At 42.1% G+C, this 576,716-nt stretch overlaps 4 protein-coding genes across 4 annotated transcripts; all 4 read left to right on the top strand.

Moving 5' to 3' along the window:
* The first annotated feature begins 147,890 nt into the window (after positions 1–147,890).
* LOC311516254 (transcription factor Sox-17-alpha-A-like) lies at positions 147,891–150,357 on the top strand. The gene is made up of 2 exons (XM_084620117.1): positions 147,891–148,402; positions 149,104–150,357. Exons 1-2 carry the CDS (start codon positions 148,105–148,107, stop codon positions 150,003–150,005), a joined length of 1,200 nt encoding a protein of 399 aa, XP_084476243.1. The 5' UTR covers positions 147,891–148,104; the 3' UTR covers positions 150,006–150,357.
* Positions 150,358–160,127: 9,770 nt separating this feature from the next.
* LOC311515313 (transcription factor Sox-17-alpha-A-like) lies at positions 160,128–162,551 on the top strand. The gene is made up of 2 exons (XM_084618306.1): positions 160,128–160,627; positions 161,328–162,551. The coding sequence occupies exons 1-2, from the start codon at positions 160,330–160,332 to the stop codon at positions 162,227–162,229; spliced, it is 1,200 nt and encodes a 399-aa protein (XP_084474432.1). The 5' UTR covers positions 160,128–160,329; the 3' UTR covers positions 162,230–162,551.
* A 90,615-nt stretch (positions 162,552–253,166) lies between these two features.
* RP1 (RP1 axonemal microtubule associated) lies at positions 253,167–565,409 on the top strand (the record flags this gene model as incomplete). Its single annotated transcript, XM_084619857.1, has 58 exons — positions 253,167–253,811; positions 257,027–257,198; positions 288,956–289,119; positions 290,602–290,688; positions 293,351–293,483; positions 299,285–299,436; positions 300,090–300,168; positions 309,569–309,644; positions 311,213–311,289; positions 311,393–311,424; positions 311,578–311,707; positions 316,196–316,296; positions 319,122–319,295; positions 320,118–320,330; positions 320,806–320,983; positions 324,532–324,663; positions 330,615–330,817; positions 343,228–343,314; positions 346,592–346,724; positions 346,989–347,140; positions 349,967–350,121; positions 357,603–357,661; positions 357,971–358,015; positions 361,775–361,938; positions 387,356–387,581; positions 398,528–398,682; positions 400,832–400,910; positions 407,932–408,013; positions 410,149–410,204; positions 410,377–410,409; positions 417,239–417,408; positions 427,744–427,963; positions 429,620–429,774; positions 450,102–450,315; positions 451,757–451,947; positions 454,995–455,205; positions 462,181–462,335; positions 465,857–465,935; positions 471,022–471,153; positions 471,305–471,486; positions 485,767–485,853; positions 491,076–491,208; positions 492,584–492,735; positions 504,572–504,824; positions 507,695–507,930; positions 510,336–510,462; positions 512,309–512,457; positions 547,607–547,805; positions 549,310–549,369; positions 549,683–549,861; positions 550,775–550,997; positions 554,689–554,843; positions 554,988–555,063; positions 556,789–556,867; positions 557,076–557,364; positions 559,171–559,249; positions 563,379–563,454; positions 565,328–565,409. The coding sequence occupies 58 exons, from the start codon at positions 253,167–253,169 to the stop codon at positions 565,380–565,382; spliced, it is 8,490 nt and encodes a 2,829-aa protein (XP_084475983.1). The 3' UTR covers positions 565,383–565,409.
* Positions 260,649–266,354, top strand: LOC311515643 (oxygen-regulated protein 1-like; the record flags this gene model as incomplete). Its single annotated transcript, XM_084618879.1, has 1 exon — positions 260,649–266,354. Exon 1 carries the CDS (start codon positions 260,685–260,687, stop codon positions 266,352–266,354), a length of 5,670 nt encoding a protein of 1,889 aa, XP_084475005.1. The 5' UTR covers positions 260,649–260,684.
* Positions 565,410–576,716: the final 11,307 nt, after the last annotated feature.

The raw sequence follows: 576,716 nt of genomic DNA, 5'->3' as shown, positions 1-576,716 counted from the left end.
ATAGATTAGCAACTGAGTCATAAAGTCACTATCTTGTAATTCTAAACATGCCTTATCAGGTGATTCAGAAAAAAATTAGGAACAGATTATAAATAATAATTGAATGAAATGTTTGACCCCCAGGTAGCATGAAAGTGAAAAGTATTTCATAAATCCTGGAGAGAGGCCAGGGTCATCTCCTGTGTAGCCACCTAACATAGGTCTCTATAGGAACAAAGGCTCTTAGCTGGAGTGGAGTTAAGAAGATCGGTATGCTGAGAATGTCTGAATGTAATCCAGTATAACCCAAGATTAGTTGATTGATTAGTACTGAGAAGCAGGTGTGGCGTTTCTGCCTTTTGTCTCTTCATCCAAACATTTTAAATACTCATCCTGATTAGAGATGGGACCAAACTATAACTCCGAATATCAACAACCTTGGGCCTTTTTAGGGGGTTGGGTACAAAATCCAGATCCCAACTGCATAACTGGACCTTCTTCTTACACTAGCTTGGTCCAGAACCCTCTATTCAAATGTCCCAGTATTTGTGGGTTCTCAAAACCTAGACCTGAATTGGGATTGAAATTTGAGGAGTAGAGCCTCTCAGTATATTAGGCTGGATCAGAACCCCAATTGGAAGAAACAAAATTTGGATCTGGGTTTTGTAGACCCACAAATATTAGAACTTAGTTGGGCCCACCTCCAGTCTTGAGCAGTGCTTGTATTTCCAACTTATCAACGTAAACTAACAAATCCACTTTTCTTTCTACTTTAGTATTGCCGCACATATGGCACGTAGGATGTCATCCTGTTCTAAGCCCCTCTGATAGGAGATCCCTTGGGCTTCTACTTAGGAACAGTAAACAATGCAATGGTCTTCTTTATTGCTGCTATACTGATTGTTACCAGCAAGAATAAATAAGAGACATTTCAGTATTACAAATTTTTACACCATTCTAGAATTCATCTCTCTTAAAGCTACTCTGTGGAACTGAATTCCTTGCAGTTTTGTATGTTGATAATTAACCTATGGAATTCAGTGGCTAAGAATAGCAAAATATCTCTTGTAGCCTTACATTACCAGTGTAGGCTAGTCTATTTTTAAGACATTTCTTCAGGTTGTGGCTTATAAGCTTCATGTTTACACGGTAGCAAAAAAAGAATAAAATCTATCTACTGGTGTTTGAACAGGGTTCGTTGTATGTTGCTGTATCAGTTACAGAATGATCTCATCTAATGAGAATGCCAGTTATGAAGATAGGAATCCTTTACATCCAACCCAAGGGAGAGAGGAAGAAAACTTTTGTCACATCTCTACAACCCAACTGACAAGGACGGCTCCCAACTATCCCTGGTTCAGTGAAAGGTGACCTACAAAGCTGAAAAAAATTGGACGTGCTCTCTATTTTCAAAGTGTAGAAAAAAGACCTGAGATTTTTTTTCTTGTACATTTCCCCCCCACTGCTTGTTTTTTGTATTGAAGACAAGACCTGACCTTCTAATCAGAGTCTTGCAGGAACCAGTGAAACAATGTCACATAAGAGTGAAAGTTGAGCAACTGAGGGGAAAGGACTTTTAGAGTCACTGTTTGAAATTTTTTTGGGTGTGTTGACTGTTTGTTAGAATCTATGTAACTTAAATGGGTAATGACTATTTTGAAGAAAGGATGTCAGATGTAACACCTCTGCCTCCTCCATTAAAGTGTAAAAGCACACAATACACATTCTCTGCTGTGCCTCTCACACATCAACCTCCTAGCCTGGGGGAGAAGGGGAGGGGCTAAAGAGGTCTTAAGCAATTTTGTGCCCTAATGATCTTGGGCTGCTCTGTGGCCCCAGGGGTAATTCAGACACTTGTGGGGACTTATGATAGTGTCCTGTGACTGCTCTGTGCAGCATTGCCCGGAACCTCTGTTGCACTCTGTGCTGTGACCCTGCCCCCACTGTGCACTTGCTGCCCTCCTACAGCATGTCTGGTACACCATGGCTTGCCAGGAGGTCTTCAGAAAGTAGCCTTATGATTCTTGTCCTGCGGAGATCCAGGCCTTCAGAGCCCCTCTATGCTGCTCCAGCTTAGATTTCACCAATTATCTAGTGTAAACTCCTTGGGTACTATAACACCCTTAACATGGAATCACAGTACTTTGGTATGTCTTGCCACCCAGGTAAGCACACCTTTGTGATATATGGTCCCTTACGTCACGAATCACAGCAATATTCAGGTTATTTTCAACCCCAATGGGCCAGTCACTTACCCCATGTCAGTTGCACCTTAGATCTCACACCAGTGACAACACTTGTAGCCAATCCTGTAACTAACTATACACAGATTTATTAAATAGGAAAAGGAGATGAGTTATTTACAAGGGTAAAGCAGGTGAACATATACACACAAATGAGGTACAATTTTAAATTTCAAAGAGTAATAAAAGCGTCTATGATAAACAAGCTCTAAATGTCCTTTAGGGCTAAGCAGTGGCATTCTCTTGCTTATGCCTAGAAAACTTGCTCCTCAGAATTCCAAATGGCATAGAGATGCAGTTCCTCCTCATTATGGGTTTTTATTCTCTTCCCCACTTCTGCTCTGAACTGCAAATTCAGGGATTGCCTACACTTACAGTGCTGCAGCTGTGCTGCTGTAGCACTTCCTTAGACACTACCTATGCCGACAGGAGAACTTCTTTTAAGCAACATATTTATACCGACATAAGTCTATAGTGTAGACCAGGGCTCAGCTGCTGGGAGGAATTCACTTGCATGACTCCACTTCGGGGTGGGGGGAGCAGGAAGAGAGTGTAAACAGTCTTTTGACCTCTTTAATGTTCCGCACTAGTCCATCTGGTGTTGATGGGCCTTCCTTGCTGGCCAGGAGAAAACACCTTCTGTTGGAGACCAGTGCTTTGTCTCTCTCCTGTCTGGTGATTTTGCAGTTACAGAGGCTTATGGTGCAAATACTTAAATATTACCTTACAATATGGGATACAGCTGCTATAAGAGAGATTAATGCATGCAACAATTTACCAGCATTCAATAAAGTCTAAACACAGTCTGATAATTCTAATTCCTATTTTAACAACACTAACACACAGGTGAGCCAGACTGATTCCCGCTGTGTATTTGTCAGTGTTCAGCTGAGGCATGAGGACCTTGGCATGAGCTGGCACCTAGTCTGACAGTGTCACAGGCCGAGGCACAAGGCCATTTTGTCCCTAAGAAGTGGCTCCAATGATGTGACAGTACATTTGAACTTAAAACATTCATCTGTGGATGAGATTTTCAGTGAGTGACTAAGGTCTTTTCTATGTATCTGTAGTACCACTTTAACTACACTGGTAGTTAACAGTTAAAGGGCTGGTCTACACATTTTATAGTACTCTAACTTGCTGGCTCGGGGGGGGGGAGGGGGTGGTGTGTGAAAAATCACCCCCCTGAGCGCAGCAAGTCTGAGCGCTTTAAAGCGCTAGTGTAGACAGGCTCTGAGCACTGGGAGCCACATTCCCAGCGCTCGGAGCTAATGCGCTTGTGGGGGTGAATTACCAGGAGCTTGCATGCGACCACACTCACACTTCAACCCGCTGCTGCGGGAACGTTCCCCTGACAGCGCTTTGAAGTTTCCAGTGTAGCTATGCCCCTAGTGTTACAGCCTTCCGAGTGTGGATACAGCTACACCAGTATAAAAGTGCTTATACTAGTATAGCTTATTCTTGCATGGGAAGTGGAATGAGCTATACCAGTGTATATATACCAGTATAACTCCATCTACACTTGGGGTTGTACAGATATAATTATTTTGATTAAAAAAATCAGCAACATAGTTACGCCAGTATAACAGCTGTATGTAGACCGGGCCTGAGTGCTCTTTTTATAGAAGAGAAAGGCAGAAGTGTGTGTGTGTGTGTTTGTTTTTAAGGTACAGAGAGTACAGAGTTTCAGCAACTGCTTCTGTTTCTTACAAGCAGGGGTAAGATTGCAGTGAAGTTTCACAAGTTAAATTTTCAATCAATATTTCTTTAGAACACAATATAAAACAGACATTTGATATTTGGATGGTTGTTTGAAAAAAAAAGCAAACATCATTTTCTTTGACAATTCTATTTTTGCTGTTTTTTAAAAATACTTTCAGAACGAGGTATTTATATTTTTTATTTCAACTTCCTTCTTAAGAGACACTTCCATGAAGTTTACCAGTGATAATCTATTGAAGAGGCACATGGTAGAACACTAAATCTTCAGAAACAAATGATATCCATGCCACTTCCCTTCTTTACCATCATTTGGTCTTTCAGTTTATTATATGTGGTATTTTCATAACCTTAGTTGTGCTCCCTGAACTCAATGGTAAAAGTCCCATTGACTTAAATGGGAGCAGATTTAGGACAATACTCAACACTTTTGAAAATCCCACTACATGTGTCTGGATTGGTATTGATTGTTCTATCTGTTTAATTTAAGGCCAGATCCTGCATGCTGCTGAGTGCCGTCAGCACCACTTCAGGCTGTTTCTTGTATATAGATTCTTCTCTCCCCAGCCCACTCCTTATTTTGAGTTCAGAACCAAAAAATGGGGAAAATTCTATGCAGAAAAGAAATTAGTAGCTTGTAGAATTCACTGCCTTGGGTGGTTATAAATGCAATGCTGTGGTTGTATTTTTAAAAAATGCTGGACAATTATATGACCACTAGTAATATCTGAGATAACACTAATCCAGTCTCCTGTTGCCCTGTGGACATAAACTGCTCACTTGTGGTATCAAGAACACTTTTTCCAGGTACAGAATTGCACTGCACAATTCCAGAATTCTGTAGTACAAAGAAGTACATTGAGGAAGGGAAAGAGGGTTCATCTTCCTCTGAAGCATCCTTTATTGACAACTGACTGAAGCACAACTCCTGGGTCAATGAACTGATGAGCTGTCTTTATAGGAAAAAGCCCAAGTTCCTAAACAAGAGTGCCATTTATTTGTTAAAATTTCAAAAAGATCTCGTTATTATCCCTTTGAATCTGAGCTAGTGATCTCTCTTTTTCAGGCTGCAGCCACACGACCTCATCCCAGACAAGCAGGGTTGGGCCACCTGGAACAGAGGGTGCTGCAACAAATGCTGTTGGTCATGGGCGGTGGGTATTGAAGGCAGGGGAAGGCTGAGCCTCCCCAAACAGCCTTGCGTGGCCCTGCCCATGCTCCACACCCAGGTCCCTTCCTGCTTCCCTGCACTGTGCTGTGGGGGGTCTCTTCCCCCATGGCTGGGGCTGGAGCTAATGGGGGCCGGCCTGCGCTCCGGGGCTGGGGGGGAGGGGGTTGCACCACCTGGCCAGCGCGCTGGGGGTGGCGGGGTGCTTGGGCAGCCCAGGGCTGGGGAGGAGTCTGGTGGCTGTGTGGGCATGGGGGGGGCTATGGGCTTTGGCAGGAGGGACGGGGCCTCGGGCAGAAGGGGTGGGGCAGGCCAGGGGCTTATCCCCTGCCCATGCCGTTGGTGATTCAGTACAGTAGGTGCAACTCCACCCGCTGAGTCAATACTGAACCAATGTTCTACCATGGTGATGTCATGGTGCTGCTGGAGGAGCCGGTCTTTTAGATGAGAAAAAGAGAGAACTGATAAGGAAAGACCCCATGCTGCTTTTTCACAAGAACTGAGGTGCAAACCTCAGTAGCTGACCAAATTCCAGCATGAGTAATTACATTCTGCCGCCTTAAGTCTTCTCGATAGTTCCCTTGGCTCTAGTATTTTTCTTTGCCGGTTCTCCTCAACTGCTGTGTAGGCGGCTGTGAGTTGTTAAGCCGCTGCGGTGTCTGTGCCTGAGGGGGTGTCTGCACGACTGGTGCTACAGCAGCACAGCTGCCGCTATGCGGGTGCGGAGCCATAGTTTAGAGCAGTGGTCTCCAACCTTTTTACGCCCAAAATCACTTTTTGAACTTAAGGGCAACACAGGATCTACCCTGCCCCTTCCCTGAGGCCCCGCCCCACTCACTCCATCCCCTCCTCTCTCTGTTGCTCGCGCTCCCCCACCCTCACTCACTTTTTCTGGGGCTGGGGCAGGGGGTTGGGGTTCAGGAAGGGTTGCAGGCTCTGGGCTGGGGCCAAAGGGTTCACAGTGTGGGAGGGGGCTCCAGGCTGAGCCTGGGGCAGGGGATTGGGGTGCAGGAGGGGGTGAGGGGTGCTAGCTCCGGGAGGGAGTTTGGGTGCAGCAGGGGGCTCCGGGCTGGGGCAGAGTGTTGGGGGCAGGGTGCTGGCTCTGTGACAGGGGTCAGGGCTGGGGCATGGGGTGCTTGGTCCGGGAAGGGGCTCAGGGCTGGGGGTTTGGGGTGCGGCCTCCCACTGGGCGGCACTTACCGCTAGTGGCTCCCAATCAGCGGTGCTGTGGCGCAGCCAGGCTAAGGCAGGCTCCCTGACTGCCCCGACCCCATGCCGCTCCCGGAAGGGGCCAACGCACCCCCGCTGCCCCAGGACGGGAGAGGGGCGAGAGACATGTGGCTCTGCATGCTGCCCCTCTCTGCAGGCACTGCCCCCCAGCTCCCATTGGCCACAGTTCCCTGTTCCTGGCAAATGGGAGCCGTGGGGGGTGGTGCTTTCAGGCAGGAGTAGGGCACCGAGACCCACCCTGCGCTCCCCACCCATGGGGCCATGCTGGCCGCTTCTGGAGACAGCGATCGACTGGATGGTGACCACTGGTTAAGATGCTTCCTACATCAGGAAGAGTTTTTCCCCCATCAAACTAGATAATCCACCTGCCCAAGTGGCGATAGCTACATCAATGGAAGAATTCTTCTGTTGACCAAGCTGTGTCTACACCAGGGTAATATTGTGAATTTTTCACACCTTGAGTACCCCCAGCCCTGCTCCACCCCCAGCCCAGCTCTGGCCCTAGCCCCAGCCCTGCCCTCATTCCCTCTCTGCCCCGGGCCAGCCCTGCCTCTAGCCCCAGCAACTCCCCCATCCCCCATTCCACCCTCAGTTCCCCCATCAGCCCACGCGCCTCTGCTGAGCCAACTGTGCAGTAATGGGAGGGGGCAGGGACAGATTCCATTACTGGTAAGGTGGGGCACAACAGGAAATGTTTGGGCCCCACTGTGCTAGACATTCTTGGTCCCTCCGAATTTCCAGGCCAGGGGAGAAACTGGTTTTGCAGTTCTGTCTTCAAACACTAGATGCTGACGTTGAGTGCAGTTCAGACTGCCACCAGCAGAGGCTGCTGGTCTGGGCTGTTCCTTATCATCTCTTGTGCTGGTTGTGCAGAGGGGGGAAGAAGGACCTTATGGAGTGGGGTGGGGTGGGTGGCAAGGCTGCTGAGGTCCTGCTGCAAAGGCAGGTCCGACTCACCCCCTTTATTCCCTGTATCGTGCTGCATAGGGAAGCAGCAAAGGTGAGTGGTGGGGACAGGAAGGGCAGAAAGGACCCCAAGATCATGTGCCCTGCCATCTACAGGCCAATTGCCTCTCCCCCTCCTCCACGCTTGCTGGGATCCACTACAAGGGCAGGGGAATGGAAAAGGAACCGTGTTCAGGGGAGTCAGTTGGCTGAGGGCAGACACAGAAGCGGGGGAGGTAGCTGGGAAGAGAGCAGGGGCAGTCCCTAGGGTTGGGGAGAGGAAGTTGGTCGGTGCAGGGAGGTGCTGGGGAAGCATCCTGCCCATCAGTCAGTAGTAAAGGAAGGAGCTTCTTCCTTAGGGTTGCCAGGCATCCAGTTTTGACCGGAACGCCCGTCGAAAAGGACCCTGTCAGTTCCGGTCAGTGCTGCTGACCAGGCCATTAAAAGTCTGGTTGGCGGTACAGGCAGGCTCCCTACCTGGCTCCGTGCGGCTCCTGGAAAGCTGCTGGCATCTCCCTCTGGCTCCTAGGCAGAGGGATGGCCATGGGTGCTGTGCGTGCTGCGCCCCCCCACAATGCCAGTTCAGCAGCTCCTGTTGGCCAGGAACCATGACCAATGGGAGCTGAGGGGGGGCGGTGCTTGCAGGGGCGGGCACTGTGCAGAGCCACATGGTCGTGCCTCGGCCTGGGAGCCAGAGGGAGATGCTGGCAGCTTCCCGGGAGCCGCCTGAGGTAAGCCCTGCCCGCAGCCCACTCCCCAAACCCCCTCCCACACCTCAACCCCCTGCCCCAGCCCTGAGCCCCCTTCTGAAACCTAAACCCCAGCCCCATTCCAGAGCCCACACCCTGCACCCTTTCCCACACCCCAACCCCCTGCCTCACCTGGAGCCCTCTCCTGCACCCCAAACCCCTCACCCCCCCACATCCCAATCCCTGCCCCAGCCTGGATCCCACTCCCACACCCTGAACCCCTCATTTCTGGCCCCACCCTGGAGTCCGCACCCCCAGCCCAGAGCCCATACCCCTTCCTGCACCCCAACCTCCTGCCCCAACATGGCTCCCTCTCCTGCACCCCCAACCCCCACATCTCTGGCCCCACCCCAGAGCCTGCAACCGCAGCTGGAGCCCTCACCCCCTCTCGCACCCCAAACCCCTACCCCAGCCCAGTGAAAACAAGCAAGTGAGCGAGGGTTGGGGAGAGTGAGCGACGGAGGGAGTGGGGATGGAGGGAGCCGGGGGGCCCTTGGAGAGGTGGCGGGATGGGTCAGGGGGTGAGTCAAGGGTGTTTGGTCTTCTGCAAATGGAAAGTTGGCAACCCTATTTCCCCTCCTCCTTGTATGTATATTATGTATTTCAGGTTCTCTCCTGAAGTGCACATGTGCAAAAGGGGCAGATCCCCCTGAGAGCTCACAAACAGAAAGTAGAACCCCAAAAAAATGTTTAAAGTCAAATCAAATCTCATGACTGTTCAACTAAACTCAGGCTTTTTGTGTCTGTTTTTTGAGTGATTATATTTGAATGTATAGGATTCGCAGTACTGCTATGTAAGTAAGAGAATGACACAATGAATTTAAAATAATCAAAAAGAGAGAGACTCCATAATTGTTTGTGTTCTCTCTTTTACTCTGGTGTAACTCAATTGAGTTAATCCTAATTTACATCCCGACAAAGTGTGAGGAGAATTGGGTCAATTGTTTCTATATTGCTGATAGTTACATAATATGGCTGAAGAACCTTTAGTTTGGCAATTGTACTGTGGATAGTACACTTTTAACCCTAACTCCTCAGAAGGGGTCTGCACTATCCATTATTACTTGTCTCTATTCAGTTCAAGTTCGTGGTGATAAATCTAGTTTATAAGGCACTTACAAAGATGGGTGTGGTGTGCTGATAGCTTTCATGATTAAATGCTTTCCTGTGTCAAATATAGCCTATAATATACTACAAACAGGCAGTCGATTTTTATACAAACTGATCTGGCTGCTATCAGACTCTCTGACATTTTATATGAATACTTAAAATAAATCCAGAAACAGGAAAGAAAGTACAGAATTATTGTTTTAAGCTAACTGCGAGGGCTTATCTTCAAAGTGGCAGAGTTTCTATTGTATTTAGAGAAACTGCTAACTACAGGTTTCAGAGTAGCAGCCATGTTAGTCTGTATTCGCAAAAAGAAAAGGAGTACTTGTGGCACCTTAGAGACTAACTACACTGGCATAAAGGTTTGTAGCAATGTGCGAGACTGGAATTAAAAGTCCAGGCCCAGTTTTCACTTCTAAAATGTAGACCCGCTAATTCCCTTTTTGTTTGAATGTGAAGACTGTACGAAGTCGTTGCATTATTATTGTTGGTTTTTAAGTTTACTAACTTTGGACCAAATCCTAGTCCTGCTGCAGTCAGTGGGAGTTTTGCCATTGATTCCAGTGGGGCTGGGATTTGGCAGTGTGTTTTCAAACCCATATGGCTGGTAAAACACTGCAGTCCATTTAGGGACAAGACGTTTAAGCCAAGATTTTCAGATGTGACTAGTGATATTTGTGTGCCGTAAATATTGGTTGCCAACCTGAGACTGTTTAGGGGCCTGAATTTTAGAAAATGTTGAACACCCAATCTTCTGAAAATCAGGCCCCTTCAAGAAAGAGGGGCAATCAGAATTTTACTAAGGGAGGGGCTCAGGTCAAGTGTTCCTGTGGGTCCTTTTGGGTCCCAGTCTCACTACAGTCCCCAGCGCATGCACACAGTTTTACAGGAAATGATGCACAGGGGCAAAAGCATAGATCAACCCTGAACAATATTGCCATTGTGCAGGCACCAACCCTCCATCTTCGTAGTCCACAGCCTCTGGAAACTGGGGCGTCTCAGCATGTTGGAGCCTGGCATAGCACAGGGGGCCCAGCCTGCCGTGATGTAGGGCAGGGGGTCTCTCCTGGGGCCTGCCAGTCCCCACCCTGCCCAGGCAGTCAAGGCCTGAGCCACCCAGCTTCAGGAAGCATGGCCCCAGGGCTTCCTCTCCCCTGGGGAAGGCTGACTGAAGGCTAGGCCAGCTCCCCCTGCCCCATGTGACTTGAAAGGTCCTGGGGAATGGAAGCCCCAGGGCCATGATTCCTGGACCTGGGTAGCTCAGGCCACGGCTGATTGAAGTGGCTGAAGCCCGACTCGGGACTCCAGGAGACTCCCTGCCTCACACCCCAGCAGCCAGGCCTGTGCTGTGCTGGGCTTCCATATACCGAGGGGCCACCACTTCCAGCTGTTGCCTCTGCGGCCTCTGTTACCTATGGCTATGGAAGAGCTCAGCCCTCCCCACTTGTGCCCCTGCTTCAAGTTGTCTCAGGTTGGGCCAAAAACTAGGGGGCACAAAATCACTAGTCAACTTTGAAAATGTGGACTTGAGCCCCTAAAATGTTGGACAGAGAGTAGGCACACTAGTAAGGATGAGAGGATGGTTATATTCTCTGTAATAAGATGTATTGCGAAACTGAACCCATCATCTAGCTAAAAATGAAATGTATTCAATAACAAATGTTAATGAGACTGGGCTAATAGGGTTGAGCTTGTAACTGGAGTGCACTTGATCTGGGGTGTCTGTCTATGGAATTCAAATCTGTGAGGCTATCTGAGTTGATTTATGCCTTTCTGACTATCCTCCACAAACCAAAAATGGCTGCTGTGGCCTTTCGGTGCCAAATTTCAAACGTAGGGAATTAAGCAATCATTGTAACTTTGAGCTAGATCTGGATTTGGCAATTTAATCCCTGGAAAAAACTGTGGGTTCTTTTAAAAAGTCACAAAAAGTGAAAGTTGGAGGGCTTAAAATCCACATGAAACCACAGAGTGAAAAGTATTGCATGAAACTCCATCCAAAACAAGAAACAGCCCTACTCTTTTCTTGTTAATGTCATACCTTCCTGTTTGCTATTCTTTTGGGCCTTGATCCTGCAAACATTACCTGAAGACATAGGTATGAGAGTAGTCCCATAGAAGTAAATGGAAACACTTGCATGCAAGATGTTATTCCTTTATGTAAGTGTTTGCAGGATCAGGCCCATAGTTACTACAATATAATCATATTCGCCAGAAGATGGAAATAGAATAAAGAAATCAAAACAAAATTCTACTTGGTTGCTGCCCTCTATCGCAGTGGCTCTCAATGTCTCCAGACTACTGTGTCCCTTTCAGGAGTCTGATTTGTCTTGCGTACCCCAGGTTTCACCTCACTTAAAAACTACTAGTTTACAAAATCAGACATAAAAATACAACAGTGTCACAGCACACTGTTATTGAAAAATTGCTTACTTTCTCATTTTTACCATAAAATTATAAAATAAAGCAGTCAAAATATAAATATTGTACTTACATTTCAGTGTATAGTATATCGAGCAGCATAAACAAGTAATCGTCTGTATGACATTTTAGTTTGTACTGACTTTTCAGGTGCTTTTTATGTAGCGTGTTGTAAAATTAAGCAAATATCTAGGTGAGTTGATGTACCCCCTGGAAGACCTCTGATTACCCTCATGGGTACACATACCCCTGGTTGAGAACCACTGCCCTATAGCTTTAGTAAGGGACATTCATGATGAGGTGAGTTGTGCAAAGTAAAGAAATGCAGTTTGGCCTCAGCTGATCAATCTGTACAGGATTTCATTTTAATTGGTCAGACATGGCTAGTTTGGCTCAATAAAAGAGCAAGGGGGATAAACAGACAGATAAGAATTTTATAATAGAAAGCATAAAATAGGTAAGAGCATTCCCCAATAACAAGACACATTCCACCAATTTGTTTTATATTTTTGAAGTGGGGAAAACTCTACTCTCTAGAACTGATTCCCACTCCGATTCAACACCCTCTAGTCACTCTCTAGTAGCTGAAACACAGTTGGCTGCTTCTTCTCCCAGGTATAATGTTTTCAGCTATGGGGAAGAAGGTATGACAACATTTCTTGTCTGTTTTTTCCTTATGTGGTGGTCTTATCAAGCCTCTGCTTAAAGATAATGGTTATGTGGTACTAATCTGATGCATTTTGTTTATGCACCACCAACATCATCACTGGTGTAAACAGATTTCTGGGAACTGGTTAATTAATGCCAGAGAGCCACCAGGGACCGTATATAGACTATTAGTCATCAACAGAAATGTTGAGCACAACCCAAACTACAGCACTTTCCCTTACAATTAAAATTGTAGGTAAGCCCCTTTGGCAAACTGGAGCAGATGGGAATGGGCTGAGGGTTAGAGGAAAAGACGCCTGACTGAGAAAGCTCCAAACTCCACACAAACAAACAAATTCATCTGATGAAGTGAGCTGTAGCTCATGAAAGCTTATGCTCAAATAAATTTGTTAGTCTCTAAGGTGCCGCAAGTACTCCTTTTCTTTTTGCGGATACAGACTAACACGGCTGCTACTCTGAAAGAAATTTAGGAACTCCACAGTGCAATGCACATTCAGATACAGGAGTGAATTGGTGGATGTCTGTGGTAGTGAGGCACTGTAGGCTGCTGGCCTGTCCCCTCAACCCAGTGAAGAACCAGGGCCATACCCAAGTCTGTTTCAGGCCCTTTTTTCTCAGTGCTTCCACTTTATTTCATCTAGCTAACACAAATTCAGCACATCATTTGGCTCTTCCTCCCTAACCTGGGATCTTCTGCAGGGGCCTATCGATTCCCCACAGATTCCCACTTTCCTAGTCCTGTGCCTGGGAATCGGCCTGCTACAGGAGCCAACCTGCTGGCTGTAGCTCCCCCACCCGCTTTGACCCAGGAGTTGCCTAGCAGCTCTCTACTCCAGTTTAGCCACTTGCTGGCTTTTATAATCACCTGACCCCTAGCCAGTCATCCTGTGACATGCTCCTTTAGGAGATGCATAGGAGGGGAGATCCTGTCTGGATGACTTTAGGATGGTGGTATTTCTCCCCATAGGTTCCGACTCCATGGATGCTCTGGGGCTGGAAAAAGTAGTGGGTGCTCAGCACCCACCAGCCACAGCGGTGGCTGGGGAGGCGCTTGGAGTAGGGCAGAGAGCGGCAGGCAGATGGGACTTTGGGAGAGGGGTTGGAGCAGAGGGGAAGAGGCAGAACAAGGGTGGGGCCTTAGGGGAGGGGGTGGAGTGGGGGAGGGAAAAGGCAGAGCCAGGGTGGGGCCTCTGGGGAGGAGGTGGAAGGGGGCAGGAAGAGGCAGAGTGAGGGCGGGGTCTTGGAGGAAGAGTGAGGTGGGGCCTTGGGGCAGAGTTGAGGTGGAGTACCCTCAGGGAAAAAGAAAATTCGGCGCCTATGTTGCTCCCTTCCTGTTCACTGGCAAGGTCAGCTGACTCCTCTGGGGTCATTTGCCTCTTGTTGATCCTGTCTGCTGGACTGGAAGAATAGGTCCATAAATATGTAACCTCCAGGTCTATTAACAGCAGTTGCATTAGCAGCCACTTGTTGAGGCTGCAAAAGTCAACAATGGGCCAGATCCCCCACCACTCCATTGATTTGCATCAAAGGTAGAACCTGACTCTGCTCCTCTAGTGGAATCGGGAGAGTGGCTCTCTTGAAAAGATCCTGTACATGCTGCTGGGGACAGGAGAAATTTCTGGGTCTGTGTGTATGTGAGAAATCTGTGAAGTACCTTCAGTATTTGTGAAATACCTTTTCTCTGACCTCATCTTTAGGAAAGGTAGAGGTCTAAATTCTCTTTGGAAGGCCATCTTTCCTTTTCTGCCTGTAGTATCCAGAGGGGAAGCAGTGGAATTTATGGGGAGGGTAGATTTTTGGAAGTCAAGAGCACATCATTCCTGCCAGGCTCCTCATGGCAGAACAGGTAATGTCTAACCAGAGGGCATGAATCGCAGGCCCTAAAACTCAGGCCACAGTCACTAGAGTTGCCAGCTGCCCAGGTTTTTCAGGGCTCATCCCTTTTGCATCCGATGAAGTGAGCTGTAGGTCACGAAAGCTTATGTTCAAATGAATTTGTTAGTCTCTAAGGTGCCACAAGTACTCCTTTTCTTTTTGCGGATACAGACTAACACGGCTGTTACTCTGAAACCTGCCCTTTTGTAAGGTAACTGCCCTGGGAAGTCTGTAAGGATTCTCAGTGCACACTGCCAGCTGTCCTGTATTATGGGCTCAGTACCATTTCCAGGTGTCCTGGTTTTTGCATCTCAGAGGTGGCAGCCCTAATGGTCAATGAATGATTGACTTTTATTTACAGACCTTTCAGCAAACCTGGGCTGATTTGGACGGAGCTTAGGTTGAGCTCCAAGCAAACCTTAGACAACTTATGAAAAACTCCTGAAATTCTAAATTGTCTCAAGCATAATTTGACAAGCAAAGATGTGCTTCATATGCACTTAATGTATGGAATCATTGGAGATGTTTTAAATATCTTTTGAGAGGCCTGATTACAAAGGTTTACAACTGCTCTAATTGTGCCAACAGTATATGATTGGTTTTAGAGTAGCAGCCGTGTTAGTCTGTAGTGTATAGATGCTCTCTTGTTACAGTGTGCATGGTAACTCCCATTGTTTCATGTTCTCTATGTATAGAAATCTCCCCACTGTATTTTCCACTGAATGCATCCGATGCAGTGAGCTGTAGCTCACGAAAGCTTATGCTCAAATTAATTTGTTAGTCTCTAAGGTGCCACAAGTCCTCCTTTTTCTTTTTGCAGTATATGATTGATAGTTCTACTTATAAAAGGCCTGTTCCTCCTATTGGAATCAATGGGACTAGTTTTGTGACAGATTTCACTGGGAGCAGATTCCGTCCCTAAATCATAAATGAAACCTTTGCAGGGTTTACAGGGGTAGAAACGAGAGTTAGAATGAAAGTGATTCCTCAGTCAAAACTGTGCTAATGATACTGTGATGCTGTATTGTATAGTTGGGCCTGAAATGAGTATGTCTAATGGGCTGAATCCTGATGTCTTTACTCAGTTTCTACTCACTTCATTGGGAGGATGGTCTGAGTAAGGAATGAGTAAGAACAGGGGTTCTCAAACTGGGGGTCGGGACCCCTCAGGGGGTCACGAGGTTATTACATGGGGGGGTCGCGAGTTGTCAGCCTCCACCCCAAACCCCACTTTACCTCCAGCATTTATAATAGTGTTGAATATTTAAAAAGTGTTTTTAATTTATAAAGGGGGTTGCACTCGGAGGCTTGCTGTGTGAAAGGGGTCGCCAGTACAGAAGTTTGAGAACCACTGAGTAAGAACCTCAGTATTTGACGCAATGGAAACAGACCCTTTTAGTGTGTTTGAGGTTGGGATAGAATTGAAAATGTAGCTACTGTACATAGCACTGGTAGATGTTAGCCATTGGCATAGACAGAACTTAAACATAAATCAGTGTGGCTGCAAACATCAGACCAGGAGGTGATAGACTGAACTAATTTCTGGGATTTGACAAAATCAATACACCTAGACTTAAGTCTTTTTTAAAGGCTGAAATGCAAGAAGGGAGGGAAAAGATGTTTCAAAGCATTTGAGAGGCATTTGCCAGACGTCTGCAACACTGCAATTCTCACTGTTATGGAACCCTGTTTTACTGTTTATCTTGGGTAAAGACTTTTGTAATTAAATCAGTATTAACTCTATCATGTCCCTCACTGCTGGTAGATATCCAAGGCAATGATAATAAAAATTAAGCTATGAACAGACTGCATATATGAAAAGAGAGTAAAGACTAAAACAGTAGCATGGGGTTAGTAAATATAACTCTTCTACGTCAACAGTAATAGTAAACCAACACTGCCTGCTCAATAGCCATTTAATCATGCTGTGTCTAACGCTCTTAGACTAGTTTGTTAACACAATCCCAGTTTGGGGTGAGGATTTTGACAGCCACTTCATTACAATGGAATTCAGCTAAAAGGTGCCCGGAGACAATCTCGTTGTGTGTTTAATCATCTGTGTTCATTAGCAAGTGCAAAGGCCTCAAAGCCATGTTTGTGTTTTCCTGCTAAGTGAAGGGGTAGCTCTCCCTCTGCCTCAGCAGCAGTCAGACATGCAGTAGGGGAGGCAGCCAGGTTGTCCCAAAAGGGATGAGTCAGGATCATGAGGCATTAGATACTGTGTCAATTCTACTTCAGTTCTTTTTTTAATTACCTGATTAGCTGGCAACCTAACAGTAGCAGCAAATTAGAGGTGTGTGTCTGAAGGGCAGTCAGTGGAGCCACTTCCTGCAGTGCCCGTACAATACTTCATCAGGCTTAGGTCTCTGTCCTTAGACTAGCCACTGCCTAGATAATCTAATGGGAACTAGCAGAGGGAAAACTCCTTAACATGATTCACACATTACCTGAAACAAGTCACAGCACAATTTCAGATTAGAAAATGTAATTACACTGATAAATTGTTTACCCCAAAATTGTTTGAAGTTTTTCAAAGGCATTGTTTGCAGGCAGGGCAGTATCACTCCCATTGTGTGTTTTGTGTACTGGGCCAATAGATAGCGACATGAACTCCAAGAAACCGACCCTCCCTCCAAGCATCAAGCTCTAAAAAAAAAGTTTATCACACAGGCCTAGAGTCACATGCAAGTTGTTGAAATGTAATAAAATTTAAATCTCAGACTATTAAGGTCCACTGATTATGATGCAATTTGAAATCGGGTGATGTGCTTTTCAAGGATTGATGACTTGATCCTGCACACACTGAAGGCAATGGGAGTTTTGCCCATGATTTTGTTAGAGCAGGATTACATCCTAGCACTGTAATGTTTGATCTCCTAGTATCAAATTAGAGAAATAGCTTGAGTTGCACAACTGGAAAATCCCTGGGTGGTTAGTTATCAAAATAATTTACAAATAATCGGATTTAAAAATCTACAGTTTGGGGGAGGGACACAATAAATTCAGGGCCACTTAATGTCAGGGGAGGCAAAACAGACAGCTATTTCTGTGCTAATAAAACTTAACTCACAATCAGAACTGTGCTAAACCAGCCCAGGCTGGAGCTAACCTCGGCTGACTTACAGTTTTGTACCAAAACCGGACACAACTCAGCAACTTTGAACGAGTTTCCTTCTGAACCTGAAATTCAAAGCTAAACTTGTGATTTCGGGGGACAAGTAATGAAATAACAGGGACAGGAGTTCGGTCAAAGGGTCAAATGAAGGGAACCGGATGGGGACACTGAGCAGAGAACCCCGGACAGCGCCCACTTCTCCTCAAAGGCATCAAGGGAGCCAGCGGACGCCAACCAGAGGAACGCTGCACGGATGCGTGAGCGGATGGAGGATTGGAAATAGGCCCCACAGTCACAGGAGACCCCATCAGCCAACTTCCTCTCCCTGGTTTTATAGATGGCCATTTTAGCCAGGGCTAGGAGGAGGCTGACCAGGAGGTCCCGTGACTCTGTGGTGCCACGGATAGGGAGTGTGTAGATAAGGAGGTGAGGGGAAAAGTGCAACCAAAAACATAACAGGATATCTAAGAGGAGCCGAAATAGGGGCTGCAACCTGGTGCACTCAGGTAAATGTGCATCAGGGTCTCCCTCACACTGCAGAAGGGGCAGGTGTCTGGGACGGGGCCCCGTGCTCATGGCTCCGTGAAGGAGCCGCCAACTGGCGCACCTCATGGGAGAATCCAATCATCAGAGGCTTATAAAGTGAAACTGCTGAGTTCCACACAGCTGTCTCAAAATATGAAGGGCCAGATTCTTATGGCTGTGTACCTCTGGAAGCAATTTCTTGCCTTAAATATTGGGGCTCTTTTATGTTTGAGACCACAATTGTAGTAATAAATTTCTGCCTCTCCCTTTCTCACTCCATTTGAAGCATCTTGGGGGAAAAAATCCAAACTAAATTATATTTGTTACTTTGGGTATCCATTCTCTGGAATTATATGAAAACATCAGTGCCCTCATACAAATGGTATCTTGCTAGAACTTGAGTTCAAAACAGGTTTGGGTTTGCTGACATTTGGGGTTAGATCCCAACTCCAAACCAGAACATCTTTCCTACCCCACACCAAAAGTACTTTAAAGTTGAGACTGGATAAAACTGGAACTTTAAATTTGGAACCCTTCTAATGTGTAGTGAGTAGGATGGTGATTGGGTTCAGTTCTCTGGATCTGAACTTGCTGTATGGTTTTGGTTCCCAAACCAGTATAGTTCTGTTTTGTGGCTGTTCTCACAAGATATCAGCCCAATCTGATGAAAAGTACTGAGAGAAGATGTTCTCTCCCTACCCTTGTTCCAGATCCCTTCCTGGTTTCCTTCCTCTTAAAATCTCAGACCTGACTAAACCCTGCTGGTCACCTTACCCCATCCCAGTCCTAACCTTTCACTTCACTCACTTTTATAAACAGTTATTTATTCATTTAAATGAAACCATCAAGGCTAGTATCTAGCAACCCTATGCCTCATTCTCCCTTACCTAAGTGATCATTTGTGATATGTGTACATTTATATTGAAATCTCAAGTCAGGAACTTTGTCTGCCCCAGTAAAGAGTGGGGAAAGAGATCGGGGAGCATCATTACAGGAGAAGAAGAAACTAGAGTAAAATTTTGGCCAAAAAAATATTTCGGGTGCAATTTAGAATATGTCACTAATTGGACCTGTTGAGTGGTACAAATAGTACAATGGGAGTAAGAGTAGCTGAATCAGGCCCTAAATATTTGCCAAGACAATTTTTTCTCCAGATTGAAGCATGAAGTTTTGAAAAGGCTCCACCCATGTTAAGTTTTCATTTCCCTCAATTCAGGCTGAATCTTCTTCCCCACTGATCAGCATAGTTTATAGTTAGAGAGTGAAGGTGGGTTTGCTACAGTTTCTTCAGTGCTGAACACCCTGTGCTCTCATCAAGTCCGAACTAAATGACGGTGGAAGAAGAGTGGAAATTTCTCCCAAAATTACTCCCAATAGATCTGCAAGAGCAGATCTATTCTGACTGTGTTTTAAACATGATTTCTGTTGCCAATGTGGACAGCCACAACGCCCTATTTTACAAAACAAACCCATGCTTCAGTTTCAAATATAGTAGGATCCAAGTACAGTGTAAAGGTGGTTTGGTCTTACCTGTGCAGTCAGGCACAACAGTTGTTTTAGTTATTTTAACCATGCCATATGCCAGCTCTGGAAGGTTCTGGGGGAAATCCAGCCTCAGGGTAACTTCAGTGAAGTCAAAGGAATTAAACTCGGTCCCAGGTCTTTATAGGGCTGCTCTTTATTGCAATTTGGTAACATGGTTTAGTCACACTTGCACAGTAAAGACCTAACCATGTTGTAATATTTTTCTGAGCACTATTGTTGTTGGTACATTCCACGTTGGTTGATCTAGTTATATCTATAGTGTGAGTTCTGAACATGGATCCACCAGCACTAGGAAAATTACTCTTTGCTGATTATCAGTGTTAGCAAGTGGTGCAGTTGAGCAGGTACTGAACATGGTTCAACTGCAAATGCAGATGCACATAAACCATGTTCAGTGTTGTTTCTGCTTATAGCTAACTCAGCTTGAACATTGGTTTAGCTGCACTGATTGTCAAAAATGGGCAGTTTCCTCGTGGAGATGAGGCTTTGGCACCAAAATGTTTTAGAATCAGATTAAGAAAACATCCTTTAACCACTACTTTTATCACATTCCCTAGCTGTGTGCTAACATGGTCCGTGTCATAGCCCAGTTGTAACCATGTTGTGTGTAGAATCAAATTATGTTGCAATTGTGCCTTTCAAACATAATTAGAGGCCCTCCTGTGGATGGGGCCAAATTCCTCCTATTATGGTAAAAAGATGTTTTATAATTACAAACCCTAACAGACCACAGTAAGTTTGTTCATACGAGCATGGAGCTTCCTTGTGGGTATCCCTATTTTTCAGCTTGTCTGGAGGAATGTCATGTATGTGTAAAATGTACAGATTGTGATAATTAATACATTACATTGTATACAGTTGTCACAGCATACCCTACCCAGTTACTCATGTGTGTCCAACTCAGTGGAGCCAAGGTCCTATCAACCTTTATGCATCCAATGGCCTATAAATCAATTTGTAATGGGTTGTAAATACATGCATCCACATTAGTTTGTTCTTGACAGAAAGCTGGTACAGGCAGTCTGTTACAGCATCTGAGATCAGTACTGAAAGTCCCAGCTTTTAAACAGAGTGGTCCAGGGAAATCTTTTTGTCAAACTCAGCACACTATTGGGTTTATTAATTACTATTTTTACAGTAATCCCTTTCCCTGTAATTCCACGGGTTATATGAATACTCATATTTGCTGATCCTTGTAGCCTTAGTGTCTATTAGGCTTAGACTATTAGGGCTACTCAACAATTATTCAGCAGCTCTCTGGGAAAATGAAGCCTCCATGTGGTTCCCCATGCCTAGCATCTGTCAAATTCTTCCATGGGGAGGGAGGAGAAAGATTCTCTTCCTCCTTTTCCCTGCCCATAAAAGAGGCAGTGTCCCCCGCATTCCCCCCCCCCCCCCCCAGCCCCAGTAGATTCCCTGATATCTGTGCAAACCTTACAAAGCCTCTGGAGGCATAGGAGGCCTAATGTAATCCTTGAACCTTTGGAATGGCATCAGGGATTCTCCTGCCCACCCTCTACCCCCAAATTCCCAGATCCATGACACTCCCATGCTGGGGATTACACCACAGAAGAAAGGAGACATGGTTACATTAACTTTTGTTTGAATTTACTACTATTGGCTGGGGGGAGGGACCATGTGCCCTCCCCCAAGCTAGAGCTATTCCAGGCCCACCCCCGGCCCAGAAAATTGGAATGGCTCAGAATCCGGCATTCACTGAAGTTTTATTACTTTGGTTTTAAAAGTCCCTAGTGAGGTCTCACCTTCTCAGCTGTGAAGATTAGCAGCTCACTCCACTGGCAGTTCTGAACCATGATGCCATCCTGTAATAGTCCATTGATTTCTAGTAAGTAGAAATGTAGCATTTTTGGATACTATTGGTTGCCAACAAAGGAGCACCACTTGTTTCTCTGAGCTCCTGTTGTAAAGCAGTCTTTCCAAGTGAATACCATTGCACATGTCCATTTTGCACTATACAGTGAACCAGGGTCTTCCCTTCTGTTGAAGGTCGTAACCGACAATTTTGCACATAGAAACTGGACATCTTAAATGCATGTTAATCATGAGTCGTGACTTAAGCAGTGATCTCCCTCCAGGTCTCTGAGTGAAATATCCATCCAAGTGAAAAGTTTGATAAGTCCAAGGTTAGTTTTCCACGTTTGTAACAGCAGCACATCTCCAAAAACCTAAAAAGAGATTTCTCTGGGAATGGGTAGAATAAAATTCTTGAAGAAATAAAACCAGTGATCTGAGATGCTTGTCCCATCCATTTAATAAAGTGCCCACTACTTACGCAGACAATAGCCAGGTATGATTGTAATAGGAATATCCTAGTGTGTGCAGCACTAGAGGCCACTGAAAATGTGAAGGTGGTCTGAAAAACTGGTATTTAATGCACTGATCTTTGGAGCCTTCACAATGAGGCATTGTTAGGTATAGGATCTGCTAAACAATGAGTCCTTGATAGGACATAATACCTATTCAGAAGCTCAGCTTTGCACACTTGCTCTTAAAACATCCTTAGCTCAACCTAAATTTACCTTTGTTGCACACAATGCACATGTGACAGACTGCTACATTCATTCATCTATTTTATTCAAATTACTGACAGGCTTACCTACTCTCTCTTGTAAAGCTGAAACTGTTTAATATGGGTCCTTTAAATCAATGGTATTGCAAGTCACTAGCTGTTGAACTTGCCACTATCAGTGAGATGGGTCAGGTGACACTGGAATGTATTGGGCTAAAGTTTAAAAATGGTGCAAGGGAATTCTATGAACATAACCTGTTATTGACCAGTTGGCTTTGGCACATACCTTCTATGCACTCTCAAGACAGTGTTTCCTTTTGAATAATAAGTGCTATTTACAGCACATACTGTACTTTGTTACTGATTTAAACATTAAGACCCAAAAGTACTGTTTGTTATTAGCAATCGGTTAAATACCTTCTATTACTGCAGGCTGATAGCTAGGCTTCTAGGGCGGGAAAAAATCTGAGAATCCAGGACACAATATCCCCATTGTACTTTCTGTACTCTGCCATTCATACAGATTTTTCATTACAGAACACAGACACACACAGCATTTTCAAATCTACCATTTCTTTGTTACAACTACAGTTGACAGTTGCAAAAAATTGCAAATGTTTGCGTAAAACCACTGTTTTCTGCTGTTTCATGATCTTGACATTTCATTTCTCTCAAAGTTCTTTTGAAATGGCCTTTTTCACAACAAAAGCATTTTACATGGTTCTTATATAAATTGATTTTTTTTATTTGTCCAAAGCAAAATTTCATCTTTCCCTGGAAAATAAGACTGTTTTGGGGGTGAAACATTGCAATTTTCCCCATTTTAAGGTGCAGTCGAACCATATTCAAAATTAAATGTGAACATGTTGGTTGTTTTCAAACTTTTAGAATAAAAATTTGTGCATATTTGAAGTTACAGCTATCTACTGCATTTATTTAAAATATAGGCTTTGAGGGCAGCACTACAGAATGTGGGGAAATATTTCTTGGCCCGGTTGGAATGTTGAGACGTTGCAATTTGGGAGAACTACTTTCTGCATCCATAGATTAGCCAAACAGTATACCACAGCCTCTACTTGAGGTAAGTACTTTCTAGCTCCCCTGTTAGAAGTACTGCCTGTGGCCCAAAGGTTCATGATTCATCTCTCAGCTGCAGTAAAGTGTAACACACACACACACAGAGCACATTGAAGGACTCTGCTAATGGAACAAATCCATTCTTGTCCTCTGGTCTAGTCCATTTTGGCTGGTCGTCAGATGACAGGCTGCACAATACTTGTAATGCCAAGGTTAACTGTGTTTATGGAGGAAGCCTTGGGTAATAGGAATATAATGAGTTGCCTATTAGATGGAGCAAGGGGATGTAAGATGTGTACAAAGCCCTATTGCATGAATACTGATTTTGACCTGATGTCTTTTTGTTGAGTAAGAAGTCTATTTCCACATGCACTTGTCCTAAAAAATTAGTGGACACAGAAGTGTGAATTAAAAAGGCCTTTGAGCCTCCTGGAAGCAAATATGTCACAGCTATATCATAAAGGAAGAGAAATGAGAATCTTAGCTCAAAATTGGATAAGAAGAAACATCATTCACAGGCTCTTGGAAACCCCTTTTAATGCTCACATTCGCTGCTGCTCTAGATACTGTGTATATGTGAGGGAAAGGCTAGTCTGAATTTTACACCTATTTCCGAATCCTTTGATACCTTCCACTTATCCCTTCCCTCCTACAGTGCTTTAAAATGACCTTCGGTATTTACATGTTTGATAGTGAAAAATATAAAAGGAGTACTTGTGGCACCTTAGAGACTAACAATTTTATTTGAGCATAAGCTTTCGTGAGCTACAGAAGTGAGCTGTAGCTCACGAAAGCTTATGCTCAAATAAATTTGTTAGTCTCTAAGGTGCCACAAGTACTCCTTTTCTTTTTGCGAATACAGACTAACACGGCTGCTACTCTGAAACCTGAAAAATATAAGGCTGCCGTTTACACATTACTGAAGTTATTGTGGGGTTTTTTGTTTTCTGAGCCTAGGAGACTCCACACAGACATATAGGTTGGGGTCAGGAGTGGGAGCCTGTCCACCACCCGACCCATCAGGCTGACAGAGTCTATGGCCTTGGGACCCAGCAAGGGAGCTAGACACTGGGGCTTTTCCGCAGAGTCCCCCTGGTTCAACTCGTCAGCCTGCTCAAAGGCAGTGAGGTGGACATCCACATCCCCCCCTCCTTATCCAGGGGCAGCAATTTAGTATCGAGGTTCCCTGTGGAACTGGCACCCCGGGGTCTGTCCCCACTTGCCAAAGCGCCTGATCATTTGAGACTTGAGACAGCAAATGTCATTGGTATGTAAATAAGGTGCTTAGAGAGGTGATAGACACATGCACTGTGTATTGGCACATGCAGCCATAGGAGTGGCAGGGCAGTGCCTCTAGGATAGAATTTACAAAGAGATAATCCAGGACTAATTAGGCTACACTTCTATTTTTAGATTTGTTTGGTGGCAGACATTCCTATGTCATGGATATGATAGATCTCCCCTGAACTGGTTGACTGCCATTGTGGGGAGGAGACAGGAGCAATATCCTCTCTTGGTGGTGTTTTGGACAGGTTTTTTTTTGTTCGCTAAAGCTGAGGAGGTATAGGGGGAGCTTTTGCCTGTGAGCAGCCGGTTGGTCTGTATTCCTTAGGGATGGTAAAATCAAGCGGGGGAAGTAAATGATATTTTTTATGTTATTCAGACGCTGAAGTGAGTGAGCATCAATCTGCAACTTTTGCGTGGCTGTCTTAGGTGCTGATATGGCCCTCACTACTGAAGTATCAATCTATAATGTATTTATTCTCACAACACCCATGGGAAGTAGGACTGTCTAGGATCTATCTTGCAAAGTGGTGCAGCAGCCACCCACTCCCCACAACCCTAGTTCCAGCACATTTATGCTTGCAAATGGGGAGCTGAGTGAGAGGCTAAGTGATCTCTCTAAGATCACAGAGGAAGTATGTGAAAGAGCAAGGACTTGAACCTCAGTCATACAAGCTACTGTTCTAACCATTGGGCCATCCTTCCACTGTCTGCCTCTGTGGCTAGCAGAACATTCACTTTATACTGGTGCTTCTTCTAAAAATGGGCCTGACCTGGAACCACTGACCCAAAGACCTTTGCACTTTGAGAAGGCTGGGATCTGGATCTGGTTCTGAACTATGAAGCTCTCGCCCAACTCAAAATTCTTGATATGAGCTTAAAATTCCAAGTTTTGAATAGGAAAATATCTAATGTTGATTACCCTGCTGCTTTGTTTTTCTTTTTAACAGTAAGAGTTGAAGCACTGAAGCTGGCTAGCTTAGTGTCTGTTTAGACTGTGAATATTTTGCTAGAAAACAGCTTAATTGTACAGGGTGAAGAGTTAAAGTTTATTTTTATGCATCTCTGTTTTTAGTTGCAATTTGACATAGCTGGCTGGTGGTGGAAGCCCCTTTGTATGAAACATCCCTTATCCTATCTGTCCCTTGAGCATACTGTGTGCCAAATTATCATTCCTAATAGGCTGGATGATTTTCTGGATAGAGGAAACATCTTGACAAGTTTGTTGAATGTGTTATGTCAGAGAAAGTGTTTCATGGATCTTTTATAGTGCACACAAGGACATCATTGGTCCAAGTCCGAAGTGCCAAATTCCCCAAGCTCACCTGTCCAACATAATGTTATTCACAGCATCTGATTATCCAACTGTGTACACTTGGCTGCCATTTTTTCAGAGATACTTACGCAGTGGCGTTTTGTAATGACGACAATTCTTTTCCTGTCTGACCTAGAAGACTACAGTGACTCAATGCTGGCTGTTCAGCCTTAAAGATTAAATCGAGGACACTAGCTTAATTACTTTAACAGTTACTTTAAAGGATTTCCCAATAATGAGCATCATGACAAATTGTAGTTAAGGGGATTTTAGTAATTCCTGAAACTGCAGCTAATGATGCAACCAAGATATTCTTCACATTCACTTTAAATACTATATATTAAAGATGTCTTAAATGAATAATCAGTATTGTGTGGAATCTTGTGCTGCAGATTCGGAACCTATTAGGAGCCCAGTCCTGCAGCATTTACATGAGTAGCTCTATTGACTTCATTGGGACTTCATAGGTGAGTAACAGTTGCAAGATTTGGCCACAGTGCAATATATGCAAAATAAAACGATTCCTTCTAGTATGACAGGTTTCAGAGTAGCAGCTGTGTTAATCTGTATTCGCAAAAAGAAAAGGAGGACTTGTGGCACCTTAGAGACTAACATATTCATTTGAGCATAAGCTTTAGTGAGCTACATGCATCCGACGAAGGGAGCTGTAGCTCACGAAAGCTTATACTCAAATAAATGTGTTAGTCTCTAAGGTGCCACAAGTACTCCTTCTAGTATGTAACTCTTCCCTAACATATAATACATGGAAAATACTTAAGAGCAAATCCAGTGTGTTTTTTTGTAATTATTGTGAAAAATAACTTCCAGAACATTACTCTGTAATAAATTTTGTTTAATCTTAAATTTATTCTTCAGAAAATTGCCATATTATTTGGTTGAGGGGGGCATTCACAGAAGATTTGATTTTGGTCTGTCCAGCTGCTTTCCTGTTGATAAACATAAACATAGTAGGCCAGATTCTGATCTCAGTTACACAAGTGTAACTTTGGAGCAACACCATTCACTTTTAACTCCTACAAACTGAGACAGCAAAATTTTCTTTTTATTCCAACAATATTGTGGTTTGGTGGCTTTTTTTTAAAATTACATTTGACTTCACATTTTATAACTTTGGGCAGAAAGTAAATAATTTTTATAGGCATCATATAATAAAAAGTGGTTTATTCAGGGTTCAAATCAAGAAGAAATACTAATCTTGCTCTGAGTTACACTGATGTAAATCTGGAGTAACTCCATTCCAATCTTTGGATCTACACTAGATTTAGACCAGAGTAGATGAGCAGCATTTGGCCCTGTTATGATTGAGCAGTGGTAGCTGCTCCATAGTTAAGGTTGGAACGGAATATCCATTGTAAGTCTGATATTTGCTCTTTCTTCTGCTGCACCACTTACCATTGACCTCTCCTATCCCTAGTACTCCTCTCCCCATTGCTGCTTAAGGCAGTGGTGAGCAACGTGAGGTCTGCAGGCCATAAGTGGCCTGTCAAGGTAATCTGCTGATGGGCCACCAGACAGTTTGTTTACATTTGCATGACCGTCCACAGCTCCCAGTGGCTGTGGTTCACCTTTCCCAGCCAATGGGAGCTGTGGAAAGCAGCGGCCAGCACGTCCCTGTGGCCTGCGCTGCTTCCCGCAGCTCCCATTGGCTGGGAATGGCGAACCGCGACCACTGGGAGCTGCAGGCAGCTGTGCAAATGTAAACAAACTGTCTGGTGGGCTGCCAGCGGATTACCCTGATGGCCATGTGTGGCCCGTGGACTGCAGGTCGCCCACCACTGACTTAAGGTCTGGAGAAGAAAGGGAGCCAATTCCTGCAGATCTCTTGGTCTGTGATATGTGTGGCTTGGTGGTGGGGGAAAGAAAAAGGAGGCGGGGCAGAGGAGTGCAGAGGTCTTGCTTTGGAAGGGAAGTCAGGGACATTTTGCCCTTCCTGTGACTCTCTTAAGGTTTTGAAGGTCAGGAGAATCCTCAGCAACCCTTAGGACTTGGTCACTACCAGACCCAGGGAGCATTCTCGTTCCTTCCTGTGAACTGCCCTTAAGACTGTTTTGAAAAACTAAGGTAATTCCGAAACAAAAATCCTCATTAAAGAGGAGTTAAGACTGAGAGCACATATTGGTAATTTAAGGGTAAAAATCCTTACAAGAACATTACAAATTATATATAATAAAATGCCTTTAAAAAGCTAGGAAGTTCACAGTTAAGGTATACTGAAGGGAAACCCAAACATTTGAAAGCAAGGACATTCATAGTTAAGGTACCAAAACGCCCACTGAAATTACTGGGTGAGGGCAAGTGGCTCCATGTGCAGAAGCAAGGCCTGAATTTGTAACAATAAAAGAACAGTGCTCCGAAAGCAAGGGGAGTTGTTTAGGAGACTTTTAAGGTTCTGTGGTGTCTTTTAATTTAAGAGGCAGGATTTTTTGTTTTTAAAGTTGAATTATTACTTTAAAGACAGGCATCAATTATTGCTATTTAAAGCCCAGCTCTTAAAGAGTCACAGCATCAGACTGAAACTAGGCCACAGAAAATACTGGATGGGATACTGGGAGACAGCTGAGCGGAATGATCATATTAAAGGCAGAAAGATAACGTACTCTTTGTTCACTGCTATGAAAAATCAGGTACAGTAATACAATATCCTAGACCAAATATCCGTCCGGCTCTTTTCTCTCTCATTATATCTGTTTATTTAGTTAAAAGGATTTAATACTGGATGTCTTATGATAATTAAACTGATATTAAAGTGCAAAAACAATGAGGAGTCCTTGTAGCACTTTAGAGACTAACAAACTTATTTGGGTATAAGCTTTCGTGGGCTAAAACCCACTTCATCAGATGCATAGAGTGAAAAATACAGTAAGCAGAATATAATAGCACATGAAAAGATGGGAGTTGCCTTACCAAGTGGGGGATCAGTGCACTTGGTAAGGCAACTCCCATCTTTTCATGTGCTATAATATATATTCTGCTTACTGTATTTTTCACTCTATGCATCTGATGAAGTGGGTTTTAACCCACGAAAGCTTATGCCCAAATATGTTTGTTAGTCTCTAAGGTGCCACAAGGACTCCTTGTTGTTTTTTTGCTGATACAGACTAACATGGCTACCACTCTGAAATAGATTAAAGTGCAAGTGATTTTTAAAATTTGGATTTGTATGTTTTAAATTTAGTAGCAATTCACCATTTAAACCTATAACAGATATATTTCACAATGTGTCAACTTTAAAAAAATGGCCCCCAAGCCTGCAAATGGATCCGCTTGAGCAGATCCTTATACTTGCACAGATCTGTTTGCAGGACTGATGCCTTGTGACTTTCATAGGCTTTGGATCAGGCCTTTGGAGAACATCCTCCACCCCAGAAAATTACAAAATGCCAAACCTATTTACCTTTTGATAAGAGCAACAAGAAACACAAATAGAAGCATTTACTCTGTGTGATAGGTCGGGTTTGATGGTCTAAAGAGTTTTATAACCAGCTATGTGCATGGTACATTCCAGATTCCACTGTAGCTCACTTTACAAGGTCTGAGATTCCTTCTGGTGACATCAGACTTCTTTCCTATTGATGTATGCTTACTCATGTTATCTGCTGCTTTACTTTGATTTAAAGTAACTGCAGCTGGCCTTCTTAATAACTTTTCCAGATTGTGTTCTATTTAAAAAGGAAAAAGTGGCAATCATGTTAACCATATTTACCTGTGATTTTTTTTCTTACCTTGTTGAAAGGGCTAACTTATTTTGAAATAAATTATGGTTTCATTTAAAAACTGTCTATTGCATAAGATGTAAACAACTGAGCTTGGCAGCATTATGTCATACATTGTATGTAGGATGGGATTTTCAAAAGTGCTCCACATTGGCCTAACTCTGCTTCAAAGGGAGTTGCCATCCATTGACAATGGAAACAAAGTTAGACCAGTGTGGGTCACTTGTGCAAATCCCATCCTCAACAAGTGCGGAACAATAGCTTATTAGTGCAGGAACAGACTGAGGCATAAAAGTTAATGTGGAAGAAATTCTTTGTGAAAAGCCCAGAGGTGCAATGATTATCTCCAAGTAACAGTAGGGCATGGTGGAAGTCACTTATAAAAGTATTGAGTCCTTATATTACAATGACATGAGAGAACTATTAAATTGCACATATTTCAAGTTGGGGAAAAGAGGTTCTATTTGAAAAATATCTTTGCCTTTCTTTCCAGCTCTTCATATTAATGTGAGATATTAACAAAGAGTAATCAGAAGGAACTTAAATTAGGAAGAAACTGATATGACTTGTCATGAAATATTCCTATCTTCACAGCTATTGTGCACTTTATCTAATTTCCATAGCTATCTGATCAGGGCTGTTTATTTCACTGTTGAATTATTACTGAAGTCTGAGAGGGCACTGCTTTAAACAATGGAGCTGGTCAGCAGTGTTAGCAATTCATTTCCATAAAATCTAGGCCTGTGTGGGCATGTAAAGCTTGGATTTGGCCTTAGAGCCATCTTTAATACCTCATAGCTTTGGTAGATGCTACCAAACAGGGTCAGAGCTAAATCACAGCAAGACAAGTGACTGCTTGGGACCCGCTTCTTTTGTAAGTTCCATAATAAAAGCTTCTTGTGATAAGCATGTTCTACTGTTGTAATGGCTGCTAGTGAGTTCTGGGTAAAGTTTAAAGTGTTAGTTTTGAATTATAAAGCCATAAATGACTTGGGTCCCAATTATCTGAGAAGCTGCTCTCTTCCCATGTGAAACTACAGCAACTGTGATCTTCCAGTATGTTTGATTAACTAGCTCTGTCCTGGTTTAAAGAGTGGGAGACTGACGGTAAGGGGCATTGGTTGAGGGGGTCCTTGGCTCTGTAATTAGCTCCCCAGTTTTTCTCTGGATTTCTCCACATTTGATAACACTCAGGGCATGACATAAAAATGTTACAGTGATGAGCATGGCAGGGATGGATGGTTAGAACTACCTCTTTCCCTATTGTAATGCAGATGGGAATTAACTGCGTCCCTGTAACCTGGTTAACATCCTGGATTGTCTGCTGTTTGGCTAGTCACTGAACACAGTTATATACCATCTGCACAACAACTCTTAACCTGCTGTAACTGAGTCAGGAGACAGCAATTTTGTAACTAGGCCTCCTAATTTGGTATAAACAGGGCCTAAGAGTGTTCAAAGCCATGACCAGGTATGGGTTTTCCACTCTGGCAAACAATGAAACAACTTGCTGCTTCCATGCATTTGACAGTTGGAATTACTAACTGAATGGAACATTAAATCAATGCCTATAACATTGAGGCTAGTTTTGCAACCCTGGTAGGTTCTGGCCAATGTATCTGGAAATATTCACTGCCAAACAGATAACCATCTGAAGAACATGAGCACTACTGGACCTAGGTCTTAAGACTTAGCCAGCTCTGCATGAGGCACCTGGCTAAAGCCACCAAGGACTTATCAGATGGACATTTTATCTCAGTGTTGATCTGTCAAAGCGTTTCCCCCACTATTTTTAGGCATTTTGGCACCTGCTGCACCAGAACAGCAATTCAGAGGGTCTAAATGGTACTATAATTTTATACACTGTTCTGCCAAAGTAAATCCCTTTGAAACCTGCATGAGAATAGCAGCCTCCTTAAAATGTAGAAGTGTGAGTCATACACCGAAGGATCACAGGCATTGCACGTGAGAAGTTGGAGTTTAAAAAGTGTTCCACACTCTACTCTGAAAATACATCACATGACAGTTGTTGCCCTTGCATTGAATTCACATGCGGCAGAGCATGTCAAACTGACGTATGCAGCTGACGAACATAAAATGCCAGCAGAGAAGCTGGCTTTAGGCAGCCATAAACAAGACCACATAGGGAGACTCAGCTCTGCATGAGGCACCGGGCTAGCCCCACTGAGAACTCATCGGATTGTTGTTTTATCTCTGTGTTGATCTAACATGTAGCTGGGTGGGGAGATGCTATTTCTCAGCTATTCTTAGGGATTTTGGCACCTGCAGTAATTCACAGGAGGTCTGAATGGTCCCACTTGACACACTGTTCTGGCAGGCAGTCTTATTGAAACTCAATTGTCTAAGCCTTTTCCTGGGCCAGATTCAGCCCTACCAAAAGATTCAGCCCTACCCCACTTACTCCAGAGCTGGCCATCTACCCCTTTATTAGAAAAGCATCAGGGGCAATCACTACTGATATCACACACACACACACACCCCTCTCCTCACCCCGCACCTCACATACACATTCTTTGCTCTTTGCACAATAGCAAGGCTCTAAATGCTATGACTAAAGGAGGCTTAATTGGATTTACTTTGCAAATAAAGAGCTCTAATTGGGTTTATGATGACTAGATTTGCAAGTCTGATTCCTCAAAGAAGTTGAGGTGCCTATGTTTTTCAGTTAATCAGGTTTCAAAGGTGCCCATAGGGAAGCAAAACAGATACTTATTCAATCCCCATAAATGTGGACTCTGAATAATGCATACATAACATGAACTCGGTGATATGGTTACATTACTTGTAAAATGACATCTTTGGGAATTACTGAATAGTGTCACTTGTTTTTCATCCTGAAAGTTATACAGTACAAATAGGAAATAAAGTATTATTATTGGCAGTGAGAAACGACATGACTTGTTTTTTTGCTTGTACACAAATTGTTTCCATGTTTCATTAGTCTCTGGAAGTATTCTGCTTCTTTCCTCTCCTTGGGGACAACAGGAGAAACTTAAGCTAATGCAGATTGTAACCCTGTGAATGCCATTCTCCTCTAGCTGAGTGGACAAAGCCCTTGGAAATGTTGTACCTTTTTTTTAACCTCCATAAAATTATTAAATGTATCTGAGGAATAATCAACTTGTGCCTCATTTTATATCTTTGCAGGACTCAAGAAAATATGAACCAGAATAAAGATAATGGCAAATGAATACAAAACAAGCATAGAAAAAGATGGTTTGATAGTTACTTAGCATCAGTTAGGGAGAATATAGCTTATCATTGTGTTTAACTATCTTTCTTAGGGTGAAAGGGGTCCTGTGTTTTCTCATCTACCTGTTAAATTCCTATCATAAGGAATACTCTTGTCTTTTAGGGAGAATTATCTCTTTTAAAAAGGTATGGAAATGGAATAGCAGCAGAAGTAAAACCAGTTCTATTGCAGTTGGTTGAATTGCTAGGGATAGTATATGGATTACAAAAAGTCAATAATAGAACCCAATTCCCAGTCCCCTGCTCTTACAACAAGACAAAAAACAAATCATGGTATAAATTTCAAATGTTTACTTAGACTGACTTCATAAAGGCAGCATTAATCTCTGTCTCAGTGACACTTTTTTTTTATGGCAATCCCACAGATGGGCCTGAACCAAATCTTGGATCTGAGCAATCACAAACTTTTGAGAAGTTTGAATCCAGATTTCAATCCAAACTTCATGACTGGCTCCTTTGCTGCTGACACAAAATCCCAGACTTAGCCTCCCTGAACTTTGGTAAGCTCATGCCCAGATCTAGATGTGGATCCACACTTTGCAATTCAGATGATACTGTTATGAGCCCAGTATAAGTACATAGACAGGAATATAAGAATTGTCCATATTGGATCAGACCAGTGATCCACACAGTCCAGAATTCTGACTCTGACAATAGCCAGTAACAGAGGCCTCAAAAGAATTCCATAACTGTCCAGTACAGGATTTATCTGCACAGAGGGAAAGTTTCTTCCTACCTGCCATGAGTGAGTGGTTGTGCTAAGCCCTGAAGCCGGAGAGCTTTTTTTTTTTTTTTTTTTTTTTATCCTGTGTATTCTAATTTTGGATGTTCTCATCCATATAAATGTCTAATCCTTGTAAATGTCAGTGATAGGTGGCTAGGTAGAGACAATAGCTCTGACCTATTACTTAGAGTAAGTGAGACTAAAAAAAGGCCAAAGGTAAAAATAAAAAAGTTGACACAAATATGTAGGATAAGCCAGCTACCTGTGTATTTTTGTATGGGGTGCTTGGGAGCTTTTATTGGCTTTTGGCAGCAAATACTTGTGAATAATATATATGCCCCAAACTCAGAGTTTGTGTGTTTTGTGTGTATTTTCCACCCCATGTAACTGAAGTCTATCTGTGCATTATTTCCCCCCTCAGTGTAGCAAAAAGCAGCTGTACAAAATACTTTAAAAAAAAAAAAAGTTCTTATCTTTTGTAAAACAGAGGCCCACCCGACACTTGGACTGGTCTATGGGCCCCACCCCTGACCTTTTGTTTAGAGCCTGGGATCATGTGATGAACTGGGTTCGCATTTTGCTGTTTATGCTACTCAGACCTCATCTATTTTGCTTTACAAGAATATGCCAGTCTACTATGGGACCCTTTTGTAATGGTTGTGGTAGCGTAAGGTATTGGGAAGGGGAGATGGTGGTGATATGATCCATTCAAACTGGAACAACCCATCTGGGGACTGAGACAGCACAATGCTGGCACATTCAGCTATTAAAAGGCCTAATTCAGATTCCACACTTATGTAAATCAGGAGTACAGCTGAGTGAATAATTGGGGAGGAGGAGGGGTTGGTTCGATGGCTGAGCTGAAAAATCTGGGGGATGTTTGGTGGGGAGAGAATCAGGTTTCAAACTATTTGCTAGATGGTAAAAAAAAAAAAATAATAATACACCCGCCTCTAACTAGGGAGTAATTTCCCTGAAGTCAATGGAATCTCCCCAGTGTAAAAAACAATGTGAGATCAGAATCAGATCCACAGAGTCCAGTTTACAAAAGGTGCCTAAATAGAATACCTTTTGGACATTTCAAACTGGGCTTTATTTGAGGTGCATGCAGTGGATGTTACAAGCCTGTTTCTGATCTTATTTTGGCCTGATACCAGTGAAAATCCATTGACGTCAGTGGAGCTATTCCTGATCTACACCAGTGTTACAGGGGTGCTCTTTGTGCCGAAGTGCCAGTTGGTAGGTCCGCAATGTGGAATTGGGACATCCTGTTTTGATATGGGTCACTCTGAATTGGCTTGATCTAGATAACAGCCCAGCTTGAACAGGACAGTGGACCGCTAAGGATCTGTCCACACTACAGCTAGTACAGCGGTACAGCTATGGCATTGCAGCTGTGCCACTCTGCTCCGTAGTGTAGATGCTTCTATATCGACGAAAGGGGGATTTTCCATGGATGTAGTTAATCCACCTCTCAGAGAAGTGGTGGTTGGGTCAACAGAAGAATTCAGCCATTGACCTAGCTGCATCTTAACTAGGGACTAGGTCAACTTAACTATGGCAGTCAGGGTATAATTTTTTTTCACAGCTCTGAGCAATGCAGTTGGGTTGACTTAAGTTTTAGGGATAGACCAGGGCTAGGTCAAAAAATCCAACTTAATGCACATATATGCTGGCTCACTCTGGGTGCATTTTCAAGCCATTGCCACAGGGGAAGACCTGGGGAGGGTCTGTGTCTCAAAAAGTATAGTCCCTTCTGAGTTCTCTGTTACACAGAACTAATGAGCAGACTGCACCACCTCTTAGGATAGTGTAGCATACTCCTTCTTCTATCCCAGCCAGCTTTGTCACCTGGTGCAGAAGAGGGAGTAATGTAGTGAGGTAACAGCCCCTGCCTCCATTAGGTGGCTTGCAGCTCAAGGGCACTAGGAGGGAGTGCTTTTGTGCACCTCTAAACGTAGGGGCTGTCAATGAGTCTGACACTTGTGTGAGGGGCATTAATAGTGGGAAAGCTCCTTGTACATGCACCCGGGGTCAGGGTCTAAACACAAGCTAAACAACCCTTTTGGAGTCAGTCTATTTTGGCAAGGTAAAGACATTGGGTAATACACCTTGTTCTCACTTTGACATCCTAGTTTAATTGGGGGCTTGAGCATTTCTACATATCAGTCCATTTTGGATTATTCGTATACAATTCTTTTTCACACACTGTCAAAATACTAGCATAGCTAGCTCAATGGCTGATTTGACAAAAAAGGAAAGACAAGTATTCTAGAAATGGCACATTTTAAACAGACTGAAAATGGTTATCAGTAAGACTTGCCTCTAATATGTGTGGTCCTAGCACAAATTGGTGCATTCAGTGAAATGAGAGTATTGACCAGATAGCTAGGAAATCTTAAACCATATATTCCTGTGTATTGGCCCTGTAGTTACCTGCTGTGGAGGCCATCTTGGCCTCAACTGGAACAAATTTTGACAACTTGATTTCAGTCTGACAGGATAACTATGGTAACAGTGTGCTTCCAGGTATTCATGTGGGTAGCGTGAAGAACTGGACAGATTCCAAACTTCTACTCATTGTTTTATTAACACCCTGAGTCCTGGTGTGCATAGTGCTCGAGCAGCTGGGAAGCTAGGATTACAGAGAGAGAGAAGCCTGTGGGTTGGGGCATGTTTTAGCACATTGTTGTAGTCACAATGCTATACTCGAGGTTTCTATTTCCAGTGTAAACCCAGTTTTTATGTATATTATTACTAATATTTGCTGGGCATTAGTGCTGACTCAGCACTACATGGACCATAGAAGAGGACACAATCCCTGCTGTGAGGTGTGAGATGAGCAAAAGATGACAGACCAGGTGCACACAACGCTGAAGGTGTGTCTACACTGCAAGTGGGAGCAAGCCTCCCAGCCTGCGTAGACAGACTCGCACTAGCTCTCTGAAAGGAGCAGTATGGACATTGTGAGTCTAGCAGAGACTCTGGCTGGCCAGCTGAGCTTAGATCCAGGGGAGAAGGGTGGGCTTGAGAGCCCAACCTGCTGCCCGAGCCGCAACATCCACATTGCTATTTTTAGCGCCTTAGCTTGAGCTGAGCTAGTCTGAGTCTAAATCTGGGCTGAGAGGCTCACTCCCAGCTGCAGTGTAGACATACCCTTAGTGACCAGAAGATGGAACTGTCACATAGCTGTGCGGCATTTATGTGTTTATTATTATTATTTATTAAATAATCAAACTGCTTCTGCAGCCAATGCCTGGCCTCCCGAAGAAGACATGGGGTGTGTCTATACTCAGCAGTGCAGCTACAGCACGTAAGATATGCTGCTGTGGTGTAGACACTTACTACAGTGATGGAAGGGTTTTTTTTCCCTGGGGCTTAGTTCAGCTTCAACCCCCTGAGTAATGTAGCTAGGTCAACCAAAGTTTTAGGTGTAGACCATGCCTGTGTATTTATTAAAGAGTTTTCTTTCAGTATAGCTATTTCGTTAATGGGAGCGGGGGTGTCCTGTTGGAATATAATTCAGTTTACTTCAAACTCTGTTTAAATTAAAAACAAACAAACAAAAAAAAATCCCTGTGAGTTTCAAATGGCATCCTATATTGCTGCAGAATAGACTTTTTGGCCATGTTACCTGGTTCTGCCACAAGAGCGGACACAAGTCCATGTTCCTGCTTGGTTATTTGTTGAGCTTTATGTTTGGTCTTTTAGTATTTTATGTTTTTTTTATAATGTTTTTATAATTGTTTCATTACCACATTTTAACAATTCGCATAGTTTTGTCTAGGGATCTTTTAACATTCCCCCTCCCCCCACCGCCCCACAATGTAGCAAAGCATGTATTGCTCATCTAGAGCCAGATTCAGCAAGGTACTTCCTCATGTCTTTACAGTTAGGCATTATGAACCCAATGCAGTAGTCCCTTTTCCTTGCAAGGGGGCAGGGAGGCTAGGTTTTAGGGACAGATCCAGCTAACTACCAATGGCCCAATCCTGCTAACACTTTCTAGTGAGTTGTTGGCCCCAGAGCCACAAAGGTAGCCAGGCACCTAGGTCCCAGTTATGGCTCCACTGAGATTCACAAAGCTCCTGCTGCACCTGGTAGGTACCCAACCTCACTGAAAAGTGCCTAAATTTTCAGGGTAGAAGTTGCCTCTGCAGAAGATAGGCACTTAGCCACCTAACTCTTGTGCAAGGCCCAATCCAGGAGGAGGATGCGAGAGGTAGTGGGAGTAGTGCTCCTCCAATTGCTCCTTCATTATTTATCCACAGTGAAACAGCTCCAGTGGGAGAGATTAAGAGAAGCTCCATATCAGAATATCCCATAGTTCAGTGTTGGAGCACTCACTGGAGAGGTGGGAGACCTGTGTCGAAATCCTTTCCCCCTTTCCTCTGGTAGAGAGGGGGGAATTGAATCTGGATCTCCCACATCCCAGGTGAATGCTCTTACTTCTGGCCTAGAAGTTATAAAGTGGCACCACCTCCTCTGGCCATTTGATGTGGAGTGAGGCAGGTGCCTAACTCATTCCCACAAGAAACACCCAAGCCACCTGGATCCAGGATATGACAGTGCAGGATTTTTTAGGCTTTGCTGTATTGTACAAATGGTGGGTTCGTTGTTTGGGTCACCTAACACTGGAGTGAACAAAGCACTAATAAACTCAGTGTAGGGAACATTACTGTGTTGGCAGGATACTTGACTAGATGACCAAAAGGTCTTTTCCGTCACTAGCTTATTGATTCTGTGGTTGGAGGGTACTGAAGGAAGAAATGGAACAATGGAACAAACTGCCTAGGAAAGTTGTGGAAGATCCTTCGCTGGAGGTTTCAAAAGGAGGCTGGATAGCCATCTGTCCTGGATGGTTTACACACAACAAATCCTGCATCTTGGCAGGGGGTTAGAATAGATGACGCTGGCAGCCCCTTCTAGCCCTATGGTTCTATGATTCTATGAAAGAAAATAAGCTTTTTGAAGTGGGGAAAAATAATCATGAGACTTTGGAATGAGTCTAAAACATTGATTCAATCCAGGGGCCAAATTCTGGATGCTTCGTGCACAGAGTTATATGCCAGAAATCCCTCAGACAAGTAGGGAGTATGGGACAGATTTTTTTCACTCAGCTGTGACTCTTGCCAAAATGTATGGAGAAGGTGCATTATAAAGCCTTTTCAGGGCAGGCGTGTGATCTGCTTGTTTGTTGCACATGTACATCCTCCTAGCTTGGCAGTGGGACCTCTACCTCCACCCTTCTGCGGATGATCAGTGCTCCTACTGGGGATAGTCTGCATCGGGGTGCTGTGGCAGCCTGTGGGACAGTGACAGTTGGAAGACGTACCCACATTTAATGCCAGTTCTGCAGCATAAAGGAGGGATTTTCAAAAGCACTTAGTATTGGCCTAACTCTGCCCCCATCAAAGTTAATGGGAGCAGAGAGAGGCCAACACTCAGCACTTTTGAAAAGTGTACCCCCCGACAAGTGTATCTTTCCCACTTCCACTTTCCTCAAGTCTACGGTGACCAGATGTCCCGATTTTATAGGGACAGTCCCGATATTTGGGGCTTTTTCTTAGACAGGCTCCTATTACCCCCCACCCCCTGTCCTGATTTTTCACCCTTGCTATCTGGTCATTCTACTTAAGCCGCTTCTTCGACAGATCAGAATTTGGCCTTATGAAGGGATAATGTTGTGTCAGCGATAAATCATGGAGCCGCTGCTTTCATGGTAACCTTGAAGTGTACGTAGTTATGAAGTTTTGGGGAAACGCATTCCCTTCCATCTCTTTATGGGCAATGGAGTGAGTCAGGGGACCCAAAAGCTGCATGTAGAAAGGAGAGAAGGTGACTGAATGTTACCCTCACCTTCCTTCCCAGTGAGTCTAAATGTACCTCAGGAGTAACGTCAGCTGTGCCGCCTCTGCCCTTCAATTACTGTGACCCACTTCTTTGCTTTGGGGACCTCTTGGCTTTATTGTTGTTTTTATTATTCTTGGTGTGGCGATTGGTTTTTGGCTTGGAGGGAGATGGTGACCTTTGAAACAAGCCCGTCTGCCAGCCCGTCTTTAATCTCGCCCTTTGCAGCTGCCGGCGGTGGGGGAGGATGAGGGACTGAGTGTGTGTGAGTGAGGTTTCTCCAGTTAGCAGCCAGAGGAGCAGCACGTTTCCAGTATCAGTCCCATACAAGTGGTGTTATTTTTCCTGTCATGTTTGTTGGGGTACGGCTTTTGTTTGTTTTTCTTGCAGAAAGGCAGGAAAGCGAATCTGGAAAAAATACAGCTCACATGTCATCGGTAATTACTTGGCCGGAGCGGCTGGCACTGGCTTGCTGACAGTTTAGAAGCAGGGAGTGGGTGAGACCCAGCTGCAGCCAACAGGGAAAGAGAGAGAGAGAGATCTTAATCTGACTCAGACTTCACCAACCCTCCTCTCCCCTCTCCTCCCCCTTCATCCTTCTCCCTGGGGAGCTATGGCTATGGCTTCACACAATTAGTTTTCTCCATTCTTCAAGGGACCTGCTGTTCTGTGGCCTCCGCTGCTTTCCGTCCACCGTCTGCTTGCTAAATGCAGTATGTGAGGAAGCAACCCACCCTAAGGAGGGCAATGCATCCAGGGTTTCAATGAGGCCTACAGACTTGTCCCTCATGCAGGAAAAAAGACAGAGTACTTAACTTGCAAAATATGTGTGAAGAATGATGATGATGAGTCTGCAGATGGTTTTCAACATTTGTTGTGAATTCTTTTGTATTTACTCCCATCATATCTGTGATGTAAATCAGTTCAAATGCTGAAAATGGTACCCTCTACAAGGGCTAAATAGTACTACGACTATAGTGCAATAAGCCACCTGGCTATATGATCCCATTGGATCCACAAACTAAGAAAGGGCTGAGACTGATCAACATTCAGGTGGGAGATCACCCTGGATTTTCCTGGGTGATGGTAGGATATTGTCCTGGTGAGTCAGTAGTTGGGATTCTTCTTTGTGTCAGTATTGAACAAATGCTTTAACATAACACATCGTCTTTCAGAGGAGAAGTAAATATTGTATTGTACTTTGATGTAACAGCCTGGGAATTTAGACCTGATGTAGGGTGACCAAGTTAAGGAAAAATATAAAACTAGAATATCTGACATGAGGGTGTGAGGGCACACAAGGGAAGGTTTTGGTGGGCATCAGGGAGGTGACCATGGGATGAGGGAGGCTTGGTTCAAAGACTTGTGAGGAAGGTCTGCGGGATTCATTGGAAAATCTGTCCACAGAGGTTGAGTGTGAACATATGACAGGTCTGAACAGGAGGAAAACTTTGAGATGGCAGCCAACCTGCTGTCAACAATGCCACTGTTACTAGCTTAGCTAGTTGGCTGGTGTCTCTGTCAGGTGGCCAGTCTTCATGGGTTACAAAATCCAGGATGAAAGTGTCCTTTATAAAGTTAGGGTGACACTGGGACAAGCCCTGAAAACAAGGATGTTCCTGGACGAATGGTCACTCTACTTTGGGTCTGGCTGAATTCCAGTGTGTGTAGCTAGATTCTTCCTGAACAAATTGCCCTTTAAAATTTTAGTAGGTTGCCATGTTCTTCTTCACTTCATGTCCTAAATTGTTGCACAGTGTAGTTATCTTCCATGGGGTAAAGCAGTCAGAGGGTGAGATAATTTGTCTTCCTGGGATAAAACCTGTCACTTTCTGCATGGGTACATGAAGCCTAATGGACAGTGGAATCCACACAGTTCTGCTGCACAGGGGCTGCACTGAGAGTACAATTTGTGACACCCCTTTATAGGGGCAGGCTCCGCCTACTCCCCACCCTACTCCAGATACAATTCTGGGTCTCCTTTATTCATACCATGCGAGTTTGTTTGTTCCTCCCCTCCCTGCCCTTCAGCTGTAGAAGGAGGAGAGGGGAGGCACTGTTTAGCTCTAAATGACTGCCTCCTCTTCTTTCAGATCCTTCTATAAAGCATGTTTCTTCCTCAAAGCTGTCATCCCCACTATTGGCCTGATCCTGTCCCGATTGAAATCAATGACCCAACTCCAATTGGCTTCACTGGTGCAGGAGCAAGTCTTATAAGAGATATCACGTGGCTACCAAAATAGGTTGACAGGGGCCTGGTTTCCTTAGCTTAGCTTTCTGCCCCTTGAAATAACTCATCTGCCAATAGATGATGTCTTGCTCACTCGAGACTTTCTGCACCTTAAAAGGACACAGTCAACTGACTCTCTCCAAAATCTGTCTGTTGATAGTATTTTTCTTCATCACATACACAGATTTGCCCAGGAGTGCTGGATTACTAACTTTTGGACTTTCTGTTGTTGTTTTTAAAGAAAACAACATTACAGTTTTTGCTGTGGGGCAAAAACACATCAAAAATAAATCCATGGAACTTACAAAGAGACTTTGGGTACATCTCCACTGCCATTAAAAAAACCCAATGCCCCAGGTCTCAGAGCCCAGGTCAGCTGACGTGGGCTTGCAGGACTTGGGTTTCGGGGCTAAAAATAGCAATGTAGATGCACAGGCTGGAGCCTGGGCTGTAAGATACTCCCCACTCATGCGGTCCCAGAGCCTGGGCTCCAGTCTGAGCCTGAACGTCTATGCCTAGCAGCCTAGCCTGAGTCAGCTGACCCATGCTAGCTCTAACCATGCTGTGGGTCTTTCATTGCAGTGTAGACATATCCTAAGAACACTTGGTAGTGTCCTTTAACAATGCTTTTGCCTGACCGAGAAAAGGACATTCTGCTGTGGTGTCCTGGCACAGAGCCTTGTTCTAGCTGAGACAAGTCTGGCTTTAAATCTCAGCAAGGGGTCCTGCTTCTCACTAGCAGAAGTAATATCAAACACTCAACGTTGGCAAGTGGAACATTTAATGAGCTGGAATGATCAGTTATTTTCTGATTTTGCTGCTTCTCTTCAGCTTAATTGTCTGTATCACTGTGAAATCTGCAGGAATTATCCAAAGGTTATTTCCAATAAACTATTCTCAAATCTTTTTGATCCTCACTGAATACGGTAATCCATCGTTTTCTGTCCTATACTATTAAGTACTGTTGTGTGCTGCCTCATTCTACCTGAGGTGGGATAAGTGAAGTGTTTTCTATTCACAGTGTTGTAATGGTTACCTAATTAATTAATATTTGTAAGGCATGCTGAGGTTCTTAGATGAAATTAAAACTGGATGTAATTGAAAGTCAGTTGCATATGAGTCAGGCCCCAAAAATCATGAAAGTGGCTTAAAAGTCATGATTTTTTTTTTTAAATAAATTTTTATTTGCCTTCTGGTTTTTGAGCCTAAGATTCATGTTTTCAAGCTTTGTTTCCACATCCATAAGGACTAAAAATATTATTTTATTTAATGAAAGCTGAGATTCTTATGATCACATGACTGCAGGAGCTGGGCTCTGAAGGAAACACAATATCACAAGATTTGTGATAAAATTACAGGAGTTTGCAATACTGCAGGTTGTGTTGATGCAAATTCTTACTCGAGCATGCAGTCGTAGTGCGTGTTTATTACCTGAGACATTTGCATTGTCCAGGCTGTGTTTCCCAACTTCAGACAAAAATTGTCTAATTTGCAATGATCTGGGGAATCTCTCTTCCAGGTTCCCTAACTGGCCCTTGGAACAGTTGTTTAGAATACCTCAAGAAAATCCATCCCAGGTATTATGTTGAGCCTAGAGCACTCTAGGGCAGTGGAGTGGGGGGCAGATTTGCCACCTTTCCCAAACTCTGTTTAGGCACACGGAAAGTGGAAGCCCTGGGGAACCGGCACAAAGTGGCCTTAGTGCACCTAGGAATGTAGTCAGTGTAGACGTGGTCAATAAAGCTCACAGTTATGAGTGCTTTGATTAAAGCACCCCATAATAAGCAGGGACACAACATGATGTGCTGATTTTTTTTTTTTTTTAACCTGAGCAGAGCCTTTTTCAGGTATCCAGTTCTTCGTGTGCACTGTACAGCATTGTATAGGCCATGTTGAAAAGATCTCAAGGCCAGGAGAAAAGTTAATGACACTACACCAGTTTACATCAGCTGAGAATCTGGCCCATTGAATTTAATTAAGTTAGTCCCAATTTACAGTGGTGAAAGAGAGAGGCGTGTCATTGTAAAGGAGTGTGTTGGGGAGTGAGAAGGACATTGGCTATAGATATAAGATGACATCACTACCCAGTTTTGGCCTGCATCACTCTTAGTGGTTCAGAGTGTTTGGTTAGTTTCTTTTTTCAGTGTAAACATGTTTAGTTTTGGTAAGTGATGCTGCAAAGTGGGTCCTTAGCAGGGATTTGAATGAGGTGAGGGTGGAGGCTTGGCAAATAGATTTTTGGAAGGTCATTCCAATCTCATCCAGGGCAGCATTGAAGAAGGTGTGTATATGTTTGTGAGATAAGAAGATGAAAGGGGTATGATGTGAAGGACAATTGGTGTCATTATGAAAACTTTTGCAATTAGGTTGTTAAAAGATGTAGTAAAATATGTGAATCACTTTTTTTTAAAAAAAATCCTCTTTTTACCTCCCCTTGTTTTCTTTACAACTCTGGGAATTCATCCACCCCTTCTTACACCTGCATTTAATGGGATTTTCACAAAATAGGTTATATATACAGCTTTATATACAATTATGTATAGTCTGTATTCTTTGCCCTCTTAGTAACTGGAATGAATCTCTGGACACTTGCCAGGCATGTATGGGAGGAGTGGGAAGAGGAGGGAAGGAAATGTCTAAGAAAAGGTCGAGAGAATTAGAAAAAGGTTAGGAGCTGGTTTACATGACCATGTTACACATTCTCTTTGCTGCAATTTTTGGAAAATTTGAAGAAAAAAATTGGTTTGAAATTAAAGCAACCACTAAACCGTTTAACTTGCATAACTAGAACTGACTCAGTAAATTAGCACAGGTCTCATTGACCCTGGCAGAATTACAGGGGTCATATTTTGTATGGATGAAATGTTCTATAATTTCTCCAGAGTATTATGTGCAAATAGGCTTTTCTTCAACAGCAGGCATGCATGTCTTCTCTCTCTTTCCACCTTTCTATTTATTTTATCAATAAACAGATCTTCCGTGGACAATGACAATCTTTACTTTCTATTCATCTATGTGTTCCCATATGTCAAAGGATTGGCACTTATATGGAAAATGAGAACATCCACAGTCACATTAAAAGTGATGTAAACCTTCATCATTTTGGCTTTATGCCAACCTCTGATAGGAGTAGGTAGAAACTTCTCCTGTGGACAAGTTTTCTGCTATTGTCCTCTATGAACTTTCAAGCTACCACTGGTCACTGTCAGAGATACAAAACTAGACTGGACGGACCACTGGTCTGATGTTATATGACAATTCCTGTATACTTATATCTTCAAGACACCTCCGCCACAAGTAACCTCAATCAATACCAATAACTTTCAGACCTAAGAAAGGCAATTATAAAGAAATAAGGCAACAAATAAGCATCATATTACTGCTGAATTTGGTGACCAGCTCCACGTGTCATGTACTATGGAGTATAGTAGTGTTAGTTTTGGCTTATATAGCACCTTTCATCCAAGTATCTCAAAGCACTTTACAAACATATTAATGAACTGGGCCTTGATTCAAAAACCCATTGAAATCAATGGGAACTTTTGTAGCAGGCCTCACAAAAGTAAGAAGTAAGAATTTGTTATTTTTGTTATTATGTTACAGATGGGTAAAATGGAGGCCTGGTGACAGCAAGTAACTTGCCCAAAGCTACATACACTCCTGCAATGTCAGAAGGCTCAGACAAGTCATGCAGCTGGGACAGAGGCTGGTAGAGGTAAGGATGAACATATGTGGGACTTGCAAGTGTAAGTTTGATGTCAGGATAAAGATCCAAGAAGAGAGCTCCTGAATAATACGAGTGAGGAAAAGGATGGATAATAGGAGCAATGAAGAGCAAATAAAGGAGAGGAAACTGAGGAGAAAGAGACACCAATATGAAAGGTGGGGATGGACTACTCAGTAGTAAGCACTATGCCAGGTACTACATATTTGAAGGACTGGGCCATGAATATATAGAATTTTGTTGTGTTTTTAATTTATTCTTTTTGTAATGTATATTCTCAGGTTCTCTGTACACTCCTTAAGAATTAAGGCAGGGGTAGTCAATTATTTTTTGTCAAGGTCCAAATTTCTTGGTCAAGATATGGTCAAGGTCCAGACTCCAGAGAAAATAATAATAATAAAAAATAATAACAATAATGATAATAAGTAAAAAAAAAAAAAAAGATTTCAAGGTCCGTTCAGAAGCATCTGGCGATCCAGATTTGGCCCACAGTCTGCCTATTGAACACCCCTGAATTAAGGCCTTGATCCTGTAAACAACTGCTAAACTTCGAAGTCATGAAAAAGTCCCATTGATTTCAATGGGACTCTTTATGTGCTTAAAGGTGACCTTGCTTAGTTACGTCACAGTAAACACTGCAGAGCCTTACCTCCACTAGGGTTTTACAGTGGGATAGCTAATGTACATTAGTTACCTGACTGTAAAAAAACCCACCTCTGTTGGCAGTGAAGAGAGAGACTGAGTATCAAGGGCTCAATTCTGCAATCCTCCTTCCTCTGGCTTCACCTGCAAGTGTTAACTGAATAAGGAGTCCAGGACCAATTGAGTTCTCATGGAGTTTACTACTTTATTCCATGACTAGCAGTTGTTGAAGAGGAGAAGTTTTAAAATCCCCTTTTCGCTGGTCTTCACAAGTCCAGTGCAATGTATTTAGGCAACACTCTTCTCTACATTCAAAGTACTGTGTCAGCTGAAAACTATGCATTATTGTATATTTCCCTGGACATTCTAGTCAGTCAACTGTGATTCAAAACAATAAGAAAACACATAAAGACTAAGGGCCAAATCCTTTGCTGATATAAATCACCACAGCTCTGCCTCTCTTTGTGCCAATTTACAACAGATGACACTCTGGCACTGAAAATGGTTGTGCAGAGCAGTTATTTGTTCAGTGTGCAATGACAGTACAATAATTGAATAGCTCAGATTCATAGGTAGGGTTAAGATGACTGAGCAAGTTGATGATATACTTTGTTTGCCTTATGTTGAGGATAGCCAAGCATTCTGAGGGACTGAAATTCTATTAGCAGCATTATACACAGGTTTTTGATGTGGGGGCAGGGGGGAGGCTTCTCCATCCGTTCTCTTAAACAGTGAAAAACCAAATGTTGCTAATTTTTTTTAATCAGACAAATATCAGACAAAAGGAAATGGGCAATCACCTCTGCCTTTCAATGCAATAGCCTCATGATAGGTAAATCTTGTGAGTGTTTGTCCCAGGGATGTGACGTTATTGTTTCATATTCCTCCTGTAACCCTGTGTGGTCACAAGTGAATGGAAGACAATTTGGAGCAGTACAATAAGGTTGTGTTTGTTTGCTGCTATACTGTTTGAAGGGAAAGGAGTATTTTAGCACCTGATAGCACTGTTTAGATTAGGTCTGATGGGAGTCCCACCTAAAACAATACTAATCTACATCTCTTTTATGGAAAGCTCTTACTGCACTCCATACCTGATTTACCTCTAATCAAGATGGCATTGTATTGGTGCTGCAAGCAAAACTAGGAGGGAGAGCATAGGGCGGATTAGCTTTTCTTTCATCTCCTAAACTTTTCAAAAGGGGAACCAGCCTAGAAAACTAAATTAGGGTGAGGAGACATTCACAAGGCTTTGAAGTATTTGTTTGTCAGAAGTTTGATTTATTTGTCCTTCACTTGAAAATATGATTATGGGTTGTGAATAAATGAACTTATAAATACCTTTATGAAGGAAAAGAGAAATGTATCTGCTCAGGTAAATCTATTTAATTGTTATTGAACAGGCATGTTGTGAAGTATGGAGTGGAAAAACTTATTTAAAATATAGAAGAATTAACAAAATCACCTGCACACACAACAATTCAATGAAAAAAGAAAAGGAGGACTTGTGGCACCTTAGAGACTAATAAATTTATTTGAGCATAAGCTTTTGTGACCTACAGCTCACTTCATCGGATGCATTCAGTGGGAAATACAGTGGGGAGATTTATATGCATAGAGAACATGAAACAATGGGTGTTACCATACACACTGTAACCTGAGTTTCAGAGTAGCAGCTCATCCGATGAAGTAAGCCGTAGCTCACAAAAGTTTATGCTCAAATACATTTGTTAGTAACGAGAGTGATCACTTAAGGTGAGCTGTGATAATCAAGGTGGGCCATTTCCAGCCGTTGACAAGAACATCTGAGGAACAGCGGGGGGCTGGAGAGTGTGTGTGGGGGGTGAAATAAACATGGGGAAATAGTTTTACTTCGTGTAATGACCCATCCACTCCCAGTCTTTATTCAAGCCTAAGTTAATTGTATCCAGTTTTCAAATTAATTCCAATTCATCAGTCTCTCATTGGAGTCTGTTTTTGAAGTTTTTTTGTTGAAGAATTGCCACTTTTAGGTCTGTAATCGAGTGACCAAAGAGATTGAAGCGTTCTCCGACTGGTTTTTGCATGTTATAATTCTTGATGTCTGATTTGTGTCCATTGATTCTTTTACATAGAGACTGTCCAGTTTGGCCAATGTACATGGCAGAGGGGCATTGCTGGCACATGATGGCATATATCACATTGGTAGATGTGCAGGTGAACGAGCCTCTGATAGAGTGGCTGATGTGATTAGGCCCTATGATGGTGTCTCCTGAATGGATATGCGGACATAGTTGGCAACGGGCTTTGTTGCAAGGATAGGTTCCTGGGTTAGTGGTTCTGTTGTGTGGTGTGTGGTTGCTGGTGAGTATTTGCTTCAGGTTGGGGGGCTGTCTGTAAGCAAGGACTGGCCTGTCTCCCAAGATGTGTGAGAGTGATGGGTCGTCCTTCAGGATAGGTTGTAGATCCTTGATGATGTGTTGGAGAGGTTTTAGTTGGGGGCTGAAGGTGATGGCTAGTGGCGTTCTGTTATTTTCCTTGTGGGGCCTGTCCTGTAGTAGGTGACTTCTGGGTACTCTTCTGGCTCTGTCCATCTGTTTCTTCACTTCAGCAGGTGGGTATTGTAGTTGTAAGAACGCTTGATAGAGATCTTGTAAGTGTTTGTCTCTGTCTGAGGGGTTGGAGCAAATGCGGTTGTATCATACAGCTTGGCTGTAGACAATGGATCGTGTGGTGTGGTCTGGATGAAAGCTGGAGGCACGTAGGTAGGAATAGCGGTCAGTAGGTTTTCGGTATAGGGTGGTGTTTATGTGGCCATCACCTATTATGACCGTAGTGTCCAGGAAGTGGATCTCTTGTGTGGACTGGTCCAGGCTGAGGTTGATGGTGGGATGGAAATTGTTGAAATCATGGTCACTAATTCAATGTTCACTAAGATGCCATCTGGAAAATGATTTTTTTTAAATTGAGAAGTATATCTATTCACAATGATTTTTTTGTGTGTAGTGGTGGCAGAAATCTTCCTCTCAGTTTTCCGATTAAAAAAATCATCATCATATCTTTATACAGTGCATTTCATCTCAAAATGCTTTACAATTTTAACATGCTGAAATGCAGACTATACAATGGGATTATTTTCTCCATCCCTGAATTGCAGCCATCTGCAGAGCCACCTGGGGTAACTGTTTAATATTATATGGCAACACACACAATGGTTCAAGACAAAAAATGAAGAACGTCTCATTCAGTTGTAAATGGAGGAGCAATTTTATGTAGGCAGAATGAAACTGACGAATTTCAGCCCAGACACACCAACGTTAACAATCCTGTGCTCATGAAAGGTATTGTGGGATCTTTATTGACCACAAGAGGTCAGGACCTTGTGCCGATAACCATTTTGTTTTTAGCCATTATTCACAAAATGATTTTGGAAAAGTTTAAAAGAACTTACAGGCAAATGTATGTTTTGTTTATGGCAAGTTATCAAATGTATTTTCCCCTGTTTATTAAATACTGTGCTCCCAGGTAATTGTGTTAAGCTCATGGCTTTCAACATAATGAGCCACATGCTCTCCCTGATGCCCAGACTCAGTAACTGTGCTGGATACTGAGGAAGGCTGTGGCTTAAGTGGAGGGAGGAATCATCAACTGTCAGAAGCTGTGGCATTATACACTCTCCACAGACTTCTGTGCAGAAGTGACAGTATGAAGTTGGCTGGGAACACGTTTTCTTTTGAAAATGAACCAATCCAGTTTCTACTGGCACAAGAGCTAGATGATTCTAGCTCGATAAATATAAGTGTTCAAACAATCTGAAAGGTGTAACATATACTTAGATTGTAAGGTCTTTGGAGCTGGACCATCTTTTGTGTTCTGTGTTTGTACAGTGCCTGTTAAAAAAAAAAAAAAAAAAAGGGGCCGTTTATAGGAATGAGTGGAAGCCCAATCACGTGGGCTCTCTCTGTCCCAAATAGCTCACAATCTACGATCTGGTCTGCACTGAAAAGTTATATTGGCATAGCTAGATCCCTGACTAATATAAGTATGCCAACCTAGCCCCCAGTGAAGAGGGCTTCCATCCACATAGGTAACATCATTTGGAAGGTGGTGTTCCTACACTGACAGAAAAAAAACCATCTGTCAGTGTAGGTTGTGTCTACAGTGCTATGCCAAGATACTTTCCAGAGTGTAGACATACCCTAAGTATATGTTATATTTTTCAGATTGTTAAAATAAAGATATTTATCAAGACAGAATCACCCAGCTGTTGTGCCAGATCTAATCAATAGAAATTGGATTGTTTCATTTTCAGTAGCAAACACATGCTCCTAGTCAACATCCTATTGTAACCTCAGCAAAGAAGTCTGTGGAAAGTCTATTATGGAATAGCTTCTGATTCCTTCCAGTCCAGCGGGTAAAGAAGTTTTATCTATGCTGTAGGAAATGATGCTAGAGGATGAGCTAAATAGTTCAAAATAATTTAGGTTGAACCGTCAGCTGTTTTTGCAGGGATTGGAAGATTTATTTTATCCAAACCCATTTGCTCATTTCTCAACTCTACAATAACATATTGTATTTTCAAGAGAATTTAAAGTTCACTTAATCTTGCCTTTCAATTACTGGGATTGGACCAAGGATTAAATGAAATTTTCAGATAGTAGGGAGTAAGTTTTACTATAAAATACACAAATAAATAATCAGCTGTTAAAATAAAATGATTCACATTTTTCTTGTTTAAATTGGGCATTTTCTAAGTAGAAACCAGGATTATTTCTATTCATTTTACAATTGTACACATGACTACAGTTTTACAACTGATGATCGCACCAAAATTTCTTTGGGGGCAGTCACATACCAACATTCTGTTTCAACAGACACCGTGGATGAATAGGTTTCAGTGTAGCAGCCGTGTTAGTCTGTATTCGCGAAAAGAAAAGGAGGACTTGTGGCACCTTAGAGACTAACAAATTTATTTGTGCTAACACGGTAGTTTAAAAAAGCAGCTCTCTCAATTAAGTGTAAGAGGATGCTCTTTAAAAGCAATGATGAGATATACAGTTACATAAATTCTCTCCTTAATTACACACTGCAGATCTCTGATTAGTGAATCAAGTTAAACATAATGGGGGTAAGAGCAGCCTTTATCCTTAATTTACAAAGGCTGACATTTCCCAGCCTAGAAGCCTAAATTCATGCTACTAAATCCATATTTAGCCATCTAAGCAGACGTTGGCTGTTTTTTCAGAGGTGCTTCAAACCCTGCAGTGTCCCTTAAACCAACGAGAACTGGGCTTAGTTTACTCCTCTGAAAATCAGCCAACATTTGCTTAGGTGCCTAAATGTGGATTTAGTAGCATAACTTTAAGTTCTTAGGTGTGAAAATTTTGACCAAGGTCACTGTTCTGTCCCTAATCCAAACTATGTGCGTCCTTAGACATGCACCTCTTCTGCAATTGTGGTGGTAGATTTCCCAGAGTGGTTTTGGTTAATTAAAAGATGAGCCCCTACTAGCTGATAGTTTAGTTTGGTTATGTGCTACTATGTGAAACTAATTAAACTATGTGAAACTTGAGCTAATTAAATGAGCATAAATTACAATTGATTTAGGAAGGCATAGTTTCTCACTGTTGGACTCCCTCAGATGTGAAAGTGTAACTGATACAGAACTATCTGGCCAAATTAGGTTTTGCATATGTTTTTGATTAACCATTGATTCAATGATTGTAAAATCGAGCAGACAGAGCCATTATGGGGGTTTGTGACAATATTTGAAGGATTTGGTGTCAGTAAACCAATGGGTGGATTTTAATGGTGCTTAAATGTTGCATTTTCATCCAACAGAGATGTTGTCCTCGTTGTCCTATTAATTTGAAATTTCACAAATTATTCATAATGGTCAATAGCTCCTAAAGAGTGCAATTATATTCTAATACTGAGAGTCCAATCCTACTTTGGATTACTGGAAGTTTTACCATGGGCTCAAATAGAAAAACGATCCTCCTTAAAGCTTTACGTTATATTCAGAACTTCGGAACCTTCTGCTTGTAACATCCGCTTTTATTAAAAGAGGGACATTGGCTCCAGTCATTGAATTGTGATAATCCACAAACAGAAAAGGCCCAAATTTGGTAAATAGATTATTCATGACTAAGGCTATGTTTTAGTTAGGGGTATATAGTAAAAGTCATGGACAGGTCAGCGGCAGTAAACAAAAATTCCCAGCCGGTGACCTGTCTATGACTTTTACTATATACCCCTAACTAAAATATGGGTGGGGGGACCACGGGTGCTCTGGGGGGGTGGTCCAGGGGCACCGTGGGTGCTGGAGGAGGTGGTCCGGGACCCCAGTTGGTGCTGGGGGGGAGGAGGACTGGCAGGGGCCCCATACCCAGCTCCACGTGTCCCTGCAGCTAGGTGGCAGAGGAGCCAGGGGGCTCTGCATGCTGCTCCCGCCACAAGTGCTGGCTGCGCAGCTCCCATTGACTGGGAACTGCAACTAAGAGGAGCTGTGGGGGTGGGGCCTGAGGGCGGGGGCAGCACATGGAGCCCCCTGTTCCCTCTGCCTAGGGAGCTGCAGGGCCATGTCAGGGGGAGCTTGGGAGATCCCCACCCCAAGGTAAGTGCTCCTCCTAACCCCATGCCCCTAGCCCCCTCCCACACATCCCAACTGCTGCTGGCTGCTGCAGAAGTCACAGAGGTCACAGAAAGTCACGGAATCCGTGACTTCCATGGCCTCCGTGACAAAGACTCGCAGCCTTATTCATGACAAATAATTTGATCGGCTTTATTCTTAAATGAATGGTGGGAGCTCTTCAAGAGTACTAGAGGCTTTATAGTGAGCCTAAAGAATTGCTTCCACTAATAGAGTCATAGACTAAGAGTCAATGGAGTCATAGACTGAGAGTATAACTATAGTGCCCTTGTGGCCAAGATGAAGTCCAATCTGTGGGGCAGTGCTGGCCAAGAAAAGGCACGTGCGGGAACGCAGCAAGGACTCTCCCTTCCACCACCTTTCCAAACCCCCCAGGGTAAAAACCAAACCACCTACCGACACCTCCCACCCCCGGAATAGTACAACAAATATAGGAAAGGGAAATATTTATTTGCAGAGGGATGAATGGAGGAAAACAACAGGTAGAGGAGATAGGGGAAGCAGTAAGACAAGGTTACATCCACCATGGGGACCCACGGTCTCACTGGTGCCACAATAAAAAAGGATAAATGCCAAGTACTGAGTCTAGACCCACAGTTCAGGAATCCTGGGCAGAGTTCCAATCCGGTGGTGAGTCTTAGGTGCTCCTGGTCATCTACAGCGCCAATAAACTTTCCCCCAAGGTCCCCTCTTGTGCCCCCTTTTACTACTCTCTGCGAAACCACACACAGTGACAACCTCCCCACTTAGCTAAGCCTCCCTCCTTATTCCCAACGGAAAGTCATAAGCCCCAGTACTCACAGCCCCATACATCCGCACAACAGTGATTCTGGGTCTGGCTCCAGTCTGTCCTTTTCAAGTGATTCCTTCCTGGCACAGTCCTCCTCCTATCTCCTGTCCTGGGATGTCCCTGGTCAGCAGCTCTGTCCCTCCTGGGCCGGGGGCTGGTTCTCCGCTGTTTGCTATGTGAAGGCCTGCTCGCTGTAGGCTCTCTTGTCTGGAGCTACAGACACACACTTGCCCCTGTCCTCTCCCTCTCTTAAGCATCGTCTTCCTGGAACAACCAGATTTCCAGTGTGTCTAAACCAGTTGTTGCTGTGTGACTGGGACCCAGTGTGTACTAGAGGTCTGGAGAGAGCGGGAGGAAGTTCTAGCCAACTGGCACAGTGGTACTGTGGGAGAAGAACAGTGAGAAGGAGGAGGAAACTCCCTTGCAAAGACTTGTTAGCAATGAGACCTCACTCTAGCATGTGGCTAAGACTTTAGTTTTACAAAATATGCTAGGAAACACTCTGCAGTAAAGACTGTAAGGGCATGTCTATACTGCCCCACAGTTTGGTCTAAGGGGGTGTGAACAGCAGTGTGTACCCAAGTGCTGCACTATAAGAGGACTATATTACTGTGAACTAGGGACCTTTAAGTTTGTGCCCCACAGGATCCACATGGGGGAGTTACAGCTCAGCACTTCACTGCACACTGCTATTCACATCCTCTTTGACCACATTGCAGGGCAGTGTAGATGTGCCCTAAGCTCTTCCAGACAGGGACAGTCTCTGTGTTGTATTTGTTTAGCACAAGGATGCTCCGATCCATGATTGGAACCTCTGTGCCCTACCATGGTGCAAATAATAATAATGGTCATAAATGTATCTGGTTGGGAACAGAATTTCTGTTTTGCAGGAAATTCTATGATTGCAGGGAGCTGTGGGAGGGTGGGGTGAGGGTGAAAGAATTGTTCTGAATAGGAATAAATATCTTTTTTTTTTCCCAAAATTCATTTTGCGTCAATTGAAACATTTTGTTTCAATTTCACTTATTTTTATATATTATAAAATCTAGTTAAAATAAAATTTAAAATAAAAAATACAGTAAAAATAATATAAACATAATGCACAATAAAATACATTTCTAAAGAAAAGTCATTTTGAAATGTGCCATCTAAATGTTCCAATAAGGTCAAAATACCTCATTTCTATTTGTTTCTAACTGAAATTTTGTCAGATTCCCACAGAACACTTGGATCACTACGGATTGGTGTGTTTTGACAGAAAAACATTCAATTGGAAAATTTTTGACCTGCTCTAGCAATAAATGCTATGAAGTATGATTATAAATAACAGTAACTAGGCTTTAGAGCATAGCATGATTAAGACACAAGGATTAGTTATTTTATCTGGATAAATAAGAGTTCCAGAGCTGCTCTAATGATTAAACAAACAAGAACAAAATCCCGAGAGCTTTGAAAAGGATCTAAACCCTCATGCTTCAGGGCATAAACCAGCCTCGTACTGATGGCGGTTAGGAAGAAGCTTTCCCATGGGCCCGTTATACCATAACTATGTACTGCAGGATTTCTTGAGCCTTCCTCTGAAAGGCCATTTGCTAAACTACACTTGTCAAATGAAAAAAGGCATTTTGTGAGCTTGTTGCTTTTGTTACCTTTTGCTTATTAACTGATTGGCAAAAGTCAATCATTCATATCAGGCCTGCTATTCAGTAGTGAAGTACTACTGCATAGAAAGTAGCGCATATTACAATACACTTTGTATGGCACACAATTTGGTGTTCATTGTCCCAAAATGGGGTTATCCTTCTTACGCCTTCATATTTTTGATGAATTAACATTCTTGATACAATAAATTACTTGTATAAGATTTTTAGTTTCTCCTAAAAGAAGGCTTATTTTAAAATCAGATTTTTCAGAGTCCACAAATCCCTGCCAGACCTTTACCAAATCACTTAAAAGCCCCATAGTAGTGTTTTCATCAGAGGCCTCTATATTAACTTTTTTCCCTTGAAACTGATTCAAGTGTGCTGAGATGACTGCAATTAACATGACTGTTCCTGCCGTCTTCACTCAGGCAAAAATCCCACTCTGGTTAATAGTTTTGCCTGATAAAGGATACTTCAGCTATGCCTCTTAACTGAAGTCCCATCAGTCCACTTGAATCAATTTAATGGAGTAAAATTAAAGTCAAAACTAAAGATAGGAGTTTTGGCTAACTAAGGGCAGCTGGATCAGGCCCACAACTCCTCACTTAACGTTGTAGTTATGTTCCTGAAAAATGCAACTTTAAGTGAAACGATGTTAAACGAATCCAATTTTCTCATAAGATTTAATGTAAATGCGGGGGGTTAGGTTCCAAGGAAATTTTTTGGAGGCAGACAAAAGGCATTATATACTGTACTGTACTGTGGTTGGGACATGCCCCTGGCTTACCCCACACAGGCTCAGCCCACTGCAGGCAAGGACGCTAGGAAGCACCTTCGCAGCAGCAGTGACAGCTTACCCAGAGAAGAACCTGCGCCGACTTTGCTGGGGGATGCTCCAGGCCCACCTCTTCCTGTCTCTGTTCCACTCCAGGCCCACTTCTTCCCACCCCCACTCAACCTACTCTCTGGAGCATGCCACATCCCTGCTCTTTCCCCACCCCCAGAAAGTCCTAAGCGCCACCAAACAGCTGTTTGGCAGGCTTAGGACTTTCTGGAAGGGAGGGGGAGGAGTGGAGATGTGGCACTTCCCCACTCATCCCCCTCCCTCCCAGTGCTTCGTGCTTAGGACTTTCTGGGAGGGAGGGTGGAGACAAGGCACTTCCCTGCTCTTCCCCCTACCTCCCAGAAAGTCCTAAGTGCCGCCAAACAGCTGTTTGGCAGTAGGGGAAGCACTGGGAGGGAGAGGGAGGAGGTGGAGAAGAGGAACTTGCGCAGTGCTCCCTTGTAAAGTCGCTGCTCTTCCACAAAATCTTACATGCAGTGTACAGAGCAGGCAGCCAAACGACTTATAAGGGAGCATTGCACAACTTTAAACGAGCATGTTCCCTAACTGAGCAGCGACGTAACTTTGAAACAACATTAAGTGGGAGGACGTTAAGTGAAGCGTTACTGTATATATATACACACTTGGACACTCATAATTCTCCATGAAGCCTTCAAACTTGAAGTAATAGTTTACATCTGATTCAAGTTTCTCCAGTGACAAAGTTTATCTGACGAAAGGCATTTGTTTTTGGCACCCCAGCTGCATTTGCTGGCCTGGGCCATTGTGGTATTTTAACAGTCTGGCTTCTGTGAATTATATTCAGAAAAACAGTAGATGAAGAAATGTTACCTGGGAACACTGTGGGTTGTGAAAGGGGGAAAACTGGAGGAAGGAAACTCACAACAAGCTACTGATCTGACCAAAGTGGCTGATCTTTTTTTAATAAAATGAGGGCTTTTGCTTTCAGTCTTTTCTCCTGTCTAAAAAGCAATAGACTTTTATCCATTTTTAACAAAGCAATTAAGATAAAAGGGATGAAGAGAGATTTTTCTGTGATGCTATTAAATGAATGAAAATTTGTCAGAATAATTTTTTCATATTTAATGGTGGGGAGTGACTAACAGAGGGGGTGGAAACTAATCTTTCCTGCAAACATAATACAGCAATAAGTGACACCCACTCTCCGGCACTGTTGGCTGCTTTGTGATTCGTTCTTAATTCAAACAAAGCTGCATTCAAAACAAGGATAAACATATCAATGCTAATTTTATATAAGACTCTTCCTTGTATAGTAATTACACCAATTCTACTCACGTAGCAAAGAGCAGGATTTCTTTGATCTCTTCCTGCCATCTACACTTTGCCATTAAGGTTACTAGTAAATGTCTTTTGTTCTGGTATATAGTTGCTAACAGTGATAGATCATTTTCCTTATAATCTACATAAATATCTATATTTCTGCCAAACATCAACTGCTGCCTTTTCCTGTTAAAGTTCTCAGAAATATATCACAGCAAATAGTTCAATACCAAACAACAAACAAGTGGTAGTGCGTTGTGTTCCCATGTGAAAGTTGGTATGAGTTGGAAGTAGTTAAGCTTTATGCATGATTCTATGAAAACAGAGCTACAAAAATCAGCTGTCTCCTTATGACTCATAATCTTCAAGTAGCTTGAATAATTTGTTTGAATACTTACCTCTTATTTTATTTCAAATTGTTTTGCAAATCAATTCTGCCTTTTTTTCAGATGAATTTGTTATTCCTAAGCATTTCTTAGGTATTTTCTAGCCTATGGGTTATCTGTGAACTGTTTGCTGTTCCTTCTTCATGTTTTGTGTTTAATAACCTCAACAAATCACGTGATACTGTTTGTACTCCCTGATTGGATGATTGAAACTTTTTACACAAGAAAATGGTTATCTTACTATTTATCAATGTGTAGTACAGATTTTTTGGGGATGAATAAAGTTTGTGCTAAAATTTGCGAAGTGCTAAGGATTCATGAATTTATTCACAAATACTTGGAAACTGTTCAAATACTAGATAATAATGAATATGAGGAACCCAACAAAGCAAACTTGGTACGTTTATTCATTAATTGTTTTCCCCTTGCTACTCACCAAGCTTTTTCTATGAAGTTGCAGTCACTGAGCCTCAGTAATAGCGTTTGTACAATGTTCCTAGAAGCTTTTAAATGATCAAAATAGACCCTTGAAAAATATTAGCTGGAACCTTGCTTTCACCAGCCGATAAGACAGATGGGGAAGTACTAGATCCCTTGCTGGTGGAAATTGTCAGTGTCAAAAGATGACTTTCTGAGCACAGATTTAACATGTCCTTTTAAAACAATTGGCACCCTGACCTCTGCAGTGGAGGCATTGACAATCTTTCCAATTATTGATCAGTCTTTAATTTTACATATTTGGTTAAGAAGATTATGGACAAGACTGTGGTGAGACAATGCACACTGTATATTGATGTCTGATTCTCTTGAACTTAGTTAATGGGGACTCCAACCTGGACATGGCACAGAGACTGCATCGGCTGCATTGGACAGTGACCATCTCCTGGTGAAACCTTGGCTCCATTGAAGTCAGTGGAAAAACTCCCAGTTCCTTCAGTGGAGCAGGATTTTACCCCAGGTGTTCATGCTGATATCATTAGATGTATCAACTACTTTTGATAATAGATATCATGATATATTTCATGAGATTTCATGTGCCTGAAATCTCTGGTGGAAGAGAGAGAGGATGCCTTTATTGGAAATAAGGCGTGCATTTTTAATAGTGAGGATAAGTCACCACAGGTCGTGGTGGATTCTTCATCACGGTCAACTTTTAAATCAAGATTGACTGCTTTTCTAGAAGATATGTTCCAAAAAGGAATTGTTTCAAGGAGGCTCTGTGGCCTGTATTATGCAGAAAGTCAGACTAGCTAATCATAGTGATCCCTTCTGACCTTGGAATGTATTAATCTATGTGCTTCTGTTTCTTTTCTCAGAGAGATCCCAGAAAGTATTGTTAGACAGTTGTTCTTGTGCCTGGAGACTTCTTTCCTGGAGCACCACATTGTTCTGTACCATCGCCCAGCTTATTCTCTATGTCTGAAGCCATTAGGAGAGCTAGTGAGAAGGTTAGGGCTTTTGATTCTATATCTCCATCTTGACAAGCCCATAGAAGGTAGTTAAGTGTATTTCCCCATCCGGGTAAATTGGAGCATGGATGAGAGAACACGGTGGCTAAGGCTCATTCTGAGACTTGGGGCGAAATTCCAAAAGCCACTGTCTCTCCACCCCAGTTAAAGATATTTGCCCATTGTTTTTACTGTACTTCACAATGCCTGGGTCTGGTTAGATTTCCTGCTGCTTTGAGAAGATCAAATAGCAATAGTGACCAGTGTGGCTTTTTTTCAGTCTGCATCTAACCGGGAAGTGGTGGCCTCTTCTTTCAGATATGGACCCTGCTATTGTGATCCATGTGTTTACTTTAGCTTGGGCTACTGAGATGTTCTCTACATCGGGCTAGAACTTTAAATCCATTCGGGAGCTGAAGCTAATGCAGAATGTGGTGGCCTGCTTGTTAAGTGCACTGCCCATGAGCACATGACACCGTGGAGTTTTAAGGTGTTAGTGTTGCCTAGGGGAGAGCCCACCTCGCTGCCAGTGCCATGCTGCCAGGGATGCAATCAGCAAAGGCGCTCTAGCAAGAGCTTTTTATAAATTATAGGAGTGAGAGCTCCTGTCAGGGCCTTCTCTGTGAGAACCTCTCACCTTTGGAAGTCACTCCCTTGCCTTCCTTGGTCTGCAGTAGTCCACATTTGTTGACCTTTGGACATATTACAAAAGCCATATCTTCTGAACAGGTATTGGACAGGGTTCAAATTTGTGTGTTGTGTGGTACAGGCATCTTTTGGGGGAATTGGAGGAGTGGGAGGATTTTGTTTGTTTTCTTGCTAACTTAGTTGCATGCTGGAGGAATTTACTACTGTTTTTGTTTTGGTATGATTCTTGTGGCTCCTATTTTTAATTGATGGCCTGGAGTCTGGGATAGGGGTTACTTTGTTTATTAATATACATATATATAAAATTATTAATCTAGGGTGTGAAGATTCACTGGTTCAGAATCAAGTTGTTCCCCAATCCACTCAGATCCAGTTTTGATCCATGCCCCTCACTCCATTGTGTGCTTCCATGAATAATCTAATTTCTTTTAATACATACAACAAAAATAAATAGATTTAGCAATAATATAAAATCAGAAAAATAACACAGTCATGAAGTTTTTGGTGACTCCCGCATTATATGATTTCTCCCCATTTTTCCCCAGAAACTTTAAAATAGTCCAAATGTCTTGGCAATTGGAAACTGTTTCTCATTGTCCACTTCACAACACAGACCTCAGTCTTTGGTCTCTGTTGGAATGGGGACCTAGGTGATCCAGTTTATACAAGATGGCTGTGTAGAAACCGCTATTGCTATCCCTATGAGTGGTAAATAATTCACTGGAAGTTGTAGCTCCTAGAAGTGGATGAAGAAGTTAAAGAGCTGTGCTCTAATCCTAGTCATCACTCAGTTTTGATGGTCTGTTTAGGCCATGTCAACATTGTGAGCAGAATAATGCTACCGTAGCTACAGCGATGGTTAAACACAGCTGATGCTTGCTGTGCTGTCGCAGGTCCCCCTACTAGTGTGGACTAAGCATTGCGTTATAAGAATATTTTATAGTATATTACCTAGTGTCACATCTACAGTACAAATTCAACCATGTCAGGAGATCTGATTACAACATGGTTGTCCTCTGATGTGGTCAAAGCATGGCCCTGTCTTCCAGTGTAGATGAGACTGTACCTAATAACAACATGGTTCGGACCATAGGCAAGTAATTTCATCTTGCTGTGCTTCAATTTTCACATCTGTTAAATGAAGGTAATTGTGCCTACCCTCCTTTGTCAAAGTGTTTTTGAGATTTATGGATGAAAAGCACAGAGTGCTGTTAGAATGCGTGTGCCAGTTAGAGACATAACCATGTTTTGACGATTACAAGGGAGAAATTATTGAATTTGAAGTTGTAAGAATGCAGGCACCAGAACCTGGGTCTGCAGAACCTGGGGTGGCTTACGTTCCTACCGTGCCACCAGGAGGCCAGACAGAGCCACAGCCAGCGAGCACTGTGGAGAAAAGGCGCCTCAGGAAGTACTCTGCGGCCCTCTGTTTAGCCAGCCACCCTATTTAACCCTGGAGGGTGCCCCAGGAAGTTGCCAGGGCAACAACACAGACTTCAGGCCTGCTCTGACTCCTGGCCTCTGATCCCCGCCTGACTCTGACCCTGACTCTGGCCTCCTGACTGTAACCTGGTTTCTGGTCTCTGATCCGGAGCAGCTCTCAGCACAATTCCAGGGGCGGCATTCCGTCCATCCTTTTTCCGCTTGGGTGGCATTCTGGCCACCTTTTTTTTTTTTTTTTGCTTGGGCAGTTGCGCTCTTGGAGCTTGGGGTGGCAAAAAACCCAGAGCCGGCTCTGTCTCTGATCCTGACTCCTGCCTGATACTACTGCCTGCCTCTGACTTCCAACCCTGGCCTGACTTTGACCCTGACTGAATCCAGCTCTAGCAATTCCTCCGACCCACACCCACTGACTACGGTCCCTGTTGTGTGGACTCCAGCCCAGTTCTGACTGCTAGGCTAGACTGCCTACTCCCTGATCCCTTATAGAAATGTAATCAGGACCCATAGCATGGTTTAGTTAGTGCAATTCCCAGGAAAAAATGCTAGCCCAGACTAGCTAGGGAAATGGTGTCAGAATCTTACTGTCAGCAGCTGTGTTTCAGCATGGCTGTAGCTATCAGAGTTCTAATTTTAGTATGGAAAGAGCTATGGGGATGAGCCCTCTAGAACACAGTGTAGGTGCATTTATGGGATGCTGGCTTGCACTTGCTGCTATTTATTCTGTGACTAGAGAAAAGTCTTCAGTTTCCAGGGTCAACATCAACTTTACACTTCTCATGAGTCCTAAAATTCACCCTATTTAAAAACATAAAGCAATCCACTGACTAGGACCTTAAAGAACAGATTAAAGATGAAGTCTGTTTGCATGGAGCTGACCAACATGCACAGGAGTTGGTGTAAATACCTGACAGAATGCCAGTGGAATGAAGAAATGCTTAGAGGAATTTTGTGGCTTCGGATCATTATCTATTAAGTCTCCTGAAAGCTCCCTAAATTCCAAATCAAATTCTAATGGTAAACAACATCCCTCTAAATCTGCCTCCCTCAGTATTTACACTCCTCCCCCAACGAACCCCACTTTCTGTGCAGAAGGAAAGAGGATTTCGTTTTCTGTAGTAAACGAAAGGAATGAAGATACGTCTATTGGAATGTGCGTGAAATTGCTCTGTACTTCATAATATGGCAAAGTAATGGAATAACAATGCATAATCAGGCAAATACATGTTTAAAACATAGTTTTCCAGCTCAGACGCTTTTTCTAATCCTATCATTGAAGATGACAACTCAATGTCATGAGTTATGACTTTAAAATCAGTTGTATAGTAACACATAAGTGGCTTCACTATTGCTGCTTATGTGTGCATGTCTTATAGCAGAGCTCACTTCACTGCATATCTTACCCTGAAATTTTGCTTTGTAATGATATTCATTGGTAATATCCTTTTGATTCCAAAATCAACTTTTGCTTGAGATTTTTTTTTCTCCTTAAGGACCATGCACAAAAGCAAGGGGTAGAGGACAGGGCCCTTGTTGTCACTGGGCTAAAGAGCCTCACTTCAGGATAGTGAAACCCATTTTAGAGAGACCTCTATGGCCTACACTATGAAATTAAGTCGAATTTATAGAAGTTGGCGGAGTGCTTCCACAGTACCGAGGCTAGAGTCGACTTCCGGAGTGTTGCACTGAGGGTAGCTATCCCACAGTTACGGCAGTCTCCGCTGCCCATTGGAATTCTGGGTTGAGATCCCAATGCCTGATGGGGCTAAAACATTGTCGCGGGTGGTTCTGGGTACATATCGTCAGGCCCCCGTTCCCTCCCTCCCGCCGTGAAAGCAAGGGCAGACAATCGTTTTGCGCCTTTTTTCCTAAGTTTCCTGTGCAGACGCCATACCATGGCAAGCATGGAGCCCGCTCAGCTCACTGTCACCATATGTCTCCTGGGTGCTGGCAGACGCGGTACTGCATTGCTACACAGCAGCAGCAACCCATTGCCTTGTGGCAGCAGACGGTGTAATAGGACTGGTAGCCGTCATCGTCATGTCCGAGGTGCTCCTGGTCGCCTCTGTGAGGTCGATCAGGAGCACCTGGGCAGACATGGGCGCAGAGACTAAATTTGGAGTGACTTGATCAGGTCATTCTCTTTAGTCCTGCAGTCAGTCCTATTGAACCATCTTATGGTGAGCAGGCAGGTGATACGGATTGCTAGCAGTCCTATTGCATCATCTTCTGCCAGGCAGGCAAGAGATGAGGATGGCTAGCAGTCCTATTGTACCATCTTCTGCCAAGCAACCATGAGATGTGGATGGCATGCAGTCCTTCTGCATCGTCTGCTGCCAGCCAAAGATGTAAAAGATAGATGGAGTGTATCAAAACAAGAAATAGACCAGATTTGTTTTGTACTCATTTGCAACCCCCGCCCACCCCGTCTAGGGGACTCATTCCTCTAGGTCACACTGCAGTCACTCACAGAGAAGGTGCAGCGAGGTAAATCTAGCCATGTATCAATCAGAGGCCAGACTAACCTCCTTGTTCCAATAAGAACAATAACTTAGGTGCACCATTTCTTATTGGAACCCTCCATGAAGTCCTGCCTGAAATACTCCTTGATGTAAAGCCACCCCCTTTGTTGATTTTAACTCCCAGTAAGCCAACCCTGTAAGCCGTGCTGTCAGTCGCCCCGCCCTGCGTCAGAGCAACGGCAAACAATCGTGCATCTGAGTTGAGAGTGCTGTCCAGAGCAGTCACAATGGAGCACTCTGGGATGGCTCCCGGAGGCCAATACCGTCGAATTGTGTCCACAGTACCCCAAATTCGACCTGGAAAGGCCGATTTAAGCGCTAATCCACTTGTCAGGGCTGGAGTAAGGAAACCGATTTTAAGAGCCCTTTAAGTCGAAATAAAGGGCTTCATCGTGAGGACGGGTGCAAGTTTACATTGGTTTAACGCTGCTAAATTTGACCTAAAGTCCTAGTGTAGACCAGGGCTATGTAACATCCTGTTTTAAGAGATTTCCCCAGCGATAAAACGTGACTACACTGCTCATGTCACAGCGCGGCCATGGCCGCACTATAACACGGGCAGTGAAGACATACCCTAACTGTTGAATGCAGTTCTGTTCCTTTTGTCTTAGACCCGTCTCGGTCCCTTGACTGGTCATCTGATTTCACTGTAGCTTTTAATCATATGTACTTGATGTTTATAGATGTTCTCAAGTAGGTCTGCATCTGTTGCTGATGTGTTCACATAGGTAGTGGATCAAAGAACACTCTCCAATTCTCCACATGACAAAAAGCCATTTGATTACAGACCCCAAGATGCAGAACCCCTATCTGATATTGTATGGCTAAGGGGGTGTATAAAGCAGACATATGATAGGTTTGTACAGGATATGCCTCTCTCTGTGATCTTTAGTAATGTCAGTGGGACCTGGGGGAAACCACTTGCAGAGAGTGGATTTTCTTTGCATTATGCATCATCCCTAGGAAGAGCTCCATTTTGCTACTTAATTGCACAATGATTATCTTTGATTTTCATATGATGTGTGTAGAAAGGCACCAGCTGTGCTTTTCTAAAGCACTCGCATTGACTTCAGGGGGAGCAAAGTTAGGCCAACACTTAAGGCTTTTGAAAAATGCCACCCATTGTGTACAAACACTGTTCTTTTTATAAATTGTTGCCACTTCACACTGTGTAATGGCCAGATAAATGAAGAGATAAGTACATATTCAAAGGGTGGGTAGTAGAGTTGTACAAAAACCACAATAGTTTGGTTTCTAGAGGTTAATGGACATGGTTTCTCTTCACTTGTTTTTGCTCCCCCTAAGTTTCACTTTGAGATTGGGTTCAAATAAATGTAAAAATGCAAAGTGAAACTGCTGACACTACCAGATATTGCCTGATTTTTTGGTATCAAAACCAATAACTTCCACCCCAATTGTGAATTGTCCCAAGTCTGCTCTGAATCTGATGCAGGCTTGTTCAAAATTTTGTCCTAATTTGCCAAACTCACCAAATTAGCCAATTATGAAAGTGTCACACAGGTCTGCTGGTAATGGTAGAAACAAAGAGTTGTCTTTAAATAAGCAAGCTACATGGCTCAGACCAAATTCTTCCTTCAGTTATACCCATGCAACCATGGTGAAGTCAACGGTCTCACATAAGTGTAAGTGATACAGAATTTAGCCCTATACATTCTATAAGTTACCAAGCTACCTTTTCTTTTAAATTTGCCCCAACAATATTTATTCAGATCATCAGAGGTTTCACTAACCATGGCAGCCTTACATAGTTCATATAGTCTTTCAGAGATGAACTATTCTTAACCTTTCTCCATTTCACTTGGCAGAAAGAGGCTGAGACTCTCTTAGAAGGGATGAAAGGTATAGATTGTTCAAGTTCTATTTTCGGTCTTGTCAAGTACTGAATCTGCTCTCAGGTCTCTGCACCCTGGTTCTGAATAGAGTTGGTTAGAATTTTTTGATTAAATGAAATTTTGTTGAAGCTGAAGTGTTTCACATAGACCTACTAGTTCATGAAGTTTGAGAGAGGAAAAAGAGAAAAAATATCAGGCAGAGCAGAGACTTGAAACTGCGTCTTCCACATCCCAAGGCACACATGCACCTCTTCAAAAAGCATAGGTTTTGGCACCATTCTTTTCTCTCAAAAACATTCAAAGTTTTGTTTGTATTCCAATGGAAAATTAAAACAAAATGGTGAAACCTTGAAAGTTGGTATGAAATGGACTGTTCCATGATCAGTTCTGATTCTGAATGGCCCAACTTCACAAAAATGGCTTTGTATCTTTTCCTTTTTTCCTTTTAGAGATTAGTTCTCCTGTTGTTTTTTTCCCAATGGCCTCACCATACAAGTATTGTTCTGAGTAAAAACCTGGATCCAAGCCCCCCAGTTTCTGGAGATTTGCAGTCTGGATCCATGCTCTACAGTTTAGATCCATGCTCTACAGTACCTCGAAATAAAGTCAGTCCTGCCAACCTCAACTTGTCAAATCATGAGTCAGGTCCCCCAAAATTCAAGAGATTGGCTTAAAATCAGGAGATTTTAGAAATTAATAAATGTTGAGTTCTTTTTATTTGACTTCTGGCTTCTCAGTCTTTCAGATCATATTTTCAAGCTTTCCTTGGCAACCGCAAGGCCTACACCTTTTTTTAAAAAATAATTAAAGTTGAGATTCACATGTAATCCCAAGATTCAAGGAGCTGGAGCTTTAAGAAAAACACCAAATATCGAGAGCGTTGGCAACACATCTGGAATAAAATAGAATTGGGTCATTATAGCTGCCACCTCCTCTCTGGCCTCCTCAGTTTGCCATCTTTCCTCCCTTCAGCCCATTCAGAATTCAGTGGCTAAAATAATTTTTCATGTCCATCGCTCAAACTTTGTTACTCCCCTCATCAAATATGTCCACTGTATTCCTCTCACAACAAGTCCAATTTTCTTGTACAGAGTCTTGGTGATAAGGACAACTCTTCTGCCACGGACCGCTCTATTCTTCTCTTATCATAATCATTGTTACTTATTAAGGCCCCAGTCAAAGGTCAGGCCTCGTTGTGCTAGGCACTGTACAAGCATAACAGGATACAACTTCTGCCTTAAAGAGCTCACAATCTAGGCCTAAAACAAGACACAACAGGTGGCTGAGACAGACAGATGGGCTGCGTGCAGGACAAAACGGGGAAGAAGCATGGTTTATGTAGTCGGCAGTAGGCTCAAAACATCACCTGCCTAGTCATTGTCACATGGCAGCATTTTGTAGGCATCCTGGCAGAGGTGAGGGTCTCTTCTTTCCACCAGTGGATTCTAACTCTCCTCTCACTTCATCTTCTTGTGCTTTTACCTGTGTGTCTTCTATCTTGCTCCAGTGCTTGGAAATCTCTCTATTCCAGGGCGCTATGGGCCCACCACCCCCTTTTTTCCCAAATACTTCCTCAAAATGTGCTTCTTCCATGAAACTCAGACACTAACCCGGGTCAGTAAGAATGTCACAAACACGAGTTAAAAACACAAACAACAGCTCTAAACCAAACACACAACAAAACCCTGAGACATTTCCCATGGGTCTCCTAGTGTGTGTTGACTCCGATTTGTGTGCTGTCTTGCTTGCTTTTAAGTGCCTCAGTGAAGGACCCTTGTCTTTTTTTCCCTGATACAGGTTGGACTTTTCCCATACTTTAATGGAATTCAAACATATGGTTTTACGTTCATATTTTTTTAAATGGAAAAACTCCATGACATTTAGAGTCTTCCCATGTGAGTGTCTAGGTGGATATAACTGTAAATTGCTTAACAAACTTTAGTGAGGGGGAAAAAGTTTACCATTGGACTGCAAGAGAGGCTATAGAGAGTAGGAACTCAGTGACAACCCTATGGAAGCAACAAAGAAGCAGACCACTGAACTCACAATAAGGGCTTTAATTCATCAAGGAGTCATAAGTAAATAATACCCATTTCAAAAATAAATTTGGAGAACCGGGCTGGATTTGCAAAAGTTGGATCTGATAGCTGCAACAGTTTATGTTCAATGCTTTTATTTATCTTTACAGAACACACGGTATTCTTGTTGTCTTCTCTAAAAAAATAAAGATACTTTGCTTACAAAAACAGCAATGGCTATGAACTTTTGCAGTTATTAATGATATGTCTGTGGCTTTATCTAGCTCCACCATATCCACTCATGGACATTTCCTAATTCTCATGAAAAAATTGCAGCCCTAGCTTCTGCATATAACAACACAAGGGAGTATGTTGAGTAGTCTGAACAATGGATTGGGGGCTAGGATTCCTGCTCCTAACCTGGCCCCCAATGCTGCAAACTCTTAAGCAAGTGACTCACATGAGTAATCACATTTTTAGTGATCACATCTTTGGAACAGGGACTTTTGTTTAATATCCAGGTCTCACTTAAGTCAATGGGAGTCTTGCCATTGACTTTTGTGAAGCTTGGATGTCACCATTTATGTTTTTACAGTACCTAGTACAATGGGGACCTCTAGGCATGCTGCAATATAAATGTTAAATAATTATAATAAATCTAAAGTCTATATATATTTGCTAAGCATTACCTTTTTCTTTTTAATGAGTACTGATGGCTCAGCACAGCTTGGTAAACTACCATAACACACAGCATTTTAATAAAACACCAAAGTTGAACTGTGCAGAGGATCTGATAATGGTAGATGTCTGGCTGCCTGCCTCCCCTAAATGCTGTGGAAAATCTCAATCCTCATGTTGTAATCTGGTGCAAATTAGTTTGTGTCTTTAATTGGCTCTCTTGTAAGATAAAATTTATAAGAGCTTTCCCTTTCTTCTTAACTGGCTCTATGACCATTTTCCCATCAGGCAGTGCACTGGGAAACAGGTGACGTTTGGAAACATGCCAGCACAATCTAAATCACTCTTCTTCAGCTGTGGCATAATGGATCAAATTCAGTATTAAAGCCATTTCCTTCAGAATGCCCAGGGTCAAACTGAATTGCCATAAGCAAGCTGATCTGCATTGTAGAACAAATGTTTATATGGCATAGTACTCTCCCCCCCCCCCCCACTTTTGCTGTTCACAAAGCTGGTAAAAACAAAAGGCAAACCCAGCAATCAAAGTTTTTTGTTTTTTTTTTTTCAGTAAGCTTGAAGGGGTACTTGTGCAGATTTTTTTTTTTTTTACTTGTAACTTTGTTTATCTTTGGCAAACAGTGTAGTTGTTACATAGCCTGGATACAAGAGACTGTGCTGCTCCCTTTACTATTCTGTTCCCTCTCAGGCCTGATAGTACTTCCTTCCTGACCTCTCATGACTTCCTGCTTCTAGCCTTATCACGGCAAAAAACTTGACACTGTACTGGCCATGCCACTTGGAATGCACTTAAATTCCATAAATGGAAATCTCCTCGCCTTTACATTTGCAAACAACTATCATCTGTAGAGCTCACTCTGTTATTTCCTACTGCCACTCTCATTCCATTTGTAGGTGTAGTCAATATTTAAATTACTGAAAAAGGGAAAGTCTCCTCTCTTTTAAGCTCAATGTGATAGCGTCCAAGAATCTGGCCCAATGTGTTACAATCAAGCCAACATAGCTGCATTAACTTTAAAAGAGTTACACCAATTTATATCAGCTGTGGATCTGGCCAATTAAGGCAAGTGTTTAAATAAGACAGAGACATGGGAGGAAGGAGGAATAAGTATGAGAAATACAAGTATCAGGGGGTAGCCGTGTTAGTCTGTATCCACAAAAACAAGGAGTCCAGTGCCACCAGACTCCTTGTTGTTTTTAAGAGAAATACAGGTGGCTCATCTGAATATAATGATACTGAAGTTCCAATGAGTTTAGTCTTCTGCACACACAGCTCTGCAATTACAGCACAAAGTTTGTGTTTCACTCAGACCTACTGAAAAGTGTGACATATGGTATTTTAAATTCAGATCTGACCTCACAATCATCAAAGCAGACTCCCACTGACAGCAGTAGATCAGGCCCTTAATGTGGAGATCTGAATAATTAGTTATTAAAAAATAAACAGTTGAATTTGTTGAAGAGAGGAGCCAATTCAATTTCACATTCTGATAAATTCACCACAAAGTCATGTGGAATAGTGTCATAGAATATCAGGTTTGGAAGGGACCTCAGGAGGTCATCTAGTCCAACCACCTGCTCAAAGCAGGACCAGTCCCCAACTAAATTATCCCAGCCAGGGCTTTGTCAAGCCTGACCTTAAAAACCTCTAAGGTAGGAGATTCCAACACCTCCCTAGGTAACCCATTCCAGGGCTTCACCACCCTCCTAGTGAAAAAGGTTTTCCTAATATCCAACCTAAACCTCCCCCACTGCAACTTGAGACCATTACTCCTTGTTCTGTCATCCAGTACCACTGAGAACAATCTAGATCCATCCTCTTTGGAACCCCCTTTTAGGTAGTTGAAAGCAGCTATCAAATCCCCCCACATTCTTCTCTTCTGCAGACTAATGTCGTAAGCAGCTGAATGGCAATTAAAATGATGCATTGTCCAATAAAATTCAGTGGGGAAGGAACTTGTAAGGAGCTTCCTATAGTTGTTTATGTCACAGATTTTTAAGCCAGAAGGGACCATTCTGATCCTCCAGTCTGACTTCCTGTATCACACAGGCCATAAAACCCATCCCGTACTTTCTCCATCAAGCCTTCAACTTCTATTTGAGCTATAGTATATGTCTTAGGAAGACATTCAGTCTTGATGTAAAGATTTCAAGTGATGAGAAATCCACCACAGCCCTAGATAAGGTTTTCCAATGGTTAGTTACCCTCACTTTAAAAAAAAAAAAAAAGCCCCTTTTTCTAGATTCAATTTGTCTAGCTTCAACTTCCAACCACTGGATTTTGTTATGCCTTTTTCTCTTTAGTGAAAGAGCTGTCTTATATCAGAAATCTCTTTCCCATGTAGCTACTTGTAGACCACAATATGGTCATCTCTTGACTTTCTTTTGGACAAACTAAATTACACTGAACTTCTTTGATCTCTTGTTTGAAGACATGTTTTCCAAAACGCAAATCATTCTTGAAACTCTTTCTTAAATTCTTTCCAATTTTTCAACATCCTTTTTGAAATGTGGGCACCAGAATTGGACGCAGTATTCCAGAAAAGGTCTCACTAATGCCATATACAGAAACTTCATTATCCCATGTTTGTGTATCCATTGATCCCATTAGCGCTTTTAGCTACAGCGTTGTACTGAGAGCACATGTTCAACTGGATATCTACCATTAGCCTTAAGCCCCTTTCCATGTCACTGCATTTCAAGATATAGCTTCCTATCTTGTAAATGTGACCTATAATCTTTGTTCTTAGATGTCAGGCCTTGCATTTGGTTGCATTAAAACACATGTTCAGATGAGCTCATCTTACCAAAGGATCCAGATTGACCTGTATAACTGACCTGTCCCCATCATTATTTATCACTCCACTGTAATTTTCAAATTTTACCAACAATAATTTTACGCCCTTCCTTTCAGATCATTGATAAAAATATTAGATAGCACTAGGCCAAGAAGAGTCCCCGGTGGGACTCCAATAGTGACACTCCTTTAAGATGATGATTCCTCATTTACAACCACTTTTTGAGATCTATCAGGTAACCAAATTTTAATCCATTTAATATTAACTACATTGATTTTTTTATACTGCTAATTTTTTTTATCTGAATATCACACAGGATTCAGTCAAATGCCTTACAAGGTCTAAGTATATTATGTCAACACAGTTACCTTTATCAGCCAAACTTGTAATCTCATCAACAAATTATATCAAGTTTGTTTGTTTGATGAGATCTCTTTACCATAAAGCCATTTTGATTGGCATTAAGTATGCTGCCATCCTTTAACTCTTTACTGATAGCGTCCCATATCAGCCTAACCATTAATTTGATTGGATTAGTGTAAGGCTAACAAGTATTCAAAGACCTATTCTATTTTTTACTTTTAAAATCAAAATAATGTCTGTACTCATACTCTTTAAGATGTCCCTGTAGTTTACAGTTGCTAAAGGGATTTCCTTATCTGTAAGTATATAGCTGTTATGGACCAAATTATATTTTCAGTTTTGCCGGTATAAATCCAGAGTAAACCCTTTATCTTCATGGAGTTGATCCAGATACACTCCAATATAAATCACAGAAGAATTTGGCTCTGTTGTTTTTCAGTTAAAAAAAACTTTAACAAAATCATATTGTACAGTGGATCTGGAATTCCCCATTTGAAGACTCTTAGGGTTAGCAAGAATGAAGAAGGTCTTGCCAATGTGATTTCCTGTATAAGCTGGAGGGATAGTTCAGTGGTCAAAAAATTAACCAGGCTTCTTAAAATCACAAGTTGAAATCCTCACAGGGGTAGACTTAATTTTTCATTCTTGCGAGATCATTCTTTGCATGAAAAGGTGCTGGCTATAAAATGCAGTCATCCCCAAATGCTTGTCAAAGGTGGGGAAGCAGGGTTGATCCTAGCCACAGATGGGGAAACTGAAGCACAAAAAGATTAATGCCACATTTTCAAAAGTGGCCACTGGTTTTGGATATCAAATTTTTCTGTGACCAATTTTGATACTTAGATGTCTTAGGTTAGGCAACCAAAGTCAGTGGCAACTTTTAAAAATGCTGACTTTCTGCTAATGGGAAAGTTAAAGGTAAATAAAAATATTCCCAAATTTGTTATCTAAAGTCTCATGATACTGAAGTCAATCAAATTATCTTTGGGTCCCGATTCATGATTTTTGAACACTTGAGTTTGGCAATCCTGTTTCCTAGGAGTTTTTTTTGGTTGTTTTTTTAAAAAAGGATATCATTATGTGACTGTATCCCTGTTCTCCACCATCTTTCTGAGTGCTACTGTAATAGAAATATTAAATAGTAATAACAAGAGGTAAGTGGATTCATGTAATAGTCTAAGAATGAGTGCAGGCTACCAATTTGTGTAATCAAGCAAATGGGAAACTCCACCTCCCTTCAATTTGCTAGAGAAAGAACTCCCAAGTGAGAGTTCCCCAGCCAATTTCTTCCTAGCAGAAAAAGATAACATTTTGGAATCATAACATCAGCCAACTTCAGTATGGCCTGCTTCCTGATTAGTTAGTTGGAATACCATAATCAGTGATGTCACGGTGATGATGAGGTTTTCAGGGGAAGAGCATCTGTATTAAAGTATCCATATGATGAATACTTCCATCGAATGCATTCTCCAAATGTAAACTGATCTTTACATTTCTGAATCAGTGATAGTATTTGGCTACTTTGGACAGATGAACTATTCAGCTCTTCTGACAAGACCGGAATATGACTGAAATTTCAAATAAAATGGTACGGTGTAACTTCAAATATTCCATGCTTTATAAAATAAGCTTATCTCTAAAATGTCAAAGCCTGAAGCTTTCCAGGAGCCCTTGCATCAAGTCAAGGGATAAGGTTAGAAAGACTTGCATGATTTAAGCAGAATCCTACTTACCTCCCTACTCGTTACACTTAATTCTTAAGTGATCCTTACTAATGTGCCACGCATGCTTGCCAAGCAAGGCTTCTGGATTTTGATGGTGATGATTTAAAATGAATCTGATATCTGGTTTGATCCAAAAGAATGAGGGAAAGGGGGTTTAAACCCCTTCAGTAACTGCTGCTGTCATCTGCTCTGTAAGATATGGAACTGGCATGGCAGCACCTTATTGGTCCAGAGGCATGGCTACATTAGGGCTCCCTGGTTCTTGGGTCTGGATGCAGTGTGAGAAGAGGGGTGCATGCGTGGCACTTCCAAGCATGTAGGTAGAGAGCAGTGGAGAGTGGGCAGAGCCGTGGTTTGGCTCTACCACCACGCTGGCCAGTGGAGCTGAGCGGGCATGAGGGGAAGTAACGAATTGTTGAGTGCAGGGTCCAGCCCAGTTCACTATCGTCCTAAATGAACGTTGGTTTACGGTCTTTATGTTGCACGTATAGCGAAAATACACTTTTCTGATACAGGCAATCAATCGATTTAACCAAAAGTTCATTGTACTTTCCTGGCCTCTTATTTTTTAGCACAGAACAGCTAAAGAATTAGGATCTCTGTTCTGAGCTGTCTATCCAGGTACGGACCCAATCCCTGTATTGTATCTGACTGCCTCACAATCATTAATGGATTTTATTCTCACAACATTCCTGTGATATAAAGAAGCATAATTCCCCAATTTACTGTGAATGAGAAATCTCCCAGTGACTTCATGTGCAGGACTAGGACCTACATAAGCATCTTTTGTACAGGAGTGACATCCTTATGGGAGAGAGTCACTATAATGAGAGACCTTATAATCTTCCTGTCCCACGTCCTTTAGACCCTGTTGAAATTCCCAGTCCTTGTTAATAACAGCAGGAGCTGCTGAATGCTGACTGCTTCTGAAAACATGATTACTTCACTTAGGAGCCTAAATGGGAGCTGATTGCTCTTAAAAACCTGGCTCCCATTGGTGGTGCTGAGGACTTTTAAAGTCTATCTATGCAGTGATGCTTGTTGCTCTGACTGATATCTGGTATAACAGCCTTTCTTGTAAATCTTATTTTCTTCCAAAACAGGGAAAGGAAAGCGTACAGAAAATGACACTGATTTCCACAAAGGTATGTGTAATAATTCATTAGAGAGAAGGTGGGTGAGGTAACGTCTTTTATTGGAACAACTTCGGTCGGTGAGAGAGACAAACTTTCACGCTTACACAGAGTTCTTCTTCACTTTGTCTCTTGAATATCCTGGGACCAATTCGGCTACAACAACACTGCATGTAATAACTCATTAGGCATGTTAAAGTCCTATAACAATATGGAGGTAACTATCTGCAAGACCTAGGACTTTAGAGCATTTTTTAAAAAGCCTTAATATCCTGGTACTTATTAAGGATATCTATATCCTTAATATTTATATATATATATAAGATATATATATATATATATATATAAAAGATAATATATATCCTAAATATATATTTGCAATCAGGGATAGGTTTGAGGTTCATATGCACTTTTATCATGTCCTACTGTACTCCCCTCTGAATGCTTATTAGTAATCTTATTCTGTGCCAGAATTCCTTGAGTTTATTAATATTCCCTAAACATTGTATTTGTTTCTGTTTTGTAAAGTTATTGCCAGATTATGGCCTGTCTGTGCCTGATAGTGGTTATGTTTGTGTATGAGCACAGGGTCATCTGATAACAATTTGTAGCAGCGGGTGATAAGCACTGTTTAAAATGGGTACAAGCCAGAATCGTATGGCTCCCAGTTTACTTTTAGAAGGTCCCACCAACAAAAGAAAGAGTTCAAGGTATTTCGGAAGAGGTCATTGATTACAACCAACTTCATGATCGTTCTGGATGTGTTCCTTCCTGCAGAGACATAATTAAATTTTGTTTTACAGTCGGACTTATTTTCAGCATTTGAGCAAGGACAGTGGCTTTCAGGACTGATTCTGATCTCTACTCACACCAATTTTACAACACGGCAAACTCTCTTGAAGTCAGTAGGGTCATGCTAATCTAAGTGAAATCTAAGGTCCTTTAAGTTTAAATGTACAGCATTTAACATTTGTGAGCAGTCCTGAAGCATTTCCCTCGCAGAATGTGTACATTGACTTACAGTGATTATATTTAGAAAACCTTCCACTAACTAAGACCTTCTCCCTGTGTCTTTTGCTGTAATTATTCAGACAGCTATTTCACTTTTCACTGACTTTTAAACAGCTATTCAGCTGAACAGCAAAGCTTTCTGAGTGAATTGCTAACAGGACATGATCCAAATCTGGTTTGTGATCTCTTCAGGGCTCTGTGGTAAAGGGGTAGCCATCTTCCCTGCATCCCAGTTCTGCTTGTTTTGTATTTTATTTATTGGACTATCGGGGTGGTCTAATCTCTCCATCCTGTGGGACGGATCCTAGTTTTGAGGCATTGCTGCAGCCCAAGTACAGAAATACAGTTCCAGATTCTAGATTGGAGTGGCCAACCTGAGGCTGAAAAGGAGCCAGAATTTACCAATGTACATTGCCAAAGAGCCACAGTAATACGTCAGCAGCCCCCCATCAGCTCCCCCACCCTGCTCCCAGCGCCTCCCACCCACCGGCAGCTCTGCCGATCAGCACCTCCCCCTCCCTCCCCGCACCTCCTGATCAGCTGTTTCCTGGCGTGCAGGAGGCTTTGGGAGGGAGTGGGGAGGGGGGAGGAGCGAGGGCATGGCAGGCTCAGGGGTGGGGGCGGGGAGGGGTGGAGTGGGGGGCAGGGCCTGTGGCAGAGCCAGGGGTTGAGCAGTGAGCACCCCCCAGCACATCGGGAAGTTGGCACCTGTAGCTTCAGTCCCGGAGTCGGGGCCTATACAAGGAGCCGCATATTAACTTCTGAACAGCCACAAGTTGCCCACCCCGTTCTAGATCCTTTTTTTAGGATTTAGTTGTTAAGGCATCAGTGGGGTTAAGAAGTAATAAATTAAATTAGAGAATAGCTCACCTCTGACTTGAACCTCAGTAACATCTCAAGGCAGGCCCCTCCCTCCCAAACATTTTCCAGTGGCACGCATGTCCCGCCCCCTCTGGACTCGGGGAAGAGACTCTGGCAGCAGTGGTCTCATTGCAGTCAGTGCACATGCTCAAACCCTTTGGCCTGTGCAGTGGTAAAGAGCCTCTCTGGCCTCCTGCTACCTCCTTGCCTTGGGGAAGGGGATACCAACTGCATGGACCATAAGAGGAGGTGGGGGCAGAGGACCCAATCCCTCCCCACCACCTGCAGAGACTGAGCAGCCACCATCTCCACTCCTGTCCATGCCTGACACAGCAGTATAGGCAGCCCCATGATGAGGGATTCGCTTCCCCACAGCAAGACATGGCCTGGGTGCTGCATCCCTGCCCAACAGGGAAGCCCCTGCCAGAGTCCTGCAGCTGTGGGCTGGGAGGGGACTGGATGCCATGGCACTTCCCCGAGCCCCCTGCCCTAGGTGGGGCATCTGTAGGGAGGGACCTGCATTCCAGATGCCAGGGTTTCCCATAAGGAGCGGGGGCACAGAAGGCTCTTGGGGCCGCAGGGTACCAGCTCCCCCTACACTCTGCAGGCTGCATCATGCCCCGATACTGGGGCAGGTCCCAACACAGCTGAAAATCATTCGAGGGCAGGACAGAATCATCCTGCATGCCAAATCTGGCCCTGGGGCACCAGTTGGACCACCCCAGGCTAGATTGTGCATCTTTAATCCTGCATCCTATGTAGTAGCTTTAATTTTTACAGGCTTCTTATTTGTTTAAAGAATTCACAGTGAACATCCCTCAAAACGTTTTGGGTCTTATATACGCTGTGCTTCTATGGCAGTGGAGTTGCAGGAGTGTGCCCCAAGGCACTGGTGTCTAGCACAGCTTTTGGGGCTGAATAAATTAATGACGATGAATGGATGAAAAATGGCTGAGTTGCGCCCTGTAGACAGAGTCTCAAATTGAGGCAGCATTGGGAATGGCTTCACTGCACAGTTAGCCAAGGTCTGAGCATGCAGATTAGGCTAGCCCAGGTGCAAGCAAAGCCCTCCCTACATCACTCACCAGGGTGTATTTTGGGGTGTGTCCTATGGTTCTTTGTGCTGAGATGTGCTATGAATCTCCCCCGTCAGTCGAGGGAGAACTTGTCAGCACCTTGGGTGGAGGGGGTAGACTATCAGCACTCAAGGTTTTTTGCCTGCATCCTCACTGCAAAGTGCATAGGTTCCAGCCTTAGTAAAAATGGAGTCCAGGTTCTAAGCCACAACCCCAGCCAGGTAAGCTACCCTGGGCTTGGAGCACCTGCAAACAGGTCTCAGAGGGTTTTCTGTGCGGATGGTAGGGGGGTTTGAGCTAAAACCCCAGTCAGAGCAGGGAGGATATACCCTCAGAGCCATGCACACTGCCCTCAGCGGGCACTGGGAGGTGAAATGTCTCAGGAATTCCCCAACTGCACATGGGGAGTACACCCACTATTTGAACCTCTCAAGGGGTGCAACTTGCTACCTCAGCTGTGCTATTCTGCTCGCAGTGAATAGGCCGCTGGAGCCAGGGTCCTACCTCCATCTTCTCTCCATTGGAGCATCATGCCTGTGCCTTACATAGATTGTGTGATGGCTCCCTGAGCCCTCCTGCTCCACATGCGCATAGAATCATAGGACTGGAAGGGACCTCGAGAGGTCATCTAGTCCAGTCCCCTGCACTCATGGCAGGACTAAGTATTATCTAGATCATTCCTGACAGGTGTTTGTCTAACCTGCCCTTAAAAACCTCCAATGATGGAGATTCGACAGCCTACCTAGGCAATTTATTCCAGTGCTTAACCACCCTGATAGTTAGGAAGTTTTTCCTAATGTCCAACCTAAACCGACCTTGCTGCAATTTAAGCCCATTGCTTCTTGTCCTGTCTAAGAAAAACAATTTTTCTCTCTCCTCCTTCTAACAACCTTTTATGTATTTGAAAACTGTTATCATGTCCCCTCTCAGTCTTCTCTTTTCCAGACTAAACAAACCTAGTTTTTTCAATCTTCCCTCACAGGTCATGTTTTCTAGACCTTTAATCATTTTTGTTGCTCTTCTCTGGATTCTCTCCAATTTGTCCACATCCTTCCTGAAATGTGGTGCCCAGAACTGGACACAATACTCCAGTTGAGGCCTAATCAGTGCAGAGTAGAGCGGAAGTACTACTTCTCATGTCTTGCTTACAATACTCCTGCTAATACATCCCAGAATGATGTTTGCTTTTTTTGCAACAGCGTTACACTGTTGACCCATATTTAGCTTGTGGTCCACTATGATCCCCAGAACCCTTTCCGCAGTACTCCTTCCTAGGCAGTCATTTCCCACGTTGTATGTGTGCAACAAATTGTTCCTTCCTAAGTGGAGTACTTTGCATTTGTCAGTATTGAATTTCATCCTATTTACTTCAGACCATTTCTCCAGTTTGTCCAGATCATTTTGAATTTTAATCCTATCCTCCAAAGTACTTGCAACCCTTCCCAGCTTGGTAGCGTCCGCAAACTTTATAAGTGTACTCTCTATGCAATTATCTAAATCATAGATGAAGATATTGAACAGAAAAGGACCCAGAGCTGATCTCTGCAGAACCCCACTCATTATGTCCTTCCAGCATGACTGTGAACCACTGATAACTACTCTCTAGGAACGGTTTTCTAACCAGATTTGCACCCGCCTTATAGTAGCTCCATCTAGGTTGCATTTCCCTAGTTTGTTTCTGAGAAGGTCATGCAAGACGGTATCAAAAGCTTTACTAAAGTCAAGATATACCACATCTACTGCTTCTCCCCATCTACAAGGCTTGTTTCCTTGTCAAAGAAGGCTATCGGGTTGGTTTGGCATGATTTGTTCTTGACAAATCCATGCCGACTGTTACTTACTACCTTATTAGTTTTACTTTGTGTAATGACCCATCCACTCCCAGTCTTTATTCAAGCCTAAGTTAATTATATCCAGTTTGCAAATTAATTCCAATTCAGCAGTCTCTCGTTGGAGTCTGTTTTTGAAGTTTTTTTGTTGAAGAATTGCCACTTTTAGGTCTGTAATCGAGTGACCAAAGAGATTGAAGTGTTCTCCGACTGGTTTTTGAATGTTATAATTCTTGATGTCTGATTTGTGTCCATTGATTCTTTTACGTAGAGACTGTCCAGTTTAACCAATGTACATGGCAGAGGGGCATTGCTGGCACATATCACATTGGTAGATGTGCCGGTGAACGAGCACCTGATAGGGTGGCTGGTGTGATTAGGCCCGATGATGGTGTTCCCTGAATGGATATGTGGACACAGTTGGCAACAGGCTTTGTTGCAAGGATAGGTTGCTGGGTTAGTGGTTCTATTGTGTGGTGTGTAGTTGCTGGTGAGTATTTGCTTCAGGTTGCGGGACTGTCTGTAAGCAAGGACTGGCCTGTCTCCCAAGATGTGTGAGAGTGATGGGTCGTCCTTCAGGATAGGTTGTAGATCCTTGATGATGCGTTGGAGAGGTTTTAGTTGGGGGCTGAAGGTGATGGCTAGTGGCGTTCTATTATTTTCTTTGTTGGTCCTGTCCTGTAGTAGGTAACTTCTGGGTACTCTTCTGGCTCTGTCAATCTGTTTCTTCATTTCAGCAGGTGGGTATTGTAGTTGTAAGAACACTTGATAGAGATCTTGTAGGTGTTTGTCTCTGTCTGAGGCGTTGGAGCAAATGCGGTTGTATTGTAGAGCTTGGCTGTAGACAATGGATCATGTGGTGTGGTCTGGATGAAAGCTGGAGGCATGTAGGTAGGCATAGCGGTCAGTAGGTTTTCGGTACAGGGTGGTGTTTATGTGTTCAGCACTTATTAGCACCGCAGTGTCCAGGAAGTGGATCTCTTGTGTGGACTGGTCCAGGCTGAGGTTGATGGTGGGATGGAAATTGTTGAAATCATGGTGAAATTCCTCAAGGGCTTCTTTTCCATGGGTCCAGATGATGAAGATGTCATCAATGTAGTGCAAGTAGAGTAGGGGCATTAGGGGACAAGAGCTGAGGAAGCGTTGTTCTAAGTCAGCCATAAAAATGTTGGCATACTGTGGGGCCATGCGGGTACTCATAGCAGTGCCGCTGATTTGAAGGTATACATTGTCCCCAAAGGTGAAATAGTTATGGGTGAGGACAAAGTCACAAAGTTCAGCCACCAGGTTTGCTGTGACATTATCGGGGATACTGTTCCTGACGGCTTGTAGTCCATCTTTGTGTGGAATGTTGGTATAAAGGGATTCTACATCTATAGTGGCTAGGATGGTGTTTTCAGGAAGATCACCGATGGATTGTAGTTTCCTCAGGAAGTCGTGGTGTCTCGAAGATAGCTGGGAGTGTTGGTAGTGTAGGGCCTGAGAAGGGAGTCTACATAGCCAGACAATCCTGCTGTCAGGGTGCCAATGCCTGAGATGATGGGATGTCCAGGTTTATGGATCTTGGGTAGAAGATAGAATACCCCTGGTCGGAGTTCTAGGGGTGTGTCTGTGGGGATTTGTTCTTGTGATTTTTCAGGGAGTTTCTTGAGCAAATGATGTAGTTTCTTTTGGTAACCCTCAGTGGGATCAGAAGGTAATGGCTTGCTTTTATCCAGACGACACCACACGATCCATTGTCTACAGCCAAGCTCTACAATACAACCGCATTTGCTCCAACGCCTCAGACAGAGACAAACACCTACAAGATCTCTATCAAGTGTTCTTACAACTACAATACCCACCTGCTGAAATGAAGAAACAGATTGACAGAGCCAGAAGAGTACCCAGAAGTTACCTACTACAGGACAGGACCAACAAAGAAAATAACAGAACACCACTAGCCATCACCTTCAGCCCCCAACTAAAACCTCTCCAACGCATCATCAAGGATCTACAACCTATCCTGAAGGACGACCCATCACTCTCACACATCTTGGGAGACAGGCCAGTCCTTGCTTACAGACAGTCCCCCAACCTGAAGCAAATACTCACCAGCAACCACACACCACACAACAGAACCTCTAACCCAGCAACCTATCCTTGCAACAAAGCCTGTTGCCAACTGTATCCACATACCCATTCAGGGGACACCATCATTGGGCCTAATCACACCAGCCACCCTATCAGGTGCTCATTCACCGGCACATCTACCAATGTGATATGTGCCAGCAATGCCCCTCTGCCATGTACATTGGTTAAACTGGACAATCTCTACGTAAAAGAATCAATGGACACAAATCAGACATCAAGAATTATAACATTCAAAAACCAGTCGGAGAACACTTCAATTTCTTTGGTCACTCGATTACAGACCTAAAAGTGGCAATTCTTCAACAAAAAAACTTCAAAAACAGACTCTAATGAGAGACTGCTGAATTGGAATTAATTTGCAAACTGGATATAATTAACTTAGGCTTGATTTTAGACTGGGAGTCGATGGGTCATTACACAAAGTAAAACTATTTCCCCATGTCTATTCCTCCCCTCTCCGTCGCTGTTCCTCAGACGTTCTTGTCAACTGCTGGAAATGGCCCACCTTGATTATCACTACAAAAGGTCCCACCCCCTCCGCCCTCTCTCCTGCTGGTAATAGCTCACCTTATCTGATCACTCTCGTTACAGTGTGTATGGTAACACCCATTGTTTCATGTTCTCTATGTATATAAATCTCCCCACTGTATTTTCCACTGAATGCATCCGATGAAGTGAGCTGTAGCTCATGAAAGCTTATGCTCAAATAAATTTGTTAGTCGCTAAGGTGCCACAAGTACTCCTTTTCTTTTTGCTAATTTGTCTAAGTAATTTTTAACTTGTTTTTCCCTATTTTAGCCTTTTCTGATCCTACCTCATTTTCACTGGTATTAGACGTCCAATGACTGCCAACCTTCTTGGTGAAAACTGAAACAAAGAAGTCATTAAGCACCTCTGCCATTTTCACATTTTCTGTTATTGTTTTTCTCCCTTCATTGAGTAATGGTCCTCCCTGTCCTTGGTCTTCCCCATCCTTCTAATGTATTTGTAGAATGTTTTCTTGTTATACTTTGTCTCTAACTAGTTTGATCTTGTTTTGTGCCTTGGCCTTTCTAATTTTGTCCCTGTATACTTGTGGAATTTATTTATATTCATCTTTTATAATTTGACCTAGTTTCTACTTTTTGTAGGACTCTCTTTTGATTTTTAGATCATTGAAGATCTTCTGGTTAAGACAAGGTAGTCTCTTGCCATACTTCCTATCTTTCGTACGCAGGGGGATAGTTTGCTCTTGTGCCCTTAATAGTCTCTTTGAAAAACTGCCAACTGTCCTCAATCGTTTTTCCCTTTAGACTTGCTCCCCATGGGATCTTACCTACTAACTCCCTGAGTTTGCTAAAGTCTGGCTTCTTGTCTTTATTTTGATGTTCTTCCTCCTGCCATTCCTTAGAATCATGAACTCTATCATTTCATAATCACTTTCACCCAAGCTGCCTTCCACTTTTAAATTCTCAACCAGTTCTTCCCTATTTGTCAAAATTAAATCTAGAACAGCCTCTCCCCTAGTAACTTTCTCCACCTTCTGAAATAAAAAAAATGTTTCCAGTACATTCCAAGAACTTGTTGGATAGTCTGTTCCCTGCTGTGTTGTTTTCCCAACAGATGCCTGAGTAGTTGAAGTCCCCCATCACCCCAAGTCTTGTGCTTTGGATGATTGTTAGTTGTTTAAAAAAAGCCTTATCCACTTCTTCTTCCTGATTAGGTGGTCTGTAGTAGACCTCTACCATGACATCACCCTTGTTTTTACTCCTTTTATCCTTACCTAGAGATTTTCAACAAATCTGTCTCCTATTTCCATCTCAACCTCAGTCCAAGTATATAAATTTTTAATATATAAGGCAACACCTCCTCCCTTTTTTTCACTTCATGTCCTTCCTGAGCAAGCTGTACCCTTCTATACCAATATTCCAGTCATGTGTATTATCCCACCAGGTTTCTGTGATGCCAGCTATGTCATAGTTTTGTTTATTTACAAGTATTTTGAGTTCTTCCTGCTTATTCCCCATACTTCTCGCATTAGTATACAGACATCTAAGGTAGTGATTTCCTTTTCCACCACCCCCAGTTCTGTCTTGTCTCTCCTTTATCCCTGCTATAACAGCCAATGCTCCCTCTACATTCTGAACCTTCTTCCAGGTCTCCATGTTCTTGACTTACCTGTGGGCTTTGGTCACCTGCCCCCTTCGAACCTAGTTTAAAGCCTCCTCACTAGGTTAGCCAGTCTGTATCCAAATATGCTCTTCCCCTTCCTTGATATGTGGACCCCATCTCTGCTTAGCAGTCCTCCTTCCTGGAACATGTATGTACACTCACCCTTATATCGTGCACACTCATCTAGGGACTGACAGCATCTGGATCAGATAGTGTGCAGCCAATTACCACAGGGCCGATTGAATTCCTACTTGTGGGTATAACTGGATTCTTATAATTCATGAATGTACTTCACAAGGACTATAGGATGCTTAACACAACAGCCCATGTATCATTTAAGCACTATGCCAGAGTGTGGGCAAGTGCTAATAAACACCCACATCTTGGGTGGGAGGTGACATACAGGGGAGGGATTCACTTCATTAGCGACTTAAAGAGAAAATGCAGTTCCAGTGATACATTTATTATTAGTAGTATTTGTATTGTGATAGCCCTAGGAGCCCCAGTTATGGACCAGGATCCCTTTGTGCTAGGAGCTGTACAATCGTGGAACCGAAAAATGGGCCTTGCCTCCAAAGGTTTGGTACAGACAGCACAAGGCAACAAGAATATGTGACTGCCCAGTGAAATTTTACAGTTTTACAAGCATGCACTGATATTTCAGAAATAGACACACTGCATATTAACCAGAGCCTGGAAGTTACGTGAGTCACTTCTCAAAGGCATCACATCATTCTCTGTTACATGTAGTCACTTTGGCTTGTTAGACAAAGCATTTCCCAGGATATCTGGAGGGGACTCTCAGGAATGCTGTTTGTATGAGAGAGGGGGAAAAACGGTCTTGCGGGTATTTTTACTTAAAAGGAGAGTTATATTAAATGTTGGGGATATACACACTCGGAAATGTAACAGTGGGGTTCTGAAAATCAGAATCCTAGAGCATTTTCCAGTTCCAGACTTGCACTGTTGCCAATCCTAGGATTTCATGATGCAAAAGTCTGAGCTCTGTACCTCCAGAATGGCGAACATGTTGCCTGAATGCTATCAGTTTGGCAGACTAGCTAGTGAGCTAGCTACAAAAAGCTGACATTCCTAGATTATAAAGGATTTCCAGAGACTAGGCTTTTGGGATAAAATAAAGTGGCTCTCCAAATAATAGGAGTGAAGAATGAGTCCGGTACCGCATTCTCTACACTTTCTGTATTGGGAACAGGGAAGCTCTGCTCACAAGAGTAAGCTGCTGTAATAACTTTGTTCAGTGTTAACCAGGATTTTTCCATGCACCTCTTGGATTATTCTCAGAAAAGGTAGATCATTGGCAAGTTACTTAACCTCTCTATGCTGTGGGCTCCTCAGTTGCAAAATGGGGATGATAATAATATCTTACTCTGGAAGAATTAATTCAGAGTGTGTGTGTGTGTGTGTGAACTCTGAGACTGTCAGATGAAAGGAAATATGGAAGTGCAAATTAATATTAATTAGTATTATCTTATCTTATTATTCATATCAGCGGACAGAATCCTTGTTTCATTTTGTGTCTGTGAGGGTCAGATATTCCCAGCAAAAGTCCCACAATTATGGAACAAACTTCTTTAGGAGATCAGAAGGAGCCTGAATCTTGCCCCTTTCAGAGCACACTGTAGGATATATGCGTAAGCTAGGATTTCTGCAGATAGCCCATGTAGTAATGTCACCCAGAGCAGAAGGAGTCAACCAGGAGCAGCCTCCGTCACTGTAAGGAAACAACAGGATAAGGGAGGAAAGCCCTACCATATTGAAGTAATGTTGGTGTGTCTCTAATACTGTAAGCTATTCAGATTCCACTGCAAAGAGCATTGTCGAGGTGTTTATTAAGGGTTAGACTATGCCCTGTGCCATGCAATGGTGGTTGGGGAAGAGAATAAAGATTCCCTTTTCACATCCTGCCTCAGCACATGACTCAAATATGGGCCATCAGGAATCAGTCTCTGCGCTGGAGGAAATGCAGGGACGGCTAGTGAGATGTTCCCCTTTTCTCCCACATTGCACCATAGTGGGAAAGAGAGTTGGTAGATCCATGGCTACACTCACCTATGCACTGACCAGGAGAGTTAGCCAGAAGTATGAAGAGAGTAAGCTGCACCCTTTAAAGAGGTGTAGTGAATTTCCCCCTCCCCTCAGTGCAAGCGGAGAGCTGCAGGGCTGTGAATTTAGGGCAGTAGTGGGCAACCCCCGGCCTGTGGGCCACATGTGGCCCATTAGAGTAATCTGCTGGCAGGCCACAAGACAGTTTGTTTACATTTTCACAGCCCCCTGCAGCTCCCAGTGGCCGCGGTTTGCCGTTCCTGGCCAATGGGAGCTGCGGGAAGTGGTGCGGGCCACAGGAACGTGCTGGCCACCACTTCATGCAGCTCCCATTGGACGGGAATGGAGAATCATGGCCACTGGGAGCTATGAGCAGCTGTGCAAATGTAACCAAACTGTCTTGCGGCCCACCAGCGGATTACCCTGAGGGACTGCATGCGGCCCGCGGGCCTGATTTAGGGCCTGATCCAACACCCATTGATCTCAATGGAAAAACTCCCATTGACTTCATTAGATTTCAGACCCATACTACACAATGTAGGCCATAATGAATAAATTAGAATGAAACTCTTATTTATTATGCATTGTTCCTTATGTTAACCCTTGAGCTGTGCATCCAACTAATAAATTCTTGCATTAACTTGGTCCACACAGTGCCCAGTTTCCTTTGCAATATATTTTTTTCTTCATTTCTTCATTATTTTTCAAAATAACACACTATCCTTCCAACATAAACACAGAAGGGAAATAGATGAGTGGGTACGTCATCGCAAAACTATCTGAGGCAGCAGGCTTCTGAAACATGTTAAAATCCCAATCACAACATCCATTTTGCTTTTGCCAGTGTCTGATGAATATCCTTGTCATTTATCTATTCTTTTGGCCATTTCCCTTGGAATAGTTTAAATATAAATTACCATTATTAAGCATAGTTTCCTATAAAACAGCTGGAGTGAACAAGCAATTGTCCAAAAATAAGGTGATAGTTAACAAAGGCTAACAGCTTGTATAACAGAGAATTTCTGCTGGAAAGTGACTTCATAGTCTGAGAGCCAAGTGTGAAAGAAGATAAAGTCTGTCACTTATTTTATGAGTTTTTAACTATAAAATTTAGATCATAGCATTCTAACAGATTCTTAGCATTGTTAGGACACTTCAATAAACATAGTTAGTAAAATTTAACTAAATGCCAAATGCTTACTGACACGTTACATTTTAAATACTGAGATACGTAATTTAAAGTATGGTCAAAAAGAACTTATGGTTGAAATGGCTCCAGTCAGGCCCCCAGTGGCGTGGAAGAACTTAAAGAAGCACAGAAATCTGGCCACTATATATCTATTTTCTTTCCTACCATTTTTCTGTTCTCAGACCCAGTCAGAGAAACACTTTAATAACAAAGCAACCGTAAAACTGAGTTATAGAACCTTTGCCATAGTCATTGTCAGAGATTATAAAACCAGAAGCGGGATTTCATTTGGTCCGACTGCCTGCATAACACAGGCCATTGGACTTATCTGAATTAATTCCTATTTGAATTAGATCACATATTTTAGGAACACTTCCAGTCTTGTTTTAAAAATCCATACTGCCTTTCCTACCCCACCTCAAGTCTCTTAATGTGGCTCACAATCCCTATATTACCTACAGTAGAACTTCCTTAACAGAATAGTGAAACTTCATTGCAAACCCTGAGCTTATTCAATAATTACTCATCATCTGACCTTTCTTTTGGATCATCTTCAGGCTGGAGGAAAGGTTCTGCTCTTCCTAGGTGTTTCTTCTTGTGTGTCTGAAAGCAGGACTCTCATCTACAGAATATGTCCCTTGGGACAGGAGTATGTCATATGTCTTTCTCTGGTTGACCAATTTCTTTTTATTTAAACTTTTTTTTATTATGGCAAAGTTACAATAACATAACATACGACATCAGACATTGCTTATTACTTAAAGGAGGTAACCAGGTGGAGAGGAGGTGCTACATTTATTCAGGATCAGGTTAATAGTGAGAGAACCTGACTACAGATTCTGGCTTGCTGTCTGAGGAGTCCTGTTTTTCTGAATACATTAAAGAGGGTGACTAAATTTCCAAATACCTATCCCCTCTTTGGCACATCTCTTGTGTACCTACTAAGTGTGAAAGCTTTTCCATTACAGGAGCAGTCCATATTTTACTATACTGCAATTCTACAGGAAGAGTAATGACGTTTTTCAAAAAATGTGCAATGCAAAATCTTGCTGCTAACAATACAAAAGAAATTAATCTGTCATTCTGTTTAAAATGTAGACCATTTACTGGAGCATTAAGTAATCAGATCAGAGACTCTAAGAAGCTTGCATTTTGGCTGACTTGTTTCTTCCCATTTGCTGTCTTTCTTCCTCCTTATAACAAAAACAATTTGCACCTCTTCTTTTGACCACCTCTTGGTTGGTTCAAACGCTAACTGATCCTCCTTGGTTATTGTTGGCTAATGCTGAAACTGCAGGTACTCCCGCAATATCTTCAATGATTACAATTGCTCCATATTCATATGCCATCAAAGTCGTATTGAATTTGTTATTCCTTCTCCTGGCCACTACCTGAGCTGCAAACAAACAAGCAATCCCCCACCTATTATGGTCAAGATTTAAAAAGGGATTAGACCTTTCTGTGGATAACAATAATATTCAGAATTGTGATAGTAATTATTATAAATCAATGAGTTTTGGATGAGATACAGACTTTTTGCTTCAGGGCACAAGCCAGCCTCTAACTATAGAGGATGAGGAGGTACATTTGCTGGTGGCAGCTTATCCCATGACTGCCTACTGCACCCTTCTTTGAAAGTGTCACTGCTGCAGACAGGTTACTTGACTGGAAGGACCACTGGTCTGCCCAGGAAGGCAGGTCCTATGTTCAGGTGCTAACATGTTTCTTTCATAAAGCATATATCCTTGGATTTACCTCAGTTTGACATACACCCTTGGACTGAATTGGATCCCATTGACTCCAGTATAAATCAGGAGTGGCTCCAATGAAGTCAGTGGAGTTGTTACATCAGTGTAAAACTTATGTGAGATCAAAATCAGACTATGACACTTGAGGCCATAAATCAGAGTCTTTAGCCATGTCCCAGTATATGCCTCTATAGGACCCTTCTGTAAAGGCAGTTTCCAAATGAACTATGGGCCTTCTGGTCCAAAAAAGGAACATGGACCTGCCAGAAAGATACTACACTGAAAAGTAGACAAGGCAAAGAATGTATTTTATATTCAGAAAATCATCATTTTTATCATTAAGAAATTATACTACCTGGGGTAGATTAAGAGTTGACAACTATTAATGCAAATGAGTGTAAATTTGTGCAATTCCAATGCCAAGGGCATGGAAGAGTGATGGAGGGTAGGTTTACAGTAAGGAAAAGCAATGCCCAGGATAGTTTAAGAAGAGGTAAGCTAAAGCAAGTCCATCTAGTTTCTCTTATAATATCCTCCTGTGTGTTGCTTTTTCCTGCTACAAACCCATTCTGTCAATCTCTGTGTAAAACTTATATTGTCATTTATATTAATTTGGCATTTGACCCAGGGCCAGCCTTAGACCAAATGTTGCCCCTGGCAAGGAGCATCTTTGGCACCCCCCTTCCATTTGTTAAACTTTTGAATACCTTATTTTTGTATTGCTCTTTTAGCCCATTTCATGACCTTGATGCACTATTTGTATGCATGGTTTATCCCTGTCATATAAGATGATAAATTTGCATACTAGGGTCTGTAAATCTGTATGCCATATATAAGCAAATTAAAGAATAGTTTCCTCTAAGCTGATAGAAACTTTTTAATTTTAAGAATAACTTAAATGTACTAACATCAAGAAGCTGAACTGTGCACCAACGTTGGGTGGACCAGTATTAAATAGTGGTACAGTAGGTGACAGCCTTAGCATGTTAACCCTAGTTGTTTAGTTCAAAAGGTCGCTTTTCTAACCTTTGCCCTTGAGAACTGAAGCACAGAGTCAGAGAGATCCAAAGACTGGCCAATGGCATTTTCAAGAGATAAAATAGCAAGCAATGTCAGTCTCTCATCGACCATCATCAATCAAAGATATGTTTTAATGAGCCTGAACTTCGAAAAGTTGTGCTCATCACTCACGACTGTGACCAGCAGCGTGAGCAGAATCCTCAAAGCTATCCACACATTAGGAAAAGTGTCCTTCAGCTCTGCATCATGAATGAATTGCAGAAATTGAAGTGGAGAGTGTTTCCCATGTTGCAAAACGCGATGGATGTTGTCCAATTCGACATAGAAGTCTTTGTTGTTGATGTCTGAACATTCCCCGTGTGTGTATCCAGTGAAAGGCCATACAATTGTTCAAGAGTGTTTTCCTGTCTGCCAGAAGCTTACTAGGGTCATACATAAACTACCGCGTCTTTACATGGTGTTTCATTTGTCCAAACTTCTCTTTGGTGGACACTCGAGCAGTGTCAACAAGTGAGCAAAAGATCTCCTTCTTGACTTTTTCTTCTGAGCTTCCCATCACCACATTTCTGCCCACATAACCAAACTGTCTCTTCTACCGATTAATACAAGTTTCCTTGAAGACAGGCTCAACTCCTAAGCTTTCTGTCATTTCTTTGGCAGCAGTGATGGCATCTTCAAATATGTTGTCTCTGTAGGCCACAATGAAATCAAGTCAGCTTTTCATCAAAGTAGTAGTAGTCATGATGTCCATCCACTGAGTTTGTAATGCCTTGCTTACATGTGCATGGAACAGGATACCATGCCAAACTACAACTGAGACCAGAACTTTTAAGTCCGTGATCTGGTTTGCCAGGCTTTGTGCCTCATGTCAGATTCCTGAAAGCCAAATTATCTTTGCAAGGAAGGGGGTAATTGAGATCAGATTGAGCACATTCCTCCAGTGCTGGGTTTCTACATTAATAATGCACTGGTTTTCTGCATCTGTGCATTTATTCAGCTTTAGCCTGGACTTGACCTCCATCCATTTGGAGTAGGCCGTAAAATGGCTGGGTGACTTTTTTCATGATGCTTCAGAGACTCAGCTAAGTTGTGCCAGTAATTGTACCTAGAACGTGCAGGCAACGATTTGGCATTCTTGTCAAATATTTTGCAACAAACACAGAACACTTTGTCTGTTGATTTTGAGTAAATGAGCCAATGCCAAGACAGTTTCTCACCATTCTCAAGCACTCTTTCGCAGGGTAATTTTTGAGAAGGGTTGCTTCTGCTCATTTACTGGAAATGTCATAGTCTCAGTTTTGCTCAGCCCGGTCAAAATTGTGTGATCAATATTGGCAGAGTTTAGGATTGCCAGCCATAAAGCAGGATCTGATGTATCGATTTGTGGTGTGCAATTTTTCTCACTGCTGTTTCTGTTATCATGCAAGGCTGATTCTTCTTTATACTTTCTCTCCTTTTCATGTAAACCAGATTTTTCTTTGTCATTACTCTCCTTTTCATGTGAGCCACATTCTTCTTTATTATCACTCTCCTTTATGTCGCCAGGGAAAACTGGACAATTCTCCATCACTTTCCTCACATTTCCATTACTTATCTTCAGGTAAATCTGTTAATTCCTTAGCAACAGGACTTCCATCATGTATGCTTCGCTCCTCAATTTCTTCTGCGCTGTTCCGTTTCAGATATTTTCCCATCAAATTTACCCTTTATTGCAAACTAGATTGCAATTGAGCTTTTTGCTTCCTATACTGAGCTCCTGAAGGCTTCTTCGGGGGCATCCTTTATTTTCTAAGGGGAAAAACAGCCAGTAGTAGGGAGAGCAAAAGTCTACATTCCGCAATTTTAGAAATTCATCAAACACTACGTGTTAAGCATAGCAAAAGAAGTTACAGTATTTCTTTTATATTGTTGTGTAGATAGGGGTTCGATAGATATCTCTGGCATCTCATATTACTTACACTCTTCAAGTCTTAAAACACACATACACTTTCACAATTACACAATAAAAGAAGGTTCACAATATCACAGCTGGGCTCACTTCATTCTTATATCTCACTGACAGGTGAGATATTCTTATATCTCCCTGCCCCTTTTATACCCATGGCTGACAACATTCTAGGTGGTTCAAGGGAAATGTGATTCTCAGAATGTCTGGAAGGTTCCACAAGATTCTGCACAGGTCTAGAACATTCTAGGAGGTTAGTGAAAAGTGAATCCACATTCAGAATACCTGAAACATTTTACTTCAAACATTTTGCTTTTGTTGCTAACAACAAAAACAGCATCCCGAGCCAGACACCTTTCCAGCCAGGCACCCCAGGTGGTCGCTTGCCCCTAAATCCAGCCCTGGTTTCACCCATAAAGCTATTGGGCCAAAAAAGTATCTCATTATTTTGTCCAACCCTATTCTCTGCCTTGTTCACTGGATGGAGGAGTTTCGTCTTCCTTCTCTGGGTGGATGTGAAGCCTTCTTTAACTGGGGTCAGAAGTTACTATTGGCATGTAGGCATATAGACATCTATATGCGTGTGTGTGTGTGTGTACAAACCTCTGTCTTTATTACTAACCCATAAGCCAAAGGGAATACAGCAGGGTACATGTTAATAGGCTCTCTGAATTCCCTGTGGGAAAGGTCTTTATCTCTTCACTTGTAGCACGTACACTTTGTAAATAAACTGGAGTTTTCACTTCCCTGCTTTGTTACTGAGAGCTATGGCCAGGGACTGGAGCCATTCTGTCCTTTCTGTAAAAGGACACTTGTTTATGTGCGTCTAGAAAATTTGTGGGAGGAGGGGTCAGCATGCCAGAGGATGTGCAGTGAATGTGTCATGTCAGCACAACATATCTTGTCTGTCTTTTCACTATTTGAACAGTTTGGATCATCTATTATATAACAAAGCAGGTCTTACAGGCCAAATTCCCATTGGCAAAGGAATGTAAAACAATTTCTTACATTGTTAGGGACTGATTCTGATCTCAGTCGCATAGGTGTAAATCTGGAGTAACACTATTGATTGCAATTCTGGATTTATATAGGTATAACTGAGGACTTGTCTACAGGAACAGTTAGACCGTGGCAAGCTGGGGTGTGAATCTACCCTGCACTAGCCTGCTTTAGTCCAGCTGTTCATGTGTACCCTATGCATTAACAGTTCACTAGAGCATTTAGATCTATCCATCTTTGAAAGAGGATTACATCAAAGTGCATTAGCAGACTGTTAATGTGGATCAGCAGGGTGAATGTGCACAGTTAGATCACGGCAGGCTAGTGCAGGCTAGATTCACACCCCGGCTTGCTACAAACTAAATATTCATATAGACAAGCCTTGAGATCTTGGTCTGGCCCTGTCTTCAAGCTGAACAGAGTTAAAATTACCATCCAGTTCCAATTACTGTCTGTAAAAGAAAGGACCAATCAATGGTGTGGATCTTATGAGGTGCTGAATGCGTCTTCCAAACTGCTAAGCACCTTCCACTCTGTAAAATGCTGAGCACACTCCACTCCCATTGAAATCAATGGATCTGACCCTATGGGACAGTGACAATTTAGCCCTACGGGAGTGTGGTGGATGGTATCTAGTCCTAGGGGCTGGTTTGTATACTGTTCAGATATGCTGATGAAATATGGTAGTTACAGCATGATATGAGAGGAGAATAGGATAATGTTAAAATAATAGAATAAGTGGAGAGGCAGCAGTTCGTTGGTATACACCTATTAGTGCAACTGTAACCCTACTGTTCAGTGTCTGATATGTATCCTCCTCTCTTGGCCTGATCCACAGAGGATATGAGCCTGTGACAGGTGAAAGTTTAGGAGTCTTAATCCTTTCGTTCAGGATAGGGAGTCTCATTCTTTATCTTTGGATGTCCTGGGTTCAGTCCCCTGTGGCAACCATGATGACCATCATTGTACAAGTCCTAAAATGGAACATTCGTACAAAATGTCCAGCTAGCATCTAAAGCAACTGTGTAAATATAGGCATTAAGTTACCTGCCACACACTATTTATGGCAAGACAGACTTCAGCCTTTAGCATTCATTGTGTACATCTTTAGGTCATGACAAATATATAGAAAGACTAGAAATTTCTGTTGCTGTACTTAGGGTTCCTCTTTTCAGATATTCTTTCTATGGCACAGATGTTCCCCAACAGCAATCATTTAGAGAAATTATATTCTACAATGGCAAGTAACAAATTTCCAGAATTTCACACCCTGTGTAGTCAAGAGCAGAACTACAGTGTGCTGTTGACCTGAGATTACATGTTGGAAGAACAAACTCTGTTAGGGTGTTTTTTTGATCTTCCAGAGAAGGTTAGATTGTAAATTCTGTGCGGCAGGGACTGTCTTTGTTCGGTGTTTGTACAGCATTTAGCACAATGGGGTTCTGTGTCCATGACTGGGGCTCTTAGAAACTGCTGCAATATAAATAATGTTGGTCAGGTTCCACTTTCAAGCTACCTTGTGGGTTCTCTTCTTTTTCTAAGAGAAAACCTATGAGACTTTAGGATGACCACTGAGAGTGGGAGCTATTGGTTTTTTTTTTTTTTTTTGTTTAAAGAAATATCAGTTTTTGATGAAGTCCACAAAATAACCATCATTTCATTTGAAGCTCTGAGGTTCACTTGACCTGTCACTTTAAAATACACTGCTCTCATTCTGATGTAATTTTGAAACTGGGTCTTGTGCCATGACTCTGGTGTTAAATCAGGAGCAGGCATATTTTAAAGTGACAGGTCTAATTTTCAAACACAGCCTCATTGTTCTAAATTAAATAATTATCTGAGGACGTAACCCAGTGTTTTTAATGTGATCATTCTTGATAAACTCTCCCAAGCCCCAAAGCCTATGCCTAGGAAAAGCAAAAACTTTCCGAGAGATTCTTGAAATAGGAACCTCATCTGGAAGAAACATCTGGGGTGTAAGTGAATATGTTAAAAACGTTCAGAATCTAGCTGCAATCCCTCCCCCAAGGGCTCTTCCTTATCTTTTCCAGAACCCTAAGGGCATCATCCTGTTCCTCCATTTAACTAGCACACATATGCTCTGTTAGAGTGACCACTTACCTGGTCTTTAATGTCTGTCCCTTATCTGGGGCCTGGGGCCCCATAAAGAGCTGTTGAGAAGCATTTGATGATCAGATAAAAAAATGTTTTCAAGTGATAATCATGCAAAGGATCATGCACTATGCTACAGCTGCATGGTTTTGTACCATGAACACTTGTGAGGTGGCCTCCCTTTAAAAATAAGCTTTGTCCCATATTTTTTATGCACTTGTCCTTTACTCCTTTGCAACATTGCTGGTTGCAGCAGGGCCTCATATCATGAGTACCATTCTCTGGCCAAGAGGAAAGGGGGTTACTCCTTTCAGAGCTGTCAGCACTACTCCTTAATCAACCAGAAGGCTTTCTGTAGTGCAGCATGAAGCCTTCCCTCCTCCAGGAGCTCAGCACTCCCTTATTGCCTTCCCAAGGAGCAAGAGAAAGCTGCATTTTATTAAGCTGTTTTTAATAGAGAATCTGGAATGCTTAAATCCAGTTCTGAACTTCCCCAATATCTGAGGGGACTTGTGGCTTGGATTTTGGTGCAGGCCTCTGTTTCTTAGATTCATGGCCTTGGAGAGTTTAAAAAAATACACAAAAAGAGAAAGAGAACTTCCCCACCAAGGAATTTTTCCGAAGCATCCACAGCAGTAGATATAAACAAATTACACTGAATAAAACAAGCCCTAGCCATATTATTTCCCCTTTCCCACTGGGTAAGGGCACTGTATTCCCTCTCCTACTGATAGATTTGCATAAGGGTGGGTTCTAGAGTTGAAGTGGAACATTTGACTATCACGACAACAATCTTGTACACTGCTGTGATTTAAATGATTTACAATTATCTGTGGATGGAAATGTCTCCTAATTGGCTCCTGGGAAATGTGTGTACACTGTAGAAGTCAAACAACTTGTTCCAGTTGATTAATAAAAGAGATGCTTGGTGAACCTTCATAAAATCCCTATATTAACCCTGGGTTAGTTCCTGGTATTTTATCTGATTTGCTTCCTTAAGAATTAATTAGTTCAAGCCCGATCCTGACAGGTGCACAGCACCTGAAACTCTCCTTGACTTCAGTGGCCACTGCTGCTAAGAGGGAAAGGAGACATGTCCACATATCTTGGGGAGGGGCAGAGTTACACAGAATCCTCCACAGCAAAATGAATTGCACGCCAGGGTAAAGACTCAAAATTCATTACCAAGCTGTGTAACAGCACTAAGTGGTAGGAGGACTAGAGCTCAGATTTTCCAGCCACACAAGCACACCCATATTGCCAGCTGTAATGTAGTGCCAATCTTTAAAAAAAAAAGGGAAGAAGGAGGATCCTGGGAACTACAGGCCAGTCAGCCTCACCTCAGTCCCCAGAAAAATCATGGAGCAGGTCCTCAAAGAATCAATCCTGAAGCTTAGAGGAGAGGAAAGTGATCAGGAACAGTCAGCATGGATTCACCAAGGGAAGGTCATGCCTGACTAATCTAATCGCCTTCTATGATGAGATTACTGGTTCTGTGGATGAAGGGAAAGCAGTGGATGTATTGTTTCTTGACTTTAGCAAAGCTTTTGACACGGTCTCCCACAGTATTCTTGTCAGCAAGTTAAAGAAGTATGGGCTGGATGAATGCACTATAAGGTGGGTAGAAAGTTGGCTAGATTGTCGGGCTCAACGGGTAGTGATCAATGGCTCCATGTCTAGTTGGCAGCCGGTGTCAAGTGGAGTGCCCCAGGGGTCGGTCCTGGGGCCGGTTTTGTTCAATATCTTCATAAATGATCTGGAGGATGGTGTGGATTGCACTCTCAGGAAATTTGCGGATGATACTAAACTGGGAGGAGTGGTAGATACGCTGGAGGGCAGGGATAGGATACAGAGGGACCTAGACAAATTGGAGGATTGGGCCAAAAGAAATCTGATGAGGTTCAATAAGGATAAGTGCAGGGTCCTGCACTTAGGACGGAAGAACCCAATGCACAGCTAGAGACTAGGGACCGAATGGCTAGGCAGCAGTTCTGCGGAAAAGGACCTGGGGTGACAGTGGACGAGAAGCTGGATATGAGTCAGCAGTGTGCCCTTGTTCCCAAGAAGGCCAATGGCATTTTGGGATGTATAAGTAGGGGCATAGCGAGCAGATCAAGGGACGTGATCGTCCCCCTCTATTCGACACTGGTGAGGCCTCATCTGGAGTACTGTGTCCAGTTTTGGGCCCCACACTACAAAAAGGATGTGGATAAATTGGAGAGAGTCCAGCGAAGGGCAACAAAAATGATTAGGGGTCTGGAACACATGACTTATGAGGAGAGGCTGAGGGAACTGGGATTGTTTAGTCTGCGGAAGAGAAGAATGAGGGGGGATTTGATAGCTGCTTTCAACTACCTGAGAGGTGGTTCCAGAGAGGATGGTTCTAGACTATTCTCAGTGGTAGAAGAGGACAGGACAAGGAGTAATGGTCTCAAGTTGCAGTGGGGGAGGTTTAGGTTGGATATTAGGAAAAACTTTTTCACTAGGAGGGTGGTGAAACACTGGAATGCGTTACCTAGGGAGGTGGTAGAATCTCCTTCCTTAGAAGTTTTTAAGGTCAGGCTTGACAAAGCCCTGGCTGGGATGATTTAATTGGGGATTGGTCCTGCTTTGAGCAGGTGGTTGGACTAGATGACCTCCTGAGGTCCCTTCCAACCCTGATATTGTACGATTCTATGATTCTATGATTCTTCTGTAGCCAAAATAAATAGCAGTACCACTGTGCTCACTTATGTTGATTTCCCTCCACACATGGAGGTCTGGCCAGATTTCTCTTGTTCAGGAACAGCATCCGAGGGAGAAAAACCTATGGTATCATCAGTTTGATTCTCTTATTCCAATTTGTAGGGTCTGATTTTTAATTGCCCTGCACTTTATGTATATAATCATTTCCTTTACACATAGTAGGTGTTTAACACAACTAATTCTGATTTGATAGCATTTTACACCCATTTTGTATTTGTTTAAATGTCTATACAAGATGGAGTGCAACAGAGAATCAGGCTCAAAATCGTTATTTTCATTAAACTTAAACCATAAAGAGCATGTTACCAATGTTTCCTCTTGCACGGCTCAGAAGAAACCTCTCTCCAGTAGTGTGACTGATAGACGTTAAGCAAACCTGCTTTAGATATAACTCATTCTGAGCTATCTAGATGGAGGAGAAGTGGGAGATATTTTTTTTTTTTGTCTATTACAAATGTCTTTTCTACACCGGATACAGCCCTGGATACAGCCTTGGATACAGCCGTCCGTGGTCAGGCATCCGTATAGCCACACCAGTGTAAATGCCTAGTGCATAAAGTAATGATTTATGTCGATGCCACTTACGTAGCTTGAAACTAAGGTAAACTCACTGTGCTGATGATTGTGGCTTTGCCAGCCTACACTAAGGATTTGCACCAGTGCTGCTACACAGATGGCTGAAATCACCAGTGCAGACGAGGCCTGAGTGTATGATTAAGCCTCTACATATTCAGCAGGTCAACAGTTCATTATTACAGCACCTAGCATAGTGGGGTCCTGGTTAATGACAAGGAGTCCTAGCTGCTATGGTAATGTAAACAATTTCGTGGAGAGATCCAACTGCTGATAGACGTTTGTGCTGGCTGGTTATCAATTGCCAAAGTTTTCTCTCTTTACTTAAACAAGGTGAGGAAGTTCTAGAAGAGTAAATAAGTTAAATTCTCTTGAGGAAACTGGGAGTCCTACAGATTGTGCTTCTTAGTCAGATGTTGCAAAAACAATTTACCTTTCAAAAGAGGATGGGTAAAATTTTCTATAGTACTTAAGCACTTAAATCCCATTCACTTTCAGTGAGACTTGGGATTCCAAGTGCCTAAGTCACTTAGTAACTTTTGAAAAGGTTACACAAAATTTCAAATATGAAACTTCAGTAGGGGTCAGATTGCACCAAGGCTGGGTGGGAATTAAATTCTGAGGCCAGAAAGATCTTTTTCTGCTAGTCAGACAGTGTTAATCACTTTGTCTGCAGAGGGGAGCTCTTCTTCAGTTGTTCACAGAATAAAGTAAGAACAATTGTGGGTGTGACGGGTTGGGTCACAGAGACCCCTTTGGGACCTGAAATGCTGAGACTACCTCTGAGTCTGTTTTCCCTGCCAGCTTTGGACTTCAGAACCCTGTCTTATTGAGCCAGACATACTAGCCTGCTGCAAACACAGACCCAGGTCTGAACCACGTGCCCCAAAGCTGCAGACTTAACTGAAAATGGCTTAAGAAGTGCTCCTGTCTCCAGCACCCAGATACCCAGTTCCCAATGGGATCCAAACCCCAAATAAATCTGTTTTACTCTGTATAAAGCTTATACAGGGTAAACTCATAAATTGTCCGCCCTCTATCACACTGATAGAGAGATATGCACAGCTGTTTGCTCCCCCCAGGTATTAATTACTTACTCTGGGTTAATTAATAAGCAAAAGTGATTTTATTAAATATAAAAAGTAGGATTTAAGTGGTTCCAAGTAATAACAGACAGAACAAAGTAAATTACCAAGCAAAATAAAACAAAAACACGCAAGTCTAAGCCTAATACATTAAGAAACTGATTACAGATAAAATCTCACCCTCAGAGATGTTCCAATAAGCTTCTTTCACAGACTGGACTCCTTCCTAGTCTGTGCCCAGTTCTTTCCCTGTTACAGTCCTTGTTCCAACTCAGGTGGTAGCTAGGGGATTTCTCATGACTGCAGCCTGCTTTATTCTGTTCCACCCCCTTATATAACTTTGGCACAAGGTGGGAATCTTTTGTCTCTTTGGGTCCCCACCCCTCCTTCTAAATGGAAAAGCACCAAGTTTAAGATGGATTCCAGTACCAGGTGACATGGTCTCATGTCCTGTGAGACCCCAAGCCTTCAATTCTTCCCGGCCTGACTCACAGGAAGGCTTGAAAGTAAACAGAGCCATCTACAGTCAATTATCCTAGTTGATGGGAGCCACCAAGATTCTAAACTACCATTAATGGCCCACACTTTGCATAACTACAATAGAACCTTTATATTCCTAGTTTCAGATACAAGAATGATACATTTATACAAATTGGATGACCACACTCAGTAGATTATAAGCTTTGTAATGATACCTTACAAGAGACCTTTTGCATGCAGCATATTCCAGTTACATTATATCTCACACTGATTAGTATATTTTCATAAAATCATATGGAGTGCAACGTCACAGTGGGTTTTTTTGTAGGTACTAACAGAAAGAATTATAAATGGTTGCATTGCTTTGCTTTGTGAATTTGTGTTGCTCAAGCTTTTACTAAAGATCCTGCATAGAAGGCTTTGCAGTACCTCAGGTTGGTTATAACAAATGAAAGGAAATAAACATAATACAACACTCTCCACATTGCCTGCTTTTCATCCTGAATAGCTTTGTATTAAAGGATACATACCACATTAGTTTCATGACAAGTAGAAAACAGTAAACATTCATTCTGGTGTATTAAGGCATTTCTTAGAAACAGCTTTCAGAAGGATGGGAACTTTTCTCACTGGGCAGTCATTAAAATTTGGTTCATTTTGTTTTTGAACTGCTATTATATTTTATACTTGACTCCGGAATTGAAGGTGGTCTGAGTTTTTTAAACCAGTTTCTTGAAGTTCTGCTTAACATCAGAAGCATAGGCGCCAACTTCCCCCCCCCCGTCCCCCCCCACCCCTGGCCCTGCCCTGACTCCACCCTTTCCCTGCCCCACTCTCATTCCAACCCCTTCCCCAAAGTCCCTTCCCCAAATCCCTGCCCTGGTCCCGCCTCTTCCCCGAGTGCGCCATGTTCCCCCTCTTCCCTCTCCCTCCCAGTGCTTGCCGCACAAAACAGCTGTTTCGTGGCACAAGCGCTGGGAGCTAGGGGGAAAAAGTGGGCACGCGGCATGCTCAGTGGAGGAGGGGGAGGTGGAGCGGAGGCAGAGGTGAACTGGGGCAGGGGCGGGGAGCTTCTGGGCGGTGCAGAGCACCCACCAATTTGTCCCCATGGGTGCTCCAGCCCCAGAGCACTCACGGAGTCGGCGCCTGTGATCAGAAGCCCATTTGTGATCAAACAAGCAGAATCAGTATTTGGAACATTTCTGAGATCCTGGAATGTAACTTTAAGAAATTACAACAGTTACAAATGGAGAGCCAAACCCCTGCCTTACACAAAGTATACCTATGATAAATTAAGGTCTTACTGACCTAATGAAAAGCTACAGATTGATATTCCTTTTGTTGAGCAGCCTGTAATTTCATTACTTTTATTGACAGTAATTATAACAGGCTGAATTTATGGACGCCATAAAGAAAAGTTAGTGAACCACATGAAAATGTCAACATGCTCACTTTGGTATGAGCAGTCTCAGGATTTTTGTTTCCTCATGCAATTCTGTTCCAGGGTAGTTCTTCTTAAAGTCTAGGGAGCAATACTTTAGAATTTCCCCACACCAATTCCATTTTTTGAAATAAAATAATGGCTTCTGGTATCCTTCTGATTTCAGGCATATCTTCGAACTCTCCCCTTACGATCATAACATTGATCATCTTGTCATTATACATAGTTACAATTCCAACAGTTATATCACCTCCCTCTAGCCCCATCCCATTGGGAGGTCTGAAGCTGGACTGAGGATTTTCAGCTCTCCTTTTTGTCTGTTTTGTAATAATTAAATTAACTGTGTCGGCCAAATCTTGCACTTCTTAGTCAGGCAAACTGCCCATTTACTCAGTTACTGGAAGGTTTTCCTGTGCTAGGATTACAAAATCAGGCCTTCGCCTTGATCATGTGCCAGGGTTTGTACATGGAGCTCTGTAAGGATAGGTGTCAAGTTTACTAGTATGGGAGTGTTTGTACAAACAAGCTGATGTAATGCTACTATGAATATCCTAGCAGGGCTTGAAACAGATCAACACCACCTGGAAGAAGTATTCAAGAATAAGAAATTGGTATTGAAGGGCACATGCCTGGTATTTCTTCCAAATTAGCAGCCTTTCTAAATAACATGGAGACCTCGTTTTGTATAAACGGGAAGGCATAAATGAGAGGCAGTCTGTGTTTTGGTGAAGAGGGCACTAGACTGAGGCTAAAAGAGCAGGATTCTATTCCTAGTTCTGCCACCAGTCTTGTGGGTGACCTTGAGCAAGTCTCTGTGCTTTTGTTTCCCAACCTGCCCTTTGTCTGTCTCATCTATATATATTGTAAGCTCTTTGGGGCAGGGACTGTCTCTCCCTACACAGTTGTAGAGCTTCTAGCAAAATGAAGCCTTCAGGCACTATCATCATAATACCACTACTGAACTGCAATCAAAAATTTGGCAAGATAGTCTAAAGAAAGATCATAGCTCAATCCCAAAATGCTTCCATAACATATTAACCCTTCTGGAAAGAAACTAAGGACGAGGACAACATTTTGCTAAAAAGAGCAAAAGAAGCACCTCATCAAAATAGCAACAGCCTAATGGGATGTCTGAGAGTGATGCAGGCAGGCAGAGAAATGTATTAAAGAAAGTTAAATCTGACACTAAAGATGAAGAATGAAGAGGATTGGCTTTTACAATACTGATGCCAATGGGCAGAAAGAGAGAGAGAGAGAGATTTTATTTACCACAAGACCTCAGCTATTGAGTCATGTTAGTGACCATGTCCTGAGAAAACCAGACAGATTACACGCAGGACTGAAATAAGCTGTAATTGACCAAGTAACTTCTTAAAAAGTATTCAAATGATGTTATTTGAAAATGTAAAAGTATTTTCTTAGAGGAACTACATAGCTTAAAAGTAAGGAGAACTACCAAGTTACCTGTACAACTGTGGGGCTTACTATGCTAATGCCTGCATTAAGCCTCTGAGTTTACAAAAAGAATTGTGTAATTTCATGAAAGGGCTCCCAGAATTTATGAAATGGTGATAAATTTGTGAAATTATATAACATTCAGGCAAAAAACTCTGCTTAAAACACCAACAGTCACTGGTGGCCAGTCTTCACTAACGTCCCTGGTGGTACTGCCCTAATATGTGATTTTAACCAAATTACTAGTGTGGAAAAAGCCAAGTATTCTGCCAGGACTGGGTAAGAGGCCATTTTTAATCCAGAGGTATAATGTTCCCTGTCTTTAATGTGTTTCATAGTATACTGAGTAATATGAATAGGGAAAATTAATTTTGTGTATGTAGGGCAACATTTGTGGAAATTTCCAGATCTGCTATTGCAGATGGTCTTGCTTGTTCTGTTTATCTGGACATATAGCAGTTAGCTCTTAAGGAAATGCTTATTATTAGCTGTGGTGCAATTTTTTTTTTTTGGATGGTGTGCATATCATAGTAAAGTCTTTTTTACCTGAATCTCCCCCTCTAACGAAGAATATTTTTTTTAAGTGTAGAGGTGCTGTTTAGAGGTTGTATGTATATAAACAAACAAAACATGACATCGAGTCCAAACAAGTGCAAGCACTCTCTTGTCTGTGTAACTGGAAGTGCTATTTCTAAAACTTATGGACTGCAGTAAGCCAGGAACTGTTTAATATACTCCATTAAATAAGAGCCAAGTCATACATTCTATTCAGAAACTATTATTTTTGTTACTTGTTTGTTTTTTAAGAGTCGTTAACCCAGGACATGCTGGAAAATAGCCTTGAAGAACAAGGTGCTGTTTATATCTACCCACTTAATGAATCTGGGTAAATAGCAAAAAACAGAGAAAAAAAAAAACCATACCAAAGACTCAATTATAAATGACAATTTTCTGAAAGAATAGTGGAAGGGTGTCTCTGAAATCCTGTACAACTAACCTAAAATAAGAACAGCTCAGCATTTCTATAATATAGGTGCTATTTAGGGCCAGGAAAAACCTTGGATTGGTTGCTGTAAAGGGACCTCGCTGCTTGTGCATTACTTTATTTCCTTACATTGTGGTGCTGTAGTATCTGTCAGCAAGTGGAGAGTCAACCTCCCACTCTCCCAATTTCACTGTACAGATACAATATCTTCAGATCAGCTACTGTATTGGAAGATGTGAGTAGATCAGTATATATATTTATACTGCACACATGAACACAATATGTGTGTGTGTGTGTAATATATATATTTATATGTATAGATATAAAAATACACACCATGAACACAGGACTAGATCCTCATTTAGTATGAATTGGCTTGGTTCAATTTGGTTTATACCCAGTGAAAGCCTGACCCAGATACTAAAGAATGTGATGATGTGTAGTACTAAACTGGGTGGAATAGCAGAAACTCCCATTCCTGTACATTAACTTCTCTTAGCTTACTATTTCTGCCTGTAAAGATGCAAATCATGTAATGGGTTCATTGTCTTTCCCTCAGTTTTGCTTACCTTAATGATCATTCAGATTTGCATGTGTCTACTCTTCTGGTTGCTTATAACAAGGATAGCTTATCTTCCTTTATGCCTCTCTCTTTCTTCAGTTATACCTTTGCCCCCTTCTATAGATTTAACTAAACATGATAATGTTTAGCTGGCAATAAACCTGATGGGTACTGATGCATCTCTTTGCACTCTTACTATTTCCCCTTTACCAATCCTCATGGAAGCACTTGTCACCAGCTCTTTTGTGTCTCCCTTTATATAGTGGGTTCCTCTTCTTCAACCCTGCTGATGGATGTCAAGTTGGAGGTCAATATAATTCCACATCAGTGTTCCCTCTCATTTTTCCCACCCATGTGTGGAATGAATTTTGTTTTGTGCACCAATATGGAGGTGATGTGTGACACATCACCTTCATATCGGTGTGCACATAACAAAATTCATGTGGTAGGGGTGCGGCCAAGGGGTTCAGAGTGTGGGAGGGGGCTCAGGGCTGGGGCAGAGGGTTGGTGTGCAGGGGTAAGGGCTCCGGCTGGGGGTGTGGGCTCTGGGGTGGGGCTGGAGATGAGGGGCTCAGGGCTGGGGCAGAGGGTTGGGGTGCAGGGGTGTGAGGGCTCCAGCTGGGGGTGTGGGCCCTAGGGTGGGGCTGGGGATGAGGGGGCTCATGGATGGGGCAGCGGGTTGGTTTGCAGGGGGTGAGGGATCCAGAGGGAGGTGTGTGCTCTGGGTGGGGCCAAGGATGAAGGGTTTGGGGTGCAGGAGATTACAGCGGGGAGAGAGACGATTTCCCCACAGCTCTCTCTTCCCGCAGCAGCAGGCGTCTCTCCCCGCCGCAGCAGCTCTGGGGCTGGGGCTGCAGGATAGGCACCCCTCCCCGGCCCGAGCAGTTCTGGACCGGGGGAGGGCCACACCTGGGGCCAGGCCGCTCTGGCTGTGCTGCCCCGGCAGGTCTGGGTGCCATGGCCACAGCAAAGCTGGGGCTGGGGGAGGGCAGGGGAGGGGTGCCCCGGCTGTGGCAGGTTGGGGACCGGGCTAGTTGGGGGAAGGGGTGGGGCTCCTGTCCCCTGACTGGTCCCCAGGCTGGTTCCTTCAGTGCCTGTGCGGCACTAAATAGGCTGCTGTTTGGCCACGCAACTTACAGGGAACTTAGTTCCACATGACAGAATTTATGTTTTCACTGTTTGTAAAAAATGAAAGAAATGACATTGAAGAAACTGTTAAAAGAGCATTAAGGTTACAGAGTCAAGCAGCCAAAAGTTAGGAAATGCCAGAATCAAGTTTGCTTCTGAAAATTTATCTCTGCCTCCTTGTGCATATACATTATGATAGAGTCATATGATCACATCCTGCTTTTCTAGCCTAAGTGCCATAGGCAACTTGTCCAAGGTCACAGAAGTAGTCTGGGAATTGAAGAGAAATTGCCTAAATCCCAGTTCAGTGCATTACCTCAGAGATCTGTCTTTAGTATGGCTTTGTTTCCACACTATGACATGCTCTCTTAACTATAGCAGTGCTTCTGCTAGCTACTGAAAGGTCATGTGATCTCTATCCTCCGCAGACCTGAATATTGATTTCTGCACCTCAGTGTGGCACTTCCTGAAGATTCTGAAGCCACCGAGTACTGCAACATATTGATCACAAAACTCCCTGTCGCCAGCTTCCTCTAAAATTAACACTCAAGCTATCACACCTTAGCCCTGTAATACCTCACTGAAGCTTGCAGAGGTGAAAGGTCAGAGATGAAAGCGTTCCAATACTGATTGTTTGTAATCAGTCCAGGAGGGAGCAGAACACTTCTGTTTACACCTGTCCTATTACTCCTTTTACTTTTTTTGTAATTTCCTCTAAAGGGAATTCTGTGGAGCTGAAGATGGTACAAGCTAATATAGGTTGCTATATTTGTTTGTCAAAGTTGTATCAATTTAGTGTGCATGATCAGTAGAGCTGTGCTTAACATTTGAAGGAAGATGAAAACTTTTTTAGGGGGAGGGGGCATTAAAATAGAAATTTGAAACTTGGTTGGCCCAAAGGCTTATGGGTTCACTGAGTTCTACAAACCTGGGCTGAGCCAGGTTGCAGAAACAATGCAAAACTTGATTTTCGATGGCTGAAAGGTCTTAGGCAAAGGAAAGAGACAATGTAGAGACCTCCCTCTGCTCAGTAGCGAAAAGATGGGAATCTCTCAACACGCCAGTCACTATTGCACAATTTTGATATGCTTTGGTTTGACTATGTCTAGGGTGTCCCAACACAGAAATACAAGGGTGTTGCCTGATTTGTGTTTGGTTTTTATGTTTGTATTTTTAACATTTTCTGCTTCTTTTTCTATCATTTAATTTGAAATTAGTTCTTAATGAATTAAACAGAATGAAAATGAATTACAAAACATAGGTATTATTAAGGTTTAATAACATGTCCTATTGCTGAAAGGCAGCCTGTGAATAGGGCTATATGAAGCGGAAATGTAAAGTGCTTCATACATAAAGTTGTGGAGAAAGGTAGAAATCATGAAGGTTTATGAGGGCTATGCATGCAGCCTTGGTTAAAACCCATGGGAGACCTGAGTTCAATTTCTGGCTCTGCCAGCCTGTCTCTGTGAACTTGGGTAAGTCATATAAGCCCTGATCTTACAAAGCACCTGTTTTACATTAAGCACCTGCTGAAATCTGTCCCTATGTAGGAAAGTACTCAAGGACGTGCTTAAGTCTCATTGTGAGTTAACACCATTTACTTCAGAGTTTCCCATGTATTTCAGCTCTTTGATCAGTGGGAGGGGATGATAAAACCTTAGTGGGATAAAACCTTTAACCTAACCTTTAGCCAAGTTAGAAAAAGCTGTGCCATTACTAAAGATATTATAATAATATTCCCGTTTTGAATACGTTTCACAGGAACAGGTGTATATCATCAGAAAGAATAGTCACACCTTTCATCGGCGGTACAAGATCCATTTTTCACTTTAACCCTTTTAGTGCTAAATTAGTAGCACCTTTTGTGACACAAGATAATAGCTGATTGGAGCCTCTTTCTTTCTTTCGCAGCTGCCACAGAGAGGATCTGAAAGGCGAGTTGCAGGATATAATTTAGATCTGACACACACCTTTTTAAAAAGAAATCACATGATGGAAAATGAGAAAATGAGGCTTAAGCAGCTTTCAACCTCAACTTTGCAAAAGGGTAGAATGTGTAATAGACAAAAGTTAACAACATAGAGAGAGGAGAATCAAATAGATAAAATCAGAGGGGACTTTTAGCAACAAGGTTTCTTCTAGGTTCTGGGTGGGAAGTATACGTGTGTGGGGGAAGGAGGGGGGAAGAGCCTATACTATTTGTTTTGTGGCCGGCTCACTGACAGAGCCCCAAGCCTTCACGATGCAGACTGAATGATGATAAAGTGTGTAGGTCACGGTCATGAGTAGCTACACACTGTCTATCACATGAATGCCGACGTTCTCCGCTAGCAGCCTGTTTTTCAGTGTTGACATAGAAAGCTGAGCTGTTGTGTCTTGTTACCAGCTCCATGCAGAAAGTGCCATTTCCTTACTCTGTGCAGGCAAATATTTACTGGCTGTGGGGACAACCAGGTGGAGTGCTAAGGAGACAATCACTGAAGTACTGCAAGGTCACTCAAGGGTCATAGCATGGACTGCTACTAGGTTTTGTGTGTTGTTAGTGCATAAAAACAATAGTTGTGACAAGGGAGAAATTCACTTAACCCCTTATGGAATTCTTTACTTTCCTGTAATGAAAACTCCCACAATAACGAAAGAAAAGTTTAAAACCTGTCAAATATCTATGGTCAAAATGTTCACAAGCAAGCAGTGGTTTGGGGTGCCTCTGGTTTTGCATGGTCGCAGAGGAAAGCTTGAAAGTGCGACTCCTAAAGGCCCAGGAGGCAATTTTTTTTTAATCTATTTTTAAAATTTAATGATTTTAAGCTGATCTCATGATTTTTGCGGCCTTACTCAAGATTCTTTGAATGCTTGGGGTTGTCAATACTGTGAACTATGGGGATAATGCTTCTGGTGGACTAGGCATCAACCCAGAGAGCCCCTCCCTGGCTTACAGTCTAGTCTAGTTAAGATCGGTGCCTTAAATACAAGACCATCATTCTGGACTTCTTTGTACAAGTGGAGGTTTGAAAATATGGCAATGCCTGAGTTAGATACAATAAAATAATAGGTGATAATTAGTATAATTAAAATAAAACTAATAAATAATAGATCCAGATGTGTTATTACTCAAAACACCAGAATTGTCCCTAAGAGTTATTTGTATCTTGCAGCAGATTCCCATGTCTGTAATGTAGCTGTGGTGGAGCACACAATGGACTTCCATCTTGAATAGTCCCTTGTAAGTGTTCTTCCTCCACAAGAGTCAGTATGGGAGGATTTAGGGTTCTTAAATTCCTCAAAATGCACCTTCCAGCCTTATTTATGGTGGCCTCATGTTCCTCTTTCTTCAGCCTCAGCTCTATAAACCTTCTATAACAGTGTACCTTCTTCTGCACATTGAACATGACTCAAAACACTGCTGTTACCTTGTTCAAGATTGCAAGATTGTGATTCAAGATTGCAACTTGCTGGGATCATCTCCTCATTTGTGACCAAATCAAACCAACTGATGTTAAGACTATGCCGTAAATTTTGACACAGAAAACAGTTTAGTTTCCCCTCTCCTTGTTACTTTTTAATGGCCAAGTTTCTGCTCCATCTGAGATTTGTTATTACTACCACATTGAACACCTGTATCTTGTGGTTGCACAGACATCCTGCTGCCCAAACAGATGCCTTTGAAGATGCTGAAATGCCACTTACACAAGACCAATCCAATGTGTGACTGCTTCAATCCTACTGTCAACTGATTACCCAGACAAAACTATTCACCCATTCAGCGTCATTACTCATTGCCATCTACATGCAGCATCAGTAGGTCATTTATTTTCTATTTTATAGTGCCACAGATTCTGCAGTTTCTGCCAACATTAGCTGTAGCTAGTCAGTACACTCTCCACATAAGGAGATGTTATTAAAAATACGACTAGCATGACAAAAGGCAGTTAACATCATGTTTATAGACTTTGCAGTTGCTTTTGACTCAGTGCATTGTGGATATGGCTACACCAGCATGGGGTACCTGAAGACTTACTGTGCCTAGCGGAGTGGAGGCACTGTACGGCTGTACATTTAGCTATGTGAGGCTCAACAGTATTACAGACTGGTTTTCGGTAGAATGAGGAGTATGCCAGGGATGTTCTCTCACCTATGTCATTTAATGTTCTAATAGACTTTCTGAGGCCAAAGCTGATTGAGGCCAAAGTAGGAAGTATGAAATTTAAAGCTTAGTCTTTAGAGGATCTTGAGTATGTGGATGATATTGCCTAACTTGGAGAGGCTATTCCTATCCACGAAAAAATATTAATTTAATCTCCTTCTATAAAAGGTGTGTTCTTCTTTTTCCTCCTTTTAAAAAAACTGAACAAGGAAGTTAAATAACAAATGTTTCAATCATTGCCTTTATAGACAGCTCAAAGTGTAGACATACCCAGAATTGAACAAAATAGGAATATTCACTGCTTTTTCAAAAATTATGTTATGCTCATCTGAGAGAATAATAGAAATATACTGAAACTGAGAAATACATAAATTAGGCTGATACTCTCATTTTTAAGAGTGAGAGTTTGCCACTCTTATACTGAGTAGTACCTTACTGTGGCCAATTCAACAGTCCATCTGTATTCAGTAAAGCACTTAAGAATGTGCTTAAATCCTCTCTGCTGGGACTTAAGCACATGCTTAAAGTGTTTTAGTGAACAGGGATGAACTTAAACATGTGCTTAAATGCTTTACTGAGGGCTTGTGATTTAGGGTATTGCTTAACTGGAGTAAGGGTAGCAGATGCTTGCCACGTTACACAGCATTTGTTTTGATCTTTTCCATGGTTTAAGTTTTAAAGGAAAAGCTTCAGTTCAAACCTTCATTGTCTTGTCCTCACTAGATCTGAGTTATAACCTTACTGTTACTGAAATGTATGTTTTAAAAACCTATTTAGTATGTTGGCTATTGAAATGGTCACTAACAAGCATTTTTGTCATGTTTTTCCAGCGAGTCTGACACCCTCTGATCATGGGGAAACACACTGATGCCACATCCTTGAACTCTTTTGTGTGTTAAGAACAATGTTGCATTTAAGCAGACAACATAGCTCCTAAATAAATCTAATAAAATTCAGGGTGACAGAAAATGAAAACCTTTTGAAGCACTAGTCATCTACAGTGAATATTTGATTCAGGGCTGAGAGTAGTGATGACAGCAGTTTGTCATTGTTAAAAAGTGTGAGTGGAACATAATTTGCACTGAGGGGCAGCAAAGCAGGCTCATCGCCAATAATCCTGTCATCAACTCATTTATTGCTTGTGACTTTAAATAGTTCCCTCATAGCCCCAGTGTGAATACCACCACCACCACGGCAGCAAAATTAAAAAGAGGGGGGACTTGCAAAGAAGTCATAAAGTCTGGAGCTCTAGCCAGATTTCCTTTGCAAGGTGAGGTGTGGCCTGCACTGTGTGTGTGGAATTGCTTGGGAGGGACACATGCACTCCCCCCAGACTGGAGAACCTAAGACTGGCAATGGGCCAAGCAGTCAGACGCCAGGCTCCAGGCTCTCAGCACTGGGAGAGGTCGCTCAGCCTGGTTATACAATGGTATTATCTCAGGCCAACCACCGCTGCAGAAACTCTCAATGCTTCCTGTCCTTATGGTAGCAGCACAAACTGTCCGCTTTCCAACCACTTTCTGACACACTCACCAGCACTTGGTCGCCAGGCTAGCTGTATAAATGTCTAAAGCTACTTCTTTCCTGGGATTTTCCAGACACTGCATGCAGTAATCTATTGTATTTTTATCCCCTTCTGTCATGGTCAACATGATCATGAGTCACATGGGGAAAGGGAGTAGTTCCTTGTTCAGTTTCTGTAAGGCCAGCAAAATCAACTTTTACAGTAAAAAGTCTTTAGTATCACTTGATATGTTTTGTGCAAGAAAGCATCATATCAATACTAGTTATATAGATGAGCTAGCTTTAGGGACAGTCCTTTTCTTTATTGTGATTTTTATTTTGTGGATAAGCACCCTGAGTGCTGCGTGGGCTCTTGTAGTTGTATTTTAAAAATGTGAAGTCCTAGTCACAGAGCTCACTATCCATAAGCTATGCTTTCTATAAAACCCACTAACATGCCTTTAAAAAAGAAAAGGAAGGGATCATGCACAAAATGAAAGGAAAACTCCAGTATAAGATAAAGAAAGAGATTCTGATCCCTGCAATTATGTACCAAAGCGACCAATTCACTAGAAAATTTGAACTGTCTTAAATATAATTTAAAAATAAATTAACAATGAAAAAGGAGCCAGTATCTTGTTTGTGGTGTATGTAGCTATGCTTCTGTGTATTGTTCTTGAAATGCATTATGTCTCCCAGTGATTAGCCTCAACCAGAGAGAAATAGAGTCCCAGTCACTGAAATAATAATGGTGGGCATATCAAAAACTATGGAAATATCCTTTTTAAATACTCTGATTTAATAAATGATATAACTAATCAGGAAAGTCTCATTTTAAAGAGGTAGATAATCTAGAAAATCCAATTTTATGATCCTGAAAAGTGGCTTTCAGGATCTGATGGGCCAGATTCTCAGCTGTTGTAAAATGTAATAGCTCCATTTGCTTTGCTTGAGCCAAATATGTATTTGATAGATATCATTCTCTTGAAAGCTAGAATAGAATTAACCGGATACTTAAGCATGTTCTTAACTGTAAGCATGCGATTAGGTTTATGGGAGTTAAAAAAAAAAATGTTTCCCATGCTTTATAATGTTAAACATTTAAATGGTCCCAATGGAGTTTCTGTTTTTTTCCCCTCAGCGTGGTATATGGGGTAGGAGAGTCCTAAGTTTAGGCCTCTGCTACTGGTTTTTGGTGGGAGGCTATTTTGTGATACTTTATGTTAACTTGGCAGCACCACCATTTAACTTAGGTTTCCAAATGTACATTAATACAACAGCTATGCAGTTGTAATGTTTTAAAAGGTAGGAAATGCAAAAAATAAAGTTCCTGTGGTAATAACATGTCCTGGCTATGCATTTAAAAACTTAGGTTCCAATCCTGCAAACTTTACATTAATAACTTCGTGCTTGAATAGTTCCATTGTAGCAGCCACACATGTCTGCCTGTAGGAGTTATAATGTGATTTGGGTCTGCCTGCACAAGTTGAACCAAATTGTATTATGACACAAGAACCCTAACAAGATGATTTATGCATTGTCGGTGGTTGCTCAGTCGGCTGAACTGTAAAACTGGGTGAGGAGCCACATCACTGCAAATCAATGCCTAACTACATGTGTTACAATTTTGAAAATTCTGTAACGGTTTATATATTTTCTTTCATTTTTCTTACTTTATTTTTATTTTTTTTCCATACTTTTCATCTCCAAGTGAATGATCTACTGTCTTATTTTTGCTCCCAGGGAAGCTAAAACTAAAAACAAACAAACCAACTAAAATCAGTTTGGATGAAGAAAACTTTCTGATAGTTAAGCAATCTTTAAATCTTTGCCATTATACTCATCACTTGATCACTAACTCTTAGTTTCCGGAGAAAGCATGCTGCTCTGAACTGAGCACCCCATTTCTACCAAGAAGATACTTGAAAGAAAGTAGCCATTTTCTAAGAGCTGTAAAATATTGTCCTGTTTGTTATGTTTAATTTTCTTTAAATCTTATTTTCTTTTAAAGAAAACCCTTCTCTTTTTTCTCAGTTTCTGCAGGTTCCCATCTTTACTGTGGGGTAACTTGGGTCAAAGTCCACTCAAGTTTCAGTTGGTACCACTCATGCAGTTTTTGGCTACCTTTCTCAACCAGACTGATTCAGCCCCGCAGATAGCCAATTTGCCTAAATCAGAGGTTCTCACACTGTGGGTCAGGACCCCAAAGTGGGTCCCGACCCCACTTTGATGGGGTTGCCAAGGCTGGTGTTGCCCTGGGCCCCAGCAAGTCTGAAGCCCAAGCCCTACTGCCCAGGGCAGAAGCCAAAGCCCAAGCCCTACAACCCAGTACTAAGGTTACATGCCCCCTGCCCAGGGCAGAAGCCCTTGGGCTTCAGCTTTGCCCCCCCTCCCCAGGGTGGTGGAGCTCAGGTGGCAGGGCTCGGGCGGGCTTGGTCTTCGGTCCCCATTCCTGGGGTCATGTAGTAATTTTTGTTGTCAGAAAAGAGGGTTATGGTTCAATGAAGTTTGAGAACTGCTGGCCTAAATGATTGTATTATATCACTTTGTACCTCACATCTGTTGCATGATTAAAGTTAAGCACACGCATACATGTTTTCAGGTTCAGTGCCTGAGGCTGTAATTTAAAATCGGAAGTATAGATCAGTATAATACTGATTATCATCTTAGAGATTTAATTTGTGAAAGTCAAGAAAATAAACAGAAATCCAGTAGCAGCCAATTCTTCTTGTTGAGCCAAATACATTAATTTCTGTACTGATGCTGACTGAAACATAAAATTCACACAGTAGTGGATAAAGTTTGCTATTTAAGACACAACATCAGTGAAATCTAAAACCTTGAGTAAAATTAATGAACACAAATATTAGCTATTTTGCTTATCAAAATAACTCTTGTTCTTATTAGCAAACATCACCATCACTTTAAATTTTCACCTTGTAATAAGAATACAGTGCTATGAGGTAATGAGAAATCTAACTACACTCTTTGAAAAGCATATAGAATTCAGATGATGAGGGTGAGACAGTTCTGAGAATGCACTACACAAATGAGACAGAGAGATGGACAAACGCCAAGATAAAGAGATACAATACCATTTCTTAAGAGACATACACTTATTCACCTTAGGCTACACCCAATTATTTTTAGGGGCCTTACTCATTTCCTAAGTGCCAGATAGGAAATATTCAGATATTCATTGCGTTTCCAAATACTCATTAACAGCAAAAGAAAGTTATTGAAAACCCCTGTTCACTGCACTTTCTTCAGTGTCCTTGGGATAGTTATGATGCACTCAGCATCCCATTCTGGCACCAGGAGTTGTTCAGGGGTTCGGAAGAAGCAATTTACCCACAGAGTAAATAATGGAAATTAGAGATATAAAAGATGTCTGTCATTTAAACATGTCCTGGACATGATCATGAAGGTAGTTTTTATTACTTATATTCTTGCCAATGCCCTATTAGGCAAGGTGCTTATATCTTTCAGGTGTCACCATTCATCTAGAAGTTTAAATTCTGGGCTTCAGTCTAGGGTTAAGTCACTTTTAAAAATATTCTATTGTAACATTCCATTCCGTTATACTGTATTTTGTTTTCTTGTTGATGGCTAGATAGAAAGTTGTTTTTCCTGGTTCTGTCACAGTTTACTGTGTGATGTTGGGCAAATCACATAATCTCTGCCTCAGTTTCTTCTTTGGTAGAATGGAGTTAATAATGCCTACCTACCTTTGTTGCTAATATTTGGAAAGAGCCTTGTGATTCCCAAATAGCTGTTACAGAAGTGCAAAATATTATTGTATTATATAAGCAACTGTAGAAGGGCCACTTCAAACACATCTCGTTCATGAAAAAGCATGAGTGCAGCAACATCTTCCACCACAATAACAGAAGAGAAAGATCTCAGGGGATCTATGTGTTTTAGCAGCCAAATTGCTAGTGTGGGGGAGAAACTCAGCACCTTGATGAAATTACTTGGGGAACTCTCAACTCCATGACAGAGTTTCTCTCTCTTTCCAGGGCCCCTTCCTGCATGTTTTTGTATGTGTGAGATGCTGGTCATGAGGGGGTCAAACCCCATGCTCATGTTTAAAAACAAAATTATTTATGTAGGTTACAAATACTCCCCTAGATTGTTAAAATTAAAAGATTTTTTTAAATACAGAAAAGTACCTTAGATTTTATGCATTTGCTTATGATTTGAATTTCTTTCATGTTGGACAATGAAAATAGCGGAGTCAATTTCACATTTTTTTCTATGTTTTTTCATTGTTAGGCTCTTATGTGCCAGTAGAATGCTCAAGGTGTGGGTAGCAAGCACTGCAAGGGAATGTTTGTTTGTTTTAAAATAAACTGTTTCCATTGATTTTTTTTTTTTTAATTTACAGAACTATTTCGGTTGGCCTTAGGTTTTGTAAAATTTATTATTTTTATAAAACATCCATTTGGGAGCCAGATTTAACCATATATGTGTCATTTAAAGGTTAAGAAAAATACAATACAATTCCTAAAAGTATTATTTTTCCTTTTATGGATGAGCAGTAGGCTAAAAGACCACAGTGTAAATAGAGTTTCCTGTTCCAGGGTAGTGTTGGCTACTGCAGGAGCCCAGAGGTCCTTTGGGAAAATCTTGATAGGAACTATGAGCTGTGTGTGACCTGAGGCTCCAGGAACCAAAGAGCCAGAACTGAGGGAAACACATTTCACAGTCCTTTTGTGCAATTTTAAGTCCCATAAGCACTTCTGGGAAAGTAAACCCTGCACATACACACAGGGTTATTAAAGAATAGTGAAGGAATCTTGCAAATGCTGTTCAGAAATCTTTCTATTATCTGTAGATTGATTATCTCTTTCCTTGAAGCTTGCTGGAACATTGATTTTTTTAAAAGACTGCAGGCAAAGAGCTGGCCCCTTCAAGGTGCTGAGCAGGATTAAGGGTGTTGAGCATCTCTCCACTGGGTCAGGCCCAAATCACTCATTCCAGGCATAACACTTTTAGGAGGCATAACACTTCAGAACAGAGTGTTCTTAAATTATAAAGCAAACTCAGTTATTATCTGGCACATCATCAGTCTTAATTAACAACTATCACTGTCACAAGCTCCCACTTCTGCAGGATGTATGTTGCTATTCTCCCCCACCCAAAAAATGGTGCAAAGTGGGAAGGGGCCTTAAGTGAGCACACATATTGTCACTTAGGCCACCGTCCCCCCAACACTTGTACCAGTGCTTAACTTCAAGTACATGAATAGTCTTATTGACTTCAGTGGGACTACTTATGAGTAAAGTTAAGCATAGCTATCCGCAAGATCAGGGACTTAATGAGTAACGACATCGCTGACTGGGACTTATCAGAGTTACGTTCAATTCCTGGCACTGCCACCCGCTTCCTGAGTGTGAGCAAATCCACTGATCTCTCTGTGCCGCAGACCCCAATCTGTAAAAAGGGGTAATAGTACTTCATTTCTCCCATTCTTTGTCTTTTTTCCCCCTATTTGGATTGTATGCTCTTTGGGGCAGAAACTCTTTGAGCAGGGGGTTAGACTAGATGGCCTCCTGAGGTCCCTTCCAACCCAGATATTCTACGATTCTGTGATTCTCTTATTATGTACCTGTGCCATTCCAGCTGAGACCTTTTGGTGTTACTGCAATACACCTAGTATTTGAGAGACTAAAATAGTTTTGGATGCAAAATCAGTCAGGGACACTTGAAGTGTCTGATTTAACTGTACAGCTTATTCAATACTTGCAGTGATACACTTTGAAACTATTTTACTTTTGCTTACCTCATTACAACATGATCTTGGAAACCAAAAGAACAGCTCAAAAGGGAAACATTTTCATTCAAAACTTAGCGAGAAATATATTTTCAAAAGGTAAAGAAGAAACATCTCATCAGTGTGTCACTGAGAATGAGATAATGCTGTGGTTCTCCACCTTTCCAAACTACTGTACACTTTCAGGAGGCTGATTTGTCTTGCGTACCCCCAAGTTTCACCTCAGTTAAAGACTACTTGCTTACAAAATCAGACATAAACATACAAAAGTGTCACAGCACACTATTACTGAAAAATGGCTTACTTTCTTGTTTTTACCATATAATTATAAAGTAAATCACGACCCCAGGTTGAGAAACACTGATATAGTATATAGAGCAGTATAAAAATATCATTGTCTGTATGAAATTTTAATTTGTACTTTTCATGTAGCCTGTTGTAAAACTAGGCAAATATCTAGATGAGTTGAGTACCCCCGGAAGACCTCTGCGTACCCCCAGGCGTATACGTACCCCTGGATGAGAACCACTGAGATGATTCATTACTTTCCAGTTTGAAAACTACTTATGCTCAGATAAATTTGTTAGTCTCTAAGGTGCCACAAGTACTCCTTTTCTTTTTACTCTCTCTTTGTGATACAGCCCATATTGTCTGGTGGTTTTGAGTTAATATACAGCACTTAAAGGATCCCTTCTCCTTACAATAGGTCGTGACATTGGTTTCCAAATCCAGGAGCAGTCCTAGCTGGGTAATATAAAATGACCTTCTTTTCATGTTGATACTACAAAAAACAAAACTAAAAGAAAACAAAACAAAAACAAGACACACCACACTTCTGAAAGATTGAAATCTAAACAAAGGCATCTCATTTGCCTTTCGCCTCTCAAGATAATATTTCAGGTTTATTAGACAGTTTGTCTTTTAACATTATTCATTTGAAACAAAACCCTGGGTGTGTGCTTTCTAGAGGCCCACGTAAATCCACAAAGCTATACATAGCACAGTCTGATTTAGTTACCAGCTGACATTTCTCCACAGATATACCAACTGAAGAGAGGAAATTCTGAACTTCCTTATTATTCCAACATGCTGAGCCCGCGAGTCAATAAAAGGTTTTTGATGCAAACAGCTTCTTGTAATAAATGGTTGGGAATATTTTCACTGGTTCCAGTGACAGAGATTATATCATTCATTTTTTATCTTTTACCAATTCCTTTGGAAATCTTTGCAGTCCTAAGGGAATTCATGTTACATTTCCTGGTGACTCCCTTGCCTTGTGAAGTATTTCGGAGTTAAGTCATTTCAGTGCTTTGGTGTGGCTCTCAGCAACACCCCTCCCCACCACTGATCCATTAAGGAATAACAAAAGGAGTCTCAGTGGGCTCCATCCATAAAGGAACTTAGGCACTTAACTGACACTTTAGTTGCCTAACTCCAATATTTAAGAACCACTGAGATCCTTAAAACCCCCCACTCAGCAGCTGTCTTACCTGGAGGCATTTACATTTCCACAGGTAAAGTCCCTGAGGTGCTGGTTGCTGCCACTGGGTACATGCAAAACTTCCTGAGTCCTAATGCCATTGAACTGCCTGATGCCCTAGCTCACTTGGGTGGGTTTCACAAACTAAGTGTTCCCCCACCTATTTGGGCCGGATCCAGTAGGCATGGTCAGAGCATGCCTACCCCACACGAAAGATAGGCAGGAATTTTTCAGGCAGGCATTCCCCAGTATACTGGGACGTTGAAAATCTGTTTTCAGACCCTAATGCTGCATGATGTGAAGCATAGACTTGAACCTGGGTTTCCCACAGCTTAGGTGAGGACCCTAATTACTAGGCTACTAAGGATTCTGCACCATGTCTTGTGCGATCTCTCCTGCTGAAGCAGTTCCATTTTGTATGAAATGATTAAAGATTCATTGGGCAAGAGAGAAAGCAAAAGAGAAAGACTGACTCTATAGCCCAGTGGTTAGGGCCCCCCCCTGGTGCAGGGGAGACGTAGTCCATGTGAATCCCTTTCTTAGGTGCCTGACTCTGAGTTGAGGATTCCAGTGGGTAGCAAGGCACCCAAAAGTTAAGTGTTGTGATGCCTAAGTCCCTTTGTGGATTTAGCCCATCCAGACAGTCAGCCAGAAAGATGGTGTGTGGGGCCCTAGGCTTGATTTTAGGGGATGGGGAGGCTTCTGCTCTAGCCTCCTCCCCAACTTTTGGATACACAGTGTGTTGCTTTCCCTGCTGAGAGGAAGCGGTAAGGCAGGAGGGAGCAGTGTGACCTTGCTGCCTAGGAGTTGTTTGGCTGAGTGGCGAGGTAGCACTTGCAATTGCAACCTTCTGCCACAAAGGGCTGCTGTTCCCCTTGCCGGGAGGCAGGCCACTGCTCTCTGGAGTTGACCCTGATCTTGCACCCTGGAAGTCTAATGGGAGCTTCACCATTAACACCAGTGCATGTAGGATCAAGCCCTCTAGCAGGGCCTGTTTCTCCGTCTTCCACACGATGCTGGCAGAATTATTCATCTGTGTGGAGCTCAGAGGACAGGTGGAATTGAGTGGTGAAAGTAGGGCATTAATGGGCCGTTAGGGCTTCAATGTGTATTGATTTATTAATTACGTTTCAATTAGTACCATTTCCCAAAGTGTATGTGAGTGTTGTACAGTAGCTGCTCCTGGGAGATACTCAGTGGCTAAGGGTGCAAATGTCCTTTTTTCCTCTTGATCCCTTCCCCAGCCAAATTCATGAGTGGTTGTATTGCCAGAAAAAAATAAAGTGCAGTTCTGCTTCCAAAAAAATTGCCTTCCTACAAGGCCATTGTGGGGTGCCTTATTTGTATCCCAACTATTTCCAGATTAAATGTGCTCAATTCTCACTTTAAAACAGAGGTTAGATCCCACCTAACTTTCAGCCCTGCAAACTCAGGAAATGTTCTTTCCTTCAAAGGTGACCAGATAGCAAGTGTGAAAAATCGGGACACTTTTTTGGGGAGAAGGAAGGTGAGTGGGTATAGTTGCGTATGTAAGTCAAAGCCCCTAATATTAGGACAGTCCCATTTATATTGGGACATCTGGTCACCCTACTTCCCTCTCACTTATTCATCAGTACTGAAGGTTCTGCATTAGGTCCACAATGACACCTATCCATTGCCTTCAGCTGATTTGCACAGATGTAAGTGGCTGGAACTAAATGAACCCTTTGGTGAATGGACGCTCTGGCTCAGTCTGTTTTAGTTGTGTTGGGTTTACAGGGTTAACTGGAGTAAAAATCAGGACCAACTTATTTTTGCCACTAGCATCCTCAGTAATTACATGGAATATAAGCATGGAGCCAGATTGTTCAGTAAGAAGATGCCATTCTGAAATAGTCATTTGTTTGAGATGAACTGAGAATTCATGATGGTATGTTGGGAGTATAGACTCAGGGTTAAATCTTGAAGTCTCGGGGACTCTGTCCTATAGGAAGAGGGGAGTTCTGCAGTGGGTTGATAAATCCTGATACTGAGCAGGCTGGTGTAGCCGAGGACATGACATATCTGCTCGGTCGCTGAGTGGAAGGGCCCTATGGAGGTCTAGAAGGGGCAGGGAACTTATACAAAGGAGCTTGCTGTGAACTCACTGGGTTTCCATGGACCTTAGCCTGCCTGTTGGAAATTCCACACAAGAGCAAAGAGCAGCAGTAGCACCTCCCTGGAAAATGGGTGGTCAGTAGGTTTCCGGTATAGGGTGGTGTTTATGTGACCATCATTTATTAGCACTGTAATGTCCAGGAAGTCGATCTCTTGTGTGGACTGGACCAGGCTGAGGTTGATGGTGGGATGGAAATTGTTGAAATCATGGTGGAATTCCTCAAGGGCTTCTTTTCCATGGGTCCAGATGATGAAGATGTCATCAATCTAGCGCGAGTAGGGGCGTTAGGGGACGAGAGCTGAGGAAGCATTGTTCTAAGTCAGCCATAAAAATGTTGGCATACTGTGGGGCCATGCGGGTACCCATAGCAGTGCCGCTGATCTGAAGGTATACATTGTCCCCAAATGTAAAATAGTTATGGGTAAGGACAAAGTCACAAAGTTCAGCCACCAGGTTAGCCGTGACATTATCGGGGATAGTGTTCTTGACGGCTTGTAGTCCATCTTTCTGTGGAATGTTGGTGTAGAGGGCTTCTACATCCATAGTGGCCAGCATGGTCACATAAACACCACCCTATAACGGAAACCTACTGACCACTATTCCTACCTACATGCCTCCAGCTTTCACCCTGACCACACCTCACGATCCATCATCTACAGCCAAGCTCTGCGATACAACCGCATTTGCTCCAACCCCTCAGACAGAGACAAACACCTACAAGATCTCTATCAAGCATTCTTACAACTACAATACCCACCTGCGGAAGTGAAGAAACAGATTGATAGAGCCAGAAGAGTTCCCAGAAGTCACCTACTACAGGACAGGCCTAACAAAGAAAATAACAGAACGCCACTAGCCGTCACCTTCAGCCCCCAACTAAAACCCCTCCAATGCATTATTAAGGATCTACAACCTATCCTGAAGGATGACCCAACACTCTCACAAATCTTGGGAGACAGGCCAGTCCTTGCCTACAGACAGCCCCCCAACCTGAAGCAAATACTCACCAGCAACCACATACCACACAACAGAACCACTAACCCAGGAACCTATCCTTGCAACAAAGCCTGTTGCCAACTGTGCCCACATATCTATTCAGGGGACACCATCACAGGGCCTAATAACATCAGCCACACTATCAGAAGCTCGTTCACCTGCACATCCACCAATGTGATATATGCCATCATGTGCCAGCAATGCCCCTCTGTCATGTACATTGGTCAAACTGGACAGTCTCTACCTAAAAGAATAAATGGACACAAATCAGATGTCAAGAATTATAACATTCATAAACCAGTCGGAGAACACTTCAATCTCTCTGGTCACGCGATTACAGACATGAAAGTTGCTATATTACAACAAAAAAAACTTCAAAACCAGACTCCAGCGAGAAACTGTTGAATTGGAATTCATTTGCAAATTGGATACAATTAACTTAGGCTTGAATAGAGACTGGGAATGGCTAAGTCATTATGCAAGGTAACCTATTTCCCCTTGTTTTTTCCTACCCGCCCCCCCCCCCCCCCCGACGTTCTTGTTAAACCCTGGATTTGTGCTGGAAATGGCCCACCTTGATTATCATACACATTGTAAAAGGAGAGTGGTCACTTTAGGTAAGCTATTCCAGCAGGAGAGTGGGTTTGTGTGGGGGGAGGGGGAGGGGGGGTGAGAAAACCTGGATTTGTGCTGGAAATGGCCCAACTTGATTATCATACACATTGTAAGGAGAGTGATCACTTTAGATAAGCTATTACCAGCAGGAGAGTGGGGTGGGAGGAGGTATTTTTTCATGCTTTGTGTGTATATAAAAAGATCTTCTACACTTTCCACAGTATGCATCCGATGAAGTGAGCTGTAGCTCACGAAAGCTTATGTTCAAATAAATTGGTTAGTCTCTAAGGTGCCACAAGTACTCCTTTTCTTTTTTGCGAATACAGACTAACATGGCTGTTACTCTGAAACCTATGATTATGTATGGGAACCTGGAGAACTCTACTTTCTGCAGACTCAGTGGAAGAAGTAATAAAGCCTAAATGATGCACTGTCTTGGCTCTGTCTCTCTCTCTCTCTTTATGCTTGAATTCTGAATGTGGTGTCATATGTGAGTTGGCTCCAGAAGCTATGTGACATCAGTTATAACACTGATCCCTGTGACTCCTGTTAATAAGTCTTGTTGATTGCATTGATATTCTTCTGCTGCAGCACCCACCTTGACTTTCCAAAGCATCAGGGCCAGCTGACAACTCTGAAAATGACACCCCACATTGCCCCACCCGAGGAAGCCCCAACCTCCCCTCGCATTCCTCTCACAAACACATGAAAAGCCTGGTGGTTTAATTGTCAGTCTTGCAATATTTGGTCTTTTACTTAAAGCCCCGGCTGATGACATTCTGGTGTACAGACAGAGACAGCAGCTGCTTATTACATTAAAAAAATTAATAATGGGAGCAATAAAGCCAACTGAAAGTGGCTTGTTAAAGTCATAGAGCTCACAAATTGGGTAAGTAGCATTGAGAAGCCAGGCAAACTATGGGTTTGCATAGATCAAAGCAACTTAAAGTCCTAAAAAGAGCTCGCTACTAAATACCCTAATATTGAAGAAATCTTACCTGACTTGGCAAAAGCAAAAATATTCATAGTACTTGTTGCCAAAGATGGATATTGACAACTGCTATTGGATAAGAAAAGCAGCTGCCTCACCACATTTTGGAACCAGCAGGTAGGTTCAGATGTTGAGAATCATCTGGGACCAAGCCTGCAGCAGAAGAATATAGTTGCAACCAGCAAAACTTACTAATGGGACTCACAGGGACCAGTGGAATAGCTGATGACATTCTAGTGACGGACATGGAGACAGAATAGCGGCAGCTGTGGTAGATCATGACCACAGCCTCATCTATCTGCTAGAAAGAGCAAGGGAAGTAAATCTAAACTGAATTGCAGTGTCATGTTTTTATTGACTTCAATACTATGCATGGGACACGTGCTGACCGGCCAAGGGCTGCAACCTGGTCTGAAAAGGTTGAGACAGTACAGCAGATGCCCACACTGAAAGACATTAAATCAGTTTACAAAGCCTAATAATCTCAGAACTATCTGACAAAATTTCTTTGAAGCCTTTCAGATGTCTGCAAACCCCTGAGGTGATCATTGGACAAAGATGCTGTACGGACATACTCACCTCAACATGATGCAGCCATCACACATATCAAGGAGCTATCCCCTCCTGAAACTCTATGATGTGAATGAAGAGGAAAACATACAATGTGACGCCAGTGAGATGGGGCTTCAGGCATCGCTCCTGCAAAAGGGACGACTGGTAGGGTTCACATGAAGGTCACCATAGTCAATGGAACAGATATGCCCAGACTGAAAAGGAATGTGTTGCAATGGTGTTCGCGTGTGACAAGTTTGACGGGCATACTAAAGGGCAGGAAACTGTTCGAGTAGAAAGTGACCATAAACCACGAGAGACCATTTTAAAAAAGCCAGGGCTGATGGCCCCAAAACTCTTTCCGCTCACGCGACTGAAACTGCAGCACTACACCTTAAAAATACACTGCCAGAAAGGGACTGAGATGTACCTCTCTGACTTACCCAGAGCAGCCTTGAGCATAAGAATTTGGCAACTGAACAAGAATATGAGATCCTCAAACTGACGGACATAGAAATCATCGGTCAAGCCAGTTATGCGTCAGTTTCAAGACAGGGGCTAGACTGAATCTGAGAACAAACTTTACAAGCCAAAGATTTACAAATGCTCATATCGATCATTCCGTCAGGTCTGCCAGACACCAGGGGAGAAGCCCCACCTGCCTCCCAGTGATATCGGAACTACCAAGATGAGCTGAGCATGCAAGATGGCATCAGATATAAAGCAGTCAAATCACAATACCCAGATCACTGAGAACAGAATCTCTGTCAATAATACATCAGAGTCATTCTGGAACAGAAGCATGTCTCCAGAAAGCTAGAGCTGCCATACATTGCCCAAATATGACCAAGCATATCAGAGAGCTGGCGAGCAGTTGTAATATGTGTGGGGGAATGCAGGCCAAGCAGCAAAAAGAGGCAGTGAAAATGAACATCTATAACAGGGGTTAAAAGAGAACTGGATAAATTCATGGAGGTTAAGTCCATTAATGGCTATGAGCCAGGATGGGCAAGGAATGGTGTCCCTAGCCTCTGTTTGTCAGAGGGTGGAGATGGATGGCAGGAGAGAGTTCACTTGTTCATTACCTGTTAGGTTCACTCCCTCTGGGGCACCTGGCATTGGCCACTGTTGGCAGACAGGATACTGGGCTGGATGGACCTTTGGTCTGACCCAGTATGGCCTTTCTTATGTTATGTTAACAACATCCCCAACAGGTTTTGGAGCAAAGTAGGAATGGACCTTTTCACCGCAAACCACACAAACCACCTCATTTTTGTAGACTACTATTCAGACTTCTGGGAACTGGATGAACTGTCAGACACTACTCAAGGCCCATTATAGACAAAGCAATGAAAAGTTTCAGGCAGCATTGTGTCCCTAACTGTGGAGTTTCCGACGATGGACCCCAATTTTCTTGCAGTGAGTTGCTCAGTTTACCTGGGAATAGGTATTCATTTATATCACATCATCACCATATCGCAGCCAGTCAAATGGAAAAGCTGAGCTGGCAGTTAAATTCGCCAAGATGCTATTATAGAAAGCTGCAAAACACAAAGAAAATATATGGCAAGCCATTCTTGTATGGAGAAACACTCCCATGGAAGGCATTACTAGCAGCCTATTACAACACTTGATGTTAAGATGCACGTGTACCTTAGTCCCTATAGTCCCAGCATTACTACAATGGACAGCAGTGGAAGGAGCAACAGAGAAAAAAAGGAAGAGAGAGACAAAGGCCAAAGTGTATTTTGATTGACAAGCTAAAGACCTCTATCACAAGGTGACTGGCTCTTTAGGGGTGATGGGTCTTTAGGGGTGACACACTTGGCTTGCCTCCTCAGGTGGAGAAAATAAGCAAAGTCACATGAGAGGCACCTCATGAGGGTAGATCAGGCCTTCTGGGGTGGGGATTAAAACAGAAGCCTAAGAACCAGAGCTATGAAGCAAGGCTAGCTTCAGCTATTACACAGCCGCTGGAAGGACAACTGTGAAATGCCCTTAACAAGGGAGAAGCTATGAGGGAGGGCTATGGAATCCCTTAGCCCCGAGGAAAGGGGTTGGGTCTGAGAGGTCAAAGGAGACGGAATATTAATAAAGACTTAAGAAATTGGACTCCAAGAAAGGGCATATTATTTAAAGTAATTTGGGCTGCAAACAAGTTATTGAGGAGAAGCAGGAGGGAACTCAGGGCAGCATGCCTGCAGGGCCTTGCTGTGCCACAAGGGGACGTGCTCCAGAAGTACAAATGGAAGATCCTGTGAGGATCAAACTATTTCTTTAGGACCAGTTGTGCACTGGAAGCAAGCTACATGTATTGAATAGATAAATCCTTGTTTGTATAACATAGTGTTGAGTGGGCATATATTTCATCTAAACTGCAAATACATTTGCCCACTGCAAACAAGTCAAAAACACAGATGTGGAGGATGGTAAAATATGCAGTGACTTGATTAGCAGGAAGCGGAAGGAATTTAAGCCGATGAGTGATTGATAGATGTCAGAATAGACTCTCAAAACACCACACCCATTGTAACAAAGACTTGCACTTGCTCCAACATCAAGGCACCTGCAAGGTATACACAAGTCTTCCTTTCATGCCTTAGTATCCTAGAAACCTGCCAAACACAGAGGAAATTACCTTAATTGCCAAGCAAGTTAAGAATTTGTAAATTAAAAATGAAAAGAATTGGCGTTAAGTTATATATATATGATGCTATAGAGTGCATGGGGGTATAGTGGAATGTTGGCTATGTAAGTATGGTATTCATGTTTAACTTTGCTCTCTCAGATAAATGTAATAGAAGTGATGTTACAATAAATAACTTCTCAGTAGGGGGTGCTGTGGTGTGATTATGTGTGGGAACTTATTAGAGACCTCTATAGAGGAGAGAGAACAGCATGTGTGGAGGAAGGACTAAAATCTGAATGTTGCACTGCCTTGGCATGTTCTCTTTTCATGCTTGATCGGTGAATATTTTTGAGCTGTTCTCTGCGACTCTGAGGGCAAGAAATGGGCTTGTTTTGTAAACAAAAGCTCAGAATCTTTTGTAATTAATTGTGTTAAGGAGCTGGGGCTTTAAGTAAAAGACCAAATATTGCAAGACTTGGGATTAAATCATCAGGCTTTTCATGTGGGGAGGAACATGGGGAGGTTGGGGCTTCTTCTGGCTCCCTCTGCCCTTCGCACACATCTTTACACTATGTGGGTGTCATGTTCAGAGTTGGTAGCTGACCCTGGTGCTTTGGAAAATCGAGGCAGGTGCTGCTCAGCCAGCCCATGGCTGCCTCCCCCAGCAGTCAGTCAGACAGGATATCTTGTACTCTTTTGGCTGCTCTGTAGGTATAGCTCCCATTTAAAATGTTACTTGTCTTTAAAGTGGTTAATACGATCAGTTTTCCCTAAATAACATTGCAATTAAGAAATTCTGAGATAAGATTAGGATTCAGGAATATCTATGGACTGGTATTGACAGAGTTTTGTTTTTTTCATATTCAGAGATGGTTTCCATCTTTTCAAGGATTAGAAAAGTAGAAAATTCAGAACAACATCCTAGAATTGTTACTGAGATAAAATGAACTCTTCTGTGTAACTGGTGACGAGTGGACAAAAGGAATTTAATTTATCGTTTGGAACTAAATATGACATTTTATTTTCATTTCCTTTTATTTTATTCATTCTCTGTTTAAAAGCAAAATATGCCTTTATAACGGAGTATGGCAGACGGAGCAGGTACCACCTCTGCAATGTGTTTTTCTGTTATTGGTATAGATGCTCCAAAATCAACAGATAAATGTATGATGTCGGAAGTCTTTCAGGATTCTTTTTGGTGCATTCCACTGCTGGATAAAGGCAGGTGTGGATACATCTGCTTATCTTTTACACAAGACTGTCTGGTTGGAGCTGCTATACAGTCTTGTTGCCAGGTATTATACAAACAAGAATACATATATGATGTCGTTCATAAGCTCCTGAGGTTAAAGCTTAGTGGTGTCTCTCTGAAAGAACCCAATGTATAAGGGATTTTGGAAAGAGTAAATTTCAGAGATTTTTAATAACATAAATCATACCGTGTATTCAAACTTAGAAATACACCAACCCTGGTATTTATGGGGATATGCTTTTGGGATCTGTTCTCCCAACACTGTGTCTGAGTTGGAATATATCAGTAGCAGTAGTAATATTTTTATTGCAATAATGCTTAAAGACCTGAATGAGGATTCTTGATTTTAATTTGATTGGCATGATCCTTGCCCCAAAGTTCTTACCATCTATGAGTCCAACTGCATAATTCCCACTATTATTAGGGAGAATTATCAAGTGAATGTTATTTCTCTCCAAAGGAAAATAAATCCTTAGCTGTGGGCTTGTTTTCCTCTTTTTTAAAGTTCCTTAGTAAAGAATTCCACATTGGCCTTGTTCACAGCTGCAACACCCATAAGGAGGCTGTGGTAGCAAGAAGTTCAAGTTAGAGAAGCTCTTAGTTTGCCCTATCCTTGTTCTGAAGCGGCCTCCAACACTCCAAAATTGGGGAGAAGCTGTATAATTCCCTGCAGTCCTTATATTGGCCCTAATTTGTTAGGGCCTGATCCTCTGAATTGCTGAGCTCCCTTGACTTCGATTACCTCTCCAATCGTGCTCAAGGTCCTCGCAGCTCACAGGATCAGGGCCTTAATTTGTATATGGACCAAGAGTTCTCTAAGGACAAATACAGATGACTGCATGTTGGATTTTGCACTTGATCTCTGAAGTACTGGAATTTGTAAAATGCCATGCACTCAAACAATTCCTTATAAAGCATACTTCTGGAGCAACATATGTGTTATTTATCTCGGCAGTGGTGTGAAATAAACAGAATCCCAGGAACTTGTTTGGGGCATGGCTATTCCAGATATTTGTTGAATAATAACTGTTGCATAAGGCTTAAACTTCCCTGTTTTAGCCCAATGTCACCTCATTTGGAGACTCAGTTGCCTGAGACATGCTTATCTAGTGTAATTCTCTTTGAAAAACTGCAGTATCTTAGTAAAGCAACATTTTTGTATAGAGAAAGTTGTTAGCCTGGCAATTCATAGTTTATTCTACCTTTTGGCACTATGAATGTATATATCGAAGTGCAGAGCTGAGTCCTGAGAGTTGGGAATATTGCCAAGATTTTCAAAAGTAACTAGTGATTGAGTATCAGAGGGCAGGTCTACACTACAGCTGGGATTGACGCTCTGAGATCGATCCACCAGCGGTCGATTTAGCGGGTCTAGTAAAGACCAGCCAAATTGACTGCAGATTACTCTCCAGTCAACCCCTGTACTCTACCCCCAACTAGAAGAATAAGGTAAGTTGACGGGAGATCTTCTCCTGTCGACCCCCTGTGGTGTAGACCCTGTGGTAACTCGACCTAAGGTACGTCAACTCCAGCTACATTGTTCATGTAGCTGGAGTTGTGTAGCGTAGGTCAACTTCCTGCAGTAGTGTAGACATAGCCTCAGGTTTTGGGTGCTTGCTTGATTCATCTTAAAAGGGGCTCATTTTCAGAAGGTTCTGCACATCCACCCTCTGAAGATCAGGCCCCTTAATGTGTCTTATGTTGGGTCCTCTCAATCACTAGTCACTTTGGAAAACCTTGTCCATTTAGTCTTATGACAAGAGGTTCAATACTGTGCATATATTTGCTGAATTTTAAAATGTTGTCTTTATGCAACTAGTTTTTCCCTCCTCTTTCCTTTAAAAATAATCATAACTTTTGTTAATTTACAAATGCACATTCCCAAACAACGTCAAGAACTGCACTTTTCTTGCTCTTGGTCTTTCTAATTATGGGAAGCATGAGCAAGCTAACCTTCCCTTTCCTCACCCTCCTCATTGTACGGTAAAAGCCAGAATTCTTATCTGCTGGAGTTCAGACAATGTCATGCAAAAAAAAAAAAAAAAAAAGAGGGGTGGGGGAGGGGGAACAATTGCTGGAGCTGTTTCTGCCCATCCTTCCACTGTGTGAAAGGGGCAGACTTTGGAACATTGCATTATTTCATGGAATAATCTAGCACCAAGATTTAAAAAAAAAGTTGAACCTGGAGCTAGGCTCCTAAATCCTTTTTTAGACAGCTAAAGCAAAAAATCTGATTTTCAAAAATGTTGAACACCCAGTTCAATTGTGGCCTTTGGGAACTGCAGAATGCTCAGCACTTCTGAAAATCATGCCAGTTACATAGGGCTTCTACACACATAGATGTTGCACCCATTTAACTTAAATTGGTTTATTTAAAACGGAACAACTTTCTATGTAAACCAGGCCTTAGCTGCCTAAATTTGGATTTAGAAGCCCAACTTTAGGTTCTGATTCCTGAAATGTTGGCCTAGAAATCTAGGAATTTTCTGCAATAGTTGCTAGCTTGTTAGTTAAATTTCAGCTAATGATTTTTCTTATATGAAATCTGAATAATGTTAGGTACATTGAAATGTCTGTCATTGTTTATTCTTCTAAATAAGAGAAAGTTATGGTGTAAGTAGGAAGATGGTGTTTACTTCCCCATAATGCCACCACTTTTGCTGACATTCTGCATTTCTATAAAATGCACCTTTTTTTGCTTTGTATAATTTTGTGAGCAAATATGATTGCACCCTTTTACTATGTTGCTAAGCAAGTTTTCATTATTTTTAAATGGGGTTTTAACATGGTAATGCACACTACTAGGAGCAACTTTAAATATACTTTCAGGAACCAAAAATGTGTTTGGAAACACTGACCCTTCTGCACTCTGCAACTTTTCTTTATCTTCTTTCTCACAAAGTTTATTTGTTGATTCTGAAGGAATTAAGCTGATAAATGCAGTTCTCAGGTAGCCCCTCTGTGACATTTTAACCCAGGTTCAAAGCCTCTGTTGTAGTTCAGCTCCCTGAGAGAAGCTTTGATGTTCTTACACTCTTTCAGCCCTCGTTGGCTATTGTCCCAACTATTTACCTTTGTGAGGTTTTGGCGAAGTTTTTTGGGGGTGGGGGGTGAGGGTTAAAGGAGTAGTCTGGGATACAGCAGAATATCTTAAAGCAGAACCTTGTTTGCTTTGAGATGCTAAGAGAGAAGTTAATCCCTGTGATCTGTCATGTACCTCAGCATATATTGCAGGGTCAATATACAGCATCCATTTTTCTCTTTTTTGTCCCTTTCATATATCTTTTCACGCTGTAAGCTGCGGTGCGGGAACAAGTTTTATAATGGGGGGCGTTGAAAGCTGAAACCACGTGTTTGGCTGTTATTACTACTTCAAGCCAGAAGGTGCCGCCACACCCAGCACCCCTAGTTCCACCATCCCTGACTGTAAGGATAACTTGCCTGAGTTGATCATGTATTTGCCAAAATCTTTGTCACTATACTGACACTAGTTAGCCAATTGACTCCAATGGGAATACTTGTGTGAATAAAGTGAACGGGATTTGATCCATAATGTAGGTCTGTGGGAGCAGAATTGTGTCCAAATGTATGCTAAAAGAGCCATTATGATAAAACTAAGCTTAATGCACAAGGATTTGAGAGTTTAAAAACAAACAGATACTAGAACTGAATATATACCACATATCCAGTAAAGAGGGCTCAGTTCTTCATCAGTAACTGTGCTGAATTCGTGAACAAAATCTCACCTTGTATAAACAGGAGTAACAGCGAGAGACAAATCTTCTGACACCCTCTCTTCCACCTAGTGTAATCACTGAAAATTAGCCCCATGATTTCTAGTCTGACATTGAAGCAAATTATTCATTAGAACATGGTTTTAAAATCCTGGATTGCAACAGGCTAATCTAGTCATATGACTTTTTGGTAGGACTTGGTGGTTATAGGTGTATAAAAAAATTTGACAGGATGTGTAAACTTGCTTAGAAAATTAGCTTCAGGTGGGTTTTTTTTTCTGAAGATTGGATTCAAGTTTAAATGATTAGACTCAGATTCAGAAAAATATTTGAAAAATAGGCTTTTTCATCCCTCACAGTTTCAAATACTAGTTGGCACACAGCATTCCATTTTTGCACAGCTCATGATAATGCTGTGATGAGATCTGCTCTATACAGTAAATCAGAAACATCATGGTCCCTGACTGCATCATTTGAAATAAACAGGGCCATCTGACTTTTGTCCACAAGGAGGTCATTGACTCATGCAGTTTTTGTCCCAGGCTGAAAATCAGATTGTGAGGGATTAGACTGATTTGAGAACTCCAGATGAAATGAAAATTGCTGGGCTACAACCTTCTCATTAATTCCCCCGCAAAAGGAAGGCTCTCTCTGATATTTTTTTAATGATGCAGATTAGTTGCATACCTTCTCCTTGCCTCCTGAGTCAAATTTTTGTTTGAAATCTGTGTGGGGTTTTGTTACTAAATCTGTGCAAGAAATACTGACCTGAAGATCAGCTCAGTGACTTCAGTGAAATTCTAATATATAGAGAAAATATTTCTTGTCACTCTGTTTAAACAATATTTATTATTAAGGGTGAAGCAGAATTTCAGAAAAGTTGTTCACACTTTGTGGTAGCCCTCTCTGCAGTTTTGTATCACCAACCGTCAAGCCCCTGAAATCTTGCATTTTCACAAATGTTATTAAAATGGTAATCCATCTATAAAAGCATGTGAAATCAGGAAAATTAACACTTTACCAGTTAAAACAACTGCACGAACATAGAGCTAATTTTGCATAAAATGGTCTTATTCTCACTGAAAATAGTCCCATTTTGGCACCAAAATTTTCATAAAAATGCGACCTTTGAATGTTTTGGTTTAGGCCATCTCCAATAAATCTGCACCTGGAGGGGGCCATCTCTGCATGGAGCTTTCACCTTTGTGTTGGAGTAGGTTGTTGGCCATCTCTTCAGCACTATAAACTTCACTTCTGAAGCCCATGAAGGGTGCTCTCTGGTCTAGTCCATGCCAGAGATGGAGACTAGGCGAGCTTGGGAAATGAGAGTGGGTAGCAATGGAGCTGCCCTGCCAGGGATCTCAGAGAGACTCCAGAGGCCAAAGCAGGTGCAGTCATTAAATCCTGGGCTCCCAGAATCCATGCAAGTCCATGGGGATTTGCCAGGTTTGGCAGACATGGACCCTGCAGTCTTTTTCCCAGCAGAAGCAAATCTTCCTCTGCTTTCTCACCCAAGATGGGACAATGTGGGGGAAATCTCCATGAAGGACTCATCATGTAAATTTCCTCCCTGTAGGTTTTACTGCAGGGTAAGGGGTGATCTTTGAATTGTATTGCAAGTACCTTGTACATCTCTAATAATATTTGCAGTAATAGAGGAATTTTTATCCTGAAGGATCTCAAAGCCCTGTGCAAATCATATATAAAGGAATTACTTTACTGACCACAAAAATGCAGGTGGAATACAGTTGCAGGTTGATGGCGGGCAGCAACACTACACAATAGTTAAGAACATAAAGTCATGAAGAATAGTGTAACTCTTCATAAATGAAATTACAGCAAGGCAGTAGAAATTACTCAAACTGGATTTGTCCAGGTCACCAGTACGCAAACACTTATTCTTGAAAAGTGAAAAAAAAAATGATCAAATGATCTTAAAATGATGTCTTATCCAAATTCAGGACCTAAAAACATTTTTGAAATATTTCTTAATTTCTGTTTTTGACAGTGGTTTTATATTCTACAGTATTTTTGTGCATACACTGTATTAAAACATGTTGATCTAATAAAAGGAATAATTTGACCTGCCTTATCCACCCGTTGATTAATTGAATGTCTATAAAAAGTTACAGTTAATTGTGCATTATACACTAGTTTGTCTCTACCTTGTACAAAAGTAGAGACATTCAGACCACTTATTTAGATGCCTAAATATAGATTTAGAAGCCTAGTTTTAGGAACCCCTCCCCGCCCAAAAAATCATGGCCTTTGTGTATAACACATGCAAGTATGTTTTTTGATACACTCAAATTCAACAAGTTACTGAATTGAATAGTCAGGCACACTTATTGCTTATGTTAGACTAATGCATGTTTTAATACACTTTCTGTGAGTACAGAAAAGGTCATTTCTTCAGATACTGCAAAAATACTGTAATAAGTCACTTCACTGCACTCAGAGAAAACTGTAACTATAGGTAAATGTGCTGCTATATAAAGGGAAAAATAAAATTATCATACAAAGGACCTTTGATGCGTTGTATGCTGCCCTCAACCTGTTACCTGTTATACTGTGAAAAAGCTCTTAGGAAGAGTTTGTTTAATTTTTTTGTTCGGTGTTAATTTCTGGGACAGGACTTTGGGAGGCTAGGCCTTGACCTAGGGATCAGCAAAACAAAACAAAAAGTTATAAGCAAGGCTATAAAGAAATATTACTTTAAAAAAGATCTTTAGTACTGTCAAATAAGGTGGAGAACTGAAAATTCTCCAGATTATTACACTTTTCATTAACATCCTATTATTTTAATGCAATTTAAGCAATTAGTAATTTTGTATTGTCTTTGAATGATTTGCCTCTTCACTGTCTCCTTCTAGTCAAAATAGAAGTGACTAATCAAATTCATCTTCAGAAGAAAATCAGAGTCCACTGTAATACCAAAAATTAGTTCCCAAAATGAAAGTTAAAAATAAAGGTTTGGAGTTTGGTTTGACTTCCTCTCCTTTAATTTTCTCTTGGATTACCAGCTTCTGCACTCCACTGAAATCATTCTTACCAGTATCGTTATTAACCTCCTCCTGGTGAAGTCTAAGGCCCAGTCTATCCTAGAACAAAATCTGTCTTTTCAAAGAAAATCAGCCAAAAGAACCTAATGATGCAGTGACTTCTATGGTGCTTCACCAGAGTGGTAGGAGATGGAAGGCCTGGGACCAACACCCAGATCTATACCTGGAATGTAAGTCACAGGGTTCAGAGTCATATGTCCACTTACTGGCTTGCTGTGTGACCTTGGGCATGTCAGTTAGTATTATTTTGTCCCAAGTTCCCCCATCTGCAAAATATGTTTAACTTTTGTGAAGCACTTTGAGCTTGTCAAGTGAAAAATACTGTATAAGTGTGTGGTATTATGATGATGGATGTAGAGGCTGTTTTTGGAGGGAGTCATGATGGGCTCTTTCTTCGTGAACCTCCTCATTTACCTGGAAGGAGAGGGGTAGATTTAAGTGAATTTGATGTCTGTCTCTTTCTGAATTATAGTTTCATTCTAGAGACGTCGCCTCAGAGAAGTCTTCACACTGTGTGGCCCATCCAATCACTAGGGAGGAACTTGCCACTCTGCTGGGACATCAGGTCGGGAATGTGCAAACTTGTTTCTGCCTCCTGTGATATCATGCCCCAGTACCTGATACAGGTGGCTGAGCTATATGGAGTTCCTATTCTAGCCTTTAGGGAGGGCGTGAGGTTGGATGGTCATCATTTAATGCTTGTGTGACTGCCTCAGAGTAGGGTCTGTACCCCTCAGCATCTTCTCAAACAGTGATTCTTAACCTTGTCCTTAACAGGACCCTCGTCTCTTCAGACACCTGTCCCATCTAGATGGGATCTAGTCAGGATATCTCTCCCATTTAGCAATATGGGGAAGACAGGGTGGTTTACCAACCCCAAGTGAAAACCCCTATTTTTAAGTATTTTTGGCTGTGCAGCCCATGAGGTAAATTTTCAGTTGGCATGATTGTTTTCTGGGAAACGGTCAGAAAAATTATGTATGTATCTGAGTCTGTATCCTACTTTAGAACATAAGCAGGTTTCTTTTGCTTTTCAAATTTCAACAGTATAGTGGTTAAAAATTGGTTCTTGGAAGACAACTTTCTTTAAGACTAGTGTGTCATGCTATTTATGTGAGTAACCAGTACAACACGTACAGTAAAGTAACTAGGATAGATTTATTGATTCTGGCTGCAACCGAGTGAAACATAACCTTGAACACTTCGTGATGTTCACAGTGAGGTTTCCAATTACTTCTGGTGCCAGTGTACGGTATCTGATTCATCACATCATTGTATTTAACAGTCCATTTAAAAAAAATTAACAGAAAGATAGGCTTTTCTCTACTAAAATGTGTTTCACTGCCATACAGAGAACTGAATAAAGAAACTTTTTCATATTATTTTGGCATCAAATGCTCTCATAAAAAAGAATCTTTCTATCTGTCTTGTATAATTTCAAATATCATGGGGCAGCTCTTGATCTCTTGATCTGACTATAGTTTTCTTAGGCCCCAGAACAGGGTGCTAATTGATGGCCCATGCAGTGGTGTCAGAAGGTAGGCTATGCCCTTCAAGTGCAGGCAGCTAACCGATTTTGTACTCAAATTCCCACACAGTGTTCGTCAGAAGCATGTGCGAGATGCCTGGGAGAAAGAAAATATTAATGAAAAATGGACAGGTACAAGGTGGGCAAAGAAGATTGAAGCCAGAGAAAAGAAAGCCAAGATGACAGACTTTGATCACTACAAGGTCATGAAGGCAAAGAAAATGAGGAACAGGATCATCAAGCATGAAGTAAAGAAGCTCCAGAAGCAAACTTCCAAAAAAGCATAAACTGTCAGTAGTCAGATAAAGTTCCAGTTTAATATAAACAAAAAACAAACAAAAAAACCCCAAAAACACTGTGTGCAGAGTCATGTTAAGTGTAACTAGGCTTTGACACACTTATCTGGTATAGTTACAGACAGGCAAGGATCCATGCTTTGGTGTAGCCATTGCCATCAGCGATCAATATCTCTGGTCTTTACATCATCATTATTCTAATCAAATGATCCAGTCTAGGCAACTACACATTTTAATATTGCATAGTATAAATATTTTTTAAATTAATTGTTCTGTGACAGCAACCTAATTATTTACTGCAGCAACATTATAATACAGTATTTCTTTATTTTAGTGCTGTATGAGGAAATTTGAGCCTTCTCTCATAGATCCTCTCTTATCATTGCATATCTCTTTGTTGTGAGTCTGGGTCTAATCCAACAAACACGACCTGTGTCAAGTGCATACATAGCAGGCCTGGCAGATACTCTTACCTGGCTTGCTCAGTGAATCATCCACTTGTGTTTATCAAGGTACCTGATTCCAAAGAGCCCTGCAATTCAAATGCAATTTTGATAGTCTTTTTATTTTAAATCTCTAGTAGTGGGAGAAATAATTTCACTTCAATTGAGATGAACGAGAAAATGGGTAATGGCATAAGTGTTAATCATTTCTAGGTAACCATAGGCAGCACAGATATTTTTTTCAGTTTAAGGAAATTATGATTTGTTAAAATAAAAATACCAGGTCTCAAGTTTCAGCTAATATGTTTGACATAATTGAAGTTTAGTGGGACTACAGTTCAAGTGTCAGATGGTAAATTTCTACGTTAGCTACGAAATAGCACTCAGTCGGATATAAATATGGGGCCAAATCTGGCCGCCTTTGCTCACATAATAGTTTTATTGATACCATTGAAATCAATGACAAAGCTCCCATTGACTTCGTAGTGCTTGGATTTCATCCTAACAGCATAAGAACATCAAATTGTTCCCCATAACTTACTCTATAGCCTCTCCAAGCATTTCTCTACAAAGTTATGTTGTTAGTGTTCCAGAGAACTGACCAAAGGATCAATGAGGAATAATTTACTTGATTAATTTATCCACTTTTCTATTTGCAAGTTGTTTATGAGCAGCTTGTGTTTTATTATTCTATTCATTTGAAATTATTTGCTAAATGATGTCTACAAATATTTTCAAGTTTGTAGATTGTTTGCAAGTAGTTTGCAAGCATTCAGTACTCTAAATTCGAGGTATTTTAGTTAGCTTAGTTGATGGACACACCACACGGGTCTCATTGTTGCTTCTGTTCCTTAACTGGATGAACTAAACTCTTTGAATCAGATGTCAGTGTGAATACTTGTGTTTGAATTCAGAATCCTCTTTTCATGAATATTCTCTAAAATTTGTTTACTTCGCTGTTTCTGCAACGATTTCTGCCAATAAATTTGCTCACTAGAATATTTGAAGAAAGTGAACATAGAAGGTGTTTAATACAGCCTAAGTGAAGTCTAGTTTTTATTTGAGCAAATCTTTGAATATAGTTTGAGGTATTTATCCAGTCCTAGTACAGAATGAATTGTCAAAAGAGGCAGAGGCATTTGATCTTATAAATGAGGTGCTGTTAGAAATACTGTTGTCTGTATTAATCCTGCAACTATTAGTTTTAGATTTTTAAGTAATCCTACAATATTACATATACACACTATGTGTATTATATTATTTATTATATTTATTTATTATTTATTAATGTTGCTCCTTCTTTTGTGATTCAAAAGGATCAGTACATACAGAGGTCTTAATAGCTAGCTCATTATGAAGGTGTAAGCTGGAGTTTATTCTGCCTCATGTATCATCAACAGAGTATTCGCTTATTTCTTGTTGTGGAATCTTTATTGTTGATGGTACATGAATCATAAAGAACCCAGCTTGACTTTCAGGCTGAGTTTGTGTGGCTTGCAGCTAGAAAAAAAAATCTACATGTAAACTGAGCAGTTTTGATCCAAAAATAATTGATAAACTGTAAACATGGATATTATGTCATTTTTACAAAGTTGCTTTTTAGAGTAGAATGATACTTTACATTTCTTTTCCAAAAAACTTACAGAAAATGGTTTTAGGGACATATTCTCCTCTACAACTCCCCTCAGAAATATACCTCAATATTCTACATTAATTGTCCAAAATAATACAGCTTATAAATGTTTTAGTATGGTGCTTTGGATCATTGTCAAAGATGCTATAATGTAAGGATAACTACCACATGTTTTGTATTTTAATTATTCAGTGGAAAATCTGTCCCTCGAATATTTCACAATCTTTTTTACTCAATAAAAAGCTCACTTGAGAGATGCCCATAGACTTAAACTTAACAAGCAGTAATGTTCGATGGTTTTTCCACATTCCCTACCCATATCTGTATGTGGTTTAGTAACTAAGTAACTTTATCTTATCTTTTTGTTTTAATTTCAGATGAATTTGGTGCTCCTGAAAGTGAGGGACTGATTGTGCTGGCTAGATAGTAGCATAGCATAGGGCCCAAACTCAAAGAATTGGAAAGTTGGTAGGACAGCTAAGGTGGAAATGAGTGAAAGCTACATATATTTTAACAGCTTTTGCACCTTTCCAAAGATGGCTGCAGAGCTGAATTAATTATAAAAACACTTAATTTAAATAAAGTGAGTTTTGGCTTGTGTTGTATTTCAGAGTTGCTACATGGACTTTGGTCTGGACAGCAAACCTTAAGAATTAGGTATAGTTGTGCAACAGTTGCCCAAGGACTTGAGAACCAAGTCTCTTTTGCTTCTTAGGCCTTGTCAGTACTTGGAATTAGACCATTGGCCAGTAGTGGCCAATGACGGGTGTAGTGGCACTGGTGCAGACTTGGGATATACAGAAGGAAAGCTTTGATCTGCACTGGTGAAGCTTACTTTTGCTTGAAACTGGGGTCAACTTAACCAATGGAGTTTGTGATTTTATTTGTCTGTGTTGCAGGTTTGTGCTGGTACAGCTACACGGGCTGCTGGCCAGCAGTAGCTAAATCCCAAAATATATAGACAAGACATTAAAGAAATATATTATGTAATAATTAGTTAAGAAATGGGCACGTATGGCCGATCATTCTTTAAACAAACAAACAAAAACCCAACACGCAACAACAAAGAAGTGTCTGAGCCAGGTCTACACACGAAACTTTTGCCGATGTCAGTTAGATTTTTTTAATGATATTTGTATATTGACAAAAGCCCTAGTGTAGACACCGTTATACTACTATAAAAACACTTTTTTCACCAATATAGGCTGAACCTGGTTTTTCATTTCTTGTCCCATGTGACTAGTTGATGCCTGGGTCCGGTGGCTCCTTTCAATAAGCTGGGGGGAGAAGCATTTAGGTGTGGTGGGCCCACACCCAGCTATTCCCAGTGCTTCAATAGGTACCAACATCCATCAATCTATTCCGATTATTCAACCCGCGGTGTTTCCCCATCCACAGTACTTCATTACGTGGTGCCTGTATCTGTTGGTCAGCAGCAATAGTGGTTGTAGATAGGCTGCTCTGTGGTCTCTGCTGGTAGCTCTTTCGTCATACTATGGTCTCAGAGTAGCAGCCGTGTTAGTCTGTATTCGCAAAAAGAAAAGGAGTACTTGTGGCACCTTAGAGACTAACCAATTTATTTGAGCATAAGCTTTCATGAACTACAGCTCACTTCATCGGATGCATTCAGTGGAAAAATCTCTGTCTGTGGGGTGATTAGTTTGTTGGGGCAGTGGGCACCCTCTGGTGGAGGCTGAACGGTTTGTCTACCTGTCTGTCTAGATTCTTATACAGGGCTTATCATGGTTTCAGAACATCTTTAAAGTGACATTACTATCAACTACCAAATAAGGGAATGCATCTTCTTTGATTGCTGGGATGGGCTGTGCTGGCAGTCTCCCCAGCTGGAGCAAAGGGCTAAAGGGAGAGCAGTTTCCCCCCCAGGTGGCAGTGGAGATTTGGAGGGAGCATCTAATAGATATTTGGGCCCTATATGAGATGAGTTTAATGCATTGCAGTTCCAGCTCCCACATCACTAACTCGCCACCATGCTTTGCACTACCTGGCCAAATGAATCGATATATCCATTACTCTGTTGATCTCATGCTTATAGATGTTATTTACTTCCTGTGTTTACAGCATGATGCTTTGAAGTAATTGGTAGAGATCTGCTTTGCTCTTCATAGCATGAATATTACTGCAACTATACTTCCAAAGACTAAAATGCTATAGTTACCTCCATTGCTTTGTGAATCCAAAGTGCCCCACGTCTTACAATGTGGGCTGAGTTTTATCCATACTACACCTATGCACTGGGTAAATTCTATCCTAAAGCAGCTTCAACTGGATCTGTGACAATGGAACCTCCACTACCAACTGTTCTAAATTGTTCGGTTTTGTGATCTAGACTTATATTCTGTATGGACCAGAAGTTGACAGCAAATTCATTTTTATTTGTGACACCATTGGCTATGAGCCTAAAACACCAGAACTTGAAAGTCCAGTGAATTAATCATGTCCCTTAGACTCTGAACTGAGGATAATACAGTAGTTTCATCTTGAGCCAGGCGGCCTATCTTGTTGGAATTAGTAAACTGAGTGAAGATAGTAGTGTAAAGACAATCTACTTGCAGGTTATTTGCACTTGGAGTGGGGGAATCTATCTTTCTTTTTTTTCTCTGGGTAGCTAATGAGTGGGTTTTGTTTATGTTCCTCTTTTCTAGCTTGTGGCTCCATGTGATAATTGCTGTCTCATCCCTTCTGCAAACACCCTTCAAAGAGCACTGTGCAGATATGAAAGGTGATGTTGGAGGGAGTGGACACAGGGGTTTTTCAACCCCCTGACTTTCTTCAAACACAAATAGATCATGGAAGGGAAGTAGATGCAAACTTCAGCCAGATGATTTCTAGAAAAATCTAAAACCCAATTAATGAATGACTAGTTTAAAATACCCCAGTGGCCCAAATTATTTTGGAAGCTTTTGCAATTGTTACTCTTTTTGAGAGACTTCTCGGCTGCTTTGGAAATGATCCTATGAGGTGTAGCGTTACCTCAGCTCCAACTAACCAATGAAAGTTGAGGATACTTAAAACATTTCAAATAATGTTGGGTTCTTTGTAAAGAAACATTGGGCTTGACTCTGCATCCAGTGAAGTCAGTAGATGTTTGGCCATTGAAATCAGTCAGAATTAGGCAATTGACTGTAATGAGAATGTGATCAATTTTACTGTTTAAGTAGAGTTTGTGTGCAATTATGTATGTTCCCTTTTTAACTATATCTATCATTTCACTATAACCATTAAAACTTGGAAACTATTAGTAAGGAGTTATATTGATGATAATAAAATGAAATAACTCACTGTATTGATACTTAAGAACTACCAAAAACTATAGAATATTTCATAATTTCAACGGTAACAAAAATAAGAAAAGAACACCTTTCTGATTTTTCAGATGCCTATATTTAATTCTTTAGATATAATAAATGTCAGGGCTCAGAATGGTTTAAATTACTCATTGGAATCACAACATAAAAACAAATTCTCAACCATGGTGCACCTGTTCTGGGTTTCATTTGTAACCCTCAGCATTAAATGGATTCTTGTCCAAATCTCTTGGGTATACATAGCTCATCTGGAAATGTAAAAACAGTTTTTTTCATGAGATTTCCAATATCTCTAATTTCTGACCAAGAAATACCCCAGAAAATCTTTTTTATTATTATTGTATTTCAGCACTTTTTAGAACCAGGTTTATTGGATAATTAAAAATATTTTTCAATCTAAATACTATGCAAACTGTAGAAAGGTTTGTTTCTGTTTTAGCTTTGAAGGTTTAAAGCTATTCTTTTTTCTTGTGATCCCATGCTCAGCCCCAGTGACTATCACAACAAAAAGAAGACGGTAAGCCATCTAAAGATTTGAACCAATGATCCCAAATGTTGCATTTTTGTTGGTATCACTTCAATTAAAATACTAGCAGCAGATCACCTGTTCTGTAATTTAAATAACTGCATAATAGAATGGCAACTATTTCACTCAAAACACATTTCCTTTCCCCCTGTCTATTAGATGAAAATTTCATTTTGACACAGCAGAGAGGACTTAATATATATTGCAAAAGTGTCACTGTCTGCCGAAGAAAGCAGTGATAAATGTACAGTATAGGATTATCAATAGTACAGCAGACCTTGCAGTGAACTTTGTTGAACATTAATTCTTGTGACTTTTGAGTGAATTTAGTTTCCTCTTTGATAGCATAGATCTTAGACTATATACTTTATCAATGGAATCCGGATCGACTTTTCACTTTCACAAAGTTATTTGAATTGCATTTCTTTAAGCCATAAACTAAACAATTTGTTAACTGAAAACGTTTAGTACATGGGCTAGATTCTGATTGTAGGTACAGTTGCATAAATCTGGAGTAGCTCCACTGGCATCAGATTTATACTGGTGTAAGAACAAGCAGAATATGGCCATATGTGTGGGGGGTATTAAACTAATTTTTATAGGGTGTAAAATTCTAGGGGAGGGTTAATCTTGTGGCTTTTCATTTGTTTTTAAAAATTGTGACTGTTTTTTGGAGTTGTGTTTTAAAAATTGTATTTATTTACTGTATTATACACAATAGCCTATGACTTGTATGATATATTAAGAATAATAATTTTTGAAACCGCTAACTTTCACAGCTTTGTTTAAGTGAAACTGGGGTTGGCTAATAAATTAAGACATACGTTCATTTTGACAATCATTTTTAGTGTGTGTTTGGGTGTGAAATCTAATTTTCAGAAGCAGAAATGCATTTAAAAATATAACTTGATTGATGGTAACATTCTGCATGGGCCCCAAATCTTCCATTACCTTTCAGTCTCTCAAAGACCAATTCCCAAATTGAAGGACAGTGGGACAGCAGTGGTAAAGGAAAGTTTACAAAATGTATTCAGATTGAATAAGAATGAGCTAACTGGTACATTTAAGAATAAAATGAAGGATGAGCCTTGGGACTAGATGTATCTGTCACCAACTTGGAGTTGCTATTTCTGGGCCTGATCCGGCCCACAATTAAGTTAATTACAATTTTGACAATGACTTACATAGCACTACCTTGGCTCCAAATATAACGTATACCTTGGCTTTACATATAATTGATTTGGGGTAAAACTTTCAAAAGCACCTAAAACTTTCATTAATCTAGGCACTTAAGTCACTTTGAAAGTGGAACTTTAGGCTAAGTTGTTTAGGCACTTGAAAAATGTACCTCAGATCTCAGAGGGGAAAATTCTCTCTTTTGTCCTATCTCTGCTTTAGAATTGCTTCATATGCCTGGACCTAGCCATTTCCATCAGCCTCCTTCTTCAAAAGCCCCTCATTTTAAACATAAAAATTGATTGACTATAAAGTTATCAAATCCGCAGAGAAAAAGGAAAAGGGAGAAGCTCTTTGGTACATGGAGTCTCCCAGAATACCCAAGATTGGACTTCAACTCATCAGAATAGCTTTCCAGAAAATCACTTCCCACCCAGATCGGCTCCTTGCCTTTACCAGAGAAGGAGTGTAATGCTACCACGAGGAGGAAGGAGGTTATTATATTCTTCTCTGTGGATCAGCACCAAATCCAGTGGGACACATACGCTTGGCTAATGGGTGACTGGATTTGGCAGAGATGGTAGCACCGAGGGGCTGGTGTAAATCCAGAGGAACCCACCTGAAGTCAGTGGAATTTCTCTGTATTTACACCGCAGTAATCGCAATAGAAATCTGGGCCAGGGTGGGTGGTTGTAACTTGCCAGTTGGTAACAGCAGCGAACTGGCCAGGCTGAGGGTAGCTTATTTGAAAGCTGGAAGGCAGGAGAGCTGCCCGCTGGCAGGCAGGCTGGGAGCCGCAGCGTGGGCGGCAGAAGAAGGGCGCAGCTCCCCTCTGGGCTGGCTCCGGCCTTGGGAAGGCTCAGCCTGGCTTCGGGGCTGGCGGAGCTGCAGCTAGGGTGGGTGGCCACTCCTCAGTGCCTCGCCCTGGAGGAGCCCGATCCGCACTTCCAGCGGCGTCCATCGGGAGCGGCTTGAGTGAAGGCAAGAGGAGTGGGGACCCCCGTGTGAGAGGGGTCCGGAGCCGAGCCCCCGGCTCCTCCGGGACGCGCTGAGGGAAAGGGGGCCGCGCAGCGCCGCCTGGGGCTGGGTTGGGAAGGGCCCGGCAGCCCCACGGCGAGGGCCGGGCAGGGAGCGTCAAGCCGCCGGAGGAGCGGGAACGCGCATTTCCGCCTTCCCAGCCCCACGGGAGCGGGCTGCAGCGCCCAGGCCGGCCCGGAAGCGGGGAGCCGGGGGCGCCCGGAGGGACGAGACCGCCTCAGCCTCCCTGGCCTGAGCACGTCCCTCTCCCAGCCGCGCCCGCCCGCGGCTCTGTGATCTCTGGCGGCGGGGGGTGGATGTCCCCGCTGGGCCGCGTTATGGAGCCCCCCGCGGCCCGACTCGCGATCAGCCAGGCTCGGGGCTTGTCTGGCCCGGAGCTCCAGCAGAGCCGCTTTCCGAGAGCCCTTGGCATCGGGCGGACCGTGCAGGACTGTAAACATGCAGGTTGATGAGTGTACCTGGGGGCCAGCCCAGTCCTTCCTGGGGTGGGAAAGTGCGTGTACCTCGGGGTAGGCAGTCCCGCCGCGGACCCGTGCCCTGCTCCCCTCTGCAAAGGCCCTTCCTTCCCCACCCGAAGGGGAGGCGGTTTCTTTCTTTTAGAAAGAAAAGGGGAAAAACCCACACCCAACAAACTTGTATGTGTGCAAGGACGTTATTGTTTTAGCTTGTTCGCCGACCTATTGTCTATTCATACAAACGGCCAAGCCCTGCGTTCCTTCTGGAAGCGATACACAGACATGGACAGACAGCTCCTGGCTCTGTGTGTGTGTGAGTGTGAGCGAGACAGCGTGGTGTGTGAAAGACAGAGAGAGATTACACCAACCAGCTGAAACACACACACAACTGCTGGGGAATATACTTTAAAATTAATCATTCATCCCGCTTTATTCATTGGTTGGCAAAGAACAAATGGTTGTCGCTTTGATTTTACCATTTTAACATTCGTATGTCGTCCCCCTCTTATATTTCTAACTTGACAACCCCAAAATGGCATTTCTCTGCCTCGCAGTATTTTCAGGCAGTGTTACTTGGATTGCTGGGAGCGTCGACTGTAAGTGCTGTCCCGAGGTGCACGATTGTTCCTTTTAAACACACACACACGCACACAAAGTTCTTGTCTTGAGAAACAGCGCGATTTGCAGGAAACCCTCCGGATGTTTGCTGCTTTTCATGTGGCATTTGTGGTCGACTCTGATAACGCTGGGAGCACCACTTCCAACACCACTTTTTGTAATGGAACTGAAATAGAAACACATCTTTGTTGAAGAATCCCTCCAGTTCGTTACCTCACACACACTTTTAGATTCGCAAGTTTAAAAGGTCAATAAATCAGAAAGCTGCACTCTCAGTGGCATTGTTAGGTTGGGAAAGTTAACGAATGACACCCCCCCTGCCGTCCCCGGTTCGTGTGAGGGTGAAGGTTTTTGGATACACATGTCCCAAGTACAGGCTGCTTTAGTAACTCCTAAGGAAAACGAAGTTTAGCAGTGGGCACAACTTGATGCGTTCTAATTCAATTCAGTCTCAACCGTCAGGATGCTTTGGTGTAAATAGGCTGGCTTGGAATTCGGGAATAAAGCATGCACACGGTGAAACAGAACAGGGGGAGGGTGGGTCATCTATCCAAACACCATGACACCAGACGCTCTGGAAGGGTCACACGCTGCCAAATTTTCCATACAGATCAGCAGGCTTTTACTTTCTCGGCTTGGGTTCAAAACACGCCTTATATTCCCTTTGATCCCAGATCAACGAGCTGTAGAAACTGCACAAAGCTCCCAAACAAAGTCAGCGGCGGTTTGCTTCTTTCATAACCTCATGTTCATTATATGAAAAGACGTTTTCTCCAATGCTAGAAATTGCAGCACAGGAATTGCAGAAATTGCATAAACGCTGGCGTGAATTTTATGTATAGTCGTTCACTAAATTTGCAGAGCTATTAAAATGTTTGCTCCGCAGCATTTCTTCCTCTTCAAGTTGGATGTTCCCAAAAGTACTTGCGCTGTCCTTGAATTTGAAAAGGACTGCTTGAATGTACCCTCGTCCAGGGGTCAGATCTTGCAGAAGGTAGGAATTGTGTCTGAGCTAAATCATAAGGACTGGGCCCCAATGCAGCGGGGGATTGATCCGAAGTCAATGGAAGTCTATTCACTCCAATAGGTTTTAAATCAGCCCTTGAAAAACAATCAGCAGCAGATCAGTTGGGAGCTAATAGTTCGCTTTCTCTTTTAATTTTAAGTTATCTTGATTTCCCCCTCTTACTTTGAATATGCACCAAGGTGCAATAAAAGGGATGTACATTTTCCCGTCGCGTTAATTAAATTCAGATAAAAGATATTTTTCCCAGTAATCCACTAATATGTGACTCATTGCTGAGAAACTACTAAACCCCTAGCCGAGGACTCTGAGGGGTCCAGTGTCAACAGAACATCCAGACTGGGCACGAAATTAAAGCCACAGCCACAAATATATATATAAAAAATCTTGGATGATGACCATATTTAAAAAAAAGAAAAAAGAAAGAACACGAAGGGAGAAAGGCTTAAGGAGAGAGAACCGGGGTTAGCTCAATATAATTTGTATTTGAACCCATGAAAAATTAATTCTAATTGGCGTTTCTGATTGTTGTAATCAATTATACTAGAATAATGCATTTTTGCAGGCAAAATTAAAATAACTATATTGTTGAATTTATTTTAAAGCTAATTTTAAATATATAATGTTGTGGAAATATTATTTTGGTACTGGGACAGTTTGCGGCTATTTATAAAAAGCAGCTTATTTTCGTAACGATTTGTGTAGCATCTGCCACACAAGCCAAAGAGACAAAGATACATTTAAATTCTTGCCCTTGATACTTCTCAGTTTTGTGTGTTCTGTTCCCAAACTTTCTCCGCTCTAGCAAACATTCACATGGGGAAAATCCCAAAATGTGGGGTTTTTTTCTTTTTAAGGATGTTACTGAAACTAGCCCTTTGCTAGCGGGTTGGAATCTTTGCGACAGGGATAAATGCCGTTTTCTGTACGAAATACACAACGTCCTAACACTAGGATTTGAACACAAGAATTTATAAAAGACACAGGAGAAATCTAAGCATTTCTATGGCTTTAGAAAAGGGGACACAAAAGGCTTCCAATCACTAAAGTTAGTTACTTGGGTCACAGTAGTGCATCTCAAGATATTGCTTCTTAAATCTCTAGGACATATTTCAATTTTAAAGGAATAGATTCCAATTTTACAAGAAACATGAAATAAAATGCTGGATTTCATTAAAGGCGAGGCTGAGTTCATTCATGAATCCAGGAGAGGATTCATGTAGTGTTAGATTATTTGCCTGTAGCTGTTGTCCAAACAAAGGTGTCCTTAACCAAATAAGCCTCTTTGATCTTATGTTTAAAGCTCGGCGCTGTTCTAAGATAAGCATTCATGCATTTAATAGCGCCATATAACAATGCAAACATTAACCTGAGACCTTTATAAGAAGTTGTAATTTTGATTACCTTGTATGCCACATGAAGACACAATCTAATATGTAAATATATATGTATATATAAAATATAATTCATGTATCGCTATGTGATCTGATTTTATGTTTATGTTTGCAAAATACCCAGCTACGTATATTTACTTAACAGTTGTTTACCTCATATATTCATGTTACGAGCATGGTATGTTCACCATAATTCTAAATACCCAAAGCATCTGAGGTGAAAAGATTGTTTGTAAAGGTCAACACAAGTACTGAGCGTTGTATTACCACGTCCAGGTTGTATACATTGGAAACACATCACTGAAAATCTATTGTTTGTACGGATTACAAGAAGGAAACGTTGATGTGAGGGTATTTAATGCGCTATTCATTGGATGCAAAGTATTGAGATGCCCCTTTAACCTACGTGTGAAAGATGTTCCTTCTCGAGGCTACTAAGCTGGATATTTCTATGCTAGTTATGAAAGTTAGAGAAAAGAGGTATCAGGTATTGCTAATGATTTAGCTAATCCCCTCCCAGCCAAACCCGACCTACAAATTAAAAACCTGTGGGACCAACATGAAGCTTGTGCCATCCTATTGACGGTTCTGCTTTTCCTAATATTTCTCTGTCTTGACTATTTATATATTACAAGCTCTTGGGGACTGCTTAGGCTTCAGTGCTTGTACAATGCGTAGCCAATAGGTGCTGCTCTTGTCTGGCCCCAGTTCAAGTCATCACCAACATAATACTTATTACCGGGATATATTCAACTATATTACAAATGAGTTTACATATCCTTAAAAGGGGATTTGTCACAATATATAGAGCATACCCATAGGAGCTCTTTCCCTGCGCATTCTGATCTGAATCCCGGAAAAATGGGTCGCCGCCCGGCGCTGTCTGTCTTGTAACCTGCCCAGGTAAAGAGTAGCTGGAAAGGGCGGGGCTGGGACTCTTCCATTCCCCGCTCGGAGCCTCGAGCCCCCTGTCACCTTCCCAGCCCAGACCCCGCCCCCGCCCCGCCATTGGCCGCGGCTCCGGGTAAATAGGGCCGCGCTCTGACAGCTGCCAGCAGTGAGCCGGGTGCCCCCCACCCCCCACCCGAGACCCTGCTTCGACCAGCGGCGAACCCGCGCCCAGGCCCCGCGCGCCCAGCCTGCCAGCGGCGCTGTCCCTGCTGCCCCAGCCGAGCCAGGGGAGAGGGCGCTGCTCGGAGCAGACGGTCCTTTTCCTCCCAGCTGTGCCCGGGGAGGGGTCGGAGGCGGGTCCGCTTCAGCCCGGCTCCTCCCGGTGGCTCCGGCTCCCCCGAGATGAGCAGCCCCGATGCGGGATACGCCAGCAGCGACGACCAGACGCAGGCAAGGTGCTCGCTCCCCATCATGATGCCGGCCCTGGGTCCCTGCCAGTGGGCAGAGTCCCTGAGCCCCCTCGCAGACGCCAAGGTGAAGAGTGAGGCGGCCCCGGCGGGGGCTGCGAGCAGCCGGGCCAAAAGCGAGTCCCGCATCCGCCGGCCCATGAACGCCTTCATGGTGTGGGCCAAGGACGAGCGCAAGCGGCTGGCGCAGCAGAACCCGGACCTGCACAACGCGGAGCTCAGCAAGATGCTGGGTGAGTGTCCGCTCGTGACCCGGCACCTGAGCCGGGCCAGGGGGGCTTTTCCCCTCCCACCGGCCCGGCGCTGGGACGCCCTGGGCGGCCCCAGCAGGCTGCGAGCGGCGGGCCGGGCAAGTTACCGAGTGCTGCGGGTACCTGCCCCGAGGGCGCGGCGGCTGCGGGGCCCGGGCTGGCGCGCTGCGGGCAGAGGGTACGGGAGAAATTGCCAATGCCTCTTGCCCGGGGCCTGGGTTAGCGAGGGGAGCTGGAGGCTGGGGGTGGGGGCAGTGGAGAAGCCGGGGGTTGTGTGCGGGGCGCACGGGAGTTGGGTGGGGAGGAGAGGCGGGGCCAGGTGGCGGGTGTGGGGCGCCCTGGGGGTGGGGGGCGCGCCCGGGGTGGGTAGGGGAGACGGAGGCGGCCGAGCGTGGGTGTGTGCGTGGGGGGGCGCCCTGGGGGGGTGGAGGCGGCTAGGCTCTGGTGGGGCGCGCCCGGGGTGGTAGGGGAGACGGAGGCGGCCGAGCGTGGGTGTGTGCGTGGGGGGGGGCGCCCTGGGGGGGTGGAGGCGGCTAGGCTCTGGTGGGGCGCGCCCGGGGTGGTAGGGGAGACGGAGGCGGCCGGGTGCCCGGTGGGGAGCGCACTGGCGGGATGGAGGCGGCCCGGGGCTGGTTGGGGGCGCAGGGAAGAGCCGCAGGGTGACGCGCTGTGTCGCCCCGCAGGGAAGGCCTGGAAGGCGCTGTCGCTGGCGGAGAAGCGGCCGTTCGTGGAGGAGGCGGAGCGGCTGCGGGTGCAGCACATGCAGGACCATCCCAACTACAAGTACCGGCCGCGCCGGCGGAAGCAGGTGAAGCGCCTGAAGCGCGTGGAAAGCGGCTTCCTGCCGCACGGGCTGGCGGAGGCGCCGGGCGCCGAGCTGGCCAGCGAGGGCAGCAGGATGTGCGTGGAGAGCCTGGCCCTGCCCTACCCGGAGCAGGGCTACCCCGCCGTGCAGAGCGCGCTGCCCCCGGCGCTGGGCCACTACCGGGACTGCCAGCCCCTGGCTGCCGCCTTCGACGGCTACAACCTGCCGACCCCGGACCCTTCCCCGCTGGACGCGGCGGAGAGCGAGCCGGCCTTCTTCACGCCGCCCCTGCAGGACGAGTGTCAGCTGGCGCCCTACGGCTACCCCGCGGCCGAGTACCCCGCGCACGGCGCCGAGAGCCAGGCCAGCGCCGCGCTCCGCAGGCACCTGCCCCGCGCCGAGCCGCTGGGCCAGCTCAGCTCCCTGCAGAGCCTGCTGGGCTGCCAGGGCCCCCTGCACGCCTACTACGGGCAGCTGTGCCAGCCCGCCGGCCCGGCCCGCGCTCCCCAGCTCCCGCCGCAGCCCTGCCAGCCCTCGCCGCCGCCCGAGGCGCAGCAGTGCAGGGAGCCCCTGGAGCACCTGTCGCAGGACGACCTGCTGGGCGACGTGGATCGCACCGAATTCGAGCAGTACCTGCACTTCGCCTGCAAGCCCGAGCTCGGGCTCCACTTCCAGGGCCACGAAGCCGGCCTGCCCGCGCCGGACGCCCACGGGCCCATCTCCTCGGTGGTTTCGGACGCAAGTACTGCTGTGTATTACTGCGCTTACCCGGACGCCTAAGACTCCCAGTCGCGGGGACTGTGGCGGACTCCCTGGCGCTGGGAAGCCTTGGACAGAAGGGTGTGTGCTTTGCTCCTATTTATGTAATTTATTGGAATCTTGAGAACTGCCAGTTGACAGAGACCCGCTCAAGGTTTGAGAGACAGCTCTCCATCTCATCCCCACGTGGTGCAATTCTGGTGTTTCATCCTGAACTGAACATTAAAACTATTTAAACTTCAGATAGCTGCACAGTTGGACTGTAACTTATCAGCTCCTGGAAGAGTTCACGATGCTGTTTAAATGTTGTGACTGTTCGATTTTATACATATGGAATTTGGGTTTTGTACAGACTAATTTTGCACTTTTACAAATAAAGGGAAAAATAATAAAATTGTTCATTTTTATATCCCCTTACATCTACGATTACTATTATTTTAATGTATATGATAGTTACTGGATTATTCCCTTTTGTAGCTAACTACTTTTATAAATGTCCTGTTTTCATTCCAAACCTTTACAGTGAGAACTCCATCATACATAAATATAAGTCTTCGGAGGTAAAGTCAAACGACTTTTTTTTCCCAATAAATGGCGGGGAAATGCTAAATATCTCTCCCCTCAAAATATTGTTTTCTCTTAAAAAATCAATATCTGAATTTTCAGGGATTTGGGTTGGAGAGACTAATAAGAGTCTGACTGAACTTTAAAAAGTTAATAGAACCTCCTTTATCTGTATGCTTGTAGTGAAATCCAAGTTAAAGCGGAAAGGAAAGATGACACCAAAATATTTAAGTTCTTGGTTGTGCATCTGATGAGTCATCCAGACGTTTGAATTCATTGGGAACAGGATCGTCCTTTAAAAGTGCCAATCACCAAATGCAACCAACTCGCGTAGAAATAATGTAGTCTGCGACTGAATACCTGTCTTCAGTGTGTGTGGAAGAGGATTCACTTATGGGAAAAGACTGAGGGGAGTCAATGTCCCCCCAAGCATAAGTTGGACACTGTATTTTAGTGAACACACTGTAACACGCATGTGAAAATCAGGGCCTTCTAGAGTTCAATTTTCCATAGCTGATTCCCAAATATTCAGGAAGCTGTTATTTTTGCAACGGAGCATTCCTTTAATAAGTCAAAATAGGCATTTAGACGTTAGTGTTCTTACTGGGAAGCATTACTTCTCCATTTAGGTCTGACCGTGCGAATATGCCAGTGCCACTTCAGACAGAAAAGTCTTTCAGTGCGGTCGTTCCAGTGTTACTGTTAAATACACATGTATAATTATATGGGATTAAAATGTTTAATTTCAGAAAACAGTTTCAACTAAGAGGAAGTAGGGGTGGATCAAATGGTTCCATTAGATTTATAAATTCATATTCAGTTTTAGGGCAGGCTTCTGCTTCCCTTATTTATCGTAAGTAACACTTCACTCCCAGTGAAATCAATGGCACTATGTGAAGTATTGTACTGCGGGGGGCAGAACAGAGCCCTTGGAGATGGGGTGAGAGGGAAGGTCTAGCTATCCTATGATTAACTTGACTTTTATCTGGACAGTGAAATGAAATAGTGTCCTTTTTCAAATTCAATTTAATTAGGTTTTGGTTTCTGTTGATGAAAGAAAGCAAGATACCTGAAAACTGATGCAGACAGTGCCTGATCCATGAATGCTGGATCAGGCCCGAAAGCAGTTATGTGGTATCATAGCATATGAAATGTAGCATATGACTTCATCATGGTAGCAACTTTTGAATTAGAACACAAACCTCACTTTCTTTGTACAATGTTCTACTCTCAAGATTCCTGAAACAATGGGCTTCATTCCCTGTTGCTCTTTTCACTGTGCAGTGGTGGTGTGACTATGATGTGTGCTGTATATTCCACACCATTCTGTGTCTCCTCACTCAGGTTAGCTGAGAGCAGATCCGTCCTGTTTGGAATTATACAGATAATTATTTTGTCTTAATATCTGAAAAAAATACGATATTGGGCATAAGGTTTGCCTACCAGTAATAAAACAATTCGGTACATATCATAAGGGGGAGGCCCGGTTCAACCAAATTAATTAGGACCAGATTTCAAATGGTACCATACCTTTGCTTGCCTACATTTTTTGCACCTGGAAATTACAGGCACAATTTAGATAATTTATACTTCCAAATACTTGATTGTATATGCAGTTGGATTTAAATATTCTAAATTACCTAGGTGCCTAGCAGAGATTTTGCAGAAACATATCAGTGTGGTATTTGAGGGAAAGGGAAAATACTACTTAAAAGATGCATTAATTTACTTTTCATTGCTTTTCCTTACAATCCACTTGCATTCTGCTTTACTCTAAACATTAGAGCCCCACTTCCAGATGATGGCCGTGTGTGAAAAGGGTCATGACTTGACCAAAAATGGTAAAATTTTCAAAGCATGTCAAATTATTCCTATGCTGCCTTTTGGGAAAGGCCATCCGGATCTTTTTCTGCTCCATTTGTGTACGTGCAAAATCATAGATCTGTTTTATCATATGAAAGGCTACAGAAGGATATTAGACGTCCTTAGTTGATATTAAAAAGTGTGTGTGTGAGGGGGATTATTTATTCCAGTTTTTGATGTGACTACGTTGAATGAGCTACGTGGACCTTACAGTTTTAGCCAAATATCACTGAACATTTTCTGTTAGGTAAAGAAATTAGCAGGAAGTCCATTTTGGACTGGCTATCTAGAGCAAGACTAGGACATATTATTCGCCAGTAGCTAGGCATAATACAAGGTTGAAGCACCAGCTGGGGTTGGTAGAATCGTGGCTGTTGCGATCAGCCCAGCAGCTCTCCAAGCAGATGCCGGAGCAGAAATCGGCATAAATTAGGATGCCCTGATCCCATGCAGAGACCCCTGAAAATGTAAGCATAAAAATGTATCTGTAATAGAGCTTTCAACCTGCACATATATTTCAGCTAATCGGACAAATTCAGTGAAAACAGTCAAATTCCCCGCAATCTCAATGAGAAAATTAGACGTTCATATTTGACCAAAAATCACCTTTAGAGAAATGTTTCTAAGGACTGATATATACGATACCCACTCAAATATGCTGGAAAAGTACCGCGGTGGTATTTTGTTTGTTTGAATTACCGTGCCTTTAATAATGCAGGCCACAGCCAGGGATGGAAAATAGTTTCAATTAATCACTTTTCACCCGTCCTTTTTGGCAGAAATTGTCTTGGTTCGTCCCTCGGTCTGAAATTGCTTGGAAATAAATAGGTGAGTTTTTGTGTTTTTTCAAAGTCAGAGCAACATCTCTAGCTGTTTTCGAGGTATCCGTTGAATCCCTTTCCTTGTCTCCACCCCCACCGTAAAATTGCCACCCCCTTTTCACATAGTTCAAAAATGGGTGAACTTTGAAATTTGTCATGTACATAAATTATGTCCATGACCAAATGTGAGAATAGTTTACATAACAATGATAGAGCTGGGAATACTTAACCGGTGAGTGTTCTTCTATACATTTCGCCTCTTTTTTTTGAGGGAGGGGTACTGTGTGTGTGGGGGGGGGGCGGGGAGAATGGCAACTGTGTACAGTTTATGAACACGTTTATTCACGAATCAAACATATTTGACAGATCGCCTCTATGAATATTTTTTGGTATGTAGATAATTCCTCAACAGTTCGATTAGAGTATTTAACATCTGAAATTTGGGACGTGCCTTTTAGTTTGATTTGATACATGGTTTAGTTGATATAGTTCCTCTTCCGCGTTTGAGTAAGAATCAAGCACTCCCTTTTAGGAGTTCAAAGTTGACTCTGAATATTCGGACAAGTTAATTTAAAACGTAGCACGTTTGTGAACTACCCCAGCACTCCGGGTAACATTTCTAACAGTGCCTGTGCCTTGACTTTCAGAACATGAGACTTAAATTAGGCTCCTAAATCACGTAGCCACTTCTGACAATGTTACACAATGTTCTCTAGGATTATGTATGGAAAGTGACTATAGAAAGCCCAGGAAAATAGCCCAAGTGAATTTAGTTCTGATTGGTAAGAATGTTCCTGGACAATTTGTTGAAACATGTAATCACTTAAGCATTTGTTATCATGCTTTGAAGGCGTTTGCGACACATTTGTAGCAGACTCTGAAGTCCTGCTTTAGTTCACGTTCTCTGGGTCCATCCTGTCAGAGACCAGATCTGCTGCTGATGGGGGAACAATTTACATAAATACTATGTTAAATGTTCTCTTGAACCATACACAGTCTCTGCTCATCCTTACCACCTCCCCCTCCCTCCTAAGCAAAAACAAAGGCCTCTCCACTGCCTTAACATCAGGATTAGAAGCAAGTCCTGGCCCCGGGAAAAAGAGCTTGCAATTTGAAGTTTTCATATTTTCACTTGCCAGGATACAACAATCAGCTTAACCTAGCCTTGGGGTGTGCCTGTGTGTCTGTGTGTGGAAAGGTCTTCAGCTAAACAATAACGTTAGCAAGTCAGATTCTTAAATCCATTTATTTAGACGAAGTGTGAACTCTGTCCTAGGATTTCTAAACCTAATTAAGATCACTTAAACCCCAAGGTTATTAAGGTTGGGCTTCTTCCTATTTAAAAATCCCACACCAAGTAATGACTCAACTATACCAAACTACCTTGTTGAGGTGCCTAATCGCAGCACCTGACACAGTAAAGCACATACCGTGCTGTGTAGTTGAGTGCATGTGAGTTTTGACATTTTTTACAATTTCCCTGTTAGAGCTGGTGTATTCCCAGTTCTGCACAGATTTCAGTAAATCTGTACTATAAATCTATGTCTACATAGGAAAGTTTTGAGGGTATAATCTATGGTGTGAATTTAAAGCAATATAGTTATATCAGATAGCCCTTGTGTGAACACTCTTATATGTTTACTCAGGGACTTATTACAGAAAAGTTATTTAGGAATAATTTTGTGTGTGGACTCTCTTATCCCAGAATAAGAGTGCCTGGTTCTGGTTTAGTTTAATATATTTTTAAGAAAAGAGGGAAAAGGCACTCAGATTATTCCAGAATAAGAGTGTCCACACATGGATTTATTCAGAATAACTATTCCAGAATAGCTATTTATATCCACAATCTACCTTACTTCAAATTAATTTTCAAGAGTAGATCTTGTCTACATAAAGAAATGAATTCGGATTAAGGTAGGGTGTGAATTTAAAGTGGAATAGTTATTCCTGAATAGCTCCATGTGCAAATCAGGAACAGCTATTCTGCTTTAAATTCACAAGCCCTAAAGCCTTTTTACAGTTTGATTTATGTTGCCTGGGAAATGATTTTATTAACTTCACCCCAAAAAGGTACTCACAGCAGAACAAGAGTGTCCAATTATACAGATACAAGGGTGCAGAGGGCTCTGACAGACCAGTTACAGCAGCAGGTCAATTAAATCAGCCTGATGCTGAAAATGGCAGCTGGAGCTGAAGACCCAGCTGCACCAGGGCTCCCAGTGTCGCTAATGCTGGTGTAGTTATAGTGGTGTTAGCAACGATGGGACATTTTTATTAAAACTCCCTAGTTTTAATAAAAAGGCCTTGATGAGGCCTTAAATGCAGACTTGCCCCCTTTTTTTTACATTTAGGCTCAATCTAAACTATACAAAGACCCATGTTAGGGAGAACAGTTAAATCAGATCTGTCTTCACTTCAGGACTGTATAAATCAGTGAGCTGATTTTATAGAGGCTATGGATTAAAGGCTCTGATCCTTTGAACACAATTCCCACAGACTTTACTGAATGAAGCTAATTTGATATAAACAGGATTAAATTGGTTTGTACAGCAGGGGTTTGCACTGATTTAACCAGGTAGATTTAAAATCAATTCAATTTCACCCAAAGCAACTTTGTTTCTAGTATAGACAAGGTCTTAGCTTGTAAACTCTTTCTGGCAGGGACCAAGCCCTCCTATACCTCTCTTGAAAGCTTTTGGGAGCTATTGTAATGTAAACACCATTATTAATTTGTTGTTATTTCACTAGTGTCTAGAGGCAGCATCTGAGATCAGCATCAGGCCTGACAGGGGCAGGGGTAGCTGGGGTAAGACTGGGGGATGGGGTGAGGAAAGGTGGAGAGCTGAGCAGAGGTTAGGATAGGGTAGGTGAAAGAGGAGCTGGGGTGGGAGCAGTAGGAGCTAGGGAATGGATGGGGATCAAAGGAGCTGGCACAGGAAATAGGTATGGGGGCGGGGTAGCATGGGAGGTTAGAGCCAGTAGAAGCTGGGGCAAGTTGTGGGAACGGGACAGTATGTTTTATCCATTCCCACAACTCCTACCCTGTCTGTCAGTCTATTTAGATTGTAAAATCTTTGGGGCAGGGATTATCTACTACTTTGTGTTTGTACAGTGCCTAGCACAAGAGGGCCCCATTCTTGATTGGTCTTTAGGTACTACCATAATAAATATGATTAATAATCATTAATCAGAGCCTCATTGTAGGAGGCATCATACAGACACATACCAAGAGACAGTCCCTGCTCTGAAGACTTTATAGCTTAAATCAACAACAATGACAAATGGTAGGAGGAGAAATGATCAACTACCTCAATGTAATACACTTCTGCAAATTCTGCTGGAGCCAGGACCAGAGGCCCCAGTTCTGTAAACAAATACTGGCTTAACTTTAACCACAGGAATAATTAAGTGCTTGCAAGATTGGGGAGGGGGGTCACTCTTTCCCTCAGTTTCCCATTTGTAACATAAAAATAATGTTACTTCCTTTCCCGTACCCCTTTTCTCTTTTGTCAGTTTGGACTGAAAGCTCTTCAGGACAGGGACTGTGTCCTACTATTTGTCCAGTATCTAGCACAGTGTACTGTGCAGCTGGGACTCCCAGTCAATGGGACTACACAGGTGTTTAATGTTAACCACCTCTCTAAATGTTTGGGCCTAAGTGACTTACCAAGGCCATACAGGGAGTCAGTGGCAGAGCCAGGAACTGAACCAAGAGCTAGCTCTTGGTCTAGAGCCTTAACTATTCATGTCATTTTCAGTATTTCCATTTAAAGTCATGAGTGACTTTCTGTTAGTACAGAAGCTGTCCCCGCTGCTCTTTTGTCATATGTTTACAGGAAGAAAAAACAAAGTTGGTAGTGGGAATAAAACCCAGAAATGTGTATACAGCATAGTATTCAGCTGTGCACACAAAATCCATGTACAATTGAGTTATTGACCCAATCTCCCTAGTACCTACCCGTTAGAGGAAGGAACTGCATAGAGTCATCTTGTTTCTGGCAAGTATCTATAATAAATAATACATTAATAATATGTTATTTGCTCCTGTACAAGGCTCTTCCATCTGAGGATCTCATAGTGCTTTACAAATGCCTATGGATTTTGCCTCACAGCATCCCTTGTGACTAAGGTACGTTTATGATATACAACTTCTAAAATGTGTATAGAACAACCATTTTTATTTTTATTTGTATATTTTGGAGGCAGCATGGGGCATGTCTACTCTTCCCCCAATGAGATCCTATGTCCCTCTTTATTCTCTACTTTTTTGTGCTTGGATATCACTAATATACAGGAAGGGTGGTGGTGATCCAGAACAGGAGCTCCTCCATCTGCATTAAGAAAAGGAGTACTTGTGGAGCATCAAATCCTATGAAGGTGTTACCAGCAGTGCCCAGAGCACATTGAAGGAATTACAGGCTTCGGCCTGTAGTCAGCAAAAGGTGACTTAAGTAATGCGCTGGCCTGTGACTATAACTATGGTTTTACTCCAAAGTTTCTGTTTCCTAAGTGTATGTAAATTCCATGGGACTATGTACAGCCAGCCTCCCAAGTATTCTGCCATCCCTGCACTGCAGAACTGTGACGCAGATTCTGTTTACAATTTTAAAACAAACAGTGTTTCTAGTCCTTAGGGTTGTGAAGATAAAGTTTGTAACCGAGGCAGGTATATATTGCTAGGGATGCAGAAACTCAGCCTACCCCAGCTGAAAGTCACCTCTACACCCATTCTTAGGACAGGCAGAAAACGGGGAGACCAGAGGATCATCCCCTCCCGGTTAGGAAAATCATCTACCTTTAGATGGCAAAACCAGCACCAGCGTTCCCCACAGCATGCTGGATGCTGAGCGTCTCACTGTCAAAGCCTCCAGTTTCCCCAGATCATAGAATCATAGAATATCAGGGTTGGAAGGGACCCCAGAAGGTCATCTAGTCCAACCCCCTGCTCCAAGCAGGACCAATTCCCAGTTAAATCATCGATTCCCAGTTAAATCATCAATTCCCAGTTAAATCATCATTTCTAAGATGTGATTATGTTTTGCCTGTACAAAATCTGCTACCTTTGAAAATGTAGTGGCAAGGTAAAATAAACAGGATTGACTATCAGCATCAATAGCATAAGAGTGCTTGTACCATTCATTTCTATATTCCATGTAATATAACCATCCTGTGAAATCATTGCAAAACCAGGAGGCAGAAAACGTAGGGACAATATGTGGGGCTGTGAAATAATATTTTTCTTGCACCTGTCAAGCCGTTGAATTTTTCAGTAAATAAAAAAAAAATCCATTGCTCATTACAATGCTGCAAGATGTAAGAAGGGGGCAAATTCCTGATTTGAGTCGTTTAGATTAATGTTAATCTAAAGAATATAGATGATTTGCTGGGAGATTAAATTGCTGTTCAAATCTACTCTGCAGGTCAAGGTGTTTTATATATATATATATATATTTCCGGATGGGTTTGGTCTGCACTGGTTTCTGTAACATCTGCCAAACAAGCCGACAACGACCCCTTTCAATCACCACTGGCCTTGATCCTTCTTGACCAGTGTGTGTTCCATTCCCAAATCCTTTCCCCTCCAGCAAACGATTCGATGGAATGGTTTCTCTTTGTGGAGCCCGTCGTTACACTACTCACTTGCTAATGGTTTGGGTCCTTTGTGGTAGATTAAGGGCTAAATTAATGGGTTAAATTACCTTCTTTTATAAGAAATACACAAAATTGCGTGCATGTTACCATTGGAAACAGAAGCATCGGAAGAAATCTAAAGAAGCCAAAGGAATTAGTATATTTGCTTTTAGAGAAGAAGACGACCAAAAAACAAACAAAACCAAAACCAAAACCACCCTCCCCCCCCTACCCAAAACAAACGAACGCACAATCCCCTTGGTCATCATGGGTACTTGGCACTTAAACTCTAAGGTTCTGGGCACTGCAGCCAGTCATAACACTGCATATGTTTAACATTATCCGGTGATTTCCTCTTTCACCCTTGCCAGCGATTTGGTGGAGAAGAGTTGACAAAGAGTTGTATATTTTATCGGGGGGTGGGGGTGGGGAGTGTTGTGCTCCATTGCCAGATGGACTTAATTAACCGAAAGCATGATTCATTCATAAATTCAATATTCATTTATTTGCCGAGAGCGGTGCAAACAGACTTCCTTATCTAAATAAGAATCTCTCACACTCTAATGTTTAAAGACACTTGATGTTTTCTGACAGCATTGATATATTGAATTATAATACATTTGAAAAACAAAAATATTTCATAAAGAGACAATTAAAAGGCAATTTTTAGGACACCCTATAGCACTTATTTCAGAAAGAAATCGGTATAATTTTAACCTCACTTACACACCTTTCGATATAAAACACAACCAGGGACAGTTTCACGTTAAATAAACTGAGCGTTGCTTAGTTTTTAATACTGGGACACCAAACATGAAGCAGTTGATTTGTCAAGTTAAGACACAGAAGAGAGTCCATCTATGACATGATCTCCAGGGCCAATACAAACTTTCCATCCAAAAGATCTCTCGTGGTGCATGCCATTATACAGCCACCTCCAGTGTCTCCAGAGCTGAGGTTACAGCTAAGTATCGCTTGAAAATCTGCTCCCATGGACGATCTCTTGGCCGATTAATTCCCCCCACCCTGAATCCCGGAAAAATGGGTCGCCGCCCGGCGCTGTCTGTCTTGTAACCTGCCCAGGTAAAGAGTAGCTGGAAAGGGCGGGGCTGGGACTCTTCCATTCCCCGCTCGGAGCCTCGAGCCCCCTGTCACCTTCCCAGCCCAGACCCCGCCCCCGCCCCGCCATTGGCCGCGGCTCCGGGTAAATAGGGCCGCGCTCTGACAGCTGCCAGCAGTGAGCCGGGTGCCCCCCACCCGAGACCCTGCTTCGACCAGCGGCGAACCCGCGCCCAGGCCCCGCGCGCCCAGCCTGCCAGCGGCGCTGTCCCTGCTGCCCCAGCCGAGCCAGGGGAGAGGGCGCTGCTCGGAGCAGACGGTCCTTTTCCTCCCAGCTGTGCCCGGGGAGGGGTCGGAGGCGGGTCCGCTTCAGCCCGGCTCCTCCCGGTGGCTCCGGCTCCCCCGAGATGAGCAGCCCCGATGCGGGATACGCCAGCAGCGACGACCAGACGCAGGCAAGGTGCTCGCTCCCCATCATGATGCCGGCCCTGGGTCCCTGCCAGTGGGCAGAGTCCCTGAGCCCCCTCGCAGACGCCAAGGTGAAGAGTGAGGCGGCCCCGGCGGGGGCTGCGAGCAGCCGGGCCAAAAGCGAGTCCCGCATCCGCCGGCCCATGAACGCCTTCATGGTGTGGGCCAAGGACGAGCGCAAGCGGCTGGCGCAGCAGAACCCGGACCTGCACAACGCGGAGCTCAGCAAGATGCTGGGTGAGTGTCCGCTCGTGACCCGGCACCTGAGCCGGGCCAGGGGGGCTTTTCCCCTCCCACCGGCCCGGCGCTGGGACGCCCTGGGCGGCCCCAGCAGGCTGCGAGCGGCGGGCCGGGCAAGTTACCGAGTGCTGCGGGTACCTGCCCCGAGGGCGCGGCGGCTGCGGGGCCCGGGCTGGCGCGCTGCGGGCAGAGGGTACGGGAGAAATTGCCAATGCCTCTTGCCCGGGGCCTGGGTTAGCGAGGGGAGCTGGAGGCTGGGGGTGGGGGCAGTGGAGAAGCCGGGGGTTGTGTGCGGGGCGCACGGGAGTTGGGTGGGGAGGAGAGGCGGGGCCAGGTGGCGGGTGGGGGGCGCCCTGGGGGTGGGGGGCGCGCCCGGGGTGGGTAGGGGAGACGGAGGCGGCCGAGCGTGGGTGTGTGCGTGGGGGGGCGCCCTGGGGGGGTGGAGGCGGCTAGGCTCTGGTGGGGCGCGCCCGGGGTGGTAGGGGAGACGGAGGCGGCCGAGCGTGGGTGTGTGCGTGGGGGGGGCGCCCTGGGGGGGTGGAGGCGGCTAGGCTCTGGTGGGGCGCGCCCGGGGTGGTAGGGGAGACGGAGGCGGCCGGGTGCCCGGTGGGGAGCGCACTGGCGGGATGGAGGCGGCCCGGGGCTGGTTGGGGGCACAGGGAAGAGCCGCAGGGTGACGCGCTGTGTCGCCCCGCAGGGAAGGCCTGGAAGGCGCTGTCGCTGGCGGAGAAGCGGCCGTTCGTGGAGGAGGCGGAGCGGCTGCGGGTGCAGCACATGCAGGACCATCCCAACTACAAGTACCGGCCGCGCCGGCGGAAGCAGGTGAAGCGCCTGAAGCGCGTGGAAAGCGGCTTCCTGCCGCACGGGCTGGCGGAGGCGCCGGGCGCCGAGCTGGCCAGCGAGGGCAGCAGGATGTGCGTGGAGAGCCTGGCCCTGCCCTACCCGGAGCAGGGCTACCCCGCCGTGCAGAGCGCGCTGCCCCCGGCGCTGGGCCACTACCGGGACTGCCAGCCCCTGGCTGCCGCCTTCGACGGCTACAACCTGCCGACCCCGGACCCCTCCCCGCTGGACGCGGCGGAGAGCGAGCCGGCCTTCTTCACGCCGCCCCTGCAGGACGAGTGTCAGCTGGCGCCCTACGGCTACCCCGCGGCCGAGTACCCCGCGCACGGCGCCGAGAGCCAGGCCAGCGCCGCGCTCCGCAGGCACCTGCCCCGCGCCGAGCCGCTGGGCCAGCTCAGCTCCCTGCAGAGCCTGCTGGGCTGCCAGGGCCCCCTGCACGCCTACTACGGGCAGCTGTGCCAGCCCGCCGGCCCGGCCCGCGCTCCCCAGCTCCCGCCGCAGCCCTGCCAGCCCTCGCCGCCGCCCGAGGCGCAGCAGTGCAGGGAGCCCCTGGAGCACCTGTCGCAGGACGACCTGCTGGGCGACGTGGATCGCACCGAATTCGAGCAGTACCTGCACTTCGCCTGCAAGCCCGAGCTCGGGCTCCACTTCCAGGGCCACGAAGCCGGCCTGCCCGCGCCGGACGCCCACGGGCCCATCTCCTCGGTGGTTTCGGACGCAAGTACTGCTGTGTATTACTGCGCTTACCCGGACGCCTAAGACTCCCAGTCGCGGGGACTGTGGCGGACTCCCTGGCGCTGGGAAGCCTTGGACAGAAGGGTGTGTGCTTTGCTCCTATTTATGTAATTTATTGGAATCTTCACTGGAGCTATCCGACAACGAACCAGGGTCGAAAAGTACTCATCTGTTTGAGATAAAACATGGTTATTATAACATACAGGTAAGGGACTTCTGTGCCTGGCTGACCTGCCACTGGTTCATCTGTTTTATATGTCAATGTCTTAGTCTGTTTTGTAAGAGTAATGATAAAAGTGGTGCCTCTTGCTCACAACGTTTTTACTAGTTAAACTTTTTTTTTAAAATGCCCCCTTAAAAGATTGACTCATTTTGTACTTTTAGAAATAAATATCTAAGATTTCTTATGCATTTGTTTTTCTGTACTAGCAGCATTCCTTTGTCGACCACGGAAACTTCAATCCTGCTCTAAGCAGAGAAATCATGGAGTGGGGAAAATGCAATTATTGGCCTGTGAGCCATTCCTGCCATTAGATTAACTTGGGCAAAAGAATCTCTGGAAAGAAACGAGGTTTTTACTTGCCAAGTTTGGACTCTTAGTGCTGAAATAACCAGACCTACTATGCACTTATTTACCAAAGTTTGGGACACACTACTGGCTTTTGTAAACAGTACTTCTTACCAGTCTAGAAGAGCAAACTAATATCCTTTGGCCAAATATTTTCTTTGTTGTACTTGGGTCCTCTTCAGAGATAGCATAATACCTAGTTCAGGCTGATCCTTCAGCTGGGTTTAGGCTATTCTGTTTTTATGAACTTCAGGCAGTTGCTCAGGGCCTCAGAAGCCATTGCTGCTGAAGGAAAAGTAACAAACAAGATTTCAAGGTAAGGTGCTTATTACTAGAAGTGGATCCCAGCCTAGCAAATAACTTCAAATGTGAACTTCCCCTCAGCTTCAGATCTAACATTCCTGTTTAGGTACATCTCCACCAGAAGGAAAAAAATAGATGCATCAAAACCACCTCTGTAAAACACAAAGTCAAATGACATTTCTAGAAAGGACCTTGGATTTTGATTGGAGTGTCTGATGAAATATTTCATCAAGCAAACAAAAGATCAAATGTAATAAAAGTATCTACATACTGGAAGAGTCTTTGTGGAACAAACTAATGTTACCTCCTGGTGAGCTGGAATCTCAGATTGGATAACTGATCTTTTTCCTTGCAATTCAGGAAGGCCACTACTGCTTATTACCAACAAAGATAACTCTAGTTCTGGCCTGTTAGCAGCTCAACTTCAGATAATTGGGAATAACCTAATGTACACAAGCAGATTAATTTAATTTCAGATAAATACTCTACTAATACACATGGGCTGGTAAATATTAAGCAAGAGAATATAATTTTATGTAGTATCTGTTGATCAAGAGGCCAAATTCTGATCTCATCTCGGCCAGCATAAAGCCTGAATAAACTCATTGACATCAGTGGAGCTGGCTAGTTCATAGACTTCCAATAGAGTTATTCAAGTCTAAATCAAATCATAATCTGGATCAAATTATTCTGAAGTGCTTTCTACTGCATTTAATGGAACAACAGTGAAGATGAGCACACAACCCATGCTCTAGTACATAGTGGCAAGCTACAACACAGCAGGGCAAGAGTGGTAGCAAGAATAGTAAATTTCAGGGACCAAGAGCACTGATGTGGCCTGTATGTACTTTCATGCATCCTTCTAAGGCAAAGATGGTATACTATGCCAGTTTCTCTTATGCAGTGTTGGTGGTGAAAACAATGTAAAACAGAAAATCTAGAATGATCAGGTACAATACAATAATACAAATTTTTTTTGTATTAGTTTTTCTTCTCCAAAATTGTTGTAGATATCGCAAAACTTAACATTTTACTGCTACATTAGTAAATGGTACAGGTGCAGTTAAATACACAAGTTTTTATATATATAATATTAAGGCTGTGAACTTAAAAACTCAAAAAGTGGGAAGTTCAGCCCCTTTGTACTTTAACTACATGATCACATGCTCTTCTTTCCTACAGGATCCCCGCTTCATTCAGTCCATAGGATGAATGGTGTCCATTAAATGGGTAGCTATTCAATATTGCTTTTTAGCCTCATCATTCAGTGTTTGGCCCCAGGCATTTTTTTATTGCAGGCCAGCCAAACCTTGGAGTGAACACAAAATTAAGTTCTGCATGGGCTTTTCTATTGTGCTCTTATCATAATATTTTAGTTCTTTTCACACAATGAATTATCTTCATATCACCCATGAGGTGAGGCAGTGGTATTATCCCCATTTTACATATGGGGAAGTGAGGCACAGACTACAGCCAAAAGTGTCAAGTTTTGAGATGCCTGGGGTCTGATATTTTTTTTTCCAGAGTACTTGCCATTTTGTCTGTTCAGAGCAGAACTCCCATTGTCTTCAGTTGCAGCTGTGAGTACCTAGCACTTCTGCAAGCCAGATGCCAGGTTTCTCAAGCTGAGGTACCCAAAAAATGAGGAATACATAGAGGCCACCTATGAAAATTTTGGTTTATATGATTTGCCTAGCATCACATAGGAGGCTACCACAAGGCTACCCTTTCTCTTGCTGCAGCCCACTCCCTCATATACTACACTTCCAACTTCTACCACACATGAGATAGGGGTCCTACAGAGAATAGCTTCAATCATTACACAACCCTGATTAATTCCCAGAGCACTGTTCAGTTTCTCACTGAATGAGGCAGTAATTGCTGAATGCCTCATTGAGGTAATGAGTAACTGGTTGCAGTAATAGGCTGTTAAATTCTATGTAGAGCTGGCATCATATGTGTGGATGGAGACTCATACTAGCCACTAGGTTTCATAGGCATTTGTTAAATAGCAAAGCAATACTGAGTTGCTGGAATAATTGATTCAGTTCCAAGTTTTGCAGGGAACAGTCTTCTTGTGACCACAGAACCTTCTTCCCCAATCCCCCAGCCCCTCTCTGTTCTCTTCTGTTCCCTCAACTCCCACCCGGCTCATTGCTTCCTGCTGTCCACAGCGACTGCCCACCATGCTCCACAGTCCTTAGCTCCTGCCCCCGTCTCCTCTCATGTCTCCATCCAGCTTCTTCCTCTATCCCCTACCTCTGGTTCTGCCCATGTTCTGCTTCTATTCTCCAACCGCCTTCTGTTTCTGCCCTTGCCCTGATCTTTCTTTCCCCCCACAGGCTTCTATTTCCCTCCCTGCAAGCTCTTACCCTTGTTCCCCCTGCTACATCTCTTCCTTCCCTGATGTACTCCCACCTGCATTCAAGTAAGACTGCCACCTCCTCACTGCCAGTGTGTCAGCAGGAGGACCATTAAGAGCACTGGAGAAAGAGTCTCCCTGCTGTTCATTCCAGTTCTCAGTGCTACAGTGGTTCCCAGATGGTAGCTGGTTGGGATCCTGGAAATGGGCGGGCAGAGCCCACCCACTGCTAAAGGACCTCCCCCAGCTTAAGGGGAGGATCCACAAGGTCCTGGATCTCAGTTAAGTATGGGGGACAACTAAAGACATAACAGGGACAGGAGTGAGGTCACAGGGCTAAATGGAGGGAGCAGGAAGGGGACACTGAGAAAAGAACCCCAGACAGCACCCACTGCTCCTCAAAGGTGTCAGGGGAGCCAGTGGACGCCACCCAGAGGAACTCTGCCCGGATGCGTGAGACTAGGGAGGAGGAGAAGTAGGCCCCACAGTCACAGAGCACCCCCTCGTCTACCATCCTTTTCCTGGTGGTGTAGTTGGCTACTTTGGCTAGGGCCAGGAGGAGGTTGGCGAGGAGGTCTCACGACTTAGTGGGGCCATGGATAGGGTGTGCAAATATAAACAAGTGTGGGAAGAAGTGCAGCCAGAACTTCAACAGGAGGTTCTGGAGGAGCCGGAACAGGGGCTGCAACCTGGCGCATGCCTGATACACGTGCACCAGGGTCTCCCTGACACCGCAAAAGGGGCAGGTGTCTGGAATGGGGGTGAACCACGCCAAGAACATGCCTGTGCTCACAGCTTCATGAAGGAACCACCAACCGATATCCCCAGTGAGCCTCGGGACCAGGGTGGAGTATAGGCTGGCCCACTGGGGTTCCTCACCCTCCAGAGGTGGTAGGATGTCCCGCCACTTCGTGTCAGGGTGGGATGCTGGGGTGAGGATGTGAAGGGTGTGGAGCACAAGCGTGTACAGATGTTTCCTTTGCGCGGTCTGGAAATGGCCGGCTGCAAGTCATGCAGCCAGCTCACAGTGAAGGGGTTGGGTGGCCGGATGGGTCCCCGGGATAGGAGCCTGATGAAAAGGTCCAGAGGGCCTGGGCTGTAGGGTGGGTGGGGGACACCCTCTCACAGGACCTGGTCGAGAGTGGCCCGAGCAGCAGGCGGTAAAGCAGCCCTTACCTCCTGAAGTAAAAGGAGCAGTTACAGCGAAAATGTAGCTCAGCCCTTGCATCTCTGGGATGGGGCTTGCTGAGTATGAACAGAATCATCAGAGAATTCTAACAGATCTACTGAACATGTTCAAACTGAGTCCCGTTCCCCCCCCCCACCCCCCGAGACTTATAACGGCCAAATGGTAAATTTTTATGGATACAGCAAAAGGCATATCCCTGACACTGAGCAACCCCCCTGCTAAACTGAAAGTCCCTGTTCCAAAGAATCAAGTAGAATAAAATGATGGTAAGAGTTGTTTTAACATGACCATAACAATGTTTTTCTCCCTGGCTTAATTCTTCGAAATGGCTCAACCATTTTAGTTGAAGGTATCTCAAACATTTCAGCCTATGGCAGACACCTGCCTTGGAAAATTTCAGCCCAAATTGTTTAAGTCTTCAAAGTGAGTATTAGTGACTGAAAATAGGGTCTTACCAGGCAGAGGGTCAGACAAACTGTAACTAGAGGTGTTGCCATCTACACTCCCTGTAGTACTGGTTCAGTATAATGAGTTTGGCCTTGTCTACACACAAACTAGCACTGGTTTAACTAAAATCTATTTAAATCTAATTTAATTAAAACTGAGCAAGCCTCCGTGAAGATGATGTTAAATCCTTTTTAAAAATGGCCTATGTAACTTTAGCGCCCTTGTGGCCAAGATGGAGTTTACTCTGCAGGCAGCTCTGGCCAAGAGAAGGCACGCGCAGAAATGCAGCAGGAAAAATCCCTTCCACGCCAGGGGCATCTGTTCCAAACCCTGCAGAGTGAACACACCCACCCACCGGAAAAGTACAATAGATATAAGAAAGGGAAATATTTATTTACAGAGGGATGAGAGGAGAAAAACAAGGGGAAATATAGGGTTGCTTCCAAACCAAGGCCCCACAGGACCAGTGGTAGCACAGTTTGAGAGGGCAGACACTGAGCAATGTATCTGCACACAGAGTTCAGGATTCCTGAGCAAAGTTCCAGTCCAGGGGTGAGTCTTGGGTGCTGCTGGTCATCTTCAGTGCCAGTAAACTTTCCCCAACAAACCCTTCCAGTGCCCTCTTCTGCTGCTCTCTGCAAAGCCACCCACAGCAACCACCTCCCCACTTGACTAGCTACCACCTCCCTCCTTATTCCCAATGCAAAGTCACAAGCCCCAGTACTCACAGCTCCATGCAGCTCTGGGCAGCAGTGATACTGGGTCCAGCTCCAGCCTGTCCTTCTCGGGCGATTCCCACAGTGCTTCTCCTGGCTCCTGCCCTGGGGTGTTCCCGATCAGCCACTCTGTCCCTCCCAGGCTTCAGACAGGTTCTCTGCTGCTTCACTTTGCGAGGGCCTGCTTGCTGCAGCTCTTCTCCCTGGAGCTCCAGAGTCACACCCTGGAGTTTCCCTCCTTCCTCTCACTGCTCTCCCCCCCACTGAGGAAAAAGATTTAAAGGGGCCATGCTTTCTAAACCCCAAAGGGGTTACACTTATATTCATTTAGTTAGTCAATTTCTTGGGATCAGTCTACTCAGAAAACTCATTGATTTTACACAAACGTGTTCATAAGTGTCCACACAAGAAGACCACCAATTTCACTAAATTGATTTAGAAACCAATTTAATTAAATTTAGCTTACTGAAGATTTTAAACATTCTCAGATTAATAGGAGGGTTCTGGTAAAGGGGTTGGACCCATGTAATTAAATTGATTAGTAACCAATTTAGTTGAGGCAGTGTGCCTTCTGTGTGTAGACCGCTTACCAAATTAAGCTAAATCAATATACATATTTTAAATATCAGTTTAAGAGTGTCCTCACAGGCATTTTCCCTGCTTTAACTAAATTGGTTTACACTTTAAACACACCTTTAATTAAACTGGTACATATTTGTGTATAGATCCGGGCTTTCTGACCAACTGTTTTGCTGAACTTGACGGCACTGAAGACCTTTCCGATAGAAAACAGGGACTACTTGTGTGAGGTGTACTCATTATTCCTCCATCTTGTAGTCATGAGTTGCTCAGAGATTTTAAATAATAAATCTGCATTATTTTCTCACGTGATATTGAGAATTTCAGCCAAGTGATAAATATCTTGACTAAACCTTTCTATGATGTATTGGTCAGAATGCTGGCCAGTGAGGAAGAGAGAAGAACAACTATTTCATACTACCAAAATGAGATTGCTCAGGAGCATTCTAAGTCAGATGAGAGTTGATGGACTATGCAATGAGACAGTATGAGCCATGATGCAGGTAACACTCATCGCGGAAAAGCTGAAGCAGTATCAACTGAGATGGTTGGGTCATATGAGATGACAAGATGTGGGATATGTTGGCAAGAGAGTACAAGAGTTTTCGTGGGACAAGGACCACAAGAACAACCTAGAAAAAGGTGGTTTGAGATGCTGAATACATGAATAAGGTTGGTGTCAGCATGGAAGACACACTTGACAAGAACACTTGGAGATGAAAAGCAAGACTGTTGATCCCGATTGATGGGATAAGATGATGAAGAAGCTATTGAGAATTTCAGATCAGATTCAGCTTTGAGATGTAGCTATTAATGGCTTCTGGATTCAGTAATACTGTACTTTAGTACTTGTCACTTCAGGATAGCAAAGGACTTAAAAAACATTAATGAACTGTCACACAATAGCTATGTCAGAGAGGGAAACTGAGGCATTGAAAGGTTAAAGAACTTGTTCAATGTCACAGACAGTCTGTGGCAGAACTGAGAGGAGAACCCAGATAACCTGAGTAACTTAAAAAAAAATTAAGTCCATAAGCAGTATAAAATGCTGCAAAGCTAAGCTCAGTGTCCTAAACTGCTTTAACTTTAGGGCACCATGAGAACAACAGAAAATTCTAATGCTCAGTACAAAAAATGCTACTTTAAATGTTCATAAATTTAAAATTGTCAAATGCCCACAAACTTGGCTCATTGTTAAAGTCGCTATGAGTTCCACAAACCAGCCTCGTGTACAGTTTCTACTTTCAGTAGTTTCTGAATGATTTGAGCACACCATTTATTATTGGAACATGTGAAAAGTGTGAAATGTTTTCACATACTGTATAGCTAATCATCAGGGTTAAGGTGCTTGAACTGAAAGTGTCAGCATTGTCTTAAGGCTTGTCTATACTGCAGGCTAAATCGATGCCACTGCGATCGCTGCAGCGTTGTCGATTTAGCGGCTCTGGTGAAGACGTGATGAGTTGATCGGAGAGCACTATCCCATTGACTTCAGTACACCACCTCCTCGAGAGGCAGAAGGTAAATCAGCTGGAGAGCATCTCCCGCCTACATAACACAGTGTAGATACCACAGTAGGCCAATGTAAGCTATGTCGCTCACGGGAGTGATTTTTTTCACAGCCCTGAAGCAACTTAACTTACATCGACTTAAGAGGCAGTGTAGACTAGGCCTTAAATTTCAAATACCCCTCCTTTCAATATAAAATAATATATTTGTTATCCCAGCTGTATTGTAATACATAGCATTTGTAATATTATTTTGTCTGACATAGGGAAATGTCAAAGTAAGTTAAAAATATAATGTTATCAGAAGCTAAGTTCTTACAGCTTTAAAAAACACAAGAAACTCAACTGATAGTTTTCAGACGTAGGAGTGTAGCATCTTCTGTAACACTTTAACAAACAACAATTCAATGAAAGTCAAATATATTTCCATGCCTTTGCTTATCAGAGTAAAAACTTGTTTCATAGAGTATTCCTTGCAGTTATCAAGGGAATATAGTTATTGTTCATGTAAAGGGTGGCAGCTCCATTTACCCATAGAGAATATATTTAGGAACCAGCAATCTTGGGCTCTTTCCAAGGCATTGTGGAATTACTTTACAGTGTCTGATTTACTTTAAAGCTTCTTGTTATGGCAGTTTAGAAACAAAATTTATTCTGCACACATCCTGTTTAAAAGAAATTTTTCTCCTCTGTTAAACAAAGATAAAGAATATTAGAATATGTTTTTGCAGCTAAAGGTTGCATCTTGATTAGCTAAAAAGGTAAATCAATATTTGTGGATTCATGAACTGATTGTATGGCATGATGCAATTTTTTATTTCAAATATATAGGTTGTTATTTCTCACTTGCAAACTGGGCCTTAGGTTTAGTCATATTGTGCCATCATTATTTTGTTTTACCTTTTGAATTTTTTACCCAAGAATATTGGGGCAAGAGTGGGGGGGTTGTAAGCTAGCACGAATTAGAGAAAATTTCCGTGACTCTGTGCATTTTGTGTGTATTCAGAGAACATTCTTCTGTCAGGGAGTGAGATCCTGCTCACCTTGCTTATGTGAAAGCAACAGAAATCAACAAGAACTTTTCATGAGTAAGGCAAACATTTATTCATTTGTAATAACTATGAACAGGGTATATATTACTTATTGGATATGTAAATGAAATGCTATTAAAACACCAGTTAATAACAATATCTTGTATTTATGTAGAAACTTTGTTTCAGAATGATCTGAAAGCACTTAGAGAGTTTATACATGGAACCACTTCACTCACTGCTAATTTGGAATATGGCAGCAGTTCAATACCAACAAACATTTTTGATGTGTGATGGGAAATTAAGAATGTCATCCAATTAAAGCTACAGAGGGATAATTAGATAGGTAAAATGTGATCACCTAATCACGGATTTGTAGGATACAAGAGCTATCACCTCTATCTTGATTGAAATCCACCACCTTATTTTCAGTGCAATTACTCTTGGAAGGGGGGATGGGAGAGGCACATGCAGAACTGCTACATAAGGAAGGAGGGGTGGTTCTGTGTTGAGGGGAGGAAGGAAGCTACTGTTTCTGTGCCTACTCAAATTCAGAATCTGAATCCCCCCCCCCCCCGGCCATCAAGGATGCAAAGGAGGAACACCATCATTCTAAGCCATAGACTGAAGTAGTGTCCACAAAAGAGCCATTGCATAATTTCCTCAAGCCCTCTTAGTTTCTGCATGAAAGGGCAGTGAGTTTCACCCTTATGTGAAATGTACAATGGGATCTTTAATTATTTATAAATTTAAGTGCCCCTGAAATACCATGGTGGTATTATCATTTCTGATTTTAGTTAAGAAATGGCTACCTACTAATTTGCCGACAGATACAGTGTCCTTTACATGTACACAACTGGCGTGGAGGGTAGCTACCAGAAATTCCAGATGATAGGCTGGAATAGCAGTGCAGCGATATGGTGTGTTTGTGTAGGGGAGTGTTCTGGAGTCTTTTACTTTGGAGGAGTTGGGAAAATGAATTGTATCTTCCCAAATTCATCCTCACACTTCAAACATTGAAATTCACCCTAATTTCTGGGGCACCATTCATTCTGTCACTCCTTGAAAGGTTTTCTTTTGAAATTTCTGAGCCCTGGCAAGCAGAAAGAATAGGTTGTCACAATATTGGAACAAGGTTTATATATATATTACAAATTGGAATCCATGTTACCACAACAATAAGATTACATTTTAAAATACAAAAGAGTCAGAGCATGCACAAGTAAACTTGTCCAGTATGTACATATGGAATCACATCCTCCCCTGGTGTTGCGCCATTGAAGTCAGATATTTATTAGCTTAACTAGCTATTGACAGTATTTTATATGTGCAGGATGAGCTAGTTAATGTTACTATGAGACGTTACTCTCAGATACAGGTGTGATGAGTGCCTATAAATAATCTAACTTTTTTATTCCCTGACTTATTTTTAAATGTTTAACTTTAGCTCTGTCTTCATGTTGGTGTTTTTCTCCTTTACTCAGGTATTACGGTTGATTTGGCTTTTTATTTTTATTTTTTAGAAGATGGGGGGAAAGGAGAGAAAAATAAACTGCCTGTGCAAGTTTGCATGTAAGGCCCAGGCCTACTGTGGGGAAATTTACAACAGATCAATGTGCAACATGTTTACAGTGTTAGAACTGATGGGAGCTGTAGCGTAAATGAGGCTTCAGCAGCCAGATCAGTTTTCACCATTGTTGGTGAAGAGCAAGCATAGTTGAAATGGAAGTATGGGAAAGAGGTAGAAAGGATAGTCTAGTGTGGATAGGGCATTGGAGTAGGACTTAGAAGATCTAGGCTGCATTCATAGCTCAGCCACAAACTTCCTGTATGCCCTTGGGCTAGTCACTTAATCTACTTGGTTCCCCATCCCGCATAACACAACCCTATATCGAGGGGTGAGGATAAAGTATTTTAATGGTTGTGAGGTACTACAGTGATGAGTGCCATAGAAGAACAGATCCAACCCTGGGAGCTTTCTCTACACTGCAGCTCTCATTCGCTCTACCACCAGTATAGCTGAAGTGAATTGTTTTTCGTAAATGTTTCCAGTGTAAAAGAAGCCCAACGGTCCCAATTACACTTTGAAGTTCACTCTTCATAATGATGGAGTGTGGAGAAGGTGGAGTTCATGTAGCACTCATAAGAGAATGTCAGGGTGAGATTTACCTGTGCTCTGTCCTTTTAGGAATTGAAGGTCTGCAGAGGGGTTAAGGGGGGAAGCTCTGGGTACAGCAGCAGAGTTGTATGTACACTGAAAGGCATGGACTGAGTAGCAATGGGGGTTGTGTAAGCTGTGTTTGGGGTGATTTATACTAATTTTAATAAAATCCCAGTTTGAAAACTGTCCCTGCTCTTGGGAGTACAACATGTGGCGAGCACAGGCAGGAGAGGCTCAGTTGCAATGATCTGACCTCTCTGTGAGACAAATCTACCTAGAAGTGGCTGCAGACTGTTCCAGGAAAAGGAGCCCGTGATTGTTTGCCAGCAGGATAGCTGGGAGAGAATTAGAGCCCATTCACCTGAAGGAAGGGGAACTTTGATATCAGTTGAAGAATGAGCTTTTAAGAGAACCCTGTGACTCTCTTGGCATATTTGGGACAAGTTGCAGCAAAATTAATAACAACAATAATAATTGCTTTAATCAACTGTATAAGAAGCTATTTAAATAGTGAAGAGTTAGAAGAGCAGGGATTGTCTACACTACTAGCATTAAAAGATAAGATTTTGCATCTAATTCCTACAGCCAAAGAGGAGTCCACTGAAACACTTAAAGTAGAGACAATTCAGAAACAGTATGCTGACAAATTAAAATTGCTTGACATACCGTTTTAAGAAAGCATGAAAGAAATTAAAAGATAAACCCTCGTAAAAATCGTCACACCCACTCCAGACAATAGAACCCATTTTAAAAGAAGACTTTAAAATGACAGGACAGATAGGGAACTTTCTACAAAAGGATTGGTTAAGCCTAAACAGTTTGATTTATCAAATTGAAAGCTGGATTTAAAAGGGGTATATTGAGGCTAGATAACCCAAACTGTAATCAAGGCAGTTTGCCCATGATTGAGCCTCAGGAGCTACTTGGTGAGAAAATCTAATCTGAGCCTGCAAAACTGAGGAGCATTTTATGGTTTTGTTACCAGGAAAAATATGTAACTGAACTTTATCTGCAGCTCTCAAGAGCAGCACAAGAGCCAAAAGAGGCACCTCAGGATTTCCTAGTTTGAACACTTGATTTGAGACAGAAGATATTGTTTGCTTCACAAGAAGTTGACTCTGAGCTAAGATATGACCCTTGACCCTGCCCTGGTACAAAGCAAGTTTCTCCATTCAATCCTGACAGAACTGCAGAATGACAATATTCGGGCTGTGATGCAACCTTATTTAAAAGATAATCAGGTTGCAGGTGAGACCTTATTGTAGAAACTGCACACTACTGTAAGTGACAGGTTTCAGAGTAACAGCCGTGTTAGTCTGTATTCGCAAAAAGAAAAGGAGGACTTGTGGCACCTTAGAGACTAACCAATTTATTTGAGCATAAGCTTTCGTGAGCTACAGCTCACTTCATCGGATGCATACTGTGGAAACTCTCCTGCTGGTAATAGCTTATCTAAAGTGATCACTCTCCTTACAATGTGTATGATAATCAAGTTGGGCCATTTTCAGCACAAATCCAGGTTTTCTCACCCCCCCCCCCCACAAACTCACTCTCCTGCTGGTAATAGCCCATCCAAAGTGACCACTCTCTTTACAATGTGTATGATAATCAAGGTGGGCCATTTCCAGCACAAATCCAGTGCTGGAAAACTTGTGCTGGAAATGCATCTGATGCATCTGATGAAGTGAGCTGTAGCTCACGAAAGCTTATGCTCAAATAAATTGGTTAGTCTCTAAGATGCCACAAGTACTCCTTTTCTTTTTGCGAATACAGACTAACACAGCTGTTACTCTGAAACCTGTCATTGTAAGGAGAGTGATCACTTTAGATAAGTTATTACCAGCAGGAGAGTGGGATGGGAGGAGGTATTGTTTCATGGTCTCTGTGTATATAATGTCTTCTGCAGTTTCCACAGTATGCATCCGATGAAGTGAGCTGTAGCTCACGAAAGCTTATGCTCAAATAAATTGGTTAGTCTCTAAGGTGCCACAAGTACTCCTTTTCTTTTTACTGTAAGTGATGAAGCAGAGAAACAAAAGGTGACTCACTGATGAATGAAATCAGGGAACTAAAGGCCGGTATTAATGAGATCAAAGGCGTGAAAGCCAAAATTAACATATTAAAGCAAGATGTCCAGACATGTAACAAAAGCACTCTTAATGGTCTGAATAGACAGGCAACCCCAGAGAAAGGAATATGCTAGCTGCAGGCCATCTGGAAGAAGCAATACTTGACCACCGTTTCAGATGTGCCAGGAAGTCATGCAGGAAAATCACAAGAGAACAGAGACAAAGCTGTGTCACTGCATCTAATTTACCAGAAGCAGCCTACATTTGCCATCTTATACCCAAGAAGCAAACCAGAGTAGCTAATTTATTTGGAAAGAGATGTGCGATGTGGTGTTTTCTCAACAAAACTCAAGCCCTGTAGGACACATGCACAAGTGTGCCTGGTCTTGAGTCAGTGGGGGTGGAAGATAATCTCTCAGGGACATGCCTTAGAAAGCTTGAAGAGCTACTGGAAAGAGAAGATGGGGTTGAAAGCTATCAACGGACCTCAAACTCCTTACAAAGGATGGATTGAAGTCCAGTTTCAATTAAGCAAATATGATGACATCTTAAATGTTTTGTTGCTGGTCACTCCACACAAATTAGAGAACTTGATCATTGGCTACAATTGAGGAGATAGTCAAAAACCACTGCTGTAATTCACCTGATGAGGCACCAGCACCTAGCCTCATTAGCAATATGAAATATGAAAGTGGAAGCACTTGTGAACTTCATCAAAACAGCAATTCAGACAATCTGTGCATTCTTAAAATGGAGAGAAGGGATGTAATTATCCCCAAAGGAAAAACCACTAATTCAACCTATTGGGCTCATACAGGCCTAGATACTGAAAGTTTGACAGTAATGTTTGAACCAGATGCTGCTGTTCACTGGCCTGAAGGTTTGGACATAAAATATCTCAAGAATAATCTTTCCAGATCCATATACCGGTCAATAACCCATCAAAACATACCATCATTTTGAAAGGACAAACTGTGCTAGGAAATTTACAGCAGATTAAATCTGAAATTCCTGGCAGTATTCATCATATAAAATAGTGACAGGCTGCATCAGTGTCAAAAGACAAAGTTGGGAGTACCAAGGATCCAGGACTAAGCCAGGAAGGGGAGAACATTCTCTAAACCAAGGGGATGACCGAGATCTGTTTGAACCAGCAGTGAACATGAGCCATTTGTCAGAGATGCAAAAGAAAATGGCCCAGCACATGCCAAAAGAAGAGTCCAATGCTTTCTCCAGAAATGATGGAGACACAGAAAAGATCTCTAGTCTGCAGATGTACACAACCAGCAACTAGAAGACTTACTTCTCAGAGCCCCAACCACTACATAAAGAAGTAAAGGAATGGCTTAAAAATCTTCTAAATGGGGTCCTGATCAAAGTCATGCTATTTGTCACTAGTGGTATGTGTCTAGAAAGAGGATGGTAGTCTAAGACTCTTTGTAGACAATCAGGAATTTAATAGAAAAACCATGCCAGACATACTTCCATCCCTCAAATCCAAGATGTTCTAAATGGATGAGGAAGTAAATCTTGGTTCTCATTTTTAGATCAAGGGAAGGCCTAAAACCAAGGTTTCATGGCTGAACAATCACATCACAACCTTCATGGAATCTATATGAATGGGTTAGAATCCCATCTGGGTTAACAAATACACCGGTGGCCTTCCAGTGAAGTATAGAAAAGTGCCTTGCGGAACTTAGGGATGAGGTATACATTCCATATCTGGATGATGTCTTTATGTACAGTGGCACCTTTGAAGAACATATGGAGAATATAAAAAGAAAGTTGCAACAGTTACAGAAGCATGATATTACACTGAAAGCTTCTAAATGTGATCGCTTTAAGAAAGAGGTACATTACTTGGGAACTAGTGTCTGCTGAAGGTTATAAAATGAATCCAGCTGACATGTTGGCTGTTCTTCTTTTGTAGATGAACCATTAAACACCATAGGGGAACTCTGTAAGCTGTTATGCCTCCTATTTACTACTGAAGGTACATTCAAGACTTTTCTCCAATAGCAAAGCCACTGTAAGATTTGCCCGTTCCATTGGACTCAGAAAAAGAGAAAAGTCAAGGGAAACAATCTGGATGGATACCCTCCTAACTACCAATTACCTCAACTGAGCAACACCCAACAGTTTAAAACCAGCTGATTGCCTAGTACAGCCACCAATAATAGCCTGTCTTGATTTTTGCTTTACCCTTTATCCTTCATGTAGATGTTTCCAATAAGGGCCTAAGCACAGGTTGATACCAGTGTCAGGAAGGTAAATTGAGAGTTATAAATCATGGGTCAAGAACACCAACTACAGCTGAGATGAATAAACTCCTTCATTCAGAAAAGCTGGAGTTTCTAACGTTGAAATGGGCTGTAACTGAAAAATTCTGTAATTACCTCTATTACACACAATCCTTCATGGTGTATAGTGATAACAACCCATTAACCTGTTTTCCTCTCTGAACATCACAGCACACTGGTAGGTTGCGGCTGACTTTAACTTCAAAGTTAAATATTGAAATCTAATGTCAAGGCAGATAGTTTATTCATGATACCCTTCAATATCGAAAAATATTTGACAGAATGCACAGAAGAGATTCCCCAAGAAGACATTTTGGCAGCTCATAAGGAAGATACAGTTATTGTTAAAATTCTTCTTTTTTTCAAGCCCTTGGGGTGCAAACCTAATAACCAAGAGAACACAGGAAGATGTGGTAAGATCTCTGCCTTGATATGTAAATGTGGCTGCATATGGATAAAGGTAGAATACTTTATCAGAAATCAAGTTATGAAATCAACTGGTATTACCTGAAAAATACAAAAGACATGTATAACAAGACATGTATGAAGAGGTGGGACATTTGGAGCAGCGTGAGTAAACAGTCTTGTGAGAATTCAGTTTTATTGACTGCAGATTAAGAGAAATATCAAACATTATGTCACTAGGGTCTGTACATGAAAGAAACACAACCAACCTATCAGAGGTCCACTAAGTAATATAGTTATAACAGAGCTATCCAAGCTCGTATCAATAGACTTCTTGCATCTAGAAAGAAGCCAAAGAGGAAATGAATACATCTTAGTCCTAGTGGATCACTTTGGTATGTTTGTCCAAGCCTACCCTACCCTACCAAGCAAGATTGTGGCAGACAATATCTTCAATGATTTTGTTTTAAAAGTTGTTTTTTCCAAAAGGATTTGTCATGACCAAGAGGCAGAGTTTGAAAATAATTTATTCATAAGTTTACAGCGCTGTGGTAAAATTGAAACATCACATAATCCTGAATCACACACAGGGCAATGGATGAGTAGAAAGGCTGAACCACAGTCTGCTGGCTATGTTCAGAACCTTGCCAGATGAAAAAAACCTGGTACTCCCTTAATAAGGTCATGTAAGCCTATAACTGTATATGAAATGAAGCTACAGGATTCTCACCCTTATAATCATTATATAGAAAATCATCAAATTTGCCCATTGACATTGCATTTCGTTTACCTGTAAACTATGGGTCTGCACCTGGGGACACAGAGAAATGGCAACTGCAGATGAAAGAAGCTTATGAACTGGCATCAGAATGTTCTAAAAAATCTGCTGGTCACGGAAAGAATCATTATGATCAGAAAGGGCCTGGTGCTGCTCTCATAACTGATGACATAGTACTGGCCCAGAATCTTTCAGAGAAAGGCAGACCTAGCAAATGAGGATCCTATTGGGAAGATAAAATTCATTTAGTACTTAAAAGAAAAGGGGATAGTTCAGTCTATGATGTAAAAGCAGAAGATGAAAAAGGGTGTATTAGGTGTTCTTCCCTGCAATCTTTTACTTCTTTGTGACTTTTGACCCTTGGATATAATACCACCCTCTAAACCACCACAGCAGATGACACAGGAAACAAGGCAAACTAGCATAATTAGAGATCAAAATGAGGACAGGAATTCAGATTTCTGTGATTCTGACAATGAGAGTGAAGATGAACTACATTATGTGCTAGTATCACATGCTGCCCATGGCATAGAGACCCTGAATCCAGAGGCAGAAACATTTTAACCACATCTGGGAAATGAGGATGTTGTTGATCTGTACACTTGGAAACTGCTGATCAGACTGATGTGATATTCACACAAACTGTTCACAGTCATAATGCCAAAAAGTGACCAAGAAGCCTGAAACCAATAGTGCACAAGAGGACAGATCACCAGAGCAATCCTTGGACATGCAAGGGTGTCTGACGAGAGAGAGACGAACTGCACAGACATTGGCATATGGACATTATGGACACCTACTTATCGGTGTCTAAATCCAACTATGGGACTGGTGAATGCACCATGGGGTTGTCCTCATGTTTGTCACATTCCATACTCAGTACCTATTTCTGTACCTCATCCTGCATTCTATCAAAGACTGTTATAATATGAGTAAATGAAGTAATATTGGATGCTGCTTTAAATGAAGCTTTATATAGTTCTGGATAGTTTGTAATTATGTTAATTTAGTAGATTTTTTTTTCTAAATTGCTTGCCATATGCTCAGTGACTTGGAGCTACATGATTATACCATTGATGATCTAGGAACTGTTATTTCACAAGACATTAATATGTTTGGGAATTTAAGCTGTTCAGAACTGGCTTTTCAGTTGGATTGTGGATACTGGAACTGCAATTGTCACAGAAACTTTCTGCTTCATGCTTAATGTGAAATAACTGAAGAGAGATGCAGAAGTTTCCATGATTGCTACTAGTACTTGTGAAAGAGGAGAGCCCTAAAGCCTCAATGAGAATGAGAGTCATGATCTTGTGGAACTCATGGACTACTGATAATAAACCAAATGGATGGTCTGTATGTTACATTTTGTTAACAGAAATGTCAGGATGATATTTACAAAGGGGGGGGGGATATAGTACTTATAAGGCAATGTTAGGATTAGATTTACCTGTGCTATGTTCTTTTAAGGATTGAAAGTCTGCTGAGGAAGTCAAAGGGGACAGCTCAGATTGCAGCAGCAGAGCTGAACATGCTCTGAAAGAACGGAGCAGCAATGAAACTTGTGTAAGCTGTGTCTGGTTTTTTTTATATACTAATTTTAATAAAACCCTAGTTTTAAAACGGTCTCTGGTCTGGGAATGTAACATTCACAACTCATTTGTTGTGTCTTTTATTCTTTACACAACAAATATAATATGAAGGAACCACACATGCACAGTGGGGGTCCACGTCATTGTGTTTACTGAACATACACAACATGCAAGGCCCGACACACATACACATCGCTGTTCTGGTTGGGTTCTGGCAGCTTCTAAAACATAGATCATGACTCACAAACTATTTAAAGCGATGTTACAGATATCTATGGACAACATACTTCTCTCACTTAAATGTAAAGGACATAAAAAGTGACCAATACCTTATTATCAAAACTACAATCACTAAATATACAGCATGCTACAAATTAAGTCTCAGCAGTGGTTTACAACTTCTCTCAGAATAATGTCTCATAGGCATCTCAATAGTACCTGGAACAGTGTCTCTACTTTCTGGTGTATCAGAAACAGCAATGTCTTCCTGCTCCTCTGTTTGGGTCACTTGTAGTAGAAATCAGGATAGGAGGCTCACTGTTACTAGCACAAGTTGCTGTCTATGGCTGGATTGTAGGGTTGTTTTTTTCAATAAGTGTCATACTGGTGTTGAAATCCTGCTGAACTTGTACTTAAAGGCTGATTTATGTGTCTTCTCCATAAGATGTTTGGTGCCACTTCTATCTGATAAGAGAGAGGTTCAGTCTGTGACGTAATCAATCTAGATTTCCACAAATTACCTTGGTAGTCTCTGACTGTAAGACTCTTTCACCCAGGTGAAAGCTGTGCAGCTAGGTGTGACTATTTGTGGCCACTTGATCACAGTATTTCTTAAGAACATTCCTTTGTAGATCTGGGTTTAGCAAGTCCAGGCATCCCATAAACAATATTGCTGTAGCAGCAGGGGCTGCATTTCTATAAATCAATAGAAAATTCTCAATCTTTTGTGTAATAAATTATCTAGCATGAGCCATAGCACAAATCACTTGTTTGAATGTCTGGATAAATCTATCCACAAATCTGTTCCGGCAGGATGGTAGAAAGCTGATGTGATATATTGAGTATCATTTCTTTTGACAGACAATTGAAACTCTTTGGATGTGAATTGAGTTCTAATGTCACTTACAATCACTTCAGGAGCTCCACTGCTTGAAAGCAATAGTCTTAACTAGATCTGGGTGAAGCTTTATCAGCAACTAGTAAATTTTCTGAATAATGCATTTTTGGAGCTCTGGAACTATTTGTGAATTCAGTTTTAGCCAATCCCTTCCCCCCCTATTTTTTTTTTCAGAAATGTCAAAATGAACCATTTAGACATTTCATTTTGAAGTGACATTTTTGAAACAAAATGTCAATTTGAATCCACATTCAAAACATTTATTTTTATCTGAGGAACATTTTTTGATTTTTTCATTTTAGTGAGAAAAAGCAAAACATTCAGATTCGGTTTGAAATAAGCAATTTTTTTATTTCATTTTTCTGTTTGGCCAGTGAACTGAAAAAAACAGTTAGTCTCTCAGCTCTAGTCTTAACTCTTCCAACAGCTGTGCTGAACTAGATGAATTCATACAGAATACTTCAGGTAACTTAGAATGGGCATTTACTGCAATCAAAAACATATCTCCTGTAAATGGTCCAGTATTATCAGCCCCTTGACCTTGAACACAGGCTTCCTAGGTGCTTAGGAAACAGCCTTGGCTATCATGGCACACAAACACATTAGCTTATCTGGGAATCATAGACTTGGGTGAGCTAGCATCCAGGGCTCCACAATCCTTTTCTTCATTGGCCACATGGTCTTGGCCCTGTCTGGCTGGTGACTATATATAAACTTCCTGCTTTAGCTCTGGCCTTGTATGAGGAACAAGCTATTGCCTGTTAGTTGCTACTTAGACCCATTTAACCTGACCTTGTTACACCTTCACCTTGGATTGGTCAATGTGACCTCCTGTCAATGTGACCTCTTGTTTGAGTTCTGACCACTGTTTGAGTCTGCCCTTTGACCTGCCTGACTCTTGGACATTACAAGTATAGTCTATGTGGATCACAGCCATGGTGTAGTTGGGCACTCCAAGGATGCAAAGAAGCCTGTTTAGGCAAGTGTTATTTTTGATGACAACCCTGATGTTTTGCCATTTCCTTTATTTGTGTATCAATCCCTGGTCACAGTACAGGACTCCTGGCAAGAAATTTCATTTTTATAATTTCCAAATGGCCTTCATACAATTCTTGAATACTCGTGAGCTGAGTTTTGTAGGAATAACCACTCTGGTTTCACACATTATGCAGCCTTATTTTACACTTAGCTGTCCATTTTGCTGAAAGAAAACTGGAAAGAGATGTTTGTGTGCATCTATTCATTCATTCTTTGTAATGTCATATACTTCAGCCAACACTGGATTGTTTGTAGCTTTATATCATACCATGACACTTGTCACTGGCAATGGTTCAATTTGTGTCATATAGAACATATCGACTGTCTCTGGTTCCACTTCAGTATTTCTACCTGCGCCTTTCAATGGCAAGCATGACAAGCTATTTGTATTTGCATGCTGGTTGGTACTTTTGAACTCAGTCTAATAACAAGAATGACTAACGGTGGTGTCAGTTCTACCGGTGCTCCCCTCTTAGGGTTAAAAATTGAAACTAGAAGTTGATGATCTGTATCCAGAGTGAATCATTTCTCACATAGATACTGGTGATATGCATATTTTTAAATTAATCTGACCATACTCAGAACTTCTCGATCAATTTAAGTGTGGTTACATTTTGATGAAGTAAAAGATTTAGAAGCAAAGGCAGTAGGCCTTTCAGTAAGATCTTCCACCACATGTGAAGCTACTGCTTCTATTCCATATGTGGAAGTGTCACAAGCAAACTTTATATGCAATGATGCATTGTGTTATGTAAGGACCTTTTCAGATGCTATAAGATTCTTGGCCTCCTCAAAAGCCTACCCTTGAAATAGTGTGTGGACCAACACCATGTTTGTCCATTGCTTTTGTTTTGTTTTTGCTTTTGCTTTTTTTAGAAGATGTAACTCTGTTGCTATATTAGGCAAAAACATCTGGTAATAAATGACCATCCCCAGAAAAAGAACATAATTGTATCATATTTTGTGTTTAGGGTGCCTTAAGGATCACTTAAATTTTGTCTTGTGATTTACACACGTCATCTTTGTCAATGTCATGGCCACAATACATCGAGTCTGAAAAAATTCAAATATTTCCTTGCTGGCACTAAGCCCATACTCAAACAGCTTTGTAAGTACCTTATGGAGGTTCCCAAGGTACTCTTAATGTCAGCTTCTGGGACCAGTATATTGTCCAAGTAACACCAAGTGCCAAGAATACCTTTGATACCTGATCCGTCACTCTCTGCTGAACACTGAGTGTAGATGCTATTCCAAAAACTGTCCTGTTTTATTGAAATAAGCCTTTATGTGTGTTAATCATAATAACTTTTTGTCACTGTCTTCAGTCTCCATTGACTGGTAGGCTTGGGCTAGGTTGATCTTGGAGAAATGTTTACCACTAGCTAATGAGGTAAATGTATCTTCTAGTCTAGGTAAAAGATACTGATACTGGCCCACATGAAAAGTTGGATTAATGGGAATCATGAAATCACGGTAGATACAGACAGACACTCTCTCTTGCATTAGTGGCATTATAGGGGTTTTCCAGTTAACCTTGGCTAAAATTGCAGAGTCCTGTAATTCCTCTGCTTTTGCCATATTATTTCCACTACTGTCCCTGGGCCCATCAGACCAGGCTAGACCAGGTAGGTTAAAAAAAGGTGCTTTTAAAATGGAGTTAAGCTAACTTTAATTAGTTAACATGATTTGAAATACTCCTTAAAACCTTTACTGCATCGTTAGCTGGTCATGTTGTAGCCTACGCATGAGACTTGCTCCCATTACAAGCTACACCAGGCATTTAAGTGGTGCAAAGGGAGGGAATCTGTCTCAATGGGGCAACTGGAGAATCCTGTGGGACCAGACAGCCTAATGGGCTCCTCCCTTTTATTAGGAATCAAGTTGGGGATGTTTTGGGACCAGGAAAGGCTGTGGCCAGAGTGCGCTGTACTCGGCATTCCTCAACCAGCATAATAACAGATCCAAAGGGAGCAGAATTTAGAGCAGTCCTGCGGCTGTTCTGAGTTACATCTGGGCCTGAACCACATTGCATAGGCTACTTCTACTCCTCAGCTGTGTCAAGCAGAGCTCTTGTGTAGCTGAGACTTCGGCCCTGTATGTGAAATTAGTTGAGTGCATGTATCCTCTGGAAATAATCCAAGCTTCTCTTTGTGCCAAGTGATGAATAACAATAACAATATTGTGATGTCCCATATAAACATACCACACTGGTGTGACTCTTCATGTTTCCTAAATTAGAACTACCGTTATATCCAGGAATTCTCATTTTCTTTTGCAGAATCAGTAATCTCTGAGTTCTCATGATTCACTTTAAAGTAGAGGAAAGGAAACAGTTCAGAAATTTCTCTGCATTACCCTTGACAGCAGGAAGGCAAACAGTGTCAGTTTTAACTGCTGCTGTCAGAGGTTGGCAAATCCCATTTGTACAACATGTTCTCCCTCCCTCTCTGCCTCCCTCTCAATATACTACCACAAAACGACCCTGCATTTAAATGTTGTGTTCATAGCCCTCTACATCCAAAGCACTGAAGGTTAACAGAAGAACAAAGAATTAACACAAAAAATAACAATAACCAACAGTAAAGACAAAATCCTCTTCTAAGTGAGAAGAAAATATTCATTTTTTAAAAGCACAACAGGGGAGGCATCAAATCATTAGCAGTAGCAGCATTCAGAAGAGGCAAAGAGAGAGGTATTGATATGAGTCTTAAAATGACAAACAGAAAAATGAAGAGAAAGGAGAAGAGAGAGCCAGACATTTGGGTCTAGAAGAAACAAAGGACATTATATAGACATGAATCATGGGGAGAAGTACAACAAAGGGAACAGGCAGGAAAGAAGATGAACAAAGGAAGCAAAAAGAAAAGGAGTACTTGTGGCACCTTAGAGACTAACCAATTTATTTGAGCATAAGCTTTCGTGAGCTACAGCTCACTTCATCGGATGCATAAAGTGGAAAATAGTGAGGCTGTTTTTATACACACAGACCATGAAAAAAAGTGAGGATGTTTTTATATACACAGACCATGAAAAAATGGGTGTTTATCACTACAAAAGGTTTTCTCTCCCCCCATCCCACTCTCCTGCTGGTAATAGCTTATCTAAAGTGATCACTCTCCTTACAATGTGTACGATAATCAAGGTGAGCCATTTCCAGCACAAATCCAGGGTTTAACAAGAACGTCTGAGGGCAGAAGGCATAGAGTCTGACTTGAGGTGAAGGGAAGCAGGCAGGGACGAAGCAGTTCAGGGGATTACTTGTGTAGTGTTGCAGGTGGTTAAGTCAATGGAGTGAAAGGAAGAAAAGAGAGATCTGGGAATAAGGAGGCTAAACATAAATGTATGTGTGGTATGGGATTCATTGAAGTGGTTTAAGAGAAGGATTGTGGGAGATCAGTGTAGATGGCATGGCAGAATTCGAGTCATGAGTTGACAAGTGTGTGGATCTTTTTCCATATCCAAAGCGAAAGGTTTAGAAAAATGATTATATAAAATGTCAATTCTTTGCTCATGATCATTATATCATGATGTAATACAAATACAGATGCAACATCTTTACTGGTAGTTCTAGGGCTAGGAGTCTCTGTGCTTAAGAACAAAGATTTGAGGAAAGGAAACAGAACGCTTCCAATCCATGCACCTTCTGCTTCCTGAAAGCACTCACAGAACGTTAAGGATTTTGTCCGTAAAAAATGTGTCCTAGAACAGGATAGCTTGCCCCTCAAAGGCTGGAAGCCTGGGGCCGACCAACCCTGATTACTAAGGAGCCACACTTATGTATGGATCAGGTGATTTCCCTATAAAGAGCAGCAGGAGGTTACGGTGAAGGGGAAAGTGCTCAAGGAGATAAGAGACTGCTAAGAGAGCAGGCTCCAGCAGACCAACGACAGGAAAGAACTGGGAGTGACACAGCAAGAGGGTAAAATGAATAGACTTTATTTTGGGACTTTGAGTTTTATTTTTGAGTTTATTTTTATCTGAATAAACCCAGATGCCAGGAAGGGGTGTTGTGAATGGACAAATGGGGTGTGGAGTTAAAGAAGCCCCTTGAGGAAGAAACTGAGGCAGGCTGCCTGGGGTGACCCCAAGCCTGGAGGGAGTGCCTGGGATATGGCCACTCATCCATGTGTCCGTTTTGACACATTTTTGACAGTCATACTGCAGCCGTGGTATTAATAACTTTTGGTTTGTACCTTCTTATTTTAATTGTTAGCAATTTCTCACCAATAAACAATATGTAAATTCCATAAGACTGGTCAAAATTTTCAGTAATAATAGCTTACTGTTAGGTCCTTAAGTCTATATTTATATACCTCTAAGTGAGGTAATTTTCAAAAGTGCTGAGAGCTATGGGAATTGCTGACTATTCAGCACTTTTTAAAAGTCAGGACAATTAATTGGGTCTAAAATATGGACCTAAGTCCCCAGGTCTAAGATCTCTTTGAAAATCTTGACCAGAGTGCTTATTACTTTGTTAGCAAAACTCATAGTATTGCTGCACTTACAATCATGGAAGTGTAGGGATGTACAATCATGGAAGGAACCTTGAGAGGTCATCTCATCCAGCCCCTGTGCTGAGGTATGACCAACACCTAGACTAGATAGGTGTTTGTCTTACCTCTTCTTGAGAGGTGTTTGTCTAACCTTTTCTTAAAAATCTCCAATAACTGAAACTCCACAACCTCCCTTGGAAGCTTATTCCAGTGCTTAACGATCCTTACCGTTAGGTTAGATATTAGGAAAAAACTAAATCTCCCTTGCTGCAGATTAAGCTGACAACTGCTTGTCCTACCTGCAGTGGAAGTAGAAAACAATTGATCACCATCCTTTTTATAATAGCCCTTACCATATCTGAAGACTGTTTTTCAGGGCTGTCCCTCTTCTCAAGATTAAACATGCCCAGTTTTTTAATCTTTCCTATGAGGTCAGGTTTTCTAACCCTTCGATCATTTTTGATGCTCTACTTTGGGCTCTCTCCAGTTTGTCCACATCTTTCCTGGGTGTGGTGCCCAGAACTGGACTCGATACTCCAGTTGAGGCTTCACCAGTGCCATGTGTAGAGTGGGACAATTACCTCCCATGTCTTACATACGACACTCTTGTTAATACATTCCAGAGTGATATTAGCTTTTTTAACAACTGCATCACATTGTTGATTCATATTCAATTTAGGATTCACTATAACCGCCAAATCCTTTTCAGCAGTATTTCTGCCTACCCAGTTATTCCTCATTCTGTAGCTATGCATTTGATGTTTCCTTCCTAAGTGTACGACTTTGCACTTGTCTTTACTGAATTTCATTTTGTTGATTTCAGACCAATTCTCCAATTTTTCAAGGTAATTTTGAATTCTAATCCTGTCCTCCAAAGTGCTTGCAACTGTAAATTTTACAAGCATACTCTCCATTCTGTAATCCAAGTCATTAATGAAAATAGTGAATAGTGCCGGACCCAGGAAAGATCCCTGTGAGACCCCACTAGATATGCCCTGCCCAGTGTGATAGCAAACCACTGATAACCAGTCTTTGAGTATGGTTTTTCAACCCATTGTACACCCACTTCATAGTAATTTCATCTTGATCACATTTACCTAGTTTGCTTATAACAATGTCATGTGGGACTGTGTCAAAAGCCTTAAATCAAGATATATCATGCCTGCTGCTTTCCCCTATCCTCTAGGCCAGTAACCCTGTCAAAGAAGGAAATTAGGCATGACTTGTTGTTGACAAATCCATCCTGGCTATTACTTATAACCCTATTAAACTCTAGGTGCTTACAAACTGGTTAATTATTTGTTCCAGTATCTTTCCAAGTATCAAAGTTAGGCTGACTGGTCTATAATCCCCTGGGTCCTCTTTGTCCGCCTTCATAAAGATAGATCTGTATTTTCCTTCTCCCATCCTCTGGAATCTCACCCATCCTCCATGAGTTCTCATGTAACTTAGTTGTCTCTCTGTTAGTGTATGTTTGTTGCTATTATATAATATTTATACTCTGGTAATGCCTAACAGTCTCAATCAGGATTTAGGGCCCTGTTGGCTAGGAGCTGTACAAACATAGGTCCAATCCTGCTGGTGCTGGGGGGGAAGGGCACAGTGGCCCGAGATTCCCCCAGCAGCAGCCAGTGGGGCCCAAGAGCCACTCAAGCTGTTCGAGAAGCCCTGGGGTTAGTTGCACCAGCCACTGAAGATGTCCCAGAGGTCCCGAGAAGTCATGGAATTCTTGACTTCCATGACCTCCGTGACAGACTTGCAGCCTTAACTATAACTTCTGAACATGGGCGGCGGGTGAACCCCTGCTTTGGGGAGGCTAACTGTCCCTTCCTCCCAAGGCCCCACCCCCCCATGCTGGAGCCCCAAACCCCTTCTTCCTCCCATAACAGGAGAAGGCCTGAGGGGCCCCCCTGCTACTGGAGGAGCCCTGGCCCACCTGTCCCAGCCACACCGGGCTAAGCCACTGGCCCCCCAATATGCTGCCTCTCCCCAAGTGCCAGGCCAAGGCACCAGCCCCTCTGAATGCCGGGATGGCTCTAGTGCTGGGCCGAGTTGCCAGCCCCTCCGAGCTCCAGGTTGGCTCCAGTGCTGGGCCGAGCTGCTGGCCCCCAGCACCGGGCCGAGCCACCAATCCCCCCTAGCACTGGTCCAGCCCCCCAAGCCCGGACACTCCCACCCCTGAAGACTCTCCCTGGCCAAGCCACTGACCCTAGTGCCCAGCCAAGCCTCCTCACTCCCCTGCCTGCTGCTGACTCTCCACGTCCCTCCTCACTCCCCTGTTCTCAAGTGGGGGGGCAGGGGTGGAGTGGAGGAGACATAGCAGGCAGGCAGTAGCAGCAGGCGATGGGAGCCTCATTGAAGGGGTGGGGCCACAGCGGCCCAGGTGTCCGGTGGTGGGTAGATGGCAGTGCCAGGCTAAGCCTTCCCTGGCCTATTATACCTGCTGCCCATGCTTAAGATCAAACAGTTCTGATCTCCTTTCACAGATAATGTCTTTCTACTTTGTTTAAGATATCATAGATACTACTGGGATGAGCACTTTAGGAACACTTATAGATAAATAGATTATAAACCTAGTTGTATGGTGTTAATCATTTATAATGTATTTAAAAGTAAACTCTTGTTTTTGTGTGCTTGAAAATAGTAAATGAAAGGAGAGGCTAGTATGCTGTTAAGTGTGCAAATCCAGTTCTAGGGGAGAAATATTAGTTATGTCCTACAAAAATATAGGTATATTAAAAAAAACAACAATCCCTGTTAATACTGATGTGAAAGCAACACTTTTGATACAAGAAAAGTTTTGATACAACATAAGAAATGCACATTATTTTTTAAAGAATAGAATTATAATAGAGTGCTATTTTAAAAATATTTTTCAACATCAACGGTGTTATACCCACATATAAACAAATACTTACATAATATACAATATTCTCAAAATCAGCAAATTATGTTTCAGAGATTGGCATGTATAATAACACCTAGCTCTTAGATAGTGCTTTTCATCAGTAGACCTCAAAGAGCTTTACAAAGGGAGGTAAAGATCATTATCCCCATTTTACAGATAGGAAAACTGAGGCCCAAAACAGTGAAATGATTTTCCCAAGGTCATCCAGCGGGCCGGGGCAAAGCTGGGAATAGAACCCAGATTCCTGAGTTCCAGTCCAGTGGTCTGTCTACTAGGTCACACTGCCTCCCTTCTACTTTGACACAGATAAATTCCCATATCAGCAATACAGCATGGAATTCAGGAGGTGTTACCAACCCGAGTAACACCATCCATCAGTTTAGGACAGTAGCTTTAGAATATTATATTCAATTGAAACTGTAGGGGAAAATTAGAGAAGTAGAATGTAATCATCCAAATCGGAATTTAGTCAGGCTGGCTTGTCACCCTTGATCTTACAAAAAGCTCCACAGCCTCTTTAGTGACCAGAAGTGGTCAGGAGTTCAGTTTCATGTCTCATGCAAAGTACATGACCTCTAGCAGCACGGTGCTTCTTGACACCATGGTGGAGCCATAGGTGTAGTCTGACTTCTATATTTGGGGGTGGGGCAGCTCCAGCCAGGTTAATGGGGCCACGTGTGTGTGTGTGGGCAAATTCCATGCCTGCTGGAGGCTTTCAGTTTGAGGGGCAACAGGCCCCACAGGCCCCCAGTTAGAAACAATTGATAGGGAAGAGTGCCACCTACTCTTGGGTTGTCAAGTGTCAGGCATCTCATGTGACACTCTCACATTTGGCAGCTGTGTTGTGCATCCCTGAAGCCCAACTAAAATGTCATGCTGTAATAAGGTGGTCTGCCATTTCAGGGTGAAGAGGTCTAGCCACTTCTGTTCCATTATCAGATGCAGCTGGGAGGGAGTCAGGTGTTCTCTACAGAGGGTTGGGAGAGCTCAGTTGAAGGTAGAGCGGTGGGAGGAAGGTTGGTTCTTCTGATTGGCCCTGGAGGGGAGGAGTGAGAAAGGGGGGAGTGAAGGTGAAAGCCCCTCCAGTCTGTATTGGTCAGGGGAATAGCTCTACTCTGAGTATCTTGTTTGAGTTCATAAAACATGCCCTGAGACCTGAAAGTGCCTTGGACATGGCATTAGTCCTTCCTGGGTTGCAGGGATACAGGCCAGCTGCTTACACATGCCTAAGCTAGCCTGCAAGGACAGTCTACAGCACTCCTCCTGGCCACTGGGGGCTGCTGTGGTATCTGGTCTGCAGGTAGCCACCTTATTTCTGCTCTCCCTGTTGCATCCAAGGAAGGAAAGAAGGAACAGCTAACTCACAGCAGCTGTGGGGACAGAACATAAGTTCTAGCCCGAGGCTTCCCTCACCCTTTCCCACCACCCCCAGTCACCTTCTCTCTTCCAGCTTTACTCCAGACCCCCTTGCCTACCTTTCTCCAATCTCCACTCAGCACCCACTTACTTGTAGAAAATACAGCACCTCCAGCACCCACTGACCTTCCTCACATACAGCTGTCAAGCTTGGTGCAGCTCCATATCCGACTCCGGACACTGCTTGGGGGAAGTGTGTGTTTTTATGCAAACTAGCATGTTAAATAATCTATATAAAATTTCCCACATCAAGCTGCACAAAGCTCATCATCAGTGCTATTGGATTGTCATCACCACCTCCTGCAGCACTTTAAGTGGTTCTTGGCTGTTGTCCATCCAGGTACTCCCCCAGCCCAACCCTGTTTAGCTTGTGAGTTATAAATGGCCACTAGTATCTCTGAAGGATGTGAACAGAAAATACTATAGGTATGCATTTTTAAATCAACAGGTCCAAATAACATGAATCCAAAAGTTTTTAAAGAGTTGGCTGAGGAGCTTACTTGATTATTAATGTTGATTTTCAATAAGTCTTGGCACATTCGGGAAATTCCAGAAGACTGGAAGAAAGGTAATGCCATTTTTAAAAAAGGGTACACAGGATGATCTAGGTGATTATAGGTTTGTCAGCCTGCCATCAATCCCATGCAAGATAATGGAATGGGTGATACGGGACTGGATTAATAAAGAACTAAAGGAGAGCAACCTAATTAATGCAAATCAACATGGACTTATAGACCACAGATCCTGTCAAACTAATTTGATATCTTTTTGATGATATAAAAAATTTAGTTGATTAACGTAATAGTTTTGACGTAAGATATTTAGACTTCTCGTGGTATTGCATAGCATTTTGATTAAAAAAACTAGAATGATATAAAGGTTAACATGGCACACATTAAATGGATTAAAAATTGGCTAACTGATAGCTCTCAAAATATAATTGTAAATGGGGAATCATCATCGAGTGGGTGTGGTTCCATTGTGATTCCACCAAGATCAGTTCTTTGCCCTATGTCATTTAACATTTTGTAATCAATAACCTGGAAGAAAAACTTGCAGCTGACCCGCATTTTGGGGAAACGGTAAATAACGAAGAGGACAGGCCACTGATTCAGAATGATCTGGATCACTTGGCAAACTGGGCCCAAGCAAAAAATATTCATTTTAATACAGCTAAATGTAAATGTATACATCTAAGAACAAAAAATTGAAAGTCATACTTACAGGATGGGGGAACTCTACCCTAGGAAGCAGTAATTCTGGAAGAAGTGGTCATGGTGGATAATTAGCTGAACATAGCTTTCAAGTGTGGTGCTGTGGCCAAAAGAGCGAATGCGATCTGGGGATGCATTAAAGGGGAATTTCAAGCAGGAATAGAGATGTTATTTTATGTCTATGTTTGGCCTGGGTGCAACCACTGCTGGAATACTGTGTCAAGCTCTGGTTTCAGGAAGGATTTTGATAAATTGGAGTAGGTTTAGAGAAGAACCACAAGAATGATTAGAGAATAAGAAAACATGCCTCATAGCGAGAGACCCAAGGAGCTCAATCTATTTATCTTAACAAAGAGAAGGTTCAGGGGTGACTTGATTGGTTTACTATAAGTACTTACATGGGAATAAATATTTAGTAAGGGACTCTTCAGTCTAGTAGAGAAAGGTATAACACGATCTACTGGTTGGAAGTAGAAGCTAGACAAATTCAGACTGGAAATAAGGTGTATATTTTTAATGGTGGCGTTCCAATGGTTAATTATTATCAATGAAAGGGCATTGTGGATTCTCCATCACTGACAATTTTTAAATCAAGAGTGGATTTTTTTTTCTAAAAGATCCACTCTAGGAATTATTTTGGGGACATTCTATGACCTGTGTTATACAGAGGTCAGACTAGATCACAGTGATCCCTTCTGCTCTTGGAACCTATGAATTTGATCACAGCACAAGGTGAGGTGGGAGGCAGGTTTTAACATTTTGGAACTTTAGCATTTAGGAAGCTAAACGAATGCCAAAATTAATCTGAGTTAGGAGATGCATTAGACACCACTACCGCTTGATTTATAATGCTATCTATTCTATAGGGTTCTTATACCCTGCACATTACCATAGTATTAGAGTGCTTTCCAGTAGTGCATTTCAGCAACACGACAGCCACTTACTGTTTGTTTGTTTTGTGTACTTGATAGGAATATCTGATGCTCCATAGATTTGACTCTTTTTTAACCTGGTACACTATATATATACATACCTCTGCCATCAATGTGATGAAGACCCATTTATTCAGGGACAAATCCTATTCACAGAGCAGAGCTCAATAACTCAGCTATGTGCTCTGAAGTTCCATGGTGGTGACAGTTACCACCTGTCTAGGTTTTCTCAGGATCATTCCTTTTTTGAGGAAGCAGGCCTGAGAAATATGGAAGAGTGCTCAGTATACCCTGCCAGCTGTCCAGTTTTATGGGGTCATGATCATTCTGGATGTCCTGGTTTTTTGTGCTTCAGGTGGCAACCCTAACAGTGGCTGGGAAGCTGGAGACATCTGCTGCACAACTGCTAGTGCAGATTTGGAGATGTCCATTGACTTTCACCGTACATATAGAATATGAAATGCCTGCCCCAAAGAGCTTAAGAGACTAGAGGTAACAGGTGTCTGAGACAAACAAGTGAGACAGGGGGTTTACGGGTGATGGGATAACAAAAATAAGTATATGTGCATAAATTTTAACCAATCAGGTGTGGTAATCGCAACTTTGCACCTTCCTAGCTCTCATTATATTGCAGTAGTCTGCATGCATTACAACAGCGTGTGTATAAAGACAAAATTCACCATCAGCTTTTTTCCATTCCGTGACATGGCTGGAAAGCCATCAGATAATTCATTTCTGGGGCTAAATCCTGACTCCAGGAATTATTCAGTCCTTTTCTTAAGTATCAGTCTCTTATGCAGTCATGGTTAGTGATCTGCAAGATGATAACATGAGCAGAAAACAGGTCCAAGATCCTTTCAGACTTTTCTAGAGAAGCATGGATGAATTTAAGGAAAAAACGAAGGTCCCTGTTCATAACCTTCTCTGTTATCTTCAGTGAAGAAATGACTAAGGTCCACTTTGTGATTAGAATCCACAATGTGGCATATTTTAGGGACAAAAGTACTAAGCATATTGGATAGGACACTACCATGGATATGAATGATAACTATTCCTGCAGGTAAGTACACAAGCAGCAGTCCAAGAAAATCAGATGGCATAACTGGCAGAAATTCTCCTGTCTGTCTATCCACCCATGCAGGTATTTACAATATTCTGTGACAGCACCATATATGAGTCCCTAATGTCCGCTCCTGATAATGTACAGAGGACTCATGCTCTTTTGAGATTAAGTATTCCTATCTTCAGAAGCACAGATCTGAAATTACAGAATCATTTGCAAACTTAAACAAAGAAATTTGGCTGCAGTATCCTTGTGATATCGGAAGAATTAACTAAAAGGCTGGACTTGTGCTGTGCATTCGCTCCCAGTTCATCAAGGTAATTGCATTGCCATGAACATGGCTAATCCTAAAAGTACACACACACCTGATAACCTGCTTGCACCTTAGGCTAGGAAAGAGGATCTTACATAATTGGTGAGAAAATAGAAGAAAACATTATTTGCCTGCCTCAAGATTTACTGCTTGTGTTTTCACAACTAAAAGCTCTATTATTGTTGACTTTAACCTTTCACATCACCAGGCTATCATATTGTGTTTTCAGCTGCCAATTTTTGTAACTACATTGCAGTAGTGAGCAAATCCCCATACCAAACAAGTTAGTTGTTTCATACTAGAAAGTCCACAGTGTAATATATTACAAATACATTGTAGTCACTGTGGAATATGTAAGATTACTAAACATATGGGGATGGTGTCCACCTCAGGATTAAACACTTCAGGGGAATTAAATCAAGTAAAAATAGAATAATTTTAATTTTCATCATATGTATTTCCACAGAAAAAGTGAAAATGCCACGTGTTTTCAGTAATGTTGAGTTCATATAGCTAGAAACATGAATCTAATGCCCCCTCTTTTCTATTTAAAGAAAAAAAGGTTTTTTTCGTAGCTTTCTAAATTTTTTAAATGTCAAGGCATCTTCTGTGAACTACAGGTTTTTTCTCACTTTCTCATGCTTAAAAAAAATCCATATGTGACCATTTTGACACAGAATCACAAAACCCAACCACCATCCTCTGAGTTAAAGTTTCTTAGAAAAATGAGAATAAAATTCCTCATCTTAAAATATGCTCAACTCTCTCTCTCTCTCTCTCTCTGTCAAAATTTTCAAAAGTGAGCACCCAGTTTTTGAAAATCAGGCTTCCTTAAGTTGACTCAAATTAGACAAGCAAAAATTGCTATTCAGTTATGAAAATCTTGGCTATATATGTTTGTACAAACACATACATAAACTACATTCTTGTAATTAAATTATCTTTAAAACACTCTGTTCTATGATTTCTTGTGGCTGAACAACTCGGAATTTAGTAAAATGAGTTTTAAGATAATTTAAAATGTACTAAAGACAAATGTATGCCGGATCGTATAATTTGATTTGTTTTCTTGTATCTATACAGGTAGCATCCTTTGTTAATGGACTGTTTTTCGCTGCTGATAGAGGCCACCCACTGTGGCTGTTTATCCTGACCTGTATACCCCTATGTAGGCAATGTTGGTCTGTAATCCGAACGGAATCTTTATTTAACAAAACCAAAGTCTGCTGATCCCATCCCAGCAGGTGTAAATTGAGGAACTGGTAGAGCTGATGATAGCTCAGGGACTACCAGGCTCCAGAGCTAAATACTCAGCAAGATTACTGTTAGGTGACTTCACTAATTAACAGAGGACAAGCTTATCTAACCTCAGGGCATAACTGCTGACAAATGATAACTAACTAGCTTAAAAAGTTGTGGAAGGATAAGGTATAGAACAAACATATAAAATAGGGACAAAACCAATGCAGAAATAGAATGTGGAACTTCCAAATTCGTAGCCCCTCCAAAAACCTTGTACTTTTTACTGTTTATTTTAAGAAGGTGACGAAGTCTTCGAAGCGACAAACCTTGAATCCCGACTAAATGCCTTATTAATCCTTTGGGTCAAGCAAGTAGTGTGGTATTGGCTTCATAAAATTTGTCTTCCACCTGATGTCATTTTCTTGTGTCCAACAAAACGCAAGATTAAAGCAGAGTGGGGATTCAGCCTTGATGACATATTTCCTTCTTCTGTACATGGTCTTCTATATCTATATATAATTTGTACTAAAATGTTTTTGTTTCCATTGCATAGGCAGTAGCAGCCATGTAACATAGAAGGAGTTTATATTTTGTATTATGGTAGCTACTTTGGTCAATACAGACATTTTTGCCCTGTCTTTATTTTCTAAAGAAATGTCTATGTATTCTTCCCATGTTTAATAAATAAATGCTTTATCATAGAGTGGGGGTCATTAAATGACTGTTTTCCACAGTGGTATGTGGCTTTACTTTGGTGTTTGTGACGAACACTATATGCAAAATAAGAAACTCTGCAATACTGAGTTGTGAATGCTCAGTTTTGAATAGCACCAAAGCCTGCTTCTTTGAGATTTTCTTCATTTAGGCCCCAGTTCAGCCAAGCACTTAAATGTGTTTAACTTTAAGGTAAGGATCACAGGATGATGCTCTCATTCTAGTAGCCCAGGAAAAGTCCTGAAATACAATGTAATGGCTGGTGGGGAAGCAAAGTGGTGGACATGATGTTGGAAGCCTGTGTAAGCAGACTGCAGCCCTCTGATCAGCTCTTAAGGGAACTCCCTGCAGTAGGGTCATCACCTTTTCAAAAGGCAAAAGTGGGACACATGCAGGAACCCTGCCCCCTCTGTGGCCCCACCCCACCTCATCCCCTGCCCCTCCTTTTCCCCTGAGCCCCCACTCTCTGGCCAGCCTGGAAGATGAAGCCGGGCTGTGGTAAGAGCTGCCCAGGCTGCTGTGGGGAGCCCAGACCCCTCCAGCTGCCCTGGGCAGGGGGCCTGAAAGCAGCCCTTGACCTATGTCCCCACCCCCAGGGCAGGTGGAGGGTCCAGGACTCCCCACAGCAGCTCAGGCTCCCTGGGTGGCTCTTACCACAGGCCGGCTCCGGCTCCGGCTCCAGCTCCCTGGTAAGGGAGTGTGGCCTCAAGAGGGAGGGGAGACAGGAACAGGGGGTAGGGCTTTGTGGTGAGGGGTGTGGCTAAGGCCACCCTCAGCCTCCCACCCTGGAAGAGTCTGGCATTACTCCTGAGCCTCGGGCAGGCACGGAGAGACGCCACAGGGAATCTGGGACAAATGCTGTCCCACAGTCATTCAGCTCGGGACTGGGACTGGAACTCTGCATTTTGGGACTGTGTCCCACCCAATTTGCGACAGGTGGTAACCCTACATACAACCACATGGCTGAAAGGGCACAGCTGCTGCAGTGGCTATTGTGGTTGCTGATTCTCAGCAGGGGTTGTTGGTGGGGGAGGATTCCATTGCAATGCTTTAAAGAAAGTGTGTTTAAAAAAGCGTTCTTTGCTGAATAGCCAATACAAGGATTATTTTATATAGCTACAGCAGAATGGCTGCTAACAAAGGGCTAAATTGTGGCTTTGTCACAAGCTTTGTGCATGGAGTGGCATGGAGTTTCACTGCCCCAGGAGCAGACTGGGAAGCAGAGTGACACTCAGTCACAGTCTGGCTCCCCGTTCCCTGCTGTGGCAGCAAGGTGTGTGTGGGGAAGATATGTACATTGTGCAAGCCCTGTATCTGGTGCAGTATTTATGCCCTGGAATGGTGACACATTGTGGGAGGTGGAGTCAAGGATCTCTGAGTCACAATGGGGGTCCCTGTTCTGCTTCTGTCCCTTACTCAAGTGAGATTACAAGATGCCAAACTAGCCCTGAGTATTTATTATTATTAGCAGTATTATATTAAATATCACTTTTATAGTGGATGTCACTAGGTGGTGCTGATAGTTATTTTTCTAACGGTGCAAGCTTTGTTCAGTCTTTGACAAAATGTTGGATTGTTAGTTTTCTAAGGTAGTTTATGTAGTAAAGTGGCCATCATGGAGTTAACTGGGTTACTCAAAGGATTATTATGGGATGGAGCCATGCTCCATCTCTTCCTTCTTCCTGTTTGGGAGCATTCTCCCTCCCCCAAGCTCTCTCTGTTTGTTGTGCTGCAGTTGAATAAAACAGCAAGTTCTCCAACCTGCAGTCAGGTGAGAATAATGTTATGTTTGTTGCACTGAGCAGTCCCTTAACTAAAGTTTATTTAGGGGGCAGGGATATTGTAAGTAGCAATAGCCATGGTTCCTTTGTTAATCCCTCTAAAAACTGGAGTCTATTCTTGGGGCAGAGTTGGTCCTTGGAACCTGGGTATTGGTATGTGGGTTGTGAGCCCTGAAAGAGGGGACTGCCTGCATGCTGTTTAATCATCTCTGTTCAAGGACTGGCTTATATAGAATGAAATAAAACAAGTTAGCCTAAGCAAACACTCATACTCTGCATCACAGACTTCTTGTCTAACAGGAAACTGACTGCAAGCCCCCCAAATCTGCTTTTTGTTGAAATATATATACAATTATACTGGATGCCTCAGGATTTATGATGTGAAATGGATCATTTCACCTCTAGACAGATTTGTATTTCTTGTTCAGCACTGCAAAGTTTCTATTATCTCAGTAGTTATGTGCCAGCAGTTCTGACTGTGTAGTTTGAGTATGTATGTTCAGACTGTTTGGGGATATTTGGGTACTATATATCTCACAGTTTTGAAAGTTATGTAATTTTAAAAATATACTTTTAAGGACTGTATCCTGCACTCCTTACTCAGCTGAAACTGAATAAGGAGAACAGGCCCAGGTGCTAAATAATGAAGCATTTTTAAGTGTGGCAGAAACAGGGTAAGTTTTATTATCTATTGAGAAATACACAATTTAATGTAGAAACAAAAATTCATGAAAAGTCAGATTTCAAGCTTCTGTTAGACCACCTGTCCTGGTTTCCTAGCCTTCTGGCCTCTGTCTGCCATGTAGATGACAGATTAGCTGTGAACATCCTTTATAAAAGGAAATAGTGTTCTATAAAATTCACACCAGGGTTTCCAATTTGGTATCAGTCAGGACATCCTAAAATAAAATTTGTTTCAAAAATAGATCTGTAGGGGGGAAATGTCAGGGTTAAAAGAAAACAATCTACTTATGTCAGTTTATTCTGTGAGAAAACGTGCCTGAAAAGAAGGTTTAGTGTCTTGTTCAGGTGCAGTAGTTTTTTGCTGATTGGGCGTAAAGCAAAGCAAAATAACAATAGTGTTCTGTGAATCAAGTGTGATAAAGAAGAGTTACCATTCAGCAAAACAGGAAGTTTAAAAAAAGCAAAACAATTGATCTTTGAGAGAGAGAATGATATTCTAATTTTAACTTTCTTATTTAAATTTTAATGTAGAATTATATACAATAATGTAAACTGCTCAGTAAATGCTATTAGTAAATGCTTTCAAAAACACACAGTACTGCACCACAGGACAGACCTGTACTATAAAACTTCTTAATTTTTGCTTTTGTTTTGTTTCAGTTTGGGGCCCAATTTTTCAGTCCTTATAGAAATGGGAATTTTGCTTATGTAAGGACTGGGAGTTCAGTTCAGTCTACACATGCTGGTGATATTCTCTAATTTATATTGCATCTGGAGTGCATAGTAACAGCTACAGTTAAGGTTGCTTAAATCTATCCATTGTAAAGGGCATTTTTCAGTAGCTTATAATGTTGTCAAACTTTAACCTTTGGGTTTATAATTTTCTAGATCTGGTCTCTGCATGAGGATGGGGTTTTGTTTGTTTGGAACATAAACAGTCTACCCTTAAGATTGCCAGTGCTTTTAGGCCAAGAAATAAGCTTACCTTGATAATGGTCTCATATGGGAATTCTCCCCTTCTAGAATCCAGTGAACTATTTTTGCAAAAGAGTCATGCTTTATCTGCACATTTTAACAAAAGAAGCCAACTTTGACCATTAGATACATATAATCCAATTTTATTAATCTAATCCAGTGGTGGGCCCACCAGCGGATTACCCTGATGGACTGCGTGAAGCCCGCGGGCTGCAGGTTTCCCACCACTGATCTAGTCTGAAGGAACTTTTAAGTACTGTAGTATCACTTTCATAACTGTATAGGAAGATGTAATTGATCAATACATGATGTTCTGAGGGATAGGCTAAGCTTTTGTTTGTGAACATATAACAAGTTATTTATGTTAGCTCAAATGCTCCAAATAACGTTATGGTCTTATGTATGTTTATCCATGTTGAACACATTTCTGAATTATAAAAGGAAAAACAATAATAAACCAGCCAACTTGTAACATAATGCAAGCCTGGCGACGTACAAACTGATTCCAATGGGAAGATACTTCTGCAGAGGGCTGAACAAGTGACCCAGGGATATGAAAGCATTAGCCCTACTTACTCCTTAAGACACTAGTTAGGTGCCTAACTCCTCTGGAAAGTCACCTTGCTGGCATTTATACCTTTGACAATCTCCCCTAAGCAGTTTTATGTGTCCAGAACTGTCCAATTTTCTGGACTGAGGGCCAGATTAGGTTTTGGCAGATTATAAAACCAGAAGGGACCATTTGCGATCACATAGTCCAGTGGTTTTCAACTTGTGGTCCATGGACACCTGGGGGTCTGCTGGCAGGGGTCCATACCTCCATTTTGAAGTTTTTTAGGGATCCGCAAATGAAAAAAGATTGAAAACCACAGATCTAGTCTAATTTTCTGTATAACATAGACTGTAGGTCTTCTCTGAATTAATTTGTTTGAACTAGAGCATATCTTTTAGAAAAATATCCAACCTCGATTAAAAAAATTCCAGTGATGGAGAATCCACCATGATTCTTGGTAAATTGTTACACTGGTTAATTACCCTCCTTGTTAAAAAATTGCACCTTATTTCTTGTCTGAATTTGTTTAGCTTCAATTTACTGGTCACTGGGTTGCATTATACCATTGTCCGATAGATTGAGGAGCCATCTATTATCAAATTTTGGTTCCCCATATAGGTAGGTATAGAATGACCAAGACACCTTTTAACCTTCTCTTTGATAAACTGAATATATTGATCTCCGTGAATTTTTCACTATAAGGCATGTTTCCCTATCCTTTAATCAGTCTCATAGCTCTTCTCTGAATCATCTCCAATTTATCAACGTCCTTCCTGAGTTGTGAACATCAGAACTGGACACAGTATTCCATAGTGATTGTACCAGTGCTATATACAGAGATCATACAACCTCTCTACTCCATATTCCTCTATTTATATAGCCAAGGATTGCATTAGCCCTTTTGGCTACAACATGGTGGTAGGAGCTTGTGTTATTATTCACCATGACAAGTCCTTTTCAGAATCACTGCTTCCTGGGACAGCCCCATATCCTGTAAGTATTATTTGTTCTTTGATGTGTGACTTTACATTTGGCTGTATGAAAAAACATTTGCTTGCGCCCAGTTTACTAAGCAATCCAGATCACTCTGTATCACTGACCTGTCTGCTTTATTATTAAAACAAAGATTGAGGGAAAACTTTATCAGTAATGATTTTATGTTTTCTTTCAGGTCATTGATAAAAATGTTAAATAGAATAGGCCAAGAACTAATCTCTGTGAATCCCCATTAGAAAAAAATCCACTCAGTGATGATTCCCCATTTACAATTACATTTTGAAACCTATCGGCCAGTTTTAATCCATGTAATGTTTGCTATGTTGATTTTGTATCACTCTAGTTTTTTAATCAAAATGGCACCAAGTAAAATGTCTTACAGAAGTCTAAGTATATTACATCATCAACACTATTACCTTTATCTACCAAACTTGTAATCTCATAAAAAAAAAAAAGTTAGTTTGAGGAGACCTAGTCTACATTAAGCCATGTTGATTGGCATTAATTATATTACTCTCCTTTAAATCTTTATTAAAGGAGTCCCGTATCAGCAGTTCCATTATTTTGCCTGGGATCAATGTTAGGCTGACAGGCCTATAATTACCTGTGTTATGCCATTTACCCGTTTTAAATACTGGCACAACATCAGCTTTCTTCCAGTTGTCTGGAACTTCCCCAGAGTTCCATGACATAATTAAAATCATCAGCATTAACAATTCAGAGATCTCCTTGGCTAGCTCTTTAAAAACTCTTGTGTTCAAGTTATTCAGACATGCTGATTAACAATATTTAGTTTTATTGGATGCTGTTTAACATCCTCTTGAGTTAATATTGGAATGAAAAATATTTCATCATCATCATCATATGACTATATCATCTAGCTTTTTCCAAAATACAAACCAGAAATATTTATTGAACATTTTGTTCTTTTTCTGCATTATTATTGACATTTCTATCACTGTTAGGAATCCTTCCACTCCTATATATTTTAAATCTTCTCCTTATTGTCCTTAACTAAGCTGACTATAGATTTCCTCTTGTGCCCCTTTGCTTCCCTTATCAATTTTCTTACATTCCTAGCTTCTGGTGTATATTCATTACTGTCAACTTCCCCTTTCTTCCATTTGTTATAAATGGTTTTTTAAAATGTATTTAATTATTTTATAGCTGCTTTCACTTCCCTTCTAAGCTAGGTTGGTTTTTTAACCATTGTGGCCTTTCTTGACTGAAGGGTTGTGACTTTTTGGGCATCTAGTAAAATGTTCTTAGTTCACAATTATCATTCATATTTTTATATTGAAATTCTTTCTCTCAACTGATGTGGCTCATAATTATTATCCGCTTGTGAAATTGGCCCTGTTAATGCACCAAGTAACTATTTTGTGGGGCCCTGTGCAAAATAACATGTGGAGGACTCTAACCAGCTTCCTTCCAATTTGTCATTGGCCTTAACTTCTGCATACGCATTACAACACATCCAGCCCTCATTTCTAGCTGCCTTCTGCTTAGTTATGACCCTCCTTTGGTCATGATGACCCACAATCTGATTAGACTTGACAATTGTCTTGTCTTGTGTGATCTCATGTGGGTCACCCCTCATGCATTCCTGTTTGTGCTTGTTGAGCAGACTTCCAAGCAGCTCTGTCTTGCTGTGCCCCCTGCTGGATCTGAGCAGGGATAGAGCACTTGAGAGGAGCTGGCAAGCTGCAGTGGCAGGAAGTGGAAGCAGCATCAGGGAGAAGGATAAGGAGGTCAATCCTGATCTCATCCCACCCTCTCTCCTACACTTATTTCCATCCACCCAAACCTTAGTCATCCCATCTTGCTGGCCCGATCTTCTTCCCAGAAACCCTCAGCACTCCCATAGCTCCTTCCTCCCCAATCCCATCCACCCCATCTTCCATCTGGATACCCACACAAACCCAGTTGTTCCCCCCCTCCCCCCTAGTTTCTTTCCCCAGACATCACTCTCAAGCCACTGAGCTGTCCCTATTCCTGTGGCAACCCCTAGAAACTCAGATTCTCAGCTACACTCAGCTACTACCTTGGACACTCCCACAAACCCAGCTATGCTTCCCCCAGCCATCTAATCTTCCCAGTCTCCCCTACAAATGCAGCTGCCCCACCTTTCAATTCCAGACTGCCACCACTCAGCGCCCCACTACTCCCCAGTTACTTTTTAGCACCCACCTACCTTCCACAGCTGACAAGTTTTGTGCAGCTCCATGTCCTACCTTGCCTCTGCTGGGGCAGGATGTGTAGTCAGATGCAAAATAACTTGCAAATTACTTATTGGGCCAATCTGAAAATTTGCATAAAATGTCACACATGGAAGAGCAGAACCCTAGGAGGTTGAATAGACAAAGGCCATTGCTAGTTTGAGGGAAGATCTCCAGGAAATGAGAAAACAGGATCAGAAGCTGTCAGGAGGAGTGGCAAGTGCAGGTCATCTAGACCGGGTTTCTCAACCCATGGGCTGGGACCAAAAATTGGGCTACCAGGATGTTTCAAAGAGTCGTGTGGCAGCTCCTGTGCCACAGGGCCGTTTGGGCTCGCCCCTCTGCTCCAGGCACTGCAACCTCTGGGGTCTCAGCACCGCTCATGTTTGGCCCCTGTCGTCATGACGATGGGAGCTCAGGTAGGCCAAATTTGAGTGAGTGACACTGCAACCTCATGAGCCAGGTCACATGTCCACTCACACAAATTTCAATCATAGAATCATAGAATTGGAAGTGACCTCAGGAGGTCATCTAGTCCAACCCCCTGCTCAAAGCAGGGCCAATCCCCAATTTTTGCCCCAGATCCCTAAATAGCCCCCTCAAGGATTGAACTCACAACCCTGGTATTAGCAGGCCAATGCCCAAACCACTGAGCTATCCCTCCCCCCTTGATCCAGTTACGGGGGAGGGGCCAAACCTGAGCAGCGCTACAATGCCAGCAGTTGCAGTGCTTGGAGCGGAGAGCCAAGCCCACCCAGCCCCACAGACAGGAGCTGCAGGAGCTGCCATCCTCCCGACTATTTACTGGGTCGTGACAGGCCATAAACATTTACATATGGGTCCCGAGTCCAAAAAGTTTGAGAACAACTGATCTAGACAATATATCCCACCCTCCTGGATGTTACGTAGGTAGTAAGCTTCTTTTTCTTCCTCAGAGGGGCCCTTCCTCTCTACCCTGCTTTCCTCTGCTGCCAAATCATGTTCCCTTCCAGAAAGTAGCAGCGGGTGGGTGGCCTGTGAGCATCTAGGGCAGGGTAATCCACTGGCGGGCCACCAGACAGTTTATTTACATTGGCATGGCTGCCCCCAGCTCCCAGCAGGTTGCCCACCACTGATCTGTTCCTGCTTTGAGCAGGGGGTTGGACTAGATGACCTCCTGAGGTCTCTTCCAACCCTGATAGTCTATGATTCTATGATCTAGGGTAAGGGACTCCCTGGCAAGGAACCCACAGTGGCTTTGTGGTGAAGAGACAGCTGGAGCCTGAGGTATTGCAGGTGGGGAAACAAGAGGATCGGCGCTTATTTGGGGAGGGTTAGGAGAAGAAGACTGAAGGGTGTGAAGGGTGGGTTTGGGAAGCAGGAGGCAGTATTGTTTGGAAATGAGAAGGAATGCGGTAGGGCTTTTAAAGACAGGAGACCTAGCCTCAGTTTTCACTCTATTGAGGATGTAGGCCCATCATGATCACACTGCAGTGATTTAATCTCAAAGTGATTGATGCATGCTTTACCGTAGCAAGGACTGTATCTGAAAGGAATGTTGAAACTTTTGATCAGAGCTGTATTGAGAGATTTCTGGGGCTTTAAGTGTATCAGGACATGGGGCCCTTCATGGTTCTACCTCTGTGGCCATGTCCCGTCTTTGGAATGGTGGTGGCTGGAGCGTCTCCCTAGAGGTGAAGAGGCAGAAGTATGGGATCCACTTCTTCCTCCAAGAGCATCCGCAGGGCCCCCAATCCCCTGGAAAATAGCAGGGGACCTTCCCCCCCGTCTGGAGAGGCAGGTGTCTCCAGCAGCTAGGGGGTAACTGTTTGGCCGGCTGGCTGGCTGGGTTGGGGACTGCTTATCTGAGGATCACAGGAGCACATCCCACTCTGGCTTAGCCACCCACCCATCCTTTATGCCCAAGAAGAGAGATTTATGCCATCTGAAGAGTCCCTTTATGCTGGGGGAATCCCTGGCTGCCTTCTCAGGCACTTGTCTTTCAAGAGCAGGATACAGAGGATCTGGCCCCTTGTATTTAGATTTGCTTGCAGATCCTGTGTCCTTTGTCAGAGCAAAAACTAACAATAACCTTGCTGGACTAACATGTATTAAAAGGGCTCTTAGAAATGGAGAACAGGTCCCCCTAACCTCCACAACAAATGCTTGACCTCCTTGTATCCTTTGCATCAAGTGGCTGTATTTCCACCCTTATTTATTTACTTAGCACACTCAGTCAAGAACAGGGAAACCTTGACGTCGGTGGGATTTTTTTTTTGGTCATTGTGCAGGCCACAGATATTTGCTGCATCTGTTTCCTGTTAAGGAAGCTTAGTACTGCCTTTTGTCCAGCAGGTGGGACACTTGCTGCAGTTCGCACAGCTCAGGAATCCTGCTAGAACACTTGATTTTAAAGAGAATTTGAGGCTTGTTAGGTCTTCATGGCAAATGGACATTGTTAAATAGGCAGATTTTCCTTGGTACACTGAGGAGAGCTTGCTAGTCTAGGAGGCTTAACATTATAAATTCATGCAAAGTAAAGTCTGTGTTTGCACTAGAAAATTGAATTGTTAGTAAGTTGAACTGATGGGTTGCACCAGTGTATGCATCAACAGTGCAAAGAATTATACTGGCTATGCTGTTTCGTGTGCAGTTTTGCCACATATTCGCACCAGCACTTTACTCTATCCTTATAGTTGTTTTGAACTGAGTGTCATGAACTCTGGGTTTGGTACATTTTCCTGAAGCAGTGGCTTGTGAGAGATCTTGAAAGGCCTTCTGGTATCCCATAGACTGTGTGATAAGTGATCAATACAACGATTGTAATATCTGCCTTTTGTCATTGTCAAAATATCTGTGAAAACAAAGAGGAGGTCTTCAGTACACTGATACATTGTGGGGATGAGAAGGCATTGGGACAAATCATGTACAATGGAACAGACAAGATGTGACACCTGAGGCTGTGACTTATATTAAACAGCTGCAGTGGACCTGCTGTCCAAATTAGAAATGCTCTGTGCACATGGTTCTCAGGTGCAGGTAGGGAATTGGGGATGGAGGATACAGATGCAGGCAGAAGTAAATGTTAGCAGTTGTTGCTATTAAAAATCAGTGTTTTCTCTAGAGGTGGTTTATCCTTAAGAGCAGGTATGAGTTTCTTTGAATCTTTTATATATACTATATGACTTAAGGGAGTATATAGAAGAGTGAAGCAGGATCCATAGATGCAACATTAAATGATAGCATTGTTGCCCAAAATTGCATTTGCTTTAAGTGGCAGGTATGCATTTTTTTAATCGTAATTTTTATATGGCCCGTATGAGTTAAAATGAGAGTTTAAAGTTGAGGAACGACTTGTGAATGTATTGATGTTAAAATACTGTATGCTCCGTAAACTCTTTATGCAGATAATTTTTCAATATAAACTTTTAGTAACACAAGCAAGCAGACCAGCTGCAATATGTAATCAGGGTAACAGTGAAAACAAAGGAAAATTTCTGTACTAAAAGAACATGAAACACATGTCTATTTCCCTGTATGTGTGCAGGAACGAAATGCCATGGGAAAGCATAGGGGGAAACTGGGGAGCACCAGGCTGTGGTGATGTCCTGGTATTGTACTGTGGAGGAATTACATAAACATTTCCAGGGACGTGTTGTTGGGATAGCCATGCAATCTCTGTTTTGGATTTCACATCACCATTAAATAGTTCCTTGTGGGATAGTTGTTCATAAATTCTTTGTCCTTCTACCTAAATCTGTCCTATGTTTCAACAACACTCTTGATTATTTTCCTCTTCAAACCTAAACATTTGATCAGTCCCTTTTCATGTCCCTGCATGTGCAAAACCAAATCTCTCTGGTTTTTCTTTACCTTTTGCCCTCAGCTTGGTCAAACATTTGACTGCTTGTGATCTCGGCTTCCTAGCCTTCTCAGTTAGGTTCTTGTTGCTGTCCCGGTCATGCTAGTGAGAAACAAGAAATGAACTCGTTAATAAGCATAACAGTGGCTCCTCCATCCTGTGGTATATCATGCAATGTGATAAAACTAACAATTTCTGTTTAATTTAAAATTTCAGTACCTTCTTGCAAATTTGTGTCTTGGGCCTAGAAATGGTAGAGACATAAGGTAACACTTTCCCCACAAAAAACAATTAGATTGGGAATGGGGTAGGATTATTGGGAGATTGGGAGCAAAGTGGGCAAAGAAAGGGGTGGTGGGGTTCATTTCAAATGGATTAAGTAAGAATTGGTAATATCTCTGCACTGATGGTCCTGAAAGGTCCTATTTGGGAGAGTAGGGTACAGGGCTGATAAAATGGATAGAGATTAACCTGGATGATATTGTAGGACCAGTTCCAGGAATGGACAGGGTGTGAAATTCTGTGATGGCACAAGAAAACTTGCTTGCCTCCCAAATTTGATTGCCAGGCTAGAACATTGGCTTTATCAAAGGTCTTCAGACATCATTCGTGAGGCCTGGGGAAATTTAGGAATAAGATTAATAAGTTTCTCCACTAAATTTCCTGGCAGAAGGTTGGATGAGCTTTGCAAGGATTTGCCTTCTCCCAGTTTGTGGTGGTTGCACAGGCATTTGCTATCAAATAATGTTTATACCTGTGATTTATGTATTAAAAAGAAAGCAGCATGAACTGCAATTGCATCTTGGTAAGAGCAAATTGCTAAAGAGGTGCCCTGGCTTATGTGCCAACGTGGACAATTATATGACAATCTATAATGTAGATGTTGGATCCATTGTGCACAGCATGCGGTTCAGTCCATCAGATTTAACCTGTTTGCACACTTTGTATTGTATGGTTTCTGTCTAATTTTAAAAAAGGCTCCCCTTTGCTTAGGCATCATTTTGAGTCTGACCACATGGCATGGCTCGGTCAGCTGTTGTGCATGCTGTTGGGCAAGTCTACCTCTACTAGGATCAGTAGCCGTGAAGCTGAGCATGTAAGGGGGTCACATCAAGGATGTTGAACCTGTCAGAACTAGGTGTGGAAAGGGGCCTGCAGCTGCCATTTTTGCTGTGGTGGCTGAGATACAGAAGAAATAGGGGGACCAGCAAGACAGGGTGAGGTAGGGGAGATTCCGCTTTCTTCCGACTTATGTTTGATTTCAGCGGCTAAAATATCAATCACATGACTTAGAGCAAAGTTTACATACATAGAGAGAACAATGGGAATGTATTTTTCATAACTTACGGGACTGAAGTGATCTGTATTGCTTCTTTTCTTTATTACCAACATCTTACTTTAAAAACAAATAGCAATTTTATCTCATGTTATCCAATCTGAACTATTTTATCAGGTGACGGTCCCCATCCAGGAGAGAAAACAGCCTCTGTGGTTGCTGGCTTGTGGAAGTTCTGTGGACTGATTCATAGCTGCGGAGGCTGCTCCCTATTTCAAGGAGATGTTTCAGTAGCTGCCAGTCAGGGCTGCCACTTTTCATACGTAAAAGTCTAGAACCATGCCAGACTCATGGGAATCACATAGTGGAATCCTGACCGGGAACAAGATTTTTGCCTGCCTGCCTGCCATATAGGAACTTGTTGACCCAAAGATGTTAAGTTGATATGTGATTTGGAGTGCAGTCAGAGACAAGAAAAGTCCTTCAGACTGAGATTTCCCTGCAGCTGTCCTATTTACTCAGAAGTAAATGGTGATTGTGGGGGAGGAACCCTGTATTCTGACAATAGGGAGGAGCACCCATAACAGCAATTAGGTGGTGCAGTAAAGGCAGACAACCAAGATATACCCCAGCAGCTAGTTAATCAAGAGAGGCATTCACCCACCAACCAAGACATTTGTTTTGTATGGCTGATAAGCATCTCATGGTCTTGTCTGTTTTTACCTCTTGAGGCCACAAATAGGGCTTAGGGACACACTGAACCCTTCATCTAAGAGGCAAGCTGACAATGTTCTTGTCTTATGAAAGGAGGGTCACAGCATGGATGGTGAGTAATGGAGGATGGGGGAGGCTAAGCCTCCACAAACTTCATACTGCCAGGGGCTGCAGTGGCAGATAACTGCATGGACCCCAGCCAGTTTGTGGATCCGAGAAAAATGTCATGCTGCCATGGCCCTGGGGCTGGAGCATGGAAAAGTTGAGGGGCTCTGGGCTCAGAGCTCTGTTGTGATCCCGGCTGGGGCTGAGAGCTTGAGCCTGGCCGGGACTGAGCTCTTAGCCCCTCTCCCCCACATGGCCCCAACTGAGCTCTCAGCCCCCCCACCCTGTGGCCCAGGCTGACAGCAGCAAGCAGAGGTGGGGCAGGGGGCTTGTCTCCCCAAAGGGAAGCTTCACCCGCCACCCAGCTTCACTAGCCTGGCTGGAAAGCGCTGCAGGGATTTTTGGGTGAGGAATACTCTATAAGACATAAGAATGTCTTGCTAATTAAGTCTAGTCTCTAGAATATGTATTATGATTTTATTGTATAGTTAATCATTTGTTTCTAGTACTTCTACTTGCAGCTACTACTTGAATCACTATGCTTTGTTAAACAAACTTACACTTAATTTGACTGTAAACATGTCTAAGTGTTGTGTGTGAAGCAGAGCAGTGATCTGATGTGGAACTGGTATGCTGAGATGTTCTGCTTCTTTGGAAGCAGCAAATATGTGAATACTGTGAATGGCCAGTGGACCAGGGGTTAGACACTCCAGAGAGATGCTCAGAGGGTGTGAGGGTTGCAGCGTGCCAGTCTCTAACTTGCAGAGTAACAGCAGGGCCTGTGATGCCTAGAGTGGGTGCTTGTTTTACCTACTGGAGCTGGGGAACTGACCCATGGTGGCACAATCAAGATTTCTCTCGCAAAGGGCAGGTGGTAGCAAGGAGCCTCACAACCCTGTGTCCTCCCGGGAATCATCACACTGTACTCTTTACATTTTATTTATAAAAAACCAAAAACCCAGCATCTGTCAGTTTGTGGTGAAGAAGAGCATTTTGCTTTCATGGAAAAGGAAACATGGAATGAACAGTCTCAACATGTTATGCTTATATTAGTGCTGCCATTTGTCATGTGCCTAAAACTGCTGTCTTCATATTCTGATGCTGTTGATGTCGCTGTATACCCAAGAAATGAATTCAAGGTCACATTCTGGCTCTTGAAGAAAACCAGTTTCAAATAATGATGATACTAGTATCAATGTTGAAGTCTATATAACTTCTGGCAGACTAATTACTGAAATGGGCCTAAACCCACTCAAAACTTTTTGATGGCAGAGAGGGGTTATTAAAAATCCATATCAAAATTTTGTGTAAGGACCATCTCTAGATGTGTGCAAGATGAAGCCCTGAATTTAAATGTTTATGACTTCAGTGTGGTTAAGTTTTGAAGGCAGATTTCTTTCAGGATTTATAAAAATCTGTGTCTTATCGACCTGTCTTGATTTTCTCCTTTTTAGTTTTTATTGAGATGGAGCTGAACATAATTAACACATTTATTTTTGGTGCTGTACTTTTACAGGATTGGAGAAGCAGTCTGGATTTTTTTTTTAAAATGTAGCTGCCCACACAGCAAAATGAGTCAGAACGCTTTGTAAAATAAACAAAAAAACAACTGTACAGATTACAAGTTTGGAATTTAAAAAAAATCAATTAATCTTCACAGTGACAAAGGACTCTTTTCCTCATGATACTTCTGCCTTCCTCTTATCAGCTTATGAAATTTATTCAGTGAGAAAATCCAAGGCATATCTTCTGACCTTTACATTATACAGGAGTTGAATCCACCTGCGTGCTGGCTTCAGTGAGAGCTGCAGATGCACAGTACTTCAGAAAATCAAGTCATTCATTGATTTAGGTGCCTGAATTTGGATTTAGGTATCTAAGTTTGAAAGGTTGCCTTTTTCTTGTGGTAAGTTTACAAATAGTTTGGCAAACACTGTAATCTTCATATTTTAGAATTTTACAAGTCATAGTTTTGACGGTAAACCACTCGTAAAAAAAAAAAAAAAGAACGGATTCACCTTCATAATCATGCATGCAATGCTTGCATTTGGGAAGGACAAAGTTTGAAGAGCTCTACTGTCCATGCCCCGTTCCTTAAACACACTGATTGCTTGTTAGTGAAACAGCACACATACGCTAAAGGGGTCATTTCAAATTGTTAAAAGTGCCATTGATTTCAAGAGGAACAGGATTTGGCCAACTGTCATTTTGGGATGCAGTTCTGCAAACACTTCCTGCTGGGTGCAGTGCTTACTAGACTGGGTAATAATTAGGGCTGTCAAGCAATTAGAAAAAATTAATCATGATTAATCGTGTGATGAAAAAAAGTAATCACAATTAATTGCACGATTAAAGAATAATAGAATACCAGTTATTTAAATACTTTTGGATGTTTCTGACATTTTCAAATGTATTGATTTCAATTACCACACAGAATACAAAGTGTACAATGCTCACTTAATGATTTTTTATTACAAATATTTGCACAGTAAAAAATAAAAGAAATAGTATTTTTCAATTCAGCTAATGTAAATAATGTAGTGCAATCTTTTTATCGTGAAAGTTGAATGTACAAATGTAGAATTATGTACAAAAAACCTGCATTCAAAAATAAAACAATGTAAAACTTTAGAGCCTACAAGTCCACTCAGTCCTACTTCTTGTTCAGCTAATCGCTCAGACAAACAAGTTAGTTTACATTTGTAGGCAATAATGCTGCCCACTTCTTGTTTACAATGTCACCTGAAAGTGACAATAGGTGTTTGCATGGCACTGTTATAGCTGGTGTCGCAAGATATTTACAGGCCAGATGTGCTAAAGATTCAGATGTCCCTTCATGCTTCAACCACACTTCCTGTCCACGCTGATGAAAGGTTCTGCTTGATAATGATTCAAAGCAGTGCGGACTGACTCAGATTCATTTTCATCATCTGAGTCAGATGCCACCCGCAGAACGTTGATTTTCTTTTTTGGTGGTTTAGTTCTGTAGTTTCTGCATTGGAGCGTTGCTCTTTTAAGACTTCTGAAAGCATGCTCCACATCTCAACCCTCTCAGATTTTGGAAGGCACTTCAGATTCTTAAACCTTGGGTTGAGTGCTGTAGCTACCTTTAAAAGTCTCACATTGGTACCTTCTTTGTGTTTTGTCAGATCTGCAGTGAAAGTGTTCTTAAAATGAACAACATGTGCTGGGACATCATCCGAGATTGCTATAATATGAAATATATGACAGAATGTGGGTAAAACAGAGCAGGAGACAGCCAGTTCTCCCCCAAGGAGTCCAGTCACAAATATAATTAACACATTTTTTTTTAATGAGCATCATCAATATGAAAGCATGTCCTCTGGAATGGTGGCTGAAGCATGAAGGGGCATACGAATGTTTCGCATATCTGGCAAGTAAATACTTTGCAATGCTGGCTACAAAAGTGCCATGCAAACGCTTTTTCTCACTTTCAGGTGACATTGTAAATAAGAAGCAGGCAACATTACGTCCCATAAATATAAACAAACTTGTTTGTCTTAGCGATTGGCTGAACAAGAAGTAGGACTTAGTGGACTTGTAGGCGCTAAAGTGTTATATAGTTTTGTTTTTTGGGTGAAGTTATGTAACAAACAAAATCTACATTTGTAAGTTGCGCTTTCATGATAAAGAGATTGCACTTCAATACTTGTAGGAGGTGAATTGAAAAATACTATTTCTTTATCATTTTTATTGTGCAAATATTTGTAATAAAAATAATATAAAGTGAGCACCGTACACTTTGTATTCTGTGTTGTAATTGAAATCAATATATTTGAAAATGTTGAAAAACATCCAAAAATATTTAATAAATTTAAATTGGTATTCTATTGTTTAACAGTGCAATTAATCACGATTCATTTTTTAAATCATGATTAATATTTTTGAGTTAATCACGTGAGTTAACTGCGATTAATCAATAGCTCTAGTAATAATCAGTGGGGTTATTGATCCTACTCACTTATTAAATGGTATTAAATGGTATGCTTAACAGTAAGTGTTTTTAGGGTTGAGGTCTAACATAGGATTGTGGGCAGGGACCTTGTATACTCCAGGATGTGTACATCACTGAGTACATTTCCAGCACTCAACAAATCTATAATAAGCCAAAAATAACTACCTTTCATAACCTTCTCTTACATAGTACTGGTAAACTACAGGCAATCCTCAGGAAGGCAAACTTCAGCACCTGGCTCAATTGTGGGTATACTGTAGTGACATGATGAGAATGGAAATAGGAAAAAAACCCTGAATCTATTTAAAAATCAGTTTACTCTCAGGCTGGCTGTTCTCCGACAGAAAGCAGGCAAGGTTCTGTTAGAAACCTGTCTGGTTTCCTGCCAGCTTGCCCACCTGGTTCCTCAGTAGCCAGCCCAGTGGGCTTCCAGGGTCCACTGGACTTTCCCTTTTGTGGAGAAATTAGATATGTTGGGTTTGCACTATAAATTGGAACAAAACTAAAATTGGAATTATTGAAAGCTTTCATGAAACTGCATTAGCTTTCTTTACACAGCTCTAGTCAATACAGGGAAGAATTAACTTTGGGTGCCTTAACTGTTAATTTCCATACACTACCATGTTTGGCTTTCTTTGAATGATAACGTTAACTCTGAATTTCCTGGATTTGTAATACTTGAGTTTGATATAATTAAAGCATCCCTGTAATTTTTTTTTACCCTTAAATTATGGATAATTACTCTCAAAGTTGACTCTATTCCAAGCCAAAAAACTAAATTAAAATAATCACTTACTTAAAGGGACATCTATTGTCAGATAGTTGTGGACTGAGTTTAAATTTTGGAAAAGAAGATTGTAAACTCTTGCTATTTTTATCTTTAGTCTTGTACTGTTTGGTATCTCAAAGTCCCAGCTCCTGGAGTCAGTTGATTAGGTAAGAATCTCAGTTTTGTTTTTTGTTTTGTTTTTTTAAATGAAGATGTTGAGGAGAAAAGCTTGAAAATGTGACCCAAGTGTGTCCTTAAGACTCAAATACAGGAGTCAAAAAGATGCCAAATTTCATTTTAAAAAAAATCTCATAATTGGCTTAAGCCAATCTCCTGACTTTCTTGAGGATTGACTCATAATTTATAAACAATTGGGGATGTCAATAATGAGAAAAAAGTTTTACAAAACCTTAGCAATGTTTTCATGATTAAAAAAATGCAATGAATGTTCGTTGTCTTTGTTTATTTTTGAAGTTGCATTCATTCTCCACAGTATTCATAACCCAGACACTATGCCACTGAGACAATGAATGCAAATTAAAGTCAGTTTAGTCAGTTTAGACTAATGGGAAGTAGTATCCTAGTGTATGGAGCACCTAAATGGGATTCAGGAACCTTGGGTTCTATACCCAGCATTGCCCCCAGCCTGCTGAGCAAATTATTTCCCGTCTCCGTTTTTCCATCTGTCAAATGGGGATAGTGATAATTACATTCTTTGCAGAGCACTTTGAGATCTGTGGATAAAAAGTGCTTGTTAAGAGTTAGGTATTATTAATTATCATCATTTTGTTCCCCAGGCTGAATAAAATGCATGAGTAAACAAACAGCATAAGTGCTATAAAATAAATTAGATTTGTGTTTCAGTTTTAATTATGTAAGATATAAAATATTTTACAATAGAAGATAAAGACTTTTTTTAAAATCTGCAACTTTCTGTAACTCTCATATCTAGCCTTTATACAGTTACTCAGTATTGTAGCACAAAATGAAGTAAATTCCAAAAAGGAAACAGTAAAAAAGATGCATAGTACTGCATGGAGAAAAGAAAGTCTCATTGTCATGTGGGGTTGCACAGTGCTGTCTCTGAGTATGAATTGAAGTCCAGCAAAATGATGAACTAGTCTCTCCATGGCTTTTTTGTGATATCTTGGTTCAGATTCTTCAAGGGATAATGGGTCCAACCCCACCTGTGACTCGTTATATACCTGACAGGTGGACCATGTGGGTAAATCAGTCCAGACCTATAGATAAGAGAAGCCTCCAGAGAGACAAAGGGGGAGAGAGGATGGCTGCCTTCTGACCTATTCCACTCCAGGGAAAAAGGATATTGTTGAAAGAGGCCAGCTTGGAGAAGCTGGGTGAGGGCTGCAGCTGGCCTAATTATCAGTGCAGACTCAAGAAGGACAGTAGTGGGACTCTTGACTGAAGGAAGAAAAACCTATGTGGATTAACAGCACAGACCCTAGGAGAAAGTCTCTGGGACTCCTGGTGGAGAGGAAGTCTACCGAAAGTATCACACAGACCTCAGAAGGAGAGCTGTGCTATCCCTGAATCAAGAAGAGCAAGGGTTGAACTTGATGGGAGAAGGAACAGTTTGATTTGCTCTAAAGACTTTCCATGCCTGGGGTATTTTAGTTTAAAGTGCCTTCTTACAAGGGCCCCAGAGGAAGCTGAGGGCAGCACACCTAGAGGGCCACACTTTGCCACAATAGGATATCCTGAGACAGCTCTCTTACACTTGACTTAACACATGTAAAAAGTTCCTGTTCAATAGACCTACTATTTTATCTTAGTTCAGATTTTAGTCAGAGAGCTGTCATGGCTCGATTCCTCCTACTCCAGAGAAGGAGGTATTGTAGGGCCCATCGTGACTTAGTGAAAGATTTTCTATTATAAGCCTGAGTTTGACTGCCCTCCTCCAGCATTCTAAAAAAACCCAAACGTGTCTGCCTGAACTTTCTCATTCTTTCCTTTACTCTGTTAAAAAATAATTTTTTATTCAATACATAATTAACCTATGGAACCCATTGCCAAAGATAAGACTGAGGCCAAGAACTTAGTAGAATTCTAAAATGGATAGAAGTCTTACTTGGATTATGAGAACATCTACAGTTCTATTACATAGGGGTAGGAATCCTCATCCTTCAGGGTATGAGCCACCACTAACTGACAGGGTTAGGAAGAATTGTTCTCTACAGATTGGTTATGCTTAATAAATGAGTACTATCTGGGTTTCTTGCACCTTCCTCTGCAGCATATGGTACTGGCTACTGTCAGAAGCAAGAAAGACCACTGCTCTGATCCATTATAGCAGTTCCTATGCTCATTTCCATCTTCCATTTGTTTCAACAGGAGTTGTGCATGTGACTCATGGACATTCTGCCTTTAGACTTGATCATAATGTTAATATATGTGTACAATTCCAAATCTTATCCTGTTCAGTTGGAATTTTGTCATCCTTTTTGCTTGGCACTTTCTGTTTCTGGGATGTGCCAAAGCATAGGAGCCACCCTGGCAAGTGTATGTTTATGTATGTATAAGCCACAGAATCAGAGCTTCGTGGAATAATAATGTGTTCATTAATGTGTCTCATGATTTTGTTTGTTCAGACATGAAGAGCTGGCTTTCATATGTTGTTCTGGTGCCATAATGACATATGTGATTTTCTTCTCTTTTTTAAGAGGCATTTTGTTAGATTCTATTCAGAACCCTTGTAAATTTGTAAAGTCTTGTGAAAATAAACTTCACAAATTGTTGCAATCTCTGCAACATGATTTGAATTTTCACTTGATTTTAGTTTAATTGATGTAAAAATAATTAAAACAGAGTAGTAATATGAAAATCTAATGATTATTCTGACGAATGCAAAGAAAAGCAAAAGTTAAGGGGTGTGCTTTCAGCTCAGTGCATGGGGATTTAGGTACATCTTTTAGAAGGAAGGGAGAGAGAGTTATGTGCAATGGCTGAGTACTCCTCCTCCTCACGTGTGGACAGCTAAAGCCTGGAAGGCAGTAGGCCAATGAAAGGGCAAACCATGACATGTCAAGTCATCCCCCTGAAGGCATGTGCTCCCTGACTTCACACATCTTTGCCCCACATGGAGGGGTGTTTGAGGAGCAAAAAGCATGGCTGCTGAGTTTGCAACAGAACAGGTGTCAAACCACTTAACAGAGAGGAAGGGGTTGATTGGCTATGAGGGCTAGCAACCCATGGAATTCTGTGCTCCTAATTACTTTGGAACTCCTCTGTGCTAAGCCCATTAATTCAGGCCTTGCACCTGGGAGAGGTTCAATAAGCATATACTCCTAAAATCTAACAGGTTAATTCCATGGACCAAATATAAATGACAGGGAATTGTGCATTGCAAAGCTCTAAGATCCTCAAGGGATTCTCGTGTTTTATGATGTCATCAGAACCACCAGATGTGTATACAGTAGAAGCTTTGTTCAAAGTTTACCTATTTGTTTTTATAACACATGAAAAACTCTTTTTTGCCTTCAGGTGGCACTGCATAAAAAGTGTTCTTCCTTTGGCAGCAGCTTCCTTCACATCACTCAGAATCCGTTAATATGAGTAACAGATAAACAGGTAAGTAAGGGAAGCATAGAATTCCAGTGAGGGGTTTCTAGTGATCTCATACGCGACAAAGATCAAGCTTTGTCATTGAAAGCCCAAGAAGAGATTGCCTTTTGCCTCATTGTTCAACATTTACTTCGAAGATAGAGCATTTCTATTTATTTATATTCCCTCAACCCAAAGGCTCAGATTTCTGTTGTGGCTATGTCTGTAGTATTATGACTGTTTTGCTGTCTGCTACTCTTTAGAGATTTCCACAGAGAAGGCGTTACATTCTATGCAATACTGAATGACATGTACTTTAGTGTTCATAATCCATTAGCGTTCTGGTGGTAAACTATGAAAGGGAAGCCAGAATGGGAAATCCATGAGTCACTAAAAAAAAAAATCCCATATGATAAATAAGAACCCCATTTTTAAAAAATCTTTTAGCGTGCCCTTGGGTTCATTTTTCAAGCCTTTCTCCACAAGTATGAGGGCTAGAAATTTATTTTTTTAAATTAAAGCTGAGATTCTTATCTAATGACTTGATTCCAGGAGCTGAGTCTTTAAGAAAAAACATCAACTGTTGTGAAACCTATGATAAAATTGCTGGAGTGTGTGACTGAACAGAGAAAGAGTTTGGGGGCAGGATCAGTGGATGCCATTACATAGACCTTTCAGTCATTCAGACTTACAGCTGAAATAGCAGTCTGTTGTCATTCCAGGGGCAGGGGCAGGGGCAGGGGCAGGGGCAGGGGCAGGGGCAGGGGCCGGGGGAAGGGGGGGAAGAGAAGGAGCGGGAATGGGTAAGTTGTGAATAAGGAATCATTTCTCCCTCCGTACCCAATAGGGAAATCTTCAGTGCAGAGCCTGTTGGCAGCCATCTTTTATTCATTTAATTTAGCTGTAGGTCATGGTGAGTAGAGATTAATTTTGGAATATTTAAAAATTCTTTTAGTTTTAACACCTTTTTGCCCCCCATAGAGTTTCTCCTTTTCTTCCCGTTGCCAGGAAGAAAACTTGCACAGAACCTGTGTGTGTGTGTGTGTTTTAAAAGCTCCATGATTGATCCACTGTACAAGTGACTGAGATCAGTAACAACATCTACTTGTTTATTTTTCACTTCACTGCTCTTGAAGGTAAATTGTCAGATGATGAGTTTGTTCACCTACATAATAGTGAAATTTAAATGTGTAAGTGTTCAAATTATATCATGAGCTTGATTCACTCCAGTTTCTTGCTAGTGTAATTGTACTGTTTTCAGGGGGTTACACTGGCATTAAACTGGAGTAATGCAGTGGTAGATCAGGTCACACATTTCTTTTGTCTGATGGTTTAGTTTCTGTCACTAATGCTTCATATATGGGGTGAATTCATCGCTGTGTAACTCAATCAATGTAATGAAAAATCCACTAGACCACAGTACCTCTCAACTTGGCCTCTCAATAATAGTTTATTTAATCTATCATGTGATAGAGGATGAGTAATGAATGAGAGTTTTATTATTACATAATTTAATAATAAGCTTAGTTACTGTGGACTAGATAGAGGATTTGGAATTAAGTCCTAAATTCTAATCCTGGTTCTTCCACTGACTCGCTGTTCTTGGACAACGGGCAAGTCACATAGGCTTTGAAACACCAAAGTATTTAAGCATATGTCTAACTTCACCACATGAGTGGTGCTATTGCAGTCAATGGCACCACTCCCACATTTAAAATCATGCATGTGCTCAAGTGCTGTGCTGGACTAGGAACTTAATCTCTGCCCGTTTCCAAATTTGTAAAACAGGACTAACAATAATAACTTCAGGAGGTAGTGTGAGGATTCATTAGCTAATGCTCATGCAGCATTTTGCATATGTACGTTACTTTATTACCAGTCAGTATAATGACTAGATAATGATCATGAGGGGTACTGAGATCCTGCAACTCCTGTTGACTTCAGTGGGGATTGAGAACGCATAGCACCTCTCAGGATCAGGCCTTAAATATGCTACTTCCTGGGCTCACAGAAACAGCCCATATAAAGGGTTACAGTGTATTGAACTGTATTGTGAAGGAGAAAATATTTGTGCTGGGAAGAGATTAAAAGAGAGGAGATAAATGTTATGCAGCGTCGGTCCTTTATATAATTAATTCATTCATATAGCACAGTGAGATTAATGACTGCAATTATGATCAGGAAATAACAAACAGTTCCACTGTTTTCAGTGTGTTGCTTAAGAGTTGTATAAAGTGTTTGCTGTTGCTATAGGTAATTCAGCCAATAATACAAAACAAACATCAACGTTCCCTTTCAACAAGAGTGTGTGTGTAGGATGCATCATAGGTGGAGTACATGTGAACTTAGAGCAGCAGTTTAATGAACTAGCATCTATAACATTTTGATTTTTCTTTGCTGACGTTTTCTATAGCATTGTGAAGTCCTTGGTGGCAATAAAAGGTTAAAATTCAGCTGCATCCTGGAAGCGTGAGGTAAAATTGTTTAAAATTTTTCTTAGTGAATGATTCCATATAGAATTTTTAGACTCGAGGAGCAAATTGTCCTGAGGTTAGATTGGGGCATGTAGTATTGCTGATTTGTCTGTGGCAGGATTTGTGACAGATATATATGTTTGCTTGTCTTTTTGGTTTTGTACTATTTGCATCTTTTCCCATCAGTTTTAGGAAGCATTTAGGCCAACATTTTCAAACTTATGTGGATAAACTTACCTTCTCAACTGGCCTCCTTTCCACACGGACGGAGCATCTACAGCTTCTTTTGACTTCAGTGGGAGTCATGAGCGCTCAGTGCCTCTGCAAATAAGATAATTTTTATTTAGGTAATTAACTTTAGGCACCTACATGTGGAAATTTTGACACTAGTAACTGTGACCTTGTATTTATAATTGAATGGCTTTAACAGGTCAGACTAGTAATGTCATTTTAAAGTAGCTTTGCACACCTGGGAATAGCATGTTCTATAGAGCTACAGAGAAATAGAGCAAAATATTTTGATAAGGAAGGAAAGGTTTCACAAATGTTCTGGACTTCTTTGTGTGGTTGTCAAACCTGCCCATCTGGTCCTTCATTTTTCTTTTGAATCCAGGTGAAATATTTTGAACTTATGAAAATTAAAACTATTTCCCATACTTGTGGCCAATTTCATGCTGGCGGAACTCAGCTGCAGTCAATAGAGTTGTGCCAGCAGTTGGAGCCCTGGGGGATTATAGCCAGACTGTAAAATCAGACAGTGACACACATTGTCTATTTTGTGGGTATTCCCCCTTGTTTTACTCAGCTGATGGAAATTATGTGTCATGTCAACGGTGCTGGAGATGTCCCTGAGCCCAGCAACTCAGCCACTCTGTCCTCTGTATTCATGTCAGCTACTGCTATCCTGTCTAGGCTTGTTTCTGGGGAAAATGGTGGGGCCACTCCATTGTAGATCAATATACAATACTGAGCAGGGGAAGTGACCTCTTTTGTCACTGCCAGAGTCCCTAGCAGAGGCAGAAATATTGCTATACATTTACTTTCATGGTTTTTTCCAGTCCATGAAAGTAAGTTATAAGGAATAGTTTTACAATTGACAGTATTATATCCATAATCTATAGAGTTAAACTCTATAGATAATATAACAGTGGCTAGGTAATTCTTCAGAGTACTTCTTGCATCACGAGAAAAAACCAAACTTCAATCAAACTTCCTCTCCTTTCTGAATAGAAAGGCTTTGATGGAGGGGGTTTACCTCACAATGCTCATCTCCAGAGAGTGCTCAGTTCCATAGCATTGTCACCTGTGGGAGGCCTGTGCAGCTCCAGCAAAATGCACAAACCCTGAGCTTTGGTGAGATTAGTAGAAGAAAAATCATGACTCTGCACATCTCCCAGCACTGGTAGTCTATGTTGCCAGCAGTTAGCCCACCACTGCTTGTCCTGCTATGACCCTTTCCAGGGGCTCATGTGGCATGCAGCAATTTTTGTAGCTTTGATCAACATTGCACATGCTGGTTTCAGAAGGGGTCGTGCATAGAGCAGCATGTTTCCCTGGCTCTCCCTATCTCTGGCTGGTTACAGCTCCTATCCTGACACACAGCATGGCACACCAGTGCTGTCTACATAAGAAAAGCATACGACATTCACGAAAGTGGCTTATTATTTATTTGTATTACAGAAGTGCCTACAAATCCAAAATGAGATTAGAGTACCATTGTGCTAGGCATTGAACAGGCATAGAAAGATACAGTCCTTACCCTCAAGAGTTTAAAGTCTAAACAGACAAAGAGAATGCAGTGTGAGAAAGGATATAGAGGTATAGGAACATGGGTAAGGTCACACAGCAGAGATGGGAATGGAATTGAGGTCTCCTAAGGTCCCATCCAGGTACTATATTTACTGGACAAACAATGCCTCTCAGATGAACTAAATTGGTTTAGAAACTGCTATAGTTAAATAGGTGCAACCTTTTTGTGTAGACACTCTTATTTTTTAAGAATGCCATGTATTAATGTAGCTTAAGTCAGTAGGGAATTGATGTTATGGTAAGTCAATATATGGTGCTTTTAAACTGAAATACGAGTGTCCACCTAGGCAGTTGCACCTATCTAACTAAAGCAATTTCTAAACCCAGGTAGTTAACTAATGACAGTTTTCTCATGTAGACAAGCCCAGAGATTAGCTTGCTATGTGGTGAGTTAGAGCAAACTGTATCTCTTTTTTTCCCCCTCCAAGTTGTTGCCTGACCTATTTTGCATGGAGATGCCACTTTTTGGTTGTCTTCTTGTCGGGGGTTGGAGGTGAGCATTTAGCCCAAACATATTTGGGTAACACTGTACCATTGGACAAATATACTGCAGAAAAATGAGTGAAAATAGACAAGTAACTTATGAATTGTAGCATTTGAGCCATGCTGAAATTATATTTAGCAATGTAAGTCCATTTAGAACACATTTAAGGATGGATTTAGATATTTTTCCAAAATATAATTTAAATTGACTGAAAATGAAATCTAATCAGTGTAATACATTAGGAGCACACTTCTGCTAGGGATCTGCCCCTCACTTTATGTTGTAGTGAAGGAAATGCAGGTGTCAGGGAGATTAACTTTTCACTTTGGGACACCTAGGCTCAAACCTGACCTATATTATGAATGACCATGAGTTTGGTCTCTAGTAGACACTTGTCCACAGCATAAAATTTGGAATGATGCTCTTTGCTCTGGACTGGAATGGCAGAGGCAATTGTAGTTTAGGATCATGGCTCATTGGGTAGGTCTTGGGTAAACTTTCACACTGCTGATTATACCAGGTATTAACTAGTATGGGGATTCTCAAACTTCATTGCACCACGACCCCCTTCTAACACAAAAATTAAGACATGACCCCAGGAGTGGGGACCGAAGCCTGAGCCCGCTCGAGCCCAGCTGTCCCAGGAGGGCTCAGACCAAAGCGGGGAGCCTGCAACCTGAGTCCTGCCACCCAGGTCTGAAGCCTGAGGGCTTGGGCTTTGGCCCTGGGCAGTGGGGCTTGGGCTTTGGGCCTAGGCACCAGCAAGTCTAATGCCAGCCCTGGTGACCCCATTAAAATGGGGTCCTGACCCACTTTGGGGTCCTGACCTATAGTTTGAGCACCGCTGAACGAGTGCAATAAAGCCTCAATCCAGTAAAGCACACAGAACTTTGTGTTTGAGTGGTCCCATTTATTTCACTCTCATCCTTAAATGTACATGTTCAAGTGCTTAGCTGGTTAGGGCTGGAGTCTCTTACTGACATAGTCAAGAAGAAGACTATTGTATACTAAATAGTACTAAGGTTAATTATGCCTAGTGATGATGATAATATTAACAATAGTGACATAGCTAAATCCCCATGTACTGTGCTGAAAAAGTGCTAACTTAACTAATGGTTACAGGGCACATAATTCACTGTTTTAATTGCCCTACTTTGTTCAGTACAATTTGTATCCTTTTTGCAAAGGAGTTCAGAAAGTAAACTAGATTGCTTGTCCAGTTACATTTTTATCCCTTTCACAATGCACATCTCAGTCTAGCTGAAGTTCTTGTTAAACTCATTTATCATTTGCACCATGGCAATATACGTTGAGTGTTTGTATGTGTATTACTGCCCTGGTATCGCTTGTATTGGCAAACCTTGAAAAAATAAATAGTGTCCTTAGAAACTGTAAACTGAAGGTGGAAACATACTCAGTGCTGCAGTGCTTCTAATTGCCTTTAACATTCCAAAATACTACAAAGATCACCCAGGCATGACTTGTTAGATGATAATTGTGCAATATTCAGTGACATAAATTGCCAGCACTGCATCTTAGGTTGAATGTTAGAATAGTAGTTAGGGACCCAGTCCTAGCTGTCCTTATCCATTTTCCCCTAGTGTAGACTGAGCTCCAACTGTAGGACTGGGCTCTGTTTTCGAGAGATTTCAAGCTATTCACTAGCAGTCTTTCATTATGGTAGAAACAGTTCAGCATCTTGTAGTGGGTCAGGACTGCTGATGGCCTTATGCTCATTGTCTGTAGCAGATGTAGAGCTGGTCCAGGGCTACCCGGTATGATTATTGTAAAACCTTCTCAGGACCTGCTCTGTATAGGAAATTACACCCATTAAATCAATTTCAGTCTTTAAATTTAACACTCTCCTGAAAAGCAGCACTTCTCTCCCAGCCTCTTGACTTCTGTTATATACCTATTTCCCCTGCTCCCTCATCCTACCCTCCTCTGCAGTGTTGCATGTCATCATTACTGGTGATTTACCTTACTTAGATTGGAAGCTCTTCAGGGCAGGGCCTCCTGTGCTTCGTAAATAATGTAATAGCAGCAATATGAAATGTAATGGGAAACATTGACTGAGGCAACCAAAGATAATGCAACAACACTGGAAAATTGTTTTCCTCCTGCCTCCTCATCTGCTGCTGAAAATGGCAAATTTGTAATACAGATTTTTGCAATGGAGTTTTACATTTGTATAAAATGTTGTACTTTTTCTCGCTGTTTGAATATGCAGGCCCACACATCTTAAAAATAGATTGCCTTTGATTTGTCTTTTTGTTCCTTTGACAGATCTCTTCTACAGTGGTGCTCTTCTCAAAGTGAGGATGGCTTGGTCCCAAATCTAAATGAGTATCTATTGTGCATCTTTTGTTACAATCTCTCCAGTCAGTGAATGCACTATCGTTACCTAGTGATCTAGGTTCCCAAGTTTCATACAGTGCATTTTGCAAAATTCAATAGCAAACTTGTATTTTATGCTGGTAGAAGAGCCAATTTACTATGGGCAACAATAACTTTTCACTTTACTCTGCAATTTATTGTGACCTCAAACCCATGCACTCCTTCAGGAGTGTGCTGAGGGCTTTATTCAACGAATAGAATTCAAACTCAAATTGGTCACCTGTTTTTCTTTGAAGACCTCAGTATTTTCCTCCTGAAGAAAAGATTGAAATAAGACCTAACTGCTTTTTTAAAAAACAAACAAAAATTTTTGTTTGCAAGACATTTTATATGAAACACTTTTTCATTCTGATTGTCTTAAAATGTAATTTTCAAAGGAATTATTTTCACATCCCTTAAGCTGCACTGTAGACTTTCAGATAAACACATTTTGCAATGCTTGTACATTTTCATATATTAAACTTTTATAATACTTCTCCATGTATTTTTCTAGTAACTAAAGGATCACCAGCTTTTTTGCCCACTTAAACCTAAGTAGCCAATTTGTGGTACACTTCAGAAATCTAAGGTTTTCTCCATAATTTTTTCTGAACCATGTTTTCTCTGCTTAGTTATATTTTTATGCATAATTTTTCTTCTGAATTTTGGAAAAAGTTTACTTGTTTGTGTTCCGATAACAGGAAGATCTTTGAAGGCAAAATCTGGTTTGTAGCTTTTTTTCCCCTTTAAGTACTTGCTGACCATTTTTATTCATGTTGTTCTTTTTATAAGAGGAAATCATAAAAATCCTATTAGACAAACAGATAAATAAAGAGAAGATTTTACAGAATCTGTTGATAGAACAATAACACTCTGATGGAGTTTTCTAGGGAGATAGTTTGAATTTTTTGTTTGTTTTTAAATGCTATTAGAGCCTAATCCTGAGAGTTGCTTCCTCTTAAAGTTTAATTTCTATATAAATCAATGGAAGTAGAAGGTACTTAGCACTTCACAGGACCTGCCTGAAGATTAGGCTTTGATCCAGAAAATCACTTAAGCAAGTGTTTAATCTTACTTTCATTTTTTATTTCAATAGGGCTGCTCCACATACTTAAAGTTAAGCATGTGCTTACCACTTTTCTGGGTTGGGTCTTTAATGGGCAACACATATGGAAACATATCTATTAGGATATGACAATAGAAGTTGTGAACTGGTCAGAAGGTGGACTGGTCAGACAGCTCAAGGACCAGTAATCTGCCGCTAACACACAGCTCTACGCATCCTTCACGATGTGTGACTAAACCACTAACACCAAGCGAAGAGCAGGAAAAATGATTAAAGATCTTGAAAACATGACCCATGAGGGAAGATTGAAAAAATTGAGTTTTTTTAGACTGGAGAAGAGAAGACTGAGGGGGACATGGTACTAGTTTTCAAGTACATAAAAGGTTGTGACATGGAGGAGGGAGAAGAATTGTTCTTCTTAACCTCTGAGTATAGGAGAAGCAGCAATGGGCTTAAATTGAAGTAAAGGAGGTTTAGGTTGGACATTAGGAAAAAATTCCTAATTGTCAGGGTGGTTAAGCACTGGAATAAATTGCTTAGGGAGGTTGTGGAATCTCCATCATTGGAGATTTTTAAGAGCAGGTTAGACAAACCCCTGTCAGGAATGGTCTAGGTAATCCTTTGTCCTGCCATTAGTGCAGAGGCCTGGACTAGATGACCTCTTAAGGTCCTTTCCAGTCCTATGATTCTAAGATGGCCCAGTGTTTGGACAAGATCAGCTCAAAACACCTGGTTGAAGCTGAACTGAAGCAAACAGTGGTGGTGATGGTGGGCAGAGGAAAGCTTTTGAAGACTTTGCAGCCAACATGCAGTTTCCTTTGGTGGAATGGTACATAACCATGGTTGGTCAGTTTGGGCTGTAGTTTGAATACTCCTGGATTTCTCACTGATGCAAAGCTGTCACATAGCAGCATCCATGATTAGTGCATTTGATCTTCTCCAGTTGACTAGCAGAGTTTGTCCCATCCTGGTGGATTGTGACCTGGCTTCAGTTATTCATGCCTTTGTCACTTCTTGGATGAAGTACAGCAATGCAATATCTCTGGACATGAACACATCAGCACTTAGGAAACTCCAAGTGGCATAGAATGCTGCTTTGCATTTCCTCAGCAATGTGGGCTACCTTGTTCACATCATACCTGTCCTTTGTTCTCTTTGCTTGCTTCCTGTAGAATTCTGAATCAAGTTCAAAGGGCCTTATCTTCAAGGTCCTCTATAGCTGGTGCACAGAATATATAAAAGATTGCCTAAAGCTCTAGGATGAGGGCCAGGGCTGACAACTTTGCTCCTCTGATACTAAGGAAGTCTCCAGACAAAGGCTAAAGCTCATCTGCACGGGAGACAGAACTTTCTCAGGGGCTGGTCAGAAACTGTGAAATGAACCCCCCCCAAAACTAAGGACTATCACAAATCTCACCACTTTTCACTCCAAGTGCAAGACACATATCTTTGACCTTGCCTTCTCTAACATAAACACGTAACCATAGGTATATTTGTGTTTTTTTTTTAAACCGTTCCAAACAAGATATTCCATAGCACATACTTCTCCCCCTAGGGAAAGGATGAGAACAAACACTTGTCAGATGCATAGTCATGCTGCTTAACTACTACTGGAAGGTGCTCAGATACTGTGATGATGGGTGTGGTAGAGAACCTACGTAGAACAGAAGTTCATTCACTAAAAATTCAACAGTAAGCATTCTCATGTGGCAAATCCATGTATACTAATTATATTTGGTCTGAATTAAATGTATGGGATTTAGATTCAAATCCTCTTCACCTTACTTGCTCAAATAGACCCTTGATTTCAAGTTACTAGTAACTGGATTTGGGTTAAAATTAATGGAACTCTTTTGAATTCATACGTTTTAATTACATCTAAAATTCGTTCCTATTTTTGTGGCTGGAAGTCTAACAAAACAGAGCCCCAGGTCATCCCAATGGCTTATGTAAGCGGAGATGTCCTAATGTGGTCAGATCATTCTCATGGGGTATGCAGAGGATCATCCTTCACCCCCATTCTGATCAAGATCCTGTGGGTGCTATAGGGGCCTTTCTCAACAGTGCTTGAGAGAATGGAGCAGAGAATCAGTCTCTCTAGGACATTGTTCCCTGCTGACCCTAGGGGATTTCCACTCTGAAATCTGAGTGGGGTGAATGCTGCTTAGAATGGCATTAACTCCTGCTGGGTCCCCTCCACGCATGCTACTCAATAGGAACTCAACCAGTAAAGTCATGTTGGCTGGGGAGAGGATGGGCAGAGAAACAACTTTGATGGGCACCATCTATGCAGGATGCCTCCAGTCTCTGATGTTCCTGCCTTGTGTATCACTAGCCTCTACAGGGTTAGGAGGCCTCACTTCTCCACTCCTTGGACCCAAACCCCTTCCCTTGATGGAAAGTTTTCCAGAAAACTGTGGGGTGACCCTGGTTGAGTTTTCTACCTTGTGCCCATCTCCTGCAGATTTTTCGATAAGGAGTGGCTGAGATAAGAGACAGCCAAAAGTGGTCATGTGGGGGACTATACTAGGTTTCCTCTAAAAACCAGAGTCTGGTGGCTGAGGGACATTTCCTGTTTTTAAAAAGCCTTTTAATTTTGTCCTCCTTACATGTGCAAAACCCAGAAAGTTAAAGCTATTTTACATTGCATACATTACATTTTGTCTCTTCAGTGTATGAGTAACACAATTCATCTTTCCTGATAGTTGTTGGCAGACAGTCTTGCTAAAATTAGTCTTGTCTATTAATAGGGAAACTTTAGCTAGACCAAAACCGTACATTTGTATTGTATATTGTAACACTACAATGGTGTCCTCTATTTCTTTTCATTCTGCCGTAAAACTCTGACCTCTGATTACAAGGGAGGGTGCTCGCTAAGCCAGATGTCTTAACCACATTCAGATAAGTCACTCATCACCTTTTTTGAAAGCAGTGTTACATATAGCAGTGTGGGTGATGCATAGTTTTTGCTTTCCGCTCAATCTTTCCAAAGCTAACAGAAGCAGGATTTGAAAGTGCATTAGCCCTGTTGTGTCAGCTGGTTAGGCAGCAAGTCCTAGAGGATGAGACTGATTATTTCAATGAAAAACTGAGGTCAGATTGCCAGGAGAGGTGTCTGCATACTGTTTAATATTGGAACCAAAAATAACAACCAGGGGAAAAAATACTTGGCTAATAAACTTGGTTCCAGACTTGCCTTTTGTGATCACAAGCAAGTCTGATGACCTTGAACTGAGTAACTGTTTGAAACACTTTTAGACCTAAATTTTTAACAGACAAATAATCAACATACCCCCCCTTACCAAAAGTTCTACATTTGGATTCCTTGTTCAGACCTAATTCTTTCTGGCTTAAGCCAAATAACTAATGTTCTCACCTTATTTCATATGCTTAAAAACACAAACAGTATACCCCTGCCCCAAATGTTGGCATGTGATTATGGATTACTGATGAACCTATTGGAATTGTGGGACGCTGAATTCATTAATCTTCAAACAGGCTTGCTAGCCCTTCTTGTGTACTGCCCCTCTCAGGGCACTCTGAACACTTGTGTGTAAATCCTCAACCTAGTGCCCAGCCTGAGGAGTCAGATTGATAAGGGGTAGCTCCACTGAGGGACTGGAGGAGAAAAATCCATCCCTCTCATAGTTCGGAGGCCAGGGAGCAGCTCTTCAGAGTGCTCTTCAGGAGTGCTGCCACAGCCCTCCCACTGCAGCCTTTCCTCTGGGCACTGATAGACAGGGAGCTGCCATACAGCAGAGCTCTGTCCCAGGCAGACGTAAACACCCCTGTGTGTCCATCCTCTCTCTCCTCCCTCGCACATTCTTTATGTAGTAGATCTGCACCAGTTCTGCTACCAGGGGCTTTCTGCAACTGGTGGAGGTCGGGCTAAGGTTTACTACATGTTCCTAAATTTTTGCCTGTGAAATAAAACTCCATACGTCCAAACTGGAAAAAATAAAGTTTCCTTCAGATCTAATAAATGCATAAATTTGTCAGGTACAAAATGCAGTTTTCATCAGACACTTGAGTACAAGAGCTGTGTACGTACCTTGCTTTCTGAATGACCAGATACACGACTGTATAGGGCAGAAGGACTGCAAAGAGCCATACCCCATGAATAGTTTGGTAGAAGGATAACATGTCCCCCACCACATTGCTAAGATCCAACCTTTTCTTTCTATCCAAACAGCCAAACTCTTACCCTCTCCCTTCTTGACTGCTATTGCCTTCTCCCTGCAGCCTTATTGCACCAACTTTACCCTCCTCCAGTCCCTACAAAGAATAGCTGCTACGATCATCTTCCTTGCCCATGATTCTGATCACATCTCCTCCCTCAGTCCTTTTTGAAGCTGTCCACTGGCTCACCCTGTCCCACTGGTGTCCTTACATTCAAGCCATTCATGACTCCGCCACTCTCGATCCACTCATGTCTCTTATCGCGCTATGTCAATTATGCAGGCCTCCTCTACCCCTTTGTCAGCTTCTCACACAAATGTCTCTGCACTTTTCTTCCATGCTACCACCTTTTCATTGAATGATCTCCCTTGAACTGATCCAAAAGGCCACTGCCCTTCTGCTCCTTCAGATCTGAAGATCCAGCTGTAACAAATGACCAATTAATGATTGAGGGGCAGCCAATTTAGGTTGGGGGGCAGATGGGTATGGCTGGCACTTATTTTATTTATAATAAAAAAATTGAAAATGTATCAATGTATATAAAATTGTATATATTTTGATTCTCCTTCTACCAAAATTCTTCATCTGTCCTTGTCTTCTTGTAAGCTCTTCAGAGGTGGGGGGCCTCCCATCTTCGTATGTATTTGTAGAACGCCCGTCACAATAGAGACCTTGATCCTATTTGGGGCCTCTGGGTGCTACTGTACAATACATATTAAACAATTAAAATAGCTTGTGTGCTCACTTTTGTACCACAATGTTTGGTACCAAGGCAGAATTGTAAATCTATATTTACAGCTGATTGATATCAGCAGTCGTCCTTCACAACACTGTCAACTTGGTATTAACATCTGCAAAAGTATGTCTGCATCGTGTATCCCTTCAGATCACTTACCTGTAGGCTAACTTACATCAGGTCCCCTTTTCACTTATAAGCCATTGTTCAAAATATCTTTGTTTCTAAATAACTGCTTGTATGTAAAGGTTAAAGAATAATACTATCAAGAGATTCTAAAATCTGAGCCACAGTTTCAAGTTCATATCACACAGTAATTAATAATCTTTGCAACTAACATTCCTTTACAGATCTAGTCACAGTAAAAGCCATATGAAAAATGTTAAAGTCTGCAAGTGAAAACATTGGGAAGTGATTTATCTCAGTAGGGAGGGAGTTAATCTTTTTCCAGTTTTTGTCTGGATATTCATGGGTTTTATTTCATAGATAAGACTCTGCCACCATAAGCAAACTGGAATGAGAGCTGTAAAAGTCATATGGGTGGAGACAATATTAGTCAGCACTAGCACCAGAGCAAATGTGATCATCAGTTATAAATATCTTACTTGATGAAGTTAAGTGATATGAATAATTTTATGCGACATTTTAGAAGTACCCATTTGCAGCTGTTCTATCAGTCTAAAAATTACAAATATGAGCAAATACAGAATCACAAATGACTGAAAAAGAACTATGGTATTTAAGCATTTCAAGGTGTGTATTTTGGGTGGGGGTGGTTAAGAGTGTGCTTGGCATCGCAAGATTCAGAACGTTTTGTAACAAAACTAATCCCAGAAATGTTTCAAGGGTTGTGTTTTAGCGAACAAGTATACTTCTTAAAAGTTTGTCTTTTATAGTTCAGTGTTAACTGTGGGCCAAATTCATCCCTGGTGTAACTCCTTGTGGCCTGATTTCTGGCTGCCATGGAGAAACACACAGGAGGAAAGAAAAGAGGTTCTTGTAGACTTTACTTCCGATTGTTCTTTTGAGGAGACAAGGTTTGCTATGTTCTCCCCAGCTATCCTGCCATGGAATGGACAGGGGTTTGAGCTTGAGAAATCACGGATTGCTCAGGGCCTCATGAGGGATCACCCTCACCTCCTAACCAACATGGCTTTTTTTCCTTCTCTAGTAGGGGGCCACAGCTTTCTTTTCAAATAATTAGAATATATCATTCTCTGCATTGGGATTCTAATAATCAGGTAAAGGCTCAAGGAGAGTTTAACCCTCTTACTTAGATTGTAAGCTCTTTGGGACAGGGACAGTCCCTTGTTCTGTGCTTGTACAGTGTGTTGCACAATGTGGTCCTGGTCCATGAGATGCTACGGTAATACGCATAAGAAAAACCACAAGAACATGCAAGCGATCCCATTGACTTCAATGGGAATATTAGTGTTAATAAAGCAGGATTTGCCTAGAATGGCCATGGCTAAAGAATGAGGAGAGCTGGCTGCTTAATGATCTGAAATTAGGATTTCTGAGATAATAAATGTTAAATGCCCTGCAGATGCTGATTGAAAAATTAATCAAAGGACATTGGTTCTGCAAGTACGTGAAATCTACTATACTGCTTTCTCTCAAAGTATTACAGGTAGCCTTTAAATAATGTATGTGTTCAGACCAGGTTACAATGGCTTTTATAATAGTCAAAGTTTGCTCTAAGGTGAGCACATTATTTTTATACACCAGCTTCTTGTGTGAATTTGAAGACAAGATTGGCTCCAGATGACCTTAAAGCCATCTTTCTCCTAAATATCAAGAGTTTTCTCCTTTTTTCTTGAAAACTATTGATTAATTACTGACATTTCAGTAAACAGAGAAAGATTTGAAATAATTTTTGTGATATGCATTTTGCTTGCCATAAAGGGAAATTATTGTTGTTTGCCAGATTAAAGACATCAACCTGTCTTTCCGAAACATGCAGTTTGGTCACAGGAATACTTCTGGTGGCTAAGGACAGTAGGGGCTTTGTCAGTTGACCTTTTTATGATTAAATTTTCATTTTTGAAGAATCAAAATCAAGTTTTTAATTTTTTCACACATTCAGTGATGTTGAATTGTTTATAAAAGTGAACTGACATGGTTATAAAACTACACAAAAATCCTCTTAAGGGACCAGATCCTCAGTTGGGGTCAATTGGTATAGCTCTGACATCAATGAGGCTATGTCAGTTTTCAGGTGGTGAGCATCTGGCCCAAAGACCCAAATTATTAGCAAAACAGACTGCTACAATCTGTACTCTAGATTTAGAAATTAGAGGCCTGATCCTTTAAATACATATTGGGTTCAGTGCTGACTACCATGAGTATTTCCACTGAAGTCCTGAACCATCAACTCAGGTCTAATGGCCTAATCCTGTAAACCCTTATTCATGTGATGAGTCCCATTGACTTCCATGGGACTAATCACAGTAGTGAAATTAAGCAAGTGTGTGAGTATGTGTGGAATCAGGCCTTAGTCCCATCGAAATCAAGGGGACGATTTGTGTGATAAATGTTATTATGTAACATTGAGGAGCGGATCTTTGGAACATAGACTAAGGAAAAAAAAGTCCACTGTTTTTGTTAAAGTATTTGTGCTTTATCCAAGTGCAGTGCTACTGGACAAAGTGATTACAATGAGAGTACTTGCTCATGATACAATAGTTAGCACTACATTCTTGGACTTTGACCGGACTAATTGCATGAGTAAGGGTCAGCAGAACTAGGCCCCTAGATCTGAATTCAGGGTTCTGTGTTTCCCCTATTTTAGTTGAGTATATCACTAAGGGCTTGTTTACACTGAAAATGGTACAGCTGTGCTGCTGTAGCATTCCAGTGTAGATACTACCTATGCCAATGGGAGACGTTCGCCTGTCAGTGTAGGTAATCCACCTTCTTGAGACATGGTAGCTCGGTCAATGGAAGAATTCTTTTGTCAATTTAGCACTGTCTACTTGGGGACTTAAATTGGCTTAAGCAACACCACTCAGGGGTGTGGATTTTTCACACTCCTGACTGATGTAGTCAGGGGTACTGGAACAATTTGTATCGTGTAGGTGCTGAGGGCCATTGAACCAAACTGTAAATCCTGTATATAATGGAAACCATTTCAAGCAATGGTGTGCTGCCCCACCAGCACCCCTAGTTCTAGCAGCTATGGATGTAGTTTAACTACCCAGTTTTCTAGTGTAGACCAGGCCTAACACTTTGTGGATTCCAGGGCCAGAAGAGATCCTTGTGATCATCTAGTGTGATCTCCTGCATAACACAGGCCATAGAACCTCCCCAAAATTATTCCTCTGAGATTAAAGCAGTGTAAAAGACCAGGGAATACGGCTTTCTTACAGATGGCATCGTATGGATTGTTGCGGGGCAATACAAGATGTTGAATTTAGGTCTTGGTAGTCAGTAAAAGCCTTTACATTCAGGGCTTTTTGTTAAGAATTTGCAAATCTACATGTTAAGGATTTGGCCTCTCAGAAAGGGAGGTTTCTTTGGTGCTTAGTTTTAGTTCATGTGGTCATGATTGTGTAGGATACAGAATACCACTGAATTCTTGAAGGTGGATGTTAATAAAATCAAAAGGAAACAAGTATGTTAAGTACTTGCTTATGCACTTTGCTGAAATAGGGCCAGTGATAGCGGTGAAACCACAGCTAGAATACTGGACAATCCAATATCAGAAGGGCATTGATAAATTTGGAGGAAATTAAATAAAGGGCAGTAGAAGTTATTAAAGAGCAAGAGAAGCTGATTTATGAGGAAAGTTTAATTTAAACTAACTATTGGAGCTGGTTGGAAAATGAGGAAGAAATCACACACTGCTTGTGATTCCTCCCACCCTCCATTTTCTGAAGAAATTTCAAATTTTTCTGACTAGATCTGGTCTAAATTTGCAGACCTTCATGCTGCAAAAGCCATGGAGGGATGACGATTTGGGGTTTGCATGGAGTAGATTAGGAGAATGTTTGGCTGTTGCATTTAGGCCCTAGCTCTACAAAGTACTTAATTCAGTTGCTTAACTTTAAGCAAATATGTAAGTTATTTGTGGAATAAGGATGGATTTAAATACTTACTTACATACATACAGTATTTACATGCTTTGCTGAATTGGGGCTTTCCTGGTTGGTATGTTATGTTATGTTTTGAGTCATGGTGCTATTCTGATGTGGATGTGAATTTAAGTGTAGTCAGGGTACCTAATGTTCACCTATAGGTTTCTTATGTTAAATCCAAATAAATACAGTAAATGAGCCCTGAATGATATATGATACTGCAGGTTGTAAGAACCAAGGAGCCAGAAGAACTGTATATTAATACAAGGCTAGAGGATACAAGTAATATGATGAAATTCAACTAAGAGAAATATCTGCTGAATTGATGAATTTCCTGAGTTGTATTCGCAGTAGGAAAGTCTCCCAAGGAATTAGTAGAATCCCCATCATGAATGCCATTTGAAAAAGACTGAACAAAGCTCTCCACAATGTACTGTTAATGAACAGTCATGCAGTGGCTGGGAGATGCACAAGATAAATGAGTATGTCTTGTGAATTTTTAACTTCTGTGATTCTGGTAACCAAAATTTTCATGTAGTCTTTCTTCCATCGTATTTTTTATGCCAACATGGGCTTTCCATTCCCCCCCCTCAACCCTCCCCTCCCAAATTTCATACTTGATTTTTACTTGTTTTTAACAGATTGTTCTGGCAAACCAGCATGCAAATGATCCTCAAGAATATCTGTTCATATAGTATTGAATAACAATCTGTTTTAAGTACACCTGTGATAGTTTCTTAAATTACAAACCTAATGCTATTAAACAGCACTTTTTCATCTAGTTTACTTGCCTCTGCTGCTATTATAAATTGCAGTAATAGTAGCCTTAATTCACATCTTGATAAAACGTTTTATTACAGTTGCAAACCAATTTGTCAGGACTAGTTATTATATAAAGAAACGTGCGCACATTAGAAATGTAAAGCTTTAAATGTAAGCTTCTTGCTGTGATAAAAACCTGTAAAATCTTGTAATTTAAAATGGTCAACACTCTTAGAAATAATAAAGCAATAATTCTAAATCAATAATTATTTTCCAGTCCTGAAACTGCGCCATACACCACTTCCTTTTTTCTTGCCCCACCCCAGAAAGTGTTTCTGAGGGGAGAAAAATGTTAAGAATTAGCATCTGGAAACCCTGGAGAGGGAATTCTAATGCTGATTGTCCTCTGCAGTTCAAGATGGCAAGAGAGCATTTAAATTCAAAAGAGCTCAAAATTATATCCTTTTGTTTGAAAAATTGTACTGTGAATACAATATACTCCTATAGCATGATAAATAGATGTCTGACATGGCACAACACAAACTGTATTTTTTTTAAAGAGCAGGTCTAACCCTCAAAAGCAAAAATAAGCCTAAAATAGCACTAAACCAATAAGACAATCTAATTGCTTAGGGACAGTTTGCATGCTCAGATTATAGCAGTGTGTCAGTCCTTTTTTAGATCAGTCTCTTCTATGCAAACAGGCATTCTTCAGCATCTAAGTATGTCCCTGTGGCAGTCTGCTAAGAAAAACATGAGGGGAGATCTATCCTACATCATTCTTTCCGCTAGCTGCTCCCAGTGATTTATTTGAAGTCTCGAGAACAGCTTATCTATTGAGATAGAGAAGTACAACCCTAGTGCCTACCTGTTTACTCTATGCAGTAGCTCTATTGTTCTGTCATGATTCTTGAATGATTGTTGTAGGTTGACCTTGGCTGGTAAACTTACTTGTGATGATTTTACAAAGACTAGTTTTATTTCAGTTGCGGCAAAGGAACTTTTTGCAACTTGTGTTTCTCCCCCGCCACTTAAATCAGATCCAAAGCCACAAGGGCTATGATTTTTGAGGCAAGGCTGATCCAGAGGGCGTACTGCATTTCTACACTATTTTGACCTTTTCTACGGGTCGCGTGTCCACCTCAGTGTCTCCACAGACAAGGGCGGCTGCACCTACAGAATGGGGAACTTGGACTTCTACTGGATGCTCTTTTCTTCCCCTACTCCTTAGAGGAGTTGGAGAGAGTGGGCCACAATATTTTGGATTCTGTCCCTCCCAATGACAATTAACTGGCACTAATGTCCTCTCTAATAGGAGCAGTAGAGAAAGAAAGGAGTGTTCTAGTGGATAGGACACTTGACTGGGATGCTGGAAATGTGGGTTCTAGTCCTCCCTCAGCCACAGACTTCCCATGTAACCATTGGTAAATCACTTAATCTATTGTCTGTGACATGGTGATCTTGCCCTACCTCACTCTGCTGTTCTAAGGATAAACTCTATTCAGGGTTGTGAGGTGCTCAGATACTGTGAAGGTATGGGCCATGTAAATAGAATAGAATAGGAATGAAATACAGCTCCAGCAAGAGTAGTGGTTACAGGGGACAGCAGTTTGTTGGATGGCAGAGGTCTCTGCCCAAATGTCCCTTGAATTTTGCATGACCATCAAGACCCCTGGGCATTTGGGGAATAAAGAAGTAGACTCTTTAGCTACTTCTACATTGTGTGTGGTGTGAAGAATTTGGAGGAAATTCTATGAGTTGAAACTTATGTTTTCCTCTCCAGGGATTATGCTCCAGGGAGAAAGGACCTCTTTATTGTTACCTTGCCCTCCCTGGAATCCATTTTGAACAAATGCATGTACAGTGTTCTTCAGCAGAATGATGGAGGAATGACCTCAGGCAGGTGCCAGTGATATCAGTAGCACACTTCCCTTGCCTTCCCTGGAACCATTTCTTCAGAGTGCCCTGATGACTATGGATTTACATAGCAGTTACATAGTAACTGAGATCAGAATCAGTTTCTTAAAGGGACATTACCAACTTAAAAAAAACCTTTCTGTGCACATTTTTTACCTATTATTTTTACAGAAACAGCTAAAAGAACAATACTTCAAAGAGCTTAGAGAGCAAGGATTCTTTAAGAGTGATTACGTAATTTGACTTTGTGTATAGTCAGTGGTCCTGTTTCCCTCTACACAGTTGAGTTGACTGTTTAGACTGTCTCGTTATTCTCTATTGTTTGTGGGTGCCTTTCATTAGGAAAATATGACCCAGTTCTGCAAACACTTACATAAGGTCTTAACTTTACTATTGTGAGTAATCCCATTAAGTTCAACAAGGCTACTCAGAGAAGTAAAGCTAAGCATGTGCAAAAGTGTTTGCAGGACTGGGGCCTATGATTGTACAACCCCTAAAATTGGCAGGGGTAGCAGCTGAAGATAGATAGTTCTTTACAAAATTGACTGATTTAAAGTTACCAGTATCTCTGTAAACTTTCTGTCTCAGATCTATGGTTATTATAGAAATAACATCCCATGAGTGGGTTATGTTGAAATTTTTAGAAGTGCTGAGCATTGGCCTAACTCTCTTCCCGTTACAGTCAACTCTGGCTTGAAAGAGAGCAGAGTTAGCCTAACACTGAGTACTTTGAGAACCTCATCCTTTATTAATATGAATACAGAGTTTTGAAGTACTGTATGCATTAAATGCTCAATGTTTTTGTTCTGTTTTCAGTGGCTCAGAAGTTGCACCAGTTAAATTTTAAATAACTTTTTAAATCAGTATAGTTAAATGGTGCATATCCCTGGGTGGACATGTATAAATGGATTTAAACATGAATTATATTGATTTAGCTTAATTTAGACCAAATTAAGATAAATCAATTTAAACCAGATTTAAATCTATTTAAGCATGCCCTGGGTTTGCCCTGGTTTAATTAAATTTAAAAACAGGCCTTCAGTTAATCCGGGGTAAGTGTGTGTGTGTGTCTGTGTGTGTGTGTGTGGACAGTTTAGTGTTCCAAGGTATTTAACTATGTATCTTATAAGTTTCAGAACATTACTTCCTTTTATTACATTTTATTATAGCCTGAAAATCTGAGTCTTCTTGCTTGACATGGGCTTTAAAATTGCAATATAGAGGCAAAATTAAATTTAAAATTAATTAGTATGGGTTTGTGGTTAGTTTACAAAATCAGAGGGCAATCGATATTATTCAGCTTTCCTGTGCACTGAAGATAAGTGAACGAGAGTAGGACTATTTAAAAAAAAAATAGGGCTTTGTTCTACAACTGTATCTTGACAGAGAATGGAGTCTCTGGCTATACTTCTTTGCCAGATGCAACTCTGTTCCTCAGGCACTTTACAACAATTGGGAGCTAGACGCTGGTGACAGCCACTGCTAATGCAGAACCAGTGTCATCCTTGTAAGTGATGTAAGGCAAAAAGTGATACTGCATCTGAATAAGGTTTCCAAGCTTTTTCCGTGCCATGTTCATTTATTTTAAAGGAGATATAACATGAACTGTCTTTGGCTGGAGAGCAGAGTTGAATACTGTATATGGGGCAACAATAAAGAGCTCATGTTTTAACTTGGTTAACCTTAAAAGAAATGCCCCCTTTTTTTGGACGAGTGTAAGATTTCATCAGTATATTGTTGTGGAAAAGTAGCCCAAAAGATTAAGGAGAATAGTATTTTTGTGAACTTTGGGGGAAGGAAGTTTGAAAACACATCAGTGTTGTTGTAGCAATGGAATAGTAGAAGCATTATAAAAATGTGTAAATAGAAATATCTTCACACCACTGAGCTCTCCTTGATATTCAAGGGTATGTGACCTATTGATTCTAAAGTATCTTCTTTCTTGGCCTCATGTTGCCTCCTTTACTGGAGAATGATCTTTTAACTCTGAGGTTTTCCATATTATCAGTTAAATGAGTGAAGGGGTACTAAGTAAGAAAGCTGCCTGAAGTTTAAGAATTTTCTTATTAAAAATTATCTATTTGAGCAGTTATAAATACACAAGGTATCTTTTCCTATTGCTTTCAAAGCTTTTTTTTTTTTATGGGACCTTATTTTCATTTAATCACTAGGCCTAATGTTGCTCTCCTTTCTAAGTCTGATCCAATTCCCACTAAAGTCAACGGGAGGGATTTTGTCCGTTGATGTCAATGATGCTATCAAATGTCTGGGCACACTCACTGAGTACACTGGGTACACTGATGAATGGGTTCAAAGAAAACTGGTTAGGTCTAGTACAGAGCACAGGATTGTCCCATAGAAGCTAGAGGTTGAAGATTTCTAGTAGGTCACTTAATCCATCCCCTTGCCTATGTAGGATTGCTCCTTACAGTATATTTTCAGATATTTATCCAGTCTAGTTCTAAATGTCTCCATGAGCCTTTATAGTATTTTTCTTACATATCCTTCTGATAGTACAGCCATCTAAGGACAGAACTGGTATCTTCACCCCACCTACTTTATGGAAGTTTTCTTTACTTATCAATATTTTTATTACTTTTAGGTAATTAAGCTTTACTAATTGATTTTGAAAAATGGATGCAAATAATTTCAATAGTAATTTTTACCAAACAGAAGTAAATAGCAATAAATCATTTCATTTTTTATCTTTAATTAAAAATTGTGAAGTGGTTTTTTGTGTATAATTTTCTAATTAATGTGACCACTGTATGAAACTTTGCATTGAGAAGAGGATATCTGAGGGCTATTTATAGATAGGTAAAAGAGTAATTGTCAGAAAGATGATGTATCTTTGAAACCTGATATTGTTAGATTGGAAGACACCAGCATTACTTTATATATATCATGTCCTCGACCAGTTGTCCATGATCCTTTATCTGTCATGTGCCATGTTTTACTGCTTTCCTGAACTGAGAAACTGGCAGGATGCCAGAAATACAATCTGGATAAATTAATAGAAAAAATGTAGTCTTTGAATTTCTTTCTTCCTAACCTGTTCAGTTTAAAAGCTCATACAAATATATAACCAATCCACTGTTAAAACATACATTACAGTAGCCCAGGTCTGGGTCAGTCTGGAGTGCAGCTCTCCCACCCGCCCCCCATAATCAAAACAAAATGGAAAGGGGGATAAAAAAACAAATATCTCTCACAATAAGCAGTACACAGGCTTGGTGAGTAATATGATACAAAAGGCGTAAAAATAATGGAAGAAACTGTGTGTGTGTGTGTGTGTGTGTGTGTGTGTGTGTATGTTTGCATGTGCATATACATAAATATATATGTATATAAAATTAATATATATGTGGATACTTCAGTGCTCTTAAGTCAGAGGTGGAAAGAAGTTCATTGGAGGCTCTTGTTTAAATGTAGATCACTGTCCTGAGGCTGGGGTTTTATTGCAGAAGCTGTGATTTTTACTTAGGTGACACCTATTTGGTAAAAGTCTCTAGCTACATTATTTATATGCAGTTTTACAAGCAGGTTTGCATTTTTTTAAGTTAACAATGACGGTAGTTCCTATATTTCCCCAGAGTTTCTTGCTTTGACTTCCGGTTAGCACAATTCCTAGTCTCTTTCCCCACTGGGTGGCTCAGCTGCCTCTATTTAGCTCCCTGGTCATAGTGCCTTTGTGAGCTGCCTCCAAACCTTGGCAGGGAAATAACACCAACCCCAGGTTACTGTCTGGTTTGGGATACAACTGAGGCAGGGTGCAACAGGGCTTAGGGTTGTCCTCCAGGGAGCACCAAAAGACCCATATGCCCCATCACAATCACTTGTCATTCACAGTCTGAAACATTTTTACAATTGTTAATTAAGCTGAACAATATTCCTTTGAAATAAGAATACAGGCAAATATCAATACTCCCCATTTACAGATTGATAAACTGGGTCACACAGAGGATAAGTGGTAAGCTGATTACAAGAACTCATGTCCTACCTTTGTAGTCCCCTGGTCTAACCACACTCTCTGAAAGAGGCAAGGACTTGTAGACAAACTGATTAGCAGATTTATGACACACCAAGAAATATAGATAAGGATCAAATATTGCATCACGAGGTGTAATGAAATCTTAAATCATGATTTAAATGTCAGTAATTTTCAGTGGAAAATTACGATCCTCATAGTGAAACCTCAGTAGGAAAAAAGTGGTTCCTTAATGAACTCTGACCCTTAATTAAAATGCCTACGTGTTTAATACCACAGTTTCCTATGACTTAGTGTAATGCTTGAGCTAAGGTTAATAAAGACACCTACAATATTATTTAGGTGAAGCAACTGATTGAAAATCATAAAGTTAAAAGTTTAGCAGAGGATAAAAGTAACCTATTTTGTTTATTTGATTGTGTGTGAAAGAATGTGAAATCCACAGACATCTTAGGATAACAACACTAGAATTTGGTGAATGGTTTGTTTGGAAAGATAGGACCATTCCCCCCTGCCACATTTGCGTCCGTTGAATTAACCTTAAGGGTTTGGGTCAAGAGACATTTTGTAGACATTGATGTTGTATCACTGCATTGGATAATGTAATTGCAACACAGACAAAGGCAAATGTTTCCCTGAAGCTGGCCCAGGGAAGCCCACTGTTTCAGGAACGCTTCCCCAGAAAGTGGAGTGGAGAAGGCCAACTCTTTCGCCGCAGCTCGGTCAATGGAAAGATTCTTCTGTCGATCTAGCACTGCCACTAGCAGTGGCTGTAGTGTAGATGTGGCCAAAGAGAGCTCCATCTGACTTTACTGGGGCCAGGATTTTACATCCAGAGCCCAGCATGGGAGTTCAGACAGAAATTCAGATTTGGGTTCACGTTCGCCAGTTTTTGTGGGAAAACAGCAGCACCCAGCCAAAGTAGCAGCTTTCAAAGCTGGTTATACTGAGCCCATTCTAACCATCCATTTTTTCCCCCCTCCAGTGACTTGTTTTCCCCTTTTTTCTCACTTCTGGATCCCTACTTGTTGGTTATCAAATTTTTTCTTGCAGTATTTCATGAACAAATGTTTGTAGGGATGAACTTGATAAAAAGTTAATGGAGATCAGACATTGAAATGCTATGCTAACTAAATGTCTCAATCTTATCAGCAGTAGCATATTAATAATGGCACATTTTTGGAAGGCTTTACTGGAAAGGATGTAAACAGGCTGGGCACATTCAGAGAAACTTAACCCAGACCCCTGCCACTAATGTGATAATTTCCTTTTCAACTTGATAACAATTTCCTAGTTCCATACCTTACTGAACAGTCCAATTAAAAAAATAGAGGTGTAAGAGGTTGAAGGGACTTGGAAATGTAAGGCACGCTATCAGCATTTGCTTGGGTCATGAGGCCAATGGTAATAACTGCTATAGCAACGGCTCATTTTAAAGAAGTAACTCATATCTGCGTGATAAAAATATTCAGCTGTTAACTGTTGCCCCAGATGGCTCAAACTTAAACAAAGAGTGTCATTCCAGGGGCATAGGATTGCCAGTCAGGGAGAACGCTGTCACGCACACCTCTGACCCCACTCTGACTTGTGATAATGCCCTGAAAAGGGCTGCTTATGTTTCTCAACCTGGGATGCTAGTTTATCTGCTTAAAGAAAAAAGGAAATGTCAGTGAAAATGGTAGAATAATTGATCAAATATTTTTTCCTTACTTGGACATCAATTTCCAGACTATAATGCTGATGCTGAGAAAAACCAAGGACCTATAAGGCGGGTCAGGGGTATCAGGTCATACATAAGTACTTTTAATATGTAATCAAGATTTACAAGGTCTTTTTTCGTGACTGAAATGACAAATTCTGTAAACAAGCAGGAATAATGAATCAACATTGTTCAATTTCAAAAATTACCTTGACACACTACACATTTTGGGGCTCTGGGTCTGATCCAAGGACCACTGAAGTTGATTGGAGACTTTCCATTGACTTCAGTGAGCTTTGGTTCTGCCCCCTTGAGCATCTGAAGCCTGAGGATATCCGTGACACAGCAGAATAGTGTCAGTAAACGTGGTGGATTGTATTTCTTTTTTAGGCTCCGCTTCTTTTTCTTGACATTGCTGCTCTTGATGAACAAGGTAGGTGGGTCAACCTGAATCCTAAGCATCCCCAAGGCATTGGGAGGGACTAAAGTATTGTCTCATTGCTCTTGGTTCTGCAGAATGAAAATGAAGCAGAATGAGAATGAAATCACTAGCGAGTCTCTACTGGTCATGTGTGAACAGTAATTTTTCAAAGGATTATAACCTGGCCAAATTTGGGCATATTTTCATAAGACCTGTGAACAGCATTCCTAACACTAAGTCCTCCCCCTTAAGTCCCTGCTCCAAAGAATGGGTGCATTAGAGCTTTTCAAATAAAATGTCACCAGAATTCTTTAATACAGGTAAAGCAGTGTATTTTTACCTAGTCTTGTTCTTGGAAATGGCTGAATCATTTTGGCTGAAATTTTCTGAAAAATTCAGCCTGAGGCCTGGAAAATTTTAGCTTAAATGGTTAAAGTTTGACAGTTATACAGTCTTATAAAGAGAAGTGTCGAACAACCTTAATAAGTGGTTCTGTCTAAATGGAGCCTTGAAAATATAGCTTTATGTATTAGCCAACCCACTGTGTAACACTCTAGATGCATTCCCTGTTCACTCAAGCAACCACATGCCTGTCTGTCTATTTATCTAATCTATCTGCCCCTCATCACTGCAGTGGCTGGGCACCTTAATCTTCCTTGTCCCAGTTCCTCCTTCCACGTGTTTATGGCTTCCTGTGTTTGTTATTTATCTTTTCCTTATGTCCTAATCTAAATTTAGATTATAAGCATTTAGGGGCATGGACTCTGTGTTGCATATCTGTGGTGCTTTATCAATGCAAAATAACAGTAATGCTTGTATATACCAAGAACCCAACAAGACTCTCTTAAATACAAAGTGCAGGAATTTTTAAACACAAAAGGCAAAATTATAGCAGCTTAATACTGATCTTTTTTGGCCAGATCATGGCTCCTTTGAAGAAAGTTTGGGATCAATATGGATGTGGTGCTCAGGTTGAAGAAATTGCCGTGTTGGGAATGAAAGCATCTGGAGATAAGCAGGAAGACAATGTAATATAGAAGAGGGCATGATAGCTATCCAGAAAATTGTAATACCACCTCTAACTATTCTGTTTAATCACTGCAACATTGTCTGATTTTTCCGGGATTAATTTTGTATTTCTACATTCTTTTACAAATATTGTACAAAAATAGTATCCATTTTTCAAATATCAAGGGCCAAATTTGGCTCACTTTACTTGAATGAGTAGTTACATGAATGTCATTGGAGGTACTTGGGTGAGTAGAGCGGGAAAGATTTGTGTGCGAATTGATTCCTGTAGGACAGTGAGGGCTTTTCATAACTTGTTAGTTTTGAGTCTGATTCTATACAGTGTAATCAGGAATAGGTCTCATTGATGGGAGCCTTTCTCTAGCTGCCTCTCTTGAGGCTGGAGAAGTGTAGGACTGGAACCTGTGTCTGTTTTGCTTTTAAAAAAACATGTAGTGTTGTAGTACAGGGAGGGAAGTAATGAATCCTTTAACTTGCAGCTGCCTTGACAAAAGCTTTGTGAGTCTTTTAAGGTCTTGCTGAATGAAGGTGCATCTGTGGTGTCAATCAATGATGCTTGTTTATCTTCACCAGAGGCACAGGAGTGTAATCTGGTGAGTGACTCCGGTGATGCACAGATGCAGCTTGGTGGCTGAAGTGATCATCATCAAAAGTGCATTGTTCAGAGGAAGTCTAGATTTTAAGTCAGATACTTAAAAGGAAGTAAATTCTATCAAAATTTCCAAGCCTATCCTTCAATTTAGAGACATCAGAAGATTATTTACTATTTATGAATGGTCGCATGTTGACTATATATTGATAAATATATTTAATAAACCAGGAGCTAGTATAAACTACTGGGGAAAAGAGCTAAGTATAAATAACAGAATGTTGCCTGGAAGGTGAGCAGTACAATTACACACATCTATTTGAGACTTAAATGATTATTTTAATAAGCTGTTTAAGCTAAGAAACGAGTATTTATAGCAAAAAAAGAGTCTGTGCAATATAATCATATCATGTTTGTGGGTATATGTTATATAAGGTGGGATAAGTAAGTCAGAAGCAGTATTTAATACTCATTCAAACACTTAATTTACAGCATAGCAAGTAAATGGCATTCTGAAAAAATCATTGTGATATGTAATAGTGCTATCTGCTGAGCAGCCTTTCTTGTAGCTTCCCTACTGAGTTAGTATGGAAATCTTGCTGGAGTCCCGATTAAGTAAAGAAGCTTCAAATCAGATTATACCTTTGGTAGTAATTAGATGGAACAGTTACCATCTGGGGACACAGTAGTTTAAGAAAAAAATCAATCCATGGAATAATGAAGCCACAGCATGACATAATCTTCTCTGGCTGCAGAAAGAAAATATAGTTTCACTCAGTTTTATAATGCTTGTTTCAGTGTCCATTCTGGAACAGTAGAACTCTTCGTGGATAGCAGTCTGTACTGGTTTGGAAGGTGTTCATGAAGGAAGAATGCTGTGGGGAGGAAAACCATGGAATTATTTACAGTGCAATGACTAAATGATAAGTAACCAGATTATAAACATTCAGTCCAGTTGTCCTTAAGCACAAACAGAAGGAGGTTTGGTCACTTGACAACTGTACATAATTAAGAGGGAGAACGAATATCAGGAAAAACTTCCGTACACTGAGATCTGTAAGAGTGTGGAATGGTCTCCCAAGGTAAGTGATGGAATCTGCATTTCGGGAGACATTTGAAGCCAAAAGCACTAGAAAATGTACTTTGGAGGACAATACTGGCCTGGAGATGGATTGAATTACCCAAGAGATTTTTCCATCTTTAACTTCTGATTCTGTAACAGCATTGCAAGGAGAAAGGATTTGAATAAGAACATTCACATTAGACATAAATATTACAAAGGTAAAGGGAATGCCAAAAAATAATGAGAGGGCCTGCTGAATGAAATGCTGGGTTCTCTGCTTTGAACAATGGCTACCTAAAGCAAACCCAGTCATGGATTAACATTAACCCAGATTAAGCAAATTGATTGTGATGTTTTTGTAGCTGGGCTTCCTTAGAATAAGACTGAAGATGTTTATTTCATGTAGCATGATCAATTGGACCTACAATAATGTAGATCTCTGAAAACAAGATGATTATCCTTTTATTTACAGAGGATGCGACTGTGGGTGAGTGTAATGAAATGCTACAGTATAGAAATTAACTGTTGTGAAAAATGGTTACTTTCTCTAGCTTTGGATAAACTGTTTAAATTTAATATCTCTCTTTAAAGCATAGCGTCAGCATTATAAATTCTTCAATTGAAAGAGGTGTCGACTGTGGAAACAAAAGAATCTGGGTACCGTTTTGTTTTCTACCAGAGGAGCATTCTTTACAAAATGGAAATGCATATGATATAAACAGACATTTTTGGTTATGTAAAACCAACTGTTACTTAACAATTCTCAAGGAAAATTCTTAAACTGTAAAAATCTTTAATGAAATTAAGCCAAAATGAAGATATTATAGTGATAAATCTATGACCTCTGATGTGAAATAAGGTCTTACACAATATGTTGATTATCCATTTTTTGAAATTGTGTAAGATGCATAAGAAACCCTATGTTGTTATCCAAAATTTAATTTGATTAGCTTTAATTGCTAACACCTGTGCAAATTAAAAACACACGCACTGTACTAATGCAATAACTGATTCAATTCTCAATTACTTTGGAATATATGATAATTATTGTATTAATTTTATATTTCATAGCAAAGACCTGATTTTCTGCTAGTCAATTACCTTTCTGTGCATATAATTATTTTGTAATTGTTAATCATTGGAATTTGTGTTTATGCATTATCTTGTGTGCTTTTTGTTTGGTTGGTTGTTTAAGGATTATAAATTTCTAGTGTCCAGACCCAGTGTAACAATTATCTATGTATAAAATAGTAATTTAAGTTATTTCTATTCAAAATCTTGATCAGTTTCCAAAACTGAATAACTAACCAGACTAAAAATTTCCGAAACAACCTTTGGACAACTGCAAAACCGCATACAGTGTTTTAAAAGTTGTTGTGAGTGGCCTTTGGAAACCTCATGAAAAAAACTGCCTCCTGAATTAATTTCTTAACTATATCAATAGTTAAGTAAATGGGGCAAAATCCACTCCACCCAAGTAATCATACTCTATGGAAGTGGTGTGCAGAGGGATTGAGGAGGTAAAGCCACTCACTACAACCTGGGTTCAGGGTATGGGGTTGCTGTGAAGCCTTCACCCCTTTATCAAGGTTGCTATTCCACATGGGCTGGAATAGTAACCTGAGCTCCTGTCTGCCAGCTGAGAGGGGTGGGGTTTTGGGGTTATTCGGGGTGCTTATGAGCCATGTTGCCACTGGTTCTCTCATTACATGTGCACATTTGCCCTGAAGCTACAGTGGTAGAGCTTGTGCTACTATAAGCAATATTAACTCCCACAAGCATTTCCCCTGAGAAAATTACTGTGTTTGGAGGGAAGCACAGTGTGTGAAATGGCTATACCTCAGTTACATCACCAGTCCTGACTCACCTTGCAACCAAGTGACGGGACATTGGCAAGCATGAGGAAAGCATCTGATGTTGGCTGCACTTCTCCCTTCATTTAGGACCCTAGCTTGCTTTTTTTCCTGTGCTGCCCTAAACATGGGAACACATGGGCCTGTAGAGGCAGTGGGAACATTTAATTAAAAATTGTATATGATACTCCTGTTCATATTTGTATGAAGCATGCAACTACTTTGAACTCGAATACCAATATTTTCAAACTTGGGTGCCTACTGTTGGACACCAAAATCTATATTTAGGCAGCTAATGAATGGGCCTGATATTCAGAGGTGCTGAGCACCCAAATCTCTCATTGATTTCAGTGGCAGACCCCGCCGGGGGACATTGATTTCAGTTTCTCAACCTGTGAAAAGCAGGCCACTTAACTGGGTGCCTAATATGGATTTTGAGGTCTAATTTTAGGCACCCATGTTTAAAAATTCTGGCCTGTATGACCTTAATGGAACAGTTAACATTTTTCTGTTGCATCATGAAAATTTGAATATACAAGATCAATCTTGGTTCCAACTCAATCTTGAGGGTTATTTTCAGTTTCTCAACATACCATGTGTGTCCTTTGCAGCACAGATAATATAATGCAAAGTAACTTCTCTTCCTTCATATCATTCACTTTTCAAAATAAAAGAATTTGGCTATTTTATATTTAAAGAGAAGAAAACAAAACAAAACATGAATTGACAGGAGGAACTAAGGCCCAAACCTTAAACCAGTCCTGTCAAATGTGATTTTTACCTTGATCCTCAACTTCCTTTAAAGGTGCGAACATTTTCTTATCAGTCCCAGAGCTGATGTCTTTAGGTGGTGAAATATTTTCTTTAAAACAAGGCACTTTTCCCAGTTTCATGAAGAAAAATGTTTAATAGCTGAAGGAGGTAGCAGGTTCCTGTATTCAGTCTGCCATCTGCATTCAAGTGATAGAGAGTTTAATTTAGTCTATTTTATTTTACTTTTAAAAACACACATATAGTCCTCAAGTATGCTATATACCTTTTTATGAAAAGTGCCTTTGAAAAGGACATTGGTTTTAGTAGAGAGATCTTTTCTTCAGGCTGATTAGTTTATAAGCCAGTTTTTTTCCAGTGTATGTTGTGGTCAGGGCAAGCCAACTGTTACCAGATATGCCCATTACTTTGGGGTACGCTCATTTATGAGGGTTACTCTTTTGGGGGAGGCTGTTTCAGTAATTCTATCAATGTACTGCTTGTGTCACTTGTGTTTTCACGTGGAGCTCTACTTTTCCCTTCTGCAAGTTCCCTCCCGATGGAGCTCTCCTGCAGGACCTAGGTTCCCCAGCCTCCAGCCCCAGAATCAGATGAACATACACACACACACCCACACACCCATTAACAGAGTGCATCTGAGTGGATCGGGTCAATCAGCAAGCTGACCCCTTATATGTCCCTGGACTCAGGAGGCTGGATCGAGCAGCGCTTCCAAGCTGCCACCCTTATATGCCAGAGGTTCAGCATGTCCCTATCCCCAATTTCACGTTACAATTGTTCTGGTAGTAACCCACTTAATGAGTAAACCCCACAGGATTTATGGGTGCTACAGGGATCTTTAGCTTATGTAAGAGAAGCGTTGCTGCAGAGCAAATGGGGAAGCCAAAAGCACACAAAAAAAGAGAGAGACAGAGAGGGAGGAAAGCAACCGGCTTAGCTATAAAAGTTATTTATTGCCAGGTAATAACCATACAAGGAGATCCAAACAAACAAAACAGTTACAATATTAAATCTAGCTTAAATTTGATTACAAAAGTCAGGTTTAGAAAACTATACCTGATCACACAAGTCAGGGTTAGAAAGCTACACCTAGAGTAGGAAAAAAACAGACAGAGAGAGAGAGTGAGAGAGAGAGTTGGGTTCTCACCACTCCGTGAAGCTTGAATCGGTCAGGGTTACTAGGTGGGGGTGGTAGCTGAGGGTCCAGAGTGCTGGAGACAGGCAGAGCCCCCAGCATGATCAGTCAGGAGATGAAGTCCCAATGAAACTGATGCAGATTTTGGATCCAGGCATCAGAACGCTTACTTGAGCATGAATAGGGTTTTTTGTAGGGAAACAACAATGGTTCAAGGGAGAACACTAGATTTGTTTATGGGTGAACTGATGGCTCAAGGGAATATACCAAAGTTATTTTGTTCAGGCTAGATAATAGGAACTGATCATTCCTGGCGATGGATGGTGTTCCTTCGAGGGAGCTCACAATGCCATTAGGCAGCTTCAGTATTTTGGATACCAATAAAAGATTTATTACTAGGATTGGTCTGATAACTACTGAGTTGGGTGTGTGCAGGTGTGGGTTCATTAACATCTGGAGCAGAGATCCCCCATCATGCAGTGCTTCCCTGCTTTTCTGGTCCCAGAGTTCAGTGTGGTTCTTGCCTTGGAATCTCTATTCTTCATTCTGTATGCTAATGGAGGTGCCTCCCTGTCCCATCTTCAATGCAGATCAGGCTAGGGGAGTTGCCTTAATCCTGTCACCCTTGTCCAGAGGGGTTTAGGTGTGTCTCCCACTGCCTTTTCATTGCTTTTTGTAAGTCTTTTTTCTGATTGGTTTTGGTTCAAGCAGAGGCTGGGGGGTAAGAGGGCGTCCTTCGTGAGTCAGACAGGCTGGATACTGCACCCAGTTTCTCCAAGAACACAGAGCTGACAGGTAACACAACAGTTAAAATAAAATACTGTTATTAAAGGATTGTAACTAAATTAATTGAGTAATAGAGCAGGTGCATGTGGAGAATGCACAGGGGGAGTGGTCCCTGTTTTAAAGATCATGGCCCATGCTTACATTGCTTTCAGAAATAGCATGTTACTTAGATTACTAGAATTTTAAAGGGCATTCTAAAGTTTTAGCTACTGAAAACTGCCATTTTAATTAAAAGCACTGGAAATGGCTTTGTCTTTATAAAAGATTACCCTAATTTAAGCCTATTTCTCCTAGGAAAAAATAATTTCACACTTGATCAACAAGATTTCACTCAGCACAAATGCATATATTTAAATGGTAGAGTTATGTATCCGAAAAGGCAAAGCTTACAATAGAAAAGCAAATGATCTGTCACAATTTATAAAGTGGACCATTAACTTTAGCCACCAAAACATGCTGTCAAGGTTCCTTCCCCACTCTGAACTCTAGGGTACAGATGTGGGGACCTGCATGAAAACCCCCCTAAGCTTATTTTTACCAGCTTAGGTTAAAACTTCCCCAAGGTACAAACTATTTTACCTTTTACCCTTGGACTTTATTGCTGCCACCACCAAGCATCTAACAAATATATAACAAGGAAAGAGCCCTCTTGGAAACGTCTTTCCCCCCAAAATCCTCCCAGACCCTACACCCCCTTTCCTGGGGAAGGCTTGATAAAAATCCTCACCAATTTGTACAGGTGAACACAGACCCAAACCCTTGGATCTTAAGAACAATGAAAAAACAATCAGGTTCTTAAAAGAAGAATTTTAATAGAAGAAAAAGTAAAAGAATCACCTCTGTAAAATAAGGATGGTAAATACCTTCAGGGTAATCAGATTCAAAACATAGAGAATCCCTCTAGGCAAAACCTTAAGTTACAAAAAGACACAAAAACAGGAATATACATTCCCTTCAGCACAGCTTATTTTATCAGCCATTTAAACAAAACAGAATCTAATGCATATCTGGCTAGATTACTTACTAAGTTCTAAGACTCCATTCCTTTTCTGTTCCTGGCAAAAGCATCACACAGACAGAGAGAACCTTTGTTTCTCCCCCCCTCCAGCTTTGAAAGTATCTTGTCTCCTCATTGGTCATTTTGGTCAGGTGCTAGCGAGGTTATCCTAGCTTCTTAACCCTTTACAGGTGAAAGGGTTTTTCCTCTGGCCAGGAAGAATTTTAAAGGTGTTTACCCTTCCCTTTATATTTATGACACATGCTCTAAACACTAATCTGATGTTACTTACAGTGTAGTAAATTGGGAGTAGCATCACTGAAATCACTGGAGTGCACTGGTGTAAAACTGATGTATTTGAGATCAGAATCAAATCCATTGTCTTTCAGTTTTTGTTTATCTTGGACTGAATTATGGCTCATGCATCTGCATAAACTCTCCCCTCCCCATGAATATTTCCCTAATACATAATGTGTGAAATGTGGTCATTACATTCATCCTTAAAAAAGAAAATCTCTAATTGCCATTGTAGTCTGACAAAGTACCTCTTTCTAAAGAAAATGCTGTTATACCAAAATGATAAGAGATGTGAAATTACAATGGAGAGTTCTGGGAGTATTTGAAAGTAAAGCTATGCTAACTTAATCCTACAGTACTGGAGTCTTTGTGGAATTTTGAGATAACAGCTTGGACCCATTTAAGTCAATGATTTTTGGCAAGATTTGCTGCTGTTGATTTTTCTTACAAATTTTCCTTTTGCATTTTTCAGAATGAGGACTATGTTGTTACTGCAGTTGTGAGAAAACTTTTACATCCATCTCCTCCTCCTTCCAGAGTACTGTCAAAATGAGTGAAACGCCATCAACTAATTATTCAGTGCTTCAGCCAAACTCCTCTGAGAGTGAACAGACTTTGTCTACACGTCACTTCAATGTCACCGAACCTGTTGTGGCCAAACGAATCTGTTTCTATAAAAGTGGAGACCCTCAGTTTAATGGGATCAAAATGGTCATTAATAATCGATCTTTCAAAACATTTGATGCCTTGCTGGATAACTTGTCCAAAAGAGTCCCAATACCATTTGGGGTGAGGAATATTAGTACACCACGCGGGATACACAGTATCACCAATCTGGAGGACCTTGAAGATGGAAAGTCTTATATTTGTTCCCATCAGAAGAAAATTAAGCCCATTAATCTGGAGCGGGCCAGTAAGAAGCCATTGCCCTGGCAGATCAGCAGGCCAGTTAGCGCTCGTCGCCGAGTTGTGCAGTTAGCCAGGGAGAAAGAAGACAGCATTGTTCAGGAAGACAGAACTGTCAAAATAAGAACTCCTGAAAAGCTGCTTGTTTTCAAAAATGGTGATGTGAGAATCAGGTGCACTATAGTTCTGAGTAAGAAGAACATGCAAAACTTTGAGACCTTTCTGGATTACATAAGTGAGTTAATGCAGTATCCAGTTGTGAAGTTATACACTACTGATGGCAGAAAGGTGAGAATAAACAGTGGCATCAGATATGCTTTTCACAATGTTTGCTTTTATAATATTACCAATGTAATTAAATGATTTGGTTGCTTACATGGCTGGCGCAACTCTGACCAGTGTAAGGTCCCCTGTGTCCTGACCATCAGCTACCTGCTGCCTTCCTTGTGGACCTGCCTCTGTACACCTATGGACCTTCAAAAAAAGTAGTCAGTTTTGTGGAAGGATGCACACTCATCTTGGGACTGTAGTGACTGAAGCGAGGGAATTTTAATTCTAGGTTTTCATGGAAGCCCACCAGTCTTCTCTTAAACCGCTTCCTTCTCCATGTCTTCTAATGACAGCTTTTCCTGGACAGGATGCTTTTCTAGTCCTTTCTTATGCATGCCTTCAAAATATGTCCACTCATCCAATCACATGTAACCTTTCCACAGCCCTGTCCCACAATTAGGACATGCATTAGGCAGAGGTCTTTTGGAAAGCTACCTCTGTTCCCCTAAGAGATAATGGTCCATTAATGCAGTAGAACAAATTCCTGTACCTACTCATCCCCCAGGAGTTGTGAGCATCTTCACTATGATGTATTCAAGTTGTCAGGGCCGGACTAAGTTCACCTTAGGGTACTTAAGGAACTAGCTGAAGTAATCTTGGAACCATTAGCGATTATCTTTGAGAAGTCATGGAGAACCATGAGGTACCAGAGGACTGGAAAAGGCAAACATAGTACCTATCTTTAAAAAGGGAAACAAAGAGGACCCAGGGAATTACATACTAGTCAGCCTACCTTTAATATCTGGGAAGATACTGGAACAAATTACTAAACAATCAATTTGTAAGCGCCTAGAAGATAATACGGTTATAAGTGGTAGCCAACATGATTTTGTCAAGAGCAAATCTTGCCAGACCAACTTAAATTCCTTCTTTTCCTAGTAGATGTGATATATGTTGATCTTAGTAAGGCTTTTGACAGAATCCCACATAAACTAGGAAAATATGGTCTAGGTGAAATTACTATAAGGTGTGCACACAACTGGTTGAAAAACCAAACTTAAAGAGTATTTATTGATGGTTCACTGTCTAACTGGGAGGATGACTCTAGTGGAGTCCTATATGTGTCTATTCTGGGTCCAAAACTAGTCAACATTTTTATTAATGACTTGGATAATGAAGTGGAGAGTGTGCTTATAAAGTTTGAACATCACACCAAGCTGGGTGGTGTCGCAACCTCTTTAGAGGACAGGATTAGAATTCAAAATGACCTTGATAAATATGGCTGAAATATAAAAAAGATTAAATTAAATAAAGACAAATGCAAAGTACCACACTTAGGAAGGAAAAATCTAATTCACAAATATAGAATGGGGAATAACTGACCATGCAATAGTACTGCTGAAAATGATCTGGGGATTATAGTGGATCACAGATAAATATGGACCAACAATGTGATGCAGGTGTAAGAAAAGCTAATATCATTTTGGGGTGTATCAACAGGAGTGTCATATGTAAGACATGGGAGGTAATTGTCCTGCTTTACTTGACACTGATGAGACCTCAGCTGGAGCACTGTGCCCAGTTTTGAATGCCCATACTTTAAGAAAGATGTGAACAAATTGGAGAGAGTCCAGAGGAGAGCAAGAAAAATGATAAAAGGTCTGGAAACCTGATCATGAGGAAAGGTTAAAAGAAGCTGGGCATATTTAGTCTTGAGAAAAGAAGACTAACTGGGGACCTGATAAGTCTTCAAATATGTTAAGGGCTGTTATAAAGAGAGTTGTTCACCATGTCTCTTGAAGCTTAATCTGCAGCAAGGAAGATTTAGGTTATATATTAGGAAAGAACATTCTAACAATAAGGATAATCAAGTACCGGACTAGACTTCTAAGGGAGGTATTGGAATTCTGTTACTGGAGGTTTTTAAGAAGAGGTTAGACAAACACCTGTCAGGGATGATCTAGACACAGTTGGTTCTGCCTGTTGAGGTCCCTTCCAACCCTACATATCTGTGATTCCATGACAATGTAATTGCTAGTGTAAGAGCAAAAGTTCCTATACTCAAAACTCAAAGTCAGATCTCCTGTATGGCTACTACATTGCTGAGGAAAGCTCACAATGCCATAAACTAAGTAATCTTGATTTTTATCCCTATTTCTCTATATTTGTAATGTTCAAAGGATGAAATTGCTATGAGCAACATTCAACTGTATTATGTTCTTCATCTGTCTTTGCCACCCATGAGTTATGGCTATAAAACCTCATATAAGGTTATCTTACATTTTATAAACTGTGGACCAAATCCTAGCCTACAAAGCCCGAAACTTCCAGAAACAATGGGCCTGATTCTCCTCTTGCTTACACAAGTTTTACATTGTTGTAACTTCATTAACTACAATGGAGTTTCTTCTGGTTTACACTGGTATAAGTGAAAGGGGAATCACACTCAGCTCAACTGAACACCGATGCAGGGTGAGACTTTCACAGGGCTGGCTCCAGGTACCAGCTTTCTAAGCAGGTGCATGGGGTGGCAATTAGAATGGGGTGCAGTCCATGTCCTGTGGTGGCAATTCGGTGGCAGCTCCGCTGCTTTTCCTGCTGCGGTGGCTCTTGGCACAGCGGCAATTCGGTGGCGACTGCTTGGGGCCCCTGGTCTTTCACCTTCCACCAGGTGAAGATGTGATTTCTGTGTTCGGTTTCCACAAGTAGACATGAAAGAGGGAAAGGGGCATATCACCTACAAGCTAGCAAAGCACAATCCATGAGGCTCAAATTCCTTGTAACTGGAGGAGCAGGAAGCTAGGTCCACTACTAATTCTGTATATTTGGCAGTATGCAGCCACAGACCCCCCCATACAAGAGTCCGGTAATATATTTTGTGGCGGAAGATTCTTTCCTTCACTGACTTATACACACACACTCTCATTCAGTCATTTCATGGCTGTTGATTGTCTCTCTATAGGGATAAATCCAAACCTAACTTCAGGGAAATATTTATCTGGATCCAATATATTTACACACTTATTCACAAAGACAAAGGAAGTGCATTACCCAATGTTGAAATAAATGCCACTCTGGAATAAAATCCAGCCCTTTGTAATAGCCTGCTGCAATGCTACATACGTTTAGGGTAGAAAGTGAAGAAAAAATATGTGGAAAAACTATACCTGTTGTATTATTACTATTTGTTACTTATGCAGAGAAATTGATTTGTTGTTGTATTTTTTTTCCAGGTTCCTAACCTTCAGTCTCTGATCTTGTGTTCTGGAGCTATTGTGGCAGCTGGGAGAGAGCCTTTTAAACCAGGGAATTATGATCCTCACAGGTATTCACTACCTGCTAAATTGCCGGGACTCTCCAATCGTGTGTACCCCAAAGCAAATGCCAAATCAGAGAGCAGAAATAGTAAGTCCCTTTAATTATTTTGTATTTTCTCAAGTGATTTATCTCTTCCACATTTTAATGTTAAAAAAATGAAAACATAGCAATCTGATTGGGATCAAGGGTATTCAAGAAGGTCAGTTGAAACAAAACTATTTATTTTTGTCAGATTTCCTCAGTAGGCATCAGAAGATGAAAGCATTAATTTTCATTTTGGAATTCAAGTTTCTGTTAAAAATTCAGCTGGCTTACATATTTCCTTTCAAACAGAATTATTTGGACTTGTATGTAAAGCTATCAAGACTTATTTTAAAATGGACTGATTGTTGCTAATCTATCCACATCATGCTTTGTGCATACTACAGCAAGGGTAACAGAAAGCACACAGTTTGATACAGAGAACAAATGTATATCTCCCTTCTAGTTGAACTTTCTGATGGTATTACAGCAGAGCAAATGTATTACCATGCAGTGTTCAGATCTTAACTCAGTAAATGAATGGGGATATCTTGTCATATCCTTAATTCCATATGTACCCATATCTAACTAAAGCAAACTCGGAAAAGCAAGGAAATAAGCAGTTAAATTTTTCAGTATCCAGGTGCCCTCCATACGTTTCAACCTCAACTAGTTCCTTTCCACCACTCTGTGCCCACATATATCTCCCCCCTCATCCTGAACAGTCAGTATGCAGTAGGGTGACCAGATAGCAAGTGTGAAAAATCGGGGCAGAGCGTGGGGGGTAATAGGCGCCTATATAAGACAAAGCCCTGAATATCAGGACTGTCCCTATAAAATCAGGACCTCTGGTCACCCTAGTATGTAGCCTTCACTCTGTTTATTGGCCATGTGTTCATGTGTTTTCATTTAAAATAGGTGTGGTGTGACTTTCATAAAGTTACAGTGTACATTGTATTGGTTTGTGTAAGTGAGGTACACTGTCAGGTTGCTGAATATTTAAATATTTAATCTATCTAAAGTTCTTATATGGTCCTGCCACCATAATATTTGAGCATGTCGCTATCTTTAATGTATTCATCCACACAATACTCAAGAGAGGTAAAGAGAAGTACTAACATCCCCATTGTACAGACAGGAAACAGTCTTTCTGTGACAAAGGGTTACCTTTATAAAAGCGATTAGTGATTTTTGGATGCCTCAGTAAAGCTTCCTGAAGTTCTGGAGAGACAAGGAGGCAGTGCTGGAGGAGTTAATTTTCTCTGCTAATTTTCCATGGTGCTCCTGTCTTGCTGTGCTGAGGAGCCTAGGCAGCATCAACTGCCAGTGGCTCTCACAGAATCACTAAGCTCCTGTTCACTCCCCCGCCCCCTGCCCAGTGCCCCTGCTGAATATCTCATGTCCCCAAGTCCCCTCTCTTTAGTTATTCCCGCCTTCCACTCTGCAGCCCACCCTGATGTCTCTTGCCCCACGTGTTGTCTCCTTGGTCACCAGGGCTGTGTGTACAGGATAGCTGATGAGTTAAGAGAACAAGTAGGAACATTCTGAGGCAAATGAAATGACTACAAAAATCAAAGTTGTCAATAAGTTTTTCTCTTCCATCTATATTTTGCCTATAGTCATGGCCAAGTTGGTAGCGTTAGAATATGGAAGTAGCTGACAGAGCTGGAAAGTTTCATCAGCTAATATTGGTCAAATGCAGTTAAAGCAAGAGGAATAACTCTTTATGTATTTTCCTTTAAAAATTCAAAACTGCCCCATGTCGGAGATATCATCAGGTTATATGAGTGTAAAGTTCAGAGTTTTGGGCGACTTCTGTTGTTTTCATTCCATTTCCAGAGGCGAGTGAAGATGAGATTTTTATTTACAGAAGTGAAAGGTCTGGTCTCTGGAATGAGAGACAGGCTGAATTTACCATCATTTCTCATTCAGTTCCAGGAAAAGCCTCTACAATGGAAACTTGAAAGAGGCAACAAATCTGAAATTGTGTGTATGTGTGTGTAACAGTAACATAGGTAGTCATGAAAAGAGTTACACAAATTCTTTTAGGGCCCACTCCAGCAAACTACATGCCTAACTTTAAGCAGATAAATAATTCTATTGAAGTCAAATTAATGCTAAGCACATGCTCAAGTGCTCTGCTGGACTGTAACTTTAATATAAATTCCAAACCACTATATAAAATGACTGAATACTTCTTCTAGAAATGTCATTACCAATTATGTCCTTATGCATGTCTTTCTGAATTCGTGTTTGTGTGCACATATTATTTTACATATACATATAAATACACACACAGAAGGAGCACAGTTTAGAAAATTCTGTTTAGATTTCTCATGGTGTACTTTTGGTCTCTCACCTTTTCTTTTCACTGTGTGACACTCAAAGATAGATGAGATTTTGTCAGTGCATAGGTGCTGAAACTAGGAATGCAAGGGGCGTTCCCACAACCCTGGCTTGAAGTGGTTTCCATAATATATGGGCTTTACAGTTTGGTTCAATGACTCTCAACACCCCCACTGTATAAATTGTTCCAGCACCCCTGTGACAGTGTCAAGTTATTACAAAGTAATACAAACACATTTAGAAATACTTAACTGTGCAGACAAACACATTAGAAGCCTAATTTTATGCCCATTGAAGTCAATATGAATATTCTCATTGACTTCAGTGGTCTTTGGACTAGGTCCTAGAGAACTGTATCATATATTCACATTGTAACTACATGATGTAAATTAAAATGCATGATGTAAAAATCTTATTATAAATGTCTGGCTCAAAATTTAAATGTAAACATATATAGAAGTGCAATCTAAGGGCCCAATTCTACAACCTTTACATACACGAGTAATCCATGGGACTACTCAGATAACTAAGGATTAGTCATATAAGTGAAGGGTGTAGAATCAAATCCAGAGAGATTTATTTTTGATTCACATGTTGTAGCATCTATTAACATTCAGGTTATGTACTGCATATGCATTTGGATCCATTAATTACTGTTAAATCATCAAGTAGTAAAGGAAAAAGCAGGTTCCATGCTTAATATTTTAGGGCCTAATCCTGTGAGTTTCCTGTGTGCCTCTTGCAGGATGTGAAGCACATTCAACAACCAAGTTGATGGAACTGGGAGCATTCGGCACTTCACAGGCTTAGGGCCTTAAAGATTGTAACACTGGTGTTAGAAGGGTCATGTTGCAAAACAAAATAAAGGAAATTGCACCAGCAGTAAAGTTCAGTCTTTGCTCTTTACAAAAGTTCTGTTTTTTCTTTTTAACAAGTTCTTGGAAATGGGTTAGAGAAAATAGATCCCTTACTGTAAAAGTTTTTCTTTATGTTACAATATTTTATTCAATCCCAATGCTCACCAAAAAAAAATTCCCAAAACCTTTCATTGGGTTCCTTTATACTAATCATACTCTGTTTTTTTTCTTTTTTTCTGTCTCCTATCTTTGCTGCCTGCCTGCTGTCTTTCTGTCTGGATTCTTATGTATGATGATTATCTTCTACACTTTCCATCTAATATTGTGAATTTGGGTGCTTTCAATATAAATGTTGAAAGTGAGTACACAAATGCCCTCAGGAGCTCAAATTTACTCGGTTTCTTCTGATAAAGCTTACAGCAATGATAACTCAGATTCTTCTTGCATTCCTGACAATTACATGGGCTTAGCAGAAAATCATTCACATGCTGGTGAAGATTTATCGATGGTGCGCTCTGAAGATGACATTGAGAAATCTGTTCATGTTAATCAAGATGGCAGTATGACAGTAGAGATGAAAGTTCGATTCAGGATAAAAGAGGAAGAAACCATAAAATGGACAACCACTGTCAGCCGTGCTGGTGTTTCTGCTGATAAAAATATCAAGATTTTCAATTCTGCAGTAGGTGAAGAAGATCATTCATCTGATTTAAATATTTCAGCATATATAAAACCTACAGAGGCTCCAGTCTTGGAGAACTACAGTAATGATGAGAGTGACGCACTGCAGCAGATTAGCACAGAAGCAACAAGTAAAGAATCAGAATCTGATTTAAGCACTTCTGATTATAAAATCTGGCAGAACTCTTCTGCAAACATGGACGTATGCAATGTATCAGAGGATAAAGTCAAACCTCATTTTCATAGGCCTCCGACACCTGGGCCAAGAAGAGTGAGACAAAAGAAAGCATTAGTTGAAAGTGTCACTGTAATATCTGACAGAAAGGTTCAGGAAAAGATGATAGGACAATTTTCCTACAGCGAGGAATTAGAAGATGGGGAAAGCAAATCTGAGTATTGCACGGTCACTCAGTCCAGCAGCAAAACATCAAGTACTAACAATTCTAAGCTTAGTGAAATAAGCAACAATGATTTATTAAAGCTTTCTTTAGAAAAGAAAAAAGAAGAAACTCTGATTAAATTAAGCCATAAAAGTCATGGTTTAAAAGAAACTACAAATACAAAGACATTAGATATGCTTGATGAAGATGGATTGTTACAGAACATTTTGGAGAAATCAGTTGTGGAGGAAGGCATGTGTAATAGTTTACTATCAAGCTGCAAAGCTAACATCCGTGGCTTCATACCTTCCTCAACAATTTACTGGACAGATAGGCCACTTTCAGCAGACACTATCAACTCTCCTCATGACCAATGTGGGATTAAAGGAATAAAAAGATCACTGAGTTCTTTCATCAGGTACTCAGAATTGTCTCAATCAAAAAGTGAAGACAGACTATGTAACCCATCTGATTTACTACTTTCTTCTCAAGGATCCATTCACTCAGCCTGTCTTGGAAACAAACAAACAAAGATGACAATGTCAACATGTACTAATGCTACCCCTGAGACAATAAACCTGACAACAGGATCCTCTCCTACCACTGCTGAGAATGAGAAACAATTCCGTGATAGCACTGAATGTGATAAAACCCATTTCACTGACATAAGCCAACCTGCATTGTCTAACAGCAAAAAGAAGAAGAAAAAGAGAAAATCACCATCTCATTATCTGGAACAAGGTGTACATTCACACCAAAATCAGCAATATAAGGAGACTGAAGAGGAAAGAACTTTTAAGAGTGCAGAAAGCGAAAGTATGCAGAAATCTGCAATGCAAATTGGAGATACTTATTCTGAAACATGTCAGAAAAGAGCAATGACATTTCATGTCAGAAATGGTGATGGATCTATCAATTCAAACAAAAACTTATGTCCTGAAAATGACTTATGTCCCCAGGTTTCTGTGGAGCTCCAACAAAATGAGTTAGCATTTAGTAAGAAAACAAAAGCTAATAGACAACTGACCAACATAAAATCCAGATCAGCCAAAAAAATTAGCTTGCCACTATCTGCAAAATGTGAAGAGGGCCTGATAGAGGAAAGAGCTGATTCAAAAAGTGAAACTGAACACAGCCAAAATACACCAGGTACTGAAAAAGAAGGCATATGTCACAGCATTAATTCTATAAAACAGACACACAATTCTTTAATGACATCAAAGCCATTGTCAGAAGTGGCTAATGGTAATAACCTAGAAAGAGAAAAGGACACTGTTATTTCAGACAGTTCATACAAATCTTCAAAGAAAGAGAAAAAACAAAAAAAAAAGAAGAATCCAAGTACAACTGAAAGTAAAATACATATGTCAGATGGCGGTAATGCATTGGCTGTTCTGAAACAAGAGGATTTTACAGATGAGGTTGCTGAGTATTCACTTGAAACCTATGTCCAAAACTGGCTGCAAAACACATTTCCAAATGCTGTTTTGCCTCCAAAAAAATTAGCCCCCATAAATAAAAAGGAAGGGAATGTAGCAAATAGTAAAATTTGTCATTCTCCTATGGAAAATATCAACACTCCCTCAGATCAAGAAACTAAGGTTATAGCAAATAAAGTGCACATAACTGGAAAACCCAACCTGATTGGACATCATCTACTAAAAAAGCCAATGGAACCTCTCAGTGAAATGGGAGCTATTGAAGAATCAGCCAAATGGTTATATGGAAGACAAATTGGCTCTTTGACCAATGCTGATACAAGTATAATGAAAGAGGTCAAATATTTATTACAGTCAGATTTCCAACATGATACTAAGCTACAGGTGTTTAATGAAATGCATGAAAATGATAAAAAGAAGTTGCAATCAGAAATTGACACTCGAGATATAAGTCCAAATCAAAGAATAAGTGCTGAGGTTGCTGTCCAAGTTGATTCCAAAATTTTCAGCAAGACTGAAACTGATGCTCCCCAAAAGGATTGTGTGTCTAGTATGGTGTTACAACAACTACAATCAGCTATGCTCAGCATTCAAAAGGCTCATACTGGATGTACAGAAAACTCATGTGGTCCTACAGACTTTTCTTCTCCTTCATTACTTGGATCTTCCCCCAATCTCCTCTTAGCTTGGCTACTTGTGCTGAATCTAAAACAGAGTTTGAATGGCATGTGCAAAGGTGATATGCTAAAAACTACCTGTAGCTGTTCTGAAATATTTACACTGTTACAATTTCTAAAACAAATTGCAGTCACAGAAGAAGCTGAGGACTTGAAGGATGCTGTCTCAAATTTGCAAGAATCGACATCAAATAATTTATTACACTCTGGGAGCAGAATAGAAAAGCAGGACTCTGTACATTGTCATGAAAATCCTTTCATAGTAGAAATTCAGAACATGCCAAACTTTCATGAAAGTGAAAACTCAAATAAGATCTGCATTCCAGAGGATACTAGACATTCTGAGGAAAATGCTGATCTACAAGAGCTGACTGAAGAATTTGAATGCTCTGATGTACAGAAAGACCTCAATGCATCAGCAGAAACTTCAGATCTAAATGACTTGAATGTTCACAAAATACTGTCAGAGAGAAAATACGTGAATGCTAATTCAAATAATTGTAGTCTTACTTCAAATGTAGAACTATCTGAAGAAAATGAAGAAGAGGCTGATAGTTCCTTACAAGAATCTCAGGATAAAACCACAGATACATCATTCAATAATGAAGAATCAGGGACTTCAGAAGAGCCTAATTCAACAGTTCACAGTATAACTTCTAATGATAAAGATAATATTTTAGATCTAGAAATTTCTGAAGTAGAAGATAAAAAAGACATTATGCATCTTGGCAACAATAAAAATGCAGGAGAGCAAGATGGCACAGAAAAACCAAATGAGTGCTATAAATTAGTTTCTGAAACCTCTTGTACAGAATCTTCCTCACAGTCACATTCTGTAGAAGAAAAGAAAGAAAATGGGACTTGTGAAGAAACCCCTGAGAGACTATCTACACCATCACCATTATCTTTTAGTTATGAGTCTAAGCAAATTACAGAATTGGACATAACTGAAGTAGAACAGAAATTGCAAGTAAAACTGTTAGTAAAAGAACTGGAGCATGGAACATGTTCAGATCCTTCTTTTGAATTAAAAAAATGCTCTAAAAGCCCTGCTACTTCTGACTGGTCAGATTATAGACCAGATACTGATGACAGTGATTCCAATTATAGGGCATCCAGTGACTTCACCAATGAAAGTGGGGAGGAAGCAATGTATGAAAAACAATATAATACTGGTTATGTTAAAAGAGCTATTGAACAGCTTTATGGTAAAGCAGAAGCCTCCTTTAAGCCTACCTTCCACACTGCATTTCCATATATGTCTAAAGTTGTTCTTCAAAAGGATGCTGAAGAATCCCAATGTACAGTTATGAATGAAAACTCTTCCCTGTGTCAGGAACATAATTCTTGCTTTGTTGAGAAAATGTCACGGTCTTCACTTATATCACATGAAAGTCTGGAAGAAATAAACAAAGACAACAATACATGGAGGAGAGAGAATTTTTCTTCACCAGCACCACAGTTCAGTCTTAATGGAGAGAAGGTGTATCACAGTGATAACTACTCAGTGCAATGTACAAAGCAATATTGTCAGTGTGGTGTACCTGCTGATGATGATGAAGGAATATTGATTGATAAAGGCAAGTGGCTTCTTAAAGAAAATCATTTGGTGAGACGATCACCACCTGAAAACACTGGAATGTATGGCAATTTGGACACAACTTCAGCAGACACAATGTTTGACAACAATAGTGATGATGTTCCATACTCCCACTTCGCAAATTTGAATCAGTATCCACCACACAGTGAAATATCTTCTTCAGAACCTGAAGACACAGCTAAACCCTCTGAAAGTGGATGCAACTACTTCATTATGCCTCATAATAGTGATTCAGAGCCTTTTCCTGATTTGAGTCTGAAAAGCAAACCTACCCTCAGTGATGATACCCCTTTTCTTCATGCAGTAAAGAAAGAAAACAACAATTTGTCATTCACGATATGCACCACTTCCACGAATCTTTGTACAGAGGCTAATACCAATTATCCAGCCTTTACATCTGTGGAATTTAGATTACCTGATAATAAGGTGCATCCTCTGAAGCAGCCTTTAAATGATGAACCTATACAAGCCCAACCAACTAACAACAGTAATGCCAACAGGGGAGCTCTGGAGGAACAAGATTCTCTGGATAAGCTTCATGCTATTTGTGGACAACATTGTCCAATACTGATGGCCATCATAAAACCAGTTAATGAGGAAGACAGAGGATATGCCTACCGAAAAGCATCTGACATTGAGAACCAATTGGGCCTACATTTAATGACCAAAAAATGTCAACATTTGTGCTGGCCAAGCAAAGATTTAATAGGAGATGAAAATAATCATGTGATGCTGAAGAACAACTGTATTAATAAGATTGCCAGTAATATTTTTAATAGATTTTATGCTAATAATACCTTAGATTTCATTAATAGCAATAGCTTTGAGATTCTTGTATCCCCAGGTCTAGGATTAAAAAACAAGTTAAAGATGTTGTATGCGATGGAGGATATGAATGTAAATGCACAGGAGATCAGCAATCATGAAAATAATGTATCCAAACAAGTACTCAACGATATAAGTACCAATAATAAGCTACCTGATACAAAGCAAAAAATATCCCAAAGCTCGAGAGTTAGCCTAATTCAAATTCTTGAAGAAAAATCTGCTCCCTTGTTGACAGATCCAGCAGAGGGCTGCCATTCTGAAACATTTCACAACTGTGACATTATCTTAAATAACACGGAATGTAATGCTTCTGAAAATTTGGAAGAGGAAAATGCCTTTGCTACAGAAGAAGAAACTCTCTTTTGTGTAATAAATAAAAGCAATAAAAGCAGCAATGAAGAGAAAGACACATAATAAAGATATTGGGACATCTGTAAGAAAAAAATAATCATATAATTCACCCTTGCAGACCATGCCCTAAACAAACTCCCATTGAGTGTGATGCTTACACTGAGATGTTTACACTTTTTTACAGCATTGCAGAAATACAGGTAATTGCCTAGATTTTGGGGTGGGGGTGGGAGGAAATAATGCAGAATCAGTAACTAACCTCCTATGACAGTGCTGTCATCTTTTTAAAAAAATCAGTTTTACTCATTAATGCTGTTGTATCTTTTGCTTAGAAAGAGTCTGTAACATTCCAACTGTCTTCTCTGAGAAAAATCAACCAATACCTGTTAGAATGAAGAGTTTTATAACCACATATTCACCCACGCTCCAAGATAAACTTCTTACACTTTAGAATGTTTTTAGAGAAAAGCTGGGAATGATCTTGCAGACTGTTCTGACTAAACTGCAAAATAAAATACAGTGGTTAATTTGCAATGAAAAGTAGAAAAGTACTGTTCAAATGTTGTATTACAATGAAAAGTAACAGACGATTGTCATGGTAATTGTGTGTGGGTTTTTAAACCAAGGTTCAAATGGACAGGCCAGCCATGTATGTCTGTTAAAGACCAAACTCAGAAGAGCTGGCATCAGGGTGAGTAAAATAAACTTTTCTGCCTCATCTAAGACCACCATATCTTAGGTGAGATTTGCCTCTGTGGGAATGGAGCAATGCTTCTGCCTCTCTTATCCACTAGGATTTTACAAAGGGGAACAGCCTTGAAACCAGATGGAGTTCCACAGGGCTTCACCAGCAGGAACTTTTGAGGGAAGATGCTGTAGCTAGTGGACTTCCTGGCTGTCCTGGCTTCACCCCCTTCTCGGGCAGCTCTGCCCTCTTCTGAGGCTATGCTAGCTCTGTACAGCCCTCTGCCTGTAGTAAGTGAAGATGCAGTCACTTTGGTCCCACTCCACAAAGGTACATGTTTTGGTACCTATGTCCTTTGGCTCCACTGTGATCCACAAAACTCATGCTGAACACTTGTAGGTGCCCAAGCTTCTGCCTGGGGGATGTGCATTGCTGCCTTGCTCAACATCCAGGTGCCAATCTCCTGCTCCAGAGAGATCCACAAATGCCTAACATGCACGCAGGGCCTGACCAAGAAGGTATGACTGTTTAAGTATTTGCCCACAGGGAACAAATACTTTGGGCCAGAGAGATTGACTCTATTGTCCAGTGGTTAAGGTGCCCATCCTGGGAGATGGGAGACCCAGGGTCCTTTCCCCCTGCTCCAATCATTCTTTCATTATTTATCAAAAGTGGAACAGCTTCAACAGGAGAGACTGAAGGAGCCCCACATCAGAATATCCCACATCTCAGTAGTTAGCACACTCGTCTAACAGGATTTGAACAGGGAGTTCAACTTGGGTCTCCCAGATAAGTGCGCTAACCACTGAGCTAAATGAGTTAGTCGCCTTACTCCAGAAGACTGATTCTGATTTATGGATTGCTAATCATAGAATCATAGAATATCAGGGTTGGAAGGGACCTCAGGAGGTCATCTAGTCCATCCCCCTGCTCAAAGCAGGACCAATCCCCAATTAAATCATCCCAGCCAGGGCTTTGTCAAGCCTGACCTTAAAAACTTCTAAGGAAGGAGATTCTACCACCTCCCTAGGTAACGCATTCCAGTGTTTCACCACCCTCGTAGTGAAAAAGTTTTTCCTAATATCCAACTTAAACCTCCCCCACTGCAACTTGAGACCATTACTCCTTGTCCTGTCCTCTTCTACCACTGAGAATAGTCTAGAACCATCCTCTCTGGAACCACCTCTCAGGTAGTTGAAAGCAGCTATCAAATCCCCCCTCATTCTTCTCTTCTGCAGACTAAACAATCCCAGTTCCCTCAGCCTTTCCTCATAGGTCATGTGTTCCAGACCCCTAATCATTTTTGTTGCCCTTCGCTGGACTCTCTCCAATTTATCCACATCATTCTTGTAGTGTGGGGCCCAAAACTGGACACAGTACTCCAGATGAGGCCTCACCAATGTCGAATAGAGGGGGACGATCACGTCCCTCGATCTGCTCGCTATGCCCCTACTTATACATCCCAAAATGCCATTGGCCTTCTTGGCAACAAGGGCACACTGCTGACTCATATCCAGCTTCTCGTCCACTGTCACCCCTAGGTCCTTTTCCGCAGAACTGCTGCCTAGCCATTCGGTCCCTAGTCTGTAGCTGTGCATTGGGTTCTTCCGTCCTAAGTGCAGGACCCTGCACTTATCCTTATTGAACCTCATCAGATTTCTTTTGGCCCAATCCTCCAATTTGTCTAGGTCCCTCTGTATCCTATCCCTGCCCTCCAGCGTATCTACCACTCCTCCCAGTTTAGTATCATCTGCAAATTTGCTGAAAGTGCAATCCACACCATCCTCCAGATCATTTATGAAGATATTGAACAAAACCAGCCCCAGGACCGACCCCTGGGACACTCCACTTGACACCGGCTGCCAACTAGACATGGAGCCATTGATCACTACCCGTTGAGCCCGACAATCTAGCCAACTTTCTACCCACCTTATAGTGCATTCATCCAGCCCATACTTCTTTAACTTGCTGACAAGAATACTGTGGGAGACCATGTCAAAAGCTTTGCTAAAGTCAAGAAACAAGCAGATATAGGTTTCAGAGTAGCAGCCGTGTTAGTCTGTATTCACAAAAAGAAAAGGAGGACTTGTGGCACCTTAGAGACTAACAAATTTATTTGAGCATAAGCTTTCGTGAGCTACAGCTCACTTCATCGGATGCATATATAGGCACCTCCTTGCAGCCCCAACTTAAGTTCCTATCTCAGAGAGAGAGGAGAGGGGTTTGTCAGCATCTCCCATTGCCTAGGTTAGGCAGCTCCCTGCCTAGCATGCTGGCTTTTGTGGATTGCATTCTAGGGTGCCTAGATGTGCAAATTAGGCTTTGTGGATAGCAGTGGGTTTCTGTGAAAGGTGCCCTGATACCCAGCATTGCATGGCCTAAGTTCCTTAGTGGATCTGAACCTTTTTACCACTGCAAATTGGATTCTTATACTCATTCTGAATCTATGGCACTGCATCAACCTTTACCAAAGATAAATCTGGCCCAGTACGAGAGCATGCTAAAATATATTAGTGCAGCTAATCCTAGCAAGAAACACTGGGTATTGTTCTTTTTAAATTGCCATTCATTTGATTATTATTTCACTAATGAACTGTCCTATAAATGTGATCATACTCATTTTTCTTTTGTAAATATGATAAACTAGTAGATGGATAGGAGTATAATTTAATATATTTCAGGATGTTGCATTCTATTCTTAGAAATATGGATGCCTGTTTATAGAATGTTTTTGCTTTTTCATGTAATTTCAAAATGTAAAACTGGAAAAATATTTAATGTACATAATAACTATAGTGAATATTGGAGGCCAGATTCTAATACCCTTACTCGTGTTGAACTGTACCTTTATCCAGTGCAGTCCCACTGGAGTCAGCGGTACCACTTGTGGAGGAAGGCCCTACTGAACAGGGGTCACAGTAAGAGAATTTGGCCTGTTCATACTCTCTGAAAGTCCGGTGGCAGCTATATCTTTCTGTATATATTTGATATTTTTCTATTGTTTTGAAGCTATATTTATCTTTGAGTTTCTTTGTATTCTGTAAAATAAATCAGTATTAAAATAACTGGAAAGAACATTGTGCTATTGGCTAATATATTTAAGAAGAATCCAAGACACTAAATAACAGACTAACTCTCAAATTATTTTGTCCTTTCCCCCAATTTTGCTGCCAATCACCATGTTCTATTGGGTTCCTCAAAAGTCTTTTTGGACTGCATAATGAAGAGCATAGATGTTTTTCAGCTGTTTACATCTTCATTCACAAACAAAACATTGTTAAAAAAATGTTGTTTGAAAATGTTTCAGTGGAATCCAGCCAGTACTCAAAAGCAATAGTCTATTTTATGTATATAAATGGCTGGAAATGAAGAGTTGAGCAATCTAGCAACTTTTTCATGGTCATATAGTCCTTCATCACATACTATCCCAAATCCTGGATTTACACCACTCAGTCACCCATACTTAATTTATTTGGACTTCCAAAAGCTTTTTACAAAGTTGCTCTCAAGAGATTACTGAGCAAACTAAGTAGTCAGGGGATGAGAGGTAAAGTCCTGTCATGGATTAGAATCTGGCAAAAAGACTGAAAACAAAGGGTGAAATCCTGGCCTCACTGAAATCAGTGGGACAGAATTTTACCCAAAGAGAAAGAGTAAATGGACAATTCTGAGCGTGGCCAAAGACTAACAGTGAGATGTTCCAAGAATCTATATTAGGCAGATCTCAACAAACTCAGAGAAATAGTAGGCAAGGTCCCTTGGAGAGACCAGTTAGGAAGAAGAAGCGTCAAAGAGGGCAGGCAGTTCCTAAAAGATGTAATACTAGAGACTCAACATCAAGCTACTCTGATGCAGAGGAAAGATAAGAAGAGCCACAGGGGACCAATGTGGCTGCACAAGGAGCTTTTTAGCTATGTAAAAACCAAAAGGGATACATATGGGAAATGGAAGGATGTATACATGGGAATAGCACAAGTGTGTAGGGACAAAACCAGGAAAGCGAAGGCAAGGAATGAGTTACAACTGGAAAGAAATGTTTGACAACAAGAAGGGGTTCCAACAAATATATCCAAAGAAAAAGAAAAATCAGGGATGGTGTAGGTCTGCTGCTCAATGGAGGTGGTGAGCTGGTAATGAAAGATGATAAGAAGGTGGAGTTGCTCAATGCCTACTTTGCTTCAGTCTTCACACAAAAAATACCATGACTGGACTACGAGTGAAGTTATTGTAAACAGTTAAGGGGAAGGGATGTAGATCAGGATAAGTAAAGAACAGGTCAGAGATCTTCTGACTAACTTGAATGAATTGAAGTCAGCTGGACCTGATGCTATTCACCCCAAGGTGCTGAAAGAATTAGCTGAAGAATTCTCGGCGCCACCAGCAATAATATTTGCAAACTCATGGATGACAGGAGACATCCCAGAAGACTGGAGAAGGGCTAACGTAGTGCCCATCTTAGAAAGGGGGAAAAGAGGAGCTGGGGAACTATAGACCAGTCAGTTTGACCTTGATACCTGGAAAGCTACTAGGACAAGGACTAAAACATGCAATTTGCAAATACCTGGAGGATTAAGGGGTGATCACTAGCAGCCAGCATGGATTTACTAAGAAAAATCAGGCCAAACCAGCTTGATTTCCTTCTTTGACAAGGGAAGTGGTTTGGTGCATAATGGAATGCGGTGGACATAATGTACGTGGACTTCAGCAAGGCTTTTGACATAGTTCCCCATGACATTTTCATAAGTAAGCTGGAGAAATATGGGCTTGGTAGAACTACTATTAACCACAAACAAAGAGTTACGATTAATGAAATTATGTCAGATTGGAAGAAGGTCTCAAGTGCGGTTCCACAAGAGTCTGTTCTGGGGCCAGTGTTATAATATCTTTATTAATGACCTGGATATAGGAATAGAGAGCATACTGATCAAATTTGCAGATGACACAAATTTAGGAAGGGTTGCAAACACTTTGGAGGACAGAGCTAAAATTCAAAGGGATCTTGATAAATTGGAGAACAGAGCTATAGACATCAACATGAAATTAAACAAAGACAAATGTAAGATGCTACACGTAGGGAAGAAAAACCAAATACACAAATGCAGAATGGGGGATAACTGACTTGGCAGCAGCACTGCTGAGAATGATCTGGGAGTTGTGGTGCATCACAACCTCAACATGAGTCAACAATGTGATGCTGTTGCAAAAAAAAGCAATGACTGTGCCCACATATCTATTCAGGGGACACCATCACAGGGCCTAATAACATTAGCCACACTATCAGAGGCTCGTTCACCTGCACATCCACCAATGTGATATATGCCATCATGTGCCAGCAGTGCCCCTCTGCCATGTACATTGGGCAAACTGGACAGTCTCTACCTAAAAGAATAAATGGACACAAATCAGATGTCAAGAATTATAACATTCATAAACCAGTCGGAGAACACTTCAATCTCTCTGGTCACACGATTACATACATGAAAGTTGTGATATTACAACAAAAAAACTTCAAATCCAGACTCCAGCGAGAGACTGTTGAATTGGAATTCATTTGCAAATTGGATACAATTAACTTAGGCTTGAATAGAGACTGGGAGTGGCTAAGTCATTATGCAAGGTAACCTATTTCCCCTTGTTTTTTCCTACCCCTCCCCCCCTCAGACATTCTTGTTAAACCCTGGATTTGTGCTGGAAATGGCCCACCTTGATTATCATACACATTGTAAGGAGAGTGGTCACTTTAGATAAGCTATTACCAACAGGAGAGTGGGTTTGTGTGGAGGGGGGAGGGGGGAGAAGAAAACCTGGATTTGTGCTGGAAATGGCCCACCTTGATTATCATACACATTGTAAGGAGAGTGATCACTTTAGATAAGCTATTACCAGCAGAAGAGTGGGGTGTGGGGGGGAGGTATTTTTCATGCTTTGTGTGTATAAAAAGATCTTCTCCACTTTCCACAGTATGCATCCGATGAAGTGAGCTGTAGCTCACGAAAGCTTATGCTCAAATAAATTGGTTAGTCTCTAAGGTGCCACAAGTACTCCTTTTCTTTTTGCAAAAAAAGCAATGCAATTTTAGGTTACATTAACAGACGCATAGCATGCAAGTCAAGGGAGGTGATGGTACTGCTCTACTCGGCACTGGTTAGGCCTCAGCTGGAGTGCTGTGTCCATTTTGGTCACCAATGTATAGAAAGGATGTAGAGAAACTGGAAAGAAACCAGAGGCAAGAAACAAAGCAATATGAGCAAAAGCTGAAGGAACTGGATATGTTTAGTTTGGAAAAGAGGAGCTTAAGGGAGGGCATGATACTTGAAAGTCTGCCATAAAGAGATGGAGAAAAATTGTTTTCTCTTGCCACAGAGGGCAGGACAAGAGACAATGGGTTCAAACTACAGCATAACAGATTTAGATTAAATGTCAGGAAAAACTTCTAACTAAGAACAGTAGGACAATGGGACAGACTGCCTAGGAATGTCGTGGAAGCTCCTTCGCTAGAAGTTTTCAAAAGGACGCTGGATGGCCATCTGCCCTGGATGGTTTAGACACAACAAATCCTGCATCTTAGCAGGACGTTAGACTAGAGGACCCTCGTGGTCTCTTCAAACCCCGTGGTTCTGTGATTCTAAGTTGCAGCAGACTGTTAGGAATAATTTGAACTACTCATATATATTGCTTGGCTCTGTAAAGTAACTGAAAAAGAACTTGAGAGTCATTGTGGATGGCTCAGTGAACATTCTACTCAATGTGAAGTGGCAATCAAATAGCAAATGAAATATGTGAAGGATGGGATAGAAAACAATACAGAAAATATTGTAATATCTGTATATAAATTAGGGCTGTCAAGCAATTAAAAAAATTAATTGAGATTAATCACGTGATTAATTGCGATGTTAAACAATAATAGAATACCATTTATTTAAATATTTTTGGGTGTTTTCTACATTTTCAAATATTGATTTCAATTACAACACAGAATATAAAGTGTACAGTGCTTATTTTATATTTATTTTTATTACAAATATTTGCACTGTAAAAAACAAAAGAAATGGTATTTTTCAGTTCACCTAATACAAGTACTTTAGTGCAATCTCTTTGTCATGAAAGTTGAACTTACAAATGTAGACTTATGTACAAAAAATAACTGCACACAAAATTAAAACAATATAAAACTTTAGAGCCTACAAGTCCACTCAGTCCTACTTCTTGTTCAGCGAATCACTCAGACAAACAAGTTTGTTTATATTTACGGGAGAGAATGATGCCCACTTCTTGTTTACAATGTCACCTGAAACTGAGAACAGAAGGTCACATGGCATTGTTGTAACTAGTGTCACAAGATATTTATGTGCCAGATGCGCTAAAGATTCATATGCCCCTTCATGCTTCAGCCACAATTTCAGAGGACATGCATCCATGTTGATGACGGGTTCTGATTGATAATGATCCAAAGCAGTGCGAACACATTCATTTTCATTATCTGAGTCAGATGCCACTAGCAGAAGATTGTTTTTTTGGTTTTTTTGTTTTGATGGTTTGGGTTCTGTAGTTTCTGCATTGGAGTGTTGCTCTTTTAAGACTTCTAAGAACATGCTCCATACCTCGTCCCTCTCAGATTTTGGATGGCACTTCAGATTCTTAAACTTTGGGTCGAGTGCTGTAGCTATCTTTAGAAATCACACATTGGTACCTTCTTTGCGTTTTGTCAAATCTGCAGTGAAAGTGTTCTTGAAATGAACAACATGTTCTGGGTCATCATCCGAGACTGCTATAACACGAAATATATGGCAGAATGTGGGTAACACAGAGCAGGAGACATACAATTCTCCACCAAGAAGTTCATTCACAAATTTCATTAACGCATGATTTTTGTTTAACAAGCATCATCAGCATGAAAGCATGTATTCTGGAATAGTTGTTGAATGTTTAGCATATCTGGCCGTAAATACCTTACACTGCCTGCTATAAAAGTGCCATGCAATCATCTGTTCTTACTTTCAGGTGACATTGTAAATAAGAAGCAGGCAGCATTATCTCCCATAAATGTAAACAAACTTGTTTGTCTTAGCAGTTGGCTGAACAAGAAGTAGGACTGAGTGGAGTTGTAGGCTCTAAAATTTTACATTGTTTTGTTTTTGAGTGCGGTTATGTAACAAAAAAGATCTACATTTGTAAGTTGCACTTTCACGATAAGTTGTACTTGCACTACAGTACTTGTATGAGGTGAATTGAAAAATACTAATTCTTTTGTTTATCATTTTTACAGTGCAAATATTTGTAATAAAAAATAACAATATAAAGTGAGCACTGTACACTTTGTATTCTGTGTTGTAATTGAAATCAATATATTTGAAAACATCCAAAAATATTTACTAAATTTCAATTGGTATTCTATTGTTTAGCAATACAATTAAAACTGTGATTAATCATGATTAATTTTTTTAATCGTAATTAATTTTTTGAGTTTATCACATGCGTTAACTGCGATTAATCGACAGCCCTAATATAAATTGATACTGCACCCTCATCCAGCACACTATATTCAGTTCTGCTCAGCCTGTCTTAGGCCTGATCTACACTACAGAGTTAGGTTGACATAAGGCAGCTTATGTCAGCCTAACTATGTAAGTGCCTACGCTACAATGGTGCTCCCACCAATGTAATTCACTCACTTCACTGACCTAATAACTCCACCTCTGTGAGAGGTGTGGCACTTAGGACGATGTAGTTTGGGCAACACAGTGTCTGTGTAGACACAATGTTGCTTACATCAACTGTTGGCTGTCAACCCTGTACATGGGGCTCATAGCTGGACCTCTCCCCACCCTGGTGCTGACAGCCCTGGGTGCCGGGCTCACAGAGCTAGGCCACACCTCCCCAGAGATGACTGTCTGAGCTATCAGCCAGGCGCCAGGCTCACAGCTTGGGTTGTCAATGCCGGGGGAGGGGGAGTCCAGCTGTGAGCCCAGCACCCAGCTGGCAGCTTGGGCTGTCAGCACCAGGGCTGCAGGCCTCCAGCTGTCAGTACCCCACAATGGCCCACTTCGGTCAGTGGAAGCGCTCCAGGTGAGGATGTGCACCACCGACAGAAGGAGCACAGTGTGAACGTGAACCACTGCTCTAATTGCTGTGGTGGCTATACATCGACTTAACTTTGTAGTGTAGATGAGGCCTTAGAAAAGAAGTTGCAGGAATAGAAAAGGCCCAGAGATGTGTGGTGCAAATGCTGAGAGGGCTGGGCTGAGTAGAGGTTTGAAAATGATGGGGCTGCTTTGTTTAAAGAGGGTGCAGATAAGAAGGGACATGTAGAGATATAAAAAACAATGACTGGTATTGAGAATGGGATGCTCCTATTCACCCTTTCTCATCTTACAAGAACAATAGAACACAAGAAAATTGAAAGGAAACACATTTAAAGCTATGGATATTTCTTTTATACAGGGAGTACTTGTAACCCATTAAACTCATTGCAACAAAATATCCAATATCTATATGAACGGCTTCTCAGGATTAAAAAAGGATTAGACATTTATATGATTAAGAATAAAAAAATTAACAGATACAAACACTTGTGCTTCAGGGCACAAGACAACCACTAACTGGTTGGGCAGTGTATGCCATCATTGTCCATTAAAGAGTTTCTTGAACCTTCTTCCAAAGCCCCTGGTTCTGGCCACAGCCTGAGACTGGATTCTAGACTAGATGAACTACTGGTGTGACAGTTTTTATGTTACTCCATTTCTAGGGGCGTAGGAACTTCAACAGGTTATAAGACTCAACAAAAGTGTGGGCAAAACTAGGTTCTGGAGGTGGAGGCATGGAGAATGTTTTAATTCCATGTGTTTTAATAATCAATTGATAATATAGTGGGAACAGCAGCAATCACTTTGGTTAAGATTGGTTGCACAACGGTTTCCAATCTAATTCTTTGGTTTTGATTATTTTTAACTTTTCTTCAATTTTACAGGTGACATTTTCCACCATTTGTCTGTCCCAGAAGGTGATTTTTTTGGGTAACTGTCTTAAGGCTGAAATGGTTGGGTATTAAAACGATTGTTGGCTGTTTTTACTTCCTTTGTTCTGAAAAATGGCTGAAGAGTTTTTGCTCATACTTTCCAAAGACCAATGCCTGGACAAAGTTAGCTTGAAAAGTTTTGGGTGACTGAAAATAGGGTACTAGAAATGAAACCACCACACATCTTGGACTACAACGTTCACTGCTACCCCCCATTATGATAAATTGGAGGTAAAGTCTGCTGATGGGTAAGATGGCTGTGTGTATATAAATCATAAGTAAAACAAACAACAGCTAATGAAGACTTACTAATTTCTCAGAAATGGTATATTCAGTTTGAGAACACAGAACATGTTCTCAATGAATGGTTTGCTATATTTTATCAGTTTTCAGTACCCAGTTCACAAAGTCATGTTTCCCATTACTTTTATGAATGTCAAAAGGAGCCAATGCAATTTTATTGCTTAACTTATCATTCTTAAACACGTTTCCTTTAACTTTGATAGCACTGATATTGTAAAATGGCATTAGTCCAATTACCATATTAATCCACTGTAAGAATTAAGGGGATTATTTATTGAAGCCAAAGCTTTACCAACCTTAATCATTGGAATTAAGTTGAGTTGTCAGGTACACGTGTATAGCCTGACTTGCACATTGTACAGATATTTTGACTTAATGCTTATAAATGAGGCCAACATGTAGGATTAAGGAGGAGTGCAATATGTTTGGCTGTAATCAGTCCATACTCATGCAACCACAGGAAAGAACAACATTTCTTATAACTGCGCAAACTTTATAGACTCTGAGACAAATTCAGACATGGTGAAAGCATATTACACCAGTTTTTAATGCGGACCATATTTTCCTCTATTGTTGCAGAATGTAATTCTGCTATTTGCTTCTGTTCCTCCATTTTCTCTCTTGCAGCTTCTGTTCTTGTTGCTGTGCTGTTGGCTATTCTTGAACTTTTTGGATCTTGTTAGTTGAATGCGATCTTTCAAATAAGGATCTATATGCACTGTGGGGGAAAAAAAAACCCTCTTAGCCCTGGTCTACATTAGGAGTTTAGGTCGAATTTAGCAACGTTAAATCGATGTAAACCTGCACCCGTCCACACGATGAAGCCCTTTTTTCGACTTAAAGGGCTCTTAAAATCGATTTCTGTACTCCACTCCTGACAAGTGGATTAGTGCTTAAATCGGCCTTGCTGGGTCAAATTTGGGGTACTGTGGACGCAATTAGACGGTATTGGCCTCCGAGAGCTATCCCAGAGTGCTCTATTGTGACCGCTCCGGACAGCACTCTCAACTCAGATGCACTGGCCAGGTAGACAGGAAAAGGCCCGCAAACTTTTGAATTTCAATTTCCTGTTTGCATGGTCACCTGCAGCTTGCCACGCTGGCCAGAGCTCATCAGCAGAGGTGACCATGATGGAGTCCCAGAATCGCAAAAGAGTTCCAGCATGGACCAAACGGGAGGTACGGGATCTGATCACTGTATGGGGAGAGGAATCCGTGCTATCAGAACTACATTCCAGTTTTCGAAATGCCAAAACCTTTGTCAAAATCTCCCAGGGCATGAAGGACAGTGGCCATAACAGGGACCCGAAGCAATGCTGCGTGAAACTTAAGGAGCTGAGGCAAGCCTACCAGAAAACCAGAGAGGCAAATGGCCGCTCCAGGTCAGAGCCCCAAACGTGCTGCTTCTATGATGAGCTGCATGCCATTTTAGGGGGTTCAGCCACCACTACCCCAGCCGTGTTGTTTGACTCCTTCAGTGGAGATGGAGGCAACACAGAAGCAGGTTTTGGGGACGAGGAAGATGATGATGATGAAGTTGTGGATAGCTCACAGCAAGCAAGCGGAGAAACTGGTTTTCCTGACAGCCAGGAACTGTTTCTCACCCTGAACCTGGAGCCAGTACCCTCTGAACCCACCCAAGGCTGCCTCCTGGACCCGGCAGGCGGAGAAGGGACCTCTGGTGAGTGTACCTTTTAAAATACTATACATGGTTTAAAAGCAAGCATGTTTAATGATTAATTTGCCCTGGCATTTGCAGCTCTCCTGGATGTACTCCCAAAGCCTTTGCAAAAGGTTTCTGGGGAGAGCAGCCTTATTCCGTCCACCATGGTAGGACACTTTACCATGCCAGGCCAGTAGCACGTACTCGGGAATCATTGTAGAACAAAGCATTGCAGTGTATGTTTGCTGGCATTCAAACAACATCCGTTCTTTATCTCTCTGTGTTATCATCAGGAGAATGATATCATTCATGGTCACCTGGTTGAAATAGGGTGCTTTTCTTAAGGGGACATTCAGAGGTGCCCGTTCCTGCTGGGCTGTTTGCCTGTGGCTGAACAGAAATGTTCCCCGCTATAAGCCATGGGGAGGGTTGAGGGGCTAGCCACGTGGTGAGGGTAGGCAAAATGTGACCTTGGAACGAAAGCACATGTGCTGTGTATGTAATGTTAACAGCAAGGTTTACCGTGAAAGAGTGTATCCATTGTTCTATAAAATGTGTCTTTTTAAATACCACTGTCCCTCTTTTTTTTTCTCCACCAGCTGCATGTGTTTCAAGGATCACAGGATCTTCTCCTTCCCAGAGGCTAGTGAAGATTAGAAGGCGAAAAAAATGCACTTGTGATGAAATGTTCTCTGAGCTCATGCTGTCCTTCCACACTGACAGAGCACAGACGAATACGTGGAGGAAGACAATGTCAGAGTGCAGGAAAGCACAAAATGACTGGGAGGAGAGGTGGCGGGCTGAAGAGAGTAAGTGGTAGGCTGAAGAGAGGGCTGAAGCTGAAAGGTGGCGGCAGCGTGATGAGAGGAGGCAGGATTCAATGCTGAGGCTGCTGGAGGATCAAACCAATATGTTCCAGCGTATGGTTGAGCTGCAGGAAAGGCAGCAGGAGCATAGACCGCTGCTAAAGCCCCTGTGTAACCAACCACCCTCCTCCCCAAGTTCCATAGTCTCCACACCCAGACGCCCAAGAAAACGGTGGGGGGGCCTCCGGCCACTCCACCCCAGAGGATTGCCCAAGCAACAGAAGGCTGGCATTCAATAAGTTTTAAAGTTTTAAACTTTTAAAGTGCTGTGTGGCCTTGTCCTTCCCTCCTCCACCACCCCTCCTGGGCTACCTTGGTAGTTATCCCCCTATTTGTGTGATGAATGAATAAAGAATGCATGAATGTGAAGCAACAATGACTTTATTTCCTCTGCAAGCGGTGATCGAAGGGAGGAGGGGAGGGTGGTTAGCTTACAGGGAAGTAGAGTGAACCAAGGGGCAGGGGGTTTCATCAAGGAGAAACAAACAGAACTTTCACACCGTAGCCTGGCCAGTCATGAAACTGGTTTTCAAAGCTTCTCTGATGCGTACCGCGCCCTCCTGTGCTCTTCTAACCGCCGTGGTGTCTGGCTGTGTGAAACCAGAAGCCAGGCGATTTGCCTCAACCTCCCACCCCATCATAAACATCTCCCCCTTACTCTCACAGATATTGTGGAGCGCACAGCAAGCAGTAATAACAGTGGGAATATTGGTTTCGCTGAGGTCTAACCAAGTCAGTAAACTGCGCCAGCGCACTTTTAAACGTCCAAATGCACATTCTACCACCATTCTGCACTTGCTCAGCCTGTAGTTGAACAGCTCCTGACAACTGTCCAGGGTGCCTGTGTATGGCTTCATGAGCCATGGCATTAAGGGGTAGGCTGGGTCCCCAAGGATAACTATAGGCATTTCAACATCCCTAACGGTTATTTTCTGGTCTGGGAAGAAAGTCCCTTCTTGCAGCTTTTGAAACAGACCAGAGTTCCTGAAGATGCGAGCATCATGTATCTTTCCCGGCCATCCCACATTGATGTTGGTGAAACGTCCCTTGTGATCCACCAGTGCTTGCAGCACCATTGAAAAGTACCCCTTGTGGTTTATGTACTCGCCAGCTTGGTGCTCAGGTGCCAAGATAGGGATATGGGTTCTGTCTATGGCCCCACCACAGTTAGGGAGTCCCATTGCAGCAAAGCCATGCACTATGACCTGCACATTTCCCAGACTCACTACCCTTGATATCAGCAGATCTTTGATTGCGTTGGCTACTTGGATCACAGCAGCCCCCATAGTAGATTTGCCCACTCCAAATTGATGCCCGACTGACCGGTAGCTGTCTGGCGTTGCAAGCTTCCACAGGGCTACTCTCAAGCCACTCTCTTCTCAACTGTGAGGGCTGCTCTCATCTTGGTAGTCTTGTGCCTCAGGGCAGGGGAAAGCAAGTCACAAAGTTCCATGAAAGTGCCCTTACACATGCGAAAATTTCGCAACCACTGGGAATCATCCCAGACCTGCAACACTATGCGGTCCCACCAGTCTGTGCTTGTTTCCCGAGCCCAGAATCGGCATTCCACCGCATGAACCTGCCCCATTAGCACCATGATGACCACATTGCCAGGGCCCGTGCTTTGAGAGAAGTCTGTGTCCATGTCCTCATCACTCACATCACCGCGCTGATGTCATCTACTCGCCCGGTATCGCTTTGCCAGGTTCTGGTGCTGCATATACTGCCGGATTATGCGTGTGGTGTTTAATGTGCTCCTAATTGCCAAAGTGATCTGAGCGGGCTCCATGCTTGCCGTGGTATGGCGTGAAATGCACAGAAAAAAGGCGTGGAATGATTGTCCGCTGTTGCCCTGACGGAGGGAAGAGCGACTGAGAACATGGCTTACAGGGAATTAAAATCAACAAAGGGGGTGGCTTTGCGAGAAACTGAATGGCCCCCTCAAGGATAGAACTCAAAACCTCAAGGATAGAGCTCAAAACTGGGTTTAGCAGGCTGTTGATTTCACGGAGGGAAGGAGGGAGGAGAAAATGAATACAAAACAAATCTGGTCTATTTCTTGCTTTGAGCCACTTCATCTATCTTTATACATCTTGCTGGCAGCAGACTGTGCAGTACGACCACTAGTCATTATCATCTCCTGGGTGCTCGGCAGAAGACGGTGCAGTATGACGACTAGCCATCATCTTCTGCTAGCTGGAGGTTAAAAGACAGTGCACTGCTGGTAGGACTCAATCGCCACGAGACGAAACAAGGGAAATGACTTGGCTGAGTCACTCCCATGTTTGCCTAGGTGCCCAGTTAAAAGAGCACCCAGGACTACGTCGATGACGGCTACCAGTCATACTGCACTGTCTGCTGCCAAAAGGCAATAAACTGCTGCTGTGTAGCAATGCAGTACCGCGTCTGCCAGCACGCAGGAGACATACGGTGATGGTTAGCTGAGCGGGCTCCATGCTTGCTGTGGTATGGCATCTGCACAGGTAACTCAAGAAAAAAGGCGCAAATGATGGTCTGCCTTTGCTTTCATGGAGGGAGGGAGGGAACGGGGGCCTGACGATATGTACCCAGAACCACCCGCGACAATGTTTTAACCCCATCAGGCACTGGGATTTCTACCCAGAATTCAAATGGGCAGCAGAGACTGTGGGAACTGTGGGATAGCCACCCACAGTGCAATGCTCCGGAAGTCGACAGTTGCCTCGGTACTGTGGACACACTCCGCCGACTACATGCACTTAGAGCATTTGTGTGGGGACACACACAATCAACTGTATAAAAATGCTTTCTACAAACCCGACTTCTATAAATTCAACCAAATTTCATAGTATAGACATACCCTTAGTAGTGTATCCTGGGTTCAGAAGCTATTATTTGTTCTCACCACTGTCTCAGTTTAATGTCTTCAAACTGTGACAGTTCTTGAAGGATGGGAGTTTAACCTGGCATTGAGTGTCTATTCAGCAGTTTGTTTTATAATTTAATAATGACAATATAATTATTTAGCTGAGCCTTTGGCTCACACATGTATAACAGCACTCAGAAAACTCAGCTGATATTCAGGGGCAAAGTGCATCTCTTTCAAAAATTAATGAATGCTAGATTGCAGTCTTTATTTCTTATAAAAAGTGCATACCTCATGCAAGAGTGAGATTTTTTAGATCCCTATTTTTAAGCAATCTAACGACTCCCAATTTCTGTTCCATTATACATTATTTTAATACTTTGTACTTATGCCATCTTTACACCATGGACCTCAAAGCACGTTAGAAACCAATAACTTAATCCTAGAACACTGCTGTGGGGTGAATATTGTGGCAAAACTATGAAAAGAATAAATTCATTAAGAGAGGCTATCTCACAGATATAACCTCCCTGGGAGAGGTTAAAAGCCACTACTGGTATCCAAATAGGGTTAATGCTGAAGGCCAAATCCTTAGCCAAAGGTGAAGGCAGCAGAAGGTCCTAAATACAGTTGAACAAATGTGGTTCTGTTGCACTGAGTGAAGTAGTATGTGGAGATGGGGTGCAAGTGTGTGAAATAGAGCTAGTGCTTTGAGAGCTAGGGGAAAGTCCATCCACTGTAGCATGGGGAGACCCATGTAGCTGGAATGGAGACAGCAAAGGGTACCAAATGTGTTGTGAGCAAAGCATTCATAACTAGGAGGTGCCACCAGCCAATCCCCTTCACATATTGAGACAGAGCAGCCAAAGATGTCACTGCAGCCTTGAGCTTACAAGAGTGCGGTGTAATGGCTCTGTAGTCAATCACTGGACATCAGGAGCTTTACTGTAATGGTCTTCCAAAACACCCAGTGCATATCTCATTTACTCAGCCATTGTGGAATAAATACAATTTGTTCAGTCACTTACATTAGGAATTTAGACAAATTGTACCACATTGTCTTTAATAAAGGGGAGTTTACAGCAGCAGCATAACTACTAGGGGGAGAGAGACATGTCCCCCTCCATATTTCTGTTATCCTGTTGAAGGCTGTCTGAAAGCAAGAACTCTTGGTTTCTCCCAACATTTTTGTGTGTGTCATTTGCACCATTGGTTTACAACACCTATTGTCTCAAGGCAGTGCTTCCTTTGAAATACTGCAAAACAGAATGAAGGGGTTTTTGAGTGTCAAAATGTTTTGTTGACTGAGGGCCAGAGCTTTTAAAAGAACTTAGGTATTGCTTGCACAGGGATAGTTAAACACCTAAGAAAGGGCTTTTCAGTAGCCCGCCAGCCAGCTGCGTGGGGAGCCATGGAAGCAAGCCAGGAGAAAGGGTTGAGGAGAGGCAAAGGGCTTAGGCACTTAAGTTGCTGAACTGATGCATCTGGCTGACAGGCCAGAGGTAGGTGCTTCCCTCTGCTCAAGATTCTCAGCTGCGAACCTTCTCCTGGATTTAGGCATCTGAGCCAGGTCACCCCTAGTTAGTTGATGCCCTACAGGGTGAAACCGTCTCTCTTTTTCTCTGTCTCCTAGTCACATGAGACGCCTCTCTCAAGCTCAGCGTGTGTTTCCTTGTACCACCCCTCCTATTGGTGGCCTGCATCCTTCTACTATGGGCTCTGACAGGTACTGGGTCTTAGGTGTGCTTAGAAGAAGGAATACCCTGTCTAGTTTAAAAACCTTGCTCTGGGAACCTCCAGGGCTTTGGCCTGAGCCTTGCTGCAGCCATCTCCAAGGTACTTAGGCCGCTTTGAAATTGCTGACCAGTGGAAACTTGGGTGCCTGGGGACTTCGGCACCTAGGGGCTCAGGTGGCACCTGAGCTGCAGCTTTTAAAATGTCAATGGCACCACCATGGTGGATTTAGGAGCCTATCTGCCTGTTTAGGCACCTAAATCCCTTTCAAAATCTGACCCGGCTTTTTCACCATTCGATAACAGAGTAAGTCCCATCCACACAAGCTAAAAATGAATTGTGGTATAAGATGGTAAGGGTGTGACAGAATAAAATGTATATTATTTACTGATTACTTCGAATTTTAAAAATACAACTCTGTGCCCTAAAACATAGCTGCTAGTGTCTCAGCCCCCCAGTTGTCATTTTGCATGACACCGCCATTACACGATGTAATTCTGAGTGACAGCCATGGCACATATTCTTAAAGAATTTAATGGATTGTGGGTGTGATAAATACACGGACTCATACTACAGTCAGAACACTGTCAGTCAGAGAAGCAGTGAACCAAAATGGCTAGGGGAGTTTGCACTTAACTAGTCTCTGGAATTCTCTGAGAAATAAGTTTTGCTGCTGCTTTTAAGCTTCCATTTCTGTCCATGCTCAGTGCAAAAGCCGGGAGCTATGTATGTACTGTAGTTAAACATAGGTTAGGCTATTATTCTGTACCTATGTCTATTTATTTGTGTCCATACAAGAAAATAGCCAGTGCTGTAATCTAAATCCTCCTCATGACTTGGGAAGCCATAACAGAATTACTGTACCTCTTTTTTTACAGATGGTTAAATAGAGGCACAGAATGGACAAGTTACATCACCTAAATCACTAATTAGAGGTGGGAATAGAATCTAGGAGCCCTTATTCCCAACTAGTCTTTTACTCTAACCATTTTACCACATGGCTGCAGAAAATATATATCTCAGTATGACCACACCATTTTGTCTGAGAAATTCACTTCTGTTGTGGATTGTAACTGGGGATCTTCCTACACACTTTCATCTGAAGTAAAGCCAATTATGAACATTGATAGTCTCTCTCAGGTCTCTTGCCACTAGACAGTGAGAGCCTTTCATACTTCAGCCCCAAATGTAACAAAATATTTAACCCCAAACCAAAGCTGTTCCAGTGCGGATCATATACTTAGTAAACAACAGGTGATGTAGCAAATGCATATATTCTGCACTGGCTTTGTCACAAAGGAGTTAGCAAACACACCCCTTCCCCCAGCCTCCACTCCCTCCCAAACAGATTATCTCATAATTTTTTTCAGAGTGGAGTCTATATATTTGTAAGGATATAGTTTACATTACACTTTTATGCTTACTAGGGGCCGGATGGCTGACCCTTACATGGGTGCCCAAGGAGAGCAGGGAGGGTGCAAGTAGCTTCTAACGCAAATGCCTCCCACCATGCAGGGGTCTGCCATAATTGTGATACCTGCAGTATCCCTCAGCCAAGAGGTAGAAGAGTAAACTGTTCTCACATGTGCCCAAAGCATTTAAAAATCAGAAGTCAGACCCCCAAAAAAATCACACATTTTTTTTAAAATGTGGTTTTTGGCATGTCTTCTGATTTTTGAACTCCCCCAGCTCACCTGCAATGCATGTGTGACAACAGAGTATGTCTGTACAGCGAGTTGGGGGTGTGACTTTTCAGCTCAAGGAAACCCCGGAGCTAACTCAGATTGACCAAGTGTGCTAAACGTAGCGTGTGGGTGTGGTGGGACAGGCTAGCCACTCCAAGTACATGCCTAATGCCTTGGACAGGTCTGACGTGTTGGCTAGTCACTCACGCTGCCACGGCTACACTCTGTTTTTAGTGCGTTAGCTCAATCAGAGCTAGCATGGGTATGTCTCCTTAAACTGAGAATTACAGCCCCAGGTTGAAGTGTAGACATAACTACGGTAAGGGAGAGTCCCTGCCCTGAAGAGCTTGCAAGCTAGAGCAAAGCATGGTGAAGTTTGGGAAGTGGGAACTGAAATTGGGACTCACCAAAGTCGGATAACAAAGGCTATCAGACTTCCATTAGATAGGGACTTTTAACCCCTGCTGATTTGGGCAGAATTCAAACAGGTGACCCATAGGTGACATGCTCTCTTGCTCATTACCAATGTCCTGAGGCATACAGTCCCCCATACATGCTAATATTACACCTTCGAGATTGCAGCTTGCTTTCTGAAAAGAGGAGTTTATGAAATCAAGATCTGACTTACTAACCTAGGCTGGGTCTCCCACTCTTTGGACACAGAGGCACAATCTCCGGCACACTGTTCCTGATCTCCAGCATATACTCAGTTTGCCACACCCAGATCTTACAGGGAGAGCACCCATTAATCAAGTACAAAGAATTTAAAAAGCAACAGTCCAACTATTAACACAAGATCCAGATTCACCTTTAAAAACATTTTGCAATATAAAGTAATTAATTTGCATATTTTTCTACCCCCACCTGGCTCATTAACAGGGCTTGACCCCACAACTTTCCACAGCAGAACCATTTTCTACTTCAAGGATAGGCGCAACTGGGGAGGGATAAACATGCTCTTATCCTCCACGTGGAGCCGCCTGTATAGGGAGCCACAACACATACATTGCCAATGAGTTCTATTTATATTTGTGAGACAGCAGTGACAAGGCTGGGTATCAGGAGCCTTGGTTTCTATTTGTGATTCTGGGAGCTGATTGTGGTATACGGGTTACAGACAACATGAATAAATGTAACGATGTCCCTTGTTGGGTCATCTGCGGGGTGTGAAGCCAAGGCCTCTTGATGTAAAAAGATGAATCTCTATCTCTTCATCTAAAGAACCAGTTCTTAGCCCGGAAATATTAGAAGAGTCACAAATTTCTCTATGTGGTCTAGCTACTAGAGGGGGCATGGAGCCACACTGTATTGGTGTCAATTGCACAAGCCCCTAATTTGACATGTTTCTTCTGAAAGCTTGTGTAGCACAGTAGTTGAGATTGGACTCAGTTATATTAGACCATGGATTCCAGTTCCAGCTCTGCTTTGTGCAAGCTCTCAGTTATCTTATCTGTGAATATGATGAATAATAATTACCTCCAAGGTATGAAACCTTGGCTCAAAATAAGGGCTGCAAAAGACACAGAAATGTCAACAGCAGTTCATTTCCAGTCAGTGGAAGAGCTGGGACTAGTGCACATGGCCTTGCTGTTTAGTGTGGTTTCTATGACGCTACAGGACACCATGGGGGTATTGCTCACTGCTTCTAAAAATCACATGAAGGCTGCAGCCTTTTGCATCATCACAAGATGGCTTGCAGTAGGGGCCAAATCACATTACCTGCAGCAAATTCATGAGGGTAGGCGGTGGCCACGCTGTAGTTTGGCTTAACTATAATAATCATAGTGTCCCTGAAGTGTCCCTAACCTCTGTTTGCCAGATGCTGGCAATGGGCGACACTGGATGGAGCACTTGATGATTGCCTGTTTTGTTCATTCCCTCTGAAGTACCTGGCACTGGCCACTATTGGAAGACAGGATACTGGGTTAGATGGACCCAGTATGGCCGATCTTATGTTCATAGTGGACAGTTGCTGGCATCTATGGGCTACCGATGTTTTCACCTACATTTCTTCATAGTTAACTGTTTCATTATTTGGACTGCCACTGTGGGTACTTCTACACTGCCCATGGACTTGTGGTTGCAGCGTGGATTGGCATGCCCACACTAACTTTAACCTAGCTAGAATGCCTAGAAATATCAGTGAAGAAGTGGTGGAAAAGGTTCCACAGGGGCTGCATAAACCTGCTGGGGTCCTGGGTACATACTCGTTTTGCTAGCTCACACTGAAGCCTGTGTAACTGTGTCTTCACCGCTATTATTGTTCAAACTAGCTAGAATAAAGCTAGCACAGATATGTTTACACAAGCTGCAATTGCACTTCCAATTGCAGTGTAGACATACTCTGAGAAGGCTGTACTGGTTACTGAAACAAAAATACATAGCATCTGGTTGCTGACTTAATTATTAAAATACATGCTTTTGGTTGAAGAGAACTTTTATAAGAAGACTAAACCAATAAAGATATAGTGGACCTTTATAACTATGGAATTAGGTTGTGTGAAAAAACAAGATGCTCTCCATGTGGATGTAAGGTCACAGAAAATAACTATATGATGCTATATCATATATAATATTATTTGAGAAAGTTCATTCATGAATTAGGCTGTATCGTATTACATATGCACAAAGGAGCACAGTAAAGGATCTGCATTCAGTCTGACTTTTCTGGGTTTTTTTGAATGCTTAACCATGCAAACTGAATAATCACTTAATGGATGCTTTTTTATGGCATATATATATATAGAGAGAGTGAGATGTGTATATTTATATTTGTCTGTATGATGTTTAGAATTTTGATTATTGAAACAAATTTTGCCAGGGTGTCATGGGTTCAGGTAATTGTGTGTGCCCTTTTATGTTTTCATAGCTGGCAAATGGAAGGTTTCTGTCCTCACCAGTGATATGCCATCTGCAGGAACCAGCTCACAGGTTTATATTACGTTGTATGGGGATTACAATAATTCAGGGCCTATCTTTCTGTATGGAAAAGAAGAAGAACTGTTTCAGAGGGGCAATGAAGACATCTTCACTGTAAGTAATACATATTCAGTATCTTGTCTTTATTGTCCATAGTGGCCTACCAGATTACATAAAATGTGTAAAGCTGTGTGATAAAAGGGACAGTCAGTTTTTGTACAGTAGACCGGGAAACAAGTAATACTACTTTTAAATATAGAGATAAACCTAACTGTTTTTCTTAAATGCCAGTTAAGCTCAGTATATTTCAATATCAACTACTGTATATAGAACCAAATAATTAACTGCAAAGGATAGAGAAGCCAAACATTTGGGTTCATTTTTAAGACCTTAAATCTGAAATGAAGTAGTAGGGCTTAGATGGAAGTTAGGTGCCTAAACACCTTTGAGGATCAGGACCTTAATCTCTCTCTGCCTCAGTTCCCCATCTGTAAAATGGGAATAATGATACTTCCCTATCTTCCAGGGGTGATTAAAGACTGCAAGATGCTCAAATAGTACAGTAATGGGGGACCATAGAAGTATCTATGATGGATATTTTAACACAAAATCATCTGCACAAAAACATAATAGACATGAACTCCAAGTGTATCTAGGAGACCTGGAGGAAAAAGAAAATGGCAATAGTACAATAGCAGCCAAATTATCAACAGAAAAGCAAATTTCATTCACTAGCAATAGCTAGTTGACGAACTTCAGAAGCACTGGATGATGCTTCCAAAGATGCTCCGGGGAGCAGGTGGATTAGGGTTGCCTTACAACAAAAGCAAACACAGTTCCTCTTCCCTGTCTTTGTTTGCCCCCCACCCTCACCCCATTTCTCTCCTGCATCTGAGTTTTGTCATGGGAACAACCTTTTTATCGCCCTCTGGCCAAGTCTTGGCTTGGGCTCTCTCCGTTTGACTGGCATGCAAGCAGAGGAGAAGAGAAGGGAAGCCATGCATTTGTCCTTGTGTATCTCTGGGCAGGAAGTTCTTTATTGTTTGCTTCACAAAGTCCAGGGGAGTTAGCATCCAAGGGTTTGCTTCACATGCATCTCTGCAGTGTAAGTGAACTCAGAAGATGAACTCTCCAGAATGCTGTGGTGGGAGTAAAGCAGTAAAGTAAAGTGAGTGGACTAAATCATGAGAAAACTCATATGCCACAGGATGAGAGATGCCCATTAGTAAGTTCCCAAAGCCCAAATGATGCTCTCTCTATTGATAAGAGCACCCTGTTTCACACCTTGCTGCTTGACTGACTTGCATGCAAAGATCACTGAGATCGCTGCAGCATGTTTAGAGTTGGAAGCATGCACCCAGCACTGCCAAGAACTAACCTTCCAAACATAGACTTATAAGATAATGAAAGTAGACCATTTTGTATCAAGAGACGCTGCATTTTAAATGCAACACAATACCTGATTGTTACTGTTCTCCAGGAAACAGTTTTTAAAAGAGGAATGTAACATGCGAGTGATACCTACTGAATTAATTGTTCTTTGGAATTTTTCTTTTAAGGAGCTAGATGCAAATTATCCATTTATTTCCTTTATAGATTGACACTGGAGACATAGGAGAGCTCTATAAAATACGCATAGGACACACTAACTCTGGAAAATCCCCCTCTTGGCACTGTGCAGAGGTGAGAACCCTGAGCAGGAGTTTTATCTTCTGAAAAACAATTGTTGTGCCCAAACAAGCAAAATAAATAATAATAAAAAATCCTGGGAGAAGTATTTCAGTCAGATTCTGATGCTTATTGCATCACTGAGAAAAATATTTATTGTGGGTTGTTCTTGTGAGGAATTTTTGGCAGCCCAAGAGCCATATTGCTAGTTTCCCTTTTCAGTTTCTAAGGAGAAAGGATGTCCACTGAATATTTATGATTCTTCTAAATTACAAGTTATATACTGAGTATTCCCATGGTTTATTAGAGGTGTGGTTTGTAGCATAGATAGTATTAGTAATCCCCTAGTTCCATTTCCAACCCTTATTGAGACAAGGTTTGGCCAGTGTGCCCCAGGAAATAGGACAGAGGTCTGGGTGTAAGGATACCTGGTTTCTATTCTCTGCTTTGCCAATTACCTACCGTGTGGCCGTGAGCAAGTCATTTCACCTCTCAGTTTCCTTACCTGTAAATTAAGGATAACAGTATTTAACCTCCTTTAGCACTTTGTGAGCTACAGATGAATAGAGTTTATCATTATAATTCATGTTTGAGGGCAGATTCAGATGTGGTATCAATGGTTGCAGTTCCACTGAAATAAACCTAGCTACAATCTTGTACACCAGATCCATGTATGGGCAGGATTCTTTGACCACATTTCCCTAGTAGCTGCATGCCTGGATGGAGAAGTTGTATAACTACTAGGTTGCCAGGGAGTCCAGGTGGTTCCTTAGCTTCTGGCCTAGGATCTATGGGACATCTCTTCTAGCTCAGTTGCTGACAGTCAGAGTTGAAGTGTTTCCCAACTCCTGTTGGCTTTTGGGCGGCCTGAAGTTTCCTGGCTGCCAGAAGACCCTTTAAGGATTCCGGAAGGCAGGAGCTCATAATGGAGGAGAGCAGCCACTCCATGCCCCCAACCCAAATGCTAGAAAAGATTGGAGGGGCAGGCCACCAGCCCTCCTTAAACTATGTTTGGGGGAAGGGGGTACTAGAAGAGGGGAGAAGCTGTCATCCAGGGAATGGTTATTGATATACTTATTTATTTATTTATTTATTTATTTATTATATACTTATTATTTATTTGGGTCATATATAATCTGACCCACTAAGTGAATCTGCAGGTGTGGGCCCTGCACCAGGCTCGGTGAACAGACCCTGCAAGGTCCGCATTCTGTGTGGTGCATCTATTTAAATTGAGAAACTAAAGAAGTCAGGTAAAAAAGGAAAGAAAAGGTGCTTGGGCTCTTTCTTTTCTCCTCGCCTTGCCTGCGCGCATGCAAGCTGGTAGATCTTAATTAAAATCAATAGCACTTCAGTGTACGCTGTTGATTCTTGGCTCACAAAGCCTGTTTTGTCTACTTACCTGGGCTCATCTGAAATAAAAACGGCTGGATCAAGACCTCAAACCACCACAGCTTTTAGGCAGCAGTCCATCAGCTTTGTAGGGAGAGGCCAATGGAGCAGAATATCTTCTACAAAGACCCCCACATTTTGTGCAGTAGAGTTAACACAGTATTGTTCTTTACTACTACGGAATCTGGGGAGAGGGGAACAACGCGGTAGGCTGGGGAGACAGAATGGTCAGCACTAGCTCCTGGGAAACCCATGCATTCTCCCGCAGATATGAAACCAAGAGATCACATTGCATTACTTTTGTGCTGCAAATGTTCAGTAAGGAGCTATATTGCTGGGCAGCCCCACAGAGGTGCTAGCCCTCCCTGCATAAACCCTTACATCTGTGGCTTTCCTTATGGCTCTCCCAGCGTTAAGATGGTTTGAGGTCTATTCATGGCTACAAACACCTCCCTCAAGCAGGGTGCTACCTCGCTTGTGCAGTAAGTGTTCCCCTCCCACATGTTTTTCCACAGGAGATAACAATAGGCTTTGGGTTTTCCAGTTTTCTTCAAGCAAGATTAGAGAGTTTGTTTCACCAGCATTTGTGGTGAACCTCTTGCAGTCACTTTCTTTTAAATATAGTATTCCAGCCCTGGAAGAGTGGGCAGCAGTAAGACTTTCCAATAATTGGGATTCCCTTATATTACAATTAAAGGGACATGTCAGACCAAATGGTGTGAAGCTGCAGTTGGCTCAGCCCAGGAGAGTGGGGAGTGGGCAGAGGTGGCTTTATGTCACCTTTGCACCTCCTTAATCTTAGGTTGGCCAGGGGGATGCTGAGCTGTTGGTGCTACTCTAATATATGGCAGCCTTGGCCAGCTGCCTTTGGGAGAGTCTGCAGCTCAGAATAGTCGGAGCACAAAACACTGATTGTTTCCCTTCCACTCCTGGCGCCCCTTCCCTATTATTTTTCTATATCAGAGGCTGCATAGGAGGGTAGCATAGGACTGCCTATGACATTCCTGCACCACTTCTGCACTGGGGCTATCCCCCAGGGGGGCCTTCATGGCTCCCTTGTGGCACCAGAGCTGCAAACGGGCCAGAGCAAGAGCCAGAATCTGGCTCTTCATCCTAGTTCCAGATGTTGCAATAACATCTGCTAGCACAGAACCCTGCAGCTGTTTGGAGCCCCACTGATGCTAGTAGGACTTGGCACAGGCTGAGAGATCTGTCCCAGCAGAACCGACTTCAGGATTGGAGTCTAAGTGACTTAAACAACTGATAATTGTCATTGCTATTATAGGTGCAATTGCAGAACATTTACACAGGAGAACAGTTTTCTCTTCCTGCCCACCGATGGCTGGCGCAGGACCAGGATGATGGCGAAATCTGTCGGGAGCTTCCTGTTTTGCGACGGGGCCAGCCTGTTCTTCCAGGTAGGTGAAATAATGCGTCAGGCGATTCAAGTTACAAACTGCCACCCGGATAATTCAATTGATTGTTTTTTATCAATTACCTACTTCTGTTTGACAGCTGCAATATGTTTTCTCTGGTCTTTTCCCTTGTGAAGGCTGGGCATGCACAGTCCCTAAGCTGGAGGTGTAACAGGGACGGAACCTGCAATGTCTTTGATCAAATGTCTTGAATTTCAAAAGTCCTTTAGACTTAGGATTGTCTCACTGAGGTTTTACTGATAAAGGCAGCCCTGTTTACTTTCCACCTGGAAACTCAAACAATGGTGAATAAACCTCACAAGGTTTTTTTGTTTGTCTTTTTACTTATAAAAAAGATCAGGAAACAAAAAACATATGTAACTGTCATGATGCCATCACATACAAACCACAAACAGTACTAGGAATATCATGGAAATTGCAGTTTTGTAAATATGTCATATATTTGACTAATATACTTGCTATTTTCTTTTCTGTTACCTGTAGACGTGCATAGACCACACTCATTCAGAGCTGTTTTAATGGGTGTGAGGAGCAAAGCTAAACAATACTTTAAAATGTTCATAAATTTAAGTGGATCTGCTGCTGACTCCAGACATAGACTGGGGAAGTGGGAGATGGGTGACATGGAGGACCAGGAGTCCCAAAGGTGGCATGTTGAGGGGGGCGGTGCACTGGGACAGACATGGGCTGTGAATAGAGGACTGGATGGTATGGAGCTGTGTTATTTGTGTTATCTATGACTGAGCTAAGGTGGGGGAGGAGGCAGAAGGACATGAAAAAGGCATATAGTGTGGGACCCTAACACAATATTTAAGCTTAATCGTACCTGCCCTTGAGGTGAAAGAAAAGTCCTTTCTGTCCCTTTGCATCCAACAATACAACCATATAGCTGGTAGCCATAACCGTCTCAGGGAGGACTATGTAGAAAGGCTAGCCGCATTAACCACAGTGCTCCAGGATTCTGAGTAGGCATGACCATGGTCCCACCCCCATACACTGGATGTTTGCTGCAGAGAAACACCAAAAGGCATGGCTGGCTAAACCCATAAAATAGGTATGGCCATTGCTTCTCTTAAATCCACTCTCCCCAATGCCACACAGGCATTATGCCTGCTCATTCTTCTAAAAGACATGCCATAGTTCAAACAGGAAGTCATTTAGAGAGGTCCTATGGCCTGTGTTATATAGGAAGTCAGACTAGATGGTCACAGTGATTCCTTCTGGCCTTATAATCTATGAATCTGTTGCAGAGGTATAATGTCTTTGGGGGCCCCAGACTGTACTTCTTTTCCTACCATCCAAATATTATTAGAGTGGGGGAAAGAGAGGGAACAGACAAGCAAAGTAATCATGGTTAATTTAACAAAAAAAAAACAAAAAAACATACCTCTAAACAGGCTACATTCCTCTCCCTCACAACTCAGCCCTCTTCCCTGACCCCAACAATTCCCAGCTTCAGATTCTATGACCCTAACCCTACTCTCCCAGTTTTCAACCCCTTCCCTCTATATAGATGAGCAGTTCATTCACGAACCAAATAAATGATTGATATCTTGGTTATCAGATAATCTTTATCTTGTTATGCCTTGAAGCCTAGCACCACACTTAAAATAACATCTCATGCTGTATCCTATGGTTGGCAATTTCTCCTTCTTCTCAAATCAGAGAGAGTGAAGAACTTCTAAACCCTAAACAATTCTGCCAACCACATAAAAGAGAGGTCATGATGAAGATTTTGGGTTTCTGCTTTAACTAAAACTTTTCTTACGGGTATATTTCTGCTTCAGAAACAGGCTTTTCACTTCTGAGAGGTTGGTTTGATAACACTGAAGAAGTAAAGAGAACTGGATTCAGTATGAAAGTGAGAGGATCTAGGGGAACTCTTAAATCTGATATTCTGAATGAAAACAGGGATAAGGCACTAGCTGTTGTAATGGCTTTTTGTAATCACAAAAATAAATGTATTCATTAAATAAAACCCAACAGACATTGTGGGCCTGACTTTCAGTGGAGCTGAGCACCTTCTGTTTTCATTGACTTCACTCGGACTTGTAAATGCTCAGCACCTCTGAAATTCAGGTACTATTTGAATCTTATGTTTACTGTATTTTGCATCTATTATAGGCCAAGCAGGTAGCACCATCTATACTTAAAGTTGCCTGACATTTCCCATTATAACACCCTGATTCACAAGCTCCTTTGCAGTTTCCCTGCTGCTCTGGGAAAGGAATAAACTGTGTCAGGTCACTACCTGTCATAGTGTGTGCTGTCCGATATACCTCCTTCCACCCCTGCTGCCCACTTGTGAGAGGTGAGGACAATGTAATGATGCTCTGGAGCTGGCTTACCTCGATTCCTGCCCACTCTGCTGCCTAAGAATGCCTTATGCAGCCTTACTCCCGTGTACCACTGGGTCATGATTTGTCCCTAAATGGAACAGACCCCAACGGAATCTTCATTCCCCTCAGATGTCTGCCTTCGGCCTCAGTGACTGTAACAGCAGTGCCACCAGGGGACTATCCTATCTAATTCCCTTCCCCGGTTCCTGACCAGCTCAACTGTTACTGAGACCTTCCTGAGGAAATGAAGTCCCATTGGGTTGGCCTGAAGGATGCTGAGAAAAGCTTGGGAAATGACGCATTGTTACACTTGGAATGAAGAGAAAGCAGCGATTTCTCCTCCTTCCCCCACAAATAAACATGTTTCAGCAGTATCTGTTCAGAAGCAGAAGGGCATGAACGCTATTGTACTTCTGTAACCCTTCTGCCAGGCCAAGTTGATAGCAGCAAAGGCCGGGTTCAGTACACAGGGGTTCTCTCTCATCAAAGCAAATGCAAAACTGGCTCGAGCCCCCACCCAGTGACCTGGGAAAATCTTACACACTCCCTGGGCACCTCAAAGAGGCAATACTTCCCCTCTCGCAAGCACAGAGTCTCGGTGTAGCAGAGAATCTTTAATAACATGAGGTAAATGACATCAGCATTAAATTGGGGAAACACCACAACTAGGGTTCATCAACCAAACCATGAGGAAAGACCCACCCCAGCAAATTGGGCCACATCCTTTCCCTCAAATTCTTGAGTCCCAGAACCCAAACATCTCTTGAGTCCAGCAATCCACAAATCACCCAAAGTTCAAAAAGTCCAGCCCCAGAGTTCAAAAGTTCATCTGCAGAGTGTTGCTCCCCAGTCTAGCTAAAATGTGCCTGTGTGTGGGGTGAAAGAGGTAAGGGGCACCTTACCTGTCCTGAAGCTGACTGCCTCACAGGGCTCTGCTGTCTCACGAACGGCTCCGCTCCACCATGACCGGCTCCGCTCTGCACAGCTTGCCGTCTCACGAACACTTCACTCCGCCGAGTCACGGACAGCTCTGCTCAGCTCGCCGTCTCACGAACATGCCGCTGTCTCACGAACGGCTCCACCCTGCACAGCTTGCCTCGCCGTCTCACAAACACTCCGCCAGCCTATCCACGAACAGCACAACTGCACTCTAGTTCTTCCGGCTCCCCACTACTTGACACAGTGCTCAGTGATTCCAGCTCTCAGTGATTTTAGCTCATAGTAGGGGAGCCTTAGTGCTGGTGCACCATAAGGCCAAAGTGAATTCAGCACAGTACCTGTAGCAAGACTCTTAATAGACCCAAAATTAGCTCTGACATTCCACAGTGGAGAGAGACAGAGGTGCAATTGGTGTTTCAGGCCCTCACAAAGGGGCCCACACCACCAGGTATAAATACCTGTCTCAAGCCTGTCTCCATTCACAGAGTTTTGGAACCCATGTCCCTTGCCTAGCGAGTGCTACTTAGTTGATGGCGAGTCCCTCCATCATAACAAAAGGCCAAGTACAGTTCCAAGCACAGTTCCCATAATCAGGGTAATAACAATTTATTCTTCCCGCCCCAATAACAGAGACACTGGGGATCCCACAACAGCCAAAGTGACCATTTGGGCAGTTATGGCCTCATTCTAGGCGGGGTGGGTGTGCCTATGCAAATGAGATCAGCCCCTGAAGTTCTTTTCCACAACTTGTCACACCTCACCACCAGATGTCAGGGTGGAGCTCATCCTGATTCTGCTTACACTTCAATGGTAGCAGAATCCTCAATGTCTCTCACAAATGGCAGGCCAATTTTCAGCTCCTGCATCAAGGAGGCAGGCAGCATTGGAATATCTATTAGCACCAGCAACCGCTGCTGGGGGAGACAAATCATTATTTGCTATTTATATTGCACTAACGCCTTCGAGTATGCCTACGCTGCAAAGAAAAACCCACAGTGCTGAGTCTCAGAATTCATGTCAATTGACTGGGCTCACGGGGCTCGGGTTGTAGAGTTAAAAATAGCAGTGTAGATGTTCAGGCTCAGGCTGGAGCCCAGGCTCTGAAACCCAGAGGACCTCAGAGCCCAGGCTGCAGCCTGAGCCCAAACATCTACGCTACTATTTTTAGCCCTGCAGCCCGAGCCCTGAGTCAACTGACTTGGGCTGTCATATGGCACCATGGGTTTTTTATTGCAGTGTAGACAGATGCTTAGAGGCCTCAGTCAGGTTCATGACCCTGTTGTATTAGGAGCTGTACAAACAGAAGATCTCAAGTCAGAAGAGCTTACAATCTGCAAATGGCAAAAGAAGCTTCCCAGTCAGAGGGCTAGAGGCGTAGATGGCAGAATGTTCACATTCCCATACGCACGCAGCTCATGTCTGCACACATGCCCACAGTAACATCTTCGACCATATCAGGGATTGGAGCAATTATTGTCTTAATTTAAAATGTTCTCAACCATAGGCTGTCGACTGCCCAAAGTCCATAGAAAATGTCCTTGATCCAAAAATAAAACAAAGAAGGGAAGATGGCAGTGCCTAGAGGATAGAGTTAAGGTTGTTTTGGATGCCTGAACAATGTTATTCTATACTCTCAGCTGTTATCTTTTCTTTTATATTTAATCTTAATTTTGAATTATCTGGTTTTTAATGTCACTGCCTTTTTTTTCAGATTTATAACTGCATAAATATAGTCCATAAGTTACCATTCCCAATCTTAACTACAGTTTAACAGTGTTTTGCCTGGGAGTTTTATTTTATGTCATATTACATATTTTGTTTTAAACACCCAAAGGTGTTACAGTTTTCATTTATAGCCCTTCCCTTCCCTCCCAAATTTACAAAGTGATTAAAGAAGATTCCCCATTAAATGCAATAAAGGAATAATCTACTATTATTATTGCCTGAAGCACTGAAATATTAAAGCAGTGAAGCATTCTTTGATGCTGTAAAACGGAGACAATGGTGCTAGAATTTATTTTTTAACCAGTGCTTTTAAAGGGTTGATGGCTGCTGTCTGGCATATTTGTGGTCTGACTGCTTATGTTGACACTAATCTTGGATTTACTTTGTTTACTTTTCTGCTTTATAATGACTGTAAGTGGTGCTGTAGGACAAAGATATATTGTTGTGCATTTAGAGTTGATTTTCAATTTGCATTTGCCACTGGGAATACCAACCTGGGGTAAACAGCATGCACACAAAATCAAAACAAGTTTGTGTGTCACTTTACTTAATATTAAATGGAATTTTTATGAACTGAAAATTACGTGATAGCTGATCCTTGATACAGATGTATTTGGACTATATAGTCACTCTGCTTTTCAACTGGATATTGAATTGATATTGATATCAACTGTAGTGGTATTTGCAAAAAGAAAAGGAGTACTAGTGGCACCTTAGCAACTAACCAATTTATTTGAGCATAAGCTTTCATGAGCAAAACCTGTCTTCTTTTACTGTCAGTGACTGTATATGAGGTGCATGTGACAACAGGAGAGCTGTGGAATGCCGGAACAGAAGCTGATGTCTATATTTCGATCCATGGGGAAGAAGGCGATACAGGCTCGAGACAGCTACTTAGGTCAAAGAAGCCTAGGAAATTTCTAAAAGGACAAGTGAGTGACAAGAAGCATACGTCCCGATCCATTTGTCTGTCCTTTCTAGCTCTCTACCTTGTAAGATCTGAGGCTGTTACAGGCCAAGGTAGGACTTACACTAACAAAAATCACTGGTAGACTGCAAAGTTTGTAGAAAACCTGCACCGCTAAGCCAAAATTATTTTCTAAACATTTGCATTGACATTTTGGGGAAAATTATAATCCATAATAATTATTGTGTAGGTAAAGTGCATACCATTTCTTAAATTTCTTAATTATTTAAATAATATATATGAAGAGAAGAAATAACTTCAGTAAAATACATATTTTACTATATTCTGATATTAAGTTATATTACAATTTGTGATTGTTTTGTTAACTAAACTTTGGGCTAGTTTCTGCTCTCCTCACTCTAGTAATTGCGTTGATTTCAATAGGACTACACACATAAACGAAGTGATCAGGATTAGCTCTTTAATCATAATCGTTGGTCCTGGAAACCAACTTTGCTTGTCTGCTTTGACATTATCATATATTATTTCATAGAGCATATTGGGATGCTCATGCTTCATAGAAGAGTTTCACAGGTTTTCTACAGTAGGTTTCATGTGTCCCATTGGATGGGGAGTTCTTTTAGAAATTTAATTGCACTTTTCTTGGCTGGTTTGCAGACTGACCTCTTCCTACTTGAAGCTGTGCACCTTGGAAATTTGTATAAGATTGTTATAGGACACAATGGACTTGGATCAGGTGAGAAATCGCTACATATAATAACTGAATACTGACCACAGCTTTCTGTGAAATTAGAGTAGGTATTTATAAAATATTCATATGAAATAATGTGACCAAGGTATTTTATGGGGGGAGGCAAAGGATTCCAAGAATACCAGTCATTAAAATGAAAAGGTTACATTTTGGTACCATCACAAATTCCAAATAATCATCCTTAACCTCTATTGTAGTCCAAATAATTGTATTAAAAATTTACTTTTAAAAAAAGGGTACTGAACATTATGATTCTGTCATTTCCCTTTGAAAAAAATTAATTTGTTTATCTTTTCTGCACTTTGAATATTTCATTGTACAGTTTATATTCTGTATGTCTTCCAGAGATGGGCTATCGCTGTAAATGAAATTTATTAGTATCATTATTATTTAAATTGCAGTAGTGCCTGAAAGTCCCAACCAGGGATTTGAGGGGCATTGTGCTAGGTGCTGTACACACAGTTAATGGAGATATGGGCTATGAACCAAATTGCCAATAATCACAAGACTTGGATTTATTTGATGCTGAATACCAAACTCTATAACACATCAATGCTAGACAGTCTGAGCCAGAGTGTCTCGTAGAGGTGTCAATTTATTTTGTCTTGAAATTTTAGATACAGGCAGTAATACAGTTAACCTCCCCATCTCCCTTCCCTCCCCCCCATCCCTCCAATGTGTACCCAATATCACTCATTACTAGATCATCCCACATTAATTCACTTGTGGAGGACATCCCAACCCCTCTCCATATGGAAGGAGAGAAGTGGCACTTCTGTCACACAGTCTCTCTGGTTCATTGGCCTTACACAGATGCCCCTGGATTGGAACTCATCAAGTAGAGAGCCTGGTGACTTTTGGGAGAGGAAGGGGTGGAGCACGTTAGATGAGATGTCTCTTTCCATAGTACTGTTCCCTCTTTGCTCCCAGATTTTCACATGGAAATCCAGGAAAATCGTGAATGGGAGCTGTGATATTTTGCTCTGGATCCCTTCTTTGGCTTCTTCTAAGCTGCTGAGAAAGGACCCAGTTAATGATTACATAGTTGTTATTGAACCAGGCTGTTAAATGGAAGGGAGACCACAAGAAAGTAGCCTCCCAGCAATTCCTTTTCCTACGGACACATCCCTAAGAACCACAGGGTTAGAAGGGAAAAACCCGCTGTGGGGAAAATCCTTGAGTTCTTCTTCAAGTGCTGTCCCTGTGGGTGCTCCACTCTAGGTGTGAGTGCGTCCCAGCGCCATTGATGGGTAGCAGTGCCTGGTCAGGACGCAGGAGCTCAGTTCATATCTCCCGTCTCGTTGGAATCTTCCTGAGCAGCTGCGTCCCGCACCCTCCTCAGTTTCTTCTCAACCGTCCCCAGCTGCCTCCGGGCAGTGCTGCTTCTCTTCCCTGGTCTCTGTAGGAAAAAAGTAACAAAGAATATAGAAATAGTTATTAGTTACATCCCAGTTGTTTCCCTTCCTATAGTGTAGTTACATAGTTATTGACTTAGTTAAAAAAAAACAAACAAAAAAACCCAAACAAACAACAAAAACTTTTTGCTTCAGGCTTGTCTCTTGCTGAGACACTCTCCCCTGCCATTTCCAATTCACAATGCCAGGGGCTTCAGGATTCAAAAAGTGTGTTTCCTGTCAGGACTCCATGCCATGGTCGGACGGGCATGCACATTGTGTGAAGTGCCTCGGGGAAACCCACATCCCTGCAAAGCTGTACGAGCCTCAAGTCAAGGGCTCGGCGCGATAGGGACCTGCAGCTTAAAAGGCTTCTGATGTAAAAATCCCTGCAGCCGCTTCCGGAGATGGGGAAAGTTAAACCCGCTCCTACACGGTCCCTGGCCAGATCTGAACCAGTTGGGAGCGCTGCTTCACCCTCTCTGGAGCAGAGGCAAGAAGCACAGCAGTCTCACGGGAGAGACTTCGACAAGGGTAAAGGGCCTCCCATGAGATCCTTACCCTCTGTGCTGACAGCACCACAGGCAGGTGCCTCAGCTCTTCCGAAAGCCTCAGCCGCGGCTCCCGCAGACCGCAGAGGCAGGAACCCGACCTCCCGTCCCAGGAAGGTTTCCGTGGCACCGAGCGCCTCAGTGCTAAAAATAGCCACGGTGCCGGCTGCGCGCTCTGCCCCGGTGCCGACAAAGACATCAGCACCGACCTCCTCTGTGCTAAAAATAACCGCGGGGCCGACTGCGCGCTCTGCCCCGGTGCCGGGAAAAACGTCGGCACCGAGCCTGCCTCCTGCCCCGGCACCAGCAGCGGACCCCCTGCAGGGCACCTCCAACAGACCCGCAGCACCACTTTCACTTTCACTTGCTAACGCGCTAGAGCACAGTCCAGGCTCAGTGCAGTCCGGGGAGCAGGAGCAGCAGTTCCTCACTGAATGTGACCTCTCAGTGCCACCTGAGCCTAACTCTCCGCTCCTGGATACACAGGGCTCACTCTTCAAACAGCCGCTCTCACTGGGTACCTTCACTGACAGCAAACCCGATATACAGCACTAGGCGGAGTTCTCCTCACCTGCCTCTCCTCCTCCACCAGAACCTCTTCCACCTCAGGCTATGGTCCACAGCCACCAGCCTCAGTTTCCCTACTTTGCCCCCCCATGGACAGCACCTGGGTTCTCCTACCCTGTGCCTTGGCCTCAGTGGTATGCTTGGCCACATCCTCCTACCACTCATCCTCAGACCTCTTCCACAAAATCACTACCTGCTTCTGTGCCTTGATCTCCAGCTCCGTCCACTTCTAGAGTACCTGAACCCCCTCCTGAGAATGTGAGCTACGAACCATAACCTGACTCACCGAACCCTAAATTCTCCACCTGCTCCAGACGGAGCCCTCCCCCTCCCGCCTCCACAGAACATGGATGACTGTAAACAATTTCAAGAGCTTTTCAAGAGGGTGGAACTCAGTCAAGACATCCCCCTAGAAGAGGTTCAGGAGACACAACACAAACTCCTCAGAATCCTTCAACCCTCTGCACCCTGAAAGATCACGCTACCTATAAATGAAGCACTCCTGGAACCAGCTGACACTCTCTGGCAAACTTCTTTATTACCAACCTGCAGAAAGGCCGAACATGAATATTATGTTCCTGCTAAGGATGCTGACTTCCTATTTTCTCACCCACAACCGAACTCTCTCATCATGGATGCAGTTGCACAAAGGACGAAACAGCCACAATATCAGCCCACCCCGCAAGACAAGGACCTTAAACGCCTTGATGTCTTGGGTCACAAGGTTTACACATCCTCCACTCTACAATTCAGGATTGCAAACTACCCTGCACTCCTCGCCAGCTACAACTTTGATAACTACAATAAACTTTTTGAATTTGCCTCCTACATTCCAGAGGATAGGAGAGCAGACTTTAAATCAATTCTGAGCGAGGGCCAACTGATTTCCAGAAAGGCCCTATAAGCCTCTTTAGACACGGCAGACACAGCAGCCCGTACTTCTGCAACTGCTGTGGTTATGCGCAGATCTTCATGACTTTCTGCATCTGGCATCCCTAAAGATCTGCAGACCAATGTGGAGGACCTCTCCTTTGATAAAGACAAACTGTTTTCCAAATAAACCGACGAACTACTTCACACCATGAAAGATTCTAGAGCGACACTGCGCACTCTGGGTATTCACCCATCTCTTCCCAGGAGACAACAATACCAACCCTACCAAAGGCAGCACACACAACAGTATGATTGGCCTCAACCCAAACCATATGATATAAATAGGAATCGTGCTAGCCCCCTAAGTGCAGACAAAATCAAGCTCAAGCAACCACCTCCCATCCATCCGGGAATAAACAACAATTTTGAAACGTTGGTCGAGGGTCTGCGTGACAACCCCTTGATTCCACAGCCTACTTGCCTGTTTGGCCACCGCCTCCAGAGTTTCCAACATGCCTGGCAGTGTATTACACAGGACCGCTGGGTCTTTGAAATAGTTCAGTCTGGTTACTCTATCCCATTCATATCCTATCCTCCTACCCTTCCCCCTTCCCCGTCTCTCTTCAGGGACCCCTCTCATGAGCACCTACTTCGCGTATCAGTGGCTCACCTTTTCCAGCTAGGCGCAGTGGAATCTGTGCCGACACAACATCAAGGGAAAGGATTCTACTCCCATTACTTCCTGACCCAGAAAAAGACCTGGGGATGGAGGCCTATACTAGATCTATGCCGACTGAACAAATTTGTGAGGATACAAACATTCAAGATGGTCACACTGGGCACAATAATTCCTGCACTGGATCAAGGGGACTGGTTCACAGCCCTGGACCTACAGGATGCTTATTTACATATATCAATTCATCCAGCTCACAGACGCTTCCTGCTATTCACAATAGGTCACGACCATTTTCAATACAGAGTTCTTCCTTTCGGTCTCTCCACAGTGCTGAGAGTCTTTTCCAAAACTCTAGCTGTGGTTGTGGCTCACCTCCACAAACATGGGATCACACTTTTCCCTTAGCTGGATGATTGCCTCATCAAGTGCAACTCCTATGGTGAGACACTTCAAGCTACCCATTTCGCCATCTCCCTTTTTCACAGCCTAGGCCTCCAAATAAACATCCAAAAATCCACCTGACACCTACACAACAGATTGAGTTCATCGGAGCTCATCTCAACTCAATCCAGAGCAGTGTCTTGCTCCCATATCACAGATTCCTCACAATCACACAGCTCATATGCACGCTCTCTATTCATCCCAGGACACAGGCAAGAATCTGTCTACAGCTCCTTGGTCACATAGCAGCCACCACCTTCATGGTCCAGCACGCCAGGCTACACATGAGATGTCTTCAGGGCTGGCTCAGTTCGAATTTCAAACCCAACAGACACACCTTAGGGACACTGCTAACTCCTCCTCCCAATATTCTAGCTTCCCTACATTGGTGGACAAGACCAGAAAACCTATGCACGGGGGTTTCCTTCCAGCAACAATCCCCAATGCTCATGCTCATCACGGACACTTCCCTAATCAGTTGGGGAGCGCATCTAGGGGGACACAGGGCCCAAGGCCGGTGGTCCGCATCAGAGACGCACCTACACATAAATCTCTTAGAGCTCAGAGCAGTGAGGCAAGAATGCCTTCACTTTCTTCCCCTCATAAAGAACAAATCTATTCGGGTCTTAACAGACAACATAGCATGTATGTTTTACATCAACAGACAAGGGGGAGCCCGATCACATTCCCTTTGCATGGAAGCCATCCGACTATGGAATTGGTGCATACAACATCAAATACAAATCATCGCTTCCTACCTACCAGGCTGCCACAACACTACTGCTGACACACTCAGCAGGCACTTGTTGACAGAACACGAATGGGGACTTCACCCCGCAACACTTCAACAGCTCTTCTCACTCTGGGGCACCCCTTCAATAGACCTCTTTGCCACAACCCAGAATTGAAAATGTTGGCTGTTTTGCTCCAGAGCTGGACTCGGGACTGCATCCCTAGGAGACGCATTCCTCATCCCGTGGAACAGCTCTCTCCTGTACCCCTTCCCACCAATCCCTCTGCTACACAGCATTCTTCGAAAGATTGTAGACAACAAGGCCCGGGTCATCCTTATTGTCCCGGGTTGGCCGAGACAGACATGGTATCCTTACCTACTCCACATGTCCTCCCGTCATCCATGGGCTCTCCCCAACAGGCCAGATCTCCTTTCCCAGGACAACGGACGGGTTCTTCACCCCCAACTCCAAAAGCTCCACCTGACAGCCTGGTTCCTTTATGGTTCCAAACCCATGAACTAGCCTGTTCCAAGCAAGCCCGATATGTCCTCTTGCACAGTAGAAAAGACTCCACTAGTAAAACTTACCTGCAGAAGTGAAAGCGTTTCACCCTCTGGTGAATGCCCAATACGGTGACCCTCCCTAATATTCTAGACTACCTCCTGAAATTAAAACAGGATGGACTTTTGCTCAGCTCCATCAAAGTACACTTGGCAGCACTTACCACCTTCCATCACCTGTTAGAAGGTTATTCACTCTTTACCCAGCCCACCATAAAACGATTTCCCATGGGCCTGCAAAATGCCTTGATGGCCCATCCTCCCTACACAATCTTCTCCAAAGACAAAGTCACCCTTAGACCACATCCTAAATTTCTCCCTAAGGTGGTATCCACCTTCCACCTTAATCAACCTATATACTTACCTACTTTCTTACCCAAACCTCACAAGACTCCACATGAGGCAACCCTGCATACTCTTGACGTCAGGCGAGCAATCACCTTTTACTTAGACAGGACTAAGCCATTTCAAAAATCTCCACAACTCTTTGTCTCCATCACCGAAAGATCAAAAGGTACGGCTATCTCTAAACAATGTCTGTCCAAATGGATCTCTGACTGCATCAGATCCTCTTACCTTATTCAAAATATTCAACCTCCCGAAGGCATTAGAACTCATTCCACTCGAGCTATGTCGACATCCGTTGCCTTCCTACATAATGTACCCATTCCTGACATCTGTAAAGTGGCTACATGGTCATCTGAAAACACGTTTGCCAAACACTATGCTATCACACAAGATACCATGGCAGACACCATAGTAGGCCATACAGTACTCTCTACAGTACTCACTGCCATATCTCCAAAGTCCTACTGACCATAGTGGGAACTGCTACACATTCACCTAGAGTGGAACACCCACAGGGACAGCACTCGAAGAAGAAGGAGAAATTACTTACCTTGCAGTAACTGAAGTTCTTCAAGATGTGTGTCCTTGTGGGTGCTCCACTCCCTACCCTCCTCCCCTTTACTTTGGAGTACTAGTATAATTGCTCCATGGTAGAGAAGGAACTGTGTGTGTGTGTGTGTGTGTGTGTGGGGCGGGGGGGTGGGGTGTGTACGGGATCCAGGTGCTCAGGAAGATTCCAACGAGACGGGAGATACCAACTGAGCGCCTGCATCCTGAACAGGCACTGCTACTGAAAATCTCCGATCAACGGCGCCGGGACACACTGACACCTAGAGTAGAGAACCCACAGGGACACACATCTCGAAGAACCTCAGTTACTGCAGGGTGAGTAACTTCCCCTTTTCCACTCCTCCAGACAACCTCTCATAGGTTTTTCAGTGGCAGTCTTTATTTTGCAACCTCCTGTCTTAAGAGACCACACCATTATTATTTTTTATTAGTACTATTAGTACTATTATTATTTGTTATATCTATTTGTATTACAGTAATGCCTAGAAACCCCAGACTAAATCAGGGCCCCATTGTGTTAAGCCCTGTACAGAAACATCGTGAGACATTCCCTGCCCTAGAGAGCTTGCAATCTAAGTAGACAAGCTGGACAAATGAGTGGGAGACAAAGGAAGTGTCTCCAGACCTATTGAATGCAGTCTTGCAATCTTAATCCACTTTTATTGGAAAACCCACTTCCTCTAAGCAATTGATTTTTTAAATTAATCATTTGGCTTGTTGCTCACGGCAGGTTTGGCTGTATCTTAAAATCTCCATTCTCATATGAACTCCATTCTCATCAACTCTTCCTCTGCAGTAGTGTCTCTCAGGAAAATGCCTGCTATCCTCTGACGTTTCTGCACATTATAACATGGGTCTCTGTCGTGGAGTTTTGCAATGATGAAACAGCCATGCGCCCAGATCAGTAGTGTCAAACAATCAATTTTCTTCATTCTGCTTTGAGCTAGTCAATACAGTCCCTTAGAATTGCTGGCAATGTGGGCCTCTCAGATTGGTTAATGATTAAACTGTCAGCTTCCTGGACTTCTGAAATATTCCATGGAGTTGCACTGTCTCTCACAATGTATACTCATCAAGTGAATATTGCATCATTTAATGCCATGGACTAGCAGGGAATGGATAGTACCCTTGCTGGCAATGATAATTAATGTTTAAAAAAATGGATGCAGTGTTATTGCCAAATTGTATCCAAAATATGGATATGTTCAGCTTTATTGATAATTTGACCAGAATATTAAAGAATTAAAAAGACTCAGAAAATATCTTCTCAAATACATAAATTAAATGCTTTAAATGAGACGGATAAAGAGCTGCACTAGCCTGCAACCGTCCACTATTAACACCTCTGGTGCTTCTAGCATATGTGACTGTAAATGGAGAGTTTTTGAAGTGAATCTTTCTTTCCTTACAATAGCTTGTACTGTGATGAGGCGGTCTGTCCCCCTAAGGGTAGTGGTGCCTGGGGTCAGCCTACCTCCATCATGTGGTGTGGCTCTTTAAGATTTGGGAGGTCTGGTATGCAAGGTCCTAGAAGATATTGATTCGAGAGGAAGTGGTCTTGCATATAAGTAGTGTTGAGAGAAAATCTTGCTACTGTTTCTTTAAGGGCCCAGGACCAGGAGTCTCGTAGAGCAGGTGGGGCAAAGTTCCCCCTTCTCCCAGCCAACTGGGATGAGCTTTAGAAAGGGGAGCAGTGTATATGCTACCTCCTCCTTAATAGCAGAGAAGGCCTGCCTGCTGAATCATAGAATATCAGGGTTGGAAGGGACCTCAGGAGGTCATCTAGTCCAACCCCCTGCTCAAAGCAGGATCAATCTCCAATTTTTGCCCCAGATCCCTAAATGGCCCCTTCAAGGATTGAACTCACAACTCTGGGTTTAAGCAGGCCAGTGCTCAAACCACTGAGCTATCCCTCCCCACAAGGACTAATTGGGGAAAAGGGGCCAGCTGAAGGAGAAGCTGGCTAAGGACCTACAAGACCTAAGTTACAACCCCAGATCCAAGAAGGAGAGCTGGCTGGGGGACTCCTGTCTTGAGGGAGTGACTCTTTGAACTACAACCCAGCTCCAAGAAGGGGACTTGGGGTGATGGGGGCATGGGGAGCTCCTGAACAGGGGCAAGAAAACATGCCTGGACTGTTATATGGATCCAGAGAACGTATGTATTTGAGTGACTAAAATGGTGAGTTACACTTTGTGGATGTAGTTAATAAACCAGACCCCCCCAGAAAGGAGTATGTGCTTTGACCTAATCTGGTCTGGGTAATTGCTGCAAGAGTCTGAGTGGGAGCTATGAGCAATACACATGCAGGCTCACGAGGGATTGCTCTGAAAGCATTCAACCCTGACAAGGACCTTAATGTAATTACAGAAAAATGATGAGCACTACTGTATATCAGGGAGTGACTCCTTCCATGGTGCTGATGTTATATTCATTTGTATTTAAAGTTACTGGGTCTGATTCTGATCTGACTTAAACTGGTTTGACATTGACATAGCTCTGTGAATTCAGTGGAGTTACCCTTGATTTAAGATGGTGTAACTTAAATCAGAATCCGGCCAGATATATGAGTGTGTGTGTGTGTATGCACGTGCATGCATCCACGCACACACACACACACGCACAGAAAATTTTTATTTTAGGATGTACTTTGTTTTTATTTTGTTCATAGGAAATGGATGGTTTCTGGAGAAGATTGTAGTCAAGGATCCTGTCACAGACCTGGATTATTCTTTTCTTTGTCACAGGTTGGTGGTGTTTTCAAATGGGTTATGTTGTAATAACAACTAGTTGTTCGTGACTTCTCCAGTCAGGGGTGATTTGTGAGGTGCTTGTCCCCCGAGAATCGAATTGAGATGATCCAACTCCTTTTACATACTCTGCCAAACAGTCATAAGATGGTAACAACATCTGGTCACTTCAGACCTGTGATACATTTAACCATTGACTGAGCATTGAAACATTCTATGTAAGGTGTCTCCACCCCAAACTGCTACAACGTTCAGCAGCTGCTGGCTGGCACATCACCTCATCTGACATTTTGAATCTGACATCAGCTGATCCACCTCTCCCTATATCCAAGCCAACACTTTTCAGTTGAGTGGGTTGCTCTCTCTCTAAGGGTAATTCTGCACCATTGACAATATCAAGGGGAGCTTTGGCATTTACTTCAGTGGACTCAGGATCAGGCTTTCAGTTCTCATGAGGTGTATCTGAGTGGCTGGTCCTTCCCCTGTCCACCTCAAACCTGTCACTGAGCAGCAGCAGAACTAGAAGCAATCCCAATTTCCCTGCTGCTTCCCCTGTGGTCTCTTCTGCTCTGAATCTGCTACTCCCGTGCTCGTTTCTAATTTTATCTACTATCAAGTAACTCACAAATAGCTTATGGAAAGTCATATTAATAAAAATCAGTACAAATATTAGGAATTTGTAAAGTCCAGTCATGTATGAATCCAGCTACAACTTGCCAATGGCACCTCAATTCTGTGTCCTCCTTTCACTTCTACAAGTGAATAAATAAGTGCCCAAGTCAGCTTTGAGTGATTGATGTGCACCCTGAAATTGATTTATGTGTGCGTGTGGGCTTTCTGCCCATCTGATATAGCACCTCCTCTTAGCGTGACCTAATTTTGATTCAGTATTGTAGGTAAAATGAACTGCTACGGAGAGAGCTTGAAATACAATGCTAGTTTCATAAATAATTCAGGGACTGTTGAAATCTGTTTCACACAGAAAAATCCTCTGTGTGGTTGTAGGGCTTGATACACCTCTCACTGACATCATTTTTACAATGGTTCAACTCCTTTGATTTTAACTGAGTTATCTCTAGTTTACTGAGTGTAAGTAAGAAGACAATAAAGCCTTTTTTAGTTTTAATGGCACAGTTTCAACTGAATGGGTTGGGGGTGGGGAGGATGGTGTTGCCTGCAAGAAATTTGCTTCATGAGAGGCAATTTTAGGAATCTGTACAGCTGAGCTCCCCGCAGTAGCCTTTTGGGGGCAGACAGTGTGGTCAGTGGATCTGCTATTACTGATCCCTAGCATTGGAATACTAGTTGAGATCCCCAGGTAGGCAGGCTGACTTGGGCCTTTAGGTCCTGATCAAGAAAAGTGCTTAAGCACACATATAACTTTAAAAAAGTGAGCAATGGAAACTCTCACATGCTTAAAGTTAAGCACATGCTTAAGTGCTTTGCTGGTTCAGGGCCTCAGTGCACAAAATATTAAAATGTAATGTGTAAACATTGTGACAAAAATATTGCTGGGTTTGAGATCAAAACTATATAATCAGAATGGGTTCTGTTTCTCTCCAAAGATGGCTAGATCAAGGGGAAGAGGATGGTAAAATTGTAAGAGAACTAAATATCACTGACACCACCACCTTCTCTGCAAGTAAGCATAAAACAATGCAGAAGAGAGTCCCTTGTCACTGTGACTGTGTCAAAGGATGGCCAGGATACTGTGTAAACTGATCACATTCTCTCTATCTCTGCAGGGCAAGAGCTGGAACTCAAGAGAGAGGAAAACGTAAAGATTTTTTCTCTTTTAAAAAATTGATTTGGCAGTATACATAGTCTGTTCTAGGGAAAATCAGGTCAATAGTTATTTCTGTATGTGAAGTTTTCTTCCTGTATCTTCTCATAAGGGCTCTTTTCTTCCTTCTTTTAAAAATATAACCAGTGGGCTGCTGAAAGATGGAAGTTTCAGAAAGGCAACACTCTTCAGTTCTACAGCAGGCTTACCCATGGTTTCATACGCCTCAGTCCAGATGGCACAGTTGATGCACTTGGTGACAAGAAGGACAAATATGGTAAAATATTTACCAGATGGGGACGTGTGGGTGAACAGCACGAGGAAGGAGGGCATCATCAGATCATTGCGTGTGTCATGTATAAGATTCAAAATTAATTCTATCAGGAGCAGAGAATGGCAACCATGAATGTTCTTACTCTTGAAAGCATTTAAAACTATTAATAGTAAAAGCCACTTGGTTTTGTTGTAAAAGAACATCTCACAATGGCTTCCCATTATTAAATAGAATCTAGTTCTCACGTGATGGTTTAGTGATTCAGAATGCAAATCTCCATGGTAAGGGTGGTAAAACCCTCTCAACAACTGAGGCAGGTACCCCTCTCTACCAGTATCATTTCCATCTTATCTGGCTTAGCTTCAGCCAACTCACTCCCATTCAAGCCTCAGCTCTCTCTGGCAAGGAGAAAGAACTGTGTTACAAGTGTTTGAGAAAATGAGATTAAGAGCTTGTTGTCATGTACATTATGGCAGTGCAACCCAAAATGTCTCAGGTCTCTCCCAAGTGGCCTCTCCTATGCTCTGAACAGAACAGAACCTTGAAGGACATACTTGAGAGAGCCTTCAAGGCAATGAGCAAATTCCCAGCAATTACCTGTGGGATGTCTCTGAGAAATTGGGGCAGAAAACCCCCATGTGAATAACTCCTCAAGTAATCTTCTCCGTGCAGGACTGTCCACAGGTAGATAAATAAAATCTGATAGGCATGGAATATGGGTTTTACTTTATTTTCAGAAAGATCCCTTTTTAGTTATCATGGTTGCTCTTGGAGTGCAATTATTCAGTGACTCAGAATGTTGAATTAATCAAATCTCTAAGAATTGCCTAAAATTTCAGAGCATTCCAAATCCCTAAATGCAGTTACCCAGCATGAGAGCATCCTGGAAATCCAGGGAGTTTCAGGGAGTTTCATTTTATGATTATAAACTGTGAACTACTGGGTAAACCTCCAAATCAACCTCCTTACATGAACCAGGTCTCCTAGTCTGCACTGAGGCAATAAGCAAATCTGTTCAATTTTTAACACTATAGCTTGGACTGATGGATTATGTTTGATTCAATTCCACATGACACCACAGAGTTCATAATCATTTTGCATGCAGAATCCAAATTTACACTGCTGTCTGCTTACTGTGGACTGTTGCATCTGCATACACTTTCCTTCATGTGCATATGTGGACTTCTGCATGGAAGTTTTTTAAACATATAAACACATTAAATTTATAGCACTTTCTGTACATTTAATTTTACACAGAAGTAAAATCATCATGCATGTCATGTTCTAATTTTCAGTGAGTAGTATTTTCAGTCTGTGTGTAATTGTGCAGGTACCACAACTGCACACACAGTTACGGCAAATGACCATGTAAATAAAGCATGCAGCTAGCACAATTGTGATGTCAAATGTAGGCACAGAGCTACGTACACTTCTTGGCATGAAGAATACGTCTCTACCCCTCAAAATTTCCCTTGAACGTTTGTTTGGGTTAAATACATGCACATTACTGTAGACTAGCTCTGTACAGGAGCTGATGTGAGACTTGTGGCTTAATTTTTCATCTTGGGGTACTGTTCCTTGCACTCACCGTTAAGAATGAAGTTTCCAAAGAGAAGCACCATCTACTTATCTTTCATAGTAAGCAACTTTCGTGGAAGCTACTTGGGCTGAAACTTTCCTGTCTTTCAAATGTTGGTGGGATCACAAGGAACAATTTATTAATAACTTCGGATCAGATCCTCAGCTGGTATAAATCAGGTTAGCTCCAGTGTTTTTGATGGAGTAATGGCAATTTACATCAGTTGAGGATTTGGCTCAGGCATTATTAATTTTCCAGGGTTTTTTATCCCTAACTGGAAGCATTAAGAGAAGTGCCATTGTGATTATTATTTTCTGAGATGTGGTTTGATTCTGGCAGGTAGGAACACTGTCAGCATGCAAGATGCCCCCATGTATGAGATAATTACCTTGAATGTAATTGATCTAGTTAGAACAATAGTTTAAATAGGCATACAGTGCATGCAGCCTTGCTTCACTGAATGAATATGCTTAATTTTTTAACTACTAAACAGCAGGTTGCAACAAATCTATTTTATTATGAATGGAACAAAATTAGTCAATAGATAAAATCTCTGGGCCAGATTCTGCCATTCTGAGTAGTACCTTGCACTGCAAGTGGGCTCATCAGAGTGATAGAAAAGGCCTATGGGAGAGAAATGACACACAGTGGAATTGCACCAGGGTTGAGTTTGACTCACTGTATTTATTGCTATCAGTGGGAGCTACATGCATTTAGGGAAAGTACAATGTTTTTTATGTATATATTTATAATGTGGTAGTGTCTGGAGGCCCCAGTTAGGGATTGAGGCTCCATTGTGAAAAGCACTGAACATTGTACTCTAAGAAGCACAGCCCAGAACTCTCAGCCCAAGAGGGAGGGGATAAGGTGACTGTCAGTCACCCTAGCACCCTCCTGATCCAGAGCTGCTCCAGGGACTGGAGAGGCCCCAGGAATAACGTGGCCCTGGAGCCTGTCTGAGTTATGGCAGCCCCCTGCGATGCCCTATGAGCCACAGTGATGTCTAGAATCTCTGTACTGCTGTGTGCTGCACCCTGCCCCAAACCCACACCTCTTGCCCCCAGGCCCACTCTGGAACATCTCTATACTGGGAATTATCTTCCATATTGCCTGTGCTGGGGGAATCCTCCCCTTACATATACGAGGCTATGCTGCTTCAGCCCTTTTATCAGGTCCACAGGTGCCAGAATTGGGGTGAGAATCTCTCCCTAAGTATATGAAGAGAGACAACAGGGAGCTTCCTTGTGTTCCCCTGTTGGCAAGGCTATTATTATAAGTATAATAAATAAACAACTGTCACTGCTAATGCAGTAAGCACTTCACTGCTTCACCATTGTCAAGGGTTTTGGAGGCATCATGGAAGAGGTAAACCTTAAGAATATGGAAATTCAGAGCCATGCTGCAAAATTTGTTTTTACAAATAATACATAGAATTCTGCTGAAAGAAATAGATTTTATCTCCCTATCTACCTTAGGATTGTATACTGCTGCCCTTCACTGTGGTATCTGTTTCAGAGTATCAGCCGTGTTAGTCTGTATCCGCAAAAAGAAAAGGAGGACTTGTGGTACCTTAGAGACTCACAATTTTATTTGAGCATAAGCTTTCGTGAGCTACAGCTCACTTCATCAGATGCATTCTGTGGAAAATACAGTGGGGAGATTTATATACACAGAGAACATGAAACAATGGGTTTCATACACACTGTAACGAGAGTGATCAGGTAAGGTGAGCTATTACCAGCAGGAGAGCGGGCGGCGGGGGGGGGGGAACGGGGACCTTTTGTAGTGATAATCAAGGTTGGCCATTTCCAGCAGTTGACAAGAACGTCTGAGGAACAGCGGGGGGGTGGGGGGGATTAAACATGGGGAAATAGTTTTACTTTGTGTAATGACCCATCCACTCCCAGTCTTTATTCAAGCCTAAGTTAATTGTATCCAGTTTGCAAATTAATTCCAATTCAGCAGTCTCTCGTTGGAGTCTGTTTTTGAAGTTTTTTTGTTGAAGAATTGCCACTTTTAGGTCTGTAATCGAGTGACCAAAGAGATTGAAGTGTTCTCCAACTGGTTTTTGAATGTTATAATTCTTGACGTCTGATTTGTGTCCATTGATCCTTTTATGTAGAGACATAGCCAGTTTGGCCAATGTACATGGCAGAGGGGCATTGCTGGCACATGATGGCATATATCACATTGGTAGATGTGCAGGTGAACTAGCCTCTGATAGAGTGGCTGATGTAATTAGGCCCGATGATGGTGTTCCCTGAATGGATATGTGGACACAGTTGGCAACGGGCTTTGTTGCAAGGATAGGTTCCTGGGTTAGTGGTTCTGTTGTGTGGTGTGTGGTTGCTGGTGTGTATGGTAACACCCATTGTTTCATATTCTCTGTGTATATAAATCTCCCCACTGTATTTTCCACTGAATACATCCGATGAAGTGAGCTGTAGCTCACGAAAGCTTATGCTCAAATAAATTTGTTAGTCTCTAAGGTGCCACAAGTCCTGCTTTTCTTTTTGTGGTATCTGTGTGTCTTCCACATAAAATCAATTAGCCATAGTGAGGCCTCCAGTACACTTCATCGAGTCCCTGGCTCCCTTTTTGGGGTATTGGGATGGGGTATTATTTTGTTTTGATATTTTACAAACAATAAATCTACTCTTACCAAGAGATTTTTGAGCTTCGCTGATAGCTCTCTGGCAGTGACTTTATAAGCTTCCCCAAATGAACTGGGAGGCGATCTGTTGATCAGAGTCCAAATTTTTCCTCAGTTCTAATTACTAATTTTTTTAATTCAGCCTCTTCCCTGTCAGATAATGTCTTTGCCAAATCAGAAGTCACTTGTGGGTATTAGATGTAAAAATGAGTTTGAATACATCTGTGGCTTTACTTTTTTTCTCCCCAAAACTCTTTAGGTCTTTTTGATGTGACTGTCAAAAGAAACGCACATGTATTTAAGAGTCATCAGATGCCACATCTTGCCCTTGCTCTTGACAATGGCTATGTCACTGGAATGGTATGAAATTGCCTTATTGCTTTTAATTGTTTCAGGATTATTATTATTTATTAATTATTTATAAATATATTAAATATAATGCAGCTTTTGTTCTCTGTACTAATAAGTAGCAGGTACTTCCAATCAGAGATGAGGCCAAGTTGCAAAACCAAAATCTGAAGTTTGAACTTGCCAAAGATCTGGAAAGTTTGGATTCTGCTTTGGTGCCTATCTATTTATATTTTTACTCTTTCCTCCTGCATCTCACTTAGTATTTCATTTAATATTTTCAATGGCTCATTGAGAAGTATTTGATTTATACAACCTTAAAATTATGAGCTGTGTTTCATTGTTTATACCAGCTAATCAAATGTTGACAACATATCTGGCATGCCCTGGCATCTCCTCTCCTTGGATAATTATCAGTGCCAAGTGCTAATTGTAAATATCCATTTATTTCCCTATCACTTTTTGTAACTAACCTGCCTTTCAAGGCTTGTTGCAAGTTAATGTTCCAAGCCTAGCTTGATCCCTGCTCTCTCATCCTCTCCTCAAAGGTAGATTTTTGTCAACAGCAACAGATTAGTACTGGTTTTACTTGCTTGCTTGTCTACATGTTTTCCTGACCTCAAGCTTCTTGGAAAGTCAAGCACGTGAAACCTTGTAAGTCCTACTAGGTGTGAACCAAAGAAACTGGATCCCATTTAGTCAACTTATGGGGAGGGTTCTTCCACAGCCCTGGTCAAATCAACAAGCAGATCAAGGGCCAGAAGATACAGCCTAGGCAACCTCAGTTTGGAGGTGGGAAAGGGAGAGACCTTGCTCCATCCCCTCGTCAACCTGCAAAGCTCTTGAGCTCTATGTTAGAGAGATTTTTAAAGAATGGAGCTCCTGAGTGCTGCAGGAGAGAGGCTCTTTCATCCCATTTCCCATGAAGCCCAGGATTCCTTTAGAAGGGAGTCTCTCCATCTTCCCCTGTAAACTCTTGAGATCTTCAGTAAATAGGCTCCTTTCTATCCTCCTCTTTGGCTCCCTCCTTTATCTAACGTCTTCACCAGTGGACTTTCTGCACTACAGAAGAGACGGCCTCTGTCCCTTTTCTTTCTCTTTCTCTTCTCCCAACTCCTGTAGAGATACTGAGCTCAACGGGAAAGAGTCTTCCTCCTGGAAGCCAAGCCCCGCATCACTCTGTCACAGCACTCACAGCATGTGATTAGGCAAGTGGGGTTCTGGAAGATAGAACTGTGTTTCACTGAGTATGGAACCAACTGTGTTTTGCTTTCCCTTATTTGAGAAGCAAGTAACCTAGTGGTCAAAACAGGCCACAAGCCTCCTTTATATAATATGCATCGGCTTTAGCAGAAGAATTTACTCAGCACCTTGCAGAATTGGACACCTATTTGGGAATGGCTTCAAGCCACAGAACAAATGGTGCAAACTCTTCTTGTTCCTGTTCCACAGAGCAATGAACAGCTCTTTCTTGTTCTCGACATCATTACAAATAGGGTGAAAGGATACCGTTCTTCTATTTCCACCTCTGTCACTGACTTTTTCTTTTGGATCTTGGGCAAGCCACTTAACGTCTCTGCCTCAGTTTACCAATTCTAAATTGCATATAGTAATAAAACACTTCTTCATAAGGGAGTTGTGAGGATTAATTAATTAATTATTAAAGCACTTTGTGATCCTTGGAAGAAACAGTAAAACAGTACTGTAATACTGTAATCAGTTGTATAGGTTTCAGATTTAATCAAAGGTCCTGTGGCTCTCTTGTTTCACAGTCTCATTTAAATTCCACCTGATGATTTCTTTTATTCTCAAAAGCTTCAGTTAGAGCACGTTGAAATGTTTTGAATGAAAAGGGTTTTTTTTCATGCAAAAATGGCCTTTCTTGGAAACAACCTTTTTATCTAATTTGTTATTTTAAAAGTTATCAAAACTGTTATTAAAATGGCTATTGACATTTTTCATTTTCTTAAACCTGAGTTTTCAGTAAATGAGAGATAACTTAATGTGTTAGATTAAAAAACTTAATGATTTTTTTTGAAAAAGCAAGAGTCCACTTTGAACCATGTGAAATGAAAATAGCTTTGAAATCTTGAAACTTTTCATTTTTGCCCAGCTCTGTTATAAATCCAATACAATGTGTATTTTTGTGTATAGTGTCTTTCATGCAAAAGGACCAGGAATTAATCCACAGCCCTTTACACTCTGACCAGACAAATACAAATAATAAGCCTGATTCAGCCATCTGGTTGGGTCCCTGTGGGTTGCTGCCTTCCCTAGATGTTTATCCAGGGAGAGCAATATAAACCCTGATGTGGGGGGCCACAGTGCTGCTGCTGCTGGTGAAAGGTACCTGAAAGATATTCCGAGTGCATTTCCTGGGAGCCCTGGCCTTGCACCCTCTCTTCTGACTCAGTCCAGTTTGTGGGCTGCACCAGGTGACCCCAGACCTCCGCAGTAAGGAGTCTGAGTATCTTAGTTCTTGTACCTGCACTCAGTGCAGAAGTTCTGCCTCTGGCAGTTCCTGACCTGACTTTCTCTAGCAGAACCCAGGAAACAAATTGTACCCAATGAACATAATTACAAATAGATAACAGGCTTGTCTTATTTCAAGATTCTGTCCCCAGTTTCAGGCTTCTCAATTTTAGAATTTCAAGCTCAAAAACAAATTTGAGAATTTCCATATTAGGTTGATCTTTATGGCTAATAGCAATATGTTTCTGGCACCAGGAGGAATTAATAGAGGTACAGAAATAGAGACCCCATGGCGTGACTTCTCTTTCATATTACTTATATCTAGTGGTTCATATAATTGATTATTCCTGCTTTTCTTATGTTAGAACAATGAAGATACTCTCTGTGAGCTTCAAGTTTATGTTCAGCCAAATCGCTGTGCAATTCTGGAATCAGCCCGGAATCCAGGGCACATGATTACATTCAGTCTTCAAGGCAAAGTAGCTGATGATACAGTAGGCTATGCAGGACTCTTGAAAGAATTTGGTGTGCATGTGAAGGTAAGGTTGGGGAAGCGAGATCAAGGAAACTAAACTGCAAATAGTTTTTTCTTGTAAAGCCCACTGGACTTGAACACATCCCAGCAAACTGAAAGTTGAAAGTGATCTCCTCCCACTAGGTGGAGCTAAAGACTGCAACTACAGTTTATCAGGGCGATATCATGATGTGAACCCTGAGGAAGTCACAGATAGTCAACATACCTTCCAAAACCAGGGTGGTATACACAACAGAGCTGGATGGAAAATTGTTTGCATAGGAGACAACAGCTTGCTAGTCGAAGGAACACTTATATGATTAGTGACAAAAATGTACTTGCGTCACTTACCACCTTATACGTTTCAGAGTAACAGCCGTGTTAGTCTGTATTCGCAAAAAGAAAAGGAGTACTTGTGGCACCTTAGAGACGAACCCATTTATTTGAGCATGAGCTTTCATGAGCTACAGCTCACTTCATCAGATGCATACCGTGGAAAGTGGAGAAGATCTTTTATACACACAATTTTTTTCATGCTTTGTGTGTATAAAAGATCTTCTCCACTTTCCACAGTATGCATCGGATGAAGTGAGCTGTAGCTCACGAAAGCTCATGCTCAGATAAATGGGTTCGTCTCTCAGGTGCCACAAGGACTCCTTCTCTTTCCACCTTATACATGGAAATGTGCCTGCAGTAGTTTGAAAAAAATAATTCACATCTTCTGCTTAATTGCTAATGTAAAGGTACAACTATTGCCAAATGATGGAGTGTATTAAGGTGACAAATCAAAGGGGGTTGGGGAAGCCATGTAATTTACAAATGGATATTTTTATCTTTCGATTTGTAGGGTGTGTTCCACAACGGTGCCATAATCCAGCTCACCACAAGTCTCTACCAGGCTCTCTGCCTCAGGCCTGATGGGAGCTGCAGTGGAGCAGGAAAGCAATCTGAAGAATCCTATTGGAAAGTGCATAAAATCAGCTCTGGAATTTGCATGATTGAGAGTCTGAAAAACCCAAGAATGTATCTGAGGATCAAGGATGGCGAGTGTAATGGAACAGTAAGCAGTTCTTGTTCATATTTGCCTTTTAAAATTTTTATAAGTAACTTGCCAATGCCAGAGGGGAAGGAATAAAATCTTTAAAGTCAGTAAAATAATAAACTGCATTACCCTCTGTTGTCTAAAATAGAGACTTTTTACACCTCCCATGCAGCCATAAAACTTGCAGAACTGGGAAACTCTGCTTTGAATAAGTTTAGCCTTTGCCTAAACCTTTACATGAATCAGAACTCTCTGTCTCATGCATGATATTTCCCTTATTCGGATCATTATATCTCTATTTCTGATCACAAAGGAATAAATAGGTCCAAACATGAGGCTATATTTATAGGATGGAACAGTTAGACAACAGTATGCTAAAAACTTAAAAAACAAACTGAATTGACACAAATATTCAAGTTTTTATTTTAAAGTTTTCCAACTGCGTATCACATTCAATTGTTGAACTCACATTTCTATATTTCATTTTTTTTAGGGGACGGGTGATGTGTACTGTCACTTTAAAATTGAGAAGAACTTAGAAAGTGGATCTGTGAGTCTAGAATCTGTTCAAAACAGAGGAATGTATGTTGGTCTCCAACCAGATGGCCAGACCAAGCCAGTTGTTCACACTGGAGAGAGAAACATTTTGTTCTACCCACGAGTCATCAAATGTATGCAACTTTGAATACTAAACAAACCACTGAGTATTTCACATATTTATAGCTGTACATGTAAATATTTATGACCACAAAGTTTAAGGCAAAAATATAGAGACCAGACTTGAAAATTTGATCTTGAACGTTTTAAATGAGAAACATATCCTACTTGCAACTAATTCCTCCCATATACATTGGTAATTTTTATACCTCATTTTACCAACTCAGGAGTTAAAAGAAAAAAAAATTGTTTTTTTGCTGAATAAATGAAACTTTGAGTATGTGGATAAAAACAATGGTCATAACATCTGGTTATTACAGCTCCCTGATTCTCTGCCCAACTCCAGTCACTGGTTAGAGTAGCCTGGGGGCAGCTCTACCATGTGCCAGCTGGCAGCAGTTCCCAAGAAACTGCTCCCCAGCTGAATACAACTTGAATGTGCTCTGGCCATACCCCCTCTGTAACTTCAATATGCCCCTCACTGCTGGAGACTGCAAGAAATATGGCATAGGAGCCAGGTAGGCTGGTTGTATATCTGGAGTGGACACTCTCACTCCGGAAATCCCCAAAGTGTGAATGGAGCAGAGTGGAGAATCTGCTCCACTGTCAGTGGCTGCTAACTATGCAGACCTGACAGCTTTGTTTTTATACATTTCTGTGTTGCTTTAATCATGGCATCAAAGCACCTCCATAAAAACTAATGAATTAAGTATCACAACATCCTTGTGAGGTATATTATTATCCCTGTTTCTACAGATGGGGAACTTCCACACAGAAAGTCTGTCAGGAGTTAGAACCCAGATCTCTGAGTCCTCTGCCCGAGCCACAAAGCTGTACTTCCTCATGAGTATCTGCCCCCTTCATTGAACTGTAGCTTTAACACACACCGTAGTTGTCTGCAGGCCAGTTCAAAAGAAAATAAGCACTTCTGCTCAACAGTCAGAAAGTGTAAACAGTACAACGCACAGTACAAAGTCTCATCATGAGTAAACTATGGAATAGATTTGAAAATGTACATCTCTGAGTTTCTGTTGGAATGTCTACTAGGAGCGGCAATCTTGCTAAATATTGATAACATTTCTGTGATGCTGACAATCTGGAGCAAATGACCAGAATTTGTTGATCAGTTTTTATCTTTTTTCACTTAATGTCCTCTTTTTTATGAGGCAAAGAAGGAGAAGTTTAAAACAGAAATGCTTTTTACATGGACATTCAGATAAATGGGAACATGAAACTAGTCTTCAGGAACTAAAAGACATTAATTTGGGATTGCCTTTTAAAATTAATATATAACTGCTGTACCTTATGGGCTGCATTAGGCACAGACACACTGAGATGTGTGTGTAGGGGGGGGAAATGTTGGACTGTCTAAGTGGCAGTGCTTGAAGTCATACTTGTCTAGGTCCCAGTGCCACCAGAGTCATTGTCATTATTATTATGAGAGAAGGGTGTTATATGGGTAAGAGGTAGTCCTTCCTACCTCTTTAAGAATGGTATAAAAAAAGCTAGGCTGTACTGCCCCAGAGCAACCTATCTAGTACTATCCCATGGCCAGATGTGGAAGCCACTCCCATCTAAACATTCCCTCACGGGGCCAGTCTGTTCTAACCACCTTGGCAGCAGAGAGCCGTAAATTAGCTTTCTGAAGTCTCCTGAGCAGATGTAGTAGAGGGTAAATAGCTCCCTGTAATTTCTCCCCCTCTAGTGCTCCCACACAGGGACAGACATAATTCAGACTGTGAATTTTTGGAATTTCATCTACTGATTCTTTTCTGATGTTGAATCATAGGATGGATAACAAGAGCTACTAAACCTCTTGTTTCCCCACAGAGAAAGCAGTTTAATAGGTTGATTAAAACTTTCCATGGTTCACTCTTACAACCCCATCTCATACAGAACTCCCGTATCTTTGAAGGCAATGGAGTTTTAATTGCAGAGACAGCCTTGTCTTCATATGGCATTTATAATCCCATCTACAAAATGGGAATAGTTTCATATGATTAAAATGGCCTTCTTCTAAATTAACATTGCTTATGCTTTAATGATTATTCCTTTATAATGGGATTTTCAAAGGAGCTGGGGCCTGGATCCTTAAAGGTATTTAGTCACCTAACTCCCATTGATTTCAATGAAAGTTAGGAGCCTAAATAGCTTTGAGGATCTGGGCCCAAGTGATTTAAGTTCCCAATTCCTGTTGAGTTAGGCAATTAACTCCCTTAAGGTCCTTTGCAAATCCCAGCCTTCATGTTTCCCTAAAAAGACCAGTTCTTGATTCTAATTTGGTAGTTTAATGGGGTGATACATTATCCAATTTTCATCACACTCAGGGCTTGTCTATGCAAACATTGAGTTTGCGGCTGGCTAGGATGTAAATCTACCTTGCACTAGCCTGCTACTCACTAAGTGTCCATGTGGACCCTACTGTCATGCACTAAAAGTTCCATAGAGTGCTTTGATGCACCCCATAATGAAATATATGAGCCAGTTGATAAAGAATTATATCATTCAGAGCCCTTTTTTATTTTCCATTTGGCGTGCAGCTGATAGTCACTTGGCCAGTGAGAGCCTGGCAGAAACCAGTACAGTCACAGCTTTTTATATCTTGTGGATGTTAGCTCAAAGATATTTCAGATAAAAAATGAGAGAGCCCATGAAAATGAGGAATTGACCATCAAGCTTTGGCTATAAGTTGGGAACCCCAGACACAAAAAAGCAGTATAAACTCATCAAAAATACCTCAGTCAGCAGACAGAGACAGTATTATAGCACACAGTTTATATTATTATTTAAACAATTCCAAAGGTACACAGAAGCATTATAATAAAAGTAATCATAACCATGGCATCACTGGAAGTTCAGTGCATGCACCATGCGTGTGGTTGGGAGTGAAGGGGGCAGAATATTTGAGTCACTATATACCATGCAGATGAGAGAGAAGAATTTTTCCTCCTAAACCCATGAAGAAAAGGGTTTTCAATGGAAAGCCTTAACTAAAGCAATGCTAACTGGCATCACTATAATAAAACTAATAGCTACTCCATTATAGACTCAAGTATCAAAGTTGGTTCCTAAAATACCTTGCTTCTTAATAAAAGAAGATAAAAGGACGTAATGCTTTTTTCAGAGCAGCCAAGATTTGTCTCTTTGCTATTTCATAGTTCAGAAATGGCCACTGGCAGTTCTATTTGAAAGAAAGCAATGGCCCCCTTTAAGAAAGAAAACATCAGTGGAGGGACTTAACGTCAAGAAAACTGCATTTGAACGAGTCATTTGATTCATACATCAATGTTAAATTGTTGCTTAGAATCGCAAAGCGGTGAATGGATTTTATTGGCATGCCATCTTTTTTTCTTTTTTTTTTTTTATGCTTGCTGCTAGTAATAAAAACCTATTACTTACATCTATGCAATGCACAGAGAAAAGATTTTGGTATATCTTGTACATTTGTCTGACAATTGCAAGGTTTATTACTAGTTTTTGCCATTGAATACATGGGTAGCTTTTAAGTAGGAGAAGCCAATGATTTTTTGGTAGTGTCACATCTTACATTTTGTTATTTTAGTTGGCAGGGAAAAGCCTATGGGAACATCTGCGACTCCCACCCAACCAAAGAGAGGGATCAGAGAATCTGAACATCAACCAGCAAAAGCCCAGAAGCCAGTGGCTCAGAGCCCATCAGCTTCTCCACCCCCAAGTAAGGAATAGTTTTCAAAAATCTATATTGCAGTGCTGTGATTTGTCTGCCTTTGATGTTTCTTTGTGATGGCCTACCCTAGGGACGACACCACATGGCTTTTCTAGACTGTTGCAATGTACAGTGTGGATATGAACTGCTCTTTAACAGACTTGTTCTTATCTGAAGAAGCAGTGAAGTTTATCATATTGGTTAGCCAATAGTCAGCGTCTAACTGATTTGACTAATTTCACTGTGCTGATTTTGAATACATTATTATAATATAGCCCAGCTCTTTTCTCTACTAATCTGAGCCACTCTACATTCTATATAACTGCGCTAATACAATGTAGGGCCCAATACAAAAGCCCATTGAGGTCAGTGGAAGTCTTTCCATTTACTTTAGTGGACTTTGATATGACTGCATCATATTGTTGTGTATAATTTACTGGGGGAAGGGAGTAAGGATTCTTGACCCAGTACATACTGGCCTCAGTACTCTGTTGCCCCCAATATCCATGGGATGCAGATGAGGAGGACCTGTTCCCAGGACTGATGGGGTGAGGAGTTGTTAATGCTGATCTGATCCATGTCTGCCTGTGGCCCGCAAGGAGCCATCTATCAGCTGGGCATTGCTGAAGCCTTGAGCAATTCTCTCCCCCTAGTAACCTGCTACACTGGGAGTGGCATAAAGGGATTAAGATCATATTGTTTGGGGCAGGGTTGGTTCCCTAGTGTGTGTTATGTAGTGCCTAGCAGATTGTGGACACTGCCATAATATAAACAATAACACTGATTCACCAGTGATACCATTTACAGTGAGAAGTGTTTGAGACGGAAAACTCAGGTATTTTGGTATTTTTTAAAGTTTCAGTATTTCACTTCCACCCCCATTCAATTTAAACCAGGGTTTTTTTTAAGGGATTAATAATAAAAACAAAACAAAAAAACACCCTGTATTTCTAACTAAATGGAAATGTCTGCTCTTCAACCACAAAGATTGCTGTTTGATAGTAATTCTTGCCCTGGTCCTCGGATTACTATGGTACGAAATAAAATAAATAAACTTGCAGCAGTCAAGAACTCAGTTTGCAGGAGTTTCATGTTCTCTTCCAAGTCTAAAGATTTCTGATTTAGCAGGACAAGGTCATGCAGCCCACGTGCGAACTTTCTCTGAAGGGAGAATCTTGTTCTTATCTCAGTGGTGCAACGTTCCCCTGTTCAAGAAAGGGGTCAGGATGGTGGGGTGGAGTAGGGGAACAGACCTCTGCTTTGCGTGGTTCACCTATGTTTCAGATGCTGGGGGGGAGGATGGAGAATCCACAGTTATGCAATTCTTCCATCCTTCCCCTACCTCTGCAGAGGGGACATGCTGGGGTTGTAGAGCCTCTAGTGTTGTGCACTATTTGGCTGGACAGCTTCCCCTCCTCCCCCCACAACAGATAATAAATTGAGGAGCCCAATTGTCAAACTAGGGCCCTCAAATTTGAGTTGCCCAGTTCTGCTTTTGATTGACATTGCTGGAATTTAGGTACCGTTGTGCCTGTATAAACAAAATGCCAAATTTTGGCATGCTAATTTACAGGGTACCCAGATCTGAAAACTGGGAGCAATATGTTTTATACCAGAGGAGACTTTAAATGCAGTGCAGGATTAGGACTGCACCAAACTCTCCTGGTTTAATTAAAATCAGTGCAGACTATTTTTTCTAACGATTACGAATTATTTTCATATAGCACAGACATCTCTGTGGCAGCATCACTGCTGTGTTCATTTCAGAACACTATCTCCGTTTCTGGTCCCTTAGGCTTCCTCTGGTATTGCCCTGTGATGTGGCACCAAGAGCCGCCTGCATGTGTCATAGATTGTCCGAAAATGGTTCAGTGCATTGAATTTAAAATATAGGGCAACAGCACACACATCATTAAACGTAGTTTCAACAAAGCAGAATGTTTTTAGGGTTTGGTACTCAGGATCGTTTTCCAGAGGAGATATTGACCCTAAAAATGGTTCAGGTAAAGTCTCTATCACACTTTGTAAGGAGTATTTATGAGCAGTAATAACTATGGGGTCCTTTTTATGTCAATGCAAACTAAATGGAAATACAAAAGTTGACTGTATCTTTCAAAGAAAATGTTTCTTTTATGAAGAATATTTTCCTATGGAGCATTTTAACAGGTGACTCACTTTTCACAGGGTTTTTTTGGGGGTGTGGGGGTAGGGGGGAATCATTGAAAGCTGAAAGATTTTTAATCCACATTGACCTATTACACTGATTTTGTTTTTAAATCCTCAAGTTAGTATTCATAAAAGGGTGGCAATTGATTCTGTAAGTGGATGTTTAGTGTATGTCCCCAGCTATGCCCCTAACATTCACCTTTATAACATCTACAGTAACTCTTTAAGTTGTTCAGACCATCTCTCTGACAATGCAGGTCTAGGCCCAATGATGTATTCATTGGTGGGTTCTGCACAGTAAAGTTTTCCCTGAGAGATTACAGGAATCCTGTGAGATCTCACAAGTGTGGGAATTGATGTGGGAATTTTGATTGTCATCATTCACCATTGTGTTTCTGAAATCATCATTAAAAATTCCTGTGGTGGAAACATAAATATGTACAACAGCGAAAGAGGAGGCTAAATGGCCGCTATCAGAGACAGTGGCGTAACTAGGAGTGGAAATTTGTGTGGCCCCTGACTTCCAGGTGGACAGGCAATGACACACTGTGCTAGCTAGGCTTCTCCCCCGATGCCACACCCTCTTCCCAGCCTTGGTACCCCCAGACACAGGTCTTCACCTGCCGAGCTGAGCACACGTGCATGGGTCAGCGCAGAAAACGGCAAGGCAGAGCTGCCGGAACGTAGCTTTCTCAGTGGGGGGTGCACAGTTCTGTCCTGAATTTCAGGTGCCTGAGTGACGCGCCAGGCCGCTGTGGCAGCACTAGACTCCTGCTCAGGTTTGGGTGGCCTGGATGCTAAGCGAGCGGGCTGCAGCCCACCCAGGTCCACCTCTGGCTACGCCCTTGATCAGAGAGCTGCATAACCAGCTGCAACCCTGGCCAAGTGACTATCAGCTGCTCGCCAAATGGCTGAAAATCCCATAAAAACAGCATTTCTTATGACATTATTTATTATTTCCACAGTGCCATAGCTTGGTTGGTACCTTACAGACAAATACTAATATACAACACAAACAAACAAACAAAAAGGAGTCAGACTTTGCTTGAAATAGCTTACAATCTCTGGGACAAATTCAGCAGTCCTCTCTAGGGCGATCCTCTGACTTATTTGTGTTGCAGTGTTGCCTGAGTTAGAATCCCAGAATTTGGCCCTTGGTTCTGTATCAAATTCCTTAGGCATCAGTGGGACTCCCCACCGGGGAGTATTAGTCGATCCCAATGCAGAGCCAGGTTTTTAGTTACCTGAATCATTTGGTTTAAATGTGAGATTTTAATGTGGTAAAGGAAAACCCTTTTCTCTATATATTTCTGTAGTTAAATGTATTTTGGATCCAACTAGAATATACATTTGATAAAATTGACTATATAATTTTTCTTGATTACCACTGCACTGCTTTTCATAAAACAGCTACCGATATAATAAAAGTGACATCTAAGGAACTTAATAAGAAAAATCAGGACTGTGTTAAACTGATCCATCTTCTTTTCAGTTAACCACTTTGTTTCACAGACATTTCAAGTTAATGTGGAATTTTTTTTGCTTATATATACTTAATAAGAAACAAATCCAAAGGAGCCAAAGTCTTGTCTTTCACTAAGTACTTTTGTTAATACTAACAGAAATATAGAATGAGATGAGTTATGGCTGGAATTTCAAACATAACTTTGAAGTTCAGAGGTTTTGCTGGTATCTGTCATGTATTATACTTTATTTTCTTTTTCTTCTTCTGTTTAACAAACAGAAAGGAAATTGTCCTTGGTATAAAAAAAACAATATACCCAGATATCAAGAGGTACTATAGTTTTTAATCAATGTGGAACCTAAAGAGAGTTTTATGTTGGTGGGAACTCTCTTAGGGCTGGCCTACACTACCTCGATAAATCAATCTATCTTTTGCAGTTAGATCCACTTACCACGGTGGCTACACTGCCCTGTGTCGATGGGAGAACATTTCCTGTTGTCTTCCCTTACACTTCTTGGGGAGGTGGAGTACACAAATCAATGGAAGAGTGCTCTCCCATCGATTTAGCATGTCTTCACCAGACCCACTAAATCGACACTCACTGCAATCCGTGCTGGTCTACCAGTAAGTGTAGACAGGCCCTTAGAGAACATATTCTTCAGCTATTTATGTTTTCTATCTTATTGTTCCAGTAGTGGATTGCAGATGGAATGTTTATCAGCCTTTTCTTTTACTGCAGTATCTTCCCCTTGGGCCAGAACAGTTAGCTATAGATTGCAAACTCTTCCGAGCAGAGCCGGTGTGTAAGTGGACAGCACTTAGCTGACAGCACTACCCCATGAAGGAATAATATTTCAGACATATGACGGTTGCTAATCCATTTGAATTAGAAATATTCAAAATTATGTTCCTCCCTGCTGAGACTCCATTCATTCATGCTTCACTTCCAGGTTTGTCGTTTGAGATTTGCAAGTACATCTTTATCCTCAACATTGGGCAAAAGATCAGTGGAGGCAATCATTGAAGTGAATTTCTCTCTTCCAAAATTAAATTTGGTCAGGCCATCAGCTTGTGAAATTTACTTGTAATAAGTTGTGTTCCTCTCTAGTGACTAATCCACATAGAGGCTAACAGCTTACTATGCCTGAAAGCCAATAGGGTTACTTTCTTTAACTTAAATGGCAGAGGTCTGTGCTTTGGGGCTAATGATCTGTGGTATGTTATGCTCATTTTGTGACTTGTGAGTTAGAATCTGACCTGTAAACACAGTAAAAAGTTTAATTTTTTTTTAAAGGGTAAAATAAAAACTGGGTGCGTGCATGAATTTAAAGAAGTACTGAGTTCAAAGCTGTTCTTCCATTTACTTTCCTCAGATAGTCACTTTTTTTTTTATTTGAAACTTAATTTGACTCTGCTTTCAGGCATTAATGATTCTTTCAAATTGAGTATTATGGCACCAATCCAGGAAATACTTAAGCATAAGCTTAGCTTTAAGCACATGAGAAATCCTATTTGATACCAGTGCTGAATTATCCTAAATGCTGGAAGAAATGAAAAGTACTCAACTATATACAATTGTTTTAAACAGATAGTGAGGGCCTTCACACCACAAAAAATGTTACTGTCATGGTCTCACCCCTCTAAAGAAGTAGAAACCAACTTACTCCAAAACAATGGAACCGGTATAGTACATGACATGGCCCCACACAGGAAGAGTTTCTGCACCCCACCTCCCCGGCTCTATTTGCAAGCAGCGCAGTAAAGTACATCATACAGGATCTCTTCTCGGTTTCATTTTGCTACCCTTGACAGCAACAGATCCTGAATAAGAAATTTCCTGAACACCAGCGTATATAGCTGTTTGAGAAATATATGATTCAACTCACCCTTGTTTAGCTTGCACATATTTTAAAGCAACAGACAGCTATTTCAGTTTTACTTTATTGCTCTCCATTTTTAAATTTCTGACTTCATCTTCTGATTGTGACAATATGTAATTCCACAATGAAGATAGGTAAAGAGATCTTAGAAACTGGCGTTTCCATTGAATCATAGAACATTGCAAGGATGGGGAAGCACATTGTAGGGTTGGGGAGTACACATTTGAGATGCTTGGTCTTTTCCAGTTTGATTTTAGTAGTTCAGTTTCAGCTAACCAGAACATTTTGGACTAGACAAAAAACACAAATCAATCTTTTTAGCCTCCCTCACTTACAGTGAAAAAATACAATCCTCTTTCTGTTATGTTTCCTTTATGTGCTGATGTTACAACAGGGACTGTCAGTTTCATGTCAATTTTGATTTACCACTAATGTTCTGTATTTCACAGAGGAAATGAAAAATACCCAAGGTACCAAGTATCCCCTTCCTTTAGATGATGAATGGAAAGTGTCAGTGCTGACAGGAAATGCAGGAACTCAAGCAAATGTCACACTCTGGATATATGGAGACAAAGGAGTAGCTGGACCAATAACTCTTGGCAAGGACAACGGGGAGCAACTATTTCTTCCCAGGCAGGAGGATGAATTTCAGGTAGCTAATGAAGGCTGGGAACATTATTTTACTGAATACCTTTCCAAAGATAATTCTCTCATGTGATAGGGAAAATGTTTTCTCCCTATACTTACTGCATAAAATAAATCTATATCTAATGTCTCTGAATTCTGTATTAAATTAGCTAAATATATATAGTACATGACAGAGGAAATACTCTTTTCTCTCATATCTTAGACAAGCAGGGGAAACTGCGGAAGTAAATTGCTTTCTTTAAAGCAATTAGTTTAGGCAGTTGGTTTGAAACTAGTCTTAGAAACCATCTACCTCTGCACAAATCATATCCACTGAAAGATGTGTATCATTTACAGGATCTTTAGAAATGAAATGCATTCTTGAATACACTGTTGTAATCATGGCTCAAAAATGAGTACTGCATGGTTGGCTCTGCTAAGAGTCATAACCTCACCGTTTTCCAGCTAACTAATGCCCTAATAAAAGACTGAAATGTAAAAGGTTTATACATGGTATTAATAGATTACAATAACATGAATGTTACATTGTCAGGATCTGATCCTGTTTATATCCTGCAATGAAAACAAAAGGAGTTTTGCGGTTGACTTTATTAATATAATTAGGATCCAGTTTGTAAAGGAGCTTACCTCCAGATAGAATGGAAGGAAGAAATTACTATTAACAAAGGGCTAAAGCTTCTCTTGGTTCTCACACAAAGCTTTTATAGGAGGGACATATCCTCTTTTGTTGTCTTCCAGCCGGAAGCCATGTATGAATTAATTCACCAGAAATGATACTGCCCATCATGTACTAGAACTTGCTGTGTGTGCATCTTCTATACTACTGTAGTTGTGACTCACACCAAGATCCTTATTGCCCATAATAATAATTAATAAGTACTTTGTACTAATATGGCTTAAGTATTGAGGCTATTAGCTGTGATGTTAGTTTTGGAAATACGTACAGTGTATATTTCACAGAGCTACAACCCACTGGGAACTCCTTTCTCCTCACTAGTGAATAATTTATAACCAGTTTTGGGTAATAGCATGTCTGCAATATTAACTTCTCTCCCTGTCCATAGATTCCCTAAGATATGGACCAATTGTCCTGCTATAAAATAGATATCCATTATAGCCATGTCCTATGAATATTGATCTTGAAGAAAAGAAGAATCTCTCCATCAGCAGCATGGGCTGCTACACTCCACACACTGACGCTCTGGCTTTCAGGCCTGACATAACAAATATCAATTAAAACATTTCCCCTCATTAGCCTGCAGTAGACAAATCCATCAAAAGCTAGCTAATGAGTAAGTACTCTTTTCAAAAGTGACATTGTTTGTACCTGTGGATCAGTGCGAGTATAGCAGTCGACGAGAATGGAGCGAGGAATGCAAGATTGGTTTTATTACTGATTCTCTTTATTGCTTCTGTGCTTGAGCCTGACGTGTTTCCACTTGCACTTTGCTAAAGCAGGAGACTTCACTTTTTCATTTTTAAAATGATCGACTTCCTCAGAGGTCTAGCTAGGAGTTCTAGGAAGAAAACTGTCTCAGACAGCATTATGGTAACCCAGGGCAATTTGAATCCCTTTCCTAAAGCAGGATCCCCTGGGAGAATAACATGAGGGGGAAAGGAGTCCAGGAGAGCTGGCTGTATTTTAAAGAATCCTTATTGAGGTTACAGGGACAAACCATCCCAATGTGTAGAAAGAATAGTAAATATGGCAAGCGACCAGCTTGGCTTAACAGTGAAATCCTTGCTGGTCTTGAACACAAAAAAGAAGCTTACAAGAAGTGGAAGATTGGACAAATGACCAGGGAAGAGTATAAAAATATTGCTCGGGGATGCAGGAGTGAAATCAGGAAGGCCAAATCACACCTGGAGTTGCAGCTAGCAAGAGATGTTAAGAGTAACAAGAAGGGTTTCTTCAGGTATGTTAGCAACAAGAAGAAAGTCAAAGAAAGTGTGGGCCCCTTACTGAATGAGGGAGGCAACCTAGTGACAGAGGATGTGGAAAAAGCTAATGTACGCAGTGCTTTTTTTTTTTGCCTCTGTCTTCACGAACAAGGTCAACTCCCAGACTACTGCACTGGGCAGCACAGCATGGGGAGGAGGTGACCAGCCCTCTGTGGAGAAAGAAGTAGTTCGGGACTATTTAGAAAAGCTGGACAAGCACAAGTCCATGGGGCTGGATGTGCTGCATCCGAGAGTGCTAAAGGAGTTGGAGGATGTGATTGCAGAGCCATTGGCCATTATCTTTGAAAACTCATGGCAATCTGGGGAAGTCCCAGACGACTGGAAAAAGGCTAATGTAGTGCCCATCTTTAAAAAAAGGGAAGAAGGAGGATCCTGGGAACTACAGGCCAGTCAGCCTCACCTAAGTCCCTGGAAAAATCATGAGCAGGTCCTCAAGGAATCAATTCCGAAGCACTTAGAGGAGAGGAAAGTGATCAGGAACAATCAGCATGGATTCACCAAGGGCAAGTCATGCCTGACTAATCTAATTGCCTTCTATGACAAGATAACTGGCTCTGTGGATGAGGGGAAAGCGGTGGACGTATTGTTCCTTGACTTTAGCAAAGCTTTTGACACGGTCTCCCACAGTATTCTTGCCAGCAAGTTAAAGAAGTATGGGCTGGATGAATAGACTATAAGGTAGATAGAAAGTTGGCTAGATTGTCGGGCTCAAGGGGTAGTGATCAATGGCTCCATGTCTAGTTGGCAGCCGGTATCAAGTGGAGTGCTCCAAGGGTCGGTCCTGGGGCTGGTTTTGTTCAATATCTTCATAAATGATCTGGAGGATGGTGTGGATTGCACTCTCAGCAAGTTTGCAGATGACACTAAACTGGGAGGAGAGGTAGATACTCTGGAGGGTAGGGATAGGATACAGAGGGCCCTAGTCAAATTAGAGGATTGGGCCAAAAAAAATCTGATGAGGTTCAACAAGGACAAGTGCAGAGTTCTGCACTTAGGACGGAAGAATCCCATGCACCACTACAGACTAGGGACCGAATGGCTCGGCAGCAGTTCTGCAGACAAGGACCTAGGGGTTACAGTGGATGAGAAGCTGGATATAAGTCAACATTGTGCCCTTGTTGCCAAGAAGGCCAATGGCATTTTGGGATGTATATGTAGGGGCATTGCCAGCAGATCGAGGGATGTGATCGTTCCCCTCTATTCGACATTGGTGAGGATTCATCTGGAGTACTGTGTCCAGTTTTGGGCTACATGCTACAAGAAGGATGTGGAAAAATTGGAAAGAGTCCAGCGGAGGGCAACAAAAATGATTAGGGGACTGGAGCACATGACTTATGAGGAGAGGCTGAGGGAACTGGGATTGTTTAGTCCGCGGAAGAGAAGAATGAGGGGGGATTTGATAGCTGCTTTCAACTACCTGAAAGGGGGTTCCAAAGAGGATGGATCTAGATTGTTCTCAGTGGTAGCTGATGACAGAACAAGGAATAATGGTCTCAAGTTGCAGTGGGGGAGGTTTAGGTTGGATATTAGGAAAAACTTTCACTAGGAGGGTGGTGAAAGACTGGAATGCGTTACCTAGGGAGGTGGTGGAATCTCCTTCCTTAGATATTTTTAAGGTCAGGCTTGACAAAGCCCTGGCTGGGATGATTTAGTTGGAGATTGGTCCTGCTTTGAACAGGGGGTTGGACTAGATGACCTCCTGAGGTCCCTTCCAATCCTGATATTCTATGATTCTATGATTCCCTATTGCCAAAGTCATGCAGACAGCTATCAGAAAGTGGAAATACCCTTGCCTCTAGAAATAAAAGGAATCACATCCCTTTCTCATGTAAGTAGACATTACCTGTTGAATCCCCTTTGAGGCTGCTAACATGAGAAAAGATTGCCTGGGCATATTATACGTACTATACTAATGGACACACTTGGCTATACCCTTCTCTAATAATTATACCAAAGGGAATCTTTCTCTTGGCCAGACAAATAGGTGCGAAGCTTGTTCTAGGCAGATGTCACTCCTTGCATTTCCACAAAGCCAATACATTGCCTATTAACACTGACACAAAAGAGGGCAGGCAGACCGGCCAGCTGAACCATTAACCAAATGGGATGGAAAAGGATAATCAAAATAGGCATAAAACATGACAGTAATACATATTCAGAGTTTTTGAATGAAAGGATAATATATCAAGTTTATTGACTCAGAAGCAGGTTATGACATCCTTACTCTAATATCATCATATCATATGATCCTATTGACTCATGGAGTAAGGTACTACACAATATGGGTGAGGTATCAGGATCTGAGCCCACAGAAGTAAATTACTGCTGAATCAAATGGAGAACATCATCATCTTCCAAGTGTGGTGATAGATTTTGTTTTGTTAATATAATTTAAGTTTCCCTATCTTCCCACTGATCTCAGTAAATGACTTGGAATCCTCCAACTCTCACCTATACCCTGTGAGCTGCTCAACCTGTGGCAACATCAAGGAAAACAGAAATATGAGTTAACATTATTTTCTTAAAAAGAAAAGGAGTACTTGTGGCACCTTAGAGACTAACAAATTTATTTGAGGGTCAACTGCTGGAAATGGCCCAACTTGATTATCACTACAAAAGATCCCCCCCCACTCTTCTGCTGGTAATAGCTCACCTTAAGTGATCATTCTCATTACAGTGTGTATGGTAACACCCATTCTTTCACGTTCTCTGTGTATATAAATCTCCCCACTATGTTTTCCACTGAATGCATCCGATGAAGTGAGCTGTAGCTCACGAAAGCTTATGCTCAATAAATTGGTGAGTCTCTAAGGTGCCACAAGTACTCCTTTTCTTTTTGCGAATACAGACTAACATGGCTGCTACTCTGAAAACTGTCATTATTTTCTTAAACATTCTTTGTATTGGCCAGGCAAAGTGTTCTGGGGAGCAGTACAATGTTCTTATAAAGGCCACTGGGCCTAGAAATAAGAGTTGGAGAAATATTAAGCAGTGAGGGGAGACAAGGAAACTTTATTTTTATTAATGGAAATAGAGAGTAGGTGGATAATATATGAGTAGGGATTTTTAACAGAAAGAGTAAAAAGAAAGCTATTTAAAACAATGTAAACAGCTCTTTGGGATTTGAACCAGCAGTGAGCTGGGCTAGGAAAAAGGAGAATATGACAGAGGATGCTGCCATAAGCCTTTTAGTCAGAAGAACACTCACTGAGAAATAATCTGACAGTAAATCTGCCTTTCAAGTGCCTGAGAACCTCTACTTGTACTACAGTGTATAGGATGTGAAATGATTTGTATTCAATTTAAATAATGATAACAGTTCAGCATCAAAACAACCTGAAAAATGGGATAGAGTTGGGCTATAAGAGTATCCTTTATACTTAACGGTGCAACAAAATGCTTTACAAAATAAAGGTGCAAGTGAAATACAAACTGTATTCAATCAAAAAGATAAGAATACATCAGTGACTTCTAACAGTTTACAGATCTCTCTATGCTATTTTTTGGAGCTGGATTATTTGGGCCTTTTGTGTCCTCCATACAGTTTTATGACTAATACTAGGTTTTATGTTAGAAAACCTGTCATTTTTTAACCGTGTTGCTCTAATACATCCTGAGAGATGTTATTTTGCTGCATGGTTTACATTTTCATATTCACGAACTGGACAGATGCTCTGAATATTTGTCAAAACAACTCCGCAAAATGGCAGTAATTTCTGGAAAGTACTCCCAGGTCTAAGTGTACCTTTGAGTGTTGACTGCGCTTTGATTCGCTGGTATATTCCAGAAGAGAAAGGGGATTCTCCATTCCATGCCTTGTCTGTTCCAATCCTAGATCTAGGATTCAGAAGGTCCAGCAAATTCATATACTTACACTGGCATCTCTACTGTTTATTTTCTGACCTGAGTTAAAAGGAGACTGCCAACATTGAGGGATTAAGATTCCCCTCAAGGATGCTGAATTTAATTGTATTGAGGTCACTGTTATTTAGTGGCCTAACTACAGTTGCTCCTTGAACCAACCCCATGTGTATTACTTAGCCCTAAGCCCTGGTCTACACTAGGACTTTAGGTCGAATTTAGCAGCGTTAAATCGATGTAAACCTGCACCCGTCCACACAATGAAGCCCTTTATTTCGACTTAAAGGGCTCTTAAAATCGATTTCCTTACTCCACCCCTGACAAGTGGATTAGCGCTTAAATCGACGTTACCGGCTCGAATTTGGGGTACTGTGGACACAATTCGACGGTATTGGCCTCTGGGAGCTATCCCAGAGTGCTCCATTGTGACCGCTCTGGACAGCACTCTCAACTCAGATGCACTGGCCAGGTAGACAGGAAAAGAACCGCGAACTTTTGAATCTCATTTCCTGTTTGGCCAGCGTGGCAAGCTGCAGGTGACCATGCAGAGCTCATCAGCACAGGTGACCATGATGGAGTCCCAGAATCGCAAAAGAGCTCCAACATGGACCGAACGGGAGGTACGGGATCTGATCGCTGTTTGGGGAGAGGAATCCGTGCTATCAGAACTCCGTTCCAGTTTTCGAAATGCCAAAACCTTTGTCAAAATCTCCCAGGGCATGAAGGACAGAGGCCATAACAGGGACCCGAAGCAGTGCCGTGTGAAACTGAAGGAGCTGAGGCAAGCCTACCAGAAAACCAGAGAGGCGAACAGCCGCTCTGGGTCAGAGCCCCAAACATGCCGCTTCTATGATGAGCTGCATGCCATTTTAGGGGCTTCAGCCACCACTACCCCAGCCGTGTTGTTTGACTCCTTCAATGGAGATGGAGGAAACACGGAAGCAGGTTTTGGGGATGAAGAAGATGATGATGATGATGATGAGGTTGTAGATAGCTCACAACAAGCAAGCGGAGAAACCGGTTTTCCCAACAGCCAGGAACTGTTTCTCACCCTGGACCTGGAGCCAGTACCCCCCGAACCCACCCAAGGCTGCCTCCTGGACCCAGCAGGCGGAGAAGGGACCTCTGGTGAGTGTACCTTTTAAAATACTATGCATGGTTTAAAAGCAAGCATGTGAAAGGATTACTTTGCCCTGGCATTCGCGGTTCTCCTAGATGTAGTCCTAAAGCCTTTGCAAAAGGTTTCTGGGGAGGGCAGCCTTATTGCGTCCTTCATGGTAGGACACTTTACCACTCCAAGCCAGTAACACGTACTCGGGAATCATTGTAGAACAAAGCATTGCAGTGTATGTTTGCTGGCATTCAAACAACATCCGTTCTTTATCTCTCTGTGTTATCCTCAGGAGAGTGAGATATAATTCATGGTCACCTGGTTGAAATAGAGTGCTTTTCTTCAGGGGACACTCAGAGGAGCCCATTCCTGCTGGGCTGTTTTCCTGTGGCTAAACAGAAATGTTCCCCGCTGTTAGCCACAGGGAGGGGGGAGGGATGAGGGGGTAGTCACACGGTGGGGGGAGGCAAAATGCGACCTTGTAACGAAAGCACATGTGCTATGTATGTAATGTTAACAGCAAGGTTTACCCTGAAAGAGTGTAGCCACTGTTTTATAAAATGTGTCTTTTTAAATACCGCTGTCCCTTTTTTTTTCTCCACCAGCTGCATGTGTTTCAATGATCACAGGTTCTTCTCCTTCCCAGAGGCTAGTGAAGCTTAGAAAGAAAAAAAAACGTACTCGCGATGAAATGTTCTCCGAGCTCATGCTGTCCTCCCACACTGACAGAGCACAGATGAATGCGTGGAGGCAAATAATGTCAGAGTGCAGGAAAGCACAAAATGACCGGGAGGAGAGGTGGCGGGCTGAAGAGAGTAAGTGGCGGGCTGAAGACAGGGCTGAAGCTCAAATGTGGCGGCAGCGTGATGAGAGGAGGCAGGATTCAATGCTGAGACTGCTGGAGGAACAAACCAGTATGCTCCAGTGTATGGTTGAGCTGCAGCAAAGGCAGCTGGAGCACAGACTGCCACTACAGCCCCTGTGTAACCAACCGCCCTCCTCCCCAAGTTCCATAGCCTCCACACCCAGACACCCAAGAACGCAGTGGGGGGCCCTCCGGCCAACCAGCCACTCCACCACAGAGGATTGCCCCAAAAAAAGAAGGCTGTCATTAAATAAATTTTAAAGTTGTAAACTTTTAAAGTGCTGTGCTTAAAGTGCTGTGTGGCATTTTCCTTCCCTCCTCCACCACCCCTCCTGGGCTACCTTGGTAGTCATCCCCCTATTTGTGTGATGAATGAATAAAGAATGCATGAATGTGAAGCAACAATGACTTTATTGCCTCTGCAAGCGGTGATTGAAGGGAGGAGGGGCGGGTGGTTAGCTTACAGGGAAGTAGAGTGAACCAAGGGGCGGGGGGTTTCATCAAGGAGAAACAAACAGAACTTTCACACCGTAGCCTGGCCAGTCATGAAACTGGTTTTCAAAGCTTCTGTGATGCGTACCACGCCCTCCTGTGCTCTTCTAACCGCCCTGGTGTCTGGCTGCGTGTAACCAGCAGCCAGGCGATTTGCCTCAACCTCCCACCCCGCCATAAACGTCTCCCCCTTACTCTCACAGATATTGTGGAGCACACAGCAAGCAGTAATAACAGTGGGAATATTGGTTTCGCTGAGGTCTAAGCGAGTCAGTAAACTGCGCCAGTGCGCCTTTAAACGTCCAAATGCACATTCTACCACCATTCTGCACTTGCTCAGCCTGTAGTTGAACAGCTCCTGACTACTGTCCAGGCTGCCTGTGTACAGCTTCATGAGCCATGGCATTAAGGGGTAGGCTGGGTCCCCAAGGATACATATAGGCATTTCAACATCCCCAACAGTTATTTTCTGGTCTGGGAATAAAGTTCCTTCCTACAGCTTTTGAAACAGACCAGAGTTCCTGAAGATGCGAGCATCATGCACCTTTCCCGGCCATCCCACGTTGATGTTGGTGAAACATCCCTTGTCATCCACCAGTGCTTGCAGCACTATTGAAAAGTACCCCTTGCGGTTTATGTACTCGGCGGCTTGGTGCTCCGGTGCCAAGAGAGGGATATGGGTTCCATCTATGGCCCCACCACAGTTAGGGAATCCCATTGCAGCAAAGCCATCCACTATGACCTGCACATTTCCCAGGGTCACTACCCTTGATATCAGCAGATCTTTGATTGCGTGGGCTACTTGCATCACAGCAGCCCCCACAGTAGATTTGCCCACTCCAAATTGATTCCCAACTGACCGGTAGCTGTCTGGCATTGCAAGCTTCCACAGGGCTATCGCCACTCGCTTCTCAACTGTGAGGGCTGCTCTCATCTTGGTATTCATGCACCTCAGGGCAGGGGAAAGCAAGTCACAAAGTTCCATGAAAGTGCTCTTACGCATGCGAAAGTTTCGCAGCCACTGGGAATCGTCCCACACCTGCAACACTATGTGGTCCCACCAGTCTGTGCTTGTTTCCCGAGCCCAGAATCGGCATTCCACAGCATGAACCTGCCCCATTAGCACCATGATGCATGCATTGGCAGGGCCCATGCTTTCAGAGAAATCTGTGTCCATGTCCTGATCACTCACGTGACTGCGCTGACGTCGCCTCCTCGCCCGGTATCGCTTTGCCAGGTTCCGGTGCTGCATATACTGCTGGATAATGCGTGTGGTGTTTAATGTGATCCTAATTGCCAAAGTGAGCTGAGCGGCCTCCATGCTTGCCTTGGTATGGCGTCCGCACAGAAAAAAGGCGCGGAACGATTGTCTGCCGTTGCTCTGATGGAGGGAGGGGCGACTGACGACACAGCTTACAGGGTTGGCTTCAGGGAGCTAAAATCAACAAAGGGGGTGTCTTTACATCAAGGAGTATTTCAGGCAGGACTTCACGGAGGGTTCCAATAAGAAATGGTGCACCTAAGTTATCGTTCTTATTGGAACAAGTCGGTTAGCCTGGCCTCTGATTGATACATGGCTAGATTTACCTCGCTGCACCTTCTCTGTGAGTGACTGCAGTGTGACCTAGAGGAATGAGTCCCCTAGACAGGGGAGGAGGCAAATGAGTACAAAACAAATCTGGTCTATTTCTTGTTTTGACCCACTCCATCTATCTTTTACATCTTTGGCTGGCAGCAGACGGTGCAGAAGGACTGCATGCCATCCACATCTCATGGCTGCTCGGCAGAAGATGGTACAGTACGACTGCTAGCCATCCTCATCTCTTGCCTGCCTGGAAGAAGATGGTACAGTACGACTGCTAGCAGTCCGTATCGCCTGCCCGCTCACCATAAGACGGTTCAATAGGACTGACTGCAGGACTAAAGAGAATGACCTGGTCAAGTCACTCCAAATTTAGTCCCTGAGCCCATGTCTGCCCAGGCGCTCCCAGCCGACGTGGCCAGGAGCACCTCGGACATGACGAGGACGACTACCAGTCGTATTGCACCGTCTGCTGCCAGAAGGCAATGGGTTGCTGCTACTGTGCAGCAAAGCCGTACCGCGTCTGCCAGCACCCAGGAGACATAGGGTGACGGTTACCTGAGCGGGCTCCATGCTTGCCGTGGTATGGCGTCTGCACAGGTAACTCAGGAAAAAAGGCACGAAATGATTGTCTGCCCTTGCTTTCACGGAGGGAACGGGGGCCTGACGATATGTACCCAGAACCACCCGCGACAATGTTTTAGCCCCATCAGGCATTGGGATCTCAACCCAGAATTCCAATGGGCAGCGGAGACTGCGGCAACTGTGGGATAGCTACCCACAGTGCAACGCTCCGGAAGTCGACTCTAGCCTCGGTACTGTGGAAGCGCTCCGCCGAGTTAATGCACTTAATGGACTTAGAGCATTTTCTGTGGGGACACACACACTCGAATATATAAAACCGATTTCTAAAAAACCGACTTCTATAAATTTGACCTTATTCCGTAGTGTAGACATACCCTTACATACCTGTTCCAAGAAGCAAGTGTTTAAAGTGTCATAAAATTGCTTCTCTCATTGTGACAAATGGCCAGTCTATATGTAGGTAACTAAACTTGCTCACTGGGTCTTTTTTTTTAGCTGTAGACCCAATCCTGCATTGGGATCTGCTTGAACAGATGCCTGTGCATATGTCAGTGGGACTTGGCGCATGTGCAGGGTTCCACTCTAGGAGATCCCAATGCCGGAGTGAGGCCTGAGGTTTCTCTTCGATCCCCTTCACCGCTGTGTACTCAATACCTTTTTCCTCAACAGGAGGTTGATGGTACATTTGTATTCATATGATTTGGGATTTGTAGTCAGATTCTATTGTATGGTCCTGTCTGCTCAGAAATTGTTAGCCCGATTCCCTTGTCACGTTAGTTTTACACCAAGATTGCTCCGCTATCTTTGATGGAGTCAATCCAGATTTAGGCTGGTATAAGTGAGAGGAGAATTAGGCTCTTAGATTCAATGGACTCTTTTAGATATTGTACTAATCTCCCACTTCTACCAGCTAATCTGTCCTACCTAGCCGGGTATTACTAGATCCCCTTGAGTTTTTTTGACACGCCCTTATATGTTAATAATGCCAATTACATCAGTGTCCTCTTCCACGGCCAAGTATAGTAGTTCATCTGTTTTTGCTTTTTAGCATTTCACATTGATCCAGCATGTTTCAGTTTTCACTTTTGATGGCATGCCTATTGTTATTCAACTTTATAATCTGCCACTCTTTTACTTTTTCAGAATGTACCTCTGATGTAAATCGTCCCTCCTCCAGCTCAGCTGTAATTTCTGATCTATCTTTTACTGGACAGATTTATTTTTGTGTCGCTCACCGTTCAGCTTTGTCCAACCATTTTTTTCCCCAACTTGCGAGTTGAAACCATCTCAAAAATATTGCTAATTTTCTGTGCCAGTATCTTGGTTCCACTGGGGCTAAGGTGGAATCCATCTAATTATATTAGCGCCTATGCAGAAGAGAAACTGAATAGCCTATTTTCAGGGCCAGATTTTGAAAAGGGGCAGTCCAAGGTTTGCCTGAAAATATGCATGAATTGTTGCATGCCTATCTTTGTACACTTGGGTACTTCACTTTCTCAGGGAAATTGGGAAAGGATGACAGTTGTGCACGTGGACTAATTTTTTTAAAAAATGTGGCCCTCGTTAGCCAAGCTGAATGAATGGCAAAAAGTGTAAACAGCACAAATGGTGAAAAGTACATTAGTTTTTTCTTTCACCTGCAATAAGCTGAAACACAGGAAAGGAAATATTTCGAGGGTTGGGTTTTTTTGCAAAACTATCATGAAAAGATAGCAGCCTGGGCACAAAATACACACGTCCACTCTTGTTGTCAAGAAGCTTTGCACGCAATATGTGTGGGCAAGTAGAATTGTGTAAGGCTGCCTTCTAATCTTGAATCAACTGCAGGGTCAGTTCTCCAATGGGAGCTTTGGTTAAACAGCCTCTAACCTTCACATCACAAGCCAAGCAAGCCTGAAGTATAGAGCTTCAATGCTTGATCCTTATTTACATGTGCTGTTTTGTGTTTAAATTCAGGTTGAAATAAAATATATTGGAGAATTCTATAAGATAAGGATAGGACATGATGGAATAAATGAACACCCAGAATGGAAGTTAGAAAAGGTAAGATTTTTATGGTTAATTTGCTGATCATTCTTCAGCATAATTAGTGCTTTAATTAATTGCTTTGTGACTTTATAGTAAATCTTGTAAAAACTGAATGGCACAGGTTGGGTGATAATTAAAATAATAATTAGTACTTATTTAGCACTTTTCAACTCAAATCACTTTATAGAGAAGAGTAAGTATCATTTTACAGATGAGATAACTGAGGCAGAAAGTGGTTTAAGAGACTTTCCCAAGGTCAGTAGGCAAGTCTGTGTCAGAGTCAGGAACAGAACACACTCTGAGCTCTGTCCATTAAACTACTGCTGCACCAATTTGACTGGATAAACCTAATCCCTGGTGCTCACCAGATGGGCCTATATTATTCATTAAAGTATCCAAATGCATTAGAAAATAAATTAATAATTTATGATAATAATTATAAGGAAGTTGACCCAAAGCATTTTCTGGGGTGTGGTGATAGTTTGGGGTAATTCACTCAGCTCATCACTGATCCCCAAACTTGATTTGTTTTGGTTAAATCAGTGCTTTTCAACCTTTTTTCATTTGTGGACCCCTAAAAAATTTCAAATAAAGATCTAGACCCCTTTGGAAGTCTTAGACCGAGCCTGCAGACCCCCATGGGTCCACGGACCCCAGGTTGAAAACCACTGGGTTAAATGAATCTGTAGCATAAGACAGCTGAAGACTAGCTGACATGCAATGCAATGAAAGACCAATCTGAATGTCAAGGCAACATGGTGGAATGTTTTATTTTCAATAACAATCAAAACTTGAGATTTTTTCTCTGGTTCAACTTTTTTGGCACATTTCTACTTGTGTACAACCACAGAGTCCTTTGATCATGGTATATACTGTACATCCTAGAGTATGTAAATAGTTACTTTCCAGGGCCAAGGAGAAATTCTTTGACTCTGGGGGAAAAATACCTAATTTTGCAGTTAGCCAGGGCATTCAGAGAAGGTGAAATTACTGACAGATTGTGTAATCCCAAAATACATGCCACCAAAGCATTTACATAAATGTATTATCACGGTCAAGTTTATAAATGGGATGGGCCAGAGCCAAAATTTTGCATTTAAACTCCCGCAAACTTGGCTTTGTTAGCATTTTTTTTCTAATGTGTCAATCACTGTGGTACCTAGGTGCTAATTTTGAAGTATTGATACTCTGTCAAATTTTGCATCCTAAAAATTTAGTGTTCTACTGTATTTTTCAGTTTGCAGTAGATTGCTCTTATATTACCTCTAGAAATTGGCTGTGAAAGGTCACAGAATTTCAGCTGCACCATCGACAGTTTCATGGGGGGAAAAAGACCAAAGTTTGGCTATAAACACCCCAGTGATATCCTTGCACCTAATAATATCCATGCTTGGAAAAACATATTTCAGAGCTACTAAGTGACATAATTCAGTGATTATACCATCAATAGCTATTAGCCAGGATGGACAGGAATGGTATCCCTAGCCTCTGTTTGCCAGAAGCTGGGAATGAGTGATAGGGGATGGATCACTTGATGATAACCTGTTCTGTTCATTCCCTCTGGGACAACTGGCACTGGCCACTGTCAGAAGACAGGATACTGGGCTAGATGGACCTTTGGTCTGACCCAGTAAGGCCCCATTCTTATGTTCTATTCCACTCTATTTTGCAAAATAAACCTTGGTAGAATAAATTCATACTAGCACAGACCTATCATGTAATATTCCTTTCAGAACTCCAGACCAAGTACTTGTGCTTTGTCTCCTATCCTACATGTATGGAAACACACATGCCTGCCTTCTATTCTGTCATTTCATTTTACAAGGCCTGAATCCTAAAACCAGAACTGCATGGCAATAGCAGATTTTTGACATTAGCTCAGAGGCCTGAAGTTTAGGAATATCAAACCTGAATAGAAGTTTAAATGTTTCAGTTTGCTCAAATGATTTCAGGAAATCTGTTTTCCAACCTGTTGGTTACAGCACATTTCTTTAATATTTTAGTCCAAACTTCATAGGGCAACTCTGGGATTTCAAATAATTCCCTTCACTTAAGGAAACGAATTAGCTTGAAAGTTTTTTTTTGTTTTTTTTTTTGGTCAATGCACCTAACATTTGTTGTTGCTCTGAATCTGCAGGGGGAGGTGTGCCAATAACTATTTGAGGTTGTCCTGTAAATTCAATTAGCGATTGAAAATCACTGCTGCAGAAGTATTTCATGTTGGAACCCAAATACTCTCTTTTAAATTAATATTATTTTAAGTAAAATACATGTCCACTTTAATGGGGAAGCAACTTAAAGGAGTCTTTTCTCCCCCTCTAAAATGTGCGTTTAGAATTTGAGTGCAAATATCTAATTTCATAATTTTAATAATAAAGCTTTTTCTAAGAATACCGTCTTTTAAACAGCCTCAAGAGTGTAGAGAGAGAGAGAATGGTTTTGGCAGTGAATGCCTGCTGCTAATGAAGGTTGAGGAAGGGAAAACTGTAGTATATACTGCTATAATCGAAGGCCAATAATAACCATCCCTAAGAAAGAAAGGAAAAAAATCTCCTCTAATAACATGAAGCAACAAATAAGACAGTTATTACCATAGCGCTCAGTAGCAAATAGCTCAAAATTTGGATCCTGAACTATCTTGAAGTGGTGAATGTGTAAATGTGTTTGGATGCAGGGTTTTGGTTTGTTCCATTATAGAAGCAGGAGCCAGCTACAGAATTTGGATCTGGATCCACCAATTTCAACAAACTGATTTCTTAGAATCTATGAAAACACATGCTTTTCTCCACCAAAGTTCAGAGGGATTTAGATTCAGAAATTTGGTTTCAGCCCATTTCCATTTATAATGGAAAGGTGCTGTAACAGACCCATGTCCCTTTCCAAAGACCTAGTCTCTCTGCTCATTTTTCAGAATGTTTTCATTCTGCAGTTCAGAAGGCAGTTTTCCATGGAATTTATCCATGGACAAAAATCAGAGCCAGTGATGTTTAGTAAGGTAAGAACGAAAATTTAATTCATGTGTTTGCTCATGCCAAAAATAGGACATATTTTGAGAACTCTTAGCAGATCAAAATAATAGATGTTGGCAGTTACAGCAGAGATACCAAGGAATGAGTGAGTATAAAGATTCTCTCTAAAGATTGTCTTTTTAGTTCCAGGTGGAGGGACATTGGTAAAGTAATAACAAAATTAGAAATGTAAAATGAAGAAAAAAGTCTCTCTTAAGTATTGGGCACTGCAGAACTGGAGAAACTGCATTGCATCATGGTTGTTGCTACTGCTTCTCCCCTAGGTGACACTGCAACACGTAAAGAGCAGGAGGACTCTGAACTTTCCAGCAAACAAGTGGTTGTCAAGAAGCCGTGGAGATGGAGATATTATATGTGAACTCCCAGTAGAGGAAGCAGGAAAACCCATTTATCCAAGTACGTGTATACTTCAGAAGTACACAGTTAGGTGTACTGGATTCAGGTTATCTGAGTTATATTCCACAAGCAGTATGTTCATAAAGGTATTGTTAGTAATCTCAAAAAACACTTAAATTTAGTTCTTGAAAATATAATCTCTGCAAATGTGTGCAAGCCAGATTTGTGGTAGTGTCTTCATTGTGACTGAAGGTTGAACACACATGAATTGTGATCTCTCTGTATGAATAACTAACTTGTGTTTTCCTTTCTCGGTTTTGCAAGTTGTGAGATACCACATTTATGTTTACACTGGCCATTTGGAGCAAGCTGAAACAGACTGTCCGATCTACCTATGTATCTATGGAAAGAGAGGTGACTCTGGTCTAAGACTTCTGCATAAATCTGATATGCCAGTGAAATTTCAGAGAGGAATGGTAAGTTTGAGCGAGGAAATTTGCATATTCACAGAGACATGTTTAAAGTAGCCCTTATACATGCTTAAAATTGGTTTTGAGGGGAACTAATCAAAATCTTGGACACAGATACACTTCACTTTATTTAGCTACTCTTTTATTAAAGATTTTCATAGATATAATACAGTACATTTGGTGCTTGCCATTTCTGGGAGATAATAATACAAGTGAGGAAAAAACAGGACCTAGTAAACCAGAAATGAATAATGGAACAAGAGTAAAAATGGGAATTGGGGGGTGGGGGGGGAAGGAACATTAGGGAGAATAAAATAATAGAAAAAGAAAAGCCACAAGGGAAAATACAGACATTTTCAGTCAAAACATAAAAGATCAAAATTGGACACAAATGAGTGCACAAAAATTGTTTCATGGCTTCAAATCTCAGTAGGAACATTTGCTGTCTATTTCTTCTAACACATGACAGTTTTGGAAAGCATTTTGATACTGATTAATGCAATCCAGGTGTAAATAAAACTATCTAATTTGTCTTTCATGTACCTAAGAGCCTCACCATAAGCAAAATACACAAGCTGCATTCTGCAGCATAGTTTAGTGGCCTGAGCAAGAGACCGAATTTCAGAAATTACTGAGTTCTAATTCTGGTCCTGTCACTGAGGATAGGTCTACACTGCAATAAAACACCCCTGGCTGGCCCATGTCAGCTGACTCAGGCTTGTGAGGCTCAGATTGCAAGGCTATAAAATTGTAGTGTAGCTGTTCGATCTCGTGTAAGCCCAGAATCAGGACTCCAGCCTGAGCCCAAATGACTATGCTGTAATTTTATAGCCTCATATCCCGAGCAAGCAGACAAGGACCAGCTGCAGGTGTTTTATTGTAGTGTTGACATACACTGACTTTCTGAGTGCTCTTGGTAAGTCACTTGGCCTCCACTATGTCTCAGTTTCTCCATCTGTAAAATGGGTGAAATTTAACGCTTACTAACCTAACAGGTTGTATTGACATATTTGAGGAATACTTATAAAATGCAAAGCGTATGTAAATGCTAAATTATTCAGCACAGTAGAACATCCCAGATACACTGAGAAACTGCAGGTGGTCTGTGCCAATTTAACAGCATAGAATATAAATCTGCCTTATTAGTAATGCATTAGATATAAAATACTGCACAAAGGAGTTTAAATTCAAGACAAAGAGATCTCTTCTGGGTAGGCTGATGAGAGTGTCCTGTATTATATAATTTATACAAAAAGGCTAAGATTGAGGAGATTCTATTCTTCACCTCATTTGTTACAGAAGCTGGAAGGTGTGTAGTGAATGAGGCAGGGGACTGCAGGAACAGAAAGTAGCATCTGCTGGTTCAGGCAGTTGAATACTGCCGTGGAGAACTGGATTCTATTCCTGCCTTTGCCACAGAGTTCCTAATGTGATGCTGGGCAAGGCACTTAAACCAAACTTTCACAGGTGGCCATGGTGTTCCTCATTTTCTGGGTACTCAACTTGAGATGCTTGAGCTCTGATTTACTAACTTGCTGAGCACTCATAGCTGGAACTGAGGTTAATGGGAGCTGTGCTCTGAACATGTAAAGTGCTATGAAATACTGAGTACTCTGAAAGATCCAGCCCTACGCTTCTAAAATTGAGCACCCAAAATTAGATGACAATTTTGGCTTTAATCTCTGTTCTTCAACTTCATCATGAAATGGAGATAATAACCCCACTTCACTTCACCTCAGCAGAGTACTGTGAACACCAGTTCATTGACTGCAGCACAGAAAAACCAATGAGGAAATGAAGAATTCTGTATTCAGTGCAAGGTTTGGTTGTTGTGCAGTAAATAAAGTGGCGGGGGCGGGGGCGGGAGACCCACACAGAACGAAGAGGATAAAAATAAATATTGGAGAGTTACCCATCAGTGAGCTCTGTCCATCCTGTTCACTGAATGAAGCAGGTGGTCCTGTGGAAAATATAGTATGTGATCATATAATTAAAGAACGTCTCATCATGCATATGCACAGGGAGGCTGAACAAAGGTTACATGGACACCCCTAATTCTGACATTTCCTATCTTTTGAGTGCTTGATTTTACAACCTTAACATGCTTTTAGCGTTGTTGTTTTTTTTATATCTCTGCGTGTGTGTAATAAATTTATACTTTTCACCTCTTCCTTTTGAATTTTTCTGTTAAACATGATTCAGACTGTTAAACTTAGAGAGAGAGAGTTTGCACAAGAGAACTGTGTGCTCTTCATGAGGTCAAAACTTGGCCAACCTGAATCTTTCACCTGATCAGCTGCATGCCTCCATTAAAGCAATCTTCATCAAACTTCTGCACAAATCTAAATGGATAAGCAGAACAAAGTGGCTTTTTCAGCATAGTGGCATTTAAATAGAGGGGGGGAACCTCCCATGAAGCAACCATGTCCCTTACTAAGAAAATAGTGTTATGGTATTGTAAAATACCTGTTCAAGCATTATTGTAAGGTGTACTGGATCAGTACTGAAGAATTTTGCACTACTTTTGGGGAAGGATCGTAAAGGTAATTTACATGAGGTTTTTGCCAATATTATTACATTCAGATTTTTAGCTTTGGGTAACCCTTGTCCACTTATTACCCGATCCAGAATCCGTCGAGCCAATGGAAAGACACTGGTTAACTTCGATGGGCTTGAATCTGCCCCTTTGAGAACAATCTGACTCCCATTATATCCAATTGAAATCTTTTCCTTGGCTGTAAGGAGAGTTGGATCAAAGTCCTTAAAATGCTGAGCAGCTTTTAGCCTTTCTTACTGCTGATATGAAGTGTTGTCTGAACTGTTGTCTTCTAGGTGGATATGTTTGAAATGGAAGCTGTATCTCTTGGAAAACTGCAGAAGGTGCTATTGCACTGTGAGGCCAGTAACGAGGCGCAGTACTGGTACTGTGAGAAAGTAATCATCAGAAAAGCTGGGAAGAACTCTGAATATATTTTCAACTGTGAGAGGTTGTATATATACACTACAGCCCTTTTGTTTTTAAACTAGCTTTGTCTTCCCAAATATCATAAAATCCTTTAAGGCTACATACCCTTTGGATGATACCTATGTGAAACATTTAGCCAATAGATGTGCTCAGTTTGGTTTTTCCAGGACCAGGCAGATAAACTCATGTAACTTATCACTCCAGGACTGATTGCTTAATTTAGTGATTACCAGGTAGTGTGTGCCAAAGTAACTCCGTACTTCATTATGTTATATGATTGGATTGTGCAAGTGTCCCTGTGTCACATGTGGAGCAATGCTCTAAGATGGTGGGTGAGAATTTCCCATGCAAGAAACAAAGATAAATCATACAAACAGGTTTTTAAATGAAAGCCTAATTCTTCATGGGAAATCCACGAGGAGCGCAATCCAGGAGTAGCATTTGTTCTTGCCGAAGAGACGGCTGAGATGCCATAAAGGGGAAAGTTTTCTGGTGGTTACCTAATTTAAGCTATTAAATCAGTGTAACCCCCTACCCTCCCTCAGCAAGCAGGGGTTACACCAGCATAGCTAAAGTCACTTGAGAAATACCGCATCATCCAGCCTTTTTACATTTAACAAAAAGAAGAGCTGTGGAAACCAAAAACCTGCTCAAGCACATACGATAGTTCTTTCACTGCAAACTCTCATACATGTGAATAACTTAATGTGAGTAGACCCATTGAAATTAGTGGATTGATAGGAGGTGTCAAGGTTCCTCCCCCACTCTGAACTCTAGGGTACAGATGTGGGGACCTACATGAAAAACCTCCTAAGCTTATCTTTACCAGCTTAGGTCAAAACTTCCCCAAGGTACAAAATTTCCCCCCCGTTGTCCTTGGACTGGCCGCTACCACCACCAAACTAATACTGGTTACTGGGGAAGAGCTGTTTGGACGCGTCTTTCCCCCCAAAATACTTCCCAAAACCCTGCACCCCACTTCCTGGACAAGGTTTGGTAAAAAGCCTCACCAATTTGCCTAGGTGACTACAGACCCAGACCCTTGGATCTGAGAACAATGAAAAAGCATTCAGGTTTTTACAAGAAGACTTTTAATAAAAAATAGAAGTAAATAGAAATAAAGAAATCCCCCCTGTAAAATCAGGATGGTAGATATCTTACAGGGTAATTAGATTCAAAAACATAGAGAACCCCTCTAGGCAAAACCTTAAGTTACAAAAAAGATACACAGACAGAAATAGTTATTCTATTCAGCACAATTCTTTTCTCAGCCATTTAAAGAAATCATAATCTAACACATACCTAGCTAGATTACTTACTAAAAGTTCTAAGGCTCCATTCCTGTTCTGTCCCTGGCAAGCGCAGCATACAGACAGACACAGACCCTTTGTTTCTCTCCCTCCTCCCAGCTTTTGAAAGTATCTTGTCTCCTCATTGGTCATTTTGGTCAGGTGCCAGCGAGGTTACCTTTAGCTTCTTAACCCTTTACAGGTGAGAGGAGCTTTCCCCTGGCCAGGAGGGATTTCAAAGGGGTTTACCCTTCCCTTTATATTTATGACAGGAGGCAATGTGCCCCAGTGGACAGGTCTCTGGATTTGGGGTCAGGAGACCTAGCTTCAGAGTAGCAGCCGTGTTAGTCTGTATTCGCAAAAAGAAAAGGAGTACTAGTGGCACCTTAGAGACTAACCAATTTATTTGAGCATAAGATTTCGTGAGTTACAGCTCACTTCATCGGATGCATCTGATGATTGATTGATCGATGATGATTGATGATAGTGATCGATTATCACTACAAAAGGTTTTCTCCCCCCCGCTCTCCTGCTGGTAATAGCTCATCTTAAGTGATCACTCTCCTTACGGTGTGTACGATAACACCCATTTTTTCATGTTCTGTGTGTATATAAATCTCCTCACTGTATTTTCCACTGAATGCATCTGATGAAGTGAGCTGTAGCTCACGAAAGCTTATGCTCAGATAAATTGGTTAGTCTCTAAGGTGCCACTAGTACTCCTTTTCTTTTTGAGACCTAGTTTGTATTTCCAGATCTGTTGTTGATTTGGTGTAAACTTGGGCAACTTGCTGAAACTCTCTGTGCCTCAGGTTCACTGTCTTTAAAATAGGAATAAAAATGTTCACTTGCCTTTGTAAAATGATTTGAGATGAAGGCAACCCTATGAATTATTATAATTACTTTTATTAATACTGATGAGAATAGGGATTTCTCATGTGAATAAGGGTTGCAGGTTTGGTCACATATTAGTTGGTGTTTCATCAATATCTTATATCTGTTTGTGAAAAGATACAAACAGCTCTCTGACATTAATCAGACAGAAGGCTCTATAGAGAAATGAGGCCACCTGCCTACCTCAAGCAAGAAAGATCAACTCAGTATCATATCCATCCTTCAGTCACATGGCTCAGACATCATGCATGACAGGGCACTTCGGCGTATTCATTCTGTGATAATTAGCACCTAGGAGGCTGGTCAGCAGAAAATATTCAGCAGCAGAGGCTCTAAAGGTGAAAAGGAAAGAGAAGTTATATCATTCCTGCCTTTTGCGACTGCTATAAAAAGAACATTGCTACTGACAAGAGTTTAAAATAGGACAGCAGGACCACCAAGGGATGGCTTCTTTATTGGCCAAAGAAGCTGCAACACAATGCTCTTCTCAAGGAAGGAAAATGCTTTGTTCCCCAGACATGCTTCTGATATGCTTTATCTTCACAGCCTCATGGCTTTATTTTCATTTTATACTAGAAGACTTGATTTTTTTTTTCTGGTTTGTCACATAAGATACCAAATTCCATAATTCTCTCAGTTAATCTGGGAAATGTCGACATTTTTTCTGATTTAATAGAATCCTGACTTTTGATTTTGCACAGGCAAAATCCAGCCATTCTCATGGATTTCAATTAAAATGTTATTTCTGTCTTGGGGTTTTAAAATTATACATCAACATGTTTTCAGCATTTAGGATTACACAATATATCTGTATAACCTGCTTTTAACAGGAGAGCAGCATAAATAGGCCAACAGCCCAGTGTGTGCTGTAGCACTGAAAACTAGAAGATCAGTTAGTTAATGTATTAAGGTTCTTAGGATCTGGTGCTATGAAATGCTAAGTGCTTCTTTCAAGGTTAATTGAACGTGCTTGGCACCTCCTGGGATTTAGCCTGTTAGTGAGCTGGTGGGAAGGTACCAAGGTACCTGCCCTCTGGCCCTGATTCTTGGAACTATATGTGTGCTTGATGTTAAGCACATGCCAAGTGCTTTGCTGATCTGGAAGCTCAGGAAGCTCAGAACCATATAGGATCAAGCCCCAGCAGCCTCACTACAGCAGTCCATAACTACTGATTAATGAAGAAAAGGAGTACTTGTGGCACCTTAGAGACTAACCAATTTATTTGAGCATGAGCTTTTGTGAGCTACAGCTCACTTCATCGGATGCATACTGTGGAAACATGCATCCCTAGAATGCAATCCACAAAAGCCAGCATGCTAGGCAGGGAGCTGCCTAACCTAGGCAATGTGAGATGCTGACAAACCCCTCTCCTCTCTCTCTGAGATAGGAACTTAAGTTGGGGCTGCAAGGAGGTGCCTATATATGCATCCGATGAAGTGAGCTGTAGCTCACGAAAGCTTATGCTCAAATAAATTTGTTAGTCTCTAAGGTGCCACAAGTACTCCTTTTCTTTTTGCGAATACAGACTAACACGGCTGTTACTCTGAAACCTGTGATTAATGAAGAGGCTCTCATGTTGAGATTGCAATAGCCTTACTATGTGGAAGGAAAAAGTTCCTCTAAGGATAATCCAGAAAAGAGAGAGGAAATAAGAATGTGAAAAGCAATGTATAAATAGATCAGTGTTTAACGCTCTCTGTTTTTAGTCAGCAAGGCATAAAACACATCTTAGAAAATGGTTATATTCTCCCCTTTTAAATCAAAGCTCCTGTTTTCTGAAAATAAAGAGCTGGATATTTATCAGGGGGTTAATTGACCTTTTTCCTCAGGTGCCACTGTTAATCATTTCTGGTTATCTCAGCATCTATTCCTGTTGTTGCAGACCTTGCTCCTTTTCTTTGTCAGTTTCATGCTATTCTTTGGTGTGAAACTGACATGTGGGGCTTGGAAACAGATAGAATGAGACACCCAGATGCAGCTCTGATTTTCTGGCAGGTAGAAAAGATTTGAGAAATTGAACATTTTCTCTTGTGCCTTCAGCTGAATCATTTTTGTTTCCTATGAGGCAAAGAATGTTTTGCACACACCAAGCATGCGTATACCACCTGATTGGTAGCAGAACTATGACAGATCTTCTGTCAGAATGTGGGAGGAGGGGAACCCCTGCAGGGAGTGCAGACATTCTGTATACCTCACAGCTGAGCATCAGAGGGGCTTCCTCTACCCTGACACATAAGAGAGATTTGACATGAGTTGGGAGAGGTATGCACCTGCAACTTTGTGGATATCACTACTAAATCTCACCTCCCACCATTTGAGTGTACAGTTGTAACACCGACAACCTTTCGGTAGCCGGGATCAAACCTGGGATCTCTGGGAATCAATGCATGAGCTAGAAGACACCAGTCTCTTAGCCAAAACTCTAGCAGGTTAATCAGTCTCTAGCTCAGGGGTGGCTAACCTGTGGCTCTTCAGAGGTTAATACGCGGCTCCTTGTATTGGCACCGACTCCAGGGCTGAAGCTACAGGTGCCAACTTTCCAGTGTGCTGGGGGGGTCCTCACTGCTCAACCCCTGGCTCTGCCACAGGCCCTGCCCCCACTCCACCCCTTCCCGCCCCCTCCGCTGAGCCTGCAGTGCCCTCACTCCTCCCCTCTTCCCCCCAGAGCCTCCTGCATGCCATGAAACAGCTGATCGGGGCGGGATGGGGAGGCGCTGATCAGCAGGGTTGTTGGTGGGGGGAGGCGCTGGGAGCTGGGGGGAGCTCATAGGGGGCTGTTGATGTATTACTGTGGCTCTTTGTCAATGTACATTGGTAAATTCTGGCTCCTTCTCAGGCTCAGGTTGGCCACCCCTGCTCTAGCTGGTCTGGCTGCCTCTAGAGGGAGACAGAGTGCCACACCAAGCAGGCATGGGTTACACAGTGGCAGTGGTGACTGCAGCTGTGAGGCTGGAACAGTGGAGGAACACAGGCGAGTGGAGGAAGATTCCACCCCACTTGACCTCTCTGGAACCACCCTGCACAATCCCAGATTAATTGGGTTTGGCACAGGCATCCAGATTTGACCCCATTCAGCTAACTTCATCCCCAGTGTAATTCCATGGAAGTTAGGGTCACATTAGAGGTTAATTGAGTTCACTAAACTGAAACTATGTAAACAAACCAGAAGCCTGCTGTACAGTGGATCTACATAGAAACAAACATTCATTTTTGCTGAGCAGGAAGTAAACAAAAGTTGGCAAAGTGGGTCCCAAAGTTTAGGGTGTCAAAAGCACTCTTGGTTCAGTCTTTTCCTATTGAAAAGATTGGGCCAAATTCTGCCTTCAATTACATCTGTGCAACCCAGTGCACTCCACTGGGATTGCAGGAGTAAAAAAGGTAGAATCTGGCCCTCTGTCTTCATCTTTAAAGCTCAGCTTTGGACTTCTTATTCATCTATTGCACGATTTCCCTAACTTTTCATAGCATTCCTCCCCAAAGTATTGAACAATGCTTTGGGCCTGGTTCTTCTCTGTCACACCCATGCAAATCAAGAGTAGTTTCATGGAAATCTTAGTGCCTGATTCTCATGTACTCAGAGAAGTTTAAAGGGATATTGTGACATTTTGGGGACCACCTGAGCAGTAAGGGCCGCTGTCACTGCCTGCCCTTACTTAGATACCTTGGTGCTGTTCCGCTTACCCAAGATCTCACCCTGGCTCTCACCAGCCAAGTTACTCCTTGCAGGGTGACACCAACACACTTTCAGTCCTACGCCTTTCCAAATCCATCCTTCCCAAGTTCTTAATTCCCAGACACTTGGACAAATTCCCTCTGGTTCATCACCCCCTCAAGGCATGAACGCAGCCCCCCCACCCCCCCCAGGCACCAGTTTACTTTGGGGCACACACTCCACACAGTTTGCACATGAGAGACCTGTTCGCAGTAAAGATAAAAAAAGGCTTAAGTAATAGAAAAGCCATAGATTCAAAGATGAAGTCGTAAGGGAGAACAAACATATACAGGTGACACAGAAAAGAAACATAAAGATGCATCCCTTTTCTAATACAAGTTATCTATTGCCTTTGAACAGTTTCCCAGCCTACCCCTAGCTGTAATAGAATCCAGTGTTTCATGGACAGCACTTGCCAAGTGACTGTCAGAAAACCTTGGAAAAAGCCTTTTACAAGCAGGCTTGTGTCTACTTTTTTTTCTCTCAGTCCATGATGACTCATGTTTATTCAGAGTGAAGAAATCCCCCCCTTACCTGAGAGCCAGGATGTCTCGACAACTTTCCATTAACTCCATTGTCTTTTCCTGGCTAGACAGTGGGTTGTTGCTTGGAGCTGGTGTCATATAAATCCCTGTCTTGGAAGGTGCCCTCTGGGCTGCGATGTGTAGTTGAAATTGTAGGTGTGGTTATGAGCACAGTTTTCTATATGCATAAATACATAGATTCGTAACCACAGTATGTACACATATCTCAGAATGACGATCAAGTTCAGAACATTCCAGGCTTGCATGAAAGGCCTTACTCAGTATGCTTATAGTACAATAATACAGTCTGCAATCAGTTGGTTCAGCTGCTCATTTGGGGGGTTTAAACCTTCGGCTCTCCCGTTGGGCTGTCTGGACCCTGATAGTTACAGCCATAAATGCACATGAGAAACAGACCCAATGCTGTGCACCAGGGTAAAATGGTGGTAAATGAAAGTAGACTAATGGCCCTCTGTCATCCCCTGATTAGGGATAAGTAAACTGAGCTAATTCCAGCTCGTTTTCTCTAACTTCTAATATGCACCAACTATCTCTGTGGATACTCCCACACTGGGGCGTCATGTCATGGGGCTTTCCATAGGTTGGCTTCTTCTTCAAACGGAACAAATACTGTATGCACTTCTGGTCCAGGGACTGAGAGTTTACCTTTAAGTAAAAATAACTATCTCTTTGAGGGGTAACAAGGCTAGAGTTATGGGGTAGGCAGTCCTTATCCCAACTCTTTAAAATAAGATGCCTTTGATATTGATTCAGCGGTTGTGGGTGAAGCTGGCTCTTATTTTTTCCACACCAGTTCTCTGCTATCTTGAATGTTGTCTTTAGGCCCCAATCCTGCAAAGGTGCAGTTAATGTCAGCAAGGGCTCTTAAACCTGCACAGTCCCTTTGTAGGATCGAGGCCTGAATTTGTACTATGTATCAAACTATGAGGCACCTGCTCAAGAGACAATGCCCCTGCTACTACTCATGTTCAACATTCAAAATAATCCTCCGATCATTTAGTTACATGCAATGAAGAACAAATTGATTCCAATCTTCTTTCTTATTTGCTTGCTTATGCTCAGGTGGCTTCCATTTATGTCCCAGGGAATAATTCACTCAGAAATTGAGCTCTACCCTGAAGGTAAGGGTTATTGTTACACTATGGAGATGAAATAAATAATTTGTATGGTTTGCTTAGAATCTTTGAGCTGAATTTATACTTAAAATTTAACCGTAACCCTTTTGCAGCTTCCCCAGTTCCATTTCCCAGGCAAGTTTTTATATATGTGTGTGTTTATATATTATATTATATTTATTAGGAGGTGAGAGAGGGACGATTTGCTTATGCAGGAGCCCAAGGGTTAATATCATGCTATCTTTCCCTCCACCTTTTCTTAATGTAACCAGCCAGGTCTATTATTAACTGCACTTCATATTTTATTTTTGGCAGAACTGCAAATAAATCGTCAACTGAAAATGCAAGATGAAGCAAATGGTAAATCCTGAGCTGCTTTCTGTATTCTAATCAAGAGTGTCTCTGTTTCAGAACTACCTGCCTTGCACATTTTTTGCCTATTTATTTGCTTTTAAAATTTTAATTACAATACACAATTTGACTAAGCCATGAACTCTTCATTTTGATTTAAATGATAAATCACTTGAACGGTGCTATTTGCAAATTCTTTTCCTTATTTTATCATTTTTCATGCCAATAATTTTGAGGTCTTTCACTGGTTATCTGGGCATTTATAATTTTCCTGGTAATTAATGATGATCCTTCTTAATTTTACTTTCTTTAGTTAATCTTTCCATCATGGCTCTGTGGCTTTTGTCACCCAAGGTCATGTATAATTAGCTCTTTCTATTAGTTCTCCATTTTCCAATTCTACCTGCAATTTCTTGTTTGTCCAGATTGACTTTTCTGTCCTGATACAATTACGTTACATATATCTGAATAAAACACAACTTTCCCCCCTGGCTGTAAGGAATACTTTATGCTGCAGCTTGAGAAACAATTTAGAAGATGTCAGGAGAAAGTTTTAAAATGTGTTCATAATTCATGGTAGCAATCAAGATATCCACTGAGACTCAACTACCTCTTTTCAAGTGGTGTCCCTAAGGCAAATCGTTAATTATAAAATTTGTATCTATTATACAAATTATATTCAAATCCACATTTTACTTGTATAAATTTTATTTTGAATAACAACTACTTTTGCCTTAATCCTTTTTTTGCCTTTCTCAGAAATAATATTTTCTATGCAGTTACCAGGCTCTGTACTGGGGTTTCCTCGTTAATACTGCCATAGTTCCACCAAACCAGTTCCTAGGCTTTAGTCAATTTTAGAAGGAACTCTGTCTAGTCCTTCCTGCGTCCACAGAACTGGATACTACATTGTATCAATTCAGCCAAGTGTGTCTGACTGTGCAGTAAAATCACTGCATATAGCAATGGCCACTTACATCTAGAAGAATGATGGGGAGTGGGGCTCTAAGCTCATGATGCATTCAGTTCACTTATTTTCAGTGGACATCACAGGCTTGGGTCTGCAAAGAGCACTCTGAGTTTAGCATTTTGACCCTGATCCAGAACCAGAATGAAGCACCATCTTGCTGACTGGTAGAGCTGGTTGATAAAAATCTAAGTACCTTTTTTTTTTTCTGTTGAAACGGAAATGTTTTCTGGATACCTATCGGCTTTGATGCAAACCTCCTCAGTTCTAGGCTATATGAGAAATGAGCCAATCCTAGAATGCCACTAGTCCAGTGGTTAGAGTACTTACCTGTGGCTTGGAAGGCCCAGGTTTAAGTTCCTGATTCAGAGCAGGGACTTGAACCTGGACTCCAACATCCCAAGTGAGACTGGGCTATAGAGTCAGTCTCTCTCTGTTCTATTGGATGCTCAATTATTTATACACAATGGAACAGCTCCAACAGGAAATATTGAGAGAGAAACTGACTGATTTTATAGCCCATCCCAGTGGTTAGGGCACTTGGTTCCAGGTGGGGATTAGAAATTCTTGAGATCCTTATCTCATACATACACGTCACTGTATCATTCTCCTTGTCTGTCTTTATTACTGTCTTCTCCACTGCCACACACTCCTTTTACTTCTGCATCTCTTCTTATACCAAACAACAAATCACATTTCAAAACTTTTAGGAGTTCAGTGCAAGCAAGATGGGTGCAAACCAAGACCCCCAGCATGCCTCCGGGAAAATTCACACCTGGTTGAGATTAGCATTTGGACTTCAGTGATGGCCCCATACTGCATAACAGTCCAAATTTAAACCTGAATCCAAATATCCCTATCTTTCAAGAGTTTCAACTCAGGAGGCATAGCTGAACTTCACTGCTTGGGCCCATTTCTACTTGTAAAGGGTTCTGTCCGTCTCCCCTGCGTTTCCCAAAGCTAGGCAGAATGTCCAGACTTGAGAGCACTTATAATGATACTCCGGGACTGCACTGCCTGCCTTAAGGACATAAATTGAGGATCATAACTGCCCCTCATCCCCTCCTGCCCCCCAAACTCCCAAACCCAAGCACAACACTCCCACATCACTTAAGTAGATTTTAGGAGAAAGTTCTTACTAACATCATACTAACATGATGAACAGTCTTTAGAATGTAGGAGGAAAGACTTTTGGGACACTATAATTGAGGCAACATAGAAATCTAGGCAAAAAAATATTTTTTTAGCACATTTAAAATTTAGCACTGCAGTGTCTTTCCACAGAATTTTGGAACTCAGAATTTGAACTGAGGTACAACATGCTGCATTTTATATCTTGTCAATAATGTTCTTTATTTGTTATGTTATCTGTTCAGTGATGAGACTCCAGTGTTGGAGTTTGTAGTCCTTCAGAAACCCCCTTTTCACCTCTTTAATGCTTCTACCTTCAGTATTTTTGGGGTAATCCTTCCTCCAATGGAGGTGAATGTATCTCCTGCCGCCTGTAAATGTGGTTCCTTTTCTAGGAAAGTGGGTCTCTAGAAATTGACATGAGGGGGGAAATTTTCAAAGTCACGAAGGGGAGTTAGTTAGCTGCCCAACTCCCATTGCCTTTCAATGGGAAATGAGTCTTTAGCTTCCCCCGTGTGTTTGAAAATCTCCCATGAGGTCCTTATTCCCCACAGAAACTTGCTATCTCATTTTCAGTGGGAACCCAGCCCTTACCGGCACGGAAAACAGGAGATCACACTGCCTATCCCAACTCCTCCCCGAGGAAGCAGTAGAACCATGGCCCAAGAAAAAGCATTTCTGTCTGATTCCTGAGTCTTGACTCATGTGGGAATTAACAAACCCAAGGCTTTTTATTAATAAAACTGCAGTATATACTGTGGCATTTATCTACAACAAGTCTGTGGGCTAGGATTTTATTTTTTTTTCTCCAAACTGTTTTGCTTTCTCCAAAATGAATTAAAGTCACTAGGTGGAACCTGTTGCACACACAGGGAAAAACACCACAATAAAAGTAATGGCTGAGAGCTCATGGTTCCTGCTTCTCAGATGTAGAAGCACAATTTCTTTTTGTGAACTGATCTTCTTAATGAGATTTGTATTAAGCCGATTGCAGATATTTATGTAACATGTATGCAGTGTATTGCAGAAGAAATGGCATTAAAGTATACAGAGATCAGGGATGCCTTATATCAGTGGTTCACAAACTTTTGTTGGACCTTTCCTTTGACACAGAGATCCACTCACAAATGATCTCAATCCCACACTTTTCCTCTGGCAACTAGCGTGCTTGGTTACATGACACACTAATATTTGGGCAGGGATAAGGAGACAAGATGAGGATAATGTTGACTTAATTCAAATATTTGTAAAGGTTTTGAAATGTTGTGATACTTTTTGTTCCTATGGAATTTATGGGAAGCAGCCAGGAGGATTGTGACCCAAATCCTGCAGGAAAGGATCCCCCCGCATCCATCACAGATGCTTCAGGTGGGAAATTGCCAGAAATCTCAAGAGAGCAGCCAGTTCTCATGAGATTTCCAGCCTAACTTTTCAGACTTGAGGAGCGGCCAAGATAAGCATCTGAGCTGTTGGATCCTTATCCAAGCTGAACCTGAATTTCCAACATTATTTTGCAATTCAGCCAGCATGTCTCTGAATACCATTGCTTCTCAGGTGCACAATAGTTACAGTCCCCTGGACTTGGTCATGCATGATTTGCAGTAGGCAGCTTCCCAGCCACATAGCAGTTACTCTGATAAAAGTGTTTCCATTTTATTTTTACTCTGCAGAAGAAGATTGGAAGATTACTGTAGTCACTGGGGGCTTCCAAACAGCTGGCACAACAGCAACAGTGTCCTTTTACGCTTATGGAGAAAACAAGTCGTCTGGTCCTATTATTCTGGGATCTGGGAAGCACCAGCTGTTTAATCCCAACAGCGCAGATACATTCAAGGTACAGTACTGTTTTATATAAACATTGGAGAATTTACTTACAAGACATATTTAAAATGGGTTTACTCAACAGCGGATAATATTAATAAAGAGGACTCAAGCAACATGTACATAAACTGGTTTTGTTTTTGTTTTGCTGAATTGTTCATGGATGCTGCATGAAAATTCCCTGGCAGAATGGTGGCATCGTATATTTATGGGGATAGTCAAGTCAGCATATGCAGGGAAAAGCACATCAAGCAGAAGATTCTTGGAACTTGCTTCCTGTAGCTCTAGAATCTAGCTTCCTGTGGCTAAAATTCTAATTTTAAATTGGCAGCGTTCATGTGCAAGGCAGAAAATCATTTCCTTTCCTTGGATGTCATATTAGTAAGGTAGGGCTAGATTATGGCTTGTGCTGTACAGGCTTTAAGGGGAGTAAGAGTTGCTCTCCCCACCTTATACCCAGTACTCCTACATGAGCTACCCGGACCTTGGGTCACAGAAGTAATCACCTGTATGCCTTCCTAGTCTCTCCTTGGAGTTGGCGGTCAGGGAGGAGTGGGGAATGGGCAGAGCTTAGTGCCAAGCCCCCAGGTGAGCCAGAGTGGTGTGTGTGCTAATTTGCTGCTGGTAAAAGCCAGCAGGCATTGACTACACCCCAGGAGCAATGAGGAAGGAAGGGAAGGAATTGTGACTCTGAGGGTGTCTCAGGGACACACTGCTTCCACAGGGCCTCTCTTTGGGGTGGTGCAGTTACACAGGAGCCCATATCAGGGTTGTGCCTAACATCACCTAGTCCACAGTATGTTACTTAGGTCAACGTAGGATAAAGCACAGGAAGCAGGTGATGGAGAATCACTACCAGTCACATGGCAAAAGGAGGTGGTTTCTTTGTGAATTATATCTTGTGCTTTCCAGTTTGAAGTGCAAAATTAACTAATGCAGATTCTCCCAGTGGAGGGTTGCACACAGGGCCTGATCCTCCTCTCACTTACACTGATGTAAATCAGTAATAACACCACTGAAGTCAGCGCAGTTACAGTAATGTAAAACTGGTGTCAGTGAGGTCAGAATCAGGCTTTGAGTGAACATTATGGATGATATTCATGTCTGTCTGAAGGCAAAATTTAACCCTTCATGTACCTGTCACTCAGGACAAGTGAACAGGTTCAGTTAAATTAAAATATCATCTTGAATATTTACCCATCCTTTAAATTAAACCTTTCTGAAGTTTTGTAAGTTTGGTTAATGCCATTTGCTAACAGCTTGTTACCTGCCTACTCAGTCTGTTGGAGGGTAGTGACCAGCTCATTAACCTATTTTCCTCCTCCTAGTAAGGAATGCAGTGCTGCTCCCGCTAGGTGGATCATCCTGTTCCTCCATGCAGTGCAGCAAGACCTGGTACCTGGACCACGAGGCCTGCTGGTCTGTTCTCAGCAGGACCAGATTCCCAGTTAAACAAAGGGTATAAAAATTACGCCCATTTTAGGATCCAAGTGGTGTACAGGGAGGTTTGTGTAAGTGAGAAATCAGGCCTTTTAAACTTTAGTGACCCTTGGGGAAGCTTCTGCCTGATGTACAACCCAGAATTCACAAAAAACAGCAAAACCTGCAGGCTGGCCAGATCCATCCCACCTTCTCATGAGAACCGCTCTTCTCAAGTTCAGCTGCTACTGACAAAAAATGGTGATGATAATCAGAGAGCAGATAAATGTAAGCAGCATCCCTTTCCCTAAACTGATTTCTTTTGTAATTTTAAACGATGGATTTAATAAACTCATTGATTTATTTTTAATAATCTACAAGACAGAAAACCATTCTCTCCAAAAATGTATTCGTATTTTTCAGTATTGCAAGGCATCCACCTATCGTGCCTTATTCTAAGAACATTCTATAATAATTTAGTGTCAGTTGTTAATAGCACAAAAAGCTGTGGAGTTGTTGGAAAGTAGGATGTTACCTACTGCTATTTTTTACACATAGGTTGTTTCATCCATTAAATATCTTTAAGGGAATCCTAACCCCACTATAGTAAGTGACAAAACTCCTGTTGATTCCTGTGGGGCCAGGATTTCATCCCTCATTTAGAATCTACTACATGTGGTCTCTGAAGGCCATTTAACTTGCATCTGAACTTATATAGCATTAATATCTGTTTTGGGGTTGTAGTGGGGCTTTTGTTTTTGTTTTTTGTTTTTATAAACCATGTTACTGATTTTTACAGAAAACCATAAGAATGTATCATTAAACTTAATGGAAAAAACACAATACACACATGTCCTGCAGAAGGACAATAAAATATCATCTGTTTTCTAATGTACCTTAGTCACAGTTGCTGCAACAAGGTGTGGCAGGGAAATTGGCCATAAGTCCCACAAAAAGAGAATGAGATGAAATAAAAAAGCTGAGCCAGACTATGAAATAGAAAAGAACAAGCCCCACAATAATCAAGATTATAATTATAAGCTCACAGATAGTAACGTTAACTTCATATACACTAGTGCAGTTTGTGGAGTATCTGAACATTCTCTCTAAAGCCAACACAGCAAGTATTCAAGAACATCAAAGAAAGCAAACATGGGGGGAAAAAGGGGAGTGAAGTCCAAAGGTAACTAAAATCAAAATCTTTTCTGAGAAATCTGTAACCAAGACTTTATTGATTTATATGAGGCCTAATTACATGGGCTTTACACAGTGGGCCAGCTCCACTTATTTCTGATTTACACTGGTGTAAGTGAGTAGAGCAGTTCATGAATATTTTTGAGATTTTGAGTTTTTGTCCTGATTCAAGATAGGAGGAAATTTTGAACTCTCGAAAATATTCACGAGATGGGGAAAATATTTCCTGCCCAGCTCTATATAAGAGATCAAAATCAGGTTGTGGGTGTGTATTTCACTTTACAGGTGTAAAGTATGGCAAGGATCTTTCCCTAACATATTAAAAATGTAATTGCAGCAGAAGAAATTTGATGGAGATAGTTTATTGTCTTGTGATGGGGAACATCCTTGTTTCTGGCTGGAGTCTAAGGTTCTGGGCTCACAAAGTAGCTGTTTACAGGCTGCACCACATTGGAAGTAGCTGTCTAGTGCTTTTCTTTCCAAGCATAGGCCGATGGGAAGATTTACTGTTGCAATATCTGCCCTACCTGGTATGCTTTATTCTACAAGAATAGGTTTTCCCTGAGTGGTTCTGATAATTTCCCCATGGGCTGAAAGAGGCTATACTACTTCTTGGGGGTGGTTTTCTGCCGTTCGCATTATTCATGCATGATTTTCAGTGAATGATTATGCTGTGGAGAATCACATTTTTCTCTAATAAAGAATGTTGCTTTGCCAAGGGCTTACAGCTTGTTTCAAAATTTTAATCTGGTTTCCCCTGTTCACTTCTGCTGCCTCCACAGTATCCAAACTGTTTTCCAAAATACTGATCCTGGCAATGTCTTGAGCAACTAAACTTTTATTGTATTGTAAATTATATTTAAGAGCTACCCTATGATACATAATGATGCTTCCTCATATTCTGCTTGAAAAAATCCTCTGTGTGATTTCTTTTACTGTTTGGTTATGGCACTCTATCTCCTTCCCCCTTCCAAAGAGAAATGGCCAGAGGAACGTTAGCTATTACCTTTGTTACAAGTTAGCTATAATCTCCCAGGCTTCATTAGTTCACTGTGGAATGAGCACACAGACTTAGAGACAGATTCTTCCACCCTTAGCAACGTTGACTTCAGTGGGGCAGCACTGTTTTACACCAGCTGAGATTCTAGTCCAATAGGTCTGCTCGCAGAGTAAGGCACCCCTAAATGTTACTAACCGTGGCAGAATCTGGCTGTTGCTTACTAAGGGTTTCCCCAGGCCTCTTCTGTCAGAATATTAGATGGCAAGCTCTTTGGGGCAGCATTAGCCTTTATGGTGCTGGGCACATCATTAAAATAATAATTAAGAGAAAGATTAATATGAATAAGAATGCATGAACTTTGGTGACTTAAAATCTGTGGTTTTGTATTTCACAGTTAGGGACTCTGTTTATAACAAGGCCACCTGAATCCCCATATCACAAAACCTCAAAATTTGGGGGGAGAACTGAGAAATCTGGATCAAATCCTGATCTGAATTTTGTGGCATGGGCCCCCTCTCTAACTGACAGCACTGCATCTCTCTCCATTTGCAGTAGTTAGAGTCCTTTGATTTTCTCTGAAGAGCCTGTTTGAAACACTGTCACAGTCTATTGTGGCAAAGTGCCTGATTTTAGAAACAAGCACAAATCTGTTGTGGGGCCTTTCCCAATACTTGCAAAGACTCTTGATCATAAAACTTAATGAATATATTGTTAGTATGACGGTATTGTAGCAAAGTATTAAAATTTGTCTGTTCCCTTTCAATTATTAGTGATTTATTGGTAAATGATATTATTCTTTCCATAAAGTGCACATTGTATTTTATTGCACTGCACACTGAATTTATAGTGCTCTGTTTATTTGTTAATTTTTCATTTTGGTTGCATTCTGTTTAAGTAACTGTATATTCCTATGGGGATGATTCAAAAGAGAAAAGACTCAATCAGCTATTAGTAGATCAGATCTAAGGATATGTCTGCATTGGGAAAAAGGATTAGAAATAGCAGTGAAAACATGGCACGCTGGCTTTTAACTAAGGTTAGCAGCTTGAGTTAACCCTCTGGTTCTCTAACCAGCTAGCTGAGTATTCCTCCAGAATGGGGCAACCCCCAAAACGATATCAATCCAATATACCAGCTCTATGCCACATACTTCCAAGCACTCAGGGACAGCAGATAGGACATGACTTGAGCAGTTCTGTGCTCCGGCTTTCCCTGGTTGCCAAAATGACATTTTAGGTCCCAGGACAGTTGGATACAACTTAGGGCATCCCTGAGGCTCTAACAAGTATAGCCAGCTGAACTATGTCCCCAGCCAAGATCAGGGGATGTAAAGGTGGCATAAAGCTATCTCCTCTAGTTCATGGCTTCATAAATTCCAAGGCTGGAAGGGGTGATTGTGATCATCTAGTCTGACCACCTGTATAACACAGGCCATAGAACTTCCCTGAAAAAATGCCTAAAGCAGATCTTTTAGAAAAACATCCAGTCTTGATTTCAAAATGGCCAGTGATGGAGAATCCACCACAACCCTTGGTAAATTGTTCTGATGGTTAATTGCCCACTCTGTTAAAAATTATGCCTTATTTACCTAACTGTGTCTAGCCTCAATTTCCAGCCATTGGATCGTGTTATACTGTTCTCTGGACTGAAGAGCCCATTTTCAAATATTTGTTCCCCAAGTAGATTCTTATTGACTGTAATCAAGTCACTCCCTAACTTTCTCTTTGTTAAACTAAATAGATTGAGCTTCTTGAGTCTCTCACTATTATGCATGGTTTCTAATCCTCTAATCATCCTTCTGGTTCTGCTCTGCACCCTCTCCAATTTATCAACATCATTCTTGAATTGTGGACACCAGAACAGGGCACAGTATTCCAGCTGCAGTGACACCACGGCCAAATACAGAGGTAAAATAACCTCTTTCCTTCTACTCAAGAGTCTCCTGTGTCGCATTAGCCCTTTTGGCCACAAAGTCACGTGTAGCTGATTATCCACCATGATCCCCAACTCTTTTTCAGAGTCACTTCTTCCCAGGATAGACTACCCCATACTGTAAATATAGCCTACATTCTTTTTTCCTAATGTATACATTTACATTTAGCCATATTAAAACGCATCTTATTTGCCTGCGCCCAGCTTACCAAGTGATCCATATTGCTTTGTATCAGTGACCTCTCTTCATTATTTACCACTCCCCCAATTTTTGTGTCATCCACAGACTTTATCAGTGATAATTTTATATTTTATTCCAGATCATTGATAAAAATGTTAACAAGCCAGGGGCCAAAAACTGATCCTTGTGGGACCCCACTAGAAACATACCTGCTCAATGGTGTTTCCCCATTTACAATGACATTTTGAGACAGTTAGCCAGCTTTCAATCCATTTGGTGTGTGCCATGTTAATTTTATATTGTTTGAGTTTTTTAACCAAAAGTTCCAAGTTAAATGTCTTTTAGAAATATAAGTATAATACCTCAACACTATTACCTTTATAGCCAAACTTGTAATCTAATTTTAAAAAAACATATCAAGTAAGTTTGACAGGATCTATTTTCCATAAACCCATGATGATTGGCATTAATTATATTACCTTCCTTTAATTCTTTATTAACTGAATCCCATATCAGCTGCTCCATTATCTTGCCCAGGATTGATATCACACTCACAGGTCTATAACTACCAGGTCATTCCATTTACCCTTTTTAAATATTGGCACAACATTAGCTTTCTTCCACTATTCTGGAACTTCTCCAGTGTTCCAAGACTTAATAAAAAACAACATGAATAGTCCAGTGAGCTCCTCAGATAGCTTTTTTAAAACTCAAGGATGTCCTGATTTAAAAATGTCTATCTTTAGTAGCTTCCATTTAACATCTTCCTGAGATACTAGTGGAATGGAAAGAGTGTTATCATATATGATATGATTATATCATCTGTTCTTTTTCCAAACACAGAACAGAAATATTTAATTAACATTTCTATTTTTTCTATATTATTATGGATAATCCTATCCTTTTATCTAGTAATGGACCAATACCATTGCTAGGTTTCTTTTTGTTCCTAATATACTTAAAACCTCCTCCTTATTGTCCTGAACTCTGCTGGCCTTAGATTTCTCCTTGCTTCCCTTATCTATTCTCTACAATTCCAAACTTCTGATTTATATTCATTACAATCTAATTCCTTTTCCTTCCATTTGTTATATATTATTATTTATATTTTTTATAGCTTCCTTCATGTCCCCTCTACACAATTTTTAAAAATCAATTTGGCCTTCTTTCTAGATTGTAGGACAGTGGCTTTTTGGGCATCTAGGAAAGTGTTCTTAAACAATTGCCAATTATCATTTACATTTTTCTGATGAAATTCTTGCTCCCAGCTGATTTGGCTCCTAATTGTTTTCAGCTTTATGAAATTGACCCTTTTACATCACCAACTATATACGTCACTGGGCTGGACTTTATACTGTTTGCACATTATAAATGTGATCAAGCCATGATCACTCGTACTTAAGCTACCATTAATTCTTAGTTCTGTGATCTGTTCCTCTTTATGTGTAAAGACAAGCTCTAATAAAGAATTCTCCCATGTTGGATGCAACATTTTTTGATAGGAAATTATCATCTATAATATTTAGAAATTCCAAGGATGTTTTAGTACTGGCAGCATGATACCTTCAGCATATGACACTCATATTGAAGTGCCCTGTGATCACACCACTTTTTTTCCCTACACATTACAGATAGGTGAATAAAAAGCCAGTCGTTCTGTTTCCTAGTGTCATTTGGTGGTTTATAGCATGCAACAGGGTAGCTGACCCATTCAATGAAACTGGATTCAGCTCTCCTGTTCCAGTCCAGGAGCTCCCAGTTGGGTCAATTAAGAGGGCAGAGCAACACCTCAGGGTTATAAGAGACCTGGTGAGAAAGAGACGTAAGGAGTCAGAGCAGACTGAGTCAGACAGGAGAAGGGCAGAAGAAGAGAACTTCCAGAGATGGAAGGTTTTTCCTGGGAGAGGTCTGAAGGCAAGAGGAGCAGCAGAGGGTGATGCTTGCTGACTCTAAGCTGGAGAGCAGGAGTCAAGGGCCAGAGAGGGTTGAAGGAAGGAGGAGCAGCAGTGGGACTTAACCACTGGTGCCTCCTTACATGGAGTTACTGGGGACCCAAGAGGGAAACTGAGGCAAGTGGCCAATGGTAAATGGGACAAAATACAACATGGTTTTACAAAAGGTAGATCGTGCCAAACCAACCTGATCTCCTTCTTTGAGAAAGTAACAGATTTTTTAGACAAAGGAAACGCAGTGGATCTAATTTACCTAGATTTTAGTAAGGCATTTGATACCGTGCCACATGGGGAATTATTAGTTAAATTGGATTAAGATGGGGATCAATAGGAAAATTGAAAGGTGGATAAGGAATTGGTTAAAGGGGAGACTACAACGGGTCCTACTGAAAGGTGAACTGTCAGGCTGGAGGGAGGTTACCAGTGGAGTTCCTCAAGGATCGGTTTTGGGACCAATTATTTAATCTTTTATTACTGACCTTGGCACAAAAAGTGGGAGTGTGCTAATAAAGTTTGCGGATGATACAAAGCTGGGAGGTATTGCCAATTTAGAGAAGGACAGGGATACCCTACAGGAGGATCTGGATGACCTTGTAAACTGGAGTAATAGTAATAGGATGAAATTTAATAGTGAGAAGTGTAAGGTCATGCATTTAGGGATTAATAACAAGAATTTTAGTTATAAGCTAGGGACTCATCAATTAGAAGTAATGGAGGAAGAAAAGGACCTTGGAGTATTGGTTGATCATAGGATGACTATGAGCCGCCAATGTGATATGGCTGTGAAAAAAGCTAATGCGGTCTTGGGATGCAACAGGAGAGGTATTTCCAGTAGGGATAAGGAGGTTTTAGTACCATTATACAAGACACTGGTGAGATCTCAACTGGAATACTGTGTGCAGTTCTGGTCTCCCATGTTTAAGAAGGATGAATTCAAACTGGAAAAGATACAGAGAAGGGCTACTAGGATGATCCGAGGAATGGAAAACTTGTCTTATGAAAGGAGACTCAAGGAGCTTGGCTTGTTTAGCCTAACTAAAAGAAGGTTGAGGGAGATTTGATTGCTCTCTATAAATATATCAGAGGGATAAATACCGGAGAGGGAGAGGAATTATTTAAGCTCAGTACCAATGTGGACACAAGAACAAATGGATATAAACTGGCCACTAGGAAATTTAGACTAGAAATTAGACGAAGGTTTTTAACCATCAGAAGAGTGAAGTTTTGGAATAGCCTTCCAAGGGAAGCAGCGGGGGCAAAAGATCTATCTGGCTTTAAGATTAAACTCAATAAGTTTATGGAGGAGATGGTATGATGGGATAACATGGTTTTGGTAATTAAATATTCATGGTAAATAGGCCCAATGGCCTGTGATGGGCTATTAGATGGGGTGAGATACGAGTTACCCAGGAAAGAATTTTCTGTAGTATCTGGCTGACGAATCTGCCCATATGCTCAGGGTTTAGCTGATCGCCATATTTGGGGTCGGGAAGGAATTTTCCTCCAGGGCAGATTGGAGGAGGCCCTGGAGGTTTTTCGCCTTCCTCTGTAGCGTGGGGCACGGGTCACTTGCCGGAGGATTCTCTGCTCCTTGAAGTCTTTAAACTACGATTTGAGGACTTCAATAGCACAGATATAGGTGTGAGGTTTTTTTGTAGGAGTGGTGGGTGAAATTCCGTGGCCTGCGTTGTGCAGGAGGTCAGACTAGATGATCATAATGGTCCCTTCTGACCTAAATATCTATGAATCTATTTGCAGGGCTTCCCTGAGACCACAAGGGGGCACCTGGGAGAAGGCCACTTGCTTACATCCCAACTTGTGCTTTATTTGTTAGGACATTGATCTGTCAGCATTCAAGATAATCTTCCAAGTTATCAGTGACTTGGAAATAAATAATGCCATTTTTGACCTGGAGTGCCACTCCTCATCCCCTTTTGCCTGCTCAGTCTTTCCTAAATAAAATAATAGAATCATAGAATATTAGGGTTGGAAGAGACCTCAGGAGATCATCTAGTCCAATCCCCTGCTCAATGCAGGACCAACACCCAGTAAATCATCCCATCCAGGGCTCTGTCAAGCTGGGCCTTAAAAACCTCTAAGGATGGAGATTCCAGCACCTCCCTCGGTAACCCTTTCCAGTGCTTCACTACCCTCCTAGTGAAATAGTGTTTCCTAATATCCAACCTAGACCTCCCCAGCTGCAACTTGAGACCATTGCTCTTTGTTCGCTAATCTGCCACCACTGAGAACAGCCGAGCACCATCTTCTTTGGAACCCCACTTCAGGTAGTTGAAGGCTGCTATCAAATCTCCCCTCACTCTTCTCTTCTGTAGACTAAAATAACCTCAGTTCCCTCAGCCTTTCCTGGTAAGTCATCTGCCCCAGCCCCCTCATCATTTTCTTTGCCCTCTGATGGACTCCCTCCAATTTGTCCACATCCCTTCTGTAGTGAGGGGACCAAAACTGGATGCAATACTGCGGTTGTGGCCTCACCAGTGCTGAGTAGAGGGGAATAATAGATGTAACCACTGATTTTAACATTCCAGTTATGCAAATCATCCCCCCAGGTTTCCATAATACCAACTAGATCGAATTTGTGCTTATAAATGAGCAATTCCATTTCTTCTTGTTTGTTACCCTGGCTCCTAACACTGGTGTATAGGCAATTAAAGAATTTCTTCTTTTCATGTCCTTTGGTTGCTTGATTAATTTTGCTCTCAACATCTTGATTTAGTTTTAAATGAGTTGAGTCCTGAACCAAGCATAGTTTAATCAGTTCCAAGAATCAGACCCACAGAGAGAACAGCATTAAAAAGACCTCATCTAAACCTCTCCTATGAGGTCTCTGGGGAAAAAGAAAACTTAATTTATCCTCAGTACATGAGGTGATTGAATATAGGTCAACCTCCAGTATGAAACACTGTCATGCTTCAGTTTCTCCTGTAGAATAGTTCCCCGACTGGGGTTTCAGCCTTCTCTTGCTAGTATGGTAGCTTGCAAATGCTTGATTTCAAGTTTCGCTCCTCAGCCAGATCTCTGTGACAACTAAACAATCTTCTTCCTGCCTCTCGTTGGATCACAGCTCTTTCCCCAGGCTCAGTGGTTGTTTCAGGACCCCCCACCCCCTGACAGTTCTTTTCCAATCCTCTCCAGGCTGCCTGACTCTGTGGTCCCCTTTTCAAGGCCTGGTCAGTCCTTTTCCCGTCTATGCAGTTTCAGGTGGCACTGAAGGGGAACCCAGGCCTTCCCTGTCCTCTGGCTGCCAGCCCAGAGACCCAAAGGATGCAATGGTTGTCTTCAGCTTTTGTATCACTTTTCCCTAGCTGGCTTTCTATTCTATTCTATTCTATTCTATTCTATTCTATTCTATTCTTATACCTCTCCATCACTGTAGTATCTGAGTGCCTTCCAGTAATGTGTTAAGCGGCATTACTAACATCTGTCATGTGTGGTTTGTTCTCTCTCTCATTCTCTTCCTGGAGAAGAATTGCATGTGCAGTGTTTTGGTTTGGTAGGATTGTTTCTTTAAATGTGAATGCTGCTTTGTTTTATATTAGAGAAGGCAAGATTGAAGGAGTGTACCTTGTACCTAGAGTGGAAGGTGGTGAGGTTTTTTGAGCGGCCTTCGTTCCCATGGGAGTTCATTCCACAGTCTTGGACCAGCACCTGAGAAAGCTCATAGGCAGAAGGAAACATTGTGATCATCTAATCTGACCTCCTGCACATTGCAGGCCATGGATCCTCACCCACCCGCTGCTGTAATAGATACATAACCTCTGGCTGAGTTACTGAAGCCATCAAATCATGATTTAAAGACTTCAAGTTACAGAGAATTTGCCATTTACACTAGTTTAAATCTGCAAGTGACCCATGCCCTATGCTGCAGAGGAAGGCAAAAAAAACCAACCAACCCCAGAGTCTCTGCCAGTCTGACCTGGGGGAAAATTCCTTCCTGACACCAAATATGATGATCAGTTAAACCCTGAGCATGTGGGCAAGACCTACCAGCCAGACACCTGGGAAAGAATTCTCTGTAATAACTTGGAGCCCTCCCCATCTAGTGTCCCATCACCAGCCTTTGGAGGTATTGCTGCTAGCAGTTGCAGATCAGCTACATGCCATCGTAGGCAGTCGCATCATACCATCCCCTCCATAAACTTATCAAGCTCAGTGTTGAAGCCAGTTTTTTGCCCCCACTGCTCTCCTTGTAAAGCTGTTCCAGAGCTTCACTTCTCTGGTGGTTAGAAACCTTCATTTAATTTCAAGCCTAAACTTGTTGGTGGCCAGTATATATGCATTTGTTCTTGTGTCCACATTGGTGCTTAACTTTAATAACTCCTCTACTTTCCTGGTATTTATCCCTCTGATGTATTTCTAAAGAGCAATCATATCTCCCCTCTGCCTTCTTTTGGTTATGCTAAACAAGTCAAGCTCTTTGTCTCTCCTCTTATAAGTTAGGTTTTCCATTCCATTCCATCATCCTAGTTGCCCTTCTCTGCACCTGTTCCAGTTTGAATTAATCTATCTTAAACATGGGAGACCAGAATTGCACACAGTATTCCAGATGAGGTCTCATTGGTGCCTTGTATAATTGTACTAACACTTCCCTATCTATTGGAAATACCTCGCCTCATGCATCCTTGGACTACATTAGCCTGTTTCACGGCTACGTCACATTGGTGGATCATAGTTCATCCTGTGATCAACCAATACACCAGGTCTTTCTCCTCCTCTGTCATTTCCACTGATAAGTCCCCAGCATATAGCAAAAAATCTTCTTGTTAGTCCCTAAGTGCATGACCTTGCACTATGACATTGTATCACATTTCTATTACTCCAGTTTTCAAGGTCATCCAGATCTTCTTATATGATATTCTGGTCCTCCTCCATATTGGCACTAGCTCCTAAATTTGTGTCATCCACAGATTTTATTAGCACACTCCCACTTTTTATGCCAAGGTCATTAATAAAAATATTAAAATAATATTAGTCCCAAAACCAATCCCAGAGAAAGTTCACTGGTATCCTCCCTCCAGCCTGACAGTTCACCTTTCAGTATGACCCATTGTAGTCTCCACTTTAATTATCTCCTTATCCACCTTTCAGTTCTCATATTGATCCCCATCTTCTCCAATTTAACTAACAATTTCCCATGTGGACCTGAACTCAACTGCCTTATTGAAATCCAAACAGATTAGATCTACTGCATTTCCTTTGTCTAAAAAAATCAGTTATCTTCTCAAAGAAGGAGATCAGGTTGGTCTGGCACGATCTACCTTTTGTAAAACCACGTTGTATTTCATCCCAATTACCATTTACCTCTATGTCCTCAACTACTTTGTCTTTCAAAATTTGTTCCAAGGCCTTGCATACAACTGAGGTCAAACTCACAAGCCTGTAGTTTCCTGGATAACTTTTTTTCTGTCTCCTGCTTAGACAAATTTCATCTGTGTGGTGGAAAGTTCCATTGTGCCTGTGGAGTGGAGTTGTTGCTTCATCCCAGATCTTTAGGTGGCGATTTAGATATGCTTGGCCCAGGCTGCTGAGCACTTGGAGGACAAAGACCAAGACCTTCAACTTGACTGGATAGTCTACAGGAAGTCCATATGGAGATTGTGCCATGTAATCCTTATACACAGTAGGTTACAGGGCTGCTACTAACAGGTCAGGCTTCTGTGCCAGATTTGGGCTAGCTACAGAGCTTCCTTCATGTAGAGAGATACAAGAGATGTTGTCTTTAATATACTTTAATGGACTGGTTTTCAACTTTTTCATTTGCAGACCATTTTGGAATTAAAACATTTCAGACCATTAAAAAATTTCAAATGGAGATGCAGACCTATTTGGAAATCTTAGACATAGACTGTGGACTATGTCTTAGACATAGTCTTAGACAGGTGTCCGCAGACCACAGGTTGAAAACCACTGCTTTAACACATTTTCAGCTATGGCTTTTACCAGCTCAGGTATGGTATGTTACACATGGTGCCACCTACTGTCTGAACATTGTAATACAGATACATCTTATCTCAACCTTTAAGCTTTTCATTCATATAATTTGCAAATTTTATACTATCATATGATCTTTAAATTTCAATCTGTATCAGTCTAAGTATCTCTAAATCATACTAGTTTTCTAATTATGTAGAAACACATAATTATGTAGAAACACATAACTTGGTCATCTTTCTGTCCATTAGCTGCAACAATTATCTCTGGTCAGTTTGGAACCTTTGAGTCATCATCGTCTTGTTCTCCATCCTACATCTGTAGAGTTTGCTCTGTTGATTGTTCTTTCTGAGGAATAAACTGTAGATGTCAATGCTTTCTTCTGAACTCTCCACTGTTGGTCTTGATCACATGATATGGGCAATTAATTCTTTTTCTTTACAACAGCTGGGTTCTCCTTTTTCTTCATCCAGTTTGACACAAACATAGTCATCAGATTCTAGATCTGGCAGTTCTCTAACTGAGTGATGTCTGTTATAAAAGTGTTCATAAGCTTTTTTTTGTCTTTTTTATCTGATTTGGCTACTCTCTTCATGACTGGCCACTTTGGAGACAGCTACGTTTCCAAAGTTGGAGCAGTAGTTCTGAGCTGTCTTCCTATCAGGATTTATGCTGGACTATATCCAGTAGCCACTATCCATGCTGATGTGTAGCTCAGAAGAGCAAGGAATGGATCTTCCTCCTGTAGGAGTTCCTTGGCTGTCTGTACAGCTCTCTCATCCTCTCCATTCGCTTGTGGATAATGTGGACTGCTAGTAATATGATCAAAATCATATTTTGTTTGGAATGACTTAAATTCCATTGTGGAATCTGCATACCTGGAAAAATAGCCCACAATGACCAGGTAATGATGTCCTCTGAATTCACATAAATCTGCAGCTAGTTTCTTGCAATGTCTGTCATTGCTATCAAAGGTTCTTTGTGTTGTGTTGGTCTGTTAGTTCTGCAATGTTCTCCTGCAGATACTTTATTCTTTATGTCCTTGGTGATGCCCATCCACCACACTGACCGGTTGGCCCATTCATTGCATTTAATTAGTCCTGGGAGTCCTTCAGGAATGGAGGTTTAGGATTCTCCTCTCACTGTGTTTGGAATAATGATGCAGTTGCCTGTAGTTATGAGTCCATTTGACTCATTTAATTGTCCACATACCACAAAGTAATCTCTTGTCACTTCCTTAGTATCCTCTGGATACTTGGACCAGCTGGCCCTAATGTAAATTAGAACTTTTAAAAGTTGCATTTCTGTGGGGGTTACTTGTTGTAGGTGGTGTAGTCTCTTTTCGGACACTGATCTGTATGCCTCCACAGCATCCATGTAAGCTACATCATCTTGGAGCTCACGGGTAGTTGAGTGTGATGCTGAGCTCCATGACAGAATTTCTGCTACTATTAGATTTTTTCCAGGAACATATTTAGCAGTTGGGTTAAATCTCGTTAACCTCATCAAAAGATATTGGCATCTCACCAGTGCTTGCCCCAGGTCTTTTCCATTGATTAGGGTTACAAATGGTTTATGGCCTGTTACCTGTGTAAATGAATCCAGTCTACACAGGTATCTGTACAAGTTCTCATATGCCCATGTTCTTGCCAGGCACTCCTTTTCAATCTGTGCGTATAATTTTTCTGCATCTGTGAGTGTGCAAGAGCAAAATCAACAGACTTCCACTCAGATCCAGTGTACCAATTGGCCATAGCCACTTACATCCACATAGACCATGGTGGGTTTGTTCACATCATAGTACTTGAGAATTGGAGCCACTGAGATAATTACTCTTACCTTTTTTGAAGGCAATTTCTTGATTTGGCTCCCTAGCCAAGATGTGTTGGACTTTAACACTTCTCTGAGTGGTTTTGTGACTGTAGAAAGATCTTGTAGGTATCAACCAAAGTAATTTATCATCTGCAGTACGTGTCTCAGTTTTGGTAGATTTGTTTGCTGCAGTCAATTCTTGAATTGCTTTTATTTTTTCAGGGCAAGGACTGATTCCATCTTTGTTTATTGTCTGTCCCAAAAACTTGATGCACATTTCCTTGTTTAGCTTTAGTCTGGACTGACTGATTATGCTTAGAACTTTGTTGAGGGTTTTGGTGTGTTCTTCCATCAATGACTCATATATCAAAATATCGTCTCTGAAAACTAAACTCCATTTGTGTTCATTAACAGTTCTCCCATCTTTCTTTGGAAAATTTCAGGTGCACTGGTAATCCCAAAAGGTAATCTTTGAAAGCAAAATCTTCCAAAGTGTGTGTTAAATGTAGTCAATTTAGCACTCTCTTTGGTACCAGAATGCTCTCAAGGCATCCAATGTGGTGTACACTGTAGCTCTTTTCATGTTGGGGAGGAATTTATCCAGTGTTGGGAAGATATATTTTTCTTTCTCAGCTGTTTCATTAGGTCTTTTAAGATTCATACAGACTTGTATTTTTCCGTTTTTCATTATAACCAGTACCATGTTGTTGGCTCAGACATTTTCTCAATTATGCCAATAATTGGCATAATCTGTTCCTTTCTCTTTAACTCAGCATCCACTTTATGAAGCAAAGGGATAGGAATCCTGCAAGTTCTATTGCCTGTTAAGGTTATTTGTACTGGATCTCCTTTAAAAAGTCCAATGTCACCAAATATTCCATTTGATTTCTTCCACTATTCTCACTAGGCCAATGATGGCTACTACTCTGTGGCTGAGAATGTTGTTGGTTTTTGATCCTTTGATCACATACACTCTGAATGCAAAGCTTTTGTCTTTGTAATTAGTTCCTGCAGTGAACTGGCCCATACAGTTCAGAATACTTCCGGGGATAGTTGGGACTGTGTCAGGTGACTTCAGCTCTGGAAGGGGTTGAAGGTGATTATATGTCAGTTCTGATATGTCTGTCAGCTCCTGAGTCAATTTTAAAGTCAATAGACTTTCCATGAATATTCAGTTTAACTCTCCAGGCAGGCTCTCTGTCACCCCATGTGATAAATCCCAGAAACAATGGTTCTTGATTATCTGCAGTAGTCAGTAGTACCCTGACTGCTTTAGTGTGGCAAATAGCTACAAAATGTCCATATTTTATGCGCTTACTACTTCTTGCACCTTTGGCTCAACACTCATCTCTTGAGCTATGAATTTTTCCACTTCTTGTGTATTTAGTCTGAAAGGTTTTGCTGTTAGCCTGGGACTTGTCCCTCAATGTCTCAGGGGTTTTATTATAATTACTTTTAGCAATCATGCTGTATCTATTTACTGCTTCTAAGCTAGTTTCTGTTTTTTCAGGATTTTCAAGTTGCTCGGGCCTTTTCTTTTGCTGCTTCAGTAGCTCAGTCTCGTTTGTTATCTGGGTAGCTGTGTGTTAGGTTAAACCTGTCTTTAATTGTATCTGCTTTGAAAGACTTTTGTCTGTAAACCCAATAACCAGTCTATCTCTCATATTTTCAAATTTTATAGTCCCAAAATCACAGTTCTTATAAAAGCTTCAACAGAGTCCCCTGGTTCTTGAATTCTCTGTGAAAGCATGCCCTTTCATAAACCACATTTCTCTGATGTATGAAGTATGTATCAAACATCGCCAGAACTCCTCCACAGTTACTTTGCAATTGTCGTCAGTAAAGGCAAAGGATTTAAAGATATGCTCTACCTGCTTCCCCATAGCATGAAAATTAAATACAATGCCAGTATTTCTTCAGTTTCCTGATGGAGTTCAATAGACATGCAAAATGCTACTTCCAGTCTGTCCATTCTGAAGGTCTGTCAAAGTGAAGGTCTCTGGAGCATTGAAGAGGGGCACATTGATGAGATTGATTCTACAACCTTTGTTGCTTTTTTCTTTTCTTTGGTTTGCAACCTTTGTTGCTGTCCCCTTCTGTTTCTGTTCTCCTCTGGCACTAGTTAGGCTACCTTTACTTCTGACTCCATGTCATGCACTCCTTGTGCATGGTAGGTTGCAGGGCTATTACTAGCAGGTCAGGCTTCTGTACCAGATTTGGACTGGCTACAGATCTTCCATCATGGAGAGAGATACAAGAGATGTGTTGTCTTTGAGATACTTTAATGCACTTACAGGTATGGCTGTTAACCAGCTCAGGTAAGGTATCTTACACATGTTATAATACAGTTTAGCATTCCATCACAGAGTGGAAGACAGTTTTGATGTACTTGTGATAGCCTTTGTTGCTGAGGAGACACACGGCAGTGTTCTGTGGTAGCTGGAGTTTCCTAAGGGCTGATGGCTTCATGTCCAGATATATTGCATTGCTGTAGTCAAGATGGGACATGACAAAGGCATGTATAACTGAGGCCAGGATGGGATGGAGTCTCCAAGAGAACTGGAGATAATAGAGAGCATTACTTGCAGATGCTGCTATGTGAGAGCTTAGTATCAGTGAGGAATCCAGGAGTAGTCCCAAATTATGGACTGAATTGACCAAGTGTGTGTGTGTGAGTGTGCTTTCAACCAAAGGTGATTGAAGAGTTTGCAGCCAAGGTGCAAAATATATTTCTCTGACCACCAACATCACCTCTACTTTCTCAAGTTCAGCTTCAACCAGCTGTTCTTGAGCCACAAGATGATCTTGTTCAAGCATTTGGCTATGTTGATGGTCATGGCATGGTCGTATGTGCTGAAAGAATAGGTAGAGTGGTGTGTGTTATCCTACCTGGCCTGACCCCTTCTAGGCTTCTGTACAGCCTATCTTATCTGCTCTTTCTGGTAAGGTCCTCTCAGACAATGTTCACAGGCCATCTGCTTAGCCACTGTGGAGAGCCCCAATCCTGCTATTCCCACATATTGACCTCCATCTACTTCTTCCAGAATCACCTCATTATCCTTTAGTCCCCTTCCTGGTGATATACTCCTTCCAGTGAACCCATTTCATTTGAAGACTCCCAGGCCCACTTGGGGAAGTCTACTTCCCAGAATTCCCAAACACTAACCTTAAGGGGCAACATCCCCATAACTGGTGTGCTGGGGCTGAACGTCTGCCCAATGACCAATATCATAGTATTGGATACCAAACTAATTCCCTGGCTACCCCCTTCAGTATCAGCATGGCTCATTGTAGTTTAAAATCAAAACAGTAATTCCAGTAGTGTCATTCTTGAGACAACTTTCTTCTATTGGCTGTACTTGGAGGAATCAAAATGCCTGCCCTTGCCATAACCAATGTGTAGTGGGTACTAGAGAGACACTCTTTCTAGTTTGTTGGATAACAAATAGTGTCTGTGCATTTCTGGTGGATAGAGATCTGGATATTGATAGCCTATACACGGAGCAAGTGAATGGGAGTTCTCTTGGACTAATGACAGGCTGGATAGAGGATGGGAGGGCAGCTAGAGGAAACCAGACCATGCTTAAATGTGCTGCTGCAGTATGGTGACAGTTATTCTAAGTATCTGTTATCTGACCTAATTTTAGGAACAAGATTTGTATGAACATGGAAAATTTTACAAATTGATCTCTGTGTGATGATTCAGCCCATTCCTCATATGTCCATATTACCTTCTGCTCAGAGACCCCTGAGTCTCTCTGGGAGTACCAGCAACATGTCCTAATTCTAAGATTAATGTGTATCTATGCCAAGTTCATTAGCCACAATTCAAGAATCTGGCTGAGTTCAGACATGGAAAATACAAGTATCAGCCGGACCCTGGGTACTCTGCCGGTACAGTAGTTATAATATTTCTGGCATTGCATACCAGCTGCATGCTCACAATATGGAAATGTTTTCTATTCCCATAGATTTCTTCATTATCTGCAGAAGGTAAATTAGCACAGTCAATGATTTCTATTACTTTTGGGAATCCAGCCATTACATATGACTTCTCTGCCATTCTGTTGATGATGTAGCCTTATGGGAAATTCATCAGCTGCCTGTCGAGCATAAACTCTATTAGTTGTGTTAGGCACTGGGACTTCAGGGGAGTTATACAAAGGATGAATTTGTCTTGGAGTGTTGACTCATCTGAATGTTGTCCTGTGCTAACTCTTTGCAAAATGCCTGTATTTAATTACAGCATACTTTCTGTAGTCTTATCCTTCTCCCCACCAGATCTGAGAGGCTGAACATGGCTCTCCTATCCAAAAGGAATCTTCATGTGCACTGACTATCCATCCTTATATTGAAGTACCTTGCTACTGAACAAGTTCCTGTTGAAATGAGAGTTAGTTAATTTTGCTTTCAGTTCCTTAAATGTTATGGAATCAGTTCTGCCCTCAGCTACATGAGAACAGGTCCAAGTGACTTCAGTGAGAATACTACTTGTGTACTAGTAACCATGTAGATCTTTTTGAAACATAAAAGGTATAGTATTTGATAAATAACGTCCTTGCATCCTCTTAGGATAAGTTAACCTTTATTCATAAAGTAAGGTCTCAGGTAAGGTTTAGGATCAAGTTTTCAGGTATAAGCAATCTCAGTAAGTTTCACTATCAAAAATATAGGGCCAAAGCTGCTTACACTGAGCCAATGGCAAAGCTTCCATTGACTTCAGTGGGAACAGAATTTGGTCCAAGAGTAATACAAGTCACTAACAAGAGAAATGTGCATTTGTATGGAATAAAAATGAATTATGTATGCAGACTATGTATTTGCATGCATCCATTAGCCATTTGCATGTGTATTATATTGTAGGTGCAAATGAGGCACTTATATTTGAAAATTTGGCCATTTGGAGCTGTGCAGAAGTACTGTCCATCATTTCCATGCATAGTACATAGTTGTATTAAAAATATTGTTAAAATGTAAAGAATGTTGACTGATGGATTAGTAAATGCACTTATTACATGTAACACTGAAGAAAAATATTATAAAGAGAATGGATTTCTATTGTCATTGCACTGACAGCGATGTTGTTAAGGTTTGTAAGTGCTGACACTATGTCTTGCAAGAGCAGTGACTGCATAAGGTTAAACTTCCTGTCACCTTCAGCACTCATAACCCAGTTTGGCACAAATCTACACAATTGGCAGTCTATGCTTAAGAATGTTTCAAAATTGAAATAAATAAATGAGCTGTAGATAAAGACTTAGATGCTTTGACACTACTCTATGAGGGGAGATTCCATGACACCTGTTATGGTAACTACTGACAGACAATCCCTACAAAGTTTGGAGGATCTGATTGGTTCAGAATATTTAGCCCAGAAATTGGAACCTCTAACCCCAGATCTGAGAACCCTTGATCTTTGTGAAAGTTTAGCTCTTGATCCAGATCCATACTTGGCTATTATGGGCCACACCAAAATTCCAGATACATACAAACAAACAAAAATCCGTACTTACTAAATGGTGGGGGAATTTTGCTCTAGATCCAAATGCAAACTCTACTAGAATCCAGCCTGGAGATTTCACAGAAAGAGAGAGCATGCAATCACATTTTTAGTACTGTTTAACCAAGTGACTTTTGAACCTCTATGATGATTTGGTTCTGCTTTTGGGTGAAAAGTTCTTATAGCTCAGTCATTTTGCCAACCTAAATCACCAAATGCCAGGCCACTGGCATCAACAGGGGTTCTATGCACATGTCAGAGGGAGAGTAGAAACCTGTATATGATGTCACATTATCCCTGAGCAATAACACCTGCTTTGCAGAAGTCAAATGGGAGAGCAACCATCCATTATTCCTATTCTGTCATTCAAACTATATGAAAATCAGACTTGGCCGCAATGAAATTCAAACAAGCTGCATATTTAATATTAACAGATAAGAATACCTTACACTGTGCCTTTCCCCTGAGAATCTCAAAGTGCATGAAGGAAGTGTCACAGTATCCGTGTGAGGTTGGTAAGTATTATTAGCCTGCTTGGTTGGGAAACCAAGGCATGACGGGCTGTGAATCATTGCTCAAAAAGTCTGGAACAGAACTAGGAATAGAATCCTGGGTGTCTAGCTCCCAGTCTTTTGCTTTAACCACAAGACCCATCCTTTCTGCTCCCTGAGACCTTTTGTTGCAGCTATGCCAGAAAGACAAGCGCCACATAAAACTGACTGTTACTTTTGCAGCCATTGTACCATAATAGAAAGAGACTAGAAGAGTTTTTGTGAGCATTTTAGTTACTAGGGAAACAAGTCAACTTTACAACAACTTACAAAATGTTCTGGGTGTGGAAGTAGATTTGTAAATGCCAGTTTGCATTTGATTCGTGCAGTAGTTCAAGATGATTTAGTCAACCTTGGAAATGAAGGAACAACTTCAAGATGCAGTCCTTAAGATGGAAAAAAACCAATTGTTAGCAGTACAGTGTGATTGTGAGAGCATTTTTATCTGCATTGCACCGCAAGAGCTAAATCTGACATATGTTTGACAGCATTCCAGTTGGCAAACAGCAACATTTTAGTAAGTCAGTACCGCTGTGAGACCGATGTGAGATCTGATCTGACAGCAAGATAAATTGATCCCACCCCAAACTACAACAACAGATGGACTAAACTTGTAAAGTTTTTGTATGTCCTTTCAGAACATCATACATAACCTGATTTTTGGTCTGTCATTAGCATTCCTGCCTTAGTTTCCAGAAAAAAAATGAACATGAATTTCTTGGCACAAGAATGCACTATAATAATCCACTCATTGAATGTGGAAAGAATATTAAGCACATTTTTTAAGTGACAATGCTCTATACTTTACATGAATTTTACTCTTTAACAAACCTTTCAATTTTAAAAACTTGATTTTAGATATATTCTGTGCATGTTTATTAGGTCCTGCATGCAAAAATTCCAACACCTCCGCTCCAGTCCTTTCTGAATAGACCGGATAGAGATGTCCTCTGCTGTTTTGTCAAGTCATCTGCATTTGTTTGCTTTTTAACTCTACAGGTCAAATTCACAGTTGGCATGCATGGATGCAATTTGACTTCAGTGAAGTTGTGCCCCCTTATGTTTCACTCTGAATGTCAGGGAGTTCTGCAAGCACTATAAAAGCACAGAAAAAGGAGTGCTGGAACAATTTTTATAATTGCTGAGAGCAATTGAACAAAACTGAAGACGCTGTGTATCATGGAAATCACTTCAAGCCCGGGGATGTGGTAGCACCCCGAGCACCTCTACTTCCAGCACATATAAGCAGAAACATTAATTTGAGTAGCTAAACAGAACTTTAGTGGAAACAGATTGAAATAGTCACTTCCAGGATCTTCACCTCGTGCTTTTGACAGCCCTGGGCTCTCCTTTCTGCATAGAGCTCTTCCCAACCTTCATTTGCCTTGAACCACCTTTTCATCTTGTCTGTCTGACTGTTCAGATGCTTACCCAGTAATGGGGAAGAGTCCACTCCCCTCATCAAGATGAAGGCCCCATCATTCCCCTGCTCCCTTACTGGTCTCTGTTTCACACTGGCCCTTTTTCTTTTCCTTGGTCAGCTTTCCTGTGCTGTCCCCACCCATTCTCCCCAATCCTCCCTACCCCATTGTGCTATCGGTCTGCCCAAATGGAATCACAATATACAGCTTCCCACAGTGGTCCAGTTTGGAACGCTGTCTCCCACGTTAACCTTGCCTTTGAACAAAACACTCAATTTGACATTGATTCTGGGATATTAATAGCACTACAAATAAAATTAAACATCAGTGACAAAGGCATGGCTTCATTCTTCTGTGGCACTACACAAAGATAGCAATAATAGCTATTGCAGACTTTCTCAATAACAGTTCCAACTGGTTAACAGTCAGTTCGCTGCTTCAGTTGTTCAAAAAAAAAATATCAGGGATGGGCTGTTTAGTGGTTTGGTATCAGTGACTCCAACTCCAGAGGCACCTCCAGTGAGAAGAATGAGAGTCATGGGAGTATCATGTTTAGAGATGGAACTCACACCTGCCTCAGAGCTTGATGCAGGAGATGAGCCAGAGTTCAAGCCTGGTACGGGAGCTGTAGGATTGAAACTGTTTTATTCCCTCTAACAATATTGCACCGCAGATAACAGGCATTGCCCAGTGCTTAAACTGATCTCAAAAAAGTGCTAGGTCTGTCTCTAACAATGCAATTTACATACTTCACAACAAAATGTCGGAGCTCAGACACTTTGTTAAATATGTTTATAATACTCCCTCACCTTACGAGTCTAAAGTTTAGAGGCTGGATGACAGGTTTGCAACCTTGTTAGACCCAGCTCACTTTATACCCTGCACTTCCTTCATGCCAGATTGTGTGATCTTTGCCTGCTGCCATCCACTGGCTCTCAGTATCAGCACCATACCCCATATCTCTGTCAGTTTTGGCCACCCACTTTCAAATGCCATAAATCTCTGCTGCAGGTAATACCTTTGGTTAAACATATGATGCTAATGTGGGCACACTGCTAACTTCAGCCACATGTATAGATTTAGTGTCATACATAATGCCATAGCTGCACATGTCAGAATGTCCTAGAAGCCATACATGCCTTTAATTGTGCCTGGCTTGGCTCTGTAATACAAGAGGGGTGGAAGAGGATTCAGGAATCTTTACCCCATCCATGAGCCCCAGAGCTGAGTCCAGGCACAACTGTAGTCCTTGTGCCCAGGAAGCACCAGGGTATGCCAGCCTAGTGTCACTGACAGTGCAAAGCTTTCAAGAGGGAGAGGGAAAGGGACATGACCCTATTCCGCCCAGATCCTAAGAGCTGGACCCATGTAGGGAGGAAGCACAACCTGCATCCTGTGAAGAGATGGTGAAGTGGCAACCATCCCCATTGTGCTCCTGGAGGGCATTATGTCTGCTTGATGAATAATGCTTCTAGGAGTGCTGGGGTAGGATCATTACACAGTCCTCTGTAGTGCTGGCTGTGCCTTTAAGATAAAATGTAGCCCTCATCATTTTTAGTGATGCTGACTAATAGGATCATGTTTATCTTAACTAGTTTGCCCTAACCAGCCTTTATGCTGAACACTATCAGTTTGGTATGACAGGGAAAGAAAACCAGGTGTTTTTCTGTCAGACTGTTCTCTGTGATTTTTCTCCATATCAACAGCTGTCAAAGCCATCATGGAAGATAAGAGACTATAAAGTGCTTAACCCTGCTTTTGTGTTTAGGTTGCTGCCTTCTGCATTGCTCAGCAAACTTCTCCTGCAGCCACAGACAAAGTGGCTCTTATTTCAATATTGCAATATTCTGTGAGGCATAATGGTTGTGTTTTACTGTTTAAATTCTCTACACTGTGGGTGTCAGCACTTGCAGAAACAGCTAACGCCTGACACCAACGCACATAAAAATAAAAAATTAAGATAGAAGGGTCCACTGAAGACTGATGAGTTGTAGAAATAGTTAAAAATGCCCTGCCGACAAAGTGCCTTGCAAAATGTACCTGCTGATGCAGCAGTGATAGGAAAATGCCTTTTTATTTAAATATTTATTTAGTTTTATTTTGAAAAAGAAACTTTGAATCCTCAGCCACAAAAAGAGATGGTTTCTGGAGATCTAAAAAATGGACCAGATTGTCCAATCCCCTTATTCATTCTAAAAATATCATAGACCACTGTAGTCAATTAACTTACTTATGCAGTTAGGTACCATGACAATGAAGGTCTTTCTTCCTCTTTGGAGTTCAGACCCCCTGTTCTCCCCTTGGGGTGTCTGGACCCTGATTGTCACAGATACTGCTTGACATGTTTTACCACTCTCACAGTCTCATGCAGTATGGAGTAAGGGCTCATTTTCCAAGAGGCACAAACCCACGGCCACATATTAATTGTGTGCTCAATTTATAAGCACAGTTATCAATACAAGATGAACTAATACAAGGAAATGTTATAACAGACTCTCTTTCTGTTTTTGCTGTTCAAGATTAATCTCAAAGGTCTTGGGCAACTGTATAAAATCCGCATTGGTCATGACAACAGTGGAAATGATCCTAGCTGGTACCTTGAGGAGGTGAGACTTGAAAGAATGGCCCATACCTCTGACCGGGAGATTCGTCTGGCTGTAGACTACTGGCTCTCTGAAGATCAGGATGATGGAGACACCTGGACAGAAGTAGCAATTGGAATGTCTGAAAAGGAGCTTTTGTCAAGTATGTGCTGCCTACATTATAACAAATATTTATTAAACCTGAAGGGCCGTATTCTGGGTTGCTTTGTGAGCTGTTCATACCTACCCCTCCCAGTGCAAAGCTGCCTGAAAGCCAGTGTGACCAGCCACAAGACAATCCCTCCCAACACAGAGCAAATGTGATGGTTCTGACAAAACCCCTTCTCTCCCAGAGGCCAAGGGATGTGGTCAGTTTATCTCTATGCTCCTGTGGTGCTTGGCTGCTGCAACTGCCCCCTAACACTGGCAACTGGTGCTACTTAAAGCAACCAAAAGGCACACATTGACTGAGGAGCAGGGAACACCAAGATAGCTTGAAATACGATTAATGTCTCCCACTCCTAAGTTGCACAAAATGCTTTGTAGTTGCAGCCCAGGATCTGGGCCAATGAGTAGTTGTTGCTTAAACCAGATTTGAGCTACTCTCTTTAAAATTGCAATGTATAACTTTAGGATGGATCTTTTGAAGGACATCAGAGGTTATCCACATTTCTGATGACACCACGACTCTCTATAAGTGGAGCAGAAAAAACACATACAACAATTAAAAAGAACAAAGAAACACATTTCTGGGCTTTTATAGTAGCACAGGGAGCTGGAAAAATTATTTAATTTATCACTTCTTTATAGAATTCCCTTGACATTAACAGGATGATGGTTCAGCTATGATCTGGCATCATAGGCCCCTGAACTAGACATTATGTGTGTTATAGTTCAGGCAACTTGCATGTGAGATGAGGTAGTAGGAATGCAAGGAATTAGTGGCTCAATGTATAGAAGGGTCATCCCGCACTTAGTCAGTGACAGTCAACTAATTCCAACATATGTAAACAAACTAATAGTTTTAGGAAGTAATCCATTTTCCCCAAAAAGCAATCTAGATTGGAACGGGGAAATTTTTTTTCTTAGATTTTAAGGCCAGAAAGAACTTTTAGATCATCTGTTTTGATCTACTACACAGCACAGGCCATCGAAATGTTGGGAAAGACAGAGAGGCAAACTCATCCCCCCTCACCCCCTTGCCCTTTTCCCCATCTCCAGAATAGTATGCAATTTAAATAGCACCCTCACTGATTAAAGCGTTACGTAAATTAGGGCTGCGCAGGTGGAACTGGGGTCCATATCGTCTGGAAACAGGTATTCGCATGAACCACAGGGTCTCTCTTGGGAACCCCTAGGGGCATAAAGGTCACATACTGGCGCAGTAAGAAAATGAATGCCTGACTTTAGTGGAGTTGCGTCAGGCATGAATTTGCCTCTCAGGACCCGATTCTCTCCTGGGCAGTCATTTACAACTGTGCCAAGGAAGTGTAAAATACTGCCATTCTGATACGTACACTCACTTTGGCCAGTTGTAAATGGCTACCCAAGATGCAAGGTAGTGGAGAATCATGTCTCCTGTGAATATTGTTGGGAATATGCTCGAAACAGGGCATTAGTACAGCCCTGTTAAAAGTGGTGGTACACTATTGCTATTGTTGTCTTTACAGGGACACCATCTTTGTTAAAATATATGCGGCGAGTAAAAAATATTCATTATATGGGTTTTAGAAATTTAATCTTTTTTTACGTTTATAGTTACAAATTAACTATTGATTTGGGGTTCATTTAAATTGAACATCAATATAAACTCAGCAGGGCTGCCCAAGGATTTTCTATTTCTCCATAACCAGAAAATGAAACTCTAGCCATTTGCATTTCCAATTTACAAGGGTAATTGCTTACAAGTACTGGACAAACCACATCGCAAGTCGTTTACCCAACCAAACAAATAATGTGCAGCATATTACCTAACAACAACCTGATGCGATTTTATAATTTGTCTCCAGTCCTTTCGAATCAATCTGGTACCTTTCACCAGCACTAAATTCACTTAATTAAAAAGTAATAATAATTTGCCAAAAACATTAAACCAAATGGAAAAGAACTTTTATAATCTAAACTCATTGCATTTTTTATTGCTGTTCTTTGCCACTGATCTTTATTACGCATCTTTCCCCTCTAAATGGTGTCCTCTCCCTGCTTTCTCCATTCAAAACTCCATTATCCTCCCAACACAGACTTGAAACCTTGGAGTTGATTTTGATTCCTCTTTCCCTTGCCACCTTCTACCTGCCCAATCCATTCCCTCAAATCCAGACTGCTACCAGTTACTGTCAGTTCTTCCTTCAATCTCTAAAATCTCTTCTTTCATCTCCTTCTGTTTCTGACTTTGACAACTTTTCCTCCTGCTTGTCTCCTTACATGAGGTCAGTCAGTTCAAAATGCTGGCACTAAAATAATCTTCCTGCTCAGAGTGATGCTTTCATCCCTGTTTAGCCTTCACTGGCTTCCCTTCATTTTCCGTGTCAAATTCAGACTTTTCACCCTTCAAGGTTCTGCATAACTCTGCCTTTGCCTCTACGCTTCAGGTTTTATTTTTCCCCCACTTCCCAACCTACTAGCCCTCACATCTGAGTGCCTCTTCTTATCTTCTTCTCCTATCTCCTCATCATGCCTTCTCTCATATCACTCCCATTACATGTGGGACTCCTTCCTTGCAGTTCAGGACAGCCTTACTGACTTCCAGTGTTCATCATTTTACACCTACTGAATCAGCGTTCTTCAGACGTGACTTGGTTTGATCCCGTTGTGACTAGGGTGACCAGATAGCAAGCATGAAAAATCAGGACGGGGGAGCGGGAGTAATAGTTGCCATATAAGAGAAAAGCCCCTAATATTGGGCATCTGGTCACACTAAACAAACTCAAAGAAAATCTGTTCAATAGTTATTAAAGTGACGGATGCTTAAGACTGACATATGTGGCCGGAATTGTGTCATGCAAAAAAAAAAAAAAAAAAAAGGAAAAAGAAAATAAACTAGAAGATAAAAAAAAATCTGTAAGTGCTCACAATTTTATTTTAAATACTCATGACTTTAAAACTGCAGAACTCTTTTCAAACATGGCTTAAGCTTTTGATCTGAAAGAGCTATACAGTACAAGAAATGTTGATGTTTTTATTTGTTTTCAAATTATCTAACTGCAAACTGTGTAATGTGAACATAAAGGGGAAAAATCTATTTTGTCCATGCTTGAATACATCAAAAATGGTTGAACTAATTTGGCTCAAACTGTGACTATTATCGGACACAGGATACCTGACTGCATAGAGGACTTTTTGTTTGAGGGATTCCTATATTCTCAAACCTCTTGAAAAATGCAATATATCTGATTTTCTAGCATCTTTTGATACCATTGTATTACAGTGTTAGAAATGTTGGTTCTTTACTGCTTTAGTGTCATTTCCAGAAGCCCTGCCAGCAGTGATGGTGCTGTCATGAAAGAGATTGTAAACATAATGGTTACAGTAAGTGGTGAGCTGGAGCTGGTTCGCCACCTCCGCGGGTGCTCCGGGGCTGGAGCACCACGGGGAAAATTTGGTGGGTGCAGAGCACGCACCGGCAGCTCCTTGCCTGGCCCCAGCTTACCTCACCTCTGCTCCTCCTCCTCCCCTGAACGCGCCGCCCCACTCCACTTCTCCGCCCACCCCCGCCAGGTTTCCCGTGAATCAGCTGTTCACGTGGGAAGCCTGGGAGGGCTGAGAAGCAGGTGGCAGCTTCATGCTCAGGCCCTGGAGCAGAGGTGAGCAGGGGCGGAGGGGGCGCGAGGAGGGCCGCCCGCACTGCAGCATGTAACCCGGGGGGCATGCAGGGGAACCACTCCCTGCCCCAGCTCACCTCCGCCTCCCTGGGCCTGAGCGCGAAGCCGCCACTTGCTTCTCAGCCCTCCCCGGCTTCCCGCGTGAACAGCTGATTTGCGGGAAGCCGGGGGTGGGGGGGCAGAGAAGCAGAGCGGGGCGGCGTGTTCAGGGGAGGAGGCAGAGGTGGAGCGGAGGTGAGCTGGGGCCAGGCACAGGGCGGGGAGCTGCCGGTGGGTGCTCTGCATCCGCCAAATTTTCCCCGTGGGTGCTCCAGCCCCGGAGCACCCAGGGAGTCAGTGCCTAAGGCACCACTTTTGATGTGATCGGTGGGGGGAGCAGCCACTCCCCCAATTCCCCCCATAGCTACGCTACCCTGCCTCTAGGAGCCAGAGGGACCTGCTGGAATCTTCCTGGGAGCCGCCCCAGGTAAGCACTGCCGGGACTCCCCACCTCGCCCCCTGGCAGGTCCCTCTGGCTCTTAGGGGCAGGGCGCGGTGGGCACCCACTACAGTGGCCCACGAGACCCTCCTGCCCAGTTCTGGGGGCAGTCAGGGAACAGGGGAGGGGGGTGGATGGGGCAGGGGTCCCAGGGGAGGGCATCAAGGAACATGGGGGATTGGATGGGTAGGAGTTCCAGGGGGCGGGGGTGGTCCACGACCCCCTCGTAGGGTGAGGAGGGAACCGGTTATTAAAATTTTGGCAGCTCATCACTGGTTACAGTGAGTATTGTGGCCACAGGTACAGTTAGTGGGCAACTTTAATATCAGTCTATGGCCTTGATCTTGCAAACATTTATGCATTAATCACTTTATGCGTATGAGTAGTGCATTGGGGCCTAAACCTCCAATACTTAAACTCTCAGCATAATTTTTGCATACAGTGTTTGCCTGGTATGTTTTCAGGTATGTTTTACAGTATCAGTTCAAATCAAGGAAATAAAATACCAGAGTAAATTATGAAGAAGTGGAAGAGGACTCATGACTAAAATGTCTCCATGCCATAATGTTTGCATTTATCACTTGCCAGATAGTGGGGAAATTACAGCTTTTGGGGAACAATCGTTGAGTCTGCTGAAAATTTCACATGAAATAGCAGCTATGTAAACTAATAGCAGCTACCTGATCTGAAAATAATTTGGGCAATTTGTGTCATTATGATCACACAACAACTGTAAATGTTGAAAAAAGCTTATCTCATATGCAGACTGAGTGAACAAAATGTAAGTTATACTTCATCTTAAATTCATCTGCTATTAGCTAGGAGTCTAAACTAGTGAGGGTGACCATTTTAAAACTCTGATAATAGAGTTACTCTGAACAGTGTTGAGTTTGAAATGATGAAGTATAGTATTTGGAGAGAAAAGACAAACAGTAACAGAGCTGTGACTTTTAGTTTCTTATTCTTCCATTTTAATACTATCAGATATGCCTCTTCCACCTTCCCAAACATGTTAAGATGTCAACATCAATTTAGTCTTTCAAACAAAACTGGCTGCAACACTTTTAAATATATACAGTGGGCAAAACTGACAAATAATGTTGACCTCTAGGGTTTGAGTTTGCAAGCCATCCATGCAGGTAAATCCCTTTGAAGTAAATAGGAGTTCCACATTCAGAGTGCTTGCAGGATGGGGACCATAATGACTCTCATTGATCACCTGAGATCAAACAGTATTGCCAATCCCACATAACTCAAAAACCATGAGTCAAACCCTCCCGCCCCACTTCGCCAATCATTAGATGTTAAAAAATAATCCAGTTTGGATTCTCTGTTTTTTTTCATAGAAGTGTAGCACTGGAAGGGACTTTGGTAGCTCATCTAGTCCAGTCCCCTGCACTCATGGCAGGACTAAGTATTATCTAGACCATCCCTGACAGGTGTTATTGAGACATTATGATGCACTTTGATCACCTTTCAAGCTTTTTTGCCACAATCATAGGAGATAGATTACTTATTTTTTAAATGTTAACTCAGTTTCTTATGTAATCACTGGACTCCAGGACCTGGGACTTTAAGAAAAACACCAGATAACACAAGGTGCATGATAAAATCTCAATAGTTAGCAAAACACTGAATTGTTATGGCCTGAAAAGGTACAAACTAGGTACCTAAGTGCTGTCTCTCCTCACTGAACTCCTGTAATAGTCTTTAATGTTAAGTAACCATTAGGTTCTTTTTTGAACATGTCTATTGTACCTGCTTTTACATCTGTCTTTGATGGAGGCTCTCAGAAGTTCACCGTCCTCTGCATGAAAGCATTTTACCTCCCTTGTTTCAATTTTTCAGTCCATGACCTTAGGTCCTGGGGTTTTCCATTTGATTTTAGAGCTTATTTAAAGAATCCTTATATAGCTACTTGAAGATTTCAATCGTATATTTTCCAAAAGGTCAGTTTAGTAGCAAGTGCTATCCTCGTTTTTCCAACCATTCTGTATTAATTAATCCTCCTAAATCATGTTGCCCTTTTCTAGACCTTTTTCTATCCTTTTAATGCCCTCATATTAGATTCAGCAGTCTAAACTCAGTTTAACAAATCCCTCTCATAATGTTAAAGAAATGTCTATTGGCTTGCATTCAATGGTTCTGCTTAGAGTGTATTTTCCAATATTTCCTCTGCTTTTTTTTAGCAAAGGCCTGATCCTCTACTCTGTTACAGCAGTTTTTTGCTGGCATAACTACACTGAAATCAATGGAATTACACTGGAATTAAACTGCTGCACTAGACTGGGGAGCCAAGCCCATCAGGCTCTAATTATGATAGTTTTATGACTGACATTATACGGCAATGTGAAAAAGGTAGCAATTTTAAATGTGTTATATTGTTGGCCCTTTGCTGACTAGTAGCAGCAGATTTGGATCTTTGGAGAATGTCAGGAAGAGAAGCTAATGATGCAAAGATTTGGGATATCTCCTAGTGTAAGTTATTTATTTACAGCAGTGGTGTGCAAACTTTTCCAGTCGCCCCCTGCCTCGCCTTACCATTAACGGAATATGGCTGCGCCCCCCCCTCCATTATTGCACAACCAAGGCTTCTTCAGCAGCAGAGCATGGGCTGAAGGCGGAGCTGGGGTGGAACTGGGGATGGGGGAGGAGCAGGGCCTAGAGGTGGAGATGGTTTGGGGCAGAGAGGGAATGAAGGTAGAGTTGGGCCGGGGGTGGAGCACAACCAGAGCTGGGGGTGGAGCAGGGTTGGGAGTGGAGTGGGACTGGGGGCAGATCTGACCTGGAGGCAGAGCAGGACTGGGGGCTGAACTGGACTGGGAGAGGAGCGAGGCTGGGGGCAGAGCTGATCTGGGGGCAGAGCTGATCTAGGGGCAGAGAGGGGCTGGAAGCGTAGCGCTCCCTCCCTGTCTCCCATGGGGGCTGGCCCAGGTTCCCCCCCCATTTATCTCTCCCCCCCCTAAACGTTCCTCTCTGCTCCCCTAGGGAGCCTGGGCCAGTTTGGGGACCACTGATCTATAGTATGCAAACAAGTCCAGTTTACCTTGAACAGACATGGCCAAATAAACAGCAAAACTACACACAGGCAATTTCACTTTTAGAAATTGCAGCTAAGGTGCCATTGTGTCCAGCCTGTAGATAAAAGCAGCTTCCTTTTCTGGCCCGAGGTTTCCAGCTTTCAATAAATCACTGCAGTATCGTGTCTCTCCCCTGGATCCATGTCTGCTATACCCCTTATCACAGAGTCACATGATCCTCATTGTTCTCAAATTTAGCTCAGGTGGGCTTGAGCATTAACATCCCCTTTTACCCAGCTGCTCCATAACACAAAGGAACTTGAGTAGGTCTGACTATAGCCAGTGTCCATTGGAGCTGGTGTCTGTGCGAGTCTCCATCTGGGCAAAAGGACGCTTACTATTCACAATCCACTCAATGACCACCTGGATGGAATTGCTGTAGTTATCCCTGGTTGGATTCTTTGATGAGATCATCTCTGCTTGACATTCTCTATGGAGATCTTTCTACAAATACACCATAACATGTATATCAGTTAATCAAAACATGCATTCCATTACTAACTTTACTATAAGAATATTATTTACTGAGCATTGTTAGTGTGTACAAAACCTAGAGTAAGACATTGTCTCTGCCCCAAGAGTTTAGAGCTTCCATTCTAAATTAGACAGAGTAGATAGTCTGTATATAACCAGAGCCAAAACTCTCTAGATGGTGAGATGAAGGTCTATTACAAAGAGGTGAAGAGATTTTGTTTTGGCTTTATATTTACTCAATATACACATCTTTCTTACTCTAAGTGGAATATTCAGACAGGTATCCACTGAAAAGTTATATTCAACCCTTATTATATTCTCTCTAGTTATCTCATGGTTTTACAGTTTTACTTAATACGTTTAATATATGAGCCATTGATCTGCTCATATTCCTGTGCTATACTGCAATTCTTTCTAATTCTCTTCCTGTACATCCTGCATTTGCTCATTCAGTTTGATGTCACCCACAAAGTAACTTGTTTGTACTTTGTTCCTGTGAGTCATTTGTTATTGAAGGGCTTACTTTTCAAATAGGCTGCTAAAACTGTGTGCCAGTTATTTGCCTTTGCAGTTTTAAGAATGCAAATTACTTGCAGATGCAAATAATATAGACGTTTGCCTAATTTGCTGGCACAATTATGTAGTTAGAAGTCTGCATCCTTTTGTTAGCACCTGCAAGTGGTTTGCATTTTCAGCATTTTGGGTGTGAATGGTTAGGGTGCAAAACTGTAAGTTCAGTCTTTGGGCCAGATTCCACCACTCTAACTAACTACATGTAGTACCTTCCTCCACAAATAGTCCAGGAGATCTGCTTTCTCAATATAACTAAGAATGGCAGAATCTAACCCATAGATGCTTTTGGGTAAATTTGACCCAAAAAGTATTGTGTACAATACCGATCACTGTTGCTCTTTACAAGTTGCTTTTCCCCCCTGTATAGTGGTCCTGTATAGTGATCCACCATTTCCCCAGTATAGTGGTCTACCATTACGTTCTGCCCTCCAACACCTGAACAGTTTCCTATTAATATGCTATAAGGTATTGTGCTAAAATCATTTTGAAATGAACTGAAAATTTCTCAATTATGTATTTGTCTGGATGAGGTCTTATATGTCGTTCATGAAGTAGGCTTCGTCTTCGTAACATGATGGTGGAGCTCCCAGGAAAGCCATGATGTTGCAGGAAGTAGCGATTGCGATTCAGGAGGTGCCACCCTTCCCTCTGAGCCAGCACTGAACCAATGTCCTATGTTGGAACTATTAATAATATCTGAAATTATTAATATTAATATGGGAAACCACAAACACTAATTTAATTATAAATGCCTTTATTAAATCTAAAGGCCAAATGGTACTTATACAATTGCTCTAAACATGCCTAAAAAGCCAAAATAGTAAGCATAATAATAGTACATCCAAACAATAACAAAACATTGATAAGCATTTAATCAAATGGGCTAAACCCCAGGATGCAAAGACCCATATTGATTGGCTCCTTGCTTCTTTCCCTTTGGCCTTATGACTTTTATTATTTTCAAGGCCTTCCTTCTCCTTGCTAGTCACACACACATATTTCCTGAGCCAAACATAAGCTAACTCGAATTCTATAATTTCACATTTATCCTACACCCTATTTGGTGGTCGAGTGTTGGACTTGGAGATGCTGTTGTTTGGCTTAGACTCCAGTTCAAGGTAATTAAAAATCCTATGGCACTTTTTGCAAGAGTTACAGGTACTATTCTAAGTGTCATGGCCAAATTCTAATACCTAAATTCCCTTTGCAGCTACAAATACACATGTTGGTATTTTTAACTTCCTGTCCTAAATTCTTCTGAAGTGTTCTATACTGTTAAGGAACCACTGTATTCCACCCTGGAAAGGACTACGTTTCCATGATGGGTGAAGTGATTTGTGTGTGTGTGTGTGTGTGTGTGTGTGTAAGTGTTTTGGGACCCTTTTTCACGAAAAGTTCTATAAAAATGTCACATTATTATTAGAAGTAAGACTAGTAGTTTAATAATAGTAGTATCTTTAATTTATGCTTATTGTATATTGTTTAATACCAAGGTCAAAGTAGTTTGTTATATGTTTCTGGTTTCTACTCTGTCCCTTTCTTTAAGATTGTGCTTAAATGTATATTCCCGTGCTCCCCCAGTACTTTTCTTCTTTCCAGAGAGCTATTAAAAATTTCCATTACTGGAACAGTAATCTCTCCTATTGTCTACTAGGTAGCAGAACTATGACCAGCTGTGGCTAGAATAGAAACACTGCATGGATAAATTCCACTAAGATGTAACTAGTAGCAAATATATATGTATATATATATATATTAAAAACCCCTAATAACTGAAAAGTGTAGAAGAATACAGTAGTATGTAATTTCTGGAAATAATTATTTTGAAACAGAAGTTTTAGTACTATTTGGACAATTATGATAATATTACTGCATTTCAAAATATCTAAATAAAATAACTCTAAAGCACCTACTGTAAATAGAGTTTACCACCTTTAGCTGACCATGGTCAATCTGATTTCCTAGTACAGACAATGTGCATATGCATGTATGTGTGAGTTCTCATAAGGTGGCATTATCATGATATTTGGTCAAATCCCAAAATTATTGAAGTGCACACGTCACATATATTACTTTCTCCTGTCTCATCAGCAGAGACTACACGTGTTTTTTGTTTGCTTTGCTTTTGTGATGTTATTGTGGGAAGGCTGAGTCAAGAAGTGGGTTTTGCATGAGGTTCATGATCATCCTGATCTCTTCTTGGGGTGAAATTCTGTGTTTTTCATGCACTAATTTCACTCTTGTTGATGACAGTCCCAGGTTTCCAGTGGAACATAGATCTTTGTCTGAGGTCATGATCATGCAGAGTGAAAAAGTCCCCAGGTAACTTAAGCCAATCCCAAAAAGGGCTTTGAAAAATAGTACTGAAACTTCGTATTTGGCCTAGTATTCAGCAGGGAGAGAGTGAAGAAAATAGGGCATTGGGGAACACACACTTGATGGCCTGTTTTTTTAGCAGTTGGGCTGCTTTGTTCAGAACAAACTGTAACTTTTTAAGGTCAGTAGTCTCATGTTTAGGTACAGAGTATTACAGATTGAGCCTGGAAGTGATGAATATATGGATTGTTGTGGCTGATTACAAACAGGTCAGAAGGTGTGCCATCCTCTGGCCAGCTATAGAAGGAAAAGTTCATATATTCATACATAAGAAAGAAAAATAATGCAAATGTTTGTCCTTTTCTAGTGGTGGTTTATGAACTCCATGTATATACTGGGTCTAAACTTGGTGCTGAAACAGATTCTAATGTATACGCCACCCTCATTGGAACAAGAGGAGATTCTGGCAAGCGAAAGCTCCATAGAGCTAAGAATAATAAAGTCAAGTTTCAGCATGGACAGGTAAAGGAAAAAATGTGCAAAACTGATCAATGCTAGCAAATTATTTATAGCAAATAGTTTTTTCAACATATGTAGATATTTTCTGTTTCCACATTTATCCTTGAGCAGTTCAGTTTTCTCAGATATTTATTCAAAATTATTCACAGAGTTAATTTATTTAATAATTTTTGGCCTGTAGATTCTGAATGAATAGTTTACTGTGAGTATTGGATATTCAGAATTCATGCTCTGTTTAGTTTTGATTGGACACGTAGATCACGGGGTTATGGTGAGGTTCACTACCATAACTACCTGATGGTAGTGTAGTTAATGAGGTTAATGGGATTCTATGGTAGTGTAGTTATGGTAGTGTAGGATCACGGGGTTATGATGAGGTGAATATGATTCTAAGAATCAAGTTACATTCTGCTACTGCCCCCGACACACTCCCCACACTGGGGGCGTGCTGAAACAATATACTAAACAGTAGGCTTTAGAGGAGGTAGTATAGATCTGGCCATGCCAGTTCTGTGCTGCTAAGGATATGTCAACACTGCAATCAGAGGTGTGACTACAGCACATGTAGACATACCCACGCTAGGTTTGATCTAGCTAGCTTGAATAACAACAGCAGTGAAGCTATGGCAGCACAGGCTAGCCATTCCCAGGTGGAGTTGTACGGCCCATGCTCCCACTTGTGCTGCTCTGTGGCTCTTGTTATTCGAGCTAGCTCAATCAATGCTAGCTCAGGTATGTCTACACATCTGTCATCACAACTCTGATTGCAGTTGTCAAGGTTCCTCCCCCACTCTGAACTCTAGGGTACAGATGTGGGGACCTGCATGAAAAAACCTCCTAAGCTTATCTTTACCAGCTTAGGTCAAAACTTCCCCAAGGTACAAAATATTACACCCGTTGTCCTTGGACTGGCCGCTACCACCACCAAACTAATACTGGTTACTGGGGAAGAGATGTTTGGACGCGTCTTTCCCCCCAAAATACTTCCCAAAACCCTGCACCCCACTTCCTGGACAAGGTTTGGTAAAAAGCCTCACCAATTTGCCTAGGTGACTACAGACCCAGACCCTTGGATCTTAAGAACAATGAACAATCCTCCCAACACTTGCACCCCCCCTTTCCTGGGAAATGTTGGATAAAAAGCCTCACCAATTTGCATAGGTGACCACAGACCCAAACCCTTGGATCTGAGAACAATGAAAAAGCATTCAGTTTTTTACAAGAAGACTTTTAATAAAAAAATAGAAGTAAATAGAAATAAAGAAATCCCCCCTGTAAAATCAGGATGGTAGATATCTACAGGGTAATTAGATTCAAAAGCATAGAGAACCCCTCTAGGCAAAACCTTAAGTTACAAAAAAGATACACAGACAGAAATAGTTATTCTATTCAGCACAATTCTTTTCTCAGCCATTTAAAGAAATCATAATCTAACACATACCTAGCTAGATTACTTACTAAAAGTTCTAAGGCTCCATTCCTGGTCTATCCCTGGCAGAAACCAGCATACAGACAGACACAGACCCTTTGTTTCTCTCCCTCCTCCCAGCTTTTGAAAGTATCTTGTCTCCTCATTGGTCATTTTGGTCAGGTGCCAGCGAGGTTACCTTTAGCTTCTTAACCCTTTACAGGTGAGAGGAGCTTTCCCCTGGCCAGGAGGGATTTCAAAGGGGTTTACCCTTCCCTTTATATTTATGACAGCAGTAAACAACCACCTTTATTTATATATTAATGTTACTTCAAGCAGTTTGTGCTTGAACCTGCCTCGGACATGTGCAGCATCGTAGCTATAGGCACCAAATAAAAAGCAATGATCAGCACAGGAAGTTCAGCAAAACCTGATCCTGCATGAATGAGAACACTACTTTGCATCCTCTTTTTCTGTTCATCAGCAGTAGGTGTACAACCCAAGAGGGGAACTCATTGCTAAATATCTCATTAATATGGTGAATCATGCTTATGCCAGATGTCCTGAAAAATAACCATTCCCCAGCCATACTTTGCCCTTTTTTACCCTCCTTGCTACCACTCAGAACAGAGGGTTAAGTGTTAAGCTACATCTGGAAGCAACAATCTTGTCCATGCCCCTGAACATCATGCAAGGGCCTACATGATCAAGTCCTTTATCAATCTCATTTTGATGATTCTGCAGGTGGATATCTTCTTCATAAAGGCTGTATCACTAAGAGACCTGAGGAAACTTGTGATTAGCCATGGTGGAACTGGTCCAGGTAGGAGTTAATTTTCTAGTGACTAATCTGTTTTGTGAGCTATCTTACAACACAATACTCTTTATTTGTACACATAACATCCTTCATACAAAGTGTTACAAAAGACCTTGCAGTGAGAAGAATAAAAAAGAGACACAAGTACTTAATCCCGCAGACTAGTCACATTGGTGGGATTATGGAAAGCTATGATAATGGGCAGCAAAAGGCAACTGGGATTTAGTATCAAATAACATCAGTTAGCTGTTGGTTTTCAAGCTGATTTATAACAGAGTGCTATTTATTTGTCATATAAAGTACCAAAGAAGAATTCACAAGGGTAACTCATACAGAGCTAGATAAAATGATTCTTCAGTAGATAGTGAATGAAAATGAGATACAGGAATAAAGTTAGAGCCGTGCTTTGACTGCCACTTTGCCACCAAGTGGAATCTCAGCCCTGGTCTACACTACGAGTTTAGGTTGAATTTAGCAGCGTTAGATCGATTTAACCCTGCACCGGTCCACACGACGAAGCCATTTTTTTTAATTTAAAGGGCTCTTAAAATTGATTTTTGTACTCCTCCCCCAATGAGGGGATCAGCGCTGAAATCAACCTTGCCGGGTCGAATTTGGGGTAGTGTGGTTGCAATTCGACGGTATTGGCCTCCGGGAGCTATCCCACAGTGCTCCATTGTGACCACTTTGGACAGCGCTCTCAACTCAGATGTACTGGCCAGGTAGACAGGAAAAGGCCCGTGAACTTTTGAATCCCATTTCCTGTTTGGCCAGCATGACAACTCCAGGTGAGTGCAGATCTCATCAGCAGAGGTGACCATGATGGAGTCCCAGAATCACAAAAAAGCTCCAGCGTGGACTGAACAGGAGGTATGGGATCTGATTGCTGTATGGGGAGACATATCCGTGCTATCAGAACTCCACTTCAAAAGACGAAATGCCCAAATATTTGAAAAAATCTCTAAGGGCATGAAGGACAGAGGCTATAACAGGGACCTGCAACAGTGCTGCGTGAAACTTAAGGAGCTCAGGCAAGCCTACAAAAAAACCAGAGGGGCAAATGGCTGCTTGGGGTCAGAGCCCCAGACATGCCGCTTCTATGATGACCTTCATGCCATTCTCGGGGGTGCAGCCACCACTACCCCACCCCTGTGCTTTGACTCTGTCAATGGATTATCACGCAACAGAGATGAGCATTTTGGGGACGAGGAAGATGAGGAGGAGGAGAAGGAGGTTGAAGATAGCGCAGAGCAAGCAAGCAGAGAAACCGTTTTCCTGGAGAGCCAGGGACTGTTTCTCACCCTGGATCTGGAGCCAGTACTCCCCAAACCCACCCAAGGCGGGCTCCTGGACCTGCCAGGCAGAGAAGGGACCTCTGGTGAGTGTACCTTTGTAAATATAATACATGGTTTAAAAACAAGCATGTTTAATGATTAATTTGCCCTGAAGACTTGGGATGCATTCGCGGCCAGTCCAGCTACTGGAAAAGTCTGTTAACATGTCTGGGGATGGAGCGGAAATCCTCCAGGGCCATCTCCATAAAGCTCTCATGGTCACCTGGTTGAAATAGGGTAATTTTATTAAGGGGACATTCAGAGGTGGCCGTTCCTGCTGGGCTGTGTGCCTGTGGCTGAACAGAAATCTTCCCCGCTGTTAGCCACGCGATGTGGGGAGGGGTGAAGGCATCATCCCAGAGAATTGGCGGGGGGTTAGTTGGGTTTGTGCTGTACATTAACCTGAAAACTGCAGCCCCTCCTTTTAAATTGCCAACCCATTTTAAATGGCCAACCCAATGGCTGCTTGGTGTGGGAAATGAGGGCACTGCTGTTTGAAACCATTCCCACATGTTATAAAGGTGAAAGAAGCCAAAAGATTGTGGCTTACCATGGCTGCCTGCAAGCCGAATTCTGTTGCCCAGCCCTGCGTGTGTGATCTCTCACACCAAACCGGCAGACCCTCAATATAAGAGGCAAAATGCGACCTTGTACCGAAAGCACATGTGCTATGTAATGTTAACAGCAAAGTTCACCGTGAAAGAGTCTACCCATTGTTCTCTAAAATGTGTCTTTTAAACTCCTACTCTCTCTTTTTTCCCTCCCGCGGCTGCAAATGTTTCAATGTTCACACTATCATCTCCGTCCCAGAGGCTAGCGAAGATTAGAAGGCGAAAAAAATGCACTCACGATGAAATGTTCTCTGAGCTCATGCAGTCCTCCCATACTGAAAGATCCCAGCAGAATGTGTGAAGGCAAGCAATGTCAGAGTCCAGGAAAGCAATATATGAATGCGAGGACAGGTGGCAGCTTGAAGATGATAGGTGGTGGGTTGAAGATGATAGATGGTGTCAGCTTGCTGACAGAAGGCAGGAGGCAATGCTGAGGCTGCTGGAGGATCAAACTGATATGCTCCGGCGAACGGTTGAGTTGCAGCAAAGGCAGGAGCACAGACCACCACTACAGCCCCTGTGTAACCAACTGTCCTCCTCCCCAAGTTCCATAGCCTCCTCACCCATAAGCCCAAGAACGCGGTGGCGGGGGGGGGCCTCTGGGCACCCAAGTACTCCACCCCAGAGTACTGCCCAAGCAACAGAAAGCTGGCATTCAATAAGTTTTAACGTGCAGTGTGGCCTTGTCCTTCCCTCCTCCCCCACCCCACCTGGTGCTTCCCTCCTCCCGCACCCCTCCAGGGCTACCTTGGCAGTTATCCCCTTATTTGTGTGAAGAATTTATAAAGAATGCATGACTTTGAAATAACAATGACTTTATTGCCTCTGCAAGCAGTGATCGAAGGGGGACGGCTTACAGGGAAGTAGAGTGAACTAAGGGGGCGGGTTTTCATCAAGAAGAAACAAACAGAGCTTTTACACCATAGCCTGGCCAGTCATGAAACTGGTTTTCAAAGCTTCTCTGATGTGCAGCGCGCCCTGCTGTGCTCTTCTTACCACCCTGGTGTCTGGCTGTGCATAATCAGCGGCCAAGCGATTTGCCTCAACCTCCCACCCTGCCATAAACATCTCTCCCTTACTCTCACAGATATTGTGGAGCGCACAGCAAGCAGTAATAACAATGGGAATATTGGTTTCCCTGAGGTCTAAGCGAGTCAGTAAACTGCGCCAGTGCACTTTTAAACGTCCAAATGCACATTCTACCACCATTCTGCACTTGCTCAGCCTATAGTTGAACAGCTCCTGACTACTGTCCAGGGTGCCTGTGTACGGCTTCATGAGCCATGGCATTAAGGGGTAGGCTGGGTCCCCAAGGATAACTATTGGCATTTTAACATCTCCAATGGTTATTTTCTGGTCTGGGAAGAAAGTCCCTTCCTGCAGCTGTTGAAACAGACCAGAGTTCCTGAAGATAAGAGCGTCATGTACCTTTCCCAGCCATCACATGTTGATGTTGGTGAAACATCCCTTGTGATCCACCATTGCACCACAGTTAGAGAATCCCATTGCAGCAAAGCCATCCACTGTGACCTGCACATTTCCCAGACTCACTATCCTTGATAACAGCAGCTCAATGTTTGCGTTGGCTACTTGGATCACAGCAGCCCCCATAATAGATTTGCCCACTCCAAATTGATTCCCGACTGATGGGTACTGTCTGGCATTGCAAGCTTCCACAGGGCTATCGCCACTCGCTTGTGAACTGTGAGGGCTGCTCTCATCTTGGTATTCTTGTGCTTCAGGACAGGAGAAAGCAAGTCACAAAATTCCATGAAAGTGCCCTTACGCATGCGAAAGATTCGGAGCCACTGGGAATCGTCCCAGACCTGCAACACTATGCGGTCCCACCACTCTGTGCTTGTTTCCTGGGCCCAGAATTGGCATTCCACAGCATGAACCTGCCCCCTTACCATGATGATGTCCAAATTGCCGGGGCCCGTACTTTGAGAGAAGTCTGTGTCCATGTCCTCATCACTCTCGTCACCATGCTGCCGTCACCGCCTGCTTTTGCGGGTTCTGGTTCTGAATATACTGCTGGATAACGCGATTGGTGTTTACAACGCTCATAACTGTTGCGGTGATCTGAGCGGGCTCCGTGCTTGCCATGGTTAGGCATCTGCAGGAGAGCAGAGTGGCAGCGGAAGCGGCAGGTGGATGACGATGCTGACAGCAATACGGCACCTGCATGGAAAAAGGTGCGAAACTATTGTCGGCCGTTGCTTTCACAGAGAGAGGTGGGGGAGCAAGGGGTAGGCTGGCAGCAGATGGTGCAGTACGACTGCTAGCTGCCGTCGTCTCCTGGGTGCTTGCCAGCGGACGGTGCAATAAGACTGTAGCTGTCGTCGTTTCCAGGCAGACTGAATCTCCATGAGATGAAACTTAAGAAGAGAATGACTTGGAGTCACTCCCATGTCTGCCCAGGCACTCCTGACTGACCTCACTGAGCTCGGCCAAGAGCACCCAGGAGACGATGCCGACGACGCCTACCAGTCGTACTGCACCATCTGCTGCCACAAGCCAATGAGCTGCTGCTGTGTAGCAATGCAGTACCGCGTCTGCCAACACCCAGGACACGTACGGTGACGGTGAGCTGAGCGGGCTCCATGCTTGCCATGGTACGGCGTCTGCACGGGTAACCCAGGAAAAAGGCGCGAAATGATTGTCTACCATTGCTTTCATGGAGAGGGGAGGCTGACAACATGTACCCAGAACCACCCGCAGCAATGTTTTTGCCCCATCAGGCATTGGGATCTCAACCCAGAATTCCAGTGTTGCAGTGGAGACTGCGGGAACTGTGGGATAGCTACCCACAGTGCAATGCTCCGGAAGTCAACGCTACTCTCGGTACTGTGGACGCACTCGACCGACTTAATGGTCTTTAATGGTCTTAAGTGGGGACACACACAATCAGCTGTATAAAATCGATTTCTAAAAAAAAAGTCTATAAATTCAACCTAATTTCGTAGTGTAGACAGACCCTCAGAGAACCATAATAACAACATCCTAGTGGTGAGGAGGACACAGAGAAAATCTGGCAGCACTAGGCCATTTGCTTCGTGTGTACTGGGCAGTGTGGGATTGTTCCTGCGGATGGCATTATATATACTCTGCATGGTCTCAAACAAAATGAGAGTAGCGTTGATCATATCTGCGGATAAGAAGAGAGCCTCCTGCAGGGCCCTGATATCAGTATCAATCTGAAATACAGTTGAGAATCACTGGCATAGTGTAAAAGAACAGAGCTGACATTTTGAATTGGCTACAGTAAAGTATTTGCAGACTAGAACCAGATTGGATCTCCTTAGCTAAGCTGGGTCAAACCTAGTCAATACTCATAATTGAGGATCAGATTGCATTGTTTTAGGCTCTGTGTAAACATATGGTCCTTGCTCCAAAGAGTTTACAATCTAATTAATGACCAGATGCAATGGGTAAATCTAACAAGCAATTGGAGGGAAGGTGGGAAGAAGGATAAGGGTTATATTAATAAGTTTGACAAGCTGTATGAAATATCTTTTATTGGACCAACTTCTGTTGGTGAAAGAGACAAGCTTTTGAGCTACTTAGAGCTCTTTGTCAGGTCCAATAAAAGATATTACTTAATCCACCTTGTCTCTCGAATATCCTAGGACCAACATGGCTACAACAGCGCTGCAAACAATAATAAGTTTGCACAGTTACTTAATCTTGCATTATGCACAATCTGATGGCTTCAAATCATTTACACTTTCTTTTAAAGTAATAATTTCCTTCTGCTCCTAATGCTTTGCTGGAACGGGCATTGCCTAAGAAAAAACCTGGTGCACCTCGAGGTGTTCTGATAATTCAATAGGTAGCATTCTTCCCTCTGAGTCAGTACTGGGCCAATGCCCTGCCCACTATCCCGTGGGAAATATCTTTTGGATAAAATATGAAAACAAGGTCTTGAACATACTTTTTGTCCTTTTTGCAAGAATGCTAGTGTTAACCAGGGCATCATGGCCAAATTCTAAATTACAGAATTATATTCAGCCTACCTAAATCCGTCCTGTGTTTTCAGTTGACTAACTTATTACTCAATTCCTCTCTTTATAATGATGGTTATTGTGTGTATCTTGCCCAGAAAGTGTGCTAGTCACTAGTTTGATATTGCTGGTAGAGAATGGCTGCTGTGTTCTGCCCCAGAGAGTGGTGGTTGGTGAGTGGTAGTTTGGTGCAGTTCAGTGATAGGTAAGTGAACGCTATATGAATAATCTGTTAAATGCTTGGATCTTTCACAATCGAAGTGTTACGTAAATGTAAGTTATGTGATTACGCTGGGCTTAATAATTTTTAAGAAGTTTAGTTAAGAGCGCACTTTGCTCTCTTCATAGAAGGAAAAAGCTGAACTAAAATGTGCCCTTGAAACCAAGGCTTAAAGAAAACACAAATTTGAAAGGCTTAGTGAAGAGGTTTTCACCTCAGTAGAAGAACCCCTTCTGTTCAATATTTTTTTCCCAGTCAATCTAATGGTCATTCAGTTTTTACACCATACTTTGCTTTGGTGGTTTATTTAAAGTGATTTTTATTGAACTTTTTTCAAGATTGAAAGCTTATATTTTTCAGAGACCGTATAAGGCTATTGTAAGAACACACATGAATGAGGATGTTATATATTAATCCAATGCTCTCCAAATTCATAATGTCAAATACTTCATTCCCAAAGGACCAAGATTTCTGGTTCTTACAGTGAATCATGGTAAATTGCACAAGCAGAATGTTGTCCCCACATGTGAACCTGAACAAAAGGAATAGAAGAGCATAGATTGAAGTGGAAGTGGGGGTGGCAGTTTACAGATGCTGGTACACTCCTGTCTCCACACAAAGAATACTCTGCTGGAATCAAAATAGTCTCTTGCCCATGCACAGGAATACTGTGCCTTAGTAGTAGAATGGGAATCTTGTGAGAGTATTAGGTTAATGTTTTCACTTCTTTAGCTGAGTTTTGACCTAATGAGATCTGCTGTTGGGAAAACAGTTGTTTCAACTTTTCTCTTAAAGATATTATTTTTTTCCTCCCCAAAAATACAAGCTTGCAAGTAAACTTTTGTCATTTCAACCCAGGCAACGGATGGTTCCTTGATAAGGTTGTTGTCAAATTTAAAGAGGAAGACGATGACCAAGAAGTTGTGTTTCCCTGTAACAGGTATGCCATTCGTGGGAAATCAGAACTATAGTTTGTTATACTGCAAGCAGCTTAAGGAAAACATTGCAAGACAGGAGCCAAACACTTAAAAAAACCACGTTGCTGCCTGCACAAAGCCCGAATATATGAATCCCGCCCAGCAGTCTTCCGGGGAGTAAGGGGTGAACAGAATTCACTGCTCCAAGCCATGCAGAAAAGGCTGCTGCATCAGCATGGAAGGGCATGGAGTAAGATGAAAAAGGTCAAAAGCCAAATGTTCTGTGGGTGAAAAGTGCAATAGTTTTTCCTTTACCTTGCACGTACATACCATATAAAACTAAATAATGTTTCAATTCTCTGCTCCTTAAAAGATACTACATTAAAAGTTTCCAATCATACGGATTTAGGCCAGTTCATTTTGCATTTCCCAGTCACTAAAGGTCATTAGCATGAACCTAATATATTGGAAAACTTTGAAGAGAACTTTATATCTAGATGCAAAAAAAAATTAGTTTATATTGTCTTAGAGGATGGTTAAAATGTTTCTGCTCACTTATCAAAGGTCTATTTCCCTGTCTCAATGCTGGCTCTAGAATTTTGCTGCTGTAGGCAAAATTGAAAAATATCCAACTCTCTCAGCCTCCAGTCACCACTAAACATTCTTTTGCTCCAGATATTTTGCCACCCTAGACAACAACCTAGCCTTCAGCAGTTTGTATGTTGAAGCAACCGCCATATGAACTTTAGATAGTTTTGCAGCAGACAAAGTTATAGATGAATATATGTGAATGTGTGTATTATAGCTATATCTAACAATATAGAAATGATTCAGAGAAGTATATTTAAAATCAAGCAGATTATGCATTGCAGTACAGGCTTTCCAAATACTCGAAGTATATACACATTTGGCTACAAAATAGTTGTTCATGTCAGCTCAATCATTTTTAGGGTGGGGGTTGTCTTACAATCTTGATTATCAATTAGAAATTCAGTTAAGAAAGGAAACATTGTCTGTTTTTAAGTGAAAATTGCCCTCTAGCTTAAACAAAAAATTCAATTTGCAAAAATCCTGCAAATTGTTAGCTAATAACTATTTTCTTCTCTAAAACTATTATTGTAATGATTAGTTTTTTATCTATGAGGCTGTTTAATTAGTTTGGTTTACATTAAAGTTGATTATTTGAAGAGTAGACAATTGTTTCTGTAATGTCAGAGAGATTTTATAAGATTCCTCCTCAGGGAGGAATACTTGACTAAGACTGTGGACTTGCCATAAAACTGCCATGTCAAAAAGAACTTATTGAGCACTAGAAAAAGGTTAGAGACATTATCTATAGAACTAGAGGGGCTCTGTAATTCTTTGCCTGTAGTAAGTGCTAACAGTGAACCAAAGTTTCCTGTCTATTTTTAAAAATGGTTACTGATCTTTTGCTTCCTTGGAGGGGATTAAAAGATAATTCACAAAGGTTAATTAAGGTATTTATTGCAACAATAGTTTAAACATAATGGAGTCTCGTCTTCTCTCTATGCACAAGAGATTTATTCACATAGTTACTTTGTATATGGAGTGTAGAATGAATTGCAGTTGTCTAGATTTAAACAAAGGATACAGCAAAAGGGAGCCACTAAGTTGGAAGCATATAATGATTACCAGTATTTTTAAAAAAGAGAACCCATGTAATGTCTGTAAAACATTCTAATGTGTGATAGGGGGATCAGTTGAAGAAGTATGTGGGGGTATTTTTGTAGCACATCAAGTTTAGAGTTAAGACCTTAAATTCTGTAATGTACAGTGAAGGGCAAAATTGAGGTGAAATTCACCTTCATAGCTGCCCGGTCCATAGAATCTCTAGAAGCCTCGTAGAGCTTAGAATCTAAGGAACCTGCCAATACTTACTAGTAACTACCAGGTGTAGTGCTAACACCATGAGTAATCCCACTCCCTGTGGTATAAGTTGGCATGGTTTCATTGAATGAGCGCAGCTGTGCCAATTCATACCAGCCGAGAATTTGGCCCAGTAAGTGTTTACAAGACTTAGCTTGACAAGAGATGCACAAAAAAACATTGGTGAAAGGAGGGGAAATGCTGAGCTTCCTCATAAAAAGATTAATTACTAACTGCCATAACTCTAATTATTATCTCTTTACAATGAAAGATGGTTAGATGAGTACCAGGATGATGGGAAGACTGAGCGAGAGCTAATTGCTAAAAGTAAGTATTCCAGTACAGAGAATTTGCATTATAACAATATTCTAGATATCAAATGACTAGTTATGGCTGAGAATATGAAAATTCTTTGTGAATGTGATTATAAATTTAGACATACTTATTTGCTGATAAAGCTACTTAAGATAAAGCTTTTTTATTTGTTTATTTATTTTAGAAAATGGTAATTTGCAGAAGGCATCCACCAAAGGTGAGAAACACTCTATATTCTCCTCCCAGAACTTTGACATTTAAATTAAACTCAGTTTCAATATAAAGTGAACAAATAAATGAAGCAAATTAGTTTCCTTAGACAGTAATCATTTATGTAAAGTCTCAGGTATTGGGGGAAATGCACAGAACTTGGCTGACGATGCTCTATAAAGGTGACCTGCTATGTCTTTTCAAATGAATTGAGCAAAGGAGATACTTCACACAAACCATTTTTGGTTTTCTTCCCATTTCTATTATTCAGTCCTGAAATCAGTCAGAAATTCCTCTGAGAACAGATTTCAAGAAATGGTTTGTTTACCCAATGCCACTGTCATTTAATACATAGGGACAGCTCCCCCAACAAGCATCAGTGAGTTGAGAAATGTATTGTGAAGTGACAATGGAAACAGTTTCAGGTCAGAGTTCAGAAGGGTTTTTCCAAGAGAATCCAGAAATAATTTAGACTTAAGCTATAAAATTGGTCAGTGTAGTTAAATGCAGTATCTTCATTTGGTTGAATAAAATTGGCTGAGTTAATGAAATCTGAATATTAGAAATCTGTCTGTCTACTTACCTATCCACAGATATAGCGCCTATCATTCTAGTAGCTCAAGTATTTAACACTATAAATAACCTCTTTTTTTCTTCCTTGCCAGCTTTAAGGAGAAATAACTTGATGAGTTCATAGGTGTTTGATTTACATTTGTGGGTTAGCGTGGTGGGTGAGTTGGTGTCTGTATCTGAAAATCTTAGTGAGGGAAAATAAAGTCAAAGAACTGAGCTTTGCATTTAGTTTTGAAAATGGTTACTTGTGTGGTTACTTATCTTTTGTGGGGTATGCCCCATAGGCTAAATCTAGGTCCAACTTCAGCAAGTTTGGTGTCATGCTCTCAAAGTCTCCCCAATTGCTCAACAGTTGCATTGTTCTAGTGGAATGGAGCTTTCATGGATGGAGAGGCAATTTCTCAGGTAGTTAGAGTTATTCCCATGGAGAGCTTTGATTATCACACCAGAGACCTTGAAGTGGACGCTGCATTCAGTAAGCTTTCCATTCATATTGGAGCATCAAGGACATGTGTTCATGGCTGCCTGTGTTGCTAAGCAGATGGACTACTGTTTTTTGTGCTAGTCCGAGTTTTACCAGGCTTTGTGACTTCATTCTGAGATGTATTCCATTGCAATAATCAAGCATGCATTCACGTGTCTGACAGGATGTGGCACAATCTTTTGGCCAGCCAATAAGGTAGTGAGGTGTTCTTTATCTCATGTCTATCTGAGCCTTCGGTAGCATTGAGGAGTCCAGAAGGGCACAAAAGCTGATTAGTCAGTCTGAGGGCAGATGTTCTCAATAATGGGAGTGTTAAAGAGGAAGCAAGTTTTTTGATAAGTCTCCCTTGGCCTATCAGCAACACTTCCATCTTGCTGGATTCATCATTAGCCATCTGTTCTTCATCCAAGTGCTGATTTCAGCTGGGCATGGAGAAAGCCAGGAGATGGTACTATTTGATGTAAAGGAGATGTAGAGCTGTGTTTCATCTGAGTACTGGTGACATTTCAGCCTGTGTTATCTGATCAGCTATGCCATATAGCTGTTGAATGATATGAGAGACCAAGTCTTGTGGGAGGTTAACTGAACAAAGGAGTTAGGAAGGAGGTCTTGAACTCAACCCACAGGTATCCATTCATGTGCAGTATCTGGGTGTATGTCAAAGTAGAGAGAACTCCCCAGAGCCACAGACCCTTGATGGAGAAAACCTTTGTTCTGACCTCTCAAATCTGCACCCAGCAGTTTCAACTCTGTTGATCTCAGTTGGTACTGCAGATCATAGTATGACAGGTATACACGCTCTTGCAGACTGTATTTAAGGCTTTAAACACTAAACACGCTCACAGAATAACAGACAACCAGTGCAGATGGCAGCACACTGGTGTTACTGATTCTCACAAGTGAAGGCCCTTGAGCAGTTAAGATGTCACATTCTTCAGTAATTGCAGCCTGCAAGTGAGTTCCAAGAGAAGTCATCAGAAAAAGGCATTGTAGTAATCCAGCCTTACCTCAAGGTCACAGAGGCATGGACACTGTGCTGAGGTCTGTCTGAAAGCAAAGGTCACCACATCAAAATAGTTGAGAGATAATAAGCCACTCTTGAAACCCAGAGAATCTCCCTCTATCTGGATATGGCTAATGCTGCTCAGCCATCATCTTCCCCATTGCCTTCTCCCCAAACAGGGGTATTTGAAACTGAGCTGATCATCATTGTTAAGCAGGTCTCCTGAGCACTAGTTGAATCTCGGCACTTTTCAGTCAGGTTGCCACTCTACTTTCTATAAATGAAGTATTCATTCTAGATACCAGCAAATGGGCTACAACACAGATATCCATGAGCTACTTAAGGCAAGGGTTCTGCCTGCAGCTACACCAAGCTCCGGAGCATCCGCAGATCATAGATAGTCTCTCTCAAACCAAGTAGGGCAGCAGGGATGATTTTCTTTTTTTTTTCTCTCCCCCGACCTCCCTGCCCCCATGCCTCATGAGTCTCAGAATAATGCAGAATAAGAGAAGAGGCAAGATATAGTGTACCACAATATTGTTTATGTTGCAGTCAGATAAATGGAGCTAATCTCTGGCAGTGTGGTTCATGAGATGCTCTGGGGTATTGCAGGAGTTTACGGGTGTTGCACAGAATGTGGTTCAGCAGCCGTGAAAGCAGTTCAGCGAACAGATATTTTTAGATTGGCTCTTCTTGTGCCACGCAAGCATATTGGGCAGATAAATATATAAAAACAAATAGAAAATACAGAAGAATTTCTCCCCAGAAATTCTTCAGATTTTACATTGTCCCTTCTCCTCCTTCAAATTTCTGCTGATGGGGTGAAAATGATCACAGGTAGTCCACAGACTCCTGGCAGATTAATATTAGTCCATATCACAGGCACCTCTGTTGCTACCCAGTGGACTCCACTGCCTGGCCAGTATGGGTGGTCTCACAGTCATGAATACACACCAGGTTTCACCATGTATTTATTTATTTATTCATTCATTCATTCATTCCAAAGTATCACAGTGTAATGCAGGCTTAGAGCATGGAGAGGTTTCCCCACAGCCTTCACTCCTCAGCTAGACTCACCCTCTGAGCTCCTCCTTGCTTCCTGTTCCTTCCGCTTATATTCTCCCAGTTATATTGTGAGCCCAGTGATTATCAGTGCTCATAATCTCCCAGCAAACTGCCTACAGATGGGCCTGCAGTCTTCTCCAGGCTGCAGCAATGCCAGTGATCCAAGTGCTTCTGATAGTGCCCTGTCACAGCCCTGTTTATAAATGGCAGCGACAATGCCATTTGCCAGGTGGACTCTGAAGTTACTGAAGAAACAAATCAAGCAGGCTGGCAAACTCTATAGCAAGCTACTGAAAGACAAGCAAAGTAAGTAAGCTAAGAGACCATGACATTTCCATGATCTCTGTGCATTCCCTCAGTAAAATAATTTAAGCAACTGCTACATCTAGCAAAGTGGTATGTCCTTATCAGTCCTGAGAACATACAGCACTGATGTTAGAAAATCAGAGAGCAATACCTACAAAACACCAACAATTACCTAGATTGCTTACATAAGAAGATGTAGCCTCCTGTATTGTCATTTGATTTAAAGTTTTCACTCTTAAAATATAGTGTCTGTTTTAAAAGTTCTTGATTCTTTGTGCAGAAGTCACTGCAGGTTTGATTTCCCCACTTTTGCAGCTAGCATTTCTTCTGTGCATCACAGTGCCAGAGGTTTGTTGGGAGGGTGGCATTAAGGCTGATTCGGCTTCATTTGTTAAAGTTAACAAAGTGCTCATGCACTGGCAGCTAACATGAAAATGAAAGCCTTCGTTACATTGATTTTTTAGAAGACAGAGAGAATTTTGATTCTTTGCTGAGAAACAGCCTTTCCACTTCCCCTTCCTGGTTCATTTAACAAGCTGCAGACTGACTTTTCAAAAGAAAAGGGCCATAGCTAATAAACATAACATACAGATAATACAATCCACTGACGTTAACACAGTGAACGGTACATAACAAATGCATAAATAAATGCATCTTTTTATATGTGGCCATGCAGGGTAGGTACAAAGGCAAAAATTTTCAATCCTGGGTATCTAAAATGAAGCACCTAAATAACAGCCTGATTTTCAGAGGTGCTAAGCACCCAGAGCTTCCACTGATGTTCGTGGCAGATTTGTCTGAATAAGGACTGAAAGTCATGATGGGAGAACTTCCAGATTTGGACAAAAGACAAATATAAATATAAAGCCACTACCACAACCACCATCGCATTATACATCAACCAATTGATATTTGCAACTAGTTTCTTTTCTAACGTAGCCATTTTTTAATAAGCAAATGTCCAAGGGAGCTAAAGTGTTAGACAAACATTTCTTCTGACTCTGGAGTGAGCAGATGGAAATGAATTTACCAAATTGAGAGAAAATGCAATTAGGTTGGTTTGGCCAGGACACTAGACTGTGGAAGGAATGAAAAGTAAACGCTTGAGAACAAGCAGTCGCAGATGCCTAAGAGGCCTTAAATCTGTTAACCACTGATTAATTTCCTGGGAAAGTCCCAACTCTCTGATCACTGATACATTAACCTTTCTTTGGAAACAATAGTCAAGAAAAGATACAACCATGGGCAACAATTAAAATAAATCACAGTATTCAGAATAGCTTCCTGCGTGCTCAGCACCCTGCAGCAGAAAGCCTGCAACTGTGTGTAACCCACACACCTCCTGGGTGTGGTGCTCTGTCCCATCTAGTGGCACTGAGACCACTTAGAGAGAAAGAGATAAAATGAGTCTGCTTTGCAGCTTTTGCTAAGAGCCAGTTGTCTTTTAGCTCATGCTGAAGAGGCTCATGCAGTAAGCTCCAGAGGTTCCAGGTTCGATCCTGCCCACTGATGGCTGGGATCTGTCGGTGTTACATATGCACCGCCGCCTTCTCTCAGCTTGGGACAGATTCACCCCTGGCTTATCTGCCTTCTACTCAAGTACAGCAGGGCCCAGGTGGAGGAAAGTCTACCAGGGAGGCACTGTGATATAAGGTGGTGGTCACAATCTCCCTTCCATCAGGCTCTAGGGGCAGCTTGTGCAGCCCTCAAAGAGAGTGGTGCTTACTGTAGATGGGGCATGGCCTGGGTGGCCAAGGGATGATCTGACTCATTGTAGCCTTGCTTCAGCCCCTCTCCCTGTGGGATTACTATGCAAAGACCTGGTTGAAACTGAAGAAACCAGTGGATTACCCAAAAAAGCAACAGTTCCAGCAATGACTTCCCTTGCCAGCATGAATTCCTAAGGGGCTCAACATGCCAGGCTGGCACAGGGAGCTGCAATTTGCATCTCTATGCCTCAGCAGGGCTGAAGCTGGCCATACATATCTAAAAAATAAAGTTCCTCATTAGACAAGGTTTGTATCTGTCACATATTGCATCTGACTCATCCCTGGAAATAACCTTAGAAAGACAAAAGCTAGCCTGTCACCCACCAGACTGACTGTGAGCTGCATATCTGCCTGCTGTTCTGTGTCTGAACCCAAAAGAGCCACAGAACAATCAGCTGTGACACAGAGTGGGACAGAAAACAGGGAAAAAGCATTAGCCAAGGAAACTAGAACAAACAGATGGAGGGGGAAAAAAATAAGCAGGAAAAAATGCAGCTTAAGAACAGGAAAAAAATACCTCCAGGTTTAGAAGTGAATTAAATGCCTCTAAAATTTCTCTTGACAACACGCGTTGTGAGCAGACACATGATCATGAAATAGTTTTCCTCTTTATTAAAATCATCAGCAAATGACAACACTATAGAAGTACACATCACAATCTAAGCACAGATTCTTAATTCCTATCTCTGTTAGGTTCCTTTTGCCACCTAGGATCAGCATGTTCCCTCAAGTATCAGTCATTTTGAAATCATGGGCAAATTCCATCGAGCCAATTGAAACTACTCTTTTGGTCACTAGCATCTATTTAAGTCACACAGTGTTGTTTCAGCTCCCGGATTTGTTTTCTGCAACTTTTTTTAAACAGGAGAATAATTCATAACTTTGATACAATTTCCAGGTATATTTTTGCTAGAATTCATGGTTTGCAAACAATTTCATTAACGCATGGCAACTATCCAAATACACTCTAAGAGGGCCCAATCCAAATTATGTTGAAGCAAAATGAAAACTCTCACTGAATTTTTTGGTCTTTAAATTGGACCCCTAGTGAATAACTTGATCCCTCAAATCATAGTCAACTGAGTAGAACATTCTTATTGACAAAAATATTTAAAAATCAGGGTTTAATTTGTACTATTCAAGCAGCTGTGTGTTCGAGTATTCAATTGTTTCATATGACTCCTATGTTAATGTCTTCCGTTTTAAATAATCTACCATCTCTTAAATAGATAAATCATTTTCATGTGAAATACATACATAAGTTAAGAAATTAAATTAATGGATAAATCAAATCAATTATATTTAAATAAATAAATACAATTAATTATACCAACCAATGTATTATAAATTATTATACTATTATTATAGTAATAAAAATAATGAATGTAACCACATAACCAAGGATTCCTTTTCCCTTGGCCCTATTATTAATATCCCCTTATATATCCACTCCTCAACTGAAGTCCTGCATACGTCATGTCTTTTTTGAGGCAGAGGGTATGTGGCTGTCCATTGTTTGTAAAGCACCATGTAAATTTATGACACTGTTCAAATGCTTTGTAGTAATAATGATGAACAAATCCCTGTGTATTCCCACTCACTGTTAAAAATGTGATTTTTTTCTTCTTTTATTTAGCACGACAATGGAGAGTGAAGGTTAAAACTGCCAGAGATTCCCCAGAGCCACAGAAGTGTAAAAGAACCCTTGTGATTTATGGCTCAATGGGCAAAAGTGGTGACCTTCTCCTTTCTCCACAAAGCCCAGAATATGTGTGCTTTCTACCCAGAGCAACGGATGAATTCCTTGTAAGTCATCACTATACAATACTGCACTGAGATTATAATGACATTCTGCTCTAGCCAAAGGATATATTTGAAATGCTGCTTTGGTTGCTACAAATGATATAGTTATTTACAAAGCTGGAGTGATATAACTTTAGATCTTGGGCCATCCTCTTCCTGCAACCCTACTCAACTACATAGTGTTCACATCCCAGTGTAATGTCATCATATTCCAGTGGGTTTCAAAGATGTAAATCAACAAGAAACATGATTCCATTCTCGTATTTTATAGGATATGCTGCTCATCGCCTTGTATATTTTTTTATTCTTTTAATCCTGTTAACCCTGAAATCATTGGGTAATTTGCCATTGGTGCTAATGTGTAAAGTATCAGGCCCTAATGCTTTACTACATGTTCTTGCACCCTGAAGTAATGAGGGCTGCGTAAACTTCTTAGTGTGAGATTGTGCCATTGAGATACAGCCTGTAGCCAAGGGGAACATGGAGCTGCACTGCCTCAGGAGAGCCCCCAGGAAGGCAGAACACCTACTGGAGCTCCTGAGGCCAAGGCCAAGCACCCATTACTCCATTACTTTTGTGGCAGGTAGCTTGCTGCCCCCACGTGGCTGCTCAGAGTGCAGCCATGGCTTTGCCTGCTATTTGTCCCCAGGGGAGTGAGAACAAAGAAGCCCCTCTTTTTCCTTGAGTGCAGTGAATTTAATTCTGCTTCTCCTTCACACAGGCCACACAGAGGCAGGAGGATGAGAATAGATGGAAAAGAGACACTTTGGAGGGATTTTTTTTTCATACCAAACTTGGAACTCTGCTGTGGCCTTATGAGTAGGAAATGATTGGGGCCTCAAAGGGGTAAAAGTCCCTGTATCTCCCCCTGGAACTAATCCATCTCCAAGGAGGCTATAGTCTAGCTAGGTGGATGCTCAGAAACAACTCAAAAACTCGCAGGTTTTACTGCTTGCCAGTTTGGAACTTAAGATCTTGATACTTCTAATATTGCGGGATCTAGTATTTTAAGTGGGGGGCTGGGAACTTAGTGTAAAAGATACAATACCTGTCCCTTTCCCTTCTTTCAGAACGCTGAAGATGAAGAGGGTTGGACCGTGTGTCCAAAGGACATAAGTGGGGCTTTGCTCCCTCTCTGGTCTTCATTAAATGGGCCTCCACTTTTCCACAGTGCCACACTGACAGCTTTCTAAATACATTTCCATTTTTCTGACTTGCTTAGTTTTACGGAAACATGCTATATTTTCCCTTGGCTGTTCATGTCCTTGGTTTTGTTGCTTTGTGTCAAAACCTTAATATTTTCTGAAAGTTGTTTGTTGTGCATGAAGGTTTGTCTTTTTGCAATATGAGTCACGCTATTTTGCAAATTTTGTTGCATTTTAAGTAAATCAGAGGAACAGCCCTGATATTAAATAGTGGTTGGTGTTTCATGGGAATCTTTGAAAACCTTTCTCTTTAGAAACAATTCAATTGATATATCTTATGGTTTCTGTTGTTCTCTTCCTTTCCTCCTTATTTCCAAGGACATTTGAATAAACACAGGATCTTTGTTTCATAAGTGAGTTCATCTGCTCCCATTTATGGCAGCATACTTATTTGCTGTGGGAATGATTATGATGTCACAATGAACGGAGAGTTATGAATTCTGATGAGCACTAAGCAGGAGCAGATGAACTCTTAATAAAACACAGATTATGGTTTTACACAAATGTCTTTAGTAATACAATGCAGTAAGGAAGAACCATAGATAATGTAGTATATGCAAAATTCATTGTTTTGAAACAATGGGCTTAATTTTGATCCCAGAAATCCATGTAAATCTGCATATTGCCCATTTACGTGCCCACTCATGTGCACATCATGGCAAAAGAGTATGTATATCTCTGATTTTCCAGGTGCATTCACACAAGTTTTTCACAAATGCATGCACACCTTCAAGTTGACAATCACATCCAAACTATTTTGAAAAGTTTCCTATGAAATGTCAGCAGCTCTCTCATTTTAATTACAGATTGTTAGCAAATATAAAGAACAAATTACTGAAATATATTGTCATGGAGTCACCGGGCGATGCTCTGGAGCTACTCCATACAAAGCCAGTCAGGACTCTGGGGGAGCATGCCTTCTCTCTGTGAGCATACCGTCTCCAGGGCAAGAAGCTTACACAGCTTCGATCTTCCTGAGTCTGACCTTGGAGCATTCAGCATCCCCTTCCACACTGTGCGCTTCCCACAGCAAGTCCGCACAGGAGGGGCTCCTGGGGAAGCCAGTGGGTCCTGCACCCCAATTCCGTAGTCAGATGTGACTCTAAGCCAGCCAGTAAAACAGAAGGTTTATCAGATGACAGGAATGCAGTCCAAAACAGAGCTTGTAGGTACAGGAAACAGGAGCCCTAAGTCAGGTCCATCTTGGGGCCAAGGAGGCCAGAGCCCCTTCTGGGCCCCCCTCCATTTCCCCAGCCAGCTCCAAACTGAAACTCTGCAGCCGCTCCTCTGGCCTTTGTCTCTTTCCCGGGCCTGATCTCTTTGTTCTCCAACACCTTCAGTTGGCACCTTGCAGGGAAGGGGCCCAGGCCATCAGTTGCCAGGAGACAGGATATCAGCCATTCTCTGTGCAGACAGCATCACGGTGGCCCTTTAAGGCTCTGCAACCACAACACAGCTTATCCCAGCACCAAGATACTTCAGAACTGCATAGGGGAAACTGAGGCACACACACAGTATTCAGAGAAAACATTAAGAACATTCCCACTTCGTCACATATATAAGTAATAGAGAATGCACAAGTTAAACCTACTTGCTTTCATTGATCTTAAACTTTGATAACAATAGTACTGTGTGGGCTTACCAATTAAAAATAAGTTAAAGAACTACACATGAAATGTAGAAAATAAATTGAGTAATAAGAAGTTGCGTTTATCATATAATCATAGAAACATAGGGCTGGAAGGGATGATTTGAGAAATCATCAAGCCTAAGTAATCCTAGGCAGCACCAAGTGAACTTAGACCATCCCTAACAAGTGTTTGTCCAACCTGTTCTTAAATACTTCCAATGATGGGGATTCCATACCTCCCTTAGAAGCCTATTCCAGAGCTTAACTACCCTTATAGTTCGAAAGTTTTTCCTTAATCTCCCTTGCTGCAAATCAAGCCTATTAGTTCTTGGACATGGACAACAGTTGATCCCTGTACTCTTTCTAGCATCCTTTAACCTATTTGAAGACTGTTACCTGGTCCCCACTCAGTCATCTTTTCTCAATACTAAACATGCTCAGGTTTTGAACCTTTCCTCATAGGTCAGGTTTTTTAAACCTTTTTCCACTTTTGTTCCTCTCCTCTGGACTTTCCCTAGTTTGTCCACATCTTTCCTAAAAGGAGGTGCCTCGAATTGGACACAGAACTCCAGCTGAAGCCTCACTAGTGCAGAGTAGCACAGAACAGTTACCTTCTGTGTCTTACATATGATACTCCTCTTAATACACCCCCAAGTTTATGGTGGTGGTGTCCTCTGAGACTGGCAGAGTTGGCAGGAAAGAGGGAGAGATGAAAACAACAGGGAACAGAAATACTAAGAAAAATGAAAGGTGTGGGGTTTAAGGGGATAGTTTGAAATTGCTGGACACCAAGTAATTTTATTTTAAACATTACTAAAAATATTTAGTTTAAAGAAACAAGAAATGGTAGGCCAGGTCTTAGTAAATGTTTCTCTTTCTGTCAACTTAGGGGTGTGACGACTTAGTCACAGAGGTTCTTTTACATACCTTGGGGACACCATGACCAAGACTATGCAAAGGCCAAAACTATAAATGGGGTTCAAAAAAGAACTAGTTAAATTCATGCAGCATAGGTCCCTCAGTGGCTATTAGCCAAGATTGTCAGGGATGCAATCCCATGCTCCGATTGTCCCTAGCCTCTGATTGGAAGAAGCTGGGCGTGACAGGGGATGGATTACTCGATGATTGCCTGTTCTGTTCATTCCCTCTAAAGCACCTGGCACTGGCCACTGTCGGAAGCCAGGATACTGGGCTAGATGCACCATTATTCTGATGCAGTATGGCCATTCTGATGTTCTAAAATAATCACAATGATTAACTATGACTGTTTTAGTATTAAAAGAAAGGAAAATAAAACATTAAACAAAACAACACAAATGGCTGAACACAAATGATAAACTAGTTACTTTCGTTATAGTCTCTTCTGTATGTATCTTTCTGGAGAGCTTCTAACAGATTTCACTCTTGAGAGTGTCTTGCTTCTGAGAGTGTTTTTCTCTTGGTAGGTTAAGACCAAAGTGTACAATTTCCCAAAATTATTGTGTTCGGTTTTAGTATTTTATTGGATTCTTCAAATCGTTTATGTATGTGCAGAATAATTTTTTTAAGGGCAAGTTTAGACTGTCTAGTTATTAATAATAACCTAAACAGTTTATAGTTGGGCAAAGTAAGAAATCCTAACCAAATCCTATTAAATCAAAGAAGATATTTTAATTAGTTACTTAGAAAAAAGTCATTTAAGACAGGCCAATTACGAATATTAACAATTGTAAATCCAGTTACATCCATTGTTTCTCTGTTTACCAATGTTTAGCCCCTGTCTCCTCTCCAGAAATATATGGTCTAACCACTTGGTGATTAAAAAGAGAAAATTAGCCCTTTAAGTTACAAAAGCATTTTAATATTCCAGCAAAATCACTGTGAGAGTTTTAAATCTAATCCCTTTGCAGAATCTTAGATAACTTCCTCTCACCAATCCATAGTGAAGTCTTGGGGAAGTTCTCCTGGGCCTGGTTTCTTCTTGAATCTTCTCTGTTTTTTTTATCTGTCTGTGGCAGCTTGCTTAGGAAGTGTGATGCTGGAGCAGGGTAGCAGAGGGTATGGGGATGCTCTCTTCAGTATTTTGTACCCTTCTGCTTCCTATTTTCATGAAATTATAGGAAAACACTTCTCTTTCAGGCTTGTTTAGATTCAGTGTTGGTTGCTGTCACCCATTCATTGGCTTCATGCCTTTGAGGTTGTCTTAGGTGAAATTTTCAGGTCCTGAACATGCAGTCTGCTTAATGACTATGCTACATTTCATAATTGCCTTTGTTCTTCTTGTGGCAGGAAGGCAACAGATAACTTTCAAAGCTAGTTTTAACTCATTCTTTTTATTCAGTCCATTCTCTGAGATATTTGCTCAATTTTGTTAGTTTGTCAGGAAATGAAATTCTGTCTTCAAAATCCAAAACTCTTTGTTCTTTATTTAAGAGTTTTCAGTTCCCCAGTCTTCTAAAATTAAATAGACTTTTACAAAATCTTTAGCTTAAGTTGTTGATTCTACATGACAATTTTTGGAATGATGATTTTCTTGTCTTCCTGAGTTGAGAGGGGGTTTGCTTGCACACAGTCCGTAATTAATTCATTGTCATTAATATAAACATTCTATACTTAAGTGGCTTCTTATATTGGTATCCAGTTATAACATCAAATGATTTTGCCATATTTGTACATAAACATGTTACTATTCCTATAACAGTGATTTCAGGTAGTTATTATATGAAGGCTTGCATTTAGATACAAAATATTTGCAACTATACATCTCAAAAGGTGTTTGCCGTTTCAGTGTTTTAAGAAATAAACAATAGTTTAAAATTTCCAACTACACAAGTTTTTCACGGAGTTTCAAAAACACAAGCAGAAATGTTTCCTTTGGAAAGGAGAGGGGTTGGCGTGGCCACTTTGCAAGCTAGATTTAAGGCTCTGATAACACACCCTACATTCCTTTTTACAATTATGCATCTATTTAAAACACAGACATTTTACATGATTTGTCATCTTGATGTTTGCTTGTTCTTGGGAAATAGAAGCAGAAACATTCTGGAACATTTTTCATTAGTTTTAACATTCCGTAACCTAACTAGTTAAACATATGTTTTGTTGTATTTCCAAGCATCTTGGCTATGACATACTGGCAGGTATATCTTAATTTTCAGTAAAGGCACAAACAAGTTTGTTGAAGCTAGACAAATGCAGTCTGGAAATGAGATGTACATTTTTAACAGTGAAGGTAATTAACCATTGGAACAACTTATCAACAGATGTAGTGGATTCTCCATCACAGGCAATTTTTAAATATGCTCTGGTTCAAAAAGGAATTAATTCAGGGAAGTTCTATAGTCTGGGTTATGCAGAGATCAGACTGAATGATAACAATCACTCCATCTGGCCATAGAATCTATGAAAGTGGAGCTGGGCACATAATGCAAAAATAGATAAATAATAAAATAATAATAATAAATCCATGTTTGCCCACAAATATGATTTGTTTCGGCTCTCCAGGCATCCCTTTTGGGTTTACTTTTGTGAAATTTTGAGGGCTCATAGAAGACCTGCTAAGCTCACATAGAATGGATATATTTATATGGTATATTTATCCCTTTCCCCAAGCTCTGCATGATTCTTGTTTTCTTACATTGTGAGCTTTTCAGGGCATGAATGGTATTTTATTATGTATTAGGAAAGCACCTAGCACATTGTGCATGCTACTGTAATCCAAATAATTATCATATGAGAAGTAGCACTACTAGACATCATGAGGATGGGATCCTTAAAACCAATCTCCAGAGTGCTGGAACAGGTGGTATTAAATGAGCTAGATAAGGATGTGACCACAAACTTCTGCAAAGAGGACCATGCACCCATTCATGATTACTCTGTGTCAGCAGTAGTGGGAATGGCAGAATATTAAATACTATGTCGTTTGGAGAAAAGAGGACTGAGTGGGCCATGATAACCGTTTTCAAGCACATAAAAATTTGTTACAAGGAGGAGGGTGAAATATTGTTCTCGTTAACATCTATAGATTAAGACAAGAAGCAATGCACGTTGTATATTTTCTGTGAGAAGGGTCACTGCTTAGCACATTAGAAGCCAGGGTTTCCAGAGCTCTGATACAGAGGCAATTACATGAATCCTACAATGATCTGACCACACCCTTTGTACCTAGGATGACACATGCATGCACACATGCTTTATGTGAAAGTGACAATGAATTAAAGTTAAGGTATGCATCCAGACAATAAATCTTAGAGTAGCCTAACTATTCTAGGACTGGTTCCTCTGAAGAAGTCTTGTGGAGCCAAGAAAGAAAAAGGCTCAAAATATTACAAATTTACCTAATCTTCCTTTATCTAGTACCTTTCTCTGAGAGAGTCAAAGCCCCAGTGGCTTGTTCAAAGCCATCTCTTGATTATAAGAGTTATGCTCATTCAATCCTGGAACAGAAGCAATACCTGTTACTTACTATATGACCAATCACAACTAACATAGCTCAAATTTCAAGCACCAAGTATAGAATACTTGGCTCAAACTGTGACTGAGAGAGGAAAAATATGTGACAAAATTAATTAGCAAACTTTGAATCATGAATAAATATGAGGAAAGAGTATTCTACTTGCAAATACTCCATAAGATGAGGAGAGAGGCTGCATTGCTAAGAATTATTCGCTCAGCTCTATTTAGGATATTTTGCATTAATTTGAAGCTTATAGGGATCAGAAGGTGAAGAAAGAAAATTATTGGAGCCAAGGTAGGAATCCAGTTCTGAAATAGAAAGGTGATCATGGTAAGTTGCTCAGGAAAGGGTTAGAATTGATGTAATAAAAACATGCATTACGGTGATGGACCAAAAGACTGAAATAGAAAAGAGGATAATAATGATTGAATGAGAGGAAAAAATGTTAAAAGGAGAGAAATATCTGCTGAATTCAATTGAGATTACCCAGTGCAGTTTAATTCAGTAGATCAGGAAGAAGTCTGGTTGCAGGTGTATTCTGTTTGGAGGCATAGTCATAGAGTTCATTGAAATCAGGATTATGGGAAATGAAGGGAAAACAATGGTTGTAGAGCAGTCACGCTTTAAACAGTAGTGAAATAGTCTCTGAAACTGTCTTCCTGTACGTTACATCTACAATGTATATTGTATTCACATTTGCTGCAAGGAATGCAAGATGTATTTTTTAAAATGTCTTTAGAATTTCTTTGCAACTGTTAAGAAGTCTAGAGGGCTGCAGAGGGCTGGGTAGCAGAAGACAAGATAAGAAGGTGGGGTACAATTTGCCACCTTAAGTAAAAAGAAAAATATCCGAGTGCTGTATTTTTGCAATTCTAAATCACAAAGTTTTTGTCCAGTAAATACTCTTTGGTATGTACAACTAAGTAGCTGTGTGATATAAATGGAGTCAAGGGGTCTATTTGTAAGAAGGAAAAACTACAGGCAATAATTTTAAAAACAGAAAGTCCTGCTGTGAAAAAGCAGAACTTATGACTTCATTGCTTCTGAAGAAGGCACAATTTGGACATGTAGAAGAACAGTACGTTCTCCCTTTGAGAATAAGAGAAAAACACACACCTCTGAGAAGAATTAGATGGATTAGTACAACAAATATAGCCATGCCTCATGATACCCTTTGCAGCCTCCACAACCTTGAATGAAAAACTCTTGAAATAAAACCCTGTTCGTGCAATGGGGAAATTCTGTCTCCCCTTGCATGGACACTGCGATATTGTTAAACACAGTGGAATCAATGTGATTCCACTGCACAAGACTTGGGAAGGATATGGTGAACCCACAAAGGGCTGCAAACCCACTGTGTACTTCAGAGTACAGCTCCACAAAGGATGCTCTTGTATCCCCATATAGCAGGGCTTGGGGCAAGTAGGTGCAGGCCAAGGAAAGAGAGGGGGAAGTCTGGTGGATTCTCCAGTGAATAACTACAGCCTCAAGCCCACATTATCAGCCACAGAGCAGCACTGCTACCAATACGTGGACAATGAGGAGGATTTCATGCCCCAGTCCCTATGAACTGCCCTCTGACTTCTGGGGTTTAGCTTGGAGGTAGAATTAACTCATTTTCCTCTTCTGATTGCAGTATTATTTTAATAGGTGCCACCTTTTTAACTGACAGTTTCCTCCAAATATTCAAAACATTCCACCATATTTTAGCTACATGACTTCTGTTGATGTTAATGAGAGTAGGGCAACTAACCATCCTCTGCCCAAAATAATATAAAATGTTCCTTCTGCTGTCTCTAAATAAAAGGTTAACTCACTCAGGCACTGGTCACAAAGCCTTATGTTGTAGTTGGACTGAAAATATTAACTTATAAAATGAGAGAAGGTAGTTTTGATGGAATACAAGACCCTGGGCAACATTTTTTGCTTAGTCCTGTCCTAAAATTAATTGTTACCTTTTAAAACGAGCTTCGTCTCTTGTTTCTCTTGAAGCCACTATTGTTTCCAGCAGTAGGCTGATGAAACAATCAGATGTGGGTGCTGCTTTGGCCTGATGGCTGTGAATGAAGGTTGCTTTCTCCATCCAATCCAACAACTTTTACAGCTTCGGAAGGCTGCAGTTAACTACCTCCTGGAATGAAAGGTGGGGAGAGGAGAGGCTGGTGGGTTCAGCAGTTCCCTTCTCTCTTCCCTGCCCCACAGACACTAAGGAAATGAGAAAGTAATGAGGAGGGATCTGACTGCAAATTTTGCCATGTCTATCCAGGTTTTTTGCTATCGATATCATTCACCCTCAGCCCCTCCACTGCCTTAAGCTGTGGATTGGATGGATAAACTGGGGCTCAGAGAGATCCATGGAGGTAGTGAGCAGTGGAAAGATCCCACCGGGACTTGAAGTTAACCAGCAAAAGTATCAAGGGATTCAACTTTCCCATTCCCGATCATCAGGCCAATGTGGTTACATCATTGACAGTAGGGAAGGGCAACCCTATAGTGCAAAGCTAGATGTATAAGGTTAATGATTTTTTTTTTAAAAGAACAAAACGGCTCCTGTTTTCCAACGAAGCGGATATGAAATCATTTGGATTATGAAATATATTATTATACAAGTGAATGTTTCATTAAAACTACTTGAGCGAGGCTTTATTATTACTTCTTGTTATTACCCATAATACCTAACACTTAGGGCTTGATCCTATTGATTTTAATAGTAGTTGAGGGCACTCAGCAGCTGGCATGATCAGACCATTACATAACAGCTTCCATCCAAGGCCCTCAGTGCACAGATATTAATGAATTTAGCCTCACAGCTCCTTAGCAGGGAAAGTATCATCCCCATTTTTCAGATAAGGAAACAGAGAAGGAAGATTCAGATGGCATGCCCAAGGTCACACCAGAATTCTATAGGAAAACCAGGAATAGATTGCTTATCTCCTTTATCTTAACCACAAAATCATCCTTCCTGTCTGTTAACATTAGCTTCATCTGTCCTATGCCATTTGGAAAAAGTCTCTGTTCATGATGCTGCCTTGATAGCCTACTTTTCTTCATTATATTTATTGCAGGTTGAAACTGGAGATGTGGGGGATGTGTACAAGATTCGGGTCAGCTGTGATGATTTGCCAGGTTTTGAGGGCTGGCATCTGAAGTCCTTTCACATGCAAGAGCTACATACTAAACAAGAAGTGAACTTTGACTGTAACTGCTGGCTCTCTGTTAACAGGGAAGACAGAGAGCTGGTGAAAGAATTCCCTGCAGTGAATGAGAACCAGAAACCTTTACCAGGTAAAAATAGCAAAGGAGACAGGAACAAAGTGAACCAGACTTTGAAAAAGAATAAATTCAGCAAATATGACATTTAATCATTCTCCTTACTTAAAATCTGTGGTGCTTCTGCAGTGACTCTGTTTGCGCATGCATTGCGACAATATTGCACATTTTAAAATCTCTCCTAGTTACATGACAAATTGGGTTTAACATTTGCTAAATTTTGTGCATAACTCTAAGTGTGCAAAACTGGAAAAATCTAATTATGCTAGTAAAAGATAAGACATAAATCAAAGCTATGGAAGTCAATTTTGGTAGACTTAGTATTGAATTCTTTAGCTTATCATAGCTTGAGTTACTGAAGTGAATATCAGAAATAATCATTACTGTACACTAAAGTTGTGCTGTAATTTCAAGGGCATTTATGTAATGTGGGAAGGTCCCACTTTTTCAGAGGGCCTTCCAAAATTGTACCCATAACATTAAAGAATAGAGAGCTTCACATTTGTGCATTACACATGCAGGTCAATTGGTTAAGGGCCCAACTGTCATGGTTTCTCTAAACCGAGGCTATGTCTACAGTAGCACTTTCATCGGTAAAACTTTTGTTGGTTAGGGGTGTGAAAAAAATCACCCCTTGATCGACATAAGTTTCACAGACAAAAGCGCCTGTGTGGACAGCACTATGTTGGCCAGAGAGCGTCTCCTGTTGACATAGCTACCACTGCTCATTTGGAGTGGTTTAATGATGCCGACGGGAGAACCCTCTCCCGTCGGCATAGAGGGGCTACACAGGAGACCATACAACCGTGCTGCTGCAGTGGTACAGCTGTGCCACTGTAAGGTCTGTAGTGTAGACATAGCCTAAATGTTCTAACATGGTAACACGGTTTGCTCCTATCTGAGCATCTGAAAATTACTATGGATCTTAAAGGAAAACTACACTGATTAATTATGACCTCATATATAGCTAAATATTAGCCAAATAAATTATATATAGAAAAAAAATTTAGGAGCTCATGTTACTATGTCACTATCTCCATAAAGCGTAACATAGGTCTGCAGCCTTATTGATACTTCCCAGAAAAAGGCCACTCTGACACTGTAGACTGGACCAGCGAAATGCAGTCATATGACTGCATTATAAAGACAGAAGACTTTAAAAGGCATCATGTACCTTACAATGTTAAATGTGTTCATTAGCTTGTCATATAATACATACACTGTCATGAATTCAGATACTACGTTATGCCCATCCCCTCTGCTCTAATTTGCATCATGTCAAGAAGTGCCTTCCTCCTTGATGGTTACTTTTTTATTTTTATTATTATTATCATGGAGACATTTATTCTTCTGACGGACAAGAATTGACTTCTCCTTAGTTCCTCCAGAGTCCCATACAATAAAACAGAATGATTTTTTCCAAGTGTACTAGCACAAGAGCCACATAGGGACAATCAAGTTCCCACTGTCAATGACTCCAGTGGGAATTGGATCAGATTCATACAGAAGAACCACTCCCTTTCTGTTCTAATCTCCATGTAATGTGTTCTTTTTTTGGTTGTAGTTTCTCTGATTTTATTAGAATATCTTTAAATTATATTGCAGTTTTCCTTGAAGCTTTCCCTTTCAATTCAATCTGTTTTGTTCAAACAATCTTCTTTCTTTGTATAGTCAACAAGTATATTGTCTCTATACACACTGGTGACCACTGGGGATCAGAAACCTTTGCAAATGTTTATATCACTCTGTATGGTGAAAGAGGGGACACAGGTGTGAGGAAACTGCACGAACCATTGGTAAAAGGAGGAAAATTTCAAAGGAACAAGGTAAAAAGACAAAAATCTTAAGTTTTCTTACAAACTCAAACAATAGCACTGTTTTCTGAATGTCTACCACCAGCTCTTGATTGTAAGAACAAAATTCTCCTTATAGATTTTTGTAGCAGTATTCTGTTCCAGCTTTATCCCTAGATTTTCCATAGGTGATAATCAGGGTTCTACATTTGCATGTGTAAAGCAGCTTATCTGAGTCATAACCCTTGTGATCATGCCTCTCAACTTTTTATGTCCCAAATGTGGGATGCAGTGTGTGACAAAGAACCAAAATTAGTGTCATAAAAATGATTCATGCAGGAAACTTATATTGCTGTGAGATTCATTCCTTTAAATGTAAATAGCTGTTTTGATAATCATAGCTTAAATATTATTTCTGTTGATAATTTTCAATAACAAAAGTGAGGGGGAGCCAAATTTGTTTGGAACGTAGGTAGCTTTTGGGACTAAAACAAATGACACCCCCTGAAAGAAGAGATATTTAATGTATAACCTCAGATGAGAAATTTTACTTAAAGAAGAGAATGCACTGACAGAGTTTAAAAATAAGATAATCCTTTTTCATACTTACTCACCAAGCTATAGTATTCTTAAGAAAGCAGAGAGTCTTAGATTTCTGTGAAATTATTTCATTTAACAATCATATCGACAACATAAAGGATGAAACGAGATTCAGTGTCTAACTTAGAGAACCCCTAACCTGTCTGCTTCTATGTGTGTCTCAAGCCCACTTCCTGTTAGTTACTTGCAGGGTCCACAAGGTGGCATTATTCCATACTTAACTTAGCTCCTTCGTTGAGTAGTGGCCCTATGCATGCTCCACTTCAGGAGTTCATGCTCCTCTTGAGCCCTTAATTGGAGATTTCTAGCTATCCGTGTCTGTTTGGCTCGCACATGCACCGTAAACCTCCATGTGGCAGACACCAAGGCTATATAGGGGTGAACAAGCGATCTGCCCTCAGTTCCTTCTCTATTGCCTCGGCCTGAGGTGGAGCCCTAGCATTTCCACCTAGAACATGCTCAGCCTTCTGTTTTTTTTATTGCAGTTATGCGGTTTATAGTTAATTAGCAAGTTAGGTGAGAGGGTTGTTTTTCCCTCTCTTTTTTCCTCTCTGGGAGACTTGTCTTCTCCTAGCGGAGCATGCCTGGCTCGCCAGGCTTCAAATGCTGCCTTTGTTGCCGGGAGGCTATACCGGTAAGCAATGAGCACTCCAGGTGTGTCTGGGGCATTCCCACATATCGCAGAAGTATTCCTTCTCCTTGGTCCTAAAGCCCAGGACAAAAAAGACCAAGGAGATAAAGCTCAGAGCGTTAACCGTAAAACACTGCCCGCAACACTTTCTGAGCCAGGTCAGGAGACCTATCCCACCACACATCTGTCTCTGGATGGATTCAGCACCCTGAAAACCTCAAGGCATTCTTCCCCTAAAGAAGGGAATCTTTGGAGGCCACTAGGAAGACACCCAGAAAGAGAAGCATGGACTCTCACTCTAAGCCCTGGTCTACACTAGGACTTTAGGTCGAATTTAGCAGCGTTAAGTCGATGTAAACCTGCACCCGTCCACACGATGAAGCCCTTTATTTCGACTTAAAGGGCTCTTAAAATCGATTTCCTTACTCCACCCCTGACAAGTGGATTAGCGCTTAAATCGGCCTTGCCGGCTCGAATTTGGGGTACTGTGGACACAATTCGACGGTATTGGCCTCCGGGAGCTATCCGAGAGTGCTCCATTGTGACCGCTCTGGACAGCACTCTCAACTCAGATGCACTGGCCAGGTAGACAGGAAAAGAACCGCGAACTTTTGAATCTCATTTCCTGTTTGGCCAGCGTGGCAAGCTGCAGGTGACCATGCAGAGCTCATCAGCAGAGGTGACCATGATGGAGTCCCAGAATCGCAAAAGAGGTCCAGCATGGACCGAACGGGAGGTATGCGATCTGATCGCTGTTTGGGGAGAGGAATCCGTGCTATCAGAACTCTGTTCCAGTTTTCGAAATGCCAAAACCTTGTCAAAATCTCCCAGGGCATGAAGGACAGAGGCCATAACAGGGACCCGAAGCAGTGCCGCATGAAACTTAAGGAGCTGAGGCAAGCCTACCAGAAAACCAGAGAGGTGAACAGCTGCTCCGGGTCAGAGCCCCAAACATGCCGCTTCTATGATGAGCTGCATGGCATTTTAGGGGGTTCAGCCACCACTACCCCAGCCGTGTTGTTTGACTCCTTCAATGGAGATGGAGGAAACACGGAAGCAGGTTTTGGGGATGAAGAAGATGATGATGATGATGAGGTTGTAGATAGCTCACAGCAAGCAAGCGGAGAAACCAGTTTTCCCGACAGCCAGGAACTGTTTCTCACCCTGGACCTGGAGCCAGTACCCCCTGAACCCACCCAAGGCTGCTTCCTGGCCCCGGCAGGTGGAGAAGGGACCTCCGGTGAGTGTACCTTTTAAAATACTATACATGGTTTAAAAGCAAGCATGTGAAAGGATTACTTTGCCCTGGCATTCGCGGCTCTCCTGGATGTACTCCCAAAGCCTTTGCAAAAGGTTTCTGGGGAGGGCAGCCTTATTGCGTCCTTCATGGTAGGACACTTTACCACTCCAGGCCAGTAACACGTACTCGGGAATCATTGTACAACAAAGCATTGCAGTGTATGTTTGCTGGCGTTCAAACAACATCCGTTCTTTATCTCTCTGTGTTATCCTCAGGAGAGTGAGATATAATTCATGGTCACCTGGTTGAAATAGAGTGCTTTTCTTCAGGGGACACTCAGAGGAGCCCGTTCCTGCTGGGCTGTTTGCCTGTGGCTAAACAGAAATGTTCCCCGCTGTTAGCCATGGGGAGGGGGGAAGGTTGAGGGGGTAGTCACGCGGTGGGGGGGAGGCAAAATGCGACCTTGTAACGAAAGCACATGTGCTATGTATGTAATGTTAACAACAAGGTTTACCCTGAAAGAGTGTAGCCACTGTTTTATAAAATGTGTCTTTTTAAATACCGCTGTCCCTTTTTTTTTCTCCACCAGCTGCATGTGTTTCAATGATCACAGGATCTTCTCCTTCCCAGAGGCTAGTGAAGCTTAGAAAGAAAAAAAAAAACGCACTCGAGATGAAATATTCTCCGAGCTCATGCTGTCCTCCCGCACTGACAGAGCACAGACGAATGCGTGGAGGCAAATAATGTCAGAGTGCAGGAAAGCACAAAATGTCCGGGAGGAGAGGTGGCGGGCTGAAGAGAGTAAGTGGCGGGCTGAAGACAGGGCTGAAGCTCAAATGTGGCAGGAGCATGATGAGAGGAGGCAGGATTCAATGCTGAGGCTGCTGGATGTATGGTTGAGCTCCAGTGTATGGTTGAGCTGCAGCAAAGGCAGCTGGAGCACAGACTGCCACTACAGCCCCTGTGTAACCAACCGCCCTCCTCCCCAAGTTCCATAGCCTCCTCACCCAGACGCCCAAGAACGCGGTGTGGGGGCCACCGGCCAACCAGCCACTCCGCCACAGAGGATTGCCCCAAAAGAAAGAAGGCTGGCATTCAATAAATTTTAAAGTTGTAAACTATTAAAGTGCTGTGTGGCATTTTCCTTCCCTCCTCCACCACCCCTCCTGGGCTACCTTGGTAGTCATCCCCCTATTTGTGTGATGAATGAATAAAGAATGCATGAATGTGAAGCAACAATGACTTTATTGCCTCTGCAAGCGGTGATTGAAGGGAGGAGGGGCGGGTGGTTAGCTTACAGGGAAGTAGAGTGAACCAAGGGGCAGGGGGTTTCATCAAGGAGAAACAAACAGAACTTTCACACCGTAGCCTGGCCAGTCATGAAACTGGTTTTCAAAGCTTCTGTGATGCGTACCGCGCCCTCCTGTGCTCTTCTAACCGCCCTGGTGTCTGGCTGCGTGTAATCAGCAGCCAGACGATTTGCTTCAACCTCCCACCCCACCATAAACGTCTCCCACTTACTCTCACAGATATTGTGGAGCACACAGCAAGCAGTAATAACAGTGGGAATTTTGGTTTCCCTGAGGTCTAAGCGAGTCAGTAAACTGCGCCAGCGCGCCTTTAAACGTCTAAATGCACATTCTACCACCATTCTGCACTTGCTCAGCCTGTAGTTGAACAGCTCCTGACTATTGTCCAGGGTGCCTGTGTACAGCTTCATGAGCCATGGCATTAAGGGGTAGGCTGGGTCCCCAAGGATACATATAGGCATTTCAACATCCCCAACAGTTATTTTCTGGTCTGGGAATAAAGTCCCTTTCTGCAGCTTTTGAAACAGACCAGAGTTCCTGAAGATGCGAGCGTCATGTACCTTTCCCGGCCATCCCACGTTGATGTTGATGAAACGTCCCTTGTGATCCACCAGAGGTTGCAGCACTATTGAAAAGTACCCCTTGCGGTTTATGTACTCGGCAGCTTGGTGCTCCGGTGCCAAGAGAGGGATATGGGTTCCGTCTATGGCCCCACCACAGTTAGGGAATCCCATTGCAGCAAAGCCATCCACTATGACCTGCACATTTCCCAGGGTCACTACCCTTGATATCAGCAGATCTTTGATTGCATGGGCTACTTGCATCACAGCAGTCCCCACAGTAGATTTGCCCACTCCAAATTGATTCCCAACTGACCCCAACGCTGTCTGGCGTTGCAAGCTTCCACAGGGCTATCGCCACTCGCTTCTCAACTGTAAGGGCTGCTCTCATCTTGGTATTCATGCGCTTCAGGGCAGGGGAAAGCAAGTCACAAAGTTCCATGAAAGTGCCCTTACGCATGCGAAAGTTTCGCAGCCACTGGGAATCGTCCCACACCTGCAACACTATGCGGTCCCACCAGTCTGTGCTTGTTTCCCGAGCCCAGAATCGACGTTCCACAGCATAAACCTGCCCCATTAGCACCATGATGCATGCATTGGCAGGGCCCATGCTTTCAGAGAAATCTGTGTCCATGTCCTGATCACTCCCGTGACCGCGCTGACGTTGCCTCCTCACCCGGTATCGCTTTGCGAGGTTCCAGTGCTGCATATACTGCTGGATAATGCGTGTGGTGTTTAATGTGCTCCTAATTCCCAAAGTGAGCTGAGCGACCTCCATGCTTGCCTTGGTATGGCGTCCGCACAGAAAAAGGGTGCGGAACGATTGTCTGCCGTTGCTCTGACGGAGGGAGGGGCGACTGACGACATGGCTTACAGAGTTGTCTTCAGGGAGCTAAAATCAACAAAGGGGGTGGCTTTACATCAAGGAGTATTTCAGGCTGGACTTCACGGAGGGTTCCAATAAGAAATGGTGCACCTAAGTTATTGTTCTTATTGGAACAAGGAGGTTAGTCTGGCCTCTGATTGATACATGGCTAGATTTACCTCGCTGCACCTTCCCTGTGAGTGACTGCAGTGTGACCTAGAGGAATGAGTCCCCTAGACGGGGGAGGAGGCAAATGAGTACAAAACAAATCTGGTCTATTTCTTGTTTTGATCCACTCCATCTATCTTTTACATCTTTGGCTGGCAGCAGATGGTGCAGAAGGACTACATGCCATCCACATCTCATGGCTGCTCCGCAGAAGATGGTGCAATATGACTGCTAGCAATCCGTATCTCCTGCCTGCTCACCATAAGACGGTTCAATAGGATTGACTGCAGGACTAAAGAGAATGACCTGGTCAAGTCACTCCAAATTTAATCCCTGAGCCGATGTCTGCCCAGGCGCTCATGGCCGACGTGGCCAGGAGCATCTCAGACATGATGATGATGGCTACCAGTCATACTGTACCGTCTGCTGCTACAAGGCAAGGGGTTGCTGCTACTGTGTAGCAATGCCGTATCGCGTCTGCCAGCACCCAGGAGACATACGGTGACGATTACCTGAGCAGGCTCCATGCTTGCCGTGGTATGGCATCTGCACAGGTAACTCAGGAAAAAAGGCGCGAAACAATTGTCTGCCCTTGCTTTCACGGAGGGAGGGAGGGAACGGGGGCCTGACAATATGTACCTAGAACCACCCGCGACAATGTTTTAGCCCCATCAGAGTGCTCCATTGTGACTGCTCTGGACAGCACTCTCAACTCAGATGCACGATTGTTTGCCGTTGCTCTGACGCAGGGAGGAGAGACTGACGACACGGCTTACAGGGTTGGCTTCAGGGAGCTAAAATCAACAAAGGGGGTGGCTTTACATCAAGGAGTATTTCAGGCAGGACTTCACGGAGGGTTCCAATAAGAAATGGTGCACCTAAGTTATTGTTCTTATTGGAACAAGGAGGTTAGCTTGGCCTCTGATTGATACATGGCTAGATTTACCTCGCTGCACCTTCTTTGTGAGTGACTACAGTGTGACCTAGAGGAATGAGTCCCCTAGGATGCGGGGAAGCAAATGAGTACAAAACAAATCTGGTCTATTTCTTGTTTTGATCCACTCCATCTATCTTTTACATCTTTGGCTGGCAGCAGACGGTGCAGAAGGACTACATGCCATCCACATCTCATGGCTGCTCGGCAGAAGATGGTACAATACGACTACTAGCAATCCTCATCTCTTGCCTGCCTGGCAGAAGATGGTACAGTACGACTGCTAGCAATCCATATTGCCTGCCTGCTCACCATAAGATGGTTCAATAGGACTGACTGCAGGACTAAAGAGAATGACCTGGTCAAGTCACTCCAAATTTAATCCCTGAGCCGATGTCTGCCCAGGCGCTCATGGCCGACGTGGCCAGGAGCATCTCAGACATGATGATGATGGCTACCAGTCATACTGTACCGTCTGCTGCTACAAGGCAAGGGGTTGCTGCTACTGTGTAGCAATGCCGTATCGCGTCTGCCAGCACCCAGGAGACATACGGTGACGATTACCTGAGCAGGCTCCATGCTTGCCGTGGTATGGCATCTGCACAGGTAACTCAGGAAAAAAGGCGCGAAACAATTGTCTGCCCTTGCTTTCACGGAGGGAGGGAGGGAACGGGGGCCTGACAATATGTACCTAGAACCACCCGCGACAATGTTTTAGCCCCATCAGAGTGCTCCATTGTGACTGCTCTGGACAGCACTCTCAACTCAGATGCACGATTGTTTGCCGTTGCTCTGACGCAGGGAGGAGAGACTGACGACACGGCTTACAGGGTTGGCTTCAGGGAGCTAAAATCAACAAAGGGGGTGGCTTTACATCAAGGAGTATTTCAGGCAGGACTTCACGGAGGGTTCCAATAAGAAATGGTGCACCTAAGTTATTGTTCTTATTGGAACAAGGAGGTTAGCTTGGCCTCTGATTGATACATGGCTAGATTTACCTCGCTGCACCTTCTTTGTGAGTGACTACAGTGTGACCTAGAGGAATGAGTCCCCTAGGATGCGGGGAAGCAAATGAGTACAAAACAAATCTGGTCTATTTCTTGTTTTGATCCACTCCATCTATCTTTTACATCTTTGGCTGGCAGCAGACGGTGCAGAAGGACTACATGCCATCCACATCTCATGGCTGCTCGGCAGAAGATGGTACAATACGACTACTAGCAATCCTCATCTCTTGCCTGCCTGGCAGAAGATGGTACAGTACGACTGCTAGCAATCCATATTGCCTGCCTGCTCACCATAAGATGGTTCAATAGGACTGACTGCAGGACTAAAGAGAATGACCTGGTCACGTCACTCCAGATTTAGTCCCTGCGCCCATGTCTGCCCAGGCGCTCCCAGCCGACGTGGCCAGGAGCACCTTGGACACGACGATGACAGCTACCAGTCGTATTGCACCGTCTCCTGCCAGAAGGCAATGGGTTGCTGCTACTGTGTAGCAATGCTGTACCGCGTCTGCCAGCACCCAGGAGACATACGGTGATGGTTACCTGAGCGGGCTCCATGCTTGCCGTGGTATGGCGTCTGCACAGGTAACTCAGGAAAAAAGGCGCAAAACAATTGTCTGCCCTTGCTTTCACGGAGGGAGGGATGGAACGGGGGCCTGATGATATGTACCCAGAACCACCCGCGACAATGTTTTAGCCCCATCAGGCATTGGGATCTCAACCCAGAATTCCAATGGGCAGCGGAGACTGCGGGAACTGTGGGATAGCTACCCACAGTGCAACTCTCCGGAAGTCGACTCTAGCCTTGGTACTGTGGAAGCGCTCCTCCGAGTTAATGCACTTAATACACTTAGACCATTTTCTGTGGGGACACACACACTCGAATATATAAAACCGATTTCTAAAAAATCGACTTCTATAAATTCGACCTTATTCCGTAGTGTAGACATACCCTAAGAAGCCTGTCATAAATATAAAGGGAAGCGTAACAACCTTCCTGTATACAGTACTGTAAAATCCCTCCTGGCCAGAGGCACAATGTCCTTTTAACTGTAAAGGGTTAAGAAGCTCAGATAACCTGGCTGGCACCTGACCAAAAGGACCAATAAGGGGGCAAGATACTTTCAAATCTGGTGGGGAGGCAGGGGGAAGGAGGCTTTTGTCTGTCTGTTCTGTGTGCTTGCCGGAGAGAGATATAGAAAGCAAGCAATTGAACTCCATTAGAATCAGTAAGTACTAGCAAGGAAATGCGTTAATTTACTTTTGTTTTGACTTGTGATTTTCTCTGTGCTGAGAGGAAGGTGTATTCCTGGTTTTCTTTTTGTAACTTTAAAGTTTTTGCCCAGAGGGAAATCCTCTGTGTTTTAAATCTGATTGCCCTGTGAGATTAGCTTCCCTTCTAATTTTATAGAGGTGCTTCTTTTACCTTTTTTCTTTCTAATACAGTTCTGTTTCTTTTAAGAGCCCGACTGATTTCTCTATTGTCCTCAGACCCAGGGGTTTGGGTCTGTGATCACTTTGTAACCAATTGGTTAGGATATTATTCTCAAGCCTCCCCAGGAAAGAGGGTGTAAGGGCTTGGAGGGATATTTTGGAGGAATAGGAACTCCAAGTGGTCCTTTCCCTGATTCTTTGTTAAATCACTTGGTGCTGGCAGCGTACCCTCCAAGGGCAAAAAGTTTGTGCCTTGGGGAAGTTTTACCCTAAGCTAGTAGAAATAAGCTGAGGAGGTCTTTCATGCGGGTCCCCACATCAGTACCCTAGAGTTTAGAGTGGGGAGGGAACCATGAGCCAAAAAAGATCAGGTCCCCATCAAGGTCCTCAGTCTCTGAAGGTATTGCTGAGGCCAAGGGCTCTTCCTCCAGTACCGGTGGGCCTGTGAAGTCCTGGAGTTCCAAGGACAAGAAGCATGGCTCCAATAGGGCCCAGGTACCATCCACCAGTAATGAGGATAAGTACAGGGTACCATTGAGCTTGACCCTGCTATTGGCACCAAAGGATCCATTCTGTTAATGCGGTCCTGCACCTTAACCCAGCCATCAGTACTGATGCAAGCAGCTCAGCCAGGGGTATCCTCAGTATCGAGCAAGCAATGGTGCCAGATGTCAGTGATGCACTCATCAGTGGTACCAGCAGCTTCAGCTACCTTTACCTTGTCTATGGCATTAGTCTCCAAGTGGCCATCCTTTGGCACAGGACTCCACTCTGTCTTCAATGGCTGCCCCACCCCCCCATGGGAGGACATGGAGGAAGAGGACTCCTAATCAGTCTCCTTGATTTTGGTAAGGGGTACTCTTACATACCCCTTTGGGAATCTGCTTTTGGCCAGCTATAGGGAGGACCATGCAGGTCATCAAGGATGGTGGTGGAACCAGCGTTGCTTGCGACCCCCACTTCTTTATGGACCCCTGAAATGGCTACATTGGGATCTGTGGGCCGCCTATCAGTAGCAATTTACCAGACCACCAGTACTGCCCCTCAGGGAGACCAGAGTTTCCCATCCCCCCTCTCCCCATCCTCCACCCCACAGGAGGAAATGTTTGAGGACCACGAGGCTAGGGCAGATGAAGAAGCCATGCCTGAGACTCCCATTTCATTATCATCAGTGGATGAGATGGTTATGCCTCCACCACTTTTCATGGCTGACAATTTCAGGCAGTTTCAGAACCTCATTAGAAAGATAGCCCACACCCTGCAGATCCCTCTGAGGAGGTCAAGAATGTGCAATACTAGCTGCTGGGGATCTTGCAGTCGGCAACACACTCCAGGGTGGTGATACCTATTGATGAGATTGTCCTGGCTCTGGCTAAGACAGTCTGGCAAACACGTTCTACTATTCCAACAACATGCAAAAGGGCAAATCAGTAATACTAAGTGCCCCTTAAGGATTCTGACTTTTTATTTTCCCATCCCCCACCCAACTAACCTAAAAACAATGAGGAGTCCTTGTGGCACCTTAGAACTAACAAATGTATTTGGGCATAAGCTTTCGTGGGCTAGAACCCACTTCATCAGATGCATGGAGTGGAAAATACAGTAGCAGGTATATTTATACATAAGCAAGTATTTTCCACTCCATGCATCTGATGAAGTGGATTCTAGCCCACGAAATCTTATGCCCAAATACATTTGTTAGTCTCTAAGGTGCCACAAGAACTCTTCGTTGTTTTTGCTGATACAGACTAACATGGCTGCCACTCTGAAACCTGTGACCAGCTAACCTAGTGTTGGATGTGGTGAATGAATGCTGTACTTTTTGAGATCTCCCCTCTTGACAAGGACAAAAAGCAGCTGGATCTCTCTGGATGAAAGTCATACTTGTCCACAATCCTGTGGTTCTGGAGCGAAAATTATCACGCGGTCATGTCCAAATACAACAAGCTCACAGTCTTTATTGAGCAGCTGCCGCACAACTAACTGCAGAGGGCCAACTATGACCAAACAGCTCTCCAAGCATCCCTAGATACTGTGGATGCTACTGCCAGATCCATCTCTACAATGGTAGTTATGTGCATGGCTCTAACTTTCAGGGTTTCTGAGAAAGATTCAAAGCACAACAGGACCTCCCCTTTGACACTCATAAGCTTTTCTCAGAGACCACAAAGAACGCCCTGCGCATGCTGAGGGACTCCAAGGCTACCCCCCACCCCCGAGAAGAAGGGCTGAACCAGGCCAGAGAGGCTGCGCAGACCCACAGCCAATCAAAGAAGGCCTGGGGAGAGCAATCAGGGCAGAGGGAGAGGCAGCCAATCAGGGCCGGCATAGGCCCTATATAAAGACTGCCTAGCAAAGAGCAAGGGAGTCTCTCCCTGGTGGGCAAGGGAGGAGGACTGGCTCCTGAACTGAAAGGTAGTACCTTAGACAGAGCAGTGCTGGGGAAGAGCAGAAGGAGCTGGGGAGCTCTGGCCAAGGAAAACCCCAGGCTGCCGGCCTAGCTACAAAGGGTTGGGCAGGTGCATAGGACCAAAGGGGAAGTGGCCCAGGGACAATAGCAGGACAAGGGGAGAGCAGAGAGGCTGCTGCTAGAGGGTCCCTGTGTCGGGACCCAGAGTAGCGGGTGAGCCTGAGTCCACCCCTTCCCACCTGTACTGCACCTGGCTGAGGAGGAGTGTGGCCTGATAAAGGCTGGGGCTGACCCCTGTGACAAAGGGCTAGACTTTGAGGCTGTAGTTGGCCACTAGGGTGGGTGTAGAGCAAAGACTGCTGATTGCACCAAACTCCCAGAAGGGAGTGAGACTGGAGCAGTGGGCTCTGCCGGAGGGCAGTGTCCTGAAGAGGACGCTGCTGAAAAGGGAGCAATGTGGGTCCCCAAAGCAGCAGAGCAGATGAAGGGCAAGGCTCCATGCGCAAAAGGGTGCTCCATGACTGGACGGAGCTAATTCCTGGAGCAACCAGTGGGAGGCGCCAGCGGTGGTGAGTCTTGACCTCGTCTCACACACCTTGTCACGGTTCCTCCCCCACTCTGAACTCTAGGGTACAGATGTGGGGACCTGCATGAAAAACCTCCTAAGCTTATCTTTACCAGCTTAGGTCAAAACTTCCCCAAGGTACAAAATATTACCTCCGTTATCCTTGGACTGGCCGCTACCACCACCAAACTAATACTGGTTACTGGGGAAGAGCTGTTTGGACGCGTCCTTCCCCCCAAAATACTTCCCAAAACCTTGCACCCCACTTCCTGGACAAGGTTTGGTAAAAAGCCTCACCAATTTGCATAGGTGACCACAGACCCAAACCCTTGGATCTGAAAACAATGAAAAAGCATTCAGTGTTTTACAAGAAGACTTTTAATAAAAAATAGAAGTAAATAGAAATAAAGAAATCCCCCGTGTAAAATCAGGATGGTAGATATCTTACAGGGTAATTAGATTCAAAAACATAGAGAACCCCTCTAGGCAAAACCTTAAGTTACAAAAAAGATACACAGACAGAAATAGTTATTCTATTCAGCACAATTCTTTTCTCAGCCATTTAAAGAAATCATAATCTAACACATATCTAGCTAGATTACTTACTAAAAGTTCTAAGGCTCCATTCCTGGTCTATCCCTGGCAGAAACCAGCATACAGACAGACACAGACCCTTTGTTTCTCTCCCTCCTCCCAGCTTTTGAAAGTATCTTGTCTCCTCATTGGTCATTTTGGTCAGGTGCCAGCGAGGTTACCTTTAGCTTCTTAACCCTTTACAGGTGAGAGGAGCTTTCCCCTGGCCAGGAGGGATTTCAAAGGGGTTTACCCTTCCCTTTATATTTATGACACGCCCCCCAAATCTCAGCTAGGGTGAAACACTGGCTGGGATTTCTTCCTGGAGCTCTAGGAAAAACAGAGTTAATAAGACACATGCATCTCTAAATATACTACCAAGTACATAAAGACTAACAATATTTTCCACATCTCAAGGACGATTTTAACCAGTTGATTCTGGGAAACTTTCACGGGAGAGTGCATCAGCCACTTTGTTAGAAGCTCCGGAGATGTGTTGGATGTCGAAATCAAAATCTTGGAGAGCTAAACTCCACCAAAGAAGTTTTTTGTTAGTTTCTTTGACGGTGTGAAGCCACTTTAGTGCAGCATGGTCGGTTTGCAGGTGGAAACGCCGTCCCCAAACATATGGGCGTAGCTTTTCCAGAGCGTAGACAATGGCATAACATTCTTTTTCAGTGACTGACCAGTTGCTTTCCCTCTCAGACAGTTTTTTGCTGAGAAACACTACAGGGTGGAATTCTTGATCAGGTCTTTTCTGCATTAAAACTGCTCCCACACCACGCTCGGATGCATCTGTGGTTACTAGGAACGGTTTGTCAAAGTCTGGGGCCCTTAGTACAGGGTCAGACATGAGTGTCGCTTTAAGCTTGTTAAAGGCCTTCTGACACTTTCCGGTCCACTGAACAGCATTTGGCTGTTTCTTTTTGGTTAGGTCTGTCAGTGGGGCAGCGATTTGGCTGTAGTGCAGTACAAATCGTCTGTAATAACCGGCCAAGCCTAAGAAGGATTGAACCTGTTTCTTTGACTTTGGGACAGGCCACTTTTGGATAGCATCCACTTTGGCCTGTAGGGGGCTGATAGTTCCTTGACCCACCTGGTGTCCAAGGTAAGTCACTCTGTTTAGGCCTATTTGACACTTCTTAGCCTTAACAGTTAGTCCTGCCTCCCTTATGCGCTCAAGGACTTTTTGTAGATGTTCCAGGTGGTCTGCCCAGGAATCCGAAAATATGGCCACATCGTCAAGGTAGGCGACTGCATATTCTCCTAATCCCGCTAGGAGACCGTCTACAAGTCTTTGGAAAGTGGCGGGTGCATTTCGCAGCCCGAAAGGGAGTACATTAAATTCATACAGCCCGAGATGTGTGATGAAGGCTGACCTTTCCTTGGCAGATTCATCTAGCGGTACCTGCCAGTACCCCTTGGTTAAGTCCAAGGTAGAGATGAACTGGGCCCGTCCCAGTTTCTCTAATAGTTCATCTGTGCGTGGCATTGGATAGTTGTCTGGGCGAGTTACAGCATTTAGCTTACGGTAGTCCACGCAAAAACGTATTTCCCCATCTGGTTTGGGAACTAGAACCACTGGAGATGCCCATGCACTTTCAGAGGGGCGGATTACACCCATCTGTAACATATCCTGGATCTCCCGTTCTATAGCAGTTTTAGCTTGAGGAGACACCCGGTAAGGTTGGACCCTAATTGGGTGAGCATTACCTGTGTCAATGGAGTGGTATGCCCGTTCAGTCAGTCCTGGGGTGGCTGAGAACATTGGCGCGTAGCTAGTGCACAGCTCCTGGATCTGCTGTCGCTGCATACGCCCAAGGGTCATGGAGAGGTTCACCTCTTCCACACCACCAGCACATTTCCCTTCGTAATAGACACCTTCAGGCTACTCAGCGTCGTCTCCTCCCTGGGCTGTAAACTGACAAACCTTTAATTCTCTGGAATAAAAGGGCTTTAGAGAATTAATATGATACACCTTAGGCTTTCGGTTGGAGGTGGGGAATGCTATGAGATAATTAACAGCTCCCAGGCGCTCCTGGACCACGAATGGCCCTTCCCACGATGCTTCCATTTTATGGGTCTGGAGCGCCTTTAAGACCATGACCTGGTCTCCTACTTTGAAGGAACGCTCTCTGGCATGTTTATCATACCAGGCTTTTTGCTCTTTTTGAGCATCCTGTAAGTTTTCTCTAGCAAGGGCTAAAGAGGTTCGGAGGGTGTTTTGTAGGTTGGTTACAAAGTCCAGAATGTTAGTTCCTGGAGAAGGTGTAAATCCCTCCCATTGCTGCTTCACCAACTGCAATGGCCCCTTAACCTCACGGCCATATACAAGTTCAAATGGGGAAAACCCTAAACTGGGATGTGGTACAGCTCTGTAGGCAAAGAGCAACTGCTGCAATACTAGGTCCCAATCATTGGAGTGCTCATTTACGAATTTACGTATCATGGCCCCCAAAGTTCCATTAAACTTCTCCACCATGCCATTTGTTTGATGATGGTAAGGAGTGGCAACCAAGTGATTTACCCCATGAGCTTCCCAAAGGTTTTTCATAGTTCCTGCCAGGAAATTAGTCCCTGCATCTGTGAGGATGTCGGAGGGCCAACCTACCCTGGCAAAAATGTCTGCTAGTGCCTGGCACACACTTTTAGCCCTGGTGTTGCTTAGAGCTACTGCTTCCGGCCATCGGGTGGCAAAATCCATGAAAGTCAGTATGTACTGCTTTCCTCTGGGTGTCTTTTTCGGAAAAGGACCCAGAATATCCACAGCTACTAGCTGAAATGGAACTTCAATGATGGGGAGTGGCTGGAGAGGAGCTTTGACCTGGTCTTGGGGTTTTCCCACTCTTTGGCACACCTCACAAGACTGGACATAGGTAGAAACATCCTTGCCCATTCCCTCCCAGTGGAATGACCCGCCCAAACGGTCTTTGGTCCTGTTCACCCCAGCATGGCCACTAGGGTGATCATGGGCTAAGCTCAAGAGCTTGGCCCGGTATTTAGTTGGAACTACCAACTGTCTCTGAGGATGCCAGTCTTCCTGGTGTCCCACAGAAAGAGTTTCCTTGTATAAAAGTCCTCTTTCTACAACAAACCTGGATCGATTAGAAGAGCTGAGAGGCGGTGGGTTGCTCCGTGCCGCCGTCCACGCTCTCTGGAGGCTTTCATCTGCTTCCTGTTCAGTCTGGAACTGTTCCCTTGATGCTGGAGACATCAGTTCCTCATTGGATTGGGGACATAGGCTTGGTCCCTCTGGAAGCGATATAGGGGATGGAGCTGTTTCTGTTGACTGTGAACCGCTCTCCGCTGGTGCACTATGTTGGGATTCAGGCTTCGGCTGAGCCTCTTGTGTAGGGTTATCGGCTGCTGCCAGTTCAGGTTCGGTGGGGCCCTCTGGTGTTGAGGTTGCAAGTACTGGATTCAGTGCTGGCACGGGGTCTGGTGTTGGTTGTTTGGCTGGTTCCGGTTCTGGGACTGGTTCCGTCTGGGTCTCTGGGACTGGATCCACTACTGCTGTTGCAGACATTGGCCTGGGGTCCGGGTCCATCACCTCTGACCGGGCCCTGATAGAAGTTTCCGGAACAGAGCTAGGCCTCACGGCTTGTTTAGCCTGGCTGCGGGTGACCGTTCCCATCCTCTTGGCCTGCTTCACGTGATTGGCCAAGTCTTCCCCCAACAGCATGGGGATGGGATAATCATCATAGACTGCAAAAGTCCACATTCCTGACCAGCCCTTGTACTGGACAGGCAACTTGGCTGTAGGCAAATTGAAAGAGTTGGACTTGAAGGGTTGAATCGTCACTTGGATCTCTGGGTTGATTAAATTGGGGTCCACTAAGGAAGCATGGATAGCTGACACTTGTGCTCCGGTGTCCCTCCACGCGGTGACCTTCTTCCCGCCCACACTCACAGTTTCCCTCCGCTCCAAGGGTATCTGGGAGGTATCTGGGCCTGTGGACCTCTGGTGTGATTCCGGTGCAATGAACTGTAATCTGTTGGGGTTCTTGGGGCAGTTGGCCTTTACATGCCCCAGCTCGTTACATTTAAAACATCGTCCAGCTGACGGGTCACCGGGGCTTTGATGGGCTGATTGAAGGTTTGAATCCTCCCGCTCCTCTGGATTTATGATTGTGCCCTTTAGCCTTCCTCTCTTTGGGGACCACGTGTCCATTTCTACCTGGCTTGGGAGTGGATCACTATGGACCAACAGATCTTGGAGGTCATAACATCAACTATACCATTCATTTTATATCACTCTCTTCCTTCCACCCCTTCCCTGTCCCTCTTCAGGGACCTCTCTCATGAGCTTCTGCTGAGGCAAAAGGTGGACTTTCTCCTCCAACTAGGAGTAATAGAACCAGTCCCTTCATCTCAAAGGGGCAGGGTGTTCTACTCAAAATATTTCCTACTGCCAAAGAAGAACAGTGATTGGAGCCGGATCTTAGATCTAAGACTGTTGAACAAGTTCATTAAGCCTCAAAAGTTCAGGATGGTGACTCTGTAAGTCCTTTGCTGGAGGAAGGGATTTGGAGCAAGGCAATCAAGGTAATGTTGGACAACATGTCCTGCGTGTTTTATATTAACAAGTAGGGAGGAGCAAGATCCCCTTCCTTGGGTACTGAAGCCATAAAGCTCAGGAACTGGTCCAGATTTTAGTGGTCTAACTCCCAGACTCCCAGAACACCACAGCCAGAGATTTCTCCCACTACTATGAATGGGACCTGGACACCCAGGTTCTTCACAGCATGTTCCAGAGATCGATCTTTTATGCCGCTTCAGAAAACAGGAAGTGCTTTCTCTTCTGTTCCAGGGCAGGATCTATGTCACCACTCCCTGGGGGTGCTTTCCTTCTATTGTGAAAGAAGAGTCTGTTCTATGCCTTTCTCCCACCTCCCTAATTCTAAGGGGGCTGAACGAGATCAGGCAGGACAGGGCCAGAGTTCTTTCTTCTCATAGCACTAACTTGGCCAAGACAAGCTTGGTACCCTTACCTGCTTCAACTCAGTATCCAACTATCAATCAAATTCCCGACCGTGTCTCAGGGTGTGGCTCCTTGATGGCTCTATGGATGTGCAGCACATGTTATTAAACAGTAGAAAAACATTAACCCGCACTACCTACGTACTGAAATGGAAGAGATTTTGTCCATTGGTTTGGTTGTTGCTACCTCTAGCCTGAGTTGGTTCCCCTTTCTCTCATCGTAGGTTAACTGCTGGATCTAAAGACATCTGGGTTATCCATCAGATCAGTCAAGGTACACCTGGCCACAGTGTCAGCCTTTGAACCCCCAGGCAAGAGATTCTTAATTTTTGCTCACCCGATATCCAGATTTATTAAGTGTCTGGGTAATCTCTTCCCCCACATTAGATCCTGACCCTGTTTTGGGACCTCAACCTGGTTCTCAACCACCTCATGAAAGCTCCATTCAAACCAATGGTGATCTGTTCCCTACCACATTCGTCAATGAAGATGGCCTTCTTAGTTGCCATCATGTCAGCATCTAGGGTCAGGGAGATTGGAGCCTTGATGGCAGACTTCCCACCCCTGCCTCCCTTACAATGTTCTTTATGGCAAGGTCATTAAAGTTCCACAATCTAGGTTCCTACCAAAGAATTTTCATCCTAACTATTCTATCCATCTGCCAGTATTTTTTCCAAAACTTCAGTTCTCAGCAGAAACATCCTATTTCCATATCTTGGATGTTAGAAGGGACTTCACCTTCCACCTGAACAGGAATAAGCAGTTTAGGAGATCACCTAGACTCTTCTTCTCCTTTGAAGATAGATCTAAGGGGGATCCTATCTCTGCTCAGAGACTTTTGAAATGACTATTGGATTGTATCTCTGCCTTTTATGACTCTGCAGGTGCTCAGCCCCCACCCCCTGAGGCCACATAATAGGCAACATCTACTGCATTTTTTTTAAAGAATGGTCCAGTATCTGAGATATGCAGAACCACCACTTGGATTTCAGTCCATACAGTTTCAAAGCATTAAGCCATGCTTCATGCCATCGGATCTGATGCAGCACTTGGCTCTTCAGTACTAGCTTCAGTTCTGGATCCTGTTCTGGAGCTCCCTCCTCCTCCTCCTGGGGATACTGCTCAGAAGTCAAGTGAAGTGGAGACACTATTCAAAGAAGAAGGAAAAGTTATTCACCCTATCCAGTAACTGCAGTTCTTTGAGATGTGTGTCCCTATGCGTTCTCTATTACCCATCCTTCCCCTCTGGTTTGGTTGTTCCCTAGGAGATGCCTAGGTAAAGAAAGAACTGAGGGAGGTTTGTCCATGCACCTATGTATAGCTTTGGTGTCTGCCATGAGGAGGCATAGGGCACGTGCCTGGGCTGAACTGCTAGCCAGGGGCGGATTAGGGTTTTGTGGGTGGCCTCTAGATCAGAGCAAGTGGGGGGGCCCCTCCACCCTTTCTGCCTGCAGTTTACTCCCTCCCCACCAGTATGTCAAGGCGCAGGGGCTTGCCCTGTTCAGCCCACCTGCCCTCCCCTCCTGTGCGGGTTGAGGCGTAGGAGCACCCATTTTCCGGGACCTCCCCCAATTAGCTGGGGCCCCTGGGCATGGGCCCCATTGGCCTAGTGGCTAATCAACCACTGCCGCTAGCTAGAAATCTCCTATCAAGGGTATAAAAGGCACATGCACACCTGAAGTGTTGCACCGATAGGGACACACATCTTGAACTACAGTTACTGCACAGGGTGAGTAACTCTTCCTTCATGCACAGATTTTTCCCTGTATTGCCTTAATTAAGAACCAGTTACTTAATTGTACTTGCAATCTGGCTGCCAAGTCTGGAATTCTAGTAAATGGATGTTTTATCACCTGAAAGCGTTTTTAATATTAGTGTAAGATAAACTGCTTTTGTGTTACTTTTATACAAAAATAGCTATGACGTTCTATAGCACTTTGGTAACCACAGAGTTGTTCTTCACAGAGCTGTTTGCTAATATATCCATTCTAAGTGCCTTGTAGGTTTATTTATTAGGATCCCATAGTACATAAATCTATTTTTTATAATTTTTATCTGAAACACGGTTATTATTAAAACTCCAATTGTTTTCACCTTGATTCAGTACTGAGAGGCTGCAAACATTTCCAGCTAATCAAAACTTATTGACCATTGTTAGCCACACTGAGGCCCACTGGGCCCTCATTTGGGTAGTGTACAAAGCAGATAGGATTGTTATAAAATGAAAAGAATGCATTGCACCAAGCTGTCCTTGAATCATATAGATTTAGTGCTGCATTAAATTTCCTCTTTTGACTCCTTGCTCGCCATTGTCCTCTTTTCCTTCTCTTTCCATTTGCCCTCTCCTTTACTTTACTTCTTTCCTTTCCCTTCTTTCCCCATTGCTCTCTCCATTCTGTTCCTCCTCAGACTTTGTCTTTCCCATCCTTCTCTTTCATCTCTGCTTGTGTCTCTTTCTCTCTCCTACACTCTCCCATCACCTCCTTTTCAGTCTTCTTTTCCCTCCTTTTTTTCCTCATGTTGTACAGAAAACAAAAGACAAACTTCTCTGCTTTCTAAGAGAATTCAGGATTATAGAAAACCTTGTCTCCGAATGAATAAGCTTTTTTCAGAGTGTTAACTTCCCTCTGGAACCCTACTAATGTATATTTGCATAATAGATCCTGGAAGCCAGAAACTCCCAATGAGTATATCAGAACCAAGATTTTCTAGTGATATTTTAGTATCCAGAAGCATATTGTAGCATAATTTGGAATGACTGATTAAATGTCCCATATGAGCCAAAGATCAAATGAGCCTGCAGTCATTACTAATAAAGGACCCGAGCCACAATGTTTGGAATCTAATCAAGAACTGAAATATGCTGTTCAGAGAGGGGATTTCCTTTTCAACCATTATAGATATAAGCCAGTCCTGACTTTCAGATCCTGATCTAGATCTAGGTCCAAGTTTCCTCTGAAGTTCAAGCACATTCAGATCCAAGCTTTTGGTTTAAGTTCATCTCTAGTTATAATACTTTGCATTTACGCTGTGTGTGTGTGTTCCATTTTTGCTGCTTTTCAAAGTATTTCTCCTTTTTGCAGGTGGATTCATTCTTAATAGAGGCAGTTTCTCTGAGCCATTTGCGAAAGGTAGTTGTAGGACATGACGGAGAAGGATATGGGGCTGGAATGTACCTCAAGATGATAACAATCAAGGAATCAGAGGACTCAGCTAAAGAATGGATCTTTCCATGTTGGAACTGGCTTGATACTCATCTGGGAATTCATGAGACGGTTTGTGAGATTATAACAATAGGTAGGTCCTTCTGCAACAAGACTGCAGTCAATGAGAGTTCCACCTGTTTACATCAGGTGTTAATTAGACTGAAGGTCTTTATAATTGCTATAATATCTTTATTTGGCTGTAAACATCACACACATTTTCAGCATGATTTTTCTATAATAGCAAACACACTGGTAAGGTCAGAGATAATATAATCTAATGCTGCGTAGTGCACTGTGCACAAAGCAATAGCCCTCTGCATTAAATTTGGCATGTTAAAATTTAATGGGGGATCAGAATGTGAGAAGAGGCCTCATGGGGATAAGTGGCTTAAAGTAGAGTTTTAATGCACTAGTTTTCAGCCTGTTGGGAGCCAGTTTTAAGTCTAGGGAAAAGTTAGTTTAGTGGTCTCAGTTTAGTCCTTATCTGAGAGCATTAGTCCACGCCCACAGAGCTACGGCACTGTTCGGTAGAGCTGTCGCTCCGTTTGGCTGAAGCCTATCGTGGCAGGATTGCAAGGCAAAACCTACATGCAAGTGGCAGAAAGGCATTGGGCGGTGCTCACAGCAGTCTCTCACTTCCAAACAAGGAGTAAAATTCATCAGTCCCATTTAAAAATAAGAGGAAAGAAGATCGCTGTAATCAGGTGTTGTATCCTATAAAAATAATGCCAAGAAGGTAGATGCACCAGTGGAAATGAACCTCCCAAGTTAGATCCGTAAGGGGGGGAAAAATAAGTAGAAAAGCGAGAAGCAATGTGTCTGTATCAGATGCACTTAGAACCCACCATTTAGTTTTCTAGACTCGTTAAAGGTAGATTTTTCTGTGTTGTGTTATTTAAACATGCATAGGATGTTTACATAAGATTGTTTAAACAGATTCCAAAATTAAAGGTCCAAATGTAGCAGACCTGGAATTATTTAGAGGGTTTTTAGCATTGCTGTATGTGGATCTGGCTAATGTGGGTTTAGAGCACTTTTTTATATATATGTTCAGCTCTCAGTATCATATAACATATTCTTATTTAAGGTCTGATTGCAAGTGGGGATTTCATGGATAAATATACCAGGTGTTATGCTTCAGGCTACTATTGTTTCTAAATGAGATAAATGATATAGGTGAGCTAGTGAGTTGGTGACATTGATTACTTCTGTCAAAACAGTTAATTAGGGTTATGAAGGAGGCTGCATGTTCTTTAATAATTAGTTCCAAAAAGGACAGTAAAAACAACTTCACATCCAGAAAATATTCTGTAAATCTAAAGTTTGAAACACAAAAGAACATTAAGGTTAAATCTTGATTGAAAAAATTCAATAAAGGTATGATGTGTTATTCTTAGTGAATTGTTGCCATAGATGCAACATAACCTTCAAATACAGCTGTGTTTGTGTACTGTAAAGCCTGTGGTCCTAATATATTATGCCTTTCTCTCATGCTGTCTTCTTTCCTCTTTCTGTTTGATAATTTTTTAAAGGTAAAAGATTGATTTCTAGTCCTAAACTGCCTCAAATCAACATGCAGTCCTCAGGTCTGTGGATAATGGACATCATTGGATCTGACGTCAACACTGAAATGGATCCAATACACCTTTCTTTCATCTTTTATGGAGACCTGAATCACAAAGAGTTGGCTCTTCAAATTACAGGAAAAGCAACTCAAATCAAAGTAGTTCAATCTTTCTCTATTATCAGAACTTCTAAGAATCATGTACTTAATAATCCTTTTAATTCCTGTAGAAATCGTTTATTTGGGCCAAATTTCCAACATGATTTCTAAACCTGTCTGTGCAAATTGGCGCACACAGTCATTTTTGTCGACAAATGATAGGATTTGCACATCCTCAATGGCATTTTCATGAACAAATCCTGCCTGATTTTCAGGCATTGTGTGTTTGCATATGAAAATTCTGTGATTTGCTAGTGCATATGGTTGTGCATGTCAGACTGCAGGCACAGATATACAGGCCAGTTTGAAGCCCTTTTGAAAATGTGGTACTTCGTCATTTAATCCACAAATATGGTGTATAAAGTCAGAGATACCAAGTGACTTTTCTGGGGTCAGGCTATGATAGGGTAAAATGCCCTTGTCCCTTTTCCTCCCTAAACCTCATTATCTAATTCTTCTTCCCTTCTGCTATGTTTCTCCTTCCTAACTGCCTTCTCTCTTCATCCTATATTCACACCCATTCCATTCCCTTGCCTCTTTTGCTTTCTATCTCTCTCTCGCGCCCCTCCTTTCTTTTACCTTTGCCCAACTCCTTGTTCCCCTATCAGGGTCCTCCTCCCTTATGCCACTCTTTCATCCTTTCCCCCTCTCTTTCTGCCTCCTTTCCCTCTCCTTCCCAACTAATTAAAACATCAACAAACCTTTGAGACCCACCTTCAGTCAGTAGGGAGTCTGTCACTTCTCCACATGCTCACTTCCTTTTGGGAATTATACTGCCTTCTCTGAAGGGGGGGGGGGCTATTCCTGTTCCTAGAGTTCTTATTGATACTCCACTCTGCTCTGCATGTGCTACAGACATAGTGGGGAGTGGAACAGTAATTAAATGAACGCTGCTGAAGCAGACCCAGAATTGGAGTAGCTCCTAACTTGGCTGCAAAGGAGGGGAAAGAGCCTCCACTATGGGCATAATCCACTAAGAGGAACTCTTACAGATTTAATTTAAAAAACTGAAATATTTCATTCTTGTCTGCCCTTTAATCTACACCTTTAATCTAACAATTTCCACCCACCACACCTACCATGGCAGGCTAATATTGCTTGGGGGAGCATTTCTTTTTTATCCTGTAGAAGGCAGATTCAAATGAATACTGCTCCTAACCATCTGAGCATATCACTTACCCCAATGTGTGTCTCGAAAGCAGGACATTTTGAAGTGCCTTATTGGTGAGTTTCCAGCATAAACAATCTTTATACTTTTGGTTGATGAGTGTGGGGGCTGCCAGCATGCATATCTTTGATCTGTCAGTAACCACAGGTCTCACTGAAACTCATGGGTATGCTAGTCACTTTTCATTCAGGTTAAATGAGGGAGCAATTAAATACCCCTCTGTTCAGAGATAGCTGAAACAATAGAAACCACTGTCCAAGGCATTTGACCTCCTGGGAAGACCTAAGCAAGAACTAATTCAGGGAGAATTAGAGTGGTTTCCCTGGGGCTTGTGGGGCTGGGGCATTGATTGGTGGAACTGTGGGTGTCACAAGCACTCAGGATCAAAAAGCTAAGAGAGCACTGGTGAGTGTGGCCTTGGGAGGAAGTCAGGGGAGAGAGTTTCTTTTAGGAACTGGACTGGCTGGAAAGCTGGCTTCAATCTGTGAGCAAGGAAACTGCCTCCTGGTGTTTGTTTCTACTATGATCAGGGCAGCAGGACTTTGTGTACATTCTTCCTAAATGAATAGGATTTGCACCAAAGAACTATCATCAATTTCTCTTCCTAATGGAAAAAACCCAACAAGGCCCCAAATATTGGCTAACTGCTTGGGCCAAGGGACAACAATATTCTCAGATTTGCCAGTGGATAATATGAAGGTCGCGCATAGTGCCACATTGAATGAACTGCCTTTTTGGCTGATCGGGATGGTCTAATTTGATTAGCATAGCAAGTAAGCAATAGTTCTCAAACTGGTCTGTGGAGCTCTTGATGGTGATTGATAGAAAGCAGGCACATCATACTTCACTCGCTGCTGCTCCTCCTCGCTCCCAGCTGCTTCTGTAGGCAGCAGAAGAGCCTAAATATGAGCTGAAAACAAGGAGGAGTAAGTCTGGCTGTCTCCACTGAGGGCCCTTTGCTACATAAAAGGGATATGAAAGTAGAGATGCCTGGGGTGAAGAGAGCGAAGTGGCCAGGCCACATGTTCAGGGCACCAGATAGCTGGGCAGCTTGTGTAAAGAAGGGAAGGAGGGAGTGGGGGAAACAGAGGGGAAGTAGAGATGAATCCAAGAGTACAAAGAGACAAATGTGCTTACCCTATTGTTTCCTCAAAAGGACAAGAGATTTATTGCCTTTAAATTTAGTTACAAATTACATAAGCACTTTCCTAGTGTTACTTCTCCATACAGTGAGAGCTGAGGGGATCTGTTAGATCATGAATCTAAGGGGAAGGGCTCCAGAGGACAATCTGTCTACTAAAATGTGGTTCACGCTATGGAAGAAGTCTGAGAACCCTTTAAAGAAGTGAATTAATGTGTTTCCCTAACTACGTAACCTACTCAAAATTAAATTAATTGACTTTAAAATTCACACTTAATTACAGCAGTTGGTTTTTACTGTATGCTGTAGGAAACACTTTTTCGTCAAGAGGATTCGTGGTCTGGTAACTGAAATTTAAAGAACACTTGAGCTTTTCATTGTATTGTTAGCAAGTTGAGATGAGCCATTTGGTCACTTTCTAATCAATAATGTTTGCAAACAGTCCACTGCATCATTGTGAATTATACTGTTTAATTTTGTTCAGTATGCAATTTTCCCCAGTGACTCTTATGAGAAGTCACCAATTCTCTGGTATTCAAACCTCTAGAGAGCCATTCAGCTCATGCAGTTAGCAAATCAATTTTGTACTGTGTGTTTAAAAAAAAAAGTAACCATTCTAAAACTGCCACAATCTTTCAATCTCTGAGATTTGTTAAATTATTATATCTAACTGACAAACATATTAGATCTGGCACTGCTATAGTGAGATTGCATCTGACTTCTCTTTTTCTCACATAGGATGAACTGGCAGACATTGGCTCAATCTACAAGATTCAGATAACTGGCCCACACACCAAGTTAAATCAGCCTTGGCACCTAGACTTGCTGCATATGAAGCACACAGGCATGAACCAGGAGATGTGGTTAGCTTTTGACTGCTCGTTCAAACATAATGAAGACAAATGTGTGGAACTGCCAGTTCTCTATGCAGACCAGGATCCTTTGCCTGGTAATTTAAACCCTTTTTCCTCACTGAGGGTCAGGTTCTGTCCTTGGACGCACATGCGCTTCTAATGTTGATTGCAGTACATGCTATGTGCAGGTTTCCAAGACAAGAATTTTGTCCTAAGAATCTAATGTGATAAATCTACATCAAAAGCTAGAGAAGGCAACACTTTTTTCCCCTAGAAAGGAAGACAGTCCACTGAAGTCAGTCTTGGGGCAACCTTTGCAACAGCTGACACCAAATTAAACATACCTTGTTGATATAAGATTTCAGTCTCTTTTATATTATATCAAGCAGACAATAGCATGTGGCATTTAAAAAAATTGATTTATTGATCCTAAAGAGTAAAATTGGTCATAACGAATCAACTGAATAAATGTATGATGTATTATGTAGTGTATAATATTAAGCTATCCTTTCTGTAAATAAGGAATAGATTTAGATTTATAGAAAAGGTTTGGTTTTTTTAGGAATGTCAGGTATGCAAAGACCCAATACAAGCCAGTGGCAAGATTTTTTTTTTTAAAAAACCTGCCAGGGTCAGTTAGCATAGAGCTATCCAGAAATTTCAGTTGCCTTAGTTAGTGTTTTATTGATGTTCATGAGGAATTTACGGTACAGAAAACATTACTACAGCAAAAAAAGCTATATTAATTTGCACAAGTTCAGTTTTTCTGCATATTTTTCAAATAGTAACACAAGTAAATTATTTAGATGTATGGTGTCACAAACATGACAAAATGATTACTTCAGAAAATATTGGTAAGAGCAGCCTTTTGCATATTGATAGCTTTCATCCATGGCCATTTAAGAAAAAAGCTTCCCATTTATCCCTTTCATTAGAATAAAGAGAAGTGATAAGGGTAGTGCAGATCATGTCCTGAAACTATTGGCAACAGTGAAGAGGTTTATTGAGGCTGAGGTTTATTGAGGTTTACTGAGGCTACAGTAGAGAGGATGTTGTATTGGCTAAACAGAAGTTGCTGGAAAAAAATGAAGTCTCTCTGCACTCAGAAAAAGACAATAAAATACTCCCCATGAAAATTTAAAATCCTAAGCAGTTTTTCTTAACTATTTTATCCCAGATGGAACTTGAACAAACTCAGCAAAACACAGTCGAACAAACTCTTTTAATCATTGACTGCATGTTGGTATGCAGAATGTTGTATGATTAGGAGTCCCAACCTGTATCCATTCACTAAAAAACATTGTTCTTCCTAGGATTTTTATCATCCAGGTTCAAAGTAACAGAAGGTGTGTGTGTGTGTGTGTGTCTGTCTGTGTCTGTCTCTCTCTCTCTCTCTCTCTGAACAAAACACAGGCACCTATCTTCTGAGTAAAAGGATTCCTTTAACCTCTCAGTGGTATTAGGGATGACTTACTGATTTAAGACCAGCCACAAAAGGGAAATGCTAAAAAAAAATCAAAATTTAAACACTTATCAAAATTCTTGTGAATACATAAAACACAAAAACAAATTCCCAAATGTGCTAATTCATAACCCCAAGAATGTCTAAAGCAGAAATGATGTCTGAGGCATTTACTTTCATCCACTTCTTATTTTTCAGTTCCTCATCTTCTGAGACAGATTTTTGAGTAATTTCCTAAATATCAGGCACTGCTGTGAGTAACACCTCTGTATTATAGGCCTTATGAGCCCCCAACTGAAAGAATATGTCCTCAATCCTGCATAACCTTCTGCGTGTGAATAATTTTATGCATGTGTATGGGCCCATTGGGCTTATGTCTGTCTTCAAGATCAGAAAATGCTGTTCATATTCCCTGTACTATACATGTGATTTTCTATATGGGAAATGTTGTTTCTGGGGCAGTATTTTATATTTCAGCATCACAGTACTAAATCAATCTCAATTTTCTAACAAACAGGCAGCTTTTCTTTGCATACCAGTTTGCTTACTGGTGACAAAGATATTCTAGAGTTTTATTTGATTGCAGTCATTCATGGGCTGAAAGAGACAGCAGGACATGAAGATGCCTTTAATAAATCCCTTCATAGCACAAGACCAAATAAAATAAAACACTTTAAAAATAAACAAATCATTGTGTCCCAACCTCTTAGGCCTCCCCCGAGAAGATGGATAGAAAGATCACTTTAGATAGCGAAGTTAAAAATAAAAGGTAAACCCCAAAATACACAACCACTTTTACTGTCAGCACCAATTGCCTGGTTATAATAGAGGCCATATCAGTATCACCACATCCATTATCAACTCTGATTTTCATGGAAATTTTCCAGGAAAAAATGTACCCTCATCTTTTTGATCTTTACTCAGAGGCAGTCTTTCAGTAAGTAATATCCAGTCCCAGACATATCTCCCCTCTCTCCTCATGTCCCCCCACCCCCCATATACACATCTAAACCCTTCCTAGCAAAAGAGCAGGGAGACTTACACTTTGTGTTCATGTCTCCTATGTCACCCCATTAGCCTCAGCTGGACATGTTGTTGGTTCTGTGTCCAGTCTATCCCATTCATAGTTTCAGTTTCCAATGCAGAGTCATGCTTTCTCCTGTTATGGCCTGATCTGAAGGAATGCCAGCAGCATTAGGAGTGTAGAGCTCATCCAGTACCAGGGAGGCAAAGCAAGTATTGGACTGGATTCTCCCAAAAGTTCAACCTTGCCCTGTCTTCCAGCTATAGGACCATTTCCCTCTCCTTAACACAGTGTCCCCTCACATGCAACGGTGGGCAGGTCCAATGTTACCACAGTGCTAAACAAGTAGTTTTCAACCTTTTTTCATTTTCATTTATTTTTTCAAAAATTTCAAATGGAGGTGCGGACCTCTTTGGAAATCTGAGACATAGTCTAAGCTAATGTGTAGTCTATGGAAATCAGTTGTAAATTTGTAACAGTGATGTTAACTAACCATTGCAACAATTTACCAAGGATTGTGGTAGATTCTCCATCACTGGCAATTATTAAATCAAGATCAGATGTTTTTTTTCTAAAAGATCTGCTTTAGGAATTATTTTTAGGAAGTTCTATGGTCTGTTATATAGGAAGCCAGACTAGATCATCACAGTGGTCACTTCTGCCTTGAAATCTATGAATAAAAATCCTTCTCACTTCATTCAAATGTAACCCTTCTGCCCGTCAGAGTTGGCAGCAACAAGGGCCGGGTTCATTATCTAGGGGATCCATTCGAATAACACAATGCAAATCGGCTCAAGCCCCCACCTAGTGACCTGGGACAAATATATACCACCCCCGCTGGGCACCTCCAAGAGGCAATACTTCCCCTCTCGCAAGCACATAGTCTGAGTGTAGCAAAAAGCCTTTTAATAACAGAGAGAAACAATGTGGCATTATGTTGGGGAAACACCACCAACAGGATTCATAACACAACCCATGAGCAAGAAACCCCACCCCAAGCAAATTGGGCCATGCCCCTTTCCCTTTGGTTCTTGAGTCCAGCAACCCCAAATCACCCAAAGTCCCAAAAGTCCAATGACCCAAAAGTCTCTGTCCCTGGTCAGGGCAGCCCCAGAGTTCGAAAGTTTATCTGTGGAGCTTTACCTCCCAACCTGGGTGGAGATGGAACGGGGGTAAGAGGCACCTTACATGATCTGAAGCTGATCATCCCACAGCTCCATAGGCCTCTGCTCCACTCCGCTCCGCCAGCCGCCCCACAAACTCCTTTGCTCAGCTCCGCTCCGCGGCCCACAAGCAGCTCCCGCCATCCCACAAACTGCTCCACCAGCCGGTCCACAAACTGCTCCGCGTCCCGCCAGCAGCTCCCGCCGTCCTACGACTGCTCCACCAGCCTGTCCACAAGGCACTCCAGCCGTCCCGCAAACTGCTCCACAATATATCTTCAGGCTCCCTCACTACTTAACACAACGCTCAGTGATTTCAGCTCTTTGGTGAATTCAGCTTGTAGTAGGGGAACCTCAGTGCTGGTGCACCATTAGCCCAAAGTGAGCTCAGCAGCCTGTAACTAGACTCCTAATGGAATCAAAATTAGCTCTGATATTCCACAGTGGAGAGAGGAGAAAGTGCAATTAGCATGTAAGGCCCTCACCAAGGGGCCCATGCCACCAAGTATTAATACTTGTCCCTAGCCTCTCTCCATTCACAGAGTTTTAAAACCCATGACCCTTGCCTAGCGAGTGCTACTTAGTTGATGGTGAGTCCCTCCATCATAACAAAAGGCCACGTACAGTTCCAAGCACAGTTCCCATAATCAGGGTAATAACAATTTATTCTTCCTGCCTCAATAACAGAGACACTGGAGATCCCACAGCAGCCAAAGTGACCATTTGGGCAGCTATGGCCTCATTCTAGGCGGGGTGGGTGTGCCTATGCAAATGAGATCGGCCCCTGAAGTTCTTTTCCACAACTTGCCACACCTCACCACCAGATGTCAGGGTGGAGCTCATCCTGACACTCCTTACACAAACAAGAGGTCTACTGACTTCAATAGATCTACTTGCATGAACAAGGTAAGCAGGACTAGGCTCTGAGTGCATCACAGCAATGACATATCTTGTTTCTGCTGACCCAGAGAATCCTGCATCTCAAACCCTAGTTTTTCCAAAGGTAGAACAACTTGGTGCCAAAATATCACCTAGGCAGATCATTTGCTTTAAAATGTGTGGGTCAGATCCTCAGCTGGTGCAAATCAGTGCAGCTCCATTTACTTCAGTATAGGTAGGCTAATTTACACCCCTAAGCATATTTAGGCACCTTAAAGAGAGTACACCAGGCCTCAATCTAGCAAAGCACTTAAGCACCTTCTTCAAGTACATGAGTAGTCCAGTTGACATCAAGAGCTTTGCTGGATCAAGACCTAGACTAATTTTTTTAAAAGTGATGGGGGAGTCCTTGAATACGATAAATAATGCCACACTGAAATGAAAGTTACTTTTCACAAAAGAGGCTTCTTTACATGCCATCCCCGCATAGTCAAAGATGAAGAGAAACAAAAATGTTTCCACCTAGCAGAAATGTGTTGCAACATGTACATAAATGTTACCAGTGTGGATAGATACAGCCCTTATTACTTGTTAAACTCAGTCAGTATGCAAAATTGGCCTGTAAAACCCTTACTTCAGTGACATGAACTTTTTATATTTTAAAAGGATTAGAAAAATGACTGTATAAGATGTCACAATATTTGGATTCACCCTTTTTTTTTATAACACTCAATCTGAATAGCACCAGCTTGTGAAAAGAGCTGTAGGAAAAGTTTAAAAATAAATATCTTGCAGAACACTCTTTTTTTTCTCTTTTGCCATCACCTACGCATGAGAATAAACGACAGCTTTAGCTTGTGGTTTCTTAATTTTTCACAGTGTGTTTTTAACAATCACTCTTAAACCTTCCATAAGTGTATCATGGGGAATCCAAGAAACTTGCTGTAATAAAGACCTCATGATCTTCTGTGAATTTTAATACAATTTCTGTATATTCTGTAGCATTCTGGACCTAAATTCTGTAGCCTCTCTGATTTCTACAGCATACTGGTGATGATTTTGGCATGAGTGGGAGCTGAAACTTCTGAAATCCTGGCAGATCTGTGGACTTTGATTGAATTTTTGGGTGCTCAGCACCTCTGAAATCAAGCCTTAAACAATAATTGTGATAGGATGTGAGTTCATCAGCCAGCTTATTTGCCCTTCCATACACCAAAGTGTGTGTGTATTGGTTGATGAACCCACAACCTAAAGTGTGACAATTGTGGGATAAAATGGCTTATTATTTAAAAGTAATAATGATAATTAATTACAAATATACCAGTTCCCCTTCTGAAAGGAATCTGAGTGTCATATTGCTAAAGCTAACAGGTTCTTCTTTAGCTCAAGTTGATGCTTCTAAAGCAGAAGGATCTGAGATAGTTAGTCATTGTTGCCTCCCTGTAGTTCCTAATAGCCTGGGTGTATAGCTGGCCACAGATTTGCTACATTACTTTGCCTAAGACAGTGGTTCTCAACCTTTCTGAAAATATCCATATTCCTATTCCTAGAAGACTGTGGTGCCCGCGGGCACTGCACTGGGGACCCCTGCTCTAGGATACTGTTCTATCAGAACTAAAAACATCTTTTTGTTCTGTGTCTGTACATTATTCATTAGCACAATGGTGTTCTGGTCCGAGACTTGGGTTTCTAGACATAATACAAGTATTAATAATTAATATTCAGATACTGAGCAGAGGAAACAATTAGCTGCTTCTTCTGTTTAAGGATTTCCCCTGTTCACCCCTTCCAAATCAAGTGTAACTGTAGTAAGCAGGAGCTAAGGTTGAGATTTTTAAAGCTGAATATTAGATTTAGCCACACAACTCTCATTGGAATTCTTAGTAGTGTGGCTAAATCCCCTTGTTTTGTATGATTAATTTATACCAGTTTATATGCAGTTTACTCCATTAATCTACTGGATTAAGATGCACTGGTTTCAACCCTGCCTTACATCACAGCAGGGTGACTCCATTAGGATGTAACTATATTGACAGTGTAAATATACTGACTAAATTACAATTGTGCAAATTTCTGTAATGTAGGCAGGGACTTAATCTGAGGTGACCCACTTCTCCTTGTATAAAATGGGGATAATACTTTTCCCCACGCTGTGTCTGTCTTGTATATTTAGATTGTAAGCTACCTGGGGCAGGGATCATACCTTATTGTGTGTTTGTACAGTGCCTAGCACAATAGGACTCTGATCTTGGTAGAAGCCTCTAGGTACAACCATAATACAAATAATACTTAATAACTTGACAAAAAGATGAACTATGTAGCTATCTGTGGAGCTGCATTCTATACAGACCCTGACTCTAATTAAAAACTTTTAAGGTGCCATTTTGTGGTACTGTGCCTTTCCTTTTTTAAGAATATATCAAGTGATCCTCCCATAAAACAATACAACATAACCTAAGCATTTTCATAAGGAACCCAATTATGAGACAAGATGACACAGAGTTTCCCTTTTATACTGACTGGTTTAAAATTTTTCTTTTAGTTGTGGAATATTCCATTCATGTGCACACTGGAGACATAAAGAAAGCAGATACCAGTGGAGAGGCTTATCTTTGTATTCAAGGAGCAAGAGGTGACTCCGGGAAAAGATGGCTTAATAATTCAAGAAGTGGACCCATCACTTTTGCCAGAGGCCAGGTAAAAGAACTGAGGAAAAATAATTGAAATTGTAAATGTCTCCTTAATAATACCGCATATTTACATTAGTGCTTTTCATGCTCAAGGATGTTAAAAGTACTTGATCAGCCTGCCCATTCCATATAGGGATCATTTTACCTACTACTAAGTGACAACCATCTCTGGGATGAAATGTGGTTGCTCTTCTGCACCATCAACTTGCACAACAAAGAGAGAGTTAAATTAATGAAGTATTTTTGCTCAGAAAATTAGATTACGACCCCCTTGGTGCAGTGACTTATCTAAACTATGGGCCAACTGCACCACTGGTGGAAGTGCATAGCTCTCTATAAGATATCTTGGTGTTGTGCCTGATTAAATGAATATGGCACTGTGTGTTTTGTGAACCATCATGAACCCCCCTACCTAGCAATATAAACAATAAATAATAATAAGGCAAATGTCCATTCCAGTCCTCATTCGCCTTCTTTAGTTCCCCTTTCAGAAATTCCTTATTAACCTTGCAAAAATCTTCTTGGTTTTTGAGAATTCAAAAACTTTTGCAGAAAAAATCCTGAAACAACTGTTGGCAAGAGAATAGCACATAGGACAGTTAAAGAAAATTTCAGATCAAAATCTTACAGATACCTTGTTAGACCTCAGTGTCTGATACAAATTCAGGTTTGCAAGACATAGTTACATTTTTATCAAAGGTCAATGTAAAATCACTCTATAAGGAACCTACATGCATTTCTCTGTTACTAAGCTTTTTGCAGCTGACAGCTCCTCACACTGAGTGGTGTTGAACAAATGCTGAAGAATGGAAAGTGAAGAACCAATGAATACTGCTCCAGTACCACTGTAACTAGAATCCAGATTATCCAGATTCTGTTTAATGCTTGCTGCTTTAGTCACCCCAGGGCCTGATGAGGAGAACCTCCTTGTCAAAATCCAGGAGTTGCCATGACTGCCACTTTGCAAAGATATATGGGAGACACCTTGACCCCAACTCATCAGCGGAAAACCAATCTGGACTACTTTACCGACCATCTCTACAGCGGATGCTTCCACATTGTAGTGAACAGAATGGGAACGAGCTGCTTCCACTGTAAGAAACTCCTTCCTCATGTCTCACCTGATGAGAGACTGCCTGGCTTTGAGCTGCCATGCTCTGTCTGGTGCAAGCTCAATTGTTTCAAAGGCGGAGTGGCGAGGTGTGCAGCAAATGACCACACCTGGGGACATGGGAAACTCTTGTGCTGTTGAGAACGTTGCACACCTACTTGATGGCTTCTTACTGTGTGCTGATCTATCAGCTGTTGAAGGACTAAAATATGTGATGCCTACCTAAGTCCTTTTGACGTTTGTCTTTTTGATTCATACATCTGTATTATCTCTCTACTTTTGTATTTTGAATTTTTTCCATCTTTATTGTGCATCCACTAATAATAACAATTCCACAAGAACATATGAAATAAAACCTTTTGCTGTTTTTTTTTACTTTAATAGATAGACATTAATCTGGTCTTTGTAGCTGAACTACCTCAAAGAATCTTCTACTTGACATATATTCTCTCTGTGCTCTAAACCCTCCTCTCTTCATTTTGTCTGCTGATTTTCATTCTTAAAAGTTTCAGAAGCCAGGTTTTATGAAAAACAAACTGGATCTTTGCTGCTCATTTCAGCCTTCCAGTTAGTCTAATTAATTTGTACAGTTCTGCAGCAGAGTGTAAAGCCCTATCTGATATCCAACAAGTATGGAGTTAATTCCCTGCTCAGACTTTACAAAGGAAATCAGGAGACAGTAGTTAAAGAGGACTTAGAACTGTAGGGCTACCCAGGCTTTGAAGGAGAATGTACGGAATGCAGTGGGGCCATCTATTTGGTAGGTAGGTGAGGATGATACTTAGAGAAAGCAGGATTCCACAAGCAGTTGGTAGAGACATAAAATATTAGTGCTGGCTGAGAAGGGAGGTAGTTCTGTTTTCTTTCTGCATATATAAGGCTTCTGCATTTTCTTTATTCTCCTTGCAATAAATTCACTTTTAAAGTACCCTTTAAGAATAATGAATTGAGACAGGAAACTCATGGACTGACTCACTGATTTTGTGAGTGCTGACTCAGCTGACTGACTCCAACAATGAAGAGACTCCTGTTCTTTGAGTCCTCAAGTTTTTCTTTTTGCATATCTAATTTCTGTTCCCATTCTCGGATATGTTTGGTTAGGGGAGCAACAACGTCACCTGGAGCAGGACTCTTCCATCTACTGGAGTCCAGTGTCTTGATCTTGTACTTATTGTTTAAAGATTCTAGAGCTCAAGTAATCACAGCACTCTTTGGATTAATGGTGCTCACTACTCTCCTTACTGTATTCTTTACCCTATCTTCCCTGATGACAATCTGACAAAACACCTACTTTTTTGACTTTGATACTTCACACTTCCTCTCAGATGAGAATTTGGCCACAGTAATCCATGTGTTCATCGCCTCCAGGCTGGGCTGTCGTAATCCATTGTACCTGGCACTGAACATGGTAGCAGTGCAGGGTTTCCACTGCCAGGTCAAGTCTCTGGCCTGATCTTAAAAGCCATTACTGGGTCAGAATCAAGCTACATCAGCAACTGCATCTTCATTCAGAACTCACTTGGACAACGGTTTCTCTCTAGAAGAGCAAAGCCTGGGAGAAGTTCATGAGCACCAGAGATAAAGCAACCTTAGTTGTGGAGGTTTTGTTGTGGAACAAGTTTCCCAAGGAGGTCAGACTAATTCAATTATTTATTGCATGCTTCAAGATCCTGATCTTGGAGGCCTGAGTCAGCAAAATATTTAAGTACATTCTTAACTTTAAGCACAAGTAATCCCATCTATATTCAATAGAACATGCCCTTAATTTTAAGCAGCTACCTAAGTCGCGTGTGCTTAAAGTTAAGCATGTGCTTTTATGAGAACTTTCCCACCTCTAACCAGACTGAAGAGAGGTGTTTGAAAAAAGAGTGAGAAAACAAACAAACCAAGAACTTTGTGTGTGTGTCTGTGTCTGTGTCTGATACCAGGAAAGAAGATCAAAAGACTCCATTAAGTTCACTAAGCTCTTCACCATGCAAATCTAAGGTACCTGAGAAGCTCTTTTCTGTGATGGAGATAACTTCCATAAAAAACTGTAATATAGATACATAGGTATAATGTTACTTCTTATAACAGTCATAATTCATCCAATTTAGTTATTTCATCCTACAAGCTTAGTAGAATTCAGCATCTTACTGGAACTTCAAGCTGAGCATCAAAGTTGCTGAAAATACTGTTTATTAACGATAGTGATACTTTAAAATTAATCAGAAAAGTCACACTAGTCACTGACATTGGAAATATCAATTACAGCACATACAGTTTTATTATGCACTTGAAAGAAATGGAATGACATGACAAGGGTAAAGTAAAGTGCACTAACATACAAAGCAATGTCCACTTATGCAGAGGTAAATTCATAAGTCTTACATACCTACCAGTGCAAAACTACAATTTAAATTATTCTCAAATTGCAGGTGGATGTTTTCAGAATCAAAGCAGTTCACCTTGGCAAGCTGAACCAAGTTCTTGTTGGATTTAAAAGTTTTAAAAAAGGTACATTATTTTAAAATAAACTATGTGCCTGAAATATACAGCATTGCATTGTAACAAATACCATATAATAACAGGTTTCAGAGTAACAGCCGTGTTAGTCTGTATTCGCAAAAAGAAAAGGAGGACTTGTGGCACCTTAGCGACTAATCAATTTATTTGAGCATAAGCTTTCGTGAGCTACAGCTCACTTCATCGGATGCATACTGTGGAAAGTGTAGAAGATCTTTTTATATACACACAAAGCATGAAAAAATACCTCCTCCCACCCCACTCTCCTGCTGGTAATAGCTTATCTAAAGTGATCATAGAATCATAGAATATCAGGGTTGGAAGGGACCCCAGAAGGTCATCTAGTCCAACCCCCTGCTCAAAGCAGGACTAATTCCCAGTTAAATCATCCCAGCCAGGGCTTTGTCAAGCCTGACCTTAAAAACCTCTAAGGAAGGAGATTCTACCACCTCCCTAGGTAACGCATTCCAGTGTTTCACCACCCTCTTAGTGAAAAAGTTTTTCCTAATATCCAATCTAAACCTCCCCCACTGCAACTTGAGACCATTACTCCTCGTTCTGTCATCTGCTACCATTGAGAACAGTCTAGAGCCATCCTCTTTGGAACCCCCTTTCAGGTAGTTGAAAGCAGCTATCAAATACCCCCTCATTCTTCTCTTCTGCAGGCTAAACAATCCCAGCTCCCTCAGCCTCTCCTCATAACTGATGTGTTCCAGTCCCCTAATCATTTTTGTTACCGTTCGCTGGACTCTCTCCAATTTATCCACCTCCTTCTTGAAGTGTGGGGCCCAAAACTGGACACAGTACTCCAGATGAGGCCTCACCAATGTCGAATAGAGGGGAACGATCACGTCCCTCGATCTGCTCGCTATGCCCCTACTTATACATCCCAAAATGCCATTGTCCTTCTTGGCAACAAGGGCACACTGCTGACTCATATCCAGCTTCTCGTTCACTGTCACCCCTAGGTCCTTTTCCGCAGAACTGCTGCCTAGCCATTCGGTCCCTAGTCTGTAGCTGTGCATTGGGTTCTTCCGTCCTAAGTGCAGGACCCTGCACTTATCCTTATTGAACCTCATCAGATTCCTTTTGGCCCAATCTTCCAATTGGTCTAGGTCCTTCTGTATCCTATCCCTCCCCTCCAGCATATCTACCACTCCTCCCAGTTTAGTATCATCCGCAAATTTGCTGAGAGTGCAATCCACACCATCCTCCAGATCATTTATGAAGATATTGAATAAAACCGGCCCCAGGACCGACCCTTGGGGCACTCCACTTGATACCAGCTGCCAACTAGACATGGAGCCATTGATCACTACCCGTTGAGCCCGACAATCTAGCCAGCTTTCTACCCACCTTATAGTGCATTCATCCAGCCCATACTTCCTTAACTTGCTGACAAGAATACTGTGGGAGACCGTGTCAAAAGCTTTGCTAAAGTCAAGAAACAATACATCCACTGCTTTCCCTTCATCCACAGAACCAGTAATCTCATCATAAAAGGCGATTAGATTAGTCAGGCATGACCTTCCCTTGGTGAATCCATGCTGGCTGTTCCTGATCACTTTCCTCTCATGCAAGTGCTTCAGGATTGATTCTTTGAGGACCTGCTCCATGATTTTTCCGGGGACTGAGGTGAGGCTGACTGGCCTGTAGTTCCCAGGATCTTCCTTCTTCCCTTTTTTAAAGATTGGCACTACATTAGCCTTTTTCCAGTCATCCGGGACTTCCCCGGTTTGCCATGAGTTTTCAAAGATAATGGCCAGTGGCTCTGCAATCACAGCCGCCAATTCCTTCAGCACTCTCGGATGCAACTCGTCCGGCCCCATGGACTTGTGCACTTCCAGCTTTTCTAAATAGTCCCTAACCACCTCTATCTCCACAGAGGGCTGGCCATCTCTTCCCCATTTTGTGATGCCCAGCGCAGCAGTCTGGGAGCTGACCTTGTTAGTGAAAACAGAGGCAAAAAAAGCATTGAGTACATTAGCTTTTTCCACATCCTCTGTCACTAGGTTGCCTCCCTCATTCAGTAAGGGGCCCACACATTCCTTGGCTTTCTTCTTGTTGCCAACATACCTGAAGAAACCCTTCTTGTTACTCTTGACATCTCTGGCTAGCTGCAGCTCCAGGTGCGATTTGGCCCTCCTGATAACATTCCTACATGCCCGAGCAATATTTTTATACTCTTCCCTGGTCATATGTCCAACCTTCCACTTCTTGTAAGCTTCTTTTTTATGTTTAAGATCCGCTAGGATTTCACCATTAAGCCAAGCTGGTCGCCTGCCATATTTACTATTCTTTCGACTCATCGGGATGGTTTGTCCCTGTAACCTCAACAGGGATTCCTTGAAATACAGCCAGCTCTCCTGGACTCCTTTCCCCTTCAAGTTAGTCCCCCAGGGGATCCTGGCCATCCGTTCCCTGAAGGAGTCGAAGTCTGCTTTCCTGAAGTCCAGGGTCCGTATCCTGCTGCTTACCTTTCTTCCCTGCGTCAGGATCCTGAACTCAACCAACTCATGGTCACTGCCTCCCAGATTCCCATCCACTTTTGCTTCCCCCACTAATTCTACCCGGTTTGTGAGCAGCAGGTCAAGAAAAGCACCCCCCCTAGTTGGCTCCTCTAGCACTTGCGCCAGGAAATTGTCCCCTACGCTTTCCAAAAACTTCCTGGATTGTCTATGCACCGCTGTATTGCTCTCCCAGCAGATATCAGGAAAATTAAAGTCACCCATGAGAATCAGGACATGCGATCTAGTAGCTTCCGTGAGCTGCCGGAAGAAAGCCTCATCCACCTCATCCCCCTGGTCCGGTGGTCTATAGCAGACTCCCACCACTACATCACTCTCCTTACAATGTGTATGATAATCAAGGTGGGCCATTTCCAGCACAAATCCAGGGTTTAACAAGAACGTCTGAGGGGTGCGGGTAGGAAAAAACATGGGGAAATAGGTTACCTTGCATAATGACTTAACTGGGAATGGCTAAGTCATTATGCAAGGTAACCTATTTCCCCTTGTTTTTTCCTACCCCTCCCCCCCCCGACGTTCTTGTTAAACCCTGGATTTGTGCTGGAAATGGCCCACCTTGATTATCATACACATTGTAAGGAGAGTGGTCACTTTAGATAAGCTATTACCAGCAGGAGGGTGGGTTTGTGGGGGGGGGGATGAGAAAACCTGGATTTGTGCTGGAAATGGCCCAACTTGATTATCATACACATTGTAAGGAGAGTGATCACTTTAGATAAGCTATTACCAGCAGGAGAGTGGGGTGGGAGGAGGTATTTTTTCATGCTTTGTGTGTATATAAAAAGATCTTCTACACTTTCCACAGTATGCATCCGATGAAGTGAGCTGTAGCTCACGAAAGCTTATGCTCAAATAAATTGGTTAGTCTCTAAGGTGCCACAAGTACTCCTTTTCTTTTTGCATATAATAACATTGATTATCATCAGATGTAATGGGGGTCAGAAATGCAGAAAAACATCTGTTAAAATTATGATTACAGATCATATGTTTAATGAGGTCTGTTCTATTTGGAAACTAGTGAAAAAATTGAAATTGCTGGACCTTTTCAGGTTTTTTCTGTGTTTTGTGTTATATTGTGTATAACCTGGTTTCACTTAAATGCTCAATGTACAAAAGGAGAATCATAAGCAGTATCCAGTGAATTACACAGTGAAAAATTATGAGGCATTTCTTGTTTGTTTCTTACAATAAGTGGCTTGTTTGATATATTTGGTTCTGCCAGTAGATTCAGCAAATATTTTTGTTTTCCAGCAAAAGTATGTTGTTTTTTCTTGTTTTGCATCTCATTTGGCTATCGTTCCCCACCCCCAATACACACATACACTGTTTTAACTTTTCCATTTTTAAAATTATCGACATTTTTATTAAGTATAAAATAAATCCTTAGTCACTCAGGGTGAAATGCTTTCCTCCTCTGCCACCAAGGGAGAGGAACAAAGATCAATCAGTTGAGGTAAAAAGAGGAGCATGGAAGAGGGGGCGTGCTGGCTCCCAAATATTGTCCTTGTTTCCTATGGAAATCCATTCACAGGTGTTTAAGGGGATTTGGGGTGGGGTGGCAGGCAGAGAAAGCTACACTCTTTGCGGCATCATTTCTCCCAACTCGCCTCCGATTCTCAATGTAAATAATGCTTGGAACTTCAAAGTAGGTAGTAACAGTTGGGGACAGTGTGGGATCATGGCTCCTTCAGGACTCTCAGTGCCATGTGGACCAAGTGGCCATGTGGAGACACAGAGAAGAGATGCAGGTAGCCCTGGCCTCTCCAGATCTCCTGAGATCTGCAAATTGCAGACCATCTCTGAGAGTGGCAAACCCAGTTCTCCGTCCCTACGCCCACCATTGAGAGCAAGAACATGTGGAAAATTCAGGAGCCAAATTCATGGAGTTTCAAGTAATTTATATAGGAAAAACCGTATCAGGGTGCTATTTGCCTCTTATTGCTTAAAGTGAAAGGGTGAAATCCTGGCCCCACTGAAGTCAGAGTCATAACTGCCATTGACTTAAGTAAGGCCAGGATTTCACCAAAATTGTTTCCTCCTATTTAGGATTAGCTGAAAAACAGTCAGAGATATGTCAGAACCAAGGGCGGTTCAAGTGCCTCAAGCCAGTAGCTTCAGTTTCAGTGGGGATGTATGTGGACTTTTCTCATTTCTAATCCTCAAAGGCTGATGATAATACACCAGTCCTGGAATAATTCATTGTTATACGCAAAAGGGCCATTTTTAAAACATTCTTTATATTAGTTTTCTTTTGTTTCCTGCCTATGTTGCCAAGCAAGTCATGTCACACGGTTACAGTGTAACATGTATTTATTGCATTCTTGGGTGAGTAATATTCCTCCTGTGGAGGAGGAGAAAACTCTTGAGCTACGTGAGTTATAATCACAAATAAGAAATCTCTGTAGCCCCAAACCTGGGAAGTATTACATGTCTTCTGTGAGTTGCTGAGTCCTCTGCATTCTTATTTAAATCAGAAGCTTCAGACAGTGTAGGCAGAGCTTATCATTGTTACTTGAAATGCAATAAATTAATATATTTGTTTTCATCAGATGACTGGTTCTTGGAAAAAATTGTTATAAAAGAAGAAAGTTACCCTTTTGCCACTCATGTCTTTGCACACAATGACTGGATCAGCAAACACTCAAAGAAAGATTTTACAGAACTAGTAATTCCACTGAAAGGTAATGCCAACAAAATGTTTTTTGCTTACACAGATTAGTGTTGTATGACTAAGTATTTTTGAGTAAATTACAATTTATAAATTAATGTAATGATTTACGGTGACTTATAAGAAAGATATGTATTGTGAATATATATTTCTTATAAATATAGAAATGACCGTGACATCTGATCCAGTAAAATACTTTGATACTAAAAGCAAAGGACGGTGGCAAATGTGGGTGTACTGTACACACATACCAGAAAAAGTTCCTGATATTCAAGTTGTTGTGTTTGGAACAAAAGGGAAATCTGCTGCACAGAAGGTTCAAAATCTGAAAAATGACCCTTTTTTGGTTAGTTTCTTTTTATTATATTTTATATGGATCTTAACAATGTGTAACTGGGAAAGGTACATTGTGTTTTCTATGTGCCATATTGTGTACACAGATTGCTTTATTGGTCAGAGCTGATATCTGACATCTCCCATGCACCAAGAAAACAGTACTACTAGAGCTACTGGTACAGGAAGTGAAACCCGATATTATCGGGATAACAGAAGCATGGTGGAATAGTCGTCATGACTGGAGTACAGGTATTGAAGGGTATGTGCTGTTTAGGAAAGACAGAAATAAAGGTAAAGGTGGTGGAGTAGCATTGTATATTAATTATGAGATAGACTGTAAGACGTTAGCAGTGGTGGAATGGATAAAACAGAATCAGTTTGGGTCAAAATCACGTTGGGGAGGAAAGCTACCAGAAGCTCCACTGGGATAGTGCTTGAGGTCCCTAAGATCTGATATAGATATAGATCTCTTTAGTATTTTTAATTAAATAAATACTACTGGGAATTGTGTGATCCTGGGATACTTCAATTTCACAGATATAGATTGGAAGACAAGTGCTACTAATAATGGTAAGGGTCAGATATTCCTGGATGCGATAACTGATAGATTTCTTCACCAAATAGTCACTGAGCCAACAAGAGGTGATGCCATTTTAGATTTGGTATTGGTAAGTAGTGAGGACCTCCTAAAAGATCTGGTTGTAGAGGACAACCTTGGTTCGAGTGATCATGAGCCAATTCATCTTAAACTAAATGGAAGGCTAAACAAAAACAGATCTGCAACTAGGGTCCTTGATTTCATAAGAGCAAACTTTAAAAAATTAAGCGAATTAGTTAGGGAAGTGGACTGGACCGAAGAACTCAAGGACTTGAATGTGGAGGAGCTTTGGAATTACTTTAAGTTAAAGTTGCAGAAACTATATGAAGTCTGCATCCCAAGCAAAGGGGAAAAATTGTAGGGAAGAGTTGCAGGCCAAATTGGACAAGCAGGCATCTCAAATAGTTTATTAAGAGAAAGCAGACAGCCTACAAGGAATGGAAGATGGGAACAATCAGCAAGAAAAGCTACCTCCTGGAGATCAGAAAGTACAGAGAAAAAGTTAAAAGTATAGAGAAAAATCCAAGTAGATATGGAAGTGCAAAGGAAATTAAAACCAACAGTAAAAAGTTCTATAGCCATATAAATGAAAAGAAAACAAGGAAATAAGTGGGACTGCTAAACACTGAGGATGGGATGTAGATTAAAAATAATATAGGCATGGCCTAATACCTAAAGGAATACTTTGCCTCATTTTTTAATAAGGGAAATGAGGAGCTTAGGGTGACAGGGTGACTAATGGAAATGAGGGTATGGAAATAGAAATTACAACATCCAAGGTAGAAGTAAAACTTAAAAGGCTTAGTGGGACCAAATCAGGGGGCCCGGATAATCTCCATTCAAGAATATTAAAGGAACTGGTATATGAAATTGCAAGCCCAATAGCAAGGATTTTTAATGAATTCGTAAACTTGGCGGTTGTACTCTGTGACTACTTGCTAATAAAATACTTATTTTTTAAGAAAGGAAAAGAGAATGATCCAGGAAACTACAGGCCCATTAGTTTGACCTCAATTGTATGCAAGGTCTTGGAACAAATTTTGAAAGAGAAAGGAGTTGAGGACAGAGAGGTAAATGGTAATTGGGATAAAACACAACATAGTGTGACAGGGTCGGGCCAGATGGCTATAGGAGAGTAATAGAAGGCAGATATATTAGCCCCCGGCTAAGTAGGTCCCTTTTCCCTGGATAAGATAACAGGGAAGGTTTTTTTTTTTTTTTAAAACAGAAAGAAAGTTTATTGGTAACGCTTACAGAATTACCAAAAGAAACAAAACAACTATGCAACAAAACAACGCAATCAGAAGGTATAACACAGCAGCTTTCAGGAGGGAGAAGTGTTCAGGCTAGCCTGGGCCCAGAGCGGGGGGGCTTCCTCGACACTCGTGGTCTTCCACCCTCCTGAGTTACCTGGTGGCCTAGAGCGGGGGGGCTTCCTCGACACTCGTGGTCTTCCACCCCCTCGAGTTACCCAGTGCCGCGCCCAGTGTCACCGATCCTCCCTCTCCTGAGAGTGCCCGGTAAGATGGGCACGGCTGCGGGGTGGGCGGTTTAGGGAGGGGGGGGTAGACACCCATGTATTATAGGACCCCTCCTAGATGACAGGAATGATGGTATCCACAGCGGCAATGGCTGGGGCTGGCGTCTCTCGCTCTTCCCCTCAATCAAAGGGTCAGACGGAGGGAACCGGACGGGGTCACCGAGCAGAGAACCCCAGACAGCGCCCACCGCTCCTCGAAGGCTTCAAGGGAGTCGGTGGACGCCGCCCAGAGGAACTCCGCTCGGATACGTGAGTGTACTGAGGATCGGAAAACGGCCCCACAATCGCAGGACGTTTCATGGGCCAACCTCCTCTCTCTGGTTTTGTAAATGGCTGTTTTAGCCAAAGCTAGGAGGAGGTTGACCAGAAGATCCCGCGACTTTGTGGGGCCACGAATGGGAAGTGTATAGATAAGAAGGTGGGGGGAAAAATGAAGCCAGAAGCGTAATAAAATATTTGTGAGGAGCCGGAAAAGGGGCTGCAATCTGGCGCACTCTAAATACACGTGCACCAGGGTTTCCCTCACATTACAAAAAGGACAAGTGTCCGGAATGGGGGTAAACCGTGTCAAAAACACGCCCGTGCTCACAGCTCCGTGAAGGAGCCGCCAACTGATGTCCCCGACGGGCCTTGGGACCAGGGTGGAATACAGGCTGGCCCACCGAGGTTGCTCACCCTCCAAAGGTGGCAGGAGATCCCGCCACTTTGTATCGGGGCGGGACACCAGGGTGTGGGCGTGAAGGGTGTGAAGCGTAAGTGTATATAAATATTTCCGTGAAGCAATTTGAAAGCTAACTGGCTGCAGTTCGTGCAGCCGGCTTGCAGTGAAAGGGTGAGGGGTGTGTTGGGATCTATGGGGTGGGGGCCCGATGGAAAGGTCCGGCGGGCCTGGGGTAAGGGATGGGCGGGGTGCGCCCTCGCACAAGGCTCGGCTAACATAAGCCCGAGCAGCGGGGGTCAAGGCGGCCTTCACCTCCTGAAGTACGCGCCGGGGGGTACGGAGGCTGGAGAGCCCCATGCGCCGAGCGAGCATCAGGGGATCCAGCCAGTCTCTCCGGTCGTAGTCCAGGAGGTCTCCGACCCTCGTAACTTCCGCCAGGACCAACCTCTGGCGCACCGAGCGGGACTCCGCCACCTGCACACGGAGCTGGAGGTTGTGTAGCAGGGGCTCCGTGAGGAGATCTGCCCCCACGGTGGCCGCCACGGACCTGGTTGTTAGAAACAATTTCCAGGTCCGGAGGAGGTCCTGGTAGAAGACCGGCAGCCCGGAGAGGTCTCGCGGAAAACCCCTCGGAGAAAGATAAAAGAGCTGCCGGTCATATCGAAACCCTTGGAAACGGCGCAGGAAGGCGTGCGCCAGTATGCTCCACGCCGAACTACTTGCACTATAAAAGAGCCTCTGCAGGGCCTGGAGGCGGAAGACGCGGACCTGAGTGTACAGACACTTCAGGCCCTGCCCTCCTTCCTTCAGGGGTAGATGAAGAACTCCAACAGGGGCCCAGTGCATTCCTGACCAAAAGAACTCTAGAATCAATCTCCGGAGATGGGTCAGGAAACCCGGGGCCGGGGCTAGGGTGTTGAGCCGGTACCAGAGCGTGGACAGGACTAGTTGGTTAAGCACCAGTGCTCTCCCTCGGAGGGAGAGACATCGAAGAAGCCTCGTCCATCTCCGGATCCGCTCTATCACCCCGCCCTCTAAATTTTGCCAGTTCTCCGGCGGGGAAGGATGCGTGGCGGAAAGGTAAACGCCGAGATAGAGCAGTGGACCCGCACTCCACCGGATGGTCTGAAGTGCGGGTGGGAGGGAGCTCACCTGCCGCCAGTCCCCCACCGCCAAGCCAGAGCTCTTGACCCAGTTGACTCGGGCGGAGGAGGCTGCCGAATAGATGGCTTGGCATGCCTCCACTCGCGCCAAGTCGCCCGGGTCCTGGACCACGAGAAGTACGTCATCGGCGTACGCCGACAGGACCAGCCGCAGCTCCGGCTCCCGCAGCACCAACCCTGTCATCCTCCTACGGAGAAGACAGAGGAAAGGCTCGATCGCCAGAGCATACAACTGGCCCGAGAGGGGGCACCCCTGCCGCACTCCTCGCCCGAAGCTGACCGGTTCAGTCAGGGTCCAGTTGAGCCTAACCAAACACTCCGCGGAGGCATACAGCACCCGGAGAAAACGCACAAACTGAGGTCCAAATCCAAATGCCTGCAGAGTGCTCAGGAGGTACCCATGGTCTACTCTATCAAACGCCTTCTCCTGATCAAGAGACAGGAGGGCGAACGATAGACCATCTCTCCGCCCGAGTTCCAAAAGGTCTCGGACGAGAAAAAGGTTGTCGAAAATGCTGCGACCCGGGACAGTATAGGTCTGGTCTGGGTGGACCACGTCCGCCATCACGGACCCCAGCCGCAGCGAGATTGCTTTCGCTACGATTTTGTAATCCGTGCTAAGGAGTGAGACGGGACGCCAGTTTCGTAGATCGCGGAGGTCCCCCTTCTTCGGCAGCAAAGCGAGCACTGCTCGCCTGCATGACAGAGGGAGGACCCCGCTCTGCAAGGACTCAGCCCAGACGGTGACTAGGTCTGGGCCGAGAATGTCCCAGAACGCGCGGTAAAACTCCACGGTCAGCCCGTCCATGCCCGGAGATTTATTGGTGGGCATGCGACGGAGGGCTTCCGAGAACTCGGCCAGGGTGAGAGGCAGCTCTAGTCGGTCTCGGTCGCCCACGCTGACCGTGGGGAGTTCCTCCCAGAGCACCTCGCAAGCGTCAGGATCGGTCGGGTCCAGGGAGAAAAGGCTTGTGTAGAAGTCACGGGCCCTCCCACACATCTCCTCCGGACCCGTGAGGGGGGTGCCGTCTTCCGCAAGAAGGCAGGTGACGTGTTTCTTGGCCCCCCTCGTTTTCTCCAGGGCATAGAAGAAGCGGGAGCCGCGGTCCATCTCCCGAAGGAGGCGGATGCGGGATCGAACGAAGGCACCTCGGGCCCGGTGGTCCTCAAGGGCCCGGAGCTCCTCCCGCTTCTCCCGGCACGCTCCGCAGAGGGACGGGTCCTCGGGATCGGCGGCCAGGCGCCTCTCCATCTCTAAGACCTCCCGTTCCAGCTGCTCTATCGCCGCATTTCGCCGTCGGCTGGTGCCCCGAGTGTAGTCACGGCAGAAGAGCTTGGCGCGCACCTTCCCGAGATCCCACCATCGCCGCACCGAGGGAAAGGCACGCCACTGCTCTCGCCAGGCCAACCAAAACTCCCGGAAGGACATCACAAAGCTCTCGTCCTCCAACAGGCTGTTATTAAAGTGCCAATAGGCCGGCCCCGGTCTCTCTGCACGGAGGGAAACCGTTACAGCGACTAAATGATGATCGGAGAATGGGGCCGGCCGAATGGCGGAGGAGTGGGCCTGTGAAAGATGGAAACGGGATAAGTAAATACGGTCCAACCGAGAGTGGTGTGACCGATGGGCCTCCACCCGGACAAAGGTAAACGTGGAGGTGTCATCTGGGTGATGGTCACGCCAGACGTCCACTAGGGAATAATGGTCAACTATCCCTTGGAGAATATTCGCAGCGGCCGGACTCGGTTCGGCCCCTGAGCGGTCCCGTTCCTCGAGGGTGGTGTTAAAGTCCCCTCCCAGGACCAGGCACTCGTGCGAATCCAGGGTGCCGAGAAAGTCGGACACCTGCTGATAAAATTGTGGCCGCCTGGAGCTCATTTGCGGGGCATAGATGTTAACAAAATTAACCACGAGCCCCTCCATACGGACTCGAAGGTGCAGCACGTGGCCCGGCACGGCCTCATTGACCCCTAGCACCTCAGGCCGTAGGTTGGGGGAGAATAGGGTTGCCACTCCAGCCTGCCAGGTCGCAAACTGGCTAAAGTATACCCTGTCCCCCCACTCCAGCCGCCACCTGTCCTCGGCGGCCGGGTCTGTATGGGTCTCCTGCAGGAAAACTGCAGAGTACCTCCCCTCCCGAAGGTAAGAGAGCACCTGGGACCTGCGGAGAGCCATCCTACAGCCCCTGGTATTCAGGGTCGCAATAATAAGAGGCATCATACGGAGGGCTGGGGGGGTGGGGGTCTTGTATTGGCGGGGGGGTTCAGGGCCCCCGGCGGGTTGCGCAGCAACCCATGACCCATCCCGTGGGTGAGTAGATCGCTTCGGAAGCTGCGGGCTCGCTCGTAGGCCGCAGCACCGCGCTTTCCTTGCCCCCTGCCCTCCTTCATAAGGGCCTTTGTGGCCTGGAGGAGTTGATCAAAGTCCCCCCATAGCCGAAGAGCCAGCTGTGCCCTATTGCGGGCGCCACGGGAGTGCTCTAGGAACTTCCGTAGCGCATGCCGCAGCTCATGGGGGGGTGGGGTTACAATTCCTGAGGTATTCCCTAATGGGCCTCTTAATACAGCCTCGTGGTCCGCTAAGGCAGGTAGACAGGGTGCGGACCACCGACGGGGCGTCTGACAGGCTGGGGTTATTAAATTCATTTCACACCTTGGGGTGGAGGGGGATGGCAGGGGAAAAATTGCCACTCCTAACGGGTCGCGACTAGAAAGTGCAAAGACTGCTCCCTGGGGGGAGTCTGCAAAAGGCGGAAAGGAAATAACCCCAGGGGCGGCATTAACATTGCAGGAGGAGGGACCTTGGGCAGGGGCAGGGGTGGGGGCAGGGGCAGGGGTAAGGCTCTGGGGTGCAGGAGGCGAGCAGCTAAAGAAAAGTGCCTCCTGAGCAGAATCAAGGGTTAAGGGGGAAGGGGAGGGGCTCCCAATAATGCTAGGTGCTGGCTCCATGGTGATTTTAGCGGTCACGGCATCAGGTGGTGGACCGCCTTCTGCAGGGTGCTCACCCGGGAAGGCAAAAAGGGGGAGGGAGCATGGGGAAAGGGAGGCTGGGGTAAGGCTGCCCAGCTCGAGGCCGGCCGGCAGCAAATCATCCCCTCCCTGGGTGACCGGGGTCAAGTCTAGGGCCTCAATCTCCGCATACACGGAGGAGAGGCCAACTCCTGCCACCCCGGGGGCCTCTCCTCTAGGGCCAGCCTCAACGGCCGCCTCGGGGTCCGCGGGGGGTTTGGGTAGCATCCAGGCAGAAGGGGTGTCCTCAGGAGTCTCGGAGGGGAGGGTTTCCCGTGGAGGGGGGATTCTGCCCTCCAATGCCAGTCCGTCTTCCCCTCCCGACACCGGCGGATGGATCTCGCTCGCGGCCGTGGCGGGAGGCTCGATAGCAGTGCCTCCTTTCCTGGTCTTCCGGGGGGCTTCCGCGTCGGGTGGATGCAGCGGAGCTCGAGCCTTCCGCTTGCCTCGCTTCCCCTGGACTAGGGTCCATCCCTCCATAGCATCATCTGGGGGCTGGTTAGCAGGGGTCGTGTCGGGGGGCGGAGGCGATGATTTAGGGGTTCGGGGAGGTAGCGGTGGGGCAACATGAGGGGCGGGGGCTTCTCCTTGGGGAGGGCCCTCTCTTATACCCGATAATATCCTTGCCACACCCTCCTCCATGGGCTCTATTGGGGTGGTACTAGCAAGGGTGGAAACCCCTTGCTCGCCCGGGCATTGTAGGGAAGGTATCTCTTGGGCCCGGACGGGAGCAGCGATGGGTCGAGTAGGAGGAGGGTTGATTTCTGGTACTAGGCAGCCAGGGGCGTCGGCAGCGACGGGGCCAATGTCCTGCCGGGTCTCAGGGGTTTCGGGTGCCCCTCCCCCCCGAGCCAAAGGGCAGTCTCTGCGGACGTGCCCCACTGAGCGGCAGAGGTAGCACCGGGCCTCTCCGGTAGAATAAAAGACCCGATAGCGGGCTCCCTCGTAGGGGACTACAAAGGACCCCTCAAGCGCCTCTCCGTCACGCGCCCCTGCCGGTGGTAGAAGCTGCACTTGCCGGCGGAACGAAAAAATGTGACGGAGGGTGGGGTCCTTGCAGCCCAACGGGAGAGGGCTGATAACAGAAACAAGTTTCCCCAGGGTGGAAAGAGCGGGTAACAGGGCAGCATTGGGTAAGAAGGGAGGAACGGAGGTAAGGACGAGGCGAACGCCCAGGTCTTCTAACGGTTCGAGGGGGACAAACACCCCCCCTACCGTCAGGCCCCTCTCCACCGCCTCCTGGGTGGCATCCTCCGAGGCTAAGAAGAAAACGACCTTCCCATACATCTTGGAGGCCGCCACAATAGCCGTGGGTCCTACCACCTTCGCCAACGCCTGCACGTATGTCTCCACGTGGGGCGAGGCGGGCACCAGGAGGCAACGGACGCCGTGCTTCCTGGTCAAGGCGGGGAAAGGGCCTCGGCCGCTGGTGATGGTGGCAGAGGCAGGGGGGGGGGCGAGATGACGAGGCGGCAGGCAGCGGGGAGCCCGCTGCCGCCCGGGCATACGTCCTGGGGGCCGGGGGAGGGACAATCGCAGAGCTGGTGGAGGGAAACGCTGGGAGGGGCGCCACGGTTGATGACGAGGCCGCAGCGGTGGGGGCAGCTCCCGTCATGGAGGGCTCAGTGGTTTTAGCGGGGCCCTTTCCCTTCCACCCGCCCTGGCCCTTCTTGCAAACCGGGGGGGGTTTCCTAGAATCTGGGGGGGTGGTGGGTGCAGCAGCAGCAGCAGCAATCACCCCGGTGCCTCCTGCTACCGGTGCCTCAGCAGGGGGGGTGGCAAATACCTTAACAATAGTAGTAGGGGGGGGACCTTGGGGGTTGGGCTGGGGTGGTGGTGGGGAAGGGACAACTAATTTTATTGAAGCAGTCTCACCCCTCTCGTTCCCCGCCATTGTGAGCAGGGAGAGACAGGGAGACACCGGAAGGAGGGGGGGGAGGGGAGAAGGCAGAATAGCCCCTCCCTCCGCTGGCTGCGGACGGGAAGGGAAAAAATGCCGAGGGAGGGGGGCTGGGAGGATGGGGGGGAACAAAATCGGGGTCCAGTAAAAGGGGCAAATTGTAGGATAAGCAATCCGGGGGGGGGGTGCAGACCCACACACGTTTGTCCAAAGAGTCTCGGTTGGTCGGTTGTTAGGTCCGGTCCGGAAGGCAAAGTTCAAAGCAAACAGCTGGATCCGAAGGGAGATGGCAGATTGCCAGCAGGGACAGACTGCGGGGGGGCCGTGACAGTTGTAATAACGATGGGGGGGGTAGGGGCACCGATGGATCGGGGGTGGGGGTCTCCACGCCACACCCCCTGTGCCGCCACAAACGCAAGTAATCACAGTCAAACTCCCCCCCACGAGAGCATAATTCAGAAAGTTACTCAGTCTTACGGCCTCCGTCACGATGATTTATATTATGTCTTCTGTCCGATGGAATCTCCGTCTCCGGCTGTGTTGGCTGTGTTCCAAGTCCTCCGGTATGTTAAGAATGCTATAAGGTCCAAGCTACTGGCGAAACGGCTGGGTCTGGGGGTTTCCACGCCCCCCTCCGGACAGCAAAATCGGCAATCTTCCCCCCCCTCCTCCGGGGGCTCAGCTGAGGCAAACAGCTGCGCCCGAAAGCAGGCGTGGGGGGGATGGCCGGCAAAGGACGTAGATGGGAAAAAACACAAAAAATGGAAAGAAAAATCAAAAAAGCGTCTGGCCCGGTCGGGGGGGGACTAAGGCAGGTGCAAAAAGTAAGAAAAATCCGGGCCAGGGGGCTTTAGGAAAGAATAGAAAGCAGATAGCTGAGGAGCAAGCAAAAGACGTTCCGTTTCCTAACAGGGAAGGTTCCAGAACAATCAGGAACCTTCTGGAGACAATTAATACAGGCTGATTAGAACACCTGCAGCCAATCAAGAAGCTGCTAGAATCAATTAAGGAAGGCTAATCAGGGCACCTGGGTTTTAAAAAGGAGCTCACTTCAGTTTGTAGTGTGCATGTGAGGAGTGGGGAGGAAGAGGCGCTAGGAGCTGAGAGTGAGAACGCGGACTGTTGGAGGATTGAGGTGTACAAGCATTATCAGACACCAGGAGGAAGGTCCTATGGTGAGGATAAAGAAGGTGTTGGGAGGAGGCATGGGGAAGCAGTCCAGGGAGTTGTAGCTGTCACACAGCTGTTCCAGGAGGCATTCTAGACAGCTGCATTCCACAGGGCCCTGGGCTGGAACCCGGAGTAGAGGGCGGGCCCGGGTTCCCCCCAAATCCTCCCAACTCCTGGTCAGACACAGGAGGAGTCAGCCTGGACTATGAATTCAGAAAAATGGCCAAGCTGAGGGCTGCTGTGAAGCTCCAAGGTGAGCAAATCCTCCAATAAGTGCAAGACCCACCAAGGTAGAGCAGGAACTTTGTCACAATAGTTTTACAAAAGGTAGATCGTGCCAGAGCAACCTGAACTCTTTCTTTGAGAAGATAACTGATTCTTTTAGTCAAAGGAAATGCAATAGATATAATTTACCTGGATTTCAGTAACACATTTGATACAGTTCCACATGGGAAATTATTAGTTAAATTGGAGAAGACGGGGATCATTATAAGAAAGGTGGATAAGGAAGTAATTAATGGGAAGACTACAATGGGTCATGTCGAAAGGTGAACTGTCAGGCTGAAGGGAGATTACTACCAGAGTTCCTCAGGGCTCAGTCTTGGGAACAATCTTATTTAACATTTTTATTAATGACCTTGGCACAAAAAGTGGGAGTGTTCTAATAAAAATTGTGAATGACACAAAGTTGGGAGGTATTGCCAATATGGAGGCAGACCAGAATATCATACAAGAAGAGCTGGAGGACCTTGAATACTGGAGTAATAGAAATGGGATTAAATTTAGTAATACAAATTGCAAAGTCATGCATTTAGGGATTAAAAATTAGATTTTTTGCTAAAAACTGGGGAATTATCAATTGGAAGTGACAGAGAAGGAGAAAGACCTGGCTGTATTATTTGATCACAGATTGACTTTGAGCCAGCAATGTGATGCAGTCGTGAAAAAGACTAATGCAATTCTAGGATGCATCAGGCAAGGTATTTCCAGTAGAGGTAGGGAAGTATTATACAAGGCACGGGTGAGACCTCATCTAGAGTACTCTAGACATCTGGTCTCTCATGTTCAAGAAAGATTAATTCAAACTGAAACAGATGCAAAGAAGGGTTCTTAGGATGATCAGAGGAATAGAAAACCTACCTGATGAGGAGATTCAAGGTGTGACCGGTTGCCCCCCTTAGGATGCCACCTGATGTACTGGGATACTCTTGAGCCTGCCTGTTCTGCCAGCTTGAGCACCCTTCTTTTTACCTGTCTTGCTGAGCCAGGCTATTAAGCCTCCTCCAGCACATACACAGGCAGGGCCACACCAAGCTGCAGAATGATGCAGACACTGAGATCAGTTCTGGGAAGACTCAGCTTAAGGGACTTTCCCCAGCACTCAGGTGTCCACCTCCCTTGGAGTGCAGACCCAAAGGTATATTTTGAAATCCACCTCCTCCCTCAATGTGGAGGAAGGTATGCACAGCCTCTTACTCCACCCCCACCCCTCTAATTATGAATTGTACAAATGGGGTTATATTATAAACAAGAAATAAGTTTATTAACTACAAACTGTGAATTTTGAGTGGTTAAAGAGATAACAAACAGAACAAAGCAGATTACTAAGCAAATAAAACAAAGCACACAAGCTAAGCTTGTTTCACTAAAGAAATTGGTTACAAATTGTTGAAGACAGATTACAGAAAGTTTTGAAAGGCAGCTGCACTGGTCTCCAGTTTGAGAACTCAAGTATTATTACTCACAAGCTAGACGCCCTTCCAGCTTGGGCTCAACCCTTCTCCCCATCAGTTCAGTTCTTGTTTGCAGGTGTTTCACAGCCTCTCTCTGGGTGGAGAGACAGAGGAGAACCCTGATGATGTCACTCCCCTGCCTTATATAGCTCTTGTGTAATGCGGAAACCCTTTGTCTTCCAGTGGACAAACACCGGCATTCCAAAATGGGAGGAGGGATGTCCCTTACCAGGTGTCTCTGCAGAGCTGTGGCAGCCACTACTCGTAGGCTGTCTCAAGCATCCACAGGAAGACTAAGCTCTTTTACAGTCCATTGTCTTTGCTAAAGGGGCATTAGCACTGTCTGGCTTTCTCATTGTTGTACCTGAAGGGCTAGTTGGGGGTGACACCCAAAGTAACCCATTTGAAATACAGATACATAGTCAATATTCCTCATTTCAGATACAGAAATGTTACAGGCATACAAATTGGATAATCACATTCAGTAAATCATAACCTTTCAGATGATACCTTACAAGACCCATCTTGCATAAAGTACCTCTCAGTTATGTCATATCCATATCATAAGCATATTTCCATAAAGAATATGGAGTGTAACATCACACAAGGAGCTTGGCTTGTTTAGCCTAACCAAACAAAGGCTGAGGGGAGATATGATTGCTCTCTATAAATGCATCAGAGGGATAAATACCAGGGAAGGAGAGGAGTTATTAAAGTTAAGTGCCAATGTGGACACAAGAACAAATGGATATAAACTGGCCATCAACAAGTTTAGGCTTGAAATTAGATGAAGGTTTCTAACCATTAGAGGAGTGAAGTTCTGGAACAGTCTTACAAGGGGAGCAGTGCGGGCAAAAAATCCAACTGGCTTCAAGATTGAGCTTGATAAGTTTATTAAGGGGATGGTATAATAAGATTGCTTACATTGGCAAGTGACCTATCTGCAACTGCTAATAGCAAAAATGCCAATAGCTGGAGATGGGACACTAGTTGGAGAAGGCTGTGACTTACTACAGAGAATTCTTTCTCGGGTGTCTGGCTGGTGGGTCTTTCAGACAGTCTCAGGGTTCAACTGATTACCATATTTGGGGTCAGGAAGGAATTTCCCCCAGATAAGATTGGCAGAGATCCTGGGGTTTATTGCCTTCCTCTGCAGCATGGGGCACCGGTCACTCACTGGTTTAAACTAGAGTAAATGGTGGATTCTCTGTAACTGGAAGTCTTTAAGTCATGATTTGAAGACTTCAGTAACTCATCCAGAGGTTATGGTTCTATTACAGGAGGGGGTGGGTGAGGTTCTGTGGCTTGCGATGTGCAGAAAGTCAGATTAGTGGTGTTCTCTTCTGGTCTTAGAGTCTATGAGTATCTTGGGAAATCCACTCTTTCAAGGGGATCATATAGGGGCTAAGACATATTGCTGCAATACCACTAATGCAAATAAAAAAAAGCAGTTAAAGGATTCAACTCCTCATCTGTGCCTTACTTCTCAACCTCAGCTAGTCCCTTTCAACCACCCACAGCCCGCACATCTTTATATTCAGCCCGAACAACCAATGGGTAGCATTAATTCCAACCACAAGTGTAAATTTAAATATAAACAGTTAAACATATGTAAATTTCAGTTCTTTAATTTCTACATAAAAATAAATACCAAGTTTCCAAACAATTGCTAGAATATAGATCATCTCTTCACTAAAGTTTTTTCATAAACATGAAGGAAAAATATATGCCATCTCCAGCATTTCCAATCTGACCCTATTTTTTATTTACTCACACCAATACGAAACTATTACACAATTATGTACAAAGTAATTTATGGAAGCCACCACCAACCCTATCCAGATCATGAAAACATCTGGAAATATAACCAATAAACATGGTCAGAGTTCAAGGGTGCCTGTTGGTTGCTCAGGTCGAGGATGGAGATCTGTGGCCTGTGAGCAGGGGAATGGAGGTAACTAAGGTTGAGAAGAGGAAATGATAAATGGAATGTAGCTGGGTAGTTGAATGGCTTAGTTGTAATTTCCTTGCTTTTTACAGTTTGGGGTGGGCTGTGTAGCCTACATTCTTTAACTTAAAGTTAACAACGTTTTTTGTGGGAGATATATACTGTACTGTATGAGTTCAGATTCATTTTCTGATTTACCATTGGGGTTTATTCACCGTAACATTCACAACTCCTTGCTCGGTTTCAGAGTAGCAGCCGTGTTAGTCTGTATTCGCAAAAAGAAAAGGAGTACTTGTGGCACCTTAGAGACTAACCAATTTATTTGAGCATGAGCTTTCTTGGGCTACAGCTCATGCTCAAATAAATTGGTTAGTCTCTAAGGTGCCACAAGTACTCCTTTTCTTCTTGCGAACTCCTTGCTCAGCATTCTGCTTTCTTCACTCATCATTCCAAACAAGTTAAGAGAAACAAAACAAAACAAAATCCAAAAAGACTTGCCTTGTGCCATCAAAATTATTGTGTAAGGTGTTTATGCTTCACTTAACTTTTTTTTATTATTATTTCACAGTTGACTGTTGATGATATTGGTGATGTAACAAAAGTTTCCTTCATGTTATCTGGCCCATGTTTAAGAAGAGGAATTAAACTTCACAAGGTATTTCACATAAATTATATTTGACCTGGATGCACCATGCATAATAACAATAGAAAAATATCTTTTGGAAGTACATTACCTTACACAATGTAGAGCACTTCTTTGTAATGCAACAATATTATTTATTAGCATGTGTCAGAAATAGCAGGTGAAATTCTGGCCCCATTAAAGTCAATGGGAGTTTTGCCCATAATATGCAATTTCTGACAGAATATGTTAAATTAATTTATATTTGCTGAGTCCTATATTTACTGCATATCACAAAATCCACTATGTAGTGTGGGGAGCAATATTTTCTAATGAAGCATACTTTTAGCAGGTATAGGGGGTCCTGCATGAAAAGAGTGACTGACTTCTGCTGATTCACAGTGGCCCCGATTCAGGAAAGCATTCAAGGCCATGTATAAATCAACCTCTATTCAGGGCAGTAGGTGCACAAGTGGCAACAGTTTTAGTTTTTAAACTTCCTAAAAGAAAATCCAGTCAATTCTCTCATGGCTAGCTAACTGTTATATACTGGAAATGGAAATGGGACTGCAGGACAATGTCTTCTCTCTCCTTGAGCTTGAGCCTGCACGTTGCTGAATGCTAGACATTAATGGACGTGGAGCACCTTGCAGAATGAAGACACTTAACAGTTTGGGACTTCAGGTCATAAACTTAGCCACATGGAATTCTTCAGCTTTGGGGCCTTTTAAATGCTTAAGGACCCCAGTACATAAAGTTTGGTATGTACTTGATGATCTGCATTCCAGGTACTCTACAAAAAGAAATGTATACCTACAGTCCTTAGTCACTTAAGATCTTTAAGGCTGAAGGTTTCTGTGTAGAGAACTTTAATATCTTGCATATAAAGTTTCTACACAAAGAAATTCTTGCTGTGGAATGCTTAAAGCTTAAGAAATAATTTCTGGAGCTCTGTAGATGCTAGTTTTGTACCTTGTGTTGTAACTCTGAACCTTAGAGAAAAGTTTGTATGCTCGTGGATGGAGCTATATTTTTATATGCTAGCCAATAGCTATTTTTCATTTTGTGTTTGGAGTCAAAGAGTGTGTTTTTAAAAAATTAGTGTAAAATACTTTTTTTCTCTTCAAAAACTCAGAAATGGGCAAAATGGATTTTCTTCAAACACTTTTACAAAATTTTTACAAAATTTTTACTTTCAGGCTAAGACCAAACATGGATAATTTCTACTTAAAGGGGAAAAAATAAAGATATGAACAACTGAAAATGTCAGATTATGATGAGGGCCCTACATAACCTTTACTATAGTATTTACTGCCAAAGCAATAAGGTGTGTTTTTCAAAGAAGTTAAAATAGTTAAGTGCCCAGTTTTCATTGAAGAGCATTGGCATTTTGGAAGTGGTTAAAGTAAACTGAATTAAGGCCACTTCAATTCTGAATGATAGTGTTCACCCAGGGGTTTAAAGCAGTTTAAATAATCCACTTTAAATTCACACCTTAATTAATTTAGATTAATTTTCCTGAGTGTCCCAGGCCTGGTCTATACTACAAAGTTAGGTCGACATAAAATGCCTTGTGTCAACCTAGCTGTACATGTGTTTACACTTAAATTTGTCTCCCACTGATGTAAGTGCCCCGTTACAGCAATTAAGTAACACCACCTTCCCAAGTGGCATAGAGTCATGATTGATGTATTGAGGTCGATGCAGAGCAAGTGCAGACAGTGTTACTTATGTCAACCCTAACAGCAGCTATCCCACAATGCCTGACACCGAACCCTCCTGGGTCATAATTGTAACTTCACTGCCCAGGGGTTACAGAGATCAGAAGGCTCCTGTCCCCTTTTAAACCCTGCGAATTTTTGAAATTCCTTTTCGTGATTGTCCAGTTTGGTGAGCACAACTAGTAACTCTCCATTGTTATGTGCGACTGACCAGCTAACTATGCCAGCTACACACTCCGGATGCACTCCAGCTTGGAGTAGGCAGGAGATATTGGATTTTCTAGGCCTATGAAAAGAAGAGGCTATGGAAGCATAGCTATAGACAAGCCATAGAAACATGGACATCTATAACCAGATTTCACTGGAGATGCAGGAGAAAGGATGCCTGACCCAGATCAGAAGGAGAAAGAAAAGGACTTGGAAGGACATTTTCCATGAGATCCTGCAAGCCAAGGCTGCATTAGATGGTGAGCAAGGGGCCTGGAGGATGAACATTGCAGACAGACTGGAGAAGGAAAGAGTGGACAGGAGAAAGTCCCAGAAGGAAAAGGAGAGGAAGATGCACCAGGACATAATGGAGCTTCTCAGCAGCAAACACAGATGCTGCAGACTCTTGTGGACCCACAGATTCAATAATCATGGGCTCACCTCTCTTTGCAGTCCATGGAGAACTTCATTACAGCACCTTCCTAAACCCCACTGCAACATTCCACATGATATTTGGGCCACATCCCTAGCCCTACCACTCCATCCCAGGGGATATTAAGGACAAGCACAGTTTCACATACACTGCTCTATGAAATCCACGGTTGTGTATGTGTAGGTAAAATGGACATGAATGTTCTTTCCTCATGGTAAGTTTTGTTCCATTAATTTATTAAGTTTTAAATTTATTTGCTTTTAAATTGAACAGATTTTTCTTTGCACTGGTTTTGCTACCGAATAAAATTCTATTATTTGAAAAATAAGTCATCTTTATTAGTTCACAACAGATGCTGCAGAGTGCTTAGCAGTTCTTAAAGAACCCACTTTGTTAGGACACAACTCAAAAGACCAATGACAACCCAGTGTAATAATCATAAATGTACAGCAAGCATCGCAAAATTAATAGATGCCTTGACACTGTTATATTCATAGCTGTACACCAAGCACAACACCATTCCTAGTAGGTTCCAAAACATCAGGAGCAGGTAGAGTGCAGTACACCACAACATGTTACTGTGGTTCACTGTTAAAGTGCTCTTTCAAAGCCGCCCTGAGCTGCATAGCTCTGCATTGAGCTTTTCTAATAGCCTTTTGTCTGGCTGTTCAAACTCAGAGGACAGCTGTTCCATCTCCATCCTCTACCCCAGCAACTTTTGCCCCTTTGCTTCACAGACATTATGCAGGATGCAGCAGGCAGCTATCATCATTGGGATGTTTTTGCCTTTGAGATCCAGTGTTCTGAGTCAGCTACTCCAGTGTCTCTTCAATTTACCAAATGTCCATTCAACTGCCATTCTACACCTGCTGAGCCAACAGCTGAATCTTTCTTTGGTGCTGTTGAGGTGGCTGGTGTAGAGTTTCATGAGCCAGGGGAAAAAGGAGTAGGGTGGGTGCCCCAGAATCACTACTTGCATTTCAACATACATTGCCAATCGTAATCTGCTGGTCAGTTAAGAAATCTGCAATTTCTTGAATAGTTCTGTGGTTTTAAATATGCAAATAGCATGCACCTTCCCTGATCAGCCAACATTGATATTGGTGAAGCATCTTCAGTGATCCACCAACGCTTAATGTACATTGTGACAAGGTGGTCTGGTGCCAAAATAGGGGTTTACTTGCCATCTATTGCTCCACCACATTTTGGGAACCCTACTGCTGCAAATCCATCCACGATGTCCTGCACATTGCTGAGAATCAAAGTCCTGTGTAGCAGAAGATGATTCGTGCCCCTGCATACTTGCATGACAATGCCCCCCAGAGTGAATTTTCTATCTCCAAAATGGTTTCCCACTGACCAGTAACAATCCAGCATTGCAAGTTTCCACAGTGCAATCACCACTCTCTTCTCTGCTGCCAGTGCAGCTCTCATTTTGCTGTCCATGCTCTGGAGGGCTGGGGCAAGCTTGGCAAATAGATCCACAAATGTGGACTTGCAGATCCCAAAGTTCTGCAGCCACTGCTCATTATCCGAAGCCTGCATTACGATGTGATCCCATCAGTCAATGCTCATTTCTCAGGCCTAGAAGTGGCACTTTACCATCTGCAGCTGCTCCAAGAATGCCACCAACAGCTCTGAAATTGGTTCTCGCTATGTCCTACATTATTCTGTCCTCCAAGGTATGATCATGTTCCCTACTCATCTGGTTCTTCTTGTGGCTCTGCAAATACTGGAGGATCATGCATCCCATGGTTACAATGCGTATGACAATAGTGCAGAGCTATGCAGGCTCCATGCTTCTGTCAGAGATGGTGGACTGCAAGGAGGGCTGCATGGGTTTGTGGGTTTAAAAAGGTGCAAAAATTATGGATATAGATGACATTATAGGATGAAGACAGTTGTACTCTGGGAAGTTGACCCCAGTCAGCCCTGCATGGTTTGTTTCTGCCTCACCATGCATTGCCAGAACTTCCTGAAAGACGGTGCGCTGGACGGTAGCATGTTGCACACTGGGATACCTACCCATGGTGCACCATACTGTGCATTGATGCTATCATTCCTGGTGAGTATGCTCAGCACTGACACAAGGGAGCCAAGTATGCACACACACAAGCAATAAACTAACTGTGGCAGTTTTATGACAATGTAACTTGCATCAATCAAAGTTTGTAGTGTAGACATGGCCTCAGAGTAGATAAACCCTTGTAGTGTAGACATGAGCCCTTACATGCCCATTTCCCATAGAAAATCCTAATAAGTTTCAAAGGAGGTTGGACACCTAATTCCCATAAACGCTTTTGAAAATCCCAGCTATGGTATATGCAATGTCAGCATCAAGCATCAAACAAACCAAAAGCAGAAGGAAATATAAACAGTTAACACAAAAATATGTTGAATCATAATAGGGATATTAATGCTTCCCTACCTCACGGGGTGTTGTGAGGATAAATACATTAAACATTGTGAAGCACTTCGAGACCTATTGATGAAAAGCACAATAAAAGAGTTAGTAATAGTGGTAAATGAACATCACCCCTAATACCTCTGGACAAATATGTATATACAGATAGGCCTGCTGTAGCTTTACACAGACACTCAAAATTCTGGTTCAGCAGTGACTAGCATATGGATTTAGGCCCTGATCCTTCAGCTGGATTCACTCAGAGGGTCTTTATGTCTCTATGAAGCCCCATTAAAGAGCTCACTTGGGAGCACCCAGTTACAGGATCTGGGCCTTGCAATAGTTGTTCCTCCGCATGCTAAATCAGGCATTATTTATATATGAAACTATTATATTATTTTAAATGAGTGTCAGAAATGTCAATTTTTGTTGGGAGGGGAATAAGAAAATATTTCATAAAAAATATGATTGTTTCTCCTTCTGCCTGCAGCTTCGGCTGAAAGACCTGGACACTAAGCAAGAACTGGGCTTTTACAGTGCAGACCAGTGGCTCTTTAAAGAAGATGGGTCAGAGACCGTGACAGAGCTAGCGGCAGTCAGACCAGATAAGGCACCGCTCAGGGGTATGCTGCTGAACTAAGAAACAAGCAAAAAAATCTTTTCTAAAGTAAATCAACTACAATAAGCATGATGATGGGAAAGACTATAAAACATTTTAGAAAAGTCATTCCCAGTTGCTTTTGACATCCTGGGTTAAGGCACTTGTGTGAAATGTTGGATCTTTAACAAAGCCTAAGAGGGCTTAAAAATGTTTAACTGCTTTCCTCTTTAAGGCAAATAGCAAATGTATTTAATGTTTCCACTACATCAAATGTCCATTTGAACACCTCAAAATATAGAGGGACAAACTGGTGCAATTCCGCTGAAATCATTAGAACTGTGCCAACTTATACCAACTAGGGACCTGGCTCATGTATTTTAAAATACGTGGTAAAGTGATGACTGAAAATTTTATAGACAAAGAAAAGATCAATGGCTTTATATTTAATTAAAAAAAAGGGCTGAAATTCTGGCCAAACCAGAGATGTGCCTCAATATTTGTATTGTGTTGTCATCTAATTGCTATGCTGTAGGAACAGGAATACACATATAAAATTTAATATGAATGTGATTTTAAAACTCTGATAAGATCTTCCTTTGCTTTAGATGTATTTTATACAGTATTTACCAGAAAAAAAGTCTAATTCACCAAACATTGTAATCAAAAGTCAACTTCATCCAAACATTAAAAGCTGTTTCCTTTCCCTTCCAGTTCAAAGCTGGACTGTATGTAGAATTAGATGTTAGGAGTATATTACAGCATTTAGTTCTACACAGAGTTATCACAACCTTGGATAAAAAATGTTCTTGTCATGCTGTTAAGGAAAAATCATGCCAGATGATATTACCGTCTGTAGTGAATGATATTAATACACATCGATGTAAATAGTTAAGCCACTTCCCCAGACCAAATTAGTTGTAGTGGCAACAGTTATCTACCTGACAGGTTAAAATTGAATGCAGCTGACCAAGAACAAAGAGTGGGATATTTTCATTGTCAATCTTTTATATTTCTTTCATAAAATGTTTCTGCAGTGAGCAAGTTCTAACTGGAATTAAGCTCTGTATTTATTATAAAGAGAACTCAGGCCTCATCCAAAACCCATTGAAGTTAGTGAGTGGCTTTCAACTCACTTCAGTGGGCATTGGATCAGGCTTTCAATAACTAAGAGATTTTTTTTCTCTTTTGAATATGAACATGAGCTCTGACATTCCATTTATAACACTGAAACATGCCATTGAGAAGCATTTAGCAAGATGTATTAAAAATGGATGGAAAATGTAGGTACATGAAGGGGGATCAATTAATATTCATTTTATCCTGTACTCTTTCAGATTAATTATTTATTTGGCATCGAATTTTTAGTAATGTTTTCTTTTATTTATTTTTCATGGCAGAAGTTCTTTACTCAGTCAGTGTTCACACAGGAACATTACCTGCATCAGGAACTGATGCAGATGTCTTTATTACAATATATGGAGAGAACGGAGACTCCTGCAAAAGAAAACTTAGGCATTCTAGGTCACATACAAGTTTTGAAAGAGGTCAGGTTAGTATGGATATTTTTATGCATTTCTCTCTCTCTTTTTTCATCTTTTCTTTTTTTTTTTTTTTTGGTATTGTCATCTTCCAAACCCTGTTTTCTCTCTGAAGATTCAGTACAAGCTTGAGGCATAAACCAGTTCTGTGGTGTATATAGGAACTTGTCATAGTCTATTCTAGAAATCTAAAGGCACAGCAAGAACCTTAGTGAGGATACTATGTTGAGCCAGTGGAAGCTGCAAATCAACTCCAGTCACTTGCTAAGAACAGATATTTTAGATCAATGCGGATGCCAATTTAAGAACGTCAGTAATAGAAAGTAGTTTAAAAATAATGGATTCACAGTAAAATATCATAGCAGCTGAAGATGAACAATAGGAAGGAGGCTAGAATTCTCCTCTAACAATTAACATGTCTAGGTGCTAACCTATATTTAGAAACCACTTAAATGAAATGTGTTAGTTATGTGTTGGTTTAGTTAGGGCCACTAAGGTCTTGCATATGTTGAGAAAATGTATCATGTCAGAAAAATATATTAACATGTTTTAACTAACACAATATAAAAAAAGGTTGTTACCAAGGGAAAAAGTTAATTACCTAATCTTTATGAAACTCTTTATGAAGGTCAAATACATCACCCATCAAAAGACAAAGACTGAATGCAGAAAAAAAAGTTGTAAAAATTCCCATACAGATCCATGACAGTGTTTCCCAGTTTGAAACCTGTGACTAAATAATCAAAGAAAAGAAAGAAGAAGTGGGACCGCTAAAAACTGAGGATGGAGTGGAGGTCAAGGATAATCTAGGCATGGCCCAATATCTAAACAAATACTTTGCCTCAGTCTTTAATAAGACTAAAGAGGATCTTAGGGATAATGGTAGCATGATAAATGGGAATGAGGATATGGAGGTAGACATCACCATATCTGAGGTAGAAGCGAAACTCAAACAGCTTAATGGGACTAAATCGGGGGGCCCAGATAATCTTCATCCAAGAATATTAAAAGAATTGGGACAAGAAATTGCAAGCCCATTTGCAAGAATTTTTAATGAATCTGTAAACTCAGGGGTTGTACCGTATGATTGGAGAATTGCTAACATAGTTCCTATTTTTAAGAAAGGGAAAAAAAGTGATCCAAGTAATTATAGGCCTGTTAGTTTGACATCTGTAGTATGCAAGGTCTTGGAAAAAATTTTGAAGGAGAAGGTAGTTAAGGACATTGAAGTCAATGGTAAATGGGACAAAATACAACATGGTTTTACAAAAGGTAGATCGTGCCAAACCAACCTGATCTCCTTCTTTGAGAGAGTAACAGATTTTTTAGATAAAGGAAACGCAGTGGATCTAATTTACTTAGATTTTAGTAAGGCGTTTGATACTGTGCCACATGGGGAATTATTAGTTAAATTGGATAAGATGGGCATCAATAGGAAAATTGAAAGGTGGATAGGGAATTGGTTAAAGGGGAGACTACAACGGGTCCTACTGAAAGGTGAACTGTCAAGTTGGAGGGAGGTTACCAGTGGAGTTCCTCAAGGATCAGTTTTGGGACCAATCTTATTTAATCTTTTTATTACTGACCTGGGCACAAAGAGTGGGAGTGTGCTAATAAAGTTTGCAGATGATACAAAGCTGGGAGGTATTGCTAATTTAGAGAAGGACAGAGATACCCTACAGGAGGATCTGGATGACCTTGTAAACTGGAGTAATAGGAATAGGATGAAATTTAATAGTGAGAAGTGTAAGGTCATGCATTTAGGGATTAATAACAAGAATTTTAGTTATAAGCTAGGGACGCATCAACTAGAAGTAACGGAGGAGGAAAAGGACCTTGAAGTATTGGTTGATCATAGGATGACTATGAGCTGCCAATGTGATATGGCTGTGAAAAAAGCTAATGTCGTCTTGGGATGCATCAGGAGAGGTATTTCCAGTAGGGATAAGGAGGTTTTAGTACCGTTATATAAGGCACTGGTGAGACCTCACCTGGAATACTGTGTGCAGTTCTGGTCTCCCATGTTTAAGAAGGATGAATTCAAACTGGAACAGGTACAGAGAAGGGCTACTAGGATGATCCGAGGAATGGAAAACTTGTCTTATGAAAGGAGACTCAGGGAGCTTGGCTTGTTTAGCCTAACTAAAAGAAGGTTGAGGGGAGATATGATTGCTCTCTATAAATATATCAGAGGGATAAATACCAGAGAGGGAGAGGAATTATTTAAACTCAGTACCAATGTGGACACAAGAACAAATGGATATAAACTGGCCACTAGGAAATTTAGATTAGAAATTAGACGAAGGTTTCTAACCATCAGAGGAGTGAAGTTTTGGAATAGCCTTCCGAGGGAAGTAGTGGGGGCAAAAGATCTATCTTGCTTTAAGATTAAACTCGATAAGTTTATGGAGGAGATGGTATGATGGGATAACATGGTTTTGGTAATTAAATATTCATGGTAAATAGGCCCAATGACCTGTGATGGGTTTTTAGATGGGGTAAGATCCAAGTTACCCGGGAAAGAATTTTCTGTAGTATCTGGCTGATGAATCTTGCCCATATGCTCAGGGTTTAGCTGATCGCCATATTTGGGGTCGGGAAGGAATTTTCCTCCAGGGCAGATTGGAAGGCCCTGGAGGTTTTTCGCCTTCCTCTGTAGCATGGGGCACGGGTCACTTGCTGGAGGATTCTCTGCTCCTTGAGGTCTTCAAACTACAATTTGAGGACTTCAATAGCACAGATATAGGTGTGAGGTCTTTTTTATGAGTGGTGGGTGAAATTCTGTGGCCTGCATTGTGCAGGAGGTCAGACTAGATGATCATAATGGTCCCTTCTGGCCTAAATATCTATGAATCTATGAATCTATGAAAGTTATATCAGAAATGAGAACTTTTTTCCTCAAATGTCCATTTTCTGACAACAATCATCTTTCCCATTTTATTTCTTTTTCCCTACAAAAGTCAATTTTGCAGAGGGGTAAATGGTGTGATTTCTCAATGAAATTAGCTAATTTCCTCTGAAGTAAATTTGCAAAATTTCAGGATTTTTTTGAGGAGTAGACTATTACCATCTTCACTGTGATAAACTGTTTGTTTTAGAGAAATTGGTAACATTTGGGCCTGGATTAAATTGACAAATATTTGCAAGGATCTTAACATTTGCAGCTAAAAAACTGAGAAGTGAAAGTATTTGCATACAAACTCATGTAGGTTGAGAAATTTCAGACAAATGTACAGTGTCTTCCGGGAGGTCATCTCAGTGGTGAGCCAATTTGGCAATGGCTCTTCTCCTTCCAGTCTCAGGGCTAGGTGTCCTTAGCTGAAATTGAAGCTGCTGTCTTCTTCCCAGCTGCCAGAGACATGCAGATTCTCAGCATAGCTCTGAAAATCAAGAGTCACTCCAAGTTTATACTGCTGATGAGGAAGAAGAGCAAATTTACAAACATAGGCAGTGGGGCTACTCACAGTGTGTATAGTTAAGCAGCTGCTGAAGTCTTTTCAGGATTAGGGCCTTATTGACATCTCCACTCTCTGGAGCAGATGCACTTTGGAAGACATTACGTTTGGTAAGGAAGGCACTTCCAAAAGTGTCCAGTGATTGCTCTGTAAGTGGGAGACCTTTTCAATACTTTTATGAGAGGGAGAAGAGCAAAGAGTTCTGAGTTGAGTAAAACTGGTAAAGAGAGGAGAGGAAGTGAAAATGAACACAGAGCAGTCCATCAAAGAGGAATTTAGGATGCTGAAATGGATGAGAAGACACACTGAGGGAATAAGATGTGTGAGAAATAAAAGCAGAAGGAAAGAGGATATGGCAGAGCTAGGGAAGAGAAGGAACATGTATAAAGGTAAGGACATGTCTCACATGTGAGAAGTGAGTATTGATGAGGAAATTTAACAGGAAAAGTGTTCTGCACATGATTATTACAACCACAGGACAGCAATGCCTCCCTCATTTGCAAACAATATTTGTTGGTTACATACTTCACTGTTTAATCTGCTTTTTAGTAGTAAAATGTGTTTGTAACTATAGCAACTGTCACATCATATATGAGTATATTTGCTATGTGAGATGCAAAATATTTTCTTAAAGAACACACATACTAAATTGAAATATTGTGCTAATTTCAATCAGTGCTAAACAAGACAATTCAAATACAGTCCCTGTTTGGGGGAGATGCTGAGAACCTATCTCTGCTGTGCACTACTATTCCTCTGACACCATACCCAATGACATCAGTGCCACTGACTCCATATCAATTTCATAATCCAGTTTAAAATTGCTGTTCTTTTCTTTTTTAAATCCTGTCTCCAACCCCCATCACAGATTCTGTCCCTGTATCCCCCTTACCGCTTCTTCTGTCTGTCTAGAACCAGACTCCTCTCCTCCTCCTTCAAAATCCCAGGACTGGGCCTGCACTATGAATTGTATCTTCCATGCAAACTGCATTGCAAAGCTCTTTATAGAGTTTAATAATAATTACAATGTTAAAATAAAAATGTCAGTGAGTGAGAGAAACTTCTTGAGGCAAGGGAGAAAATATGTTTTTGGCTAAGATTTGAAGGAGATGGAGAATCAATGAGATGGGAAGGCTATTCCATATTGAATTTTCCTGCAGTGGAGAAGGTTCTTGCAACAACAGTGGTTGATGATCTTACATGAAAGAAAAGAAAGGAGGCCAGTTTTAAAGCATTGAAAGAAGCAGAGAGGGGAGTCATGAAAACAAGATCTAGAAGGTATTCTGAAGAAAGCGTCTGGTGGTGGTCTGGTTTTTTGGACAGTTTTGAATTGGATCATGAGATGGATTTGGAACAGATGGTGGTGTTTACTCAAGCGCAGCTTGTACATGTCAGAAGGCAAGCAGCAGGATTCTGTACCTACTGGAGTTTGGAGGACAAGGACCTGGGGAGATCATATGAAAAAGCACTGCAATAAAGAGGAGATGAAAGTGTAACCCACTGTTAAATGTGTGTGTGTTAATGATCCCGTCTGACCTAAAAGTCTATGATTCTATGATTAGCTTTCCTGGCCCAGGCCGGGTACTGACAGGGAGTGTGACATGAACACTGAATAACGGGGGACTTTAACTACCCAGACATCTGTTTGAAAAGAAATATGGCAAAACACAAAGTGTCCAGTAAAGGTCTTGGAATTTACTGGAGACAACTTTTTGTTTGTTTATAAAGGAAGTAACCCGGGATGGGGGAGACCAGCCATTTTATATTTGTTTCTGACTATCAGGGAGAAATTGGTTGTGAATTTACTGAAGGCAGTTTGGGTGAAAGTGATCATGAAATTATATGAAATGATAGATTTCATTATTCTGAGGAAAAGGAGGCATGAGAGCATCAGAAATAAGGACAATGGTCTTAAAAAAACAGACTTTAACAAACTCAGAGAACTGGCAGGTAAGATTCCAGGGGAAGAAAATCCAAGTGAAAGAGTTGTTCAGGAGAGCTGGGAGTTTCTCAAAAAGACAATATTAAAGGCAGAACAGCAAACTATCCTGATGCTAAGAAAAGGCAAGAAGAATACTAATAGGCCAATATTGCTGCACCATGAGCTCTTTAACAACTTGAAAATCAAATAGAAATCCCATAGAAAGTGAAAACTAATTGCCAAGGTTGAGTACAAAACAGTAAGTATGAAGGGACAAAATCAGAAAAGCTAAGGAACAAAATGTGTTGCAGCTAGCAAGGGACATAAAAGGCAATAAGAAGAGGTTCTATAAATACATGAGGAGCAAGAGAAAGAAGAAGGAAAGTGTAGATCCTCTACTTAGCAGGGAAGGAGAGCGAATAACCGACAACACCAAGAAAGCTGGGATGCTTAGTCCCTATTTGGTTCAGTCTTCACTAAATATGTTATAGCCAGCTTAGATTTGTCAAGAACGAATCATGCCAAACCAACCTAACTTCTTCTTTGACAGGCTTATTGGACTAGTGAATGAAGGGAAACAGTATATGTGATATATCTTAATTTTAGTAGGACTTTTGACATAGTCCCACATGACATTCTCATAAGCAAACTAGGGAAATGTGGTCTAGATGAAATTACTATAAAGGGTATAAAACTGGTTGAAAGATCCTGCATTTTGGAGTAATTCCTGGGTGAATTTCTGCCTCCCTAAAGGTTATAAGAATTTGCAACAACATAGCCTGGAGGTGAGCCTCAACTACAAAAGAGAATTAGGTAAGTTCATGGATGATAGGTCCATCAATAGCTATTAGCCAAGATAGCCAGGGACACAACCCCATGCTCTGTGTGTCCCTAAACCTCTGATTGCCAGAAGCTAGGACTGGATGATGGGATGGATCACTTGATAATGGCTCTCTTTTGTTCTTGCCCTCTGAAGCATCTGGCACTGGCCACTGTCAGAAGACAGAATTCTGGGCTAGATGGACCATTGATCTGACCCAGTATGGCCATTCTTATGTTCTTATTTACATGTCATTGAAGAGATCAGACAAAGTGTTTTCCTCAAGCTCTGAATTTCAATTTCAAATTCAAGGGAAGGTTTTATTAGGGAGTGGGCAGTGGCAGATTTTTAAAGAACTGGGGAAGATACTACAAGAAAAGAGGTTAATAACAATGTCTGTAACATAGGGCATGAGGCTGGAGTGAAAGGCAAACCTGAATGGATCTCGGAATTTCTACTCCACAGGAAATTCTGACATTTAGAAAAAGTTTTGGTTTTGGTTTGGAATTAAAACTAGGAGTGTTGACATTTCCTGCAGAAAGAACGTTCCAGTCATTTTAGTTTAAAAAATAAACAGTATGGGTTCAATTTTTTTTCTAAACAAAGCAGACCAGTTGACTGCTCTGGATTCCAGCTCTGGGGGACTCCCCCAGGGCTACTGTCAAGGTTCCTTCCCCACTCTGAACTCTCGGGTACGGATGTGGGAACCTAGATGAAAGACCCCCAAAGCTTATTCTTACCAGCTTATCTTAAAAACTTCTCCAAGGTACAAGCTTTGCCTTGTCCTTGAACAGTATGCTGCCACCACCAAGCGTTTTAAACAAAGAACAGGGAAAGAGACCATTTGGAGATGTCTTCCCCCAGAATCATAGAATATCAGCATTGGAAGGGACCTCAGGAGGTCATCTAGTCCAACCCCCTGCTCAAAGCAGGACCAGTCCCCAACTAAATCATCCCAGCCAGGGCTTTGTCAAGCCTGATCTTAAAAACATCTAAGGAAGAAGATTCCACCACCTCCCTAGGTAACGCATTCCAGTGTTTCACCACCCTCCTAGTGAAAAAGTTTTTCCTAATATCCAACCTAAACCTTCCCCACTGCAACTTGAGACCATTACTCCTTGTTCTGTCATCTGCTACCACTGAGAACAGTCTAGATCCATCCTCTTTGGAACCCCCTTTCAGGTAGTTTGAAAGCAGCTATCAAATCCCCCCTCATTCTTCTCTTCCGCAGACTAAACAATCCCAGTTCCCTCAGCCTCTCCTCATAAGTCATGTGTTCCAGTCCCCTAATCATTTTTGTTGCCCTCCGCTGGACGTTTTCTAATTTTTGCACATCCTTCTTGTAGTGTGGGGCCCAAAACTGGACACAGTACTCCAGATGAGGCCTCACCAATGTCGAATAGAGGGGAATGATCACATCCTTCGATCTGCTGGCAATGCTCCTACTTATACATCCCAAAATGCCATTGGCCTTCTTGGCAACAAGGACACACTGTCAACTCATATCCAGCTTCTCATCCACTGTAACCCCTAGGTACTTTTCTGCAGAACTGCTGCCTAGCCATTCGGTCCCTAGTCTATAGCAGTGCATGGGATTCTTCCATCCTAAGTGCAGGACTCTGCACTTGTCCTTGTTGAACCTCATCAGATTTCTTTTGGCCCAATCCTCTAATTTGTCTAGGTCCCTCTGTATCCTATCCCTACCCTCCAGCGTATCTACCTCTCCTCCCAATTTAGTGTCATCTGCAAACTTGCTGAGCGTGCAATCCACGCCATCCTCCAGATCATTAATGAAGATATTGAACAAAATCGGCCTGAGGACCGACCCTTGGGGCACTCCACTTGATATCGGCTGCCAGATAGACATGGAGCCATTGATCACTACCCGTTGAGCCCGACAATCTAGCTAGCTTTCTATCCACCTTATAGTCCATTCATCCAGCCCATACTTCTTTAACTTGCTGGCAAGAATACTGTGGGAGACCATGTCCAAGGCTTTGCTAAAGTCAAGGAATAACATGTCCACTGCAGTCATTTTAGTTTAAAAAATATCCCCCTTCCTCCCCAAGCCCTACACCCCCTTTCCTGGGGAAGGCTTGATAAGAATCCTCACCAACTGGTACAGGTGAACACAGACCCAAACCCTTGGATCTTAAGAACAATGAAAAATCAATCCGGTTCTTAAAAGAAGAATTTGAATTGAAGAAAAGGTAAAAGAATCACCTCTGTAAAATCAGGATGGTAAATACCCTACAGGGTAATCAGATTCAAAACATAGAGAATCCCTCTAGGCAAAACCTTAAGTTACAAAAAGACACAAAAACAGGAATATACATTCCCTCCAGCACAGCTTATTTTACAAGCCATGAAACAAAAGAAAATCTAACGCATTTGCTAGCTAGATTACTTACTAACCTTACAGGAGTGGTAAGGATTGCATTCCTGATCTGTTCCCGACAAAAGCATCACATAGACAGACCAAACCCTTTGTCCACCCCCCTCCAGATTTGAAAGAATCTTGTCCCCTCATTGGCCATTTTGGGTCAGGTGCCAGTGGGGTTACCTCAGCTTCTTAACCCTTTACAGGTGAAAGGATTTTGCCTCTGGCCAGGAGGGATTTTGTAGCACTGTATCAAGAAAGGTGGTTACCCTTCCCTTTATTTTTGTGACAGCTACCCATGGGGAGTCTCCAGGCATTGGGAAGTGTTCAGGCACTGGGGAGTCCTTACTGTGAAATGGAGACTCCAGAAGCCCCAAGAGCCCTTGCTCAAGTTGGGACTTAGCAGTGCCAAGTTCCCAGCTGTGGTGCAGAGAATCTAGAAGCCTGAAAAGCCCCATCTCAAACCATCAAGCCAGGGTTTCAGGATTTCCAGGCCCTTCTGCATTGCCAGGAGCCTATACATTGAGAACCCCTGTTAGGTTGCCACCTCTGAAGGTCAAAAAACTAGGACATAGGGGGCGGGGGGGAAGTTAGGACTAGTAGGGTGGGGGGTGGGGCTCAGTGCTGATTGTTCTCTACACATCCTGCATGTTCTACCATTTAAAATGGCAACACATAGAGGGGAGAGCACTGAGCCATCAATGGGCCCAGCACACCCAGGCCTGGCCTCACTTTCCCCACTGAGTCATCGATGAGTCTGCTATTCTCACCTCCCCCCATCGACCCATGCCTGAGGAGAATATCTGAGTCTCCTCATCCCTGGCCTCCCCTCAGGCAGTGCCCTACCCCAACCACCCCACTCTGAGGTGGGACATGCTTCCTCCCACTCCCAGGCACAGACTCAGCAAACCAATGGTGACCCTTTGTGTGTATGTGGGGGGGGGGAGAGAAAAAACAGAACTTCTAATATCTCAGGAAGATTTAGAGATTTCCGAAGTCTTCCTCAAAAAAATAATAAAAGGTCAATCATGGGAAAACCTGGACAGGAGGTAACCCTGCCTGCTAGAGTTTTGTCAGAAAATTCAGTTCTAGTGACAGGGTGAAACAAAAAGAGATGAAAGGTATAAAGAGAACAAGAAGTTTTCTGAAAGGACAGGATTATGTCAGATATGTCCTTGGAAGACATGGAATCAAGAGGAGCAGAAGGAGAAGTTACAGAAATTTTGATGGCAAACTAGAGCACTGTTAGATGGAAAGAAAGAAGGGAATTCATCTCACTTGGCTGAGTAAAGGGCAATGCTGGGCAAGCTGGGTGGGAGGAAAAAAGAATGGTTTGAAAGACGCAGCAAGGATGCACCTTTAGAAATGAAGATTGAGGAACAGTCTTCTGTAAAATGCAAAGGAATTAAATGAGCTACTTGTAACAAATTCCTATTATTACTGCATGGTAAAATAAGTTAAACCAATTGAATTAAACTACAGAAAGTAAGGCTAGTTTATATTTATGTAAGTAATTCTCTTTCTAGCTAACTGATCTCACTGGTTTAATGGGTTAAATGAGTGGGAAATTGTCATTTTGTCTAGCTAAAACTGAATCTAAATCAGGCAAGCTAATTTAAATAAAATTATTTTGGTTTTCATCAATTACACTTCCAATGAAGTATATAATACAGATCTGAATGTCTTTACACAGATTAAAAAATAAAATAACAAAAAAGAAGGATAATGACATAAGACAAAAGTATATTCTTGCTAATGCTGAGGAAGTGGGTAATTTAATGCATTATGATGATAATTCATTGATTAACAATGGGTGATTGTGACCACTGTTGTCTAATGACTATGAATTATTGTCCCAAAGAATGAAGCTAATGATAGGTCTCCCTCTGAAAAGAGTTAGCAGTGAAGGAACATGAATATGACCAGCACAGGCTAGTTTCTGTAAGTTAAGGGTAATATACACTGACCAAAAAAAATTGTCTTGAAACTGCAAAAAATAAAATTTAAAAAGGATTTAATGCTCCCAATAAAAGTTATTTAAATGTTCGTCTCAGCTAACTCCTATTTTAGGCTTCTTATGCATTACACTAAGGGTTATAGTTTGCCATGGTATCTGTTTGGGGAAGATCAAGGATATGTCAAGACAAAAATGTCAAAAGTCCTAAAAACTCTGGTAGGAATAACAACTGAGGTTTCCTCTTTCTGAGCAAATTGCAGTGAATAATCCCCCACTCACAGAGCATGGATTAGCTGGGCTATTATTATTTTGTTTTAAATCATCTCTCCCTTTGATGTTTTCTGGTCTTCCTGTGTTACCCTGCCTGGTGGTGCAGTGGTTGGCAACAAGTAAAATTATAGCGTCTGTTTCTGCTATCCATCTGTTTTTTTAATGACACCCACACACAAGCCCATATATCCACCCTCCCACTCACGTTCTCTCACAGAACATATTCATTCTCTTGCTCACATAATTTATTCATCCCATCATGCACTTGTGCAGCTGCTATTTAGTTTTTGTTTACTGGTAGCTGTAGCAATATTTTAACAGATGTCCCTACACCTAAAGAGCACATCTCTTCTCATTTGCCTGCATGAACAGCCTTAGTTATACTTTCTGCTGTCTGTGTTGTCTTTCATTTGCACAGTCATAAAAACATCACTATTTCTGTCTGGTGGTGTTATAATGTGGCTTCTTCTCCCTTCTAGAAGCTAAGAAGACTTAGGATCTACAAGGCTTGGAAACATTTTAAGAACAAAAGGCCTCATTTAAGATAAAGTTCTGTTTAATTGGTGCATCCTAGTACTGGCCTCTGTCACTTCCTCAGCCTTCATGGAGTTCCATTTGGGTGGTGTGGGGAGGGTTGATCTGGAGTGGGAGGGCTGGGCCAGCAACATGCCTGGGTCTTTTGCAAGTAAATTAATGCTTCCCTCTTTCTCTCCACCCAAGGGAGGAGCACACCAGAGCGAGGGTTGCTAGTGATAGATTCTCTGTTCCTCGCAATCCAGGGGATGGACTCTCTGGGTAGAGACTGGGAAAATATACGGACGCAAGGATCCAAATATTTCCTTTATAATAAGACCTCCAAATGTCAATATCAGCCTATTATGCATATCAGTCTAATTCCCTATCGTTCTGTTGTGCCAACACAAAAATGAATGATTTAATATGGAAACGAATCCATTTTGCCTGACACAACCTTGGTAAATACATTTTAATAATAACTGGTGTTATTAATTATGTGCAATTCACTGTGACTTGTTTTCCCATCAGGTTAATAGCTTCAGTGTGAAAGCCGTAGACCTCGGAATGTTAATCAAAGTGCTAGCTGAACACAAGAATATGGGTTATGGAGCTGGATGGTACCTGGACCGAATCACCATCCAAGAATCAGGCAACAGTGACTGCCAATATGTATTCTCATGCCAGCAATGGTTAGACAGCGGAGTTGGTGACGGACGGATGGAACGAGAGTTGAGACTTCTTGGAAAAGTGAGAAATGAGAGGTTGGCAGGAAATATTCAGGGTGAGATGCAAAATCATCAAAACACATTCGGGCTTCTAATTTGATTGTATTTTGTTTTTTTTCCCCAGGATGGGTCAATTGAGACTTAATACAGTACCACTTTATTCTGAATAGCTTCTTTTATACAAACTGTATCCCCAGCACTGTACAAAGCTGGTAAATACAGTTATAATGCTAAAAGAAAAAAAATAACAGCACAAAGAGGGAGATTAAGAAGTATTTGTTATTCAGTGAGTATGTTTTCAGATTGAATTTGAAAACCGGTGTTGAGTTGATGAGGCAGAAAGAAAGTAGGTTGTGCCATATGTTGGGAAATGCAGAGCAGAAGGCTCTCGCAGCACTGTCACATGAAGAGACATGAAACATTTATTTTAGAACATAGTGTTTTTACCGTATGCGTGAATGTTTGCCATTGGCTTTGCTCTTGTTTGCATTGCATTTTCATTTGAAAGGTACGTCTGTGGTACCAATTCTCAATGGTATTTATCTTAGGGGTCAGTGGAACCCAGAATTCTATTCAGAATTTGAAATGAACAGAAGACGAAACTTCAGAAAGAATTTGGACACTGAAAACGTTTTAAGCCTTTAACCCTTTATCACTATACCTGGCTCTCTCCCATAATCTCTTTTGGAAGGGAGTAACATATTGATCAGGGTCCATTTATGGCATCTGAACCACAAATGACAGACAAGACTCCATGCCCAGACCTAACCAATCTGAATATTAGAAATTGCATTCAAAAACTGCAATATTTTAATAGAACTTAGGTTACTTTATACACATGCTGTGACCTATGGATGTTCCATTTTATGCTCTGAGTATTTTGTGTACATTAGCTGTGTTTGTTATAGGCACAGAGAAGCAAAATGTACATCCTTCAGTCTGAGCTGCATGCTTTTGGTACAGTAGGCAGATTTCTGTCATAATTTAAGGGAACACTGGAACATCAGAGAAATGTTGCTGCAGATTTCAGTGAGAATTTTGAGTGTGTAAGGCTACCCCTTTGGTTTGAAAAGTAATTACTATTCCTTTTCAATATCTTGGAAACATGAGTGTAGGACCAGCAGTTACAAACACTGACCTCCTAAACCTCAGTGAATTCATCAATATATAGTTGCCATTTTTAACATAAGAAGGACCTGCCTTCTTATGTTGTTACAGAGTGTAACATTATCCCCCCAAATCCAGATTGAGAATTACCAATAGTTCCCAAAGTCCATGACGAGTAACATTCAGTATTTTAATAACCATAAGGTCTAAAAACAACATTCCATGTGCCAGTGGAGATGTAGGAAATTTTCATTTAACTTTCATTCACTTTTCATTGCTATCTTTGGTTTAATTTATTTGTAGCTTTGATAAAGTTGGCTGTGTCAGCCTTCAAATCACAACATCTTAATTTATAGAAAAGCTACTTTGGATGATTTTAAGAATGTGTTAAAGCTAATTTTCTCTTTCACTGAAGTCTGTACATTTGAACTCATGGGAGCCGATCCTTGGGTGGTATAACTAATCTAGCTCCATTTATGTCTATGTACATATATAGATATAGTCATAGCTCCATTGATGTTAATAGAAACATGATAAATTACACCAGCTCAGGATTTATCCTATTGTGTTAAGGCTGCCTAGTCTGGCTTTCAGGGAAATTCTGAGAATAAAAACAGGACGTCATTGACTGAATTATTTTCAGCAAAGTTCTTTTATTTTACAATAAAATGATTTTAAATGGTTCAATCCATACTCTAGCTCACTGGGCATATACAGAGCCAAATTAAAAAAGTAATTGAATCATACTCAGTAGTGGGCCAGCCCAGGTGACCAAAAAGCTCTTCAAAAGTCAAGTTTATTTTCATAGAAATCATGGCCATGACAAACATACAGCCTTAAGCCCTGATCCATCAATGCACTCGGCCAGCATGTGGTGTCCCACTGATGTCAGTGGGACTCCCCATAGGGATGCAGTTTGGGGGCTTAATTACAAAAATTAAACAAGTTAATTCAAACCAAATGGTGGTGTCTCATATTAGAGTAAAATTTTACTGTTAACTTTGAACCTATGATGTCTCATCCTGCATTCCCTCTGCACCCAAAACTGATGTTGATTTCAGTGGGAGTTTGAGTGTGAAAGGCTACCCCTTTGGTTTGAAAAGTAATTACTATTCCTTTTCAATATCCAGTGAAATCTTCCAGTTCTTTTATATCTCTTGTTTCAGCTACTGCTTTGAGTGTTTTCTGTGGCCTCAGTTCAGGAAAGTACATGCTCAAGTCCATCACTATTTAGGACAGTACTTATGCTTAACTTTATGTTACGCACATGCTTATATGCTGTCCTGAATACAGATGATTTCCTGAATAGGGGCCATATTTAGGAGTCTCAATATGAACAACACATCTGTTAAAATCTGATCAGTGTAACTGCTGAACCCAAAGGACCATGATTTCTTCAAATTGGAGAGTAACTAATATGACCACCTTGTGGAAGAAGGACTTGATGTCCTGTGGTGACCTAAATAAAAATGTCAAATGTGGAGTCAGGGGTGTTTCTCAGTGGCCTCTGGTGAATGAACATACCTACCAAATTTCAAGAGTCTAGTTTAAGTGGGTACTTGAACAGTTGAAATCCAGTGAAAAAGATTGATAATTGGTATCCTCTGGTAGAAAGGTCAAAGCTCTAATCTAGGATTTCTGTGTATACTCAGTGAATGATAATGAATGAGTTTAACAAATTTCTAGATTCTGGTTCAATGAGAAAATGAAAGTCAATTGTTAGTCATTCACTCACTCACCGTGCTACAAGCATCTGTACTATATTGGATATTAAGTGCAGTTAATGAATTAATTATTTTTTACTGATTTGTTTCACTAGGGACTTGGGATGTCACTGTTACAACTAGTGATGCTTCAAGCATGAGCCCTAAAATGTCTTTAACTATTTGTGGTGAAAAAGGTACAAGTATTCCAGTCTTATTTCCCAAAGGATCCCTTAAAAAGCCTGAGATTTGTCAGACATCAGTGGAACTAGATAAGAAATTCACCTCTATATGCAAAGTTCGCTTGGAAATAGAAGATGCCAGAAATGGAGAGATCTGGCATTGTCGTGAGGTAAAAACCACTAAAAAGCAAGCTCAGATCTTTTTATTTTATTTTATTTTATTTTATTTTATTTTTAAGTTCTCTTCTTTTCATAAGCTACAGTTATTTCCAGAAGCAGCTTCCAGTTACGTTCAAATACATAACATTTCTTATTTACAAAGTAAGTAGATCTGCTAACAATGTTGGTGCAGTGATTTCACAATGTGCTCAAAACATTTTTTATTAGAATATGTTTGAACAACAAAAATTCTGTAAACTTATGTTGGATTTCTAGAGGGCAGCTAACAGAGGTGCCGTAGTCTATAGCTTTTCCAGTGCTATCTTTTCATAACTATTGCCACTGGTTTACATAATTCCAAATTGGCTATTACATGTTATGGACCTATGATCCAAAACCACTAAGGAAGTGAGACACTGGAAATGCCTTTTGACAAAAATATCTGCCATTAAAGTTGGCATCCTAGAAAAAGAAATGAATAGCAAAAGTGACACTCTTTCCTCTGACGTCTAAGATGCTGAAGCTAAAACCTCACATCACATCAAAATTGCTATGGCACTACACTGCACAGAAAAAATCCTTATCAACTCTAGCAGGCACAATAAAAGGATGGGTATAAGAAAGAATCCCCCCACTTTCAGTTTTAATTATGCCTTAATCCATTAATATTTGTGTTTCATTTTCATAACAAAATTAAGTGGGAAAATGTTAGTTCTCAGTCTAAATATGCGAAGTTACACTGCAGGATGAAGCACCTGACATTTATCTGCTCCGCCCGTTGTTAATTTCATCTTCTTTTCCATATGAAATATTCATCTAGTAAATCTGTTGATAAAGTTATAACTGCCTTTGGAAGATTGTAAAACATGGTGGATCACAATGGAAATTTGTGCATTGAGGATAGAAACTTGGTAATTACAAACAGTGATAGCCATTAGCATGCTTTACTTCATTAAGTCATGGCAGTGACTCAAAGCTCAGTTAGAAGAAGATCGCTACCATTTATGTGGATAATGAGAATATCCATAGTCAGATTCGGTAGGATTAAAAATACAAAGGGCATAAGCAGAATGCTAGCTGTCTGGGATTAGAAAGGGTTTCCCTTCCATTAGGGGTGGATTTTGCCCTCATAGACCCATTGCAGGAATTCTTGGATCTTCATGTGAGGCATCTAGTACTGGCTACTGTGAGAGGCAGGATACTAGTCTAGTTTGACCACTGATCTGATCCAGTACGATAGGTCCTGTGTTCCTATTGCTATTTATTTAAATTATACAATAGTGGACTTCACAGTCTAGGGCTTTTGTCCTCACAATACAGGGAAATGTCAGGAGCTTCATTCTGCTGTTTAACATTAGGACTGAGAATTAAAGTCTCCTCATCGTTGTAATTAAAAGCACTGAAAAATAATTTTTTGTTTTTTGAATAAACTATCTCACATCACTCTAGTACAATATCCAGTACATGAAATAACTATAATAGATGCCTCATTTCTGGAGAACATATTAGCCAAAATAAAAGAACAGTTTTTTATTCTTCCCACTTCTTGAAGAAGGAAAGCACAGTAAGCGAGGTCTGACTTTCAAGAAACTTTGCAGACATACAGACATTAGTATGAAAGAGAGAATTCTCTTTAGTTTAACTCTATACCAGAGCCTACATTTCATTTTTTAATCTTTTCAATGTTTCTATCACATCATGGAAAATATAGGAGCCCTTTGAAGGCCTACATAATGATGCCACATACCTATGATTTTTGCTAACCAAGGACATTGAGCTTAGTGGGAGAAGTATTTGGCCATTTTTTTTCAAAGGTAGTGAGATAGATAATATAGAAATGAAAGATTAGGCCATTTTTTTCATCTCTTAGTCAAAACAGGATTACTCTGTATATTTTCAAGTGTTTTTTCCAGTCTAGCTTTAAATGACTCAGTGGAACTTCTGTTACTTACCATGGGTGGCTATTCCACAATCTCATAACCCTCATTGTTAAGATTGTTTCTAAAATTCAGTCTACAATTTTCTTTGTTCACTATCATCCCTTTATTTCATTTATACAATAATTCACAGAGATTTAATACACTAATTAACAAATATTCTTAAGATCATGTGATTCAGATGGTACTGATGTGTTAGATTTCTACATTTTCATTTTTTCCCAGAACTCCCTTAAATAGGTTTGTTTGTTTTTTTCAACTATAGTTTTGACAGGATCTTAATGACTTTCTAATTGGCTACCTTTCCTTCTTCCGCCTTGTTAAAGGCCAGTTTCAAAAGGCCAGTTTAGAATAATAGTATTCATCTTTTTCTCTAATCAGTATCATGGCTCTTTAAGTTACAGATTATCTATCACAGTTTACATGAGAAGCCCAGAACACAGATACTGAGATTGGCTTATGTTCTTTTTTATGTGCAGGTGAAACTTCAACATAGAAAAAGTAAAGAAATTCTAGAATTTCCATTTCTTTGGAACTTTACAGATGCTGAAGGATGCACAGTAGTTGAACTTCCAGTTCTCCAAGCTGGTTTTCATTTTTCAACAGGTTTGTTACTTGACAAAAACACTGAAGATTTGCTCAAGGGTCAGGGTTGAGATTTTCAAAGCAATGCAAGCGATTTCATCGTACATCTTCCATTCATTTTAATGGGTTAAGGTGACTAAATCCTCTGCACTGCTTTGAAACTCAGTCCATTTATTTAGTTGTGCATTTTGCTTTCCAAGTATGATTAATTCCATTTTCTAATACAAAGAAGTGCAGAACCTGAGCACTGAGAAGACTGAAAATCTTGTGAGTTGCACTCATTTGAGTTAATTTTTATCTTGACAATATTACTTTGTTTCCCTTCCCAAACAACAAAGGAAATTCCAAGGGAAATTACTCTTGGTGCTGCAATTTTAGATAAGGAGAAGTTATATAGTACCTCACAGAAGATGCATATATGCTTGTGCTCCTAGGAATTTAAGCCTTCCTCATTTATGATACAATTGCCAAGTTTCCCCAGAAACTTTCTGCTGTGATTTGTGCCTCTCTCACCTCAAGACTAGATTTTTGTAATATGCTTTGCTTTGAGCCTAAACCCCCATTCATTAACAGAAGCTAGTGCAGAAAACGGTATCTTAAATAGGTACCCGGACTTAAGGACATTACCTCAATACTCCTTCAGCTGCATTGACTTCCTGTATTTCCTGGGTGGAGCTTAAGGTATTAGTTATAACCTATCAGACCTAAATGGTCTGTGACCTTCCTGCTTGAGAGATCACCTTTCTACATCAGCCCTATAGCCATACTTAATATCAGTGAAGGCATTCATGCCAGAGCACCCTTGATATAAAATTGAGGAAGCTATTGACAGGACATTCTCTATGAGGGCCACTTGACTTTGGAATCCTTTCCCCCAGACTCTTGCTCCAAAGTTGCACAAATGTGTTGACTTTCGGGGAATGCAGCACAGCTCTTCTTTTTAAAGGACCTTTTGGTGAGAGGGACATTGCTTGAGTGGTAATGTTAGGCAGGAAGTGATGTTTTTTCCATAATTTTGATCCCTTTGTGTTACATGGGGTCTTATTGGCTCCTGCTATCAGTGTAGTGGTTGCTTCTGGTTTTGTCTTTGGGCCGGATCCTCAGCCCTTACCGAATGCCTTTTGCATTGCTCTAGAGACACAAAAAAGAGCACTTAAAGCTACATTAACCAAGACAACCAAAGATTCTTCAGTTGAAGGGGAATGAGGAGGAGCTGGCTAGAAGTAGAGGAATGGGACTAGAACATACAATGGTCCTCCAGATCCTCGGCTGGCAGCACATACCCTAAGGGATTACTGAAAATGGTACAATTTAAAGCAGCCCTGGGGGTGCTCTGGTTTATGCAGGGGTGCATTTTGACCAGTGGCCAAGGTTCAAAGGAAGTGTTTCCTCCTCTCTCACTCCCTAAACTGTGCTAAGTATGGATTCAGCAAAGCTCAGAATGGAGCCTTTTATGTTTAGTTGTGGTTCTGAATAATTATTAAGGTCACCTAGAGTTTAGGATGGATGTTTTGTATGTTTGTTATGCTTGTAAATAAATAAATTAATTAAATAAATCAAAAGCTTATTTTTCCCAGGGATGTTGTCTTTGCTATTTTAGAGTGATCGGTATTGATCTGTTTATTACTTTTTACTCTCATTCTCTTTTTCCAACTCAAAAATTGTTTTGATTGTTAATTTTAATTACATTGGGTTTTTATTTTAATTACAGTGTAGTTTTATAAGTGATACCATTCTGCACAGCACTTAGATCAGTTTGGCCAGGAATGCTCCAGAAATAAAAGTATAATCATAATATATTAAATTAAATGTATTTCTTAAATGTCCAAGCTTCAATACTTCTTTCTTTCCCTCCCCCCTCAAACAGTAAAAGAGTATGTTCTGTACATTACTACGGCTGCATCCCTGGAGTCAGGAACAGATGCAGATGTGTATGTCACTCTACGAGGGCTCTTGGGAGACACGGGAAGACGAAAATTGACAAGGAAAGGAGAGGATCTTTTCACCAAGGGAAAGGTGTGGTTATCATTTCTAAAGTATATATTGCTCTTCTAGGGCCTGATCCAATTCTGATTGACTTGATTGAGAGTTGGACAGGGCTTCTGGTTTCTAGCCTGTGATGTCTTGTGGCTTTTAAAATATGTGGGTGCAGGCATGCACAGATGTAAATACTACACACAATAGAACTCCATTAAAAACATTATTAAGATTGCAAAGTCAAGCACTCAAAAATTAGGAAATACCAGAATTAAGGTTACCTGTGCAACCTTAATTTGGCTGCTTGTGCATATACATTATGATACAGACTTTAATTACATGCCAGTCAATCTCATGAATATTTGCTGACAGCAGAGGAATGGTGAGACTCAGAAATCACATGTTCCACTCCGGGCTATGGAAGGAAACATGCTTTTGGGGTCAAGACCCTTCTGCCCCATTCCTGGCCAAGTGGGCACAGACGCTTTTTTCCATTCCCTGTAAGTGTGACCCCTTCTACCCCATCCCCTCTAACCTGTCCCTTTCCAATCCTGTCTCTTTCCCGTCCTTTGCTCCTCATCCCAGTTCCATTATCCTCACCTACCTGGTCTCAGTCTCCATGCCTCAGACTTTTCATCCCAGTCTCTTTGCCCAGTAAGTCCTAGTCTCACTCTACGCACTCACTGCACAAGTCCTAGTCTGCTACCTTCATTCCTTGTGCCCATTCTCATTGTCCAGCCAGTTGCAGCCCCCCTTCTGCCTCCTCATCAAATCTGCCTTTCTCCCCAACTCTAACCCCCAGTCATCTCCTTCCACATCTACATTCCCCATTCCCACTGGTGCTCCCAGGCCCAATTTCCCTTCCTGAGTTTCTCATCCAATCTCAGTGTCATCATCCTCCAGTTCCATGTCCCAGTCTCTTTGCCCAGCCAGTCTCAGTTCCCCCCAGCATCCTGGTCCTCATCAGATAAGTCTGTCCTCCCCTCACCTCTTCCCTACAGCCTCTTAGTTATCAGTGCCAGCTTCCTTTCCCGGCAGTCCCAGTCTTCCTTCCCTGATTCCAGCTCCACTCTCCTTGCTCAGCCAGTCCCAGCCTCATTCTCTGTCCCAACTCCAGTCCCAGGTTCCCTGTCCCCGCCACCAGCCTTCAGTCCCATTGTCCCCCAACAGGTTTCTTGTACCAACCTATTCCCCTCACCCATTCCCCACTGGTCCAGTTCGTGTCCCCTCTGCATTCAAATCAGGCAGCTTTCTCCTCCAGGCTACCTGGGCTCAGCAAGGGGGTGGGGGGAAGCGGGGAAGGGCATTGAGAGCACAGGGGAGACAGTCTCCCAGCTCTCTGTTCAGTTGCTTGGACCAGACCTGGATCCAACATTGCCCATAGCAGCCCAGAGTTCCAGTTGCAGGGAAAGTCCTGGGGTGTATGTGTAGTCTGATGGAATTTTTGGGGGAATTTAGCTACTTTTATCTAAGTCTCTGCTGAGCATGTACAGACTGTGATTTCAAACTCTGTATCCTGCCCCTATTCCTTGTCAGCCAGTGATGACCACCAGAGTTGTTTATATTGTCTTGGGGAGGCACCATGTCATGGCTGGGTGTGATATTTGCTGCTCTTTCCCTAGCTATACCCATAAGGTGAGAGAACTTTGACTTAGAAAACACCTCATGAGAAGGCCATGAAGCCTCAGACAGACCCAGGCCAAGGGACTGCTTCCCCCATACATAGGCCTGAATTGACATGGAGTGCACCTCCCGCCAGAAGGTCTGACACTGTTGCAGGGGAATCCATGTCCACAGGACCACCATCCCTATCAGGGTCTTTTTGGGAAGGCAGAGAATGCTCACACAAACATCAGAGCAGGCTTCCCTCTCAGTCTTCTTCAAAGACATCCAACACAACTCTGCCTGAATTGAGCAAATCTGTTCATTCAACCCCTAAACACTTAGTCCCGGGGCCATGACTTTAACACCCATAAATTCAGGACTTTACCAGTATTGGACCCCATACCAGTAACACCATCTCCACCGGTAACATCCAAGTAAAAAAATTGGGATCCATCAGTTCCAGCATGATCAGAGGTTTCTACCACTGATGGTACCATTGCTGTCTTGCACTCCAGCCACGCAGAGCCTTCCTCCTCTGACCCTGTCAGCAGGAATGGATAAGACTCCAGGGAGGTCAGAAACTTATACTACATTGGAGGATGTCTTTGCTCTTCCTGAGCTTTTAATAAAATCCTATCCCCTCTTCCATCTGCCAGTCACGTTCTTCTGTAAAAGGTATGCCTGGGCTAAAGAGCTTGCTTATGCATACTGTGACAGGTTCAGTCACAGAGATCCCCTTGGGACTGTCACCTGATGTGCTGAAATTACCTCTGATCCCATTTTCCTTGTTAGCCTGGGACTTTCAGAACCCTGTCGTGTTCAGCCAGACACACTAGCCTGCTGTAACACAGAGCCAGCATCCAGTCCATGCCCCCAAAGCTGCAGACTTAACTGAAAACAGCTCAGCAAGTTACCTATCTCCAGCACCCAGACACCCAGTTCCCAATGGGATCCAAACCCCAAATAAATTAGTTTTACTCTATATAAAACTTATATGGGGTAAATTCATAAATTGTCCACCCTCTATAACACTGATAGAGAGATATGCACAGCTGTTTGCTCTCCCAGGTATTAATCACCTACTCTGAGTTTATTAATAAACAAAAGTGATTTTATTAAGTATAAAAAGTAGGAATTAAGTGGCTTCAAGAACTAACAGACAGAACAAATTAAGTCACCAAGCAAAATAAAGCAAAAACACGCAAGTCTAAGCCTAATATATTAAAAAACTGATTACAGGTAATATCTCACCCACAGAGAGTTCCAATAAGCTTCTTTCACAGACTAGACTCCATCCTAGTCTGGGCCCAATCCTTTCCCCGGTACAGTCCTTGTTAGTTCCAGCAGACATCTTAGGTGGTAAGCAGGGGTTTTCTCATGATTGGCAGCCTCCTTTGTCCTGCTCCACCCCCTTTTATAGCTTTGGCACAAGGCAGGAATCTTTGTCTCTTTGGGTCCCCATCCCTCCTTCTAAATGGAAAAGTACCAGATTTAAGATGGATTCCAATATCATGTGACATGGTCATATGTCACTGTAAGACCCCTAGTCTCCATTCTTCCTGGGTGGGCCCACACGTACACAGGAAGGCTTGCAGGTAACTAGACCATTTACAACTAATTGTCCTAGTCAATGGGATCCATCAAGATTCTAAACCACCATTAATGGTCCACACTTTGCATAATTTCAGTAGGACCTCAGAGTTATACTTCGTATTTCTAGCTTTAGATACAAGAATGATACATGCATACAAATAGGAGGGACATATTCAGTAGTTTATAACCGTTGTTATGATACCTTGCAAGAGACCTTTTGCATAAAGCATATTTCATATTTATACTCATAAGCATATTTCCGTAAAACATATGGAGTGCAATGTCACACACACTGTCATAAATATAAAGGGAAGGGTAAACCCCTTTGAAATCCCTCCTGGCCAGAGGAAAAAATCCTCTCACCTGTAAAGGGTTAAGAAGCTAAAGGTAACCTCGCTGGCACCTGACCAAAATGACCAATGAGGAGACAAGATACTTTCAAAAGCTGGGAGGAGGGAGAGAAACAAAGGGTCTGTCTCTGTCTGTAGTCGTCTTTGCCAGGGATAGACCAGGAATGGAGCCTTAGAACTTTTAGTAAGTAATCTAGCTAGGTATGTGTTAGATTATGATTTCTTTAAATGGCTGAGAAAAGAATTGTGCTGAATAGAATAACTATTTCTGTCTGTGTATCTTTTTTGTAACTTAAGGTTTTGCCTAGAGGGGTTCTCTATGTTTTTGAATCTAATTACCCTGTAAGATATCTATCATCCTGATTTTACAGGGGGGATTTCTTTATTTCTATTTACTTCTATTTTTTATTAAAAGTCTTCTTGTAAAAAACTGAATGCTTTTTCATTGTTCTCAGATCCAAGGGTTTGGGTCTGTGGTCACCTATGCAAATTGGTGAGGCTTTTTATCCAACATTTCCCAGGAAAGGGGGGGGGTGCAAGTGTTGGGAGGATTGTTCATTGTTCTTAAGATCCAAGGGTCTGGGTCTGTAGTCACCTAGGCAAATTAGTGAGGCTTTTTACCAAACCTTGTCCAGGAAGTGGGGTGCAAGGTTTTGGGAAGTATTTTGGGGGGAAGGACGCGTCCAAACAGCTCTTCCCCAGTAACCAGCATTAGTTTGGTGGTGGTAGCGGCCAGTCCAAGGACAACGGGTGTAATATTTTGTACCTTGGGGAAGTTTTGACCTAAGCTGGTAAAGATAAGCTTAGGAGGTTTTTCATGCAGGTCCTCACATCTGTACCCTAGAGTTCAGAGTGGGGGAGGAACCTTGACACACACCATGATCTGTTCATAATCAGATCCTTTTGTGTTCCGTAAAGTATGGCTGAGATTCATTTAAATAAGTTGTTTTACACACAGGGCCACCTAGTGGTTGAACAGTATAATACAGGTTATCATTTCATTACATCTCCCCCTTTCAGTTCTACATTCCCACCATTTACAATATTTACACTATAATGCTGTCTTTGAAGTTCAGTACATATCAGTCTGTTAGGTTCTGTAATGGCTTTCTAATTACACAACCTGAATCCATAACAACTTGATCAACTAGCTGTCCATTAGTTGCAATGACTAGCCACAGTCGGTTTGGAATCAGTGAGTCATCGTTGTCTTGTTCTGCATCTGCCATCTGCAGAGTTTGCTCTGTTGATAGTTCTTTCTGAGCAGCAAACTATAGATGTGGAGTTTCAGTTGAACTCTCAACTATTGGTCTCAATCACAAGTCTTTTCCAAAATTGGAACAATGGTTGTGCTGATTATATCCAGTAGCTGCTATTGGTGTTGATCTGTAACTCAGAGGAGCAAGGAAGGGATCTTTTTACTATAAGATTTTCTTGGCCGTCTGTACTGTCTCTGATCCTCTCCATTCATTGAGGGTAATGTGGGCTGCTACTATATGATCAAAATAATATTTCATTCACAATAACTGAAATTCTCCTACAATGAATTGTGGTCCATTATCTATCACTAGTTTCAGAGTAACAGCCGTGTTAGTCTGTATTCGCAAAAAGAAAAGGAGTACTTGTGGCACCTTAGAGACTAACCAATTTATTTGAGCATGAGCTTTCGAGAGCTACAGCTCACTTCATCGGATGCATACCGTGGAAACTGCAGCAGACTTTATATACACACAGAGAATATGAAACAATACCTCCTCCCACCCCACTGTCCTGCTGGTAATAGCTTATCTAAAGTGATCATCAGGTGGGCCATTTCCAGCACAAATCCAGGTTTTCTCACCCTCCACCCCCCCACACAAATTCACTCTCCTGCTGGTGATAGCGACCTTCATGTCTGTGATTGCGTGACCAGAGAGATTGAAGTGTTCTCCGACTGGTTTATGAATGTTATAATTTTTGACATCTGATTTGTGTCCATTTATTCTTTTAGGTAGAGACTGTCCAGTTTGACCAATGTAAATGGCAGAGGGGCATTGCTGGCACATGATGGCATATATCACATTGGTGGATGTGCAGGTGAACGAGCCTCTGATAGTGTGACTGATGTTATTAGACCCTGTGATGGTGTCCCCTGAATAGATATGTGGGCGCAATTGGACACCATCACAGGGCCTAATAACATCAGCCACACTATCAGAGGCTCTTTCACCTGCACATCCACCAATGTGATATATGCCATCATGTGCCAGCAATGCCCCTCTGCCATGTACATTGGTCAAACTGGACAGTCTCTATGTAAAAGAATAAATGGACACAAATCCGATGTCAAGAATTATAACATTCATAAACCAGTCGGAGAACACTTCAATCTCTCCGGTCATGCAATTACAGACATGCAGGTCGCTATCTTAAAACAAAAAAACTTCAAATCCAGACTCCAGCGAGAAACTGCTGAATTGGAATTCATTTGCAAATTGGATACTATTAATTTAGGCTTAAATAGAGACTGGGAGTGGCTAAGTCATTATGCAAGGTAGCCTATTTCCCCTTGTTTTTTCCTACCCCCCCCCCCCAGATGTTCTGGTTTAACTTGGATTTAAACTTGGAGAGTGGTCAGTTTGAATGAGCTATTACCAGCAGGAGAGTGAGTTTGTGTGTGTATGGGGGTGGGGGGGGTGTGAGAAAACCTGGATTTGTGCTGGAAATGGCCCACCTTGATTATCATGCACATTGTAGGGAGAGTGGTCACTTTGGATGAGCTATTACCAGCAGGATAGTGAGTTTGTGTGTGTGGTTTTTGGGAGCGGGGTGAGGGGGTGAGAGAACCTGGATTTGTGCAGGAAATAGCCCAACTTTATTATCATGCACATTGTGTAAAGAGTTGTCACTTTGGATGGGCTATCACCAGCAGGAGAGTGAATTTGTGTGGGGGGGTGGAGGGTGAGAAAACCTGGATTTGTGCTGGAAATGGCCCACCTGATGATCACTTTAGATAAGCTATTACCAGCAGGACAGTGGGGTGGGAGGAGGTATTGTTTCATATTCTCTGTGTGTATATAAAGTCTGCTGCAGTTTCCACGGTATGCATCCGATGAAGTGAGCTGTAGCTCACGAAAGCTCATGCTCAAATAAATTGGTTAGTCTCTAAGATGCCACAAGTACTCCTTTTCTTTTTGCGAATACAGACTAACACGGCTGTTACTCTGAAACCTGTCATTATGATTATTATTATTAATATTAAATAAAAAGGAGTATTAAGATGAAAGGTTGAGGGAGAGAATAAACAGCAGGAGGGGGAGTACTGGGATTTTATTTATTATAGATATTTTAATAGATACTTTCTTTAAAAATTCCAAATTAGCCATCAGCTAATTTCCACGGTATGCATCCGATGAAGTGAGCTGTAGCTCACGAAAGCTCATGCTCAAATAAATTGGTTAGTCTCTAAGGTGCCACAAGGACTCCTTTTCTTTTTATCTATCACTAGTTGTGCTGGAAATCCAAAGTGAGAAAAAGTGCACTTCAGTTTCTTCATAACACTGCAATATTTTATGTCTTTCAAATACATTATTTCTATGTTCCTGGAAAAATAGTCCACAACGACGAGGTAATGATATCTTCCGAATTCACATAAATCTGCAACTTGTCTCTTCCAAGGTCTGTCTGGTAGGGATGTTGTTATTAAAGGTTCTTTGTGTTGCTCTGTTAGTTCTGCAACATTCCCATTCAGATACTTTATTCTTTATGTCCTTGCTTATGCCCAGTCACCACACTGACTGGTTTGCCCATTCACAGGATTTAGTTAATCCTTGATATCCTTGAGGTTTAGGATTTCTCCTCTCATTTTGTTTGGAATTATGATGGAATTGCCTTTAATCATTAGTCCATTTGACTTTTTATGCATAAGCCATGTGGTAGTATTAAGCCATTGCCAAAGATTCCATCGGGCTTTTAGGTTACCCAGACCAATTTGGACCAAGTCTACATTGGCATGTACTTGTTTCTGTATCAGGCTGTCCTGTAGCTGGGACAGAGAGCTTAATTTATTTTTAATGACCTGCAGGTCTTTAGTATTTTTTTTTTAAAACACACAACTGTGCTAGCAACAAGACAAAACATAGAACTCAAAACACAATTTCTATTGTGACAGTAGATTCATGGTATTGGGTTGCTCTTCAGCTGGCATCAGCTTTTCCTGATTTTCTGAAAGACAAAAAGAACATGTTTCTACCCCTTTTGGGGTGGCAGATTATTGCTTAAAATATTTCTTTTACAAATACCCTTGCTGATTGCAGGCAAAACAGGAATTGCTCCCACATTTTCCTGTTTTTGTTCTATAGGCAGGCCAGGTTTCAATGGCTTTTATCTTTTAAGGGTTATGGGGAAATTATCCCACTGTTTAATCATTAAATCCCTGAGGTGGGGTACCTCAGTTTTCCTTCTTATACAGCAGACCAAGTTTATAATGTTTTTCCTGCTGTGTTAAGCTTTAAGTTTATTTACAGGTAATAGCTGAGAAGCATCATTACCATATGACCTTAAAGGGTTTTCCCAAAAATCATACACACTATACGTTGTTACAGGGGTACTTATTATCATTAAATTTATTAAAATTATCTTGTTATCCCATGCCTTTTATTTCGACAATTTGTTTGCTGACCAGGTATGTCCTTTATCTGCAGCTCCTTTGTGCTGCTAGTTCTTTCCTTCCTTTATCATTTAGATAATTTGCATTTTCACAGACACTTCCTGCTTTTGGATTTAAAGCCATCAGCAGCTCAGAGATTCTATCTTAAAAGGGACACAACCAACTTTCTCCAAAGTTTTGATTACTTTTAACTTCTGCTTCCAAAACACACAGCAATCTGAAAAAGAAAACCCAACCTATTATGGCTCCCTTTGGAGTCCTAATAGCATTTTAATTAAGTAGCATGGTTTGTTTGCATTTCTTTTTCCCCTTCTACAATATACCCTGCACATGTTCTGGGGCAAATGCACATTCCTTCCATAAAAAGAAAAGGAGTACTTGTGGCACCTTAGAGACTAACCAATTTATTAGAGCATAAGCTTTCGTGAGCTACAGCTCACTTCCTCACGAAAGCTTATGCTCTAATAAATTGGTTAGTCTCTAAGGTGCCACAAGTACTCCTTTTCTTTTTGCGAATACAGACTAACACGGCTGTTACTCTGATTCCTTCCATAGTTTAACTTTTATAACATTATCCATATCAATTTTTACATAAGGTGTAACTATTTGTTTTTTTGCTTAGAGTTTTCATGTACCTTTATCAAAGTCTGATTACTCAGAGCCATTTTAAGACTCAGTGTTTCTAACATTGCTTCTTTTTGTTTTGTGCACTTCACCCCTGCTGTTGCTTCAGAGGGGCACTGTCTTTTTTAATTTTTTTTTTACTACAACTCTCATCTGCTATTTTGTTACAAAAAACAAACAAACAAAAATCAAACAAAAAGAATCCAGAATTTTTTTTTCTATTCTCCTGATTTTGACTGCCTTGCTGCAGCCACAACTTAAAAACATTTTAAATTTTGTAAAGCATTGAGTTACCTTTTAAGGGTTAAATGCCAAATCCCAAAGTCAAACAACACTAATTACCTGTGCCTAGCAAAAAGATCTGTCAGTTTTGCAACTTTGAATTAAAGAGTCAAATGGATTTTTAGTGGCATTATTTAAAACAAAAACAAAACCAATTGGTCCTTAGAACTTTACATATTTACACACACACAGATAGATACATACACATTTTCTTTTCCTTAACATCCCTTCCACACTGCTCTGTTTTTTACATCTTACATTCCCTTTATACATTTGAGGCAGTTAAGTTCCAATAGAACCCTCTTATGTTCTTTTAGCAAATTTGACTCAATTGTCAGTCAAATGATTTTAATCAGATAGTTTATTTTTGCCTGGCTAATTTACAGATATTCCTCCCATTTTTCCTTCAGAATGGTTGCAAAGAAACCAAGAATGCTCTTTCTCTAACACTTTTCCTTTTTAACATTTTCACAAAGTTTAGCTGCTTAATTCCCTCCAGCCTCTGCAGAGTTAACTTTTTTTTTTTTACTCTCTTCTCTCTTTGTAATTATGCCTGGGGGTGCCGTACATAGGACCTTCTCCCCCTTTACCTGCGTCCCTCCAGCCTCTGCAGAGTTAACTTTTTCACTCTTTTTGTATTCCTGGAGTGCCTCTTTCACTATTTTCAGCGGACTTTGGGTATTTGTAGCCAGCATCTTCCAATTGTCTGCTCCCTTTTCTGTTTGTGCCTTTTCCTCTTTACATGAAGACAAGCGGAGGTAAGAATCCTTACATGCCTCCCACAACAACCAAATTGCTGCTCTCTTTTGGCAGCACTAGAAGGTTCGTATATGAGGATACACTGAGCCAATCTATCCTCTAGGTCCGAAATAGTGCAGACATCAGCTATGCCTTGTTTAGTCCAAGGACTGTGCCCAAATTTTTGAAGGATTTGTTTAAAAGGTGTAATTTTTTTAACAAAAGGTGAGGTTGGAGTTCCTTCTGACTCCATTCCTCCCTCTGGTACTGGCTTACCCTGTTTTCTTTTAAACATCTTAACATGGATATTTCAATCTCTTTGTCACTCCTGGTATTACTTAGCAAGTGACACAGCCTAGATTTTGAAATCATACCTTAATCTATGCATTTTTCCCCTGCTACCTTCCCGGAGGCCAGCAGGTCCGGTTAAACTGTTCTTCCCTGCTACCTTCTCAAAGGCCAGCAGGTCCCCTGCTACCTTCCCGGAGGCCAGCAGGTCTGGTTTAATCTGTTTTCCCTGCTACCTTCCCCGAGGTCAGCAGGTCTGGTTAACCTAATAGAAATGCCTAGCTCAATAGAGCTGGCGGTGTGCACACCAATATTTACAATAACTGAGGTTTTTTACCAATATTCCCCCTTTCGCAATTCTCAACCAAAATGTTATACCAATAAAAACAAAAACCAGCAGGATCTTATTAAAGGGAAAAAGGCAAAATACCACATTTATTGTGAATACAGAAAGAATCATAGTAAGCAGTTAGTTATAGCTATAACATTCCATTCAATCTCATATTTATTCACACATTCATTCATACACACACACACAGAGGTTCTGCAAGGTTGTTATCATAGTTACCAGCCTTAGAGTTGCTCATGCCAAGCCACTGGCCAGGTGGCCTGGACATGAGGAGGGAGCAGGGCCTTGTCAGATGCTCATCTGATGCTCCTGGAAGTTGGTTTGCAGAATCAGACCCCAAAGTTCTCACTTTCTAGAGTCCATTTTTATAGGAATTTCTTCCTATGCCAGTCTATTGGAATTGCTTCATCATGCTGTTGCTGAATCAATCAGCAGATAGCACATTCCTGACGGCTCCGTGCTGCTAGATGTTATCTTGTTCTTTGGTTCTCCCATCCTTGAGGTTGTTGGGTGGGTTCCAGTCTGCCCTGTGGGGGTCCTCTGGTTATTTCCACTTGACGCCTTCTTCAGCCGATGGACACTGGATTCTTAGGCTGGCACCTCCCTGATCATTCAGTTATTATCCACACCAAGCATCCATCCACATACATCCTCTATCTCTATTTTAATCATAATTGTTAACAAATCAAGATGAATACAACAAAAAGGCAGGGAGTCTCTGGGTGCTGTTTCTGTTGTTACAGAGTATTGTTTTGAGCCTCTCTCTGTGTGAGTAGTTGTTATTACAAAGAATTGCTTTGAGAACAGACTCTGTCTTAGAATGTACTAACACAATTAGCAACTTGCAAGTTTCAAACATAGAGGGAGAAAAACGGTACCAAAAACCAAGAGACCTCTTAATTAGTAATACACTGGAATTTAAACTATGGGGAATCAAACTCATTTGTGATTTTAATACAGAACTTCTTTAATATGATCCAACAACTGGAGCTGTTGAGATCATTTCCTTTGCCCTTTTGAAGGCAATTTCTTGATTTGGCCTCTATAGCCAAGATGTTTTGGACTTTAACAGTTCAGTCAATGGTTTTGTCACTGTAGAAAGGCCTTGTAGGTATCTATCAAAGTAATTTACCATCTGCCGTATGTATCACAGTTCTGGTGCATTCGTTTGGTGCATTCAATTCTCAAATTGCTTGTACTTTCTCAGGGCTAGAACTGATTCCATGTTTGTTTATTGTCTGATGCAAAAAACTAATTTTTCCTTGTTTATCTTCAGTCCAGACTGACTAATTAGGCTTAGGACTTTGCTGAAAAATTTGTTGTGTTCTTCCATCAAAGATCCAGATATAGAATATTGTCAGTAAAAACTACAACTCCATTTGTGTTCATTAACAGTTCTGCCATCATTCTTTGGAAAATTTCAGATGCACTGGTAATCCCAAAAGGTAATCTTTGAAAGCAAAATCTCCCAAAGGGTGTGATAAATGTAGTCAGTTTAGCACTTCCTTTGGCAAAAAGGAATTTGCCAGAATCTGCTCAAGGCATCCAGCTTGCAGAATACTGTAGCCTCCTTCACTTTGGGGAGGAATTAATCCAATGTTGAGAGGATATATTTTTCTCTCACAGTAGCTTCATTGTCTTTTAAGATCCACACAGATTCATATTTTTCCATTTTTCTTTATAACCAGTACCACACCATGCTGTTGGCTCAGAGATTTTTTCTATTGTGCCAATCTGCTCCATTCTCTTTAACTGAGCTACCACTTTGTGAACTAATGGGATAGGAATCTTGAGAGGTGTGTATACACTATATGATTTAGCATTGTTTCTTAAGGTTATTTGTACTAGAGCTCCTTTCAAAAGCCCAGTATCACCAAATGTCCCATCCAGTTCTTCTGCCTATCTCACTAGGCCCATCATGATTGTCACACTGCGGCTGAGAAGGCTGTTGTTCTGTGGTCATTTGATCACATTTGATCTGAATGCATAGCTTTTGACTTAGTAGGTTGTTCCTGTGGTGAACTGGCTGTGTCAGGTGACTTCAGCTCTGGGGCAGGAGGTGGGGTTGAAGGTGATTGCAAGTCCCTTTTTAGATTACTCTGATGTCCCCCCCCCCGAGTCAATTTTAAATTCAATAGTCTTACCATGAATATTCAGTTTCACGCTCCAAGCAGGTTCTGCATCATCACAAGTGATAGTCTCTAAGGTGCCACAAGTACTCCTTTTCTTTTTATCCCAGAAACAGTGGCTCTTGATTGTGTATAATATGAGTCAACTCCCTGACTGCTTTGGTTCAGCAAACAGCTGCAAAATGTCCATATTTCATACATATATTACATGATGTGCCTCTGGCTGGACATGCATCATCTCTTTGGGATATGTTCCACACTTTGTGCATGTAGGCTGGAATTTGTCCCTTTTGAACTGGGAGTTCTCTCTCCTTGCCTCATGGGTTTTACAATAATGTCTTTTAAAAGTCAAGTGTCTGCGTACAGTTTCTAAGCTAGTTTCAGGTGTTTCAAGTTTGTCAGGTTTCTTTAGGTTTTGCTGTTTCACCAGTTCACACAGTTTTGCTATTTGAATAGCTGTGGCTAGGGTTAAATCTCTCTTCAGTTGTAGCTGCTGTGAAAGGTTTTTATCTGTTTACCCAATAAATACCCTGCCTCTGATACTTTCATGTTTTGCATTGCCAAAATCACAGTTTTCAGCTTCAGAATGCAGAGCTCTTGTCATAAATATAAAGGGAAGGGTAAACCCCTGTGAAATCCCTCCTGGCCAGGGGAAAGCTCCTCTCACCTGTAAAGGGTTAAGAAGCTAAAGGTAACCTCGCTGGCACCTGACCAAAATGACCAATGAGGAGACAAGATACTTTCAAAAGCTGGGAGGAGGGAGAGAAACAAAGGGTCTGTCTCTGTCTGTAGTCGTCTTGGCCGGGGACAGAACAGGAATGGAGTCTTAGAACTTTTAGTAAGTAATCTAGCTAGGTATGTGTTAGATTATGATTTCTTTAAATGGCTGAGAAAAGAATTGTGCTGAATAGAATAACTATTTCTGTCTGTGTATCTTTTTTGTAACTTAAGGTTTTGCCTAGAGGGGTTCTCTATGTTTTTGAATCTAATTACCCTGTAAGATATATACCATCCTGATTTTACAGGGGGGATTTCTTTATTTCTATTTACTTCTATTTTTTATTAAAAGTCTTCTTGTAAAACACTGAATGCTTTTTCATTGTTCTCAGATCCAAGGGTTTGGGTTTGTGGTCACCTATGCAAATTGGTGAGGCTTTTTATCCAACATTTCCCAGGAAAGGGGGGGTGCAAGTGTTGGGAGGATTGTTCATTGTTCTTAAGATCCAAGGGTCTGGGTCTGTAGTCACCTAGACAAATTGGTGAGGCTTTTTACCAAACCTTGTCCAGGAAGTGGGGTGCAAGGTTTTGGGAAGTATTTTGGGGGGAAGGACGCGTCCAAACAGCTCTTCCCCAGTAACCAGTATTAGTTTGGTGGTGGTAGTGGCCTGTCCAAGGTGTAATATTTTGTACCTTGGGGAAGTTTTGACCTAAGCTGGTAAAGATAAGCTTAGGAGGTTTTTTCATGCAGGTCCCCACATCTGTACCCTAGAGTTCAGAGTGGGGGAGGAACCTTGACATGGTGGCACAGTGGTGGGATTAACCTGAAATCATTTTGAGATCCAGTTGAGATTTTTTGAACTAGAAATACAGATTTTAAAAAGGAATTTTTAGGAAGTCCAGAAGGCAGCTTTGAAACTGAAAGCAGCTTGGTTTCTCTCTGCTTTGTGGCCAAGCAGAGACAAAAGGGGATTATCTTGTGAATTGCAGGTTTTCTTTGCCTGGAGGCAGGGTACTTAACTCCTGCAGGGAAATTCACAGTCTTCCAACCCAGAGGTTTTTTTTTTTTTTCTTTTCTTCCTAAAAGTAAATAGGGGGTGTGTGCTCTACCCATTTGCCTGGAGACAAAAGTGGCAGGGTTTTTTTTAGGATTTTGATTTTTTTTTTTGTTTTACAAGGAGCACAGGTTTGAAAAGAAATTTTTTTTCTTCTTTTGGCTGGGTAAGCAGGTTTCCAAGTAATTGGAGGTTTTTTGCTTTAATTTGGGCCCAGAGCAGAGACAAGGGAATTGTCTTTTTCTGTAGGCTGACAATCACTATCAGAGAATAGGTATTCTATTCCAGCACAGCAAAATTTTACAGCCAAGTTTTGTTTGTTTATTTCTAAACCTCGGGTGTAAAGTTAGTTAAAAACAGAGAGGTTAGAATGGCCAAATCCTCAGCTCGACTACAGCTGGAATTAGCCAAATTTCAGGCTGAGGAAAAACAAAGGGAACATGAAAGACAGATAGAACTCATGCGGCTGAAGGAGGAGGAGAAGGAAAAAGAGAGGAAGCATGTGGAGGAGATGGAGAGGATAAAGGCCCAGCAGAATATACCAACAAACCCTAGCAATCCTTCTCCAGGTACCACTTCCCATCCCAGAAAGTTCCCCACCTACAAGGCAGGTGATGATACTGAGGCCTTCTTAGAAAACTTCGAAAGGGCCTGCCTTGGGTACAACATCTCTACTGACCAATACATGGTAGAGCTGAGGCCGCAGCTCAGTGGACCCTTAGCTGAGGTGGCAGCTGAAATGCCTAAAGAACACATGAACAAGTATGAACTGTTTAAATCCAAGGCGAGAGTCAGAATGGGGATAACACCCGAGCAGTCTCGTCGGAGGTTCAGAGCCCTAAGGTGGAAACCAGACATGTCATTTACCCGACATGCCTACCACATTGTAAAACATTGGGATGCCTGGATATCAGGAGCAAGTGTTGAATCTCCAGTAAATTTGCCCTTCCTAATGCAAATGGAACAATTCTTAGAGGGTGTTCCTGAGGAAATAGAAAGATACATCCTAGATGGGAAACCCAAAACTGTAATTGAGGCAGGAGAGATTGGAGCCAGATGGGTGGAGGTGGCAGAGAAGAAGAAAACTGGTCGCAGTTGGAGCGGAGACCAGAAGGGACCACCCCAGACCACACCCTATTACCGGGGGCCGCCCAAAGCCCCACCTACCTCCCAAAGAACCCTCCAGACCCCTTATCGTCCCACCACCCCGTTCTCCAGCAACCCTCCTCGCCCCAGTGACCCGTCAGCTGGACGATGTTTTAAGTGTAACGAGCTGGGGCATGTAAAGGCCAACTGCCCCAAGAACCCCAACAGATTACAGTTCATTGCACCGGAATCACACCAGAGGTCCACAGGCCCAGATACCTCCCAGATACCCTTGGAGCGGAGGGAAACTGTGAGTGTGGGTGGGAAGAAGGTCACCGCGTGGAGGGACACCGGAGCACAAGTGTCAGCTATCCATGCTTCCTTAGTGGACCCCAATTTAATCAACCCAGAGATCCAAGTGACGATTCAACCCTTCAAGTCCAACTCTTTCAATTTGCCTACAGCCAAGTTGCCTGTCCAGTACAAGGGCTGGTCAGGAATGTGGACTTTTGCAGTCTATGATGATTATCCCATCCCCATGCTGTTGGGGGAAGACTTGGCCAATCATGTGAAGCAGGCCAAGAGGGTGGGAATGGTCACCCGCAACCAGGCTAAACAAGCCGTGAGGCCTAGCTCTGTTCCGGAAACTTCTATCAGGACCCAGTCAGAGGTGATGGACCTGGACCCCAGGCCAATGTCTGCAACAGCAGTAGTGGATCCAGTCCCAGAGACCCAGACGGAACCAGTCCCAGAACCGGAACCAGCCGAACAACCAACACCAGACCCCGTGTCAGCACTGAATCCAGTACTTGCAACCTCAACACCAGAGGGCCCCACCGAACCTGAACTGGCAGCAGCCGATAACCCTACACAAGAGGCTCAGCCGGAGCCTGAATCCCAACATAGTGCACCAGCGGAGAGCGGTTCACAGTCAACAGAAACAGCTCCATCCCCTATATCGCTTCCAGAGGGACCAAGCCTAGGTCCACAATCCCATGAGGAACTGATGTCTCCAGCATCAAGGGAACAGTTCCAGACCGAACAGGAAGCAGATGAAAGCCTCCAGAGAGCTTGGACGGCGGCACGGAGCAACCCACCGCCTCTCAGCTCTTCTAATCGATCCAGGTTTGTTGTAGAAAGAGGACTTTTATACAAGGAAACTCTTTCTGGGGGACACCAGGAAGACTGGCATCCTCAGAGACAGTTGGTAGTTCCAACTAAATACCGGGCCAAGCTCTTGAGCTTAGCCCATGATCACCCTAGTGGCCATGCTGGGGTGAACAGGACCAAAGACCGTTTGGGGGGGTCATTCCACTGGGAGGAAATGGGCAAGGATGTTTCTACCTATGTCCAGTCTTGTGAGGTGTGCCACAGAGTGGGAAAACCCCAAGACCAGGTCAAAGCTCCTCTCCAGCCACTCCCCATCATTGAAGTTCCATTTCAGCGAGTAGCTGTGGATATTCTGGGTCCTTTTCCGAAAAAGACACCCAGAGGAAAGCAGTACATACTGACTTTCATGGATTTTGCCACCCGATGGCCGGAAGCAGTAGCTCTGAGCAACACCAGGGCTAAAAGTGTGTGCCAGGCACTAGCAGACATTTTTGCCAGGGTAGGTTGGCCCTCCGACATCCTCACAGATGCAGGGACTAATTTCCTGGCAGGAACTATGAAAAACCTTTGGGAAGCTCATGGGGTAAATCACTTGGTTGCCACTCCTTACCATCATCAAACAAATGGCATGGTGGAGAAGTTTAATGGAACTTTGGGGGCCATGATACGTAAATTCGTAAATGAGCACTCCAATGATTGGGACCTAGTATTGCAGCAGTTGCTCTTTGCCTACAGAGCTGTACCACATCCCAGTTTAGGGTTTTCCCCATTTGAACTTGTATATGGCCGTGAGGTTAAGGGGCCATTGCAGTTGGTGAAGCAGCAATGGGAGGGATTTACACCTTCTCCAGGAACTAACATTCTGGACTTTGTAACCAACCTACAAAACACCCTCCGAACCTCTTTAGCCCTTGCTAGAGAAAACTTACAGGATGCTCAAAAAGAGCAAAAAGCCTGGTATGATAAACATGCCAGAGAGCGTTCCTTCAAAGTAGGAGACCAGGTCATGGTCTTAAAGGCGCTCCAGGCCCATAAAATGAAAGCATCGTGGGAAGGGCCATTCGTGGTCCAGGAGCGCCTGGGAGCTGTTAATTATCTCATAGCATTCCCCACCTCCAACCGAAAGCCTAAGGTGTATCATATTAATTCTCTAAAGCCCTTTTATTCCAGAGAATTAAAGGTTTGTCAGTTTACAGCCCAGGGAGGAGACGACGCTGAGTGGCCTGAAGGTGTCTATTACGAAGGGAAATGTGCTGGTGGTGTGGAAGAGGTGAACCTCTCCATGACCCTTGGGCGTATGCAGCGACAGCAGATCCAGGAGCTGTGCACTAGCTACGCGCCAACGTTCTCAGCCACCCCAGGACTGACTGAACGGGCATACCACTCCATTGACACAGGTAATGCTCACCCAATTAGGGTCCAACCTTACCGGGTGTCTCCTCAAGCTAAAACTGCTATAGAACGGGAGATCCAGGATATGTTACAGATGGGTGTAATCCGCCCCTCTGAAAGTGCATGGGCATCTCCAGTGGTTCTAGTTCCCAAACCAGATGGGGAAATACGTTTTTGCGTGGACTACCGTAAGCTAAATGCTGTAACTCGCCCAGACAACTATCCCATGCCACGCACAGATGAACTATTAGAGAAACTGGGAAGGGCCCAGTTCATCTCTACCTTGGACTTAACCAAGGGGTACTGGCAGGTACCGCTAGATGAATCTGCCAAGGAAAGGTCAGCCTTCATCACACATCTCGGGCTGTATGAATTTAATGTACTCCCTTTCGGGCTGCGAAATGCACCCGCCACTTTCCAAAGACTTGTAGATGGTCTCCTAGCGGGATTAGGAGAATATGCAGTCGCCTACCTTGACGATGTGGCCATATTTTCGGATTCCTGGGCAGACCACCTGGAACATCTACAAAAAGTCCTTGAGCGCATAAGGGAGGCAGGACTAACTGTTAAGGCTAAGAAGTGTCAAATAGGCCTAAACAGAGTGACTTACCTTGGACACCAGGTGGGTCAAGGAACTATCAGCCCCCTACAGGCCAAAGTGGATGCTATCCAAAAGTGGCCTGTCCCAAAGTCAAAGAAACAGGTTCAATCCTTCTTAGGCTTGGCCGGTTATTACAGACGATTTGTACCGCACTACAGCCAAATCGCTGTCCCACTGACAGACCTAACCAAAAAGAAACAGCCAAATGCTGTTCAGTGGACCGGAAAGTGTCAGAAGGCCTTTAACAAGCTTAAAGCGACACTCATGTCTGACCCTGTACTAAGGGCCCCAGACTTTGACAAACCGTTCCTAGTAACCACAGATGCATCCGAGCGTGGTGTGGGAGCAGTTTTAATGCAGAAAGGACCTGATCAAGAATTCCACCCTGTAGTGTTTCTCAGCAAAAAACTGTCTGAGAGGGAAAGCAACTGGTCAGTCACTGAAAAAGAATGTTATGCCATTGTCTACGCTCTGGAAAAGCTACGCCCATATGTTTGGGGACGGCGTTTCCACCTGCAAACCGACCATGCTGCACTAAAGTGGCTTCACACCGTCAAAGAAACTAACAAAAAACTTCTTCGGTGGAGTTTAGCTCTCCAAGATTTTGATTTCGACATCCAACACATCTCAGGAGCTTCTAACAAAGTGGCTGATGCACTCTCCCGTGAAAGTTTCCCAGAATCAACTGGTTAAAATCGTCCTTGAGATGTGGAAAATATTGTTAGTCTTTATGTACTTGGTAGTATATTTAGAGATGCATGTGTCTTATTAACTCTGTTTTCCTAGAGCTCCAGGAAGAAATCCCAGCCAGTGTTTCACCCTAGCTGAGATTTGGGGGGCGTGTCATAAATATAAAGGGAAGGGTAAACCCCTGTGAAATCCCTCCTGGCCAGGGGAAAGCTCCTCTCACCTGTAAAGGGTTAAGAAGCTAAAGGTAACCTCGCTGGCACCTGACCAAAATGACCAATGAGGAGACAAGATACTTTCAAAAGCTGGGAGGAGGGAGAGAAACAAAGGGTCTGTCTCTGTCTGTAGTCGTCTTGGCCGGGGACAGAACAGGAATGGAGTCTTAGAACTTTTAGTAAGTAATCTAGCTAGGTATGTGTTAGATTATGATTTCTTTAAATGGCTGAGAAAAGAATTGTGCTGAATAGAATAACTATTTCTGTCTGTGTATCTTTTTTGTAACTTAAGGTTTTGCCTAGAGGGGTTCTCTATGTTTTTGAATCTAATTACCCTGTAAGATATATACCATCCTGATTTTACAGGGGGGATTTCTTTATTTCTATTTACTTCTATTTTTTATTAAAAGTCTTCTTGTAAAACACTGAATGCTTTTTCATTGTTCTCAGATCCAAGGGTTTGGGTTTGTGGTCACCTATGCAAATTGGTGAGGCTTTTTATCCAACATTTCCCAGGAAAGGGGGGGTGCAAGTGTTGGGAGGATTGTTCATTGTTCTTAAGATCCAAGGGTCTGGGTCTGTAGTCACCTAGGCAAATTGGTGAGGCTTTTTACCAAACCTTGTCCAGGAAGTGGGGTGCAAGGTTTTGGGAAGTATTTTGGGGGGAAGGATGCGTCCAAACAGCTCTTCCCCAGTAACCAGTATTAGTTTGGTGGTGGTAGCGGCCTGTCCAAGGTGTAATATTTTGTACCTTGGGGAAGTTTTGACCTAAGCTGGTAAAGATAAGCTTAGGAGGTTTTTTCATGCAGGTCCCCACATCTGTACCCTAGAGTTCAGAGTGGGGGAGGAACCTTGACAGCTCTCTTATAAAACATTCAACATTTCCCCCTGATTCTTGAATTGTCCAGTGAAAACACACTCTGCCTCCTTCCCCATAGTGTAAATTAAAGAAGATACCTGTATATCTCCAGTTTCTTCATGGAGTTTGTTTGCAGTTTGAAATGTTGCAAAATGCTACTTCCAGTCTGTCCATTGTGAAGGTTTGTCAAAGCTAAAGTTCTCTGGGGTATTGAAGAGTGGCATGTTGATGAGATCCTGCAATCTTTGTTTCTGTTTTCCTTCCGTTTCTGTTCTTAGTTTACTCCTGACACCATGTCTAGTACTTCTGTACAAGATATGGACTGGCTGTAGAGCTTGCTTATATACATCAGATGTGTTCATCATCAGATTCTTTTATCCTCTGCCAGGTATGGCTGAGGTTCGTTTAGGAACATGAAGATTTTTAGTGATTTTGAGGTAGAGAAGGAACTGGAAAGGCGGACAGTCCACTCCACCCTTTATGCCTTCAGCTAAAAGCATGAGGTAAGGAAGGGCGCAAGTGTGGATCAACGGATGCTGCTTGCAAGAATTCTCTGACTCTGGGCACATGGAGTGCATGTCCACACCTAATGTGTAATACAGATATGAACTCAAAGAACCTCCAGTTATTCTTTTCAAAGGCTTATCACTTGGCCAAATTTGAGCAGATTTTCACAGGGACAGCAAAAAGCGCATCCTTGACATAAGGACCAAATTTTAAGTTCCTGCTCCTAACCTTGGGAGTGTGTTAGCTGTTCAAAGAAATGATCATCCGAATGTTTTAACATGGGAAAAACAACTTATTTTCTCCTACCCTTATTCTTGGAGACATTGAATCATTTTGGCTAAGTTTTTCCAAAATATATCACCCTGAAGCAGACACCCAACATGGAAAGTTTCAAATCAGATTTGGCAAAGTAAGTAACAACTGAAAACAGGTTCTTATAATGGGAAGTGTTGGGCAAACTTAGGAGGGGTTATGAACCCCATCTATAATATTATGGACATGGATCTACCTTCTGGAACTTTCAGTGTAGAGCACACAATTCTTTTTTTCTCCCTGAGGTTAAAAAATATTATGCAATAAAGAAAATATAGGGCTTTTTTGTTCCATGTCCTTCTGCTGGCTTCAGCCTCCCAAAGGAATAAGAGCTTCCACCGTGGAGACCAGTTTGAGAAAAAGCAGACCTAGATAAGTAGTGGAAATCAGTACCAATCTATTGGCATGATCCTGTATGGTGGGGAAGTTCTCCAGTAAGTTCCGGAGAACCCTCAAATCCCATTGACTTCAGTGGGAGTTCAGTGCTCAGTACATTGCTGTACTGGGCCCTGTCTGAGACAGTTGTTCACAAGACCGCCTGAGAGGTCTAGAGAATCTTTGTCAGTGTTGGGAGCAGCCAGTTATAGACCAATGTCCTGGGTTGTGACAGATGCAGTCCTGTCCTCTAGCTTTTGAAACTGAGAATGTGGTTCACTGATAGCTGATTTCCTGGGCCAGCACGTTTGAGAGTTTAAATCCTGTTTAGCTCTTAGGTGAAAATGAATTTGATGTGTCCTCTACTGTACATCATATAGCCACTACTTGAGTGGACACGTTTGGTAGGCTAAAGAGAGGCCCAGAACTGAAAAAGCAGAAATGTTGCATGTCAGAATGGAGGCTGAATTGGCAGAGTTTCACTGCATGGGGGAAGCTTTCATGGTGTTTGCCTGTGCTGTAGGGTGACAAAAGATATGCCTGTTTTCTACCACAGGAAGCAAAGCAAGCATGTTCCTTTTGTTTCATTATTTGATTTGGCATAGTGTAGGAGGAATGTATAAATGTAACATAGTGTTCATACATTTCTAGTGAAACTTGGTAAATATTAACATATGTTTATTCTAGAGCCTGGCATGAAATTGTTATGTCAATGAATGAATGATTAATAACTATAAAAAATCAAATTCTCTTGATTTTGCTTCATGTCCAGTGAAAACAAAATTGTTGCAATAAAGGTGGTATATGAATCTTGTAAACAAGAAAGGACACATGGATTCTGTAGGTAAGTTTCCTGCCTTAGCAGCAACATTTTTGTTCACTTCATGTTCTTGGAAATTTCCATGTTTTCTTCCACTTATAAATAAGACTGTCAAATGTGGAGGGCCTCTTTCTAGACCAACACAGTCACATATTGTGCTGAGAGCATCCCTTCAGTTACAGAATCTGGGCATAGTGGGGTGTGGTATTTTGGAGTACAACAGTCATGAAATTTGTATGCTGAACTTAACAGTTAGTCTGACATTTTTAAATATGCTTTTCCTCACAATATTTCCCCTCCTGACGATACAGTATCTGCTGGTGAACTGGAATAGTATTTCTATTAGAAATCAGATCAAAATATGGTATTAGTCCAACACAGTGTCAGGATGGTTATAAACAACTAGGTTATAAACAGCTAGGTGATGCAAAAATGTACAGAAAATAAAAAGTATTCAAATGGATTGCCAATGGATGGAAGACATGGATCTCTCATTCAGCCAGATCTCTTCTTCACCGGAGCTGGACACCCTCTGTCGGTTACATGATAATTAAAGGCTGGATTAATTTTTAAAATTTCGAAAATCCCTTTGTGTCTTTCAAGAGGCCAAGTTTTTACCCTTATGAATCAAATGAAGAACTGATCAGGTGGTAAAGAAATTCGTTTACATGAGCTCCTCACTTCCAATAGCTCCCCACAGTTGACCACATGCCCCAGGGGGAAAACTCTTTCAGTTGTAGAGCCAAGTTTCTGATGATCTTTAATCATCCCTTCAAGTAAATAAACATCTGATTCTGTGAGGAGCTGAGTGTCCTCAACTCCCTGTGACTTCAATATCTTGAGGTGTCTGATGTCCTCTCCAGAAGGATCCAGGTGGGGGAACGTGATGGGGTGATCTGCCACCTTAAGGGTAGTGGTGTCCAGGGGTCAGCCCATCCCCATCACATGGTATGGTCCCTTTTAGATTTTGGGATGTCTGATCTAAAAATACTGGAGAGATATTGGGAGAGAGGAAGATGGTCCTGGGAATAAGTAGAGTTCAGGAAGAATCCCTTTTTGGGTACGTTCACACAGATCGCAGCAGTGAGCCTCCCACCCAGGTCAATGGACTCAGGCTAGCAGGGTTCACACTAGCACTCCAAAACTAGCTATGTAGACAGCACTTTGAAATTGCAGTCAGGCTGGAGCGTGGGTTCTGATGCCCTCCCGCTGCCCTTGGCTTCAGAGCCTGAGCCACAACTTCAAAGCATTGTCTAAAGAGCTATTTTTAGAACTCTAGTGCAAACCTCGCAAAGCCAAGTCTCTCAATCTGTGCTGGGAGGCTCGCTACTGTGGGCTGGGTAGATGTACTCATTAAGGGCCTGGAAGCAGAAACCTTGCAGAGTGGGCAGGTCAAAGCTCCCCTCTTTCCCAGGTAAATGGGATGAGCTTTTTGAAGAGGACCAGCAACTATTTTGCCTCCTCCCTCCTAGCAAGGCAGACACCAGTAGGAAAAGGCTGTCCTGCTGAACCCTCTAAACTGGATGGCCAATTGAGAATGTGTGCCCAGGTGCAGGAGAAGCTGGCTAAAGCCTTGCAGCTGATTTGAACCACGACCCCAGCTCCATGAAGAAGAGCTGGGGAAATTCCTGTCTGAAGGAGGGAGATATTGACTGCCCTAAGGCAAGAGGCAGAAGGCCTGTTCAAAATACAACCCAGCTGCTTCAGAGCAGGGCTTGAGAGCAGCTTTGAAAAAGCACCTCCATAGCTAGCTAAGAAGAAGCTGTGAGGGACCATAGACCCAAGATAGGGATAGCAGAGTCCACAGAACTGGTGAAGACACTAACAAGCATGGAAAAAGTAGGAGTAGTCCAAGGAAGTGGAAAAGGGATTGAAGGAACAATCCATAGCCACCTAAAACAAGGTCCCAGGTGCTGGAATGCAGAGGAGAGAGCAGGCCTGTGTCCCCCTACATCTCCCTCAGACCAAGAGTGGAAGTACAGGACTCAGGAATGAAAGAGGACAAAAAAACATGTGAATTCTGGACAGAGGCTGAGGGCCTGGCTTAGAAGCCACAAGACTTTGGGTTTTTCTTATTTTGGACTTTTCTGTTAAACTCAAAAGGGGATGAGACTGAGAGGTGACTTAGTTGGAGGAATAGGCTCCAGATGCAGCAGAAAGACAAGGCCACAGAGTAAAAGAACCCCTGCCGCACCATGTCCTGACATGAGGGGCCATCCTGGCAGTAAATGCGTGCCAAACAGGGAGTTGGCCTGATCTTTTCTCTGGTCTGCATGCATCTTTATACAGTAGTCTGTTGGATGCCTAATACTATTTATCCATCATTTGAGAGTAACTTTAATTCTCACAGATTTTACAGGCTATTAGTACTGTCTTGAACCATGTGCAGACATTGTGTAAACTTCAGTGCCCAGCTCTGTCCTAACAGCTTGATTTTGACCTGCAGCCCCACTACTATTTCCTTCTAAAGTCTGCCATTTTGAGCTGATGTGCTCCTGGGGTCCTTTTTATGCACTGTTCTGCAGGTTGGATATATGTTCAGTCAGATGGCTGAGAATTATCTGCATTTTTGTCTTTCAGCATATGATTTCTTTTCAAACCAATCCTGCACCCCAAAATAATCCAAAGGTTACACATCATATATTGAGATTAAGACAAATATTTAAAGATCCACCACTTTCATGTGCAATGGATATAGGGATTAAACTACTTTAAATTTTTGAAAAAGGAAAATCTCCATGAACATTTTTATCTTGTATTATTCTATTGGTTGCTGGAAGGAGATTATATCCTTTCTCCTGCCCTATATTTAGACACCAACCACTCAGGTTGGTACCATGGAAACTGCAGCACACACAAAAATTGTTAGCAAGAGGTGATTGTTGGTGTTCAGTTTCATTGCTTGTTTGTGGATTAAGAATTGTCAACTTTTAAATATTACTTTAGGAAAAAAAAAGCACACCTGGTGGAAATGGACTAAAAAGTGGACATCATATCGGAAGCACAATGATGGTCACCATTAAAAAGTCGTCATTTGTCAGCAGTGTCATACCATGATCTATCTCAGGATATGTCTACACAGCAGCAGGGAGCATGCTTCCCAGCACATGTAGACAGATGTGCTAGCCGTGCTTGAGCTAGTGGGCTAAAAACAGCAGAGTAGCCCACGGTAGTGTGGGCAGCACCTTGGGTTAGCCACCTGAGTACAAAGGTGCTCAGATCCTGTAGTTATGTACACAGGTGGCTAGCTGGAGCTGCTGTCAGTCTGCCCTAGCTACACTGCTGTTTTTAGAGCACTATCTCAAGTAGTGCTAGCCTGCATTTATCTACCCGTGCTGGGAAGTATACTTTCAGGTGCTGTGTAGACGTATCCTTAGATACCACAGTTTGCTAACCATGGGCAACATGCTGGCTCTCATGAGAAGTGTACCCAGTATAATAACTATAAAATTACAAAGTGCTGTTGATCCAATTGTCACGTATGGCCCAAGTTACAGTAGTCAGCAACCACGATGGCTGGGATTCCAGGCCATTGAGTGAAAGGGATAATAGGACAGAGGCCAGGAATCACTGTGAAACAGGCACAATGGAGGGTAGGATGGTGGAGGAAGGTGGTTGTTAAAAAAATTATTTGAGGAGGGGAAGAAAGATAGAGACTTTAACTACAGCAAACATAAGTCCAGAGTTATAGGAGTCTGTGCAAAAAGTCAGGCCGCTGCCAGGCTTCACAGCAACACGCAATTTGACAATGTAGTGCACCCCCTTCTATTGGAGTAGAGTAGTCACCCACTAGACCAGGCAATCGATAACCTGATAAGGAATTCATACAACTCTATACAATGTAGTGAAGACAAAAAGCATTCCTCCTTCTCTTCCACTGTAGCCTCTGCAAAATCTGGGCCAGCTGAACTGTTCAGGATGGTTGGTTAACTAACCCAAAACTTCTTCATATGATTTCATGCTCTTTATACCTCCTGCTATTGGGAGTTCTCTTCCTCAATCACAGAAAACCCTAATCAAATCTGAGATAATCAGTCCAGCACTGTGGATGTAGAGCCAGAGCTGCAAGGGAAAACGGTGCTGCTTACACTGACCCAGTTTGGGCCAGTCTTCCAGGGAAAGGCTTGAAAATAATGGGGAAAATGAGTCTCTGTTGCCATGAGCAAATGGTTCTGTGCCCCTTATAGTTAGTGAAAGATAGTAGGGAGTACAAGTCACACCAGTGCCAAGTACAGAGGTAATATAACCTCTCTACACCCACTCCATATTTCCCTGTTTATACATCCAAGAATCCCATTTACCCTTTAGTCACAGCTGAGAGCTCACATTCAACTGGTTACCTGCTGTGACCGCCCCCTACCCTCAAGTATTTTCCAGAATCACCATTTCCCAGGATAGCATCCCTCAACCTGTAAATAAGCCTCAAATTCTTTGTTGCTAGATGGTTGACTTTACATTTGACCTTGTTGAAAATCATATTGTTTACTCGTGTCCAGTTTACCAAGCAATCCAGAAGGCTCTATGCCCATGATCTATCTTCTTCATTATTTACCGCTCTCCAATCTTTGTGTAATCTGTAAATGTTATCAGATTTTATATTTATACCTTTTTCAAATATTAGCACCACATTAGATTTCCTCCAGTCTTCTGGAACTTTCCCAAGTTACAAGATATAATGAAAAAAAGTCAACATTAATGGTGCAGAAAGCACCTTGCCCAGTTCTTTTAAAACTTTTGGATGCAAGATATCCATATGTCCTGATTTTAAAAAGTCTAATTTTAGTAGCTGCTGTTTAATATCCTCCTGAGTTACTGTTGAAATGGAAAGTATTCCATCAAAATGATCTGATGGCACCATCTGCCTTTTTCCCAAAAACAGAACAGAAATATTTATTGAACATGTTTGTCTTTTCTGCCCTATTATTGACAATTCTACCATTTCTGTTTTGTAATGGACCAATACTGTTGTTAGGATTCCTTGTGTTCCCAACATACTTTAAAAATCCTTTCTATTGTACTTAACTCTTCTGGCCACGTGTTTCTCCTTGTGTCCTTTTGCTTCCTTTATTAATTCTCTACAGTTCCTAGCTTCTAATGTATATTAATTGCTATCAACTTCCCCTTTTTTCCATTTGTTATATATATGTAATAGTATTATTTATAACTGATTTCACTGCCTTTCTAAGTCAGGCTGGTCTTTTAAGCAGTGAATCCCTCTTTTTTTATTGTGGCTTTTGGGGCATCTAGTAGAATGTTCTTAAATAGGTCTCAATTATCATTCACATTTTTCTATTTAAATTCTTTCTCCCAGCTGATTTGGCTCATAATTGTTTTCAGTGTTGTGAAATTGGCCCCTGAAATGTACCAAGTACGGCTATTATTGGTTTGTACTTTGTGTTCTCACATAATAAATGTAATCAAGTCCTGATTACTAACACCTAAGCAACCACTAATGTTTAGTTCTATGATCAAGACAAGGTCCAATATAGAGTCCCCCCATGTTAGATGCAACACTTTTTGAGTTAGATGTTTGTCACAGTTAAATTTTAGAAATTCCCAGAATGTTTTAATACTGACAGCTTGAGACTTACAGCTTATGTCACTCAAATTGAAGTCTCACATGAACTTTTTCCCCCTACACATTATAAATAGGTGTGTGTCTTCCTGTTCTCTCATGTGATTTGGTGTTCTATAGCAGACACCATCTAGCACCCTATTCTGTGCTTTATCTGTTAGGACCTTTATACATAAGCATTCAAGATCATTTGTTTCTGAGTTGTGACTCAGAAACAGGTAATGCCATTTTTGACATAGAGTGTCACTTTTACCCACTCTGTCCTTTCTACCAGGGATTTTAACATCCCAGTTATAAGAATTTTCCCACCAGGTTTCAGTAATACCAACTAGAACAAATTTGTGCTCATAAATGAGCAATTCCAATTCCTCTTGTTTGTTATCCAGATGCCTAGAATTGGTGTTTAGGTAATTTAAAGAATTTCTTGAACCACAGATTCTAGTAAGCTGCTTACTGCTCATGTTCCAAAGCCATCTGATGTTAAGAATGAGTTAAGGAATGTTTTTTTCAATGGAAAATGATGATTTGTTAGCTCGAAACATTCTGCAGGCATGTATCAATTTTGACTAAATTCTAATGGAAACAAGCATGTTTCTGATGGAACCCTGCCTGCCAGGAAAATTCAGCAACTGACTGGCTTTGGAGGCCCAGCTCCCAAGCTTTCAGGCTCATAACTCCTTGGCACCCTGGTCTCCCAGGTCTTCAGGGTCCCAGGCTCCTCAGAAGCCTAGAAGTCCCCAGGTCCCTGTGTGGCAAACTACTCAGGCTCTGAGCAGCTTGAGAAAGCTTTGGAAACATTCTGAAAAAGTCTAAATGAAATGTCATTTCACTGAAATGTTGGAATTCCTGTTCTGTGGGAAATTCCGCACTTTCCCATTTTCGTTCTGTTTTGGAACAACATATATTTTTTTTAAATTTCAGAGTTTTCTGTGGAATGGGAATTCCAGATTCCAGCCAGCTCTAGTCAATAATGTCAGCCTCCTGAGTAATAAAAATGTCTCCTCCTCATGGCCCTGAATGGGACCTGCTGCATGTTCTTGTTTAATCAGAAACCTTCCCCCACTATTCTCGCCACAAATACACGTACCATTGCTGATATATTTCATTACTAGTTCTTTTCAGATCCTGGATAACTCAAACTCCATAGTTGGCCTGGCACTAGATTTTGAGACAGATGAAGGGGGAGGCCACATACAGTCTCCTAGTCTTGCAGATGCAGGCACAAACTGAATGACTTTGTAGGGGACTGTATTCATTTGAGCCTGACCTTCATGCTCCCTTTGACACCTGTGTTCTATTTTCTTTCAGTTCTGTTCTTTTCTCTTTTGTGTAACATAATCTGTAGGTATGAAAGGCAAAATGCTGGAATTAATTATGGCATTAAAGATATTGGAAATCTGAGGATCTGTAGTAGTTGTTCATTATAGTAAATTCATTTTACTTAAATCCTGGGCCAAATGCTTTTATAATGTAGTTGGATTGCAATTACTACCACTTATTGTAATGTGCCATGATTCCTTCTGAAACATTATTGTTGTTTTTATCATGAGAAAAATCTTGTTTTAAAAAAAGATTCAGTGTCTGTCAAATTAAGCAAAGGGTTCAGGGTTCTCTTTTTTTCCTCTTATCTTGTTGCAGACAGATGAACTGAGATACTGATAGGGATGCAGAAGCCGCTAATTTTCACTTTAAAGGGTTTTGATTTTTTTGTATACTGGGAGAGAAACATCTTAAGGTAACTTTGGATGAAAGTTGAACCCAAAACAACTCTGAGTTTGGGAAAGATAATGTCTGGATCTTCTGGGGATGAATAAAAATCAGATTCTAAAAGAAAACATTGTACAAATCAGTGAGAATCTGAAAAGTGAGGGATTAGCAAGAACAAATCCTTCTTGTGAGTTTCCTGCGTGTACGAGTATTTCACAGTCACTGAGATTCAGAATGTAAGGGCCTGATTTCAACGTGTCTCAAACTAGTAAAACTCTGACTTCAGTGAAGCTCCTCCAGATTGAACAAGTGAAATCAGAATAATCAGGCCTCAAATCAATGGATTTGCAAATCTCAGCAGAAAACATTCCTCCTTTAGATGCTCCCAGCTTCTTCTTTAGTGAAAGCCTATTTAAATGAGTAACATTAAGAAGATGGGAAATCACTGTGCATGCACATTTTTGAAATTAAGCATATGGTGTGCCTTGACTTGCCACTTTCAGTTCTGTTGGGAATGTTGTCACTAACCAACCATCAAGTCTGAACTACTGAGAATATGAAATGATTGGCATTTATAAAGGTAAACATTACACAGAGACTATTTTGTCAAAAGCTGTTGCTGCTGTTGCAACAGCTATTGCTACTACTACAAACAGTAATCAAGCTTCCAGGGCTGACATTGAGGAGCGCTGGGTGAAGTTAACTCAGGTTACAAAGTTTAAAATTTGAATTCTAGACCAACACAGTAGCACTTAAAGGTGATCTGCAAAGGATTTCACAAAAATTGGGCTTGCATTCTCTTTTGCTTTTTTACAATGGATAAAAGAAGGCCTGAAATGGTTGCTTGCTTGCTTGCTTTTGAAGGCATTCTTCTCTTCGCTGCTTACTTTTTTTTTTATCTGAACAATATCAGGACTTTCAATTCTGGTCTTTCCTGGTTTTGCTGGAGGAGCTATTCTGGGTCTTAGAGGATGTATAGAGTTAGCTCTTGTACCTTAATTCAGGGCTACTCAACCTTCAGTTAAGACTTCATTTCTCCAAATTTAATTTTTGATGTTAAGTGGAATTATTCATGTACGCACAATTGCATGGTGTGAATGTGCTGATAAAAATGAATGCACGTTCTGCTCAATAGACAATGTCTAGTTTTCAGTGGTTAACACAACTTTTCTCCATTCGGGTCTGAGTTTCAATTATGTACTTAACTACAGTGTACTTTTTTTCTGGGAAAAAACTAAAAGAAAAAGTTTAAAAATTCCTAAAATTCCCTATCTCCTGCGTGCTCTTTGTCCCTCACTTTCTTCATGGAAGAATCAAATCTCCAGTAAGTCAGCCCATCCTATTTCCTGTTCATAAGTTAAGGAACAGAAACAACACCACGTGGCATAGGAGACAAGTCTCACAATTGAGTATCCAAAGGGACAGTCTCAGTGAACAAGTCATGAGCAATCCATAGATTAAATGAATCCACATAAAACATTTGCTGAACAATTGTGGATAGTGACTTATTTCTTTAAAATGTCCTTTAATGTCAATCATGGTCATGAACAAAAAACTGGATTAAATCTTCCGGATAAAATTGTCTCCAGCATATTGTTGTTTGCAGTGTTGTTGTAGCTGAGTTGGACTCGGGATATAAGGGGGACAAAGTGGGTGAGGTAATAACTTTTGTTAGACTAGCTTCTGTGGATGCAAGAGTCAAGCTTTTGAGCTAATTGCCAAGACCCGAAGAAGAGCTCTGAGGAACTCAGAAGTTTGACTCTGTCACTAACAGAAGTTTGTCCTGTAAAAAATATTACCTAGTCACCCACCTTGTCTCCAGCAAGGTGATCATTCACCCCTAACAACGATAGTTGCTGGCCATTTTGTTCTCACTTTTAATTCTTTTTTTTTTTTTACTATACTTAAGCTTATTTTGTCACTCAAGCTTTCAAAAGTATACCTAAAGGTAAAATGTGCTCTTGTCCATGATGTGAGTTTACTCCAGCTCTCACAGCTCTAGGTATTAATTGCTCAACCCACAGTTTATTAAGTGTTTGAATTTCTTGCTGATCTAACCATCCCTGGATTCCTGAGATTCTGAATATTTTAAGACAAGTGCATCAGGATTAAAGGGATGTCACAGGGTGACTGGCCCATTTAAGGAGAGATGGGTCCATCCACACCTCTGCCATAAAAAATTAGCTGCTTACCAGCTGGAGGGACAGGGCTAAGGGATCTGGGAGGGAGCTTAATGGACACTTGGGCCTTATAAAAAAGTGGTGTGAGGACAGTCTGGGAGTGGGCAGTGAGTAGGCTCTTGTGGAAAGCCCTGAGCCAGTGCCTGCAGAGGGCTGGGTACTCCAGGAAAGCCAGCTTTGTGAGCCCCCTGTTTTATACTGGGGCAGGGAAGGAGGTAAGGAACAGAGCTCAGAAGGGGCTGAAAATAGTACTCCAGTGGAACTAGCCTCAGGGCTGCCGCTCTATCCCAGAGCCAGAAAGACTTGCACAGGAAGTACAGAAAGGGGCTGGGAACAAGACCTAGGTGATAGGCTGAAGAGAAGTCCCCAAAGGGCAGAAGAACCTTTTTTGTTTCTTGGGACTTTGGGGGGGACTTTTTACTACCCTGGAAGGAATTAAGTTTGTCTATGACTTGGCTGGAGGTCTATGCCACATCTCAAGCAAACACCACACACAATTCAATGTGTGGAGAGCTGAGGAGACCCACCTTGGGGAAGGAAACTGAGGCAAGGAGCTCCGGAAGCACCACACTCAGCCGGTGGGGCGCATTACAGAGTGGCCACGTCTGACCACAAGGGGATAGAGAAATTATGGAATATGATGACTAACCCAAAATGAACTTCAGTGTATTCAGACAGGTTGACTAAGGCAGCCTAAAGATATAAAGCTTTTCAGAAAAAATGGTGATTTGGAAATGAATGTCATAAATCATTAGTTTATATTTCCCTGAGACAATAATGGAAGAGTTGCTGAGTTCTTCAGCATATTGAAGACTTTTTCCTTTAAATTGCAGCCTCTGATCCTGCAAACACTTCCGCGTGTAATTTCAATGGGACTACACATATGCTCACTGTTAAGCATGTGCATAAGTGTTTCCAAGATCAGGGCTGTATTTTTCAACATATATTTTATAAATTTGGTCTTGTCCCATAAACAAAGGTTTGAAAGTAATGAGGGAAGTGAGTCATTTGCCAAATGAAATTTGTTATATGCCTCTCTTAATTAATAATGCATAACAGGGGACACCAAGGTTCATTTGGCTCTGAGTTTATGAATAACTCCCTCAGAATCAACAGCCTTCTGAATATGTGTTGGCCAAGAAACCATCATCCAGTGATGATGAGCTCACCAACTCCCACTCCTCTTGCACAGTTTCTATAGAGAAAGTCTCGAAGTGTGGCTGTTTGGTACATTTATTCTTCTTCAAGTGCTTGTCTCTCTGTGTAGTGCACTTGAGGTTGTGCATGCGATCCATATGCCCAGGACCAGAGAATTTTTCTTAGCAGTGACCATTTGGTCCACCCATGGGCCACTGCTCTCCTTGTGCTCCACACCAAGGTTTATAAAAGGGCTGCTGGACCACCACCATTTCAGTTCCTTCTTACCTCTCGTGGTCTGGAACAGACACTCAGTATCTGTAGTAACTTCTTTGCCCTTTCTCTGTAAATAGTTAAAAATTTAGTTAGTTGTAGTTACTTTGGTCTAACTTATTGGGACAGATTGTTAGGGCTTGGTTCCTCATCCCCCCCCCCCCTTTGGGGTAGGAGAGCAGTCCCCATTTCTCCTGCCCTGTGTTCTCCACTGGCAGCAAGAAGAGCATGCCAGTGATCCCTGGCTTCAAGAGCTGTGTGGACTGTCAGAAGCCCTTCATGGTAGTGAATGATCATGAGGCCTATTTGTACTGCCTGGGTAAGACTATGCCCCTTCCGGGTGCAATATCAGCAGATCATTCCTGAGGAGGACCAAGCAGTTGAGAGAGTTTTGGCTCAGAAGATTCCTCATGGAGAAGTTCATGAGAGTGGGGCTGGACTGTGACTAGGGAAACCACCCAGTTCATCAGCCTCCTTTAAGAATGTACTTATCGTTAACTTCTGCAGAGCAGCAACCTGAGGCTTCATGCACATCTTCACCAGATGCTATGCCCTGGTACATGCAGATGGCTTCTATGCTTCCCTGGGCAGGGCAGTTCTGCAATCTGTAGTGATATAGAATTCCAGGCACCCCCCTCCTCAGGACGGACGCTGCTTGTGAATCATTTGAAGTGCACTACACATGGGGATGAGCACTTGAAGAAGAGGGAAAGGTTGCACTTTTTGTAGTAAGTAAAGTTGTTTAAGATGTATTATCCCTATGTCTAGTGCACTACCCATCCTCATTTCCCACTGCCTCGGTTCCCTTAGTGTGGCCTAGTCGAGAAAAAGGAACTGAAATGATGGAGGTCTGGCAGCCCCCTTTACTCCGTGAGTGTGAGCACGAGGAGAGAGGGATGCATATGTGGACCAAATGCACGCTACTAAGAAAAATTCCTCAGTCCTGATCGCATAGAGCGTATGCACAACCTAATAGTGCGCCACAGATAGGGGCAATACATCTCAAAGAACACCAGTTACTACAAGCTGAATATACTTTCCTCCCTGGGTAAGATAACCCCACCCCAAAGGCGTTTATTTCCACTACTCCTATCCCCCAGCCCTACCTTTTCTTCTCCACACTGTGAATCTTGGGGTGTGTTTTGCCCACAGCTAGACATTTTTTTAAATTGCACCTCTAGAAAATATTGTTAGAGGTTTGAGGAGAAAATCTTAGCCGTGAGCAATATTAGGCATCCGAATGATGTGCCTGGGAAAGCGGAGGTGTTTTAGCAGTATGCAGGGGCAAGGGGGTTGCAGAAGATTGGCGAGGAGCTAAGTGGTGGACTGAGTACGTGACTGGATGTAAGCAGAGGATGCAGGCAGTTTCAGTGAACTTTATCCGGCAGACCCTGCCAAAAGATACTGTAGCATAGCTCAGCATATTTTTTGCCTGTAAACAAGTCAGGTTATATCACAAGCATAAATTATATATGTAAGAATGTAACCAGCTGTTGACCCCATGTAACCCCGAGATAAGCACGAAGAATATAACACCGCAGAGGACGCCCCCCCCGGCAGAGTCCTGCCTGGTCAGCTGTCCCGAACAGCCAGAGTCCCCTGCAGCCCCTCCACGCATCCTAGGGGCTCCCCGCGCAGATTGGACCGTAAATTCTTCCTTCAATAAAGCACCGTTTACTATTCTCAGGCCTGAGTGTCATCCTTTCGCTGGTATCTCTCCCCCCGCTTCCCCCCCGCCCTTGTGGGCACACAGTAGATTAGACAAAACACACATGGTGCTCTTGCTCCTTGCACAAGTTTGGCTTTTTTAAGCCCTGTCATCTCAGATTCGGTTTGTATTTTACTGAATTAGCCTGAAGATGCTGTGCCTCAGTCTCCTCTCACTTTCGCCTGACTCGCTGTTCTGTTTCAGTGTATTTCACATTGGTGCCTCTGGTTCCATACTCGCTTATTTGTTGACTTTGCTTGTTTCAGGTGGATGTTTTCCGGGTGGAAGCAGTAGATGTTGGGTCTCTGCAGGAGTTGGTTGTAGATAAAGGAAAAGGCTGTGACTGGCAGCTGGAGAAGATTATTGTGCACGAGCCAACATTTGCTGGGACAAAGACACTGTTTATGGCTCAAACATGGCTAAAAGATGGGAAAAAATCTGCCTCAGTAGCTCTAAAAGCTACAGGTAAATATTATTTTATAAATATATTATTTACTAAGAAACTAATTCAAAACTGCCAAATGCAGTTACACTTTCTCTTCCCATAACAAGTCATAGTATCAGATACTTTAGTATCTCATTGTAATTAAGCAAGAACGACAATCTCTGAAACTGTTCAGTTTTAATACTGTTTGATAATCCAGTGTTTTACAGGATGCTAATTTCTCCTCTGTTAGTCCAGATTTATATTGAGGCAAATGAGAACAAAATCCGGTCCACTCTCTGTAACTTGCTGTCTCCCCAAGTACCAGTTATATTTTGTCCCTTATGACAGGATAATGTTTTTAAAGGTCGCTGCCTACATTCGCATGATGTTTAAATCCTGCCCTCTGCTGTTTTGCCAAGCAAGAAGGATAGGGTTATATAGTTGTCCCCACTGCATTCAAGTAGAAGAGGAGAATGTCTCTGTAGTATTCAAGATGGCTGTCTAACAGAGAGCACATTTTCACGATATAGAATATGGGTGTAGAGAGCATGTCTCTAGCCAGAGACAGGTTCAGTCATATTATGCTCCTGTTCAGAAAAGCAGTAAAGTACACTCCATAAATGGTCCCTTAGTCTACAATGAAATATCTTGTCCCCGCTGACAGCAGTACTCTAGCAGAAGCCACAACAGGCACCACAGCTGCATTGGCCATAGCAGAATTTGGCCCAAAGGCTATTATTAATTTGTTGTAACAGAGTACCATGACAATATATTTCCTTTGTTGGATCATCCCTAATCCTCCAGCCTTCTGATTCTAGAAATAAAAGGAAACAAAATGTTACCTTTATAACAGCCAATAATACGTGAGCTGCTTGAACTTTTGCTCTGAAAAAAAAATTGAAACATTCTTGGCAAAATATAATAAGGAATAATTTAGTATCTTCAAGATTGCATAATGTTATAAATGGAGTCAAAGAATGGATATTGTTGAACTTCTATAGGAACACAAATGTCTTTCCTTGGTTTCACAGAAGAAAATATTTTATGTCTGATCCAAAGCCTATTGACATCAGTAGGAGGCTTTCCATTGACTTCAGTGAGCTTTGGTTCAGGCCTTTATCTCTAATTAATGACTTATGATCTGATCCATTCCCACTGATGTTAGTGAGAGTTGATTTCAGTGGGAGCAGAATTAGTCTGTTAGATCAACTTTAAAAATATCTGATCTGTGCAGACACACCCAAATCACTGGTAGCAGAATTTGTATAAACAAAGTATGAATTATTTAAAAATGAAAAAAAATTGTCTGGATCACAACCATTCATAATATTGTGTTTGGTTTTGGCCCAGTTCATTATACGGAACAGTATATAAAAGAAGATGAAGTAGAAAATCTCATTGCACTCTTCCTAGTCAAATCTTTAATCTAACTAAAACAGTGCTCAGTCAACTGCTTCATCATAGATGAATACAGACATTCATTATAATTTAGACACTGTTTTACAAAAGCATTAATTTGGTTTTCAATCTTCTTTCAACTAGAAATTCAGGAGAGGAGGAGCACAGCTGTCTTGCCGTTAAAAAAACAGCAAATGAAATCAGGTAGATCTGATGCCCCAGACCCAATATTGTATTCACCAATTTAAAAATGATTATATGGGAGCTTTTTCATCACAAACTTGTAATTATGTTTACCAGTGCTGGCAATGTTATCCTCTGTGTAATATTAAGAAATAAAAATATACGTGCATTATTAGTTGGTCAAAGTACGGCTAAATAATTTTGATACCCAATTAAAATGAAAATAAATGTACCTGTTTGTAAATTTTATTTTGGCTCTGTTGGTGAACATATGAAAGGAAAAACATTTATAATCTGTCTTTCCTTCATCATGTTCCTTATTTCATTTGTTCAGAAGGCACATGGAGAATTTATTTCACAAAACTCTGTGAAGAAACAACAGAAGAATTTGAAAAGTCAGTGAAGAATATTTCTAAATTGATCATGGTTTTTTATGGAAGCAATGGCAAGTCAAACCCAATTTCCATGGCAAATAAAGTGGGCCATCAAGCTGAGGATCAAGTAACATCTGATGTAATAATATATATACATTTCCTTACCTTTTTAGCATCTCTTCTGAAATTGCTTTAAAATAGAGAACAATTTGACATCCCTTTGGGTATTCAAGAAGAGCAGAATTTGACCTTTAACTTGAATACCATAATTAATTTGTGTTTCTTTTGTACTCTCATAGCTCATGGTTATAAAGCATATTCTTTGTCAACAATTACTCAGAATTAATTATGCATATCCAAGCAATTTGTATTAACATTAAACATTTACATTTAATAGACAGTACAGTATGTAATTTGAATTTGAGTCTGGACTGATTTCTTATTAGCATATAAGGAACACCACTAAATAGGGTGACCATATTTCCCAAAGGAAAAATGAGACACCGTGCGGGGCCAGCCCCAAGTACCCCCGCATGGGGCTGGCCCCAGCTGCTTGCCTGATGGCTCCCTCATGGAGCTGGCCCCAGCTACTCGCCAAAGGTGCCCCCAACTGCCACTGATCACTCTAACCCTGCCGATCCCACATGCAGTGGAACCCTTCCTCCTCCGACCTCCAGCCCAACCTCCCCCCTGCATGGGGCTGGCATCTCCGCTCCCCCATCCCCACACCACCCCCCAGCATGTTCCTCCACACCACACCACACTTTTTTGACAAAAGTGGGCATTTGTCCCATTTGCCAAAAAAGTCAGGACAGGGCTTAAAAAAGGGACTGTCCTGGCCAAAACGGGATGTATGGTCACCCTAATACTAAAGGATAAATATGGGATTTCAGAAAGCACTCGCTGTTGTCTGATCTCCGCTGCCTTTGAACTTACTGGGAGTTTTGCCGTTGACTTCAGTGGGAGCAGAATTAAGCCAATGCTGAGAGCTTTTGAAAAAATGATTTTTTTTATCATTCTGGATGTTAACTTTTTGTTTTGTTACTCCCTAGGTACATTTCCCATCTGACCTAGGGATGCTTTATAAAGTGAGATTTGGGCTTCAGAGTTTGGGAAATAACACATCCCAGTTGTCTCTTCATCACTTTAAAATGCAGAACACAGCAACCCTGGATACCTTTAGTCTCTCTATAAATAAAACACTTTCTTCTTCTCTTAATGGAGACAGATGGATTGAGCTCCCTGTAGAGTGGCCATTAAAAGCAGCACTTTCTGGTAGGTATAAATCTATATTAAAGAGGTAGAATGGTCCAGAAGGTTAACAAGTTCTAATAATACAACCGAAATCTTTATCAAAGCAGGATATTTTATTGTCTTCATTTAACATTTAATAAAATCTAGATCAGAATTCAAAATATATCTGTTAGGGAAAATATTATTCACTTCTCTTAATTTCTGTACTATAAAGTATGCAGTGGAAATATATTTTTATTTATTGTCTATGAACGTTGTGAGTCATATAGAACAGCATTAGGAAATGTTCCTTTCTTTTTTTCTCCTCTGTTTGTTCTGCTGCTGGTGGTGCTAACAACACTACTTATTATAGCTCACCTTCGAACAAGTGATTTTATTTTTCTTATGCTTGTACAGTCCAGATAATTATGCTTGTTAAAAATTAGCTCAAAATTTGTCTTATAGACACCATCTTTGTTTTAGCAAAGCAGAAGGGATCTTTTAATCTGAAACAGTCTTTTCACTCTTTCATATTTTTACAAGTGAGATAGTAAGTATCTGTACAATCCCAAATGACACAAAATCAAATGTTTGCAGTGTTGTTGTAGGTCCCAGGATATGAGAGACACAAGGTAAGTGATGTAGTATCTTTTATAGAACTAACTTTTATTGGTAACCTTTTGAACTACACAGAGCTCTTCCTCAGATTTAGTATTTATCAGAATATACCCTTGGCAAAACAGGCCAAATAATTTTTTTTATTTAATATTTAATCAGTTTGTGTTTAGTTCTTACTCAGAAGAGCATCCATTCATTTGAGTGTGGACACTGAGTCCACTCACTAAGAACCTGGTCCAAAGCCTATTGAATTCAGTGCTAGTCCTTCCATTGACCTTATTCGCCCTTATGCCCATGATTCAGCAAGGTGCTCAGAGGCACGCCTAACTTTAAGTGAGTAATCTCAGTATGATCATGTTCTTTTTCTTGAATGCTTTGTCTAGCACTAAACGCTTAAATGCCAGAATTGGGAATCAGAATTCATACTTCTCAGAGCTCTCTGCAGGAATGCAGAATAAGGTCTATTGTTTTCACCTTTTATACACAGAATCCAAATGGTTATTAAAAATATCTAGGCACTCAGGTGTGCCTCATGGAAGAGACTAATTGCTAAAACACACAAGTGTATATACACACACAGTCAGGCAGTGTGGAATTATGAGTAGAGAGCACTGGAGTGGGACTTTGGAGACTTTGGTTCTGTTCCCAGCTCTGCCTCTGGTGTGCTGGGTGACCTTGGGCAACTCATGTCACTGCTCAGTGCCTCAGTTTCCCCATCTGTAACATAATGACACTAACCTCCTTTGTAAAGCACGTTGAGCCCTTCTGATGTGTCATAAAAGGTATATTATTACTATTATATAAAATAGTGTATGTTCTATGTGTGTATATAATATTTACTACTCTCTTTTGAGAACATATTGTTTGATAACTCTCCAGGTAAGGACTGCATCACATTTGTATTTATCTGTTTCTGCATATGCCTCGGAAATCTGCAAGGAGGGATTTGTAAATATATTTTGTAATCACAGTGGAGCAGAAAGGCCGTATAGCATGAGGCACATTTCCCCCCAAGTCTTTCCCTTTTTATGTCCAAGAGTGCTTTAAACAGCTCCACAACAGGTAGCACATGTGGAGTTCAAAGTGATCCTTGATGCACAAAGTTATACAGAATTTATTGTGCAAAACAGCCCTGCATCTCTGCCATATTTTTAAATCATAGACTCATAAACTTTAAGGCCAGAAGGGACCATCATGATCACTTAGTCTGACCTCTGGCTGAGGTACTGATATCTTCAAATCATGATTTAAAGACTTCAAGTTACAGAGAATCCACCATTTACACTAATTTAAAACTGCAAGTGACCCATGCTCCATGCTGCAGACAAAGGCAAAAATAACCCCAGGGTCTCTGATCATCTGACCCAGGGGAAAATTCCTTCCTGACCCCAAATGTGGCAGTCAGTTGGACCATGAGCATGTGGGAAAGACCCAACAGCCAGACACCAGGCAAGAATTCTCTATAGTGACTCAGAGCTCTCCCCATCTTGTGTCCCTTCAGCAGCCATTGGGGATATTTGCTACTAGCAGTCGCAGATCGGCCGTATGCCATTGTAGGCACTCTCATCATACCATTCCCTCCATAAATGTATCAAGCTCAGTCTTGAGGTCAGGTTTTTTGCTCACATTGCTCCCCTTAGAAGGCTGCTCATGCTCCTCCCTCCCTATTGCATACGTTCTTTGTGTCTCTTGCTCTCCCTTCCTTCCTGCCTGAATAACAGATCTGATGACTAAGTGGTTGGTTCAGCTCCATAGTTAACATCAACTCTTGGTTTCCATTTTAAACCCAGCTGTGCTCCTCCCACCACTTTGGTCTGTGGGTGAGATGGGGAAGTACACAGGTATTCCTGCACCCGAAAAAAAAAAAGTGGCTAATTGTCACATTGCTAATTAAGTAATTAATTAATCCAATTAATATTGTTTTGACTATAGTATAACTAATGAGGATAAATGACAGTTCTGGAACCATAAGTATAGCATCAGATCAACTAAACTTTGAAGATATTACAGTTATTTCAAATTGTTTAAATTATATGTTGTATTGTTAAAAGGGATACATGTTATAAAATGGGATTATGAAATCCTACACCACTGATATAGTCTTCTGAGGGGATGCTGCTATCCATTCGGCATGGAACAAGAGCTACTTCCTCACCACTAAAGATGGCCCCTGTATACCAGGTGTGAAGCTAGGTCTGTGTGACCTGTGCAAAGTTTGGTTCATATAGTGAACCCTGCACGTTTTAGTGTTCACTAGACATAGAGACTATCAGTGGAAACAACATGCTTTCTGGTCATCCTGAACCTGGATAGCTTCTTTGCCTTTCAAAGGATGTAGGTGGCCACTCTGTGCCAGCAGGCTGAAGGGGGTTGATGAGTCTGAGCTATTACCCCGAAACTACAAAAGCTTTTTGGAAGAACAAGATGCATCTGCTTCTCCAGTAGTGCAGGAGCAGCAGCAAACAATGTGATTGAAAGTTGAAGAGAGTTGAATATCCAGTACTTTAAGATAATTTAGTTCTGTTAAGAAAATGTAAATGGATAGGGCCAGATCCTCAGCTGGTGTAACTTGACATAGCCACTTTGATTTCAATGGACCTTTGTTAATTTACACCAGTTGAGAATCTGGTCCATAAACTTCAAACAGTTTAAAATGTACTCAGGTACTGTCCATGCTGACTATATCCAAGGCCCAAACCACATTCAGTCAAAATTTCGAAAGTGCCCAAGTGACTTAGGAGCCTGAATCTCATTGACTTTTTTTTACTCGTTATGTATTTCCCAGGTAAAAAGGAGCTATTTATTCATTCCAGAATGTGGGTGTTGTCCTTAACCATGTGAAAAGGCAAATTAAACTCATGGGGTCCACTGTTTTAACCAAAAGTTGCAGACCATTCATTTGTGGATTTATGACAATTGCTAATGTTTGTCAAAGGGAGTTGCAGAATAACATTAAGAAAAAAACTGGAAACAGTTTGATTGCTTCACTATTTTGTTATCTCTATCAATTTTTGAATTGTCTTATTTCAGCAGACTGTACGTTGCTGCAATGTTAAATACCTATGGAAAGTTGTTTTGTGGTAGTGACAGGATGTCTCTCCTTTTGATCTTGCAGTGATTACATATCATGTAACAGTGTTTTCCAGCAATGTTTTGAACAAGAGGAATGTAGTACTTGTGACTGTGTGTGTGTGTGGAATCAATGGTGACACAGGAGACAGAATCCTTGGCTGGCCATTGCAGAATCTCCAGCAAGGAGAGGACAATGAGGTATTTCCTTTCAAAGTTATGGAAAATTTCTCCTTAAGTTCATTCATTTATATTCTATTTGTAATCTTTGTTTCTTTTCTTCCTTTATAACATAGTGTATTGAATATATCTTATGATTGTATCATTGGATAATGTTTTTTGCAGTCATTTACAGCTCAAATGGATGCTGTTGACCTGGGAGAACTGCATAAAGTTGTCCTCTCCATCAGCAGCAAAACAAGTAAGTTACTTTTGCCAGATACAACTGATATCCCCAAAGAGCCTGATCCTGCAGTCTTTGCACAGGCAAAACTCCTATTTAAGGTAATGGGTTACTGTGCACAGACTGTGAGATCAGGTCCATAATGATTTCTTCTGGCTATTATTAGGTTCTAATCTGACATGGCAAAGATCTAGGTCTTGACTAGCTAAAATCCAAGGAATTAAAGACCACATAGTTGATTGCATCAAGGAAGTAAACTATTTCCTTTCCCAAGAAAAGAAAATGAAGCAAATTCTCTGTTATCCCAGTAAATTATTTAGGAAAATATTAAATATAGCTCATGAAAATATAGGGAGGGGAGCACTGTCTGTCTAATGGTTAGTACAAGGATTCAGTACTTTTTATTTATATTCCCAGCTCTGCTGACCACTCACTGGGGTTCAGAGCAAGGTATTATTAATGATTACTAATGCAGTGAACTACTTTTTGGTTCAACACTTCTGTTTTGCATTTCATCTCAATAATAAAAGTTGTTGAACAGCTCAGAGCATCCATGGGACTGACTGTTCTAAATCACTGAATGTGTCCACTAAAACTGTGTCAAAGGGTAACAGGCAAAACAAGAGAAAGAAGGTTTTTCCAAGCATGTCTGAAAATACTGTTTGGCAATGCAAGATTCTGGGGAGACTTTATTTTTCATAATTATCTGTCTAATTTATTTTTCATTTTGAAGGAGTCAGACTGTCTAGAAGTTAATGAGTAAACTGTCTGTGTGGACTCTTGGGTTTTATTCCTGACAGCCACTGTGATCTTGCACAAAAGGATTGAAATCTCTCATCAGTTAAATGTGTGCTGTAATACACACTTCAGAGAGGCAGTGTCAAGCTTAAGTATGACCAGATTCTGCCACCCTTACTGATTTATAGTAGTATCACTGATTTCAGAGGGACTACTCATGTAGTAAAGTAATAACTGCCATGAGTAAGGGTGGTCAAATTGGTCCCTCAAGTTTATCATCTTCCTTGGACGATGTTTATAAAATCATCCATGGACTAAGTGCTTAGTGGCCTTATTAAGATCATTAAAGCTGTTGGGATTCCTAGTTTACCGAGCTAGGGCAAAGGGAGGAAAATATATTTTAATCATTAAAAGCTAAATAGAGCCAATAAACTCAGCCTGAATAATGGGCATTATGTAGCTGCAGTGGGAAGGAATTGTGACTCAGAGTTCAATCCTTCCTCTTCTCCCCTTTCGTGCTGGGTGGGAAGTAAGTTGCAACATCCCTTTTTGGGATGCAGCTCATTTTCACCCTTCCTGTCTGGCCAATACCTCTAGCTGTTATACGAGGGAGCTCTCCTCAACCACTATGTGCAGGGAGAGTATCAGATGCACAGCTCTTGCTCCCCCATCACCACCCAGTCATGCTCAGAGTCAGACCTGCATGGCCTATCCAGGGGATGAGGAGGGCCTGATGCTTTTTCAAATCTGCCTAGGATCAGAGAACAATCTTGCCCTAAACTTGAAAGTTGACCTTTAGAATGGAAATCCTGCAATTAGAGCATTTCAATAGGGGAAGCTATAATGGTGCAAAACTTGTGAAGCGGGCACTTTAGTTGTATTTTGATTGACCAAGAAACTATATTTTTTAGTATAATAAGAATACTGTAACTATATCATTGCCAGATTCCACATAAATCCTGGCTGTACAATTGAGTATCTTAATTTTATTTTTTCTGTTTGTAGACTGCAAACTGGATGTTAAAACTTTACATTTGAAGGAAGCACTAAAACAAGAACCTGTCTACATATTTGAAGTGAATGAGTAAGCTAGGTCTTTTTAAGCTAATCTTAAAAACATCAATCAGGCAATTGATCAAAAGCGACTTTTGTTACATAGTATGTTAATTGCTGGGTATTTAGCAAAAATATCCATGCTAGAGCCTCTCTTTAGCATTCAGATAGAAATTCATATTTTTCTAACTTAACATATACTACTGTTTCACTTTACTGTATATGGTTTTGCCTTGCAGAGTGTTCTCTCTGGATGCCCAGGAACCTGAAATAAGGAGAGAGATCCCAGTATCTTTTGTTAGCAGGGAAGGACTTAAACTCAAAAATGAAATAGATCATGCTTTAAATAAGGAAAAAAGCCCTCCGACAAGTCTGGTAGACTACATAATTAAAGTGTATACTGGTGACAAGAAGGGAGCAGGAACGGATGCCAATGTGCATGTAATTTTATTTGGGGATGAGGACTCATCTGAATTAGTTCAGCTCACTAAACCACTGCAGCATCAAGATCCTTTTGAAAGAGGAAAGGTAAGCACTGCAGAGTCTATGTTATATGATGTGTTTGTCTCCAGATTGGACAGGTCATTCATGGTCAGGACTTTTAAGGAACTGCAGCCTCCTGTTGTTTTCCAAGTCACTACATGAGACATGAGCCCAGCCATCTTTAAGTGTTTGGCTAGAAATTGTATATTACATCCTTGATAAAGTCTCCAAAAAAAATCTCATCAAACCACCAAAACAAACACAATCCTACATTTTAACCTTCTCACCAGAATGATCATGTGATAAAGTAGCTATTACAGGACTTCTATTCTAATAGAAGTGAAGAATCTCTTACTTCTAGTGACTCTAAGTGCCTCTGGGGCCTTTCTGTTTCTTAGGCCCATTGCTGTGGCATCTGAATGAACCCACTGTTCTACAGGCATCATGCAAATACAAAGTGTGTTTGTGTGTGTGTTGCTTCTGTGCAAACCTGGAACACTAGTGCTTGCATTTGCATACTGGGTGGAAGTATACTACCCTACTAAATTCCAGCATTCAAATTTGTCATGGAAGCTGGCACTGTAAAGAGTCCTGTCAGCCACAAATGTGGTGCAGCCACATAACCAGATAAAAGGACAGCAGGCATTCCGGTCAGAGTCTGATGTCCTTCTACTCCAGGACATTGTCAGGTGCTTGGCTACAGTAAGCTGAAAATCCATGTCATGTCATAGCCACAAAGTATCTGCATCATGACCAAATACATGAATAAAATATTCTTTCCTCTCTCCCCCCACCACCTTTGTTTAACACATTACATTGGCAAATACCACATAAGCATAGATCCTGTTGTCCACCCAAGGCTACCTTGAACTGTTTGGTGGTGTCATGCTGATCACGCTTGGCCTTGGAGTTTCCCATGAAACAGGAAATAGACTATCTTCCCTCCTCCGATTTTCTCCTTAATGACTCTTGACAGGTGATGACTGAGTCTAGTCTGGGTATTTTACTCGAGTCCTAAATCATTATCTCATACTCTGTAGCTGAACTCCCAAACATTCCAAGACCTTCTTCACTTACAGTTGTCCTGAGTAGCTCTGGCCCTGCTGCCTGCCAATGTCTTCTGGTGGATCTTCACCCATATGGCATCCTCCATGGGCAGAGGGTTAGTGGAGGTGGGAAAAGGGGTTGCTGCAGGCAGAAGGAGCATAGAGAAACTAAATCTGCAGGAGCAAGCAGATTCTAACATTCACCAGCTTCTCATGGTCCCCTGGGACATGGGGGCAGATAGAGGGAAAACCTTGGAGCAATCCAACTGCATTCCCTGAAGATGGGTGCCAGGGTCACCTTTTGATTTCTTGGAGAAATGCCGAAATGGGAAAAGTTGCTGTTTCTCCTTCCTGTGAAACAAACACGTATTTTGAACCAAAATGTGGAGCATTTGAGAGGTCTGACAGTAAACAGAATAAAAATCACTTATCTTTATATTCTCAGAGGCATGTTTGTGTCTCATAAACCAAAAATAATAAAAGGTCTTATTACTTTATCTGCTTGGCAATTCATAATGTACCAAGCAGAAACATCTCTCTTGTGTGTGGAAACCAATAAAAGGGTAAGAATCATTCGAATATAACTTGAGTAGTACATCTTTCATGTTAAACTGAAGGAAGACTAGCAACACAAAGCCTATACCAAAAGACCTGCATTAGTAGTAATGCAGTTAGATTGTCAGCCATCTAGTTTTCTTCCATTCGGCTACATTTGAACGGTCTCAAAACTGAGCTAGGCAAGCATGCTACTTTACAGACTTTGACTTATTATATTTTAATAGCTGCCTCTTTTTCAATTTTGAAGTCTGACATATTCAGGATTAAAACAAAAAGGTTAGGAAGCCTGCGTTCAATTGAAATTGGCCATGATGGGAAAGGATTTGGTAAGTACTTTCTATACGTTTTCAATATGTTTGTAAGCAGAATATAGATTTTAAGGATCTGCCTGACATTTGGAAATGCCTGTAAACTCATTGCAACTGATATAGAGCTTGCTCCTTAGCTGGAGTAAATCCATGTAGCAATGGAGTCACACTAATTTACACTAGCTGAGGATCTAGCCCATGGTTTATAAAAGAAACCTATCACATTGGCATACTTCTGCATCTCTCAAGGTCTGATCCTGCAGTCATTATTCACCCCAAACTCCTACTAAATACTGCAGGATTGAGCCCTAAAAGTAAAGACTAGATTGAAACATTTGTATATTTTGGTGCATTATCTAAAAAAATCAAAGAGAGAGACTGTAAGAATTGGTTTGTTTAGAAGTTTGAATTGAAGACAACATGTAGCACCAGAGAGAGAACACCAAGCCATACTTAACTATGCAACATTAGTATTCCTTAAGACCAGACGTTAACAAAGCAAAAGAAGTAATACTCCCAGGATATACTGTCTTGAACTTATATTGTTTTAGTTAACAGTCATAGTGAAAAAAAAAGTACACTAGAAATATAAAATTGGAATCAGAGAACAACCTATAGCTTGAATCTAAGAAATCTGAGATATTCTGGTCAGATCACTCAGCTAAAACTCCCCTATCTGATGTGACAAAAATCAATTGATATTGATCCCAATGCTTTAATTAAAAAGCCAAATAAAATTCACATTTATTTGACAACGTGGGCCATTAGAAGAGGTCACAAGTTTATCATAACTAGGAAGTACTGACAAATCTGTGATGATGGCAGGTCCTGCTGACTCCAAGGTTGGACAATTTTTTGCTTACTTTGTCACAACTCACACAACACTGTATCATTATCTTTTGGAAGCTGTATGACCTAGAAACTTTGCAGTGATTGTTCATCAAAGTGAGCTGATGGCTAATTTGGAATTTTTAAAGAAAGTATCTATTAAAATATCTATAATAAATAAAATCCCAGTACTCCCCCTCCTGCTGTTTATTCTCTCCCTCAACCTTTCATCTTAATACTCCTTTTTATTTAATATTAATAATAATAATCATAATGACAGGTTTCAGAGTAACAGCCGTGTTAGTCTGTATTCGCAAAAAGAAAAGGAGTACTTGTGGCACCTTAGAGACTAACCAATTTATTTGAGCATGAGCTTTCGTGAGCTACAGCTCACTTCATCGGATGCATGCCGTGGAAACTGCAGCAGACTTTATTTATACACAGAGAATATGAAAAAATACCTCCTCCCACCCCACTGTCCTGTTGGTAATAGCTTATCTAAAGTGATCATCAGGTGGGCCATTTCCAGCACAAATCCAGGTTTTCTCACCCTCCACCCCCCCACACAAATTCACTCTCCTGCTGGTGATAGCCCATCCAAAGTGACAACTCTTTACACAATGTGCATGATAATAAAGTTGGGCCATTTCCTGCACAAATCCAGATTCTCTCACCCCCTCACCCCCTCCCAAAAACCACACACACAAACTCACTATCCTGCTGGTAATAGCTCATCCAAAGTGACCATTCTCCCTACAATGTGCATAATTAAGGTGGGCCATTTCCAGCACAAATCCAGGTTTTCTCACAGAAAACCTGGATTTGTGCTGGAAATGGCCCACCTGATGATCACTTTAGATAAGCTATTACCAGCAGGACAGTGGGGTGGGAGGAGGTATTTTTTCATATTCTCTGTGTATAAATAAAGTCTGCTGCAGTTTCCACGGCATGCATCCGATGAAGTGAGCTGTAGCTCACGAAAGCTCATGCTCAAATAAATTGGTTAGTCTCTAAGGTGCCACAAGTACTCCTTTTCTTTTTGCGAATAATCATAATGTTACAGTGGCGCTTAGCGACTCCAACAGAACTTGGGGTACTATTGTGCTCGGTGCTGAATACACACACATAGTAAGAAATTATTCCTTTCTTAAATAATTCAGTGTAAATAGACAAGTCTGGCAAAGGAAAGGAAGGATTATTATCCTCATTTTACAGATGGGGAACTAAGGTCCTGGGAAATTCACAGAGGGTCACACAGAAGTCCATAGCAGAGCCAGGAATTGAATCCACGTCTTCTGAATCCCAGTCCAGCACCTCCACAACAAGACTATCTTTCCTCTCTCTGTCCTTACGCCACATTCAATAGTGCTGACTCCTATGCTCTGAACAGTCGCTGTGTTGCCATCCCACCTAACTCCCTCACTTTGTCCTTCAAATCTCTCCCTAAAACTCTCTTCAAGCAACACTTATGTTTATTATTATTACATATATTACCATAGTGTATAGGAGCCCCAGGCCTGGCACAGGACCCCATTGTGCTAGGCGCTGTACAAACACAGAACAAAAAGACTGTTCCTACCCCAAAGAGAACACTTCCTTTCTGCTACACATTATCTGTAACCCCCACACTCTCCTTTAACATAAATGCCACACAGTGTTCTGTTTTACATTTGTTATTGTTGTCTAATATAGGCCCAAATTCAACAAGCCCCCCAAGCATGGAACTCTCACTGAAGTCAGTTAGAGTTCCCTGGGTCACAGTAAAGCCCTAGACTGTAAACTCTTCAGGACAGCGGCAAGGCCTTCCTTTGTGTTTGTTAAGGGGGTGTGTGTGTTTGTGTGTGTGAGAGAGAGAGAGAGATTTTTAATAATCACTAATAATGTGCATGAGTCACAGAGATTTCCATGAAATGTCAGATCTTATGAGTAGTGTCTGTGATATATGAAACAATTCAGAAGATGTAATTAGAAGAGTACCAAAAGTACTTCACTGTCTCTATAAGTGACTCTTGGGAACTGGAGACTGAGAATGTGGGCATCCTTATATCCTAGGTTCTACATAATTATCAGTTAATAACCATTCATGAGCAATAAGAAACTTTAGCAAGCTTTGACCTTTTTATGCAAATAGGTGAGATGCTGTAAAATATTTTGTGAAGGATTTTTTGTCCTGTTTTATACTCCTGTCCATGGTTCTGCAAATCAAATTAAAGGATTATAAAATTGTATCTTATTCCCAAAACATACAAATTATGCACAGAGACACCCACATACAATTTCAACAAATAATAGTATTTTTTCTATTTGGCTTCCAAGTGCATACATGAAATACTTCTACAGTCAAACCCAACTTCTAAAGAACAAACATCAAGACAGTAATGGTGTATTCACTACAGTAAAAACAGTGTTCACACTGTAATATTAAATGAAACAAGGAGCTCTGTGGCATAAGCCAACTGTGGAGCAGGACCACAGATATTTCTCAATTTGGCAAAACATTCCCAAAAGGCACCAATTTGTTTAAAGATGAAAACTTCCGTAATGAAAACTTGAAAGATGTTTGTTCAAAGTCTGATGTGTAGAGTTCTTCACCTCCAAAGATCACGAACTCCTTAATTGCCTTCTGTTGCTATAGGCCTCCACTGAAGTTCCATAGACTTCAGTGGAACTTATGCACATGCTTAAAGTTAACCACATCTTTGAGTGTTCTCCTGAATAGGGTGATTTTCTGAATTGGACCTAACATTCATACTCGCCAGTTAGTTTGCACAAATCTAAATAAATTCATTAAAAAGAAAAAAAAAAAACAGCCAAAAAGCCTTGTTTTCCCATTGCTTTATTAAGAGCATTGTATTTCCTTAAGGACTGTTTCTACTTATAAATTCTCTCAGTTTTTTTTATTATTACTTTGGCAGCCAATGTAGATCAAACTACATTAGCCATGTAGTATGTTCTTAGATAACATTTCACACTGGAAAAAACCAGCAAAATCTAATTTCAAGAATTTGTGCCATATGGCTGTGCACTCTGCTTCATTTAACTTACTAACTGCTCCTTTCAGTGCTGAAAAAAATGATTTTAGATGTAATCAAAGCTTACCTTTTTATTTTCTGTCAAAAACATCAAGGGAATGTTCTTTAAAAATGAAGAAGAGTTGGTAATAACTTGGATTATCTGTGTTTCAGTTTTGTTATTTATATTGGATACATGTGATGGTGCTGAATCACAGGAGGACTGGAAAATGAAACTTTTTTTCTATACTTTGTTTGCATTTGAGTTACATTAAATGTCTGCTTGCTCTCTTTTTTCCCTTCTATAGCAAGTGGCTGGTTTCTGGAAAAAGTAGAAATCACAGATGCATCTACAAATGAAGTGTATTGCTTCAACTGCAGCAGGTCTGTAAGCCAACACATTAAATGTCTTCATTATCTGGAATGCTATTTTCTTAATAACATATACTGCAAACTATACTTTATATTTTCACAATTGCTTTTTTTAAAAACATTCAGTTTCAGGGTCTATTTATCCGTTTAGAAGAGGGGCCATGAGATTTATTTAGCCATACAAGGTTAAAGCTAAAAGGAAGGCTTTTTCATGCAAGTGGGACACACAGAGAATCATAAAACTAATTTGGGGGTTGATCTGAAAAAGCGGTGAAGGGATTGGTTAAGACTAGTACTGTACAAGCAGAAACCCATCCTAAACCTTAACTATTAATGAACATACTGGTAATTTACAGCTATTCATAAATATGCGCCAGATAAATTGAAGCCATACACTTGTTTCTCAGAATTGAAATTATAACTGAGTGATATCTTTAGTGTGATATTCCCTGCAATACACTGAATTCTTAGCATTTTTGTAGAGCTTCAAATTAAACAACAGAAACAAACACGAGTAAAGATTTATGTTTGTGTTCCTCCTTTTTAAGATGCAAAATATCATTTTAATGTAGTCTCAGAACAAAGAAGTATAAAAATTAGACAAGTTTCCTCGTTTTAGAGAGAGGGTTATAATGTAGTGGTCCAAAAACAGGTCTGGGAGCCAAGAAAGTCCGATTCTGATCCTGACTCTAAATACTTCTGTGAACTTGGGCAAGTCACTAAGGCCAAAAAATTCAACATATCCTGTGATTTTAGATGTCTTGGTCTTTTGGATATTTAGCGTCAGACTTCTAGGGTCTAATTATCAGAAGTGTTGAGCACCTGTAACTCCCATTGACTTTGGCTGGAGTTGTGAGTTCACAGTAGTTGTGAAAAAGTCCTAGGTGTCTCAAGTTGAGCATCCAAAATTAGTGGAGCCTTGTAAAAAGGTTAGCCTTACTCTCTCTTTTCCAGTTATTCCTTATATAAAACAAGATACCATGGTGATGGGTGTACTAAAGAAACATGGATGGATTATGTATATAGGTATAGGACCAGGTTCTGACTGTGTCCATCATCTACTGGGCTGATTGTAGAGTCCTGATTCTGAGGTTGGCGTTGGCCCTGACATTTTACAGCAGAGTCACGTCTGTGGCTCCCAGGGGCCATTACACCAGCCAATATTAGAAGGCACTTAATAGCACTCCAGCCAAGTCTCATTCTACTCCCTGACACAGCTGCACCAGTAACTGGTGATTAATTGTCTCCTCAGCAGCTGGTAACACCCCTTTTTTGCCCCCAGGGAATTCCAGCCCCTTTGCTATACCAGAGCAACAAAGGGGCCAGATCACCCAAGAGAATCTAGCCCATCCAACATACTTCACAGAAGGGTTGAAAGTCTTAGTTATTTTTAAAGCTTTTTGAAGACAAAAATTGCTACCTATAAAGTAGTATGTATTAACATTAGTATTTCATCTGTACATTTTAACTTTGGATCCAGTCCGGTTTCCACTGAAGTCAGTGGTAAAGCTTCCACTGGCTTTATTGGAGAAGAACTGGGCTACTGTGGAAATCAGGGTGGGGGGCCAATAAAGAGGCATCAGATTTAAATAGTATCATTCTTAGCCCTAGGAATATGATATGATATACAATAATCTATTAAAATATTTTTTCTTAATCTAAAATGACCAAGATTTGTGCCACTCAGTGAAATCATCCATTTATAGCTTATCTATACAGTGCTTTTATTCTTTTGGCTCACTTCTGCTCCTGTTAAAGTCAATGCCAAATTTCTCATTGAAATCAGAAGGAGCAGAAGCAGGCCCTTACTCCTTGTCTGTTTGTTGGGTTTCAGATATACTGTACCTAATGTACCAATTAGGGTTTTTTATATTTTTCCTTAAAGGTGGCTTGCTGAGGATGAAAATGATGGACGCACTGTAGTGCAGCTTTATGTATAATCTAGGATTCACAGTGAATATGCTGCTTCTTCAGATTCATGCTGATTTGTTTTATTTGTATTTTATAATGATGAAGGTACTGTAATTATTATGGAGAACTGTCAAAACAATAGATTAAAAACATCAGTGGAGATTAAACAGGTCTAATGTGAACAACACATTGCAACCCTACTAGGAATTCTTAACAGTTTTGCACAATTGAACTGTAAATAAAGCAGAAATTTAGAGCTACACCATGGTTTTCTGAATTTGATACATGCATTCACAGGATGTGGTATATGTAGTAGCATTTAGGAAAACAATTTTTGTTTGGTGATTTGTGTAAGTGTGTTAATCATAGTTAATACTTGCGTAAAATCTGTTTCAGGATCAATATTTATTAAAATTTATATTTTCTCATCACTTTTTAAACAAAACGTACACCTCTTTCATACCACCATGCATTTTGTGTCCCATTACTGCACCTCCACAATACTAAACCCATGGAAAAAATTGACCTCTTGGCTCTATCTTCACTGAATAATTCACACCCATTATTTAGTTCTCCCTGTGTGTGCAGGCCTCCCATTGACATTTGATGCATAATCTTTTGGAGAATACTGATCCAGGAACATTTAGATCCCAAGGCTCTACCTACTGAGAAACCTACAAGAGAATTTCCATCAGCTGTCATTAGTAATAGTCATTACATCCTCTTTCTGGCTTTTAACTGCTGTCAGAGAAAAATCTTAACACCTTCCCTTTCCCACAATTCTGAATTGCCACATGCTCAAAATAATAATAATAAATAATTCATTTATGGCTGAATATGTTGTTATTTACGAACTCACTATCTGTTTATTTTGACTTGACTAGTGTTGGTGCTTCTAGAGTTCATAGAAGAGATGGGCCTAAAACAAAATCATGAATTGAACACTACTTGATCAAAATACAAACCCAGTTCTAGATGTGAATTTTGCAAGGTGCCCCTTCCTTTTTGAAGGTCAACCCCAAATCCTGGCTCTGAACACTCCTAAACTTTGGGTATGTCTACACTACAGCTGAGAGCATGCTTCCCAGAATGGGTAGACAGACATGCTAGCTCCGCTTAAGCTAGTGTAACCCAACACACTTCCTGGGTGTGGTGCTCTGTCCCATCTAGTGGCACTGAGACCACTTAGAGAGAGAGAGAAATTAATAAAAGAAAAAAATACCACGGCATGCATCCGATGAAGTGAGCTGTAGCTCATGAAAGCTCATGCTCAAATAAATTGGTTAGTCTCTAAGGTGCCACAAGTCCTCCTTTTCTTTTTGCGGATACAGACTAACACGGCTGCTACTCTGAAACCAGAGAAATTAATGAGTTTGCTCTACAGCCTTAACTAATAGCTACTTGGCTTTTAGCTCATGTGGTAGAGGCTCATGCACTAAGCTCCAGAGGTCCCTGGTTCAATCCTGCCTGCTGTTGGAGTTTGTGGAGATTATACTAGCACACTAAAAACAGCAGTGTAGTCCATGGTAACATAGGCAGTGGCTCAGGGTATATCTACAGTATGAAATTATTTTGGAAATTATTCTGTTCGAATTTTCAGAAGCTATTTTATACATTCGGTCTTCTGTGTCCCCACTAAAGTGCGTGAATTCGGCCGAGTGCGCCCACAGTACCAAGGCTAGCATTGAATGTTGGAGCAGTGCACTCCGAGTAGCTATCCCACAGTTCCTGCAGTCCCCGCCGCCCATTGGAATTCTGGGTTAAGCTCCCAGTGCATGACGGGGCAAAAACATTCTCACAGGTGTTTCTGGGTGTGTGTCGTCAGTCGCTCCTCCCTTCATGAAAGCTACGGCAGACAATCGTTTCATGCCTTTTTGGCGTGCAGACGCCATACTGCTTTCATCAGACGGTGCACTGCTGCTGTCCTGCTACTATGAATCCACCTCTGATTTCCTCTCATCTTCCTATGTAATCTCTACTATCTACTCTTTCTCTCCCCCATGGAACGCTTCCGCTGCCAGCGCTGCTCGGCCATCGTGAACCGAGCAGCACAGCTTCCATCGCCAACTCTGCTCTCCCGCTAATGCTGCGCTTCCGCGCTTCTGCATGTTGTCTGCATTATCCAGCAGTGTGTGCAGTACCTGCAAAACTGGGCAAGGAAATGACGACAGAGCAATTACGATAGTGATGAGGACATGGACACAGACGTTTCTAGAAGCACGGCATGTGGCGATTGGGAGATCATGGTGGTGCTGGGCCAGGTTCATGCCATGGAACGCCGATTCTGGGCCCGGCAAACAAGCACAGACTGGTGGAACCGCATAGTGTCGCAGGTATGGGGTGATTCCCAGTGGCTAAGAAACTTCCGTATGCATAGGGCCACTTTCATGGAACTTTGTGACTTGCTGTCCCCTGCCCTGAAGCACAAAGACACTAAAATGAGAGCAGCCCTCACAGTTGAGAAGCAAGTGGCCATAGCCCTGTGGAAGTTTGCAAAGCCCGACAGCTACCAGTCAGTCGGGAATCAGTTTGGAGTCGGCAAATCTACTGTGGGGGCTGCTGTGCTGCAAGTAGCCAATGCAATCACTGAGCTGCTGCTATCAAGGGTAGTAACTTTGGGAAATGTGCAGACCATTGTGAATGGCTTTATTGCACTGGGGTTCCCTAACTGTGGCGGGACGATTGATGGAACGCATATCCCTATCTTGGCCCCGGAACACCGGGGTGGCCAGTATATAAACCGCAAGGGGTCCTTTTCTATGGTGCTGCAAGCACTGGTGGATCACAAGGGACTTTTCACTGACATCAGCGTGGGATGGCCGGGAAAGGTGCATGACGCTCGCATCTTCAGGAACTCTGGTCTGTTTGAACAGCTGCAGGAAGGAACTTACTTCCCAGACCAGAAAATTACTTTTGGGGATATTGAAATGCCTATAGGTATCCTCGGGCACCCAGCCTATCCCTTAATGCCATGGCTCCTGAAGCCATACATAGGAACCCTGGACAGTAGTAAGGAGCAGTTCAACTGTAGGCTGAGGAAGTGCAGAATGGGGGTAGAATGTGCCTTTGGACTTTTGAAAGCCTGCTGGTGCAGTTTACTGACTCAGTTAGATCTCAGCACAACCGATATTCCAATTGTAATTGCTACTTGTTGTGTGCTCCACAATATCTGTGAGAGTAAGGGGGAGACATTTATGGCAGGGGGGAGGTTGAGGCAACTTGCCTGGTGGCCAGTTTTGCACAGACAGATAACAGGGTGATTAGAAGAGTGCAGCAGGGCGCGCTGCACATCAGAGAAGCTTTGAAAGGCAGTTCCACGACTGGCCAGGGTAAAGTGTGACAGTTGTGTTTGTTTCTCTTAAAGTTACCCGCCCCCTATATATATGAAAGGAAATAAAGTCACAATTGTTTAAAAACCATTCTTTATTATTTGTTGCACAAAACATTGAGAGAAATCAGAAGCTAGATGGGGGAGGGTGGGGGTATTGGGTTAGGGAGCGGAGGAGGAGGGAAGGACAAGTCCAGAAACCTATTCAAAATTTAGGATATGCCAGCTTTCTGCTGCTTGTGCAATCCTCTGAGGTTGACTGTGTGGGTCCCTGTAGCCTCCCCCTCTCACTCCCCGTGTTCTTGGGCATCTGGGTGAGGAGGCTATGGAACTTGGGGAGGAGGAAGGGCGGTTATGCAGTGGCAGTCTGTGGTCTTTACGCGACTCCACAATTGTTTGCCTCCACGCATTCAACTGGGCCCTATCAGTGCGGGAGGACTGCATGAGCTCGGCAAACATGTCGTCCCGAGTTCTTTTTTTCCACCTTCTAATCTGGACCAGCCTATGGGACACAGTAGATAGGGGCCGCGTCGAAACATTTATACCTGCTGCGGGAGGAGAAAAAGGGAGGGTAGTATTTTAAAAGATACGTCTTAGAGAACAAAGGGGACCCTTTCTCAGTGAAACAGGCAACTCATAGTATACAAAAAGAAAAGGAGTACTTGTGTCACCTTAGAGACTAACCAATTTATTTGAGCATAAGCTTTTGTGAGCTACAGCTCACTTCATCGGATGCATGCTGTGGAAAATACAGAAGATGTTTTAATACACACAAACCATGAAAAAATGGGTGTTTATCACTACAAAGGGTTTTCTCTCCCCCCCACCCCACTCTCCTGCTGGTAATAGCTTATCTAAAGTGATCACTCTCCTTACAATGTGTATGATAATCAAGGTGGGCCATTTCCAGCACAAATCCAGGTTGTGCCCACCTTGATTATCATACACATTGTAAGGAGAGTGATCACTTTAGATAAGCTATTACCAGCAGGAGAGTGGGGTGGGGGGGAGAGAAAACCCTTTGTAGTGATAAACACCCATTTTTTCATGGTTTGTGTGTATTAAAACATCTTCTGTATTTTCCACAGCATGCATCCGATGAAGTGAGCTGTAGCTCACAAAAGCTTATGCTCAAATAAATTGGTTAGTCTCTAAGGTGACACAAGTAGTCCTTTTCTTTTTGCGAATACAGACTAACACGGCTGTTACTCTGAAACCTATCATAGTACACAGCACATGTTCTTTCTGTACAAGGTCTCATTTTGCCTCTTATACTGAAGTACCTGCTCTTTGGTGTGAGTAAGCCATCACATGCGACCAGGCAACAGAATTCAACTTGCAGGCAGCCATGGTAAGCCCTAGGGGCACGTGGGATTCTGCTTCTTCCACATTCATTTCAATGCTTTCAAACTGCTGGGCCCCCTTTCCCATAGCAAGCAATGCCTGGTGGATTTGCCATATAAAAGGAGGGCCTGCAGGCTCTCTGGGATGATCACTTCACACAACACCCTCCCCCACCCCACATACACACACACACACACACCGTGTGGCTCCAATGAGGCTCTGAGCAGAGATGAGCCCTTTAATCTAAATGCAAACAGCCCAGCGAGGCTGGGTTTCCCCCCACCATGTGGCTCCAATCAAGCTCTCACTCTGGAGAAGTGCCTTCTCCAGGGTCACAGTCCGGGAGCATGTCTTGGGAGTGAGGAGAGGCTATTGGCTCCAGCGTTAAGAATAGTTCCTGGCTAGGGGGGAAAACAGATTCCCCACTTGCCGCCTGTGCACTGTCCTCCTCCTCCTCTTCTTTGTCCTCCAAAAACTCATCCTCCTTGCTCCGTGCAACTCCCCCCTTGCAGGTGTCCACGGACAGTGGTGGCATCACCCCCCATAATTGCGTGCAGCTCACAGTAGAAGCGGCACGTATGGGGCTGTGAGCCAGAGCACCCGTTTGCCTCCCTGGCTTTTGGTTCGCTTGCCTGAGCTCCTTGATTTTTATACAACACTGCTCTGTGTCCCTGGAGTAGCCTCTTTCCGTCATGGTCCTGGAGACTTTAGCGTACGTATTTGCCTTTCTTTTTTTGGAATGTAGTTCTGCCATAACAGATTCGTCTCCCCAACATGCAATGAGATCCAGTACCCCCTGTTTGGACCATGCTGGAACTCATCTGTGAATCCGGGACTGCGTGGTGTCTTGTGATGGTGGACTGTGCTGATGGTCACCTCTGCTGATGGTGACCAAACAGAAAATTCAGAAGTTTCCAGGGCTTTTAGTGCCTACCTGTCCAGTGCATTGGAATTCAGCGTGTTGTCCAGAGCAGTCACAAGGGAGCATTCTGGGATAGCTCCCGGAGCCCAATTGCATCCACAGTACCTGTAACCCGGAACGGCGATCTCGATTTTAGCGTTACTCCACTTGCCGAGGTGCAGTACAGAAATCAGATTAAAGAGTCCTTTAAATCGAAAAAACTGGTTTCGTCATGTGGACGGAATCAGTTTTATTTTGAAGTAACTTGGCTAATTCTGAAATAACTGTGTACTGTAGACCAGGGCTCAGGCTAGCCACCCACATATGGGGGTAGATTTGTGCTCAGGCAGCTAGTCCGTGCTACCCTCACCGAAGTTACTACTTTTAGCAAGCTAGCTCCAGCAGAGCTAGTGCATGTCTGTCTAGCTGAGCTAAGAATCATGATCCAGGGGCAGTGTGGACATATCCTTTGAGGAGTTTAAAATCTGTTTTTAGATCTGAATTTTATAGCCTGGGCCTCTCTCTCCTTCAGAGAACTGTTAGATTGTATATTTTCAGTGATCACATGCATTTGTCATAACTGTAGGTATTACATTTATTTTTCATGTATTCTAATGAAGTATTTCCATGTTTTCATTTTTTAAAAGTCCTGTGTTTATTTTCTCATGTTTATTCTTTCAAATAAGGTATGTTGGCTTATATGTTCATGGGAAATGAAACCTAAGTGGCTATTTTGATTAAAACAAACAAACAACAAAAACACCTTATGGGTATTGCAAGCTGAGTTCTGTTTTTATATGCTTTGTTAGATCATCATGCAGAAGATCTAATGTAGGATGTGATCTGACTGAGCAAGAAAACAGGGTCAATTTATCTCTTCAAAAATCCTCTTTGTGCTTGCATTGCTAGCATGCACACACTGGAATGGATTTAAAACTGTTTCCCCAGAGTGCACAGTTCAGCTACTTAGTATCACTATTCATTACACTGAATCACTTTGTTGTGATCTACTATGTGATTTGTTTCATTATTATGTCTTTCATTAATAGTTTGTAATACTACTCTCTTTGATGCCATTGCTGATTTATCCAGTGTAAATAGTGCCATCCTAATCTGTTTTCCATTACTAACGGTGAATACCTTCTTTCAGCAGCTGGCTTCTTTATTGGAAAATGATTTCCTCTACCTGTACAGTGTACAAATAAGTGATTAGATTCACTCCTTTGAGTGCAGGGGAATGCAAACTATACCCCCTGTGATGGCGGGGGCAGCAACACAGGAGGAAGGTGCTTGAATACAAAGGCATGGCAGGGTACCTTCCATCTTGACAGGACTGCTTTAAATATCACAGGAGTCTTAGTAGTAGAGGCTGCCTGGAAGATGTGCTTAGTACAATTAATGTCTGACTTGGCCTCACCTACATGGTGGGCTTTACTGACTTGTTCCAAGCTCTGCACTGTGGAGCATGCCACAGTGCCTGGAAGTGAATCAGGCCCAGTATAGGCATTCATAGTGGGTCAACTTATTTGTTTGTTTTTAAATCTCTTTCAACACCCTACTTGAAAGTGACAGGTCAATAGAAAGTTATAATTTCATATGCCCAGTTTGGAGTTTTGTAATGCCCTGGAGTAAAATTTTCAAAAATGCCAGACCCTCAGAGATATTTAAGTGCCTAACTACCATTGATTAAGTCAGTGGTTCTCAACAGGGCTGCACATACCCCCAGGGGTTGTGGCAAAATGGCAATGTTGGTATGGTGGGTCCCATGCTTTTCTTGGTGAGGGGGCTAGGACGCCACCCCTTGCCCCTGCTCTTGGGGCACTGAGGGTCTCACTAATGGCCCCGGAAGGTGCTAGAGGAGGGAAGTGGTGAAAGGGGTTTGGGCCGGATCCCCAGCCCTTCTCAACCCTTGTGGGTTTCTTACCCTCTTCCCCCTTGGGTAGAGTCACCCTCAGTCCTTGACACTAGGGGAGGGACTCTCCCTTCCTCTAGACTTTCAATTCTTCTTTTTTCCCCTCCCCCATCCTTGCCTGAAGGAGGGTTGTTTTTTTATTAGGTTCCTGACAGGGCCTTAATTGACTACAGGTGCTCCAATTAACCTGTAGTAACCTTCCCTAGTCTACAGGGAACCATGCCTTAATTAGCCTAGGGTTTATATATCTCCCCTCTCTCACCCTTTCATTGCTCCTTGGCACGGTTGTATCACAGGGTTTTAGAGGTTTTTCAAGAAGCACATCAAATCATCTAGATATTTGCCTAGTTTTACAACAGGCTACAAAAAAAGCACCAGTGAAGTCAGTCAAACTGAACTTTCTTACAGATAATGACTTGTTTATTTCTGCTCCATATACTGTACACTTAAAGGTAAGTATAATATTTATATTCAAATTGATTTATTTTATAATTATATGGGGAAAATGAGAAACTACACCCTTCTTCAGTAACAGTGTGTTGTGACACTTGTACTTTTGTGTCTGATTTTGTAAGAAAGTAGTTTTTAAGTGCAGTGAAACTTGGGGGTATGCAAGGCAAATCAGACTCCTGAAAGGGGTCCAGTACTCTGGAAAGGTTGAGGACCACTGGGTTAAGTGACTTAGAAGCCTAAGTCTCATTTACTTTCAATGATCTTTACTTTCAATGATCTGTTGACTTTCTATGAAACTATGGTTATGTTTACACTACAAGTGCTACAGTGGCACAACTGTACCACTGCAGCTATGCTGCGGTAAATACTTACTACAATAACAGAAGGAGTTTTTCCATCAGTGTAATAAATCCACCCCTCAAGAGGTGGTAGCTAGGTTGATGGAGGAATTCTTCTGTTCCCTTAGAAGTGTGTCTATAAGGAATGTGAATTTTTCACACCCCAGAGTGATGTAGCCAGTCAACCTAAATTTTAGGGGTAGGCCAGGCCTTAGGCTCCCAAGTGCCTAAATCACAGGTTTCTAAAGGTATTTAGGTGGTGTTGCACTTAGCATTGCAATGCCTAACTGACTGAGGTGTATATATCTTATTCTCAAAAGGAATTTATGCATTTAGGAGCCTAAGCCCCCTGTCAGTTGATGACCCCTTCCCCCTGCAGTGAAGCCTAGGCCTTAGACTCCTAGGTACCTAACTCTCTCTTGAAAATGCAGAGTAGGCTCCTAAGTCAGTTAGGCGTTGCAATACTAAGTAGAGCAATGACAAAGGCCCAGATTTTTAAAGGTATTTAATCACTTAGAAGCTTTCAAAAATGTTACTCCTGGTGCCTGAATATCTAGGATCATTTACATGGAGAAGAATTTTAGCATTCTGCCTCTACTAATGCAGGATTCTGAAAGACCAGAGAATCTTTCTGTCAAAGTGCTGTGTGATTGGCTTTAAGTGCAATGTTGGGAAAGTCCTTTCCTGTCTCTGGCCTGAATGCTTAAGAGGGAATGGTGTTTAGTGCTGAGGAATTCCAAGACAAAGAACTTGGTTAAGGGAGAATGAAGCTTGTATATATCAGTAGAGTACTATTAATTTTAAACAGTGCTAGGATGTTGTAGTACCTTTTAAACATTCAGGAACTACTTATACTGAAGATTAAAAACAAAACAAATGTGTCACCAGAAAATTAGAACATTTTGCCCCATAAAATCTAAGTGTCTGGAAATTCTCAGTTAAGATTATGATAACACCCAACTTTAACTCTGCTCCTTACCTCACTTTTCTTCCTTAACTAAGTTTCACAGTGTTTATATGAATTACAATACTGTATTCATTCTTTGTACACTGATATAACTTACAGCCACTTTTGTAGCCCTCTTCAGGTCCAGGAATATCTAAGGCTTATCTTGCTAGGGGGCAAAAGGACTTGAAGGTCTATGACTCTGGAAACTCTGATGGTCTTGTTGGGCCATTTAATGCTGTCACAGCTGTACACTAGCTCCCAGCACTGCACTGCTGGAACCTCTTCACCAAAATGAAAAATAAAATACAATTATTTTACCAAGTAGGTAAAATGAGTGAAACAAAACAGAAATAGAAAGTCAAAATCATTCCCCTTTCTTCCTATTTTCCTTCCCATTTGATCTAATGTTTGCTTGCTGCTTTTGGAGTGGAGAGGGCAGTGAAAAGGTTTGTAACATGGTACAGATTTTGGCTGAAAATGTACCTAGTCCCTGTAATGCCCCCTCACATGCCTGCCTCTTCTGCTATCTCTAGTTATATATTTCAATGTAAAAGATAAGTCAACATGGAGTCAAGGTTGTTGACATCCGTCTAAAGAATGTATACTAAAACTTTTAGAAGTGACTTCCTCTTTCATATGCAATATTCCTGTCAATAGTCAATGTGCTCACATAAGGAGGAATGAGAAATAATATTTCACATTACAGCCTTTACTGAGATCACAAAAATGAGTTTAGTTTTTCAGTGCATATAATTAAATATATTTAGATGCTTAAAATATGCATAGGTTGTTTCTGAAGAACTCCGTATTAACATTATATGCCTGATCCAGCAAGGTACTTAAACCTAAATTAAAATACATGAGTAGTCCCACTGACATCCATGGGGCCACTGGCATGCTTAAAGTTAGGCACGTGCGTAAGTACCTTGTTGGTCTGGGGCCTACATCCTTACAAGATAGATCATTTGGGTGTGTATAATATGTGCCTGTGTGTTTTGTATACTCATACATATGGTATGAAAAATGGAATTACACAAAAGTAATGGATATATCTGCAAACATCATCATGTATGGATATTACCAAACAAAACAATTTCTGAAACCATAAGAAAAATTTCAGGAAGACCTTTGTAAATCTATAAAAGGATTACAATATAGACACGTCTGACTGATGCCTGTTTTATGAACTTTAAAGGTATGCTTTTGTTTCAGAAATGTTTCCATATGTACACCTGCATATGGTCCTACAAAAAAAGATTACATTGGTCTAGAGTAAGCAACATATGGTATGCTATTATCCAAATAATATATGTAATTTAGAAATTTATTAATCATTCCTTAAAGTAAAATATTCTAAAACAGTACTGTGTACATGGTCAGAATTAATGTCGTCATGTGAATTCTGATTTCCTATTTGCTCATATAGGTGAGTTGATTGTCAGGGGCAAACACCTATCCTATTCTGCTGACTTTACCTTATCTATACATGTGGTAAATTTGTAGTTTTAATTAAAAAAATCAGATTAAAAGGTCCCAAACTAGTGAAAATTTTGTAACATGGTTATTGCTTCTAACATTAAACTTTTTAAAAAAGAAATGCGGTTGGTAGAGGCATATTAATCAAACTAGAATCCTACTTACTATCTTAACTATGTAAAAGCTATTGAAGCTCTAAGGTAAGACAGAAAACCAATGACACAAGAGGATAGAAGGCTTGATTCTCCATAATGTTACACCAGTTTCATGCACTGGAATTACACTAGCAGAAGACCAGAGCAATGCAGTGGAGAATCCAGCAACAAGAAATGGAGTGTCTGATCCTCCCAGTTATAAGTATCAAAAGCTGAATGTCAGTTGAGGTACAATTGAAATCACACAACAAATGTATCTGATCTGGAAAAAGCTGCTTCCTTATAGGTTCAAAGAAAAGATAGAAAGGAATATCACCCTGAAGCAAGAGGTCATGAGTGTCAAAAGTATTGCGAAACAAAGGGAAACAGCTTTGGTAAAGGTATACATCTGTACATGCAGAAATTGACTAATCTTAAGGCAGAGTGAGGGAACTGAGAGCAAAACCAGGAATCAAATGCATCAAAATAGATAGACCTCCTTGGTATAGCTAAATAAGATTGTAGGAG

The sequence above is a fragment of the Lepidochelys olivacea genome (genome assembly GCF_965140295.1).
Source record: "Lepidochelys olivacea isolate rLepOli2 genome assembly, chromosome: 2".
Taxonomy (NCBI): domain Eukaryota; kingdom Metazoa; phylum Chordata; order Testudines; family Cheloniidae; genus Lepidochelys; species Lepidochelys olivacea.
This window is presented reverse-complemented; position numbering and strand designations above follow the sequence as displayed.

Coding starts and splice junctions, on each gene's coding strand:
- LOC311516254 (XM_084620117.1), top strand. CDS start 148,105: ATGAGCAGCCCCGATGCGGGATACGCCAGCAGCGACGACCAGACGCAG. Junction 148,403..149,103: donor GGAGCTCAGCAAGATGCTGG/GTGAGTGTCCGC, acceptor GTCGCCCCGCAG/GGAAGGCCTGGAAGGCGCTG.
- LOC311515313 (XM_084618306.1), top strand. CDS start 160,330: ATGAGCAGCCCCGATGCGGGATACGCCAGCAGCGACGACCAGACGCAG. Junction 160,628..161,327: donor GGAGCTCAGCAAGATGCTGG/GTGAGTGTCCGC, acceptor GTCGCCCCGCAG/GGAAGGCCTGGAAGGCGCTG.